Consider the following 515184-nt stretch of genomic DNA (forward strand, 5'->3'; position numbering starts at 1 on the left):
AAATATTATGTCTAAAAAGTAAGTTATTAAAATTCACTTCACGGTTCGGTACATACCTCAATATTTAAGTCACAGTTCAGTACGGGTTCGATAGAGCAGGGGGGAGAAAACTAAACATAAAATTGCTTCTTTCCTCTTCTTTTTTATTAAAAATTGGTTTATTGAACAAATGTTGCCTATCTCTTCAAATAAATTAAATTATAATTAACATTTTCGAAAAGGATTAAAATACCTTAGCTAATGCTGTAAACTACAAGGAGCCCTTTCTTGCACATTACTATAATATTAAAGGTTACAATTAACAAGAGAGCCCAAACTATTAAATTCAGTTGCTATTTATTTTTAGATATAATAATCAACACTCAAAAAACAAACAAACATGAAAGTTGGCAAGTTCTTCTTCTAAATCTAATTATAAAATTATTTTTCAACTCAAATTCATTTTTGAAATATAATCACTTACACATACTGTCTTAACTTGTTTTCATGACAAATCTATTTAAACATAAACAAACATTAAATAATTAAGACATTACTAACAGGTAAAGTAAATATAATAAGTATATAAGCTAATATAGTGCAAATTTATAGTGAAATGCTTGTCTCTAGAGTTCATTTCTCTAGTGAACTAACATGCTGTGGACACTAAATGACTTGCCTGAGGTAAATATAATGCTACATAAGATATTATTCTCAATCTGTTTTATTAATATCTTTCAGCATTTGAAACATTGGTTGAGAAATTACACGTAAACATGTCTATGCATAGATCGTCTGTTCTTCTTCTGTGCTTTTTCCTGTTGTGGCTGACTGTATTCGTCGCCTGACTGTATGTATACCGTGACCGTTCGGGACAAATACATGTACCGTTACACCCCTAATAACTATTTACGTCACTCTCTAAAATGTGCAAGATATCAAGATCTTAAACAAAACTAAATAGCAAACTAATGTTGTTGAAATGAGAAACTGAATTGTTTCACATGCTATAATAGTTTGCAGTAAGCAGTGAACATTATGATAGTATTCCGTTCTGAACAGAACTCTTAGGACTAAAAACTTTTTTACAGTGAGCTCTCGCTGTGACTGAGTGATATCTGCTGTAGTCCTTTTCCAAAAACTGTGATTCATCTTGTCCGCAAAGGCTCAGTTACTAAGTTCGCTCAAGGAAAACATCAGTGATTATCAGAGGACAGTAAAGAAACCAAACAAAATGAACTCGAACAAAGAATATATAATATAATTCATGCACCCCCCCCCCATGATCAACAAGACCCAGCACTTTTCCTCATTAGTCAAGGCTCTGTCTGTTTGTGTCGTCCCTGAAAGCCCTTCAGGCTGGAAAAAAGTCATGGAATAGGGAGAGTGCTGGAAAAGCAGGCATGACAGAAAGCAGCATGCTTGCTAATGAGCTAAAGTAAGAGCCCATGCAGACTACCAGGGTGCGTGCAGGTTGGATGATTGCACATGCTCGGATGGCTTCCATCCAAAATGAGGCCTTGGGTCTGAATTTAACACAGGCGTGACCCTCCTCCCCTCTTGGGCTTTAAGCATTCCAAGACGGTGAGGAGACCATGTACACTCTGAGTCTTTCTGCCCCTGGATGTTCTCCAGAACTACTGAGCTGCTTATGAGCCGGATCTCCTCTTCCTCCCTCTCTCTCATCCTCAGAAATGTTTTTGGGTGTCTGATCTGACATTACACAGATATAGATACACAAAACACCTGTAAAAAAGCAATACTAGACCAAACCTGAACTGATATTTCTGTTTTAGGTGCCCAGCAGAGTATTTTCTCTGAGTGTGTGTGTGTGTGTGTTTTCCTCCGAGGCTGTTCCCAGTTATGTTTCACAGAGTGTTTCATTTTCACAGAACAAAGGCACATGGGATAAATTGCATCCCTCCTGTTCCCATGTTCTAATGAATGAAATGCTTGTTAAGAGGGGGAAAACATCCACCTCCACATCCTTCCCCTCTGTGCCGCAAACACAGTTCTTTAATATATACAGTGAGGTCCAAACATCTGAAACTACATTTAAAATTTAATTTAAATCCATTACAGCAAAAGGAGTACATAATAAATACGATGACATTCCGAAATTCATTTAAATTTTTCAGTTCAACTTGTTATGCTAATAATATAATTTGAGAAATCTTGAATGGGAAATGTTGTAATATAATTATTTTCACCATAGTTTGGATCCTATTGCATATACTTTATAATATAATATAAAATATAAATATAGGATAAATGTGGGAATACTGTTCCAGGTGGATATAATTGAGCCTTTGAATCGTATTTGCCCTTGAAAAATCCCTTTAAAGTCAGCAAATTATAATTGTATATATAATATAAAAACTGTAAATATCTAATTTTTACAGTAAAGTCGTGCTTTGTGTGTGTAATTGTAAGTGGAGAAAATGATAATAGACAATAGAATGACTGAAAGCCTGCTGGCGGAAAGGATTTAGTGAACATGAGAATGAAGAAAACGACATAGAAATAGAAATAGAGGCGAGTGACTGCTTTTGGAGTCACTGCCAAAGGTCTGATTCTTACATGTAGACAAGGAGAAAGAGATGTGCTTGATGTCTCTGACTGTGATAATGAGCTGTCATTAATATCTACCTTCTCCCTGCTATCCTCCTCTCATTATCATAATTATGCTTGCACTTATTTCTCCCATCCACCGACATCCCAGTACCAGACTTTTTCTTTCTCTCTCTGTAATGATGGTTCCTTTTCCTGAGAGATGCAGTCCACGGTGTCTGATGAGGCCTGGCGTATGAAACAAGCTGCTGTCATTTAGCCACATCTAAGTGTGTGTGTGACTGTGTTTAGAGAACATCCACACAAACCACACACATATAAATTGAGATGAGTCAATTCGAGCATTTTGGGGCAACTGAAACCGCTGGGAGTGTTATCACAAGGATAGCACAACAACAAGGACACCAGCACGCTTCTGAAAACCACATGAGAACAGAGCAGATGGCAAAATGACAGCGGTGCTGATTGCAGTGGAAAGAGTTTTATTCCCAATTCAGTAAAAATCCTGATTTGCTGTTCCATTTTAAAATTCCAGTGGATAAAAGTCAAATCAGTTAGAATTATAGACTAGTCAGACTATTAAAAAGTTTGCAGATGCTCAAATAATGAGTAATTAATATTTAGGAGAGGCATCAAGCCAACAATTTCACCGTCAATATTATCCTTAGCTTTCATTGCAGTCATTCTCAGTCTGTGTTTGAACAAAGTGTGCTCGATGTTATTCAGATATCATATTTCTTACAGAGGGGAGTGCATGTGTTGGAGCAGCCAATTATATATTTTGCAATGTATTGTATTTGTGATTCAGTTCACTGTGTTTTCACAGAGAAAGGAGGTCCATGTGTGCAGACAGCCTGAAAAATTGAAATATCCTCTCTGGATTCAGAACACAGTTCGGCTGCACTTCTTTAAAGGTCAGAACTACGATTTATACTATAAAGATATTATAGATATATGAAGATATTTATACTATAATGATTCTCCAGGTTTGTTTCTGAAATAATAAAAAAAAAAAAACAATACAACAGAATGTCACACACACACACACACACACATGGTTATATATGTATATATATATATATATATATATATATATATATATATATATATATATATATATATATATATATATATATATATATATATATATATATATATATATATATATATATATATATATACATATGCATATACACACACTAATGTTCAAAAGTTTGGGTCAGTAATTTTTTAGTTTAGTAATTAAAGTTTGTTTGAAAGAAATTAATTATCTACATAATTGATCAAGAGTGACAGTAAATATATTTATAATGTTACAAAAGATTTCTGTTTCAAATAAATGCTGTTTTTAATCTATTTTTAATCAAATAAATGTATACTTGATTAACTTGAGATTTTCAAAAACATAAAAAATGTATTAATAATTATTAATAATAAATAATTAATATTTAATTTATCTGACATTGCATGTTAAAATTATTTTCCATTGTAAGTCAGTGTTTGCACTATTCTGTGCACTTTAAAAAAAAAAAAAAAAAGAAACAATCCCTGTAAAATTTACGGTAAAAAACGACAGTTGTGGTTGCCAGAACTTTACCGTAAAAAAATACAGTAGCAACGTTTTAGGTTCTATGGGACAGCACTTAGTTTACTGTCTATTTTACAGTTCAAACCCATATAATTTAAAGGTTTATATTGTAATAATCACAAGATGAATCAAAGTTCATCACAAGCAGCTTTTCCACAATACTAATATATAGAGGTGCACACAGTGTCATTCACACAAACACAACACACCATCATGGTAACAGACATTTTAAAAATGCAATAAACATTAATTTAACAACATTAGATGTAACATAAAACCCTATTGTACAAAACTGATTAGAAAAAACTAAGAAGAAACAGAGTTATTTCAACAAAAATACATCAAATGTGAAGTGTCACGCAGGGAATTGTGGGAATGTCAATTAACGGCTTTTCACTGTAAATTATACAATGAATGAAATTATACTTATTTTTTTACTTCCAAAAACTGTAAATTTAACTTTCTGTAAACCAACTGTTTTTCATTGTAGCATTTTTACAGTCTTTTACCGTTAAAATCATGGTCATTTTTGACAGTGTACTTTAATGGTATTTATGTAAGTATAATACTTGGATACTTATTAGGTATTTACCCTTGAAAAATTCCTTTAAGTCAGCAAGTTCTTTGGGATCAAACTGTGGCCATAAACACATTTTTTGCATGTATATATACATGCCTCCGCAGTTGTCGCTCGGGTCTCTCCGCTCTCTTTGCCTCATCTCTCTTATGTGCCATATATTCTTTGGGGATTGACAGGGTGACTCATTGGAATATGTGTCTCTGGAGTGGCAAACTGCTCTTGCATTTATTTTTGGAGCACTGTTGCAGAGGCCGTGAACATCAAAGCAGAGCAAGCGTGTATATCCAGCTGTAGCAAGTGTGTGAGTAAGTATGTGTGTCAGACAGATGCATTTTACAGCAGGGTGCCAGGTTTGCAGAAAGTTGCACTGTCATCATTGGGTTAATGTTTACTTCATCAGTTGGTCGTTGCCTCTGAAGATCTGAGATCATATGGAGACATATTCCTCAAAATGGAACTGAAAAAAATGACAGTTTTCAAACAGTTTTCCATCACTTCTTTCTTTTCTGCTCTGCTCTTCCAAAAGAGCAAGTATGATAAAATTTCATTAAGGCATTCAGGAATGAAAACTAGGGGGAAAGAGGACAAAGCTGCATTTAAATGTGCTTTAATTGGCATGAGGAGGGGTTTTATAGTTGTCTGGTATCAGAGAACTGTACATGACACTTCTGAAGTTAACATGGTCACATGACCATAACTCCATAGGTTACTACTGATCCTTCACAGCACTAATGATCTTAATCGCAATAATGGGGTTTCCAGATTTTCAAAAGTTCATACTTGATAACTTAACATATAACATTTATAATATTTTAAATACATATGCGCAATGGCATGATGTGTATGTTTATATGCATTTTATTATTTATGAACGTGTGTTTTTTTGTCTTATGAATTGGTCAGTGCAGAATGAATATTTTTATGTTTGCTCTTATGACATATCAGCTTTCTTTTTAGAAATGTCATCAAGGCAAATACTATTATACATACAGTTGCTTCAGGGACATTTTCGTGGTGGCTTTCTCCAGTTCTGAACACAGTGTATATGCGTGGATGTTTTGTTCAGAGTACATGTAATGCACGTGTAAATATGTGAATCGCAATGCAACGTTTTGAACACAACTGAAGGAAAAATGGACTCAAATGCAGAGTGAATCTAATTATGAAATGTCCATAGAGACCAATCTGTTCAGCAGAAATGATCAAGTCCACTTGATATATGCAGCTGAGGTAATACAAGTGTTGACCTGGGCTGGAGAATTAAATAATGGAATTTGCAGAAAGGTGCCAGAGACAGAGTCCACAACGAAAAATCAAAAAAACACGTAAGTCCAAAAGGCAAAAAACAGAGAAACAAAAACTAGAAAAAAAAAACTTGGTGATAGAACATTAAACTGGCAGAGAGATCTGTAACAAACCAGGACCACAAAGAACAATCTGACAAAGGACAAGACAAACAGAGGAATATATAGGGAGCAGGTAATGAGAAAGGCTATCAGCCTGTGAGCTGAACAATGAGTGCTCCTATGGATACACCAACCCAGGGGTGCATTTCCCAAAAACATTGTTATACTAACATAGCAAGTTCCATCTTTACTAACATAGTTCAACGATTTGGTGTTTCCCGAAGCCATAGTTCAAAGGAACATTCGCAAACTGCATCGCAAAGTTGTGTGGTTGGAATGACAGCTCTTCAGCTGTGGTTAGAAGCATAGTTTCTTGTTTTTATGACATGTGGACTTAATAAAGTGTTATCTTGAGCAAAATAAGCAAACTGACATTAAGTACAATGTACATCTTTTATTTTGAATATAATGTAATTTAGTTTGTCAAGAGATTTTAAACCGTTTTTGAAGAGTGCACATGTGCGTACGTAAGAACAAGCCTATGATTGAATCTGGAAATAAAGCAAAATAACTGAGAGAAATGATAATTAGTCCTCAGATACCATGTCCGTAATTTATAGCAAAACATCTAGCATTAATTCGATCTCAAACTGATTCATTTAAAGAAGTTATTACTCACCACCTGCGTGACGTCATTCACCAATGTGGCTGAACATCAGGTTTGTGACAATACGGTTTCGGGAAACAGTTGTGACTACTGATTTGTTCAATGATGCATCGTACTATGGTAGTGAAGCAGTTGCATGGGAAATGCACCCTGGAATACAGAAAATAGAAGACAAGACTTATAAAAAACTCAAGTGGACAGCCAGAACTTTGACAAATTTAGGGTTCAAATAAACAACTTTCAGAATGCAAAATCAGAATGGATTTAGTCCGTAAATTAGGAAAATTAGTGCATGTAAACATGCCTAATGTGACCATATCTCTTGCGACTTTATTTCTTGTAATTGTAAATCAATGTGACTTTATTTTTTATTTTTAAAAAATGTTCTCCACTGTGGTCTAAACCATAATACACTACAGTGGTAAGATTTGCAAAAGCTAGTGCAGTTCAGAAGTCAGGATTATGAAAATCTGAATCAGAATTTCCTTGTCTGCTTGGTTGTTCTTACAATTTTGTGGTCCTGACCCTCGGCCAGGCCACCGGTGATTAATGTTGCGGTCATAAAGGGAAAGATCCTTTGAAACGTGAATCGCTCATGATGGAATTTACATCTTTGCAAGTTTTTGAAATATGGTTCAGCTGCTTGAGAAACATTCTACAAAGACCGAAGCCACAAACACAGTCCTAATCAAATAATCAGACCCACAAGATATGACTAATGTGTGAGCAGTGCAGTCTGTTCCTTGGTTTCTTACATCTCGTCTCCAGAATAAGAAATAAAAAAAAATTATAGAGCGCAGTTCACAGCTCCCACATTCACTGTGAATCTGAGCTTTCACCTCTGCTGTTTTATCTCGTTTCACCTACGCTTATCCATCACTCCTGCTTCCATTCCGCTGTTTCTTTTCTACTCTGCTCTGCTTTCCCAAAGGATCACGCACTGAGCAAGTATTTTCTCATCTCGTTAAAGCAGGAGAAAGATAATAATAAGGAGTTAAATAGAAAAATAAGGCATTTGAGAAAGAAAACCAGGGAGGAAGGGGACAAAGCTGCATATAAATTTGCTTTAATTGGTGCAAGGACGTTTTTTTGGTTCAGAGAACTGTACATGGCGCTGATGTTAACAAGGTCACATGACCATAGCCCAACTACTACTGATCTTTCTCCACAGCACTAATGATCTTGCCAGTAATGTAATAAAACAAAGCTCATACTTGGTCACTTTAGACAAGTGTAAGCACATAATGGCATACTTTTCCTTTTTGAGGTAACTATCCTATTTAATATATATTAAAGGTGCCCTTGAATGAAAAATTTTATTTACCTCGGCATAGTTAAATAACGAGTTCAGTACATGGAAATGACATACAGTGAGTCTCAAACTCCATTGTTTACTCTTTCTTATATAAATCTCATTTGTTTAAAAGACCTGCGAAAAACAGGCGAATCTCAACATAACACTGACTGTTACGTAACAGTCAGGATCATTAATATGTACGCCCCCAATATTTGCATATGCCAGCTCATGTTCAAGGCATTACACAAGGGCAGCCCCCCCTCGTAGCCAGTATTAACGTCTGGATGTGCACAGCTGAATCAACAGACTTTATGCAGGTAAGCAAGCAAGGACAACAGCGAAAAATGGCAGATGGAGCAATAATAACTGACATGATCCATGATTACATGATATTTTTAGTGAGATTTGTAAACTGTCTTTCTAAATGTTTCGTTAGCATGTGTACTAATGTACTGTTAAATGTGGTTAAAGTTACCATCGTTTCTTACTGTATTCACGGAGACAAGAGCCGTCGCTATTTTCATTTTTAAACACTTGCAGTCTGTATAATTCATAAACACAACTTCATTCTTTATAAATCTCTCCAACAGTGTGTAATGTTAGCTTTAGCCACGGAGCACTATCAAACTCATTCAGAATCAAATGTAAACATCCAAATAAATACTATACTCACATAATCCGACGCATGCATGCAGTATACATGACGAACACTTTGTAGAAGATCAGTTTTGAGGGTTATATTAGCTGTGTAAACTTTGTTGATGTTAAGGCAGTCGAGAACTCAGGGGCGGGGGAGTGCGAGATTTAAAGGGGCAGCGCGCTGAATCAGTGCATATATAATTATGGCTCAAAATAGGCAGTTAAAAAAATGTATAAAAAAAAATCTCTGGGGTATTTTGAGCTGAAACTTCACAGACACGTTCAGCGGACACCTTAGACTTATATTACATCTTGTTAAAACTGGTTCTAGGGCACCTTTAAATATGTATATAGGCCTTTTTTAGTAGTTATGCTAGTTGCTGTTGTTTACACAGGACTGACCCATGGATAGAGCAAAAGAAACAAATAAAGAAGCTTAAAATCATAGTTAGAGCTCATTAATTGGGAAGGCTAAGTGTCTCTGCATATTCCTTTGTGAGCCCTGTTATATTTACATTTCTGTAACTGTCTGCCTTTCTTTTCTTAGCAGTCATATCTGTCAGGGTATGCAGTGTTCCCTTTCTCCAGGGGGTCCCTTTAATTAAAACTGTGGATACAAAAACAGGGAGAAAGAGTCCTATTAATCAAACTCAAACAGACCTGTGTTCAAAACCCAAAACTATCCCTCTCCCTTCCTCTCGTCCTCCGCCCTATATGTTCCTTCAGTTTCTTCTTCTGTCTTTCTCTCTTTGCCCTCCATCTCTCACTGCCTCTGAGCAGTCAGAAGAGCTTTGAAGGCCACACATTATGCCGCACACACACAGATACGAACACACATCCACGTTCTGTCAAGCACAGTGCCATCTGGTTGTATTGGGATTTGACTCTGGGCTCCAGCTGCCACTGTAGAATCTGAAATGAAAGTAATTTGAATTTCTTTGCCCCAAAGGACAGTCACAACTGAGTTTTGAATGTTAACACAGCATTTCAAACACCAGCAGCATGTTTGTGAGTGTCTCTGCCCTCTGGACATTCAACTCATTCAAAAAGTCATTTAAAATTGCCAGTATTGAGGTTGTGTTTTTTAAAGGTGCAATACAGAAGATTTCTTTGGGTTAAACACGAGCAAAAATCAATTTTTGAGCAAATACATAAATAATCTCAAAGGTAAGCTTATGAAGTGAGATTTGTGCAGAAAATCTTTTTGAATTTTTCACGTCAGTCATTAGTGACATTCACTCTGATTAAAAGATAACCACGGGAACATAGTTAGGCTTCAAACCATCATATTCATCCACAGTGAAGAGCTGAGCTGAGTCCAGTTCATGTAATTACCAAAACAATCAAGTAATAAGCAAGAGAGCCAAATATTACATAGTGCACCTTTAAAGTCACCATGAAATCAAAATGGACAATTCTTATTTTTTCTGAAATGTAATTTAGAAGTAATTTATCTGTGTACATTATTATTTAAAAAAAGGCCACACACGTCACTCCAGCAACCTATCACTCACACAACACTGAGCAAATGGCAATGATGTAATCCATTCCCAATGGACAAAATCAAGTTCCACACTACATTTTTTATCCTCAATCAAGAAGCCATTTCACATGAATATATATCAAAATAGGGGAGAAAAGATGGATGCAATTTTCGTTCCGTGCTGACTTTAAGATTGACATCTCGTAGTCGATTCTTCCTTTTTCCACTTCAGCATCACCTTGGCATTCCATAATTCCATGGTCAGGTCAGAGACTTGAGTTATCCAACATCGAACTTGAGTTATCCAACATCGAACTTGAGTTATCCAAACCAAATATGTTTAACCATCACACCAATAAAGCAAAAAACAGGACTGATGCTACCCAACATATTTTCCACCTTATCATTTTTCTAAATTTTTATTAGAATGTTTCAACTGTTTGCATTCATACAATATCATTCAGTGGGGTCCAAAACAAAATTGTCCCCCATGGACAAAAAACATTGAGGATTGAAATGATATGAGGGTGAGTAAATGGTGACAGAATATTCATTTTTGGGTGAACTATCCATTTAAAGGTGATGTATAGTTTAGTGGCACCTAGCAGATTTACAAAAACAAAGCATATTTTGCAAACGGCCCTTTTGCGTGTTGCGCCTCCCCCAACTCAAAAATCACAAAATTTACAGCTCTTACCTTGTGTCTCAACAGATACAAGGCTACTTTCAATAAAAGGTCCAACATATTAGGAATACTTCTAGTTTTGTTGAGTATATAAGAAACTCGCTTATAATAAACCCATTGATTCAGCGGGCAACGGGCACGTTTTTTGACATGACGCGCCACAACTTTTTGATGCTGTCTATGCTGGACACGTCAAAATAAACATTATAAACTGGAACATTTGTCTTGAGTGCATGAGTCCATGCTGTATTGAAGCATTCTTTGCAGCATGTTGCATCACAATGCCCCGTTCGCTTTGACATGTTCATGACCTGTTCAATCTTTGAAGGTCTAAATGCAGCAAATTTTGGCTTGCACCTCTGTAACCAAAGCTGAATGTCTTTTCCCATGTTACACATCAGCCATGGTCCCACACCGGCTAAACACTCTGGCAAACTTTCGCTATATGTTGAGCTGGAGAGAAATTACCGGATCTCTCTCAGCAGACCTCTCTCAGTGTTTTGATGGTGCCTGGCAAACTAATAGTAATCAATGAACAATAAACTGGCTTATGAGAATGTTTTTAAGAGAATCTTGCATACTTCACCTTTACTCTATTTTCACTGAAAGATGAGCGAGGAATAACAAGATTTGGTTCAGCTTAGGACAGAGAAACCAACATGATCTGTATGTAACTTACTCAATCTGGTGGTCGGAACAGAGTTCAACTAATGTTTCTTTATAAGATGGGTATTGCATTTATTAGTCTTGGATCATTGAGTGGGTTAACTTGAGCTCTGAATACGAAGTCATTCTACAAGGTCAAAATCAGACACTTTTGAAATCGTCATCTGCCAAAAAATACATGTGGTAATTCTTAGTTACAGGAGGGTCAAGATGAAGTAAATGATCGGAAATTTCATGTCTTGAACTTTCTAATAAAGTTTCCATTACCACCCTCTGAGCTCTGGACATGGATTTACATCAGACGAGTTTATAGAGTCACAGGCCACTGCCTTTAATGGTATGTGAAAATAGAAGATTTGGGTGAATTTGGGGTGACGTTCAGACCCAGGCCCGGGCTGCGCAGCTCCCTGCGGAGGCCATGACAGTGAATTTGATGTGGGATTGTAGAGTTGTACTAACTCATTTCCCCTCCGTGTTCCCCAAGCTCCGCTCCTGGAGTCTTAAAGGAGCCCCATTGTGAGGGGTTGGATGTCACAGCACTCGGAGCACGGAATGCCCGGGTGTTTTACAAAGACGCTCCTGTTCATTCCGACCCCCCTCTTTTCCTCTCTCCCACCTTCCCTCACGCTCCCCTTCCCTCTCCATGTGCTCAGAGCCGAGGCCTGCACAAATACAGGCTAAGTGATAGATGTGCTCTGTTACATGATCCACAGCACACTCCATCCCCTCTGATTCCAGCAGTACAGCACATTCCCAAAGACAAAGAGAACTTGGGAAAGAGGAAGTTCATATAGGCTACATCCACACATACACCAAGACCATATGCATGCCCAAAGGAAATTTTTGTAGTAGAGTAGTGGTCTTAGTAGAGACTTAATGGACAATGTTTCATTTAAATGTCAATCTTTTATTAGATGTTTTTGCTCAAATTGCTTAAAGGGTTAGAAAAATGACAATTCTGTCTCAAACCTAATTCCAGACCTGTATGATTTTCTTACTTCTGTGGAACATAAAAGAAGATATTTAGAGGAATGTCTCACTGTTTTGGTTTGTTTTATTTTGTCCATACAGTGGAAGTCAATGAGCACCAAAACTGGATAGTAACATTCTTCAAAATATTTTCTTTTGCAGAACAACACCATTTTCAGCTAAAAATGGAAAACCTTTTATGAGTTTTGGCCGGTCATTTACACGACAACAGTGTTTTAGGGGCTTTCAAAGTGCAAAATTTAAAAAACGATACCATTTTTGTCTCTGTGTAAACTACAAAAACGCGAATTGGTGAAAACGGTGGCATCATGCGCACATGTATTACATATTCAGTCTATAGGTGTATAGTGTTTCTTTACAAACTGACGTCGCCAACTACTGGCCTGGCATGCATAATGCAGCGTTTTTAATCATTTTCGGCGATTTGTGTGAACGGGGATCGTTTTGACAAGTTGTAGTCTGTATGTGAACAATGCAAAGGAAAAACTTCTGTTTTTGGAATGACGTGGGTGAGTACATGATGACAGAATGTTAATTTTGGAATCAAAATGGACACAAATGAGAGAATTATTGACATACAGTAAGAGTATTTGATGTATAAAGTAAATGTGGTTGGAACAGCTCAGATCATTTGGTTTGGGAAGAATTTCAAAAGAAAGTTCATACTGAGATTTCTGATTTTTGATTGCAGCATTGGGATCTTGGCAAATCAAAGCAGTTTGAATCATTGTTGAGATCTCTTCTAAAACCCAAGAGGAGACACATGAGATTTCTAAGGATTTTTATTTGTAGCTTCTGCCTGTATTATTCTCTTTTTGGATAAAAAAAAAAAAAAGTGTCGGCTTAATTAATTATTACATTAATGTAAAGAGAATGGCTTTTTATTTTCTCTTGCCTATACATTCAGATAGATCCAAAATAAAATATAATGTAGCCCTTTAATAAAACCAGAACATTATTGAGAAGACAGATTCATATGTGTTTGGCATGAATGACTGTGTTTAATCATTTCAAAATAACTGGGTCAAGATAATGGTGAGAAATGCTGCATTGCAGAACTCTGATGTACAGCGTAGAGACTATTTGTGCCATTAATCAAGTTAATCCCACCAAACTGTGGTGAACCACTAGACACCAAACAAGAGAACAAAAACACCCGCTGTTTGATGGTTAATGTTTTAGCTATGCTGCCCTATCTGTGAGACAGCGGGAGACACAAGAGGTTGGTTTTCTGTAATGTCTCTGTGGTTATCCCCCACTTGAACCTTTGTTCACTTACTCTGGATTTTCTGTCTATACCGACGGCTCTGAAATTTTGTACACAGGCCAGGAGTCACTTATGCACAACTACTGTATATACACCAGAGAAGCAGTTTGCACAGTCCTTCTGTTTCCGTGGATCGGGATATGAAACCACTGGTTGACACAGAAAAGGAATTTGTGTATCATTCATAGTTGAACATGAAATAGCATTTGCAGGCCATTTTACTTCAGCATGTCAGCGTGAAATGGAACAAAATGTGGGACTTCCTTCTGATCGCTGTGAAAATAGCCACCACATACCAGAATGATTCAGGTGGTTGGAGGGCAGTGGAATGGTGACATCAGCTGAAGAAGAAGCCATTATTTTTATGAAAGACTATGGCAACAAATTTTTTGTTCTTTTAAATTGGCATGCAATGATAAATTGTGCACTATAGCCTATAGTATAAGCACAGGTGTGGTGAACGTCGGTCATGGAGAGCCACAAGGTGCGTTCCATTCGAGCGTAAGTGGACTGCGAAGTGGACTTCATACGGCATTTCGCCATCTTAAGTGAGATTCCATTCCGAAGAGAGCGAACACGTTCCGTTCGAAGGGCACTGCGAACGGCATAGGGAATAAGGGAACATCGATACATCACTTCACAGGAAGTAGAGGTAAAATTACCCAACTGTCATTGCGCATCACGTCACCATTCAGAACTACAACGAAGCAGAGCCGTTGAAAGAGTTTAACGGCTCTCTGGTTTTGAGTATTCATACATTTTATACAAACTAAAGTATGAATGGTTATGGCGATGAGTGTTACATTTGTATATTTTATTGTATGAATAGGCATGACAAAGTAAAAGTGTTGAAAAGCAGCTAAGGCTCTATCATTTATTTTATTTTATTTATTTAATGTTACCTCAGGAGTGTTTATGCGGCTGCGCGTGGAAAAGAAATCGCATGAGACCATGCATTAAGAATACATTTATACAGTTAACCAAATGAGAATTTATTTTCATATGGCATGACAGTTACAGCTTCAAATCTGTTAAGAGTCTATTTTAAATTCGAAAGTAAATTAAAATATCTATTTATTTATTTATTTATTTATTTATGTAATCAATCTCCGCAACACCGTCGACGTTCTTTGATGACGTTTGCAGGGCGTTCCAAATGAATGATTATTGTCAGCGAGGTCCACTTCAACTGATATACCGTGCTCAGGGAGTAGGGAGCACTGAAAACTGCGTAGGGACCCTGTCGAATGGATCGCAGCTACAGTCTTGCAGAGTTTTGCTTCAACCCTAATGAAACACACCTGAACAAGCTAATCAAGGTCTGAATGGTTACAAGAAAGCTACGCTGAACTCTGCAGGACTGTGGGTCTCCAGGACCGGAGTTAGCCACCCGGTATGAGATGAGTATTAAGAAAGTATATAGAGTGAATTTTGATTTCATATTGACTAACGTCTGCTTGCCCATTAAAAAATAAATAAATAAATAAAAATGCATTTGCTCTCCTGCACCTTTGGCTCAGTTTGCTCATCTTGTGCTGTTTTGTTTTAAAGGTAATTCCATGTCAACTCAACCAGAGGTCCTCAGCTAAAAAAAAAAAAAAAAAAAAAATCTGGTGAAAGAAGTATAAATGATGAAAAAAGCTAAAAATTTACATGTCATGAATGTGTATTTACTGAGTAATTCACTGTTTTGTAGAGGGGGACAAAAAAAGGTTTTCCAAAATAAATAGTGATGAAAGCCAAAAAACTAAGTGTAATGGATATGTATTGACTGAGTAATCCACTATTTTGTAGAGGGGGTCGAAATGATACATTTTTGCATACAGCTGATATTTTTTTCTTTTGAAGAGGAATATCTGACAACACATAATAATGTTGAAACTAGAAATGAATCTTTTTTTCTATCAACACAATTGCATAGAATATATCTGTCTGAGTGCCATAAATATTATTTTTCCAAAGTTTGTATGCCTGTAAATCTTAAAGTATTAAAGATATCCTTCTAGATTGTCATTCTTAATAAACTTTTCTTTTGGAATGTTCATTTTAAGGTCCTATATGTCATTCAGTCATGAATGCACAGATATGGGGATCCCAATGTGACTCCATGTTCAAATTGTTTTCAATGGTCAAAAAACAAAGGTGGCTAACTTTTCAAATGGCTGATAGTTAATGTGTTTAAAGAGGAATATTTGTAGAACAAATAATACTGAAACTAGAAATGTATCTTGTTTCCCTCTATTAAAATATTTGCATACAACATACCTCTCTAAGTGCAATATATATATATATATATATATATATATATATATATATATATATATATATATATATATATATATATATATATATTTCTGACGTTTACATGTCTGTAAGTAAGTGTTAAATATATCTTAATATAATTTTAGATTCTTGTTCCTATGAAACTTTTCTTTTAGAATCTTAATTTTCAATCTCAGAGATATTGGGATGTCAATGTGGTAACATGTAGTTACGATACTGCGTATTTGAACTCTTGGTTTCAGAAGCTGTTAAAATCCCTTCTTCCAAATATCCCAAATGTGCCTCAACCAGGCCTGGACTGGTAATCTGGCATACCGGGCAAATGCCCGGTGGGCCGACGCACTTGAGGGCGGGGCCGCTATATGATATGATTTTTTTTAATAAACATAAAATTGGCCAACGACCGGCCCATAAAGCAGGGACAGCGGCCCATTGGTTCATTTTCCATACTGACACTGGGCTGGCCCAATCAAATCTCTTAACAGATTCCACCCCGTCCCCTCTGTTTCGCCAGAACATCCGTGGATTAGGAGGATGGAGAAACAAAAGTGCAAGTGCAAGGGGGGTGCGGAGAAGTTGCGGGCAAAAAAAAAAAAAAAAAATCAAAAAAATGTAGAGGTTGATGCCTCAACGTGCAAAAATTACAGGCATGTTTAGTGCGGTTACTATAGCTTCAGTTTCCAAACTTACAGTACCTGACGTGCAAAAACAGGTGAACATAGAAGAACATGGAGGAGACCTGTAAGGCAGAAGAGCAGCAGGTGTCTGACAGTGAAGCCAATGAGGGACAGAGTAAGCAGGAGAGTATAATAGAAGCGGTAAGCAGGGTAGTTACACTCATGATGCGACGACGACGATGATGCTTAACTGAATGAATATTATAAGACAACATAATCGTCGTCGTTATTATAAAGTCAGACTGTCACCTATACTGCACTGGTCACTCAGTCAGCTAAAGTAAAATAGCACAGCAAAAGTTGTTTTGCACTGTTTTTTGTAGCAGTGCCCTTGTAGCTATCAGAGTTCACTTATGCAGTAACGGCCCTTCTCATAGAAAAACCTGAAATGATGCAATTTGATTTTTCAAAAAAAAAAAAAAAAAAAATCAGGTTATTATTATAATGTAATATTACTGATGATGTGTTTATTTCACAACGAGACTATAGGTGTCTATTTATAGCTGTTAGTCGTGATGATGGTCTACTAGATCTCACTTTTTGGCTATAAAAAGTTATGTTTTGTAGCTCTTGTACCCTATTACTCTGGTGTGAACACTTGGTTGTTTATGGCAAGTGAATAGCATTCTTATCATTTTATTAGGACGTTTTTTGTGAGTAATTTGGTAGTATAGTTTTCTTTTTCATTGTTTTTAATGGGGAGTATCTAAACAATGAGAGGTAAATGTTTGATTCTTAAACAGGGGTTTGTGCTGTTTAAAACAAAGTATATTTGTAATTGTAAATTATAGTTTTTCTGCTGTCTGTTTCATTGAAAAAAAATTTTTTTTTAAATTCTTTATAGAATTATCAGTATTCTACATACACGTTCTAAGGGTTAGCTTTTATATCATGGAGCACATTGTCCATCTAGAAATCCTACTCTTACTAAGTGTACTTTTAATAACTCTACCAAATAATTGTAATACTCTGGTGGGTGGTGTCCGACCGATTGTGGTGGGCCGGTCTGAGCAAAAATGCCAGGGCCATTTTTTTGTCCCAGTCCAGCCCTGGCCTCAACTTGACCATTTCAGTGGATTTTTGGCATTCAGAGAAGTATGTTGAATGCAGTTTTTTTGATAGAGGGAAACAAGATACATTTCTAGTTTCAACATTATTTATTCTTCAGATATTCCCCTTTAAATGCAATAAGTATCAGCTTTGTATAAAGTGAACCACATTAGTGTTTTTGACGATTGAAAATGGGTAAAATTCAACAAATTGAATATGGAGTCGCATTGAGATCCCCATATCTATGGAATTAAACCATATAGGGCTTTGAAAATGAAGATTTCAAAAGAAAAGTTTAAGAACCAGAATCTAAAATCATATTGAGATATCTTTAATACTTTTTGAGTGACAGGCATGCAAACTTTGGAAAAACAATATTTATGACACTCAGACAGATATATTCAATGCAATTGTTGATAGAAAAAATGAGATACATTTCTAGTTTCAACATTATTTTGTTGTTCAGATATTCCTCACGGAAAGAAAAAAGTATCAGCTGTATGCAACGTGACCCACATTTGGTTTTTGGTCACTGCATTAAGATCTCTAGATGGGATTGAACCATCAAGGGCCTTTGTGAAAGAGCCTAATGAAGATACCAAAAGAAATGTTTGTTAAAAACAAAATATAAAAGGATTTGATATTCTTGAGTTACAGGCATGCAAAAAAAAAAAAAGAAAAATTTTCCCTGTCACTGTTGGCATATAATGCAACAAAGATTGCTAAAATAATGATGCTGCAATGTTTTTGTAGAGGGCGACAATAATTACATTTTAATTTTTTTTAAATTTTGACCCCCTCTACAAAAGAGTGGATTACTCAGTCAATATACATCCATCTTTGTCCTTCTTCAGAAAAAAAATATTATCAAAACCAAAAATTTGAGCCTGGGAAGTTTCCAAAATTTGGTTGATTTGACATGGAACAACCCATTTATGATTCAGCAAATGATTTTAGTTTGCTAACTATTTTTCTGCACCACATTTTCCACCATTTCCAACACACAAATATTCTCTTATTAATATTCACACACTTGTTCACACATACCGTCCAGCCACACTCACAAACATCTAGATACTTAAACAGTCTCTTATTTACAGAGTCACTCAGTGTGTCAACTTTTCCATCAAATGGCCAGTCAGCCTCATTCGATGAGAGGTGGTCAGTCTGAACTTAATTCAGATCATGTGGGCAGATGCAGTGAGTGATATATACAGAGACAGGCAGTGAAAGACATAAGAGACAGTGAGAGAAAGAGCTCAACTCTAACCCTTGAAAACTAGCGGTTCAGTTTTCTTTTTTGGATGATATCCTGAGCCCTCTGTGTTTGTTTGTCTGAGAGCATTAGAGAGCTGGTTTGTTTGTGTGTGTCAGAGAGGTGTAAAGTCTTCCCCACCCTCTGCTCAGCTGGACAGGAACTCTGAGGCGTCTACACCAGGACTCCAGCTGTACAGCCCAAACGCCCTCGTATCTTTCACACACACTCCATTTTACCTTTGCACGATCTGTATGAAATGTTGAGGAAAAACACAGGCCAGATGCTCTTTACAGAATCTTTATTATTAAATGTTTGATTACTGACCCTCTGGACATAATCCATGCATTTCTTTTCTTTGTGTGTGTGTATATGTGAGCATCAGAGAATGTTTGGGCTTTTGTATCCATTGATTTTTCTGATGTAAATCTGTAGGCAACACTTCACACATGTGCAATGAATGGCAAATCCTCTGTAGCTCAGAGAAACATGGAATGGCTTTTGCAGCACATTCAAATGATTAGTTAATCCAAAAACAACTTGAGCTTGTGTTTGCCATACAGTGAAAGTGGATGATGATTTACAAAGACAAGCTCCAAACAAGACCAAAGCACTACAAGTAAGTGTTGTCCACATTTGCAGTTGCTTTTTTGGTCAAGTGACATACAGGAAATTACTGTGTTTGTTGAAAATGACTAATCCAAATCACCATTTTTAACTTACCTTTCAGTTTGTTACACATGGCAAAGCTTTTAGAGCTTGGCTGCATAAATACTTAGGGTCCCATTAGGGTAGCATTAACTACTATGTACTTAGATTGAAATTAATCATTTGATACAATGCACTTATTGTGTACATACATGTTTTTACATTGTACTTATTTTAAAAATACCAGCATGTAATTTTTTTTTTTTAATTACATCATTAATTACACTGTTGACCTTCTCTTACACCTTACCCCACCCTTAAACCGACCCATACCAAACCTGTCCCTAACCTTACCCGTATCCACCTCAATAGCAGCAAAAGTGTTTTACAATTCAATATGAACACAATTAGTACATTGCACTCATTTTTGATGTAAGTACATAGTTAAGGCCACCTAATATAAGCTGGAACCATGCTTTTTTCTATGGAAAAGAGAAGCTTGGTCATTCTGCCTAATGTTTATTTTTTGTGTTTCACAGAAGGAAGAAAATAATACATGGTGAGAATGACTTGGTGAGTAAATGAGAAGTTTAACTTCTGTAATGTGACAATGTATTTCATTTCATTGTCACATAATGTGGGATTTGAGCATTAAGCAATGACCTTATTACTTAAACCTTTGGCTTCTCTATCGCCATCTGTGGTTAAAACATAAAACTGCAAGTTACTTAAAGTTTTTTTTTTATTATTATTTTTTTTTTACTTCAGTTGTGCTTCGGCACTGCTTTTCAGCAAGAATAATTCAGATAGCTTGAGGTGCCTGTTGTCACCATATCAGAGCAGATCTGTCAGGCAGCTAAATGAGACCTTTTTACTCAAAATGTGCCAAAATTATTTATTTTGAGTTTATTCAACATCTATCAAAGATTTAAGTAAACACTAAACATTTTTGAGTTTTTACAACTAGCTAAAGTTTATAGTTCTTGGGCCTCATTTATAAAATGTTGCACAGAAACCGTCCTAAATTTGATCTTATGATCATTTCGCAGATGTGCGTACATGATTCATAGAATGAACATACACACAGAAAATGAATGTACGCCTCTCTTTGAGATGTGAAATCTATAAATCGCAAATGATCTCGTACTTGTGCGCAGCTGAATGGTTTCCGTTCTCCGCATTGTAAACACCACCTAATTAATGTCATTTACATATAAAAGATCACATTCATCATCCAAATCCTTAGCGAATCTGCAAGAATAGCTTAGATTTCCAAAAACCTGCAGTAATCTGACCAGTAAAAGTGCGTATGTCTGCTCAGACCTTCAGATAAGTTTATAAATATGAGCGTTGCCGTGGATTTTATCGTACGCACACTCTAAGATCAAATCTGTACATATGCACGCTTTATAAATGAGGCCCAGGGAACTTGGAAAAAAAAAAATAGATTCAACCATAATCAAATATTTTAATGTCAAACTTATGCCCTCTAGTGGCAGTTTTTGCCAAAAATGTGATGCCATCGCTGAACATGCACTCAGACACTTTCCCTCCACACAGATATCCAACTGCCCTGAGACAGTCTGGGTTCGACAGCAGGTCAATTCAAGTCCAAATACATGCATTTTTATTTCGATAACCTGAATACTTGCATATTTCTGTAGCTATCATGCTGTCTGATAGAACAGATGTAAACATGCAACAAGAATGAATCTAAATGTAAACCTGAAATTTCCTGCCAAATCTGAACTGACTACCCAAAAATATAAATTGAATGCAGTAAGAACACTTTCTTGGTACCCATGGCTTTTAGTTAATTTTTACCTAAAACTAAAAGAATCATTTGTAGTGCAACTTTAATATTTTTTTTTTCTGTCAAAGCTGCCTTAATTAAAAGAAAAAATAATTTTGGATGTATAAAGTAGGCCCTATTTACTTTCCTTTATTAAATTTTAGTTACATTTGTAAAAATGTAATGAAAGATCAAACCTTTTTTAAGGTTTAGAGTAATATGTACTAATGAATCATGCACAAGATAATCATACACAAGAATGAAAACACTAAGATACTAAGAAAGTAAAGAGTGTTTTATATCTAGATTTACAATATAATACTTTGTTAACACGTTCCTCAGGACCATATCCTTCCCAGTCTACCAGGTACTCGAGCTGACCACCACGGCGTCGGGAGTCCAGAATCTCTCACCTCGTAGGCAGCTCCATCATCCAGTAGGAGTGGGAGGGGGGGTTCGGATGCATCCACGCCAGGCTCTGTGGAAGGAGAAACAGAGGAATGGTGAGGTTTGAGGAGTGACACATGGAATGTGGCGTAAATGCGATACTCAGGAGGTAGCTGAAGTTTGTAGGTGACCGGGTTGATCTGCTCTAGGATGGTGAATGGGCCAATGAACCTGGGACTCAGTTTTACGGCATGGCTGGCGCAGACAGATGTCCCTCGTAGACAGCCAGACCAACTGTCCAGGTTGATAGGCAGATGCTTCGGAGCGATGGAGGTCGGCTGTCAGTCTGCGCCGCCGGAGGGCACATTGTAGCTGGTGATGCAGGGACTGCAGGGACGTTCGATGGTTCCCCATCCCAGGGGAACAGTGGGGGTTGATATCGGGGTACGCACTGGATAGGTGTAAGACCGGTGGATGGTTGGCGTAGGGAGTTCTGTGCGTACTCGGCTCAACCCAGATACTGGTTCCAAGAGTCCTGGTGGCCATTACAGAAGGTACGGAGGTAGCAGCCGATCACCTGGATCTTCCGTTCTGTCTGCCCGTTCGTCTATGGGTGGTATCCAGATGACAGGCTAACGGCCACACCTAGGAGTGAGAAGAACGCTTTCCAAACTCTTGAGATGAACTGGGGTCCTCGGTCGGAGACAAACCCTGCGACCCAATGTCCATACGATCCATCCTAAATAGTATGCTTTGGGACACACTTATTTTAATCTCACATATGTTGAAAAGAGTATGCCAAAAGTCCCCGGATGGTCTACTATTTCCGGTAGATTTTCGAAGTATGGATCCGTGCACACTATAAAGACTAATATTGCCTACAACCCATTGCACTTTGGACGAGGATTCAGTTCAGAACTACAAACACAAGTAAAAAGTGTTAAAAGACTACAAATCATGGCGGATTGGTGCGATCGAAGCGGAGAGGTTTGAGTGACTAATAATCAGTTTAACCTGATAGAAAATATTTATTTAATGTTATCTGTGTTATTTTTCATCTGCAAATACCAATGTAGGCTTTTATAAATATCGGAATGGCCATTAACTTTAAAATGCCCCATTATGCATTAATATGAGGAGAGTTCTCCACATGAAAGACACGCAACGGCAGGTCAACGTGCTACATTTCACTTCAATATGGTAGGAAATTGGCTAAATTAAATGTGGAGGATGTAAGATGATTGACAGGCCAGTTTACAGTGACAGGATGCGACAGAGAAAAGACGTGATAGTATGTCCCAAAGCTTGTCTACTCTTTTGCTACGCACTCAAAAGCAAGTACTTTTTGTTCACAGAAAGAGTACATACTTTTAGGGCATAGTATAAGAAGGCGAATTGGGACGCAGCAACAGTCTTCAGGGTTTCCAAAGTAAGACAGTAAGAAGATGTGGTTGAACATCAGTTCAGCAGTCTCCATAGCAGTTGGTAGTCCCTTCAAAGGAATCAGAGGACAAGATTTAGAAAATCTGTCTCCTACAACAAATACAGTATACATGTATAGTCATTGTAAGGAGGAAGATCCGTGATGAAGTCAACTCCTAGGTGTGACCATGGGCGTTTGGGAACGGGCAGAGGAAGAAGCTTGCCTGAAATGGCGCAATCCCTACATCCCTGCACGTACCTTCTGACATCCGATGTCAGAAAGAGGCATCGGATGTTGCGCCACCAAAAGTGCTCTTTTAGCAGCGAGAGGGTTTCATTGACCCCCAGGTGGCCAGTGCCAAGGGATGTATGGGCGGAGTGAATCAGTGGAGTACGACGTGCTCTGGTGATGTACTGCAAGCCCGGTGGAGTGTTGGTGGAGGCATTGGTAGAGGGAAGAGTCTCCTCAGACCAGGTGATGGGGCTGACAATAAGCTCTTTGGGAAGGATGGATTCAGGTTCTTCTGCGTTTTCCTCAGGAGTGTAGAGTCGTGAAAGAGCATCAGCCTTGGTGTTCTTGGATCCAGGTCTGTAGGAAATGGTGTAATTGAAACGGGTGAAGAAGAGAGCCCAGCGGGCCTGCCATGGATTGAGTCTTTTGGCAGCTCGAAGACATTCCAGGTTATGGTCTGTGAGCACTAGGAACGGATGTTTGGCTCCCCTGCTGCCGTGGACCGGACCGCTCCTACGCCGGTTGTGGAGGCATCGACTTTTACTACGAAGGCCTTGTCAGGATCAGGATGTACCAGGAGAGGAGCGGTTGTGAAGGCTACTTTCAGGGTGTTGAAGGCTTCTTGGGCAGATGTTGTCCAGGACAGAGACTTGGGCTTGTTTCTCAGGAGACTGGTGAGAGGATTATAAGTTCTGGGTTAGCCTTCTCTGCCGTTCAGCGGTTGTCAGTCGAGAGGAATCCACTTGCATGGGTTCTTGAGCTGGTTCTGGAGGGCTGATGGAATCTGGTCGGCAGAGGATAGTGGTTTGCTTCGACTGGCCCTGGTGCTCGTCGAGATGACTGCATACGAGTGGTGAAACGGATGGATAGCTGGATAAACCTTTCAAGCCCAATGGTATCCTCGTATGCAGCAAGATGCAACCACACTTGTGGATCCAGACCTTGACAATACAAAGTAAGCAGGGCTTGTTCATTCCAGCCACTCTTGGCAGCCAGTGTTCTGAATTGAAGAGCATATTCGTTAACAGACATCGATCCTTGCTTAAGATTGTAAAGTTTCTCACAGATAGCAGAGTCCCAGGAAGGTTTTCCAAACACCTCTTTGAAATGATCGACGAAACTGGAGTATGACTGGATAGCTGGGTGTTTTTGGGTCCAAATGGAATCAGCCCAAAGTAGTGTTAGTTGTGTAATCAGGAACGCCACTTTGGATTGTTCGGTGGAAAACGTGTGGTTGCATCTCCAGGACCAGGGAGCACTGTAGGAGAAAACCGTTGCATTCCTCCACCAAACCAGAGTAGGGCACTGGTTTGGCCATGGGACTGGCGTACAGAAGCGGTGAAGGAGTGATGGCGGTGTTTGCGGAAGTGATGGCTGTTGAAGCTGGCGTGGGTGCTGGGTGCACGGTGAGTGTTCGGCGTAATGCATCGACCAGGTCCTGGAATGGATCAGGATGACTCATGTTTGCGTCTACGGTGTTGGTCCGGTCTTCGGTTACAATACAGATGCTCGGAGACAGAAGATCACAGTTAAGATATTTAATTGACACAAGCAGATGAATCAAACACAGGTAAGTAAAACAGATGTTGATAAGGTGACTGAGACATGAATGAGTAATGATACTGTCCTTTGTGAATTGCAGGTGGTTATCCGTAGAAGATCGCTGGAGCAGTGGAGAGCTGGGAGACAATCCATTTGATAGTGAGTGAGTGTGTGTGTCTTTTATGTGCGGGCTGATTGCTGCGGTGATTACGTGCAGGTGTGAGTGATCACTACTCAGGAGAGGGAGTGCGTTGTGATTGGCTGATGTTGGAGCCTGGCGTTTCTGTGACAATTATTAACTTGAACTAACAATGAATAATAGGCTACATCAAAAAAAATTATTAATCTTAGTTCATGTTAATTTCAACATTTACTAATACTTTATTAAAATCAAAAGTATCTGTTGATATTATGTAATGGACCGGGGCTAGCAATAACCAACAATGAACATTTGAATCTAACATTAACAATGAATAATAAATACTGTAACAAATATATTGCTCATTGAAGATGTATTTGTAAACAGTATGTTGGTGTACATTTATTTTTGTACAGCAGACCACATTTTCTCTTCTTGCCATCTTACGCGCTTCACATTCCCAGGACCAGCTGTGAGTAACACAACTTCCTGTCTTGTGTGCTGAGCAGTTTCTGTCCTCCCTGGCTCATCGCCACACACTCCGACATCTCTGTGACCTGATGTTAATACTCATACTGTATGATTACAGACACACTCCTCATGACCCCAAACACAAATGCTGTTAGTTTGTGTTTAAGAAACCTTTGAGAAAGTCAAAGCTCTTTGCGAACAGCTGAAAGGATGAGAGAAGCATTGAGCTTCACTATTCGCTCAATCATACTTGAGCTTTAAAAATAAACTCCTCTGATATCTTCTCCCCCAAGACTGGAGGGATCTTGAGGGAATTTAGATTTGATATCTAGCAGACAAACTAGCCAGCTATATAGTTTGTGGCAACATCTGCATGACTAAATGAATGTGTAGTGTTTTTCTTTCCTAAGCTTCTGTATTTTCAATCAGTTTTAATTTTAGTCCTCCAATTTCCAGTGACGAACTTTAAACAGTTCAATGTTTGGTCTGTGTAATTACCATTTGATGAATTTTATTTCAACAGGATATAATTATATGTCAAACCCAGTTGCTCTTCATTCACCTCTCCTCCCCAAACATCATCTGCTCATTTGGCAATTGTGATGTCATGGCGAATAAAATGGAAAGCATGTCTGTCCCAGATCGAGCCTACAGTAAGTGAGACAACATAGGGGCAAGATATGGACAGGCTTATATATTTGTGTGTGCTGTGTCGGAGGTTTGCGTGCCAAGTGAACGCTCTGTGTTCTGTGGTATGCAGAGTCCGTATGCATTTTTACAGGGCAAGCAGTTTGAAATGGCGGATGTGTGAACTGGCATGCAATGAGAATGGACCGCCTGTATAAAATTACACACATGCTTGTGGCTGTGCCGAGATCCTCCACAGCCGTGCCAGGCACCCTATAAGAGACGGGGCACAGAGAGGCTAGTTTGTGTATATGCAGGTCAGGTTTTACCAATATAGTTAGGACCAAATGTCTTCACATGTAGCAAAACCCGAAATCACCTACACTGTGGAGAACATGAGGAAGTTATTAAACATGCAGAATCTAAACACATAAAGGTTTCTGTGAGGGTTATGTTTAGGATTAGGAGATGAAAAATGATCATTATATATTATAATGATTATAAATATAATGATTGGCAGTTTGTGTCACTATGTATGTTGCAATCATTTTATCATTCAGTCAACTTATTTGTTCAAAGCACTGATCCATTAAGAAAGAGACAAATGACTGTCTTTATGAGTGAGTCATTGAATCATTCACTTAATTGATTTTATTTAAAAAGAAAAATCCCTGATTCATTGATTCATTCACACTCCTGTTTGTTGATTCTGCTTTGATTTTCTGCTTTACAATGTCAGTAATGGAGTAAATATGTTATTACTTTGATTGAACTGTAAGATTATGGTGTAAGTTTGTTCATCCAGGCTTCAAAAGTAAACTGCAGTTAGATGTAACTGGCAATACTGTGTCCCAAATGTAAGTTAGTTTGTTGTATAAAACTGTTGTATAAAACAGTATGACATTTTCATTTCAGCTTGGCTATTATTATATTGTACAAACATGTCTGAACGGGACAAATGGATTGCTTCTGTCCTGTCTTCTGCATACACACACTTGTAGTCTACTTAAAAAAAAAATAAAAAAAGTACATATTTATAAAACATATGCATATGATTTTGAACGACGCAGGATCTGTCATATTCATGGCTTAACATTTGATTCTTGTCATCAATTATTGAGAAAGCTGTATTTTCTCTGTGCTCGCACAGTGTTTTTTCCTTTGTGTACTTCTGTAGGTGTTTCATTATATATGAACGTACAGTCGCCTTACACCCATCCTGTGGTTGCAGCAACAGAAAAACATGTGACGGATCTGGCATGGGAATACAGTGAAATTAGTCCTTGTTTTTCCTCTACCATTAAGAAAAAAATATAGGCATATAGTAATGAGACAGAAACATCCACCCTTAAGCTGATCATCTGAATGTCTCTGTATTGTTGAGGTTTCTTCTTGTCATCACCTAGAATTATAAACAGCAGAAAAGGTTACTGTATAATTAATGTGTTGTGCTCACACACAGCAACGTAAATGACAGATTCTCAGCGAGAACGACAGAAAGGCGCAGAGAAAGAGAACAAGCAAACACAAGTTTTCTGAACTTGAAACCAAAGAGAAAACACTGCTTTACTACCAGCATGCTTTCCTTTTAACAACAGTTAAATGGACATCTGCATTAGTGTACTGAGCTGACGACTGCATTTGAGTAGAAGTGTAATGTAATCTCACTGTATACTTGTGTAATAATTCCACTGGTGCACAGCAGGGGGCTCAATCACAGTTTCCTCCTGAAGCTGACATCTGCAGCTGCTCAGTGTACTAGTTGGACACATACTCTGCCCTCTGCTGTTGAACTGCACAATTACACATGCTCTTTATTAATTATTTCACTTTAGCAGTATTAATTCATATCACAATACACTTTCATCATTTTTTTAAATCTTTGCAGCCATGTGTTTGGATTTCTCAGTCTTTTCTGTTTCTGGCAGACTGGACATCTGAGCATCCATGTATAGTTTAGTGGTGTGAGATTATGTATCATCTACTAATTGTTGTTTTAACAATGTGGAAGCTGACATTGTTGAGTATGTCACTCACTTAGCAAAAAAAAAAAAAAGAAAAAATGTGTTGAGATTCCATGCTTTCACTGCGTGATGTAGCTCAGTATGATGCAGTTAAAATGACCACAAAATTCGATATGTGGTTATAAGCCCCTGTATGAAATCTTGTCTTTTATTTCTATATGATATGACAAACATACTGTTTTTTCTGAATATCAGCACAACTGCAAATGTGATATTGTTTTTATAAACAAGAAGTTAATATTGTGAGTTAATCTCAATAAGTGAATCACAGAATCATTCATTCAACATATTCATTCAAACCGTCTGATTCGATAAAAAACGTGACCACTGTCTTAATGAAGTGGGTCACTGAATCATTCAATTCATTCAAAAAAGCTGAATCATTCAAGAACGAGGCACTTTGTGTTGCTGGGAAACACAACTGTTCTGCTTTGTTTGGCACTATTTTCATTAGTGAAATAGAGCAAAAACAGCCAAAATTGACAAATATGTGTCTAAAATGTGTTATTGTTTATTGAACTGTTGTATAAAATGAATGTCACATTTGAAATCATGCCCCCCCACTTGTAGTCCAAGTGTCTGCCCGAGTTCACTGTGGCACTGGGAGACTCGCACTGTTTGAAGAGGTTACTAGATAAGCCAGGTCAGTTGTTCCTTGCCGGTTACCTGCTTCAGGGAGCCTTGGGACTTTATTCCAAAATGTTCACTATTCATCTAATGGTGCACAGTCACATTCTGTGAGTCCTGTACACAGTAGAGAGAGACTATAGAATCCAATTTGGTTCTTGCCCGACTTGATTCAACGGGGTCCATTCCACTGTGGTTGGCCCTTGAGCTGTCTCTGTTAATGGAACAAGAAGTAGCAACTCTCTTGAACATAGAACGTGTTCCCCTATCCAAGAGAGAGTCTGGGTGAATACAGCTGATACTTTATCATTCCAAAGAAGGACAGGGTATTGTGTCCAATATTAGATCTGCGCCATCTAAATTAGTCGGTCAAAGATTTCAAGTTTAAGATGTTGACATTGAAACAAATAGTGACCCAAATCAGATCCGAGGACTGGTTTGTCATGATAGACCTCAAGGACTCATACTTCCATGTATCCATCCTTCCACAACACAGTAGATTCCTGAGGTTTGCTTTCAGGGGCGAAGCATACCAATATCGGGCTCTTCCTTTCGGACTAGCTCTGTTTCCTTGCACTTTCACAAAATGCGTGGATGGAGCTCTGTCTCCACTGCGACTCCAGGTCAGAGCAGATGGCAGTTCTGCATCAAGAAGTCATCCTCGCTTTATGAAAGCATTGAGGCTGAATGCAAAGAAGAGTGTGCTTTCTCCAGGTGTGGGATTTAACGATGATGCAGGCATGTCTGTCTCCTGCTCGTATTGTTTTGATCCTCACAGCTGTAAACAAGTTAAAGCAGGGCCAGTCACTCACTATCAAACTGTTTCAGAGACTGTTAGGTCTGATGGCAGAAGTGTCCAACACGATACCTTTTTGCCTGCTGTACATGAGACCCTTGCAGTGGTGACTCAAGAACAAGGGGTTTTCCCCAAGGGGCAACCCGTTCTGCTGGATCAAGGTTTTATGCAGGTGTCTTCGTACCTTGGTGATGTGGAAAGAACCTTGGTTCTATCATGAGTGGTCGCTCAGCACAGGGTCTGTGGAGGGACCATCATCTTTTATCATCACATAAACTGCCTGGAGATGATGAAAACACTTCCCCCCGGACCTACGGGGCCATCATGTGCTTGTCTGTACAGACAACATAATGGTGATCTCATATATAAATCACCAGGGGAGTCTGCGGCTGCACCCACTTTATAAACTGGCGCACCAGATCCTCCTGTGGGCTCAGGGAAAGTTGCTCTCCCAGAGAGTAGTCTACATCCCTGGGCACCAAAACCTGAGGGGCAGACATCCTGTTGAGGCAGAGGCTGAGGCCCAGGGATAGAAGCTTCACCCTGAGGTGGTGGAGTAGATATGGAGGGAGTTCAGCCAGGTGGAGGTGGACCTATTTGCGTCTCAAGAAACGACACACTGTCCACTCTGGTTCTCCCTCACTCATGCAGCTCCTGTGGGGTTCAATGCCATGGTGCATATATGGCTGTGGCTGGGTCTGTGCGCTTTCCCCCAGATTGATCAGGAGGGACCTTCTGTCTCAGACGGAGGACTTAATCTTTCGGGTCTCTCAACTGAGGTTGTGGAGACCATACTTCACACTTCACTCCAGAGCTCCCTCCACAAGGAAAATTTACACCCTGAATAGGAGAGTATTCACATTCTGGTGCGAAAATCATTAGCTGGACTTTTCCCTGAGAAGGGAACGGGATGCTGTTCTCGCCCTGCCTTACTTCCTGCATGCCTGTGATTGACTTGTTTCGGCCTATCAGAAGCTGACATTGTTTGGTCCAGGTGCTCTTTATAGCTTCCTGGTCATGACATCACCACACCTGTGATGTCTTGCCTTTCCATTGGACTGATTTCACACTTGCTTCAAGACCCAATCACACAGAAGGATTCCCACAGTGTCGCTACTATGACGTAGCATCTTGATCCTTCTCAAGGAGCAATGGTTACGGTTCTAACCTGAGATGTATTTGTGGCATCGGAAGGGGCATTTCACAAACTTCTCTGCTCTCTGCAAACATGCACAGAGCTTTATCCCTTTTTTTATTTACAAAAAAAAAGATGACTGATTAGAAACATCTCTGGGATAGGGGAATATGGGGGAAGTACTCTGGGTTCCGGTCAAATTCTGAGCCCTACCCTCAGACAGCACATCTGATTATATGTACGTGTGAACTTGCGAGTCACATACATTTATGTCTGTATGTCCATCTCATTCAAACATTGTCACTTAGCTGTTGGGCTGTTCTCTGGAAAAGGTCATTTGTTCAGATGCCCGTGTTAGGGTCCTGGGCTTCCTATCAGCTGCCAGCATGCCGCTTTGAGTTCCTTCATGGACACTGCCAAAGTGTCTTGATCCCAGTTTATCTACCACTTCATAAAGAGATTCATAAGTTACAAAAAAAAAAAAAAACATACAACAACACGATAATATGAGACTAAATCCCCAGTAGCTGGTTGTGACTAAGCGGACCTGTGCAGCTAGGGAAGAAACTGATAGGAGTAGAGAAGGACAAATGAAAAATAAAATTAAAAAACAGAATTGACATGAATCAGAGTAATAATAACTGGAGACTCACTTTCTATTGGCTTTGGATCAACCAAAGAGCAGGGGTGGCCAACTCTGGCCCTCAAGATCCACTTTCCTACAGAAATACATCTGAACAAGCAAATCAAGCAATTCCAGTCCTGGTGCTCCACTGCTCCAAAAAAAAAAAAAAAAAAGAAAAAGAGAAAGAAAAAGAAAGAAAAAAAAGATAAGAAACAGGTGATGGCTGAGCTCAAATGTATCTAAAAAAAAAAAAGGAAAAAAAAGAGAACACATTAACACCAGTGGAATGACTTTCAAATCATTAATTTTTGATGTAAAATAATTATATATATATTATAAATATTGTAATATATTCATTATTTTTATTTAATATTAAAAAATGTTGAGCTGATTTTCCGGACCAATGTGATTTCACTCTGGGCAGGGCTAAGAGATAGCTTTTGCGTCTTGTGTCTGGTTTGGGTATGATGTAAATGCACATATGGCACCTCTTTGCAGTATAAAACAGTTAGTACTGCACTTTTTCGCACTGGTGTAAATTATTTGAGTAAATTCTGGTATTTTTGAGGAATAAAATTCAACTCTGATGTGAATCCAACAGTGAAAGAATAGTCTTTAATGTAGGTTAGAATATGACTGGAGGTGTTTCCCAAGCACCAAATTTCTTGATGATTTATGGTGTGTAACTGAGATGCACTTGGTTAACAGCGTAGCTGTCATTAGACTGGACACTCGTAAACATATATAGGAGCGCCGAAGGAATGAATTGAACGTACGCCACGCATTTGCTTATCTTCATCATTTGTTCTCGTGACAGCCAGGGATTTTGAAGGGCCCATAAATACGCAGTTGCTGGAGAGGTCATGATACAGCTATCCAAATAAGAGTAATGTGCTTGATGACATTACTGCAATGCTTAGTCCATTAATTTATATATGTGTGCGAATGTACAGTCTCTGCCAATTTATGGAGGAAAAGTGTGCCTTTTATCAGCTTCCAGACATGTGTTTTCAATGTACTTGAAAGCAGAGAGTACATGTGTACTTGTGCCAAACGCAGCCTCTTTATTTCAGCAGCAAGACTGTCTGTAACAAAAGAGCTACTTTTACCTTTAGTTCAGTAAATTGACTGATTTGGTTTTTGATCCTGTGAATGGCCTTCTTTGAATCATCGTGTTTGGCCCGATGCCATTTTTAAGCAATTTGAGTAATTTTTGAGTAATTAAGGATTTAAAATGAATTAGTATATACTGCAGAGGCACACTTGCCATGCTTTTAATTCTTAGAAAACTATTATAATTAGTATTTTGCTGCAAAAGATCAATATTTTACAATATTTGCATAAGACTGAGAGGTCCACAGATTAAAACAAGGCAGTGGCTGTTTGTACTCTAAGTGAAAACAGCATATTTTCTTAGTGATATATTTACAGTACACTAAGTGCAAATAGCTGTAGATGCTATTTACACTAAGTGACAATAGCAGCATTTTCTTAGCGATATGTTATTTACACTAGGTGAAAATAGCGACAGATTCTATTTACACCATATAAAAGTATCAGTTTGTTGCAATAACATTAAATAGTAATTAGATGCTATCTATACATCCAAAGCTTATATTAGATACTATTCTATATTGACAGATACAATTTCCACCTCAGTATTTTTGTACATTACCAGGATGCAATAATATCATAGAGTGTAAATTATTATATTTATTACAATTATTAAATGGATGCTGTCTTATTGGGAGAATAAAAACCCTCCCCACACCTTTCCCTAACCCTACCCAATAAACACTTTTAATATTATTAAACACTTGTTCGCAGTTTATTTCCACTTTTAGAACATTATTTTCATTTTTACTGAAAATAAATGCGAGCTCGGCAAAAGGCGGATTCGAACCCACATCGATTGCGTTAAAGGTGCCATCGAACGTTTTTTTACAAGATGTAATATAAGTCTAAGGTGTCCCCTGAATGTGTCTGTGAAGTTGCAGCTCAAAATACCCCATAGATTTTGTAGCATAATTAGAAATGCGCTGATTCAGGGCTGCTGCCCCTTTAATTGCTCGCGCTCTACTGGCTGCTCTTGTGTAATGCCTTTCATAATGTTGGGAACATAGGCTGGCATATGCAAATATTGGGGGCGTACATATTAATGATCCCAACAGTTACGTAACAGTCGGTGTTATGTTGAGATTCGCCTGTTCTTCGGAGGTCTTTTAAACAAATGAGATTTATATAAGAAGGAGGAAACAATGGAGTTTGAGACTCACTGTATGTCATTTCCATGTACTGAACTCTTGTTTTTTCAACTATACCGAGGTAAATTCAATTTTCAATTCGATTGCACCTTTAAAAACCAGGTCTGCAAGCCTTAATCGCTACTGCTGCATCACTGAAGACATTGAATTTAGCACATCTTTTTAAAACTTGAGTGGCCCAACCAGACATTGGTGGGTGGAGCTAGTGTAAATAGCGTTTGCCAAAAAGGGACGCTATTTGCAATTAGTGTAAATAGACACTCTGTTAAAGGTGCTCTAAGTGATCCTGGATGGAGTAACTTCCTGTTGACGTTCAAAGTGTTGTCAAACAAAACAGAGGCTAGCAAGACCCTCCCTCCTCCTCCCCCTCTGCTCCGTGCTTAGGGAAACAGTCATGAATGCGCATTTAAAATCATTCTTGTCGGTCATTGGCTGGAGCATGTTTATTATGATTCGTGGTCCAGGCTGCACCAGTTTGTTTTTATTGCCATTTTCGGAGCTTGTGGCGACTACAGAGACCGCGTTTTTTTACAGTATGTTCAGGGGACAGGCAGCTAGCGGATAGTGAGGAGATGTTTGCTGTATGTGACAAAAAATGTTTTGGCCTAAAAACACGTATCATCACTTCGAGCACCTTTAAAGGGCAATAGGAAAAATGGCACTAATGACTGAATGCTTGGCATTGTGATATTCATTTCTCTGATAGGCCAGTTCTTCTTCATTCGCAGTTCATCGTCAGCCTGGCTGAGTCCCCTATTCGTGACTCGTTGCCTGCCCTGTGCTTGGCCCTGGGAAGACCGTTCCCTGCTGGGCTTGGTTCAATCCCTGCTGGCATGTTACTGCTCTCACACAGTGCACACACCACCTGACAACCTCGTAAAGCCTCTGCACTCAGGCAAAAGAGGGTTTGGACTGGAGGTTTACAAGTTTGGATGGAATTCTCAAGCATTGCGGGTCACTGGAGCATGAGGGAAGTACTGCTCATACCACCTCAGCTTTAATCAGGTCTAAAAGTCACATCAACCACAGATGTGCATTCCAAATGTGAAAATAATGAGGTGGACAGAACAGAAAACTGTTTTAACCTCTCTGAGGGAACCTTGGTGTGTTTTACTGGTTTACACTTGCAGACCATGCAGACCTTACATTGCTCAAAATCATTTACATCTCTTCATAACAATTTATTACAGCACATTCAAAAGGGCTGGGTTGCGAGAATCTCACAAAAACATATCCAGATAACATTTTCACCACAAAAGCAAATGAAAAAATATAACAAATGCTAAATTAAGTTCAGACATGTTACTTTTTAATGATTTTTAAAAAAAACATTCTAATTATTTGCAATGCTATTTCCCATTAGATTGTCATAACTGTAATACAGTATTTCAGTATTTCAACAAAATACAACAAAATCCCCCCTCAAAACAAAAATAAAAAATATATATATATATATATATAATATTATATTATATATATATATATATATATAGATAATATAATATAATATATATATATATATATATATATATATATATATATATATATATATATATATATATACTTTCGTCAGAGTTAAATATCTCTGAACTGAAACTCCATTTGTCTGATGACAGTCAGAATGCCAGTTGACAGATATTAATAACTTCTTGTGGATATCTAACAAATATATTCGAATCCAAAAAGAAGGTACGTGGATTGAATTTCGTCTCACGGTTTTGTTAATCTTGATTTCTCACAATTTTTGTGCTTTGTGCAGAGTCACACGAACGAGTGCATCACATAGATGTGCACTGAAGACCAATGGCCAAGGTCAGGATATTTTCATCAAGATATGCTTGTATTGTTTTTCCTTTTCTTTTTGGAGTGTTCTTGACAGGTTTTGTGAGGTTCACGCTCTGGTAATAGAATCATATCAACATTCAATTTATGATTATGTGATAATGTCACAACCAGAACTAAAAAGGTTATGTATTGAGATCCTGGCAATGATTCACAACAGCTGGCGGATGAGATAAGGCCAAAGCCTGACCAATATCCTAACCACTGTACGGTAGGAAACTCTGGCTTTGCAGGAAGTGCTGATTTAGGACGGATCATTTAAACTCTGAAGTACGACTATGCCTCAAGCAGTCGAAATCAGAGAACATATGGCATGAATCAAACAGAAAGTAATATACCCAAAGCAGGTATAGAGAAGAAAGCAACAGGAGACAGGAAGTTCTTCCCTCTTGGTGAGAAGTCCAATAACTTCCAATAAAAAAAGACCAAAATATGGGGCATCATTCGGTGTTCTTGGGTTGCATGTCAGCTCAGTGAGAGAGGCATAGTATGTATGACAGGTGATTTCACATAGCCGTGTTTCAGAGACAGACTCTGTGTGTATATGTGGAGGAAAGAGCGGAGGAGAAGTAGGGTTGAGGCCTCCTCTTTTTCGGGGCCCCTCTGTAGATTCTCTTCTTTCATCTGTGCACCTGTTTCTCATTTCCTGGTCAGGCATGTGAGGCCTGCACAGTCAGAGTCGTCCAGCGCGGCTGTCAGAATTCGTCAGGAGACGATCCCTCTGCCTTCCTCCAAGAGTGTGCTCAATATACTCTTATAGGTAAAGTGTGTCATTTCCACACCACTAACGGCACCAAAAAAGAATAGCAACAAACAAGACTTCAACACTTTCCACTTTTTGGACAAACACACTGCATTAGATGAGTCAGTGTTGTTGTGGCTGCTCAAACAAACAGATGTTTGTTACATTACAATTACATCAGTAAAAGCCAGCAGTGTTGCTTAAAGGTGTAATGTTTCAATGTATCCTATCCCAGGTTAATGTGCAGAAACAACTACTGCACAGAGTAAGAAACCCAGAAATTTGTAAATACTGTAAATGCATCTGTGTATACTGACAGAGTAAGTACTACAATTTGATGAAGAACTTACTTCTTGACAGTTCATAAAATACATTCTAGCACATGTGTAGAACATGTTGTAACATTTAGCAGGAAAGTAGGTTTATTTGGATATGGCTGATTTCAAAATATAACACTTTACAACAACATTCTGTATGTTAATATTAGTTAATGCATTTGTTAACTTTAATGATGAACTATACTTTTACAGCATTTATACATGATGGTTAATGTTCATGGTCACAGTCGGGTACAATTCTCACCATTAAGTAACGATTTAAAGGGATAGTTCACCCAAAAATGAAAATTCAGTCATTTATTACTCACCCTTGTGTCGTTCCACATCTGTAAGACCTTCATTCATCTTCGGAACACAAATTAAGATCTTTTTGATGAGGTCTGAGAGGTTTCTGTTTTTTCATAGAGATCCAATGCAACTACCACTTTCAAAGTTCCAGAAAGGTAGGAAAAAGACATCATTAAAGTACTCCATGTGGCTGCAGTGGTTTGACCTCAATTTTTTGAAGCAACATGATTGTTTTGTTTGCGTTAAAAAAATTAAAACATAACTGAACATCTTCATCTGCAGCACTCATGACGACCAGGAACACAGATGACGGCTGAAGACTCTGGTGAGGCACCCGTGAAGGCTGGAGACTCTGGCGTAGTGGCCATGACAACTGGAGGTTTAGGCGTGGCAGCCATCCTGTCCGAAGACACAGGCAGAGCAGCCATCTTGTCTGAAGACACTGGCGAAGTGGCAATCTTTTCTGAAGACACTGGCGGAGCGGCCATCTTGTCTGAATTCATTGGCTTGGCAGCCCTGATGGGACGAGACTCTGGAATGGCAGCCATGATGGGAAGAGACTCAGGAATGGCGGCCATGATGGGAAGAGACTCAGGAATGGCGGCCATGTTAGGACGAGACTCAGGAATGGCGGCCATGTTAGGACGAGACTCAGGAATGGCGGCCATTATGGGATGAGGCTCAGGAATGGCGGCCATGATGGGACAAGGCTCAGGAATGGCGGCCATGATGGGACGAGACTCAGGAATGGCGGCCATGATGGGACGAGACTCAGGAATGGCGGCCATGTTAGGACGAGACTCAGGAATGGCGGCCATTATGGGATGAGGCTCAGGAATGGCGGCCATGATGGGACGAGACTGAGGAATGGCGGCCATGTTAGGACGAGACTCAGGAATGGCGGCCATGATGGGACGAGGCTCAGGAATGGCGGCCATGATGGGACGAGGCTCAGGAATGGCGGCCATGATGGGACGAGACTCAGGAATGGCGGCCATGATGGGACAAGACTCTGGAATGGCGGCCATGATGGGACGAGACTCTGGAATGGCGGCCATGATGGGACAAGACTCTGGAATGGCGGCCATGATGGGACGAGACTCTGGAATGGCGGCCATGATGGGACGAGACTCTGGAATGGCGGCCATGATGGGACGAGACTCTGGAATGGCGGCCATGATGGGACGAGACTCTGGAATGGCGGCCATGATGGGACGAGACTCTGGAATGGCAGCCATGATGGGATGAGGCTCAGGAATGGCGGCCATGATGGGACGAGACTCAGGAATGGCGGCCATGATGGGACGAGACTCTGGAATGGCAGCCATGATGGGATGAGGCTCAGGAATGGCGGCCATGATGGGACGAGACTCAGGAATGGTGGCCATCTTGATCGGGGACTCTGACTTGGTAGCCATCTTGTGAACAGGCTTTGGTGCGGGAACCACAGGATGGGAAGGTACATAAAGCACAATCATTATAACTGGACATGGTAACCTTGATGTGCCAAAGTTTCGTTAGCATGTTGCTAATGTACTGTTAAATGTGGTTAAAGTTACCATCATTTCTTACTGTATTCACAGAGACAAGAGCAGTCACTATATTCATTTTTAAACACTTGCAGTCTGTATAATTCATAAACACAACTTCATTCTTTATAAATCTCTCTAACAGTGTAGCAATAGCCGTTAGCCACAGAGGACAGCCTCAAATTCACTCAGAATAAAACTTTTAACATCCAAATAAATACTTTACTCACATAATTCGAAGCATGCATGCAGCATGCATGGCGAACATCTTGAAAAGATCCATTTGAGGGTTATATTAGCTGTGTGAACTTTGTAAATGCGCTGTAATATAGTCGACAGCTCGTGTGGCAGGAAGCACGCGTCTTAAAGGGGCGGCGCCGAGTGTAAATCAGTGCATGAAAATACTGTAATTTATTACTTACCCTCATGCCATTCCACCCCTTTAAGACCTTTGTTAATCTTCAGAACACAAATTAAGATATTTTAGTTGAAATCCGATGGCTCTGTGAGGCCTCCATAGGGAGCAATGACACTTCCTCTCTCAGGATCCATAAAGGTACTAAAAACATATTTTAATCGGTTCATGTGAGTACAGTGGTTCAATATTAATATTATAAAGCGACGAGAATATTTTTGGACACCAAAAAACAAAACAAATTAACGACTTATTTAGTGATGGCCGATTTCAAAACACTGCTTGTAAAGTAACAAATATTCCGATATTTGTTCTTAGAAATAAGAATCAGAGATGAACTCACATAAATAAACACCCTTAACCTCAGTTACTATGTCTCTGTCAAACACATACATACACACACAAACACAGGTTTGTTTTTGTGAATTGTGGGGACATTCCATAGGCGTAATGGTTTTTATACTGTACAAACTATTTTCTATCGCCCTATACCAACCCTACACCTAAACCGAACCCATCACAGAAAACTGTGCACACTTTTACTTTCTCACAAAAACTCATTCTGTATGATTTATAAGCCTTTTGAAAAATGGGGACATGGGGTACTGTCCTCATAAGTCACCCTCTTGTAATATCTGTCATACCCATGTCATTATACCAATTTGTGTCCTGATATGTCACAAAAACGCGTGCACGCGCACACACACACACAGACCTACCTCTTCCTTTTGTCTTAACACATGTTAAAGTAATTAATACTATGGCTGTCTCCTCACATTTGTCCCCTCAGTGTTGCACTGAGGCCCCTGTTTCACCTCCACCCCTATGCTCTCATCCCTCAACTGGCTCTCCTACACCCCCACAAACCCCCTCTCCATCTAAGGCCTAACACGGTACATCCACCCCCATCCACGTCGTTCAACCCACCTCATTTCCCTCTGCCCATCACACCCACTCCACATGTCTGGCTTTGATCACTGATCCGCCGCTGTGGGACTGTGATGGGCGTAGAGGCCTGGATCTTTCCCCTTGGTTCCCCAAAGAGACCTCAGCGTTCTTCTGAGCCCAGCTGCTTCCTCTGCCTGCAGAATGATGGAAACGAGCAGGATCAGAGCGTTCAGTGCATCACTCACTGATTTGCTTAGAGCAGCATTTGTTGAAATGATGTCTCCCGTGGTTATTGCATCATGCAGTCGTTAAATGCTTTGCACACCAGAGAATGTGAACTGGAGTCAAGAGTAGTGATAAATATGTCATGTTTTGATCCTTGTAAATAAGCCTGTATTTTAATCATTTTTCAAATGATTTTGGTCCGTCATGTAATGTGAAATCTTTTGTCTGTGTCATGCAAAGGCCAAATTTCTGAAAATGAGAGCAAGCAGGACTGTTGTATCTTGTCCTGGTCAGAGTTGCAAGGTTTTAACAACAAAACCCAACCAATAGCTACTCAAAACTAGCCCAATCACATTTCAGGAGGGTCTCCTGATAAAAATAGTGTTCCAGGGAGTAAAATCTGTGTTTTTTGGTGGGATTCCCCTGGCTAACTATCATGTTATTTGGGGTCGCTTCAACCCTCAAACATGAACAACAACCCACAGCAACGGTGTTAAAGTAGCCCAATTCCACGGGAAAACTGCAGGCTTGGCAACACTGGTCCTGGGGAAAATTAGTCCTAACAAAAACAGAAATGCATGGACATGTGTCAAATTTCAACACTTTGGTGATCACTCTGTTGGTCTTTCAACAGGAATGATTATAACACCTTTTGTTTTAAAGGGTTAGTTCACCCAAAAAATGAAATTTCTGTCATTAAGTACTCACCCTCATGTCATCCCAGACCGGTTTACCAGGTTCATCTTCAGAACACAAATTAAGATATTTTGATGAAATCCGAGTTTTTTTTTTTTAATCCTTCATTGAACGCAATGAAATTACCACATTCAGTGTCTAGAAAAGAAGTAAAACATCATTAAAATAGTGAACATGACTACATTGTTTCAACATTAATGTTATGAATACTTTTTGTGTGCAGAAAACAAAAATAAATTTATTCAACAATTTTTCCTCTTCCCTGTCAGTCTGTTACGCAGTTGGCGCAGTGCTGCGTTTCCGTGTTTACGTCTGAATGGCGGCTCATTATTGGCCTGCCCCTGTGACAGGATCACATGCATATCTCGTGCTGCTCACGTGACCAGGTGTCGGCCAATAGTGAGCCGCCATTCAGACATAGAACCTGAAAGCACTGCAACGCAAATAGAGTAGCAAAATGACAGGGGAAAGACAAATTTATTGAATAAAGTCGTTATTTTTGTTTTGTTTTTCGCAGAAATAGTATTCTTGTTGCTTCATAACATTAAGGTTGAACCACTGTAGTCACACTGACTATTTTAACAATGTTTTTACTATTTTTCTGGACATTGAATGTGGTAATTTCATTGCTTTCAATGAAGGATACTGTTACAACAGAGACACCGGAAGCAGAGATAAAAGCAGTTGGGTTGTTTATTGAGACAATCAGCAGAGCAAACAGGTAAGTGAATGGTAATGAAGGTCTTGGAGGTGAATGAGAGGTAATACTGTCCTTATTCTTTGTATTGCAGGTGATGGTGGAAGGAGACGCTGGAGATGGTTGACTGGAACACTCACACACACAAGCAGGTAGGAACACGAGGAGTACTGGAGACGAAGGAGATGATGTAGACAGGTAAGTATCATTTTGAGAGTCCTTGAGGTAAGTGAACAACGGGGTGTATCACGAACGAGACCGGACAATGTGTGTGTGTGAGTGTGGGGTTCTTATAGTGAGACTGATGACTGTGGTGATGAGCTGCAGGTGGCGGTGATTAGAATTCCGGTGATTGAGTGCGCGGGTAAGGGAGTGAGGTGGAACCTGACGTGTCTGTGACAGATACAAAAACCCTTCAGATTTCATCAAAATATCTTAATTTGTGTTCCGAAGATGAAGAGGTCTTACGGGTTTGGAACGACATGAGGGTGAGTAATTAATGACAATTAATGAAAGAAATTTTGTTTTTGAATGAAAAAACCCTTTAACATCTGTTTTTTGGAACATTTATTGTAGGCTACACTTTTCTTTTTTTTTTTTACAATTATCTGCTACAACTCAAAGCTTTTTTTTTTCTCTTTTGAACTCTTCAGCTTACTTAAACTGTGTAAATGGATGTCAAGTATTATAGTGCTGTTGTTACAAGCTACCCCAGGTAGCTGCGTACTATCTCTGTATTTAAAAAATGTATTTAGATACTACTTATAGTACATTTGAACGCATAGTGTACTACAAGTGGTAACTAAATATATTTTTTAAATACAGAGATAGTATATTTTATTTATTTTATTTCTTTATATTTTAACATTTAAGTTCATATTTCATGGTGTAACAAAATAGCACAGTTGAGTACACTTAGATGTTCTTAAGATTATCTTAAGAAGTAGTAAAGAAGAATTTTTAGTATATTAAGTACAAAATTAGTGCGTGAAAATAGAGCACTTTAAGTACATTATTGAAATGTACTTTTTTTTTTCACCTGGGATACCCTGCTGAAAAATCCAGCTAAAACAGGCCAAAGCTTGGCCAGTCTTAGCTGGTTTAAGATGGAAGTAGCTGGTCAAGCTGGTCTCCTAGCCTTCTAGCAAACCAAAACCCTTCTAAAACCAGCAATGACCAGGCTGGGAGACCAGCCTAAGCTGGTCAGGCTGGTTTTAGCTGGGTTTTTCAGCAGGGACATTAACCTGATTGCATTTTTTATTTTTTTGTTGGTGAACCACTTAATTTTTCAGGTTTACCAGCTAAACCAGCAATAGCCAGCATGGAGAATTATATTGGTTGAAGAGTCTGTTCAGCAGGGCCAGGTTAACTAAAAGTCTTTTCAGTTTTTTTGAGAGCGAGCCACTTGGTCACTGCTGTCATATCCCGGCTATGTTGTCAAAAACCTCCTTGATAAACCACAGCTGCTTCCTGTTAGAGAGAATGTGAAGTTCTCCCGTGTCGTGCTTGTATCACTCTTCTCCTCAGTGAGCCATTTCATCCAGCTTTCTGAAGCTGGAAATGTAGCGAAACTGGGGTCTCATCAAAAAAGTATGAGTAAATACACACAAAACAATGCAGGTGGGCTTCAGTGCTTTATTTTGGCTCATGCAAGGTCACTGGCTCAGGTCTTTGTTAGGTTGGACCACAGTCAGTGCATGAGTTTATTGCAGCTCACACTCAGCCATTAATGCTGAAACACACTGAACACACATTCTGTTCCCACACTGATGATCACACAGCACAGGAGACCAGCTGCAGATAAGCCCTGTTACAGGGGCTGTATTAGAACCACATGCTGATGGAATAAAGGACAGCGAAGGGCTGTGGGAGAGCATGACAACAGACACTAAGTGACTTAATATGGCTGATGAATGGTGGCAGAAGAGTCGCCACACCCGCAGCATAAAACAACAGTTAAACATTTGAAACCACAGAAGGGTTCTAGTACCCCCAAATCTGTAAGACAGTGCAATGTAAAAATAATTTTCTTTATCAGAATTTGTCTAGATTTACAGTAAAAATTTTACTTTAACAAATATGTAAAATAACACATTTTCAATCTTGAATTGCTTTTATTTTATAAATAAATAGTTTTACAAAGTTTTTTTTATTATAAATGTGTAAAATATAAACAAGTATAAAACAAGTGTGGCTCTGAAAAGATGTCTTAATATCTTATCCATTGTTCCTCCTGAGTAAATTCATCTTGTTTTAATAATGTTTTTATTGGAAAACAAGTAAAAAAAAGTCATTGTTTGTATACTCTCAGTAAAACAAACTTTATTCAAGATAAATGTAAAGATGTATTCTGTGAAAACAAGTTAATATCTTCAGCTGTTTTGTTTCAGGTAAATATATAGTTTTTTTTTTTTTACTGAAAAACATAAAAAAACTGATCGAAACAAGGAGTCTTTTTAGTTTAATTAATTAATTAATTTACTTAAGTTATTTTAATATTGCAGCAATGAACTTACTCAGGAACGTTCTAATTATATTTAAATTATGCATTAAACTTTAGTTGTGATAGTCTTTTCTTCCCTATTGTGACATATATGCAAGTAAAACAAGAAAAAAATGTAGGGCGGGACTTGATTTTGTTCATTGGGAATTGATTGGATGATTGTGGTTTGGAATTGCTGTGATGTCACGTGAGTGACAGGTTGATCCCACCCTCACACCATTAAACATGTGATCAGAGAAGAGATGTCTTCGCAAGAGGGAGGGGAAGTTATTTGAATTAAAGATTTTTTTTTAATATAATGTGCACGGATAAAAAATTTATAATAAACACTATAATGTTCCATAAAAATAAAAAAAAAACTGTTATTGTCAATTGATTTCATTGTAACTTTAAAGGGTTTTTTATAAAAGACTTGCGTAGTAGAAACGTTTAGCAATGAGTGTGAAAAATTCCTAAAATTCTCATCCAATGCTTGTCTAGTTAAATCAATGCAGAATTCACTAATTCCCCTCATATCTCCACAGCCTGAAAGAGAACAGATGCAGAGGTCAAATGAGGCCTGACGCATGCTGAGAGTGACAGACAGACTTAACTAATTGGTCCGAACTGAGAAGGTGACCATTACACATACAGGAGTCTTCACAGCCTGATGGGTTCACTTACAGTGAACCAAATGCGTTGCGAAGTTCAACCTACATGCTCTCTCTCTCTCTTACATGCACTTCTTTCTTCTCCCACCATTTCGTGTTAGTGTTTATGACCACACATACTAAAATGTAGGGCCAAGTTCCACAGGGCAAAGCTGTGTGTTTTATATAGAAAACACTAAAAGCGAAAACAAGCTGAGATCACGAAGGAGAGCTTCGTGGAGGAGAAGTGGAGGGTGTGCGTGTGAGAGTCTGGGCTCCTGCGGGTGTCCTGCAGAGATATCTTATACCTGCCAATCCTTCTCTGGCTTTTTTACTACTCGTGGTTTCTCCTTCCCAAACCCAAGACATTTACTGTTTTCTATTTTATGTTACTTGCTGTTAACCTTTTTTTCCTCCTCCAAGCCAACTTTTATGTGACATTATGGTTTTTCACAGTGTGGTTGTCTGAGACAGATCGTTACTTTTTTTTTTTTTTGCTGTTGTTGTTTTGGATTGTTGAGCAAAAACTGAGGTCATTTAGAAGTCATGACACAAAGCATTGTGTGTAGCACCATCTCACTATTTCACTATGACCAACCAAATCACAAAGGAGTAACTTTATTAGCCGGGAAGCCCTTACAGGATGGTTCATGATCAACTTTGATGTGAAGGAGATTCCAGCTAATGTGAATTTACCAGTAGTGTTGTCGTGCCCCCTGCTGGTTAGTGGAACAAATTGCAGTTTCCATACTTTTCATTTCATGCTGTCAATTCTTTAAAGTAAACTAGGCATTTTTCAGGATAGTGTATTTTAAAAAATAATTTTGTAAAATCCAAATAAGCTGCATAGATCTTTATTAGAAAGTGTTTAAACAATGTTTTTCAAGTTTGTTCAATGAACCATAAAAAAAAATATTGCACATGCACCTGAATATACTCCTGGGAAAAAAAAAAAAAAAAAAAAAACCTAGCCAAAAATGGCAAAATATTCAGTGGTCTTTTAATGGTTTTAACCATTTAAAATAACAAATCACTGGTCAGGAAAGCAAGAACTGTAGTAACTCAGCACAGAATAGCCTTCCCCAACTTGCAGACAGTTTTTTACTGGAAGAGTGTTGTTCCACTCAATGTTAATGGCTTCAAACAGTTATAGTTTGACACATAGTTAAAAAATGTCTACCAGTTTGTTCGAGTTTAATGTGAGACCGAATATCTACTGTAGGGTTCAAATCTAGACTCTGACCAAACATGAGCCCGATGGACTTGTTCTCAAGCCACTTCTTGGTTGTAATTGCAATTTGGGCAGAAGCATTCTCTTGTTGAAAAATAACATCTGATCATTCCTCTTTACAATGATCATCGCGTAAACGATTGGCCCTCTGGCTTGTCAATCTTGTCAATCACTGCCATGACGTTCCATGACTGCGCGCTCCAGTAACTTTCCACACTCCACAGGCGCCGCATGCAATGTTTTTGTCCGGAGACAGGAGAAACAACTGCAGATTATGAGTTACCTGCGGTGAGTCCGACATAATGAATCCACTAACACGACACAGCGAATGCCGGCGGTAAACACTCGTGTTCCAATACTCGTGCACGTGTTTTGGGAGGCATTCCTTTGGGAGGCATTCCATTTCAAAAACTCAGTAAGTCTTTGGATTCTCAGTTGACGAAAAAATCCTCTGTAGCACCTTTAAATGACTTTTCACAGTGAAGCAGCACCAACACCAGCAGCTAAAAAGGCTTCCCACACAATGACACCTCTTCCTCCATGCTTCACTGTGGCACAGATGCATTTATTGTTATATTTCTCACTAGAATTTCGAAGACACCGCTCTGGAGCATCATCATGCAACTCGTGTTTCATTGTGATTCATCAATCCACACACAACTTCCTAGTATCGTCAAACGCTTCATTCTGTCTTTGATGTTTTTCTGAGAGAGCAATGCCTTTTTAAGTACTGCAGCTGCTTAAAGTTAGCTAATTTCCTGACCAATAATTTGCAATTAAGAGCTTAGTGTTTAGCCATTTTGGGCTTGGCCCATGCCCAGTGTAGACCTTAAAGGGATAGTTCACCTAAAAATGAAAATAATGTCATTTATTACTCACTCTCATGTCATTCCACACCCGTAAGAGCTTTGTTCATCTTCGGAACATAAATTAAGATATTTTTGTTGAAATCCGAAAGCTCAGTGAGGCCTCCATTGACAGCAATGGTACTTCCTCTCTCAAGATCTATAATCACATATTTAAAACAGTTAATGTGAGTACAGTGGTAGTATCTAAATATTATATCGTGATGGCCGATTTCAAAACACTGCTTCAGAGCGTTATGAATCTTTTGAGTCAAATCAGTGATTCGGATTGCGTATCAAACCGCCAAACTGCTGAAATCACATGACTTTCTCGTGTTAAGTTATTTTTGGATTTTTTGCAGTTTCTCTGAGCATTGCTGTCTGATCTTGGGGTGAATTTGCTGGGATGTCCACTCCTAGGAAGATTGGCAGCTGTCTTGAATGTTTTACATAATCTTCCTCACTGTAGAATGATTGACTTTGAATTGTTTGGAAATAGCTGTATAACCTTTCTTAGACTGATGGCTGCAACAGTTGCTTCTCTAAGATCATTGCTGATGTCTTTCCTCCTTGGCGTTGTGTTAACACTAGGGGCGCGACGGTTCAGATTTCATCAGATCACCATTTTAGGGTCACGGTTTCGGTAGGGTTTGGTATGTGCTATGTTTCGGAAAAATAGGACTATTGTCTAAAAATAAAGAAAATAAGAACAAATAATCAAAATACAAGCAACAGCACAAATAAATACAATAGAGCAAATATTCAAATAAATAAACAGTCCTTTTCAGGTTTTTCAGTATCTAACAGTAGTTTTCAGGTACAGAAAATGGATAAAGTAATCAAATATAAAATAGCACTGCATATTATCTTCACCGTATAAAATAAATAAAGATTAATCATTATTGAAGTTACAAAAACTATTCAATCAAGAGCAGTGAGTAATTTATTTGTCATTTGTTGTTTGATTTAACATTAAAAACACAGGCAGCAGGAATAGTTTTTTCCCTTTAAGACAAGCACGATCCAATACATATACTGTTACGCATGCGATGTCTTTCTCGACTGTTATATGTTCACTTAAGACACAACCGACTATGTTTGCTAGGATACCCGTCAAGACAGGCATGCTGACATAATTTTGTATGAATTTGTCCGCTGAAGCGCTGTGTGAAATAAGCGTGAGCCTCTTATCCCTGCCCTCTCTCCATCTAATTACTGTAAAGAAGCTTGAAAATGAGCTGTTCTTGGCATGATCCTTCCTTCATGACGATTGACTAGTTCTGTCCACCTTACGCTCAACAATTAAGGAGAATTAAGAAGACGTATACTATTATTTGTAACCACCAGATGTTATGATTCTTTTTCATATCTATCTGAAGTTTACAAGGTCCCTGATAATTTCAGTCTATTTCAGGCATATTTCAACACGGATTGCTCAATGAAATGCAGGCTTTGCAATCTTGCAGCTCATGACAAATTATGTTTAAACAGATGTTTTGAATGCACAGTAGCAAAAACAGCCTTTTTATGTTATCAGAGAGAGAAAAAAAAAAGGTCAGTTGACCCCAGAGGAAAAAAATAGCAGTGTTGAGGAAAGTTATTTTTAAAGGTAATGCATTAAAATATTGAGTTACTCTGTAAAAAATTAACTACTTGCGTTACTTAGTTACTTTTTATGGAAAGTAATCCGTTACTTTTCCTCACATGGGCTGGGCTTGCTTGTTTGTTTTTTAATAACAACAAAAAGGTTATATTTTTGTCAAATGTAAAGGCCCTTTCACACCAAAAGTGAAATGAATAATCTTCAGGCTGATCACAAATGAGCAAAGACATTGGTTAATAAAGTGAGATTAAATACATAAAATATATTTGTTTAATTTAATATATATAATTATTGCAGGTTTGTGCAATTTTCTGAGATTGCATTTCACCGTTTTTATACATTTTGTGGAATTTTATACATTTTCTGCTTTTGTGCAGGAGAGATGAGTAAATGCTCACATTTAGTCTAGAACTACAATAACCGTCATGTCTACACACAATGTCTCTGCACTAAATCTCGGTTTATCTAAACTTGGGGACAGGAGAGCTGTCAGTCAATACATGGGAAAACAAAGTAACTTGCGTTACTTATTTGAAAAGGTAACTCAGATATGTTGTTGAAAATTTAAAAGTAATGCATTATGTGGGGAAGTACTTCCCAACATCTATTTTAAATCATGGATCTGATGGCGGACAAATATGGACAATGATTCCGATAAGAGAATCAGGCACAGGAGAAGTATATCCTCTTCAAACTTCTCTTTAATAGCACTTGTCAGGCAGTCAGTAATATCCATTTACAATATAATTGTGTGGAGTTATGGAAAGTTGTGTTGTGGTCTGTAAAACAATAATTGAATATAATATGAATACAATATTTCTGTACAAATGTCTCAAAGTATCAATAACTGATTAAAACAGTCATTACAAATGAATAATCAACTTTCAGATAATATATGAACCTTATATAAGATGATAAACATCAATACACGGCATGACGCAGCATATAATAACAAGGCACGTGTTAACTCAACGTGATCATACTGATGCGGCTGACAAGATTAGCGTCTATCCGCGATCGCGCCGCGATCGTCATTTGCATATCTCAAACACTCGCCAAACATCTGACATTTACAATAACAACTTGTTGAATAAACAATATTCACATGATTACTCACAATTTTGCATGAACGCACAACACTGAACAATATCGGGAAGAGCGCGGCTGGAGCTGGCTCTCTCATCAGTCTGATGGAAGTAGCAACTCTCATATCAGTCCGTCAGAAACCGTTGTGTATTTTCCATTCCGGCGCGGGCTTTCTGACACAGCCGCCCCCAATTATCTGTCAGGATAATTGTATTTGTTAAGAAAGTCCGTCCGGAGGGTTTGTATCATCATCTGTCATTTGGGGGAGTTGAATTAGTTTCACAACAGGGCGTGTGTACATCTTGTCTCTGACTTGGACTTTGGCTGTCCGAACCTTCCCATCGGGCCCTGCATAGGTCTCTGCCACGGTACCCACAGGCCACAGAGCTCGTGGAAGTTGATGATCAATTAGGAGGACCACATGTCCCACTGCCAACTCTTTGCCATCCAGTCTCCACTTCTGTCTGCCCTGTAGTTCTGGTAAGTAGCAGCGGATGAAAGCAGTCCAGAACTGATCAGCCAATACCTGGCTATGTCGCCACCTGCGTTTCCCCAAGAGCTCACATGAGTCATAAAGGACTTGTGGCAATGAAGCATCACGGCGTCCCATGAGTAACATATTTGGAGTCACGGGATCCAGGTCTGCAATGTCTGATGAGACATAGCCAAGCAGCTTGGAGTTGAGTATGCCCTCAACCTCCACTAGTAGTGTTTGCAGGACAGATTCAGTCACAGATTGTTCTCGTAGAATGACTCGCAAGGCAGCCTTAATTGATTTCACTTCTCGCTCCCATGTTCCGCCGAAGTGAGGGGCACTCGGTGGGTTATAGCGAAACTGGATCTGCTGTTTAGCCAGCTGTGTCTGAAGTTCAGGAGCCATTTGACTAAAGCTGTCCTTTAACTCATGATCGCCTCCAGTGAAGTTTGTGCCATTGTCACATAATAACTCGAAAGGCTTCCCTCTACGGGCTATAAAGCGTCGTAAAGAAAGGAGGAAGGCATCAGTGTCCAAGTGTTCAAGGAGATCAAGATGTAAACATCTGGTTGTTAAACACTTGTATAAAATCCCCCATCTCTTTTCTTGGCGCCGGCCTATCTTTACATGAAAGGGCCCAAAGCAGTCTACGCCGGTGGAGTAGAATGGTGGTTTGAAGAGGCGTAACCTACAGAGTGGGAGGTCAGCCATCTGTGGATTCTGTGGCTTGGCACGCCAAAACTGGCAATCCTGACAGGAATGTTGGTGTTTGCGTACAGCTTCACGGCCTCTAAGCACCCAGAATCTACGGCGTAGCTCTGCTAGAACTCGCTCTGCACCAGGATGATGGAGTTGTTGATCTATGTCTTGAATGAGTAGCTTTGTGACCTGATGTTTAGGGTCTAGGACAATTGGGTGGATGGTATCGGAAGGCAGGGTTTCGATTTGACGAAGTCGTCCACCCACTCTGATAAGACCAGTATCTTTATCATACTCTGGAGCGAGAGAGCTCAAGTGACTGTCTGTTGGAATGGACTGACCAGCTTTCAAAGCTCTGAATTCGTCTGGGAATGAATCAATCTGTGCCTGTGCTAAGAGAAACTTCTCTGCCTGAATAAACTTTGAGGCTTCACAAGTGGCGTCAATATTGGCCGCCCCATCGCAGGAATCGACAGCAGCTTGAACTAGCTCCTTCCAGGTTCTGAACTGACTGAGGTCTGAAAGCACTGGACTAGGAACAGTGACTGCTCCAACAAAGAATGACCTTTTCATCTCACTAAGGTCAGGCTCAGTGCCTGTGCTGGGTATTATTGGCCACATATCCAGTGATTCAGTCAGAAAGGATGGCCCAGATCTCCATTGGTGAGAGCTTACCAACTCTGTTAAGGTGAGACCTCTGGTGATGTGGTCAGCTGGGTTTCGAGCGGAGTCAACATACCTCCACCTAGTAACATCTGTCAAAGTCTGAATCTCGGCTACTCGTGACCCCACAAACACCTTGTATCGGCATGACTCCGACATTAACCAATGCAACACAGTAGTGGAATCAGTCCAATATGTAACTTGGTTTATGGGAAGGGTCAGTTCAGCCTGTATCACTTTGGCCATCTGGGATCCAGAAAGCGCAGCGCACAGCTCTAGACGTGGCATGGATAGGCATTTACGTGGGGCCACTCTAGACCGAGCTAGGACAAAAGTGACATGGACTTTCTCACTGTTGTCTGTGATCCGAAGATAGGCCACGGAACCATATACCTTCTCCGAGGCGTCACAAAAGACATGCAACTCCCTAATGGTGGAAGGAGTGTCTGATTTGCCAGGAGCATAAGGTCGGGGGAATTGTACTTCGGTGATACTGGAAAGCTCTGCGACCCATGTGGACCATTTCTCACGCAGATGTAGGGGTTCGATAGGGTCATCCCAGCTGAGGTTGTGTTTCCAAAGATCCTGAATAAGAATCTTAGCCCTTGTGGTGAATGGTATGATAAAACCCAAAGGGTCGAATTGGCTTGCTAAAGTTTTATACAGATTTCTCATGGTGGGCTGAACAGGCTCTGCTAAGCGGTTCTTATACCCGAGGGTGTCATCAAGGCAATTCCACTGTAGACCGAGGGTAGGTTCCTGCATGTCTGTGCCATTCTGAGACAACCAGCACTCACTACTAGCTGATCTGGCTTCCGATGGGAGGTGCTTGAGGGTGGATGGTATATTGCTCGCCCACTGTCTGATCTCAAATCCTCCCTGTAGCAAAGACTGACGCAATCCATCTATTATGGCTCTGGCCTCACCTTGGTCAGGAGTGCTGTGAAGACAGTTGTCGACGTAGAATGAGTTCTCCACGATTTCAGCTAAGCCAGCCATGATGTCTTTGTGTTGCTGGGCATGATACTGAAGAGCATAAATGGCGCAGCACGGGCTGCAGGTCGTACCAAAGGGAAGTACCTGCCACTCGTAGATGTCTGGGTCAGCTTCCCTATCCATGTTCCTCCAGATGAATCGCAGCACTGACTTGTCACCAGGTAAGAGACGTACTTGGTGGAACATACCTTTGATGTCCCCACTCACTGCAACGGCATGTTGCCTGAACCTCAGTATGACGCCTAGCAAAGATGGACCCAGAGTTGGCCCTGGAAGGAGTTGTTCATTTAAGCTTTGACCATGGTACTGGAAGGAACAGTTGAAGACTATTCGGTCCTTCCCGTTATGATGCACCATGTGGTGCGGAATGAACCATGACTCAGCGGACTTGTCTGCCTCCTCTGGTGTTATCTTGGCAATGTAGCCTGCTGATTCAAGCTTTTGAATTTCAGAACAGTAAGTTTGAGCTTGCTCAGGATTCTTGGCCAGCTTTCTTTCTATGTTTCTAAGAGTGGAGAGTACAGCCTCTTTGCCTGCATGCAGCAAGGCGATAGGAGTACGCCTTAATAGCGGAGTAGCATATCGTTGGATACCATTCACGTCTACTCTGACAGTAGCAGACTGCAAGAGGTTATAGCATTGTTGGTCTTGTTTTGATCTTGTGATCAACTTTTCATTGTATGGCAAGGTGTCAATTTGCCACAAACGCTCCACATGCTGATACAGCTCGTCACGTGTTGGGGCTGTCATAATATGAAGGCATTGTTGCTGGCCTTTAGGGGGCTGAATTGGACACATTGGGCCTTGCAATACCCAACCAAGCTTGGTACATATGGCAACAGGGCCACCCTCTGCTCCGCTACGCACTGGCTGAATCGGAGTCAGGAGGTGTGGCATATCAGACCCTATGAGGAGTAAGGGTTTGACTTTGTCTACAGGTTGTAGTGGTAGACCTTTCAGGTGCCGATATGCTTTCTGAAGAGCTGCCACAGGGTAATTGTGTTCAGCAAGACATAGACCAGAAGCAGTAAAGGCATTACGAATGACATACCTCTCTGTTGGTTTGGTGATGGGTGAGACCTTTGTTGGATTGTCTGTAGAGGGAGAACTTCTGGAGCTCCATTTAACCCAAGCTGCTGAATTACTGGAGGAAGGATGATGGTTCTTTCAGAGCCATCATCTAGGACAGCATGAGCTTCAATTGCTTGGCCACCACTGTGCAAGAGAACTTTGACAACCTTAAGCATAACTTTCTGTGATCGATTGGGCCTATCAAGATAGATCAGTGTGGATGGCAAGCTCACCATAAGCACTGCTCGGGAAGTATCTTTGACAGACTCGTGTAGGACAGTAAGGTGCAATTCTTTAAAGACTTTGCAGGGCCGCTTAAGGTTACAGGAGTCCACTGGATGATTTCGGCCACATTTCCAACAATGTTTACCTTCTGTGATCCAGGTGACGATCTGTGTGGTGGTCAGCCTCTTGAATTTATCACAGGAGTTGAGATAATGATCTTGGTTGTTGCAATGAGGACAATACGGCTTTGGCTTGGAGCTGACTTTCGCCTGCGCAGGTTCAGAGGGCTTGGCATTTTTCTCTGATGTCAGAAGTACAGGTGTCGACCGCTCCCGATAAGGTGTGGTTCCCTTGTTCTTGCTATATGACTTGGTTGTGTCAGATTGAAACATGGCAGCAGCTCGACTAGAGATACGCTTTGCTTGTGACTTTGTTTGTAACCAAGCTGCCAAGTCGGGGAGGGTGTAGGTTCTATCTGTACCAGTCTGAAGAATACCATGGCTTAGACAGTATTCTACAAAGCCATCTCGGTAAGCGGGTGGCATCTTTCCCAGAAGGCGGTCTACATGAGAACCACACATAAGCTCATATCCATTCTGACCCTCCAGAGTCCTTAACATGCCTACCAGGGATTGAACAGACAAGGCAAACGAGTCAAATGCATTGGTATCACCCATTCTGAGAGGCGGAGTACTCATGATAGCACCTAATTCTGCTTGCACAAGCTGCCTTGGCTGGCCATACTTCTCCTGCAAAGCCTGCAATGCTGCCGTGTATGGTTGTGGGTGGTGCATATATGCCTTAGCCAACTGTTGAGCGCTAGCAAATTTCAGATGACTCAGCAACACTTGATATTTGTACTGCTCGCTAATGTGAGTATGGTGGCTTAATAGATTATCCAAGGCCAATTTTAACAAAGCAAAGTCACTTTCGGTGCCACTCTCAAACACTGGTAGTGTGGGGCGAGGGATACCATAAGCAGCTGCCATCAGAAGCTCTGTCCCGGGTTGAGGCAAGTAACCAGTTTGAGGAACAGATGCATTTGGATAGGGATGAGGGCCGATGGGTGTGTTATGTGATACTGTCACTTGCTGCTGTGTGGCTGAAAAGGGATTAGTCTGACCCATAGGTGGGGTTACCTGGCTTGGTAACAGAGTATTCACATTTGAGGATGATGCAATGGTTGCGACAGGGGGTACAGTCTGTGACACCAGGACGCCATCTGTGTGTGATGTTACTGCTGGTTGCATAGGGTTTAATGAGGTCAGTGGCAGCGAGACTGGGCTGGCCTGCTGTGGAACAGGTGACATGTTTTCCACAGGGTATGCGGCTTGTGGTCTCCCTTGGACTTGAGTGACTGCACACGGGAACTGTGCTGTGAGAGCTGGAGCTTGTGTAGGCATAATCGCTTGTAATGGTAAGGGAGAAGTTTTAGGTGTTGACTGAACTGTGTGCAAGTCTCTTAATGTGCTCTGTGCCTCTGGAACAGTCTGTGTGGCTTGCATCACTGAAGTTGAGGGGCAGGGAGACTGCTGACATACAGGTGAGAGGGCTGAGCTGGCATGAAGGAACCGAGGTGGTGGCCCAGTTGTGTCAGGTGATGCTTGGGTCTCTGGATCAGTCAAACTTGTATCTTTGCTGAGTAGGGAACACACCAGCTTGGCCACTTCTAGATCAGTTTCTGCTTTTTTCAACTTGCGCCGTCGTTCTAACTGATTAGATAAGGCCTCCTTTGCCATAAGAGCCTCTTCCTGAGCCCGCTGAGCCTCTTTAGCTTGGGTTTGCAGTCTCTGATATTCCTTTTCTGCCAGTGTGTCCTGCTCTATTTGGTGAAGTAGTTCGTCATACTGCCGCTGTTTGATTCTCTCCTCCACTATGGCTGCCTGACTGCTTGTGAGAGCAGAAGTAGCTGGCAGACCAGAGATAATGGAATGACAACTGGATCTGGAATGAGAGCTGGCTTTACTATGGGACGTTTTCCTCGATTGGCTCTTATGTTGGCTGTGACAGCGAGAAGAAGCGATTGGAGGAGGGTCCACTGGAGGTATGTAGCCAACCTCATAGTCACCCAGATGAGAAGGCAGTTTACTCTGTCTTTTGGGTCTATCCACAGTCTCTGATGCATCACTAGCTGCAGTGTCCATATTGTTTGCTGTTACCAGCTCCGGCTCGAAGGACCAATTTATGTGGGGAAGTACTTCCCAACATCTATTTTAAATCATGGATCTGATGGCGGACAAATATGGACAATGATTCCGATAAGAGAATCAGGCACAGGAGAAGTATATCCTCTTCAAACTTCTCTTTAATAGCACTTGTCAGGCAGTCAGTAATATCCATTTACAATATAATTGTGTGGAGTTATGGAAAGTTGTGTTGTGGTCTGTAAAACAATAAATGAATATAATATGAATACAATATTTCTGTACAAATGTCTCAAAGTATCAATAACTGATTAAAACAGTCATTACAAATGAATAATCAACTTTCAGATAATATATGAACCTTATATAAGATGATAAACATCAATACACGGCATGACGCAGCATATAATAACAAGGCACGTGTTAACTCAACGTGATCATACTGATGCGGCTGACAAGATTAGCGTCTATCCGCGATCGCGCTGCGATCGTCATTTGCATATCTCAAACACTCGCCAAACATCTGACATTTACAATAACAACTTGTTGAATAAACAATATTCACATGATTACTCACAATTTTGCATGAACGCACAACACTGAACAATATCGGGAAGAGCGCGGCTGGAGCTGGCTCTCTCATCAGTCTGATGGAAGTAGCAACTCTCATATCAGTCCGTCAGAAACCGTTGTGTATTTTCCATTCCGGCGCGGGCTTTCTGACACATTACTTTATTAGTTACTTGTAATGCGTTACCCCAACACTGGTTAAACAGTTATTCAAATGAGTTCAAATTGATTCCCTTCATATTACATGTGTGAGACAAACACAGGTTAAAGGTAAAGAGGATTTTATTTACACAGGATAAAGGTGAGGAGGGACAATGATCCGCATTAGGAGAAGCAGTAGTTGCGGTTGTGCTTGTTGATCCACAAGTGCTTCAGTTTCGGATCGTTCATGTAGCGGTCAAGCAGCAACTCTTTTTCTCGTCGCTCCTTCTCCTTGATCATTTTCTTCTCCTCCTTGTTCTTGGCCTTCTCCTCTGCCCAGGTGAACAGAAAAAGTGGCACTTTTCTTTTGCACTTTTCCTGGATGTTCACAGTGTGCTGGGTCTCATTCTTGGGACCGTCAGGAGAGGTTACACAGGAGAGCTTCATCGAGAGCTCATCAAGCTCTGTTTTCTCAGAGGAATGGCCTTGTATGGTGCTGGAGTCTCCCATTTCACTGGGATTCTCTTCCTCAAATCCCTGGACCTCCTCCACTTCGCACTCCCACGCTTCCTCCTGCACCTCGCTGTCCTTCTCCAACCAAGCAAACATCTTTCTCGGTTTCATTTCAGCCTCCGGCATTTGGGGGCGTTCAGACTTGAGAAAGTCACTGGCCCAGAAGGTCATATACTCGCTCTCCTCATCCTCTATATCAATCAGCATGAGTTCTGGAGGCGGCTCAAACAGGGAAGAAGTAAAGAGCTGAGGCTTCCGGCTGGGAGGACGATGCAGAGCAACGACTTCATCAGGACATGGAGAAACCACCAACAGTTTGGGAGGATCCACTTGAGGTGCTGGAGCCAGTTTCTGAGGACTCTCAGGTGGTTTTGTCACCGGCGGCAGGGGTTGGAAGCGATCAGCTGGCAGAGCGAGGTGTTCGGAGACACTTGGAGGCATTGGTAGCTCTTCCTCTATTGGCTTCAAGAAGGAAGATCTGACCGGAGCATGCAGAGGTTTGACCTCCACAAGAAGAGGCGTTGGCTCTGTGGCCTTCTGTTGCTTCAGTTTTCTCTTCTTCTTTTTCTTTTCTCCAGCTTCCCTCAGCTCACTTCCTCCCTCCATCAACTTTTCCAGACTGTGCATCTCTCTTTTTTTCTGATGCACACGTCCACTCTTCTTTATCTTTATCTTTTCAAGTCTGAGTGGCGCTCTCTCCTCTTCAGCCTCATCTTTATGACTGATCTTTCCTTCGATCTTCACCTCTCTTTCCTCCTCTTTCTCTCCAAGCTGGCACTTCTTAGGTACCTTGCGGCGTCTCTTCCTGCACTTCCTGTCATTGGCAGTGAAGTCGAAGGCCTCACACTCCTCTGGAAGTTTCTCTACCGCCGCTAATTCTTGCGCTGCACACGGCTGTGTCTCCCTTCTGCGCAAGAAGTGAGCGAAACGCTCAAACAGTCGAATAAAAACACTGCTAAACAGCGCCATTAATGGACACTGAATGCTGCAATCGAATTCAATATTTGTCGATATATCTGCAGAAAGTCTCGAAAGTCTTTCGATCAGTTCACTCCTAACACACCAACAGCAGACCAGAGTCAGAGCTGCAGTTTAGTGCTCCAGAACGGAATCTCCACTATGATGTCACAGCAGTCAGAACTCTGAACAACGTGAGCTTTAAAAGAGATTTTTTTCTCTATTTTATTACATAAAATAATATGAAATATATTTTAATGTTAATATATTAAAATATATATAAAATATATGAAATATATTTTAAAGTTAATATATTACAAATATATAAAATAAAATTTAAGAATTGTTAATATTAAAGTAAATAGAAATTTCTTGTAATGGCAAAGCTGAATTTTCAGCATCAGTCATTCTGTGTCAAATCATTGTAATATGCTAATTTGCTAAAAAAAACAAAAACTTATCAATATTATCAATGTTGAAAAATATTTCATATTATTATCACTGTTGTTCTGCTTAATATTTTTGTGACTCTGTTTGTGAAACGATGCTGTCCCAGTGTCTGTTTCCTCTGTATGTTCCACAAAAACTACAACATTTCCCATCAAAGATGATTAGTTCAATTCTAAAGTTCAATTTACTTTGAACATTAGAAAAAAACGTTGTATTGTGAATTTCACACTTCTCGGTTTCACAGACAGGGCTTAGACTAAACCAGGCCTTAGTTCAATTAAGACATTTAAGCTTTTATGAATCAATGTATCCTAAAAAGAAACATTACTGGTGAACATCTTGAGACAAAACAATGGCTCTGGCATATTTTAAGATATGTCAGTGCAAGTTGCTTTCAGTTAAAACAGCTCAAACATGCATTTTAGTCTGAGACTAGCTTAAGCCTTGTTTGTGAAACCGGGGGCTGGAGTTTTGTGAAATCTGGTTGCAGCACACACATAAGGAGAATCTTCACATATTTTTTTTCTCGCACATCTCAAATATGCACACACTACAAGATGTGAAAATTGTAGCGCAGCACACACTAAAAGGATATTATTAAGATTATCAGACCCAGAAGAGCACCTCACGTGATCTCATGGGGAAGCGGATGTAAACAAACAGCAGATCGTCGCTGACATCTAAACATCTAAACATCTGATTTCACGGTCACGATTTCAAAAGCCTCTTATTCACTTCTTTCAGCGGCTGTTGTTAATGAACTGATGTAATCTTCCCCATTTAAAATCCTAAATATCAAACATGTCTTCATTTCTATTCACATTTCATCTAGCGGAAACATTTGGTACTGCGCCCAAACAAAATCTTACTGAAAGCTAATTTTTCGATATATATCAACCTCAAATGTGGAATTGGAACAACTTTTAGATTTATGGCTTTGATTTTCTCTCTGTTTTAGAGTAAAATGTGTTTTGAAAAATATAGATTTCGTATAAAAATTGAAAATAGTATTTTTGTGCATTTTTCATAACAAATTTTACATGCATACAGGTACATGTAAAATTCTATAACTGGAGGCAAAGAGGTTCAGCTGACAAAAAAGTTGGGGAATCCCTGCATTGCATGTAAATATGAAATGACATGAATTTGTACATTTTAATGTGTTTAAAAGAAAAAAGCCTTCCAACGACAGTAATACATGGTTAAATTACTCAGTGTTCATTCAAATAATAATTAATATGTTCATCAGGAGTTGATTAGATATGCAATGTTGAAAAAACACTTGAAAGTGAAGTGATTTCTGTAAATCCAGTTTTCAGTGATCGGCTTCATTATGTCTCTCTGCAGTTCCACAAACCTTGAACACCTTCTGAATGTATATAAGCAGTAATCTTTTTTAGAAAGGAATATTTAAAATATAACAAGTAGAATCAATGAATTATGAATAATTTACTGCCATTGTGAGAATAATATGTAATCATGTAGTTTATAGAAAAAAAGTAAATGTAGTCTGGTTACGTGTATTTTAAAATGTAATATAATCTAATTACAAGTACTTAATTTTTGGAATCTGTTTATGTAATCCAAATTACATGTGTATATATATATATATATATATATATATATATGTTTTAAAGAATATACCAAACACATTTTAAAACTTAAACACACACTATCTTAGAGATATTTATGAATCTGCTCTTCCTGTCATTCATTAAGCATTTCTTATCATATTGTGTCATATCATATAGACCCCTTAATCGCCTACGTCACCGCTCTAGCTGGAGGCAAAACATAAGTATGAACTCATAGCGGGCGCGCTAAAAGTTTGAGGTTTTGACTTTAAAATGTCGTCTTGTTGTGTTTTTGGCTGCCAGAATAGAAGGAACAGCACTTTTGGTTCAAAACTAAAGTTTTACCGCATCCCGGCAGACATCCATAGAAATCAAGAAGACAATTGTGGTTGAATGCAATATGGCGTACAGACTGTACGGAGACATCATAAATAACGCTTGTGTTTGCAGTGCACACTTCATATCAGGTAAAATAATCTATGCATATGTACTGGTGTGTTGGTTTTATCTAGTACAAATCAGCAAGTTTCTGTTTTACCAATGTACTCACATGAACAGATTTAAATATGTTTTTAGTACATTAATGGATCTTGAGAGAGGAAGTGTTGTCAACGCAGGCCTCACTGAACCATTGGATTTCATCAAAAATATCTTAATTTATGTTCCGAAGATGAACAAAGGTCTTACGGGTGTAGAACGACATGATGGTGAGTAATAAATAACATTATTTTCATTTTTGGGTGAACTAACCCTTTAAGCCTGAATTCAAACTGTTCATTATGAAACGATCGTGTCTCCAGAAAATTTGGACTAACCTGCTCAATTCATATGGATTAGTTTTAAGCATGTGTAAGCGTCAAAGTGCTAGTCGTGTGGAGGGACAGAAAGCTCTCAGATTTCATCAAAAAGATCTTAATTTGTGTTCCACAGATTAATGACAGAATTCTCCGCGTTACGTAAATCTGAACGTTGGAACTATTTTGACCCTCCGCGCTTTCCATAGTCCCCAAAACAAACTTCAGAGTTATTCTGCTGTCAAGTTCAGTCGCGAGCTTTCTCGTATTTACAGACATCAAAAGCGGACAGTGATTCTCCCTTAAACTACTGCGGAATGTCATACATTTAACGTAAATCTGTGTGCAAAGTTTTGTAAATGAACTTATTGAATCTAATCGAGCGTAACTACTTTTTGTTCGCTCTACAGGGCGGTTTTAATGTGTTATTTCGATAAAGATCTAGTAAATGTGTGAGTGGATGCGTGTGTGTGTCAGCTACTTTCGCTTGTGAAGTCTGTTTAATTCACCATTTGACCTCAGTTAGTTGCTGGAGTGGCTGTCACACTGTCTAAAATGGATTAAATCATGCTCATGGAGGAAAAGAGCAGGTGCGTACTCATTTTTTTTATTATAAAGTGTCACTATTTGAAAAGGTTCGTCTAAAAAGGATCTTTCTGTCATCAATTTCTCTTTCTCGTGCTATTTCAAACTGGTATGCAGTTATTTTCCCACCCAGTTGAACACAAAATTGATTTTGAAGGATGTTGACCTCTTTACATCAGTTCTTCATGCACATTTAAAAGGAATGCGTTTGTTGCAGCTCTGGAGAAGATGAGGGCTCTAGAGAGAAAGGTGTGCTCTACAGATGGCAGGGATATTTCTGCGGTGTGACCCCAGAGAGACTGCTTCTGTCCAGGCCTGTGCTTCATGCTGCACTGGGGACTTTACATGGACTTCTGCTGACAGAAGGTCAGATCTCTTGACAAGTAAAGTAAGCTGTAAATGTGGTTGAAATGACCTGATAATTCATTTACAGTCATAAGTTTACACACACTTTGCAGAATCAGCAAAATGTTAACAATTTTAACAAAATAAGAGGGATCATTAAAAAATTGCTTGTTTTTATTACACAGCAGATAGTCTATAAGACCAAAATAATAACTAAGTCTATAAAAATGTCCCATTCAAAAGTTGCTTGATCCTTAATACTGTCATTACCTGGATGATCATGACTGTTTACATGTTTTGTGATTGTCAGTTGTTCATGAGTTCTTTGCTTTTCCTGAACATTTACCCCCGGTTTCACAGTCAAGGATTAAGATAGTCCTAGACTAAAATGCATGTTTGAGCTGCTTTAACTGAAAGTAACTTGCACTGACATTTCTTAAAAAATGTCAAGAGCTGTTGTTTTGTCTCAAGATGCACACCAGTAATGTTTTTTCTAGGGTATGTTTATAAAAGCTACTTAAATACCTTAACTGAAATAAAGCCTAATCCTGGCTTAGCCTAAACCCTGTCTGTGAAACCGGGCCTTAAAGCTGCCGTCTGTAAGTTTTAGTGGTTAAAAATGATCCAAAATCAATTTTTGAGCAAGTACATAACCAGCCAGTGTTCAAAACTATCTCCTTACCTTATTCCGATTCACAACGGTAAGCTTGTAATAATGTTTGATCATAAAATCGGTACTGGTAGGTTTCTGCGGGAAATTCGAGTATGCAGCGATTCGTCTTTGCGTCTGTTTACATAGAGAAGGAGTCCCAGCTAGTAGCTATATGGCATGTGAGGACGCTGCTGGTAGTGGATCATTTATAGTCTTTTCTCACAGCAGCTGAAATAATTAAACATATCGTTTTGATGGTGGATCGTAAACCGCCATCCAAATGACAATCCAAATGTCCAAATGACAATCTTCAGTGACAACTGGAGATTAAGCCGTAGTCAAAAGCAAAAGACTTCGGCTGCGGAGTGGCTACAGAAACTGAAATCTACAGGTGGCGCTAATATACACTAAATACACACAGTCACGCAATGCTGATGTTGTTAACAAGGTATAACAACAATAATAATTTGCACGGTTTGATGTGATCCGAGCTAAGCAATCGTTATATTTAATCACCATTGTCAGCGCTATTTATTGTAATGCTTTTTTCTCAGTTTATCAGAACAAAAGTGGCAGACATGTTACCTACTTTTCCAGATGACATTTTCCGGTGAAAATTGTTAATTTGGTCATACTTCCAAGACGTAGAATCTGTGATTCTGAAGTATAGTATCCACACCGGTGCAGTTACTGACAGCAAACATTAGATTCATCCGATAATTACTCAAATAACTGCAATTGCTGGTTTCCAACAGAGATGGCGACAAAGAGGCAAAAGTTACAGACTGCAGCTTTAAAGTACCTTGAAATTAAAATGAACAGTTCTTATGATGTGTTTAGACTCGCATGAGATCACAGCAATAGCAAACGACAACCATCCAATCAATTCCCCAAATCAAGTCCCGTTTGAGAAGCCATTTTACTCGGATATATACCTCTCAATAGGGAAGAAAAGACTACTAGTCTTTAAACTGCGCACAGTTCTTCAGAAATATTCTGCAAGTCCTGCACATTCTTTCCTTTTTATGCATATTTGAACCCTTTTCAGAAGTGGTTGTATGATTTTTGAGATCCATGTTTTCACACTGAGGACATTTGATGGACTTGATACATAACTGTTACAAAAGCGTCACACATTCTGACTGATGCTCAATAAAGCAACACAATGAAATGTAAGAGAAAACGTTTTGAAAACAATGATCAGAGTAAATGATCCTTATTTTGTTTTCTAGGGAACCAAAGCCAAATAAGAAAATTGTGCAACCTTACAGATTCTGCAAGGTGTATGTAAACTTATGAAATAGGATAAAATTGATTCTCACACTCACACACACACACATATATATTATAAAATTTGTTTTATTCCCCTGAGATTCACTTTGTACAGTACTAGTTGCTTTTTGTTTTTTATTTTAAAATTTCACGGCTGTTTTCCACCCTGTCTCTGACCCCTTGAACATGTAATTTTTTTTCTGTGGTAATAATTTTAAACCATTTTTACTGCTTGGTTATAGTACACTTTTAGCACTTTAAGAATTAGAAGAACATAGTGAACATTTTTGGGAGTTTTGAAAGTTAGAACTGTTATTTCAAAAGTATTCATAAATACCTATGTCAAAAAAATTGAGGATGGATAGAGATAAAGAGATTTCTCATGAAATGATCTTCATTGCCTAATTGTCAAACATATTCCTCTCTCAGATGGGCATGTGTATAGTATCGGCGAGCAGCCGTGGAAACGAGTCAGTTCTCAGCCTACCGGCCCTGTTTTAGAGAGTGCATTGAAGGAACAGCATGTGATCTCTGTGTCGGCGGGCAGCTTTCACTCTTCTGCTGTAACAGAGGATGGCCTCGTCCACATGTGGGGGGAGAATTCCCACGGCCAGTGTGGCATCTCTGGAATGGACCAAGTACCCAATCCCACTCCCGTTAGTGTGGTGGATGGTGAGACCCATCCTCCGCAACTGGTCCAAGTCCTAAATGTGGCCTGCGGAGCGCAGCACACTTTGGCCCTCTCAAGAAAGCATGAGGTGTGGGCCTGGGGTAGTGGCTGCCAGCTGGGACTGGTTACCAACATATTCCCAGTATGGACACCCCAGAAGGTGGAGCATTTAGTGGGAAGATATGTGGTTCAGATCGCTTGTGGTGGGTTTCATAGCCTGGCTCTGGTTCAGTTTCTTCCTTCACAAGCGGCCAGTCAGCAAGCTCAGGATAGATGTGGGCAGTGTAAGCAGAGCCTTTACACCATGACAGAAAAGGATGACCATGTTATTATTTCTGATGAGCATTACTGTCCACTTGGAGTGGAACTGGCTGATTCTAAACAAGGTCGGCGGTCAGGACAAAGCTCTCCAGCTCAGACACCACAAACCAAAAACTCCTCGCCCAACTCCCAAGTATCCCCATTGACCTTGAAGAACATGTGTGCAGGTCAGGGATCCTCATTCGAATCTCAGCAAAGTACCACAAGCCAGGAGACTCAACTAGACCTTGCTGTATCCGAGGCTGGGCATGTACGTCTACGACGAACCAAAAGCACTCCCTACCCAGATGAGCAGGCTCTGAAAGACTACCTCAAAAGGATTTCAGACCAGACCCTCGCTGAGCAGGCCGACACTACCTCTGTGGGAGGTTCCCATCCTCCGAGCCGCCAGTCATCTCTCACGTGTCCTTTCCGATCAAACCAAAGTGATGAGCTTACACTACGTCCCTCTTCACCAACACTGAGCAGACCTGATGGGATCACAGCTTCTGCCAGACAACGCAGTGCATCAGATACTGTCACAGACCGGAAGCACTCTCTCCATTTTTTACCACCACTGGATTCCACTTCTGATGATTCTTCACAGCACTCAAGTGTGGATGGAGGCATTTGCCTCAGTGAACTTTTAATCAGCAGTGGATGTTTATTTGAGTCCTGTGAGGAGGGCGTAGAGACTGCTGGAATGGACTTCTGTCCAGCCGATTCTCTGCAAAGTAAGAAGAGCACCAGTCTGACGGACATCACATTAGTGGATGCTGAAATACATGCTCGCAGAGGGTCTTTTCCTGGCTTCTCTCCAGGTATTGTAAACCTCATGGCTTTTTTTTTTTTTTTTAAATATGTTTTTATAAAATGTTATGCCAGTGGCTATACCATTTAATTTAATCAACAATAAGTGTTTAATTTTTGTCAATCCAAATGAATCCAATCTGATTTCAGAGTTATAAACCCTAAACATTACATTCACATATGATTTTACATGAGCATTATATGTATTCCAGTATGTATGTCAGAAGAACTTTTTATTAAATATTTAGTAAATATTCATTCTCCTCCACTGACTAGCTTGTTACATGTAAGACGTAAATACATACTGTATGTACATCATAGTACTGTGCATGTGTGTAATACATTATTTTTGGATCCAGATATGCAGATTCAAGCATTTACATGCTTACTTTTTTCTGTTAATCAGATTATTTCAGGTCTGCATCACCTCTTCGAAACTGATCAAAATTTCCTTTTGGATTAATATATATATATATATATATATATATATATATATATATATATATATATATATATATATATATATATATATATATATATATATATAATATATATATTATGTTAGAAATCACAGAAATGATTAACATTTTTAAAAGGCATAAAAATTAATGTCAACTTTTCAGTTGCAATGCAGCCCTGGCCTAAAAAGGCCTAAAACTCTATCTCAGAGGGCCATCATTATTGTTGAGGCCAGCCGACATAGTGAAGCATGTCCTGTTGAATACTAGTACTTACTTTATGGAAACCCCCTTTTATTGGACACTTTCGCTTGCAGAAGAAATGAATCATGGCTGACTGCACCCAGGGTATTTCTGAAATGGCATCGGTTACTGAACGCTTTTATTTTGCATGAATCTGCATCCGCATTGATGGTAGTACCAAGACCACTGCTGAAACGACAAATTACTTTTAATAGTATAGTGCACTTTAAAAGGACAGTTGACCCAAAATTAAACATTCTGTTATATTTACTCACCCTTTTGTTGTTCTAAACCTACATGATTTTCTTTTTGATGGTCAGAAAATTAATGGTCACAAAACCAAATTTAAATTCTTCAAAATATCTTCAGGTTTGAAATGACATGAAGGTGAGTAATTGACAGAATTTTCATTTTTTGGAGAATTAACCCTTAAAGGATTAGTTCACTTTCAAGTGAAAATTAGCCCAAGCTTTACTCACCCTCAAGCCCTCCTAGGTGTATATGACTTTCTTCTTTCAAATGAACACAATCAGAGATATTTTAGTAAATATCCTGACGCATCAAAGCTTTACAATGGCAGTGAGCAGGATCACTGAGTATGAGCAGAAGAAAGTGCCTCCATCCACATCCATCCATCATAAACGTGTGGTCCACACAGCTCCAGGGGGTTAAAAAGCTTTCTGAAGCTATATTTAACAAGTTATGAAGTAAAATATCTAGTTTCTGCCAGACCGTCTTCCGTATTCAACGTATGTAGAAAGTCTTGACTGGAATTCGTAACTTGAATACAGAAGGCGAAAGCTAGATATTTTATTTCACAACTTGTTAAATATGGATATTTATTTTACACAATCACATCGCTTCACTTCAGAAGGACTTTATTAACCCCCCTGAGTCATGTGGAGTACAAGTTTATGGTGGATGGCGGCACTTTCTTCAGCTCATACTCGTGACCCCCGCTCACTGTAAATATAAAGCTTAGATACATCAGGATGTTTATTAATATTTCTACAATTGTGTTCATCAGAAAGAAGAAGGTCATATACACCTAGGATGGCTTGAGGGTGAGTAAAGCTTGGGCTAATTTTCACTTGAAAGTGAACTAATCCTTTAAAGAACTTGTAGAAATTCTACTTTTTTAGTAGAATTAAATTTTTAGTACACTGTCTTGTTGTATTACAGTGTCGCCTTCTGACAGTCATCGAACCAACAATATGAGAGGTGCTGTGACAACTTCTTCTACCTCAGAATCCAGAAATGTCCTTCCTTCCCTCTACACTGAGGTGTGGAGTTGGGGGAGGGGCCAGGAAGGTCAGCTAGGTCATGGAGACTATTTGCCCAGGTACAATAGAGCCCTCATAAACACATAAGTGTTTTTTTTATGTTTAACTCTTGGTTTCTTTGACCTCAGTGCATGACTGGAAACATTTTTGTTTTCTCCTTGCAGGTTACAGCCGCTCTGCATTAAGAGTTTAAGTAAAAAGGAAGTTGTCAAGATCACTGCTGGAGCAAATCACTCTTTGGCACTGACAGCTCAGTGTCAGGTAAGGAGGGACTTCAGATTTGGGTTTCTCCATTTGATTATAGGCTGCAACTGTGACTGCAGAATTCTTTTCAAAGAGTTTTAAGCCTTGATCCAAAACTAATGTTTGATTCAGAGCAAAAATGTACATACATTATGAAAAAAGACACAAGGTACAAGATTGTATATCAATGAGGATATTATTATTTATCTCATAAAGCATTGCAAATGATGTAACAGCATCCTGGGTTTTAGCTTCCTAAATTTTAATGTATGATTTTCTTATCAGAAAACTTGGAATGGGATTGTTTGCTTTAAACAAACTTTAAGTAGGTAGCTAGCAAACGTTACCTTACCAGCTTTCAGAACATCGACACAATCCTGCTTGTCGGTATTGCCGTTGTTATGATAGCAGTGACTTCTGTTATTGGTAGCTTTTGCCTCAGTATTGTAGGGGCCGTTTACACGACACCATTTTCAACTGAAAACTTTTTATGCGTTCAGGCCGTTAATTACATGACAACAGCATTTGGGGGGAAAATGAGTTTCAAAGTTTTTGAAAACATTTGTCTCAGTGTAAACTACAAAAATGCAGATTTGTGAAAACAGTGAAGTCATGCGCATGCGTATTACGTGTTCAGCCTATAGGCGCGTAGTGTTTCTTTACAAAAGTGACATCGCCAACTACTGGTCTGGCAGCATAATACAGTGTTTTTAATCGTTTTCACGGATCCATGTGAACGGGGATCATTTTGATAATGTTGTCATCTGTATTTGCAAAACACAAAGAAAAAAAACTTTTCCGTATTTAATACATTGTTGTCGTGTAAACGTACCCTTAGCTTTTTTTTTTTGTTGTCACTTTTATTGTTTGTTTTTTTTTTAAGAAATTTTAATACTTCAAGTTATTTCAGTTACTTTCCAAGGCAACATTTCAAATTTTCATCTATTTCATTTCATTTCACTTTATTTAAATTACTGAAAATTATTTTTAATAGTTTCAGTTTTAGTTCACAAAAACAACACTGGTTTAAACATTATTAATTAGTTCCTTGTCTGTTTATATTTTTTATAGGATCTTTTTCTTCCGGATCCCTACAATTTGTTTTCTTCTGTCACTTTTTCTTCATAACAGTGTGTATTTACCCTCTCTCACAGGTTTATTCCTGGGGAAGTGACAAATTTGGGCAGCTGGGTCATATGAATGCTCCCTGCACAGTTCCTAATCTCACCATGGTATACATCCTTTAATTTTTTATGATGTGCAGGCACCTTTTCTGCAAACCTTCCCTTTTAAGGCATACATTTCCTTGTATAAATATGAATGTGTGGTTGTGCGTGTGTCGATAGGTCTCTGATTGTATCCGTGTGTGGGACGTGGCAGCAGGGCAAACGCACACTTTGCTGCTGGCTGATGGAGACTGTTATCAGCCCATTCTCTATTACAGCGGAGAGCAGGTGCTGGAGAACACTGACAGCGCTCATCCCCTCTCTGGGACCTACACCCAGACGCCCACCCTCCTGCCCTTCTGCATGAATGTTCGTATTGACTGTTATAACAATTTACTCTGTTGATGCAGTTCATGTTTTTGCTGTGGGTAGGCTGTTAGTAAAATAACAATAAACTAGCTGATGCCATTCTTCTTCATTGAAAATTGTTATACATACGGTACATCATTACAATACATGCCACAAAATATATATATATATATATATATATATATATATATATATATATATATATATATATATATATATATATATATATTTTTTTTTTAATGATAAAAATGCAATAAGAATTAATAAAAATAATAACAAAATATGATAAAACAAATTATATATATAAAATGGAAAAGCACAACAAAATTACTTAAAAATTAATAAGAATAAAATCTTAAAATGTAAAAAAATAAAATGCTTGAAATATGAATAAAAACTATAATAGTATAAAAATAATACTAAAATAACAATGACAAAGAGGCATGCTCTAGAGTTGCTTTTAATACATAATTTTGTTAGGAAGGATCAGTGATTGGTTGGTATGTATAATATACTGGAAGGTGATAGTGTTAGTTTTAAGGTTTTGCGATTTATTGTTTTATGTAAAGCAGTAATTCTAATTTTGCTGTGTCCTCTGTTAAGATTGGCTATGTAAGCCAAGTGTTTGGAGGAGGACTGAATTGTTTGGCCTTGGCCGATCAGAACGCAATGGGTTTCATAGCGACAGTCCACGAGCTCGCTTCGGCAGAGAGGAAATTCTACTGCATCCTCAGCAAGGTGAAGAGCCAAATCCTAAGCCCCCTGCTAGCTCGTGGTATGTAACTGATTCTTTTTACTCATTTTTGTTTTGTTCTTGTGGGTTGTTATTGGGTTTTTTAATTGGATATTGATTGTATCTGCTCTGTCGCAATGTAGCGAGTTTGGCCTTGTCTCTGGGTCAGTCCTCCATATTACTCTTTCAAGAGATGGCTGGTAGTTTCAGCAAGCTTTGCCATCTGACAGGACAGCACTCCGTATCCCTCACTAACTTCCTGCAGGGAGGCAAAGTGATCAAAACACTGGTCTTGATCAAGAACACAGCCATTTTCATTGACACCTATAAAGAGCAAGTATACTATTCATACTCAAAGAGAACAGCATCTTTTATATTTTAAAATCTCTATAATAACACCAGCATTGATGATTTTTATCCTCAGGTACAGCGATCCAGTGGGAAACTTTCTTGTTATGGGAGGATTCCAGTCATTGCTGAAACCCTCACAGTGCGTTGCCATAGCTGAGTTAGCGTACTCATTAATATATCATCTATGGGCATTACAATAATATATATGCTATTATACTCATGCATGATCTGTTTCTTCAGAGAATTATTTGGAAAGAAACTGGAGTTGATACAGTCTCTGCTAGAGTCCAAGGAGAAGAACCCATCACCCTGTGATCTGTTAGTCAACTTGTTTTATATGCCCTTGCAGCACCTGCATGGGTATAACAGATTACTTCTGAAACTAGCCAACTGCTTCGAAGTGGTAAGAAATGATCTATTTCTCATTATTCTCTTAAATGGAATGAAAGTGGCATGAAAATACTTGACATTAATCTTTTATTGTTTAGAACACTGAGGAATACCAGTGGATTCAAAATGGTTGCTCCAAATATGAAGCTTTAGCTCGCCTTGTCAGCAAGCAGAGAAAAGATGCTGAGGCCACTTTTAATTTCTGGAAGAACTTCAAAGGAAAGAATTCGGTATGGTACAGAATATGAATATGGACTTGTGTTGCAGTCTCATAACTGTATAATTATAAAACAGATAGCTGCAGTCCTGGCTTCTGATTGGAAAGAGCTATGATGTTCAATATTACCGTCCCATAGCTGATTTTTTGTTGTATAGCACCATTTTTATATAGCAAGGGCCGCTTACACTACTGTTCAAATTTTGGGGTCGGTAAGATTTTTCAAAATGTTTTTTGGAAGAAGTCTCTAACCAAGGCTGCATTTATATGATCAAAAATGTAATTAATCAGTGATATTGTGAAATATTATTAGAATTTAAAATGACTGTCTTCTTTTTTAATATATTTTTATTATATTTTATTCCTGTGATGGCAAAGTTGAATTTTCAGCATCATTACTCCGGTCTTTAGAGTCACATGATCCTACAGAAATCATTCTAATATGCTGATTTGCGCCTCAAAGAACATTTTTTATCATTATTAATTTTGAAAACAGTTCCACAATCTTTGTTGATATTGAAGGGACTTTCGCCAGACTAGAGTGACGCTGTTTGCGTCACTGAAATAAACGAATCTGATTGCACGGTACAGTTTGGAGTTGAGGTGCAACGGAGGGTGGACTGACCAGACTGATATATCTTGTAGAAGATATATCATTCTGGACTTGCCAGGCAACTGCTTTATATCTTTGTGGAAACCGTAATGGACTTTTTTCAGGATTCTTTGATAAATAGACAGCATTTATTTTAAAGGGATAGTTCACCCAAAAATGAAAATTTGATGTTTATCTGCCTACCCCCAAGGCATCCAAGATGTAGGTGACTTTGTTTTTCAGTAGAACACAAATGATGATTTTTAACTACAACCGTTGCCGTCTGTTAGCCGTATAATGGGTGTCAATGGTAACACAATTTATAAGAGTCAAAAATGATGCATAGACAAATCCAAATTGAACCCTGCGGCTCATGATGGTACATTGATGTCCTAAGACACGAAACGATTGGTTTGTGCGAGAAACCGAACTGTATTTGTATAATTTTTCACCTCTAATACACTACTATGTCCAACTGCGTTCAACATTCACTTAGTAAGGTCTGATCGCCCTCTGACAACGGCAGTGATCTCTCACATTCATTAAAGTATAAGCATGAGACATCACTGCCGCTGTCAGAGCACGATCAGACCTTTAAGTATAATTTTTTTGTAACCTTATCGTTAAAATTTAATGCATCCTTGCTGTATAAAAATGTCTCTTACTGACCCCAAACTTTCGAACGGTAGTGTTTATCTTTTAGCTGAAGTGAATTTGGTTCACATAATAAAAATTCAACAAGATGAACCGAATGTACTTGCTTAGAAAAATTCCTGCTGCACGTGTTGCCCTTTAGCTAGATTCCCAATGTAGCACCGCCTTGCATGTTAATTTATTACAAACCTTTCTCTTAAGATGCAGTCAGGTTGGAAAATTAGCTTATTTGCCCAGCAGCTATTATGTTTCATTTAAACTGTGTAAAAGAATTCATACGTGAATGAAACACACAAAGCAGGAAGTTCTGACAGCTGATGCATCAATAATTCACATACTGTATATATAAAAAAATTCTTGATCTGAGAAATATAGCAAACATATAGAAAACACCCTCATTAGCATGAGTGCGTGTGAAGAGTACTTGCATTGTGCATTTGAGCTGCAACGGTCTACTTAGATCCAAAAAAAATAGAAATTAAGATGAACTTTTCATTCTTATCAAATATGTCATCATTACTAAGCTACAGTATTTCTTGTCAAAGATCAATATGAGAATAGTTTTCAAAAACAAATAAAAAGAAGAAATGTTGGCCTGCTATAGTGACTAGTACATAATTCAGAACAATCCACCACATTGTTGGCTGGTATTAATTTCGCTTTCTGGCAGCAGTACTTGTGAATGTATATTACTTCCCCTGTAAAATGTGGTTAAGTTGACCTACTTACTATTTCTTTTAATGAAATTGAATTGCTCAGCATGCTGCAAGGCTAAATACCCTGCAGATATGACCACATAAGTTTCAGATTAGTTTCTGGTTAGTTTATGTGCAAACCTGTTGGTGGCTGGGCATGTGCACATGTGATGTTTCTCCATGTGTGAAGTTGTCTTTGTGACCATCTCTTTCTCAGGAATCCCTGCGTAAGCCATCTCGTCGTCTGGTTTGTGAGAGCAGTAATAAAGCTCTGACGTTACAGAACGCTGGAAGATTCTCTGCCAGCTGGTTCATCCTCTTCAGTGATGTCCTAGTTCATGCACAGGTTAATACATTCTTACCGCCCTGTAATTTTCATTACGCTCATTTCTTCATGTTATTCATGTTCTTTTTTTTTTTTTTTTTATTGTCTTCACTCATTCAGGGCACTATTCCATCAAAGAAGCTTGTGAGTATTGTGTGTTTAAGTTTCAGAAGTTTCTGCACAGAATAAGTGTATACTTTAGGGCTTGATTTGAGGCATTGAATGCATTTTTGCACTTTATAAGCTTGATACTGTATGTCCATGTGGAAATTGTTGCATATTTTAAAAACATGCTGATATAAGTGTCCCAAGCTAGTCATCCACGGGCATCTTTTACTATTTTTACTTTTAACTGAAGTGCATTATTCTGCTGAAAAAAAAAAAAAAAAATACATGTAGAGTTATGCTATGATCTAATCTGATAAGAAAAAGAATGGGCGTCAGAGATGATATTGTGAATGTGAAACCTTGGAATCTTTTTTATATACTTTAAACTTTAAGGCCCGGTTTCACAGACAGGGTTTAGGCCAAGCCAGGATTAGGCTTTATTTCAGTTAAGGTATTTAAGTAGCTTTTATAAACATACCCTAGAAAAAAACATTAATGGTGTGCATCTTGAGACAAAACAACGGCTCTTGACATTTTTTTAAGATATGTCAGTGCAAGTTACTTTCAGTTAAAGCAGCTCATGCATTTTAGTCTGAGACTATCTTAATCCTTGACTGTGAAACCGGGGGAATAAGAAGGCCAAAACAGGGATTTAAAAAAAAAAAATCAAAACCTGTATAGATAGATACTTTATTCATCCTCTAGGGATGAATAACCATTGTGTCCTTGTTATAAGGTAATTATACATTTTAAATACTGAGTAATATTAATTAACTACATGTACTTAATATAGGGTTAGGTTAGGATTAGGGTTGCATATGCATAATTTAGAGTAAATACATGCAATGTGTAAAAAGGACACTATAAAATAAAAGTGTTACCCATCATTGTGATCTTCAATTTATTTGCAAAGCAACTAAAACTAAATTAACAATGAAGCTCCATTAATTTAAACTTTAAAAAAATATAATTTACTGTTTTCAGTGTGTGTGTGTTTATTTTCAAGTATGCTGGCTTATTGCTTTATATCGCTTTGTGGTTTTTGAAACTTGAACTGTGTTTGCTGTGACATTTTCATTGGTTTGTCTGTATTTCTTCTTGGTGCAGTGCCAGCGGTTTTAAATATTTCAATTCCCGCTTTGTCTGCACAAGCTTTTTACAAAGTCAGTCAGAAGTAGTACCCCTCTGAGTTGTGCGACTGATTTATTCAAGTTAGACAAAGACCCACATACTATCATATCATGTCATAGCACATCATATAACATATCACATCATAATATATTGTGTCATTGCATACTTTTTATTTCCATAACATTAAACTTTCTTTTTGTTTTACTTTGTTGATTAATGCTTCAGTTGTTGTGAAATGTTTAAATATTGGGTGTGGTTTCCCATGTGTAAGAGAGCATGTGATTATTCTGATGTAGGCACATGGGTGTGTGTTTGTGTGAATAGCCGGGTAAAGCTTCTTTGAGAAAGTCTTCAAAATGGCTAATGTGTTTCAGGCAAATCTGTTTTATTCACAAATTACTAGATATATTTCCTGTTTAATGTTCTTTATTGACTTTGCTGCAGCACAGCATACAAAAGCTTTAGTTTTATTCCTGTAGACGAGGGAGTAGTTTGCCTTTGTAACTGAATAAACTTCTTTTTTTTTTTCTTCTTCAGTTCTCATCTCACTATGTCTACCCACTTGCTACACTCTGGGTGGAGCCCATCTCAGATGAAAGTTTGGGCCTGTAAGTTATTCATCAGAATATCTTTTATCTAAACAGTACTAGTACATTTCAGTGTAGTTTAATTTAGCATGGCATTTCATTAAATATTAACCTGTTGGGAATGCTCTTGCACTTACTGAAGGAGAGTTTTAAGGACACTGTTGTGACTATACAAAAAATTCTGTCCCAGTTTAACCTATAACTGTCATTGCTAGACTTGCCCTTAAGCTGACCACACCTGAAGATAGCTTTGTTGTTCTTGCATCTTCTCCTCTGGAAAAGGTAATGCACTGATGCAGTCAGAGATTGATTGATAAGTTTCTCTGCTTTGCGTTAATTCTGCCGTCCTCTTCCTATCTGTTAGGGCAAGTGGCTGAGAGCCATTAACCAGGCCATTGATGACGTGCTTTCTGAAGGCCTTAACAGGAGGACACGTGGGTCTAGAAGTAGCCAGAATGGAGATCCTCCTGTGTCACGTACTTCCACCTACACTTTCAGCAAAGAGGGCCGACTTAAGGATGCTTTGTATGAGGGCCGCTGGCTATCAGGAAAACCTCATGGCAAGTGAGTGCATGCCCATGCTGACTGTTTGTATTCACACTCTATACACTAAAAATATTCTTCATATAATTGCGAAGGGCTGTCATGCATTTATGTGTTTTTTTTTTTAGTTAACTGCAGTGGCAGTCCTGGCTAACTTTTTTTTTTTTTTTTCTGAAGTATTTGAATCCACTGTGGATTCACTTAGAGATGCACGATATATCGGCCACATTTTTAATGTTATCGGCCCAATAAGATATTTGATAAATAATGGATTATTTCCTTCTGATGAGACACTTCAGATACGCACTGTTCACCATGATGGTTTTGAATTGCTCGAAATATGATTGGAGTCACTTTAAAAAGGAAAATACAGTTAAGTACATCATGTGCATTGCAAGTCTGTCATATAGGCTACATAAAATTATAATGAGAACATTATAATGCTGTGCTTGAGACATGGCTTTTAAAGGTGCCCTAGAATTAAATATTGAATTTATCTTGGCATGAGTTCAGTACATGGAAATGACATACAGTGAGTCTCAAACTCCATTGTTTCCTCCTCCTTATATAAATCTCATTTGTTTAAAAGACCTCCGAAGAACAGGCGAATCTCAACATAACACTGACTGTTACGTAACAGTCGGGATCATTAATATGTACGCCCCCAATATTTGCATATGCCAGCCCATGTTCAAGGCATTAGACAAGGGCAGCCAGTATTAACATCTGGATCTGTGCACAGCTGAATCATCAGACTAGGTAAGAAAGCAAGGAATAGCGAATTCGCAATAGCGAAAAATGGCAGATGGAGCGATAATAACTGACATGATATTTTTAGTGATATTTGTAAACTGTCTTTCTAAATGTTTTGTTAGCATGTTGCTAATGTACTGTTAAATGTGGTTAAAGTTACCATCGTTTCTTACTGTATTCACGGAGACAAGACTGTCGTTATTTTCATTTTTTTAAACACTTGCAGTCTGTATTCATAAACAAAAATTCATTCTTTATAAATCTCTCCAACAGTGTAGCATTAGCTGTTAGCCACGGAGCACTATCAAACTCATTCAGAATCAAATGTAAACATCCAAATAATACTTATTATAAATAATAATACTTACACGATTAGACATGCTGCATGACGAACACTTTGTAAAGATCCATTTTGAGGGTTATATTAGCTGTGTGAACTTTATGCTGTTTAAGGCAGTCGCAAGCTCGGGGGCGGGGAACGTGAGCATTTGAAGGGTCTGCAGCCTGAATCAGTGCATAGTTATTGATGCCCCAAAATAGGCAGTTAAAAAAATGAATAAAAAAAATCTGTGGGGTATTTTGAAACTTCACAGACACATTCAGGGGACACCTTAGACTTATATTACATCGTTTGAAAACTCGTTCTATGGCACCTTTTATGGTGAAACTTTTGTCTTCGTAATCAAGTGCTCAAAAATTATATAGAAATTTGGATTTAGATTTATCAGTCAATATATTGGTTATCGGCTTTCAAATATAAAGAATTATCATTTATTCGTATCGGTCAAAATGTTCATTTCGGTGCATCCCTAGATTCACTATGATACAGCATCATGTTGTAGCTAAAAATGGAAGTGGCTTTTGAGTGTTACGGCGGTTCATGTGTGATACATGTGCCTTCTGTTCTCCTTTCCTTAAATAGGGGGATTCTGAAGTGGCCAGATGGGACGGTATACTGTGGGACATTCAAGAACGGGTTGGAGGATGGGTCAGTACACACACTGTTAAAGATGAACATACTTGTGCTTGCAGATTCTTTGGTATCTACACTGCCGTACAATTTTTTTTATTTTGCAGGGACACATTAAATTGATCAAAGGTGACAGTAAAAACATTTATAATTTAGAACTTTCCATTTGTCAAAGAATCCTAAAAAGTGTATAACGATTTATACAAAAATATTAAGCAGCACAACTGTTTTCAACATAATAAAAAGAAATGTTTCTTGAGCACCAAATCAGTATATTAGAATGATTTTTGAAGGATCATGTGACACTGAAGACTGGAGTAATGATGCTGAAAATTCAGCTTTGGCATCACAGGAATAAATTACACTTTAAAATATATGAAAATAGAAAATAGTAATTAAAATTGTAATATTTCTTAATATTACTGTTTTTACTGTATTTTTGATTAAATAAATGCAGCCTTGGTGAGTATAAGAGACTTCTTTCAAAAAATTAATTTACAAATCTTACCAACCCCAAACTTTTGATCAGTAAAGTATATGCATTTTATACTCTTTTTCTGCACAGATTTGGAGATTATATGATGCCCAACACAACCCTCAACAAGTTTGACCGTTACCAAGGTCACTGGAAGGAGGGGAAAATGCATGGCTTTGGCACATACTGGTAATAACTATATAAATGTGTGTGTGTGTGTTAAATCATATCTTTGGGTCATTATCAGTTTATCAAAGACCCTGAACATCTTAAATTGCTAGAATTGCCATCAAGTACCTTGCCCATGTTCTGACTGCTCTGTTTTTGCAGGCATGCTTCAGGTGAGGTATACGAGGGCTTGTTCAGGGAGAATATGCGTCATGGTCATGGCATGTTACGGAGTGGGAAGATGGCCTCTCCTTCCTCCAGTAGTGTGTTTGTGGGCCAGTGGGTTCAAGGGAAGAGAACAGGCTATGGGGTATGCGATGACTTCAGCAGGTATGTACATTGTAGTTACCAAATTTGAGATTTTAAACATCTTCCTTCTATAAACAACTAATGAACGTCTTTCTATATCTCCCAGAGGAGAGAAATACATGGGAATATGGCTTGATGACCAGCGACATGGAGATGGGGTCGTTATCACTCAGTTTGGATTGTATTATGAAGGAAACTTCTCTACTAACAAGATGATGGTCAGTTGAGCTGGGATCACTATAATATTACATAAATGCCTGCATTGAACAAAGTTCCTGTAAATTTGCTGATATCGAATATACACATATACTTCTTACACTAGGTACAGTGTGTACTATTATTTGAGCAACTTACAAAGTCATTTTTTCTGATACAGGGCAATGGGACTCTTCTCTGTGATGATGACACAGTCTTTGAGGGCGAGTTTTCAGAAGACTGGACTCTGTGTGGAAAGGTGTAATTGAAATAATGACAGTAAATGTGTAGAAACCATATTTGTGATTTGTGCATCTAAATGCTTGTGTGTCTGTCTCCTGTGGTTTTCTGGATTTGAAGGGCGTTCTTTTCATGCCTAATGGTGACTCTTTGGATGGGGTCTTTGATGGTCACTGGGGAAACGGTCTGAGAGTGGCTGGAACTTTTACAAAACCCTTTGAAACTTTGAGGAGAGAAATCAAGATGCCGTAAGTGTGTCATGAATAATGCTTTGGCCTACTGTATATTTATTTGTACAGTATTTTTACATCTGTGTGTGTGTATAGTGTGGCTGGTCAACACGCAGTGCCTGCAGAAGAAAAGTGGAAAGCCGTGTTTCAGGAGTGCTGGGGTCGACTAGGCTGTGAAACTCCTGAGCAGGGATTGTATGAGAAAGCCTGGGAGAACATTGCCATCTCCCTCACTGCCAGACGCAGACAACAGAGAGATCGGTATGTACGCACACATGATGAACACAAAAATGCTTTGTACCCTACAACAAATAATGAAGGATATATCTCCTCTCTTTTTTTTTAATAAATATGAAATAACAAATACTGATTTAATAGTTTACCAAACTTGAACTTTGGATACTTTGGAACTTTGGTTGAATGTAAGTGTATGGAGCATCTAAATGTATGAAGAAATCACCAGTGATGTATGTATGTCTGTAGACCAGAGGAGCTGAGCCGATCTCAGACTAAGATGCTGGAGAGTCTTGAGGTGATTCCTCAACATGTGGGCCCTGTTACTGCAGACTCTTACAACAACATCCGTCGGTATCTCATGAAGGTGAGACTTCCAAAGGCTTATTAACATCAAGTCTGCAGAACTGTAAAGATGCCTCAGACACTCATTGGACATTTGGAAATGTCATGGCAATACTATATATCAAATAATATAATAATTAATATAATAATACAAAATATCAAACCAAGTGGAAACAGATGATGCTTGAGCCTTTTCAAAGCTAATATACTTTTGCAAGCCATTTTTGCCATGACTTTTGAACTAAAAAGGTGATTTTTAGTAGAGAACTGAGTTCATTCATACATCATGTTCTCACAGGTCCAAGCAGAGCAACCACAGGTAGACATGTTCCACTAACATTTAATAGCTATAAAGTGTCCAAATACTTTTTGATGTTTTGAAACATGTGCTTGTGGTATTTGTCTTTAAAATAAATGCAATTTAGTTAATTTAGTTATACGTTGTACTTGCACTACTGTTTTTTAATGATTTTACAGTTTTTTTTTTTACAATTTTTTTAATGTGTTTGAAAGAAGCTTCTTATGCTCACCAAGTAAAAACAGTAATATTGTGAAATATTATTACAATTTAAAATGTAATTTATTCTTGTGATACAGCAAATCTGTACTTTCAGCAGTCTTCAGTGTCACATGATCCTTCAGAAATAATTCTGATATGCTGATTTGGTGCTCAAGAAACATTTCTTATTATTATCAATGTTAAAAACAGTTGTGCTATTTTTGTGGAAATGGTGATACATTTATTTTTCAGGATTCCGTAATAAATGGAATGTTCAAAATTACAGCATTTATTTGAAATAAAAATCTTTTGTAACATTATAAATGTCTTTACTGTCACTTTTGATTAATTTAAAAAAAATTATATAATTGAACAGTTAAATTTTTTGAACAGTAGTACATTTATACATTTTTAAATGTCTGAATACCTTTTTTGGGATGTAATGACTCCCTTCAGGCCTGTGATACCCCTCTGCACCCACTGGGCTGGCTGCTGGAGACCCTTGTCACTGTGTACAGGATGACCTATGTTGGTGTGGGCTCCAATAGACGCCTCCTACAGCAGGCAGTGGAGGAGATCCAGTCATATCTAACACGCATATTCCAAATAGTCAGGTGAAAAGTTCAGGCTTTTCTGTGATTGCTTCACAGTGAGCTCCCACATAGTCCAGTGCTTTTAATGCCAGTGAAGCATTTTGCAAAGTTCACTTTCCTTGTAGTGAATGCTCTGTTCTTCTTTCATTATTACTGCTTTATTACATAATGAACTCATGGCATGCCATTATTTTCATTACAGTTCTCATACACCACTGCATATTAATTGATTTTCCTGACAAAGTTGTTGTTTTTCAAGTGTTAGAAATATTTGCCATAGGTTTCTATTTCCTGGTCTCCCTGAGGATGGAGGTTTTATTCTGGATTCTTCCACTTCCTCAGATGAGGGCACAGACTCTCTTAACAGCAGTACACATTCAGAAACTCCACAGCATGGGTAAGACAGCACCACTATGACTAAACCAATGTTTTGCATCACTACTAGATTTATTCAGAACCTGTTAAACATGGAAATAGTGGATCTGTCCCAAACCTAGTGGGCTGCCTAACATCTGTTTGTGTGTGTAGAATAGATAGTTAGATACTTAGATATAGATATATATACTGTCATAACAATTAAACAGGCTTGTGTGTTGTGTGTGCTGCAGTTTGATAGTGAGCAGCTCAAGTCTTCTCCTGCCAGTGTTGCTGCCGAGGCTTTACCCTCCTCTCTTCACCCTCTACACACTAGAGAAAGAGAGAGAGGAGGAAGTGTACTGGAACTGTGTGTTAAGACTCAACAAACAGCCTGATCTCGCCCTCCTAGCCTTCCTTGGAGTACAACAGTAAGTGACAAAAGTAACAGTACCATATAAAATATTTCTCTATTACAGTTTGTATGTTCCAATCATAGTGGCTCCAAAAAGTGTTTAGATGCTTAAAGGCCAATTCACACTACGCCAACAGAGAGCTGGTGGACAGTTTTGTCGTTTTTAATTAATAAAACAATGGATATATTCTTAAAAATTAAGACAAAAAGTATTTGGACTTTTGTCCTTCCTTTGTAATTAATTCAAAGAGTAGGGTCAGAGTAGTAGTTCAGTTCAGTAACACTCTCTATGAAGCCTGCATTTATGCATGCATAATGCCTTATAAAAAATCGTATGTTGTATCGTCTCGTAATAACAGAAAATTCCAAAGAGAAAAAGTGCACTTTAAATACCCGGATGATGCACTTAATTAACGGAAAAAAATAAGTGTGGAATGTTGGACACTTCATGCACTCAACTGTCGCAGCTTTAATTATGTTGTGGAGGGGGAGGGGGTTTCAGACTCCATTGTTTAATGACAAAATAAACTTATAAAATTCATACACTACATGGATGAGTACATAGTGCACAAGTACATAGTGTATAAGTGCATAGTGTATAGTGCTTCATTTGGAACGCAACTTAGGTCTCCTCTTAAACAGCCATATTATGAAGTGGTTTTAAACTGAAGGTAAAATGAAGACGTTAAACTTAAAGGGATAGTTCATCCAAAAATTAAAGTTCTGTCATCATTTACTCACCCCAAGTTGTTCCAAACCTGTATGAATTTCTTTCTTATGCTGAACACAAAATAAGAAAGTTGAAGAATGTGGGCCCCATTGACTTCCATAGTATTTTTTTCCTATATAACATAACTTACAACACACTCAAATGTATTTTTAGTATGATTGTTTGGTAACACTTTAGTATAGGGAACACATATAAACTATTAACTACGACTTGAGTTTAGGTATGGGGTAGGATTAATAATGTAGAATAAGGTCATGCAGAATAAGGCATTAATATGTGCTTAATAAGTACTAATAAATAACCAATATTATATTAATATCCATGCTAATAAGCAACTAGTTGAAAGATAAAATAAAGTGTTAGCGATTGTTTTGACCAAGTGAAACAGCGGTTTTATTACCCTACAATTTTAATTTGTCAAGTAAAGTGACCTGTATGAGTAGTAATTCAGCACTTGAGGCTATTTCATTAGAATGAAATAAAACAGTGTGATTTTTAAGTGATCAAAAGTAACTGTAATAAAGTTCAAGTTCAGGGAAGAAGGAGACAGCAACTGGCAAATGTTAAAGGTGCCATCGAACATTTTCTACAAGATGTAATATAAGTCTAAGGTGTCCCCTGAATGTGTCTGTGAAGTTTCAGCTCAAAATACCCCATAGATTTTTTTAATTCATTTTTTTTAACTGCCTATTTTGGGGCATCATTAACTATGCACCGATTCAGGCTGCGGCCCCTTTAAATGCTCACGCTCCCCACCCACGGAGCTTGCGCTTGCCTTGAACAGCATAAACAAAGTTCACACAGCTAATATAACCCTCAAAATGGATCTTTACAAAGTGTTCGTCATGTAACATGTCTAATCGCGTAAGTATGGTATTTATTTGGATGTTTACGTTTGATTCTGAATGAGTTTGAGGCTGTGCTCTGTGGCTAACGGCTAATGCTACACTGTTGGAGAGATTTATAAAGAATGAAGTTGTTTATGAATTATACAGACTGCAAGTGTTTAAAAATGAAAATAGCAATACTCTTGTCTCCGTGAATACAGTAAGAAACAATGGTAACTTTAACCGCATTTAACAGTACATTAGCAACATGCTAACGAAACATTTAGAAAGACAGTTTACAAATATCACTAAAAATATCATGTTATCATGGATCATGTCAGTTATTATTGCTCCATCTGCCATTTTTCGCTATTGTCCTTGCTTGCTTACCTATTCTGATGATTTAGCTGTGCTGCTCCAGACGTTAATACTGGCTGCCCTTGTCTAATGCCTTGAACATGAGCTGGCATATGCAAATATTGGGGGTGTACATATTAATGATCCTGACTGTTACGTAACAGTCGGTGTTATGTTGAGATTCACCTGTTCTTCGGAGGTCTTTTAAACAAATGAGATTTATATAAGGAGGAGGAAACAATGGTGTTTGAGACTCACTGTATGTCATTTCCATGTACTGAACTCTTGTTATTTAACTATGCCGAGGTAAATAAAATTTTTAATTCTAGGGCACCTTTAAACATAACTTTAATCGTAAAATAAACAAACAAAAAAAACGAAAGGAGCGGCAGTGGCTGACTATGGCATGCAAGCATAATAAAAGCTCAGGAGCTCCGGACTCGATCTGCTCCTACGGCTCTCGGACCCACTTTGCTTCATACCACAGTAACGTTAATAAAACTTTATTACATTAGCTCATCCATGAACATGATTTCTGCCTGAGTCCCGTCAGATTGCTTTCCATTGGCTGTGGAAGTGAAGATGACATGATTCCATGCTCATTCACGGCGTCATCAAGCTACGCCTTTGTTATTGTTTCGAATAAGTGACCTCTAGCTGCGAAACTTGCACACTGTGTGTCTAAGTCTATGAAAATGTAATATTATATTTAATATATTTAATATTTTGTTTGTAATGCAGGAAATGTTTATATTTTATGCATGGTTTAAATGTTCAAATACTTTCTTTTGTCTTTGTATACAGTATAATGACTAATCAAAGCCTCAGTCCAGGAGAGACGGTAACGTTTATAAAATTGAAATGAATGTCTCTTTGTGTTCCAGAAAGTTCTGGCCAGTTTCTATCTCTGTATTGGGAGAGATAAAGCAGGTGAACTTTTTTGGCATTTCTAAGAAAATAATCAGTGATGAAATGTTGGTAAACTAAATAACTTAAATGGTTCAATTGGATTTATTGGACAGGTCTTGCCTAGTACTAAAGACGCCTGCTTCGCTACTGCTGTTGAAACCCTGCAACAGATCAGGTAAAGACAGTCTGTGTGTAAAACAACAACAACAACACTTTAGTGGCAACTTTCTTATATATTTTTATTGTTGTCTTTGCTTCTACAGCACAGCATTCACTCCCTCAGACAAGTTACAGGTGATACAGTTGACCTTTGAGGAGGTCACCCAGGACGTGCAGGCTCTGCTTGGGCAGGAGTTTCTGTGGTGCATGGATGACCTCTTTCCAATCTTCCTCTATGTGGTGCTCCGTGCACGGTACTTTTCCAAAACTTTTACTGCATATGGACATCATGGTAATGAAGTTATCAGTTGAAACATTCAGTTTGTCTGCCCATGTAAAGAAACTTTTGCTTGTGAATGTGTAGGATCAGAAACCTGGGCTCTGAAGTCAGTCTGATAGAGGATCTTACAGACTCCAGTCTACAGCTGGGACAGCTTGGGTTCATGTTGACAACTCTCAAGGTGAGAATGAAATTACAGTTTCTTTTCTTTTTTCACACATTCAGGGACAAGAAACATTACTACTTTCTAAATCGTAAGATTATATAATTATTAGAAATCAATTTTACCTTGGTCATTTGAGATTAAGTTTGATGTACCTATGCAAGTTTTAGAACTCAAAACTGAATAATAAATAAAATATATGAACCCTTTTTAATATTTAGGGCTGGTTTTATGGACCAATTGTTTTATTTGGAAAGTAAAAGTCTTTAAGGATTTGAATGAATTTTAAAGATAATCTCATCACGCACAATCACTAGTCCCCTTTCATTCTTTTCCAAATTTTTACTTTAATCTCTTTCTCTCTGTTTATCTATGCCTTTAGGCCTGCTACAACCAGATTCAGCTTGAGAAGACTACATAGGATGGGTCGGTTTGTGAGCAGTGCAGCCGCAGCTTTGCCAACTTTCACACGTTCTTATGGAGCAGGTGCCGTTTAAATAGACACGAATTACAGGTCAATTCAAGATGTGCTTATTTATTTCAGGCCTCAAGAAGAGGCTCACATTCCACTCAAGCACTCCCTTAAGCACTGTGCTACAGAGATGACTTTGATTTTTTTTATGTTTTGAAACTCTCAAACTGACCATTAGACTGACAGTAATGTTGCGCCTTGAAGAAAAATGTACATTTCAACATCCAAATTAACTGGGAAGAAAAGAGACTTGCTCTATTTTATGCAAAAATTATTCAAGCACTCACCGTGTGCCAATATTTTATACCAGTTTGGGTAATAACTGACACTCATTACTATATGACTATATATTATTTGGTATCAGTCTGTTACTGATACTCCAACTAATGATAATGCTCAGATTAATCAGATGAAACTATATAATTGTATCAGAGCAGTACCCATGTATTAAGGTATCTCTGGGTTTTGAGTGACATCAACTTGAACAACATTTACACTATATAAAACTCATAAAACTGAAAAAAAAAACTTATTTATATAAGGAACATAGCAATGAACAAACAGCAGCATCTACAATATTTTGCTATAGAAAATGCATAAATAAACTACTGATGAAAAGTTTGAGTTCAGTAAGATTTTAGTGTTTTTGACAGAAGTTTCGTCTGCTCACTAAGAATGCATTTTTATTATCAAAAATACAGTAAAAACAGTAATTTTGTCAAACATTTTTATAATTTAAAATAACTATATTCTATTTCAGTATATCTTAAAATGTAATTTATTCCTGTGATGGCAAAGCTGAATTTTCAGCATCATTACTCCAGTCTTCAGTGTCACATGATCCTTCAGAAAACATTCTAATATGCTGATCTGCTGCTCAAGAAATATTTCTTATTATTAATGTTGAAAACAGTTGTGCTGCTTTTTTTTTTCTTTGATTAATAGAAAGTGTGAAGAAAACAGCATTTATTTCAAATCAAAATCTTTTGTAACATTATAAATTTGTCACTTTTGATCTTTTTAATATATTCTTGCTGGATAAAACTATTAATTCTTTAAAAAAAAATCTTACTGACCCCAAACTTTTGAACAGTAGTGTATATAAAGTATCCATACGAAGGAACTTAGTCCATTATGGCTCTAGGAAATTCACTAAAATGAATCAGACTTTCCAATGCTTCTTAAGAGAAAGAGGACATTTCATTGTTACTGCAAAATCTTTGAAAACAAGAGTTACTGTCATGTTACTGAAAAATGTAGACAAATTAGTAGCATCGCTACTTTTAACTTGTAAACAACCCAAAAAATCTGATAGATGCATCCCTATTAACAACCAACTTCTGTTTGGGTCACTGGTTTTGTTGTGATTTTGCACATTTTACAGGGTTGCTGTGTTTTTAAATATATTTGAAGTCTTGTGATGCAGGTATTAAAAATTGCAAGTAGAGACTGAACAATGTCATTGAAGCAACTACATGTAAAGATGGCTTGCAGTAGTGAAGAAAAAATTAAAGACAGATAATGTTGTGATGTATTTTAACTATATAATCTGTGTAACTCTGAAACAACATATATCAACAAATATTGTAAAAGAAATTGTTTCCATTTCAGCGTGTGACATTCAGCACACTGACATGAAACACTATATGAAATTTGATTTTAGTTGTAATTAGATCTACTCTTATCAAAGTGTACCAGAGTGAATTTAAGATATATTTAGAGCTTGTACACTGGAGTCTAAAGTAATTTTTTCAGTCCATGTCATTTTTACACTATGCACTATGCAAAAAGGGAATAATATTTAAAAAGGCAGTGCCCCTGAAGGACCTCAGAATGGTTTTCACAGAGTGATTTCCACTGGCAAAACTCAATAAGCTTTACATTTTCAACTTTTTTCACGAGCAACCAGATGAAGCACTGTGTGTGTGTGTGTGTATGTGTGTGTGTGTTTTCCTCTAAATGCATTTTTTTTTGTACATTTCAACATGCACTGAAAGAGTTTTGCTGATACGTTACACAGCCTTAGTGTGAGAACTAGTGATCAACCGAGATTGCAGGATGTGTTAAAAAGAAAGTACACCCTTTTGAATTATATGGTGTTACGTATCATGGCATAATAAAAATCATCTGGGGCCGTATTCACAAAACATTTTATCTTACCACTATGAGTTCTCCTAAATAGCAGTAAAAGTTCTTAGCTAAGATTTTTCTCTTAAAACCAATTCACAAAGCTGCTGAGACAAACTTTTACTAAGGAATAGGCTGAAGTCTTAAGCTAAGCGTAAGGGCGGGGTTGACCTCGTTGCTATGGAGTAAACACACAGTGGTTGGCTGATGGGGAGGAGTCAGCGATTTAATCATAGAAATGTTCTAGAATGAGGTGTCATGTTCCCATATTAAAATAAAACTTTTAAAATACAAATGTTGCCCTATTCAAATAAATATTTTTTAATAAAAATGTCATATTCAAATAAAGGTTTTAAAATGTAGACTAAGTGTCACTAATTAAACTAGTATATACAATTAATTGTGGACCGCCTCTTGGATGTCTGCATCTCAACAGAATGCAGAATTCAAGCGACAAATTATGTTTTATAAACAAAGTTTGGGAGGAACGCATTCAAACGGTCTATTTAATCAGCTCGAGAGGACGAATATATACACAGACGAGAGCCGACTCGCCTATAGTTATTTCGACAGTTTTCTGCATTGCTCCGCCACCCCACTCCTCACTCTCGGCTGGGGATATGGGGAGAACTCTGGGTTTCGGCTAAATTCCAAGCTCGGAGCCCTCAATCCCCTTGGACAGCACACCAAATACACTTATTTTATATATATATAAATATATATATATATATATATATATATATATATATATATATATATATATATATATATAATATATATATTCAATCATTTGTAAATGTGAAATCATGAAAACCACTGCCACAGGTAATCGGACAATATTTATTTATTTGTTAAAGATTTATTTTTGGCGTCTCATCATAGATTCAAATCTATAAATCAAAATGTATTGCATTTATGAAGAAAAAGTTCAGCAACTAAGGCTCCATCGCTATTGCCTCAATGGTGTACAGTGTCTTTGGGTGGATTAGGACTGTTTGTGATTTGGTCTTAGTGACTTAGGAGTCCTCTTGAATACTCCTAAAGTTTCACAGATTTAGAAGCTAGTTTTAGCGCTAAAATGCTTTGTGAAATACTCTTAGAGCAAAAATTTAGGACTCCTAAAATTGGGACTGACACGCCCATTATTTTTAAGAGTTTCTAATAAATCTGCAAGTTAGGAGCTACTTTTAGCCTTAAGATGTTTTGTGAATACGGCCCCTGGTCTTTAAATCAGGTAAATACAACCCCAGGTGAACAACAACACATGACATATTACACCACGTTATTATTTATTTAACAAAAATAAAGCTAAATTGGAGAAGCCATGTGTGACAAACTAAGTAACACCCCATGACGGGTGGTATGAGGAGTTTGTGCTGATATGCTGTGTTTAGTTTTTGCCTAACTTTGCACTGTGCATTATGGCCAAACATCTCTGCTCCAGACCAGCGAAAACTTCTGCTTTTATAGAGATGATCATGCTTGATGATGATCAGTTAATAAAGGTCCTTTGATTAGCAGTGCCTGACTCTCTTAATTCCTATGGAAGCAGTAAGGGTGTACTTAATTTATCACACACGGCTTTTCCATTTTTGCCTAGTTTTTGTTAAATGAACCATGACACGATGTAGTGTTGTTGTTCATCTGAGGTTGTATTTACCTCATTTTAAGACCTGCAAAGGACCAAATTATTATTTTTTATTACAGTATGTCCTCATATGTAAAACCACAGAATTCAAAAGGGTGTACTTTCTTTTTCACATGACTGTGTATACAGTATACATAGTATGACTTGCTAAGAAATTAAGCAATTACTTCACACAAATTTTTTCAAAAAAATCTAACATTGGGCAAATATTGAAAACCAACCAATTGTTGGCTGGTGCCGTTAATCACAAATTGGTGTAATATTGCCTGATTAATCAGCCTACCCAATATTTCGGTCTGTCACTAGTCATTGTCATTCACTAGGCTGGTTAATAAGGCATTGCTTATGAAAATCATAAATACGACAGCAGCTTTACTGCTACACTGTATATGTAAAGGCTCATTTTATTTTTGTTTTCAGAAGGTTACTGGTTTTGATAAATTACTTGCACTGTCATTGTGTTTCTAATTATTACCTTGAAAATGAATTTGTTCAACACATTTGAATTGAGGTCATATGAAATTTTTGTTAACAATTTTCTGAAAGACTACTTTAATAAATATTGCATGACATGAAATGAAACTTATGTTGTGTTTTTTCCTCTCTGTCACCTAGCTTATATAGTTATAAATTGATTATAATATAGATAATATAGAAACGTAAGAGCATTATCGTTGCATTTATCATTGGTTAATGTACCTGTAGTGTCTGTGACCATCAGCAATGTGATATCCTGGCTTTTAGCTCTCACATTATTACAGTAAAAACATCCACATTCATTAAATATGATTTGTTTTCCCTTATCTATTTGCTTTGCATTTATTTGATTGCAATTTTTAAGTCTCTGGCTTTGTCAAACGTGTTTATCTTTATCTATTATGTAATGATAATATCAGTAGAAAATCTGTGGCACCGGCTGAGTTAAGTCTTGGATTTATGTGATGTTTTTCATGTGTCTTATTTTCCATTTTAGCTGTAAAGTTGGTAGGGCCGTATTGTGTAAGTGTGAGTGAGTCTGTCAAGCTCTAAAAGCAGAAGGAGGTAAGAAGCTTTGAGTGACATGCGGTCCTATTGAAGTGCTCACCGAGAAAGGCCGGCCCCTCACGGGATTAAGTGGGATAGAAAAGGATTACAATCTGAGTTTCCAGAGACATTTTATAGTAAAATCACATGCATGTTGGCAGGCCAGAAGCAGAAGATCACCTTGATATAAAACTCAACTGACAAGATGCTCCATAGCCTCCTGGTCTAAACGTGGGAAGTAGAAGTGACAGTGTGACTTGGAGGAAGACACTGAGAAGGAGTGTAAGAAGGTAAGTGTGGCATCATTCTCTAATCTTTAAATGACGGCCTCTTGACCTGCTTTCGTAATACTGAGTCACTCCAGTTCAGAGATCACAATCAATGTGAAATGTCGTTCTTAAATTGGGTAAACATGTAATTTTCTAGATTAATTCAATTTGAGATGTTTTAATTGTATTGTTATAGATAATCTTTGTAACAAATGACACTGACTAACCATTGTATTAGATATATCTCGAGAATAAAGGATATAAAGGTAACTATGTTTGTTTATAAGCAGGTGTATTATTTATTTTAGCATTATTTTTGTCTTAATTACTGCTTTCTTCACATTGGTTCTAATTTATTTACTCAAGTATTTTTATACATGGGTAATTTTTCAGTTAGGGGCACTTAAAGGTGTTATGAAGAAGTCAAATGACAGGTTAAAGCTTTAATGTTTTTAAGCATTTTGTTTCTTTAAAACATTATAGCCAACTAGATGTATGATGGTTCTACCAGTTTTGCACTCATAATTCATGATTTATAATTCGGCTGCAGAAATGCGGATTATGCTCTTGTATTCTAGACACTGATTTTGTTTTATAGGGCTGCAGTGATCTGATGAACCGAGAAGCTTGTCATGCGCGAATCAATGGAGGAGGAGCCAATGACAGAACCTGGACATGATGAAAATGGTGCGCCTTGGTTGGCACAACATCACTGTTAACTAGATTAAATGAGTGTATTTGCATGCGCAAATTATAGCAGCAAATCAAATATTACAGAATTTAGAAAATTACACAAGATCTGACATTTGAATGCCACTGCACATTCAGTATAAATGTTCCATTCTTAGTTCAGCCTTGTTTTGTTTCTCAGATGTAGGTCTGGCTCAGATCTTGGCAGAAGTGGTAGAGGAAGTGAGACTGTCCATAGACAGAGATATTAATGGTGCCGATCTTCTGTACGGTCTCCTCAGTGCTCCCTGGCTCTACTCTCTTCTTAGGGTAAGACATGTTCATTCAGTACACAAATGACTATCCAGTTTTACACTAGATTTCCCCAGTTTCCAGTTCTGACATTTCACCAGGCAGATCATTGGACCGGATCATTTTGCATGTTAAGGATTTGTCCTTCCCCATAGGTATACGAGTGTCTGGTGCAGCACAGTCGAGATGCCCCAAGACCATACATGCCTTATTCCTCTAGACTATCTCAGGAGGTCAGTGTCTGCCTTTTATTACTGCTTTAGACAGTTATTTCATAGAGATATGAAAATCTATGATCCTTCAGTTACCCTCGTCACATAAAACCTTAATTTATTGCGAAACCATTGATTTGAATGCTACAGTATATTAAGGCTTCTAAAGCCATACATGAGGGTGAGTAAATGATGATTTGAGTGCTACTGTACATTAAAAGTCTTCTAGAGCCATACATGAGGGTGAGTAGATCATGATTTGAGCACTTCAGTATATTAAAAGTCTTCTAGAGCCAAACATGAGGGTCAGTAGATGATGATTTTAGCGCTTCAGTATATTAAAAGTCTTCTAAAGCCATTCAAGAGGGTGAGTAGATGATTATTTGAGCACTACAGTATATTAAAAGTCTTCAAAAGCCATACATAAGGGTGAATAAATGATGATTTGAGCGCTTCAGTATATTAAAAGTCTTCTAAAGCCATTCATGAGGGTGAGTAGATGATAATTTGAGTGCTTCAGTACATTTAAAAGTTTTCTAGAGCCATTCATGAGGGTGAGTAGATGATGATTTGAGCACTACAGTACATTAAAAGTCTCCTAAAGCTGTACATAAGGTTGAGTAGATGATGATTTGAGTGCTTCAGTATATTAAAAGTCTTCTAAAGCCATACATAAGGGTGAATAAATGATGATTTGAGCACTACAGTATATTCAAAGTCTTCTAAAGCCATTCAAGAGGGTGAGTAGATGATTATTTGAGCACTACAGTATATTAAAAGTCTCCTAAAGCTGTACATAAGGTTGAGTAGATGATGATTTGAGTGCTTCAGTATATTAAAAGTCTTCTAAAGCCATTCAAGAGGGTGAGTAGATGATGATTTGAGCACTACAGTATATTCAAAGTCTTCTAAAGCCGTTGATGAGGGTGAGTAAATGAAGATTTGAGCATTACAGTATATTCAAAGTCTTCTAAAGCCGTTGATGAGGGTGAGTAAATGAAGATTTGAGCATTACAGTATATTCAAAGTCTTCTAAAGCCGTTGATGAGGGTGAGTAAATGAAGATTTGAGCATTACAGTATATTCAAAGTCTTCTAAAGCCATACATAAGGGTGAGTAAATGATGATTTGAGCACTACAGTACATTAAAAGTCTTCTAAAGCCATACATAAGGGTGAGTAAATGATGATTTGAGCACTACAGTACATTAAAAGTCTTCTAAAGCCATACATAAGGGTGAGTAAATGATGATTTGAGCGCTTCAGTATATTAAAAGTCTTCTAAAGCCATACATGAGGGTGAGTAAATAATGAAAGTATTTTCATTTCCGGATGAAGTAATCCTATCATCCTCTATTCTCTTTTCAATGGTCTTCTCTTGTCACACAGATTATGGCCAGTGTGCGAGGACTGGCTGCTCCCTCCTCTGAGGCACAAGAACTTTATATTTTGCTGAAATGCCCTCATATGCAGGTCAGAGTGTAATTTGGGTTACGTTCATTGCTAATATGATACATTTATTATGCTACATTTATGTTAGGCCAATCTTTTTGACCATTTGTTATGTATTTCTATTTAGGCTTTGCTCTCTGCCCATGATTCTGTGTCTCAAAGGGACTATGGTCCGGTGTTGCCGCCCCTTCCTGACAAACTGCCTGACAATGAGGCCATGAGGATTGTTTGCCTTGTGAAGAACAAACAGCCTCTGGTGAGGATCAGATCATAAATAGCAATGCAATTTCAGATATGTTAGCGAACAGCTTAGCTGTAATTCCACTTAAATGTCCCTCGTCGTACTATAATGCAGTATCATGTAAAGTGTATGTGGCATTAAATGTATTTTGTCTCATCTACGGTATAGTCTTAGTGCTGTATTGTTACGTAATAATGGGTTTTTGAAACCTATTGAACTCAGATGTTTTATTTTTGCACATATATACAAATCCTATGAGTCCTACCCCTGATTTTGGACTTCACTGAGTTCATTCTTATGGTCACAGTGGCGTGTCATAATCTGCAGTGCTGATTATTTTTCAGTGGATAGTGTAGTGAAAGGAAAAGGGATAGCACTTTATTTTACAGTGTCCTTGTTATGTTACATGTACTTAGTATAGTAATAACAGTACATTTTGAAAGATTACATCCAACTAACCTTAAACCCTAATCCTAACCTTGTAGTAAATAAGTTGTTAATAAATATTATTCACACTGCACCAACAGACTCCAACAGATGGCAACAGTTACTTCGTCAGGTTTTGTTGGATCAGTGTGTTACCCCTGTCTGTAGCTGTCTATTGAAGCTTGCTTTCGCCAATTGAACATGCTCAATTGGCGCTTGTCGGGTTGTGGAATGTCTGAGAAGTGACATACTGTAATCTGGTGATTGTCCACATTTGGTGGCGTCTGTCAGTGCAGTGTGAATTGGCCTTTACGTGTATATTTACACTGCAACAAGGACACTTTTTTTAAATAAAGTGTAACCGGAAAAAATATGTGGGAGAAAGATGTGCCTCAGCGATGTGACTGAAATCGAGTACTGTGTTCTTGAAGGCATATAATGACTTGAATAATGAATTCTATCAAATATTAGGAAAATATTTGTTTGATTGATTGTCCAACAAACACAAAGATAAAGCAATGCTTTTTGATTAAAATATTTAAAATTAAAATGCAATGGCGAGTCTATAAAACGATATGACTAAAGCGTAGACATTATGAATGAAATCCAAGGACTTCAGTATTAATAGTACTGTAATATTTTTGTAGTGTACGTCCTTTTGCCAGAACAATTGTTTATATTGTTAATAGATAGTTAGATAATAATCAGGTATTCAGTATTTCATGATGACGTTATTATTTATTTGGTGAAAAGCTGCCCACATCCATCCAAATAAAAGATACAGATCATTTTGTCATTGCAACAGATAAAGATACAGACAGAGGTTTTACTTGATTTTTATTTTCCTATATTGTAAAATCCCCGAACATTTCCTGGTCTAATGTTTGTCGGTTAACACGTTCATCCTGTTTTCTGACTTATAAGTGTGTCAGAGAGGGGAAACCCAGTTACTGGAACAGCCTTAGGCGAATTACAGCGGAGAAACTGGCTTTAGCCAGGCATTTCGGCTCAGGGGAACAGAGTCTTCTGGGGTCTGCAGACGGCCTCTCATCCTCCACAGGTCTGCTGTCCTCCATACCTTCAGGACAGCCACACTCACTGCCCAGGTATCAGTCCACCGGGAGCTGCAACCTGTGCTGCCAAACTGCCCATCTCTCAGGAGGAGGTCTGAACCTGTCAGCTCCGGCCGTTTATGACTCAGTGATTATGGGTAAGGGTCATCATGTCCTAGAGACATGTAATGTTGGCCTGATGAGGCCAAACACTGTGTTACTGTCTTTAATTCTAAAACCAAATTAATATCTATCTATCCTGTTTTGTCCTTCAAAACTTGAAGAGAACTGTACAGATGGTGTAGAAACTCTAGTTGAAGATCAACACCATACATGCACAGCTTGTACCGCCTCATCTCTAGTGTACCCGCGCTCATGCTGTCCATCTGGATGTGGCCTCCATTCCCAGACAGCCCCCTCCAGCCCTCTGCTTCAACGCCACAATTCTATAGACGCCACCCGCTCTTCCCATCCAGCTCCGGTGGTCAAAAAGCAACACAGTCTGGATGAGCTGAGGTCCACTGTCCATGCAGTTGCTAGCAGTATGGACTCTAGTACTAGTGACGCTCAAGATCTCAGGCAGAAGATGGTGGCGGCAACAGAGAGAATGACGGACAGCATGGAAGAAAATGCCCAGGCATTGAGTCTGTTGGTGGAAGTGGTGGACAAACTGCAGGGTCTTATTATCACCAGCAAGTCTCCAGAAGTGAGACATGCTTCCAGACCCCAACACGTCTCAAAAACGGCCAGCACCTACTCGCCAATAGTGCCAAGCAAGAAATCTTTCAGCACCACTCCTCTTTTCTCATCCTCTTTCTCGTCATCTTCATCCTCAACCGCATCATCATGCTCCTCCTCTTCTCTAAGCTGTAACATGGATGTTCCACATGTAGCACCACAATGCAAGGCTTCATCAAGCCAGACCAGAAACAGGTCTGTAACACCAGGAAATAAAACTGGACAGACTTCCCTATCAAATGGTTTGACAGCCTCCAGTCCAAACGATGACTGTGATACAATACTTTGCCTCTCTAGCAAGAAGAAAAAGTCAAAGATGAGGAAATAAGAGTGACTGTGTTCCCACTTCTCTCTCCTAACATTAATCTTTGCTGAATTTTCTGGTTCTGATTTTACTGAATGGGGCGATGAAATTGTTCACTACAATGGAACTACACAACAAACAGGCAATTACTTGATCTTTTTCTTATTTGTATCTCTTGTTCATCCCATCCACACTTCATAGGAATGATTCATTCATTTGTGTTTGTTAACATTGTTCAAGAGATTCCTTGCCTTCAAAGTAAAACACTTTGTTCTGACTTCATTCTTCATCTGAAGCTCATTTATCAACTCATTTATCAGTCCTACTTGTCTTTCCCTAAACTTTTGAAACTCTCAGGTTCCTCTTTGACCTCTATCACACTTTAGTTTATGTCAAGTCAGGCATGTTTCTGTTTGAAATTACTAAATTCTGCAATCTCATTACTGTAGTGTCCGTCTTTCTAATATTTCATCATAACATGACCTTTATTGCACCCACAGCTTCCCACCACTCATGTACAGCAGTACAATCCTCTGTGGGAATCACCATGTGATGCCTGCAGTCATAGACAACATACTAGTTGACCATTCTTGTCGGTTTTCCCATTTTTAGGGGGCAACTATTAGGAAGGATGAGAAAACGGGGAACATCTTTATTGCAAGGGTGATACATGGAGGATTGGCAGATCGCAGTGGTGAGTAACCTGTTGGTAGTCATACACTTTTTGTTCTTTCAGCTCATACTTAGCAAGAGTTACAATTGGTTCAGTCATGTAGTTAAAGGGTTAGTTCACCCAAAAATGAAAATTATGTCATTAATGACTCACCCTCATGTCGTTCCAAACCCGTAAGACCTCCGTTCATCTTTGGAACACAGTTTAAGATATTTTAGATTTAGTCCGAGCTTTCTGTCCCTCCATTGAAAGTGTTTGTACGGTAGACTGTCCATGTCCAGAAAGGTAATAAAAACATCATCAAAGTAGTCCATGTGACATCAGTGGGTTAGTTAGAAGTTTTTGAAGCATCGAAAATGCTTTATTCAGCATTGTCTTCTCTTCCTGAAACCTTTCCATTGAATTGATTCCATCGAATCCTTTCATCTGCCTGCGTTGGTAATGCACTTTTTCGTGGTTGTTTTTGGCTATTAGGACATCCGCAACATGCACACTTATGCACCATTTTAAAAAATATAGCAGTACCAAAATACAAACAATGTAGAATAGCTTGAATACAGCATGCGTCTCCCTCCCTCTCCCCGACTCAGCAGCGTCACTGCGGACTCGTGAACCCGGATTGACAACAGACCCGGAAGAGAAGACAATGCTGATTAAAGTCGTAGTTTTTTTTTTTTTCTTTCCAAAATGTATTTTCGATGCTTCAAAAACTTCTAACTAACCCACTGATGTCACATGGACTACTTTGATGATGTATTTATTACCTTTCTGGACATGGACCGTACCGTACAAACATTTTCAATGGAGGGACAGAAAGCTCTCGGACTAAATCTAAAATATCTTAAACTGTGTTCTGAAGATGAACGGAGGTCTTATGGGTTTGGAACGACATGAGAGTGAGTCATTAATGACATAATTTTTTATTTTTGGGTGAACTAACCCTTTAAATTGATGGATGGATGCGCTTTTTTGGGCTTCAAAAAAATGGTACCGTTCACTCATAAAGCTTGGAAGAGCCAGAATATTTTTTTTTTTATATAACTCTTAATTGTGTTTCGCTATCCCTTTAAAGGTGAAGTGTGTATGTCTGAGCCATTAGTGAAACCAAACGGTAGAGAAAAGTAATCATTTTGATGTTGTATTATAGTTTTAGACTAGCACTAGTCTCTAATGTGTGTGTGCGCTCACTTGTCTTTTAGGACTTCTTCATCCTGGTGACAAGCTAGTGGAAGTGAATGGACAGAAAGTGCAGGGACTGCAGCCTGAGTACGTCATTCAGATTCTGGTAAACTCAAATCTTTTTATGTGTTTCTTATAAACTTCCCCACTCTTCTCCCATTCCAGAATATCTAAGACTTAGATCTAAATCTATGTATAAATTCTAAATCCTACTCTTATAATGATTGTATCCATTCATGCTGTGTCCCACACTTTCACAGGTCAGATCTCAGGGAAATATTCTTTTTAAAGTGATCCCTAATTCACCACAACCCATCAACAGCCGAGCAACAGTAAGTGCATCGCAAATATTTGCCTAAAATATTCCCCAAAAATTCAGTATTATTTATAATAAATATATTTATAGAATTAAACAAATAGATATAATTAATTTCACTACTAGTAAAATGTTTGGAATAATATATTTTCTAATGTTTTTGAAAGAAGTCTCTTATGTTTACCAAGGCTGCATTTATTTGATCAAAAATACAGTAAAGACAGTAATATTGTGAAATATTATTACAATTTAAAATAGCTGTTTTCTATTTGAATATATTTTAAATATAATGTAATTTAAAAAGGATGCGTTCAGTTGTAAAATGTTAAAAATGTTTTTCACATTGATAATAAATAATAAGAGCAATTATTAATAATTGAGCACCAAATCACCATATAAGAATGATTTCTGAAGGATCATGTGACACTGAAGGTTGGAGTAATGATGCTGAAAATTCAGCTTTGACATCACAGGAATAAATTACATTTTAAAATATATTTAAATATAAAACCATTATTTTAAATTGTAATTATATTTCACAATATTACAGTTTTTTTATTGTATTTTTAATCAAGCCTCAATGAGCATAAGAGATTTTTTCAAAAAACATGAAAAAAAAATCTTAATTATTCCAAACTTTTGACTGGCAGTGTAATGCATTTAATAAATACTCACTAGATACAGTATAGTGAGTTCCCTTTCTGAAATATGACTTATTGAAAAGTAAAAAAAAAAATGCATGAAGTGATTGTCTCTGTCCATTAGCTGTATGTGAGAGCCATGGAGGATTACAGTCCTCTGCAGGACCCTGCAATCCCCTGCCCAGATGCAGGAATGGCCTTCAGTAAAGGAGACTTGCTGGAGATTGTAGACCAGAGGGACATCCGATGGTGGCAGGCCAGGAAACTCCACAGTGCCTCATTGTGTTGCGGCCTCATCCCTTCCACGAACCAGTTCAGATCGTCAGTTTTGAATTTTGCTAAAGCTCTTTCAAAATTGTCATTGATAATATTTAAGCAGGATTAATTTTTTATTTCTTTTGTTTGCAGTAAGCAAAGGGAGTTGTGGTGGTCCCAACCTTATCAAGCTCACACCTGCATCAGACCCTGTACGTTAACACACACACACACACACACACACACACACACACACACACACACACACACACACACACACACACACACACACACACACACACACACACACACACACACACACACACACACACACACACACACACACACAGACACACACACACACACACACACACACACACACACACACACACACACACACACACACACACAGATGTATGAACTTCTGTGCTCTCTTTAAGATGTTGTTGGCATCATAAGCCTCTTATCCCTGCCCTCTCTCCACCCTGATCTAATTACTATAAAGAAGCTTGAAAGTGAGCTGTTCTTGGAATGATCTTTCCTTCATGACGATTGACTAGTCCTGTCCACCTTACACCGTGTCTACACCGGACGCGAGCAGCGCGACACAACAAAAGACAATAGAAACCATTATAATCAGTGATATTGTCTACACTGGTGTGACAAATTCCCAACAGTAAATGGATTCCCTGTTCTATTTCTGACATAGTCCAAGTGTTTTCCAACAGTCGTCTTCAGTGTAGACAGCTTTTAGCTGTTGCAGCGCGGCGCAATGTGATAAAAGTCGCGTCTGGTGTAGAAACGGTTTTACGCTCAAAAATTAAGAAGAATTAAGAAGACGTTTAGATACTATTATTTGTAAACACCAGATGTTAGAATTCTTCTGCATATCCTTCTGAGGAATCTGAAACAAGCGTCTGAAATTTACAAGGCCCTGATAATTTCAGTCTATTTCAGGCATATTTCAACACGGATTGCTCAATGTAATGCAGGCTTTGCAATCCTGCAGCTCATGAAAGATGATGTTTAAACAGATGTTTTGAATGCACAGTAGCATAAACAGACTATTTATATTATCTAAGAGTCAGAGAGAATCATAAAAAAAGTCATGTTTACATAAAAAAGTTGACCCAAGAGGAAAAAAATAGCAGTGCTGGGGAAAGTTACTTTTAAAAAGTAATGCATTACAATATTGAGTTACTCCCTAAAAAAGTAACTACTTGCGTTACTTAGTTACTTTTTATGGAAAGTAATCCGTTACTTTTTCTCACCTGGGCTGGGCTTGCTTGTTTGTTTTTTAATAACAACAAAAAGGTTATATTTTTGTCAAATGTAAAGGCCTTTCACACCAAAAGTGAAATGAATAATCTTCAGGCTGATCACAAATGTGATGTTTACCTAAAGTAATTTTTGCTTATTTAGTATGGTTGAAATGGATCAGCAAAGACATTGGTTAATAAAGTGAGATTAAATATATAAAATATATTTGTTTAATTTAATATATTTAATTATTGCAGGTTTGTGCAATTTTCTGAGATTGCATTTCACCGTTTTTATACATTTTGTGGAATTTTATACATTTTCTGCTTTTGTGCAAGTGAGATGAGTAAATGCTCACATTTAGTCTAGAACTACAATAACCGTCATGTCTACACACAATGTCTCTGCACTTAATCTCAGTTTATCTAAACTTGGGGACAGGAGAGCTGTCAGTCAATACATGGGAAAACAAAGTAACTTGCGTTACTTATTTGAAAAAGTAACTCAGATATGTTGTTGTAATTTTAAAAGTAATGCGTTATTCAGAGATGGGCAGTATTTATGATACATGTATTTCAAATACAAAATAGTATTTTGTAATTTTGTATTTGATAGGGTTGATGAAAATGGCTTTGTATTTTGTATCAAAATACTTTAGTGTTTTGTACTTTTGTATTTTTAAAATACTGTAAAATACTTTGTAAGAAGTCTACATGATGACATTATAAAGTGCAGCCTCTTATTGGTGCTTACTCAGTATTTTGCGCAGACTTGTTCAGAATAGATGTTAAGTTTTGGTGTTCGTTTTAGTAGCCTAGGCTAAATAGCTTAATTTACATAATTTTCTTAACTTTAATACTGAGCAGCAGCCCCCTATATTTATGATTAACAATCAAATGATTAATTAGTTAGAAACTAGTTGCTATGAATACAGGAGCCATCAGTTGTCTTATGAATGACTTGTTTGTCATTGAGTCTGTGTTGCTGATGCAAAGTAGGCCCTTCGTTACCAAACACCAAGTGACTAAATTAGGATACAATTATAAGTCATTCGCAAACTGTTAAAAATTAAACTGTTGGTTACTTTAAAACTAACCTTCATCCGGGAGATCACAGGGATATGTGAATATTTGATCTGTTGAATCCAGCTGCTAGAGGTCACTTATTCAGTCCTTGATTTTGTGGAATCATGGGAGGTGTTGTTTTCATGTTGTTTCAGTGCAGGACTCAGGCAGAAATCATGTTCATGGATGAGACTATTAATGTTACTGTATTATGAAGCAGAGCAGGGTGAGTGATGTTGGAGCTGAACGAGACTGCTGGAGAGATTGATAATGAGAGAAGAGCGCAACATGTCTCGAGAACAGGAACTTTTATTATGCTGCCATCACCACTTCCGCTTTTTTTGCTTTAGCTTATGTTGGGTAATGCAGCACTGTTTATCATATTAGATACATTTGTGTGTTGAAAGTTGTTTATAATGCTACTCTGTGCTTTCACTCGCCGGCTGCTATGAGACACTTTTTGCACACTGCAGTAAACTAGATCAAATAGTCATGGTAAAACATGGCACTCGCAGTAAATCAAGAAAACAAGATTTAAACAAGCTATATAACATAGTTTTCTGTTGATGAATAAATCCAAACAGTTCTACATCTGTCTAATAAAACATATAATATCTTTTATTAGACAGATGAGGAATATAATGAGTATTTGGTGTTTGCATGGTTTCTACAAAATAAAACCAAAATCAAGGGTAACGCGAGTATGATGTGAATGATAGGTGACACACGGTCCATGTCCTGGTTAAAATTGCTTATTTCTCTGGATTTAAACATTCTTGGAAACATTTGGGATAATGTAAATACACAAGTCAACAAAATATATAACATTGTTCTGGTGGTTTTTGGATATCTTAATCTAAAAATCCAACATATTGTGCCTTTAACTGGTTGCATATGTCAGATTTCATGACTCAGCAGAGAAAAGCTGTTGCTTTCAAACGTTGTTTACTTGATCAACTGAGTCAGTGTAATGGTGAAGGGATAGATCAAATAGGCCAACTGATGGAAGGTTTGCGAAGAAATGTCATGCTCCATTGTAAAAGTATTTTTTTAGTATTTTTAAAATACAGTATTTTATTTTGATACATGGTTTGGCTGCTGTATTTTGTAGTTTATTTAGATACATTAAATTGAAGGTATTTTGTATTTTATTTTAAAATACATTTTGATGTATTTTTGCCCAACTCTGATCTGATGCCCATTCTTGCCCAATCTGATTAGGTAACTCAATTTACTTGTAATGCGTTACCCCAACACTGGTTAAACAGTTATTCAAATGAGTTCAAATTGATCCACTTCATATTACATGTGTGAGACAAACACAGGTTAAAGGTAAAGAGGATTTTATTTACACAGGATAAAGGTGAGGAGGGACAATGATCCGCATTAGGAGAAGCAGTAGTTGCGGTTGTGCTTGTTGATCCACAAGTGCTTCAGTTTCGGATCGTTCATGTAGCGGTCAAGCAGCAACTCTTTTTCTCGTCTCTCCTTCTCCTTGATCATTTTCTTCTTCTCCTTGTTCTTGGCCTTCTCCTCTGCCCAGGTGAACAGAAAAAGTGGCACTTTTCTTTTGCACTTTTCCTGGATGTTCACAGTGTGCTGGGTCTCATTCTTGTGACCATCAGGAGAGGTTACACAGGAGAGCTTCATCGAGAGCTCATCAAGCTCTGTTTTCTCAGAGGAATGGCCTTGTATGGTGCTGGAGTCTCCCATTTCACTGGGATTCTCTTCCTCAAATCCCTGGACCTCCTCCACTTCGCACTCCCATGCTTCCTCCTGCACCTCGCTGTCCTTCTCCAACCAAGCAAACATCTTTCTCGGTTTCATTTCAGCCTCCGGTGTTTGGGGGCGTTCAGACTTGAGAAAGTCACTGGCCCAGAAGGTCATATACTGGCTCTCCTCATCCTCTATATCAATCAGCATGAGTTCTGGAGGCGGCTCAAACGGGGAAGAAGTAAACAGCTGAGGCTTCCGGCTGGGAGGACGTTGCAGAGCAACGACTTCATCAGGTGCAGGAGTCGGACTTGGAGGAAGTTGTTTAGGATGAAGCCCTTGAGATGAAGAAAACAGTTTATCAGGCGCTGGAGTGGGGCGCGGAGGAACCACCAATGGAAGCATTGGTGGTTTGGAAGGACGCACTTGGGATGAAGAGTTCAGGAGCGAAACAACTTCATCAGGACATGGAGAAACCACCAACAGTTTGGGAGGATCCACTTGAGGTGCTGGAGCCGGTTTCTGAGGACTCTCAGGTGGTTTTGTCACCGGCGGCAGGGGTTGGAAGCGATCAGCTGGCAGAGCGATGTGTTCGGAGACACTTGGAGGCATTGGTAGCTCTTCCTCTATTGGCTTCAAGAAGGAAGATCTGACCGGAGCATGCAGAGGTTTGACCTCCACAAGAAGAGGCGTTGGCTCTGTGGCCTTCTGTTGCTTCAGTTTTCTCTTCTTCTTTTTCTTTTCTCCAGCTTCCCTCAGCTCACTTCCTCCCTCCATCAACTTTTCCAGACTGTGCATCTCTCTTTTTTTCTGATGCACACGTCCACTCTTCTTTATCTTTATCTTTTCAAGTCTGAGTGGCGCTCTCTCCTCTTCAGCCTCATCTTTATGACAGATCTTTCCCTCGATCTTCACCTCTCTTTCCTCCTCTTTCTCTCCAAGCTGGCACTTCTTAGGTACCTTGTGGCGTCTCTTCCTGCACTTCCTGTCATTGGCAGTGAAGTCGAAGGCCTCACACTCCTCTGGAAGTTTCTCTACCGCCGCTAATTCTTGCGCTGCACACGGCTGTGTCTCCCTTCTGCGCAAGAAGTGAGCGAAACGCTCAAACAGTCGAATAAAAACACTGCTAAACAGCGCCATTAATGGACACTGAATGCTGCAATCGAATTCAATATTTGTCGATATATCTGCAGAAAGTCTCGAAAGTCTTTCGATCAGTTCACTCCTAACACACCAACAGCAGACCAGAGTCAGAGCTGCAGTTTAGTGCTCCAGAACGGAATCTCCACTATGATGTCACAGCAGTCAGAACTCTGAACAACGTGAGCTTTAAAAGAGATTTTTTTCTCTATTTTATTATATAAAATAATATGAATTACATTTTAATGTTAATATATTAAAAGTATATAAAATAATATTAAATAAATGTTAATATTATATTCAATACAAATGTATTGTATTGGCAAAGCTGAATTTTCAGCATCAGTCATTCAGTGTCACGTGATTCTTCAGAAATCATTCTATTATGCTGATTTGCTGGACAAAAAAAAATATATTATCAATGTTGAAAAATATTTTGTATTATTATCACTGTTGTTCTGCTTAATATTTTTGTGATTCTGTTTGTGAAATGATGCTGTCCCAGTGTCTGTTTCCTCTGTATGTTCCACAAAAACTACAACATTTCCCATCAAAGATGATTAGTTCAATTCTAAAGTTCAATTTACTTTGAACATTAGAAAAAAAATGTTGTATTGTGAATTTCACACTTCTCGGTTTCACAGACAGGGCTTAGACTAAACCAGGATTAGGCCTTAGTTCAATTAGGGCAGGTTTTGTGAAATCTGGTTGCAGCACACACATAAGGAGAATCTTCACAGATTTTTTTTCTCGCACATCTCAAATATGCACACACTACAAGATGTGAAAATTGTAGCGCAGCACACACTAAAAGGATATTATTAAGATTATCAGACCCAGAAGAGCACCTCACGTGATCTCATGGGGAAGCGGATGTAAACAAACATAGCAGATCGTCGCTGACATCTAAACAGGTCATGTTCACATTGCTAGCAGCTTTCTACACTCACCCGATATGTTGAAAACCAAGGTGATTTCTCCCCAGCTTTTCTCTTTGTCGTGCGGTTGTGTCATGTTTCCGAAGACGCGTTATTCAAGCAGTCGTGTTGTTGCAACACTTCCACGCGCCGCTCCGCCATCTCCGCGGTCCAACAAACCCAAACAACATCTGATTTCACGGTCACGATTTGAAAAGCCTTTTATTCACTTCTTTCAGCGGCTGTTGTTAAAGAACTGATGTAATCTTCCCCATTTAAAATCCTAAATATCAAACATGTCTTCATTTCTATTCACATTTCATCTAGTGGAAACATTTGGTACTGCGCCCAAACAAAATCTTACTGAAAGCTAATTTTTCGATATATATCAACCTCAAATGTGGAATTGGAACAACTTTTAGATTTATGGCTTTGATTTTCTCACAGTTTTAGAGTAAAATGTGTTTTGAAAAATATAGATTTCATATAAAAAAACGAAAATAGTATTTTTGTGCATTTTTCATAACAATATGTAAAATTATATAACTTTTTTAAACTCAAGTCTGTGCTCCAAAACATTCAAGATTTACGACACTTTAAGTTGGAAATTTCAGGTCAAAAAGTTAATGAATGGATTATAACTACTGCATAAATATAATTTAGTACCATGAAATCACATAAAATACAAAATATTAAATTTAGCAAAAAACATTATCCATTATGTAATTATCCCTTATATAATTTTTGACCACCACACAAAGAGCACCAGTGGGTTAAATAGTATGTTTTGGATGGCTTGTTTGATCAATAACATGGTGCTTTAGAGAACATGCATAATTTTCTTTATTACGAGTCTAATTCTTTGTCATTTTCTTTGCTTCGACATCTACAGTGAGCGCAGCTGATGTTGGTATGTATCTTTTTCTGTCTTTCCCTTTGTTTTTTTGTGTTGGTATGTTTTAAGCTCTTTGAAATGGAGTGCATATGTCACTCTTATTGCTAAAATCTTCACTATTGAGTACACAGTGTACATAACTGTTCAGTCAGTGTTTCATATGTGATGTACTTCTGCATGAAACAGAATATCCAACAAGGAAAAATCAATGGTGTGACTTGTTTTTACCAATTGGTAATTTATTTAATTGTGTGAAATGGGTGTGCATTAAGTAAATAGGGCGAGTTGTGATATTATGTTGATTATATTGGTTAACCACATGTAAACATTCGTATTAATTGTGTAGTGCTGGGTGAGTGTGTTGAGTGCAACTCTTTTTGTTCTAAAGGAGAAGAGGAGAATGAGATCAAATGCATTGAAACAGGTGATTATCCCACCAATCCATGTCTTCATTTATTTAACTCCTTATGCTGTGTGGAAATATATGAAGCCTGTCTCTGCCTTGGAATAAAGAATAAAAACTTCCATTGCGACTTTTATCTCACAATTCTGACTTACTTTCTTGTCATTTCAAGTTTATATTTCACAATTTTAGTTAACATCTCAGAATTCTGATTTATTTATCAGAATTTTGCTTTTACATTTCACAATTATGAACGCAAAACTGACTTTATTTCGGAATGGCAGGAAATAAAGTTAGAATTGTGAGGTGAAAGTTTATTTTATTTAATTTTATTCATTGGCGGAAATGGGTTGCCATAGTAAATAGTTTGGGTTGTATGAGCAATTTTAGCACAATGTTTAATTCAAGCACAATGTTTTAATTGTTTTTGCAGATGAAGAAGATTTTGAGTTCGGTAGGTAAGTCTTTTTTGAAGAAAGAGCCTTTCATTGAATGAGAGAATGGCTACTCTTTATTTTCATAGTTCACTTTAGACATACTATTATCTATGAGTAACTTTGCAACTACAGGTGCTGGTCATATAATTAGAATATTGTGAAAAAGTTCATTTTTTTTTAATTGTAAATTGTTTTTAAAAATGAAACTTTCATATATTCTAGATTCCCTACATGTAAAGTAAAACATTTCAAAATTTTTTTTTTTTTTTTTTTTTTTTTTAATTTTGTTGATTAGAGCGTACAGCTCATCAAAGTCCAAAATCCAGTATCTCAAAATATTAGAATATTTCCTTCAATCAAAAAAATTGATTTTCAAAACAGAAAAGTTCAAGTTCTTTAAAGTATGTTAATTTGTACACTCAATACTTGGTCGGCAGCACATATTACAGCAAATGACTTGCTCCTAGCACAAATTACAGCATCAGTGAAGTGTGGCATTGGAAGTGATCAGCCTGTGGCACTGCTGAGGAACTATTGAGCCTTCAGATCATCTATATATTGTTGGATCGACTGTTTCTCATCTTTCTCTTGAAAATATCCCATAGATTCAGGGGTCAGGCATGTTGGCTGGCCAATAAAGCACAGTAATATCATGGTCAGCAAACCACTTGGAAGTGGTTTTTGCACTGTGGGCAGGTGCTAAAGTCCTGCTGGAAAAGGAAATCAGCATCTCCATAAGGCTTGTCAGCAGATGGAAGCATAAAGTGCTCCAAAATCTCCTGGAAGATGACTGCATTGACTTTGCACTTGATAAAACACAATGGACCAACACCAGCAGATGTCACGGCCCCCCAAATCATTACTAACTTCAGAAACTTCCCACTAGACTTCAAGCAGCTTGGATTCTGTGCCTCTCCAGTCTTCCTTCAGACTCTGGGACCATGATTTCAACATGAAATGCAAATTTACTTTTATCTGAAAAGAGGACTTTCGACCACTGTTCACTGTCCAGTTCTTTTTCTCCTTTGCCCAGGTAAGATGCTTCTGACGTTGTTTCTGTTTCAGAAGTGGCTTGGTAGTCCTTTTCCTGAAGATGTCTGGGTGTGGTGGCTCTTGATGCGCTGACTCCGGCTTCATTTGACTCATTGTGAAGCTCTCCCAAGTGTTTGAATCGACTTTACTTGACAGTATTCTCAAGCTTGTGGTCATCACTGTTGCTTGTGCACCTTTGCCTACCCAATTTCTTCCTTCTAGTCAACTTTGCATTTAATATGCTTTGATACATCACTCTGTAAACAGCCACCACATTCAGTAATGACCATCTGTGACTTACTCTCTTTGTGGAGGATGTCAATGATTGTCTCCTGGACCATTGCCAAGTCAGCAGTCTTCCCCATTAGTGTGGTTTCAAAGAACAAGAGATACCCGGAATTTATACTGTAGGGATGGTCATTTAATGAAACTCAAATGTAAATATTCTAATATTTTGAGATACTGGATTTTGGACTTTCATTAGCTGTATGCTCTAATCAACTAATTTAAAAAAAAAAAAAAAACTTTTTTTTTTTTTTTTTGGGAAATGTTTTACTCTACATGTAGGGAATCTAGTATAAATGAAAGTTTCATTTTTTAAAATAATTTACAATAAAAAATAACTTTTTCACGATATTCTAATTATATGACCAGCACCTGTACATGCCAACTAACTCTCATTAATTTGCAACTACATGCCAACTAACTCTCATTAGAGTTTTAGTAGACTGTTAAGTTTGGGTTAAGTTGAATTGGAGTTGCAAAGTTACTTTTAATCAGTAGCATGTCTGTTGGGGGACCATCATAATAAAGTGATAGCAGATATTAAGCAGACATTCAACTAATACTCTAATGGCTGGTAGTTGACATGTAGTTGCAAAGTTACTTAACTTTAGTCGAAAGTCTAAAGTGGACCATCAAAATAAAGTGTTACATTTTAAGGCTTCAGGTTTACCATGAAGCTACCATATGTATTTATTGACATTGGCCCAGTAGTTGATAAAACTGACAAATAATGAAATGTGCTTATGAGGAAATCACCTTCCTACAATCTATCATTCATGTAGTCCTTCTCTTTTGTCTTTTCATTGATCAACTGTATGTTTTGTCCAGTTTCAGAGGAGGGTGAGAATGGTGAACACATGCAGGGCTTATACATAGGTATGAAATCTAAATGAATTTACATGGTAAATTTCCATTTTGGATCAAATAAACCCAAACACACAAATGAAAAGTGAATTGTTTGAATCAGCGGGGTTCCGGCACAGTCTGCGCGCATGGAGAAGGAAGTCATACCATAAACGAAAGCCGTCGTGTTATTCATGCGGAGTCAGCATCTGCCATAACACCTCAGTTAACGTCTATGAAGAGGTGGTCCATTACCAGCGCCACATAGACGATCCCCCTCGTCTCATCGTGCTCATTGGTATGGTCCACTAAATTATACGCCAATCTTGATAGTCATATTCACAGATGAACTGACAATAACTATCATTCTGTATTGATTGATTACAGTTTGACCCATTAATGCCTTAATGCTTTTCCATGTTTTCCACAGGTCCATCAGGAGTTGGTGTAAATGAATTACGCAGGAGGCTAATCAAAATCAACCCTAATACGTACCAGGGACCAATATCTCGTATGTAGCCTATTTGATCCTTTTAACTCTAAAAGCAATAAGCTAGTTTTTTTTACATTATTTAACAAAACACTATGACATTGCAACATGTCTCTTGTTTTTCTCCAGACACAACACGGCCTCAAAATATGGGTGAGAAGAATGGCCGTGAATATCACTATGTGACCAAGGAAACGTTTGCGTACATGGTGGTTAATCAAAAGTAATCTTATCTTTTGTTTTAAATACCACATGTAATTGATCATGTGGTCTTGTGATTTAACTTACTCTGGAGTGTTTTTTGTGTTTTTAGATTCCTGGAGTATGGAGAGCATAACGGACACATGTACGGCACCAGCTTAGACTCAATCAAAGAAGTTTTGGACAATGGGAAAATATGTGTTATTGACCTTGAACCTCATGTAAGTGTCATAATGTTTATTAAAACCAAACTTCTTATGTTCTTATCATTATTAAGATTGCAAACAGTGATGCACATGCTCACATCTGTTTATTTCAGTGCATTCATTCAGTCAGAAACAAGAAGCTGAAGCCCTACATCATATTTGTGCGGCCTCCGTCCCCTGAATGCATGAGGCAGACAAGAAAAGACCCACATTTTCTTGCCAGTAGCTACATTAAGAGATACTTTCATGTAAGATATGCATTTGATATTTCTTGTGGTACTTTTCTATATGATAATCGATCGATAAGTTGCTACAAACAGAAGGAAAAGAGTGTGTGTTAATGGATTTTGATTGTAATGCAATATTTTCCCCCTGGTTTTCACAGGATAAAGACTTTGAGGAGATCGAGGAAGCAAGCAGGGCCATGGAGGGCAAGTACCGTCAGTTCTTTGACTGCGTGATTGTGAACGATGATCTGCAAGATTCATGCATGGATCTGTTCACGGCTATACAACATGCTCAAGAAGAACCACAATGGGTTCCTGCCAGCTGGTTTGCTCCTGATCATTCATGACACACATAAGAACAAGGCAGGGGATTTCTGAATCGTTATAACAAATGTAAAATAACTGAAACTTTTTTAAAAATGAATGCCTTTGTGTTTAGTTTAGGGCAAATGAACTTGCATGCGAGTCCTTGAGTAAAAACCTATTTGTCACCAGTAATCATTTGGATTATCATAGTAAACACATATTTAGGCCTTAATAGTTCCACTAGATATAGATCTATCTTGAGATCTATTGGTTTATTTCTGGTGATTTAAACTGTTTACACTGGCGTAGAAGAACTTTTTTTTTTTTTTTTTAGTGTTAGCTACATGAAGAAATATAAATGTCATTTATTTTTGTCTAACAGTTAAATTTGCCTAAAAATTAAAATCTCATTTTATTTTTTTTTATTTTTTTTTTTTTAAATCTAGATTTATCATTAAACTTTAAACCTTTTTTCAATAAATATTTTTGTGGTGTGTGGCATGCAGTATATGCTGGGTAGATTACTCACAAATTGTAGTCAGTGCTGATTTCAAATTACATGACAAAAATTGTAGTTAGTAAAATTACTAATTTTAGGTAATGTATTCTGACTACTTTTTGATTACTTTTTAGATAAATTTTAACCTAACTCGTTTATCACATTGATGTGAATAGGATAATCTTGTACCATGTTTATATAAAAATACAAAGAGAAAGAAAATATATTTCATTCTTTGTTATTAACAATGTGAAGTGCATTAAATATTACATTATGTCAGGGTTTCCCAGACTAGGGTTTGTGATGGAACTGCAGGGGTTTGTGAGTTTTATGAAGAGCTATTATGTAATGAAATTATATATATATATATATATATATATATATATATATATATATATATATATATATATATATATATATATATGTATATGTATATATATATATAAACATGTTTTATCAAAATAAAGCATTTACTAAAAAAGATTTTAAAAATATTTGTTTACCTGCATGTCATGTGACCATTAACCAACAGAGAACTGTGAACTTCATTTTATTATAATTTATTATTATTATTATTATTATTGACATTGATTTTATTATTAACCTAACTTCATTTAAAATCTCAGGGAGTACTTCAAGTGAATATATTAGGGCAAAGAGGTTCAGCTGACAAAAAAAGTTGGGGAATCCCTGCATTGCATGTAAATATGAAATGACATAAATTTGTACATTTTAATGTGTTTGAAAGAAAAAAGCCTTCCGAAGACAGTAAATACATTGTGTTAATTCAAATAATAATTCATATGTTCATCAGGAGTTGATTAGATATAAAATGTTGAGAAAAAAGAAAAGAAAAAAAAAACACTTTAAAAGTGAAGTGATTTCTGTAAATCCAGTTTTCAGTGATCGGCTTCATTATGTCTCTCTGCAGTTCCACAAACCTTGAACACCTTCTGAACGTATATAAGCAGTAATCTTTTTTTAGAAAGGAATATTTAAAATATAACAAGTAGAATCAATGAATTATGAATAATTTACTGCCATTGTGAGAATAATATGTAATCATGTAGTCAATAGAAAAAAGTAAATGTCTGATTATGTGCATTTTAAAAGTACTTAATTTATGGAATCTGTTTACGTAATCCAGATTACATGTAATCAGTTACAACCAATATATATATATTTTTGTTTTTGGTGTTTTAAAGAATATACCAAACTTAGACACACACTATCTTAGAGATATTTATGAATCTGCTCTTCCTGTTATTCATTAAGCATTTCTTATTATATTGTGTCATATCATATAATTATACACATTATGTTGGCATGTCATCCTATCAGTTTATTTATTGAGAAATCTATGTTTTAAAATTTAACATTAAGTGTACGTATTTGTTTCACTAAGTTTGTGTATGTGTGTTATTGTGCAAATTAAAAGCATGCTGGATAAATGTGTATGACGTAACAGCTGTAGTTAATGGTGTGTAGATAAGGGGCTTTGTCACAGTGTGTAGGCTATGTGTGGTTGTCTCACTGTGTCCTCACTCACTCACCGATCTATGCCACACTAATTCCCTTCTTGGCCGATGCACGTCTGTGAGTGAGGCTTAAGCTCAGGATTAGACCGCCTGACGGCACAGCCAAGACTCTCCTCCTCTCACAGCAACAGCTCCAGCACCACGACTCCAGCCAGAGAAGAATGGGAAGAAAACAAACTGTAAGTTATGCCACAGAGGATTATAGCAGATCCGACCATCACTCATTAAAGATGGGCATCGTGAGATTTGACTAAAGACAGAGTAGACTACTGGATAAAGTGTGTCATCCGTACTGAGCCTTACATTAAATCTATTGTGTAAAATTCGTGTCTATTTATTTTGATTATTACAGTAGCTGTGTAGGATTCATTTGGAAATTTATATTCATATAAGGTTTTAATAGTAGCCTAAATATAAACCTGTCAGAATTAGTTGACTGGTCTGTTTACTTGTACACATGTAGCCTAATGGACTTAAACTATACAGTCCCATTCACACGTCCTATTCATCTTTAACAAATATTGGTTATTTGTTAACTGGACTGTGTGTATTTAATATGTGGTTGTTGTGTTGACATACTTATTGTGTGACCATGTGACCTACTTATAATGTGGTATAATCCGACATTGCAATGATTTGTGATCACAAATCACCTGTTGAACATTGTCTGGATGTTGTACTTCAACGTGTTGTACTTACTGTAACACATAGTGTGTGTGTGTGTAGTGTAGATTTTTTCCTATAATTTTATTTATTATTCAATTTAATATTGAGAGAGGCATATCTATGTATTTTTTGCTATTTTTAATATTTATTATTTCTAATATTATTTGGAAATAGATTATTTTTTATTATTTTTATTGTGATTTAGCTTTAGTGTCATTGACTTGATAACTGCTTAAAAGTAAGAGCTTAAATAAATCAGGCAGACAGAAGCAGTTCAGTGTTGTTTACCTGACTGGCCTCATAATCTTCTCTCGGTAAAGAGCTATATCCAGCAGGAGGCTAATTTAAAGCAACATGCTCACTGTGCTCACACAGCACTACATATTGACTTAAGTTGGAAGAAGTAAAATGAGTCGTATTTTGTGTTTTATTTCCATTCAGTCCTGATTTTTGGGTCTGTCACGTCAAAGACACCAGAGGTCAGTTATACTTTTTCAACATTGAACATGTGAACAGCAAGTTTTAATAAAATCAATTCATATTTGGCTCAGCCTGTACTTCAACAATTTCTATTGTACTTGAGTCCTGTAGATTTCTAATCTAATTATTATATAGGACTAGTGTAACTGTAGACTAAGTAGACTGTCCTGTTTCTGCCCTTTACATAGACAAAATGCCAAGTGTCAAACACAAGAAAAAGAAAATCAAGAAGGAGATCAATGAAGTTGAGGAACCAGAAGGTAATTATAAACTCCTTATTCGACCTTAACAAGATGGCATTTAAAAATATCAAGGCTTTTAGTGTTGTTGGTACTTTTACCCCTGTTTTCACAGACAGGGCTTAGTTCACCCAAAAATGAAAATTCTGTCATTTATTACTCACCCTCATGCCGTTCCACACCCGTAAGACCTTCGTTAATCTTCGGAACACAAATTAAGATATTTTAGTTGAAATCCGATGGCTCCGTGAGGCCTTCATAGGGAGCAATGACATTTCCTCTCTCAAGATCCATTAATGCACTAAAAACATATTTAAATCAGTTCATGTGAGTACAGTGGTTCATTATTAATATTATAAAGCGACGACAATATTTTTGGTGCGCCAAAAAAACTAAATAACGACTTATTTAGTGATGGCCGATTTCAAAACACTGCTTCAGGAAGCATTGGAGCACAATGAATCAGTGTGTCGAATCACTGTTCAGAGTGCCAAAGTCACATAATTTCAGCCGTTTGGCAGTTTGACACACGATCCGAATCATGATTCGATACACTGATTCATTATGCTCCGAAGCTTCCTGAAGCAGTGTTTTGAAATCGGCCATCACTAAATAAGTCGTTATTTAGTTTTTTTGGCGCTCCAAAAATATTCTCGTCGCTTTATTATATTAATATTGAACCACTGTACTCACATGAACTGATTTAAATATGTTTTTAGTACCTTTATGGATCTTGAGAGAAGAAGTGTCATTGCTCCCTATGGAGGCCTCACTGAGCCATCGGATTTCAACTAAAATATCTTAATTTGTGTTCCGAAGATTAACGAAGGTCTTACGGGTGTGGAACGGCATGAGGGTAAGTAATAAATGACAGAATTTTCATTTTTGGTGAATTAACCCCTTAAGTTATTCTCAGACTAAAATGCATGATTGAGCTGTTTTAACTGAAAGCAACTTTTACTGACTTATCTTAAAATATGTCACTGCCATTGTTTTGTCTCAAGATGCACAACAGTAATGATATTTTTTAGTGTACATTTACAAAAGCTACTTAAATATCTTAATTGAACTAAGGTCTAATCCTGGCTTAGGCTAAGCCCTGTCTGTGAAACCGGGCGTTTGTGATCCCACTTTATATTAAGTGTTTTTAACTACTGTGTACTAACATTTAAATTAATAATTTGATACAATGCACTTATTGGGTACATACATGTTTTTACATTGTACTTCTATTTATAATGTCTGCATGCCATTACAGCTGTAATTAATTAAGCAATAATGTACGAGAGGCTGTGCTGTATCGTGAATAAGTCAGGGCGTTGTTGTTAGGCACAACGTGAAGCGTCATATTCTACATAACACAATAAGCTTCAATGAACAATATCAACTGAGAACAAACAGTTTACGTTGCTAAGAGTGGTTGCTAAGGGTGTTGTGTAGTGATACACAGAACCGTTGGGTGAAGCGGTCATAGCCGTGTTTTATCATGAATAAATCACTGCTATTGACCAATCAGAATCAAGGACAGGAACTAAATGTTTTATAAATTAAATTACAGTACATCGTACACCCTTCCCTTACACCATAACCCACTCTTAAACCTACCCATACCATCAAACCTGTCCCTAACCTTACCAGTAAGTGTTTTGCAATACAGCATAAACTCAGCATGTTGTATCTAACATTCTTTTATTTTTATCTAAGTAAATAGCAGTTAAAGACACATAATATAAACTGAGATCAGTTTTGTAATTAGTCCTTTTCTTTTTAGTATAAAATGCAAATGCAGCATTTGTCTCCTTTATATTTGTATAATGCCCTATAAATACCAGCAGGGCCTGAGGCAGCTTTAGAAATGGAGGGTCTGGAGAGCCGCAGACAGTCTGAAAGCAGAGAGCTGACCCCTGAGCCTCAGGACAATCCACCACAGAAGAAGAAGAAGAAAAAGAAGCCACATGCTTTGGGTAATTAATTAACGTTAATGATATTCACATTTCATTTAAGGGATGGATGTTATTTTCTTTTTTAGATGGATTGTATTTGATTTCATTGTTTTAAAAGATCACGAGGGCGAACAGCAAGACCATCCAAATGGAGATGTTCAAGAGCCCCATACAGATGCTGAGGAAGTCACCAAAAAAAGCAAAAGAAAAAGGTGAGAGGCTAAAACTTGAAAGTGAATAGAACTAAAAGTGGTAGTAACTGTGATTGCATTACGTTTTCTACTTCTTTTTGAAGGAAGCCTAAGTTGATGGAAAACCAGACTCATAACGAGCTAGGTGTGGAGGAAGATGACATCATCACTGATGTGCACGCACCGATATCTCAGCGCTCTCTATTCTCCGCCCCTCTGGGTCACAGTCATCCTATCGGAAAGGTGTTTGTGGAAAAGAACCGTGAGTTTCATTTTGAGATGGGGGAAATATCTGAAATATATACAATCATTAAACATTTATAAATAAATTATGACATCCAACCTAGGCCGCTTCCAGGCGACTGATCGTTTGGACCATCTGGAGGAGTACATGGAGGTCAGACCCATATGGAATACACGAGATGTCGCCATGAGGGTCCACAGCGGCTTCAGGTGAGTTTGGTTGGGAGATGTCTCAAAGGGTCTAATACTCTTGTCAACGCCATTTCAACCAAATGTGTTTCAGTTTCCAAACAGCCTTTTATTTAATCATTTATCATTTAGTTACATTTTGAGTTTGGTAGTTTGTCCAGTACTCATCATGACCCTGTCTCTTCATGTTGTGGAGCTTAATGCTTCAGCTTCAGGTGCTTTTTTACATTTTCATCTTTCTTTAATGTGTAATGTTGCTGTTTTAAAAAAGTCCTGCCCAAGGTATGCGCAAAAAAAGGGGCGAGGACTGGTTGAGTTGCATTAGTAGTGTGTTGAAACTCACGGTTTATAGTAATGGCTGTGACATTTCTGAAAGAGGTCGTTCAAAGAGGTTGACCAATCACAACACAACGGTCCATCCAACCAATCAGAACTCACTGTGCTTTTCGTAAGGCGGGGCTTCATAGAGACAGGTACTAAACAAAGAGTTACTGATAGACTGGGAAAAGAGGTGCTGCAACAATGTAAAATATGTGAAAAATAATGTGTTTTTGAACATAAAAACCTATTCTAGTAGACCCCAAAAACAAACTCAAGGCTTTATATTTATGTAATACAGCATAATATGGCCTCTTTAATGAAATGTAATGTTGTGCAAACCCCATTCCAAATTGGAGCTCAACTACTACAATTGCTGGGTTTTTTTTCTGTGGTACCTGTAGGATCATTGGACTCTTCTCTCATGGATTTCTGGCTGGATATGCAGTCTGGAATATCATTGTTGTATATGTGTTAGCTGGAGAGCAGATGACCACACTACTCAACCTTCTCCAGCAGTATCACAGTCTGGCTTACCCAGCACAGTCTCTGCTCTACCTCCTGCTGGCCATCAGCACCGTGTCTGCCTTCGACAGGTGCGTGGACGCGTAGTAAGAGAAGTGTGAATATAACTGACAACAGTACGTGCAATACATAATCAAACTCCAAGCAATTAAAGGTGCCCTCGAATGAAAAATGGAATTTATCTTAGCATAGTTGAATAACAAGATGTCAATATATATAAATGACATACAGTGAGTCTCAAACTCCATTGTTTCCTCCTTCTTATATAAATCTCATTTGTTTAAAAGACCTCCGAAGAACAGGCGAATCTCAACATAACACCGACTGTTACGCAACAGTTGGGATCATTAACCCTTTCGATCGTGAGTTTAAAATATTTTCACTGTCCCCCCAGAGTGAGTTTTTTTAAGGCGACCGTTATTTTAGAACGTTCGCCTTTAATGTTTCCATAGCGACGCGTCTTGCATGTCATGAGCGCTGAATGCAGCAACAATAACACTGTATGACAGATGGATCGCTATTATTTAGTTTTTCCTTTTTTATTTAAAATATTCGCAAAATTGCTTACCATGTCATCAACTATCTGATATTCCGATTCTCAAATATGTGTAAGTGAGTGTGCTTTGTCGTTTTAAAACCTTTATAAATGATCTTTATCTTGATCTATAATGCGAGATGGGCGCCGCCATCTTAATTTGCGCTGCAGTTCGCAGAGTCCTGTCAGTCGGATTTACAGCAGGTTAATTCATCATTTTCTTCCGAAATATATGCAAGTAAGTGGCTGGTGAACTGGAAGAATAATAGAGTAAACTTTATAGTTACTTTATAGTTTGATATGAATAAATGTCGCCAAATTATATTTGTTATTGCTGCTTCCACTGATGTCGGACATCAATGTGTAAATTATAAATGCTTAATGTATTGTTTTAATGGTGCTTATGCATATTTAAATGTCTGAAACCTTAAAATAAACATTATGTGCCTGAAAACACTGCATAGCTGTGATATATGACAAGAGCTGCGCGCGTCCGTCTTGTAGCCAGAGCGCGAAAGCACAGTTTGAATCTGGCAGTTATGTGACGTCGCTGAACGTTCGAAATCCCATATGTGGTACCGTGCGCCCAGGGGCACTGAAATAAAAATCCCATATGTGGGACACTGACTGTGACGCAACTGTTGGGATCATTAATATGTACACCCCCAATATTTGCATATGCCAGCCCATGTTCAAGCATTAGACAAGCCAGTATTAACGTCTGGATCTGTGCACAGCTGAATCATCAGACTAGGTAAGCAATCAAGAACAATAGCGAAAACTGGCAGATGGAGCAATAATAACTGACATGATTCATGATAACATGATATTTTAAGTGATATTTGTAAATTGTCTTTCTAAATGTTTTGTTAGCATGTTGCTAATGTACTGTTAAATGTGGTTAAAGTTACCATCGTTTCTTACTGTATTCACGGAGACAAGAGAGCCGTCACTATTTTCATTATTAAACACTTGCAGTCTGTATAATTCATGAACACAACTTCATTCTTTATAAATCTCTCCAACAGTGTAGCATTAGCTGTTAGCCACAGAGCACAGCCTCAAATTCATTCAGAATCAATGTAAACAATATAACAGTATACAATACTCACAAAATCCGCCGCATGCATGACGAACACTTTGTAAAGATCCATTTAAGGGTTATATCAGCTGTGTAAACTTTGTTTAGGCACCGTTTAAGGCAAGCGCGAGCTCCATGGGCGGAGAGCACGATATTTAAAGGGGCCGCACAGCATAAATCGGCTCATATTTAATGATGCCCCAAAATAGGCAGTTAAAAAAATTAATTTAAAAAAATCTATGGGGTATGAATATGGGGTATTTTGAGCTGAAACTTCACAGACACATTCAGGGGACACCTTAGACTTATATTACATCTTGTAAAAAAATGTTCGATGGCACCTTTAAAAAAAAAAATTCATTGAGCAAATGTATTCCAATCTACTAAATTTGTCCTTCCACCAGCGATTCCCTAACATCTTTTGTCAACTGAGCCCTTTTGATCTGAAATATTTATTTGAAATACACCCTGAGTAATATTACTTTATAATACTTTAACAACACTTTTTCATGTTCATGGTTCTCTGATGTCGGTTAATGGTCACATGATGTGCAGGTAAACAAAAAAAAAAAAAATGTATTTATTTATTTATTTTTTGTAAATGTTTTATTTTGTTTATTTTATTTTAAAATTATTTGTTTTAATTTTACATTTTCTTTATTTAATGATTTATTAGCCTTTTATCAACTCACATTCTTGTTTGGGAAAACCTGCAGATTGAATCTTTGACATACAAGACAGCTGATAAGACCGTATTTCATAACTATCTGTTGTATAGGTTTTTATTCTTATTTTTGAGTGTTTGAAAATGTAGTTCATGGAATTTAAGTTGTGAATGTAACTTGTCTGTACCTTCTTCACATCAGGGTGAATCTGGCCAAAGCCTCTATGGCTCTACGAGGATTTCTTACTCTTGATCCAGCGGCTCTTGCTTCCTTCTGTGAGTCAATAAAATTTGCTCGTTCATGTTAGTTAATGAATTAGTTAATGCTAACAAATGAGACCTAATTATAAAATGTTACCATACACATTATCTGAAATAAGTAAGGGAGAATCCACGGCTAGCTGTGTTTAAATAATTTTTATGCACAACATAACAACCCGAAAAGTAAAAATGATGGTTATATTTGTCATTTTCAGCTCGGTAGATGTAGCATTCTGCCCATTTTAAATCAGACAGAGATAAAGTAGTGCGTAAGATTACATTTATTAGAATGAATGAATTATAGCATTTAAAGGGATAGTTCACCCCAAAATGAATGGGGGTGGGCGAGATCTGTTTAATTACAAACATTCTTCCAAATATCTTTCTCTGTGTACAGCAGAACAAAGAAATGTATACAAGTTGAGGGGGAATTAAATGATAGCCGAATTTTCATTTTTGGGTGAACTATCCCTTTAAGAGATGAGAAATGAGTGTGAATAACCTGCATCTGTGCAGGGTCTCTCTCTATTAACAATGATGCTGCAAATTTATTTACTTCAAAACCAGCGATGTTGTTCCCTGACAGACCATAAAATATATTTCATCTAGTTGCCAAGGCAACATTTCTCATTTTAGTTTAAATTGAATTTAAAACTGAATGGGCTATTAAACAATTTTTTAAATTAGCTCTTCTTAGCTCTAAATTAGCTAATCTCTCTTCTTTTTTTTTTGTCCCAGTATACTTTGCTGCTCTCATTTTGTCTCTGAGCCAGCAGATGACCAGTGATCGTATACATCTCTACCCTACAGCCAATGAAACACTTTGGTGAGTCTGTCAATCTTAACATGACATAATCCATCATAATGTCCTTAAAAATGATTAAAACAGAGGTGGAATTGATTTGTAGCATAAGGTTGCATACTTCACTAAAACACATGCGGTGATTGTTGTTTAGGCCCCCAGGTTCAGAGCATCAGATTCTACAGCCCTGGATCGTGGTAAACCTGGTCGTAGCTCTTCTGGTTGGACTGGCCTGGGTGTTTGTTGCTACACGACCAGACATGGACTACACTGAAGGTAGTAGACCTATATGAGCATGTGTGTATTATCCTATTCATGTGTTTATTGTTAATTATTCCCCTATAGTCCACATCCTAACACATGTTTTAATATCTGTCTTTACTGTCAGAGTTTTTAATGGCAATGGAGGTGGAGGAGTATCCACGTCATGATGACAAAACTGAGCTGTCGGCCTGAGACACTGATACATGACTTTCTTTATCAATGATCAGAAATTAACAATGAACAGTGTTTTGTGTTAACTGCTTTGGCATTAATTTATTGTTGAGTTTGTGATATAGATAATTACTGTGTAAACATAAATAAATTTTTTTCTTAAGTTTCCTGTTTCACTTTGTTTTGGATCTTATAAGTATATGTTTTAGATCAACTAATCACCGTTTTAATCCCCTTTTTAGCTGTTTTTGCACTTAAATTGTTCTACGGTGTGTGTGATTATAACATTTTCACAACACAAATATACAGTGCCTGCAAAAAATATATATGCATAAGAACTGTATGTATAATATACTTACACAATAATTAGAACTGGAAGTATTGCACCGCATACTGCAGGTATATCATACAATTTTTAAGTCAGTTTGGATAGAAATGGATAAAAGGACACTGCTGTCACAATTTGACATTTAATTTCATTACTAACCACATCACAAAAGAGCATGTATACACAAACACAAGTCAGAAACAGCACAAATTTGCCTTTTAATACTGTCATAACTAGAGATGGAAGAATTCCAGTGAGCTCTTGATGATAACTGTGGCGTTAAAACAAGACAGGGGGCGCAATTTCCAAAGGAATGTGAGAGAAAAGTGTATCTACCCTCTTAAAAATAAAGGATTCAAAAGACAACTTTTACAGCAATGCCATAGAAGAGCCATTTTGGTCTCCCCGAAGAACCTTTCAGTGAACACTTGTACCATGTGTGAAGAACAATTTAATAATATAAAGAAACTTTTTTCACTATAAAGAACCTTTTGTGCAATGGAAAGTTTCCATGGATGTTAAATATTGTTCATGGGGTTATTGATGCCAATAAAGAGCCTTTATTTTTAATAGTGTAGGCACATTTAATTCAGCTAATGCATTCTTACAGGATTGCATTAGGTCTATGTGTGATTAAAAATCATTTTAAGTAAGAAACATACAGTTGGCAATATTTGATAAAAAATAAAAACAGTAAAACAAGAAAAAGTTGTGAAACTGCTTAGTACCCAGGTGAAAAAATAGTAATTTATAGTAAATACTATAGTGTTTTTGAACCACTATAGTAAAGTACTTGAATTAATTTGTTGTGGTAATTCTATAGTTGCTGTGGTAATATAACAACTATAGTAAGCTAATATAAACAAATAATACCCAATACTGTACTAAGTTTTCTTTAATCTATGAAAACACTAGTTTACTGTAGTAAAAACTAAAGTATACTACAGTATTTATTACAGTTGATCAGTTTACTATATTACAGTATGCTGTAGCATTCATTAATAAAGTGTTGTAAATACTATAATATATATACAGTATACTACAATTTACTATGGTTCAAAAACACTATAGTATTTATTAACTATAAATTACTATAGTATTTTTTCACCTGGGTTGATACAGATTTGTTTATCTGTTTCATGTTCAGCTTATAGATAAATTAAAGATAGTATTTTGTTAACTTTCATGAATAACATTAACAAACATTGTTATCATACAATGCTTAGATCGTTGGTTAATGTAGTTAATCGATTTATTGTTTAACTCTTGATCCATTTCGTCACATTTAAATGTAAACTAGATAGTTATTGAACATGGTATATTATATTATATTATATTATATTATATTATATTATATTATATTATATTATATTATATTATATTATATTATATTATATTATTATAACATAAATACGCAAACTCTTCACCATAGTAGGATTCGTAAACGCTTTTCCCAAAACTCAGCGGGAGGTGAAGCCGCTGTACTTCCTGTCGCTAGTGGTTGTGCGAAGCGGGCGCGTGGAGAGATGTAAAGATGGCGGAGCTGCAGATGCTGCTGGAGGAGGAAATTCCAGCGGGTCGCAGAGCGTTACTGGACAGTTTCACCAACCTCGAAAGAGTCGCCGAATACTGCGAAAGTAACTACGTACAGGTGAGCGGGCGAAGCTTTGCGAAGGAATGCACATACGCGGTGTTTTTGGAGTTGATGTGTGCTGAAGTGTGTATGCGGTGGCTGTTGGTCATCTGTTGAAGCTGAGCACCAACTACTAAATACGTGCACGCAACTGCGGCTTCACCTTGTTGAGAAATACCATAAAAGTTTATTGCACTCATAGCTGAGGCTGTAAACAATGCGACTGCTACTTTTGCAAGAGATGCGCTCAGATTTGCAGTGATTTCAGCGCGTTGGTAGTAATGATTACATGATGATTAATGGAAAAACTTTCACGCTAGTAAAACATGCTGACAGTACAGTTCAGAATACCTCAAATGGAGCTTATATCACCTACCCTTCGGCTTTATACATTTATAGACAAGTGACACTTGCTGGGAATGTTAGTCATGATCATAGCGATAGGACAAACAAGTGGTGGAGGAATCTGACAGACTGCTAGATGCTTACTGGATGTTTCCATACTGATGTGATTTATGTCATTACAGGTTTCTTTAACACTGATTTCTGAAATAATCCTAGTAATAAAGTCAGTGTGTAAGCCTCAATCTGATTGAAAAGATGTCTGTCTTGATGATACATTTTTGAGATTCTTATTTATGGGCACACTAGTTATATCTGTATTGAATTTGTTGCTGTAAGGATGTCATTGATATTGTAGTGTCATGTTTTAGGGCGGTGCTGCTTACTAGGGTTAGTTTTGGTGGTCGACCATTATGGTTTTTTTTTTTTTTTTTTTAGATGAACAATATTTTAGCAGGGTGACCAATGGCTGATATAGTGTGATAAATCTTAATAACTTTATTTAATTTGAAAATGGTAAATAACACATGCTGAATGCTGCATTTTATATTTATTTTACATTATATTTACTAAATTAGACAAGTAATTTGAAAATTAATCGATATGAAAAAAAAAATTAACTTCACTTAAAGGTGCCCTAGAATCAAAAATTGAATTTACCTCAGTATAGTTGAATAACAAGAGTTCAGTACATGGAAATGACATACAGTGAGTCTCAAACACCATTGTTTCCTCCTCCTTATGTAAATCTCATTTGTTTAAAAGACCTCAGAAGAACAGGCGAATCTCAACATAACACTGACTGTGACGCAACTGTCGGGATCATTAATATGTATGCCCCCAATATTTGCATATGCCAGCCCATGTTCAAGCATTAGACAAGCCAGTATTAACGTCTGGATCTGTGCACAGCTGAATCATCAAGCAAGAACAATAGTGAAAAATGGCAGATGGAGCCATATTAACTGACATGATCCATGATAACATGATATTTTTAGTGAGATTTGTAAATTGTCTTTTTAAACATGCCTATGTTTCGTTAACATGTTGCTAATGTACTGTTAAATGTGGTTAAAGTTACCATCGTTTCTTACTGTATTCACGGAGACGAGCCGTCGCTATTTTCATTTTTAAACACTTGCAGTCTGTATAATTCATAAACACAACTTCATTCTTTATAAATCTCTCCAACAGTGTGTAATGTTAGCTTTAGCCACAGAGCACTATCAAACTCATTCAGAATCAAATGTAAACATCCAAATAAATACTATACTCACATAATCGGGTATGCTGCATTACAAACACTTTGTAAAGATCCATTTTGAGGGTTGTATTAGCTGTGTGAACTTTATGTAATGTATTATAGAGTTGCGAGCTCTGTGGCGGAGACCGTGAGCATTTAAAGGGACGCGTGTTGAATCTGCGCATATTTAATTATTCCCCAAAATAGGTAGTTAAAAAAATGAATAAAAAAAAAATCTATGGGTTATTTTGAGCTGAAACTTCACAGACACATTCAGGGGACACCTTAGACTTATATTACATCTTGTGAAAAAGCATTCTATGGCACCTTTAATTTAAAGGACTAGTTCACTTTCAAATGAAAATTAGCCCAAGCTTTACTCACCCTCAAGCCATCCTAGGTGTATATGACTCTTCTTTCTGATAAACACAATCGGAGAAATATTAATAAATATCCTGACACATTCTCAGATTTATAATGGCAGTGAGCAGGATCAACGAGTATGAGCTGAAGAAAGTGTCTCCATCCACATCCATCGTAAACGTACTCCACACGGCTCCAGGGGGTTAATAAAGGCCTTCTGAAGCCATGAGATGCATTTGTGTAAAAAAAAAAAAAAAAATCATCTAGCTTCTGCCTTCTCATACTCGTTGATCCCGCTCACTGCCATTATAAAGCTTGGATGCGTCAGGATATTTATTAATATAACTCGGGTTGTGTTCATCAGAAAGAAGAAAGTCATATGTATCTAGGATGGCTTGAGGAAGAGTAAAGCTTGGGGTAATTTTCATTTGAAAGTGAACTAATCCTTTAACTCTTGATTCTGTAGTTCTGTTGTATTTTTCACAAAGTAAGAAATTGTTAGAAGTATCAATAAAAAGGAACTAAACACTGCAACAAACAGTGCACTCAGCGAACTGGCTAGTCTGTGTGCATTGGAAATCATATTTTCTCAAATAGAGACCAGATAACCCTGGAAATATTTGGGCGTAAGTGTCATTTCTAGGCATTGAAATGAAAAAAGAAAAAAAAAACATTTATAAAGTGAATATTGTTGTCATGTTTAGATCTGCATTATTTCTTCTGCTATAAATTACTTTTTGTGAGTGTAATATTTTGGTTATACAGAATATAACCAAATAGGACAGATGAAAATCTAAAGACATCAAGATGCATTTAAAGGGATAGCGTTCAAAATGTTTTATCAAGGAATTAATTCAAATGTGAACTATTTGCACATTGTTTCCTCAGCAAATGTTTACAAATTATATAGTACATGTTCACTTTCCAGCAGACTGATTTCACCCTTGTCTGAGGTTCTGCAGTGTTAACCCAAGTGTATACATACTAACAAACGTAAAACAAACGGCTCTGTCCCATTCCACTGTGCTCTTCATCTGCTTTGTACCCTAGGTACATTTCTGAAGCTGTTTGCCACTTATGCTCGATAACCTAAAGCAGTTTTGTGATTCTCAGTACTTAGCCGTTCATGGCAATATTTTTATAGTAGCAAGGCCCAGCTTTAAATATTTAGATTCTTGGCTTTTAGAACAGAGATGTGAATGAAACAAGGGTAATGTTCCTGATGGCTGTTTGAGTGGACCTGCTGTTGTATTTTCCATTTTACTTTCTGCTCTTGAAAACTGTGCTGGTGGACTATTCATGGACTTGAAATGGTTATTAGTGATCAGTGACTGTCTACATGGGTAACTGAACTGATTAGCCTAATTGAAATGGCACCTCATTTGGAGCAATTCTGTGCATCATACATATAACACTCCACAGACCACACACAAAGCACACTTGAGAGACTAGACTACTCTGGCTGATTTCAGTAGTGTTTGTTGTTAGCATGTTGCTAATCTAGAGACGCATGATTCTGGATAAATTGAGAATCATGATTTTTTTGTTGTTGTTGTTGTTTCAAATAGAGATAACGATTCTCCAGCGAATAAAAAAAAAGCATGTAATTTACTGGAGGTTCTGACAAAATGTTAATTGCTGCAGTCTATTTCATATGTTTCATATGATTTTAAAAAAATCGGTTTGAGTGAATGATTTAGTGACTCACTCAAATACTTGACTTGTATCATTACTAAATGAGTCAGCATTTCTGAACTCACTCCTGCAGGTTTTGTGCTTACACCAAAATCACACCACTGATCTATATAAGTGACGCTGTCATAAAGCCGCCTCTCAAACAGCTTGCGAGTACCAAATGTACTTATTTTTCTTGGCTTACTGTGCTTAAACGGTCAAATACATACAAATTGACATCAAAATGCCAAGTATTCAGGTAAATACAGTAAGTTTTAGAATGTAAATAGTTGAGAAAATGCATGTTGTATACATTGCATCTGTGCATATGCTTTTAAAGTGACAGCAGCCTAATAAACTTGCTTCTGTCATGTTAAGCAAAGAACAAAATACAAAGAGAAAATCATTTGCTGGTCTTGACTGAATAACGTTCATAACTTTAATTGAAAGCATTAATCTGTATTTAATTTTTCTAAACTATCTAGTGTTATTTTACACTTGATTACTGTCATTTCTGTAATATTTTTGACCTGAATAGTAGTGTTCAACCCACATGAAAAACTTAAAAGCCATGTTCATTTCATTTGTCTCTGTTCTTTTGTATGTATCTGTGCATTCGTTTGCCATTTGTTTATTTGTTCTTATTTTATTACTGACTTTTTCTTTTTTCTTTTTTTTTATTTAGTTTGATGATTCAAATAAAGCCTCCCTATGCTGTGTGTAAGCTATTACAACAAAATTTCAGAAATTATCAAAAAATTTAGATCATATGGCACTTTTCCCTGTGGTATCAAAAATGGTATCGAATATCGATATTTTTCAAAGTATCGTATCGAAGTTGGAAATTCCAGTATCATGACAACACTTCTTTGTAATCAGTGTTACGCTCTACCTTTTGGAACAGTTGGGAACATGCCTATGTCACCTAAAAATGCTGTCTTAGGTAGCTCATAGATTTTAGACCAGAATTAGAGAGTGAAGAATAGGAGGGGGAAAAGGAGTCAGGGTTATGTGCTTGTACAGATTATTAGCTCTGTTAATTAAAGAGATGTCAGACTGTTTGGCTTCATCATTATCAGTTGCTTATCTTTATTAGATGAATCATATGCTTGATTTAATTCCCTCAATGAAGCTTTCTGGGCCCACATGTCCGTGAACATCAGCCGTTTCAGTGCTTGGATTATCAGAGAAAGATGGAGATAAAAGGCCTGTGGGCAAATTTTTACATATTTAAGGTGTTTGTGGTTAGGTGTCGAATCCATTCCAGGTCGTTCCAGCTTGTTTCGATTATCTCTTGCGGAGAAGAGTCCAACTTTTAATTGGATCCATGTTTGAATGATGTGAGATGACTCAATGGTCCACTCTGAATCCTAATGGAATCTTGGAAGGTGTGGATGCCCTTCCAAAATGTTTGTTTTAATGGCAGCCATGGAGATAATGTTACACACACTTTTCTTTAGGCTTCTTTTCCAAGTTGAGAAGGCGTTGGAAAAATGGCAGTTTGTTTTTTTTTTTTAATTCCTCTGAGGAAAAGGGTTAGCAAATGACAGAATGTATTTATTTGGAGGAACTCATTAGATTTAGATTTTGATTCATTAGGCTAAAGAGAACAGTGACTCAACACAGCATTCATGATTTGCTGTTGCCTTCAAAATTTGCTGTTGCCTTCAAAATTATGTTCAGAAGCAGACTGGGTTATTTGCACTTATTTCCAAGTAACTTAAATTTGGTGAGAGAAAAACTAGAATAGCGATATAACCTAATGTAGTCATCTGACTTAAAGGGTTAGTTCACCCAAAAATGAAAATGATGTCATTAATGACTCACCCTCATGACGTTCCAAACCCGTAAGACCTCCGTTCATCTTCAGAACACAGTTTAAGATATTTTAGATTTAGTCAGAGAGCTTTCTGTCCCTCCATTGAAAGTGTAAGTACGGTGCACTGTCCATGTCCAGAAAGGTAATAAAAACATCATCAAAGTAGTCCATGTGACATCAGTGGGTCAGTTAGAAGTTTTTGAAGCATCGAAAATACATTTTGGTCCAAAAATAACACACACTACGACTTTATTCAGCATTGTCTTCTCTTCTGGGTCTGTGTATATCCACAGTGACTCTTCTATGGTGATTGGCATCCAGCTTATTGGTGCATTACCTTCTGCTCCGGACAGTGACACTGATGACGTGTTATCTGGTATAGGAATAGTTTACCCAAAAATGAAAATTATCCCAAAATGTACTCACCCTCAAGCCATCCGAGGTATAAGACTTTCTTTTTTCAGCCAAACACAATCAGAATTATATTAAATAATATCCTGTCTCTTCCCAACTTTGTAATGGCATTGAATAATGCCCAAATTTTTGAAGCTCCAAAAAGCACATCCATCCGTTATAAAAGTAATCCATATGACTCTAGATGGTTAATAAATGTCTTCTGAAGTGATGGGTTTTTGTAAGAAATATATCCATATTTAAAACTTTATAAACTATAATCACTGGATTCCGGCAACGGCCGTACGCGCATTCATGAGAGAGTTGAGTTCCGGTGGAAGGGTGACCTCTGACCCGACGTAGGACGTAGCACAAGCTTAGGTGAGAATTGATGAATGCGGAAGCGCAGAGGATAGAGCAAAACAAAACACCGGTCACACATTAGAAGTCTGAAATGAGGAGAATAAAAATGTCGAAGGATTTCAATATAAGAGAAGAGCAGTTACATCCTACATGATACGTCAGGTCAGAGGTCACCCTTCCGCCGGAACTCGACTCTCTCATGACCGCACATACAGCTGTTGATGGAATCCAGTGTTTTGTTCATCTGTCCATTGTCAAGCGTTGCCGTTTTACATTCTTTGTCACTCCCAAAACTTGTTGATACTCCCGAAACTTTGCTGTGTGTACTTGGCAGCATGAAAAATCTTAATCAGATTATGAATGGGTTATATCAGAAAGTGATCAAAGAGCGCTGCCTTTATAATCAATGAAGTTGAAATCGATAATTTGCTAGCATAAAAAGCTAACGCTGAACTAACTTGAGCACATTCTGACTAAAGTATATGCCTCTGATTAACCATTATGTTTGAATGCACAACAAACATGTCAGTGATTGGCTACAATGCTCAACATTGCAAAAACACTTTGTAAATAGAAACCTTTGATGCTTTTCACAGAGCGCTCACACAAATACAGACAGGAGAGTTTGAAAGTAGTGCCTATCACTGTGTATCTGATTGAGCTTGATACTAGGGCTGTGTTTAGAATATCGATACAACGATACATCTTTATGAACTCCTGACGATGCGCGTATCGATACAGCAGCTGCGTATCGTGTCTGTCTTGCTTTTAAATCTAGCCAATCACGTGACGTCACGTGCCGCTCTCGAACGGAGAAACACGCGATCTCCAAATCATCGATCAAAGTGTGCTAACGTTTTAGGACAGGTCGATGGTATATAAATCATGGCCGAACGTTAGCGTTTGTGAATCAAGCCAAACCGTCGAAATTTGAAGGCCGATCTCTCAGGTTGAGGCGCGAGCTGGCTTGACTGACGTTTTCGTGAGGATATAGTTTATGGACTGTTTTGATTTCGGTAATTACATTTAGAAAGTTAAAAGCAGTGATGGCATATATAATAGATATATCTGAAAGGGAAACGAAAGTGATATTGGCCTCGTCCAGTGGGGAGGACGCACGAGAGGAGACCTGTGCATTTAATTAGTATGTGTATACTAATACAGTAACAAATGTATTGCTCATGGTTGGTTCATGTTAATACATTATCTGATGTTTAATAAATGAACCTTATTGTTAAGTGTGTATTATAAACTCATGTAGCGCATATTTTGTAGACCATGTTAATAAAAACGTATGTTGTTCTAGAACATATTTTTAGTTGATATCCAAAAAAATCATTTTTACAGATGAATAAAAACAAACAAAAAAAAAACAGGCAGTATAGACCTTATTATAATATTATAGCCGATATAATTAACTAACTTAGTTTTTTTACAAGTCAACTTACTTTTGCAAGTGACATTAGTCATTGAGCTTTGTTGATATGCTTCAGTGTCACTATAATTGTCAATTGTTACTGAGGGAGTGACTTTAAAAGCAAGCTTTTAAAATAAGCTTTTTGTGACATTTTTTTATATTTAATTTAAATCATTGTTTTTTTTAATGACAAAAACAAAATAGTTTTTTCAGTTATCATGACTATTATAACACTGGTTATTCAATAAACAAACTCTGCTCAAAAGAAATTTAAATTCTAAATTGAACCATATCGTGATACGTATCGTATCGTGGCTTTAGTATCGTGATGCGTATCATATCGTGACATTGTTGGTGATACACAGGCCTACTTGATACTACTGGAACTGCAGAAAGACTGGAAAGACTTCAAATTTAAATATCGACTTTTGACAACCCTAATTCATATTTTATCTCATATTTTTGAACGAGCAGCTGGCAATAGTAAAGTATCAGACATTTATAAAAAAAGAAAAAACGAGTCCCAGTAGGGATGCTCATTTCGGTTAAATTTCTCGACCGACAACCGACGCTCGTTATCCGATTATTAACCGTTAACTGATAAGATTATAATATTGTATAGCCTATATAATATGACATTAAATAAAAAATACAATTGACGAGTGTCTGTGTCTTCCACGGGTTTATTTTAACATGCAAACAGCAGCATAGAACAGATAAACAACAGAACCTGGATTCACATTATCAAATTGTCACGCACCTGCAGCGTTTCTGACAGCAGAAAAAAATAATTTAAATAAAAGGCATAAAATCACTTAAATGTTTAACAAATTAAGATGACAAAACAAAAACACGGTGAATCCATTGAAGCTTTTAACAACCGGTATTTTAGACATTTTTTCCGTCAAATAAAAATAGCAGGCCTACCTCAAGGATTGTTATTGTTATGACCACGGACGGTGCACGTGTGCACACCGAACGCGTCTTTCCGCGCTCATGGGCAAAGGAGTTTCTTTGAAAGGCTCGCGCACGAGACTAAGCGGAATGCGGGAAATGAAGTATACCATGGCCCTGAATTGTAATGGACTGGAGCTCACGGTTCACATCGAGAGAAATGGGAACGCGGGGGCACCGCTATGCGACCGCAAAAGGCACTTTCACTTTCGTGATCAAAGTGCATGCCACTGATAAGCTTTGTATTATGCAGTATTACAGTAGCATACACATACCAATTAAACGCGCAGGTCTCCTCTCGTGCGTCCTCCCCACTGTGTCGCCGGTCGAGGCAATAATTTTCGTTTCGCTTTTAGATATCTCTTTTATTGATGCCATCAATGCTTTTAACTCAAAACAGTCCATAAACTACAAATCCTTCAGTCAAGCCAGCTCGCGCGTCAATCTGAGAGATCAGCCTCTTACCTTAAAGTGTCAAATTTCTCGGTTTCTGAATGGACGGTTTTGCTTGATTGACAAACGCTAACGTTCGGCCACGATTTATATACCATCGACCTGTCCTAAAACGTTAGCACGCTGTGATCGATTGCTTTGAAATGGTCAGTACTTCTTTTCGCTCGCTTCATTTTGCTTGTTGCTTAGCGAAATATGTCTGGCACGTGTGAAACGCCCGGTGAGTTAACAAATAAGCATATATGTATATATATAGCATATTTTTCTTTAACCATGCAGCAAAAAAAACAAAAAAATCGTTTAACTGATAGTATTAATCGGTTAAAATTCTTACTTTCGGTTAACGGTTAAACGGTCAATGCGAGCATCCCTAAGTCCCAGTGTATTTTGGGCTTGGTTATAATTAAAAGTCCTACATTATGCAATAATCTTTGCATGCAATTCTTCTGTTCGTTATTGTTGATATTTTTGTTAAACCACAAAGTAAATGGTTCAATCTGATATTTCATTCCATTAAAACTCTTCTCTCTGGCTGGCCCCATCACAGGAAAGAGACTAAAAACATTAACACATTCAGTAGATACTAGGCACAATAATCTGCATTTCTTTAATTTGATATATTGATATATTCTCATTGATATATTGGTACACAGACCAATTTCTATACATCTGTATTTATTAAAACATGTCTGGAGTATTTTAAACTTGCAGTTTTGCAGTTGAATGTGTGCCCCAGCCTGTTTACTTAAATAGATTCATGATTTATTTTCAGATTGTATTGTATAGGTTTGTTCTGTATGAGCATAGAGTATTGATTTTATTTGTGCATACACTGTCCTTGATCTCAGTAATAACAGTCCTTCCAATGTAGCCTTAGTAGTCTCTTTTCAGAGGACAAAAAACTTGCCATAATTAGCTATAGCCGATAATTGTCAGTGCTATTCTTCTCAGAGTGTTTTGTATGGCGTATCATGCTGAGTTTGCTATAGAAGGACAGTCCTTCCAGAAGAAGCCATTGTTCGAGAATAAACATGATGGTGCTGCCTGACAACTGAACATTTATGAATGAAAGACACATCAAAATGAAGTGTGCTAAAAGTGGATTTCTGCCCATGCTCACTCTAGGAGGTGGACAAGTTGAAACTGTCTGTAATGAACCCCTGGGTTTATATTCTCAGTGTGTGATTGAATTGTTTTTATTCAAAGAATGGGTTTGTATGTGTTGAACTGCACTGGCTGTACTCTGACCAGGACATTATCACAGAGGAACATTTGTCAAATCGATGTCGGCGTGAGTCGTCATGAAGAATGCTTCTCCTTTTATGGACAGGATGGCAGTTGGTTTCTTTCATCTCCTGGCACCAGGACTCTTTTCTGTGAGGGCAAACTCTGAGACTACTTACTGGAGAATAAATATTTGCTTTGTTGCTCTGCTTTCTTCCTTTTTATTGTGTGTGTCTGTGTGCCGTTGTGGACCAGAGTGCATTAAATCAGTCCATATGTTATGTAAGGGATAATATTCATCCGATCGTTATTGGGTCATTTTGTGTCAAATCAACCAAATTTCAGAAACTTCCCCTGCTCAAATTTCCGATTTTGTTAATATTTTTGTAAGACTTAAAACTACACTATTGTTACACTATTTATGTAAGAAAGACCTTTAGTGATGAAAGCCAAAATATTAAAGGTGCCCTAGATTCAAAAATTGAATTTACCTCGGCATAGTTGAGTTCAGCACATGGAAATGACATACAGTGAGTCTCAAACTCCATTGTTTCCTCCTTCTTATATAAATCTCATTTGTTTAAAAGAACTCCGAAGAACAGGCGATTCTCAACATAACACCGACTGTTACGTAACAGTGGGGGTGTATGTCCCCAATATTTGCATATGCCAGCCCATGATCGAGGCATTACACAAGGGCAGCCAGTATTAACGTCTGGATGTGCACAGCTGAATCATCAGACTAGGTAAGTAAGCAAGGAAAACAGCGAAAAATGGCAGATGGAGCAATAATAACTGACATGATCTTTGGTATCATGATATTTTTAGTGATGTTTGTAAATTGTCTTTCTAAATGTTTCATTAGCATGTTGCTAATGTACTGTTAAATGTGGTTAAAGTTACCATTGTTTCTTACTGTATTCACGGAGACAAGACTGTCATTATTTTCATTTTTTAAACGCTTGCAGTCTGTATAATTCATAAACACAACTTCATTCTTTACACACTGTTGGAGAGATTTATAATGTTAGCTTTAGCCATGGAGCAGTATCAAACTAATTCAGAATCAAATGTAAACATCCAAATAAATACCATACTTACACTATTAGACATGTTGCTTGACGAACACTTTGTAAAGATCCATTTTGAGGGTTATATTAGCTGTGTGAACTTTGTTTATGCTGTTTAAGGCAAGCGCGAGCTCTTGGGTGTGGAGCACGAAATTTAAAGGGGCTGCGTACCTTGAATCGACGCATTTATAATGATAGGCATTTAAAAAAAAACAATAAAAAAAAAAACTATGGGATATTTTGAGCTGAAACTTCACATTCAGGGGACACTTAAGACTTATATTACATCTTTTGAAAACATGTTCTTTGGCACCTTTAAATGTCATAGATGTATATTTACTATTTTGTAGAGGAGGTCAAAATAAACAGTGATCTTAATATGGGGCTGTAAGAGTAAATTGTTAAATTGTACAGATTTTCAGAGGTCGAAAACCAAGTGTGGGTCACTTTTCATATAGCTGATACTTTTTTTCCTTTCAGAGAGGAACAGCTGAAGAACAAAAAATGTTGAAACTAGAATGTATAATTTTATCAAAACAATTTCATAGAACATACCTGAGTGTCATAAATATTGTTTTTCCAAAGTTTGCGTGCCAGTAACTCAAAGTATTAAAGATATCTCAGTATGATTTTAGATTCTAATTATTAACAAACTTTTCTTTTGAAATCTTCATTTTCAAGGCCCTATGGTATAAGATTCAGTTCGATAATGGGTATCTCAATATGGGTTCATTTTGAAATTGTTGAATGTTACATTTCCAATGGTCGAAAACCAAATCTGATTCACTTTGCATTTAAAGGGGAATTTATGAAGAATATATAAGGTTGAAACTCATTTTGACCCTACACAATAATGGATTACTCCAATAAATATACATCCATGACATTTAACATGTTTTCTTTCTTTCTTCTTTAATGTGTTATTCAACCAGAAAAAAAAAAAAAAAAGATCAAAATCAAAAATTTTTGCCGAGGACTTCTGGTTGAGTTGACCAGAGGCATTGCAAACCCATTGCGAAATTCACTAAAACACTGTATTCAGGATTCCACAGCAGAGCACCAGTTACTTCTATATGAAATGAGAACTGAGTCTTTTTTTTTTTTTTTTTTTAGCAAAACCAGATTTCTCATTTCATATAGAAGTAACTGGTGCTCTGCTGTGGGGTCCTGATTACAGTGTTTTAGTGAATTTTGCAATGGGTTTGCAATGCCTCTGGTCAACTCAACCAGAAGTCCTCGGCTAAAAATTTTGATTTTGTTCTTTTTTTTTTTTTGCAAAACCAATGTCAAAGTTTTTATTTACATGAAAACTGTAACCAAAAGTAAAATTTTGTTAATTAAAATTGGGTAACTGAATACTGTGCTGTTCAGGGTGTCATGTTCTTAGATGGAAAATAAATCAGTCCGTAAATTTTTCTGGGAATGAGCTGCCTTTTGATATTTCAGTCAAACAAATGTACATATTTCTACTCAAACATAATTTGGGTCATGAAGTGTGTCCACACACTTCTGACATGTTTACCTGTTGTAGTTTATCCACGTTGTGTGCATGAAATAGATGCTTGCACAGTTAAAATCCATCATTATAGAAGTGCTAATTAAATATCAAGGTTTGTATTTCGATCTAAACTGTAAATTCATTTTTTACTGTTCTGGCCAAGTATTTTCATTTTGCCAAAATTTCAATGCATCACTACTGGTTTTTATGTCTCTGCAATTACCTTCCATGTGTTGTTTTCCCACAAAATAAATTAATTTGATTTTAGGTGTCACAACATTTACAATATACGGTATGAGTATTCAATCTGAGATTAGCTAAAGATTACTTTTAACAGTAATATTAAATTGTATTAATTATTTTTATATCTTTTAAAGACTTTATGTGAGTGTTGGAGGTCAAGATTAAAATGGGCACGAACAATTAAACATCTAAGATTGGCCGTTAAATTTAAAATAAATGTTGAACACTGGCTGATATGTTTACATTATATTGTGTAAAAATCACTGTAATATTCACATTGTTGATCAATAAATCTGATATTGAGCAACACTGAATATTAAAGTGATTTTTAGTGTGCTGTTTTACACACAAGACTCTTTATTTTGGGCTCCTAACACCCTGCCATGGCTTATTTTGCCATCATGCTGTGTTTTGAAGTCTGAATTATTATTTTTTCATTTAAGTAATGCTGCTTCACTTTGGTTATTTAAGTAATTATTACTCTGAGCAGATTATAGTTCACACTTGACTGTTTCAGCAGTAATCACATACTAGAGTAGTTTGTTTATCATAGTTTTTTTTTTTTTTTTTCTAATGGCTTCTCAGACATGCTTTTTAGTGCTTAGTCATCTTGATTGCATCATTAATGGCAATGAGACATTTAGAGTGTGTGAATCAGATGTATGTTGCCATTTGGAAAAAGGACATTGAGGCCCATGTTTCACATTTCACTGTGCAGTAATTCACCATCTGAGAGCGATTACAGCGTAGGAAATGGAGCTGCTGCATCCAGACTCGGCAGTCAGGCCTTTCTGTCTTGTCCTCCTCCTCCACACTCTGTCCTTCTCGTGAATTTAGTGAGATGTAAAAGAGGCAAGCAGGCGTTTCGTTGTGAATTGTCCTCCAGCTTCATTGTGCAGTGCTGCCCTCTCCTCAGGCCAGAGAAACCAGACGACCAACTAGGTCAGAGTGTCAGGAACAGGCAGGCAAAACACTGGCTAGAGAGCAAGAGACACACACAGAAAGAAAGAAACTGACAGAGATATTAAGAAGGAGAGAAAGAGAGGGGGATGGAGGGAATGTTGCTGAAGTGAAACTGTGTGTTGCCAGTATTTGCAAGAGTCCACAGTCAAGTCAAACTTGATGTATAGAGCGCAATTTTACACAACCATAGTTGATCCAAAGTGCTTTACAGCGAGAAATTAAACATTTCTGTCTGATACAGCTGTTTGATACGTGACCTTTTTGTTTAAAATGAAGACCACAATTCTCTCACCATTCTGAAAACAACTAAATAAAATTTGCTAGAGGTTCTGACAATGTTAATTGCTGCAGTATATTTAATTAATTTGAATATTTTTATTTTATTTTTTATTTTTTTTATTGTTGAATGAATTCAATGACACAAAGATTTTCACTTTCATTACTGTTTCATTAATGAATCTCTTGAATGAATGACTGATTCAAGAACAAATACAAAAATTTAATAGTCCCTTTTCACCACTTAGTGGTGTAGCAATGCCATCGATACAATCTTTATTTGACGCATTTAGTTATTTTCAAAAGGTGATTTACTCTATTTTGATTAGGGTTGGAAATCGTGAGAAATTTTCCAGTTACGGTTCCGATTCTGGTTCTGCCTAACAATTCCAGTTCAATAATTTAAGAATAATTTGAATAATTAAACAACTATTTAAAAAAATAGTAGTAAGGGAAAAATGCACAATACTCGACTTTTTGTGTAAAATTAATTTAACAGACAGAGAATTTGTTGAGATTAACAAACACTTTACAATAAGGTTCATTAGTTAAGATAAGCTAACTACATTAACATGAACTAATAATGAACTGCATTTCTACAGCATTTATTAATCTTTGTTAATATCAATTTCAGCATTTACTAATACATTATTAAAATCAAGAGTTGTATTTGTTAACATTAGTTAATGCACTGTGAAGTAACATGAACAAACTCTGAACGGCACTAACATTAACAGAGATTAACAAATACAGTAACAAAGGTATTACTCATGGTTAGTTCATAAATGAACCTTATAAAGTGTTACCACAAATTAGATAAGATGCTTGAACACACATGTAAGATTCAGACAGGTGAAACGGAATATTTTTGTAAGTTGGATTCATAAAGACTTGTTTCTGACAGAATGATTCATTGATAGACACATTTTTAACAGTAAATACTGTGATACTGTGCGTTTGAAAAGACTGTGAAGCTGTTTATATACACATTACAACTTTCTTCAGATCAATGGCAGCGCGAACGCAGGTTTGAATGTTGCAAATTTATTTTTGTCAAGTTTGATGAAATCGAGAACACAATCTTTTAAAGATTAATCGTGCAGCTTTTGGCACATCTCTCTCGAAATCTTGCGTATATGAGTAGCGCCGCGCAAGGGTTTTTCAGTGCATTTATTGCTATAATATTCATGATGTGAGACGTCTCTATGAAAGGATACGCTCCCCGCACTTCGACCATCCATCACACCAGAACCGTTTTTGGAACTGAAACTTAGAAATCTTGCATGGTTCTGGTTCTTTTCAAAAGACAGAACCAGTTCTTGGTTCCCAACCCTAATTTTGATCACTACCATAGACATCAGTGTTTATATCCGAACTATAAACTTTTATCCCAGTACTTCTGTGATTATAATTTGAATTATTGTAACACAGTAATAATGATACTGTGTTGTTAAAATGGCAGCATGAATGCAGATTTAAATGTTCTGCTGTGATTGTGCTCATCAAAGTTGTAATAGATATAGCTGAATCGTTGTCATTAAGGAATAAGTTTGTGTAGGTGCAATCTTTTAACGATAAATCGTGCAGCTCTAGTATGTGCTGTAACTGCTGTAATCGGATTGGTTTTGTCTAGTGCTGTTTTTCCCCCCAAAATTATTTGTAGGTTTGGGCAATATATTGAACATTCCCAATACATTGATATTAGTTTGTATGTAGAGTAAACCAAATTTCTGAATTTTATGATAATTTTAGACTTGGCCATTAGGGCTGCAACGAACTATTATTTTGATAATCGATTATTAGAACGATTAATCAGCTAATTATCGATTATTGCACTGATTAATCAGTAAGTTCGATTGTTAGATTATTCTACTTTAGCAATTAGTTAAAATATTGAGTTATACTGTACTTTAACTAGTAAATAAAACAAGGAAATCACTTCAGCTTTTAAAAGTGTATTTTTAATCAATTTCAAGCCAACTGAATAGACCAATATCCTTCAGGTTAAAAAAAAATATAATGTAATTATGTGGGTTTTTTTGAAAAATGAAACAACAACATACACACACTATATATTATATCATATTTTATTTATATATATATATATATAGTGAGTGTGTGTGTGTGTGTGTGTGTGTGTGTGTGTGTGTGTGTGTGTGTGTGTGTGTGTGTGTGTGTGTGTGTGTTTGTGTGTGTGTATATATATGTTTATATATGTGTATATATACAGTACAGTCCAAAAGTTCGGAACCACTAAGATTTTTAATGTTTTTAAAAGACGTTTCGTCTGCTCACCAAGGCTACATTTATTTAATTAAAAATACAGTAAAAAACAGTAATATTGTAAAATATTATTACAATTTAAAATAACTGTGTACTATTTAAATATATTTGACAAAGTAATTTATTCCTGTGATCAAAGCTGAATTTTCAGCATCGTTACTCCATTCTTCAGTGTCACATGATCCTTCAGAAATCATTCTATTATGCTGATCTGCTGCTCAATAAACATTTATGATTATTATCAATGTTGAAAACAGTTGTGTACTTTTTTTCAGGATTCCTAGATGAACATAAAGTTAAAAAGAACAGCATTTATCTGAAATACAAAGCTTCTGTAACATTATACACTACTGTTCAAAAGTTTGGGGTCAGTAAGAATTTTTATTTTTTTTAAAAGAAATAAAAGAAATGAATACTTGTATTCAGCAAGGATGCATTAAAGGTGCCCTAGATTATGTTTTTAAAAGATGTAATATAAGTCTAAGGTGTCCCCTGAATGTGTCTGTGAAGTTTCAGATCAAAATACCCCATAGATTTTGTTTTTATTAATTTTTTTAACTGCCTATTTTGGGGCATCATTATAAACGCGCCGATTTTATGCTGCGGCCCCTTTAAATCCCGTGGTCCACGCCCACAGAGATCGCGCTTGCCTTAAACAGTGCCTAAACAAAGTTTACACAGCTAATATAACCCTCAAAATGGATCTTTACAAAGTGTTCGTCATGCATGCTGCGGATTTTGTGAGTATTGTATACTGTTATATTGTTTACATTGATTCTGAATGAGTTTGATAGTGCTCCGTGGCTAACGGCTAATGCTACACTGTTGGAGAGATTTATAAAGAATGAAGTTGTTTATGCATTATACAGACTGCAAGTGTTTAATAATGAAAATAGCGACGGCTCTCTTGCCTCCGTGAATACAGTAAGAAACGATGGTAACTTTAACCACATTTAACAGTACATTAGCAACATGCTAACGAAATATTTAGAAAGACAATTCACAAATATCACTAAAAATATCATGTTATCATGGATCATGTCAGTTATTATTTAGTTGTTATTTAACAATGCCAAGATAAATTAAATTTTTCATTCGAGGGCACCTTTAAATCAATCAAAAGTGGCAGTAAAGACATTTATAATGTTACAAAAGATTAGATTTCAGATAAACACTGTTCTTTTTCTATTCATCAAATAGTCCTGAAAAAAAATATTGTACACAAATATTTTGTACAATTGTACACATTAAATGTTTATTGAGCAGCAAATCAGCATATTAGAATGATTTCTGAAGGATCATGTGACACTGAAGACTGGAGTAACGATGCTGAAAATTCAGCTTTGATCACAGGAATAAATTACTTTGTGAAATATATTTAAATAGTACACAGTTATTTTAAATTGTAATAATATTTCACAATATTACTGTTTTTTACTGTGTTTTTAATTAAATAAATGTAGCCTTGGTGAGCAGACGAAACGTCTTTTAAAAACATTAAAAATCTTAGTGGTTCCAAACTTTTAGACTGTACTGTGTGTGTATATAATATAATATAATATAATATAATATAATATAATATAATATAATATAATATAATATACACATACACATACACACACATACAAACTATTGAGTTTATGGTCATTGAATGGCTTTCCTGAGGTAAATGTTACATTTTGTGTGATTATATTTGTTTGCAAGTTTTATTGACTTCTTTCTGCGTTTAAAACTCCGATTAAGTGATTACAATAGAGATGGATTCATTTCAGTAAGTACTTTTTGATGTTCATTCATGTTTGTTTCACGCTGTAGTAGAGAGGAATAGGTTCACATGCCGCTTGAACCGAGGTGTTACAGCGATCTGCCACACAACGTTAAACAGCGTCACCACCACAAGTATTGCTTGAATCCCGTAGTGATATTGACTGAATTTAAAAGCTTAGACTTAGTTTTATATCAAAAGTAACCTGATCTGTCGGTGCGTTGTCTGTGTCCTCTTTGCTCCGCGATGCATCTTTCACTGTGTAAGAAAATGAACGTGTGGCATGAGAACAGTGAGTTTGAATGAGAGTTGGTGGCCCTGCATGACAGTATTCTGTAGTTATGCTAAACGTATTGTTTGTTATGTTTATGCTATGTTACTCTCCAACATTTCACGGGTTCGACTTAGTTTGCACTATGCTCTCCAAAGCGCTGAGTACTTTTATTGGATTGGATCCGGGAGGGCTGCATTACAGTATTGCGCTACAGCGCCCCACTGGTTGCACCACGTTATTGCAGGCCCTTCAAATAGGCCGTATGAGATCAAGAGACTATTCGACAACAAAAATATTTGTCGATAATGTCAACTAATCGTTTCAGCCCTCTTGGCCATTAAGTTAAACACTGATGATTGATGATTATTTACAAAGTTTTTGAAGCATTGATCATTGAAGCCAGTCACAGACATATCCGATGAGCTGTAAACGCAGTGGCCAATCAGAGTTGTTTAAGAATCTGCTCAACAGCGCTCAAAGTGTCACACTTTTAAAATTTCAGTACTGACTTGATACCGAAGTCTAGGGGTCGACCGATTATCGGCGTGGCCGATTATCGGCGCCGATATTAAGCATTTTTATTGTTATCGGCATCTGCCATTTTCAAAACCGATTTGCCGATAAAACCATTTTATTTTGAAATGCGCGATCTGGCACTGATCCAGCCACCTCAGTCAGAGCGCACCGCTCTGTGGCCTAGACTAAGCCCCGTCCATCGTCCGTCTGATTTGTTGGGAGTCACGAGCCTGGCCAATCAATACGGCTGGCGCGGCTGGAAAATGTTCCGCTCTCACACCGAAAGCACAGGAGCTGCTTCAGTGATCATCATCACACATCAATAAGTTAACTCTCGAAGGTAAGAATGCAGTAAACGTTCCTGAAGTTGCAATAAATCACTACACTGAAGTTGCAAAACACCTAAATATAATCGATTTATGATGACAAACCCCGTTCAGTTATTATACTGTGAATTCCCGGTCAATGTCCATCATTGCTGTGCTTTAACGGATCATCACATCAGTGCTGAGATAGTGAAACTAAAACCTACTTCTCTCACCATTCGGCCAACTTAACGTTATATTGTGAATAGATTATCAACACGAATTAATTCACTCATGTCTGCTGCGGTTTTTTTTTTTTTTTTTTTTTTTTTTTTGTGTTGTTCACATAGCTTCACTGAACAGCGTCCGTAGGGCTCTTATTCAAAAAAATTGCGCATATTTGGAGAAATATTGCTTTATAACATGAATGCAAAATAATTTATCATACAGAATTCAGAATTACCATTATGCAATTTTGAAGAGCTGAAAGGGCATCAGGCGCGAGCTCCCTATTCCTGATTTAGTTATCTCCGCGGACGCGCTCTCTCATTTGACTAATAACCCTATGCTAATAACGTAAATTGTCAATAATCTCACATTGCACGTTTCTGGATGACGCTGTCCTGTATACTACTAATTGTTACCCATTTTAATTTACTTTATAAAACTTCAGAGAGATTACATTTATTTTCCATTATTTGTTCATTTGTTGCTGTTTAAATTTGCTTTAAGTTTTACTTTGTTTATAGAATGCTGCTGATGGATGCTCCCAGCACTTTTTATGTTTGTTGTTATTATTAATATTAATGTTGTTATTATGAACAGTTCTCAGAATTAAAGATGTGTTAAAATAATTTAAAGAGAGTCTTTGTCAGAGGCCTTTTTATTCTTAATTTTGACACTAATTTTCATTTTTACACTAGACACGTATTGGTTCAAAATATCGGTTATCGGTCTCCTTGACCTGTAATAATCGGTATCGGCATCGGCCCTGAAAAATGCAAATCGGTCTATCCTTACCGAAGTCTGTACTTTTGACAACTCTACATGACGGTTTGTGACGAATACATGTACCGATACACCCCTAATATATAAATAAACTAAATAATTGTTTTTGTTAAAATGTCTATATTGTGCTTCCCTAGTTTTTTTTCATAAAGATATTTATTGAGAATGGTGTGTGTGTGTGTGTGTGTGCATGCGTGTGTGCACACAGTGCCATATATATCCTTTGGGCCAGTCTGTCTGCTCATGTGTAGCACAGGTCACTTTGTTCCAGGTTCATTATCTGTGCTTAATGATGGTTTCATTAAATCTTTGTTTCCCCGACAACAGATGCAGTAATAACACTCAGACGGACATTCGCACTTCAAACAATCCGGGGCATTGAAGCCATATGCCAGACCTGTACTTCTCTCCATATATTTATATCCCTGTGCTGTTCATGTCTCTGAATGCTCATGCTTGGTTTTACAGTCATTTAAAAAGGACACAGATCACCTATAAACTGTAGCCACTGAAGCCACACACTTGTTTTCCACATTTGGTTGCTGCTTCTCTCTCTCCGTGTGTGTCTTTGTCATCAGACCGGCTCTAGTCTTGTATGTGGCTGACGTACTGACAGGCAGCAGTTATAGTGACATGAGCCATAATTCTCTTGCAGTACACAGAGAAACTCGTACTGGGAGACATGCTGATATTTTCTTGGCCAGTTCTGCATTCATATGCTGGTGAAGATGAAAGAGAGATGAGTCTGTGTGTGTAGGAGGAGAGACGGTGTGGGCTGCTTTTGAGTCTCGGTTTAGTCTTCCACATCTGCGATACATCCTCGACTGCACGTTCACATGACAACGCATCAGTGTTGTGGGTGCTGCTTTCAAACTCTGGCAAACTCACAATTTATGTAGTCAAGCTATCCATTTGAAGCAGTAATCCTGAAACAGTTGTCTTTCTAATTATACAGTTACAAGATTTAATTCATTTAACATAGATATAATATTAGTATTCATTCATTAACCATTTCAGTCTTATCCAATTCTTGGTGATTCTATGGACCATCTCCCGCCATATGCGATAGACTGTCCATGAATTTTCTTGCTAATGATTTTTCCAGGGTAGGTTGCCTGGTCTTTCCCCAACCCTCTCCATTACATGGCTTGGGACTCACATGCTCATTCACACCTACGGACAATTTCCTAGTCTCCAGTTCACTTATACTGCATGTTTTTGGATTGTGGGGGAAACTGGAGCAACTAGAGGAAATCCATGCTGACACAGGGGGAATGTGTGTGAGAACTCCACACAGAAGGGTTCAGCTGAGACTTGAACTCGGGACATCCTTGCTGTGAGGCAACAGTTCTACCCACTGAGCCACTGTGCTGCTCTAAGATGAGTATTGATCTGGCACAAAAACGGTGATCTCAATTAGGATGACAGCTTCAAACTTGTGCAAAACTCACCACCATCATGCTAGGCTGGTTGTACAGGCATTGCTTTGTGATAGCTAAGGTATTCTGAGTGGTTTTAGCATGATGCTACACAGCTGCTGGGTGGTTGCTAAGGTGTTCTGGGTGGTTGCTAGATACTTAATGGCCCAAATCTAGAGCTTACCCCAAGTCTTAGTAGCAATGTATACACACTGCTTCTAGATATGATGATACAATGTATGTCTATAGGTTTTCTTTTTCCTGTTTTATTGTCCACCAGGTTTAAAAAAAAAAAAAAAAAAACTGCTTTCCAATCACCTAAAAACACGCTTGTTGATTTTTCTATTGATCCTGAAGACCTTAAGACCCCGATATACTCATAATGAAGTTCTTTTTCGTTTTTCGCTTTGGAGTAAGAAGTTCGAAATACCTGAGGTATACTGCTAGCAAACATCTGATGCTGCCCACACTGCTGAGAGCAGCGTTTAGAGGAATGTTAGTACAGTGGGGAAAATAACTATTTGATCCCCTTCTGATTTTGTTAGTTTGCCTACTTATAAAGAAATGAGGGGTCTATAATTTTTATGGTAAGTTTATTTTAATGGATAGAGACAGAACATCCAACAAAAAATCCAGAAAAAACAAATTATATAAAGGTTATAAATTGATTTGCATTTCAGTGAGTGAAATAAGTATTTGATCCCCAAACAAAACATGACTTCGTACTTGGTGGAGAAACCCTTGTTGGCAAGCACAGAGCTAAGATGTTTCTTGTCGTTGGTCACCAGGTTTGCACACATCTCAGGAGGTATTTTGGTCCACTCCTCTTTACAGATCCTCTCTAAATCCTTAAGGTTTCTTGGTTGTCGCTTGGCAACTCGAATTTCCAGCTCCCTCCACAGATTTTCTATAGGATTAAAGGGTTAGTTTATCCAAAAATGAAAATTCTGTCATTTATTACTCACCCTCATGCTGTTCCACACCCGTTACGCCGGGTTCACACCGCAAGCGGCAGCAGAGCGGAAGCAGCGCGTTAGCAGCGCGTGAGCGGGAACTGCAGCTGCAGAGACGCGCGTGTATTCACACTGGAAGCGTTTGTACAGCGTCACAGCAGCGGCTCGAAGCTGCATATAAAGTGAGCATTTCTTTACAAAGACAGCTATAAATTTGTTTTTATAATTGGTCATTGTTAAACTTGATAGTCTTGAAAGTTTGTTGACATGCAAGGTGTACAACACTCACATATAAACATAAAGCCTAAATAAAAATAAATAAATAAAAGCCTCCTGTCATCCATTGCTGCACACGAATGAGGTAAGCTTTGTGTTTTACATCATCTGACGCATGAACATGTTTACAAGACTGCAAACTCGGCGAAAAAGACAGCAAACTCGGGTTTGATTTGGGTATGCAAGAGCCTATATGGCTGCCTGTGTAATAACTAAAATAATGTTTATATATCATATTTTCTGGCTAGTTTAGTTTTCTATAATAAACCATACTTTAACCCAAACTGAATAATTAAAAACACGTTTAAATGAGTAAATCTTCTATAAATATTTTTTAATATTAATTTTCTCTCCTGAGATACTTCAATTCTTGTTAAAACACACTAGATATGCTTATTCTGTGCATTTTGAGCACTTTTTGTGTGAAATCACTTTTATTTTGTCCATCAAAGGTGTACTTTCACTTTAATTGAGCGTTAGCAGAGCAGCAAAAATAGACCCAGCGCCGAAACGATCGCGGCACTGCTGCTTCTGCTCTGCTCCTGCTCCGCGCTGCCGCGCAGCCTCTGCGTGCGGTGTGAACGCTCTCATCTGTTAACATGGACGCCGAAAAAATACGCGCTGCTTCTGCTCTGCTGCCGCTTGCAGTGTGAACCCGGCCTAAGACCTTTGTTCATCTTCGGAACACAAATTACGATATTTTAGTTGAAATCCAATGGCTCCGTGAGGCCTCCATATGGAGCAATGACACTTCCTCTCTCAAGATCCATAAAGGTACTAAAAACATATTTAAATCGGTTCATGTGAGTACAGTGGTTCAATATTAATGACCACGTGACGCAGCAGGCAAGCAGAGAGAGCTAAAGTGAGTTCTCTCATGGACAGAGCATGCAGTCTGAACCTGGAAGGCGCTACGCCAAGATTAAGTAAAAAAAAAATATATATAAAATATTTAACACAAACGCAGCGTCCGTTTTTTTCTCATGTCATCCTTTCGCTAGCATTACAATATAATATCGCGCTCTTATTCATGCAAATGCTTTTAAATAATTTAGGCGCGCCAAAAGAGAAAAAGGGGACGTGCTGTCTGTGAATGTCCTGTCACACACAGGACGCACAGAAAGACGCGCGCCAGACTGTCACGCAGCCTTGAATGAGTTGAAGTCTTAAACGAAAGTAAATAGTTGTGAGAAAGTGGGACGCGCATGAGATCCGCATCATGTGCGGCAGATCTTAAAGTGACAGCAACCAATGCTGTCTGTCATTGAAAAACAAATAAGAAAATCAGCATATTTAATTTTTTGCAAGTGCATTGCAAATGGTAAATGGCTATTCGCTGTTTATAAGGAAATGTCAGTGTCAGTTTTTTTTTTTTTTTTTTTTGCAATAGCACTTAGTATGTGTACAGTGTAATTGGTCTTCATTGTTAGACTTTGAGTGAAAAGCCTATGGATAGTTTATGGGGATGCATACACAAACAAACCAAAAAAAAAAAACTTGCAAACAAACAATAGACTTATATATTATAAAAGAACACACAAATTCACTTACAAATATTAATGAATCACACTCAATAATATCACCTCTCTCTCTCTCTCTCTCTCTCACACACACACACACACACACACAAAATCAAATTTGCAAACATGCAAACAATACACTTTTCACTCATACACATGCACACACATTAATTAATTTATTTTTTATTTTTAGATTTTTATTGTATTGACAGCTCAGCTGTATGTGGACACCTTTTGAGTAGAAATGCATTTTGCAATTTTTTTGTTGCAAATAAAACTCCCATAGTGCATAACTACTGTAGTTTTAACTTATTTTAATATAAATTCAGTCAAATCATCAAACATTTGTATGACTTGCCAGTGACTTGCTTGACCCAAGCTACGACTTGACTTGAATTGCTTGACATAAAGCAGTGACTTGAATTGACTTGATTCTCGCAAAAATTGACTTGGACTTGCTTGAGACTTGAAGGCTATGATGACTTGAGACTTACTTGCGACTTGCACATGTGTGACTTACTCCCACCTCTGCTTCTGGGTACACTGTTGAGCAATGACTTGTGGCCAACTACTATACATTTTTGAATGGCTGGTAGTGATGTATAAAAAGCAGTGTAAGCCCCATACATCATTCAATAAGACACACATCTTGCTGAAATGAAAAGGAATTTTTTTTTTCTTTATTGAAAAGAACCCTCTGAATGAACAGATTTGCTCAAATGAATTGTACTTGAGACATCCTCTGACAGTATGGTTATTGCTTCAGCTCATTTCATTGCTTTCAGTTGAGCTGAGCTACAGTCACGCTTCTGAAAAGTGTAGTCACGTCAGTAACGTCACCGGCAGTCTGACACCCTGTATGAAAAGCTCTTGCTGTTGAAAGAGGTCTCTGATGAGGTGAGAAGAGCTTTGAGCTCTGTGCATTAACATGAGGAACAAAAGTGCCATGAGTGTCTCTTGTTCTACCCACCTGTTCATTTTCAGGGTGTAATTATTTGAGTCATCACGGAAAAATCAGTGTCCTTCTGCTGTGGTCAGTGCTGTGAGCATACAGCTGAGCAGTCATTAATGAGGACACTACCATGTAATTACCCACAAGCCCTGCCTCCATTTGTGTGCGATTGAAACAGAGATGTATTTTGTTGTGGGCTGAGCAGTAAATGACTCCTGTTGTACCTGCTCTCTTTTCCAGTGTTGTTCAAATCAAAGCAGCTGAAACAATGAGCAGGCGTTCACATCATGACTACATCTGTTTGAGAAACGTCTAAATAATTGCTTCTTAAAGGGATAGTTCACCCAAAAATGAAAATTTGATGTTTATCTGCTTACCCCCAGGGCATCGAAGATGTAGGTGACTTTGTTTCTTCAGTAGAACACAAATGATGAAATTTAACTCCAACCGTTGCCGTCTGTCAGTCATATAATGGATTGAAACGGTAACACCATCTATGAGAATAAAAAAAAAATGTGCTACACGGAACCGACCCGGCCCGACTATTATTTTGAAAGTTGGACCCGAACCCGTGCAGAACCGAGAAATGCCATAAATGTACTACCCGGACCTGTCTAAGCTGGACCCGAACCCGACCGGACCCGTCTGGACCCGATCGGCACATAGGTCTATTCCACAGCAAATTGCTATTAATAAGTCAATAAACAAGTTGCGAAAATAAAACGTGTTGTTTTACCTAATATTAGTAGGCTATAGCTTGTACCTGACTGTGATGCACTTGCCAAGAAAGTTCATCCGTTATTCCTCTCTTGCCGATTGAAATGCTTAATCCACTCATTATTCAAGCTTTAAAAGTTCACTTGCTGTCACGATGACAAATGCGACTTTGCAGTTTTGCATAATTTTGTATATCGAGACTCGAGTCAATAATAAAACTCGCATAATAAAATAACTTTAACTGTTTGCCCTTTTGAACTATAATAACGATTGCTTGTTCAGTGACATGGCCGCTGACGTTAGCATTAGCCTACTTATTTGCGGTCATTTCTGTGCTTTCTGAGCCGAGTCTGACCAAAACTTTAGATATAACAAGACGGCATAATGTTATTATAAAAACAGGAGAAAGAAAGTGCGCTCGCATGAGACATGCGCGTTAGCTGGAGCAACCTAAAACATAAGCTTTAAGCGTCACAGAAAACATTTGTGTGATAGTTCTTATTTTGTTAATGATTTGAAATAGGCTATGTTATTTAAATGTTATTTAAATGCGAATGTGCAAGGCTACAAGCAGTTCTTGAGATTTGAAGTTTGTTTGCATTACTGTTGCACACGATTGGAATAGTAAAACTTGATGATCACCGTTTGCTTGCATTAACTCCGCCCGCTCTGCTTCTGATGGCTGTCACTTGTTTTTTCACATTATTTCCCGGCTCATACTTTGCAAGTTACAAAACACGTACAGCGCTGACTATCTCCCAACAAGGCCGGGTGATCTCCGAATCAAATCGGCTCAGGTATACACACAATGTTAATCAGACCCGGGAACCGAAGTAATAGATTAGGACCCGGCTGACCATTTAAAATATAGTCCCGAACCCGTACGGGTCCCGGGTCGGGTCTTGGGTCTTCTTTGTAGACCTCTAATCAGAGCTCACACACCGGATGCTCAAGGCAGTTGGACATAGTGGTGTATTAGAGGTAAAAAATTATATAAATTCTGTTCGGTTTCTCGCACAAACCGATCGTTTCGTGTCTTAGGACATCAGTGTGTCGTAACAAGCCGCAGGGTTTAATTTGGAAGATTGATTGAAGATTGAAGATTGAAGATTATTTGTCAAATTCGAATGACGTTTTAGTATTTTTTATTAATTTGTTGATAGAACGAACGTTAATCTAATTAATGATTTAATGCACTGAGCTCTGCAGTCACAACACTCTACAACAGCAGAATGTTACTTTTAATTATTTTAAACTTATTTCCTAGTCAATTTAGAACGATTTCTTAGATTTATATATCATTTGTCATTGCATTTTCCATAGATATGATCAGACGTGCAGTCTACCAATGATATTAGAGCGACAGCACTTGGAATGCCCACAAGCGACTTCCCAGTACAGAGACTAGCGACATGCTGCGAAAAAGTCACTGGCGGTGTGAACAGGGCTTCAAGATTGGTTCCATCTGGACTGCAAATTATTCAAGCTATTATAAGTATAAACAGTGCTTTTGTTTATCTGAAGTGTCATATACCATAGAAATAGTGTACAGTATTTATCTGTGTTTCTGCGGCTTGTTAATTATTGTGCGCAGGGACCAACAAACAGAATACACATGCTAAGGCTAACTGAATATCACAATGACCACCCAGTGTGGAAATGCTCAGACATGGTTTTATTTAGAACTTGTTCTGAGATGTTTTGATTTTCCTATTTGTGTTCTTAATGTATTTTCAGTGGGGGTTTTTTAATGAGTTTCCCAGCTCTCTACTGAAAAGTGTAGGTGTGCTGATATATTCAGTACTTGTTCTCAGTGTCTCTGTTACTTTGTTCACCTGAGCATCTCTACATGAGTGGTGCTGGTGCATCACAGCATTTGTGAGGGATGTGATTCTTCTCTAGACGCAGTTTCACGTAGGTTCAGCTCTGTGTAGGAGGGTCTCTCCTCCCCCGCTCCCTCTGCTCAGATGCAGCTGTGATGTCATCAGCGTGGGTCAGCGCACTGCGTCTGCATATTAGTGTCAGTGTGTCGCTGCGTGTCCTGGGGGAGGACGGGCCTTCCTGGCCTACATGCCTGCCCACTGCAATCCCACAGCTTTTTCAGGGTATACAGTGTTTCAGTGCCGTTAATGCATGCAGTGGTGCAAATCTTTGTGAAAATGTTAATCCATGCGAATGAATGATTTCTTTTTTGTGTCATGCGTTTGGCTGCTTGTTAACTGCTCTGCTTTAGTGCAGCACAAGGGATGGTTCACATAGAACGTGTTGTTGCTGTTAAAAAACTGAGACGCAGGTCAGTGGAATGAAAAAAGTGCAATGTCTAGAGATGTGGTTTTTAAAAGTTGAACTTCTTTTAACTTGAGCTCCACATTTTTAGAGTGCAGCGTCATGAGCGAGACACTGCAAAAGATGTGAGACTCGAGCGCAACGGTTAAAGACGTCCGTCTACCTTGTTTATATTGAAAAACAAATAAAATCAAACAAGATCAAATCAAGGTCCTTTCTTAATATTTTTTTCTGTAAAAAGACATAGTGCTGAAAGCCAAAATATTAAATGTCATAGATGTATATTTACTGAGTAATCCACTATTTTGTAGAGGGGGGTCAAAATGACAATTTTCACCTGAGATTTGGAGCCAAATTAGAGAGGGGTGTAAAAATGACTTTACAAAGATGGCAGCATTGTAATTTTATTTTTGCACAGAGATTAGTAGGTCTATTAGCAAAATCCATTGACTTCAGTGATCTTTGTTTCATTATATGCCAACAGTGACAGTTCAAAAATGGCAAAAAGCACTTGTTTTTTTTTTGCCTCGAGTTTGCATGCTTGTAACTCAAGAAGTATTAAAGATATCTAATATCCTTTTATATTCTGGTTCTTAACAAACTTTCCTTTTGGCATCTTCATTTTAAAGGCTCTCGATGGTTCAGTCTCAGAGATATGGACATGTTAATGTGGCTCCATGAGAAAATTGGTAAATTGTACACATTTTAGTGGTCAAAAACCAAATGTGGGTCACTTTGCATACAGCTGATACTTTTTTCTTTTAAAGAGGAATATCTAAAAATATATCTCATTTTTTACCATCATCTCCACTGCATAGAACATGCCTGTCTGAGGGCCATAAATATTGTTTTTCTAAAGTTGTCATGCCTGTAACTCTAAAAGTATTTAAGATATCCTTCTTGATTATCATTATTAATAAACTTTTCTTTTGGAATCTTCATTTTTTTTTTTTTAAGGCCCTGTGTAGTAGGCCTGCACGATAAATCGTTATAAAATCGCGATCTCGATTCACCCTGTTTACGATTTAATTTTTAAATGACTTTGATTTAAAAAAAATAAAATAAAAAATAAATAAAAATCAGCCTTTATTTTGAAAGGACCGCTCTCACAGGGCTTCACCCTCAGCCAACGACAAAGCGCCTTTTAGTCTCGTGTTTCACTCGTCGAGCGAGCGCGGTAGTTCGGAAATAAACAAAATGGATATTGATGAAAACCCAGGTCCTTGTGACGAGAATCAGCCAACCACTCAGTCTCAACTTGTTCCGAAAAAAGGCTCACATTTGGTGGTGTGGAAGTATTTTGGATTCAAGCAAGAAGACGAGGGTCAATCTGGTGTGATTTGCAAGGTATGCTTTGCCCGTGTTGCAGCACCGCAAGGTAACAAACACCACAAACCTTTACCAGCACCTCAAACGTCACCACAAAGTGCAATATGATGAAGCAGCTAGGGATGTCCAGATCCGATCACGTGATCGGAAATCGGGCCCGATCATGTGGTTTCAGACTCGATCGGAATCGGACATTACCTCCCGATCAGGACTCGGATATATTAGGGGTGCAACGGTTCTCGATAAAAAAATCAAACCATACGGTTCACTTACGGACGGCACTTGCACTGCGGTCCATCTCGAATGACGACGCATCTATTGGTTAATATGGTTTGTTTAAAATAGCAACGTGGAAAACAGACAGAGTTCAGATAATGTATGTTTCAGTCGATGGATGCGCAAAACGTTACAACAACGATAATCAGAAAGTGTGGACAAAACAGTCACTCTTTGTAAACTGTTGACTGCGAGTGCCGTCTGCTGTAATGTCCAGTCATTTACACCGTCATCACCCGGGTGTTGATACAGGTGAGACCTGAACAGCACACGTTGCTATCTGTGTTTAAACTAAACTCATTTAAGCCTTGCTGATTTAAACCTTCAAGAACAAGACGCGAAAGAGAACTCGCACGCGCTGTGAGAAGATTTATGTGCGCTCATCCGAAGCGCGCACATGCTTATTCCAGTCAGCGCGCAAATACTGAGTTCTCTTTCACGTCTTGCGCTTCAGCGGACAAATTCACACAAAAATCATTTCAAAATGCCCGTATTAGCGAGTATCCTAGCAAACATAGTCGGTTATGTCTTAAGTGAACGTATATTAGTCGAGAAAAGACAGCGCATGTGTAACAGTATATGAACTGGATCGTGCATGTCTTAAAGGGAAAACAACTATTCCTGCTGCCTGTTTTCAATGCTCACTGCTCTTGACTGAATAGTTTTTGTAACTTAAATAATGATTAATCTTTATTTATTTTATACAGTAAAGATAATATGCAGTGATATTTTATATTTGATTACTATTTGAAAACTGTTAGATACCTGAAAAATCTGAAAAGCACTGTTCCTGGATCTGTTTTTTCGCTCTTCTTTATTCTTTTTTATGTAGGCTATTAAGTATCGGATCGGGACTCGGTATCGGCAGATACTCAAAATCAAATGACTCGGACTCGGACTCAAGGGCAAAAAAACGTGATCGGGACATCCCTAGAAGCAGCCGTACAAGGCAAGAGATCCGAAAGTCGTCCAAAAATGTTGAATGACGTTTCAATTAGCCTATTTAGAGCCATGTTCAGGCCATATTCAGCGCAGTGCGTTAAACTTCTATTTTTGGTAACCTACTTGAATGGCCAGTTGAATGTTAATTGTACAAAAGGCAAGCAGTTAAAGAGTGTTTCTTCTTTATTCATTGAAGCCTCTATGTTTACAGGCTTGTGGTGATGTGCAATGTTCTATAGGTGCCAAAACAAATATTTTTGGTACTTCCAATTTGTTTTGTTTTGTCATGGTTCATGTGTGCAATAAACATTACATTTCATGCAAAAAAAAAAATCGTTGTAGAGAATCGTGATATCAATTCTAAGCTAAAAAATCGTGATTCATATTTTTCCCAGAATCGTGCAGGCCTACTGTGTAGTTTGGTTGATTTGATACGGAATGACCCATAGCGATGGTAGCTGGCATGGCATTAAATTACGGTTAATGTTGCTAATATACCTATCAATATATAACACCATTAGCAATGCTGATAACTTTTTATTAGTTAACCTAATTATTGTGTGCTTGTTTGGGGTTGTTTGGGTTCCACATTGGTCTCTTGTCATGTGTTCAGTTACAGTGGTTTGTATAATATAGAGCACAGTCAAAACTATGTGAGGTGACTGTTCCCTCCTGGTACCGTCCTGGGACAAAGACCGGAATTGTGTACAGAGACACACACGCGTACACTTTCTCATTTTCTCTCTGTCAGGCTTGGGATCAAAGCCCGGGTCATGTGACTGTGCAGCTTGATGTCACAGAGGAACTGCTTAGATCCTCACATTCCACACCAGGGGTGTCGCTAGACCCTTTTTTACTGGGGCACAAGTCCCAGTAACATACCACTGTACCCCAGTGAAATATTACTGATAAATCCTTGTCTGACTGTGGAGATTACTGTATACTGACCTGACAATAATTGTCAGCAGTGAAGCAGCTCTTAACTTTTTCTTTTTTCTTTTTCTTTTTTTTAAATCCATGATTTTGCTTAATTCTCCAAGGTCTCAATTTAACTCTGATTTGGTTTCACTGAACATTAATTGAGGTAAAGAACATTTTAGTTGCAATGGCAATTTTGCTTTAACAGGTTTTTGGACAACTGTTGTGAACGGCTCCTGCCATTTGTTCATTGTTTAAAAGAAAAGCTTCAGCAAAAGCTCAGTTCAAGTTAATCCACAGGAATGGAGGCATGCTACAAATATTTAGTGAAAGTCACAGATCCACTGAAGTAAGACGTTCCGGCTGTGAGAGATTGCATTTAATGGAACAATGTATATTCTTTTAACCAGCACAAATCACTCAGGGTACTCCAATGGCACAGTTTGACTCTAAGCATTCTTTTAATGGCTGAACAAATTTAATGACACACTGACTGTTACTCTTTTGTTCCTCCCTTAGTCTCCAGACAAGCACATCGCTCTAGAGGAAACCAAGAACTACACCACTCAGTCCCTGGCCAGCGTAGCCTACCTGATCAACACGCTCGCCAACAATGTGCTCCAAATGCTCGACATCCAGGCATCCCAGCTGCGCCGCATGGAATCCTCCATCAACCACATCTCTCAGGTAACCTAGCAACATGCCACACCCCTTCTTACAGTCTCACTCTCTGGGCTATATTTACTGAAGGATGACTGACAGCTCTAAGGCCCAATCCCAATTCTACCCCTTACCCCTTCCCCTTTGTTTCGCGCATTCACGTGAAGGGGTAGGGGTGTCCCAATTCTCATTTGGTTGGAGGGGAAGGGGTAGGGGGAAGGGCCAGGTAGCCCTTCAAACGAAGATTTTTCGGGATCACACTTCAGACGAAGGGGTATGATAAATTTCCAACATGGCCGACCAAGCGAGCAGAGAGACCCATAAATATAAGTATTTTCTTACGGTAAACAGTATTTTAGTAATAAATAATCACTTGTTTTATGTTGCCTTTAATCTTGTGTATACGGTTATGTTCTCCGAAAAAAAGATTTGTAAAAATCGCTATGAAAACAGTTCGCTAATGTTTTTTACTTTATGATAGTTCCACAACATATTTTTTTTATATTTTATTGAAACCCGCGTTGATTTGGCAACATAAATTCAAATCCGGTGGCAGCTAACTTATCTTTTTGCCGCATGCCTGATTAATGTATTGTTTTGTTGTGGTTACGTCCATAAATACGTGTACGTTACATGATATAAACAAAAAGTGCATTCAGTTTGCGTGCTTATTCATCAGTATTGTATGTTCTGTATCAACCAGGGACTCCTGAGGAAACACGCAGGCTCGTCTCCTTTGTCTTATGCAAAGAACTGAAGACAAATGCAAAAAAATAGCTGTTGCTCAAGCAACAGAGATCACTACAGCTATTGATGGCATCTTAAAAGGCCAATTCACACCGCACCAACAAACATTTTTTTAGCGCGACCCTTTTTATTAACGAGACCATAAGCATATACAACCATGTAGCTAAACAAGCCAAAACGAATTATTAAAAACGAAACTGAAGTTAACTCTCTGCTAGTGTTGCACGATATACCGATACTAGAAAGGTATCGCGATACCCTGCTTTTAGAAACGGTACGGTTCTTCATTTTATTAGTACCGGTACTTTAAGTGCCAGCTGTATTTCCTAATGTGCGACAGCAGGGAGCAGTGTGTGTGCAGCGCGCTGCTTCTGAGGCACATTGAGTGCGTGTTTATTCCTGTCAACTGCGCAACCGCAGATGCACAAAGCAAAATATGGCATTATTTTGCTTACATTGCCGACAGTCAGGGCAAGCCCACGGACACCACAAAGCCCGTCTGCAAAATACGTTACAAAATAACGCAAGCGAAGGGAGCATCCAACTTGCCAAACATCCCGATTTGTACAGAGAATTTAAAGAGCGACAGGTTAGTGAATGTGATACCAGCGTTATGTTTATGCTCTCAAAAATTAAATGAGTGTTATTTATATTACTCATGCAAGCAGACATCCGCAAAGAGGTGTATTATTGAGTCTAATAAGTGATATCTGGTTGCTAAAATAAAATTAATTTTAAAAAACAAATATGTGAAGGGACTATACAATTATATTAAACCAATTTATGCTTTAATAACATTGCTCTAATTATTTACAGTAATCAATATTCTCACTGTCAAAACACTTACATGCAGGGCTTGATGACAGCCACTCCCACTAGCCACTTTGGCGAGTTGAATATAATTTAAGTTTACAGCCAAATGGTCGTCGAAGATCGTCGTAGCACAAAATTACAATCCAATCACACAATTCGTTATTTACATGCAGTTAGTGAAGGAGGGATAGGCGGAATTGCGCTGAATGACACACAACAGAAGCGCTCTCTCGCGTGCGCTCTCTCTCTCTCTCTCTCTCTCTCTCTCTCTGTCTGTCGCGCGCGCGATCAGTTTTCCTCGCGTCTGAATAGTCAAATACACGTGCACACAGATGTCTAAATGTCCATCATGTGGAGTATCTCGCGTGAATACAGTCGGTTATGGCTTAAGTGGACGTAAACAGGTGGGTAATAACTGGATATTTGTCAGTTACGTCCATGCATTCAGCAGCCCAATTAAATAGGCCTGTCCATCATTAATGTTAATCAAACAACAAAAGCTGTTAAATATGTTAAATAAACCTAGTGTATCTGAAAAAAGATTATTTTTAATTTACTACTGTTTTTGTAATTTGCTTCTTTGTTCTTTTATATAGCATAACACAAATAACTTGTTCTCATACTAGCTCATGCTCATACATTGTCCACCTGTACATACCAGCTGATATAAAATGTAATCTTGATTTGGGTGGTCAGTCTGCATTTACAAGTTTGAAAGTGTTTTAAATCTTCTAAATCAAGTAAAATGACTCAAAGTAATTTAAGCATAAAAAAGTCAGCTTTAATCATATAAAATGTAATTTACCAACATCAAAATTGTGGCCAATAAAAATGCTGAGTGGCTAGTTACTTTGGGAAACCACTAGCCACAGTTCTGTCATATGTTATTTATTTACTTTTCCTACTGTTTTAGGTTTTTGCCATAGTATCGTTTAAGTATCGGTATCGTGATACTGAAGTTGGGTATCGTATCGAAGTCAAAATTTTGGTATCGTGACAACACTACTCTCTGCAACCTGCGTTGCTCTCATAGTGGTTAACGTTACCTCTCTCTTTCGGTGAAGTGGAGCAGCTGCTCTTGCTGAATGGCACAGATTGCACTATGGACTATTGTACCTTTTTGTATATTTTATTTTTTTTTAACAGTATTTTATTTTTTATAATGAACAAGCTGCGATGTCAGGTTTCCACTGCTTTGTTGTGTGTACGTGAGGCGCGGGCGCGATCAAACAGCTGTCTTTGCAGGGGACTTGCCTCATCGTCATGGCAACGGTTCGTGGCCAGGTGAGATTACGTCAGAGTTTGTTGCCGTCTGTTGGAAAACTGTTCACACCGCGCAGACATTCCACGACCCGACAAACGCCGATTAAACATGTTCAGTCGAGTGAAAACCGACTCCAACAGACGCCAACAGGGGTATCACACCGATCCAACAAACTCCAACAGACTAGTGTTGTCGGTGCGGTGTGAATTGGCCTTTAGAAGTGTGTGTGATAAACATCGGCGCATCTATGCTAGCGACGACTTATGATGACGTGTAATGGTCTAGTAGTGGTGTCCCATTTCTTAGGGGAATATTTTCAGCCCTACCCCTTGACACTCTGTTTCAAGGGGCAAGGGGAAGGGGTAGGCGTAGGGGGAAGGGGAAGGGGTATAAAATAGAATTGGGATTGGGCCTAAGAGACTGTTAGGAGGTGACGGGTAAATGACTGTGACCTAGTTACGTAAAAGGTAGTCTTAGCCTCAGGTGTCAAGCCTTTCCTGAACGTACACAAATTGGGAAACACTTTGGGAATTTCAAAGTCGTCATCTGATTGGCTGAATTCTACAGAAGTTCCTGGATACCTGTGTGTTGTTTTTTTTAATGGTCCACCTGGAAGCAAAGCCGTCGTGATGCCAAACCCTCTCGTGGAAAAAGCCATTGTGTTTACATCTGTGACAATGAGCGCTTATCAGGATCAGCTAAAAGCTGGATTTTCTAAAGTATGTGAAGTTTGCGGCACCATTGTTGCAGTAAACTTGCACAACATTCTTGAATGAATAATTTATTAGATGCGGCCTGTTATCGTAGGGACATCGACTTTACATTTTCACACCCCGAAATATGACGCGGAACAAAGCAAACTGTGATTGGTTGCTTGTCGTGTCGGTGAGGCGTCTTCTTGGGCCGTCCTTGGCCAACGAAAGCTGCGATGGAGTCCAGACCTTCTTCCGTCAGTCTGAAGGTCTGGCTACGCGGGACTAGGTAATAAAATACTCTCTTATAAAAGGTTCTGACACTAAAAAAAATGTAGAAAACTGTGGTAAATCCTCCTCATGTTGTGCAAATCACACCTGCTAACCATAGTAAAATCACTGTAACGTGGCTTATTGCTTTAATCAAACATTGTTTTCATGAATGGCCAAACATTTAATGTTTAGTTAATAATGATCATCTTGCTTTTGTTTGCAATTGTTCAAATCTTTGGTTTGCTGATCAGACTGCACCCACGTCCAGTCAGTCAGTTAATCTCACTGATTCTGTAATTAAACATCACCCCACAGAGTCACAGTCTGTATGGAGCTGCAGTGTAACTGCAGGGCTCTAGTGTGACTGCTGTAGTGTTTTGTGCCGACCAAAGATACGAGAGAATGTTACTCACACAGACTCATTAATGTGTTCAAGCCCCTGCCTCCTTCTCTATTTCTCTCTCTCCCTTCTATCAACCCCTCCTCTCTCTCTCTTTCTCTGTCACTTCGCTACCCTTTGTGGGAAATTTCTCCCTGTGGCATCACATCTGTACCGTTACAGTATACACAGTTCTGAGTTTGAACCTAATTTATTCATCAAAGGATCCTGAAATATTGTATAGCGTTTACACAAACATTAAGCAGCACAAAGGTTTTCAACATTGATAATAATAATAAGTGTTTCTTGAGCAGCTGAAAATTCAGCTTTGCCATCACTGGAATAAATTACATTTTATATATAAATATATTCAAATAGAAAACTGTTATTTAAAATGATTTTTATTGTAATTTTTAATGAAATAAATGCAGGCTTGGAGAGCATGAGAGACTTCTTTTAAAAAACATTAAAAAGTCTGACCCCAAACCTTTGAACGTTAGTGTGTTTATTCTGTCATGATTTAAATAAATAGGTAAATGTCGGCTGTCGGGCAGTTTCTTTATCGACCGACTAAGTTTTCTCAATGTGTTCCGCACCATCGGCTGAAGTTGGTCGGCTTTTTTTTCGTCCGATTCGAAATGTTTAATCGGCATCAGAGCTTGTCGGTCCATCGGGCCACTTGATCATTCTGATTGGCTGTTCAGCTACTGCTACCTGCTGGTTCGGAAAGGCATTTCATCTCACGCAGGCACAGAACTGACGTGCTACTTGGCCGTCGGCTGTTTAGCGTCGGTTTGGTGTGTCAGGGCAACTTTGGACACAGACGCTGCTGACGTGAGCAAACCCCGCAGTCTGCTTTCGTCGCCACTAGTTCGTCGGCGTTGGTTTGGTGTGTTCTGGCCTTTACACTCACATAGTTTAATATGACCAGTAAATTCATTGTGAATATAATCATAATTTGATGTCACCCAGACCTATGACATCTGCCATCTTGTTGACCAACAAGTTCTTTTCCCATGCAACACTGCTTAACTGCCAATACTTTGCATTGTTGATGAACATAACTAGTCACCACAATACTAACTTTATCACATATCATGACCTTGGACCACAAAACCAGTCATAAGAAATTGAAATTGAGATTTATACATCATCTGAAAGCTGAATAAATAAGCTTCCCATTGATGTATGGATGTAGGATAGGACAATATTTGGCTGAGATACAACTATTTGAAAATCTGGAATCTGAGGGTGCAAAAAAATCAAAATATTGAGAAAATTGCTTTTAAAGTTGTCCAAATGAAGTCCTTAGCAATGCATATGCAAATTTTGTTATGTATATTTATAGTAGGAAATTTACAAAATATCTTCATGGAATCTGATATTTACTTAATTTCCTAATGATTTTTGGCATAAAAAATCAAATCAATAATTTGGACCCATACATTGTATTGTTGGCTATTGCTACAAATATACCCGTGCGACTTATGGCTGGTTTTGTGGTCCAGAGTCACAATAGTGTTTCGGGAAACGGTGAATCGTTGAACTTGTTGATAACAATGTAACTTGTGTCCATAATTTGCTAACGATGCTTTTAAAAATGCATCCCAGGTCAACAGCAGCTGCCTAAGAGGACATTTCTCCATTTCTCATGGATGATTTCTCTCTTCCACTTTTCATGCTTTCTTTCTTTGTCTCCATTTCTCTGATGTGTCTTCTCTCCACTGCCCTCATCTGTGGACTCAGCTGCTGCTCTGGACTCAAGCCCTATTTACCATATCACTGTCACTTAATGCTGAAATCATTTAGCCGTGTTTGAGATGCCAGCAGCAGAGGCTTATCCCCCTCTGTGTTTCATCTTATTTTTTTATTTAACAGCTGTCAACAGCATGGCCTCTAAAGCGATTAAACACAGCGGCACAACATCTAATGCAGCTCTTCTCATGAAGTGCTTTTGACACGATCCTCTCCCAAATTGCCGTGTGAAATGAAACGGAACTCCACCGACAGGGATTTCAGGCCTCTCACAACCGCACGCTTTAATACTTCGCCTTACAATACTGTGTGTTTTGTGATTGCTTCCACAAATATGAAGTTTAAAGAGCACGTAATTTTTCCTCAAGTTGCTTCTTGCTCCAATGCAGTAATTTAATTCTTGCCACTGTAGCTTTAAGACTTCTGTACATGTGAATGACCTCTATTATCATTGGCATGGGAATACATATATGGTTATAGTTGTGAATCACATCACAAACTTATTTCTGAATGACCCAATTTAGTTTTAGTACATCTCAAACTTTTTTCTGTTTTCTTCTGCTATTCCAATTCAGACGGTGGACATCCATAAAGAAAAAGTGGCGAGGCGAGAGATCGGCATCCTCACCACCAATAAGAACACCTCCCGCACGCATAAGATCATTGCTCCAGCCAATCCCGAGAGGCCGGTGCGGTACATTCGCAAACCTATCGATTACAGCGCACTGGACGATATTGGCCACGGTGTGAAGGTAGGACACAAGCTCACCAGCCACTGGAGGAAGGGTTTTTCCAACTAACATGTTTGTTTTGAACTAACAAATGCCAAAATCTGACGTGGGTTTTCTTTGTGTCTGAGATGTGTCACTAACCTCTCTGTGCTTCCTCTCACCTCTGTTCTCTGCTTCGCTCTTGGTTTTAAGTGGTTGCTTAAGTTCAAGGTAAGGGCTTTTACAGCTGTCCTATGATCAGGTGACATGAATGGAGAAGGAATAAGGTTTGATTCCTTAGTTCATACTCAGTTATGACCTAAATGAGGACTGAGAATTCTGTATTTGATTTGTTTTAGGTATTAAGCCTCGTCATGAAATACAAAAATACTAGTCAATGCTGATTTGGAGATTTGGACCCACTTTATATTAAGTGGCCCAAACTACTATGTACTTACATTTAAATTAATCATTTGATACAATGCACTTATTGTGTACATACATGTTTTTACATTGTTGTTATATTTTAAAAACACCTGCATGTAATTACATCTGTAATTAATTTCTGTAATTGCATTTATAATTACACTGTTGACCCATCCCTTAACCCTTAAACCTACCCATACCACCAAAGCTTTCCCTAACCTTACCCGTATCCACCTCAATAGCAGCAAATGTGATTGCAATTCAATATGAACCCAATAAGTACATTGTACTTATTTTTTGATGTAAGTACATAGTAGTTAAGGCCACTTAATATAAAGTGGGACCGGAGATTTTGTAATCCTTTATATATATATATATACATTAATGAGAAGATGAAAAGGAGTAATCAATATCTGAGTTCGATTTATCAAATTTTTTTGCAAGTTAGAATTGGAAATTGAACAACCATATGGCAATCATCCCTGTTTCTTCTTTCATCCTTACCATATCACCTTTACATTTTATAATTGTTGCATGTGGCTCAGAAGTTTGTGTGTGTGTGTGTTTGTTTGGGCTTTTCTGTTTTCTCTGAAAAATAAATGAAATAAAACTCTCTCTCTCTCTCTCCCACTGCCTTTCTCTCTGTAGCTTTGTTTTTTGTTTTTTTTACGGCTGTACTAGGCCATTGCCAACTTTGTTGCCATTTTTTTCTCCTCTACTGTGAAACGGAGATGTTATTGTTCACAGCTAAAGGCTGTTTATGATGTTTATTGATTTTGTCGTAGGTCAACACCCAGAACATGAAGATGGGCAGCCTTCTTCGCACCACACCTCCCACACAGAAACCTCCCAGCCCACCGATGCCAGGCAAAGGCACCATAGGGTATGTATACAGACCTTGTAGCTCAAGGGGTCACGACTGAAAGAATCGGCCACTGAGATTGTGGTGGTGAATCACTCATTTGAAGAATTTATTATCATTTATACTCAAATCTCCGAGGTCCTTTTAATCTGAACAGATCATTTAATCATTGAGTATTTTATAATGATTTTTCTAGAGCAACATCAAGTGAGGCTTTCATTTCCTAGTAAAAGCCTGTTTTTCAGTGTAGGTCACACTCAGCATGATGTGACGTGTTGTGTGGGTCATGTCTTTTGTTTTGTCCTCAGGGAGAATTCAGCCTCAGCCCCACAGATGACATTATCCTTCACATCCCTTGTTCTATTTTATGCCGGTGAAGAGCCTGATTTACATATGGGGTCAGAAAAGAGGCGTGTTAAATGTGCTTTGGCATCTAAGATTGAGAAAGCGTGAAACTGTGATTATGAAACAGATTAGATGGGCTCAATCTTTAAAGTGTGTTCATTAAGCCAGAGCTTGATATTTATGAGCACTGAGGGCAGAGGGTGTGTCCTGCCCTGTTTTTGGAACACTAGCTGTGCAGATTGGCACTCCTTTTGGTTTCCTGTGTAGCCCCGTGATGGCTGGTCATTGCAGGCCAGATTGTGTGCTGCTTAATAGACAGGTCAGCAATATAACGCTACTAAAGCTCATTCCCTCATTAAATGCCTTGAGATATATGTAAAAATGACTTTACATTTTATGTAGTAATGGGAAACTGTAAATCTGTACATATTTGTTAAAACTTTTGGGTGAATCTCACAAAAACTGTCAAGAAATGTCAGTAAAAAAAATATGGCATTTTGTGTTAATTTTAAGACCATTAAGATTTTTTTGCATTGTGACATTTTTCATGAAAATTAAGCACATTTCTGAGTGGATTATTGTATTATGGGGGGGGGGGGGAGTTTTGTACTTCCTGTAATTTATGCTGATTAAATGAGTGTTTAGCTTATTGTTGTACAGTTTAAAAAAAAAAAAAAAAAAAATCTATTACAGTTGTGGAAATATCATTGTTAATTTTGATTACACTATACACCTGCACACAACAGTAATGAGAATCTGGGAAAAAAAACAAAAAAAAAAACTTATGAAAATGTCACTATGCAAATATGTGTGTGTATATATATATATATATATATGTGTGTATATATGTGTATGTATGTGCTGGTATCATCAAAAAGTTGATTTATTTCACTAATTCCATTCAAAAAGTGAAACTTGTATATTATATTCATTCATTACACACAGACTGGTATATTTCAAATGTTTATTTCTTTTAATTTTGATGATTATAACTGACAACTAAGGAAAATCCCAAATTCAGTATCTCAGAAAATTAGAATATTGTGAAAAGGTTAAATATTGAAGACACCTGGTGCCACACTCTAATCAGCTAATTTACTCAAAACACCTGCAAAGGCCTTTAAATGGTCTCTCAGTCTAGTTCTGTAGGCTACACAATCATGGGGAAGACTGCTGACTTGCCCTCCTTGTGCAATGTGTCAATGGTCGTCTTTTGGACAAGACACAAAAGGTCATTGCAAAAGAGACTGGCTGTTCACAGAGCTCTGTGTCCAAGCACATTAATAGAGAGGCGAAGGAAAGGAAAAGATGTGGTAGAAAAAAAAGTGTACAAGCAATAGGGATAACCACACCCTGAGGAGAGGATTGTGAAACAAAACCCATTCAAAAATGTGGGGGAGATTCACAAAGAGTGGAGTGCAGCTGGAGTCAGTGCTTCAAGAACCACTACGCACAGATGTATGCAAGACGTGGGTTTCAGCTGTCGCATTCCTTGTGTCAAGCCACTCTTGAACAACAGACAGCATCAGAAGCGTCTAAAGACAAAAAGGGCTGGACTGCTGCTGAGTGGTCCAAAGTTATGTTCTCTGATGAAAGTAAATTTTGCATTTCCTTTGGAAATCAGGGTCCCAGAGTCTGGAAGAAGAGAGGAGAGGCACACAATCCACGTTGCTTGAGGTCCAGTGTAAAGTTTCCACAGTCAGTGATGGTTTGGGGTGCCATGTCATCTGCTGGTGTTGGTCCACTGTGTTTTCTGAGGTCCAAGGTCAACGCAGCCGTATACCAGGAAGTTTTAGAGCACTTCATGTTTCCTGCTGCTGACCAACTTTATGGAGATGCAGATTTCCATTTCCAACAGGACTTGGCACCTGCACACAGTGCCAAAGCTACCAGTACCTGGTTTAAGGACCATGGTATCCCTGTTCTTAATTGGCCAGCAAACTCGCCTGACCTTAACCCCATAGAAAATCTATGGGATATTGTGAAGAGGAAGATGCGATATGCCAGACCCAACAATGCAGAAGAGCTGAAGGCCACTATCAGAGCAACCTGGGCTCTCATAACACCTGAGCAGTGCCACAGACTGATCGACTCCATGCCACGCCGCATTGCTGCAGTAATTCAGGCAAAAGAAGCCCCAACTAAGTATTGAGTGCTGTACATGCTCATACTTTTCATGTTCATACTTTTCAGTTGGCCAAGATTTCTAAAAATCATTTCTTTGTATTGGTCTTAAGTAATAATCTAATTTTCTGAGATACTGAATTTGGGATTTTCCTTAGTTGTCAGTTATAATCCTCAAAATTAAAAGAAATAAACATTTGAAATATATCAGTCTGTGTGTAATGAATGAATATAATATACAAGTTTCACTTTTTGAATGAAATTAGTGAAATAAATCAACTTTTTGATGATATTCTAATTATATGACCAGCACATGTATATTACAGTCAAACCAAAAAATTATTCAGACATTTTCTATATATTTTTACTAGTGGGTGCATAACACTATAGTTCATTTATGTAAGTGAGGATAGCAAAATAAAGTAAACTGTGACACATTATACCCAAAAATTCTTCATATAGTGGACTACCAGCGAAACTGATAAAAATTTGGAACCAAAAAATAATCAGACACTTCGACCTGACCATGTTTTGCTTAAGTGTTATTTGGCAAAATTAAGATTATTTTTTTCTGACACAGTTTAACTCTGAGATCATATTTTATTACCATTTTTTTAAACTATAATGAATAAACTGTATTAATGAATGAAATGCTCATATGTATCATGCTCTGTCTCTGTTTCTTTCTTAATTAAGCAATTAAAAAAATTAAATGAGCATATATCAAAGGAATACGTGCCATACCCGAGAAGCACAGCTTTGTGGCAAAATAAAAGTTTTATTTTAATTTTTTTAAAAGCCTCCATGTCAATTCCCCATTTTGCGCCAACATGTTTCTACAGTAACCCTAAACAGACAAACTGCTCTACAGAGCATGTTAAGTCACTGTGTTCCTTGGGGTTTAAGAGGCAGCTTGCATCGTCACTACTTTGAATATGCATGTAGTAGTAGTAGTAGTCGTCGTCTGGTTTATTAGAAGCGGAGACCGTTTGTTAGAAATAAGAAGAAACCTCATTTCTTGACTGGCTACTCTCTTCTGTCTGATGACGACATCTTTGTCTTTGTGTCAGCCACCGTAGCTCCTCTTTGCTTTGAAATGAAGGTGTGAACATGGTTCTGAGCTGTTGGTTGCAATTTGCAACCTCGCTGCTAGATGCCGCTAAAATGTACACACTGCACCTTCAAGTGGTAATAAATTGTTTAATAAATGATGTATGTTAATGGTTTGTTCAGGTTGCCTCAAACAACCATGACTGTTTTCCTCTCTTTTGAGACCAAAGAAGGAATGGGGCTGATTTTACATTTTATTTGAATTTGCACTTTCCTGACCTCAAATCCGACATGCTTTGAGTTATTTGTGTTGTTGCACTACCTGGGAATTCCTCTATGAATCTCACCCTCTAAAAAAAAAAAAACTAAATCTTGCTGTTTGATGAATATTAACTTTTGCTTTGTAAAACTCATTCTCAAATTATATATTCAGGACAAACAGCCATTAAGTAGATGTATATTATAATATGGCAGCAGATATTTAAGTTTTCTAGGCTAATAATTGTCTGATCAAGTTTCCTCAAGGTTGATAAACTGCTGTCCCTCCTGACAGGAGACACTCCCCCTACAGAACACTTGAGCCAGTGCGGCCTCCTGTGGTACCTAACGACTATGTCCCAAGCCCCACACGCAATATGGCGCCCATCCTGCAGCAAAGTCCCGTACGCACGGCATCTGTTAATCAAAGGAACCGCACTTACAGGTACCATTACCCATAACCTCTTCTCTCTGTCGAAGCAGATCTCATGCCTCTCTCGCACTGCTCTCCATGTGCATGCATGTCTCGGCATTTACTGACCTAGGGACTTTTGTTGTGCATCTGTAGTGATATATACATGTATTTATTAGCTAAGATTGATTAGTTGGTTTTGCTGCAAAGCTCTTTCACACAGACATCGCTTCTCTCCAGCACTTCTAAAACAAGCATCGCTGATTGTCTGCACAATTGCATAATCTGAAACCTTGGCAACCAGTTGCGAGTGACGTTAGCAGTGCTCACATAAACGCATCATCAGTCATGGAGGATAAAGACGCCTGCAGATGCTTTCAAATGACTGCAGTGCCTCTCTTTCTTGAGATGTCTCCCAGCTTAAACTTTCCTTTCTTCGTTTTTTATTTTTCCTGAGGATTTTTCATATCCAGTCCAGTGCATTGCAGAACAAGTGCAAAATATTTCCCTCTTGGTTTTTCCTTTTGAAGCTCCAACCTTTTCTTCTGTGTCTGAAATTATGTAACTGCTCTCACTTGTTCTCTTTTGATCTCTGTGCCATCTGCAGGGATGCCTGTAAAGTCTTCATTTATGCATTTGGCTGACATTTTAGCCGAAGTGTTTTTTTTTTATAGTGCGTTTTTCCTGGGAGTCAAACCCCTGACCTTGTTGTTGTTAGCAGCCTGTTATGTACTTGTTGAGCTACAGGAACTCCCTTTAATACACTCCTAAGCATTTTTCAGGTTTTTATCTTGAGCAGTGAATGTATACGGAAGTCCTCCCACATGCTCTGGATGATTGCCTCTTGTCACTCAGTGTAGCATGGGAAAAAGAGCATTTGGTGCTGTTTTTCCCAACCCTCTCCCATCTGTCTGATAGTTGGAAATGTTGTTGAAGATCTTGACAATGACAAATGACAATGGTTGTGCCCTCCTAAAGTTCAGAGGGACTGATCATTTGAATCATAAAAAACAAATCAAATTTGACAGCATTTTAATATCATCAGATAAGTCTACCATAACGTTTAGAGTTCAACCTTAATCTCGCAGAGGCTACAGACAGTTGGAGTTATCATAGCCTTGGCAGAAAGGTAGCACACATGCTCTTGACACATTAGAGCTGTAGCACTTCCTACATTAAAAAAATAATAATGATGGTGAATTTCCATGTCATGCCAACTTTAACAAAATAATTAATGCTGCTAGCTCTAAAGATGCTGACAATTCATTCTTCTCTTCTCTTCCATGTAATGTGTCTTGCTCCTTTTCTTCAGCTGCTTCAGCTCTACAGCGTGTACAGAAAGCATTCAGACCCCCTTAAATTTTTCATTCTTTGTTGCAGCCATTTGCTAAAATCATTTTAAGTTCTTTTTTTTTTTTACTCACTAATTTACACACTGTACCCCATATTGACAGAAAAACACAGAATTGTCGGCATTTTTGCATATTTATTAAAAAAGAAAAACTGAAATATCACATGGTCCTAAGTATTCAGACCCTTTGCTGTGACACTCATATATTTAACTCAGGTGCTGTCCATTTCTTCTGATCATCCTTGAGATGGTCCTGCACCTTCATTTGAGTCCAACTGTGTTTGATTATACTGATTGGACTTGATTAGGAAAGCCACACACCTGTCTATATAAGACCTTACAGCTCACAGTGCATGTCAGAGCAAATGAGAATCATGAGGTCAAAGGAACTGCCTGAAGAGCTCAGAGACAGAATTGTGGCAAGGCACAGATCTGCCCAAGGTTACAAAAAAAAAATCTGCTGCACTTAAGGTTCCTAAGAGCACAGTGGCCTCCAAAATCCTTAAATTGAAGACGTTTGGGATGACCAGAACCCTTCCTAAAGCTGTCCGTCTGGCCAAACTGAGCTATCGGGGAAGAAGAGCCTTGGTGAGAGAGGTAAAGAACAACCCAAAGATCACTGTGGCTGAGCCCCAGAGATGCAGTCGGGAGATTGGAGAAAGTTGTAGAAAGTCAACCATCACTGCAGCCCTCCACTAGGGCTGCACGATTAATCGCATGCTATTCTCACGCGCATTTCGTCAGTAAAGCCGGTTCCCTGATTACCGCTAAATCGCCATCACCTGCTTTCAAATGAAGCGGCATTTAATAGACAGAGCCGTAGATCACTGAAAAGCCACGCAATATCGCGTTCATATCGCAGATGAATCGCCTGCGATAATGAACGCGATATTGCGTGGCTTGTCTGTGAACTACGGCTCTGTCTATTAAAAGGCGCTCCGTTTAAAAACAGGTGATGGCGATTTAGCGGTAATCAGGGAACCGGCTTTACTGACGAAATGCGCGTGAGAATAGCATGCGATTAATCGTGCAGCCCTACCCTCCACTAGTCGGGGCTTTATGGCAGAATGGCCCAACGGAAGCCTCTCATCAGTGCAAGATGGTGAGAAATAAGATTCTCTGGTCTGATGAGACCAAGATAGAACTTTTTGGCCTTAATTCTAAGCGGTATGTGTGGAGAAAACCAGGCACTGCTCATCACCTGTCCAATACAGTCCCAACAGTGAATCATGGTGGTGGCAGCATCATGCTGTGGGGGTGTTTTTCAGCTGCAGGGACAGGACGACTGGTTACAATCGAGGGAAAGATGAATGCGGCCAAGTACAGGGATATCCTGGACGAAAATCTTCTCCAGAGTGCTCAGGACCTCAGACTGGGCCGAAGGTTTACCTTCCAGCAAGACAATGACCCTAAGCACACAGCTAAAATAATGAAAGAAGTGGCTTCACAACAACTCCGTGACTGTTCTTGAATGGCCCAGCCAGAGCCTGGACTTAAACCCAATTGAGCATCTCTGGAGAGACCTAAAAATGGCTGTCCACCAACGTTTACCATCCAACCTGACAGAACTGGAGAGGATCTGCAAGGAGGAATAGCAGAGGATCCCCAAATCCAGGTGTGAAAAACTTATTGCATTTTTCTCAAAAAGACTCATGGCTGTATTAGATCAAAAGGGTGCTTCTACTAAATACTGAGCAAAGGGTCTGAATACTTAGGACCATGTGATATTTCAGTTTTTCTTTTTTAATAAATCTGCAAAAAATGTCAACAATTCTGTGTTTTTCTGTCAATATGGGGTGCTATGTGTACATTAATGAGGGAAAAAAATTAACTTAAACGATTTTAGCAAATGGCTGCAGTATAACAAAGAGTGAAAAATTTAAGGGGGTCTGAATACTTTCTGTACCCACTTTATATCTGCCTGGCATTGCTCTGTCTCTCGCCTTTCATCCCTCTTACAAGAAAAACCTTCATCTCATTACTGATTGACTTGTGTAATTCTTCTTGCTCTTTTCTCTGCATCTCAAGCACATTATTTCATGCAGTCCAGGGTTGGGCGATGTCCCCTAAATTGGCAGTTGACGATGTTTACAGTAAAACATTGTGATGGACGATGATATCGTCTGGGGTTGGGGGAGGGTTGTATTTTAATTTTTCGTTATTATATAATTATTATTCATTATTTTACTGTATTACTTTATTTATCCCTTTGCGTACGATCACACCGGTGTGATTAGAACGTTCAGTGCAGTGCATCACGTGCTCAATTGCCAAATTCAAATGTGCGCGTCCATCTCTAAACCAGAGATGGACGTGCGCAGCACTTTTCATATATCACAAATATGCAGTGTTTTCAACCACATACTGTTTATTTTAGGTTTCGGATGTTTAAATACATATAAGATGTTGTGAATCCAACAGAACCTGCGGCACAAACTAACATGGCGACGCCCATAACGTGTATAGCTCAACTAACGCAATCATTATAAAGTTGTTTGAACAGCAAAACACATCCACTTTCACATATTTGACAATCGGAATATCAGATATTTCATGTTATAGTTAACAAATTAGTGAATATTTTGAATAAAAAAGGAAAACTGAAATAAAAGCAGATCATCATTCATACAGCGCTGCGATGTGTGACATGACAAGCAATGACGCGTCACCGTGGAAACAATAAAGTGATACGTTTTAAATAACGGTCGCCTTGAAAAACTCACGCTGGGGGGTCAGCCAGAACATTTTAAACTTACGTGCGAAAGGGTTATTTTATTTCTCAACTAATGACTCATCCGGGCTTTCCAATAGGTTGCACGTGAGGGGAATAAAAGGGGCGGAGGGGGGCGGAGGCGTGGCATCGGTCAGCCATCACAATGGACGATGATATCGTCCATCGGCACAACCCTAATGCAGTCTGCTCCATGTGCTCAGCTTTTGCCTTTTCAGCTTTCTGGCCACAAAGTCTCTGCTGTTGCTTCTCCGTTCTTTCTTTATTTCACAAATTCTGCCATCTCATTCTCTTTGTCACTGAACCAACCTATACTGCTGTTTTTTTTTTTTTTGTCGTCATGTGTGTGTGAGCTGTTGGTCCATGTAAGGAGCTGTGTATGTGTAATTGAGAATGCTTGCATGAGATGAGTGTGCGAGTAGGTATAACATGAGGCACATGTACACGTGGTGTGTAATCTGTAGCATGTGTTCAGCAGTGGGAGCAGTGGCGGCAGTCATCCCAGCAGCCGCAGCAGCAGTCGTGAAAACAGCGGGAGCGGCAGTGTGGGTGTTCCCATCGCTGTGCCCACACCCTCTCCACCCAGCGCCTTCCCAGGTGACATCTTCATCTCCTCCCTGAATTCAAAGACAGCACACTTAACAACAGATATAACACATAAATTCTCTGGCTGCAATTATTTCTTTATTGGTCATTTATAATAAGTTCTTGTTTTAAGAAGTGTGATATGATCTTATTTGACTTTATATCCAAGAACAAATACTAAAAAAAAAAAACTGTTCATCCAAAAGATAAAAATGTTCATCCATTTACCAAGTTGTTTCAAACTTGTATGGATTTTTTTGTGGAATACAAAAAAAGTTTAGTTAAATTTCCACTGAAAAACTTTACATTCAAAACCTAGTCTGTTGACGATACAACAGTTCAATGTGTCAATATTTTCAGTGAATGAAATGTTGGAAATGTTGGTTTAATCATCACAAAACTAGCATATAGCTTCAGAAAATTTAGAATATTGCATACATGTTGGTAGAATAACATATAATAGACTACTTTTATGGTACTTTTTGTCAGTTTTTATTGTATTTCCTCTCAAATGACTGACAACAGGAATTTTCTGAATGAGACTAAATGTTTCTAGTGATTCTGAAGATCTTGATTAACTGGTTCAGGTGTTTAATTAGGGTTAGAGCTAAAATGTGCTGAAAGTTGGCCTTCAAAGAGCAGGATTGGACACCCATGATAATAAATGTTCTTCAAAAAAGCAGGAATGTGATTATTATGCTCAGCCTCTTCAATTAAGTAAACAGCTCTCTGAGACTAAAGCGAGACTTCTGCCTGACATGCCCCACATTACCTCCCTTTTTGTGAAATGCAAACGCATTTCTCATTTGGTTTCCTTCCTCTCTCCTTGTTTTACCCTCAAGCTGCTAGTGCCAGCACACCATCAGCTCCAACTAACTCCACTCAGCCTTCTTTCACTTCCTCTAATTTAACCCCCACACAACCCTCAGTCAACCCCACCTCAGTCCCTGAATCTCTCGACTCCACTGAGAGCTCTCTGACCCCAGATAAAGACTCTCCTACCTCCCAGCCACCCCTCACTACAGCTGCAGCTAGTGCTATATCCAACACCGACCCTGGGACAGGTGAGTCCGCCACTGTCCGAATCATCTCCAGTCCATCAGTCACACCTTCTACCCTCATGTCATTCCACACCCGCTGAAACATCATGCTATTCTGTGGTGAATTTTTGGTCTTTGTGTCCTGCTCAAATTGTTTTCTCATGAGTCTATCAGGATGTTTTCATTGTTTGTTCCGATACATTTGAGTCATCAACTAAAGTACCACTATGACTTCTTCTAGCAGCACTTTTCTCTCTTGCTTGATGACCCCCAAAGCTGTAGACTACGGGATCTTTTTGGAACTATTTTCACTGGCAGACAAAAAAGATGCAAATATTTTATTTGTATACACTTTAACCCTCCTTTTGAGTTAAAAATCTGGAAACTCTGTGTTGCAGCTCAAATTGACCAAATTTCCCAAAAATTGACACTGAAGAAAGAAAAAAAAAAATTTTTTTACAGGTTTTTTTACTATGAAGCGAAAGCAGATAAAGAAACAACTAATTCAGTAGACGAATTTTTCTACTAAAGTTCTCATATATTTCATATTTTAGTGATTGACAAGCTACAGTAAATGTTTTGTTTTTTACTTTGCTGTCAATGGGGTGGTCAATTTAAACAAATGTAAACAAAATTTCCACAGCATTTTCAAACTGTATCTATAGAGATTGTGGACTGTCCTTGTAAAACTGTACTCCAGGTCCCATTGTCAAGCAGAAAAAGTCTTTCACACCAATCAAATGAATCCAATTTTGGTCCACATCAAGCAGATCTAGTGTGAAAACCTCCTTAGTCCAGATAAGTTTAGATCATGACATTTTCATGACATTCATGCTTGTTCTCAAATGGTCTGCCTGTAGACCTTTAACATTCTTCTCATTTATTTATTTAATTAATTTTAACTCTTATAAGGAATAAAGGTGGTATGTTTCTCAGAAATGAACATGATCATTCTGCAGTCATTATTTTGTCTCTCATGGCTGTGTGTTGTTCATGCAGGTGTCCCTCAGTTCTACAGCATGAACAGGCCCGTCCCCAGACAGATCACACCCACAGTGGGCGGTTCGCTGCCGTATCGCCGGCCGCCCTCAATCACGGGTCAGGCTTCCATGCCCTCCACCCAGCAAAATGGAGGGCCGTATTACAATCAGAACCAAGGTACCACTCTCACTATTCATTCCTCACATCCCTGAAAGGATCAAAACATCCAGTTCGGTTTACGTTCTGCTTATTTGTCAAAGGCATTTTAAGGGTGTACTCGCACTAGGCACAGTTGCCTTGAACTGAGCCCGAGCACAATTGTCCCCACTCCCCCGCTGGCCTGCACTCATATTGCACTTAATGTTCCGGACCGGAGCACGCTTACGTCATATACGATGCAACTTTTTGTATGGAAGAAAACAGGAAGAAATAACGTTCGTTAAGATACTGCCTAATAGATTTATCATTAATGCCACACAGCGATTTTCACTTATTTCCACTTATTAGCAGAGGATCATTACAAAGGCAGCTGATGTTTATGGAGGAATTTGCAGCTTTACTCGCAGACTACAATTCCTGTTCATCAATAAGGTGAGAACCAGACATGTTATAAACCCAAATACACTCAAATTAATACATTAATTGAAGAGTGTACTATCAAAGTAGATGTTTGCCGTCATAATGATGACAATAGCGCACACAAAAGTAGTAGCTGTTCCAAAGTCCCTTTAAGACAAGTCATTTCACTCGGCGGCCATCTTTGAAACGCCTCTCGGGCATCCTGGGCATCATGCAATCTCTTTGAATGGGGAAACATAAGGTTCTCCAAAACTGGTCGTCAACCTTACGATTAAATTTGATATTTGAAATCACCAATGAAATCTAACAACAACTGACTCGTAAATTTAGTTTCTAAATGCTCGAAACATGACAAAAAAACTATATTTTTTTCAGGCTGGATCAAGCTAATACGCATGCGCAGACCTAAATGCGCGTCTCTTCGGAGGCGCGCGTCTGACTGTTTCTATAGAAACCGGTGATTCCTATAGAAACCGGTGATTCTAACGGCCGCTGAAGTGACGCGATGACTTTACCAGTCGGCGATTGGCTCTTGGCTTTAGAAGGCGGGACTTATTCCGCCATATTGCGCGTTACACTTTCTCCCATTCAAAACAATACGAGTGACATGTCTTGTGTTATTCTATAGTCTTTGGCTGTTCTGTGCTCCGGCACGGTTAGCACTCACACTGCATGCGAATCGCGCTCGAGCCCACCTCTTCCAGGCGGGCCTGGGATGGCTAAATGAACCAGGCACGGAACGGAGCGATCACATGCACAAACGCACTCGGGCCTAGTGTGAGTACACCATTATTTGTTCTTTGAGATTATGAATGCCGCATAGTCCGTCCGTCCACCTGCATTTTACATTCATTTAACATTCGAATTTGACAATCATATCTCTGCACATTCATTTTTTTCTGTAGTCATTTCTATCATTATGTTCTTAAAGGTGAAGTATGTACGATTTTTCTGTTAAATTACATTCTTTTAACTTTGACTACTATTAGTATGCCAATCATGAGTTTATCTCCCCCCAAAGTGTAAACATTGAGCCTCTCGGGCACTACCTAAAGATTGAGAGTGATCCACTCAGATCTGTCAGTCTCTTTCCAGCTCAACCTATAGTGAGAGTTTGGGGCGTGGCTACTGTAGCAGGTGGAGCCAGAGGGTGATGGTGTGAGACCATGGCTAACATGTTACTTTGGAAAAGACATTCAGCTATGGTTACAGCTATGGTTACTATGGCATTTAGACCTTTAAAGATTAAACAGAACATCAACACACAAAAAAATTTGGGCATTAGGCCATCCTTAAAAATATTCTTGTTTGCCGTAACCCGACCGACCCTGTCAATTTAGGACCGACTCAAACTTTAAGTCCGACCGACTTGCCGGTTGTAAATTTGCGTTAAGACCGACCAATTTTTATTTATTTTTTTACTCTTCAAACAACTAATACAAAAGCAATAAAATAATATTAATTATATTTTAGTAAATATATAAATAGCCTAGGCCTACATACAAACGAAGGCTATGTTCTTTCTTTTAAATAAAAACCGTCATCTATGTGATGTCATCTATGTTTACACTATTGGTTAACGGATGTCACACTATGGCCGGTGCGTTCGCTTCGTCTCAACCCGTTGAGAGACGAGACGTGCTGACAGATAAAATAATTACATGATTGTGATAGCCTACGTATATTTGTCTGATTTCTTCAAGCCGTCGTATTTACCATGTTTACTATGGTAATAGCGCGCATAGTCTTGGTGATCCGAATCCACATCGGATCACAAACATAAGTTATTTAAAACACTTGCTGCTGTCTGAAAGTGAGTTTTGAGCTAAAATGATTTTAAAAGTCTTTAATGCTGGTGTTAGCTGGTAACCTACATGTAATCATCGCCGCCTCCGTCTCCACACACAGATAAACTCCACCTTTGCTCGTAACCACTCCCTCCTCAAGCCCGAGCTGACCCGCTTTGGACCAAGTTATTCGGCGTGCCGAAAAACCCGGGCCGTTGGCCCCAAGGAAGCCCCGATGAGGCACGATCAAGCCCCGGAAGTGACAGTGGAAACGCGACTGGCCCTGGCACGCACTAGCACGCCCGCTTTAGGCCCGACAGTGGAAACACGGCTGCGCCCAAAGGCACGGGTTGAAAGACCCAGTCAGTGACGTCACGATATGCTAATTTGTTTAAATTCATACCTACATAATCACCAAAATTTTACTTTTTTTTTTTTTTACATTGAAACTTGAAAAAATATATATAGACTGACCTACCGACCCTTTTTTTTTTTTTTTTTTTTTTACTGTTACTGCAAACCAAAATATTTTTAAGGATGGCCTTATGATGCAACGTGCTAGAATGGGTGCTTTGATACCACACAGCATCATCATCATCATGCACCCATTCAGACCAATGTACCAGTTTATAATGTTTTCTTTGATGTGTGCAGTAGACAGCCTCAAACAGTTGTGGTGCATCATGTCAAAAAATGCACCCAGTGCATATATGTTGGATGGGTTTATTATAAGAAAGACGTGTTCGTGTTAGTCTACTAAATTGCATACTCATGACACACAGCTGAAAGTATACTGGACCTTTTATGGAAAGTAGCCTACATTTATCTTTTGAGACATGCCATCACAAGCACTTGTAAGAGTTGTATTTGTGATTTGAGTTGGGGGAGGTGCAACAGGCGAAAGATGCGTTTAAACTGTCATTTTTGTAATTTCGCTAGGTGGCACACATACTTCACCTTTAATAATACACTACTGTTAACATAGCACAATGGTGGTACTTTGATGTATAAATAGGTTAGTCTTTGAACCTCTCTAGCTGGTGCAAATCCACCCTTCATCCTCTCTGCTATGAGGTAACCACTTCCTGTTTGTCAGACAGTGTTTGCACACTAAACTAACTGCCTACTGTCTTCTGTTTTTCCCTTTCACGTTCACGTTCTTTATCTTGGTTCATTGCTCACACATTCCCCCTTCCTCTATGCTTTTTTGTGGTCTTGTGGACTAGCCTCAGTGGCCCCCCCTCCCCCCTCCATACTGCAGATCACACCCCAGCTTCCACTGACGGGTTTTGTGGCTCGCGTACAGGAAACCAGTAAGTGGCTTTGAGCTTCTCTAATGAGACCCTCCAGAATTCAGAGACACACACATACACACATTCAGCTGTTGAAAATTATACCTATAATACTTGTTTTAAGATAATCAATTGATTTAAAAATCTACTTAAATTAATCAAACACATTTATTATTAATCAAATTAATATCAATATTTCCTAAGAAAAAGCCCTCAAGCCGACAATTACATTATTGATGTTTGCATTTACTTTATTGTGGCAGATGAGTAAATCACTGAATAGAGGTGCATTCATGTGTGTATGCATCTGTCTTTCTGAAAATATTAGGAGTTTAACTTTCATCACTGTTTCTCTTTCACAGTAAACCATCCAAACATCCATATCATATTTGACTTCTTGTTCTCTCTGCATGGATCCATGAGCTTGCATGGCATTCCCATCTAGAGTCCTTTGTGTCGCCTGTTCATTTCTCTACTCTCTCTCAGTTTCAGATGCGCCTCCCCCACCTCCCCCTTCAGAAGAGCCGGTTTTTGAGGAGACACAAAATCCAGCTCCTCCTCCAGAAGACTATGAGGAAGAGGAGTCTTCTGTGGTGGAGTACAGTGACCCTTATGCTGAAGAAGACCCACCCTGGGCTCCACAAACTTATCTGGAGAAAGGTACACTGAAAACATTTTGAAGATGCTGGTTAGATTATTATTGGCTAACTATGGCGTAGTGATGTTCATAAAGACATTTTAATGTGCTTGGTCAAACTTTATATTAGGTGTCTTTAAGTACTAGTATAAAAAAAGAAACTGTCATGTAATTTGTACTTGGCCTGTTGTAAAAAACCTGTTTTTGCAGCGGGTGTTAAATGGCACCGACTGAGTATTTATTATCTTAATCACAACTGAAAGCCTCATCAAATTAGCCAAAAATATAATAAACACACTAGTGTTAATTTAGTTAATGAAATCTATGACGAAAAAAAGTTTGTTGACAACCTTTTTTTCCATGACTAAGACTGCAGAAGAAGCATGGATGATCTGAAAACACCGACAAACGAGTAAGCTGGAGTTTAGCTATCTCCATTTGAGATATTCTACTCAAATGACAGTTAGTCTGTGTTTCTTCACGAGCCACTTGTGCTGTTTGCTCTGACTAAATCTGCGATCAAATCTTCTTAGTGATGAACTGTAATTAATCCAAACATGGATTTCGACTATATTTGCGGAATAACTGCACTTGCGCAACCTCTGTGCAGAAAGTCTTTTTTGTTTTAATAGAAAAAATATTAATGTAATTTGGAATTATTGGATTACTAGTAATTTCAGAGTTTTAATTTGAGAGAAGTTTCTTGTTTTACTAGTTTTTGATAAAGCAGACAGGGAATGTTAGTTCAACCCTAAAAAGGGCAAGACCATAAAGAGACATCAGAAAATTAATTTATTGCTATTTTCCATCTTCTTAGGACACCATTAATACAATTTCATGATTTATTTATTTATTTATTTTTAAACATGACTTTTATTTTTAATTTTAATGTTTGTATCTCCCAGGATACGTTGCCTATAAATCAATTGAAAACAGAATGCTTGTTTGGCAATGCATGTTACAACATTTTAGCCACATATTTAAAACCATTTATTCTCTCATAACTTAATCGTTTATACAGAATTTTTAAAAGAATGTTTAGTTTATGTATCATATCACACACGTTTGTTTTTGTGAATTGTGGGGACATTCCATATGCGTAATGGTTTTTATACTGTACAAACTGTATTTTCTATCCCCCTACACTACCCCTAAACCAACCCATAAGTCACCCCTTGTAATACCTGTCATACCCATGTCATTATACAAATTTGTGTTCTGATATGTCACACAAATGCGCACTGTGTGTGTGTGTGTGTGGGGACTCTCCATAGACGTAATGGTTTTTATACTGTACAAACGGTATATTCTATCCTCCTACACTATCCCTACCCCTAAACATACCCATCACAGGAAACTGTCTGCATTTTTTTTTTTTTTTTTAAAAACACGTTTAGTATGTTTTTTTTTTAAGCCATTTGGTTTACGAGGACACAGGAAGTTTACTTGTAATACCCATGTTGTTATACACACACACACACACTCTCTTATATATGCAATTAATTGCAAATAAATGATAACTGAGAGATAAAAAAATGTTCCCCAAAAGTCTGTCATATTTGACATTTACATTTAAAATGATGCATGAATAATCAAGTAAATCCAAGTTGCTTCAGTACAGTAAATGTTTATCTTACAAATCATTAAAGATTTATGAGCAAAAAGGACTTTACTTGATAAAAAAAAAATACGAACTATCAGAGTGCAGAAGTCATGAGGTAGATTGTGTAAAACACGTTTTTGAGCAAAGTTTTGGTCGTATTGACAATTTATAGGCCCTAGAAATTTGCATGTTAAATATTATACAGCATTATACTTATTGTTCAACAGAATTTTTCAAATAATGTTTAGTTTAAGTTATGAGAGAATAAATGTTTAAAAAATCTGGCTATAATGTTGTAACATGCATTGCCAAACAAGCATTTTTTTTTTCTTTTTTTTTTTTCAATTGCTTTATACCCCCAAATGGGCAACGTATCCTGGGAGATGCAAATATTTAAAGACAAATTATGAAAAATTTATGAATTTAATTTTTTACATGTTTAAAAAGTTGTTCAGTGTTAGCTTATGTTGAAAGTTTAAGTCCCCTCCAAATATTGTAAATATGTGAAATATATCAACCTCTTCCTCAAAATGCATAACGTTGCTCTCCTCACTTTTAGTTTTGTTTTTGAACCGTTGGTTTTGTTCATAACGGCACTATCTGCCGCGAATGTAGAACGCTGAAGGCGAGCAGAAATTAGATAGGCTACATTACAGCTCTCTGCTTGCAGCACATCAGTCATGCTTGTCGGGAAAGTTAGTTATATTTCTCAAATAATACGGCATTAATAGCAGTTCACTTCCGCAATTTGGTACGTTTGTGTACACATCAAAAGCGAACCGTAATGGAGTTCACTTGAACTGTACCCCAGACCACCCTTTTTAAGCGGACTCGGGTACAGTTCGCAGGTGCGCACCCAATTTCACAAGACAGTGTTCACATCATCCAAACATACTGAACTCTGACGTAATTCGAACCCGGGTGCACACCAAAAGTGCTAATGTGAAAGCACCCTAAAATGCTCAGACATGGTTTCACAGAGAGGGCTCAGATTAAGCCAGGATTAGGCCTTAGTTCAATTAGTCCATTTAAAAGGTACAATTTGTGATATTTTTTTCCGCTAGAGGTCGCTAGAAGCCTATTCAAAACAAAGGCGTAGTTTGATGACGCCAAGTTTTAGAGCGGAAACTTGGGATATGTGGTCTCCATCTCAACGGACGGTGCAAAAGAATAGGGATTGGAGTCTGGAAGAACTCATGTTCGTGGATGCGATTATTAACATTACTGTAGTATGAAGCAGAGCAGGACCGAGTGTTGCGGGAGCTGAACGAGGAGCTGGAGCGATTGATCAACACATGTCTCACGAGCAGCGGGACTTTTATTATGACACAGTCGCCGGCGCCGCTTCCGCTTTTCCGGTCGTGAGTTTACAGGCGCTGTCCTTGTCGACAAAACCAGCGGCAGATGGTAAACAGTAATTATGTTCCATAAATAAGTAACACAGTCCACCATAAAACGTGCAAGAAATAAATAAGGAACTGCTTGAAGCAAGCTAGTGGTTTGCTGGATGCTAGACACTACTTCCGCATTTGTCCACGCCACTGTTGTCATGTGGCTTCTACGTCAGTAAAGGCGGTAACAAAGGGTAACTGACGTCATTGACAGGCGACTGCACTGCCCCGTGTCACTGTTTAGAATGGGAATTTTTCTCATGATTTACAAGTAGTTGAAAACAGATATTTTTTGTAATCAGCTGGACAAAATATATAACACTAGCCTAGTGGTTTTTGGATATTTTACTGCAAAAATTGTACATATTGTACCTTTAAGTAGCTTTTTAAATGTGCCTTAAACATCACTGGTGCGCATCTAGAGACAAAACAATGGCACTGACAAACTGTTAAACATGCATTTTAGTCTGGGACTATGCTTGTCTGTGAAACTGGGCATTTGTCGATTAAAACTTGACTAAACCAAAACAGGACAAGGTGGACTAAATATGATAACTAAAAAGCTGAGAACATTAACACTAAAACACACAAGTGGTGGGAATGTGTAGAACTGTGAATGATGGGCACTCAAATTTCTGCATGGGTCTTGACTGTATTTTTGTTTTTCCTGCTTTCAGTGGTGGCAATCTATGACTACACGCAAGACAAGGAAGATGAATTGTCTTTCCAAGAGGGGGCAATCATCTACGTCATTAAAAAGAATGATGACGGCTGGTATGAAGGTGTGATGAGTGGCACTACAGGACTCTTCCCTGGGAACTACGTTGAGTCCATCATGCACTACACGGAGTGAGCGTGTCCTCTGTCTCTCCTCCACCCCCCAACGCCCACCAGCGCTAATCTTACACTGCTGAAGAGTGCATGTGTGCATACAAACCATGCTAATAACAGGTCGTGTTCAGAGACAAGTGGTGTGACTGAAAAGGGGAAGTGATATGAAGCTGAACATCCAGATGTTACAGACCAGACTGTTGCACCAAGGACTGAGAAAACTATTAGAGAAATAAAATTATATTAATAAAAGCCAACAACATGTTTACTTTTACCTTGAATGAAGGATATGGTGTTTGAAGTTCAGGATATGCATAAGCTAGATTTGGAGTGGCTACATTGTCTGTTTTTCCATATTTCATAACCTGTCCTCATTCCACAGCATTGCAGTGTTTTGGAAGGCAGCACTGGGGCTGACTGATGTCTCTGAAACGGATTTATTTTTTGAATGGCCTGAGGTGGGTTTATGGTGTGTTTTACAGTGAGGTCACATTCAAAAAGGGAATTCATTACAATCGAATTGTATTTTGAGGAAAAAGGAAAGTAAGGAAAGTGTGGAACTGAACAGAAAGTGTGAATATTGAGAAGTTGCTTTCTATTTATTTCATGTTTGACAGTTTAAGATTATTTTTAATTTGAGTCTCTGTAAAATGTTTTGATTGTTTTAATAATAGTTTGATTTATATCTTTACTCTCCCATCTAAGAGAATCTGTTTCAGCCGGTTTGCTGAAATAGTAAATATTTGTGAGACCAAAGTTAATTCATAGTGTCTTTGCAGGGTCTGACTCGCTTGCGTAAAGGTCTCACTTTACTTTAATTATCATTAAATATATTTCATACATTTATGGATCCACTTTGTTGTTAATACATTTTCCCTTATGAGAATCAGTCAGCCCTGACACACATGCAGTACTAGACATATCTAATAACCTCATGAACAGTTTTACTTTTTTGCTTGTTTTACATTTAAATATTGTGTAGTGATGCTAACCAATTGGTTACGTGTATGTAGTGCTTCATAGACTGCATGCTTAATAAAAAACAAACCATATTTACATTTATTTCTTTTTCTTATTTACAAGGTTCCCACAATAACACATAACCCGAAATATCAGGAAATTTTAAAGTTGTGATTTCCATTCCTGAAAAAAATCTGCATGAAACCCTGTGGTTGAGGGACATAGAGACATTTGCACAATTTAAAGTATAATTTAAGTGTATTAGTACAGTGCTTCCCATGGGTTTTAAATAGACTTGGTGGAAAATCCTCCTATAAACAACAATTTTTTTCATTTTAATACAGATTATGCTGTGTTTTGGGGGATATTAAGTACTTTATCCATTTACTGCAAAATTCCTCAACTACACCTTTAGCATGCGTATGAAATATTACATTTATATGAAAAAACACTAATGAAGCTCAAAATTAAACATGAGTTGTTTCTGGGTATTGATCTGTTAGGGGCAGAATTCTGCCATCTGCTGGTTAGAAAAATTGTTACAAATAATTTTTTTTAAAGTGTAATTACCATGTACATCCAGCAGAGGAACCATAAAGATCCATTCATTTTTCTGGATGTGGCCAACTGCTCTTATAAATACAATGTGGAAGGAACATGATTACACAAACGCGCACACACACAGGAAATCCATTTATCCTTTGCTGAAACTTACTCATGGAAAACATGGATCATTAGCAATGAGCGCTTTTGAAAAGAGAAGAAAGTGGCTCAGTCAGCATTTTCTACTCCTTTTTAGACACGACATGTAAACGGCCTCTAAATCGAGCGTGGATGGTTTCATTCCCTGATAGCACACGTACATCTTGGAGACATCTATTTGATGTCTGTGTTTATGCCTGGAATACGTTTTTTTTTTTTTTTTTTTTTGCTCATCTGTAATAGGATGTTTCCTGTCAGATGTCAATTAGACATTTAGAAGATGTCTTTATGATGTTTATGATTTAGAATGTATGTAAAACTGACATCTTAAAGATGTCTATCAGATGTTTGTAAACAGCAGATGCTCTCCAGATGAAGTGATCTTTAACAGACATATTGCAGATGTACGTATGCTATCTGGGTTTATCTCGGGAGGATAAATAAGTGTAAGAGAATAAAAATTATAAAAGCAAAAATGTGTCTCCAAATATACCTGGGCGGCTTGCCCAAGTAAAGTCTATGTGTGGGAAGCATTGTAGTACTTTAAGTATATGTTAGTACCTGACACATCCAAAAAATAATTAAATTGGTGATCAACTAGAAAAATCACACACAAAAAAAAAAAAGTGTCATGTACTGTAAATCGACTAATAAAAAGTGTGGGAACCCTGTATTTAATTAATTATTCATTATGCCTTTGTTCTTGATCCCTCTTATACCCAGTTTAAGACTATCATATGACATGGACAATGTCCAAACATTACAGTATTAATCTGGGTGCTCTATAAATGTTTATGCTAAATATCGTGTCATTTTTGTAATGTTATTGAAACGTGTATAAGCTACTATTTGACAATCACTGATTTTTTTTTCTTTCTCTCCAGCTACTAGAGTAGTTTTCCATTTTGCAGATCCTAAAATCTTACTTAAAGAACAGATGGAGGTTCTTTAAAGCAGGGTAGAGCCAGCTGAGTGAATCTCTCTCTCTACCTGACAATAATACCTGGCAAAATGTGATGTTCAGTGGGTTTAGTTTACCTCGGTCTGAAAGCACATCACTGCAAACACCATAGAGAGATGACAAATATTTCTATTTTAACATAAATAGTGATTTTTTGTAACCAATTAAGGCCCATTAACTCAATATTCTGGTGTGCAAATATGTGTATATAACTAAATAAAAGTATGGACATCAGTATTTCCATGTGTGAGAGGATGAAACTAAATGTATGAACCAGTTCCTTCCCAGTATTAGTAATTTTCATGTAAATTGTGCCTGATCACTCCAAAACAAATAGCTGTATGGGTCCAGATAGAAAAGTGAATATTTGCATTGACCATAAGCTTTCTGTTTTTGACTTCTTTCCATACTGTGAATGTGCGTTGAGGGGAGTCGATAGTGAAATGTCATCGTTGAGCTCAGTGTTTGGAATAGACGCCCATGTTCTTTTTCAGACTTACATAACTTGGCAGTGAACAGGGGTCCAGATGGCTTGAGACGTACGTAAGATTGCTGGAGGTTTGCACACTCAGACGCCCACAGGCTGTTAGCTGCAGAGACAGAAGAAGAGCAGTTATTCTGCTGTGACGCTCCAACCACTATATCTTTAATTAACATATTTAGATCTCCTCCACATCTTTATATAGTGTTATATCTTTTTTTATTATTATTTTTCTAAGGATACACTGTCCTTACAGCAAAAACTGCAACTACACAAAGATGTGAATGTTTGTGTGAGATCTGTTCAAATCGAAGCTCAATTCTGTGAAAAGTGTCCCTGTTGTGAGAACAAGAGCTCAAATGAGCAGTGCTGTTTATTAGAAGTTTGAGGGGAAAATGCTTGTCAGTATACTTGTGTAAAATGTGTTTCTCTAGGTGTGGTTTTGTATATTATAATTACATTATTGCCATACTATAACTTGGGTAACAAGTGGAAACAATAAAACCACACTAGCACGCATTCAGATAAGAGTTTACTATAGAAAAACAGTCCCAGAATAAGGGTTTTGTTCATAAATCAGGTTGGGGCATGCTGTCATGTGTTTTATGATGTAATTTAACACAAGTGATATATCTGTCGCCCAAAACAATTGTTACCTTTAACATTTTGTTTTATATTTTATAATTACTCTTTTAGTCACTAGCACTTCTCAATTCTTCAGTCACTTTTCAAAACTCTTCACAACATCAGTGTATGTGGGGTAAACTGTGGATCATTTATCATTGCTTTGGCATAAAATACATTCAGTGACTACATCTTTCAAATTTTTAACTTAAGTTCAAGTCCTAACACATTGCTTCAGTAATACCATACTGAAATATATTCCAAAATTAAAAAATGAAATACTATCAAAACAATCAGATGTAGCTGAACACCTGCACGATTTGATTACCAGCTATACAGTTCAGGACTGATTTTGTACTGTAATGTAAACATGGACAATGTAATATATACAGCAGTGAATTTTAAACAGTGTTCAGTCAGAAATTTTGCAATAGAAATCACTGTATAATGCTATAGTTGTTTTTAGGTCATTGCTTTATGAGTGACAGTGAATGACATCCTTTGCTAGTGTTGTTGAAGAATGAGTTGATTGGAGATACGAATGAAGTGTTTTGGTAGTTTTAGTGCATTTTGGATGTGAAATGTTTTGCTGTGCCAAGTGGAACATTGGTAAGAAGAACTGTGTGAAGCGGTTTGAAAAAGTGACCCAAGTTTTGAGAAATCGGTCATAACGATTATACGAAAATTGTAATGGTAGGTTCCCTGTGAAAATCACCCCCATATAGTGTGAAAACATGCCTTGCTACTGAGGCATTTTATTATAAATGTCTGTTCAAAGAACTGTCCTTTTGTGTGGAGAATAAAGATAAAAATGTTCAATAGCTCTCTTTTTTTTAATTAAAGACATAAACAAATATGCTGAAATTTACACTCAAAAACAAACACACTTTGAGAAATCCATGGAGTAAAAAGTGAAAAAATAACTGTTGACATTAAATAAGGCTGTGTGTATCAATTTCATATGGAGAACCAAGGAGTGAAATTACATCACAGATAATAGTGCTTTTAACTTAAAAAAAAAAAGGGAAGTTCAATATACAAAACAGGGCCATACACAGACATTTTGGTAGGGGCGGGTGCTCAACGCGAGAAAAATAGAGGCACCCCTCTCATAATTACTATAAAATAATACACAATAAAGTTAGTACACACTACAGCAGAGGTGTTCATCCCTGCTCCTGGGGACCCACTGTCCTGCAATGTTTATTTCCAACCTGCTTCAGCACACTTGCCTGTATATTTTCAAGTGATCCTGCAAAGCAGTGTTTGATTAGGGTTGGAGCTAAACTCAGTCAGCTCAGTGGTCCGGGCACTGATCAGAAATTGAGTAATCACTGTCCCAATGTGTAGTGAGCCAAGGTCCTTGCCAGTGGCCAGATTCTTGGACATGATATACTGATTAACAAGCTTGTGAGCTATGATTGAGACCCCAGGAGTGTCCCCAGGAGCAGGGTTGAAGACCTCTGCTGTAGACTTACCAGACCCATACACTCATGGAGATGTCTAATATAACAGATTTCTAGGACAATTACCAATTCACAAAGAGAGAATGATCTTTTAGCATCAAATATATGTGTATATATTGTATGTGTGTGTGTGTGTGTGTGTGTGTGTGTGTGTGTGTGTGTGTGTGTGTGTGTGTGTGTGTGTGTGTGTGTGTGTGTGTGTGTGTGTGTGTGTGTGTGTATATATATACACAGTGGGTATGGAAAGTATTCAGACCCCCTTAATTTTTTCACTCTTTGTTATATTGCAGCCATTTGCTAAAATCATTTAAGTTCTTTTTTTTCCCTCATTAATGTACACACAGCACCCCATATTGACAGAAAAACACAGAATTGTTGACATTTTTGCAGATTTATTAAAAAAAGAAAAACTGAAATATCACATGGTCCTAACAAAGAGTGAAAAATTTAAGGGGGTCTGAATACTTTCCGTAGCCACTGTATGTATGTGTGTGTGTGTGTGTGTGTATTATAATATAATATTCTTTTAGCATCATATAAATATATATAGGCTATATAGGATAATTATAACTATTTTATAAGAACAGGCAACAACAAGCAAAACATGCTTTAACCATTTTCACTATTATTATACTAATATTATTCACGTGTATTTACACTCCATAGCTGCATGAATAATGGTTTGAGATTAGTGTTTTAAATGTAAAATTTTGAACACAGACATATGGAATGGAAAAAATTAAATCATTCTTTTCTATATTTGATAATTTTATATGAAACCAATACCGCCAGTAACGTTAAGTGACTGATTTGTTCATGAACGAAACACCGTGTTGCAGTTACTTTGTTTCGTTGGTGAAATTTAGCAAAAACAGTCAAAACTGACAATACTGTGTTTAATTCGAATTAATATCAGCTTGTTTACTTAAAACATCGTGCTGATATTAGGAAAAACAGGGCTTTTGCGTGAGATATTGCTAACTATATCACATGATATAAACATAAAAGACTCACACAGTGACAGTTCATATCTTGAATTTTGCGGACATTCTTACTAATTTTGGTCAGGTGGCATTTCTGACCCTGCACGTGTAGGACGCCAACGCCAGACTCGCTTGCTTCATGTTGGCTCTATGTAGATATTTTAATAGTGGTTCAATCTGACAGCAGTGCTGAAACTTAGGGTAAACATTATCGTTACCTTGCTGTCACCACCGGTGAATGCAGCCCACTCAGTTTGCGTGGTGGCCATGTAGAGGGATGTAGAAGTTGAATGGGAGAGGCATGGGCTCGAGCCACTAGAGCCAATGGTGGAGCTCGACATCCACCTCCCCCTCTCTGGCCAAGTACACCTGGCTGCAGCCTGCAGATCGGGGCGTGGCTGAACTTGGGGCGGCGCCTTTTACTCTAATTTGGCTCGGTCGTCTTTCATAGGCATACATGATAGTACATGTGTTAGGAGCAGTAGTTGTCTTCAAATTCAAAATTGCTTCATTGGCATGACTGTAAATAATACATTATTGCCAAAGCTTGGAATACATAAATACATAAAATAATAATAAAATCATCAAATAATAGAAGAAAATTATTATAGCATAACAAACTTAAATAAACAGTGTAACAAATAAGGCACACGTCCGAACATCTGATAACAGTGTTTTAACATATATACATACACATACTGAGGGTCACTGGCCTACATCCCACAATGGCAAGAGAAATTAATTATAAAATGCTTATTCGTGGTGGACACATGTACACAAACCCTGTACTCTAAAGTAGAGAAATATTAGACTAATAATACATTACTCCAATAAAATGAGGTTTCTAATGCAACACAAATAAGATCAACCTTAAACAGGTTAGAGCTCAGTCTTACATTATTATGAATTGTTAACATGTACTATGTCCTACACCGACTACGAACACATTTCTTATCATATAGTCTATGAAAGACGATCAGAGAATCATGTCCAAAACACCACTATTTTTGGTACTTTGATGTATATGTCAATAATGTGAAGTGGAAAGAGTGCAGGTGAGTCAATATTTTTGGAAACTTTATTGCATTCTCCTTAAATGAATTGCACTCATGTCTTTTGCAGCGTCTCATGCATAAAGCCTGTTTTATGCAAGCACAAAATGTCTTAGGCTACTGTCTTAGGTCTTTTATTTACATAAAATTAATTGTTTACATTTTGTAATAAACTGGCAACCTGATACATACACTGGTTATTTAACTTCATTATACAACGCAGACACATTTAAGAAAAGAAACCCACTACGCATTCAGGTTCAGGTTCACCCTGCCCCGTTCTGCAGGCCTCAGCCAGGTGTACTTGCCTTCTCTGGACATAATGGGTGGAGCTTGAAGGTCCAGCCACACCCTAACCCTATCCCTAAAGCTAATTAGGTTAAGCTCCACCCATTAGGTCCAGAGATGGGGAGCTGGACAACCAGTAGGTGTGCCCGACTTGAAGCAGACGGCTCTCGTGATACTTTGATGTTATAGCCTACACCTGTTGGTCTGCGCAGCGCTGCTTCATGTCAAGCACACCTAATGGCTCTGCAGTGAGAAGCCTCTGTGATACACAATCAAGGTGCACAAGCTCCCTAAAACCCTCTTATTTACTGCCACGTAGATCATATTACAGACATTGTGAAATAATCATCTAGCATACGGTAAACCACAATGTCCTCAGGTACTATGAAGAGCTTAATTAAAAGTGCAAAAGCATTTCATTTGTGGTTAAATCCAAGGCAGGGCTTGTAACATCACATCTCTGGAAGATTGTTTACTGAACATTGCAGTGAAGGAAAATATATTCACATAGAAAGAACAACAGTAGTGAGTTACCAAAGGAATAGAGAAATCGAGAGAAAAAAAATGACATCAACCTTCATTCTGCTGTTCATCTTTCAGTGTTGCTGTGTCTCAGGTAGGAAAACATTCATGATTTAATCGGGTTATAAGATGAGAATATGAATACAGAATCACTGTAAATGCTTATACTATACGTAGTAATGATCTCAGTTGTTTAGCAACACTTTACAATAGCTTTAAGAAGTTATTATTGCTACACATTCAAAAAGTAATGTCTTGAAAAAATCTACAGATATTTTGATATTTGCAATTTACACTGTTCAAAAGTTTATTCTTCAAAAAAGGGTACTAACCATAATGAATAATTGATCAAAAGTGACAAAAAGACATATTGTTACAAAAGATTTCTATTTGAAATAATTACTGTTCTATTTATCAAAGAATCCTGAAATATCATGATTTCCTGTTTTCAACATTGATAATAAGAAATGTTTGTTGAGCAGCAAATCAGCATATTAGAATGATTTGTGGAGGATCATGTGACACTGAAGACCGGAGTAATGATGTTGGAAATTCAGCTTTTCCATCACAGGAATAAATTGAATTTTAAAATATATTCAAAAAGAAATAATTATTTTTAAATTGTAATAATATTTTGCTTGTCCTTAATGTTTTTACTGATTTCTGTTTTTATTAAATAAATGCAGCCTTCGTCGTCTTTCAAAAACATTTAAAAATCATACCAACCACAAATGTTTGAACAGTAGATTAAAGTACATATGTCATTAACAAACAGATTGCATTAGTGAACGTTATGATGGAGTGTCATAATTTACTTTTATAAACAGGACAGCTTTTGTTAAGATATAACTTCAGTCCTCTGGCTGACCTGGCATTGAAGGCTTCTGTTGATGAAGTTAACAGGCAGTCCAGCAGTTTCAACCTGCAAAGGCCAACTAGCAGAGTGGTCCAACAGGTAATAATATACACTTTTATTTTTAAAGAAAGAAAGAAAAAAAAGAGTATATTTATGTGTAATTTGCAGCCTCAGGAATCCTCTCAGTCAAAGTGGTCAAGCAGTTTCACATAGTAGCCTACCGCCATCTAGTGGTTATGTGAATATAAGTCAACAAAGCCAGCGGTAGTTCACATAAAATTGTCAGAATTTACTCACCCACCTTTTTCTTTCTTCTATGGAACATAAAAAATATATATTTTGAAGAATGTTGGTTACTAAACCGTTTGGGTTCCCATTGACTTCCACTGTATTTGTAGTCCATAAAATGGAAGTCAATGGGAAATGACACTGTCATACAAGTTTAGAACGACATGAATAGGCTAAATTATGACTTAATTTTAATTTTGAGGTGAACTATTCGTTTAATACTCACTAAAAGAATAATGCGAACAAAAACGATTATTCTGTCATTATTCACTCACCCTTGTGAGATACAAAAGTGTAAACAATCGACACACTTTTCCTTGCACACTCAACAGTTCTTATTGACATCAATTAGCTCCATCGTTCTTTATTTAGGCCTATTTATTCATTGTTTTACACACCTGGCAAGGCGTAGGCTATCTCAGTTAATTTTTCAACTCCAACTTTATGTTAAAAATGTAGCTCACTGTTCGAGTTTGTCACTTCTTACAATTTCAAGACGAGTATTTTCTATTTTTATTTTGCATGTCAGGCATTTAATGCACAAATTCAAAGCGTTTAATGTGTTATGACTACATAAATAATTAGAAAGTCATTATAATTTATGTGAAACCTACTGCAGAGACGTTTCAAGTATTTATATAATGCTAAAATACATTTAAAATTAGTCTAATAATGTTTGCTAATGAGTTAATAATACGTTTAAAGTGTTGACAGCTGTATAATCAAACATTAATGGTTCAAATGACTCTTTTGATCTTTGTCCTCGAAGATCACACTGGCACGTGACAATACGTACGATATCCTGCTTGATTTCGGAATAAAGGAGACAGTTTGTCTGAAATTCGCCAGGAGATCACACATGGATAGTTGCCTTTTCAAACGTGGACGTTTTGCGGTAAGACCACTCTCTTTACTCGCTCCCTGTTACAGGTCAGACATACCATTCACTGATATCGTACTAAGACATTTCTCACCTTTTCAAGTCTCAGGAATCGTGCTCGAGTCTTGTGCGTGTTGGCAGCATGTCTGTAGCTCCTCTGGCCATCAGTTGTATTGCTGATACAGCTGCACTTGGGTCCAGCTCAGAGTCCAGCAGTGAAGAGGTCATCATCCGGGGCACAGGACAGACTCCACTGGGCTCTTTCTCTCCAGGAATAATTCTATGTCAAGGAGAGTTAGACTGTTCCAGATTACTGCTTTGATTTCATAAAACGTGATTAAAACATACAGATCCCCAGTTGATGCTTCAAATAAAGCAATTGAGCTTTAAACAATATGCATTTTCAATCAACTCCTCATTTCTCTGTGTACATTTCTGTGGTAAACTCATGAAATGAAATGTTTAGTGGTTAATTGCTGTGGTATAGCTGTAATCTCTTGAGAAACATTCTTTTACAGTTTAATCACTCACATAAACTTTTTCAACACTTAAGTGTATATTTTAAAACCGCATACATGCATTATAAAGAGTTTATTGTCCATATCATTGTTAAATCAGAGGATTTACCATAAGAAGCTTTTAATTGTATGATAAAGTCCCATCAAAATAACAAGAACTTGGACAACATTCTGTGTGATTTACACATTTATATTGTTCAGTTTAAATGTAACAGACATTTATTTCCCCATTTATTTTACTAAAGGTTCCTGACTTTAAGAAACAGCATTAGCTCTGTACTCCTGTCTGTAAAGAGAAATGTATCCGATCCTATATTTCATTGCTCAGCCTTTCAAAACAAAAGGATTTTTTTGGCGATGCAAAACCAACAGGAACATATCTTCTCAACCTACGCATTCAAGTTTGCTAGATGGATGACAATGAGAGTAGGCACACAGTGAATTTTTTTTTTTTTGCATTGTAAGTCAAGCAAACTTGACATGACACCTTTTATTTTGTGGCTATGATCCTAAAACCCAACAAAGTGTGCAATCTTAGGCAAACCATACAATGGAAGCATGCATGCTAAATTAATGTCAGTACATTTTGACATTTCTGTGACATGAGAGATAGATGTTCCAGATATGTGACACTTTAATACAGCACTGTGTGTAGACAGAGGTCAAAATAAGGAGAACAACATCACTTCCTACTGTGTGTTTCACCCATGCAGAGCTAACGCACATTGATAAAGTCAGGAACTGCAGCTGTATGTACAGATAGATAGCAGTGTAACCAATATAAACAGACAGCACATCCGATTCCACACACAGACCAGTTACTCAAAACTCAAGATGTACTCAAGTGGTAACAGGCTCATTTTCATCCTTGTCTAACATTTGGACATCTTCAAGAAAAGTAAGGGTCCACAGCGACACAACATAACAGATTTATCAATAACAATGATAGTTGTTTTTTCTTTCTTGACATTTTAGTGGAAGGTTCAAAACCATTTAAATTAAACGTGGAAAATTTTGTAGAATACTTCATTTAGAATGTATGCTACACAAGTGCAATTCCCACATCAGGATTTGCACAACTAATGACAAGCAAGGGCGGCATTATTACCAGTCCCTCACTGTTTTTCTGAGAGTGGATCAACCAAATCACTCAGACAAAATGCGCGCACGCACACACACAAGCATCGGTTCAACAACCCTGATTTTCTATTCACGTTTAACGTTTATAGTCAAGGGTTTCAAAACTAAACTTTAAAATAAGAATATATTTCAGGTATTAAATAATTTCATTTAAAAAAAGTACAAGTTCCCTCCCACCCCAGAGTTTCACATATATATTTTAATATACATATACATTATCCCCCTTTCCTCACAGCAGTGTCCATGCAGTACCTATAATAACAACGTCAGTCTCTTTTTCTCAGAATTTTTGTATATCTGCTACACTTAATAGCAAAGCGGCACAAACACGCAGAGAAGCTTATGTTATAGATGGTTTGGCTTTTTCATATTGTGGTTATAATCTGGGGTTAAAATGAGTATTATTTTAATGCAAATGTTTCAGCCGTTGAAGATAAACAGAGTGGAAAAGGAGAGTAGCATATCCATACTCGGCACATGTCCCATCTACCACTCGCTTGTCAGTTTAGTGTTTTGGTCCCGTTTGGGTGGAGCCGGCGGAGGACCCCGCCGTAATGTTGCATAGCCTGAGATGTTGGCGCTCATGTATCCGCCCTTTTTCTGCTGTCCCAGCAGCAGCTCTGGAGGAGGGGGCGGAAGGGCCATATCGTCCATGGTGGCTACTGGCTCCAGCTTGGCTGAGATTCGTGAGGAGGTGAGGGAGCCATGTCGAGTCATGGACTTCCTTTTGAGAGTTCTGTTGAGGTCTTCCAGAAAGTTGGGCTGGATGGACAGATTGGCCTTGGGGGAAGTTGGTGGGATCTGAGAGTTAAAAGAGGACAGAGGCATCTGTTGAGGAGGTGGAGAAAGGGCAAGTGGCTCAGGGGGGCCACTGCTGCGGCGGTGCATAGTTGGAGGCAGTGCTTTCTTCAAGGAGCTCTGCTTCCATGAGGATGTGGAGCTGGAGGAGTTTTGGGGTTGAGGGTTTACCACGGCTACTTTGGGAGCCCCAGTGTGCAGTTCTGATGGGAGAGGTGGAGGAGGCAGGAGTTCCGAGTCTGGCGGCGGAGGGGGAAATTCACACTCCGGAGGAGGAGAGGGGAAGTCTGAGCTGGACTGGAGATATTGACCTTGCTTCCCCTGGAGAGCCAGAGGCAGATTAGCCAAGTTAATCTTGCCTGGTTTTGGTGGTGCCCGAGGTCCTGTAAAAGAGTCCTTGGAAGGTGATCCTGTCGTAGAGGATGGAGTAGAAAAGGAACTGGGTGGTGCTTGATTAGTTTGGGCAAACATGCTGACCAGATCCTCCACTTTCTTGGACTCCTGGTACTCAACCGAAGAAGTGGACTTCATGCTGGAGTTGCGCTGTGGGGTCGGAGGAGGCTTCTTCCCTGCTGAACCAGTAGAAGAATTTGATGATGTTGATGGGGACTTCTTGATTGGTGATCCCACCTTTCCAGAAGACTGTGGGGCAGGAGGTGGGCTTGGAGCAGGAGGTGGAGGGAATTCAAGGGTGCTCTCTGGTGGAGGTGGAGGAAATTCAGGAGATTGTGGTTGAGCCTGCCCTCCTGGCTGCCATTTTGGTTTGGTTTTTACCACAGGAGGAGATATGAGACATTTGGATCCATCAATAGTGTCAGGGAACTGGTTTACAATCTGCTTTACCAGCGATTGGGTGGGAGAGATGGGGGCAGATACAGATGGAGCTTTGGAAGAAAGGCTATATTGTTTGGGAAGTGTCGGTGGAGGTTGATTGGGACTGTGACCACTGGACAGGCTCTGCTGTTTCTTCATGGTGGCCTGAGGAGTTGGAGACAGAGAAGGGGGCACAGGGGAAACGGGCGAAATGCCAAGGCCAGGTTTTGGAGCTGTTTGGGGTGGAAACCCACCAGTGAAGGTTTTAGGTGGGGCAGGTGGACCTGACTGCTGAGGTGGTGGAGAGAAACACACTGGAGGTGGTGGTGGAGGCTCTTCATCTTGCTGGACAGATGAGAATTCATAGGCCATATTAGGGAACTTCTGAGCTAAGAACTGCTGGAGCCCATTGGTGCTGAGGGGAGGTGGGTATTTTAACTGTTCTGGGGGTGGTGGTGGAGGCAAGTAACCATTACTGTGTAGGTGAGATGGCGGTGGCAGCTGGTCATCCTCTGGAGGTGGAGGGGGAGCATAGTGGGGGCTGAGAGGGGCGTGCTTCAACACCGCCATGGCTGACCCTGGCACTGGCATCTCTGGAGGAGGTGGTGGTGGTGGGGGCGGAGGAGGACTGCTGGCAGTTTCTGCCAAATCATTCATAACAGGTTTGAGACACTGTGGGGGTGGCATTGGGGGAGTAGTTTGCTGCTGTACTACCAATAAGGGGGTCTGTTTGTAATGATTTGGAGCCTGGGAGATGTTTTGCAGCCTAGCAAGGGTGCTGTATTTAGTGAACTTAATCGGAGTGGAGTGGTGCGTGGGGTTGGGGAGTGGGGGAGGTGGTGGAGGAGGCGGCGGTGGAGATGGGGGCGAGGTAGGGGACACTGGGGACACACCGCTGTAGCTGCTACGAGACTGGATAGACTGGGGAAGCTGCAGAGGGTAAGAGGCTCTAGCAGGGTGTGTTGGTGGGCCATCCATTCTCATCTGTGGATATGACAAAAATCATTTAATTAGAACAGGAGTATGAATGAGATTTTTTTGACATTGATTTTACTTTTTTTGAATGTTACGTATGTATTAGTAGAGTGTAAGAAGATATTCAGCAGACAGTGCAATTAAAAGATTGAAATTACATGAAACATTATGGGAAATGTTATAAAGTCTTATAGGAGGAACCAAGAACTGTTAGTATTGAGATCCTGGTCTTCCAAACTCAGACACATTTGTTCTTAGAAAATCGGTTCATTGAGATGTAGAGCTCATTCATAAAATCACCAATTATGGTGACAGCAATTCAGTTATCCTGTTTCCTGTTGTGCTTACCTTCTCTGAGAGTATCTCCCATTGATAACACACACCAAACCAAAACACTCCAACCATTAAGTAACAGGTTATTCAAAATACAACACCAGTGCACTGTCTGTTAAGAGTTAACACAAACTATTACTAAAGGTGTCTCACACCAGTCCCCAAATTACCCAACATTCACAAAAACAACTAAGATGAACCGCCCACCACACACATCATATCAGTGGTTAGTTGCTTTAGAGGTTCACATGTGAGGATTATATAACATATAAAGGGCTAGAGTGTGAGGTTTTACCACACTCCTAACCTCAATCCCCACCAGTGTATAGCCTTTCCAGACTTGACATTCTCATCCTGGGTAGACAAACAGAGAGGGGACCAATTAACAAGTAATATAACTGGGGACAGTGCGACATGAGTTCAGTGTCCCGCAATCACGCAAAGGGTCTTTATTGCGACTCAGATTGCCCTCGTCCTCTGAGTAATTAAATTTGACACTTGAAAGTAGCTGACAATGTGATGTCATATCCTAATTTAACAAATTCCACTGACATTATTTTAATTAAATCGGAGTAAATAGGAACTATAATTAAAACACTGACACCATCAAACCAAACAAGCCTTTTGTTTGGTGTACGTGTGTATGTTCTTTCAGGTTTTTATTTTAACATAGCTTTTTTTTAACATACTTTGTGTCGTTCCTAACAATGCCCTTCAGCCATGACTGAATTCGCAATGCAGCATGGCCTCTTGAACCTTATATCTTACATATTGTATAATATTGCAATATTGCAAGGATGCATAATAAAGACACCATGATGAAGAAACAGAAGTGGAACGAAGCAGAGCAAGTAAAGATTTAAAACAAAGTTCTTCAATGGTCACCTTGGGTTCATCTGTCTGATTGCCTCTCTTCCAGGCCTCAGAGAAGATAGAGCTGACAACACTCTGAGAGCGCACATGACCAGAGGATGTAGTCTCTGACACGCCACTGTCTGATTGGCTGGAGTGGTTGGATTGAGATTCTGTAGGCATAAAATAATAAGTGAATCAAAAGTCCAGTAAAGACACAAACATAGAAACCCAATAATCGGTCTCATAGACAACAATACACAAGCCTGTTAAATATCAAGTACTGTCTCATATGTCAGGTTACCTGTATTTCTGTTGGTGCACTACTGATCTCACCTGGTAGACTGGAGGAGCTGGAACCCGACTTGATACTGGAACTGGACAGGGAGGACCAATCATGAGCAGCCTCTGTGCGTCTCATAGCTTCCTGGTAGTTCACGTACAGCTGCTTCCCATACTGCATTAGAAATCAGATAGATTCAGCCACAAACCTAGCATTATACACATACTATACATACATATTACATTATATACATTATACACCAAAACAAAATATTACCTTGGCAATGCGTATTCCGTTAACCCACTGATGCAGTGTTCTGACATCGTCACAGCACAGATACTTGATGTACTGTGATTTCTTCTGAATCTGAGGGTGCTGTGTGAAGAAACCAGAGACATTACCTATATTGATGCATTTCATTGTCTTTGTGGAAAGCATGTAGCAATTGCTTCATGTCCTTATATCAGTTATAGACACATCAGCACATTTCCATCATGTATCATACTATAATCAGCTGTATTTCACATAAAACTGGCAGGCATTACCTTAAAAAAAAAAAGGTTTCAAACTGATTGATTGGCTTTTATGAGATTTGCTACAGTCAGGGGTGTCAAATGTCTGTGTTTTCTACACCGCTAGTTGCAGAGTCACGCTGCGCTATATTTTATATGAGATTTTCCATGCTGGTAGATTATTGTGGTATCAACCATTTTGGATAAACCAATCTCTAAATGTTGTAAAAACAACAAAAAATTGTGTTTGGTCATTTGTCAGACAGACTCTTTCTGTCTAAAAATGCCGTTCTTCACAAGAATAAACTGCAATGTGGTAAACCCTTTATGATGTACTCAAATCTGGCTACACGAGACTATGGTCAGAGAAGTTATAGTGGATAAATGTGTCAAAACAAAGCCAAACACTGACCAAAAACAGTCTATATTTATGTTTGTCTCAATTCTGTGGCTTTGATTTCCCTCCGAGGGTGTCTGCACAAACTGAAAAAAATATGCTGTTCAGTCCAGAACTGTAAATTGTAATGCAGACCGAGATCTGGCTTTTACAGATCCCAGCACTTCAAATGTCTTCCTAAAAAAACATCTTATTGCTGTCTGCTTTAACCATACAGACAAATGGAAATCTGGAAAATTCAAGATTATGATAATGTCTAGAGATATGCAAGAGCAAAAAGCCTTTTTTTACCACTTTTTACTAGTTACAAATGACTCTTTAATCATTTTTTAGTAAATACTTTAAAGAGCGCATGGCTTTAAAAGATCCTCTTCCTCTCCAAGAACAAAACAGTGCCTAAAATGTGTCTGACATCTGATAATAGACCATTTGGGTATTTACAGTGATAACATTTTTGAGTGCGAAGCCTACCTGGTGGCAGAAAATTACAGTTCTGCAATAGCAGTCTATGGAAGCCACAGAATAAAAGAATATAAAAGGTAATTTTGAGTGTTTAACTCACAATTCTGATTTTTATTTCACAATTCCAAGTTTATATCTAACAATTTTGAGAATAAAAATCAGAATTGTGACATATAAACTTATTTTGTCTGCATTTTTTGTGATATAAATTTGCAATTGCGAGTTATAAAGTCCAAATTGGGAGATTTAAGCAACTGTGAGATAAAAATTATATGTTTAAATGTTATCTATGTTAAATTTTATAGGTTTAAATATTATTTCATGCTATAACTGTAGGGATAATACATTATGTAACCAATGAACTGCACATGACCTATTGTTTACAAATTCATGCTTTAATAGTAGAGTAATCATTGCTTGTTTCATTAGTCTTACAACCATACATGTCTGTGTTTAGTTTCAAAGGGCGTCTTCGAAAACAGATTTCTATAAAAATAATGTTTTGTTTTTTTTGCATTTTAATTCTGATATCCAAAGGCACATAACATTTTTTCTCTCATTCTGTGTATTTTGCTCATTTTCCTCCACTTGTTACAACTGGTTTTCTGCGTGCGCAACTGCAGTGACGTAACTGTGACATCTGCTCCTAAATGGTCTATGAGGGATGAAAACCTTCACACTTTTTAGACTGTTTATAACTGCTTAAAATAGCATGTCTGATACAATATACAAAGATGATTGCTATAACTCACCTTCAGGACCATGCAGTAGTCAGTTGGGGCTTTATACTTGCTGCGGTAGTCCTGACCCAAGTACACATTAACATGATCCAGCTGCAGGAAGCAAACCAGGTCTCTAGAGGCCTACAGATGACACCGGAAAACAGGCATGTTAGGACATATGTTTTTTGTTTGTTTTTTGTAAATGAACCTGTAAGAAATGCAGGTAATAGCCTCAATACATAATATAAATATGTATTGTCTACATTCATATGCTTGTGTCATATGTGCTTAATATAATCTTAATGATTATTTATTTCATAATAATGCCACACAGTTGACCTGGTGTCTAATTCAATCTTTTGTTTATATTGTGCCAAAAAGAAAAAAAAAGACCTAAATTGATTGTTACTTCACTGTTGAATCCACTAGGGGGAGCAGTACATTTGCAGAAAGATCCACTGAATTATTGCATAGAAACAGGACAGACAGGTTGAATTGCATGAAACAGAGTCCTGAATGTTCTTTTTTTCAAGCACTTAGATTCTGCACTCAGTCCTGTGTAGAGTCAGACAGTCATATGTGTTAAGCATCCGATGCAGATGGGCAGCGGCTGTCAAAGCCAGAGTGATGACCTGAGGATGTACAGCAGCTGCTCTCTTATCTCTCTCTCTATCATCCTCTGCGGTTTGTGGATAATGAGCAATGACTGGCCCATCATGTCTACTCTGAACTTGACCTCATTAGCCGAGTGTTACGCAGAGACCGTCAATGGGCCCTTTATCTCCTGAAAAGCACAGGAATTATGAAATGTGACTGACAAGCAAGTATGTTTATGCTTCAGCGCTCGAATCTCATTCACATGTGTTTATTCAGATACGGTCCATCAAGATGTGCTCATGTCAGGTTTGACATCAATGATGTCTTGTACCTAATCACATTTACAGTACATAAGGATATGCAGCAGCACAAAACTAGTGTTATTTTAGTATCATATGGTATTCATTAATATTTTTATTTTTTGTTTTTCTCATTTTTATTGGAGTTAGTTTTAGTAATTTTGTTATGTGCTTGTGTCAATTTTATGATTTTTTTTTTTTTTTAGTATTTTATTGTACGGAAGAGGATTAGGGCCAAGCATTAATAAAAAAATAAAACCATCTCGAGATTAAACTCGTTAAATTTCGAGAAAAAAGTCTAGATAAAATGTTGACAATAAAGTCACAGACCTGCAAACTCCTCAGAGTAAAAAAGGTGACAGTGTCGCGGGGGGTGGGGGTGCGATTCACATAAATGACCCAAATGACCAAGAAAAAGGTGATTGTCACCTAAAAGTGACAAGTTTGCAGGTCTGAGTCATTAAATTACAAGAAAAAAAGTTGTTAAATTATGTGAGAAATGTCGTTAAATTTCAAGAAAAAAGTCGAGATAAAATGTTGAGAATAAAGTCATTAAATTACGAGAACAAATTCGTTTAATTATGAGAAAAATGTTGTTTAATTCTCATAATTTAATGACGTTTTTTTCATAATTTAATGAGTTTATTCTCAACATTTTATCTCAACTTTTTTCTTGAAATTTAACAAGTTTTTTCTCGTAATTTCATGAGTTTATTCTCAACATTTTATTTCGCCTTTTTTTCTTGAAATTTAACAACTTTAATCTCGAGATGGTTTTATTTTTTTATTATTGCTTGGCCCTAATCCTCTTCCGTAATATTGCTTTTCATAATTTTTATTTCAATTTAATTTTTAGAACTTCGACTTATTTACTTCAGTGAGCTGCCAAGGCAACATTTCAAAATTTCATTGAAGTTATCTAAGTTTGAATTTGAATTTTTAAATTTTATTTCAGCCTTATTTGAATTATCAAAATCAATTATTTAAAGTTTTAGTTAACAACTGCAGGAAACTAAGCAAAATTGAACATATTTATTCGATTAGAGCAAATATAAAGATTGAAGGGATTGAATAATGGTTTACATTTCAGTCTGTTTCGCACACAAAGCTATTGTGTATTATCACTGCTTTCTTAGAAGATAGGCTTTGCGAGTGTTTCTACGCATTCATGTGAACGCTTAAGTGCAAGCATAACACTAACATATGTGCACATAATCCTACATTTCTGTTATATGTGAACATAATCCCAGAATCTCTCTTTATGTTGTTAGAAATCTGTCAGCTGGCAAGTGGAATTAAGATTATGGAGCAGATGAACATCCTGGTCTGGGAGTGAATCCTTAAAGTTAATCTAAAACCAAGCACGTCCTCAGACAACTGATTAGTGTTGCCCAATTTGACTGTATACTAGTCAGTCTACGTTAGGGGTGTAACAATATATCGTGTCACCATATATCGCAATACAAAAATGCAACAATATGTATCATGGATAGTTCACCCAAAATGAAAATTACTGCGTGAGAAAAAATTCAAGTTTACAGAGTTTTAGTATCAGTACCACACCAGAACTATTATAATAGTATAATGTTGAATATAATGTATAATAATGCAATGGGGGAATATTTATGGGTCCTGATATTGCCAAATGTCTTATGTTACCAGTAAAAAAAGGGGCTTCATTATTTTAAATACATCTAGTCAATGACAGAGTACAAGCATAATCGTATTTTTCTGTATTTACAGCTTCAGAATCATGAATATTTTTATTCTGGTGTCACCATTGTCCTGTGCATTGGGTTAATTTTGACAGTTCATTTTTTGTTAACCATTTACCATATGACTTGAAGTATCGCAATAATATCGTATCATGAGTTCAGTATGGTGATATGTATCGAATCGTGACATGAGGGTATCGTTACATCGCTAGTGTATGTATATGTATGGAGCCCCAAAATGGACCAAAAAACCCCCACAAACTTCGCTGTGAGCACAAGTAGCTTTTTGCGTGCTCACGAGTTACAATTTCCGGTTTATGTATTCTATAACCTATTTCCTTTGTGCGTCACTGCCATTTTACTATGAAGAAAATGAGAGTTCATATGTGAATGAAATAATAAAGTTCAAAATTTGGCTTCGTAAGGGCAGTATGTCATATTTCAAGGCCTTATGTCCACTTTAAAGAATTGATGGGGCAATAGGTAGCTCAGTGTGCATTGAAATATATGCCAAGTTTAATGGTTCATAAAAACATTGGCACAAAAAAGTTATTCAAATTTGGATTTCGTTAGGGCAGTATATTCATATTGTCTAATATAAAACTTTAAAAAAATATATTGGTGCAGTAAAATGTGCTAAAATGTATTACACAAGATCAAAACACCCTTTATTAAACCACTTTGTCGAATTCAACACTTCTTACAGGTTGCGGAGAAATGCTGAGTTTCTTCATTCAATTCTAAAAACACTTTTGCTAGCAGAGCGACAGATATAAAGGAATATAGAAAGCATTGTGTTATATAAAGGGGAGGCAAATGAATAAGTAGCTGGATGAATAGGTTATAGTATACATAAACCAGAAATTATAGCGCGTGAGCACACAAGAAATTCCAGTGTGCACGTGAAAAGTTTCTTGTGAGCATGCAATAGTTTCTCTTGAGTACGCAAAGGTTTCTTGTGCACAAGCAAAAGTCTGGATATTTCTTATTTTAGCAATGGTCCCTTTAGGTCAGGGATGGACAACTCCGGTCCTGGAGGGCCAGTGTCCAGCAGAGTTTATCTCCATCCCTGATAAAAACTCACTTGCCTATAACTTTCTACTAATCCTAAAGACTTTGATTAGCTGGTTCAGGTGTGTTTGATTAGGGTTGGAGCTAAACTCTGCTGGATACTGGCACTCCAGGACCGGAGTTGTCCATCCCTGCTTTAGGTGCTTTGTATTTATGAGGTTTTATTCCAAACAAAAAAGTACAACCAAAATAAAAAAATAAAAAAGTATGATCTCTCCTCTTATTTCGGCAGACCCTAAATCACTTTCACAAATGCGTAGACGCTTTTTGGTGTTCTGACATTTTGGATACTGTTTTCACCTGTATTTTACACTGATCATTTGTGATGGGATCACCAAAATATGCATTTTAATGTACTTTCCTATTATTAGGATCCTTTGGAAAGTAATGCAATTTTTTTGTTTGTTTGTTTCAATTAAAGCTGTTTTTGGACTAACTAGGAAGTTTAGAGTTCTGAAAGTTACAGGATGTTTTAATAGTACAATGACATCTTACATGTCAAAAAAAAAAAATCAAGGAAAATTAGATTCCTCAATTTATGATCCCTTAAAAACACCAGGTGGAAGCAGGGTCATGGTGTAAGAGTGTGTGCCAGTCAGCAAGTTTGTGAGAGTGTTTATCAGTCGTCGAGTGTGTGAAAGTGAAAAGAAAATGAATTTCAGAGCAGGAAAAGAAAGACAGACTCACAACTGACCTTAGCTTTACCCTTTGGCACGTAATATAACCCAGAGGCTCGTAACAGGAAGTAACGCTTCTTCCAGGATTTCTTGCCATCGTCTTTGAGCCAGAGCACTCCTTCCATCTCAGGCACACTGATGGAGCTTCCACAAAAACACTCCTGCTCAAAAACACACACACACACACACCTTTATAAGCCCCTCGAGTGAGTACAACATGTCTGACATGACCTGAATAAGTCATGCTGTTTAAAGCACAAGAGAGAATGTGTGTACGTAGGTTCACAGTCTGCCTCACCTCCAGTAGAGCCTCTTTATTTCTGTCTGCCATTTCACACGTCTCCTTACGCCCCAGCAAATAGTTCTGAGGGAACAGATGATTCAGGGAGATAAACCACTTAATAAAGCGGCTAGAAAATGATCTGTGACTATCACTGATTTGCAGGTGCTGTCTACTAGAGCAATAGCCAAAACAAATCTTTAGATATTTGAATGTGTTATTTTAACAGGCATTCAACAAAGTGCAACATAAGAAAACAAAGTAGTTAAACACATGGATTGACATCTTGTGTTCAGGGTCGCAAAGACTAGGCAGTGAACATACTTTAACCAGCCTCTGCTGAGATCAATTATTCATTACAGCTCAGCATTTACATGACATTGACCTACATCAGTCACAAACACCGATAAAACAACTGATCCAGAGAGCACTGATGAACAAACCTCTATTACTGTCACTCTATATCACTAATACAGTCTTTGGTGACTGAACTGCACAAATCAATTTCAAAAATTAATTTGAACATCACACTTCTTCAATGCATGGACATTAAGAAACAAACTCAAAAATGAAAATAATGCAATTCGGAGTATTAAAGGTACCCTAGAACTTTTTTTAAAAAGATGTAATATAAGTCTAAGGTGTCCCCTGAATGTGTCTGTGAAGTTTCAGCTCAAAATACCCCATAGATTTTTTTAATTCATTTTTTTAACTGCCTATTTTGGGGCATAATTAGAAATGAGTTGATTCAGGGTGTGTGGCCCTTTAAATCTGGTGCTCCACGCCCCAAGAGCTTGTGCTTGCCTTAAACAACATAAAGTTCACACAGCTAATATAACCCTCAAAATGGACTTTTACAAAGTGTTCATCATGCAGCATGTCTAATCGTGTAAGTACAGTGTTTATTTGGATGTTTACATTGATTCTGAATGAATTTGAGGCTGTGCTCCATGGCTAACGGCTAATGCTACACTGTTGGAGAGATTTATAAAGAATGAAGTTGTGTTTATGCATTATACAGACTGCAATTGTTTAAAAATGAAAATAGCGACGTCTCTTGTCTCCATGAATACAGTAAGAAATTTACAAATATCACTAAAAATTTCATGTTATCATGGATCATGTCAGTTATTATTGCTCCATCTGCCATTTTTCGCTATTGTCCTTGCTTGCTTACCTAGTCTGATGATGTGCAGATCCAAACGTTAATACTGGCTGCCCTTGTCTAATGCCTTTCATAATGTTGGGAACATTGGCTGGCATATGCAAATATTGGGGGCGTACACCCCGACTATTACGTAACAGTCGGTGTTATGTTGAGATTCGCCTGTTCTTCGGAGGTCTTTTAAACAAATGAGATTTATATAAGAAGGAGGAAACAATGGAGTTTGAGACTCACTGTATGTCATTTCCATGTACTGAACTCTTGTTTTTTAACTATGCCAAGATAAATTCAATTTTTGAATCTAGGGCACCTTTAAGGCATTATTCATTGAAAATGTTGGCATTCTTCATATTAAACATGGCATCATTAGCCACACAACATCAGTGAATAACTAACTTAAACTACAATTCAAAAGTTTGGGGATAGTAAGATATTTGAAAGAAATTAAAACTTTTATTCAGCAAAGATGCATTAAATTCATCAAAAGTGACAGTAATGTTACAAAAGATTTCAAATAAATGTTCTTTTGAACTTTCTATTCATCAAAAAAAAAAAAAAAAAAAAAAAGCACCACTTTTTCCACAAAAAATATTAAGCAGCAAAACTGTTTTCAACATTGCTAATAATAAGAAATGTTTCTTGAGCACCAAATCAGTATATTAGAATGATTTCTGAAGGATCATGTGACGCTGAAGACTGGAGTAATGATGCTGAAAATTCAGCTTTACGTCACAGGAAAAAATTACTTACTAAAATATATAATTTAATTTATTCTAAATTGTATTATTTCACCATTTTACTATGACTATTTTCAAAAAAATCTTACAGGCACCAAACTTTTGAACAGTAGTGTATAATTCATGCTATTGTAGAAAACTTGTAGACTCATTTTTGCAGTTTTTTTTGTTTTTGTTTTTTGCTGGGTTCTAAACAGACATGGTCACTATTGACGGATGTAGTATTACCTGAGGGTTCTTGAAAAGCGCATATTTCTCAATGCGTTCGATGAACATCAGTCTGTTGGTGCTGTCTCTGGTCCAATTCAGCAAGTTCTCCACCAGGTTCTCATGATCCTCAAAGATTCTCTCTGGAAAAACAGTATGAAGATAAATATGAACAGTTATTAGAGACTGTATAGTAAAAATATCTAATTTGCTGCTCATAAATCAATGAGAACAACTTTGGATTCTTTGACCAGTTATTACAGCTGCAAGTACCTTCACTTCTCTGTGAAAAATTATTCTGATGTGGAAAAAAGTGAATGTAAACCAAAGATAGGTTTAGTAGTCCATGTCTAAATCATGCAGTAAACAGGCCTACAAGAGATCCGAAGGAAAAGTGACATTTATCCAAATTACTATCAGCCTCGCTGCCACTGCCCTGCTCTCTTTACTCTCTATAGAGAAAGAAAGTCCCCTGAAGACATTTAGGACAAGAAGTATGTAATAAATTGCATGCACTAGACAAATTTAAAATAGGTCAAAACTTAAAACCCACTGAAGTAAATCAAATCGTTACATTAACAATTTCTACATGGGTGCTGCAAGTTCCATAAAATCAAACGTATTATTTAAACAAAGCTTCATAAAATATGATAAAAGTTTAAAAATATAGGCCGTTATGACCGTATAGAAACCTCTGCTCCTAAACAAACAGACAGTCAGTCTATAAAAGGCAAACCCTCAACAAAAGATTTACACAGTTCATTAAAGATGATAAAAAGAGTGAAATCACTAATCTGAGAGATTAAAGGTCTGTCCATCAAGAAATTAAAATTTCTTGAGGAATTAATGATCTCTTATACTCCTCTTGATCCTAATACATGGATAAAGCCAGATTCCATCACACCTTAATGCTTAATGAGTGACCTTTAACCTCAACATTCTCAACCCTTAAAAACAATGAGCCAATAAATACACCTGCCACAAGAGCTAAATCTAAGAGTTTGAGCTGAAAGCAAGACAAAATCATTCAAGAACTATATCAAAATTAAATACAACATGTTGTTTAATGCATGACAATACATGTCAAGACATATTTATTTCTTTTCTCATGAATATACGAGTGGGCACCTGCACTCACTCTCAAAATACCTCCAGAAAACACCTCCGCTGCTCTTTCTACTAAAGGGACTTTAGCATAGACCATCTGGTGGATATATTCTACACAAGACCACTATATCTCCTTGTCTTCCCCTCTCTGCCCTTTTCTCCCACTGAAAGAGCAGAGAGTGGAAAAACAGAAGCCCTGGAGATGTAGGCTACGGCCACACGCATGATCGCTCAGGACCTACATAGAGAGCAGCCCAGCACATGAGGCCTCTGACTCACACACTGCAAACGAGGGTGCAGTTCAGTTCAAGGCATGTTCCAGGTTCAATACAACTCCATCAACAACATACCACAGGAAATAAATCAGAATCATCACTCAGAGTGTCACTACACTGTTAGCCTGGATAGTTGAATTTACTTAATAAATTTGAGGAAACTGGTTGCCCTAAAAAAATTAAGTAATGTTAACTTAATAATTTGAGTTCATTTAACTTAAAATGTTTTGTAATATTAATTACTTTGTAGTTATTGCACCTAGTATGTTTAAGTTCAATGTACTAAGCAAGTTAACTTGCCACCAATCAAAATTCATCCATGCCTCCCATCATGCATTGCTGCATGAATAAATTATGAGCTGAAGTTTCTTAGTAATTTTCTTTATTCTCATTATTTAAATTTTGCTGTTTTTCTGTGACTTTTTAGTAGCTTGTTTTCTAATGTTCAGAGCTGATCTGTTTATCAGAATATGTTGCTTGTCACCATTGTTGAGATTCATTCGCTGATTCTTGATGTTTGTGTGTGCCTAAAATAAATAAATAAATAAATTATATACATATATATATATATATATATACATACAGTACAGTCCAAAAGTTTGGAAGAAGTTTCGTCTGCTCACCAAGGCTACATTTATTTAATTAAAAATACAGTAAAAAACAGTAATATTGTGTAATATTATTACAATTTAAAATAACTGTTATTCTATATATTCTATTTGAATATATTTCACAAAGTAATTTATTCCTGTGATGGCAAAGCTGAATTTTCAGTATCATTACTCCAGTCTTCAGTGTCACATGATCCTTCAGAAATCATTCTAATATGCTGATCTGCTGCTCAAGAAAAATTTAATGTGTACAATTTTACTAAATATTTGTGTACAATATTTTTTTCAGGATTATTTGATGAATAGAAAGTTCAAAAGAACAGTGTTTATCTGAAATCTAATCTTTTGTAACATTATAAATGTCTTTACTGCCACTTTTGATTGATTTAATGCATCCTTGCTGAATAAAAGTATTAATTTCTTTAATTTCTTTTCAAAAAAATAAAAATAAAAATTCTTACTGACCCCAAACTTTTGAACGGTAGTGTATAATGCTACAGAAGCTTTGTATTTCAGATAAATGCTGTTCTTTTGAACTTTCTATTCATCAAGGAATCCTGAAAAAAAAAGTACACAACTGTTTTCAACATTGAAAATAATCATAAATGTTTATTGAGCAGCAGATTAGCATATTAGAATGATTTCTGAAGGATCATGTGACACTGAAGACTGGAGTAACGATGCTGAAAATTCAGCTTTGCATCACAGGAATAAATTACTTTGTCAAATATATTTAAATAACACACAGTTATTTTAAATTGTAATAATATTTCACAATATTACTGTTTTTTACTGTATTTTTAATTAAATAAATGTAGCCTTGGTGAGCAGACGAAACTTCTTTTAAAAACATTAAAAATCTTTTGGACTGTACTGTATATTTTGTGATAAGGACAACCAAAAAAAAAAAAAAAAAATTGTATTGTAAAAGTTGATCTTCCGCTGTAGAATCACAGTGCTGCTGTAATCAATAATGTAAATCTAACTCAGAGATTGGGCTCTAAATGAGTTCAGTGATTCAGATCAAATAATGATTATGTGAAAACATTTTAAACACCACCTGATCATCTTTTAACTTTGCTAGTCTGGTTGGTTTTAATGCAGGTAAAACTGCCCAAACAAAATCTAATATTAAAAAGTCAAGGGTCAAGAGCTCAACTAAAACAAACCCTGACCTCGATGATGGTAACTTAAAAATTGTGATTTTCTCCTTTGGTGAAAAAATATAAAAAGGTAAATGTTAGGAAAAAATGTCTGTAGAACAGCCAAAACAAATGTTCCAACTGCTCATCAACAGCTCCATGAATTCATACACACCACGACAAAATGGCGTCATTACCTGCCGCAAACCAGTGTGTAGGAGGCGTGGTCAGGAGAAAAACTTCATAATTTAAGTGCATTTAACTTATACATTTATTAACACAAATACACCCACAAATCAGTAGAATATGCTTATATTTTATAAGTAATGCACCAAACTTAAATATTTTAAGTATATTGTAATTATATTTTTAAGTAAATATAAAATCTGGGCTAAGAGTATAATCAAAGAAAAAAATGTATGATGGTTTTCACAAACACATTAAGCAGCACACCTGTTTTCAATATTGATAATAAGCAATGTTGTAAGAAGTTAGTTTGGGGACCAATTCTCACTATTAACTAGTTGCTTATTAGCATGCATATTACTAGCATATTGGCTGTTTATTAGTACTTATAAATCACATTAATGCCTTATTCTGCATGACCATATTCTACATTCGTAATCCTACCCAATACCTAAACTTAACAACTACAACAACTAACTTACTAAATATTAATAAGCAGTAAATTAAGAATTTATTGAGGCAAAAGTCAAAAATGTGTTCTGCCTGAAATGTTTCTTGAGCACCAATCCGCATATTAGAATGATTTCTGAAGGATCGGGGTAACACGTTATTTTAAAGTGTCCTTGTTACACATTACATGTAGTAATTTCAACAAATTGTGCCTATTTATATGCAACTAACCCTAAAGTCTATAGTCTGTACACATAGTTAATTAATATTTCTCAGTACTACAAATAATATTTCACAGTATTACTTTCTTTACTGTATTTTGATCAAATAAAAGCAGCCTTTGTGAGCATAAGAGACTTCTTTTTAAAACAATAACAAATCTTACAGACCCCACATTTTTGAACAGTAGTGTATATCCAATGCTTCTAGAGTATATAGTGCTGGGTTGTGGGATTCAGGTTATCATACAATATTAAAAACTTTAATTAAATAAAATCAGTAAAAACCTACATTTCCTTATGCCTCCCGTCATCAATTCTACTGCTTCAACTAACAACTTGTAGTCTTACTATTATGAAATTAGAGGAACTAGTTCTAACCTAATCTAGTGCTCCCTCAGACCACACACGATTGTATGGGATAATCCTATTGGGATTTCAGACATAGACTTTGCTAATCTATACTCGTTGCTAATCTGCAGCGATAAAATAAATCAAATAGGACTGCTGTTATGTTTTTGAAAACCAAGAGAAAATGAAAAAGATGTGCATTATCATCCAGCTGTCGTTGTGCTCGAACTGGGGCAAGCCTGATCACATGACTTTAATCCCTTTTTTCATTTGTCTTTATTGATTCAATCTCTCTTTGGATGATACTTCAGACTAGTGAAGGAATGGTCTACCACACAACACGCCACAGCACGTGCACTACCTGCCAGACCACGTATTCAATGCAAGACTCTTTTGCTAAAAAATACAGTAAAAAAACAGTAATATTGTGAAATATCATTACACGTTAAAAAATTTACATGTTTTTTTAAAAATTGTAATATATTTTAAAGTGTAATTTATTTCTTTGATTTAAAAGTTGAATTTTCAGCATCATTACTCCAATCTTCAGTGTCACATGATCCTTCAGAAATCATTCTAATATGCTGATTTGGTGCTCAAGAAACATTTCTTAATATTTTAGTTGAAAACAGTTATGCTGCTTAATAATTTTGTGTGAAATTTAACTGTGATGCCTTTTTTCAGGATTCTTTGATGTATAGAAAGTTCAAAAGAACAGCAATGACATAGAAATCTTCTGTAACACTACACATTTCTTCAGTCAACTTATTGCATCTATGCTAAATAAAAGTATTAATGCTTTAATTCAGCATAGATGAATACAATATGAATAAAAAATCTTACTGACCCCAAACTTTTGAATGGTAGTGTCTATGCATTTTCCACTAATTTCTTTGGTGTAACTTTAGCACAGATTTTTGTGAAAGAAAGACCAGTTTGCTCCATGTTGGTCTATTACTGTGGTACCAAAAAAAACAAAAAAACATCCCATGGTTGGTCCATTTTCATGTCAATGTCATGGTGTTCTTGGTCAGTAACAATAAGGACCAGACAGGGGTCTGTCCACTGGCTCTTACCCATCTGGAGTTCAGTGATGATTTCCACCAGAGACCAGTCCAGGCTATAACCGCAGTGAGATTTGTCCAGCAGATTGTCCAGCACCTGACGCACAGTCTGTCTCTCATCCACCATCATAGTTTTTGAGCTTTCATCCGATAGGTGCACTCGAATTACCAACTGAGGGGAGAGATAGGACATGACAACAGTTACGCATGTTCGGGGGGCACCGCTGGGGTTTCTGGGCCCCCTGGCTAACTTTCTGTGTGCGAGGTTACAAACATTTGTTTCCCAAAAACGCCCTTCACACGAACATGTGAGTACACGCTGAAGTGATTGAGTCACTGTCAGTGTTCATAAAGTGCTGAAATGTTAATCACTCATCATTGTAACCTCGTTAAGTTCTATAATTTTGGCACAATGTTAAAAATACTGATCATAAGATGATAAGAGTTTATTTTCTGAAATATTCAAGGTAATTAAATACATTAAATTCAGGTCTTCTCAGGTCCATTCAGTATAAATTACCCAAACTCAAGGCAACCAATATAAGACCCGACCCGTGTCCGGGGCAATCTTCAGTTTTGCACCCGAACCTGCTCTGACCTCAGTTTTTCGGATCCAAGCGGACCGGTGAAGACCTCTACCAGGGCCCTTAGAATAATCCTATTCTTCCCACCCTTGACCGTTTATACGAACTTCAGGCAGAATTTCACATCAGCTCTAAGAAAAACAGCAATAACATCAACTGCTCACAAACAAGATTAAATGAAATAACCCTTCCACATACATATCCCCATTTGAGTACAAAAAAATGTCTCCGCAACAACAAAAAGCCTGTGAACATATAAACCAATAAGAACCCCCTCTCTCTCTATGACACACACAGACTGACCTACATTTTACCATATGATTGGTCAAAGGCCACAAAAAACCAATCCAGTGAAAATACCAGAATCTACACAGGTCTTTGATCTAATCCATTACAACTAAGCCACATACATATGCTGATATTGTTGATAAATTTGATTTATTTCTACCAATCATTTCTTTCTCTCATTTCAGCAAACCTGACTGAACAATCAATTTCCGTCGTTATTCAAAAATATACACAAACATATGTATCAGATCATAATTAGTAAGATCTTTGCGCAATATCTGAAAGTGACAGCTTTCTCCCTGAGCACCCCCGTAAATCCAGCAGCTTGTTATTTTCTACAAGCTCTTATTTCAGATTAACTGTGGATTTTAGGAACATATTTATAGTGATTTCACTGTGAGAGAGCAGCGTTTAAAGAGACACAGGCTCAATTTGTGCACTGTGACAGTGACCTGACCCAGAAAACATTCCATCAGGGCTGCTGACCCACACACACATTCAGAGAACAGACACTGAGGGACAGTAAGGCCACGCGGGCACACGTGCACAGACACAGGCCTAATCCCCTAAATGTGTTTAGGTTGTCTTGATCATCCGGTCTTGGCTGTTTGTATCAACACAGCTCTCAGATAACGGCACAGAACCCTGAGGGCAATTTATGATATATCAACTTGTATACATTTATGCTTGCCAATATAGACAGACACATCCAATAAGTCTAGAGATAGGGAGTCTAATATTATTTTTATTGACCAATACCAATACTGATTTTTATTGATTATAATGTCCAATAAATTATATGCAGAATCAAAATTATGAACAATGTTAATTTTATTTATTTTTGGACAGTAACTAAATAATCATTATAAAACATAGTTCATGTCCTTTGTTAGAATTGAGCAGTTGTAAAATACTCTATAAACACACCTGTGACCTCACTGCATCAATATTACTGCGCTGCTGCATTTGTGTGTCATCGCTTTAGAACTACACTGACTGGTGGAAAAATTATTGAATTATAATTTGCTCTGCATCGTGCCTAACAATGCGTAGCTGTTGTAAAACCACTGTAAACCATGGCTTCTTGAGTCTTATTGCTTTATTAGAAAACAACAACGAAAAAAACTTTATTATTATTATTATGAAAGAACCGTTAACCAAAGTAGAAATTGTGACTTTTGGTAAAAATATTGGACATCTTTTTGAATAATCATTGCAAAACAATAATAAATCATATTATTACAATTTTAAAGGCCCCCTGCTGTGAAGATCAAGTTTTTAAATGTTGTTTTTATGCTTTAAGACAAATGCTATGTGACAAATGCTTCTATGCTATGTGGTGTTAATATGTTTTAAGGCAAACCATATGCAAATTCATAAGTCAACACAATTGCTTAGTATTCCCTCCATAAAACAGCAGTAAAAAAAAGACAAAAAACGTGGTTTGAGGGCTTTAGCATATCATTACTGTGCCTAGAAGCAAGAGAAGCCAGGTTATCCCCGAATATTTTCCTGTTGATATGAACAATTGGGTATATTTAGCAATGAATTATGTATATGATGTATATTATGATGTTATGGTGAACTATATACCTTTCTCCACTGACATTCTAAGTTGTTCAAAGCTGATTTTTAGAACTCTGAGATGGCGAACAAGAACACGGTTTCCACATTATTGGCTGTTTAATAACATAGTCAGGCAAAAGGCTAATCATATTAATTACCTTTATGTGTCCGACATAGGCATGTGACGGTATCAAATTTTCATGTTGTGATTAATTGCTGAAGCTTTTATCACGGTATACGGTATTATCACGATATTGAAATAGAACTCTTTTGTAATGACAAAAAGAACTCAAAAAGAATGTTTAAATACAATAATACAATACACAAAAAAATATAAAGTCACATTTTCAAACAGATTCAAGTGCAAAGAATTAGGCTTTAAAGAACAACAGGTAACACTTTACAATAAGGTCTCATTATTTAATGCATTAACTAAGGTTGAGCAATAGCTACATTTGTTACAGAAAGTGTTATTTTTTGTTAATGTTAGTTTAGAAACACAACTGATCATTGTTAGTTTTATCTCAGGTCCAGTAAATAAGTTCTTTTGATTTTATTAATGATATTAAACAGTAACTAAGAAATTAACATTAACTAAGAATAATTAATGCTTTATAAGTATTTTTCATTGTCAGTTTGTTAAAAATTGAACTAACATTTAAACTAATGAAGCCGTATGTCTCAAAGTTTTACTGAACAATAACAAATAATCACAACATTTCTAATCATAAGGGCATGTTGTAGTCCAGATTAAAAATAGTTTGAAAATAAATAGCCTATTAAGTCTTTAAGTATTTGGTGCTGTGATGAACAACATTAAGATTACAAAAAAAAAAAAATATGAATGGCTGTTTGAAGCATTTTAAAAACACTAGCGCAGTTGGTTTGTTTGCAGGTTTTCTGGGGTAACCACTGGACTTCTGCTGTTCCATCAGCGCCCTCTGCTGTCAGAAAGTGAACGTGCACGGTCATTCAGCGCATCTCCTTCACTCGTTCCGCCATGTGCTTCTCGTGCACGTTGGGCTTGTTTACATCTGAGCGCGTGTCCTTTTGACGCAGAATACTGCGGTATTGTGCATTTTATACGGTTGATGGGGAAAGTATTCTTAAATGCATTATAAAAATTTTAATAACTGGTAATAAATTATTATTTACAGTATTTTGAAGTGCCCACAATAACAATATTGTGCATATTCATTATCGTGATATACTGCATTACCGAATATCGGCACATGTCTAGTCCGACGTTGTAGAGTGTGATATATAAAAACGCATTACCATTCTGATACATCGACTTGTAGACAAGCCTTTATAATTCACTCTTCCACTTCTTTTTCTGAATCAGTTTCTGGTTCAAACATATGGCTGAATTAAACCAGCATTTTCACTTGCCATTGTGCAGCGTTTACAACAGCAAAGTTGATGGAGTGGATCTCTGAGCTAGTGTGAGTGAGTGGAGGAGGGGCTAATTTGCATATTCATGGTTCTACATATACTAAATTAAGCAAGGGTAAAGAGTTAGATTCAAGCTATTTTAATGCATGAATATCTTTTTTTCACAGGAAAAAAATGTAAATATGTCATTTTTGTGATCAAAGATGCGTTTTAAAGGTGCTAAATAGGATGTTTTGTTTTATACATTTTTGCAATATTACTTGAAACTGTCTTTACTAACTGATAAAAGACTATTTATTAGGTGCACTGAAAGGAATAATATTAATATACATCATCTGTGTACGAGGTAGGGCCTTAAAAACATCAGCCAATCGTTTACGCAATCATCGCGTAAACGATTGGCCCTCTGGCTTGTCAATCACTGCCGTGACATTCCTTGTGAGAGACGAGCGTGGATTGGACCTCTGGCTTGTCAATCACTGCCATGACGTTCCTTATGAGAGTTACTCTCCAGTAACTTTCCACACTCCACAGGCGCCGAATGCAATGTTTTTGTCAGGAGACAGGAGTAACAACTGCAGATTACGAGTTACCTGCGGTGAGTCCGACATAATGAATCCACTAACACGACACAGCCAATGCCGGTGGTAAACACTCGTGCACGAGTTTTGGGAGGCGTTCCCTCAAAATGAGCTGTGAAGGAGGGGGGTTGTTCAAAAACTTATTTCAAAATCTCAGTAATAGTCTTTGGATTCTCAGTCGACGAAAAAATCCTCTTTATCACCTTTAAGGGATACAAATATTGACTACAGGGGGACTTTAATAATAATAATAATAATAATTTTATTGTTTTTATAATTTTTTATCATCAGCAGTAATAATAATAATGCAATAATGTAATTAATTATTATAATTAATAATTATTATGTTTTATTGTTATTATGAAAGAACCCTTAACCAAAGTAGAAAGTGTGACTTTCTGTAAAAAAAAAATACTGGACACATCTATTTGGGTAATCATTACAAAACAACAATTAATCATATTAATAATTTCATATTATTATTATTTATCAGTAAATGTCAGTAAAAAAAAAATATTGGTCAACTAGTAGAGACTGGATAATCTCTACTAAAGGCAACACAGCTCCTCTAAAGCCAAATTACTTGAATAATTCTATGAATATTTGCTATAAAATCATTTCCCAGGTCCCACGAGGGCCTGATTCAGCTGTGTAAGTGTGCTGCATTACACTGCGATGACCCACTTCTACACTACACCACTGCACATGCTGAAGCTGATATGAAAACTACTGTAGAGCACAGAAGTATAAGCAATACAGGTTGTTGAACTGGAAATATTTTTGACCAGGCTTGTGTCGGTTCAGTTAAGATCTATTTATATGTAAACAAAAATCTGCTGATCATCTCACCTTTTTAACCTGTGCTTCCTTTATCTTCTCCAAAGCTACTCGGATCTTCTCAGCTTTTTGTTTGGCAGCTTGTTCCTCCTAAATACACATACAAACACAGTCACCACATGGAAATACATTCTGAATTATTGTACTGTTATGCTTGGAGTGGGGTTCCTCATGACTTCCTATGGTTAAACATTTGGACATTTGATGAGCTTTAAGACCCAGAGTGCACAACCCACACATTTACCTGACTTTTCCAGCAAGATGCCATTGTCAAAAAGGGTTATCTTGACCTTGAAGAACAGTAAAGTCTATGGTTATTTGGTCCAAAGAATAAAAGGAAAACAAAGGCTTAAAAACAAGCAGTACTAAGACATTTGTTGGTAAATACAATCTGAGCACTCTTCTCCTGGCATTAGTCCCATTTGCATCTGGTAGCCCTTTAGCGATCCCTAATACAGATTCGCCTCAACAGATTACAGAAAGCTGCTTTTCAATAGTCACATTTGGAGTTATAGGTCCAGTCGAATAGAAAAATATCCCATTGTAGCAAGTCTGAAGCTGGTCCACATCTATTCGTGACTGTTCTGGCCATTGTTGAGGTGTGCAGATCCATGCTCAGACCAGTTTAATGTCCATGTAAATCCGTAATGGTCAGGAATGTGTGAGATTACTGATTGGAATCCCTTTCCAACAGCATAAATGATTCCCAGAGAGAAGGCTCTTCTGCTCAAGAGCATAAAATGCATCTACTACAACCAGTGGAGAGGTGGAGGATGGGCAGAACTAGCTACACTCTACTACCTCTCGTCTACTGGCTAATCTCTCTCTCTCTCTCTCTCTCTATAAAACAAAGAGATGATCCCTCCCCTTTTACTGTCAGATACACTTCTGTCAAGCCCTCCCCTCCTCTGTTTCTGCGTGTGTGTATTTGTGTGCAATTGCTTTAGTCTGGGTTTGGGATTGTGCCGAATCACAGTGCATTATCCTCTCACACTGCAGTGAATAACACACAAATGCACATGAGAAAACAGCCACAAAAGGGCATGTCTGTAGCTACAGAATCATCCTAAAATCTGGACACACATGCTTCCTCGTTTTAACTAACAAAATGGCAAATGAGGGAATTACAGCTCAAGCCTCTTAACAGTACTCATCCTCCCCTGACTAATGCTGAACACAGTGGCTACAGTAATATTAAACATTCAAATACCACCATATTCATAATCAGAGCCGTATATTTACTCTTGCTTATATTTATCAGATTAAGAGATTTCTTTCCCTCCACTGAAAGATTATTATACCAAAGATTCAAAAAGTTCATAAAGAGACTTTATGGACTTTTTGAAGCATTAAAGTTTTGGTGTAATGGACTTTCAACAGGGACAGAAATCTCTCAGGCTTCATTAACCATATCTTCATTTGTGTTTTGAAGATGAACAAACATTAGGGTGAGCAACTGATGACAGAATTTTCATTTTAGGTTGAACTATCCCTTTAATTGGGTTATGGCAATAATATTAACATATTTACATGATGTAAACAATCAAAATATGACAAAACATTCCAAAAATAGACTATTCTTGACCATGTAAATAAAGCATATTCTAATCAACTGAGATGAACCAAAATAAATCCTGACTAATAGGCATTTGTGGAACTGTATAATTGTATTTTCTTCATGTTTCTCAATGCCAAACCTGAATGACCCTTTGTTTAAGAAAAAAAAAAACTGGTGCTAAAGCAGCAGCAGAAACTGCCTGGCAGCTGTTCTCCTGACCCATAATTCTACATCACAAACCACCTGGCTGCAGAAACTACAATTATCTATATTACTCCGATATCAAGGCTTGTACAGGATCCAAAGTTTTTGGGAAATTAGGAGACCAGTGCAGCTTGTCTAGTTAGAGGAGAGAGAAAAACATCTCTGTGAGCAGGTGTGTCCCCTGAGGGCAGACTTATGGTTATCAATGACTCAAATAAAAGTGGAGAGGAGAATGACGAGAGACATGAACCCAGGAGCTGTAGGTGTGATAACCTCACAGACATTTTGAACGTCAGCATAGTGCGAGTCACAAATAACAACTGAATCTGAATACATTTTCACAAGACTGTGAAGTTTGTTTACTTAAAGGTAGAATTTCAAAAACACTGTTTGGAAGTTAGTCGGGCCAACACCAACAACGAATGTGTAACCAATCAGCCTTACAAACTTCAAAAAGTTCATAAAGAGATTTTAAGACTAATCCATATGTATTGAGTGGTTTAGTCCAAATTTTCTGAAGAGACTTGATCGCTTTATATGATGAACCGATTTAATTTAGGCTTTTATTCACATATAAACATTCATCAACTCACACATCTGTTGTGTTAAGCGGAAGCTCAAGCTCGTGTCTGCTAGATGTGCAAGAACCAATGAGGTTCATTCTCCTATGTTACACAGCACATTTGAGCTTCCGCAAAAGGTTTGTCCTCGCGCGTCATGCAGGTTCCATTGAGCTTTTGTTTATGTTCACTGATCAATGTTTATAGGACCAGCCCACAGCAAAAACTGAACCAGACTATTTAGCAAGCAGTTGAGCAAGCAATCTCATTGGCTGAAAGATCAGCAGAGGCCAATCAGAATGAAATTACACTTAAATCCTGCACAAGTGGTTCAAAAAGGCACTTAAGTTCAACTAATCGCATTTAATATAAATTTAAACTATAATACATTTATTTAATTGCTGTTAATATGCATTTAAGTGTCCAAAATCAATGACATTCAGTTTGCACTAAAGCACTCTTTTTGAAAGTATGCTAAAATGTACTTCTTTTTCACATGGGCAGTGATGAACAGATAAGAATAAGAATAAGGAATGAAAATCTAGGTGATGAAACCTACCAAGTGCAAAGAGGATTACCAGCACGTTCACTTCTGCAACTCCTGCAACCAATCAGATCACCTCAACCAACTCAAAGCCTCTCTAATGCCGCCACAACACAGCTGACACACACTTCAGATAGTGTCCACAGCAAAACAGCAAAGAACAACACAAGAAATGACAGTACAACTTCACTGTCAGCACATTCGTAAACAGATTCCCCACAGATGTATATTAGGGGTTACTAAAACTAGCATACTGAGATTTTGAGATTGTGTTGTTTTTAACACACTATAAATTTGGTTCAGCAGTGGACGGCACTGGCTTCCATGGGTCTATAGGCCACAGTACAATTTAACAGGATGAGCTGATCTGTTCTAGCTTAAAGCTTAAATCCTGAACCCTGTTTAGTGGAGGTTTGGTTTACACGCTTTTGTTGTGCAGGTAAATCCTCAAAAAAGAGAAAACAAACACTGGTTGCTTGTGGGAGCGCAACACTTCTGTGTGATGGGACTGCAGCCTGCTGTTTCTGAAGAAACTCAATCTCTTCCTAGAATCCATCTGTTGTGCTGATCATTATGTCATTCGCTACCTTGCGGGTCCGTCTGCCACCTGTCCACAGCTAACCGATCTGAGGGTGTACCCGTCTAAAACAGGTACAAACCCTGAGGGAGCACACAGTGATCACTTACAGTCATTATCACAGATGTTGTGTTACATAAGCAGTGACGAAACAAAGTTTCCTTCCACAATAACAGAAGCAATGATGCTGATCTAACAGCAATTATAAATGATCCGTTTCCAGTTTTCATTCTCATGTTCTTGTAGTATACTTTTCTCAGATGTCCAAATGTTTAACCTCTAAATGGAATGAGCGCCCCAAAATCCCTTACATATTTTCGTACATATTTAATTATTTGATTTGGACATGCAGTGCTGAAGAGCTGCCGATGACACACAGCTCAAAACGCATTTCAAAACATGCATGAACATGCCCTCCAGATATACCTGAACCCTCTGGTATTGTTCATTTGGGGGTCACACTTTGCGGTCAAAAGTGACAGTACACCTGAAATGTAACTTTTTTTATTTTCAGTAAAATCAATGTAAAATGTGTTTGTGGGGGAGGGGTCTATTTTGCACTCTTGATATTTTAGAGTGTCACCTATTCACTGTTGTGCACTTTTTTCTGCATTCTGATTTGTAGATTGTAAAAAAAAAAATCTCTGAATTTACATGTTTTTGCCTATTTCCCATTCATTTCCTATGGCAAAGTGAGACTTTTATTTAATTATTTATTTACAACCATTTAGCTTTTTCAAATCGAGTCCACACTTTTTTTGGGAGTCACATAGCGACTGTCAAAAAAAGAGTTTCATACCATTCCAATGAAGTAGCGATTTTTTAAATTTCCAAACTTTTTTTTTTTCAGTCTAAAATGACTGAACAACACCAGAGGGTTAAGTAAGTTAACAGTCATAGTGCAAAACAATTTGTCTTCAAGTGGACATCTGCTACAGAGCCAATAAATGGACATGGTGATGGGAGGAAAAAAGTATATTGCAATGCTTTTGTGAATTCCCTCCAGAAAATTTGCACTTCACTTGCTAAAACTATAGCATTCACTCGCAAAAGTGTTGTGTTCCCTCAAGAAATTTTGCATCTACTCACATTATTTCTCCCATCTCATATAATTTCCATCACCAATTTTTCGAGCGAATGCAAAAGCATTGCATTTTATCATCCCAGCTTCCCCCGAGCCCTTTAGGGGCTCAGTACAGATGCATAATTATGTGATTTAAACCACCCTCACTAAAGTGACAAATTATAAAGTGGATTGATACAGTAAATGAACATAAACACCCAAATAAATGAACAAGATAAAAAGTAAAGGTCTATTCACACCAAGAAGAACATGCACAAAAAGATTTTAAAATTAAATCAAATTCTTTGAACTCTGAAATATTGTACTCTTGAATTCGGTTTAATTCTGTTTTTTTTTTTTATTATTCAGATGTTAAAAAGATAATTAGCATTTGGCAGATGCCTTTATGCAGCACATTCGAGAACATTGCTTACTTTGGCTGGAATTAAACCTGTGACTTTGGTATTTATTCACATACCCAAACTTTTTTTGAGAGAGAATTGTGTGCAATCAAATGTTCTTGAATACTTTAGCATTTGTGTTGTTTACTTGTCACACTTGGTGTGAATACGCCTTAAAAATGTAGTGCACTATGACTTTATCATCAACAATACAAAAATGGAGAGTTAATAGAGGCCTTAACATTCCTGTTTTATTAAAGACCACAAACACTGTATGTGATGTTAAGTATCCATGCACATCGTTTTGCATCAACCATTCATTCTGATTCATCCAATTTGCTTTGATTTACTGAACTGACTAGGTACAGACTAGGAATCAACATGACGCGGGGGGTTAAGGTCCGTATGTAATTAGCCAAAAAAAACTGAGATATTATTTAGGAATGAGCTTTGTTTCATTAGAAGAGCTTCCTTATGTGTTAACATAAAGAAAACTTATGGAAGAAGAATGTGTGAAAATGAATCATGCTGGCATGCATATAGGGGTTAGGAAGCCACTAGGAGAAAGTCAATATATCCAGAGGTGGAAAGAGGGCGTCACCTTGGTCAGCAAGTGAGAGGGCTTTCCTGCAATGCTTTTCAGAATGAGAGAGGTCTCCCTGTCCAGATACGAGTGCTTTGTGCAGAGAGAGAGGAGAGACAAGAGTCATTAGTGCTTTGATTAATAAACATTAATGATTTTTCATAGTGTGAAAGCATTGGGAAAATTGTGAGCAAAAATCACTGAAATAGAAAGAAAATTGTCGCATTTAAAATAATATACGATGAATCATTCTATATGGACAATCATGAAAAGGTTTGTATAAGATGCAAGTGGTATTAAGTGCTATAAGCAGTTTTTTCACCTTTTTTTAATATTGTGCATAATTAAATTAAAAGCTAAATGAATAAAAATTTAATAATAATAATACATTAAATTAATATCAAAAGCATCTGCTAAATGATTCAAATATAATAAAAAAAAACAATATAAAATGCATTTTATGTAATTATTGTGACAAAAAACAGAAATGCAAATTAAAAATCAGTTCTGTACATCAATTATTGCACACTTAATGTACTTTATAGGCATTTGTCATTTCAGTCGCTCTTGAAAAAAAGACTAATTGGCTGGGTCATTTAGCCAATCAGAAAACTTCAGAGAAGTTAAACCAATCACAAAACACTGCATTTTATATTTTCAGGTTTGCTTATATGACTTTTGGAGGGTTTGGGAAAAATATATGTGGTGTGTCCAGGTCTAGCAAACGGCTGAATCACTTATCTATCATCGCTTATCTATCATCAATCATCTGTAGGTCAATCATGTTTGTCAGTAAAAATCTGTGGGATAGAAGGTTAGATTAGTGAAATCCCTCCACATCAATTTGCACTGTAAGACTACTTAACCACAAAGTCAAAGGAAGAATGCAACTCAATGACTGCATTTCAGACTTTAAATAGCAGTGATCAGTGTGCCATCCTAAATCATTTAATCTGTGATCACACACTCATTCTGTTCAACAGACTAGTTCACACAGGCTGCCCAGACAACAGGGTCAACATACATAATCACCCAACAAGAAGTTGGTGTTTGTTGGCAATGTCAACTAGCCTTAAGGAAAAGAAATGCTTCTGTTACTGTCACACACTTGGTGCATGATGACTTTCTTTTAATTTAAGAAAGAAAATGTAACTGATAACTGATACATTTGAAAAGTCTCCATTTGTTTAACCGTGCCAACTATGGGTTAAAAGTTAAACCTTTAAATATCTGGGTTAGACTACGTCTCAATACAACAACTAAATACAACCCAAACTGCTGCAAAATCACTTATCTGTGTAATTAAGCCTGCAGTGAAGGTAAAAGCCGCTTTTATTTGGTTTTTCAGTCAGGGATAGAAACAGCCCTCATTTTAATGCTTAATCTGCTCCGCCAGAGGCCTGATGAACTTGATTCCATTCCAGAACCTAGTGAGCTGCCTACATAGACAGATTTTTAAGCGCTCCAGAGGCTGTTGCAACAATTAGACAGCAAGATCAATGCCAATAATAATCAGTATATTCTCAACCTATTGGACTCCAAGGTACACAACGATTTTCAAAGCCCCCAAGTTTAGCATTAAGCTCTAAGCATAACTAGAAAATTGTTTATTCATCCTGCAAATGCCCACAGAATTTTAATAAAATAATATTTAATAAATTTGCATGACTATATTATATATATATATACATATGTTTCTTAAAATCTCTTGGAGACACGGCCACAGTTCTTCTGGATTTAGTTTGTCTCAGTTTCATATGTTTCTTCATGTAATCACAGACGGATTTGATGATGGTGAGCTCTGATTCTCCATGTGGAGCACCGGCTGTTATCAGTCTTATTGTGTATTCAAAAATCTCACTGGATTATTACAATTAATGGCAAAATGAATGTTAGGAAATGTGAACGGATGTTTCCTATTGACACACTACAGCAAAAGATATAAATAACTGGCTTAAAACCTTTTTTGGGGGTAAGAATACTGACGTGCCTAAGACTTTTGCATAGTACTGCATATATACACACACACACACACACACACACACACATACACATACACACATACACACCAATATACATTTCAAAACAGTGGGCACACTGGAAAATGGTCCTTTTATAGAGAAAAATGTTTAGATTTTTTTGTCTTATTTTAAATCATTGCATATATCCTTCAAAGAGATCCCATAAAACATTGCTTTAAGCTCAGTGGAAAAACTTCATTTGAGATATGAAAAATACAAAGCATACGTTTACCTCTGAACTCGGCTGGTCCTGGCCGTCCTGTAACCCATCCTGATCAGACTTGGGTTTATCGATGTCCAGCGAGTCCATGCTGGACGCAGAAGCAGAGTTAATGCTAGAGCGAGAGGAGTGGACAAACGACCGCACCTCATGCTCGGTGACCGTACCCACGGACCCTGTCCTGCGATGATGATGATGGGAGGTCGGCCGCCGCACCGTGGAGGAAGAGTATGGTGCCGAGACCGTAGAGCCGAAGGATGTGGAGCTCTGTCTGGCTGCATCGTCCATACTTTGGGAGGCTTTTTCCAGCTGGGCTGTGATGTCATCCAGAGAGAAGTTGGATGCCAGCGAGGGTCTGCTGGTGGTGCTGCCCACTCTGACTGTAGATGCGGGCGAGGCACGGGTACTGCTGCTGGTGCTGCCGCCACTGCTACTCGCCCCTCCGCTGCTGCTGCCCGTGTGCTTGGTGCTGTGACTGCGGCCGGCCGGGGGCTTCTGACGAACTTTGGGCTCACCGGCCAGTCCGAGGCGAGAGGAAGAGCTGCTGGGCTTACCGATGGTGCTGAGCTCCTGCTCGATGGAACAGAGGTCCGCCATCAGAGCATCCAGATCCACTGCGTCACCCTGGTTCAGAGCCTCTGGAAGGTACAAACATACACACACACACACCCATGTAAACAAACCAGCTAATTTAAGCATGCCAATATTTATTATGACTAAAGTAAGATGTTTATGCCTCAAGAGCCTTGAGTTCCTTGTATATGCAAACAGGCAGAGTCTGTGATAGTGATGTTTCCATTTAGACAGTATTTATGAGAATTAAGTAAAATCCTAAGCAAATTCTGTCTGTTTTGGGTGGATGCAGAGTTTTGTGACCATTTTATATATTCCTAAGGGAACTTTTCAACATCAAGACTTCTGGAGGGGTACATCTATTTGAAATAATTATTTCATTGTGGGTTATATATGTAAAAATTATTACACTTTTATTCAGTAAGGATGCATTGAAATGATCAAAGGTGACAGTAAAGAAAACTGTATTGTTACAAAAGATTTGTATTTCGAAATAAATGCTGTTATTTTTACTTTACTTTTAATCAAATAATACAGAAAAAAATAATCACAGTTTCCACTAAAACATTAAGCAGCAGAACTGTGTTCAACATTGATAATAATAAGAAGAAATGTTTCTTAAGCAACAAATCAGCATATTAGAATGATTTCTGAAGGATCATGTGACACTGAAGACTAATGTAATGGCTGCTGAAAATCCAGCCTTGAAATCACAGGAATAAATTACTTTTTAAAAATATATTAAACCAGAAAACAATTCTTTTAAAGTGTAACAATATTAACATAAGACTTTTTTCAAAAACATAAAAAAAAACACTATCAATTTGTGTATATATCAAGTGTATATAGTCCCTCATGAGTTCATATGACATTAGAATGTAAAGAACCCAATGAAGTCAGTGATTGGAGAATATTTAGGCCCCCTATTAACAATATAGAATATTTTGTAATGTAGAGTGTATACTGTGTATACCGTTGATGTTATAAATGGAAAAGCGGTAGGCCATGTTGGCCATGTTTGTCTCTTGTCTGAGAGGTGCTTTCTGCATCTTCTCTGGTCTCCCATCATCTAGACTCTGAAGACAACAAGACAGAGAAACAAAGAGTGATGAGACTTCACATATACAGTAGTTTCAGCTGTGTCAGTACTGTTAATAACACTGTAGTGGGATTTCAGGACTGCCTGATTAATTTAGTAAAATACAGATTATCACTGATGTAATTGAGAAAAATACAGATTATTACAGATTATGTCATTCATTCGTAATACATTTTGTTACATAACATTAAAAACTAATAAAAGAAGCTTAAATAGTAAACTAAAATGCATCTATGAGGATACTGCACAAAACAAGTTAATTGAAAGATTGAGAGATTCTTCACGCTGCCTAAAGCCGCATGAGTCACATAATCTGACAAAAACTGACAACCATGACATTTATGAAATTATTACCATCACTGCACCTGCACCTAGAGGATACAAATTTGCAGGTTATCATCTCTCAGCCTCACCTTTGTGAGTTTGTCCAGCTCTCCGAGCCATGCTCCAAACATTTTGTCCAGGTCCTGGTCCTCTTTATCGCTGTCCTCCTCTGCAGCGTGATCCAGCTCATCATCTGAAAACTGCTCCATCTGAAACAGAGTGCAGGACTGCTCAGGATTTATGGGAAATTGGACTGTTGAATCAATTGTTTAAAAGATAAACTATACCCTTTATAAACAATTTAAAAAATGACCATAATTTGAGGTTTTATCCATGTCTGTAGAACAAACGGTATGCAGTGAATTAAGGCTTTAAGTTAAATACTTATGGTTAGGGCATTCTCCCACGATTCTGAACAGACAACTAAACAATAGCATATAATTTACTAGAGATTCTGACAAAATGTAAATTGCTGCAGTATATTTAAAAAGGTTTATTCATCTGAATTAATTGTTTAAAAAAAAAAAAACAGTTTGAATGAATGATTCAGTAACTTCACTTGTTTCATTATTGGATGAATCAGCGTTTTTGAACTAAACTTTTAAATGAATGATTCAATGACAACTACATTTTTTAACAGTCACTTATTGCCACTCTGTGATGTAACGATGTAATCGATAAAATCATTACTTGAAGCACCAAGTTACTTTCAAAAGGTGATTTGTTCTATTTTGAGTGATTCGTGTTTCCATAAACATCAGTATTTATGTCTATAAACTATAAACTTTTATCCCAGATCTTCTGTGACAAAATATTTGTAACACAGAAATAACAATATTGTGTGGTTGAAAAGACTGTTTGTGAAGCTGTTTCATACCTATATCAGGGGCAAGGAAGGCAGTGCCTCCTCAAAAAAACTGGATGAGAAAATAATCCATATTACAAAAATAAAACACTAATATTACAAAATGTGACATTAAAGATGCCCAAGAGCATGTTTTCAAAAGATGTAATATAAATCTTAGGTGTCCCCTGAATGTGTCTGTGAAGTTTCAACTCAAAATACCCCAAAGTTTTTAAAAAAAAAAATGTAATTTTTTTAACTGCCTATTTTGGGGCATCATTATAAACGCACCGATTTATGCAGCGCGGCCCCTTTAAATCTCATGCTCTCCGCCCATGGAGCTCGTGCTTGCCTTAAACACCATAAACAAAGTTCACACAGCTAATATAACCCTCAAAATGGATCTTTACAAAGTGTTTGTCATGCAGCATGTCTAATCACGTAAGTACAGTGTTTACTTTGATGTTTACATTTAATTCTGAATGAATTTGAGGCTGTGCTCCGTGGCTAATGGCTAATGCTACACTGTTGGAGAGATTTATAAAGAATGAAGTTGTGTTTATTAGGGATGTAACGATTCACTCAACTCACGATTCGATACGATTCACGATACTGGTTTCATGATTCGATTTTCTCACAATTTTTTTTTAACAAAATGAGATTTAAATGAGAGTGTCTTTTTATTATTTCTCAGACAAAATGCTGTATATTTCTTTGTGAAATTGAAATATCTTTATAACAACTAAATTGAAATTTTAAAACAAATCCTAAATCAAATAAATAAATAAATAATACAAATAAAAGAAATCTCTTCATATGAGTACATGAACAAGACGTTTATTTGCTCTATTACAGGCTGAACTATTTGTAGCCATTTAAAATTAGAGGCAACCACTGCATTTTAAATCACAATCCCAACAAAGATGCTGTTTGAGCAGTTTTTAATTTAAATTAGATTGTATAATTTTTAACATCTGAAGCAAAAACAGAATGTTCAGACTTTAGCTTTGTGAAATTATGCTACATAAAATTTCATAAGAGCAGAAGGGCTGCATGAGAACACAAATTCACTGTCTGACAGCAGGTGGCACTTATGGAACAGCGGCAATACAGCGCTTCCATGGTTACCGCTCTAAACAAACAGTGCTGTGCGCTAAAACTATTTTAAAAGCCATTGTATGGAAGTAAGATGAAAAGAAAATACCATCTAAACTTTTCTGAACACAGTCAGTTCTCCTCAGCTATACATTCATATAACCCCCCGCCCCCAAATGTATCGCGATTCATTTAGCATCTCAACCAACTTGAATCGTCACATATTTTAATCGATTTTTAACCGGTTCCAGATGCATCGTTACATCCCTAGTGTTTATGCATTATACAGACTGGTTTAAAAATGAAAATAGCGACAGCTCTTGTCTCCGTGAATACAGTAAGAAACGATGGTAACTTTAACCACATTTAACAGTACATTAGCAACATGCTAACAAAACATTTAGAAAGACAATTTACAACTATCACTAAAAATATCATGTAATCATGGATCATGTCAGTTATTATTGCTCCATCTGCCATTTTTCGCTGTTGTCCTTGCTTGCTTACCTAGTCTGATGATTCAGCTGTGCACAGATCCAGACGTTAATACTGGCTGCCCTTGTGTAATGCCTCAATCATGGGCTGGTATATACAAAAATTGGGGGCGTACACCCCGACTATTACGTAACAGTTGGTGTTATGTTGAGATTCGCCTATTCTTCGGAGGTCTTTTAAACAAATGAGATTTATATAAGAAGGAGGAAACAATGGTGTTTGAGACTCACTGTATGTCATTTCCATGTACTGAACTCTTGTTATTCAACTATGCCGAGGTAAATTCAATTTTTGAATCTAGGGCACCTTTAAGTAAAGTAACACTCTCCAACAGCGACACCAGCAGGTAAAGTTAGAGCGGGAGGCCACGGCTCTCTTGCCTCCCCTGAGCCTACTGAGTTTTAACAGACCCCCTAAAGCATGCGCTGGGTTTGGAGGAGGCTAATTGAGAATGAATACGCCAAAGCTAGTGAGAGGAGGCAATGCCTCAATCATGCAGTGATTTGATATGATTGGTTATGATTGGGTTCTGAATGAACAATGGAAAGACTAATTAAAAAGTAAGTAAATAACTCAGCCACAGATATCACAGCTTTATGCCAACTTGAAATGGCCTGAAAAGATGATGACTCTTGGGGGTTTTAGTAAGCAATCAGCTTGGTGTAATTAAAAACAAAACAAAAAAACATATTAACTCCAAACTTTTGAGCGGTACTGTAGTTTCTGCTGAAATGTGTACAACTAAAATTTGAATTGAAATATTCTCAACTAAAGTGAAAGCACTGTCTATCAATGATCATTTGACACTTATAAATTTGACATATGAACTTAAAACATGCTGCTTTAGCTGAGCCCTAATACAATACTAAAGCCTCAGATTTCATGATCAGCCACTGGCCTTAAATTTTAAAATCACACACTGCCCTCTGCTGGCCATGACACATACAGCCAGATAATGCATGACAGACTGCAAAAATTAATGTTACTCACGACCAATGTTGTCACTTCTGTAAATCATGAAGTGCTTATGTAACATCACAAGCCCGATTTTTCTTTGAACTCAGCACTCAAAGTATGACAGATTTATCGATAACAAGAATCCTATCCTGTAGAATCAAACACTAAGCAGGACATATGGAGACCTGGTGTGTGTGATACACACATCTGAATACATCAGTGTCTTATCATGTTTATATCAGATGGTTTGGAAATCATCCTCTTCCATTGCAAATGGTTCTGGCAAGCTTAGCAGCAACACATTTCAATGGCTGTTATAACACAGAGCCATTAACGCTCCCCAGTGTCTAATGCCACACATCAACCCTCATATAATAACTCACATTTTAATAAGTAGTTTCAAGTTTATCTGCCAGCCTCAATGAACAAAATAAGCACTGTTACATTGTGCGTAACAGAATGAGAGTAATCCTCTTACGTTATTAAAATTCTTCTCAGGTACTTTGGTCTGAAAATATCCCGTCACTGGTGAGGAAACCTCGTGGACAGACTGTACCAGGCCACTGAAATCTCCAACCTAACCATGTTACGGAAAGAAAAAAAAAAATAGACATTTACAGTAGTTTTGTTGGAAAACTTTCCAAGCCAGTCGTTCTGAAGCCAGCATTCCATAGGTTATGTATGCTATACAGCGGGGGGGTCATTTGCAATCTGGCAACCCTGTAATTGTGGGTCAGTCCTTCTCAAACATGTAGAAGGAAACTGGCCAATGGGATGATTAAGTGCTAGCCAGATGTTCCAGAGTTTAGATCTGCATCAGAACAGCCGGCAAGACCATTAGAGATGGAGACCAGAGACCACCGCAAATGCCTTAAACACACCAGCACAGCTGAAGAATTATCAACATCACTACAGTATATGTCCAATGACCACCTTAACAAAATAGTGTATTGTATTAACATATGATGCTATCATTGTACAGTGATAGCATCATAAAACATAATACCATGATACATTGATATACATTGATATACCTAAATCAAAAGTTTGTTTTTTGAAAGAAGTCTTATGTTCACCTAGGCTGCATTAATTTGATCAAAAATACAGTGAAACGGTAATATTGAATATATCTTAAAATGTAATCTATTCCTGTAATGGCAAAGCTGAATTTTCAGCATCACTACTCTAGATTTTAGTGTCACATGATCCTTCAGAAATCATTCTGATATGCTGATTTTCTGCTCAAGAAACATTTCTGATTATTTTTAATGTTGAAAACAGTTGTGCTGCTTAAAATTTGTATTTGAAATATAAATATTTTGTAACAACATAAATTTCTTTACTGTTATTTTTGTTCAATTTAATGCGCCCATGCTGAATAAATGCATCGGAGGAAAAAGAAAACAATCTTACTAAAAACCGAACCGTTTGAATGGTACTGTATATGATGGTAGTGAGTGATATATATTCATATTCATTATTATATTCTATGAATTATGAGGTAATCCAAATCACTTTGGTACATCTAAAAATACATAATCAAAAAGTCCAATAAGTTATGGTACTACATTAATCTTATACAGGATAAGATTTGTCAGCTCACGGAGCTCGGTGTTCGTATCCGGCCTGGGTAAAAAATCACGACCCATTCCTCCTCTTGCTCAGTCTCTGCTTTTCTGTAAATACAGTCAAAAAGCCCACTAAAAGCCTTGACTATAGAGTAACTGGTTCATGCTAGATTCTAAACACATCAGTCTCAAGTTTCTGGAAAGTTTTCGGATTCAGATTCCTCTTCTCACATGTCCTCTTGGCTTGTCTCCGCGGCCCAGATCTTCTGAGCTATCTCAGCAATTGTTTATGTTTAATCTGAGGAGAGAGAGTGAGCGAAACCAGGCAGAGAATTAAAGGGAAGCATTTCGAGGAGCTGTGCTACAATTAGCTCCCTGCGGTTAGCAGCCCTGTGATTTGGGCCTGGACTGGCAGGCCCGGGGTGTGGGCCGCACTGTGTATGGTACAGACACTCAAACTGTGCTCGGAAAGGTCCCTGCTGACACACACTGAAAGAAGAGCGAGCAAAGTATGTGTGTGTACATGTGACAACAACATCATCATCACCAGAAGGTCTGTGATCGCACGTGCTGCGAAGTCGCATAAAATGGACAAGGTGCGAGCCAAGCAATCCAGTCCAGCATCTAATAGACTCTATTACCGTGGCGCATATCCCGTCTGGAGAGACAGCGGCCACGTGTAGCGTCAAGCCTGCAGAGGAGGCATCTGTTTCACATCACTGCCTTACACATTCCACACACAGCAAGCTCTTCGCTCTGATGGAGTAAAGCAGGCGCTCCTGTTGCCTCCTACAAGCTAGCAGTGTTAATACTTATTAAAAACAGCAACATGTATCCTACCAACACTGCTACGCTCTTGCTGGGTTCACATTCTGAGAGCTTTTTGTTTCCCATTTCAGATCCCTTCAACATAATTACCATCAAAAGAGATTTTAAAACAAGCTACTGCAAGTGCACCATTATCTTGATGCGTCAACAAGAAACAATGATTTATGGGTGCAGCCATTTTTTCTGGAAAATAAGTCAGGAATGAAAAACATGAGTATAAAACAAGCACAAATTAAAGTGGCATTGATTATAAACAACATGTATTATAAACACCGAACCTAAACTGAAACAACCGCCATGTGGGAAAATATTTTTGGCTCATTCGGCATGAATCCAAATGTGCATGCCTTGTGCATGTTTTACTTGCTTAACTGCATTATGTAAGATGCTTTAGAAAGTTGCAGCACATTTTGGATGATTAAAAAAAAATTTAAATACTGTACTTTGTGGGTTGCTGTTGAGGAGCATCTAGTTCAGGGGTGTCAACGGGACCCAAGGTTCTGCAGAGTTTAGCTCCAACTTGTCCCAACACACCTGCCTTAAGGTTTATAGCAATCCTGAAGACCTTGAGTTGCTGGTTCAAGTGCATTTAATTGGGGTTGGAGCTAAACTATGCAGGATAGTGGCCATCCAGGAGCAGGATTGGAAACCCCTGTAGAGGTCTCCCGATACCACAATGGTGTCAGACGCTGTACTGCCATCTACAGACATGGATCAGCATGACTGTCTCTGAAACGGAGTTATATGTAAATTACACTTGATACTAGTGAGTTTTAGAGAGTGTTTACACAATAATTAATCCTCTTATTTGTCCAACAAAAAAGAAGCAACTTGGCCATCACTACAAGATTTTCTCTGTCATCAAATCTTTCCACCTTGTGTATGTCGTACCAATGTTTACACTCGTTTTACACTCTTTGTTGGTCTTTTTGTCTGGCTTCAGATATTTTCTGTTTCTTTGGCCATACAGGTACTGATTTTCCATTGGTAAAGCACTATAATAAGTGTTTTACATTGTCTAATTTTAGCTCTTCGCATCACCAAACAACAAAGCGCTGAGTGCAAGTATTCTCTATGACGTTTAGTGAAGCACTACGAGTCACGTCAGTTCAACATGGCGAAATACATTGAGGGGGGTGACCCACACCATACATAATTAAAACAAAATAACAGTTTTTGGAATAAAACACAATAGTTTTCTACATAATAGTACAGTTTTTATCTCATGTGAGGGACACAATTCAGATGAGCGAACACAAAAACATAATTTATAACTTTTTAAATTAGCACCCAACTACTGAATGCACCTTTAATTATGAGCAGGATTATTAGTGCTTCTAGCTTAGCAAACATATTTCGCTCAGCAAGCATGTTTTTTGTGGAAAGTGGAAAAATAAAATAATCAATTATAATGAACGTCAGTTTAGAAGTTACACATTTAAATTTTTACTGACAACAAATCATAAACAGCAATGGAAACTGAGGGCACGTAGCTGTGCATGTGTGTAGGAGGACAGTCTAATGTGAACAGGAAGTGTGCAGGATGTAATGGATTCCTCAACCCCCTCATGGCTTGTTGTGTAAGCCATCCCTCAAGATGAGAGCCACACCAAACTTCAACCATGTCACAACAAACACACACTCCCTAAAGCAGTTAATCAGAAGACGTGATTCATTGCGCTCAATGACATTTTAGATTATGTAATAAACGACCCATCAAATCCTTAACTGATCCTAGGTCAGAAAACAGCGTCATAATCAAGAACAAGCACAAATCTCCACCCAAAGCTGCCATTTCATAATCAACCAACCTGTCAGAGGAGTGCCAGAGGAATCCAGCATCTATCCGAGATGTGGATTTGCTAAGAACCCTGATAAATGAACAGCTAAATCCTGAAGAATGAATTTAAATGGTGATAACTGTTGGGCTGCTCCAAAAGGTGTGCTGTAATGCGTTGGAAATAAACAGTATTTACTCAGTGATGCAGTCTGACACCAATGGATGGCAGGAAATCGTATGACCTCTCAACAGACCAATGAGACCATCGCAGCTGTTTGTTTTTTGACTCACTGTCAAACACAATATTCAACGGCCCTCTATATAACATGATATTAACAGAACTAAAACAATCATATATTGTTAACAGGACTTAAGACTTAAGGAGGATTTAAGAACTGTATTGTATTGACAATGCAAGAGGTGAGCTCTCTGTAAAGTCTATTCCAGCACATCCCAAAAACTTTCAATAAAATTAAGGTCTGGATTCAGAGGTGCCAATTCATGTGTGAAAATGATTCTTCATGCTCTCTGAACCATTCTTTCACAATTTGAGACTGTTGAATCTTGACATTGTCATCCTGGAATATGGCCATGATGTGGCTTCCTAAGAAATGAAAAGTTACACACTCCTTCAGTTAGAGTTAGAAGAACTGTTGCCAAATATAATATGCTAGAAACATAATAATCACTGCAATAATGATCCAATCATAGACTCTGATCCAATCATAGACTCTTAAGCATTTGCCTATTTAAATACAAACATTTTTATTTTTTTTTAAGCTGGGGAGAGTATATTAATAATGATATTATGTTAATAATAATAATAATAATAATAATAATATATGAATAAAAATAATTTTAAGTCATCTTGCGGACCCCTTAGAAGTTTACTGAGCCTCAGAGGTAATGTTACTAATTACATACTGACTTTGTTACATATACTGCCATTGTTAAATTCAACTATTTGCTCATTTTTAATCAAATAATTATTTTACATATTTTATTATAATTATATTATTTATAGTTATATTTCTTTTTATTAACTGACAATTACACAAATTAAAACTTCCCAATAGTCCACAAGTGCCATCACCACAAACATTGCTGTTGATAATCTTTGAAAATAATAATATTGCAAAGTAACAGACTACTTTCCAAAATAAATGACAATTTATTTATTATAGAGTAATGTAATATTGTAAATAACAAAAATTTATTTTTTATAACGAGTAATGTAATATTGTATTTTTAAAACTAGCATTTCTAAACACTGCTTAATGTTACAACGTACATTCGTGTCATATCCAGATTTGCTTGTATTCACAGATGTCTTTCCCATGATCCTAACTTCATGCTGTTTGCAAATGGACAACAACTGTGTGAATTGTGCTTCCCACTGCCTGACCTTATAATCTTTGATCTCTGGGTCAGAGGTCAGTATGTGTGATAAAAGCAGCCCATGAATCCCTGGTGTCTGGCGTAACTTTTAAGCTGGGAATGCTAAAGACACTAAGCATCAATTTATACCATTATCAAGCCCAACAGTGACAGCATAATAATGTAATTTCAAGTGCATTGCTGGGATGTGTGGGCCTATCAGAGGCATTAAGCTCAAAGTTACTGTGCTATAAAACAGCCTGTTAGAAATGGATGCAAGGAGGCTTTGAAGTGGGGTTGTGACCCCTGTACATTCTTCACACAACACATGGTGGGTCTCATAGAATAAAAGTGTTTGTGTGAGTTATTATGTGAGTATGGTAAAGCCTGGAAAAGCACAGATACACTAACACAAACCACAGACCGCAGCTCATCTACAGAAAGCAATGCATCACCACATTCATCACCTGAGAGTGCATCAAATGACCATACATACTCACAGCACCAAACATGAGTCCACAAACAGGTTATATTAAATGGGCATAAATCAAAAGGCAGATGATACCATTCAAAAGTTTGGGTAAGTAAGATTTTTTTTTTGCATCATGGTTACTTTCCACAAAATATTAAGCAACATGACTGTTTTCAACATTGATAATAATAATAAAGGATTCTTGAGCATCAAATCAGCATATTATAATATTTTCTGAAGGATCATGTGACACTGAAGACTGGAATAATGACACTGAAAATGAGTGAGGAATAGGGATACTCACTTGCAAGTGGAATCTTCCCAACATTTTGGGTTTATTTGATTAAAAGCATTCTAAAATCATCAACATTACCTTGTGTGACATTTGATGGCAACAAACAGCAAGTGTGCATGAAAGCTTCCAGTAATACACCAACATCCAATGAATTTCCTGAAATATGATCTGATGTATGAAAATTCACAGCCTTGGAAGGAACTGTGGACACGTGGCTCAATCCAAGCAATTCTTGCCCTTTTGCATCCATGCAAACCTTATCCAACCCCAACTACTGAAACAATGAGCTAGCAGAGGTGAAATTTACATGAGGAGCCAAATGGAAAAAAGAAAGAAAATATTAAGAGGGACAACGAAAGGACGGGTACAGGAACTGCCAAAAGCTAATCATATCATAAAGTACTGGACCTGATGGGAAAAAATAACTTTACATCATACTTTTCTGTTCTTAAACCCTATAAGAAATGTTATGGAAATAGAAAAAAAAACTTTAATCAGTGCATTTAGAAAGTATTTTCCATTCACAAGTCCAGGATTCATCTGACACAGACGAGGTTTATTCCAAAAAGCTCAGAGCTCTTTGTCCTTGGAGGCTGCTTTAGTTTGCAGATCTCTGGTTTATTAACCCCAACTTCAGGAGCAATAAAGATACAGAGGGGGATTTGGTTTGTTGTAGGGCTAAAGTACAGTAACCCTAGGATGCCTGGGCATAATTACAAAGAAGCATCCACTTGTGGAGCATGAGTGGAAATGTTCCTCCAACCACACCACCAAACTCAAGTCCAATGACTCTAAAAACACAGAGGAGCATTGAAGAGCGTTTTCCCACGACTAAGACTACGGCACAGCTGTCATACACAGGGATGGGTGACTTGGGACACGACCGCAGTAAGCTGCTCGCACGAGGCAGATTCCAGCTGAGCTGTGGTGAGGATACAAGCAGAACGTCAAGGCAGAAAGAAACGGCCTCAAATAAGATCCAGATTTTCCTTCATTCCCTCTGCCTTCATCGCGAAGAGAAAAACAAATGCACTCGTGGTGAGGACGAGCTGGCCTCAGTCATCGTAGGAAAAAATGAAAATGAATCAACAAGAGAGTCCAACTCTCAGCTTAGTATTCCAGATGTGAGCGAGGGAGCATGGAAACACACAAACACAACACATTCTCTAGCATGCGTACAAAACCACACTCAAAAATAGACCAAAAAACATCAAACTGGGGGCAAAATGGTTGACGAGCGAGGTTATTGAGTATACATTTAAAATTTGACAATATTAAGCTTTCCCTCCCTGCATACCTCTCATTTCCTCCCTGTTCATCTCCGTTCATCTTCAATTTGATTGCGATTACTCCCGAGAGAAAGCGAGGAGTGTCAAAGGCAGAGAGATGGAGACTTCTACATAGTCAACATAAACACTACCAGGGTGATGTTTAGTCTGAAGTTCAGGGCACAGTGGCTTTGCGATTAAACTGTCTGTTAATAGGCTCTTTTTAAACGTTCAAAACAAAAACAGAAAGAAAGAGAGATTACAGGGAAGAGAAATTAGTTTTATCTCTTTTCAGTATCAAAGGAAGGTCCCCTGGCGAGCCACTGTGTGTGGACACCACACACACCCGCATCTCTATCTAGACGGGGACCAAAATAGAAAAGCAAATCTTAAGAGACGTTTGTGGTTCTCACGGATAAATAAAAAGCGAGTGACAGCACTATAAAGGTCATCACCAGAGATCAAGGATATGTTGACTAAATAAACATTGGAGAACATTCCCAAATTTTAAAGAAAACTTGTAGCAGTGTCAATGACAAATGAGAAACACATAGTAAGGAAAAGGACAAAAGACACATGTGCCAAGTTCTTGGTTATTTATTGTTTTTAACTAAGCAATAAGGCATGAGAGGCTTTTCTGAATCATGAATAAGTCACGGCTGAAGGGCGTTGTTAGAGGTCTGCACAGGCTTTAAACTGAGGCTCGAACCCGGCCCGTACCCGAGATCATTTGACCCGACCCCAACCCGAACGGTACTGTTATGGTTTAACCCGAACCCGACCCAAACCCTCAATCGTTGCTACAGAGATGTACCATTCTTGCTAGCATAAGCCAAGACAGCTTTGTAAGACCTACACTGCACGTAACCGCTGAGCTATTTATTGGTTGAATGACAAGATCATATTGTACAACTTTTAAATCAGGCTAAGTAGTAGAAAAGACACACAAAGGCCATTTGACATGCTGTCATGCTTCATTTCATTCATATGTTTGCACTCAGTCATGTAGCCTATTATATCATACAATGTTTAAACATTTAAATACACATATCAAATAAAATAATACAAAATGTGTATGATGTAGTGTTTTTAGGTGATAGTAGCCTGCTCTTGACAAAGCATATTTGAGACGCAAGAGAAACGCAGTTATTTGATTTACGCACTTGGCTCATTTCATTCATAGAGTTTACACTTATTTGACTATGATATTTGACTATGATATTTGACAATGTTTAAAACATTTAAATATACATATCAAATGATGTAGTATTTTGCAGTAGACCTACTCTTAACAAAGCTCTGATTTCTGAGACAGAGACGACAGCGTAGTTATTTGATTTTTGTCTGCCCTCAGTAGTCGTTAACTTCACACACATATTATTGCCTAGTAATTTTAGAGGCTTGTGTATAATTGTGCTATCCCCTGGCTCACCTGTTATTCGGTAGAATTTGCTGTGCTGCTTTCCCTGTGTCATTTGGCACCCTCATTGCCTTATCGCACTCATAGTCAGAGTGTCGTGTGCCGTGTTGTGACTGAAAGAGTGCACGAGAGTGGGATCACATGCGCAAAACAGTTAATATATAAATGTGAATCATAAAGTGTGCTCCCACTCTCGCCCGCTCTTTCAAGCACAAAACAGAAGATGCCACACAAGACTTATAAAACAGCCTATATATTTTTTTTTCTCAGTTACAGACCCGAACCCGACCCGACCCCAATCTATTCATGAAACCTTAACCCGAACCCAACTCGAAACCCACGAGTTGTTCAGGGCCCGCAACCCCTTCAGCCGTGATTTATTCACGATACAGCACTAGCCTTTGGTACCTTATTGCTTTTATAAAACAGTTACCACACAATACAAATATTAAAGCCAAAAATATGCATCAATGCAACTTTCATGAAGTAAACTTTCACTAAAAGCCTTCCTTCCGCCCGAAAAAATTGTCCCTGACCGTGAACAGCAACAGAAGTTACATTATTATGCCATTAGATGGCGGCAAAGACTGTCTTTATGAGTGTGTCAGTCAGTAGAGAAGACTTTTATATTGAAAAGACGCAAATGACAAATGCTTTGACTAGCACTGTCAGTCACAGGAAAACCCCTTAACTGTTAAAAGGACAAGATAATACATTGGACATTTAAACAGATTTTTTATTATGAACATAGGACTGACCTGAAGGAAAATGCTAAATCTGAATGCAGGTAATAAACTATTGACCAAACTATTGCAGGTATAAACTAATATTGACCAATCAGAATCAAGGACAGGAACAAAGCATTTTATAAAATTCTTTATACCATTTTAAAGGAGACTAAAAAAAGTCGCATGGTGTAACCATGAAGTAAAAATGAATATAATTTTCCTTACACTTTGTATACATGACAGTGTACAAATTGTAATCATTATTTTCCAAAAATAACTTCATAGTAAAAAGCACATAAGCATATAAAATGTTATAAATTAACAGCTCATAAATATCTAAGTTTTTGGAAAGTCTCACCACATGACTTTCTGCAACCTGTCCTGAACAAACCTTGTCTTGTAATTAAATGTCAAATCATAATCATAAATTAAATCATATTATACTTCTAAAAGTACTAAAAATGTAATTAAAGCAAAAAAAAAAATAAAAAAGACAAACACCTATAGCAAAACAACTAAAACGTATGACTAAAAACTAAAAAAAAAATTAAAATAGATAATCTGCAGGGGGTTTTAGGTTTTTGCATGTTGGTTGCACCACATGACTTTGATTTAAGTAGGTTTCTTAAAATCCATTATTTCCCCTATAAGAAATAATAAAAAAAAAAAAAATATATATATATATATATATAAAAAAAAAATAAAAAGATTATGCAATCCAGACTTCTATGAAAAGGTTTTCCTTTTAAGAATTTCAGTCTTTGGCAAGGCTTCTGTCCTTCATTCAAATATATCACCCTGACATTTTTTACCTTATACCCCCCCAGAGTTAAATTGTCATCATAGAATGGCTGTATTCAAGTCATTGTATGTGTGAGTTGGATTTTATGGTATTTTGAATAAATTAATAGCTTTAGAAAAACAAATGAGACCAGACATAACAGCTTTCAAATGGTAAGTTGCATAAAGTGCATGACACATGGTGTCCTGGCAGTGTGAAAATCAGTCTCCTGCTCAACAGATGGCACATTCTAACATAAATCATCTAAATCAAGTCAGCGCAGGTTTTTAGAGACCACATACACAACAGACGCACTGAGGTGCAGGGAGGCTGGTGCTCAGCCAATGTCACAGTTTCTGCCCTACATATGGGAGCGATCATAGGCCGTATTCCCACTGATCCCGCAGCACTACTATGGCACTGAGATCCTTAAGCATTATTAAAGCAGACATTTATCTCCAAGACAGACTGAAAAACACAAAAGTATGCATGTGACTGAGTGCCACGTTGTGTTCGGGGAAAAACAGTTTGAAAATGTGAAAGAAGAGACTGAAATGAAAAAATAGCAAGAGTCCAGTTGAAGATGTGTGATGGAAATGTTTAAGACCTCTCCAGCGGGAGCATTTCGCCCAAGACTGATGGAATATGTCCTACTGAACAGGTCTGACAAACAAAGTCATGATTGCCTTTCCATTTACTGCACGAGGCCTGAATGGTTATTTCCACTGCATTTTTTTTTTCACTCTAAGCAAATGTTTACATTTGATGCCTCGTTCTTGTGAGCTCTACATTCCAGTCCATGAGATCAGCTCCAATTCCCAATAACACACTAGATACCGAACTGCAGCGTGTCTTTAATAACATGATGTTCTTTCAGACAGTCCTATAGATTTTTGTCAAAAGCTATCAATCCAGTGTCAATTTTTCATCAATGTAGTAACTTGCATTTTAAGACTTAAGAAAAAAAAAAATCCCTGAATCTGACTTTTAGCCTCAGTAGTCTGCTGAAAAAGCCTCCGGAAAGACTTTTGGAGGTCTCGTTCAGATCTGGCTCTATTCTAGTATGAAACATCCACTTTTCATGATCCAATCAAATCCTGATGAGTAAAACAAGTTCTGCCCTACATTCGTTTTTCAAATGAAATATTCCATTTCATTCTGAATTGGATTATTACGGATGTAAAACGAATGCCCATGAAAGCTACCACTAAAATTCAATCAAATCAACTCCCATCTTAAACCCTGAATGGGTATTAAGAGTCTTGAAATGGAAAATGGTTGTTCAGAAAAAAAAAAGGTAGTCCAGCTTCTTCAGAACAAGGGCGCAAGGCTCAAATCTGGACATGGACCAAGTGTACAACCTTTTTCAATGGGTCCAATCGTGGCTATTTATATTTCATGACCAATGACACAAACAAATCAATGAAGTAATGATTCGCTATCTGCTACTGCTAGTCAGAGGCAGCTGGTGATAGTAGACAGGACTTTCTTATTCTAGAGGCCTTCTGAATTGGGCAAACGTTTCAGGAACTGAAAAGATTTGATAACCAAATCACTAAAATAACAGCCAGAGTAAAAATGACACTGGAAAACCACTGTAGGAAGACAGATGAGGTACATAAAACTGGCCATTGCTCTGGGCGGCTCTGAAGTCACATTCATGCCGTTATGTAACCATGTGCTGTAATTGCTGTGTTCAATTGCTGTGTAATGAACCAGCCCTGTGTAAAAACAGCAGCCAGTCTACATGACCTTTCAAAGCTAAAGACAGAATATGAAAACTGTCTAGCTCCCACCCGAGCTACACCCATCATACATCTGTCACTGGACTGCACTTTTCCATTAAATGGTTCCTTTTAATGGACACAAGTACTCAGTGTTTCTCAAGCAAATTCTCGAAAACAGTTCAAAGGGTTGTGTGATTATTCATGGCTACTATATAATAAATGGGGGATATTTTTAAAGACCACATGAAATCAATGTTTTGTGGCTTTTAGTCCATATGCTAGCTTTGAGGTCATCTATATGCTAGTGTACCACTTAAAGGGTGAGAGTTCACCCAAAAAAAAAAAAAAAATGAAAAGTCTGTCATTAATTACTCACCCTCATGTCATTCCACACCTGTAAGACCTTTGTTCATCTTCGGAACACAAATTAAGATATTTTTGATGAAATCCGAGAGGTATATGACTTTTCCATAGATAGCAATATAATCACCATTTTCAAGGTAGAGAAAGGCACTAAAGACATCGTTACAACAGTCGACGTGACTGCAGCAGTTCGACCTTAACGTTATGAAGCGACGAGAATACTTTTGTGTGGAAAAACAAAACAAAAATAACAACTTTATTCAACAATATCTTCTCTTCTGTGTCATTCTCGTACGCCGTTTACATTCTATGCTTCCAGATTCAACATCAGAACGCTGACTCATTATTGGCTGGCTCCTGCATCAGCATCACATGTATGCATCATGCTGCTCATGTGAACAGTGTAATTAATGACAGAATTCTCATTTTTGGGTGAACTAACCCAATTTTAACCCAAACTAATTTTTGCCCATTTAAAGTTTAAGCAACACTTTCTATTTCAGGAAAACTAACTAACTAACTCACTCACTCACTCACTCACTCACTCACTCACTCACTCACTCACTCACTCACTCACTCACTCCCTCACTCCCTCACTCCCTCACTCACTCCCTCACTCCCTCACTCCCTCACTCCCTCACTCACTCACTCCCTCACTCCCTCACTCACTCCCTCACTCACTCCCTAACTCACTAACTCCCTCACTCACTAACTCCCTCACTCCCTCACTCACTCACTCCCTCACTCACTCCCTCACTCACTCACTCCCTCACTCACTCACTCCCTAACTCACTAACTCCCTCACTCACTAACTCCCTCACTCCCTCACTCACTCCCTCACTCACTCACTCCCTCACTCACTCCCTCACTCACTCCCTAACTCACTCACTCCCTCACTCACTAACTCCCTCACTCACTAACTCCCTCACTCCCTCACTCCCTCACTCACTCCCTCACTCACTCACTCCCTCACTCACTCCCTAACTCACTAACTCCCTCACTCACTAACTCCCTCACTCCCTCACTCCCTCCCTCACTCCCTCACTAACTCCCTCACTAACTCCCTCACTAACTCCCTCACTAACTCCCTCACTAACTCCCTCACTAACTCCCTCACTAACTCCCTCACTAACTCCCTCACTAACTCCCTCACTAAATCACTCACTCCCTCACTCACTCCCTCACTCATTAACTCACTAAATCACTCACTAAATCACTCACTAAATCACTCACTAAATCACTCACTCACTAACTCCCTCACTCATTAACTCACTAAATCACTCACTCCCTCCCTCCCTCCCTCCCTCCCTCCCTCCCTAACTCACTCACTCTCTAACTCACTCACTCTCTAACTCACTCACTCTCTAACTCACTCACTCTCTAACTCACTCACTCTCTAACTCACTCACTCTCTAACTCACTCACTCTCTAACTCACTCACTCTCTAACTCACTCACTCTCTAACTCACTCACTCTCTAACTCACTCACTCTCTAACTCACTCACTCTCTAACTCACTCACTCTCTAACTCCCTCACTCACTAACTCCCTCACTCCCTCACTCACTCACTCCCTCACTCACTCCCTCACTCACTCCCTAACTCACTAACTCCCTCACTCCCTAACTCCCTAACTCACTAACTCCCTCACTCACTAACTCCCTCACTCCCTCACTCCCTCACTCCCTCCCTCACTCACTCACTCCCTCACTCACTCCCTCCCTCACTCACTAACTCCCTCACTCCCTCACTCCCTCCCTCACTCCCTCACTAACTCCCTCACTAACTCCCTCACTAACTCCCTCACTAACTCCCTCACTAACTCCCTCACTAACTCCCTCACTAACTCCCTCACTAACTCCCTCACTAACTCCCTCACTAACTCCCTCACTAAATCACTCACTCCCTCACTCACTCCCTCACTCACTCCCTCACTCATTAACTCACTAAATCACTCACTAAATCACTCACTAAATCACTCACTAAATCACTCACTCACTAACTCCCTCACTCATTAACTCACTAAATCACTCACTCCCTCCCTCCCTCCCTCCCTCCCTCCCTCACTCTCTAACTCACTCACTCTCTAACTCACTCACTCTCTAACTCACTCACTCTCTAACTCACTCACTCTCTAACTCACTCACTCTCTAACTCACTCACTCTCTAACTCACTCACTCTCTAACTCACTCACTCTCTAACTCACTCACTCTCTAACTCACTCACTCTCTAACTCACTCACTCTCTAACTCACTCACTCTCTAACTCACTCACTCTCTAACTCACTCACTCTCTAACTCACTCACTCTCTAACTCACTCACTCTCTAACTCACTCACTCTCTAACTCACTCACTCTCTAACTCACTCACTCTCTAACTCACTCACTCTCTAACTCACTCACTCTCTAACTCACTCACTCTCTAACTCACTCACTCTCTAACTCACTCACTCTCTAACTCACTCACTCTCTAACTCACTCACTCTCTAACTCACTCACTCTCTAACTCACTCACTCTCTAACTCACTCACTCTCTAACTCACTCACTCTCTAACTCACTCACTCTCTAACTCACTCACTCTCTAACTCACTCACTCTCTAACTCACTCACTCTCTAACTCACTCACTCTCTAACTCACTCACTCTCTAACTCACTCACTCTCTAACTCACTCACTCTCTAACTCACTCACTCTCTAACTCACTCACTCTCTAACTCACTCACTCTCTAACTCACTCACTCTCTAACTCACTCACTCTCTAACTCACTCACTCTCTAACTCACTCACTCTCTTACTCACTCACTCTCTTACTCACTCACTCTCTTACTCACTCACTCTCTAACTCACTCACTCTCTAACTCACTCACTCTCTAACTCACTCACTCTCTAACTCACTCACTCTCTAACTCACTCACTCTCTAACTCACTCACTCTCTAACTCACTCTCTAACTCACTCTCTAACTCACTCTCTAACTCACTCTCTAACTCACTCTCTAACTCACTCTCTAACTCACTCTCTAACTCACTCATTAACTCACTCACTCATTAACTCACTCACTCATTAACTCACTCACTCATTAACTCACTCACTCATTAACTCACTCACTCATTAACTCACTCACTCATTAACTCACTCACTCATTAACTCACTCACTCATTAACTCACTCACTCATTAACTCACTCACTCATTAACTCACTCACTCATTAACTCACTCACTCATTAACTCACTCACTCATTAACTCACTCACTCATTAACTCACTCACTCATTAACTCACTCACTCATTAACTCACTCACTCATTAACTCACTCACTCATTAACTCACTCACTCATTAACTCACTCACTCATTAACTCACTCACTCATTAACTCACTCACTCACTCACTCACTCACTCACCTCACTCACTCACTCAATCACTCATTCACTAAATCACTCACTCACTCACTCACTCACTCACAATCAAATCAATCAAATCAACCAAAATCAATCAACTCAATCAATCAATCAATCAAATCAAATCAATCAATCACCTAGGCATTGAATATGCCCTGCTCAAACCCTTTGTTTCAATTGGAAATATATCAACACAGGAAGAAAAATAGTAATGGGCTTTTTTTAATAAATGCACACACAAGCTCAATATTTGTAAACAAAATTATGTGCCAAATAAACCAAACTCTTTAATCATACATCAGTTCAGTATGTTAATCAGGATTCGGTATAAAACAAACATGTCCTCTTTGAAGATGGAGGGGTTTTTTTTCCCTAAAGAATGCACTGGATTAGATGTTTCGAAAATTAAAGTCAGAGTCAAATAATATCTCAGCGGCACCACAAAGTCTCCATTGTTTATTACCTCCAGAACCAAGTCATCCAATCACAAAGCAACATCTAGAGCTCAACACAAAACCCTGTAGTGGCAAGACAGAAAGTGGAGCTGACCCCGAAGAATGTGATCAAATCAATCAATTTGTCACACAATCCATGTTAAAATGTTTTTACGCCAAGTGCAAAACCTGCACTACAAAGCAGAAATCAGTGATGTCCCCGCTTTCACGATGAAGGCATAAAGAAACCATGTGTCAATTAATTTGGTCCAGGACTCTGACTCTTAACAAGTTGCAGGTTTAAATTAGCTGCAGACTTGCACAGACGGCACTATTTTCTACATAAAAGCAAGAATTTCAGAGCTCCTTTCCTGGAATGAAGAACACTAAATCCTCCATGCAGTTCCCTTCTCACTGCTCTCATTATTGTGAAACTATCGTCAATGTTTCCCAATATGATGCCACTGCTGATTTCAAGAGTCTGTACTAAAATAACCTTGTGAGTTAAGAGTAGGAGACGTGTATTTATTCAGTCAGATCTGCCATGCTTCTGTTGCCTGTCATTTCCACATCCCCGACCAGGATAAACAAAGAGCGTCCAATACTCTCCCTGGTCAAACGCCTCTGTGAGGCTCATGGGAGACCATGGTCCAACCTCATGAAGTCACAAACACACACGCAAATCATTTAACAGCATCTTCACACGCAACCAACAGAAACAAAAATTCTATTTGACACAAGGTTATAATTTGGTTTAAAAGACAATAGATCTATGATATTTTACAGATGATAAATGTCCATTAAGTTGGTTTGTTTGGGTGGGAGCTTGTACAAGTGGTTCATTTGCCAAGAAAAGATGAAAACAATGAAAAGAGGACAATCCTTTCAAACAGAAGCTGGAGAGATGAAAAGAGGCTGTTTCCCGTGTCTCCACAAGCAGGATGCAGGTCATTAATCAATGGTGTGTGTGTGTGTGTGTGTGTAGGAGGGCAATACTGTTGATTTGTAGTCTCAATAGCCTATTTTTGCCATTACCAAGAACAATTTTACTTCACCAGAAAATCAATACAATAAGAGGATTTTTGCAATGAGAAATGTGTTCCTAATGCTTCAAATCATGGGGAAAAAAAAGACAAAGAAAAAAAAAAGGAAATATGCATATATATTTAATTAAATGTAAATTTATGGTATCATCAAACAAACAAAAACATGTGAAAGATGAGGAATAACTAAATTATACATGGGAAGCACCTATTCTAATCAATATTCACAACTACAACCACCCTTATAACAGAAAAAGGTCACTATCAATCCCATCTTATTGAAATGAATACAAATCCTGCGAAACAAATGGTGTAGACACTAAATATGGGAATCCACTGGACTGGGGACGGTTTGTGGTGTCTGGCCCTAGAACAGCTGCCTGCCCATGACCAAATTAAACACTGGAACCAAAGCTAGGCTAAGTATTCCAACCATTTGTCTCGTCAATCACGTGGTCAGTTCACATTAGTGAGAGAGCTCCAGGTTAAGAGGAGGAGGAAAAAGAAAAGGCGTGGAAGCAAAAGGAGGATTCAAAGGTCCTAAAATCCTGCAACAGAGTGACAAAGCATCACTAATGTCATCATTCACGCACAACCGAGTGCTATAAACGCGAGACGTGCATAGAGACTCCCTTCGCGGGCTTGGCAACACACACAATGGGACAGTCTTCACACACAGTTCTGCCAATTAGAAGCAGGAGGGGAAAGAGCAGAGGATCCAAGACAAACTCCAAATTAACAAATTAGTTTGCAGATTAGCCTTTCTGCAACCTCGATACAGAGAGGTTAGATGCACATGCAAGCTCAGTTCAGCTCAACTCATCGGACTGATCACTACTTGCTAAAATCACAGCCAAAAACACCAAGTACGATTTTTAGAGAGGATGCAAACTGAAATATTAAATGCAAATCCTACTTTGTGCAAGCATTATGCAAGACAAGCAGCCTCAAAGGCCTACACTCATGTCTAGAAGCCCCTTTATACATCTCAAGGCCCAGAAGGGGTGGCGTCTGCCAACGACACATATTGGCAATTCCCCAGACATCACAACCAGCACAGATGCTCCAGTTTTCCAATCCCAGCTGCACAGTAACAGGGTCACACCTGATAATGCACAAGAAATACAAAACAAGTGCTTGCCATACAGAATCAAAAGGAAGTTATCCTCTAGGTTAACTAGCTAAAAAAGTCACAAATTGCCCAACACAAAGTGAAGCAGGAGCCATACCAAAACCATAGCTAAGCCTCTCTAATGTCAAGGCCATATATTTAACCTCTGGGATACGGCTAAGGCATAAACTCTAGCTGGGATAAAAGGGGGCAACGCTGTCTGCCTTGGGGCACTTTGAGAAATGAGGGGCCCTAATTTAGTTATGGTACAGAGACAGATCAGAGTCCGTCTTGCTGATGCTACCATTAAATTTAATGAGTAAGGAGAAAGAGGGGTTTCTGCAGTGGACAGTGAATAAAATTATAGATGACAATTCTGGTGCAGGACAGTCCAGCTGAGACTCCATTTACACACAGCAGGGGGGATTGTGTTCATCCACAGAGACATAATGCACCACACTATGAATCAATACTGTTGCCCATACTCTTTTCAAGTAAACCCACAGGCCTTGAACACGGGCCAGGCTGGCAGAAGTGCCCGTGTTCACATCACAATGACCTGCAGTTCAACGACAGCAATGCTGAACCTCATTTTTAGTTCATGCAAACATGACCCAGAGCTGGTCAGAACTGTTTTCAAATGTAGATCACTTGCCATGCTACACTGCACACATTTAATACAGTTAAAGGATTTGCTGCAAGAAAGCATCCGGAAAAAATGTATACATATGTGTAAATGTAGACATTTATTTGGACAAAAAGTATAATAATATAATATAATATAATATAATATAATATAATATAATATAATATAATATAATATAATATAATATAATATAATATAATATAATATAATATAATATAATATAATATAATATAATATAATAATTAATATAGCAATCACTCCTATTAGCCACTTTGGCAGGTTGAATTTTATATACAATTTATAATTTATATGCAATGTAGTGTTGTCAAAAATATTTATTTTTGATACATATCAATACTTAAATATCTAAAATGCTTCCAATACTCATTTTCTGCAGAACAGATACACGATACCAGCTGCTCTTTCTTGCTCTCTCATCTCTCCAACTGTGAATTGACATACAAACCCCTCACTCACTCGTTTCATTTGAATATTGTTGGCATTACAGGGCTTGAATTTTGGCTTGTGATTGCACATACTGCGCATCATTTACTAATTTCCATTGATTTTGTGCTTATACCCAGAGTGTGCGAACATAAAGCTGCCCCTCAGTACTAAATAGAGTTGTTTTTCACCGCTTATTGCGCTTAATAGTCAAATACACACAAAATAATGTCAAAATGCCAGTCTTGGTGGCATGTGTAACAGTATAATGGATCCGTGAGTCAGGTCTTAAAGTGACAGCAGCCTAATATACCTGCTGCCAAATTATGAGATAATAAAAATATCTACATGGCAGTTTTTCCCCAAGGTTAGGGTCAAAATTGTGGCCAGTTAAAATAATGAGTGGCTAGTAACTTTGGAAAACCACAAGCCCCAGTGGCTGGTGAGCCAAAAATGTCAAGCCCTGAATAACAGAACATATAACAGAACACACAACACTACACTACACACTACACTACACACTACACTACACACTACACTACACACTACACTACACTACACACTACACTACACTACATAACATAACACAACATAACATAACATAACATAACATAACATAACATAACATAACATAACATAACATAACACAACACAACATAATATTAGTATGATTTCTAAAGGATCATGTGTCACTGAAAACTGGAGTAATGATGCTGAAAATTCAGCTTTGCATCACAGGAATAAATTACATTTTAAAATGCATAAAAACAACAAACAGTTATTTTAAATTGTAATAATATTTCACAACTGTATTGCTGGTATACTGTATTTTTGATCAGCTTTTGTAAGCAGAAGAGAACTTTACAAGACATTAAAAAAAAAAAAAAAAAAAAAAAAAAATCTTACCAACCCCAACAATTTGAACGGTTATAATGTAATATAATATAATGGAAGGCAGGAGAAATTGAGTTGGTAGATAAAAGCACACCGCAATCCTCCATTACGTGCTTTCCTGTGGGTGTGCTGACATCATTCCATCACTTCCTGTACCCACTTGCTCTTTTCTTATCTCCAAGAATCCAGTACAATCAAAGCACTCAGTCTGTATGGTGTTGAAAGGTCAAGGTGGAACAGAATTCAGTAGAATAAGTCAGTTAAGGTCAACACCACTTCAGGATCTACATTTGAAAGAGCTCTTGCATCAGTCAAAGGCCATTCTTCCAAACAAAAACAAAGATCCTGGTTTGTATATGTTATGAATAGATCGAAAATATCACACCCTCTCCAGAGAGCTGCATAATAACAGACATAAAAACTGGCCCTTGAAAATGAAACATTTGGATAGACTGACCACACTTTAGCCAAGAGATTCTGGAGATCCTACATTGTTTCAGGCTTTAGTGCCCCATATATGGCACTATCCATGACAAGAGTACAAAACAGAAACTATTTTTCAACAATAGGTTTGTGAAAAGTGAAAATGAATGTTCATCAATCTCAGGAAGTCAAACTAAATAGCTTTTTTTTTTCTATTTTATTTGATGTTTGCAGTTTTTGCTACCCTGTTACTAAATCTAAGCATGAAACAATGATTTGAAGGATTTAGTTTATTTATAGTCAAATGTTAAACAAAATATATAAAATAAAACTTTATGCAACAATAATGGATACAATACAGTATATTTTCTACAATGAACTAAATGTCAATTCAACAAATTATATAAAAATGCTGACACTGTTGATTTTAACTGTTAAATGAACAAAGAATAGGAGCAAGACGTCTTAAGATTGGGGGGGTGACAATTTTAAGAGGTTCCATTAAATTTGATGTTAATTGTGAATTTGTGTTCATCTTAATATTAAACATTTAATCTAAAGTATCCAAGATCTCATTCCAAAGTATTCATGTATTTTTTTCCATAAAAAAAAAAAAAAAAAAAATCAGGTTACACTTTACAAGATTTCATTTGTTAACATTAGTTAATGCATTAACTATCATGAACTAACAGTGAACAATAAATTTTTACAGCATTTATTAACCTTTGTTAATGTTAGTTAATAAAAAAAAATGCATAAATGCATTCCCAGTGCATTAACTAATGTTATCAAATACAACTTTTGATTTTTAAAATATATTAGTAAGATTAACATTACTGAGATTAACATTGACTAATTGTAATAAATACTGTAAAAGTATTGTTCTTTGTTAGTTCATGTTAACTAATGTAGTAAATGAAACCTTATTTTAAAGTAATTCTGTATCCGTATTATGGAAAGTGCCAGATAGAAGAAGTCGCCAGCAGCCGGCCTGGGCAATCCACGCGACTGGGTTGTGCCGGCGTTAGGTAGCAGCTGAACTCAAGAGCTGCTATACAGACGCCAAAAACAGCAGACAGTGGGACGGTCCGGCTGCCCGGGAGCAGCACATACTTTCAGATTCTATTTCCATCTAAACCTAAACAATTAGAAAGGCAACACCTTTGCACAGGCTGTGTGGAAAGCTGCTTCTTCAGCGTCTGGGGAACTAAAAACATCGGAGCTTTTCTTTAAGGCTACTGACATTGATTTCATACTCCTCTGACGCCCTTTACTAGTGAGTTACAAAAAAAATATTATAATAATAATAATATAAAAAAAAATATCTTTCTACATTATGAAAAAGTGCAGTTTAACTATGCCTGATAATTTTACAAAGTAAGTATGATACATCTTGTTCCTCAGACAACTGGTCTAGACACCTAATGCAGAGCCAAAACTCCAACACTCTTTCCCTTCACCTCACTGATGGGGAAAACGACACTTTGTGTAATTACTGTCCTAGGAAACATGAGACTGTAAAGTGTTTGCTCGTGCAGTGGTGGGGCCCCAGAGGCCTGAGTGGGTCCTCTCCCACTGTCCCCTCTCATTAGACCAGAGCTAAAGCAGGCGCTCTGAGGAGATGACCACACTTCTGCAACTCCCTCTGAGACCAGACATGAAGAGGCACTGAGTGAGAGGGTGGATGGAGGAAAGCAACACTGAGGTTTCCTCGAGGCGGGGTTCGAGGGGTTAATGATAGCGTGTGGAATGTGCGGCAGGTCTCAGACCTGATAACAGGGCAGACGACACACAGGGATGTAATTCAGGAACATCAGAGTCCCAGAAGAGAGACTGTGTCTACTGTTTCCATACATCCCCACATGCTTTCACTTTTCAAATGGAATTACCAATGCAGACAGACTCAAGCACACAGGAGGATCCGAGGCTTAAAGCAGCGTTATTTGAGATTTGGCTAACTTCTGGGAGGTTTAAAGGGTTGAATCTGTCCACGGACGTTATGTTCCTTTCAAAACACGCATCACATGTCTATAGAAATATTCCGAGTGTTTTTAAAAAGTACAAGGAATGTTTAAAGAAAAGGCCAGTCACACACGTGAGATGAGATCATAACTTTGTAAAGTACGTTGTTAAAACCCGATTTTTAAGAAAAGTTGGGATTGTTGCGATTAATGAATGATTATTTTATTTGTTTTTTGCTTTTTTATTTTTGCCCTTATAGTTCACTGACAAGGTTTATACTGTAAATATGCTTGACTATTAAAAGGTGGGATATTTTTTCCTATTGAAAGAGTGATCTGACATAACAGTTCCCTTTTGGCAGTTATTTTATCTATGGTTCGTAACATTTCTTCCAGATTTCTGCTTGTTGTAAATCAGATACAGATAAATTAGTACAGTTCCAGTACATTTATTTAAATGCATTAAAGGTGCAATATGTAATATTTTTGCAGTAAAATATCCAAAACCCACTAGGCCAGTGTTATGTATTTTGTTCACTTGAGTACTTAACAATATCCCAAATGTTTCCAACTATTTGTAAATTGTGAGAAAATTTTAACCAAGGCTCCAGCACGTGTGAGGAGTCGCCTGTCAATTGCGTCAGACCCGTGTTACCCTCGGTTTCTGATTTTTTTTTGTAGAAACCATGGAAACACCAAAGGCGCTTTAATATATTACACGTTTTAATAAATAAGGGAACTGTTTTCGTGTGCCACAACGCATCAGCGCAATAGCTCAATATAATGATACACATTTGATAGTCTAGAATCACTAAAATTTCCAAAATGGCAAGCCTTAAAACACATACAATTGACAAAATTTTGTGAGAAGGCAAGCGAAAGTGATCTCACTTCGGGGCTCGCGCGCTATCTGACTCAGTGTTTGAATTCGCCTCTGTTTTGCTTCCATGCCGCTGACTGGACGGGGCGGAGTCCAGTCCAGTCACTCCTTCCTGTCCAGTCAGCGGCATGGAAGCAACACGGAGGCGAATTCAAATGCAGAGTCAGACAGCGCACAAGCCCCGAAGTGAGGTCACTTTCGCTTGCATAGTATGTTTTTAAGAGGAAAGTATTAACAGGATTTAAAAAAAAAAAAAAAAAACACATAACCGTTATGGGAAAATTACGCCGGTTAGAGGTTCTGAATATCGGTTTCGATTACTTTTCGATTAATTGTCCAGCCCTAGTTGAGATATTTTGTAAAATGCAAGAAAATCAAGAATCTGTGGTTTGTTAATTCTCTTGAACATTTATTTAACTGACAAAAGCAAAAAGTAAAGATTTCCAGTGTTTTCACTAACCAACTTAATTGTATTTTGTAAATATAAACAAATTTTGATGGCTGTAACACTCTCCAAAAAAGTTGGGATAGAGGCAAAATAAAAGTAAAAAGATTATGGAAGATTATAAAGATTAAAAATGTTCCAACTTTTCTTGAAATGGGGTTGTACTTCTGATTCAAAAAGAAAATGTAAGTTAAACATCAAGTATGTCATTTCTTCACCACTAATGCCATCAAATGAAATTGTAATGGTTTATGATTTTCAGGGAAATCAATTATGTTATTATGCATAGTTAAAGTTATGATGACATGATGGCCGATATTATTACTTTTTGTCTAAAAAATTAAAAATATAACTAAAATAGTTTAAACTAAAATAGTTTAAAATGCTGTGAATTTAGGCAGTTTGAAAAGGGATGAAACATGCAATACAGCATGAAAATATGGATATTCATATTAAAAACAATGCTAATGTGTGTATTTTTATATATATATATATATATATATATATACACACATTTATAAATTGTAAAAGAATTTTGACAAACGAACAAAATCATTCAAACAGTCAGCTGCTTTTAGTGCTGGCAAGAGAAGCTTACCTTTGGTTCTGTGGCAGTGCCAAGCTGATTTCTGAAGGGAAAAGGTCCTCAATCAATCTGTGAAACAGAAAAGACTAATTATGCGCTTGCTGTACCTGGTGTGACAATGCAGCCCTGGCAACATTGAAAAGTCAAAGGGATAGGATTGATGCAGCCAACATTAATAAGCAATCTGATATGACCACAAAGGACTGGCAAAAAGGTTGTTTAATGCAACATGGCGCTAGTGGTCATGACAGGACCTGAGCTGTTCAAAATGCTTCAATATTACAACACCAAGATTTAATGAATGCATAATGCACATATAATGCAAGCACAGTAGTTCTTGTACCAAGATAAAAGCTCTGACGGAAAAAATTTCAAGTAATTTGAAAGCAACTGATTGATCACTTTAAAGTCTCCAAGTCTATGAGACCGCAAGAAGAAGATGTTGACATGGGAATGGTTTCTGATTTAAAGCAGAAAAACACATAACATGTCATTAACTGTTTTCAACATCAGGATTTAAGTAAACCTATGTCTTCCGCTGTATGTATAAGGGAAATAATATATTTAAGATGACAAATGATTTGGATATAATAGTTTTAATAGAAAAAATGTTTACTGTAGTCTCCAAAATAAAGGGATAGTTTAATCAGCCTTATGCTATCCACGATATATATATGACTTTCTTTCTTCAGATAAACACAAACAAAGACTAATTATTGTCCCTCTATCTAAAATTGCTTTAAATAACATTTCTCATTTTTGTAAAAATATTGTACATTTAGTTTGTTTTATTGTGCAATATTAAAGAGAGAGAGATCGCCCAAAAATTATCTCATAGTTATCTCACACATGACTTTCTTTCTTTAGATAAACACAAATATTATACAAATACACAAAATACTAATGTTTTAATTTTTTAAACTACAAATCAATGCTTATGGTCAACTTTCATATGAGCATGCATGTGACACGTGGCTTAAGTGTATTGTTTTGCTTCAGAAGACATTCAAAAGGACGTCAACCAAGCGATAGTGATTCAACGGATTCACAGAGTGATTATTTTCCTAAAAATCTTAGTTTGCGTTGTTTATCTATAAAGAAAGAAAGTCATGTGTGAGTAAACGATGAAAATTCATTTTTGGGTGATCTCCCCCTTTAACTTTGAGCAATAACACAGACTAAATGTATAATAATTTAACAAAAATTAGAAATATGTTATTTAAAACCCATTTTAGATAGAGGGATGATAATTAGTGTGACCAACTTTTTACTAATTTACAAAAACAAAGATGAAAATAACTTAGCTATTATTTAAATGAATAATAAAAAATAAATAAAAATAACCCAATAGTAGACTAATGCTTACTTTGTCAAAAAGCATAAAAAAATTCAATGTGGCATGTCATTATTTGACACTTTAAATATAGAGGAACATATAAGTTATATAAAGTAGGAAGTATTGCATGTCACACTGCAGGACACTGCTGTCATTGCTTGGCATTACATGTCAACGACCCAATTACAGTAAGTAGGGCTGAGAAGCTAAGGCACAGACTGTATACAACACCTTAGATATGTTTAAAAAATCCTGCATATTCCCTATAAGGTATACCAATGAATAAATATTATCAAATACTAATAACAAGAACCTGCAAGTACCTTCCTAAAAGGCAATTGTTACCATTAGATTAGCTTTAGTGCCTTACATGAAGTTGAGTCAAATCAACAGCACTCCACACTATAAATAAACAGTCAACCGTAGTAGTGTGTGTGGGTCAGTGGGTTAGGCTATTTTTACATAGAGAGTGGGGCTAAAATGCTTTGATACACTCTTACACACCCTTCTTCATGTCTGCTACACAGCTGTTCACTAGACAACTGTGCTGGTGGTACTAAAACTGCCTCGGTTAACTTCCCCAAGTAGTTATACAGTCATCTTCCAAAAATAAACCCTAAACATAATTACATATGCCTTAAAAACAAACCAAATCACAAGTTAAGCAAATCGAAACCACTCACCAATTCACAAACACACTTTCTGCGCACCCAGTGAAGAAAATCACAACCATTTGCAAGTCAAATTCAAGGATCAGCTCTCTGAGGCAGGAAGCCACATAAAGCCTAATGTTATGAGCTTGTTACATCTCATTCATACTGATGGGAAGAGAAACAAAAGAGTGATTATCAGTGACCTCCTCCACCAGTGGCCCGCATCCTTCTGTCCATGCAGACGAAAACGAATACACTTCCCTTTTCTAATGATTAACAGGTGAGCGAGAGAGAGATATGATGATGCTAGGAGGACAAGAGCTGCAGAGCGTCATGCATATAACGCAGCGCTGCAGTACACAGTTGTAGGTTGCCGGTATGATGGCACAGGGATGCAGGGTTGTGCCGCAAGACATCAGAGAGGAGCAACTGAGCTGTCATACAGCATCAACGCAAGCAGTGACCACACACTGACCTAATACTGCCATACCATTTACACACGACCGCACTAGTGAAAGGATGTTGTGCCGTTTAGGCTGGTTTCATTCTGAAAAAGAGAAAGATATGCTCATGCTTTTGACATAACTAGCTATTTTTCCAGTGAGTAGAAGAGTAACGCTTATACAACACATCTTTAATGTAGCTCTGCACAATTCTGGATTGTGAAAATGAAAATCATGATTTTTTGTTTTTTGTTTCAAACATAGATCACGATTCTCCCACGATTCTGAACATACAACTAAACAAAACAACAATTTACTAGAGTCTCTGACAAATGTTAATTGCTGTTAATTGTCTATTTAAAATGTTTAATGAATCTGAATAAAAAATTTTGTAAAAAAAATCAGTTTTAATGAATGATTCAATGGCTCACTCATTAATACTAGGGCTGAGACAATACATCGATTTTCAATTCTCGATACAATGATTCTGGATATTTTCTCTCTTGAAACGATTCTGAGCTTAGTTTTTAAACAGCAGATGGCGCTCTAGGCTAGTTTTTAAAGGTGATAGAGAGGATTTTTTCGTCGACTGAGAATCCAAAGACTGTTACTGAGTTTTTAAAAGGAACGCCTCCCACGAGTATTGGAACACGAGTGTTTACCACCGGCATTCGCTGTATCGTGTTAGTGGATTCATTATGTCGGACTCACCGCAGGTAACTCATAATCTGCAGTTGTTACTCCTGTCTCCTGACAAAAACATTGCATGTGGCGCCTGTGGAGTGTGGAAAGTTACTGGAGCGCGCAGCCACGCTCGTCTCTCACAAGGAACGTCACGGCAGTGATTGACAAGCCAGAGGGCCAATTGGCTGATGTTTTTAAGGCCCTACCTCGTGCACAGATGATGTATATTAATATTATTCCTTTCAGTGCACCTAATAAATAGTCTTTTATCAGTTAGTAAAGACAGTTTCAAGTAATATTGCAAAAATGCATAAAACAAAACATCCTCTTTAGCACCTTTAACTGCACACTCAAATGCTCATGAAGAAGAGTACTTGAGTGCGCTCGTGCGTTCGGCTGAGTCATGTGAGTGGTTAAATACACTTGCAACTCGGCTCAGAATGCTTATATGACACAAGATTAATGTAAACACAGGCCACTGCGAACACCCTTGTAATTCGCTTCAACCTTTTCTAACTTTATGAATGATTATTTTAGGTTTAAGTTATGTGTGTAAAGGAACTGTAAACAAGCAAAGTACGACTGTTTCTAAAGCATGTAGTGCCATCTGCTGTTAAAAACTAAGCTAAGAATCGATTCGAGAGAGAATTGCGATACATAGGAAAATATCAGAATCGAAAAGATTCGAAACGAGAATCGATGCATTGTCCCAGCCATAATAAATACCTCACTTGTTTCATTACTGGATGAACTAGCATTTTTGAACAAATATCTTGAATAAATGATTCAATGACAAATAAATATTTTAACAGTCACTTGTCGCCACCTGGTGGCGTAACAATGTAATTGATACAACTGTTATTTGAAATGCCAAGTTACATTCAAAAGGTGATTTACCTTTGATCGCTTCTGTAGATATCAGTGTTTAGCCTATATCTAAACTATAAATTTTATTCCAGTTCTTCTGTGATATGAAAATTTCTAACAGAAATAATGTATATTAGAGCTGCATGATTAATCGTAAAAAGATGGCGATCTCGATTCAAGCACCCACGCAATCTTACTTTATTAATGACAATGATTCGCCCACGTCTTTTAAATGACAAAATCATACCGGAACATTCAAATATGTGTTCATTCTGCCAGAGACAGAGAGAGCAGTTTTGAACCACACATTAGTTATTTCTGTGTTACAAATATATTTAAATTATCACAGAAATACTGAGATATACGTTTTAAGCTAATAGATAAACACTGATTTCTACGATAGCGATCAAAATAGAGCAAACTACCTTTTGATACTTAGCACGTCAAATAATGGTTGCATCTTATTCCACTAGGTGGCGACAACTGACTGTTAAAAAAATGTATTTATCATTGAATCATTCATTCAAAAAATTAATTCAAAAACAGATTCATTCAATAATTAAACAGGTATTTATTAATGAGTCATTGAATTCATTCAAAAACATTTTTTAAATAATTCATTCAAACATTTCCAGCAAATAGAGACCAGCAATTTATATTTTGTCAGAACCTCTAATAAATGACATGTTATTTTGTTTGGTTGTATATTCAGAATCGTGGGAGAATCGTGATCTCTATTTGAAACCAAAAAAATCATGATTCTCATTTTATCCAGAATCGTGCAGCTCTACAGTATGGTTGAAAAGACTTGTTTGTAAAGCAGTTTTTCATACCTATACAACTGCTCTCTCTGGATCAGCAGCCGCACAAATGCAGATCCGAACGTTCGCTGTGATCATACAAATTGCTGTCATTTAGGAAATGAGATCACGTGTTTAAATTGAGATTGCGATCTTTTAACAATTAATCGTGCAGCACTACTTTTATTGTAATATTGTATTGTGCACAATGCTACAATATATTTATTTACAAAGCACATTTTTGACTTACCAGCCAATTGTGCTTCCTGATGAAGCACAATTTACACAGAAGTCACTTTCAAACCAAGAAGCTTTCTGTTGGTCAACACTGCAAATTCACATGTCCAACAAATCGGTGTGTGGAAATCTTTCGCCCTCATGCAAAATTCCTAATTGAAATGACTTGATTTCAACTATCTGACATAAGTATGACTGCTCCAATGATGCGACCTGCTCCATGTAAAATAACACTGCTTTTATTAGGCTACTACTGAGTTTTCATCTCATGCAATTGTGCATCATTTTAAACATTTTTCAAAAGTAGTATTCGTTTAATACCCAACACACCAGTCACGACAATTCATAATTGTTTTACATTTTGGCAAATTGTGGTAAATTTTCATGCATTCATACAAAATTTAACATTTTCTCATGAAATCTGGGTTGGTAATTATGGAGTAAAAACACTACAACAACATTCTACAGATGAATGTTTTAATTAAAACAAATATAGGTTACTGGTAAATAGTCACAGCAGCCAGGTCATGCTTCCCTGTTTTGTTTTGTTTTTCTGCAGATGAAGCAGGCAGTTGTGTGTATTTGTTGAATTAATATGTGTGTATCTGCGTGCATGTCTCTGACCCTACAGCTCTCATTTCAAAGTCAGAGCTGTAAAGAGGAAGCTCCGCTCCCCCTCCGTACAGACACAGATTAAAAGAGGAACGGAGGGAGCTGCTGACAGCCTCTGACTGCACCGCCAGGGGCTTTAGTGTGTCACCTGTCTCTTCAACCTCCAGGGCTCAGTTTGGAATTGAAATAATTAACCTGGCAGAGCCTGTGAGCTGCTGGTGGTGTGGAGGGATGCAGTGGAGACCGAGAGTCATTATTAGGTCAATAGGACTCGCAGAAGGAATGGACCAGAGGCCATACTATGGCTTTGATGGGTGTTTAAATGATGAAAGCTGTGTGCTTTCTCTCTCTTTCTGAAGCCCCAGAGAAGAATTACCATCACCCATTCAAGAAAACACTCTTTAGCATCATAGCTAGTGGTGGTAATTAGAACTCAAGCAGTTCACAAGAGAGAAAATAGAGTACTGCAAATAGTAGGCAATCCACTGCTTTTACAGTGTACAATCTATCGAATTTCATCAAGTAATGTTTTAAAACATAGGATTGTATGCAATCCCATAAACAATTTCCATGAGACAAAATGTAAACAGTATTTAAAGTGCTCTAGGCAGTACCTTAAAGGTGCCGAAGAACATGTTTTCAAAAAATGTAATAGAAGTCTTAAGTGTCCCCTGAATGTGTCTGTGAAGTTTCAGCTCAAAATACCCCATAGATTTTTTTTATTCATTTTTTTAACTGCCTATCATTATAAATGCGCCAATTCAGGGTACGCGGCCCCTTTAAATTCTCGTGCTCTCCGCCCCAAGAGCTCGCGCTTGCCTTAAACAGCATAAACAAAGTTTACACAGCTAATATAACCCTCAAAATGGATCTTTACAAAGTGTTCACCATGCAGCATGTCTAATCGTGTAAGTACAGTGTTTATTTTGATGTTTACATTTGATTCTGAATGAATTTGAGGCTGTGCACCGTGGCTAATGGCTAAAGCTACACTGTTGCAGAGATTTATAAAGAATGAAGTTGTGTTTATGAATTATACAGACTGCAAGTGTTTAAAAATGAAAATAGCGACGGCTCGTCTCCGTGAATACAGTAAGAAACGATGGTAACTTTAACCACATTTAACAGTACATTAGCAACATGCTAACGAAACATTTAGAAAGACAATTTACAAATCTCACTAAAAATATCATGATATCATGAAACATGTCAGTTATTATTGCTCCATCTGCCATTTTTCGCTATTGTTATTGATTGCTTACTTAGTCTGATGATTCAGCTGTGCACAGATCCAGACGTTTTGCCGTTGTGTAATGCTTGAACATGAGCTGGCATATGCAAATATTGGGGCGTACATATTAATGATCCTGACTGTTACGTAACAGTCAGTGTTATTGAGATTCGCCTGTTCCTTGGAGGTCTTTTAAACAAATGAGATTTATATAAGAAGGAGGAAACAATGGAGTTTGAGACTCACTGTATGTCATTTCCATGCACTGAACTCTTGTTATTTAACTATGCTGAGGTAAATTCAATTTTTGAATCTAGGGCACCTTTAAGGAATTCTGTCATAAAATATTTTTTAAAAATGTAAGCACGTTCTTAAATAGGTCCACACGGAGATGCGTTTAGCTGTATACGTAAACATTTTGTTTCGTATCGGCGTTTCATCCAGACGGATCCGGCGTTTTGGGAGCCTGAAACTGCTATTTTTTTAAACCGAAATAAATATTACAAAAATATTAAGCAGAACAACTCTTTTCAACATCGATAATAATGTTTCTTGAGCAGCAAATCAGAATATTAAAATGATTTCTGAAGGATCATGTGACACTGAAGACTGGAGTAATGATGTTGAAAATTCAGCTTTGCCATCACAGGAATAAATTACATTTTAAAACAATAAAATAGAAAATAGTTATTTGAAATTGTAATATTTCAAAATTAGCTGTTTTTACTGTATTTTTGATCAATGCAGCCTTATTGGTGAGCATAAACAGACTTCTCTTACCGAACCCAAATGTTTGAACAGTACTGTACATTTTTTGTTTGGTGGCCGAAAACAAATGCAAAAATATCCCATAAACTTACCATATATAGATACCAGAATATCTTTGAGACTTGAGGGTGGATGACTGTTTTAACTTGGGCCTATAAGCAACCACCCAAACACCCAAGCAACCACACAGCGACACTCTAAAGACAATACTTTTACATAAACATGCATTTGGCTGATGCTGTAATCCAAAGTAACTTACAGGTGATTCAAAGTATACATTTTAATTGGTTTGTGTCTTCATCTTGGAACATCTTAGAATGCCCTAAACCACATGGCACCATGCTAACAAAGTCTACAACAGCAAGTTTTGTACAAGCATGCACCACATACAATTTATTTATATATATATATATATTGGGGAAATGTTTCGCCCTCACACAAAATTCATTATTGCATGGTTTCCTATTGAAATAACTACATTTCACCTGTGAAAATTTGCTGAACAATAGAGTAAATGGGACTGCACTTTAAATGTGGCTACTCCTGCTGGTGCAGATAAGCAAGTATCTTTCATTAGCCACCGACGGAGCACATTAATGAGACCATGTGACTCAGAGTGTAAAGTGTGTGAAATGGCTCTAGTTGCATAAGTGAGACACAAACTAAAAAGGAAAGAACGTGGTCCATCTAGACTCAGAAATTTCTCTGGCCACAGTGACATAGATGAACATACACAAAAATATGACTCAACCACCACCCACTACGACCACCAACAAATCTCACACAAAAGCCTCTGTGTGTGCTTGTCTTTTATGGGAGAGCTATGCTTTGAGTGGCCCAACTCCCATGACCACATGTCAGGCTTTTCTACCCAGAGAGTATCCTAAACTGGGCCACATAGACAGAAAGTCACACCTTCCCTGAGAGTTAGCAAAACCGGGGTATGCTTTGTTTTAGCGTGGCCACTGATGAAAATAACATCAGTCAATAAGGATACACACAAGACAATCACTTCTACATTAGATCATTGCCGGAAAACACGGCAACAATTATGAACAGTGCTAAAACGAAGCTGGTGGAGAAACAACACGAAGCAGGAACAATATTGGTTGCAGCCATTTCCTTCCATACAAAAATAGAACCATATCCGGAGGTTGAAGTGATGTTATGGAGAAACTAGCCAGCATGTACAGACGGGAAGAGTTTCCAATGGGCATCAGCAGAATGTTTCAGTATTTCAATTCAAATGTCAGAAATGTAAAGACTCATAACAATCAGGGATCACTTCCTATTTTTCCCTCTGGGTGGGAGAGAAAGCATGAGAAGATACCTCATCCATATCGATCTCTCTGCAGGCCATTGGCCTTTCCCGGAAATGCTGCAGCTCTGTGCAGTGGGATCAGCTGGTAGACATGGGATGGCGGTATGAGGCATAATTCCAATGCATCTCTGAGATTTAGTCAGATAGGTTACATAGTAGGTAATCTACATACATGTCCACATTTAAACTATGCACAAACAGATCTGCAGATCATAAAAATTTGCCAAATTCTATTAAGAGCGAACATTAGATTTTTTTTTTAGTTTAGCTGTTTCAGTCAATATTGAATAATTAATTGTGCATGCATGCTCATTCTCATGTTTTTATATGTGATTACCATCAAACCAGTGTTGTTTTTGTAAACTAAAACTATAAACCCTTAAATGCAAGACATATTCTCAAAACTATAACATTTTCAACATCTTCAAAATCAATATTTTGATCGCTAACAGCTTCACCAGATCTTCACCAGATCCAGTGACAGTTACAGTCATATTTGATTGCGTTCAGTACTTGCTCTGCAGTAAATCGCTGAGCCATTTCATGTTTCTCTTATTATTTCGTTTTCTGTCTGAATTAATCGTCACTTGTGTATCGTTGTGTATCAGACATTGCCACCTTATGGAATAAAGATGAACTACACTTATTCAGTCATCTAAAATTAAATTATTGTTGTGCAGAAAAAATATACGTACACTGATACTCACCTCGGGTCGTTAGCGACCCTATACAATTTTTACAAAAAATGAATTCAAAAATAGGCATTCTTTTATAATGTTATGATTTTTTTCTTGTTATATTCTTTATAATGAATTGATTGAGGAATACAAAGAAGGTTGAAGTCTAACTTTAAAAAATGAAAGAGGCGGAGGGTAGTGAATTAAGGGTTAAAAATATTTTGTTGTTAATTGAAAAATCAGAAATAAAATGAAATATAAATATCAGATGAAAAACTTAATTGCAAGTAACAAATAAAATAAGCTGAAGTACTAAAATTATACAAATTAAAACATTAAAAAATTAAAGCACAACAAAATAATTTTAACAAATTAAAATAAAAAAATGAAAATATAAAGGATTATTCAAAATATGAATAAATACTATAATTGCACACAAATAACACTAAAATAACACTGCATCAAACGCTCACTTAAAATTAATCATTAAAACACTGATCTTTTTTTTTTTTTCATCAGCTATTTATCAGTTACCAGCATTAACAAAAAAAATACTTGATACGCTTATTGGTATTGGACAAAATTTTAATATTGCTTCTTCCCCAGCATCACACAAACATACACACACACACACACAAAAAAAAAAAAAACCTTGATGAATATAGCCATGAAAAACACAATGACAAGCTATTCCATACGAGGGAAAGCCTTAGGCAGGAGTCTGCTGAAGAACCATCATATGAACTCCACCAGATCTGCTTTGAAATTCTATCCCATATCCAGGAGGAGGGAGCATAAATCCATGAACCATCTCTACTTTCACACCACAGTAGCAGTCTTTATCACATTTATGCACACAATGGTGTGTGTATGTGCATGTCTGGGTTTAATCGCAGAGGAGCTGATTAGTTTTTGCGCACCACGGTTGGCGCCACTGGAGGGTCAGAGCGATCTGTTTCAGAACACACACATGCCATTGCTGAGTATTAAGAAGCACGCAATAGTGGAAATGTTTCAGTGGTGACATGGGCATAGCAGCTGAGCCAAATATGACAACAGGAAGAATGGCGCAATGCCATCTTGAACTCCTTAAAAGTGCATTTTGAGTACATTGTTGCATTCTGGGATTACTATATCTGCAAAAATTACATGCTTTAAAATGTACTCAAAATTTTCATTGGGAACACACCCGTGATGCCCTAAATGCTGCCACACAGGCATACACAGGCATATCACTTGGTGTGATAGAGGATAAAAGAAGAACCTTTTCATTGTGCAGCCATCAAACTCACATTAAGTTTTGACTACAGTAAATTACTAGGTTTGCGGATCCATTGTGTGACTGAAATTGAACTCTCATCATTACATTTAGGGATCTACAACAGGATAACTAATGCTACAGTGTTGTATGACTTGGACAACCCCCTCAAGAGGAGTTTTATCTAAAGGGCCAGTCAGGTGAATCAGATCCATTACAAGGATTCAATATCACACACATGATTTACTCTTAATGTGCATTTTGTCTCGTGAAATTCCCAGGCATACAGTAGCAAGCCAAGAAGAGATGGCAAGAGGTTTTTTTGTTTGTTTGTTTTTTTGCTGTTCACATTTGAGTTGCAAAAGAATTAAATTAGCGTAAAATAGTGCATTTCAACGTGCCCTTACACATACTTTTCTAGATATCTCTTAAATATTTGAGATTTATATTTTTATATATATATATATATATATATATATTATATATATATATATATATATATATATATATATATATATATATATATATATATATATATATATATATATATATATATATATATATATATATATATTATATATAAATAATTGTTTTGTTCAACATCATTGAAAGCGTTGTAAAGTGAAGGTTGGGCTGTGAAGAGCCAGTAGCTCATTTGTCTTGATGAAGGTCTGGTATATTTGCACCTAGGGCTGGGCAATAAATGATATATCAAGATCGCAATAAATTTTATGGCAATAACGATGATAAGCTCTGGACATTTTTATTCAATATGTATTACACTAATCTATCACACTGCAGAAATAAACACAACAACAGCCAGATAATCTGCAGGGAGTCAGCGAGGGAAGCCAAAGTCAAGCCAAACTTGTATTACCCTCAGTTCTTGAATAAAAGGGTAACATCAATTATATTGAAGAGGTTTGGGTTTCTTAAACGCAATGAAGTACAGATTAAGGTCCGGTTCACATGTTTTTGTGGGGGAAAAAATCTAAGATGATCATCAGTGAAAAAATGAATCAATGAATCAATGAACGCAAGCAATTGAGAAAAGTTCAACTTCTTTTAACTTGAGAGCTTTTTAGAACGCAGTGTCATGCACGGGATACTACAAATACGCAAGCGTTGTGGTCAAGCACGTCCGAATAGCATGTGTTTACATAGGAAAACAATAGAAAGTAGCGCAGTGGAATGCGGTCCCATGAAATGCGGTCCCATGTTAATCTGTGTTGCATAATGACTGGTTTACAATGTTTACATTTTGCACTTTTTACTCAAATGTCTACCTTTAAATCATTTCATAGATCACAGACACATTCAGGGGACACCTTAGACTTGTATTACATCTTGTGAAAACACGTTCTACGGCACTTTTAAAAGTTTATGTTATTATTCAGTTTTTGTTAATAAATTATATTCTTAAATCCTCTGGTTTCTCCGGGATTCAGTAATTGTTGGGATACTGTTCAATCTGGCAGAATATAATATAATCATATATATATATATATATATATATTATATATATATTATATATATTATATATATTATATATATATATATATAATATATATAATATATAATTTTATAATATATATAATATATAATATATAATATATATATAATATATATAATATATATATATATAATATATATATATATATATATATATATATATATATATATATATATATATATATATATATATATATATATATATATATATATATATATATATAGATCAATATGGAAAAAAATATTGCGATCATATTTGTTGCCATATCGCCCAGCCCTAATTGCACCCTTTTGAACTATGAGGACACCATGTGCATGAAGCCGTCTGCTGTGTCAGACTTTTTAACTCCATAAACACACCCCTCTTCAGCCACCTACTGTGAGTCTGCCTCTGGGATGGTGTTAGGAGGGTCTAGGCTATGACGACACAAAGAAGGTGGATCATCATAACACACACACACAAAACAGACTGCAAACAGGGGCTTTAAAACATAGTGTAAGTAGTAGTGTCTAACAAATGCTGTATTTAAATATAACAATATATTTCAATATTTAACATTAACCATAATTTTATTTAATTTTTCAACAACAGAAATCGCACAGCTTTAGTGCCTGATACATGCTCCCTTCCCTTACTACACATATAAAGACTTTCTGCTCCAACATCTAATTTCTCCATTACAGTTTGGAAACTTCTTCTGAACTTTGGCCTAAATCTTAAACTTTTCTGACAGTTTCCAGAGAGTTTCCACTGAATGACACTTCTGACTGACATGAATAGGCGAAACCTAATTTTAAACTAAATAAAGGCATCAATCTGAAAAAACTTCAACAATTTCCTATGAAGATCCAGAGACAGTTGCCTCTCCTTTACCTCAGAGCTGGACGTGTTAGAGGGAAAACAGCTGGGATGTAATTATGTCTCTTCTTGCATTACGACAGCTGTTTCAGACATGTCATAACACGATCAAATGATTTTCTGTGTAAGGAGTTCACTCCTAGAGCTGGATATATAGAGGATACTGTTACTCACAGAGCTGAAACTTACTTTGAATTATGAGTAGTTTTATAGCTTGGGAAACTAAAGTTTCAAACTACAGTCAAGCTACCCCTTTTGTAATAGTAGTTGCAATAAAAGTTAATACAAAAAAAGTAGCTAATTGGTACATAGGATCTGTTTAGAGGGTCAAAATTTGTTCAAATATAACATTTCACATATTGACTTCACAATTAATAAAAATAGAAAACACTTGTTTAAATAAATAACAGACTCAAAATTAATCTAAATCTGCCTAATTAATCGTTTTGAACATTAACACGGACCACCCGAAATAATCAATTCACTAAAATGAAACAAACTCTTTTCTCTCTCTTCATCTTGATCACTCCTTCTCAGACAAATTAAAACGAAACTCCCAACATCTCTACATTTCTCATTCACCTTGAACAAGAGTTTGACCTTAACCAGCAGACACTGCTCACATATATTGAGCTAGTAAAATAAACGTCGCAATGAATCAATAAACAGACAGGGAAAAAAAGACCATAAACCTGCATCCTGATCTCCATCCTCTCATTCTTCCCCCGGTCCACCACACAGGGAACAGAGCAGAAAGCTTGGCGCGACGGGAAACAACAACATTAGACGAGTGAACCAAAAGCAAATGAGGTTAGATTTTCCAAGCACGGATTTCAACATTATATCAACTCGCCAGAAAGTTTCTTCTATTCATACGCTTTCTTTTTACGATCTGGCAAGCCTACAGTTTTGCTGCTGAGAGATTACCACTTTTTATGAATCCTCTATAAAAACCAATAACAAACTGGGTTGCGTGGTTACATCAAGGTAAGATCTCAGAGAACCAACCACTTACAGGTCAAGACAGAACAACTCGTGACACTCGGATTGCACCGACAAGGCCAAGGAGAGATTTGTTCGAGCCAAGAATTGGGAACACAGATAACTGTGGTAAACATGCAGTCAGAGACACGTCTGCCACTATTTGAGCTGGCAGAGAGACGGCACAGGCAGTGATGGTTGATGCTCTATCATGCGAACTCTACCCGCATTGTCACGCTCTCACACTCACTTCCCCGAACACACTTGGCTGCCTTACTAGAGTAGATCAGGACTGATATAGCGGGTCGCTAGCATTAACAGCGGATCGCTTGCTGAACAAAAATAACACAGTAAGTCTTGCTAATATCTAAAACATCCTAAAATACAACCCACTCTTTTCTTGCTGCGTTAGGGTGTGTTCACTTGTAGTTCATTTTTCTTGGTTCTTTTAGTCTGGAACAAAAAAAGAAACAAACACATTTAGTCCTGGTTCACTTAGTGTTCACACTATCATTTTTAACACTGAACATAAAGATACAAAAAACAATAACAGCTTTTTGACGTATACTTTGCGACAGAACTTGTCAAACATCCATAACAATGCTGTGTTTTGGGGCTATACCATATAAAAGGAGCTGACAACTTGTGAAGAATTTATAAAATGTGTAAAGGAGTCAAAACTGTGACAGGAATCCCACTCACAAATGAAGATCTGCTGCAAGGAGCGACGGTTCTGATGCTGTAACCGAACTGTAGGCAACATCGCGACTATGACGAGAAAAAACAGGTATGCTTGAGCATTCTGTCCCATTTAGGGTTGCATCTTGTAACATCATGTCCTGTTTTTGGTTCGTTGACATGTCTTTCATTCGAACCGCACCAGAGTTTATTTGGAAGCATTCTCAAATGAACCGCACTAACAGAGCAATCATACCTGGGTTCGTTTTAAAGGTGCCGTAGAACGCGTTTTAAAAAGATGTAATATAAGTCTAAGGTGTCCCCTGAATGTGTCTGTTAAGTTTCAGCTCAAAATACCAAATAGATTTTTTTTATTAATTTTTTTAACTGCCTATTTTGGGGCATCATTAAATATGCGCCGATTCAGGCTGCGGCCCCTTTAAATTCTCGTGCTCTCCGCCCCCGGAGCTTGCGACTGCCTTAAACAACATAAAGTTCACACAGCTAAAATAACCCTCAAAATGGATCTTTACAAAGTGTTCATCATGCAGCATACCCGATTATGTGAGTATATATCTGGATGTTTACATTTGATTCTGAATGAGTTTGATAGTGCTCCATGGCTAAAGCTAACATTACACACTGTTGGAGAGATTTATAAAGAATGAAGTTGTGTTTATGAATTATACAGACTAAGTGTTTAAAAATAAAAATAACGACGGCTCTTGTCTCCGTGAATACAGTAAGAAACGATGGTAACTTTAACTACATTTAACAGTACATTAGCAACATGCTAACAAAACATTTAGAAAGACAATTCACAAATATCAGTAAAAATATCATGTTATCATGGATCATGTCAGTTATTATTGCTCCATCTGCCATTTTTCACTATTGTTCTTGCTTTCTTACCTAGTCTGATGATTCAGCTGTGCACAGATCCAGACGCTAATACTGCCTGCCCTTGTGTAATGCCTTGAACATGGGCTGGCATATGCAAATATTGGGGGCGTACATATTAATGATCCCAACTGTTACGGATCAGTCAGTCTTTCAAACAAATGAGATTTATATAAGAATAAGGAAACAATGGAGTTTGAGACTCACTGTATGTCATTTCCATGTACTGAACTCTTGTTAAATTCAATTTTTAATTCTAGGGCACCTTTAATCGGACCAAACATGCCAAGTGTGAACACACCTTAGAAAACTCCCTAGAGCACAGGTGTCCGATCCGGCCCCGGGGATGATTTGAACAATAATAAAAAGCAGTTATGCATGGTCCACCGGCCATAAATCCAAACGGTTATTAGTTTTATTTTGGCCAATATCTATTCTGGACTTGCAAACAAAATGCTTTGCAATCATTTCCCAAACTGTCATTTGTGTGGAAATATTACGAAGTCTGTAAACAGGACGTTAACATAGCCACATGCTGAATACGAACGCAAAGAGAAGAACACAGACGTGACAGCAGAGCAAATACTGTACCAGGCTAAGCTCACTTTTTATGAAATATAGGAAGAAAAATATAAATATTGAATTGGGTTTTATATGAATGTAACTTAGAAGGGAACAGACTTCAGAAAAGTTTCGATCTCTGTATAAGTAGCCTATTTTATAAGCACAGCGCTGCTTTGTGTACAGCGGTAACCCAGGAAACGCTATATCACTGCTGCTCCACAAGCGCCACCTACATTTTCATTCAGTCCGTCTGCTATTTTTGTGCGGGTGTCTTATGTAGCATAATTTCACAAAGCTATAAAGTCAGACCATGCTGTTTTTTCTGTAAATCCTGAAACTATACAATCTAATTTCAATCAGAAACAACTGATCATGCTCAAAATGCAGTGGTGCCTGTATACCAAATGCCTACACATATTTTTTGTTTAAGGCCAATTTTTGGCCTGTTATAGAACAAATAAACAACAAATAAATTTAGAAAATAAATAAATAAAAGACAAAAATTGGCAACCGGTATCAAATTTGCTCCAAAAAAATTGGAATTGGCCATAAAATTAAAAAATAAATAAATAAATAAATAAATAAAAAATATTAAATAAAACATTATTTTAAAAATCTAATAAAATCTTTTCACAGTCAAAACAAATGCAGTTTTCAAAAAGCAGTGTTTTTTTTCTTGCAAATCAATGTGTAGTTTATATGGTTAATATTAATGTAACTGTCAGGTCACTAAGGTAAAAAAAAAAAAATCGGCCTCACATTTTTTCCCCATCCGGCCCTCAACCTAAATTGATTTTGACACCCCTGCCCTAGAGTCTAACACTTACTTACACTCTTATTCTAACATAACTAATATACCTTCTCTTTTTCACTTTCTCTTTGGTTGTAATTTGCGCTGCTTCAGAATGAGAAGATGCTTCAAATACATTAATACCAGAATGAGAGGCTAATTAAATTGTTAATATATTAACTACTTAAGTTTTTTAAATTAAGACAGATTAATTAAGTTTAATTAATTTAGTGAGTTTTATACATTTTTTGCAAGTAACACAAAGTTCAGAACAGTTATTAGCGAAGGTTATAGGTGATAGTTGTTATGCACTACTGTTCAAAAGTTTGTTCTTTTAAAGAAATTAATATTTTTATTCAGCTGCATTAAATTAATCACAAAACATTAAAGAGATGTGTTATTACAGAAGATTTTTATTACAAAAAAATATTTTCTTTTGAATGTTCTATTCATCAAAGAATCCTGAAAAAAAAGGTATCATGGTTTCCACAAAAATATTAAGCAGCACAACTGTTTTCAACATTGATAATAATAAGAATTGTTTCTTGAATGATTTCTGAAGGATCATGTGACACTGAAGACTGGAGTAATGATGCTAATGATTCAGCTTTGCAATCACAGGAATAAATTACATTTTAAAATATATTTAAAAAAAATGTGATAATATTTCAAAATGTTAATGTTTTCTCTGTATTTTTGATCAAATAAATGCAGCCTTGGTTCAAATGAACAGGTAATCTCATTCCAAACCTCCATCACTGGTGCCAATGTTGCCTAGTTGGGCCTCTCAAACAAACAGATTACAACACGTGATGCCACCAGTATAGAAATTACACATTACTAGACTGTTCTTCACATTTTATTGCATTCAAATCTGCACATTGCCGGAGGAGGAGGAGGAGAGCTGATTGGCTGAAACATGTTGAAGTACTGAAATACACATGGCTGAAATACACCCATGCGTATTTACATTGGGTGAGGCATTGTTCCACCTATCCACCAAAACAAAAGCTGCTCAGGCGGCAACAGTATGAATCAGCAAAATATCATGCCATACAAACTACTTAAGATATTAATTTACCACCTTTCATCACCAAATGCAACTTCTGACAACTTCAACACAGTTTGATCTACAGCACTGACAGACAGACAGAAACATCTCCTCTTAGAACTTACAACAATCTCAGAAAGTGCCAAAGGCAAATCTGCCTCACCACAAACACATTTAACGCTCTCTATTAGCACTGAATATCAACAATGTGGAAGAACCGTTTTACCAGACTTACTACATGGAATACTTGATTCTGATCGGTCAATCATTCTGCTGTCAAATAAGTAATTTGGCTGCACTAAACTGCATAATACACCTTACAGAATCAAGGCCAGATTTCATTTTTTTTCTAACAAAAAGGGGGTTTTAATGTATTAAGTTCCTATATCATGTAAATTAAAAGATGCCGTTCAGCCTGACTATGGTCCATTGATTGATTTCCTAGCTGTGTTTTACGTCTCTTGTATCACTCTGCAGTCCCTTTCTTCTCACATCATGAAACAATATAACTCAAATCAATATGTAATTTAAGTATTTATTTGGCAAGTGGCCATGTAACAAGCAGGATAACAAACAATCAGCAGATTGTTACCACTCCACCTCTTTTGGGGTGTTACAAGACACCTTTCCTTCGCATTGGGGTCCCGATTACTCCATCTGGTTTATTTTGTAATGAGCAGTTGACTGTACATTATCCCTTAATACGGTGCCTCATAATAAGAATCACATGTATTGCATTTCTGGAGCACTGAGGAATGCAAGGGCAGAGAAACTTCTGTCAGTTATGCACAAAAGGAGGACAAACGGCACACATTGAGAGTGTCACTTCACACTCAGCCGATGGTAGTCCTTGAGCAGAACTGATAGAACTCTGGTTATTCATTCCTTCTCTCCCTTTAGTCCGTGTCCTGTGGGAAACAGCTAGTCCTCTCAGAGGGACGTGGGGATGAAGGCTGCCAAGGTCAACTGTGTCCATAAAATCTTGGCAGCGGTATAATGTGACACTTAATCTCATTGACTGTCAGTGGCTAAAGGAGCTCCAATGAAGGCTGCAGCTTGTCAAAAGAACCACTCCACTATCTGTGGTCTTAAAGGATTTGTTAACCCGAAAATCAAATTCTGTCAACGTTTACTCACCTTTATGTTATCCAAATGACTTTCATGCCAAAACATACGGGTTTGCAACAGCATGAGGGTGAGCGTGGTGAAATTCTTCGCCCTCATGTGAAATTTTCAATTGCGTGGATTCCTATTGAAATGAATGGTTTTCGTCTGTCAAAATCAGTAAATGTAAATATGAACACACCAAGAGTTTGTCAAAGAAGATAATGAAATAAAAAAAGTGAAATAGGACTCAAGTAAGGCTCTGAGGTGTGGATCATATTTAATCAGCCGTGTATAAAAATGCTGTTCATTACAGAACAGGGGGCACTATGGAAGCTTGTTCCCGCTAGGGCTGAGCGATATATCGCATGCGATTGTCACATGCATTTTGTCAGTAAAGCCGGCAATATCGCTTTCATATCGCAGATGAATCGCCTTCGATAATGAACACGATATTGCATGGCTTGTCAGTGATCTACGGCTCTGTCTATTAAATGCAGCTCCATTTGAAAGCAGGTGATGGCGATTTAGCGACAATCAGGGAACCGGCTTTACTGACGAAATGCGCGTGACAATCACATGCGATATATCGCCCAGCCCTTGTTCCCGCCACTGAATAAAAAATAAAAAAAGGTAATTATGACTTTTTTTCTCAGTAAACTCTCAATAGTGAGTTTATATCTTGCAATTCTGACTTTATAACAAGCAATTGTGAGTTGATGATATGCAATTCTGAGAAAAAGGGACTGTTTTTCCCCTCAGAATTGGACTTTATAACTCACAAATGAGACTTTATATCTCACAATTCTGAGAAAAGTCGTCAAAATTGCGAGATATCAACTCGCAATTGTGAGAAAAAAAGTCAGAATTGCGAGTTTATATTTCGAAATTCTGACATTATAATTTGCAATTGCAAGTTTATATCTGGCAGTTGTGAGAAAAAATAAGTCATAAAGTCCCAATTATCTTTTGCATTTTTTTATTCCATGGCGGAAACTCGGGGGCAGTTGTGGCCTAAACGGACTTGCAACCCGAAGGTTGTGGGTTTGAATCTCAGTACCGGCAGGAAATGGAGGGGAAAGTGAATGAACAGCACTATATATATAACCAACCACTCCCCCTGGACCCCACCACCGCAACACCGGCAGTTGTTGGTGATTTCCCACCACGGTAGTAAAAAATTGCCACTGTCACAGCCCTACCCACAACTGAGATAACCTTGAGCAAGGCACCTAACCCCCAATCACTCCCCAGTGTTTGTTAATTACTATGTGTGTGCACACTTGGATGGGAGAAATGCAAAGCACCAATTCCAAGTATGGGACACTATCACTTTCACTTTTTACTTTGAAACAAGCTTCCATAGGGCAGTCTCTAAAAATGGCAATTAACCTAATTCAAAAACTAAATTATTGGGGCATTACTTTAAACATGTTTCCATTCCAACAATATGTCTCACATAAATTCTGTTTTCTGTGACACTTCATAGTATTTGATGCAGCCCATACGACACAGCAATTCATGAGGTAGTGAGCATGACAAAGAAGCTTCTGGGAGTGTGTAGTTTCTGTGCCATTAGTGTCTCCAAACGGAACAGCAAAAATTATGTTTGTTTTCAAACAGGTTTTTCCAACCCCATACACCATTGGTCAATCAGATTGCCCCCAAACTCACACCATGGGTTGAGTCCATGATGCTGTGCTGGACGAGGTGCTCAAACAGACACAGCAATGATTTAAAGGACCACAGAACCACAATACTTCCTCTTTTCAAAAGAAACAATCTACAAATGGCTTATTTTAGTGCAAATTAAAGTAAAAAAGGACAGGTCAAATTATAACACTGATAAAAACATACATTTCATCTATTTTCTAAATCCATGTTATAGATCTCATTGTGATCAATGCGTTTAATTTTTGACCTCGTACTTAAAATGTCTTTCCTTTTAAATGACAGACTTCTCTCTGGTGCCGTATGCCAGACTTCTCCAATCATTGCTTAAACTCTTTCTAACAATCGACTGAAAGCTCACATTCAGATCTGCCTCCATCTAATCAACACCGGATGCACAGAATCAAGTCCCTGACTGACATTTGTTCTTTTTCATAATCTTTTTCACTCAAATGTCCATCACAATAGGAAGGAAAAGATCTACTGCTACTTTCATTTTGGTCATTGTAAATAATTCATGCATTGTGATAACAAATTGACTGCATGAACGCCATGAATCTCCCTCCCTGTCCAACAGTTTGCCTCTCTCTCACACACACACACACACACACACACACACACACACACAGATGAAGTTGTGTCACTGCCTGGTGGCAGCTGCCAATGTTTCTAAAACAACACTGGATGAGAGGCTGTAAACACTTTTAATCTTTTACCCAATATAGGCAGGTTACAATGTAAGCAGTGCTGTTAGAAGGGAAGCCAATGCAAGGGGACAAAATCTGCCATTGTTGTAAGACAGTTCACATTGATGTGAACATAATACAGAACCAAACACGCCTAAATAAAACATCACAATGCAAAGCTCAACAGGCCATGTGTACAAACACTCCGACATGAGTCACCTCATTCCACCTTTACATGTTTGCAGTGTTATGAGACAGGGGGGTTTATGACAAATCATTCTGATGACAAATCATGCTCTGGGTCTAAGGTCTGTTATATCCAAGGGAGCAAACATCTGCATCGAGTCAGACGAGTGCCATTCATGAGCGAAACTAAGCCGATGACAGATCACACACACCTGACAATACATTTGTGCTGCTATACAGCAGATGTCACCTAAACGAGCTGATTAAAGTTGGCACGATGTCCTCCCTCACTCACGAAACATTAGCAATATTGCGCTTGTGCTGCATCGAAGATTGATGCACAGGGTTGACCTAATCCTGTCCCAACAAAGGACGTCCTTTCGCCCGAGACTCGTGGGACGCTATTAATTTAAATCACTTCACTTCCTTTCATCCTATCTGCCCGTTTCCTCTTCGTCTGCTCTTGAAGAGCCTCACAGTCGTCTCTAGTTTCAATACTGAGAGTGGGCACAGCGCGAGCCGTCAGATTGCTGCTCATGCTGCAAAGGTCATCAACACGGAGAACCTACCGGATCTTTATCAGGACTCATTTACGATCACTTAGAACAAAGAATCTGTCAAGCAGAAAAAGATCCAGGCTGCATCTGGAACCCAGGGTGCACACAGCCAGCATCCACCCTAGTTTCACAATCACCTTACGTCATCCTGGTATAGTAGGCCAGCTCTAGATAGAGGAATCCGGTGGGAATGGACACTGGCTTACTGCTGCACATATGGTGAGAGGTAATGAAAATTAATTCTGCACACACCACCAACAATGCATTTCATTTTAGAGGCCTCATAGAGATAGCAACACTGAAGAAAAAAACATCCCATTGTAATTACTATATAAAAAGCAAAACAATTTCATTGTTTTACGTCCCTCTCAGCACATATTCTACTGCTCCCACTGGATTAGACTGAAGCAACAGCAGTCTGTGCAGGAGAAATAAATCTCAAGTTTAATGCATTACCAGCAGCAAGCGCAGTAAAGCTTCCAAGAGAGCTTGCTAGAAAAACATTTCCTCTATACCAATGATACACATTTCAGATCTGAGCTCTTCCAGTCTGCCTCTAGCCTCTATGCATACTGGAGTCAAAGATGCATAAAGCAAGATGATACAATCCACTATTAAAGGGTTAGTTCACCCAAAAATGAAAATATTGTCATTACTCATCCTCATGCCGTTCCACACCCGTAAGACCTTCATTCATCTTCAGAACACAAATTAAGATATTTTTGATGAAAATCGATGGCTCCTTGAGGCCTGCATAGCCCGCAATGACTTTTTCCTCTCTCAAGATCCATAAAGGTACTAAAAACATATTTAAATCAGTTCATGTGAGTATAGTGGTTCAATATTAATATTATAAAGCGACAAGAATATTTTTGGTGCGCCAAAAAAAACAAAATAACGACTTATTTAGTGATGGCCGATTTCAAAACAGTGCTTCGGGAAGCATCGGAGCGTAATGAATCAGCGTATCAAATCATGATTCGAATCACATGTCAAACTGCCAATGACGTGACTTTGGCGCTCCGAACCGCTGATTCGATACGCTGATTCATTATGCTCCGATGCTTCCTGAAGCAGTGATTTGAAATTGGCCATCACTATATAAGTTGTTATTTTGTTTTTTTTGGCACACCAAAAATATTCTCGTCGCTTTATAATATTAATATTGAACCACTGTACTCACATGAACAGATTTAAATATGTTTTTAAATATGTTTTTGCTGTTGCAAACCTTTATGGATCTTGAGAAAGGAAATGTCATTGCTCCCTATGCAGTCCTCACGGAGCCATCGGATTTCAACAAAAATATCTTAATTTTTTTTTAAAGTGATCAATTTTTTTTTTTTTATCGATTTAATGAATCCTTGCTGAATAAAAGTCTTTTAAGTAGATGTAATGTTTTAAAAAATAAAAAATCAATAATTGATTTCTGTTGGCCAAAAACAGTTTGATTGTACTACATTTTGGCTAACACTAAAACACTAAAACAATTTTTCCGTTAATTGTTTTAGTGTTTACATACTGAAAAGCTATTTAACGACTATTTAATGGCAGGATTCATTGTAACAGCATAACCCATACAATGTTTCAATGTGGCTGACTCTCGGAAATAAAGCCTGAGAAATAAATATTCACCGAAGTAAAAGGATAAACAAACTCAGACAAGCTGGACAAATGTGTGAAAATATAGGCTTCCATTGCACAGGCACCAAGACTGGCACTAAACCCACAGCTGTCATGGCAAAGGGTGGAGCCTGGAGATATCAGTGTGTGTGTGTGTGTGTGTGTGTGTGTGTGTGTGTGTGTGTGTGTGTGTGTGTGTGTGTGTGTGTGTGTGTGTGTGTGTGTGGAGGGGAGGTCTAATTTGGCTACAGCTCATCTGTTTGCAGTATGTGTTACTGCAGAGCACACTCCACCAGGTACAATGAGGGAAAAAACACCAATAACAGCAGAAACGAGGCTTAGATACAAACATGCTGGAAAACAAAAAGGCTTATACTAAAATGAAGGTTTAACATCTCGACCACCCTCAAGATCCAGAATAACAGCAGATGTAGGCTATTCAGATAGATGGAGATGCACCCCATCCTCTATTTGACAGACCTCATTATCCCAGATTCTTTATTCTACACTGCAAAAACCGACAAATAAGCATCTTCAAACGATACCATTAATCGTTTCAGTATTTTATTATCGAATACAATGTTTTTGTACACTGGGAGCAGCCCTGATATTCAGACATGAAGGCACTGCACAGCTGTCTGAATTTCAGGGCTGTTCCCTGGATTTTCCAGTGTGTATCACTAGATAATGAGCTAATAACACACAGCCAGCGTGAAATACACAAGCAATGCTCATTATCTGTTCGTTAACGTCTTTATTTCAGAAAGAGGTCGCATGCAGCAGTGAGTATAAATCAAGAGTAAGCGCTTACTGTCGCAAACCAGCCGACGGTTCTGCGGCTTCTGTCTTGTCCGAAGGAAACGGTAACAATGGAAAAAAGCCGCTGATGTGTTGCGCAAATCCAGCGACAAAATCCCAGGTCCTCTTACACTTAAATCAGGGTTTCGCTACCCGTGCCGACCGCTTATATTTGATGATGAGGGTGATGATAATGAGACAGGCGAGCCTCCCGTTTCTCTCCCGCTTCCATTCCCGTTCTGAGCTGCGGACCGATGCGCGTTCCTGGCGTCTCCGTTTCCTGTCCAGCCCCGAAATCCATGTGATTGCGCCCTACCCGTTGTGACGTCATGCAAGGCATGGAAATACGACTCACTTGCGTTGTTTATTTTTGCTACAATGGCTCTCCCATTTTAAAAAAATGTGCAGTGACATTAGGCCGCATTTTCTAGGAAATTTTCGGAGCGCAATACGTTATTTAACTTGCATAGTAGCCTAACGTTTTGGCGTCCCTGTTTTATGTTTGTGATATTTAATATCTTAAACATGTTTTAAGCAAAACACTATTTTTTTTTTTTTTTTTTTTTTGATATGTGCATTTATAGTGCAGTGGTAAATAATAAAACCAGGCATATTTGAAATTAATTAACCTAGTGGAATTAATAAAAGTGCTATTGTTGCTTATATAGGAATACCGTTCAAAAGTTTCTGTCAGCATTTTTTTTAAGAAATTAAGGCTACTTTTATCCCGCAGGATGGATTAAAATGATTAAAAGTGACAGTAAAGAAAATAAATATGTTACAAAAAAAATTCTATATCAAATAAATGCTGTTCTTTTGAACTCTTTTTGAACTTTCTTGAATAAGAAATTTTTCCTGAGCAGCAAATCATCACATTAGAATGATTTCTGAAGGATCATGTGACACTGGGGGCTAAAAAATAGTATTTGCTATTGCAGAAATAAATGACAATTCCCCCTGTAGTCAATAATTGTATTCCTTAAAACTCATCTTTGATCACCAAAGTGACATCTTTAACCCTTTATGATACAGTGTTGCCTCCAGGCAACATGGTCTATTTTAGTTTGTTTTTAATAAAATAAGGCACCGGTTGATTGATCAAACGTATCTCAGGACAGAATAACTCAAATACTAATCAATAAAAGTGCAAAAAAAGACCAAAACATGACCAACAGGGTTCCATTTTGTGTCCTGTTTCAGCACATGTGCATGTCACATGACTCCATATTTTCTCCAGTGAAAAGTGCTTTTTTCTCTTGTTTGTATCCATTTAATCACCCACAAAAAATATCAGTCACCTTCACTGGCAAGTATTTTTAAGAACTTTACATTATATATCATCAAATATTTTAGAGAAAATAACAAAAAACTGTGTGTTTCCTCAAAGCAACATTGTACCATAATGGAATCGCATAAGGCCATACAGGCATAATAGGTTTGAATACAAATGTATTATATTTGTAAGGAAAAGAGTTAGAATTATCTAAATATGCTGGCATTTTCACATGACTTTGTAATGCACTTATAAGAATAGTAATTCACATACTATATCTGCATATATTATGATCTCCACATTTTCTATAGCTCTTCATAAAGGTATAAAACACAGGTCGCACAGCCAGTTGATGAGGGTGATGATTAGGGGTCATACTGTGATGAGGTAGATGAAATCATAGTGACAATCCATCAGTGAGGGTGAGAGAGAAGATGGAGATGGATATGATAACTTGATATAATAACATAATAATATGATGGTTTGGTAATACTTGTGTTCCACTATGGTACAATGTTGCCTGAGGGCAACAGCTGGATATAAAATGTTACTTTTTATTAAATGTGAAACTTTTAATACATTAAAAACTAGGTAAATTTGTTTGTTCAAGTGTCTAGTTAAAGAAATTGATGTTTTCAATAAATATATTTCTTTTTTCTACATGAAAATGCCAAATGTTTAAAATTTTCCATTGTGGTACAATGTTGTCTTGAGGCAACAAACTTATAAAAATTAAATTAATTTAAAAATTATGAAAATGTTTAATGATATTGTTAAAGTGTCTAATTTTAAGCAGGAAAAACAACACAAATATTTTTTTCCTCATTGAATATGATAATTAGCCCCGCCTCCACTCACTCACACAAGCTCAGAGATGCACTCAGTCAACTTACTGAGGTAAACGCTGCACAATGGTATCGCTTTTTACAACATCGGACACATAACAGTAATTATTAGCCTTTTGCTTGACTACTTTATAAAAGCAGCTGCTAATAGTCAAGTCAAGTCATCTTTATTTATATTGCGCTTTTTACAATGCGGATTTACAATGTCAAAGCAGCTTTACAGTGATAACTGGTATATAATTTTGGCTGCACAGCAGCTCTTAAAGAAAATGGTGTCAGTATCCATCTTAAGTAAATTCAGTATTTATTCATTCCGATGTAAGAAACAATAGTTATTAATTTAGTTAATTTATCTATATCAGCACTGGAGTAAACAGTGATGTCATCATCCAGCTCAGTTCAGTTCGCATACAATGGTGTCAATGCAGGCAGATCAAAACACTGTTGAATATCAAATGTCAAGTAGGGCTGGGCGATATATCGCATGACAAGCCACGCAATATCGCGTTCATTATCGCAGATATCGACTTCGATATTGAACGCGATATTGCGTGGCTTGTCAGTGAACTACGGCTCTGTCTATTAAATGCCGCTCCATTTGAAAGCAGGTGATGGCGATTTAGCGGTAATCAGGGAACCGGCTTTACTGACAAAATGCGCGTGACAATCTCATGCGATATATCGCCCAGCCCTAATGTCAAGTGTCCCCAACTAAGCAAGCCAAAGGCGACAGCGGCAAGGAACCCAAACTCCAACAGGTGACATCAGGTGGCAAACAAGTATTAAAAATGGAGAAAAAAACCTTGGGGGAAACCAGGCTTAGTCGGGGGGGCCAGTTCTCCTCTGGTGAACAGTGCTTTATTATGATTCAGGCAGCTATCATAAGTCTGATGGGATCGCAATAGTATTTATTCCAGTTCCATCCAGTTGAGGATCGTATTCATCATGCCGGTATGGACAGTTTGTTGATGAGCTGTGCCAGGGCTGTGTTGTCGTCGTCCCGCATGTCCTCGATCTCACCTGGATACGGCCCGGATCCGGCTGACTTCGGTAAACCTCGGGATAAACAGAAAGACTAATATTAGCATAGATGCCATTCTTCTTCTGATGTAATGAGTACATCTGGTGTTATAGGAAGCTGACCTCATTTATGCAGCCTAATAATCCTTTAACAGATTTGAAAATATAAATTGATAATGTGTTATGTGTATGCCACGGTGGTGAGTAAATTATCAGGAAATTTTAATTTGAAAGTGAACTAATCCTTTAATGCTTCTGCACACAGGTTTGTATGTGATGCCACAGATGGACCTATAGATAATGATAGTAGAGTTGGGGGGGTTTCAAAGGGGTATGAAATAAGAGTAGATGAGTATGAAGACAAGAAGGCCTGCAGCCTAACCACATCAAACAAGTGTGACTCATCAATGCTATGTGAAATTGAGACCACTACAATCTTTCTGTGGTCTACATCAGTCTCGATTCTTAGTGAAGATGAATGTGCACTGTATTAGAAATGCTCTGTTCTACAAGGAACAGAGAAAAGATTAGAAAGCCATTTCAATGTTCATCAACAAACATTTGATGTTTAAAATAATGTGATTATAAAAAGTGAGTTTCACAGCCTTGTAAATTATAACCAAGAAACAGGTGCTGGAGACACATTCTGCCATTTAGTGGTTACATCTCTTACTGCAAGTGATTTTCAAAGCTAGTTTAATGTAATTTTATGAAGTTTAGCAATTACAAATATTTATAGACACAATATGTAGTTTTTCGCCACTAGAGGTCGCTTATTCAAAACAAAGGCGTAGCTTGATGATGCCTTGATTTCGCGCGATCATGGGAGGTGTTGTCTTCATGTCTACAGCTGGCAGAAAAGAATCCGATGGGACTCGGGCAGAAATCATATTCATGGATGAGCTAATGCATTAAAGATACATTATCAAAGATAACATTACTGTATGAAGCAGGGTGTGGCTAAAAACCATCGGAGCAGAATGAGGTTGCTGGAGTGATTGGTAATGAGAGACAAGCGCAACACACGGCTCGAGCAGTGGAGCTTTTATTATGCCGCAGAGGACCATTTCCGCTTCTTCCGGTCATGAGTACGTGGGGTAACGCAGCGCTGCTTTATCATATTAGATACATTTGTTTGTTGAAAGTTGTTAAAGTGCTACTCTGCTCGGCTACTCTGAGACACTTGTTGCACACTGCAGTAAGCTAGATCAATATTAAGCATGGTAAAACATGGTACATGGTAAATCAAGAAACGAGATTTAAACAATAAGACTTACTGTGTTGAGCTATATAACAATTCATTTTCTGTCGATTAATGTATTCAAACAGCTGCTCACCTGTCTAATAAAAACACAATAGATTAAATATTTCCATGGTTTCTACAAAATAAAATGTATGATGTCATTGATAGGCGACGCACGGACACGATCCGTGTCCTGGTTAAAATGGCTTATTTCTCTGGATTTAAACATGCTTGGAAACATTTGGGATAATGTAAGTACACAAGTCAACAAAATATATAACATTGTTGTTCTAGTGGTTTTTGGATATTTCAACCCAAAAATCATACATATTGTGCCTTTAATAATAAATAGGCTATACTAAACGATAAAAACACAAATGAGAACATACTGACATTTCGAAGCTAGCAAGCATACATAAAATACACAAACACAGAAAAATCAGTGTTGTTGATAATCAAAGCATGATTTTTCTAAGAATTACTGATTCGGTTAAACAATTGGTAATTATTTTCTACTTGGAGATTTAGTTTGGATAATGATCAGGTTTTTTTAAACAGTATGTATATTATTTTAAACAACTTATCAAGAACCAACACTGGATTCAGAGGCAGAGAAACGTTTGCTTGCTCGTAAATGCAGTCAACAGTTGCAGAATGTTACAGAATGCTGATGGTAAAATGTACTTGTAACCACAAATGTAAAATGTAACCACAACATTGCAGACAACACCTCTTCTTTCCTTTTGTTATCATTCACTTCCTCTGCAATGCTGCACAGTGGCAGTGTATTTGTGTGTGACAGATGTCACATGCATAAGAGTGCCGAGAAGTTTCAATGCAAAAAATGTGAACAGAAAAAAATTAATAAATATGACCTCATTATGTAAAAATCCACAACAGGGAAAAGCACTTCTTGTACTTCTCATCCTTTAAAAACCCTGCACATGAAGGTTGGAAAATATCTATTCTGTGTTTATTAGGGGCCAAGCACAGAAGGTGCAAAGGCATCTATTCTATCTGTTAGTTTTCTTATTCTTATTTTTATTTTCTTCACATTCCACTTATAATAGAACCGTTTGCGGGGAAAAAGATAAAATTTGGAACACAGATAGAAGACAGTCGGAACATCAACCACAGCAATTTTGGAGTCTGTAACTCAATCCCTCTAGCGCCACCAACAGTCCAAATTTGCACTCATGTTTATGCTATTAAGGGCTTTTCCTCTGAATCTGATTCTTGGCTCAAGATGATTCTTTTTTGATACTCCTAAATGGTTCATGCGATTTTCACCAAAATTGGTTCAAATAATCTTCAGACCATGTTGGCAAAATGTTATTAAAAGAATTTTGATAGACCAAAACATTCTTGTATAGCGCATCAACAAATTTGTAGAAGGGTATGCCAAAATAGACATGAGGCTGTATCTCCGCAACACTTGAGTGTATTAAGACTGAATTTGGTACATGTCATCACAAGCATGACCTGAAGTTACTTGCAACATTTTGGCACAGTGCCACCTAGTGGTCAGGATATATGAAAAATTGATCTTTTTGCTAATAACTTCTGAACAGTTTGCCCAAAAATCACAAAACCAGTCTCTTTTGATTTGGTGCAAATGAGTCGAATGGCAGTTTTCCCATGTTGGCCATTTTGGGGTCGGCCATTTTGAATGTTGTCATAAAATGCTATATTTTATGAATGCATTGGTGTATCGTTACAAAACTCAGTAAGTGTCATCAGCACCATGCCCTGAAGGTACTCAAAAAGTTTAGAGACAGTGCCATTTCTAGTCAAAATTTATAATGAAATTTAAAAAAAAAATGCTAATAGCTTTTGATTAACTGTACCTATTTTAATGAAACTGTTCTTGGTATAACTCAAGGAATCTATCAAGACCAGTGAAACCAATTATGCCATAGTAAATCACACTTGCTGTCCACCATTTTGAATTTTCTTTGAAAAAAAAATCTACTTTTTCGAACTTCTCCAAGATCGTTGATCCAATTTTCACCAAATTCGAATCTGGTCATCTTCAGTTCAGACGGACTGACCAAACCGTTCTCGAATAACACCAACAATTTTGTGGACATGTATTTATTTTGTTTTTTGGTGCAAAAAATGTATTATTGTCGCTTTACAATATTTAATTCAATTCACATTTATTTGTATAGCGCTTTTCATGATACATATTGTTTCAAAGCAGCTTTACAGAGAATGCATGTCAACATTACAATTTAAAGAATGCCGTTAGCAAATAATGTAATAATTTAGGCAATTAATTTACAATCACTGTTAGCAGTTTAACTGAAGGTAGAAGCGATGAGCTCCTGGAAAAATGAATTACATATTAACAATAATTAGGATATATAGAAATTTGGGAATGTGCAATATAAAGATTGTGTAGGCCTCAATGGAGGCCTCACTGAGCCATCGGATTTCATCAACAATATCTTAATTTGTGTTCCGAAGATGAACAAAGGTCTTATGGGTGTAGAACGACATGAGAGTGAGTAATAAATGACATTATTTTCATTTATGGGTGAACTAACCCTTGAATGTAATCTGGACATACTACATTCACCACGTTGCCCTTATCATAAAAGTAGGCCATCTGGGTACCTACTAGGGAAGTATGCGATTTCGGATGCAGCCTTAGTATGTATTATTCTCATCTCACATTGACCAAATCAATTTGGTGACAGTGCCACCTATTGGTCAACAGTTATAAGCAATTAAATACCATTACAAACAATAGGGCATATGTCGAACGTCACATGACCAAACCAGAAAACTAGTCTCATTGCATCCGCTTGTCAGAGAAAGTGTTAACAGCAGTATGAAGCGAAGACATGGACTTTTAAAGTATCAGCGAAACTACCTAGTTCACATTGTTACAGGTGTTTTATTCTATTAAATATCCAAACCTTAGTGTGAAGAAGAAAAATTCAAAAAGCTTTTAAATATCAATCTGCATATGCAGGGGACATTAGTTATGCTCATCTTTGCTCTATCCTTTGAAGTTATCTTGAATAAAACAGCTATTTTTTAATTAATCACATATAAAAGGCCTAAACTGGAAGCGATCTAATCTGTTTTACAGAAAACAGAAGTTATATTGCACATAAAACCTATTGTATCTATGATTTTGTGTTGTTACGTCATTAATTGCTCAATTTTGAAACTGGTCTGATGCTCCCAGCCATGCCTGCAGAACTCATCATGGCTTTTTGGTGCTTGGCCCCTTAATTGCTGATTGCAGATTTTTTCTTTATTTCTTCTTTAATGCTAAAATATCAAGTGAAATATTGTTCAAATCATGGAAGTTTTGCCAATTTTATTCTTCTACTTACTGTTTTTATTACATTACGAACAAAAGTAAATTACTTCATTTTAAGACATGAGACTTTCTGTAAAAAAAAAAAAAAAGGTGTATGCAAAGATCAGCCATTTCAGATCCCTGTCAAATGTTTGGCAGTCCTCTATAGTGTTGAATAGTGACGCAGGTAGGAAACAGCCCCCACCCCCTCACCCCGTCTGACTCGTGCATCTGTCTGTAAAAGTTCTGAAGTCATATTTCCCTGTTTTCACGTGCTCGGAGCAGCAGTGCAGAAATGCATGAGCAGTGGATCATTGCAATGGCTGTTCTCCTTATCCTCTTCCATCCTGAACTTACTGAATCCTCCTCAAACTGCTATCTTGACAAAGGTTTGAGAATTTCTGTTGCTTCTTAATTCAGTTAAGGCTGATGTAAGTGCTACGCAGCATATGTGTCCATGTGGATATTTATAACTGTGTGAACTGAGCATCTCCAGAATATTAATCAAAACGAGAGGTTTTATAATGTAGATTGAAATTAATCTTACAAAACAAAACTAAAGAAACAAATCAGCAGTGGAGGAACCTGTCGACTCCTTTCCCTGCACTGTACCACATCCTCAATCTCTATCTTTCAAAAACAAAATGTGCATATGTGCTTTTACCTTTCAGGCGAACAAAGACAAATAATAAGCGTGGATGAAAATGCAACAGCAATTGTGTCCTGCCCGGGGCTTGCAGAGGATGACAAACGCATAACTATCAGTCTACACAAGGGTGATACAAAACTGCACTCAACAGATATGGGAAACAACACTCAACAATCATTACAGAAGTTTCAGGTGTTCAAAGAAAACTCCTCCGTCTCATATAAGATTCTAAGGACTGAAGCTAATGACACGGGACTATATTGCTGCACAAAAGACACTCACATCATACAGACTATACTGCTCATCAAAGGTAAAAAAAAAGATGCTAATTAAATGATTAAAATAATTTTAACTCGCATTTAAATGTGCTTAACGTACTAATCCCTAAGTCCCCTGCTTAAACCTGCCTAATACGATCTGCAGATCTTAAACCAGCAGGTTCATTGCAGTCTTTTTGCTTGATTAGTTAGAGCAATGCAGATTATGTGACTTTTACAGTAGAAAGTGTACATTACATCAATATATGTTTCATTTAATAATGTTTGTATTGATTTCAGATGCTCTGCTGCAGCCCACAGAATCACCTCTCACTTGTCCCACTGATCTGCCACTGCCACTTACTATTGGCTGTGGGGTCGCCCTTGTTTACAACCTGTTTATCACAGTCTTCAGCTGTTACCTCGCTGTGAGTATCCACATCTGCAACCACACGCTTACACGCTCACGCAGTTCTCTGCAGCAAGGACTTGTCCTATATAACCAACGCTATATCAAAGAGTTCATATTTGGAATCTCACAAAGTCAAGATTTAAAAAGCACTATGAAATTGTTGATGCACTGTTTTTATTCCAGTGTAAACTCAAGAACCATGAGCCACCTGAGAACCCCTACATGAACACAAGACCGGGAGGATTCAGACGACACTGACGAGCTCAGGATCCAGCAAATATCAGCAATACATGACTGTTACATTTGTGCCTCGAGTCAGCTGAGCAGTACTGTCCGTCACACCAGACGTATTAACCAGTAATTGTTCTTGTATTTATTGCTGTTGTATGTTTATATATGTATATATTTACACTGAAACACTATGACGCCCTGACTTTAACGGAAACCTGTGTTTCATTGATGCAATTGTTCGGGAATCTCTTCAATGTGACTTGTGTACGATTTGAATTCATTTAGAGAAAAAATACAATCTTTTTTTTTTTTTTGCACAAGACAATGAATGAATGTTCCGTTGTGGCTACGAGTATAGAAGATCCCACTTTATTTTTTACTGTCTGTAAATACTGTATCTGTAATTACACTATTGCACTTACTATTAAAAATATATGCAATATCCAAACCTGCACCAGTGTAAAAAGCAACATATCAATATGATTTGATAGTGACAGCAGAGACAGGAAACGACAGGAAAAAAGAATAGGGTGGTGGGTGGCGGTAACCATTGTTCTGCAAAATGTCTAGCGAGATTCACATGCAGGATCTGTACCAGTGTGTTTATGTTAACGATAACATTAACCTTTGTAGTCGATAAAAATCTTAGTTTCACAGAATGACATGTAGCTTACAGTATATGTACACAATGAATGCATTATATCAAATGCTTTAAACTGTATTGTAAGTGCATAGTAGGTATGAATTAATTATGAATTAAACTTTGATACAATAATAAAAATCAGATTAAACTAAATGATATTTGAGCATTTTTCCATTTTATGTCTTTAATGAAGAGCACTCCCAAGAGACATTATAAGTTTTGTGTTATGTATTATATCAAATGCTTTAAATTGTAATGCAAGTACATAGTTGGTAAAACTGTGACCCAACAGAATAAAATGAAATACAATAATAAAATTCAGATTAAATGTAATACTATTTGATCATCCTTCCATTTTATGTCTATAATAAACGCATTATACATTTCCAACACTCCTTATAATCTAACATGATGCAATAATGAACAAGTGATCAGCAGATACATTATGCTGACCAGGTATTGTACTAATTTCGAAAGCGCCGAATCCGTTTTCAAGTGTATATCTGATTTTAATATTTTCCCCAAATTCAGAGAGGCAAATAATCTCTTGACCACTGGGCTTTATGATAGGCTGAGAATCAAACCACACCCTTAACCAAATTTTCCAGTTCCACTGCTATTGTACTGTTTTTGCTCGAGTCTCATGCTCATTCGATTTTTTTTCCCCTTGATTACACATATTGTGCAAATTGTCTACATTACTTGCAAAATTTGAGCACTTTACGGGCATTTGCAGTCAGCTTGAGGTTTCCTGCCACGTTACTGATGTCACAAAGCTTTTTCCAGAACTCACTCAAGTATAAAGAGACAGGGGGATACCTTCACAGCTATTATTACATGACACAATGATTATCACACTTATTAGAATCTTTATAATATTTATCCCGCTGGGATTCGGTAAGTACCTTCTGGGCTTCAAATATTTATTGTTGTGTCTTTGCTTTTCAGGCACAGATAGTAACAGCTTTACCTCTGTGGGCTGTGTGGAAAGAATAGTATAGTGCATTTTATTAATACTTTTTAATAATAAACTTTTTTTTTTTTTTTTTTTTTAAGGATTGTATCTTATATTTTGCTATTTGACAATTAAGGTGTTGCTATTAATATGCAGCAAAATTAAAGTGGGTCAAACTTTGGCCTATATTTACAACTTCCAACATGCTCCAGATCCTCATTTTCAGCAAGAATTCCTGTTGGAATATAATTAAGTTTAACTTGAACCTTGGAGTGCTTTTGTTCTAAATGTTCTAAATTCAGATTGACACTCTAAACTGCTCTATACTTTAAAAAAAAAAAAAGAAAAGAAAGAATGTTATTAAGTTCAATAATCACCAAAACTTAAAAAAAAAAAAAATTACAATAAGTGAGTATAATGAGTATTCAGGCTATATCTGATGTTTCATTCATCTTTTGTTTTGTTTCCAGCCCTGCAGGTGTCTCAGCCTTATCGTGTGGTAGGAAAAGAAGGAGAGGTCTCACTCCAATGCTCCTTTGGTCCAAAGTCAAGGCTAGAGGAAATGCAGGTTTCTCTGTATAAAGGTTCGCATGGTCAGGAGAGGATCTGCAGCGTTTTTGTCAACCTCTCTGAGCCCTACTTTACAACAGATGGCACAGTTAATTGCAGAGGGAATATTAGCTCTGGAAGAGTGGATATGATCATCAGTGGACTCAGAGGGGTAGACACAGACCTCTATCGTTGTGAGATCGAGATTCTCTTCCCACCTCCGTATGTCAGAGGGGTTGGGAAGGGCACTGTTGTTTACATACAAGGTTAGTCTTGTTTTCAGTCTCTTGCATGTGGTTTTCCCACAGTTTCACCTTTTTTTGTACACAGTTGTTGATGTAGATGTCTGAGTCTGTAACGATAAATAATTTAGAATTTTTGTATTAATATTACTAACAGCAGTTATTGAATTGATTAACAAAACAAAAAATGCATTTTAGAAGCCACTTAAAATAAATGAAGTATATGTTATCATAAATCTTTATCCCGATATGTTTTCAACATACATTTTAATAGCAAATTTTATATCATGTTCACAGAGCCTTAGCCATATGTCACTGTTTAAGCTCTAGATGGAGCTAGAGAGTAGGCTATTTTATAAATGTGTGAGGAAGGAAATGCGGTCACCCGAAGACACTGGGTGGAAATGGGGCCTCCCCGCACATTCAAATTTACATCACTTTGTGCTCTACATACATGGAAACTTTGACTTTACGCGTGAATGATGTTTTTCTTTGAAAATGTAGATTTCTTTATGACGATAGTCTGCTAACGTAAGCTCCTAAAGACAAAAAGGACTGAAAAACAATCACCAAAGATGAGGAGGTAGCACTTAAATGCCACTAGCTTCCTGTTTTCAAAAAGTATAAGGCCTCATCAAAAGTATGATCTTTGTATAAAAAGATTAAAATGAGAAAAATGAATCATATAGCCCTATGTATTGTTTTCAGTGCAATGAAAGGGGGATTCATGGGTGGGTGGGGTAGGGTGCCATCCAGAGGGCAACTTTAGAAATCACTGATTTTCTTTTTTTAGAAACCCCAAACTGCCCCACTGCATCCAGCCTGAGCCAGAGTCAAAGCCAGAGGCAGACATCCGAGCAGGAAGCTGTCAAAGATGATCTGGGCCCACTTCCACTGCTATATGCCATTCTAATCATCACTTCCTGCAGCTTTATTCTACAGGTGAGAAATATGTCTATTCTAATTATTTTCTATAAAAGATCAGCATGGCACTAGTAGTCTATATGCTGAGTTTTGAGTTTGAAAATAATGTGAATTGATGTCACTCATATGTCACTCATCTCTATAACACAGATTATCATCTGCAAATGGAGGGCTTCTTCGTCTATGGCACCTATGCTTTCACAAAAAGAGAGCTATATGAAATTCTAAGGGGGCAATCTCCCCATTTACATGTACTCACATGTATTCTCACCTGCATGTACCTGCATGTCATTTTCTCCTGCATGTATTTACATGTAATTTTTTACTGCATGTATTGGCATGTACTCACTGTATTTTACAGTTCCATGTATGTATTCTCACCTGCATGTATTCACATGTATTTACATTACATTTGATCATTGTCTTTTTTATTTTGTTTTCTTTCATTTTATTAATGAAATAAACATATTTGTTTTAAAACAAAAATCATGTTTGATCTGTTTTCTGATAAAGAATTATTTCTTATGTCTAGATGGTGTCATGATTTGTTTTCTAAGAATTCCTTGTGGTTATGATGACACTGTCACTGTAAAACCTAACACTCAAAATAAATAATTGGTTTGAGTAGGACAAACTTAAATTAAACAAACTAGTTCAGTCAAATCAGCTGTTATGAGTATTGAGCACTTTCTTTTTCTTTCTCAGAACTGATACATTTTAAGTAAACTGAACTGTTTCATTGCTTTGAGTTTTATGAACTTTTTTTTCTTTTAATTTAGACAAACTTACGTTTACACTAATAAAAATGTTCACATTGAGGTTACATGAAAATGTTAAGTTAAATGTATGAATTAGTGTACTTAGACATTTCAAGTTAAGAACAATTAAAATGTTTGAGTACAAAATAAAAACCTGCCAGTTCTACTTCCTTAAACTTTGTGATAAAACTTGTTTGGGTTTACAGTGTACACCTCATTAGTAAATATACAGTGGCTAAAAAAAGTCCACACACCACTGTTGAAATTGATATTTTTACACATTTAGTATGATGTTGAAACCAACAAAATTCATGTAACAAATTGAAACTTTGGTTGCACTTTATTTTTCAGTATGTGCACTTTCAATACTTACAGTGTACTTACAAAGAAAGTACTGAATAATTTAAAGCAACTACATGGGTTAAGATTAGATTTAGGGGCAAAACTGGTAGTTATTACCCATTATTATAATTACTACAATAAGTTTATAAAATGGTTAGTTCCTGTCCTTGAGTCCTTTATCATGATTCTTATTCATGATAAAACACGGCTATAATCGCGTCATCAAACGGTTCTGTGTATCACTACACAACATCCTTAGCAACCACTCTTAGCAACGTAAACTGTTTGTTCTCAGTTGATGTTGTTCATTGAAGCTTACTGTGTTATGTAGAAGAGTGTTGTGAGAAAGAGATCGAGTGAGCGAGTTTATTACCTGTATTCAGATTTAGCGTTTTCCTTCAGCCTCAGCCCTATGTTCATAATAAAAAATCTGTTTAAATGTCCGATGTGTTATCTTGTCCTTTTAACAGTTAAGGAGTTTTCCCGTGACTGACAACGCTAGTCAAAGCATTGTTGCGTCTTGTTCCATTTTCAATATAAAAGTCTTCGCTACTGACTGACACACTCATAAAGACAGTCTTTGCCGCCATCTAATGTTGTAATAATGTAACTTCTGTTGCTGTTCACACTCAGTTTCGGGCGGAAGGAAGGCTTTTAGTGAAAGTTTACTTCATGAAAGTTGCATTGATACATATTTTTGGCTTTAATATTTGTATTGTGTGGTAACCGTTTTATAAAAGCAATAAGGTACTCGAGGCTAGTGCTGTATGGTGAATAAGTCACGGCTGAAGGGTTTGCAGGGACTCAATTTCACGTCGTGACTAACAACGCCCTTCAGCCATGACTTATTCAAGATACAGCACCGCCTCTCGTACCTTATTGCTTACATATAGTACGTAGATGCGAAATAGGAGGACTGTAAAATAAAGTGCTACTGAAACATTTAAGAAAATGTTTAAGTTACATAAGTGTGCACACCCTTTTATAATGGGGCATGTTACATTGTTTGGAATTAACCAATCGCATTCAAACCTGCACTGAAGTAGTTATTATAATCCTGACAAGACTAGCAGCTGTATTAAAAGCAAAGGGTGCTTCAACCAAGTTTTAGTTGAGGGGTGTGTACATTTGTGCAACCAGGTTATTGAAAGTCTTTAGTTTTTTTTCTTTCTTTTTTTCTATTCTATTAGTTTGTTACTCGAATTTTATGAGTTTCAATATGACATCTAAGAAATTATATGACATTTTTTACATCTCAAAACCCTACAAACTGATCCTCCTTGGAAACCAAAGTAAAATCATACGATGGTAATAATAATAAGTAACGGCACAAATGGTAATGGCTTTATAAGTTAAAATAAGTCAAACATATATGTCAGCCGTCATATCAATCTTCTCTATTTTTTTTTCTCTCTATTTTTCATGTCTCCAAGACATGAAGAGGAAAAAAATGTGACAAAGTCATCACAAACATGTCTCAGTTCTGTGAACCTCAGCTATCCATCACAAAAACAGGACATGAGTACCTGATATCTTGCTGTGCTTTCATATTTGTAAGTGCTTCAACAGGATGTGGAACTGAAAATAGATTGATTTACAAAAAGTCTGTATCACAAACAACCCTCACCACAACTAGGACATTAACATGATTCATATATTTGGCTTATAGTGAAAAAAATAAAACCTGTTGAAATCATATATCATTTATAAAATCATGTATGTGATGTAAAAATCACCTTCACACCAATTAGTTGAAGATTTGATCTTGACGTGTAAACAATATAGAGTATATGATATATATACATACATACATACATACATACATAACCATAGCATATTTCATATGAAACTAAAATGCATTTAAAAGTAAGTGGTTCAGGATTTCTTTATTGCTCATTTAGTAAGATATGGGTTTTTCCTAACATGGTTGTGCATCAAACATTTTCCTTTCAACAACTTCATATTTCAAGAAAGCTGCCCACTCATTTCCTCACTGACAGACATGTGTCTCGTCTGGGACACCTTAAGCAAGAGGTAAAAACTCAATCACAGTTTTTAAATAATGTCCCACAACTTGATTCATTTCACAATAATGAATCTTTACTGTGTGTGAAATGTTGCTGTTTTCCTTCATCACTTAATCAACTTCTCACACAACAACGAGTGATAAGTATGATGTGGGTGAAATTGATCACTAACCCACATACTTCCTGTGTTTTCTCACTCCAGTAAAAACAAAGTGAAGAGGCTCGGCCACCATCACACCGACAAACTGACGAGGATACGCTAACATGCCTGACAGGTTTACTCTGCTCACTCTCAGCTTTTCTCTGATCCTTCACAACGGTAAGAGGATAACCTTTCTCATGCTGTTTTCAATTACTCTTCTGTTTACATTCATGCCATTATTCTGGTAACCAGCAATAAGTTGGTTTTAACTGGCCATTTTTATGGTAATTTTTGCCTGTCATGTTTGTTTAAATCTACAGGAAATATATAGGTGTATTGAAATGAGACACTTCATTTACATATGGTTATATTCAGATTAATGTAAATGTCCTGACTGCCAAAACCAGATTAAACCAATGTTCTGGTTTCTGAATATCTGAACAGCTGTTATGTTCTGAATATCCAACATGGATGATTTTTTTTTTATATGTCCAAATGAAGGTGCATGCTAGATTAGACAATTTGCAGGTTGTCACACTGATGTGTGTAATTGAAATGACATGAATGAGAAATGACATAATAAATGGCAAGAGCATTTCAATAAGAATAGCAGGTCTTATGTTTATTTAGATTGGCTATGAATATTCCCAATAACTGTGGAGCATGTAAATGTAATTTTCAGAATAAAGACTTAAACAATATTGACTTTAATTGGAAAACGATGTGCATGTAAATATTATCAAAGTCAAATAGATTCCTCAAAGTAAAAAAGAAAATAGAAAATGTTTGAACTATACATGAATTAATGAAATCTCTTCTTTGTTACCTCAGTTTGTAGTTTGGAAGTGAGTGAACCTCTCAACCAGACGTTAAATGACGATGGCTCAGTCAGTGTCACATGTATGTATTTGGCAAAAGGAGCAATTGGACTGGAAGCCAAGCTGAAAATGAATAATAAATATGTTTGTGAGATTAAGGACAAAGAAGATGACAAGTGTAAATGGCAACAGCATGATGGCAACAAATTCAAGTTCACCTTGATGAATCCTGGGGCCCTACATACAAATGAATTTTCCTGCGAGATATCCAAAATAGATCCGCTTCCAATCCAAACTTATGAAGGGCCAACAGTGAAGCTTTTCCGAAGTAAGTTCACCCCATTTCCACAACACAGTACAGTAATGTAGCCTATAAACCCAGGAATGGTGTATTTAACTGCATATACATTTTTTTTTTAGTTTGAATCTTTTTCTTTTCTTTTTTTTTTTTTTTTTTTTAAATAACCTTTATATAAATTTTATTATATAAATATATATTTTATTTTAAGGTTGCAGTAACGAATTGGCTTCACCAAAAACCAACTGTTCATGCCCTATCAAGGAACACATACCTAAAGTCAAGACCCCTGAAGACAAGACCCACAATGAAGACATGTATACCCTTCTCATCTGTGGTCTGATCATAGTGGTGGTGATGCTCTCTATCTACAGCATTATTCTCACTGTATTCTACATCAGGCTGAGGGTAAAACTTATTTACAGAGTTTTTATTTTGTTTGTATGCGTTGTTTTATTGGTGTCTTTAAAGGCATAGTTTACCCAAAAACCCAAAGTTCATTTCCAATCCTGTATGAATTTCTTTGTTCTGTTGAAAACAAAGGAAGATATTTGGAAGAATGTAGGAATCTGAACAGTTTTGGGGCACCATTGACTTCCATAGTAATTTTTCTTCTAGTCAATGATGCCCCAAATTACAAACATTCTTCAAAATATCTTCAAACTTCAAATACATTTTTACAGGTTTGGAACAACTTAAGGGTGAGTAAATGATGACAGAATTTTCATTTTTGGGTGAACTATCCCTTTAATACTAAATATAGGCTATCTTGTTGCATTCGTTTATTTTATCTAGAAACGTTGTGCTATGTTGTGATGAAAATGCTACATGTTGCGTTTACACCATGTCGTAATTACCGTAATTTCGAGATGACAACACATGACGTTCAACGCTAGGCTTGTTCGAGATGCATCGGCGCCGCAGCATATGACATCAAAGTACCGCGAGAGCTATTTAAAAGCATAAGAAGTAGTTTGCTCTCCAATCGGTCTCGCGGCACTTTGATGCCATACGCCGATCGGTCTGCATCTTGAAGAAGGGCTAAATTAATCTGCAGTGGGTACGGTAGTTAGTACAGCGGTCACATGGTACAAATAGGAGCTCTCAGAAATCTGTAATATTTGTAATTACTGCAATTATGACATGGCGTGAATGCATCATGTTATTATGACAGACAACGGCATGACTATATTCACAATACAGCAAACTCACAAGTGCCTTCCACTTTTAAATGTTTCTTATTGACATCAAAGTTTCAGTAAAGAACCTTTAACATCCATGGAACTTTTCCATTAAAAAAAAAAAAATCTTTAAATAGCCTACACCTTATTTTATTAACATAAGAGCGGGCGTGGCCATTTGTATATTATTGTAATGTACTGTCAAATAGCCTATAAACATACTGGTTTGTATCGCAAATAGTTTGACTATACTGTAGGTTACTTTGTCATTCTTCTAGACCAACTTTCTAAGGCGTACAGTTATTTTCAGGGAAACGCACGGCTAAAGTAGTTCTAGGCAGGTCTTGACCGCATTACCGTTCCATATCACTTCGCCAAATGTTTTCAGTTATCTCAGTAAGTCTTTACAGCCTACAACCGCAAAAAGAACCAAAACCCACAACGACACCGACCAAGCAAATAAATATAGTAAACACTAAGACGAAAAATTATATTTTCAAAATTGTTGACAAATTGGAAATACACCTTTTAAAGGGATAGTTCACCCAGAAATGAAAATTGTCACCATTTACTGACCCTCAAGGTGTTTCACTGTATGACTTTATTTCTCCTGCTGAACACAAAAGAAGATATTTTTGGAAGAATACTGGTAACATCTTCTTTTGTGTTCAGCAGAAGAAAGAAATTCAGGTTTGGAAAAACTTAAGGGTCAGTAAATATTTTTTGGGGGGGTACACTATCTGCTCAAAATTAATGCTGTTTCTTATCTTCTGTCATCTGTTGTTATACTTGTGTTTTGTCCTTTGTGTGCAAACATCACTGATAAATGGGATTTAAAGGATTAGTTCACCCAAACATTTAAATTCTCTAATTTATTACTCACCCTCATGTCATTCTACACCCATAAGACCTTTGTTCATCTTCAGAACACAAATTAAGATATTTTTGATGAAATCCAGGAGACTTTATTAAAATAATGACTTTATTCAACAATATGTTCTCTTCTGTGTCATTCTCATTCGTTGTTTACATTCAGCGCTTCCAGGTTGTCAGAACGGTGGCTCGTTATTGGCCGGCTCCTGCATCAGCATCACACGGTCGTGCTGCTCATGTGATCAGTATTGGCCAAAGCTGATCACATGAGCAGCACGACCGTCTCATCGCTTTATAAAATTATAAATAAAATTGCTTTAAATATAGGCAACTTCATATTGTATATTGCTTTAAATATACAAATAACTGCAGTCACGTCGACTGTTTTACAATAGTACCTTTCTGGACCTTGAAAGTGGTGGTTAAATTGCTGTCTATGGACGAGTCATATACCGCTCAGATTTTATCAAAAATATCTTAATTTGTGTTCTGAAGATAAACGAAGGTCTTAAGGGTGTGAAACGACATGAGGGTGAGTAATAAATGACCTAGAATTTTCATTATTGGGTGAACTAACCCTTTAATAAAGCTGTCAGCTTAGTATATTTAAAAAAAAAATCAATGTAAATTCTTTAATTTCAGAGAAAACTGAATTAAATCCCATTTATGCAATGCAAGCATCAAATATGTGTTATTCTAAATACAATTACATACATACACATTACATATAGCTTAATACAATTACATTCATATCATGCTGTTGAGCTGTTCTGCATTCATATATTGTCCTGTTTTTGTCTTCCTCTCCAGGTTAAAAATCCCGAGCCTTCTGACAATCTGACCTATGTGCCAATGCAGGTAAGGGCTTTCTTCTGCAGTGCCAACACTGCAATATGACTGTACTGTACCTATGGCTGTTTGGCACAATGCTTCAAATGCAACTGATTTTACTGTGTTTCAGAGGAATGTAAAACGCCGTGATCCAGACAACACAGAATATGTGGACATGCGTGAAGTGCAGAAACGGGGAGGATCCCACAGAGATATGAACCACAACTCTCATCTGATCACCGTCTGAGCCCATTTCTAGTGGAATCAGTGAGCTCATGCTTTATCTGCTCTAGGACCCACTGCTGGATTAAATATAGTTAAGCTATACACTAAAGAATATTGCAGGACAAAACCATTGCCTTTATACCAATGCCTGAATCTCTAAATTGCTGCTGCACCCCATTCAACCGCTCCCTCCTATTATACTGTATTGTTGTTCTCTGATGAAAATAATTTCATCTGCTGGCTTGTACAACCTCATGCTGAATTGTAGCTATATGCCAAGCTAAAAGTACATGAAATATAAAGTCTTTAGCTTGGGCATTTTTTATTAATATTTTGATCCCATGGACCAATAATTCATGATAATATCAGTTTTGTTCAATTCAAGGAAGTGCTAAATTGTTCTTTTTTCAAAAATTTTAACTTTTTTTTTTTTTTAGACCATTTGTATTATTTTTTAAATATGTAACAAAGACTATATTAAACAATGAATTAAATTAGCTGATTATTTCATGAAGTAAATAAAGAAAATGACTGGAAGGTGAGAAATGATTAATGCGCCGATATCAACACAATATCATACAAATTGTAATGTACTGGAAATCATTTGTGTTTGCTTTTCAAATGATTCAGTACAATTTGTTTCAAACTTTAAAGGGATTGTTCACCCAAAAATGAACATTTTGTCATCACTTACTCACCCTCAAGTTGTTCCAATCCAAACCTGTATGTTTCTTTCTTCTGTTGAACACAAAAAAGTAACCAGTCAGTAGTAGGAAAAAATGCTATGGAAGTCAATGGCTACCGTCAACTGTCTGATTACTTTTGTGTTCAACAGAAGAAAGAAACTCATACAAGTTTGAAACAACATGAGGATGAGTAAATGATGACAACATTTTCATTTTGGGGTGAACTATCCCTTTAATAGACAGAAATATCTACTGGAACTAACAACAACTTACAAATACACACATGCAAGGTCACAATATGAGCATGTCTGGTTATAACTCTTAAAAGTGGGAGAAAAACAGATAGCATTACTCTGAATATGTATGCTCCTCCTCAAACACCATCTTGTTTATTTCACATTCACCATTCTTGATGGTCAACTGTTTAAAAATGTGCACTTTGGGCACTTATTGTTCCTCATAAATACAAATATATGTGTTTTCTCCACATTTTCAGAATAGATTGCAACAATGCACTGTAGTAAATCATCATAGTGTATACAAAATTTGACACAACTCTTCTTTTATACCTAAAGACTATATAAACAATTTTCCAAAATGAAGAATCTCTTGATGATGAACTAAATTTGGTAGCACAATCAAACCTTCGGCACTCTGTGGAACAAACTCAGAGTTACCCGTAAAAACAAGAACAACATTTGGGCCTACGCTTTTGCATCTCACTCTACATAATTTCCATATCATGCAGAATATGGACCAAGCAAGTTTGTTGACACAACTTTACAATATCATTCAACCTCAAACCACATCCACTCTCTTCATGTAAACACGCATATTTTTCACCTGTTCTTTCTGTCTGTTTTTGAGGAGTGAAGATGCAGATAATTATCAAAAATGAAAATCACCCACAAACAGTAAAACAAATGAAAAACATTTACTGTACCAGAGTTACATACTGTAAAACTGACTTAATGTCCAACAGTTTGTTGAACTTAGTTGAACTAGCATCTGTTCTTTTATTTTACTATAATAATTCTCTTTCTCTAAGTGCAACAATGTTACAAGAAATTTGTAAAGGAAGAGAAGTAATATAAATGGGTTTATTTATAAAAGTGACCTAACTTCAAAGAAGATCATAAACTAATGCACATTTGATATGGCAATGTCAAGTTATCTATTCAAATTGTACTACTAAAACCTGTATCATAAACATCAAACTGCTGTGAAACATCAGACTGTTAATGGGGTTCCCCTTTAGTTGTGACATTATCTTGAAGTGACCTTTTGTGTCGTGCACAAACACAAATTTGTTGTGTTAATACTGACGACAAAGCAAATAAAATTGTCAAATAAAGCCAGAAAATAGTAGCAATTGCTTAATTTATTCATACTGCAATGCACTCTTGAAGTCAACATAGTAGGCCTGCTTGTGGTTGAGTACGGGTGCTTCTCAAACAGAAGGTTGCATCCTATAGTGAGGCTGTGTCCTTCCTAGTCTAGCCCTTCAGAGGCTTGTAGACTAGATTCCTCCTCAGCATTAAACGCTAGAATGAGACAGTCTAAGTGCACAAGGCTATGTTCCCCCACGGTCACAGCATGAAAATACTATTAAAACGTAATTTCAGAAAAATAAACATCTTTATATTAACTGTCTTTCAGTACAGTGAATGACAACCATCTGTGGTTTCCAAATATCTTACATTATTGGCGGTATAGTGTTAAAAGGGTGGTGTAATGCCATTTTTACAAGATGTAAAATAAGTCTCTGGTGTCCCCAGAGTGTGTATGTGAAGTTTTAGCTCAAAATACCCCACAGATCATTTTTATAGCATGTTAAATTTGTCACTTTTTGAGAGTGAGCAAAAACACTCAGTTTTTGTGTGTGCCCCTTTAAATGCAAATGAGCTGCTGCTCCTAAGCAGAGGGCGGGGTTTCAAGAGCTTGTGTTAGTGCCGATTACCTCACAAAGACTCACTGAAAATGTCAGAAACTCTTCAGCCTTTTATGTTCAAACCGGAGTCGGACAATGATGGAGAGACTCAAGAAGAAGTGACAACATGAAGAGTGCAACAGGACGTTTCTGAATGGTTAGCTGATGAATTTATGTAGCTGATGTGGAGATAACTATCTTAAAGCTATTGATTGCATATTCTGTCATGATAATCTATAAATTGCTCGTGTGGGAACTGTTGTAAGATCCTACAGAGCCAGAGAATATATGCTGCATGAAGATAGAACAGGTATTTAGTTTAATTCTGATTATAACTTCTGTTGGCATCTTGCTTTTATGACATGCTATTGCATTTGTGTTACGTACTGTATTGCGATAACATGGCCTCATCCCTTTGATGCGTGTTCTCGGGGACAGGGTTTATGTACATTTTAGGGTTAGTGATGTCACCAACCCAGGAAGAAGCTTGTTGTAGTCCCTACCAGCCGTTTGTTGTAGTCCTTAAACAGAGGATTCTTTAAAAGACAATATCTCCCTTTGCTTTGAACTTTGAGTGTCCTAACTTTGCAGATGTTGTATATGTTCAAACAGCAACATTAGTTAGTTAGCAACACTAACTAAAGTTAAAAAGGTGAAATAATAAAAAAACACCCCTTTAAGTGATTCATTTACACCAAAAGACAACTCATATTGAACTCAGACAAGCTCAGTGCCCACTTGTTTACCTTTTTCCTGAATTGGAATGTATGCAAAGGATTGTGGTTGTTTTAAGGACGTGAAAGATACACTTGATGCATTCTTCAAAATGAGCTGAATGAAGGAAGTGAAGCAATGGACCTGTCCTAATACCCACACTTGCGGTCTTGGCCACTTGAGAGCACGTGCACACAACAGGAAGTAAGTGCACAACAGGAAGTACGCGCTCAAGATTGTCCTAAAAAAGCTCAGTGACAGGCACATGTGGGGGTGGGGTTGCGGGCTTTGTGGCATCAAGCCCTTGGCCTTTTTTACAATGAATCAAAAAAGCCCCTCTTAACATTTACCAACAATAATACTGTGGTCAATAAAATAAAATGCATTTGAGTTTTAATTAATATAATGTGTAAAATAGTAACAAATCATGGTTACACTTTATTTTAAGGTGTCCGTGTTACAGTGTAATTATACATTTAAGTACCGAGTAATTATAATTAACTACATGTACTTACTATAGGGTTAGGGTTAGAATAAGGGTTAGGTTTAGGGTTAATTGCATGTAATTATGCATAATTTATAGTTAATACTACAGTAACTATATGTAACGTGTAAAAATGACACTGTAAAATAAAGTGTAACCCAAATCGTATAAAAGTAAAAAAAAAATCCTGTTTATTTATGTATCTGCCGTCAGATAGTAGTTGCTATGGGTTGCTATTGTGTCTTGCTTCGGACTTGATTGACAGACTGGCATTCTGACACTGCTTGCTTGCTAACCATTATTCACTTATTTTTCTCTTTTTGTTGTATTTGTTCTGCTCACTTTAAAAAATAAAATACAAGAAATATAAAAAAATCTGATGTAAACTGACAACAAAGAACTCTGTAAAACCATGTACTAGAATCGTGGTACACATGGTCAGTTTAGAGGAGACCAGGGATGAAAGTAACACCTTTTTGTTTGAGCGTTGGTAACTCAGTGTTTGTTTCTCTTAAAATTTGATACATGGTAGCCACATTTGTCTGCTACAAATATAACTCACATGGACATGTACAACAGAATCGCAGATTATGTGAGTTAATGTCAAACACAAAGAGTTCTATTGTTACAACCTATCCCACTATTGGGTGAGTTGTAACTCTAGCTGGGGATAGATGTAACAATGGGAGCTAAATTGCTGGAATAAGATCCACATAATCTAAATTTATGCAAGATTGTTATTGAAGAACAAAGAACAATCAGTTTTTAATAAAGTGAACAATTTCAAGTAACACTGTATTGTATGTCTTTAAGGACTTTAAATTGAGCATAAAAACAATTGCTGTTTGTGTTTTTGCATGTGGGTTAAGTTAGCATGAATGCAAAGCATGTAACTCTAACTGTATCTACAATACAATGATTGCTGGGCAAAAAATAATCTTGATTAAAAAAAATACTTTCCTTCCTAAAATCAGTAGTAAAATGTACAATGTTGCTCAGTTACATGACGTCTCCTGTGAACTCAAAAAGGTGATGTGAGTGTATAATAATGATAACATCACCACAGCTCTTTTCTGACTTGTCAAAGTGACAGTGTTACAACTGACACCCTGTTACAACACTCCCCGGTCTCCCCCTACTCTTATTTATGTTATGCCTAATGATTTAGTATTGGATGAAACTATCAAGCCCAAGTGCCATCTACAGACCTATTATGTGAAATGTATGCTGTAAGGTCAAGAACACGCAAAATGTCAAATTAGCTTTACATTTTTCTGTAATAGTCCAACATAAAAAGTGACCCCAACACATTTTATTTTGTTTTAAAGGGATATTTCACCCAAAAATTGTATTTTTATCCCATGATTTTACCCTCAAGTCATTTTTGGGTGAACTAACCCTTTAATAGCCTAATGTTTAATAGTCATTATAACTATTTTTTCAATGGGCCTGAATATTTACTTATTTTTTTAAAGGATTAGTTCACTTTCAAATGAAAATTAGCCCAAGCTACCACTTTCCATATTCAAGTTACGAAGAAAGTGTAAACTGGCGTCACTTCAGTTAAGCTTTTTCTGTAAGTTGAATAGGTAAGGCATAGAACGTAGTGTAAGTGTTTTGAACTGTGAGAGTTTTACACTTTCTTCGTACGTTGAATACGGAAGGCGGTCTGGCCTTTAATTCATAACTTGTTAAATATGGATTTTTTTTTTTTTTTTTTACACAAATGCATTGTTTTGCTTCAGAAGGCCTTTATTAACACTCCGGAGCAGTGCGAAGTATGTTTATGATGGATGTGGATGGAGACACTTTCTTCAGCTCATACTAGTTGGTCCCGTTCACTGTTATTATAAAGCTCAGATGCATCAGCATATTTATTATTATAAAATGGTTAGTTCCTGTCCTTAATTCTGATTGGTCAATAGCTGTGTTTTATTCACGATAATAAACTGCTACAGCTTCACCCAACGGTTCTGTGTATCACTACACAACACACTTAGCAACCAGTCTTAGCAACGTAAACATGTTTGTTCTCATTGATGTTGTTCATTGAAGCTTACTGTATTATGTAGAAGAGTATTGAGAGAGAGATCGAGTGAGCAAGTTTACATGCATTAAGATTTAGCATTTTCCTTCAGGTCAGTCCTATGTTCATAATAAAACAAAAATCAGTTTAAATGTCCGATGTAGTAGTATCTTGTCCTTTTAACAGTTAAGGGGTTTTCCCATGACTGACAGCACTAGTCAAAGCATTTGTCAGTTGCGTCTAGTTCAGTGTTCACAACAATTAAGTCTTTTCAATGTAAAAGTCTTCGCTACTGACTGACACACTCATAAAGACAATCTTTGTTGCCATCTAATGGCGTAATAATGTAACTTCTGTTGCTGTACACAGTCAGGGACTATTTTTTCCGGCGGAAGGAAGGCATTTGGTAAAAGTTTAATTCATGAATGTTGCATTGATACATATTTTTGGCTTTAATAATTATATTGTCTGGTAACTGTTTTATAAAAGCAATAAAGTACTCGAAGCTAGTGCTGTATGGTGAATAAGTCACGGCTGAAGGGGTTGCAGGCACTTCGCTTCGCATCATGCCTAACAACGCCCTTCAGCCATGACTTATTCACCATACAGCACAGCCTCTCTTATTGCTTACATACATTTCTGATTGTGTTCATCAGAAAGAAGAAAGTCATATACATCTAGAATGGCTTGATGCTGAGTAAAGCTCGGACTAAATTTCATTTGAAAGTGAACTAACGTTAATCCTTTAAGGCAACGGGTTTCCTTTCCCTTACTTTTTTTAAGTAAAGTCAACTAATTTTTCACAGTGCATCTTGTGATGGTGTTTCTGCCAACTTACCCTGGTGATGTACATGTGTGCAAAAATGCTATACCCATAAATCATCACTGTTATGTACGCGTTTATTGAGGCAGCATCATAAAATGCTTCCCACCCACAGAGGGTTAATGTGCTCCTGCTGAACCGGATGTGATTCCTGCTCCGTCTCAGTGTTGTCGTTGCGTGGGCAATGGCGGACGGAGTCTGTGCGTTAGTCTGGTAAACGTAGCCTAAGTTTAGCACAAATATAGGCCCACTCGAATACCAGTCAGTCAGTCAGATATTTTAATCGGGTTTTCGACACAGCTTAGATCTGCGCCCATCAGCATGGACGTGAATTTGACCATCTCTCTAATGCGGGGCCAAATGGGCGCTGTCATAGAAAAAGCCGTGAACGTCGCGGTGGAGACCGTGTTAGGAGAGATGATCCGGGTGGTCGGGCTCAAATTTGAGGAGATCAAACGGGAGATGACCGCTAAAGAGAAGGAGAATGAGAACATCAGGAGAATGTTGGAGACGTCCCGCTGTCAGATGAAAACTATGCGCAAGTACATTAGCGTCCTGGCTGCTAAGGAAGCCAACCATAGACTGTATCATGGAGATGGAGACATGGCAGCATCCACAGGGGTGCACTGCAGAAGAGTGCCGACGAGCACTGTGTCAGTGTGTGCCAAAGCCCCAAACCCCTGTCCCAGACCGAGGGTCACTGAACCTGCCCCTGTGGCTGGACCCTCATGGGTGAGGCATCAGATGCACATGTCCAAAGAAACGTTAAGAAATGAGAATCACATTGCTGATTTCCATATTGAAGAGATCCATGGATCATCAGTCCATAAAGGTATGAAACGGCCCCTGATGAACATGTATGGGTGATGCAGTACCTTTTCATATTCCCATCATGAATGTCTTAATAATCTTTATTAAAATAACAAAGGTGAAATGGAAATCATGTTTGTTAGTTTTCTTTTTTCACAGTATCACACATTAAGGCTTGTTTCTCAATCATTTCATTACTTTTTCTCTGATTGAAATTTTTTTTGGGGGGAATATCACTTAATTTGCACATTTCCCTAAATTTTACTTTCAATCCTGCTACCATTCTGCAGGAAGAGGCAATTTTTGCTGGAAACAACAGCACAAACATCTCTAGTTAGGTATTAGCAATTGATTAGATGACTTTTGTGATGTTTTGTTGTATTAGTAGGTTTGTCTCACTCTTTAAATATTCTATTATATTGAAATAAATTACAGAAATTGGCCTGTTTTCAATATTTCAGCTTTAACTTCAGCTCTTTATTTCTATCCTGTTGGGTTCCATCCTGTTCATTTTCTTGCCGTTGTGTAAATAATGATAATTTCTTAAACTACACTTTCATACACTTCAGTTTTTATAGCAGTAGCCTACTTCCTTAAATTATAACACAAACATACTGTACTCATTTTAAAGAAGTTACAGAGCTGCATAACAGGAATGATCAATACGATAACATTGTCAGTATTGATACAAGAGAATATCGCCAGCCACTTATAAGGAAACTTGCACAAAAACAAATGTCCATGAACATGCACGAAAAGCACTAAGGGGGTGATTACACGAAGGAACCCCCTTTCTACACTACACTTTTATTGTAAGACCTCTTTAAAATACAACACAAACATTGTTTTTAAGAAGTCACAGAGCTCAAAAGGTGCTGAATAACAGGAATGACTAATACTGTATCATTATCCATAATGACTGCAGCAATAGGTGTGGACTGGAGACATGCAGACATTCTCGCTCTGTTGGTATCTTGTTGAAAATTGATGGACTGCAGCCAGACACACTCAACACTGTAAAGTACACTACTACTTCACAAATACAAAATGTACACTGCACAATATATAGAAGTATACCACTGTGTATTTTAATTGTGGATCATTTAGTCAGAACTAGTGGTAGGCTAATGTTTTATTTTTTAAAGGCCGATACTGATGTTTCGAACAGGGTGTTACATATGCTATTTAACAAATGCACATATCATATTCACAAAATTACTGAATTTCAATAAACATTTATTGGTTACATGTACTTGCAGTGTAGTTACCCAGGAAACTGGTAATATTATAATAAGGTAACTACATGCAGTAAGGTGAGGTTCTGGATTAGTACCTATATTAATTGCTATAATAAGTACATAGCATGTACGTGCAGAACAGGAGTGTAAAATAAAGTGCTACCCATTTATTTTATACAATATATAAAAATTCACAACAAAAAGCCACTGTAAGTGAGCTTACATAGTCACCTGGAGAAACATTTTAGAGTGTCATGCCGATTACTGTAATATTAGTGAACAGGACACTGCATAGGTTTAAAGTGAGACAAACTAACTATTAATAGAGTTAATAAAGTCTTTTGCTAATGCCTTTTGAAGTTTGGTCTACACCTAAAATAATGTCACTTCTGGAGCATGATGTCATAAAGGAACTACTCTCATGTCGCCAGACCTTCAGACTGACGGCAGAAGGTCTGGACTCCATTGCAACTTTCATTGTCTCAGGACTGCCCAGAGGCCATCTGACTGACATGTAAAGAAACCGATAACAGTTTGTTTTGTTCCGCGCCATGTTTAGGGGTGTGTAAATGTAAAGTTGACAAGCCTAAAATAGGTGTGCCGTGCAGGCGTGCACCTAATAATTAATTCAAGAAAGGTTGTGCAAGGTCACTGCATCAGCTGCACTGCAAACTTCACATACTTTTGAAAATTCAACTTTTATCTGATCCTGATAAGCGCTCATTGTCACAGATGTAAACACGGCGGCTTGCTTTTTTGCATGAGAGGGTTTGGCGTCACGACGGCTTTGTTTTTAGGTGTACTGTTAAAGAATGTGATGCACGTCTCCTGGAAATCCTGGAGAATTTAACCAATCAGATGCCATTTCATGTGCCATATGCATCAGATGTTCAGCCAACGTCTGAGGCTGAGAGTATTAAGAAACATTTGTTAGTTAAAGAGTTAAACAGTTTTGTTAGTGAAAGTTTAACATTACAAAAGGCGAACAATGTTCACTGAATTGTGACAAAAGAAAACATGATTTCCATCTCTATTAATGTTAGTTTAAAGGTGCCATGTTTTTTTTTTACAAGATGTAATATAAGTCTAAGGTGTCCCCTGAATGTGTCTGAGAAGTTTCAACTCAAAATACCCCATAGATTTTTTTTTAATTCATTTTTTTAACTGCCTATTTTGGGGCATCATTAAATATGCACCGATTCATGCTGCGGCCCCTTTAAATGCTCACGCTCCCCACCCACGGAGCTCGCGCTTGCCTTAAACAGTGCATAAACAAAGTTTACACAGCTAATATAACCATTAAAGTGGATCTTTACAAAGTGTTCGTCATGTATACTGCATGTATGCGTCGGATTATGTGAGTATTGTATTTATTTGGATGTTTACATTTGATTCTGAATGAATTGATGCTGTGCTCTGTGGCTAACGGCTAATGCTACACTGCTGGAGAGATTTATAAAGAATGAAGTTGTTTATGCATTATACAGACTGCAAGTGTTTAAAAATGAAAATAATGACTGCTCTCGTCTCCGTGAATACAGTAAGAAACGATGGTAACTTTAACCACATTTAACAGTACATTAGCAACATGCTAACAAAACATTTAGAAAGACAGTTTACAAATATCACTAAAAATATCATGTTATCATGGATCATGTCAGTTATTATTGCTCCATCTGCCATTTTTCACTATTGTTCTTGCTTTCTTACCTAGTCTGATGATTCAGCTGTGCACAGATCCAGACATTAATACTGGCTGCCCTTGTCTAATGCCTTGAACATGGGCTGGCATATGCAAATATTGGGGGCGTACATATTAATAATTCCCGACTGTTACGTAACAGTCGGTGTTATGTTGATATTCGCCTGTTCTTCTGAGGTCTTTTAAACAAATGAGATTTATATAAGAAGGAGAAAACAATGGAGTTTCAGACTCACTGTATGTCATTTCCATGTACTGAACTCTTCCTTCAAAAAATTCTTCATGCCTTAAAATAGCTTGAATGTAACTACACCCTCGCTTCATTTAATATACGCAGTTCTATGAATATGCAAATTAACCCCGCCTCCACTCACACCAGTTCAGAGATCCACTTGTTGACGATCACATGTTGACATGAGGTAGATTGTGACCTCAGAAACACCAGCGATTTCAATCATGTTTTTGAGACTGTTTTGGTTCACTGCAGTTTTGAGAAAATACTCAGCAGTGGTGTTGACTTATGAATTTGTACATGGTTTGTCTTAATGCATATTAAATACACCACAGAGACATATAAAAAATATTAAAAGCTTGATTTTGTCCACAGGGGGACTGTAAAACGGTTCTGATGGGGACATGAAAATGTATTTCATTACTTAAATTACCCGAATATATATCTATTGCTACTTAAAAGTTCAAGGAGAACAGTTCAGGAGTTTTGTAATATGACTTATTTTCAATCAAGCAGTGTGTATTATTATTCTTTCCTAATGTTTTCCCTCAACTCAACAGAAAGTGACTTTTGTTTCCATAGTTGATAACTCGAGCCCTCATCTGGTGGACAGTCAGGGGCTTCTGTCTGAGACCAGCGATCCAATATGGGGTCAAAACCCTCTGGCCTCTGCAGAGACTGGGCGCACAGACATGCCGGACAGCAGCGTCCTCTCTGCACCCATGATGGCAGAAGAAAGCATGTCGTCCCAGACTACAAGCACAGTGGCCTTTGGAGCACCATCGCTTAAGATCAAACAGGAGGAGGCGGAGGTTGAAATTGTCTGCGTGAAGGATGAACCAGCAGAAGCTGGCAGCCTATCTAGGCTTGAATATTCCAACCCTGAACTTCACCAGCAAGTGGGGGAACCAGAGCTTGGGGTCTCACTAGATCTACCAGCATCCTTTCAAGCTCTTCAGAGTCCAGGCACTTCAGCAGACCTTGCAATCCCAGCATTCATCAACGTGGACCCAACCACCTGTAAGTATAAAATTTACTTTTTTACACTGGTTTATTTGGGATATTATGAACGTGTAGATAGTAGAGCCTTGTCACCAAGACATGTTTTAACTATTGTGTACAAACATTTTTTTAATTGCATAAAAGACTCACACTTCAGTAAGAATAACTTCATTAAAAGCTGTTTTTTATTTTAAAATACTGAACAAGGGAATAATAATGTTTCTGTTTGAGTTTTTATAAAGCTTATTTTAATGAACCTGTTTGTTAAAGGGGCTATATGTAAGAATTTTCATATATTAATAGCTTTTTCTATTGCCAATGTGTGAACAGCTTGTAACAAAACTTAAAAAAAACGAGACATTCTCTGACTTTTGGTTGTCCATGAATGCCTGTAGACTAATTTCTATGCAAAGGACTCTGGACAATCCAAAGGAAGTGACGTTTACGTGCTCCCAAGAGCCTCTGTTCTGTTCAGTGACACATGAAATGAATGCTTATACAATGTTTAGGATGATGTCAATGTGTCATGCAAAGAAAAGGGATTAATAGTCTCTTCAATCTCACATAGCCTGATCTATATAGTCTGTAGTGTCAAATATACTGGTTCAAACATCCACATCGCTGTTGTCAGATGCTTTTTCAACTGCTGTTTTCTCAACATTTTTGTTGTTTATTTTGTTATTGAGAAAAGTGTGCAGCACATATGTACATATTCATCTAAACGTCACTCTCAGCAGCGCGGACGACTTTGGGAGGTTTGTTAACAATATATTGCTGCAAAGGTATTTTCAACTTCTAACTTCTAAGCGAAGAACTAAAAAAGCCTTGCATATGAGTATATGGGGGCTTGAATCATGTTCAGTCTCTTATGTGTACAGTGTTGCCATTTGGTTTTAGTTTAAAGTAGCTAAATCTGGTCGCTAAATGTGGCTAGATGACGTCATACTGGCGAGTCGACTGGTCTATATTAATATAAATATAGATCAGTGGGCGAGTCACGGAATCTAGATAAGGTTTGTCCAAGAAGTTGCTAAATTTTTTCGCTAGGCTATTGAAAGTCTCAAAAGGGGTGGGGAAGATGCTAAATTTAGTGACAAAATCACTAAACTAGCAGCACTGTGTGTGTTATGTGTGCATGAGTGTGAGCACAGGCTATAAGTTGCTGGCTGCAGTTCACTTAATGGCCACAGGTGTCGCTAATAACAAGGTTTTCTGATTTCTACATATAGCCCCTTTTAATAAAGCAAGATGAATGCAAACCCAAAAATAAAGATTCTGTCATCAATCACTCACTCTCATGATGTTCCAAACCCATAAGACACAAATGAAGATATTAATGAAATCTGAGAGAAAAATACATACAAACTGAGCAATCTAAATCTTCTAGGTTTTTATACACATAAACATTAATCAGTGAACATACAAATAGAGCTCTCAAATATGGTAAATGGAGACTCAACCGTACGTGTTAAATGCTTAATTATTATTCACCATATAAAAGTGATCATGACCTTTCAGAAGACTTGGATTAAAACACTTGATTCATATAGATTTTTTTTATGATCTATTTATGAACTTTTTGAAGCATCAGAGTTTTGGGTGAATAGTCTCTCAATGGAAGAAACTGAATTAAAATGTTATTCATTTGTGTTCTGAAGATGAACAGAGGTCTTTATTTTACAGCACATGTACTTACAGTGTAGTTACCCAAGAGGATTTGGAAGGACATGACAGAATTTTCATTTTTGGATCAACAAACTTGTTTTCCAAATTCTTCAATTAAATCACAAGAAATTTGGTCAAACTGATTTTACAAATATAAGTGTTCAAGTAGATGTGCACCAAAAAGGCTTATGAAAATGACTTCAAGGCTTAGTTCACCCAAAAATGAAAATAATGTCATTTATTACTTACCCTCATGCCGTTCCACACCCATAAGACCTTCGTTAATCTTCGTCCACATTGTACACGGGTATTTTTATAAACAGAGTTTTTCCTCCTCCTTTAAAAAAAAACACATTGCAGCCACATGAAAATACGCTATGAAGCGCTGTCAAGAGCATGCCAAACCAACAAGTGGCGATATAACCCTAACTGTAAAGCCATGTTGGCCAATCAGAAGCCTGGAAAAATGGTTATTACCAGTTCCAGTTCCGATGTCACAAGCTAAAATCTCATCTACTCGACAAAACTGTAATCGGAGTTCCTAAAAATCTTCACCCTGGAAGGAGTTTTCAAGAGTGTTCAGTTTCAGTGACCAGATACTGCATTCGCTTGAGGACGAATGGCCAAACCGCATAGAAAAAGCTGCGGAAAATACCTGTGTGGACAGGGTGTAACCATGTAGAATTAACCAATACAATTTTGTATACAAGTATTTAATATACACATTTTTGTACCCACTTTTAAGGAAATGTGCAAAACAATAAACAAATGTACACACACATGCTAGGAAACCAGAAGTACATCCACATAATGTTGCCACCTCAGAAAGGAAGGTTTAGACAGTATGTGCCGATTCATGTGCACAAATGTTAACAAAAATACACTTAAGCATTTCCCCCAAATTTCTTTAAAGCTATAGTTCACTAAAAAGAAAATAAATGTACTTACTCTCATGCCATTGAACAACTTTGTGACTGTATGACACAAATATCCTAAAAAAAAAAAAAAAAACATTCAGAGAGATGTTCATCAATTTTCTGAGAAAATATTTCTGAGAAATAATCTGTTAGTGTGGTTAGAGGTATATTTTTGTTTTTGACACTTGGTTTTAATTCTGTGGTCCAAACCCATTGGCCACAGACCTCTTTTCACATCGACTCTGAGCTGAAGTCCGTGAGCACTAGCGGCAACCGCTGTTTACCACTGTAGCAAAAAAAGAAGCCACTAAAGATGGAAAGCATGGTTATCATCACATGTGCCAATGGTTTGTCACTTTGGTTTTACAATCAAAACTTGCAAACACCTGTTGATATTATGTTGTAAAAGAGATAAGATTGCAAGTTGCTTTCTGAAGGCAAGCGGTTCATTATCACAACTTGGGCTGTATTCCTTTCACACCAGTTGCAAAGTACTGTAATCCACATAAACTGTACCTGTTTTTTCGAGATCAGGATTTTTCAGTTTTGTGGTCTGAATAATTTGGTGTATGGCACTGGTGCCGTTAAAAGCCATTTTTAGATTTACACTGAACTTCAACCCTTGTAACATTTGATCCTGAAACATTTCTGAATGCAATTCAGAATTAGGGTCATTACAGGGTTGAAATGGTCATAATATCTAAATTGTTATGCAACTCGCAACTTGTACATATGATGAATTCATACATATCAAGTCATGCTGAGTTTAAAAGCATCTATTCATTTGGAAATATGGAGAAGCTGAGCAAGTCTTCATATTGGATTCCTTTTTTCAGACACAGTAATGGCAAAAACAGCTGCTGAAAAACAGAGAGCGTACAGGGCGAGAAGGGATGCTGATCCTGCACGCAGGGAAAAGTACCTCAGGACTGAGCGAGAGAGGTGGAGAAGAGATGTTGAGACAGGGAAAAAGAAGAGAATTGGTGACCTGTGTGAGAAGGCTCAGAGATGGAGGCGCAAGCAGTGGAGAGATGCCAAAGAACGACAGAAGAGAAGGAAACCATTTTTCAAAATGATTGCTTCTCCTCCAGACAGTCCCGAACCCAGTCTGATGGCGTTATTGCAACCCTGAAGAGGACCTCAGAAAGACTGTTAAGTCAGGGTCAGGACGTCCCAGGTGCAACTCATCAGGGCCTTACACAGGCCAGCATAGCCTTAAAGCACTTGAGTCCATCAACATTGAGGCTCTATCAGGTGGTAATTCAGGCACCTAGTAAAATGACTTGTGACCAAGTCAATGAGCTGCACAATATTTCAGCTGTAACTGAAAGAGAGGAATGACTGAGATTCTGGGTTATCCAGAAGTGAGTGGGAGATGTGATTATTAACTGAAACCTGTGACATCCTGACATTTAAATTCAAAGATTTGTGGGCCATGCTAAATGAGTATGTTACCATTTGTATTACATGTGTTCTGCAATGAGGTACTTTGTAATGAGTTGTCAAAATTTAAATAAATGGATGAATGATTGAATCAATTAATGTATATTTGAATAACAGTAGCCATTTCAACCCTGCTATCATTTCCAACCCTGTTGAATTGCATTCAGCCCTGTTACTTTTTTTCCATCACTGTGTTTTTGTAATATTCTGTGTATTTAGAGAGCATCTGAAGTAATCAGTAAATTACAATATTTTAATGCTGTAATTTTTTTTTATGCCTGGCAGTGGCATTACCGAATATCTTAAGGATACTGAATCATGTGTTGAACTGTAATACACATGACATGAAATAACTGATTTGGGCCAGAGGTGAAAAATAATTCTTCTTGAGACCAGCAATGATATTTTTATGCAATAATGAATGTTTATTATTATTTAAAATGTTTTATTTAAAAAGGTCAGGTACACAGGGCATCAATCTCTGAGAGTTTTTGTTTATTGTAAAAACTTTTACTTTACATTTTTCACAGGCCAGATCTTGGAATATTTTGAAAGCTCATACATATATATATATATATAAACCTTTTTTTTTTAGTCAGTGAAAGACAGATTATCCTTTCTAATGAATATTAATGTTAACATTTTGTCATAAAATACACATTTTGTAAGAATTAAATAATTTATTGGAAGAAATGAACTTTTTTCCCCCTTTTGAGGCTGTTCATGTTTTTTACACATCACAAGTCATTCAGTGAAGGGGAATCACAAGAGAAATGCATCAACATGAACAGGTGAGTCTAACTGCTTTACTTGAACTTTAAAGGTCACTATTTCCCATATTAAGACTTTTAATTATGACATTCATGGTTTTTCGATTTGCTTTAATTTTTGTACATTTTTAAACATTGTCAGACAGAATAGTGTTTTAAATGTATATTAATACACCGTTTCAAGGTATATTAATATAGGTTTGTATAAATTTTTTGCAAAAGGTAACAGGGCTGATGGTAACAGGGTTGAGTTTCACAGTTTAGTTAGACAGGAAAAGGTCATGACACTAGGTGCTTAGTAGGAGAATTGAGCAACCAGTGTTTACTGTACAAAATGGTAACAGGGTTGAAAATTGGCCTTACTGAGAAGCATAAAAAGGTAAAGTTATATTAAAAAAAAATGTACTGCTTGAATGGATGATGTTCCCATATTATAGATCAAATCCAATAATATAGCATGGTTTTGGAGAGAATTATGATGTCAGCAGGGTTGACATGAAACTTGAGGACACAACTTCAAACTAAATCGACAAATATGTTAAGAATAAAGGCCTGATTCTATCTTTTACTTATTTATATTTGTTTTGAATCTAATGTGTGTATTTGCTAAGCTTGGAGTTGGAAAGAAAGCTGGTGACTGACAAAAAGACAAAGAACAGACTAGTTTAAATTTTTTTTGTTGCTGTTGTTTACAAAACTGTAAATATTGGACATATTTAGTTTTTGAATTTTGGGTACGTTTTATTCTTATTTTGATTAAATAGTTTGATTGAAGTTGCTTTTTAACATGAATCTAAAAACAGCCAATAATATTTCTTCATGTGTGTTATGTTTTTCTGAAAAAATGTTAATGCTTGTAAATTTGTTTTTACAGCTATGTCAGATGTGAGTCAGGGGAGTTATGAAAATAATCAATGTACAGGTAAGTTTAACTCCTACATTTACAAAAACATTTACAAACTCAATACATTTATAAATGTGACAGTCCCAACTAAATCACCTGTGGTATTGCAGCTGTAGAGAGGGCTATTCTTGAGTCGCAGGGAGAAATGGACTGGAAAATCAACCACCTGACTGCATTAGTTCAGTGTCTCGTGGGGAACAACAGCTTTGATCCCCCACTGCAGATGGAAGAAGAGGATTGTGTCTTGCCTCTGATGTCAATGGAGGATCTTGACCGGTTGGAGCAAAGACTTCTAGACAAAGGAATGATGCAAAAATTGGTAAGATTCTTTGGAATTATGTAAATAAATCAGTGACCAAAATGTCTAAATTTTTTTGTGAATTTTATTTACATGCTCTATTCATTCTCTGTTTTAGGTGAACAGATTGTCTGTTAGTGGAGGTCAAACTATGAAAAAGACCATATGGAGAATTTGCAACAAGGTCTTTGCCCTCAACTTGGCCAAACAGCTCAATTGGTGCGGACGTGGCGACAAGCGTGGCATAAGAAAAACAAATATTGGAGCACTAATAATAGGTATGTCCAAAACTAATGTATTTCTTTTATTAATAATATTAGTAATATCATAATTGCACATCTCAGTCAATTCACATATGAATACATTTCCACTTGTGCTCACTAAAATTTTACAATTGCATACATAAACATAGTTAGATTTGTCTGTTCAGGTAAAGTTAAGTAATAAATGAAATAAAAATGTTGGTTTGTTTCTTGGTAAACTAATAACTTTTATCCATTTAACATGCAGCAGCAGCTATGAGGAACAATGTCCTCCTGGCTCCCACAGAAGCAGAGGCAGAGAAATGCATCAAAGATTACCTGCGTTTGGCCCCAGGAAGGACATCCTCCTAAACTTTTGTAAAAAATGTCAGTTTATTGGTATACATTGCTTGTACAAAGAATTACTGTATTGCATACTGTTAAATAAATAATTGATTAACTACTTGATCTATTGTTCAGAAGTGAGTAGTTAATTAGGGTTTTTAAAGTGTCTACAGTCAGTGTACATTTTTTATATATTTAAAAAAAAGAAAGAAAGAAAAATCAACATCAGGATTAAGTAAAGAGTTTTAAAATTGGGTCCCACTTTGTTAAGTGGCCTTAACTACTATGTACTTACAGTACATTTAAATTAATAATTTGATACAATGCACTTATTGTGTACATACATGTTTTTAGATTGTATTTGTATTAAAAAATATCTGCATGAAATTACATCTGTAATTAACTTCTGTAGTTACATTTAGAATTGCACTGTTGAATCAAGACAAAAAGCACGCACATCAGCTCAAAAATGGGTGCTCAACCCAAAAAAATTTATGAAAAACAGGAAAAAAGTCAGCACACCAAAGCTCCTATTTAAGCTGTCTAATTACACTGTTGACCCATCCCTTACACCTACTCGTACCATCAAACTGGTCCCTAACCTTACCCGTATCCACCTCAATAGCAGAAAAAGTGTTCTGCAATACATAGTTAAGTCTGCCTAATATAAAGTGAGACCTAAAATTGTACTGTGGTGTGAAAAGTACACATATTCCATGTAATCTTTCAATTATTATCATAAAACCCCCTAAAAACTATAAACTACATGTCAGGTTACATAGTAAAACCAAATGCATTCTAAAAATTGAGCTATCTTGGCCTTTGTGCACCTGAAACTTGCTCAGCAGACATTGATAAGAAGATACTTGAGGTTACCAGTTATCAGGAAACTGACAGGATGTGATGTTGCAGTAAGCAGACAAAACAGTTTTCAGGAGAGGAAAGAGCTGACGTGTAACATATAGAAGCTGCGTAATGCACGGAATCGCAACTGCTCTGCTAGTTTGTGAGTTTCGTATGAAAATCTTTAAAAGTGATCTTTTGTGCCTCCCTGTGACTGTGCACATGTGATATTGTATTAAAGTGAACACTGCATGTTTATTAATGTGTTAATAATAAGCTAACGAAGGCTTCTGTAATATTTCACATTAGGTTTGTGAGCGTTTGTGTATTTTTTACTTTTTAGTTCTTACTTGAAATCATGTTAGTAGTTTTGAGATGGGCGTCAGTTGGCCTAGGACAAATATTGAGTACTAAATGCACTTATTAACATCATATAAAACTATAAAAGGTGTTTTAAACAATAACTTGCTAGCATGCTGCTATTGCTTAAAAATAGTAGCTCAACAGTTGGTGAGGTTAAAAGATTTGTATTAATATATTTAATCTCTTACCTCTCTGCCCATATTTAGATGACGACTCTCAGCTGTCTGTGGCAGGGGTCCAAAAGCAGGTGCGTCCGAGACGCAAGGACCTGAACCTGTATGAAGAGTACAAACGCAGCCGAACTCTGAGTCTGAGAGGTCGTAACACAAACCGAGGGTGTAGTACAAACCGACGGCGTGAACTGGAGCAGACTCTACCACAGGCTCTACTTGCAGACCTGGTAAGGGAACGAAGAGAAAAGACTCGCCTTCGAGTGGCCCGCTGGCGTGCCAAACGCAAACTACAAGCCTGTTTGATGGCCTCGCAGGCTGCGCAGTTTAACGGGGCTCCAGTGCAGGGCTCACCTGCCCAGCGGGGCGGCCTGATCTCTAACCGCAGGCGAGGCGGGGCGCCGGCGCAGCGCGGTGGGCTTGGACTGAGAAGGGGACTGTCCGAGACTGGCACATATAACCTGCTGCTGCAGCTCGGACCCAGTCCTTCCCAATCAGCACTGGCACACGGCTTGAATGAGGGTATGATGCCGTCTGGCTCCTCAGCGCTATCACAGAACAGAACTACTGCACCTAGAACAACTTACCAATGATGCAGTGTTTATTTAGTGGTGGAAACTTGTGCTAAGTAATGGTGCAACTTGGGTTTGAAAAAGGTTGACGTCAAATGTTGTTCCTAAAACTATAACCTGCAAACGAAACCCCGATACTGATCTGTGCGAACCTCAATCATATAAATTTAACATGTTCATCTTTAAAATTAATTCAAACTTTGGCTTTGCAAACTTAATCAAACTTAAAATGCTACATAATTAGATTAAGCATTTAACAACTGTGACTGTATAATACAATACATTCTACAATAAACTGTGCTGAATTAATGAAAAAGTACAAAGGTACAAAAAAGTACAAGGATACTGTGGTCATCAGTGAAACATAAATTGCACTCTGCTGCTCTCAATGTTCACATGAATGTCCTAGTTATGTTGGCACACTTAGCTTGTTGAAATGTTTCTGACCGCAGTGTTCAGGGTGTTTTTAAATAATAATTTGATCCATTCGTTACAATATACATGTTCATCATTGTGGCCTAAATTTAACTATGACGGTTGTTGATCAGAAAATTTGGTATGCCAGTGCTTTCTAAATGAGCACACAGTGCAAATGTGCTGTATAAGCAGATTAGGGCGTTTGATTTTGAGCAGGCAAACGTGGTTTAACAGACACTTGTGTAAAAAGTGGTGAATGCTGTTTATAGTTTCGGGAAATGAGTCTCTGTTTTGGTGGCTGATGTAATGGTATGTTTTGGTATGGAATGTTTTACTGATAAAATGTTCAAATATAGTTATCGTAATGGGGAAAACTGTAAAGCATGAGCTGTATTTGGTATCAACTAACTTACAGCTATCTTTTTTTTTTTTTTTTTTACCACAGTGTCTTACCAAAAAAAAGTGCAATAAGGCATTGTGACAGTTGCTTCCATAATTTTGGAGCTTTGAGGACCAATAGCCACATTCAATAACTGAAATACTACATTAACATTTCAAACTTGTTCTTGTCTTTGAATAAGAACTTTATAAAGCTTTTTTATATTGGTAAAGTTTACCAATTCAGTTTAATTGGTATTCTGAGAAGTGACATGGAATTTCAATATAAAGGCAATACATGATGTGTTTCACAAAGAAATTTATTTCAACCCTCACAAATTTATATTACATGGACTGATTGGGTTTGCTCTCGCTTGTTTTATGTAATTTACACAAATGTTCATTTTTGACTTATTACTGTCATTCTGAATGTCACTACATAACCATTTCTAAAATTTTAAAGCTCTACAGTATAACATTTAATTTTTTTACACTAGGTAGGATGTGATTAAAACATGTTTCCTACAGTTTTCATGTGCTATGTTCAGTGTTATGTTGTTTAACGATTATTAAATGTTTAATGTTGTGTATGTTACATTTGTTGGTGCATATTAAATAAAATATAAGATCTTAAGATAATATAAGATTGTTCCTAAAATCAATCAAGTTATGCTCCTGAGTAATCGTCTACCTGCAGAGCAAGTGTTTAAATGTGTGCTTCAAGATTTCAATGTATTAAAGCAACAAGAAGTTAAATTTGTGCTGCTCCACTATGTCCAGTGACTTTATATGGGTGTTTAATTACCCATTGACTATCTTACTACTGATCGCCCCTGGTAGGGTGTAGAAGATAAGAACCAGGAACAAGGTCACGATCAACAGCACCAGTCCAGCAATGATGTATTTCTTGTAGTTCCCCCAGATCAGGTGAAAGAAGCACTTGAAAGGATTCATAAACCAGGAGAAGGATGTATCTGGACGACTAGAGAAAAGAGAAATAACTTAAATAATTCACATATACAGTTCAACCCAAAACCAAACAATTTCATTCAAATCATATTTTTCTTATTAAATAGGCCTATATATTCTTAAACTGATTGACAACCCTAGTAATCACTGGAATGAACCCTAGGTATTGAGTGTATTAGTCCCATTACTTTGGTTTCTCTAGAGGCTCTGGCTCTTTTCGTGCACGGCCCACTGGATTTTTCTCTGCCTCTTCAGCTGTTACGAGGTGGAACTCTGCTTCTACCTTTCCCTTATGGATGAAAAACAGTTAAAATACAATAATAGTTTTACTAGGTCACATGTTTGGGTGAACAGTCCCATACATACTATTGTTTTGTACAGAACTAATCATCCTCTTGGAATTATAAGGTTCAATCTGCATTTTGAGCAGTTTTGAGATATTGAGTTTCACAAGTTTTGCATTCCATTCAATTTTGTAGATAGAACCTTTTTGTTTTCTAAATAAAAAGTCCCAAAATGTACACAACATTAAAAAAAACACACATAATGTAAACAAGTTGTCACACAATAAGAATATGTGAATAACTCAATTTTGACAAAAATGTCAGATAGAACCTTATAATTACAAGAGGACGAAATATAAATGGATGATTTAACATGCCTTAATTTGATCACTTACGTGATTGCATTAAAAATACAATAGTCAAAGTTTTGATTGTTCATATGCTTCCAAATATGTAGCTATACTTTTTTCACTTTTTTTTCTCCACTGAAATAATTTAATTCACATACTGTGAGTTCACCAGATTTAATGAAGGGCCACCAGCCTTTGGAGCGTTTCTGCTGAAAGATAGAGATGTTCTCTGTGGTTTCTGTCAGCATTTCCATCTTACAAGCTTTAGCTGATTTAGCTCCACGTGGAAACCCATGCAGGTCCAACTCCACTGAGCCTGAGAAAAACATAAAAATGACCATCAAGTATTAACAAATGTTGAGCCAAGGTTTTTTTTTTTTAGGTATAATTTTGTATTTCTGCTATTGTAAGATAGCAGTGCTCCGGCAGCACTGGTTTAATCCTATCAGGAGGTTTAATCCTATTCAGTGCATTCAGAAAGTATTCACAGCACTTCACTTTTTCCACATTTTATGTTACAGCCTTATTCCAAAATGGATTAAATTAATTATTTTCCTTGAAATTCTATAAACCATACCCCATAATAAAAAAATTAAAAAAATCACATGTATATAAGCAGCCTTTGCTCAATACTTTGTTGAAGCACCTTTGGCACCAATTACAGTATTTCTGAGTATGATGCTACAAGCTTGGCACACCTATTTTTCATTTTTCTTTGCAGGACCTCTCAAGCTCCATCAGGTTGGATGGGGAGCATCAGTGCACAGCCATTTTCAGATCTCTCCAGAGATGTTCAAACGGGTTCAAGTCTGGACTCTGGCTGGGCCACTCAAGGACATTCACAGAGTTGTCCCATAGCCACTCTTTTGTTATTTTGGCTATGTGCTTAGGGTTGTTGTCCTGTTGGAAGGTGAACCTTCGACCCAGTCTGAGGTCCAGTGTGCTCTGGAGCAGGTTTTCATTAAGGATGTCTATGTACATTGCTAATACATTAATCTTTCCCTCAATCCTGACTAGTCTCCCAGTTACGGTCACTGAAAAACATCCCCACAGTATGATGATATAGGGATGGTATTGGCCAGGTGATGAGCGGTGCCTGGTTTCCTCCAGACATGATGCTTATTCAGGCCAAAGAGTTCAATCTTTGCTTCATCAGACCAGAGAATTTTGTTTCTCGTGGTCTGAGAGTCCTCCAGGCGGGCTGTCATGTGCCTTTTACTGAGTAGTGACTTCCGTTTGGCCACTCTACCATACAGGCCCACTACAGGTGAAGTGCTGCAGAGATGGTTGTTCTTCTGGAAGGTTCTCCTCTCTCCACAGAGAAATGCTGGAGCTCTGTCAGAGTGACCATCAGGTTCTTGGTCACCTCCCTGACTAAGGCCCTTCTCCCCCGATTGCTCAGATCGGCTCTAGGAAGAGTCCTGGTGGTTCCAAACTTCTTCCATTTACGGATGATGGAGGCCACTGTGCTCACTGGGACCTTCAATGCTGCAGAAATGTTTCTGTATCCTTCCCCAGATCTGTGCCATGATACAATCCAGTCTCAGAGGTCTACAGACAATTTCTTGGACTTCATGGCTTGGTTTGTGCTCTGACATGCTCTGTTAACTGTAGGACCTTATATAGACAGGTATGTGCCTTTCCAAATCATGTCCAGTCAACTGAATTTACCACAGGTGGACTCCAATCAAGTTGTAGAAACATCTCAAGGATGATCAGTGGAAACAGGATGCATCGGAGCTCAATTTTGAGTGTCATGGCAAAGGCTGTGAATACTTGTACATGTGATTTTTTATTTATTTTTTTAATACATTTGCAAAGATTTCAAACAAATTTCTTTTACATTACATTGTCATTATGGGGTATTGTTTGTAGAATTTTGAGGAAAATAATGAATTGAATCCATTTTGGAATAAGGCTGTAACGTGGAAAAAGTGAAGTGCTCTGAACACTTTCCAGATGCACTGTATAAACAGATGTTAAAGGGACCTAAACCCAATATTTCTGACATTGTTATGTGTGTTGAACATGATAGAAGACAATGTTACCATCCGTTAGTTTTAATATCTAGGAGAAAACTAGTTCATTTTAGTCTTTTTTGCGCTATTTTCTACCTTCAGGTTTAAATTAATCTTCAAGTCAATTGTATAGTAGTACGGTGATGACTCATGTGTGTCTCATAATTATTCATAATTATAAGACGCTTTGCTTAATTATTCACAAGAGATTTCCCATGACAGGGGCTTCAAACAGCGAGATCGCAAATAATAAGTGAAAGATGCAGTAATGGGCCAAAATGAGTGTTACAAATGAGTGTCACACAAAATAGTGTGTGCGTCACATATGTTCTCTCAAAACCATGCGTATATTGTGTTGTGTGTAATGGTAAATTGCAGAGTGCATTTGAGAGAGAGATTTTTTACCCAGGAAGTCATCAGAAGAAAGTCTCTCGAAGTCCCACACCTGCATCACAAGGACTGCAGGGATCTTCTGTTCAGTTTTGTCCAAAGAGTAGATGTTTTCTCGCTTTTGAACCACCACCACTTTCTCAGCTGGCAGGTAGTTAAAGGGGAACACAAAGCGCCAATTGAAGTTGCCCTCTCCGGTCAGAGAATTGTAATGTACATCAGTTTCCTGGCCGTCATCTTCAAGACCCTTTAACCACCTGAAGAACACATGAAATTCCTCAGATTTTACTGTTAATTCTGATGTTGCAGGAAAAATATTCTTAAATCATAATGTTATGTATTAGGAATATTAGAAAGCATTAATTAAACATATACAGTTCCACCTGCAACAGTTCAGTACCTACACTAGAGTTCAAAAGTTTGGGGTTGGTAAAATTTTATATATTTTTTTTTTTTTTTTTTAAAGTCTCATGTTCACCAAGGCTGCAGTTTTGTTTTTTGTTTTTTTGTTTTTTTACAGTAAAACAGTAATATTACCATTTAAAATAGCTGTTTAAAATTTAATTTATTCCTGTTATGTGATTACTTCAGTCACATGATAGTTCAGAAACATTTATTATTATTATCAAGGTTGAAAACTGTGCTTATTTTTTTTTGGCAATCGTGATATTTTTAACGTTCTTTGATGAAGAGAAAGTTCAAAACAACAACATTTATTTTAAATAGAAATCTTTTGTAACATTATAAATGTCTTAACTGTCACTTAAGATCACTTTATTGCTTCATTGCAGATTAAAAGCATTAATTTACTGACCCTAAACTTTTGAACAGTAGTGCATATTGAAAGACTTTTTCAATATATAAAAAATTAAGCATTTTCAATGATGATTGTAATCTACTAATATTACCCTTTGACATAAATGTCACTTGACTGCTGTCCTGTAATGAAGTTGGTGTCCTCTAGTATTACATCTTCAGTGTTCCAGATAATGATTCTCAGTTCATACCTTTATAAAAAAAATAAAAAAAAAAGATTACACAAACCACTACTAACTTTACTGCACAACCCAGTAAAATGGTTTTATGGATCTTCAGCTCACCCTTTGGGTTTGCGAGGGGAAATGTCCACAGGAGGGCCAGGATGAGGCATATCCATTGGAAAAATGTCCACCCACATCTGCAGATGGCCCTGAGGAACATGCAAATGGACAATTATTACAATCACTCTGCCACCTTAAATTGCTTATATATGCATTCTAAATGTATATATAGTGAATTAAGGTTGCATAAGCCTCTAACAACACACATTACCTGGTCTATTCCTGGTTTGTCTTTGAGGTAGAGTGCACGAGTTTCAATATGCTCTGGGACAAGTTTACAGGCCCCACTGGTCAACTCAGACCACCTGTGCAGTACCTTCAGAGCCAAGTGCTCGAAGGACTCCACCATCTGATCTGTGAAGCAGCAGCAAGCACATTGCTCCTTTAGTTATTAATCAACATCATGATGTAAACCAAAAGAGTGACATACCTTCATCAGCAAATACAGTTTTCCCCGTGAAGACTTTGTTTCCTATGGTAATGTGTCCTGGAGAAAAGTGAGGGTTGTCTAGTCTGTTTTCTTTGCAAAGCTTAATCAACAGGTCCGTTGGCTTGATGCAGTCTCTCCATGCATTATAACCCTCACTAGGTGACATGAAATCATCAGTTGATGCATCAAGAGTGGGCATCAAACGAATTTGAGAAGACCGTAAATGTAACAATATAAACACTCACATGGCATATTCAGCAGGCAGACCACAGGTAGCTCGATGCCTGCTGTAAAAACGGTTCTCCAAATCGATCTGTGTTTCTCCAATCAAATCATCACCACCAATAGTGTCATAGTCATAGATGAGAATCGTTAGCAGGGATTCCTTGGGGAAAGTGGCTTGAAATTCAAAGGATCTGAGCAGGAGAGGTAGATTGATAGAAAATGAAACACAATGAAATGAGTTAATAGAATTTCAAAGTGAATTTCTCAATCATTGTGCTTGTTCACCTTCCAAACACTGGGTTGAGCTGCTTTGGGATGTAATTGACTCTGTCTTTGATCTCAGTTTTCCCAAGTTTCAGCACTATGTAAGGGTCTGCTTTGCCATCTGGATCCGCAGGGTGCAGGTTGAAGGCCTTAACAAGCATAAGAGTGTGAAATAACATGATCTTTCAGAAATCAATCTAATATGCTGATTTGGTGCTCAAGAAACATTTTTATTATTATCAATGTTGAAAACACTTTTTTACAGGATTCTTTGATGAATAGAAAGTTTAAAACAACATAATTTATTTGAAATAGAAATTTCATTTTTATAAATGTCAATTTAATGCATTCTTCCAAAATAAAACTATTAATTTCTTTAAAAAAAAAAAGAAACAAAAACTCTTGAACAGTAGAGTTGTTCTGGTCCGAAAATTTATGCTGTTACGTTTTTGTTAGTGACACTAGATCCATTGAAATGCATGAACAAACGATAAGTAACAATTACCAAAAATCAACCAATATCAGTTTGCATCAATATTCCTGTATAAAAATATGAAAGGCACTTACTGCAACTATGTACACACGGATCAGGACGTCTACTGCAGTGTTTGGAGGAATACCCTGGTTTATTTTAAACTGCCCAGAATCCAAATATCCATCCTCTTCCTCATCATCCATTTCTGGCATCTTGTACAGACAGAACCTGCCCTGATGGAGCAATCAATTATGATAATTCTGTGACCTGGATCTTAAAAAGCCTCCATGCATGTTATGGTTCTACATGCGAAACCAGTTTACCTTGAACTTCCCGACAAGTCTCTCATCAGCAGAGCCGTCCTCCTCATTGGCCTTTCCTCGGTAGAGTTCAAAGGTTTTAACCCAGTCATCAAAAGGCCCAAACTCTGCCTCCAGTTCTTTGTCATACACCTGGAGTGATTAAAAAGTGAGTCTGCACATCTGTTTGAGGAATAAATACAAATTTAATATATAGACAGTAATTGCATGTTTCACCTGTAATGTTGCAAGCCTGGGCTGTTCTATAACATTCTTGTAATTCATCTCTTTTTTCTTGTCCTTAAGACCTGATGCTAAAGATACAGCAGAAAATAACAGATCAAAATAACATGCACACAGTCTAACAGACTTTAAAGTTAAACAGTTTTTAAGAGATTAAAAGTAGATTAAATATGTTTTTATCACTTCCACCAAAGAGCAGTTTAAAGGTACAATGTGATTTTTTTCCGCTAGAGGTCGCTAGAAGCCTATTCAAAACAAAGGCGTAGTTTGATGACGCCTAGTTTTAGAACGGAAACTTGGGACATGTGGTCTCCATCTCAACGGACGGTGCAAAAGAATAGGGATTGGAGTCTGGAAGAACTCATGTTCGTGGATGCGATTATTAACGTTACTGTAGTATGAAGCAGAGCAGGACCGAGTGTTGCGGGAGCTGAACGAGGAGCTGGAGCGATTGATCAACACACGCCTCACGAGCAGCGGGACTTTTATTATGACACAGTCGCCGGCGCCGCTTCCGCTTTTCCGGTTATGAGTTTACGGGAGCTGTCCTTGTCGACAGAACCAGCGGCAGATGGTAAACAGTAATTATGTTCCATAAATAAGTAACACAATCCACCATAAAACGTGCAAGAAGTAAATAAGGAACTGCTTGAAGCAAGCTAGTGGTTTTCTGGACGCTAGACACTACTTCCGCATTTGTCCACGGCACTGTTGTCATGTGGTTTCTACGTCAGTAAAGGCGGTAACAAAGGTAACTGACGTCATTGACAGGCGACTGCACTGCCCCGTGTCACTGTTTAGAATGGGAATTTTCTCATTATTTACAACTAGTTGAAAACATTAAAGATATTGTAATCAGCTGGACAAAATATATAACACTAGCCTAGTGGTTTTTGGATATTTTACTGCAAAGATTTTACATATTGTACCTTTAAGTGTCTTAAACACCCAAAACAAACCAACCGGCTGACAACTTCCCAATGTACTGTCAATAACAGGAAACATAGGCAGCACTAATGCTTATATAGACTGCAAAAATTAGTAAGCTGTTATACACTGCCATTCAAATGTGTGGGGTCAGTATGATTTAAAAAAAAAGAAATTAAATACTTTTTCATTATTCATATTAGAATTCATATTAGAAGGATCATGTGACACTGGAGACTGTAATTACTGCTGAAAATTAAGCTTTGCCATCACATGAATAAATTACATTTTAAAATATATATTAAAAGAGAAAACAGTTATTTTAAATGATATTTCATAATATTTACTGTATTGTTGATCAAATGAACACAGCCTTGGTGACCAGAAGAGAATTCTTTCATTAACATTAAAAAATCGTAATGACCCAGCCCCAAACTTTTGAACGGTGGCGTGTGTGCACAAAACCCCTAAAAAGGGGTGCAGATCTGGGCACACTGGGATTGCAAAATGTTGTGTGATCTCTTGTAAGCAGCATTTGCTGAAGTTTTAAATGACTATGTGGAAATTTAAATGTTCCATTCACATTTTTAAGCTAATGCACAGCATTTATGCTAATGCACAGTTTGCATAGGGAACAAAACATTCTGCAATCCTGTTGACCGCAGCAAAAGAGGAGGACCATGCAATGAACAGTCTCCCAATCATTCTTACCCAGATTGATCAATCCTTCGGAAATAATGTTCTCCAGAGGAGTTACTGAAATACATCATAATGTGGGCATGTTTGACTAAAGCTGGAGCATGATGTGACTACATGATCCAGAGGACAAGACTGATTCTGGAATTAACTCAGATATCACTTACTATTTTCAAAGAGCAGTGGAAATGGATTGTTTTCCTTTTGCTTTGCCTAAGAAAGAAGTTGTGGTACAAAACAACTAGTTAGCAAAAACCAAAAAAACAAGACAAATAAAACTATATGCTGCTAACAAACATGTTTAGAAGTGTACCTGCTGGACCTTCTGCATTGATGCATAGTATTTCGACCACCAATCGATGACGTTATCAGCAGACTCATCAGCCGTGGTGCGTTTCTTCCTTTTAGTAGATCTTCTTTTGCTCTTTTTCGATACCTGGCAATGACGAAGGGTTTTATAGTACATAGTGTTTTTATATGCTTCTACTTATACATATGTATTTCCAGGAATCAGGGGCATAGATTAAACTGGAGGGAAAAGCTGGAAGTTTGATTTACATATTTGGTAATATTCACAATCTAATGTTTTCTCAAAATGTTTAGTTAAACCAAATAAAAACAAACCTTCTGGTCCTGGAAGTCAGGCTCAGTTTTGGGGGGAGGGTTGATTATCTCCTCCTGCTCTATTTCAATGGCGATCTCCTCGTTTGGCGGTGGCACAACACTTTGCTGCAGAGACAGCAGAGACACTACAGGAGAAAAACAAACCATACTTTTAATTAGATTTAGGCAATCATTTTTATTGTTCAGATTCACTGAGGAATTTTATCAACAAGGTTTAGGGATTTAATAAAACGGACAGATGTGTTTGAGCAGATTTGGAACTAAGGCCCTGTTTCCACCTGGTATTAAGATGCGTTATGGTGGATCGGATCTCAAGTAGACGAGGGAGACGCATTCCTGTTTACACCTGGTGTTTTACACCGTCTCTTTTGTCAACTTTTGACCACTTCTGTCCTGATTTCATAGAGGGGAGGGTCTATGGGCAGGTAAATGTATGGGCTTTTTCCAGATCTTTTGATCTAATTGAAGAAATAAGCTCACGCAGTTTACTTATGAACGCGAGCGGAGACGATGGAAAAACATATGGAGCAGAGCAGCTTTCGTTTTTGCTCTTACAGCCACAAGACCATGCCGAATGCTGAGAGTCCGTGTTAGAAATCAGGGGCCGTATTCACAAAACATTTAATCTTACCACTATGAGTGATCCTAAATAGCAGTAAATGTTCTTAGCTAAGAGTTTTCTCTTAAAGCCTATTCACAAAGCTGCTGAGACAAACTTTTACTAAGGAATAGAGAGAAGTCTTAAGCTAAGAGTAAGGGTGGGGTTGACCTCGTTGCTAAGGAAGATGTCAACACACTTACTAAATATCACCACAGTGATTGGCTGATAGGGGAGGAGTCTCTGTCAGGAAGGTATCATGTTGCCATATTCAAATAAAGAAAGATTTTAAAATAAAAACGTTGTCATATTCAAATAAAGATTTTAAAATAAAAAAAATTGCCATATTCAAATGAAGATTTTAAAATAAAAATGTTGCCATATTCAAAGAAAGATTTTAAAATAAAAATGTTGCCATATTAAAATAAAGATTTTAAAATAAAAATGTTGCCATATTAAAATAAAGATTTTAAAATAAAAATGTTGCCATATACAAATGAAGATTTTAAAATGTAGGCTAAGTGTCACTAATTAAACAAGTATATGTTCAGCTAATTGTCAGCCTGTTTACATGTCTGCATCTCGAAAAATTGCAGAATTCAAGCGAAAAGTGACGTTTTATAAACAAAGTTCGAGAGGAGCACGTTCAGATGGTCTATCTAATCAGCTGGAGAGGAGGCATATATATATATATATATATAACACAGCTGACTCAGTTAGCCTCCCCTCGGACAGCACGCCAAATACGCTTATTTTTCTCTTTTACTCTATTCGATCATTTGTAAGTGTTCTGAACTTAATTGGACATTATTTTCTTTTTTATTTATATATTTAGTTATTTTCAAAGGTTTATGTTTGCCGTTTTTGCCTTTTTATTATGATAGGACAGTGAGTAGACAGGAAGCAAAGTTGGAGAGAGAAAGGGGAACGGGATCAGGAAAGGTCCATGAGCCGGAACTCAAGCTCTGGTCACCCGAGCTGCCCACAAGGCAATCGCCGCCAACGATAGGATATTATTTTCAACTTTACCATAATGTTTTCTTCTCCATCATTCAATACATTTTGCCTGTACATAAATTAACCTTTATGTTGTGTCATCGCAGATTAAAATCTAAAAATCAAAATAATTATTGCATTTATGATAAAAAAGCTCAGGATCACCTATTTGCCTCAATGCATACAGTGTCTTTGGGCGGATTGATGAGGCAGACTGCTGGAAACAACCATTTTAGGATTGTTTGTGATTTGGTCTTAATGACTTAGGAGTTAGGAGTAGTCAAGAGGACTCCTAACTTTTCACAGATTTAGGAGCTAGTTTTAGTGCTAAAATTCTTCGTGAAATACTTTTAGAGCAAAAATGTACACGCACATTATTTTTAAGAGTTTCTCCTAAATCGTTAAGTTAGGAGCTACTTTTAGCCTTAAAATGTTTTGTGAATATGGCTCCAGGAATGGTGAGAGAACATTGTGCTTGGTACATTTTTCATCTTCAAACCAAACTTGGGGCTCTAGCCGACAAAGTTTAAATCCCGTCTGGTTAGCGCGCTTCCAATAATGTTTATGCATTAGGTCAGTAGGCGGAGAGCAGGTGCTCTTTTTTGGCTGTTCAAACACGTTTGACCACATCAGTGTCTACACTACAATGCAATCCAGTTGAATGCGTTCAACAACTACTTCTGGAAGTGGTTGAAAGTGGACAAGCTCAAAAAGTTTTAAACCCTGTTTACACCTGTTTTTAGCATCGTCCATTTGTGATCCAATTGACCAAAATGCATCCTAATACCAGGTGTAAACAGGTATTGAGCATCCCTGCCCAAGTCCAATACATACCATATTATATTATACATTACTGGGGGCTCTGGATCATAATATTTTCCCAAGACATTAAGTATTTGGTACAAGTTGTATAGGTTAGATCGTGTTTGATTTTTTGTTGAAGAAATCTGATGAGACATTAATGAAGAACTGTGGTCTCTGTTTGACTGTTTATTTTTCATTAATTAGGGCTGTTATTGTGACTGTAACTGGGATGTGCGTTACCTGCTATGTTTCTGGCCTCCTGTTGAGGTTGTTGGATCGGTGAAGGGATGTGCTTGAATAACGCCAAGTTGTTGATCATATGACTACCCACAAGTGTGCTCCGTCCAAAGGCCCTCCAGTCTACCACGGTGATGGTAAGAGGAGGGAGGAGGTGTTCGTCTTCAGGCAGCTCCTAAAAACAGCGGTCACAGACATGCTGAGATCAGCAGAACACCAGTGATGAGATCAACAGCGATGAATCACATGAGCAAGGCCATGGGGACAACACCATATATGTCAACATTAAACACAGAACCCTGTTGTTGAAGCAGTTGACTAACCACATCAAAGGCATCCACAAGTATTGTGAAGTTTGGGTTTTTCTTGTAACTCTGTATCACTGAGGAGTTGACGCCTGCTCCTGCACACTTGATAAAAACTTGAGGCCGATCGACAGATAAGAGCTGAACTTTCTTCAGTTCTCTGAGGCCCCAGAACAAAACCTGCAGTGCACATAAATACAAACTCAACAATACTTGTACTCAAAGTACAAACAAAACTCAACAATACTTGTATTCAAAGTACAGACAAAGCACTTATAGTATACACTGAAAAAAGCTACATTAACATTCTCAAAATGGTAGATCCATGTTACACATACCAAAATTACAAATTTTAAAAACAAGCGTGACACCAAATAATAGTGAGACCTGATACATAGACCAAAGGACTATTTCCAACTATTATCATGCAGTTTAGTCTATGAGATATTGAGATGCTTTTAAAAGATACAGCTAAGAGGAATACACAGCACTTTTGGGAAATGGTAGATGAGTCAAGATTATAGTAGTTTGATACCAGCAGAAAAAGCTGACTACAAAAGTTTTCTGAAGTACAAGTCCCAAGCTGACAAGTGAAAGATGTTCAGGTTTACACAGTGCAGTGTACTGGTGGGAGTTAAACCTGAATTATTTAAATCTGTATGATTTCTTCCATATACATAAATAAATAAAATAAATAGTTCATTAATGATTTTCAAGAATAATGATGGGCTAGGAATTCAAATGACTAACAACCACCAATATCTCTAAAAGAAAACACCAATAAAGCATCCATTATCAATGTATGAAATTAAATGGCTGTAAACATACAAATCTCAAAATCTGACTCACATTATGAAAAGATATGTATTGTTTCCAATTCACTGCTTGAAATCTATGCATTTTTACAGCGGTCAGCTAAACTAAAGAACAATGCAATATATTTTAATAAGAATTTCCCCTTGTTTTGCTTTTTCTTGTACTTTACATATAGACAGTAAGTTATAGATTTTGCACCTCAATTCTGTACTTGCAAAGCACAGGTCGGATGTATGAAGGTACAGGAATAACCCCTCCATCTGGCTCATCTAAATCAGGGAGTTTGTTCTCTCCTGACTGTGAGATCTACAGCATCATGGGTAAGACAAACAGCAGACACCATATTAGTTTCTGCATTAGATTATACAAACTTGTAGAGCACATACATAACTTATTATTTTTAAGACTAGACCTGAATGAGTTCAAAGGCTCCCAGTATGTCTCCTCCTGACAGGCCGCCACAGAACAATGGACTGTACTGCAGCTGAGGAGGGGAGTATTGCTCGTCTGACAGTTTGACTACAGGAACAGCCACTGTTGACCCCAGGTACTCTGTACCCTGGAGAGAGCAAACAGGTCACAGCATTTAAGACAGACTGATAAATAATGCAAAAAAAAAAAAAAATTTTATATATATATATATATATATATATATATATATATATAAAAATTTAAATTCAAACTCAATTCAATTACAGAACCATTAGAGAAGTACTACATTTGTGGTCTGTATACTTAGGTGAATGTGCTTTCCTTACCACTGCATCATCATCATACACTTCAATCACAACTAGCGGGGGCTCCTGGACTATTTCAGAAAGCCCTCCATACAGAGACACGTTATTTATCAGAATCAGCTGATTCCACGTGGGAGTCAATGTTTGCTTGATGATCTGAAAAATTACAATTTGGACAAATATGAATAACCTTTTCACATTATAAGGTTATTTGTTTTGTGGCAATTTTATCTTTTGTGACTAATTATGCAGAATCAAAGAGTATTTGTGATATAAATTTTCTAAAATATTCTTTGACAACAGATTCACTTAACGTACTTTACCTCAAAACCTTGCACTTTTTTATAGAACATAATATTCTAAGTAATATATATATATATATCCACCTTATTCCTGGCGAGCCTGCAATGTTTTGAATTATGGGTGGCACTTCCAATTTGGGGAACTTCCATTCAAAAAGACAGAAATGAATCATTTCAAATCATAAGGTTGTCCTACAAATAAAGTTTATCTGTCTAGTTTGACTGAATATCAATTTTCCTTTCATGTTTTATTTTCAGACATCATGAGAATTACGTAACAATTGGTATTTTAACACGACGTTATAACAAGAATATCTATGGCAAGAGCTCTTTTCAGTCGCTGCATTCTTTTCCTCATTATTATTTTCTTTTTTCCCTTTGCATTCTGCTGTAATAGTACAAAAAAGGATAACATAATACTGCACATTTGTGGCATGTTCTCCTGATTTAATTTGCAATATATCCCATTAATAATTCACTGGAATGCATAAAGAATCTCTCGTTTTTCCATTTTTTTTTTTTTTTTTTTCCATAGGTAAATACAATTTATTATCTGTCAAAATGATGGAAATCACTTTGAAATAGTATCATGCAATGCTGAAGTTAATGAACATTCTTGATTAAGGCAACGTACGTTACATAATACAGATATATATTACTACAGTGATATTTAACCTGTCCGTTATTGCTGTGGAAAGAATCACACTTTTGGGGTTATTCATGGCCTGTTGAAAGTACCTTGTTGATGCTTTTACACTTTTAAATGTCCTTTTAATAACCAATGGTTGAAAGGTGAGTAGAATAATGTCATCTCATTTTACCCAGTTAAAACAAAAACGTATTATTGCATTCATAGAGCAAACCGTTCACTGATTATTTACAGCTTAAAAGAAGTTAGACCTACAATTAGCGCAAAGCGCAATGGGGTGTAGGAATAAGGTGGATTTTATATATATATATATATATATATATAGCACTTCTGGTTAGATGTTAACTGCACTTCATTGGATCTGTACTTGTACTCTGCACAATAGATCACATAAACTCATGCTTACACCAGTGTTTTGGCTATAGGACAGAAAAGACACCCAGGCAAAGGGGTCTGAGAGGCCAGTGTTGTCTGCTGCGATGAGACCACGAGCCTGGTACATATGAGCCCTAAGCTGGAACATGTGCTTCTCTGTGTACCAACAACAAACAGGGCCAAACAGCAAGACAACATGCCAATCAATATCTTACATAGAAAAAGAAACATAGACAAAGAAAAATAACTCTTCCTTGCAACATTGAGCGCTGAGCAATCTTGCCTGTGTAGCGTAAATACTCAGGAGGAGGGCCAGTCCTGTCCTCAGATGAGACGCCTTCCAGTTCAAAGCCTGATGGGAGATCTTTCAACATGCAGGATGAATCTCTGCAAGTCCCCAGCCACAAGTACACATCAAGTTTAGCCTGGACGGTCCACCCCGGTCCACGCTTCCCAGGAGGCTGAAATACACATTTTTATGAATATGTAATGAATGTTTCCTTTTAAAAGTTACAGGTTAAAGCCAGAGTTTAGCATTTGATATCAGAGTTCAAACCTTGAGGAACAGAGTCTTGATCTTCCCACAGTCTCGGCCTCTCTGCTCTGGGCTTTCAGAGAAGAGCAGGTGACGAGCAGGGATTCTTGCATAAGCCAGACGCTTGTTATTACTGACCAGACACACAAACACATCTGGTAAAGTGTGCTGAGGCTGAGACAGGCAAAAGATGAAGAGTTATATTAGTAATGATGTAGACTTACACTACACATATAACAGTTCAAGGATTTGTATATAACATAATGACACAAAATAACAACCTCTTCCACCAGAAATCTCAGTTTCTTTTTAATTTTCTGGACTTCCAGCAGCATCTCTTTTACAGTCAAAGGTCTCCTTTTGGGCTCAAGAAGTCCTCCTGCTACTTCAGTCATACTCTCCTGAAGAGCAGAAAATCAAAGATTAGCCAAATATACATACACTTCCAGTCAAACATTTAAATACTTATTCTTGACAGAATTTATGTTCTTATGATCTTAAAAATCTTTTTAATTTAAAGACATACACTTAAATGCTTGACACTAGTTTTGCAGACAAATTTATAGTGCACCTACAAATTAATTTCATTACACATTTTTTATTCAATTTTGGTGTTTTTGACTAAATGAGGGCTAGATAGTGGAGTAATGATAACACAATAATTCATAGTCATACAGGATTAATAAAAGACAGAGAGCTCTTCTGAAGTTTTATAAATAGAGGTCTATAAAAAGCAGCTTATGAGAGCATGTATAAATGAAACCCACCAGCTCCTGTTTGCACAGAGTGAGCCTCTTTTTGTCCAGTAAGGTCAAGTTGCTTCCCTTCACCTTCTTCTCAGCAAAAGCAATAAACTCTCTGCAATAAACATGCCGTTACATTCAGCATAAACATAATTAGGATACAGTTGTGGAATTTCAATAATGTGTGGACATTAGGAAGGAAGAAAGAAAGCCTTTATAAAAAAGGGATAGTTCACCCAAACATTAAAATTATGTCATTATTTATTCACACTTATGTTGTTCTGAACATGAATGACTTTCTTTCTTCTGTGGAACACAAAAGAATAATGTTTTCAACTGTTTTTCTCCATACAATGAAAGTCAATTGGGTCCAAAATTACATTGGCTTTCACTGTATGGGTCAAAAAAAGAAAGAAAGAACCACAGAAGAAAGAAAGTTATACAGGTTTGGAACGACATGAGGGTGAGTAAATGATAATGACAGAATTTACATTTTTGGGTGAACTATAATTTTATAGGGCTCATGAGCAATATTTTTTTATCATCTTGTAAAATAAGAAACGTTCAAATTTCAGAACTTCTTCCATCTAAACTGACACAACAGTGACACCTACTGGGTGTTTAGAAACTTGGTTCACCATCACATCTATGGTACAATAATGGAACAAAAAACTTAACTAACATATAAAGTGGACCTCAGGTGAAAATAATTATAATAATACATTTCTTTGAGGCCTACAAGATGTAAAGTGTGTTATAGGATCTGCTTTTGTTCTTGTATCACTGAATATCTCTGTTAATTCCCTTAGGGTCTTTAGGACCTACCTCGCATCTTTACTAAATTCCCGAAGAACATGGTGCATGAGAGACCATGCCTCTGGAGACAACATTTTATCCAATTCTGCCACCTTAGCGATTCCCTCCTCCTGACAAGCATTAATTGAAAATAACCACATGAAGTACTAGCTGATCACACTGTAATGTAATAAAACAACATGTGTTGTGTTGAAGGCTCACATACAAACATCAGGGCGATTGTGTCCAGCATGTTGGCGTGATGGAGTCGGTAAGCTCGATCCTCCCAGCTGCTATAAACATACACACAGGGCTTTTGCGCTGTGATGGGTAAATGCATGTAGTGCCTGCACAAAACAAGATTATCTGTCCAGTTTTGCACATGAATAAAGTATTCCCCATTATTTAATGAAGGTATAAAGTTGTTTTATGATCTGAGCACCTCTGTGCATCTCCGAAAAGAGGTCTCTCTGGTGTTGTAGTAGATTTGCACGTCATTGTTTCTGTGGTGTCCAGAAGAGGAGTGGTAAGGGACACATCCTCAAGCTTTTTCTTTGAAGGAGGCGGTGCAGCACCGTCAATTAAATTCCCAAAGTTACCTGAAAAAAGAAGTACACATTTAAAGGGGTCATAATAATGACATCTATCATGCCTTCTCAAAATACTCAATCCTAAAATCATATAACAATATCATAATTTTGACACAATCTGTTTAAATACATTCAGTGTGTTTAATGTATTGCTAAGTAATTCATTGCTGTAATTTAATTACTTTGCCTTGAAAAAGTAAGAAACGGGATTACTCTTAAAGGTACAATATGTAAAATCTTTGCAGTAAAATATCCAAAAACCACTAGGCTAGTGTTATGTATTTTGTCCAGCTGATTACTAACAATATCTCTAATGTTTTCAACTACTTGTTAATCATGAGAAAAATTCCCATTCTAAACAGTGACACGGGGCAGTGCTGTCGCCTGTCAATGACGTCAGTTACCTTTGTTACCGCCTTTACTGACGTAGAAACCACATGACAACAGTGTCGTGGACAAATGCGGAAGTAGTGTCTAGCGTCCAGAAAACCACTAGCTTGCTTCAAGCAGTTCCTTATTTACTTCTTGCACGTTTTATGGTGGATTGTGTTAATTATTTATGGAACATAATTACTGTTTACCATCTGCCGCTGGTTCTGTCGACAAGGACAGCTCCCGTAAACTCATGACCGGAAAAGCGGAAGCGGCGCCGGCGGCTGTGTCATAATAAAAGCCCCGCTGCTCGTGAGGCGTGTGTTGATCAATCGCTCCAGCTCCTCGTTCAGCTCCCGCAACACTCGGTCCTGCTCTGCTTCATACTACAGTAACGTTAATAATTGCATCCACGAACATGAGTTCTTCCAGACTCCAATACCTATTCTTTTGCACCGTCCGTTGAGATGGAGACCACATATCCCAAGTTTCCGCTCTAAAACTTGGCGTCTTCAAACTACGCCTTTGTTTTGAATAGGCTTCTAGCGACCTCTAGCGGAAAAAAATATCACAAATTGTACCTTTAACTCTTCTGTAATTTAATTTGTTACTTCTGAAGTAATTGCATGAAATATGTTAGACTATATATATATATATATATATATATATATATATATATATATATATATATATATATATATATATATATATTTCTTCTATTTTTTTTATTTATTTAACATGAAAAACATACATTTTAACATAAATTTTTTATGTAAACTTCTCCCTTTAAATAAGTTTGGTCAGTTCAAGAATAAATTATGCAATTTAATATTATTTATTTGAAAGAAATATAAGAGCAGTTTCATCTATTCATCTATTCTTGCATTGTTCAACTGGTTGAGGTTGATATGGGATTTAGAAATGAATTAGTAATAAGCAATGCAATACTTTTTAGACAGTAATTAGTATAGTAATCTAATTACACTGTTGAAGACATAATTAGTAGCTAATAATACATTTTTTAGAGTAACTTACCCAACACTCAGCACATTATAGCTATTTTTATTTCTAAGTAATTTAACTGCAAAAAAACATATTTATCTGTGTCCGACATATTGTGTGCGATCAGTTTACCACAAGATTTAGAATTGATGCTCAAAAGGAGCTGTAACCATCAAGCTCTGTTCAATCCTGTAACCAAGATTTTTAAAGGGATAGTTCACCTAAAAATGAAAATTATCCCATGATTTACTCACCCTGACACATTCGACGCATGTCCAAAAAGTGTAAACTTCCGTGATGTAGTACACAATGCCATGATGTACGCGTTATAGCCATTGTAAACCTTGGAGGACTAAGGATATTTTTAAATATATCTCCGATTGTGTTCTTCTGAAAGAATTTAGTGATATACATCTAGGATGGCTTGAGGGTGAGTAAGTCATGGGATAATTTTCATTTTTGGGTGAACTATCCCTTCAAAGGTGCTAAAGAGGATCTTTTTGTCGACTGAGAAAACAAAGACTGTTAGTGAGTTTTTGAGTTTTTAGCACCTTTAATAAAAATAAAAATTGCTTAAGATTAAGCAAACTTCTAACTTCATTACTTTTTCTGGTCATGGTAAGAGTTTCGAACCCTATTTTGAGCCTATTTGTGGATAGTGCCTTTTAGGTTGTTGAATGTAAATTCTGTCATGTTTACCAATGGTGAACTCAAGGCTGATAGGTCTATCACCGATTCTTCTGTCAATCATGGAAGCCTCGAACACACAGCCAAAGAGCAGGAAGGTTTCCATGTCTTCGTCGTTAATCTAAATTTAAGTTAAACAATGACTTGGGTAGATTTAATATAATGGAAAAGTATGTAAAAAGGATGGGGGGATAAAAAACTGACAGATTAAAGAATGGAGTAAAAAGGAAAGCGACTGCTGCACACACCTTCTGTGTGGGCTCCACTGCCATCACCTCGGGTCCTATAGTTTTGGACTTATCCTCCTCACCTCCAGCTCCCGTCCCAGTTTTGGGATCTTTCCCCACTGCTTTCCCTCCCTTGGTATCTTTCAGACTGATCTTTGAAAGCAGGGATTTAGATTCAGCACCTCCAGACAGGATGTCCACACCCAGTTCTATGTAAACCCTGCCTCTGTAAGACACCCCCTCTCCAACACCCTCGTTCAGCTCCTGGCTGTCGTCCACCAGTGTGGAATTACGAAGTGAGCCGTAGAGGTTGATCCATGCCGGTCCGAATGTGGGCAGGAAACCTTGAGAAGAGCAATGAACGATGAAAGAATAGGGTAACTAACTAAAATCATTTGTTTGCAGATGCCACTGATTTGATAGGCTATGTTGTATATTGTTTTTCTAATACAATAACATTCAGACATTTTTAAATGTGACCAAGGTGTCCAAATACTTTTGGTGCCACTTAAATTGGTGCCTATAATTCCAAACTACTACTTTTTTAACAAAGTAATGAAATGGCAAACCGTTGTCTCCATCATTGTCGTTTGAGATGGTGTGCAGATCAATGTAATGAGTCCCAATGGCCACATCATTCATGCTTCCCTCATCCAGAACCCGGATTTTCAGTCTTTGACACAGTGGAGGAAACATCTCCTTAAACACCACCTGCTCGTTCCATACTGGTTCTGCTGTGCTCTTCTGAGTAGACGTCCTGCCCTTTCAATCAGGAAAGAAAACGAGTGTCGGAAAGAGATTTCGGAAGAATCTTACACAGCTCTTGCTATAACCACACTTACCCAGGGAAACAAACAAACAAAAACCAATAAAACCGCCAAAAAACAGGTCGTTCACACAGGTCGCGTTCTTGTCTTAAAAAGCGCGCGACGCCGCGCATCAAACGAAAAAGAACTCAACGCTCGAGACGCGTGACATTTAAACCTTTCAAACTTTCTTGACATGGCGTCCAATGCCGAAAAAGAACCGACTTGGACTAAGAACTATTTATATATTTATAAGTCATTTATATGTTACATTTTTGTTTTTGTCCTGCTCAAAATGACCTGTTGTTGTATGGAAGAAATTACGATTTCTGATTTTTTTTGGCCTATAGGCCTAGGTTTGAAATTACATGAGGACAGTGTACTGTTAGCTAAAACTATTAAAAATCGTTTGAGATAATAAAGAAATAAAATCTGAAATAAAATTAAAAGGCTATTAATGAAAAACTTAACTTTAATTTAAGTTTTTTTTTTTAAGTTTGAGTTAGAAATCTTGTCTCGGCAACTAACTGATATAAATATGTTTAAACTAAAGAACTAAAATTACAAAAAAAGGAAAAATGAATCTATAAAGAAATATTTTAAATAAAAATAAAACTAATAAAAAATGAAAACAATACATAAAATGACTAAAATCATAAATACAAAATTAAAATGAAATTTTTTTTACGAACTACCCCTTTTAAGGGTTAATTCACCCAAAAATGAAAATTCTGTCATTTATTACTCACCCTCATGTCGTTCCACACCCGTAAGACCTTCGTTAATCTTTGGAACACAAATTAAGATAATTTAGTTGAAATCCGATAGCTCCGTGAGGCCTCCATAGGGAGCAATGACATTTCCTCTCTCAAGATCCATTAATGTACTAAAAACATATTTAAATCGGTTCATGTGAGTACAGTGGTTCAATATTAATATTATAAAGCGACGAGAATATTTTTGGTGCACCAAAAAAAACCCAAAATAATGAGTTATTTAGTGATGGCCGATTTCAAAACACTGCTTCAGGAAGCTTCGGAGCACAAATGAATCAGCATATCGAATCAGCTATTCGGAGTGCTAAAGTCACGTGATTTCAGCCGTTGGCAGTTTGACACGCGATCCAAATCATGATTCGACACACTGATTCATTTATGCTGCGATGCTTCATTAAGCAGTGTTTTAAAATCGGCCATCATTAAATAAGTCGTTATTTTGGGGTTTTTTTTGGCGCTCCAAAAATATTCTCATCGCTTTATAATATTAATATTGAACCACTGTACTCACATGAACAGATTTAAATATGTTTTTAGTACCTTTATGTGTCATTGCTCCCTATGGAGGCCTCACGGAGCCATCGGATATGAACTAAAATATCTTAATTTGTGTTCCGAAGATGAACAAAGGTCTTACGGGTGTGGAACGACATGAGGGTGAGTAATAAATGACAGAATTTTCATTTTTGGGTGAACTAACCCTTTAAGTGTGTTTGTTTTGTACTAAGCACTGGATTGTGAGCTTACAACTTGACCGAAGAATGACACCTCTACATAAGGATCTATGAGGGCTGTCGTGTCTCCAACAAAGGCTTTGGTCACATTGGCCATAATACTGGAGTTTATTCTGGGAAGGCCTTCCGCTCGGTACACTATCACGTAAAACCGAGCCCATGGCCGTTCAGGGCTTAAGCCTTCAGGAAGCAGGAGGTGCCTGCGAGAGGACAAACATTTTTAACATCATGAGATACATTGGGCACATTCAACATCCAGTCTTTATTATGCCATAAAAAAATTATTGATCTTACTTGTCTATCTGTTCCTCTGCATCACTGAACTTCTGGGACGGCAGTGCAACATCTCCCTTTCCTGACACGCTGATATCACACTTCAAGTGCCCTTTCACCCCTGTGCGGATGTCAGCGGGGTCTGTGAGCGTGGCCCACTTATTGATGAACTGATGGCCTGGCACAGCAAGGGCACGATTTATTGTTTTACAAGCAGAGTAACCAATAATCCAAATCTGAGACCAGATCTAAAGAAAAGGTGCATTTACCAGGTTGGGAGTAAACCGTCCCGACATCAATCTTGAACGTTCCCACACAGAAGCTCTTCATGATCTTTGAGTGCATAACCTTTGAGAGAAGTACACTAATGTAAGCTCTGCCAGCTTATGCCAAGAAAACCATTTTGTTTACACATGTACTTACTGATAGTTTGATGACTTTGTCAAAAAAGATGTCTTGATTGCAAAAGAAGTCAAACACAAAATACTGTTGGGCATGAGAAGACAATTATTATTATTAAAATTCTTGCCATTAATGCCATTATTTCAGAGAGTGTCCAGTTGGACAGTATGACCACCTCATTGTAAAAGGGAGCGTTGGTTCCTTCTTTCACAGACGTCTGCTTTTTCTCATCTCCAATTTCAATCACAACACTAGGATCTATGTTATCCCCAATCAGCTGCCTAGCCTCTGTTATATTGATGGAGATCTTAGGAAGAGCATAACAGGTTTCAGCAATCTTTCATTATTAAGGGTAACAATTTTACCATTTCAAAAAAACTGCAACTTTTACTAAAATTATATTGAATTCTACCTGGAAATGTTGTGGTTTGCTTTCAGCTTCCAAGATCCTGGCCACAGGTTTACACCTTTTAAGTACAAAAAAGTTAAATGAAGATGTCATACATAAACTACAAGAATGAACACTTTACACTGTGGAAAGATTGGAGAGGAAAATAGGAAGTGCCTCTTAGTATTAGCAATCTGTCTGAAGGAAACGTGTGCCGAGGTGGACTCTTCAGCGAGTTCAGGCTGTGGTACGTCTACCACGTCTGGTTCGCCCGGAACGGTTTCATACTCGGCCTCTAAAATATAAAGATTAAACCAGCTCAGTCAGAATTGTTTTACAGGCATTTTAAACCTTCTGTAGTAGATCAGGATCAGCTGTTATATGTCTGAATTAATGGATTTAAATTGTGTGTCAACAAAACCATGCAGTTAATCCTCATTAAATGTTCTACATCTTTACTTGCATAACATCGTGTTTGCTTTCATGGTCTTACCTAGAGCACTTTTGTTTGCAATTACAACACCCTTGTGTCCTTTCCTGTGTTTCTTCTTCCCTTTAATTCCAAACTTTTTGCTGCAAAAACACATTGGAATATCAGACCATTAAAAAGCACTCCTCCCACTCCTAACCATATATACTTTTTTTGCCCATTTGTGTGACCTTGGACCACAAAACTAGTCATAAGTCACATGGGTATATTTGTAGCAATAGCCATCAATACATTGTATGGGTCAAAATTATCGATTTTTTTTTTTCAGCCAAAAATCATTAGGATATTAAATAAAGATCATGTTCCATGAAGATATTTTGTAAATTTCCTTGTATTTATTTTTGTGAGTGGATATGCATTGCTAAAGACTTCATATGGACAACTTTAAAGGCAATTTTCTCAATATTTTGATTTTTTTTTTTGCACCCTCAGGTTCCAGATTTTCAAATAGTTGTTTCTTTGCCAAATATTGTCCTATTCTAACAAACCATACATCAATGGAAAACTTTTTTATTCAGATTTTAGATGATATATAAATCTTAATTTAAAAAAAAATTACGCTTATGACTGCTTTTGTGGTCCCGGGTCTCGTTTTGTCTCTCTTTCATGCATTTTCCTTATAATAATGAGCCCTAGTAGTTAAAGGTGCTAGAGAGGATGTTTTGTTTTATACATTTTTGCAATATTACTTGAAACTGTCTTTACTAACTGATAAAAGACTATTTATTAGGTGCACTGAAAGGAATAATATTAACATCATCTGTGCACGAGGTAGGGCCTTAAAAACATCAGCCAATCATTTACCGCGATCATCGCATAAACGATTGGCTCTCTGGCTTGTCAATCACTGCCATGACGATCCTTGTCAGAGACGAGCGCAGCTGCGCGCTCCAGTAACTTTCCACACTCCACAGGCGCCGCATGCAATGTTTTTGTCAGGAGACAGGAGTAACAACTGCAGATTATGAGTTACCTGCGGTGAGTCCGACATAATGAATCCACTAACACGACACAGTGAATGCCGGTGGTAAACACTCGTGTTCCAATACTCGTGCACGAGTTTTGGGAGGCGTTCCCTCGAAATGAGCTGTGAAGGAGGGGGGCTGTTCTTACGCATGCGCTCATTTCAAAAACTCACTAACAGTCTTTGGTTTCTCAGTCGACGAAAATATCCTCTGTAGCACCTTTGAAGGGATAGTTCACCCAAAAATGAAGAATGTCAGTAACCAAACAGATCTCATCCCCATTTGACTACCATAGTATTTATTTTTTCTACTTTGATAGTAAATGAGGGGCGATATCTGTTTGGTTACTGACATTCTTCCAAATATCTTCCTTTGTGTTCAACAGAAGAAAGAAATTCATACAGGTTTGCAACTTCTTGAGGGTGAGTAAATGATGAGAGTTCTCTCATTTTTGGGTGAACTATCCCTTTAAGAACTGGAACTGAATAGAAAGGTTGGAAAGTTTGCAGCTGAAACTAGAGCTGTCACCATTGGGCCTATGAGCAAGTTAATTTTAAAATTGTAAGTATAGGCCTATTTTATATGTTGTTTTGGATAGAAGCATTTGCTAAATGACTATTTATTAGACATCAAGGTTTCTCCATTTCTGTCACGCGATGGATTTTGGGCTCTTTGTCACTGTTGCCTTTGGCTTGCTTAGTTGGGGATACTTCATTTGTAACAATATTACTGATTTAACTGCACTCACGCTAGATGAGAACAAAACCTGAATTGAACCGAGCTGAATAGTGACACTATTGTCTTCTGCTTTATAGCTGAATCAGTTTTTTTTTTTTTTTTTTTGCAAATTTATTTTGCAACATTGGAACTATTATTGAACAAAACTGAATCAATATTGGACTCAAGCTGAATAAAGCCACTATTGTCTTCAGTAGAGCTGCTTATAGCTGCATTAAACTTATTTCATAATGAGTGAACTTTACAGTTATTGAAGTTAACAAAATAATCACTGAGGGCTGAATAATGACTGTAGGATCTGCTTTACAGCAGAATTGGTCTCATATTTGATTAAGTTTGCATTATTAATTCTATTACTTTCCTGTTTTATTATTGTGAAGCTGCTTTAAAAATTTCTATTATGTAAAGTGCTATAAAAATAAAGGTGACTTGAGTTGACATGAAACTACTATTTCATTTATAATGCAATCTGTACTATTTAGAGAACCAATAAACACCTTTTTGAAAAAAGTGCTCCTAAGAGAGCTTACCCATGAGGTGCAGCGCCGTCTTTATCTTGGTCCATTCTTTCAGGAAGAATTCATTCAAGGGAAAATATCCAGCTCAGAAACTGTGACTGTAACCCACTCCATCCAGCGAGACAGTGAGTGCACTTCCTCCCCAGACGTCTGTTTGACTTTCTGTTGCTGAACTATTGCATTACAAACAAGGGTGGAAGATTGTGGCTTGTGTGTTTTTAGGAAACTCAGAGGCCATATACAGCATTTCATATTTCAGAATTAAATGATTGTCAATACAACGAACACTTTGCAAATACAGATTTAAATGTTGTATTATAGCGTTTAACATTTTAAATGTATAGTATTACAGTAAAAAAAAAAAAGGAGAAGTGTGTACTTAAACATTCTCCCTTATCAGAATGAAAATATCACTGAAGCCATAAAACAACATTTGGCACATGGAAGTCGAGTGTCTGCATCCATACTTTGGTGGTGCCACTTTACAGTAACCTTATATACATCAGTTAATGCATATATCATGAGCTAAAGAAAATCAACCAATCTGACAGCATTTATCAATCTTTGGTTAATGTTAATTTACAAACATAAAGTTGTGCATTGATAGTACCTGAAAGAGATAGTTCACCCTAAAATGAAAATTCTGTCATCATTTACTCCCCCTCAGGTTGTTCCAAACCTGTATGAGTTTCTTCTGTTGATGAGCCCCATTGACTTCCATATTATTATTTTTTCTCCATACTATGGGGAAGTCAACAGGTTTGGTTACCCATCTTCTTCAAAATATCTTTTGTGTACAGGTGTAGAACAACTTGAGGGGGAGTAAATGACAGAATTAAAATTTTTGGGTGAACTATGTTTTACTACAAGAATAGAAATGAACAAAGATAAAGTTTTATTGGTAACACTTTACAATACGGTTCATTTGTTAAACATTAGTTAATGGATTAACTAACATGAACTAACAATGAGCAATACAGTAGTTACTGTATTTACTAATCTTCGTTAGTGTTAGTTAATGAGAATACAGTTGTTCATTCTTTGTTCATGTTAGTTCACAGTGCATTAACTAATGTTAACAAGCTTTTAATAATGTATTAGTAAATGCTGAAATTAACATTAACAAAGATTAATAGATGCTGTATAAGTTCATGTTAACTAATGTAGTTAACTAATGTTAACTAATGAACCGTATTGTAAAGTGTTACCGTTTTATTAGTAGCCTACATTGTTACTGTCAGATCATGTTAACTATTACCTTACATAATGTTAACAAACAATAAAGTTTTTAGTCAAATTTAGTCTGAACAGCACTCACTTTAAGTGGCAATGTTAGACATTAATCATTGAAGTAGTTATAATAATTTATGTGACTTAAAACATTAGTTAGCGATTAAGATATTTAATGACAAAGGTGCTAGCTATATACTGAAATAAATGTAAGTGTTCAAACTGGTTTGAAACAAAACATTTGATGCAAATCAGGTTGTTAAACTACATAGCAAGTTCTAAGAACTCAACATGACACTGTTTGCTGACAGTGAAAAGCAGGATGTACAAGGATCCTCCTCTGGTAAATATATGCACCAACTCAAACATTTGCCATTACAAGGCTGGATTATTTATTTTATTGTATCAAAATATTCTAAAAATAAAATATTGCAAATAACATTTTTTATCAATTAAGCAGATTATATATTCTTAGCCTTTGATGCAGTTCAGAAACACTGTTGTAGTTTGAAGAATATATTTTTATAATGGCTTTATTCTGTAAGGCAGTGTTATCACTTGTAGCAAATCTGTTTGATTTGTTTCCATGCTGTAGAGCAGTGGCTTTCTAAAAGCCTTAACTTGCCTCAAGTTAAAATTTGTTCTTATTAACTTTATATTAAGAGTCTTTAACTATTATGTACTAAGATTTAAAGGTGCCTTTGAATTAAATATTGAATTTAAATAACAAGAGTTCAGTACATGGAAATGACATACACTGAGTTTCAAACTCCATTGTTTCCTCCTTCTTATATAAATCTCATTTGTTTAAAAGACCTCAGAAGAACAGGCGAATCTCAACATAACACCGGCTGTTACGTAACAGTCGGGGTGTACGCCCCAATATTTGCATTTCCAGCCCATGTTCAAGCATTAGACAAGGGCAGGACGTCAAGTCAGGTCAAGTCAAATTTATTTATATAGCGCTTTTACAATTAATTGTTTCAAAGCAGCTTTACATATTAGAAGCACAGAAAAAAGGGAAGTGGTTAAAAATAAGCTGTACAAACAAGCATGGTAATATGTAACATATACAAGATGCTGCTACATTAAGCCAATGTCGGCTGACTCCCAGGGGTGGAAAAAAACCCCTAGGAGAAAAACCCAGCGTGCTAGCACTGGGAAAAAAAAGTCCTAGGAGGGAAAAAACCCCTTGGAAGATATATATAATATATGTAAATGATCTGGAGATCAAAATCTGAATTATACATTTTTATTATAGAGATTAAAAATAGATTATATATAAATCTGGACGTCTGGATCTGTGCACAGCAGAACTTATATATCGGTGCATAGTTAATGATGCCCCAAAATAGGCAGTTAAAAAAATGAATTAAAAAAAATCTATGGGGTATTTTGAGCTGAAACTTCACAGACACATTCAGGGGACACCCTAGACTTATATTACATCTTTTAAAAAGAAGTTCTAGGGCACCTTTAAATGAATCATTTGATACATCCGACATGTTTTTACACTGTACTTATGTTTTAAAAATACATGTAATTAATTTCTGTAATTACATTTATGATTACACCGTTGGCCCATCTATTGCTTACTTCTTAGCCCACCCGTAAACACCACCAAAAACTGCCCCTAACCTTACCCTATCCCACCTCAATAAAACATGAACACTGTACCTAACAATTATTTTTTTATGTAAAGGACCTTTTTGTCTTTAAATGTGATCAAAATGGTGGAGAGTGTCTATATCCAGCAGGAAAATATCTTACTTTAGCCACCTTGGTGCATCTGGAACTAAGAATCATGGATTCAGTGCAGTCAAAGCCATTTTGAGCAAAACTTTCACCCAGAAAACTTTGACTTTAACAAAATAATATCAAAGTATTATCACTGTATATTAAACATGTTTTGTGTGGTAGAAAAAATTGTGTTATACTCCAATTGTGCAATATAACACTGTAAATCCACTATGAGTAAGTCAGCAGGAACACCACAGTGAATCTTATGACTAAATAGCATGATAATCTGTTTATTTACAATGTGAGGATCAGGGGTCAAGATGGTTTATAACAAAAATGTTATAAAAGTTTATCATTATTACATGACAAATGTCTGTAGTTGTATCTAGAACAATTCAATTGATTATGTGATTGTAATTCTTTAATAAATTATACAAATATAAAAGTAATTTTTTTTTTCAAAATAAGATTAAAAGTGAAATATCAAATCCCAAAGTGCCCGCAACATTAAAAATATTTACACTTTCTGTCTTCAAGCATTCATCTTCAAGGCTCATAGTTTGCTTTGCGACAAAATTCTGGAAAACAAAATTATGTAAGAACAATCATCATTACTTTATTCTTCATTTACAAATGTTCCTGCACTCACAGTAGCACATGATTTACACTAATGTCCATGAATGTTTTGGTCACAATAATAGGAATAATCTTTCTCTTGGGAAACTAATATTTGCAGGCTGAATGAAAGATGTCTCCAAAGACCTAAATAGTCAAAGCACTCCACAGCAAACATTATAAATGAAACGACGGATACACTCTCATTAAAAATGGCACACAAGCTGTCACTGGGATGGTACCCTTTAAAAAGGTACAACACTTTTAAAAATAAAAGCTCTTTATTGGCAACTTTTAACATTCATAGAACATTCATAAGGGTTGGAGAGTCAGACTGGTCGCTAACCTGAAGGTTGCGGGTTCGATTCTCAATACCAGCAGGAAATGACTGAGGTGCCCTTGAGCAAGGCACCTAACCCCCAATCGCATGTGTGTGTGTTCACTAGTCACCACTCCTAATGTGTGTTCACTAACTTGGATGGGTTAAATGCATGGGACAAATTCTGAGTATGGGTTACCATGTTACTTATTAAGAACCTTTCCATTGCACAAAAGGTTCTTTATTTCTTTTAACCCTTGTGCGTCAATTTAAAAAAAAGTTACTCTTAGGTCCTTAGAGGACAAAATGTCTGTCAAAAAACTGTCATGAAAAATTTGAAGCTTTGGAGCACAGACTTAAATTTGATCATTTGATTATTTATTGATTATTGATAAACATATTTTTTATAAAATGTATATTTTATAAAACATGTTGAACTCAAAATCTGCTATAAAATCAAAGCCATAAATCTAAAGAAGTGTTCAAAACTGAGCATGATATCAAATTACACGCTCAACATACAAATTACTCTCAAATATCACAAGCACACACACAGGTTTGTTTTGCTATCTGAGTGAGGAAATTCCATAGGCGTAATGGTTTTTATACTATACAAACGTACAGTTTCTATCCCCTTACACTACCTCTACTCCTAAACCTACCCATCACCGAAAACATTCAGCATTTTTACATTTTTAATAAAACATTGCGTTTAAAGCTATTTTAAATGTGAGGACTCATGAAATGTGCTCATATTTCATGTTTATGTCGTAACACCAGTGTAATACATATGTCATTATATAAATTTGTGTCCTCATAAATCACAAAAACGCGTGCGTGCACACACACACACAAACAAACAAACAAACCACACTTCCATCCATAATACGCCCACACAATTTTAGCTGCATAATTTATCCAATTGGTTCGATAATACACAGAAGCAGAAAACTGGAAATTTATGGAGTATTTGCTTTATAGGCCAAACCTGAGAAAATGCGCCATCTGGCAAAGATGGTAAACATTTTAATTTAATTTAATTTAATGTTGAAGACTTGCCAACAGAACAGAATGAAAGCCTATTAACAAAGACTGCATCATTTTATAGTTAAATGGCTTTGGGATTAAAAATTACAGTTTTCAATGGGGACATTTTTGTCCTTAAGGTCTTAAGTGTAAATAATTTGTGTACTTGAATAGATTTATGAAAGGAAATGAGGGTAAAATATTAAAATTGCAATAAAAATAAATGTTGTATAATAATAATAATAATAATAATAAAATATTTAAAAAAATTAAAAAGACAAAAATGTCCTTTTAGGGTTAAAGAACTGTTGACTGAAAGGTTCTTTGGGGAACCAAAAAAAGTTCTTCAATGACATTACTGAGAAAACCCCCTTTTGGAAACTTTATTTTTAAGAGTGTAATATATACCACTTAGGATCTAAAATGTACACTTTAGGTAATAATATGTTCCTTTAAGCTACTAAAATGTACCTTATATTTACACCCTTTAGGTATAAATATAAAGGTACAAATGTGTACCTTTAAACCCACTGACAGCTTTTGTACCATTTTCCTGAGTGTACACATACTGAGATGTTTGCAGAAACGGAGGGATGTTCATCTGAGAGATGAATAAAGAGAAAAATACAGCACCTCTGCTGACAGCAGTCAGCAAAAAGGAAAGAAGTCTAGCTACCTGGTAAAAGAGGATAGGAAATGAGGATGATGAGGGAGCCCTTCACTGGTGTTAAGAGAAAAGTGCTTCAACGCCTGCAGGAGTCAAAACCAGTGCCTGAAGCAAATCAGAGAGCGAGACGATTCCCCTCACCACATCCTCTGTGTCCACCAGCACTAGACGGTGAACCTGAAAGAGCATGTAGACCTTAATCAGAGTACAGTAGATGCCAAATTTTACTTGATGTGATTAAAAACAAGCCATCAGTTCTTGAATACTATAGAAACACCCAAGAAAGTGAGCTGCCATGTTGTCACATGTAACATGGCAACTATTTGTTCTAATACCTCTGCCTCAGCGATGCGATCGATGATGGTTTCAAGGGTTTCGTGAGGGTAACACTTCAGCACCCCCTCAATGCAGCACCAGCGGCCCTGAATGGCCTCCTGCATCGTCATGTTCAGGTTGTTGTAGTTTTTCTGTGCAGCCAAATTCTGTTGAAGAGTCATGGAAACATGTAAATGCAGACGTACCTGCTTTGTTTGGTACATCTGAAAGTCATTTGCTGTAACACAATCATGGAAATAAGAGGTGTGGATGAGAATCTACGTACAATGACATCAAATCTGGAGTAAAGTGCCACCACTTTCCCTACAGAAAATTAAACATCAGAAACCACTCAGAAGTAAAAGATACATGACATATAGTTTTGGTTGAGGAAAAACAAAGCCATACTCAGTACCTTGCTCGCTGATGACGGGCAGGGCAGAGACTCGTCGCTCAACAAATACTGATAAAGCGTCATAAACTGTTTCCGTCACCCTGATAGTCGCGATGCTCTTGAATGTTCCGATTTCCACTTCCTCAATCCGCTTCTGTAAGAATCGAGGCTTGGGGATCATAGAGCCCTGAGATTCATAAAGCAAATATTCAACATTCAGAACAGAGCTATGGTGACAGTCAACATACTGTAATAAGGACCTCATCTTACATATTAAAAGTGACAAAAAAAGTGCTCTCATGGCAATTAATAACTTTCATTTTTCATTTTGGCGAATTGGTGGCTAATTTGCTTGAAAGTGCATTGGGTTGAAAGTGCACTCAGTTTGGGTTGAAAGTGCACTCAGTTATATTTGTTAGCAAATATTTACTTATGTTCAAACCTAGTGGTGAGTAGGCGGGATTACACAAATTGCAGTCAGCCATGATTTCTTATGTCCAATAACAGTGCAGGTTTTTGAGAGGTCATCATAATATGTTAGCTTCCATGAGGTGACCAGCTCCATTTAAAATAAAAGTGTGGTAAAATTAGCAAAATTCGCTGGCAAAAAAGCTCCATTGTCTAATGTCAATAGTGTAGTGATGTAAGAAGCACCACTCAGTAATTTTATAAAACCAATCAGCTTTCTGTTGGTCAATGTAGTAAATTTGCATGAAAAACTCAAACCTGTTGAGAAATCTGCATAGGCAAACCTTTTGCCCCTTTTAGGGATTTTTCCAGAGAAAATTTGCTGAATGAAAGCTTTTATTGAGCTACTCATATGACTGAAGTCATCATCTCACGTGTGTGAAAATCATTTTAAACAGTATTAGTCTTCATTTACAGTATTTACACCAAAAAAACAACAACTTTTGAATGAGGTAAAAATAACTGAGTGCACCTTTAAAGCAAGGTTATATAAAAAGAACAACTGAAAAGCTCTTACAAAGATGTGTAGGAACTTGAGGATACGTTTATGAGTGAGTATGTGGAGGACGTTCCCTGATTCTGGATCTATGACGGGTAGCCTGTGAATCTTGTTCTTCAGTAAAGAATAAATGGCTTCGAAGAGGCTGGCAACAGGAAACATAACTTTCTGTCAATGGAAAGATAAAAGAAATAGAAAAAGAAAAAGCAAACAAAGTGCTGTAGAGATCCTGGTTTACCTGGAGTCAGGTGTGATGCTGATCAGGGAGTTGAGAGAATACTGTAGATAGACCTCTGGAAGAGGGAAAACAGAGCTTCAAATTTAAAACATTACAGGGTTTATGGAATTACATATTTATCCTCAAAACTATACACAATTACCTCTCCATGTTTCAATCTTGTGTTCCTCCAGCTCATAAATCTGAACCTAAACCAGTAAAAGAGCATCAATGTTAAAAACAGTTGCGCTGCTTAATTTTTGTGGAAATCATGATACATTCTGTCTGGACTCTTTAAAAGTTCAAAGGAAGAGCTTTTGTCACATTATAAATTTTACTGACACCATGAAAATACATTAACTCACAAAAGTGAGTACACCCCTCACATTTCAGCAACCATTTTAGTATATCTTGTCAAGGGACAATACTATAGAAATGAAAATTGGAGATATTTTAGAGTAGACAATGTGCTGCTTGTATAGCAGTATAGATTACCTCTGAAAATAACTTAACATACAGCCATTATTGTTAAAATAGCTGGCAACAAAAGTGAGTACACCCTTAGTGATAGCAGCTCTACGTCTTTTAACCATGCAAAGCCACATGTCCTATTCATCATGATCATGTTTTTGTCTGCTTGACAGGACCATACAAATGTGTGGATCTTGTATTGAGCAGTTAAAATTTGGTGCTTTGAGTACAATTCTCTCATATAGATCAATGGATGTTCAACATGGCACCTCATGGCAAAGAACTCTCTGAGGATTTGAGAATTAGAATTGTTGCTCTCCACAAAGATGGCCTAGGCTGTAAGAAGATCGGTAACACCATGACACTGAGTTACAGCACAGAGGCCAGGGTCATACAGAGGTCTTCCAAAACGGGTTACACTCAGAACAGGCCAAAGAAGTTGAGACCTTGTGCTGTGCGTCAGGTGCAGAAGCTGGCTTCAAAAAAAGTGCTGCCAGCATTGCTTTAGAGGTTGCAGAAGCGGAAGGTCAGCTTGTCAGTGCTCAGACCATACGCCGCACACTACAACAAGTCGGTTTGCATGGCGGTCGTCCCAGAAGGAAGCCTCTTCTGAAGCTGGCTCACAAGAAAGCCTGCAAACAGTTTGTTAGAGACAACCTGTCCAAGAGCATGAATTACTGGAACCATGCTGTGTGGTCTGATGAGACTAAGATAAACTTGTTTGGCTTATATGATGTCCAACATGTGTGGCGACACCCTGGTGAGAAGTACCAAGAAAATTGTGTCTTGCCTACAGTCAAGCATGGTCTGGGGCTGCATTAGTGCTGCTGGTACTGGGGAGCTGCACTTCATTGAGGGAAACATGGATTCCAACATGTACTGTGACATTCTGAAGCAGAACATGATGCCATCCCTTCAGAAACTGGGCTGAACGGCATGATAATGAGCCCAAACACACCGTTAAGATGACAACTGCCTTGTTGAGGAAGCTGAAGTCGAAGGTGATGGAGTGGCCAAGTATGTCTCCAGACCGGAATCCTATTGAGCACCTGTGGGGCATCCTCAAGCAGAAGGTGGAGAAGCGCCATGTGTCTAACATCCAGCAGCTCCGTGATGTCTTTATGGAGAAGTGGAAGAGGATCCCAGCAACAGCCTGTGCAGCTCTGGTGAATTCCATGTCCAGGAGGATTGAGGCAGTGCTAAATAACAATGGTGCTCACACAAAATATTGACACTTTGGATACAGTTTTGACATGTTCACTTAGGGTGGTTTTGTTGCCAGTTATTTAGACAATAATGGCTGTATGTTGAGTTATTTTCGGAGGACAGTAAATCTGTACTGCTATACAAGCAGCACATTGTCTACTCCAAAGTATATCCAATTTTCATTTCTATAGTATTGTCCTTTGAGAACATATAATAAAATGGTTGCTGAAATGTGAGGGGTGTACTCACTTTTGTGAGATACTGTACATCTTATACCATTAGAATTATTCCACATAAAGTTTCACAACTAGCACCGGCTTCCCCTATATTTAAATTTGGAGAAAAACATGTTAGATAGTGGTTACCAAGGGAGATTTGTAGTAACGATGGAGAATGTTGATAAAGTCTGTAATGGTGAGCATCCCTGCAAAGACAGAAATAGCACAAGGAGAACATAAACATGAGCACTCAGGTTTAAATTCAAATAAAATTCAACAGTCAATTCACAAAGCCGATCTGAATCTGACCAGACGGCAGTGAACTACAAGTTCTTGAGGAAATTATAGCTTGAAATTAAAGTATCAAGAAGCTAACATTAGCATAAACATACTAACTCTCACTATGCACTGAAACAGGGACACGTTCCTGCGCCCAAGTGTCCTTTCAGTAGGAGGATATGCTTTCTCATTAGCATGGCTATTATTACTCCCAGAGAAGGTTCAGGGGATTAGAGCTCTACCCTGCCATTTCCCACCAGATACCACTGACTAGAAGCCACACTAAACTTAGAAGCAGGCACTGACGGAGAGGACGGGGTGCTGAGTATGATCAATCAAAGCTGTGTCAGCACACATACGTACAGTATGTATACATGATGTATTATGTACACTACCATTTCAAAAGTTTGTGTTCTTTTAATATTTTTGAAAGAAGGAGAATGCTCTCCAAGGTTGCATGTATTTAATCAAAAATACAGTAAAAACAGTGAAATCGTGAAATTTTATTACAATTTAAAATAGCTATTTTCTAATTTAATATATTTTAAATTTTCATTTATTCCTGTGATGGCAAAGCTGAATTTTCAGCATCATTACTCCAGTCCAGTGCTGCCAATTCAGCGAATTTGTCGCTAGACTTAGCGACTTACCCGGCCCTATTGAGACCTTTTTTCAAAAGCCTAGCTACAAATCTAGCAATCAAATCTATCAAATCTAGCACTTGCCCACTGATCTGTTTTTTTATTAATATAGATCAGTGGACTCGCCAGTATGACGTCATCTAGCGACATTTAGTGACCAGTTTTAGCTACTTTTAACTGAAAGCAATTGGCAACACTGCTCCAGTCTTCAGTGTCACATGATCCTTCAGAAATAATTCTAAGATACTGATTTGGTGCCTGATCCCTGTAGAAGCAGAAACTCAAGGTGATGATACATGGGGCAACTTTTTGAGCAATGTTGCTTGGGCACTTTCCCATTTAGAATGGGCAACAAATTTCAATCTAAAGTATCCAGATAGAAATTGGTTGCCCATTCTCAATGGGAAAGTGAAAAAACATCGTTCGGCAACACTGCCTGGGAACATTCCTCAAAAAGGTTGCCCCATGTATCATCACCTTTAGAATGTCAAATGTCATCCACTATCTAAGCACTTTCTATCCTGACTCAAAATCAAATGGATGGTAGAGCTGAGACATAGTGTTTTAATGGGATTGCTGAGTGTTTTAGCATATGTGAAACATGTTCACATTTCCTAACATAGGTTTAAGATGTTGTAGTGACATTATAAGATTTCAGTAATCTGATGCAGGCTCACAGCTGACCAACCACACTTTAACAGGCTCGGCAGAACCCTAACGTTTGCTTACCTACGAAACACTGCAGCTTGTTGTCCCATAAAGGTGCCGCTCTGACCCCGTTTGCAACCAGTGCAAAGAATGCTTTCTTCACCTGTACACAACACTCACATATTTCACTGTTTATGCTCTTTAAACATTTCAAACTTGAATATATATGGATATTTTTTTGATGAAAATCAATCTAAAACACTGTAGTACAGGATCTGACTTCAGCACATAAGCACACCTGCAGTGTTGTGTCAAAGATGACCAGTTTGGAGCTTGTTGGAATGGCATCGTAGCAGCAGTGACTCATGAAGAACTTGGTGTACACGTCTGAGTCAGGGTCTTGGAGAGGCCCTTTAGGAGGGAGACAGAGAGGGAGACCCCTGCGGCAGGTCGGTCAGTCTACAGCTGTGATGGACAACAGTCCTGCTACACTTGTATAATCATATGTACCCTACCAGTCAAACATCACTGCAGTCCAACACTTCCATTTCAAAAACTTACATGTTTAATAGTTTCATTTAGAACGTAGTCACGCTTATCAAGGCATAAAATGTCCCCAGTAACGATTTTTTTACCCTTTACTGAAGATTATTGGAGCAACACAATTTGTGAGAAAAGAAATTTAAAAATAACGTAAACAAAATACAGCTAGAGGGGCCTTTTACTTCCCACTTTGGACAAAAGGCAACTAGAGTGATTTGTGGTAGCAGTGATGGACACTAGGTGTTTTCACACGGTGAACCTGATTTCACCAAGTACAACATGTTCCTGGATCAACATCTTTATTGATCCTGGAACAACATTCCAATCAACCAATCAGATTTGAGGGACAAGTTTACAGTTTATGTCAAGTTTAGGCTTACAACCAGGGTTAGGTGCTTCTACATCAGTGTATATCACCAATCTTTTCCCTCTGATTTTAGGGATCAGTTATGGGTAGTGTTAGGTTTAGGGATAGGGTTAGGACTACATTTTCAGAGGGGAATGTTGTTCCAGGAACAACAAAATATGTTGCTCCAGGAACATGTCTATCTTGGCAAAATCACAGTGACTGCGTTCATGCCATGTTGGAAATTCCGTTATTCCGAGATTTCGACTTGTAAAAAGCATTCATGTCTTCGTAGAACTCATGATTACAACTTGTAAACTCAGAATTTTCGGAGAGCTCTGACTTGTATCAAGTGACCACTGCACAATCTGACCGCTGCAGATTCATATTGGCATTGATAGTGTTGCCACAGAAACTCATAATTCCAAATCTAAGGATGTGCACAGCTCCGGGTAGAATTTTATGTCTTACATCTCGTAATTACGACATGCCGTGAATGCTTTCTCACATTTCTGTGGTTCTAGGAAGCTGAAATCGTCATAGTTGGGTATACTTCTATATTGGTGAACAAAAACTACAACTATAATTTTTGCATTCGCTTTTGCTCCAAAAGCAAAATAAATAATCCACTATATAATTTTTATGACTTTCCCAAAAGACAAAAAGAAAAAAAATAGAGATTGATTACCAAGTTTTTAGATTTAGTCTTAAACACCTTGAAGGGGAGCAGTTTACTTTTTACTCAAAAAACTTTGACTTACTATTACAGAGAAAAAAAAAAAAATAATAATCACATTTAATAGTTTAAAATTGAAAATTAGAAGCAAAAATTCTCACAATATCTGTTATTTGAGAGATAAGCATTAGCTACACGTCAACATCATTTTACAAATGATTATATCCAATTAACAAAATAAATTAATAATTGAATAACTCAATAGACGATACAGTAAGTCACTGGACAGCAGAAGTTCAGAGACTAGCTAAGAAATGGTTAATGTTAACATTAAGAAACGCACAAGGTGTACAAAAGATACCGATAGATACCTGTCCTCTTCATAGTGAGTCCCTCATCCTCCACAAAAGGAAACTAAAACAGAGAATATATGGACTTTTACAGTAAGGAAATGTTCAAAATAGCAGTCAAAAGAAGTGAGGAGGAGATAGCATCACCTTATGTAGTCTATTATTAAATCAAAAATATCAAAAGGAAATGACAGCATCAGGCAGCTGAGTATTTTTTCACCCTGATATCATTTTGTTTTGTTTTTGAATTACTTCAAAAACTGACTAACTGAATGGTAACGGATTATATACAGTTAGTTACGATCCTTTAATTTGATTAGCCAGTTAAACCAGTCTAATAGAACTGGGGCTGTTCACTGTTTGTATCTCTCCACTTGTCTGTTCATTCCAGCATTAGTTTTGAGGATTTTTCAGTGACTCTTTATGCAGGTTACATTGTTACACCAGTAGATGGTGACAAGTGACTGTCTTTATGAGCGAGTCATTGAATCATTCAGTTAACTTATTCGTTCAAAAGACAAATTAGGCATAGCTATGCGATGCAGAATTTAGACACAATCTTTCGAGGTCCTTAGATTCAACTTCACTCCACTGTGGCTTCGTTTGGAAATGGTTTTGTTGGTGATGCATAGTAAACAGACTGTTTTTTTTTTTAATGAATCACACCGTCTACACCGGACGCGTGCGGCGCGACGTGTCAAAAGACAATAGAACCCATTATAGTAAGTGATATTGTCCCTGTTCTACTTCTGACATAGTCCAAGTGCTTTGCAATGTTCGGTTTGTCGCGTTCAGTATAGACAGCTTTTAGCTGTTGTGGCACAATGCGAAGCGGCAACGATCGTGTCCGGTGTGGACATGGTGTGATTCATTAAAAAAAAATAGATTCAACTCCACTCCGCTGTGGCTTCATTTTGAAATAATTTTGTTGGTGAAGCATAGTAAACAGACAAATGTCCTTGAAATATTGTGTCTAAATTCACAATCTCAATACTTTTGTTCATCTCTATATTAGCTGTAGCCGAATCACATGCATAATGGATTGTGACTGTGATATTGCGGAACTGCTGCACTGTCATTCATTTTCTATACTGAACTGAAATCCTGCCACAGAAGCATACAGAGAAGGGTCTATTATCTTAAAATTATGAACAGAAAGATAAAACAGGTAAAAGGTTGCATATAACATCCTCACATGATATATAATTCAACTCTAACCAATTCTCATGCAGACTCATACATTACAATTGCTCTGATTGTGTATAATGTTTATGCTAAATCAAAGTCTAAACCTAAACTTTACTAAAATGTTAACATTAGTCTTGTGCTGCCTTGCAATCACTGGTATTTTTTTCTTTCAGGAAAAGCTCATGTAGTTAATTATTATTAGAAATAATTATGTTTTCATGCTACATATTACTACCTCACCCTGAACTTGATCTCTACAGAGGCCTTGTCTCTATGCAAAGTTCAGATCTCCAAAAATAACCTCAAACATAAACACAATGTGCAAAACAACCAGAAAGACTAGTTATTCATATGTTGTCTGTTGAACCCACTAATCGTGGATTGACAACACTGAAGCAAGCCTGGCAGGCCAGTTTGTTGACTTGACTTTAGTTCTTTAAAATTCAGCGAACTTCAAGATAAATGTTGATATAATGTTTTCAAGCTGTTACAACAGTTCCTGGAATAAGATTCACCGCATCAGAAACGTTGCTCTCTGGGTCTTACCTCCATCAGGGGGTCCATGTTCTGGGGTCCCACAGTGAGACAAATGTTTTCAGTGCTTGAGCTGGCCTGACCGGAGCATAATTCAGCTGTGCTCCCGTCCCTACGTGCAGAGCACAATCTAAATCAGGAGAGAAAGCCGGCCCAGGCACGCAGAGGGCTGAACGTGAGACAGGGGGAGGAGAATCACAGATGCTGCGAATGTGAGTGGTTGTGTATTCACAACACCCCTGTAACAGACCTGGTCTTGGACAGCATAAACAGGACCTCAGTCAAAAGATGTATGAGATGACTCAACATGACCTATTTCAAAATTGAATGGGAATTTAAGACAATTATGACTTGCTAATTTATTAATTCATGTTTAATGGAAGATCAATCAGCTGAAAAGCATACTGTTGACATTAAAGACCACTGCAAGGCCATGACCTGCAAATTGATAATAAAAATGTCAAGAGTTGTCTATTTTTGTCTCCTGTGACCTGATGATCACAGTATGTGCCTTTGGACCTTGAGTTCATCATTTCGTTCTTCAAGACTACATTAGGCCACGGAGCTTGTCTGGCTATCACCAGACCAAGCTCAATTTAAAATTGAACATTGGTCTGGGGAGTCTGCTATGTATTTTCTACTGCACAAGAGGCAGCTTCCCATCAGAAGGAATCTATTCTCTCAGCTGAAGAGGTGTGTGTTGATGAGCCATATCCGGATGCCAACTGGGCATCAAGAAATTGATACTGTGCTGAAAGTACTGAGTTCCTTACAACATCTATTAGAAAACAACAAAGTGGCAGATGATGGCCCTTCTTATGGATCTAATAACCTTGTTAGTACTGTTCAAACAAGGCATTTAAAGCCTGTTTGTTTTATGTCTTTTCCTGTGTGGGACTTACCTCTTGTACTCAAATTTCTTTGTGCACCACCATTGGGTGTCACGGACAGGTGGGTGGCATTCCTCATGACTGTTGATGACACATACAAACACTAATGCTTAGCACCATCTCTGGCAGTTAGGAGGAATGAAACTGAATGCTAGTTACGTATGTATGTGCATTCCAAGGCTGGGCACCGAGCTACTGTGGGTTATATCCTTGTGGCTCGGTCTACGTCATGACATGACTTTGTTATTATTTTATAACTTAACTGGCTGATGCTGTGATAATCCACTTCTGTTGGTCATCCAGAATTCACAGAACCAGAGTTACACACATAACTAGCATTTTGTTTGTTTGGTTTTACAACAGGTGATTCACCGGAGGTTTGCTGCTTTGCATGGTCAATATTTCTCACCTGTTCTGATGAAGAAACTTCCCTCACACTTTACAGATGCCGAAAAAAAAAAATTATTATAGGTTTAAGAGTATCAAAATAAAGTGAAGACAAGGTTTGGAAAATGCACTCTTTTTGCACTCACTACAAACATTTAGTTATTTTTTAAAGAGTTTTTCCTAGCATCCCACACTTTTTAAGTGTCTAGAAATAACTTGGATAAATGGGGTAGCCTATATTTAACTGTTTTCCCAAGACCATGGGAACCCTAACTCTTAAAAAAAAAAAAAAAAAAAAGAGAGAAAGAAGAAGAAAAAAAAAAAAGTTAAAATAAGAAACTTAAAGACTCCCAGTCCCCTGGTTGAGAACAACTGCTGTACACTATGAGCAATACTAATTGTACCACTTATTACCTACGCGCATACCAAAGGGAATCTGCCCCTATGGAACACTATTCCTGTAACCTACACAGGCAGCTGAAATACTGGTCAGCCAAGTAGTTGTTGCATAAAACAGTTGTGATATCCTCAAAATAACCACAAGCACAAGTGTGATCAAGATACACAGATCACTCTTAAAGGGTTAGTTCACCCAAAAATGAAAATTATGTCATTAATGACTCACCCTCATGTCGTTCCAAACCCGTAAGACCTCCGTTCATTTTCAGAACACAGTTTAAGATATTTTAGATTTAGTCCGAGAGCTTTCTGTCCCTCCATAGAAAATGTATGTACGGTGCACTGTCCATGTCCAGAAAGGTAATAAAAACATCATCAAAGTAGTCCATGTGACATCAGTGGATTAGTTAGAAGTTTTTGAAGCATCGAAAATACATTTTGGTCCAAAAATAACAAAAACTATGACTTTATTCAGCATTGTCTTATCTTCTCACTGCGGAGTCGTGAACACAGATTGACAACAGACCCGGAAGAGAAGACAATGCTGAATAAAGTCGTAGCTTTTGTTATTTTTGGACCAAAATGTATTTTCGATGCTTCAAAAACTTCTAACTAACCCACTGATGTCACATGGACTACTTTGATGATGTTTTATTACCTTTCTGAACATGGACAGTGCTCCATACATACATTTTCAATGGAGGGACAAAAAGCTCTCGGATTAAATCTAAAATATCTTAAACTGTGTTCCGAAGATGAACGGAGGTCTTACGGGTTTGGAACGACATGAGAGTGAGTCATTAATGACATAATTTTCATTTTTGGGGGAACTAACCCTTTAATATTCAACTCACTTTTGAGGACCTAATAAAATAATTATGAAAGAATTAAACAGTCATATTTCAAAGCAATTTTAATTTAAAAACCCTAGCCTGAGCATGTTGTCTCCCTTCAGCCAGGCATGCAAATGTCATTAGAAGACATGACTGTGATTTTTATTTTTACAATAGTATCTCTTTTCCAAACTTCACATTTCATCCCACACATTTAAAATAATCTGCTCTAAAGATGCCTGTACTATACACAGACATTTGATGTAAACAAAGCCGAATTATGGATAGGCTCATATGGAAACAATTAAAACTCCAAACAGGAAGAGCTCTTTCTTCCTGCCACCCACATGCACTGTGTATATACACCTGTATGTGAGTTCCAGCATCAAAGTACGGCTTTTAACACTCATCCATTTGGCCAGTTATTTTATTTAGTCTGTTTTCCAGTCTTCTTTCCCTCCAAATGCTGAAGAACTCTAAGAGATCTGTTAGGAGCTTTAGCTGAGATGTGATGCATACACACAGTTCAGAAGCTCTGAATGTCCAGGGTTGTTGGGGTCTAGCTCAAAGGTCGTCATGTGAAGGCAGGCTGTCACTGACCAGGCTGGAGCTGGAGGTGGGACTGGGGCTCAGGCTAACGGTACTCAGCAAACTCATGTCTGGAAGACTCATAGTGACTGACTGAACCTCACGATCAGACAAGTCCTCATCTTCAGCATCAGATCTCTGACTGACCAGCACACTGAGAAACAGAGAGAGCGACATGACATAAGAATAAGAATAATGTCATGAGAATAAGGTCAGATGTTTGTTGTCAGTGAGGGATTGTAGGTGTGTGTACATACCTAGATCTAGTCAGTTGAGTTCTATGTCCATGATACGACTTGGAAGACCACTATGAATACAAGCACAGGTATAAAAAAAAATTATAGTAACTCAATTTAAATGATTATATTATCTTCAACAGAGTTCTCACATGCAATGACAAATTACACAAGCTTACTAGTAGTTCATTATATTAGGCAAACAGGACTTAAAAAAATCTAATATCACACAAAGTTATTTGATGTCAGATACCAATCTACTGTATTGGTAGATAAAAATAACATCAGTAGATATATATATATATTTTTTAATTACTTTATGCAAAGAAAAAAAAAATAATAAAAAAAGTTTCAGAGTTGATGGGGAGAGCCAAGAAGCATGACTTCAGTTTTTGGAACTATTCAAGAACAGGAAATTGTTAGATATCCTTAATTTCCGAAATACAATTGGAAAGATGGAAAATATCCACGTCTTGACCCAGTTTTGAATGTAAATCTGAGTATTGTGAGCATAAAAATGGTTAAGGTCAAGAGATCTTAATAGTTGACCGAGTGGGAAAATATAGATGCTAAAAAGCAAAGGACAGAGAATTGAGCCCTGGGGGACACCAGTATTAATAGGACCAACTTCTGATCTGAGGCCAACCATAAAACAAATTGACTGCGATCAGCAAAATAGGATCTGAACCTGTCCAGACCAGTGTCTGTTACACTACAGACAGATTCAAGTTGACTAAGTAACAGAATGTGATCGACAGTATCTAAAGCTGCACTTAGGTCCAAGAGAATAAGGACTGACAAAGAGCCAGAATTGGATGCTAATAACCAAGGCCGTCTCAGTACTATGCAATTTCCGAAACTCAGACAGATGGGGGTCGAAGAGGTTATTAACCATTAAATGATTGTGCAGTTGGGAAGCAACAACGCAAAATTTTAGCCAAAAACAAAAGTCTAATTATTATTTTTTTAGCTAGATTTAAAGACTATAGTTTTTATTTTAATCTCAATTATAATTATAAAAGTACATCAAGTTTTACTAAATGAAAATGAGAAATGTTACCTTGTTTCTTTTTTTTTTTAAATTTCATTTAACATTTTATTTCAAGTAATAAATATCTTTCTGATTTAGTTAACTTTAATAACCTTGATTCATCACATTACAGGATTTCATGGTTCATAAAGCACTTTTCTATAGGTATTGTATCCAAGACCTTAAATTCCAATAGTGTAGCCGTATATTAAAAAACAGCAGTGCGATTGCACTCTCATCAGTACTTACGTGATGAACAGAATCTGCCAGGTTCCCCAGGTGCACCCTCTTCTCACACAAATCCCTCAGTAGATTGATACCTAAATGAAGTACGGAAAGAGTCAAAATGGATAGCTACACAAATGGAGACAAAGGTACAGATCACAGCATGGTGCAATGCAGACACACCTTTGCTCCTGCTAAGCCAGTATTTCTGTTCCCATTGGTTGAGGAGGATATTGAGGTAGCGCGGTTGCTCAAAGAAGCGGAGGTACCGGGAGGAAGCATGAGAGGGAAAAACTCGCTCAAAATCTCCTTTACGACTCAACTCGTCCTCACTCTCTGCCAGGACACGCACATCATCAGGTGTCAGCACATCCAAGATTGTGGCAGAGAAATCCTACACACAAAAACATATTTCATTAAAATTAAGTGACCTCAATGATAAATATATGATAAAGACAGGGTGTGTTGGAGTACCTGGTCCCCAAAGCGCTGGCTCAGATAAAAAGCTCTCTTTACTTTCTCATCAGTCGAAAGGTCTGATCGCCATCTATCTCGCACCACTCCACATAAACTAAATGAAATAGAGTAAAACTTCAGTAAGAGGCAAAAAGGAATCATTCAAGAATATCAAGAAATAAATGAATAATGTTCATTTACACTATCTTTCACAAGTTTGGGGTCAATAAGATTTTTCAAATGTTTTTGAAAGAAGTCTCATGCACACTAAGGCTGCATTTATTGGACCAGATATAAAGTAAAAAAAAAAATACTAATATTGTGAAATATCATTCCAATTTCAAATAACTGTTTTCTAGTTTAATATATTTTAAAATGTAATTTTTTTTCTGTGACGGCAAAGCTAAATTTTCAGCATCATTAGTCCAGTTTTCAGGTGTCATATGATCCTTCTGAAATCATTCTAATATTTGCTGCTCAAGAAACATTTCTTATTAGCAATATTGAAAACAGTTGTGCTGCTTAATATTTTTGTAGAAAACGCAATACATTTTTCAGGAATCTTTGATGAATAAAAAGTTTAAACAAACAGCATTTATTTGAAATATAAATCTTTTGTAACATTATAAATGTTACAAAACACACACAAAAAAAACTTACTGATTCAAAACTTTTGATTGGTAGTGTATAAATATAAAGCAATATAAAAGTCAAAATAGATATTTTGAAACACAATGTAAAACCAGAACTGACCTGCTGGTGGAGCTGCTGGCGCTGGAACTGGATGGCGCACTGTCTTCGCTCATTGGCAAGACAAAGCCAGCGAGGTTCAGCAGATCCCGTATCATCTGACCCTTGATGCTGACATCCAGTGGTGTGTTTGAATGCAGGCTACAGAGAGACACAGGAAGAGGAAAATATTTGGTACACATGACAGGATTCAGTGGAACACAACAGCTGGGAAAAATAAAATTATGAAACTAAATTAACATCTTTTATGGGGAAAATCCTCTGGTTCAGTGCATTTATGAGCATTACTAGTGACAATACTTGAAAATGTATTACTTAGTGTAAATTTACTTATTACAGTCCATAAGAGTTACACTCCTTTGTGTGCCAAACAAACACTAATAAATAAAGGCTTGACCTAAAGTTGCCTGACAACTATAAATAGCTTCAGCTGTAGGATTTCCTGTATGCTGTACCTGGGTGAGATGTTCACCTCCAGCACCCATGGCTTCAGATTCTCATCCAACATGATGTCAAAGCCAAACAGCTCATGACAGCTATAGGGAGAACGAACATGCATCTTCACCAGAGAGTTCACATAGGGGTCAGACCTGCCAGAGGAAAAGACAATAATACACTTGAGGTTCAGTTTAGAGGAACATAGCGTGCACATACACAAGGACAGACTGCAAATAGAGAACTAGACTAGAAATACAGGACACTTACGCAATGATGGTTTTGATGACCATATCTTTGATTTTCTCCCAGATGAGAGTGGTGTTGATACCCTGAGAGCCCAAGTACTGCCACAGTGCCTTCAAAGCCCTGCATTAAATAAAACCTCAATCATTAGACTGTAGTACAGTTCTTCTAATATTTTACTTATAATGGTTCCCATGAGGCCATGAGCTGGTAGCTGATTAATTCACAAAACAACTTACAAGTACACTCTGAATTCTTGTAATAACTCTTTATTCTTACCATTTATGGCCCTGACAGGCCTTGTCATCGCTGTTACTCTGATACTCAGAGTTCTTCTTATTTACACTGTAGTTTGTAAGGTGCATAAACTTGTTGCTGAGGGTCTTCATAGAAGGAGAGTATCTGTATTAAATAAAAATCAGAAAAGACCAGTTTAAATGAGCAAACTCAACACATTTGCGAGTTTTTGAATGCTTTGCTGAATGCCATATACTCACTTGCAGCTTGCAAAACGTACTAGTCCATCGTTAAAGATGTAAACACGGAGTGGGTCATAAGAAGTCACATACACATAGATGCGTAGATCAAACTTATTCCCACTGATGAGGTAGGGCTTGTGAAGATACCTGCAGAAATACAGACCACATCGTTTAACAGATCAGAAACCGCCCTCAACGAGGAATAAAATATGTTCCAAGGTCTTCCAACTAACTTCTGCACGAGGAGCGGTCTCTTGCGTGGCATTTGGCTCCACTTGTGAATGACCTGAATGCCAATTCCACGAGCAGATGCAGGCTAAATGCGAGAAACGGCAGCATGTCAATGTCAAGAATCTCAGAAAGTAATTTCACAACAACTCTAGTAATGTAACGGTACCGGTTTGACGATCCATTTCTGCTTGCTGCCTCCATCCTCCCAGGCCTTCCTCAGCAGCTTGATATCCTGTGGGAGAATGAAGGAGCGTGGGAAGAAGCCAAACTCTCTTTTGCCAAAGCGTGCCTGCATCTTGGACAGGTTCCTCCAAAGTCTGTCTTTCCGGCCGATCTGAAAGGAGCCTGGAAAGTGGTTCAGCTGCCAAACAGAAATGCATGCTTGTTAATACTCAGCTGACAGGAAGTATTAGGCAATTAGGAAAGGTATCGAAATAATACCAGCAACTTGACAGATCACTTCCAGGTCATTAAATATGAGAAACAACCTTGATGGATTTTTACTACACAATGGTAGTACACGGATGATAAAACACTCAATCTTACCTTCTGAAACTCTCTAATAGCCTTGAACCCTGGTGACTTCATATGGTGACCCCAGCAGCCCAGCCAATCATGACTTTCTAGAATTAAGAGCAGCACATGACACAACAGACTGTAGGTTGGAATACATGACATAACTTTTGCAGTCTGGACGAGCAAGCACCAGCTGCTGAAAATCAGAGCCAGTCTACAGATTTTGGGCAGTCAGAACTGGCAGATTTCACAAAAAATTGCGCACTGTACGATGGGCACAGATTTAGATTTGTTTGTCGTCAGACTATAATTCCGACCAGTCAGAGGATATTAAACATGTTTGATATTTAGTGAGTTCAGAACACATATTGATTCAATTTGCCATGTATTTTCATACATTTCTTCTCTTATCTAGCTTGATTCATAATCTAGTTGTCAAATAAACCTGGCATCGTATAGTAGTAATATTGTCGGCTCTTTGATGAATGGCTTTGTTCCGCTCTTTTAAGTTGCTTTGGATAAAAGCATCTGCTAAATACATAAATGTAAACGTAATGTCCTAGTAACAAGGTGCATGTTTCTGAGTGAGTTTGTTGTGTTTGGAAGGACATGAAAGTCTGGTAGTGTATGAGCCGCAGTCATTTAGTGTATGATGCCCAGTTTTTCGTCTGTAATCAATTATAAGTGAATGATGTCTAGCATTTTAAAATCTGTTTATATTTAAAAAGTCATGTAGTGTATTCCAGCCTTAAGGGGTTAGTTCACCTAATAATGCAATTTCTGTCATTAATTACTCACCCTCATGTTGTTCCACACCCGTAAGACCTTCGTTCTTCTTCTGAACACAAATTAAGATATTTTTTGATGAAATACAAGAGGTATTTTTATCCCCAATAGAAAGCAACGTAATTACCGTCAATCAAGGCCCAGAAAAGTACCTAAGACATTGTTAAAATAGTCGACGTGACTGCAGTGTTTCATCCTTAATGTCATGAAGCAACGAGAATACTTTTTGTGCACAAAATTGTTGAATAAAGTCATTATTTATGTTTTGTTTTTTGCGCACAAAAAGTATTCTTGTCGCTTCATAACATTAACGTTGAATCACTGTAGTAACAGACTATTTTAACGATGTCTTTAATACCTTTCTGGACCCTGAATGATGGCAACTTGGATTTCATCAAAAAGATGAACAAAGGTCCTATGGGTTTGGAATGACACAAGGGTGCAAACTTAATGACATAAATGTAATTAAAACATAACACTAACCCTTTAATGCAAAGAGAAAACTACTCTACTTGAACATCGCTAAAACCAACGTCGCAAAACAGCAGCTGTCAACTCACTTTTGGTAGCTCTGAAGTGTGATCTGGAGATGGTGTTTTTCACCACATTGGGAGTGACTGTAGTTATCTTCCATTTGAGAAGCTTCCTCTGTTCAGCAGGCAACAGCTCCACTGTGGAGTGTGACGAAAATGTTACAACAGTGTTTAAAACACAATAACTATTACTTAATTAATAATTAATGATCTGTTTATATTGTCAAATTTGTTTCTGACAGTGGTAATTACGAATCCTAATGTAATTTAAATGAAAGATGCATTAAAAGTCAGAGCTTTTGAGTGTGCCAACCTCTTTCATTGGCAGTGCTGAAGTACAGAGTGGAGGGCATGTGAGGGAAGAGACTGAGAACAAGTGCGGGTCTCTCCACCAGATCCCCCTCCGCATCAGGACTAATGGGCTCCTCCACACTAAAGAGAAAAAAGACCCCACAAAAAATATTAGCATTTCAAAACCACTACTTAGAAATATCTACACATTCCCCAACACTTAACAATACTTAATTTATTAAACATTTCGACTCATTTAAAGATGCTTTCAGCTGCCAATAATAGTGTAATTACTCAGCTATGTTGAACATATAGAATTACTGAAAAAAAAAAAAAACCCAAAAAACAACTCCATCTGACATATCACAATTGCAATATGATCACAAGATGGGTAAGAATCGCAAATCTTTTTGCAAAATACGCCTAAAGATTCTTGTACTGTTTTAAGCATTTGTCATAATCCAGTTTCCTCACTTCCAAAAAGAACCTTCACAAATGATATTTAAATCTGACACCCACACAAACATACAACATAAGTAAACTTAATAAATCAGTGGAAAACGGATTCAGAAAAACAAAACTCACGTGACAGTCATGTAGAACCGCTGAGGTTGATTCAAAATGGGCCTTTTACGCTCAACATGGGCATTTACTTTGAGTGGGAAAAGCAAAACCAGAATACACCTACTACAAACGAACCCATCAGCGGGACGTCACTTCATGACAATGGCTCCACGGGCCTGACACAATTCACTAGAGACTCATTTTCCTGTTATAGAGGGATAGTTCTACTTCTATCACACAAGAACAATTGTGGGACCTTTCTACAGGCCTCTGGCTTTAAAGCTTTTCTCTGACAGCAACCACTAGAACAAACAAAAACTGTCAGGTCCTCCTCTGTGTGTTGGTCATCACCATGGTAATGTCAGGTGACTAGAAGAGAAACATGTAAAGTCATAAGAAAAAGTATATAAGAGATGTAATCTAGCTTACATAGTCAGCCTTACTTTGCACTCAAAATCTCTGTCCAAAGTAAGCCTTTGGCAGATCACCAGCAACCAGCACAAAGCCAGGCTTAGCTAACAGAAAGAGATCTTTGAATCAGCAAAAAGATAAAAAAAAAGAAGAAAAAAGAAAAAAGTGGGGATTTGCCAAATACTGTAGCTGAACTAAACTTCTGATGAAAAACTCAGAAAGACCTCAGTGTTTATAGGGAATATTTTGTAGAAGATGTATCACTCGAACACACCTTTCGTGGTAAAATTCAGCCCCTTGGATTTTATATAGACTATAATGTTCTCACAAACACTTGTACCGTTCAAAATTTTGGAGTAAGTAAGATTTATTTTTTAAATAAATTAATAATTTTATTCTAGAATGATGCATTAAATTGGTAAAAAGTGACAGCAAAGACATTTAATGTTACTAAAGACAACTTCTATTTGTCAAAAAATATTTAGAATTATTTCTGAAGGATCTTGTTGTGACACTGAAGACTGGATACTTTGTCATCACAGGAATTAAATACATTTTAATGATATATATATATATATATATATATATATATATATATATATATATATATATATATATATATATATATATATTAAATTGTAATAATGTCACAATATTGGTGTTTTTACTGTATTTTTGATCAAATAAATGCTGCCTTGGTGAGCATAAGAGACTTCTTTAAAAAACAATAAAAAACCTAAACGACCCCAAACTTTTGAATGGTATTGAATACATGTGTAAACCACAATGTTATGGAAAATGTATCCTTTATGCTGTTCTTTTTATTTATTTATTTATTTATTTATTTTTTCAAACTGTAATTTGCTTTCTGCAACAAAAGTCACAAGGTTGAGCAAAAAACAAAAAAAAAAACCAACAACTTTTCTTTCTGTAGTCAAGGTTAGCATGTTTTGAAAGAGACTAGGAAGATAGAGAATATTTTTATGAGAAGACTAGAGTGAGAATAATGATTATTATGGGATGTAGAGAAGAAGATGACACTGAAGTATTCATGTCTGGAAAAAGGAAATAATAATTTGTTCACTTATCTAATCTTTGTTCTATGATAAATTAATATGCATGACTGTGCTAAACATGCATATTAGGCTACCAGGGTTTGTGATTAAAAACTTTGCTTAAGTTTTACCATTGAGTGGTCTAATGTCACTTTACAAGTGGGCTTCCACCACATTTTCAAGAGAGTTAAGAAACAATGTAAAACAGTGAGATTCGTCCTTATATTCTGAATATTTTAAAGATAAAATTCTAATTACTTGGACAAGGCTGCCATAGACGTTGTTGAGGAAACATCACAATCATCTGAGGAGCAAAAGAAATAATTATTTTATATTATATTTGATGAAAACATAGACAATGGCAAAATGTAACATACAAATACATCTTGCTAAAAGAGTTCTGATAACAAAGGTTCATGTGTGCTGAGGAAAAAAGCAGTTGTTACCATCATCACTGAAGTCATTCTCCAGCTGATCTGGAAGCTCCTCCTCGTCGACATCCAGTATCATTGCCTGTCTGAAAAGTGAAATACAATGCAGAAATAAAATGGACATCCGACATGTGACTTTTATGAGGAGCACGATATTTAGGTGCTCTAAAAGTTGCAAAATGCAAATTATTTGTTCATTCAAGTTGTTTTTTAATGACTCAAAAGTTTTATTCAGCAAGGATTCAACAAAAGTGACAATGTAGACATTTATGTCACAAAAGATTTCCTTTTCAAACAAACATTGTTCTTTTGAACTTTCTATTCATCAAGGAATCCTGAAGAAGTATATGATTTCCACAGAAATTAAGCAGCACAACTGTTTTCAAAATTGATAATAATAAATGTTTCTTGAGCAACAAATCAGCATATGATCAGAATGATTTCTGATGAATCATGTGACACTGAAGACTGGAGTAATGATGCTGAAAATTCAGCTTTGCCATCACAGGAATAAATTACACTTTAAAATATATTTGAAAAGTTCTTATAAATTTTAATACCATTTCACAATATATCTGTTTTACTGTATTTGTGATCAAATAAATGCAGCCTTGGTGATCAGAAGAAACTTTTTCATGAACATTAAAAAAAATATCATACATTTACCCCCAAATTTTGAATAGTACTGTATATATAAATGGTCAATCAATAAATGCACACACCTCTGAATCTCTGGATTATCCTCCTCCTCTCCTTTAAGTGTTATGGGGCTTGTGTCCATCTGAGAGGCTTGACAACTTTCCTCTTTTGTGAGATGAATGGCAGATATCTGATTTGTTACGGTGTAAACAGACGGCGAGTGAGGAGAGGCCATGTTGTGGCCAGTCACCTCTGGAATGGCACAATCACCTCCATCTGTCTTACTATCACAAACAACAGCAGAAGGGCACTTCTCATCCATTAAATCAAAACTGAGGGCACCGTTGGTTTCCATGGGTGTAAAACAAGACTCCTTATCTTCATTAATAAGGCAGATACTATCTGTGAGATGTTTAACGTTGCTCAGACCGTTAATGGTCCTGTGTCTTGCATGTACAGTGTGTTTTTGCACAGTGGTGGCGGTGAACTCTGCCTCAGAGCTGATTTTTTTCACTCTCTGAGAAGCTTCACCGTGTCCTACGCAGCAATCCAGCTCATCTTCTCTACTGTCTTCCACTACGATCTTCTCAAACTGCCTCAAATCCTTGGCCGCCTGGTTCAAAAGCACATCCGTGCATATCTCTTTCAAAGGCACACTCGGTTGGGGAGGTTTCATTGCATCTGCTTTGAGGCCTCGTGAATATGTTCCATTGCAACCGGTTATGACATTGGCAGGACTGTGCAGGTCATTGGTCTCTTGTTTGGAGTACGAGGGCATTTTGGCATTTGGGGGCCGCATAACTCCATTGCTGGTATCCCTGAGCTTGTTGCTCGTCCAAGGCAAAGACTGATTAGTAGGCATGATTTTCTCAATTACAAACCTTTGAGAAGACGACTTGGGTGGGGAAGGACAGGCAGGACAGATGGACAGCTGAGGCGAAAAGGCCCTTTTTCCTAACAGCCCTGACTTGAACCTAAACGAATCAAGGTTCCAGTGGGGCTGACGGTGGCTATGGCATGCAGCGGGAGCAGCGTTAATATGTGGCAAGCTCTTCGATCTAACACTGTGTGTCCTTAAACCATTACTAGCACCATTCAAAGAACTCGCGCTTGTGCTCTGTACGCGGCTGACTCTTATGGTAGGCACGTGTGGATAGGCACGCTGTGTGGGGATCCCTGAGACACAGTAGGGTTGATCATACAGCACTCTCACATTCGGCTGAGGCAGCGAATCACCCGCGCCGCCCTGCAATCTCTTTCTTTCAGTGTTGAAGGAGACTCGTGCATTGGGTGAATGGACTACAGCGGACTTGGCTTGGACGATGAGGGCAGGCCGTGATGCCCCATTCCTTGTGTCTTCAGCTCCACTGGAGGCCATTAATTGCCATCTCACACCCCCCTGGCATGGGTTCAGGCACACACATAAGTGAAGAACCGAAGGGTAGAGGGGCTGCAACAATAAAACAGAGAGAAATGATACCAGTTATTGATTAAATGCTAAATGTGGAGTTTTAACACCATTTTGTGCCTTTCAGCAGAGCCGTAACCACCATATACTTTAGTTATAAGTATCAGATATGACAAAATTGTCCCCCTTAATACATAACATTCTTGATTATACTCTGCTGTTCTCCATTACGCACTGCTCCATTTGGTGTTAGGATTTTTAGACTGGTCTGCCTCAGCAGTCTAACAGTGCTCATCAATTTCAAAATCATTAAGAAGGCCAATTAAATCAAAGAAGGCAGACCTTACTGTTCACAGAAGACAAATATGAATTGTAGACAAATGTTAAACCACCAAAAATTACATCCAGTGATGCAAACTACTCACCGTTTTGAAAATATATTTCATTTACAAAATTCATGAGCCGTTTTCAGCATATTAGGCATATAATTACAGGGTTAGTTCACTCAAAAATGAAAATTCTGTCATTAATTACTCACTCTCATGTCGTTCATATTCAGAACACAAATTAAGATATTTTTGATGAAATCCGATGGCTCAGTTATGCCTACATTGACAGCAAGATAATTAACACTTTCAAATGCCCACAAAGCTACTAAAGACATTTATCAAACTGTATCAAACTGCCAAAGTCACGTGATTTCAGTAAACTAGGCTTTGTTACGTCATAAGTGTTTCAAAACATTTGAAATTTCAATGGTTCACGTGACTTTGGCAGTTTGATACTCGCTCCGAAACTCTGATTCGAAACAAAAGATTCATAAAGCTTCGAAGCTTCATGAAGCAGTGTTTTGAAATCACCCATCACTAGATATTGTTGAATAACGTTGTTATTTTGTTTTATTTTTTGCCGCACAAAAAGTATTCTCGTCGCTTCATTGAACCACTGTAGTCACATGACCTGATTTAAATATGTCTTTAGTAGTGTTGCACGATATACCGGTACTAGAAAGGTATCGCGATACCCTGCTTTTAAAAACGGTCCAGTTCTTCATTTTATTAGTACCAGTACTTTGAGTGCCAGCTGTATTTCCTTAAGTGCGACAGCAGGGGGCAGTGTGCGTGCAGCGCGCTGCTTCTAAGGCAAATTTAGTGCGTGTTTATTCCTCTCAACTGCACAACGGCTTTTATGGTGACAAAACGAGAGGTATGGTTGCAAATACAGGTGCTCTTGCAGACCATCCACAAATTGTTGAGAAAGCAGATGCACAAAGCGAAATATGGCATTATTTAGATTACATTGCCGACAGCCAGGGCAAGCCCACGGACACCACAATGCTGGTCTGCAAAAGAGGTTACAAAATAACGCAAGCGAAGGGAGTCAAAAGCATCTTGCCGTCAAACATCTCGATTTGTATAAAGAATTTAAAGAGTGACATGTTAGTGAATGTGATACCAGCATTATGTTTATGCTCTCAAAGATTAAATGAATGTTTTTTTATTTATTTTACTCGGGCAAGCAGACCTGAGGTGTATTATTGAGTCTAAGTTTATAAGTGATATCAGTAATATCTGGTTGCAAAAATAAAATTAATTTAAAAATACATAAATATGTGAAGGGTATATACAGTTATTTTAAACCAATTTATGCTTTAATAACATTGCTCTAATTATTTACAGTAATATAATTTTTACAATAATCTTACTGTCAAAAAAACGTAAATGTATAAAAAAAGGCATAACAGCAAATAATTTACAATTTTATTGAGCATGAAAATAATAAACATTAAAAATTATATTAAATCTGTAACTTCATGCCAATGAAGCTCAAATCCAGAAGTATCAGCCTGCACACTGGTGAAGAAAGAAGTTCTGTCATATGTTACTTATTTACTTTTCCTGCTGTTTTACGTTTTTGCCATAGTATCGTTTAAGTATCGGTATCGTGATATTTAAGTTGGGTAGCGTATCGAAGTCAAATTTTGGTTTCGTGACAACACTAGTCTTTAGTACGTTTCTGGATATCTGAAAGTGTTAGTTATCTTGCTGTCAATGCAGGCCTCACTGAGCCATCGGATTTCATCAAAAATATCTTAATTTGTGTTCTGAAGATGAACGAAGGTCTTACGGGTGTAGAACGACATGAGGGTGAGTAATAAATGACCTAGAATTTTCATTTTTTGGCGAACTAACCCTTTAAGGGTTAATATGTGGGAAACATTTGTAAATGTTTTAAATTACAACAATTTCCAGATATTTAACTTTTTGCACAAAATCCCAAATGAATTATAACATGAAAAGAAATGGACATCTTTTCATTTTTAGTGGCCATCTAGAAAATGGTCATTTCCAGATGTAGAGAACTCATGGAAATCAAAAGTCAACTTTTTCTGGATTTGCTCTACTCTAAAATATTTAAATATGTCGCCATTTGTGCAGAGAAAAAACATGCTTGCAGGCCAGTGTGTTATCACTCTCTGCATTTAGGGTTTAATTTACTTTTTTAACATGATTAAGTATAATACTTATTATTATATATAGATAATCACTCAAAAGTTTGGTATCTGACATGCAGATGTCATCTGGCTAGAAATCTCTGTAGAATGAATTCTATGAGAACGTTGCAACCATGTTTTGAACCTTTTTTGGCAGGAGGTGGGTGTAGTTAATGGTCCTTCTTATTTTCAAGAAATAATTTAAAGATTTCAATGAATAAAGAAAAAAAACAGCACTGGATTTATATCCACCAATTACGCATGAACAATCCACATTCCAAAGCACCATACTAACACCATGTTTCTGGACATGTACCATGGTATTCTTGAATGTAATGTGGAGTTAATATTAAAGTATACATCTGATACTCTGTTTAGTCTGATAATGAACTATAATGGCACTAGGGAGGATGGGCACCAATGAAGCCCAAAATGTTTGGCAGCTCACAAGATTTTGAGACATCCACACAGAAAAGGCTTGATCTTTTCTTGGTCTTAGCTAGTCTCGTAGGATTCAGACTAACACCTTCCCTCTTTTCAGACATTAAACCCAGCTTCTTATAGTCAATATTTTGGTCTTTCACGAAATCTATAACGTATACATGAACGTTGCTTTATTGTTGTGAACGGAGTCAAAGCAGACATACAGCCTGTGTCCTCAAATCCTAGTGATCTGCCTTGCTAGAAAGCGCTTTTAGGCATAACAACCGTAATAAATAATGCCTATGTAGACAGCGCACTAGATTTTGAGACGCAGCCACAAGGCGAGGGTAACTGTTAGCCTGTTAGCTCAGCACACAACAGTCGCCTCACAGTGGGTTAACAACACTTTCTCATGACACACATCACCAGCGTCCTCGTGTACGGGACGAACCAGTTTATTAACGTTTATTACTACTCACACACACATATATATATATATTTCAGTAAGAGATAAAAAGCGTCTTACCGGCTTGGGTTGACAGGGTAATTTCTAGCGTTGCCTCAAAGTCTCGCGCTCGAGAAGCCCGCCTCGTGTTGTTTTCCCTCGTGCTGCCTGCGCTGCTGCCTGACTGACTGACAGCCACACACACACACACGATATTCAGGCTGACTGTCTCAACCACTGGTGCTGTTGTTCACCATTAAAAATCGTTTCTGTAATTGAAATAAAGCTAGTAAATGTAAACATATATATATATATATATATATATATATATATATATATATATATATATATATATATATATATATATATATTAAAAAAAAAAAAAAATGACAACGAAAATGAGAAATGTTGCCTTGGTAACTAACTCAAATCAAGTTTAAGTAGGCTAGCCTACTAAAACTACTAAAACCGATATTAAAATTAAAGCTATATAGAAATATTAAAAGAAAAACACGAAAAACTAAAAAAAAAAAAAATTACTAATTAGATTACACAAAAAATAAAATTAAAACTGAAGATGCAATAATAAGCTATATACTAAATGCTACTAAAATACGATGTAAATAATTCTAAAATAACACTGGTCTGAGCAATAATAAACATTAAAAGTTATTAATATAGTGAGTAGGCCTATACACACAAATAATGTACCTAGGCCTATACATTTTCTATATGATAAATGTTGTGAGGCTCTGATGGGAAACAACTACTCTACAACAAATATAAAGCTCTAAAAAGGAAAAAAATGACCCCAGATAAATATGAAAGAAGCCATTTAACTTACCTTGTACAAATTCACATCTTTAAAGACAAAGTTTTTAAGGATATACTAAACTAAATAATCTCACTAATAAAACAGAGGACAAAACCGAGCTCCGATGGAAGATTTCTGTGGTAAAGCCTGAGCCAACTGACTAAACTCATCCAATATCCTGTGCAGTTATTGAAAACTCCTTTACAGAATGAAGTAACCCAGTATCACCATCTCACATGCACTTAAAATTAAATATGCATAGTGACAAACTACCTGCAATTCAAACTCTCAGCAGGGCACCATGATGTTGTGCCCTTAGACACACACAGACACACACAGACACACACACACACACACACACACACACACTTGGTAAACAAAGCAAAAGCAGTTGCTATAGAACACAAATTTGGTTAAACATATATCCTGGTGGCTTTACATCATCTTTGTACTTTTTTTTTAGAATGAATCAAAGATAAGCTTGTACCCTTTCAGCGACCCTCATGAAATCACAATGCTGTGCTGTCGTGTGAGATTCTTAGGTGAGACGGAGCTTGATCAGATCTTTTCTTCAGTGAGCCCTAGCCTGACATGACACTGGATAGGGTTACATGTGCAGAACTGAAGTTGTGGTTACATTACCATGGAAAGACAGTTCACACCTACTAACTAGGCCACGGTTGAAGTACAGTATTCAGGGGAAAAAAATATCTGAGAATAAATGATAACATAAATGAATGTCTGGTTTATTATAATTTAGGTTTTGTTACTAAAACACAAAGTCTAGAAATTATGTTCCTGTAATCTGATACTCCTTTTTTTATTTAAAGCACAAAAAATTAAATCTTCAGTAATCTTAAAGGCCAATTCACACCGCACAGATAAACAAGTTTGTTGGGTTTTGTTGGATCGGTGTCAGCGTTTGTTTTCACCAGAGTGAACGTGTTCATTCAGCTGTGTTTGTTGGGGCAGTGTGAACATGACAGGTATTTTTCATTAAATTCTAAATCTGTGGTCTGTGCGGTATGAATTGCCCTTAAGGCGCAGTGCCAATCTCATAAGTGTAGACTAAAGACTTTCCTAATTAATTGGGATGGGAAAATAGAAGAGTTGTGACCTTTCAAGTAAAGATGGAAGCAGATTGTGTTTCCAACTAAGTGTAATTAATAGCACAGTTACAGTGGTCTGTAATCATGTCAAGAAACTCTCAGACAATCTGAGAAACTGCACATTCAAGACGTGTCTAACCTATGTCACAAAAGATCTATCTTAATTATTCATTTGCTATTAATCTGCTTGGAAATATCAGGCAGAATGTGGCAAAATAATACAACAGATAAATCAATTATGGTTTAATGTGCAGGAGATCTGAGAAATTAGGCTTTGAATGGTCAGACTTGTGGTCAAGTTGAATGACTGTGTGGACTGTGGAGGCGTACTAATTCACAATAAATAAGAAAACAGCGCCACTCTCTGGTTAAATGCAGTATGGTTTTATCTCTCTTTTATCTATAAAGTAAAAAAATATATATATATATAAACATTAGACCACCCTGAGAATTATTTTGCCTCTTTCTCTACTCAAGCAAATCAAAACCCCAGAAAAATAAAATTTTAAATACAAATTTTCATTATTTGCTAAATTATATCACCTTCATCTATTAGTCAACTATCCAAATAAATTCTATCAGCCTATAAATATGCCAACATACTGAAAAAGAACAAGACTTTTTCACAGCATTGTAATATATATTATATATGGAAATAAAGCTAGCATTTTGTTTCTGCTCTCTCTCCATCCCCTCATGCGGCAACACTGTTACCATCACATAGCTTACACTCTAAACCTAAAAACAACCCGAGTTGGGTTGAAAATAAACAAACATGCTGGGTAGTTTTATTTAACCCAACTATTGTTTAAAAATTACTATACTATTGGCTGGCTTAAAATTAACCCAAAATAGGATGGAAATTAAAAATCAGACACATAATTACTAGAGGCAGCAATAATAATCAAAAGGTGAACGTTTATTAATAAGAAATTTAATAAATGTTTATTGATTATTATTCATTAAACATATTAATAAATGGTAATTTCCAACATACTCTTCTATTCAGTTAAGTGTCCCATAAAAGCGTTTTCTTGTTGTCATCTTTTTAGTAAGTTTTTTAACCACTTTATATTATATCATTATCTAGCCATATAGGCTTAAATAATTATATTAAGCAACCGATTAACTAGAAACAAATTGGATATTTTTGAAATATGCTATGAATCAAATCTTAAATGTTCGAGCACCTTTTAGTTTCACAACCTTATGCACTAGGCTTGCAATATTAAATTAACGTAAAACGAACAAACATGTTATACCTTAACTGTAGCTATATGAACATGTGTCCTTCATATATATTGAAATTTAACAACACATCATTTGTCTAAAATCATTACCTGACAGGCAGCTCCATCCTCCCTCTCTCTCTCCCTCCCTCCCTCCTCTGTTTAACAGCATGTCAGAGCCTGTGGGATGGAGTTACTGCACATTACTTTCCATCTGGATGCTGCTCTGAGCAGCTTTAATGAAGACAGCTGCATCTCCAAACTTCACAAGACCCCTGAGTGTCCAACAAACACTTCCAGCGGAACAAAGCTCTTTTAAAACTAACTTTGCCCACAAAACACAACCTAGGGCATCAAAAACAGATCTTCAGCATGAAGCTCCAATGCGTTTCTCTTCTCATCTGCGCTTTACTCATTGGCGAGTGCTGCGGGTCTCGTCTGGACCGCTGGGTCAGAACTGGGCTTCAGTACCTGAAGCTCAACCTGTGCCGGAGGGTCTCCTTACCGGAAAGCGAGTGCAAGAAGATGTCCCACCTGCACCTGAGCGGGGTGGTCGTGTACGTATCCGAGTCCGGTTCGGGGAAGGTGCTCGCGATCCTGCCGGACTCGTACTCCAGCGGTGCGCTGCAGTCCAAGCAGGGCGGCTTCACGGTGGACACGAGCGCGGACGATGAGAGCAGGACGAATGAAGAGCTGTACCCCGGCGCGAGCGCGCATGACGCCGTGCTGTTACTGGACCCCAGTCCCGGCGAGAGTTTCGGACACCCGGTCGTTCTGTTCTATGTGGACTTCAACATAACCAAGAAGAAATGTGCTCATATGGACGGCATTTATTTGGGTGAGTGAACTGAATCTGATCGGTCAAACCTGAGATTTAAAATAAGTGCACAGAAAATGTTGCTTTAATGAATGAATTCGAAATGATGTACAAAAATGACCATGACAGAAATCATTTTCGCTACAAGTTTTGCTTTAGTTCTTAATACTGAACCCAATAAATGAACCCAATTTTCCCATGAGCAAGTTTCAAAACAGTTGCAAGAGAACGAAAAAAGTATAAGAAAGCTGCAAACAAATAATTTTTACTCTGATATTGTCAGTGAAAAGAGATTATAAAGGAGTAAATACAGTTCTTTTAACTTTGTTTAGTTTAAATGTAACAATACTTTGAATTCGAATTAAACAATTGAAGCAATGTGAATGGATCAATGTGACCACTGACACATGAGCCACGATACATAGACCCAAATATGTTTTATTGAACTATAAAACAAATATGTTATCAAATATAAACTGGAAAGAAAAAGTTCTGTTCATGTGATTTTTTTTTTTACACCAGCCATATGCAAATATATAAAATATTGATAACTCTGTGTAAAATACACCAACAAGTTTTACCACACTCTAAAACATGCTGGGTTAAAAACAACCCAAGTTGGGTTGAAAATGGACAAACCCAGCAATTGGGTTGTTTTAACCCAGCGGTAGGGTTAAATGTTTGCCCAACCTGCTGGGTAGTTTTTTTTAACTCAACTTTTGTTTAAAAAATACTATATGGCTGGCTTAAAATGAACCCAAAGTATGTTGGAAATGAACATTTATTAATGTTCAATTAATAATTATTAAACAATAAACATTTATTAAATTGCTTATTAATACATTTATATTAATAAACTATTAAATTTATATTAATAAAATATTAAAGCTTATTAATAAACATTCACCTTTTGTCTATTATTGTTGCCTCTAATAGCATCTGGTTTTTATTTTCCCAACTATTTTGGGTTCATTTTAAGCTAGCCATATAGCAATTTTTAAATAATAGTTGGTTTAAATAAAACTACCCAGCAGGTTGGGCAAACATTTAACCCAACTGCTGGGTTAGAACAACCCAATCGCTGGGTTTGTCCATTTTCAACCCAACTTGGGTTGTTTTTAACCCATCATTTTTTAGAGTGCAGTGTAATTAAATGTGTTAATATTTTGACAGTTCCAAATGATTGTCTGGTATTCTGGTGTAAATTACCATGGTAAATGTGGTGTTACACATTAACTTCTATCAGGACGCCTTACTAATTATAATGAAATTATATGTCATTATAATCAATTACTATAATACCATAATAATGTGTATTTACAGCAGATAAAACGGCACAAAATAATTGCATATAAGTAACAAAGTACTAAGTACTATGATGCATAATATTTATTTATATTTCAAACACTGAAATAAAACTCTTAAGGGATGGGCATTGAGGAATAAGAAAAACATCCAGCAGAAGTGAACCACAGTGAAGCGTCAGAAGCACGCAAGCGTCTAGATCAGACTGTAAGTTGGGTAAAAGTCTTCCTCGGTGATTGCAATGGTGAGCATTTGGCTTTATAAAAAGCCAGTTTTTCAGCACTTCAGGACATAAACAAAGGTCATCTGCCCTGTGACATGAAGTTGTGCGAGTTAGTCTGCACGAAGATCTGCTCTTAGGAAGTCGGGCCACAGACCCCCTGCAGGGAAAGTGGAGGGCAGACGCACGACTGAGCCGAGAGTCATGCATTCACAATAAGAGTGGTCAATAATTCATTCCTGACTGAGAGTTCAGTTCTTAACACTGGGTTCAGTGCCCAGCTGTGCCCTCGGTTCACTATGAAGGGCTCAAGTCAACCCATCACTAAACTTTTGAACATCACTGCTGAAAGTGACAAGAAAAGTTGTTGTGATAAAAGCTTATTCTAATACATTTTGTTGACTCTGGGCATCAATGGTTACTCCATTTAACCTTTCCCTTGCACAAAAGGTTCTTTATAGTGGAAAAAAAGGTTCTTTAGCTTATTAAAATGTTCTTCACACTAAGAAAATAAATGGTTCACTGAAAGTTTCTTTGGGGAACTAAAATGGTTCCTCGATGGCATTGCTGTTTATTTCTAAGAGTGTAGGGCACAAACTGTTTTAAAGTATGAAGTAAGTATCAGATTGTCTTAAAGTATCACATCGACAGCTTATGTACTAATAACATCCAGAACAGTCATTTAATATCTAGACTGGATTGTTTGAATATGATTTAATATGGGCTGCATATGAAGCTGAAAGATTATGCTGGAAAGAAGGACTCAAGAGATATCCATATCCAATACTAAAATCCAGTTGTGTCCTTCTATGAAATCCCATAATCCTCTGTGTTTGGGTTGGCCATTTGTGGATAAATTAAATGGCAAATGAGTGTTCAAAGGAGTACATTTAATAACAAATGATAATTTCATCAAATTATTACTCAATCTACAAAACTTTGGGGTCTGCACTTATTTGATCTAAAATACAACAAAACTGTAATATTGTGAACACAATCCTTCAGAAATCATTCTAATATCATTTCTTATCATCATCAATGTTGAAAACAGTTGTGCGACTTAATAGTTTTGTGGAAACAATAATGCATTGTTTTTCATTCAGGGTTCTTTAGAGAACCTGCCGAAGGGTTTAGACAGACATGGCAATTATGTAAATATATTTAAATAAACTCATTTAAAGACAATTCTTAAAGGCTAAGCACACATGTCGGCCTCGAGCCTTCCTCAATCGAAATTGTTTCAAGATATATATTTGGCAACTGAAGACAAAATGAAGCTCAGGAAGGGCAATAATGAGCGGACACATTAGAAATGATAAACAAAAATGCTCTGGTTTACACATGAGCGCAAGGCAGCAAGGCTTGTGTGACTCAGTTCAAATCTGGAACCGATTTCAAGTCTCGCTGTGTCCAAGCTTGACCATCTCATCTGAAGATGTGGTGATAATCAGAGACTGGAATGGAAGCTGGGTTTAGTTCTGGCCACATTTAAAATCATCCAAAGTCTCTCTGCGTTTTTGTAATGGGCCTCCGGATACAACTGACCACAGAGAGAGACTCATTAGGGCTACTGATGCTGTCTTACCCCACATTCCCAAATCACGGCCAGCCAAGGAAACCTTTCATTATGAGAGGCAATTTTAGTTGTTAAGTGAAATGGATTTATAATGGTTTGTGATTACACCTCCTGCGCTGCTGTCTAATTCAGGCTTCCTCAGCGTGAAACTGATAAAAATTGCTTGGCGTCAATAGCCCCGCTGCAGTCTTAAAGTGCGGCATGTGCTTGAATGGATAGTTTGGAGTTATGGCAGATTACTGAAGGAATGCGAGCTGTTCTGCCCAGACTGATGCTATGCCTGTTTAAAAGTCATCATTATTGCTTTTCCTGAAAGGACAGTTTCTCTTTGTCACTTTCTCAGGGTAAAAATTAGTATTGCAGGCAGCTCTTTCTTATTAAAGCCAGGTGGACGATCGCATGACAACGGCAGAGCAATAAACTCTGGACTAATTTGAATGTTCTCATTTATCTAGGTCATGAGGTTTTCACACAAACATCGTGCAAATATTGACACTGGCATGTTCTTCAATGATCACTGAGCAATAAACCAAAAACATTCCTCATTATTAGCGATTGTTGCTTGGATAAATGGTTCAATAACTATCTAGGCCAGGGTTTTTCAACTTTTAGATCCCCAAATATGATCATCCTCATGTGAGGGACCCCCAAACTAAACTTGTATAAACACCAAATTTATACACTGAAAAATGTATATTAATTTAGTTTTGGACTTTTTAAATAGTATTTCTTTAGACTTTTCCACAGACACCCTGTCAATCCTAGTTTGAAAATCCCAGCTGATCTAGGCGATTATCAGCGGATTGTATTTGTACATTAACTGTTTCATGCAACATATTCACAGGGGAGGAGTGTTTGACGATGGCTGTGAAAACACGCTGCCAGAACCAGCTGAAGCGGAGGAGGAGTCGCAGCGATCGCATAGCGAGCCGAGCGAGAGCCCGCAGGAGTACGGTGTCCAGAACCGGCCGTGTGGAGCACAGCAGCGGACTCTGTGAGATTCACTTTCTCCCCCTGGTTGTGGGTGTGAAAGACAGCAACCGAACACAACGTCTGCGCTGTGTAGGTGAGTCAACAAATTGTGAAGTTGAACAGGTTTAATTATCTCTGGAATGTCAATCACAAACTCTAAGAAGGATGAAGCAATGGAAGCACAATTATGCCAGTAAAAGTTATTTGTATAGTGAATAGAAGAGAATAAGACGTGAATCTCCCGCCACTCCACTCCGAAAAATACAAAGACATCAACCTGACGTCAGCAATGCCAAACGATTCACAGGCATTTCTGACTGGCAAATGTTTGTTGTTGCGGTCACTGAGACATTCCTATTTCAGTCAAGTATGCACTCCCAAAATCATTTTAAGTACTTTTAAAGGTGTGTCATTTTGGAATTAGTGTGATGAAACACTAATGGCAGTAAAGTAAGCAGTTATTTCATAATAGTCCTGTTTAATAATTCCTATAACTGACCATTGTCAATATCTTAATGCAAAAATAATCAGAAAATCAATGAAAGACATACAATATAGTTTATTGTAGCTAGTAGAGTTGAATAACTTTCTAATGGCCACATAAATAAACTATCTGTTTATTAATAAGGCATGTACATATCTCTTACTTATTATATTGTGGTTCCATCTATTGAATGCTCAAATTTCACCAAACATTTTGACGTCCGATTCTGAGAACAGCTCATATTTCATAATATTTCTGTTTAATAATTCCTATAACTGACTATTGTTAATGTCTAAATAATGCTAAAAATAATCTGAAAATAATCAAAAGACATTCAATGTAGTTTAATGTATCTATAGCAGGGCTGAATAGCTTTTCAACAATGTTCAGGCATTTTCATAACGGCGCTAATAGTGTTGCCATAAAAATGCATAATTCCGAGTCCAAGTACGCAAAAAGCTCAGAGTAGAGTGTCTGAGTTATCTAGTAATAACAGTAATTCAGCAGCATAAAGATGTGGTCACATTAGCAATATTTTGTTGAAATTTCATGGGCAAAAATGTCCATTGTCTATATCCAACAGTGTTTCAAACCAAGCACACTTGGTGAAATTGAACAAAGTGGCGAATTTGTGTATAATATTAAAGGGTTAGTTCACTCAAAAATGAAAATTCTGTCATTAATTACTCACCCTTATGTTGTTTCAATCAATCTTCGGAATGCAAATTAAGATCTTTTTGATGAAATCTGAGAGCTGTCTGTCCCTCCATACACAGCTACGCAACTACCACTTTGATGCTTCAAAAAGTTCATAAAGAGATCGTAAAACTAATCCATATGAATCAAACAGTTTAGTCCAAATTTTCTGAAGTGACATGATTGCTTTATATGATGAACAGATTGAATTTAGGCTTATATTCACATGTAAACATTCATCAACTCTTAAAGTTGTGGTAAACAGAAGCTCGAGCATGTTTGCTTGACGTGCGAGAACCAATGAGGTTCATTCTCGTGTGTTACGCAGCATGTTTGATCTTCTGCTTCTGTTAATGTTCGCTGATCAATTTTTATGTGTGAATAAAAGCGTAAATTAAATCTGTTCATCATGAAAAGAGATCAAGTCTCTTCAGAAAATTTGGACTAAACCACTCAATTCATATTGATTTTCAATTGCCTAGCTGTCTATGGAGGGACAGAAAGCTCTCAGATTACATCAAAAAGATCTTCATTTACATTCTGAAGATGATTACGGGTTTGGAACAACATGAGGGTGAGTAATTAATGACAGAATTTTCATTTTTTGGTGAACTAACCATTTAAGTGTTAACCATGTCATATTTGGGTTGTAAAAATAAATTATACTGAAATTCTTCTCTCCTACTTTTTGATGCTGCTCATCTGAAACCTAAAGATAAGTGATGTGGTTGTTGCTGTAGATCACCCAGACTTTGCCAGATGCCCACAGCCTTTGCCACTGACCAGCCCCAGTGCGCCCATATCCAGCTGTGAGCTCAATAAAAACACACGACGGTGCCATCAGCAACGCCTGGCCACACACCTGTCCTGCCGCCTCTACCAGACCTGTGATCATGCTGTTCTCTTGTCAGGTACAAAAACTCATTTGTATGATCTGACCCTTGATCAGCTTACTGATGTTAGAAATGCTGGATGAATACTTGGACTTATCAGCTGTCTCAGGTATGCAGCTCTTTTGTAACCTTTAACCTGTGCACGTGCAGGTGGCTGGCAGGAGCAGATAACATACCAGCGGCATGCGCAGAACCTGCAGCTCTTCTACCAGATGCTGAGGAACAACGGCTTCCATAAAGACCACATAAAGACATTCTTTGCTGGGAACGGACAGGTAGCAGGTCAGAGGACATTTCAAGTCATTTCAGCTTTTATTGGAATATTGCGCAGATAATTCACCCTAATGCTTTACATTCAGATACAATAATTGTTTTTATTTCCACAGCTAAAGAGACAGAGGGGATGTATCCAGCCACAGAGAAAGAGGTGATCAGGAATCACATTTCCTACATCTGCCGAAAGCAGCACTGTGTGGATTCTCTGGTTCTGTACTTGAACAGCCCCACGCGCAACGACGGCACCATGCTGCTTTGGGACCGCAATAACAACGGCATTGTGAGTGTGTGCGTCTGATCAGACATTCCGATGGTCATGTAGTATAACTAATACTGAACTGGGAATGGATGCACTGAAGTTAATGTTCAAACGTCTAATGCCATGGGGAAAAAAATACATGAACACAATCACTATAGAGCACAACAATATCTGCCCAATTTTTACAGTATTTTTCAAGTATTTTTTCCTTTTCATTTTGTCTACAGACATTTCAAAGATTTTATTTATTAGAAATGACAATTAAAAAAAGTTATATAAAAACTAGAAAAAAGACTAAATGTACAAGAATTGTGTACGAAGCAACAAACTACTCATTCCATGAAGCATTTTGCATGATGTAATCAAATAAAAAACTATGATATAATGAAAAACTTATTATAAAATTATAAATAAATTACGGAAGAGTATTAGGGCCAAGCAATAATAAAAAAATAAAACCATCTCTAGATTAAAGTTGTTAAATTACGAGAAAAAACCCGTTAAATTTCGAGAAAAAAGTTGAGATAAAATGTTGAGAATAAAGTAATTAAATTATGAAAAAAAGTCGTTAAATTACGAGAACAAAGTCGTTAAATTACGAATTTGTTCTCATAATTTAACAACTTTTTTCTTGTAATTTAACGACTTTATTATCATAATTTAATGACTTTATTCTCAACATTTTATCTAGACTTTTTTCTCGAAATTTAACGTTTTTTTCTTCATAATTTAACGAGTTTATTCTCAACATTTTATCTCAACTTTTTTCTCTAAATTTGACGACTTTAATCTCGAGATGGTTTTATTTTTTTATGATTGCTTGGCCCTAATCCTCTTCCGTAATAAATACACCTAAAAACTTAGAATGATACAAATACACTACCATTCAAAAGTTATTGTTTTTTTGTTTGTTTGTTTTTTGACAGAAATTAATACTTTTATTTAGCAAGGATGCATTAAAATTAGTGATATATCGGCCAATAATCGGTATCGGTCAATAAAAGCAAATTTTCACACTATCAGCCGATAATTTAAAAACAACTGATAGTCATGGCCGATATATCATGTCAATCAAAAGAGGGCAGGAATATGCACTGCATTTGGGCTTTGTGTAAAGAAAATGCTAAGAAACCAGTTTGATGTTCAATATTAATTGTAATTATATTAATTAATATAATTCGGAAAGTTAAGAAATATTAATTTAATCTTCAGAATTTAGTTAAAGTGTGTTAATATTAATTTTATAATATTAATGTGTTTGTTTACAATTGATGCCAGTTACTCTGAAACAAGTTGATGAAATGGAGAGAATAAAGTTTTTATTTGCATTTCTTTCAAAACATAATAAAAATATAATGATTAAGGTAACACTTCAGTATAGGGAACACATATAAACTATTAAGTACGACTTTTCCCTCAATAAACTCCTAATTTACTGCTTATTAATAGTAAGGTAGTTGTTGAGTTTGGGTAGGATTAATAATGTAGAATAAGGCATTAATATGTGCTTAATATGAATTAATAAATAGACAACATTCTAGTAATATACATGCTAATAAGCAACTAGTTAAAATACCCTAAAATAAAGGTGTTACCATGATTAATTATTAATTATAAATGAAATTATTATTAATTTAAAAAGGGTATAAAAGGCAGAACCCTCAAACTATCGGTATTGTTATCCGCAGATATCACTCTGAATAATCGGCTATCGTAGAGAAATTTAGAATTGGTGCATCTCTAATTAAAATGATCAAAAATGACCGTTTTTCTTTTATATTGTAATCTATTATATTGTGATCTATTTCAAATAAATGCTGTTCTAAGGAAATGTTTCTTGAGCAGCAAATCAGCATAATAGAATGATTTCTGAAGGATCATGTGACACTGAAGACTGGAGTAATTCAGCTTTGCCATCACAGGAACAAATTACATTTCAAAATATAATAAAATAGAAATAAATAAATGCAGCCTTGGTGGTGAGCATAAGACCTTCATGAACATTAAAAATAAATAAATAAATAAAAATTCAGGAAAAAAAAGCAGTAGTGTATATGAGCAGTTTGATTACATGGATTATGTAATTCGAAAAGTGCTTGGAATCGAGATCTGCTGGCACTAATTCCACATCTGCAGGAAAAGCAGCTTCTCTAAACACAGGATTATTTTCTTCAAGATTATGATTAGTGTAGTTTTTCACTCAGAAATAAGCTATTAAACAACTGTTTAAAAATTAAATTGAAATTACACTGACTTATGGCTTCTACAGAAGCATATATTGTCTGGTCTGTTTTGAAAGGTCTGTACCTTACCATCTAATGGAGGAATAAAAAATGGGATTTTTTACTTTTAGAACCTCACTGTTGAGCTTTTTTATGAAAATATCTTAGTTCAGTGGAGTTCTTGTAACAGGATTGTATTTTCACAGTCAAGCCTACTATGTTTTTCTGAAGGTGCTGAGGTAGATTTGTTTTAAATGTGGGCTTACAGGAAGCACAGAGCGGACAGATGACTAAGAAGAGTTTAGGAATCTCTTATCTTCCCGTAAATGAATCCAACGTGTTTCCCCAAGCCCACCACTTCAAAGTGCCCACTAACCAAAGGATAAAAGTATTACGCTATGGAAGTTGACTTCTGGTTGACTCTCATCTGTTCATTTGGTTTCATTTCTTGGAAGGGATGAATATGTAGACACTTTGCACTTTGGTGGTACTTGTCTTACAACAGAGTATTTTTAGTGCTGCTAATGAGAACGCCACCTGTGTAGCAAATGTCCAAGAGGGGATGCTTCAAACCCTATTCCCTTAATGCACATGGACAACCCAGAGCAACTCCTCACTTAACAAGAAAGACGAGAGAGATTAGATCGAATTTCATAGAGAAATATGGTACAATCTTAAGTCCCCAATCTTATTAAGAAACACAGACAGGTCCTTTTATCAACTCATAATAGACCAGCCATCCAACTCATGTCTCTTTCATCTATCATTAATACAATCATTCCAGAAACTGTGCACACATTTAATTATATTGCTTTTATAAAGTACACTCATGTTGCTTCACTAAAATCCCACAATTCTTTGCAAAAGGGTGGTAAGTAATCCCGGCCATATGTTTAGAGCAGGGCAAACAGAAGGGAGCAGACTGCACAGTAAAGCCCACCCTTCCATGACAATAGGGACAGACTCTCTAGGGACAAAGGCAACAACCTGATCCCCAGACAGGGATGTAGTGACAAAGGGGGGCTTGAGAGAAAAGGACCACACAGGATCAGGGCCACCAGACGCTCGGCTTCCCACAGGAAAGCTGCTCATTTCTTCTTAAAGTAGAAAGAGTTCGGCAAACTGTTCATTTCAACAAGTGCCATTAGCATGAATGTCAGGACAAATGAATGTCAGCTCTCCTCTTGAAGTTCCTTACAACAGACCACAGTCATTTTAGTGAAAAAAAAAAAAAACCTGAAGGGAAAAAATATAAAATTAATGTTAGGATATTCTCTCATATATATTTTATATTATAATTTCATATTAATATTATTCATAAAATATTTTTTATTAATAGTAATATATACTACCATTCAAAATTTTGGGATTAGTAATATATATTTAAGGTATTTTGAGAAATTAATACTTTTATTCAGCAAGGATCCATTAAATTGATCAAAAGTGACAGTAATGACATTTATAATGTTACAAAACATTTCAATGTCAAATAAATGCTGTTCTTTTTAAATGTATCAAAATATGCTAAAAATATTAAGCAGCACAACTGTATTCAAAATTGATAAGAATTATTCTTGATCAGCAAATCAGCATATTAGAATGATTTCTGAAGGATCATGTGACTCTGAAGACTGGAGTAATGATGCTGAAAATTCAGCTTTGCGTCACGGGAACGGACTACAACAGAAAACATTTATTTTAAATTGTATTTTTATTTATTATTTTTTTTACAAAATTAAAAGTATATTAAAATATAAAGCCAATAGTAAGTTCGGTCACACTTTAGATTAGGTCCAGTTCTCACTATTAACTACGACTTTTTCCCCCTCAATAAACTCCTAATTACTGCTTATTAAAAGTTCATAAGGTAGTTGTTAAGTTTAGGGTATGGGTAGTATTATGGGATGTAGAATATGGTCATGCAGAATAAGGCATTAATATGTGCTTTATAAGTACTGATAAACAGCCAATATCCTAGTAATATGCATACTAATAAGCAACTAGTTAATAGTGAGAACTGAACCCTAAACTAAAAAGTGTTACTGTAAGTTCTTTTGATCAAATAAATGAAGCCTTGAGCATAAGAGACATCTTAAAAAAAAAAAGATTTAAAAAAAATTGTACCAACCTTAACATTTTGAATGGTGTATTTTATATTATGATACTGCTGTTGCCAAAGTTTTATAAAAGCATGATCCACTCGTGTCCTTGCATTACACTGCTTTTACCTCAAGTTGTGTTTAAGAATAACCCTTACCCTAGTAAAATCAAACGTAATGTACAGACTTTTGTGGATTGCTGCTTTAATAAAGTGCATTAAGGCAAACTATCTATAAAACATGCCATAATGAATGTATGAGAGGAAAGCTTTATATGAAATTTTTTTTTTTTTCTCCTCCAGGCAGATCTGAAGGAGCGTTACTCTGTGGGGGAACTGTTGGCGGATCTGGCCGGGTGCAGGGCCAGTCGGGTGCTGCTCTTTGTGGAGCAGAGCTACAGCGGGGCCCTCAGCAAGAGACTGATGGGATCTCTCAAACACGTCAATGTGGTGCTGCTGAACGGGCTGCCCTGGGTGCACACAGCTGAGTTCTGGGCCTCTCTGCACCCATCTGACTGCCTCATAGATCACTGCAGTAAGGTGAGACTTTACAAGCTTTTGCACAGCTGTACCTTATGAATCTGGGCTATTTGGATTTCATACAAAAAAAAAAAAAAAAAGGTATCCACCTTATTTTTAACAACAGAGCAGGCATGACCATCTTGAATGTGTTTGGCTTCCACTATCATCCACATCCAGTTATTTTAGCTGTACACAAACAATCCGTTATGCTGACTGATATTGCAAACTAGTATTTGTTATTATATTACTTATTGTAATCATGAACACTCTGATTTGTAGCGCAAATAGTTTTACAATTTACTGCACTGTTATTTTTCTAGTTATTTACTTATAACTGCTGATGAATGAGCTAACATGAACTAACAGTGAAGAGATGCATGTTTATCACGTAACAATAAATATTGATATTAAATGAACGGCTCACTGTTGAATTAACTTCAACTAATGAGACTTTATTGTAAAGCATTACCAGAATTCATATAGCTGCTCTTTTCTTTGTGAAAAGTGAAAGGTGTTGGATAATGTCAATCTCCAAAATGACAGAGTAGTTTTAGGTTTATGACGACCTACAATCCTACGACTCAGGAACATTATTCTGCCAAGTCTTCTTAAATGTTCTGTTCTGTGGAACAAACCCAAATCCAAATTAAAGCTGCAAGCAGCATTTACCGGGGTTCAAGCATTTAAGACCTTTAAGCAGATATGCATAAAAAGATACTTTAAAGTTTAAAAGATATTTAAGTTTTATTTAGCAAGCATGGAAACACCTAAATCATAGAAGGAATTGACCATTTTCAGCCAAAACAGGCAATTTACCATTGAAAATATATGGATTTTAAAGCTTTTACAGTTATAGCGCCACCTATTGGTCGATCTCCATAAAAATTGGCATGCTTCTTTAGAGGCATATGCTGCGTGTGCTCACTTAATTTCGTGAAGTTCTGAGTTTTAATTTAGGAATTATAAGCTCTTGAGTACATTTTGCCACGCAAAATGTTTTGTTGTAGATATTTGAAATTACATGATAGGTAAGAATATCTTAGTGCAAGTCTTGTCTTTTTCACACCAAAATAATGAATGAATGAATGATGAATAGGAATTTGGTTTATCGCTTATATCTCAGGAACAGGACATCGAAAAATTCTGAAACTCAGAGGGTAGATAGAGCTCAACGGGCCCTGTGGAACGAGACCATCGCCGGGACAGTGAGTGTTGGGGGTCGGGAGTTACGCCTGGTCTAATGCGTATCTTTTTGTGCTTATATCTCAAGAACGCCTAGACCAAATCGCACCAAACTTGAATCGAATCTAGTTGGGGAAAGGGCCTTTCCAACGAGCCCTTCCCCAAGGTCCTAGGAGGTAGGGCTCGGGAGTTACGGCCGTTTAAATTCGGGGGTCCCGCGAACTAGCGATCCGCGGGGGGGCGTCCCCGAGGCCCGCGACGGATGTGGCCGCTCAAGGGCCGGGAGGGGACCTTGCCATCCGAGTTTGAGCTCGCGGGGACTTTCGGTTCCTGAGTTAGAAGCAAAAATGTACCGGGATGTGACGTCATTGGCGGCCGCCATTTTAAATCGCGCCCGCTGGTTTTTGGCTAATATCTCGGCGAAAATTCAATGAAAATGCCTGAAATTCATAGTGTGGACAGACGTCATCTAGACTGTTCGAATGAGCTCAGTGCTGGCTGGATTGGTTGAGATTTCGTTTATAAACATAGGAATATTGTCATTTTTCATCATTATAACTGTTATAACTTCTATACCTGTTGCCCAATCTTCACAAAATTTGTCATGCTTATTTAGAACAATATTTGGCATATGCTCACTTATTTTCGTGAAGTTCCGAGTTTTCGTTTAGGATTTATAGGCTTTTGAGTACATTTTGCCACACCCATTTTCTAAATGACCAGTTATAGCAACCCAAAGGACAAAGTTCAACTTTTTTTGATAATTATTGATCTAGAGAGTCCATAGAATTGTCCTACACTGGTTTCATTCCAATCGGGTGAAAAACCTAGGACTAGTTCGCAAAAGTAGGTTTTTCACATATTTGCGAATAATTAATGAACGATTTGATTGACAGAATTGGTTCTTGAGGCAAAGTTGTTCAGCATGAGGAGATCTATCAAATGATATGCATTTTATGAAACACCATGTGATTACCGAGGCGTAAAACTCGTTAGCGCCAACTTGTGGCCGATTTCTTTCAAAATTCTTACAGACCTCTAGGACCATGAGTTGAACATGCCCATTGAGTTTCGTTCCGATCGGCCTCCGTTAACCTGGTCTAATAGGTGCTCAAACTTCATTGGCCGATGGCGGCCATGTTTTTTGAGATACGCCAATGTCCTCATAGACCATCATGCCCCCTTGGACCAAGACACTGCATGCCAAATTTCAAGTCGATTGGACTAACGGTTGCTTAGTTACAGACGTGTTTATGTTTTTTTCAAGTTATAGCGCCACCTAATGCCCAATCGACGAGATTTTTTTATCGTGACCAAAGAATGAGCCCATACACATGTGTACCGAGTTTGGTGCAAATATCTCATTTCGTTCTCGAGTTATAGCCATTTTAGTAAAAGTGGCTCCGCCCTTAACGTACGTTTTGGCGCCCCTTCGTGACCGTGAATCAAAATTTCAACTTTTTTTTGATAATTATTGATATTCACACTCCAGAGAACATTTCTGCACTGGTTTGGTTCCGATCGGGCAAAAAACCTAGGACTAGTTCGAAAAGTAGGTTTTGGACAAAATTCAAAATGGCGGGAAAACGGGACCTCGGAGAGCAAATCTGATCTTCTACGCTTGTCACCGCCTTGACGCAAGGATTCCAAATATGTAATTCTTTTAATCTACGACAAACGGTTTAGGAGTTATGAGCCATTTTGCGCATTTGATCGCTGTAGCGCCACCTATTGGCCGATTTGGGTCATACTTTGTCAACCTCTCCTCGATTTTTGTACTATCATCTGACAAAGTTTCAAGTCTCTAGGCCTTACGGTTTGGGCTGCACGATGCGTTTTACGGCAGAAGAAAAAGAATAATAATAATAAAAATCAGCACAATAACAATAGGGTTTCAGCACTACGTGCTTGAACCCCTAAATATCCCTTTTAACTGAAAATGGTCACAGGACAAATGGTTTGGTGTCAATGTGTTATTCTTGTAGTCAACACAACTTTTAGATTTCAGATCATCTGTGGAATAACAACTTATATTTCTGTCTGTTTTCCACACAAAGCTATCGTATGACTTGAGGACTTTAAAGGGTTAGTTCACCCCAAAATGACAATTCTGTCATTGCTCACCCTCATTCCCTATTCCAAACCCATAAGACTTTCATTCAGAACACAAATTATATATTTGATGAAATCTGAGAGCTTTCTGTCCCTCCAAAGACAGCTACACAACTACTACTTTGACACTTCAAAAAGTTAATAAAGAGATCATAAAATTAACCCACATGAATTGAGTGGTTTAGTCCAAATTTTCTGAACAGACTCGATTGCTTTATATGATGAACAGACTGAATTTAGGCTTTTATTCACAATGATCAACGAACATCGATAGAACCTGCGTAACACAGGAATATGAACCTTATTGGTTCTCGCACATCAAGCAAACATGCTTGAGCTTCCGTTTATCACAACTTATGTGTGAGTAGATTAATTTTTACATGTGAATATAAGCCTAAATTAGTCTGGCTATCACCAGACCAAGCTCAATTTAAAATTGAACATTGGTCTGGGGAGTTTGCTATGTATTTCCTACTGCACAAGAGGCGTGATCAACGAGCATTAGTCACGCAATTGGATAGTCCTTCAACCAATCAGATCAATGATCCGGGTGACGTACTTTGCAGAGCGATGCGAAAACTCCAGACAGGTTTACCATGGCCGTTTCTCAATATGCGTACTTGTCTGTACTTGTGTTCTTGTGGACTTGTGAAAGGTCATCAGTCGCTGTCCAAGTACTGTTCCAATTCAAAGTTCGCATCTAGCCAAGTTCAGTTCAAATCCCCGGATGTGTTCTTGATCCGCCCCTTTTATCGAGGATGCATCGAGAGGTGACTTGTGCGGACTTGAGACAGCCAGGTATCCCAGAATGCATCTCGCACTAACCAGCAAGCGTCAATAGTAAAGGAGAAACCCCGCATAATTGAAACATATTATTGTTATTATGTCATGATTTGTAGTTTTAAGAGTTTTTCAGGCGAGAATGCGCTGGTTTAAAGCTCAAATTTGTGGTTTATTGATAAAGATTGCGCCTTTCTGACAATTTAATCTGACGTTGTCGGAGTTTTGAGATCCAGGCGATCACTGGACGCTCAGCGCACATGTACCCAGCCGAGAACAGCCTTACCTCGGCAAGTCCTTCTGACGTTTGCTGCTGGCAACGTGACGTTTCATAACTTTATATATGGCTATTAAATTTTGTATCCTGCGCTGATTTTGTACGCTTGACTGAATTGTTTGCTTAATTTCTTATTGTATATTCTTACCTTTTATAATGACTATTATTGATCATTAAAACTGACATAAAACAAATGGAGACATGGTTTTGTTTTATGTTAAAGCCTATTTCATTTTATTACAGTGAAGTTAGTCAGAGTATGCACAAATAGTATTACATTTAATATTTTTGAAATATATACGAAAAGAGGCAGGGTTGTTTAATATTTCGTTTTGTTATAAATATATGCAGACATTGCAGATAATCAATCACTCGTTGCCTGAGACTATTAATATGTTTTTGTTTGTTTTTTTAAATAAAACAAAAAGAGGCAGAGTGGTGTTTTATAACAAATTTCGTTTTATTGTTGGCTAAAACATACATAAAGAGATAACCGGAGAAGCCAGAGCGAGCTGAGTGACGTTATCAAGTACGCTGCTGTTCCATTTGCAGAATTCATTTTCATGATATACTGATTCACGACCTAGGGAACTAGGGAGCTGATTGAGACGCAGGTTTAGTTTGTAGCATTGATCTGCGGTTTGCAGAAGCAGCAATGGCAGAGAGCGATTTTTGCAGGTTGTGCAAAAAAACATGAAAGTGATCGGTATTTACACCCACTCAAGCAATTTGTTTGCTAACTAAAGTCATTCAGCATCGTCGAGAGGTTAAAAGGCCACTCTGATACTGTTCTGGTTCAGTGTAAATGATACGGAATATAGCCACCCTAAGGCCGTGTGTCCACCTAAGCGTTTTTTCCAGCTCCGAGCGTACTTTTTCAATTGTTTTCAATGGGAACGCCGCGTTTTTTAAACGCCGAGAGCGTAACGAGGCGCTGAGCGTCTTTTTCACGCTCAAGCACTGAGAGCTGGGCGTTTTTTACAGGTCGCCTCGAGTTGAAGAATGTTCAACTTTGAGTAAAACGCTGCGCTCATCACTGTCAATTTTTAGCCAGCCGACCAATCAGAGTGAAGGAGGGGTGGGACAAATACAACACTGGCCAACTGATATTCCGTATCATAACAACAAAGCGTCTCAACAAAGCGTCTCAATCACGGCCTAAGGCCGTGTGTCCACCTAAGCGTTTTTTCCAGCTCTGAGCGTACTTTTTCAGCCTTAAACTAAGTCATTGTCATGACAACCAAAAAGAATTCCAGTCAGCTCAGGCGGCGCGAGATTCAAGAAGCAGGGAGACGAAACATATAGAGCAAATAATAAAAATATTGTCTACCATCAAGGGGCATTGAAGTAAAAGAGTCCTGTACTCACATCGTGAAGCAAACCACCAAAATAACTGCAATCATTGTGTGTCTAATCGCTGTTTGTAATCTTCCTATGAAGAGACTGTCGGATCAACGCTCTGCTACATTTCTCTCAGATAAGGTAAATGCTTAACACTGTGATTGTGCATTGTTATTTTGGAGTGACGGTCGTGCGAGAGACGGGTAGATCAGATAGAGTTTGAAAGCTGCTTGCCTTCGCTTCTCTATCGTCATCGTGTTATACCCACCAATAGGGAGCAAGGTGGATAAGCCAGTCTGTGATTGGTTCCCGCAAAAGTGTAACAGCGCAGCAGAAATGAATGCACGGGTTTCCAGACGGAGTTGCCGAGCGAAATCAAATCGCCGGCAGATCAGGCTGGGTTTACCCAGACTAAGCCTAAATTCAATGTGTTCATCATATAAAGTGATCGAGTCTCTTAAGAAAATTTGGACTAAACCACTCAATTCATACGGATTAGTTTTACAATCTCTTTATGAACTTTTTGAAGCATCAAAGTGTCAGTTGCGTAGCTGTGTATGGAGGAACAGAAAGCTCTCAGATTTCATTAAAAAGATCTTAATTTGCGTTCCGAAGATGAACGAAAGTCTTACGGGTTTGGAACTACATGAGAGTAATTAATGACAGAATTTTCATTTTTGTGTGAACAAACCCTTTAAATTGGTTCTCTCTTCGCTTAATCCACCACTAGAGTTCTATGACGCCCCGACTCGGCGATGCTGCTCTGGGTCTGCTGAACGTGACTTTGGCCGGTGCTCCATGTAACTCCACCCCACCCCTCACCGAGGCCGAGATGAGGAAGGAGTACATGGGCTGCCAGAACCTGCCCACAGCTCTGTGGTACCAAAAACGGCCCAAGACCGACAACAGCAGGAATTGAGCAAACTGACTGCTTCCAGAATGACTAGAGCCAACTGTTTCCAACACGTAATTCGGACACTCCAGTGGAGTACTTCCGCGGAAAACGAGTACCAACGAGTAGTCCTAGAAGTATGATTTTGTATAATGCACAAACATCAAATCCATGACCAGCCCTTTCCTCTCACAAACACACACACAAAAATGATCTACCTGTGTGTGCGCACTTAATTCACCCTATGATGCACATAGACCCTGACAAGCTGTTGAGGAACGGAGACTACATAATGTGCGCTTAAGAAGAGGCGGTAATGCAGGACAGAGAGAGAAAGCGTCTGACATGTCCTCACTATGAACCTCAGTTCCCCTGCTTGCTGTTCCGTAGAAGGTGTCCCGTGGGGAGCATCCCATGCAAACTTCTCCTCTCTCTGCCTGCCGCGGGGGTTCAGCGCAGGGGCATCCGCGCTCCTTTACCAGAGTGCTCTTCTGTGGGTCATCGCACAGGGCGCGCCTGGAACTGAACAATGGTGACAAGGCCACTCTGAAACACACCTCACACTCACTTGAACATTTCAGGACAAATCTCCTTGTCCCTCCTTCAGCTCAATAAGGGACAAGGCGGTCCAGCATGATTTAGTAATGAGAAATGTTCCCTCACCACGTCTGGACCCTAGCAGACACTGGGCTCTGCAAGCATGTATTTAAGTCAGACCTCTTTTCCACGCTGAACTAACCACTCTGTCCGCAGTATTCCCTTATCACCGCAAACATTTAAAAGCCAACCACTGATAATGTTGACAGTGACGAGAAGGTATTTCAGGCTCCACGCCAGCTCCTGTGGGAATTCATACACATTCTTCAGAAATGACATACAGTAGGACGACATTTTCAACTCTGTCAGAAACACACGCTAACATTCAAAAGTTTGGGGTTGATTCGATTTTTAAAAATGGATCTGAAACAAGTCTCTTATTCTCAGCAAGGCAACATTTGTTTGATCAAACAGTAAAAATATGGTGATTTGGTGCTCAAGAAACATTTATTATTATTATTATTAATAATGTTGAGAACAGTTTATTCAGTATTCTTGGAAAAACAGAACAGCATTGATTTGAAATAGAAATCTTTTGTCACATTATAAATGCCTCTTACTGTCACTTTTGATCAATATAGTGTATCCTCACTGAATAAAATTTTTACATTATTTTTCTTTCAAAAAAAAAAAAAAAAGAAAAAAGCTGGCCCCAAACGTTTTAACCGACTCCCACATGGCCTCCAATTCCTTATTGCTTTTCCCATTATATTGATTTGAGTGGGTCAAAGCCCCATCAAACCTCAGTGCATCATAATGCAATCATTAATACGTCTAAGCCTATATCATTACAGAGAAATATCTGTTTTTGTATAGTTATGTGTTATCCTGTAAATATTTCTGTCATGTTGTACTTAATGAATGAATTTTAATGTCAATTGTCTTAAAGGAATATACATGTTCTTGTCTGTGTTAAACTGTAGCTGGAGTGAAAAGATGTAAATACTCTAAATAAATTAACTTTTGTACATAGTCAGGGTTGTATTTACAAACTTTGTTTTGTATCTTTTGTTTTAAAATGAAGCACTGACCAACTTGTGCACATTCCACATAAAAACAAAACAACAAAATTTCAGCTAATGTTTTCATGAAATGCAGCTACAGAGCCAGACTATTCTTTCCTTTTTTGGTATTCCTGAATATTTCTGCGGTTCATCTAAGACCCTTCTTGAAAGTGAAATATCTTTCACCTTTTGAAAAGTAATTTATCTTATTAAAATAGTTCAGACTTCAATTCCTTATTCAGTACTTTCAAAAATAGAAACATTTCCAAATTAGGGCTGCAACTATTAATTGCGATAAATCGTTTGCAAAATAAAATTCTGTGTTTACGTAATATATATGTGTGTGTTCTGTGTATAATAATGATGTATATATAAATACACACACATTCATGTATATACTTAAGAAAAATGATTAAGAAAATATTTATGTTTATATGTAATATATATATATATATATATATATATATATTTATATTTATATATATAAAATATATAAATATATTTATAATACATGCATATATTTCTAAACTTTATACCTGTATGTGTGTGTATTTACATATACATAATTATTATACACAGAACACACACATATATATTAGGTAAACTCAGACTTTTATTTTGCAAACAATTAATCGCGTTGCAGCCCTATTCCAAATAATATGGAAAAGACATCAAAAAGAAAGGTTTACTATATGTCGAACACCTCTTAAGTTCAGCATGTCATTGATATTAAAATACTACTTTAATGTACAGTACATGATGAGTATTTTCCATGTTCATTTTTTAAATCCCAAACTATAAATGTGAACAACAGATATGATAGATATGTTATCAAGGGTAAAGGGAAATACATTGTTTATATGGTTTGGTAAAGCATCTACACAGCCTAAATATAGTCTTTTGTTTTAGGAGAAAAAATAATTGGGAACACTTTATTTTACAGTGTACATGCTAGACACACTACATGTTACTGAAATCAAACAAAGTAAACTGAATGTGCAAGCGAAATAATGTACATGTATTTCGTTAGATGTACTCAGTATGTACTGAGTAAATACAGAGTAACATGAACAATGAAATATAAAGTAGGACCAAAAATTCTTGTGCAGGCATTATAATGAAAGAAACATGACCCTGAGCATGTTACCCACAATTCCCATCTGTAGATCAAGAGATACTTCCATTCCTCCACATTCTACAGCGATAAATATGAGTGTAAACAAAGGAAGTTATAATATAAAAACACAACGTAACAGAAATGACTGCATATAGTCATGACACGACAGTATTTGTATACTACTGCTGTTTCCTAAACATTAAAGGAATACTTCACCAAAAAATGAAAATTCTGTTATAATTTACCTCTATGAGTCTTTTTTGAGAAATGTCTCAGTGTTTTTTGTTTTTTTTCTCCATACAATGAAAGTCAATAAGGACCAAAACGGTTACCAACATTCTGCAAAATATCGTCTTTTAACTTTAAAAAATAAAATCATAGAATTTGGAATGACAGTGAATGAGAGTGAGTAAATGATGACAGACATTTCTTTTTGGGTGAACTAACCCTTTAAAACATATTTAGAGGTACTCAATGATTGGTCGATCTGTGTAATTGTTCCCTGAGAAACTCTTTGTAGTTCATTACTTCTGTGGAGTCTGGTGCCCCTGTGTCTGAGATGAAATTTAGAGCTTGGTGGGGTCTTTTACCATTTTCCTGATCGATTTCACCGTCATCATTCATTATCGCGGCTCCATCAGCTTCAGCTGCTCTGCTATGGCTCCTGCGGTTGTTCTTCTGTGGAGACCTCTGACTCTGGGGTTTGCTGCTGTTTTAACCACATAGCAGCATACAGTCCCCCTATGGCCAGCAGCTCCTCATGCCTACAGACAGAGAGCAGTCAGAGACAACATTAGCAGACAGACCACTTGTAGAAAAGTGCACAAGAGAAATCGCAACACTAAATATGGTGGCTGTAGAGGCCAATTCACACTGCACTGACAGACGTCGACCGGCGGCAACAGACACTTCATCGGTGTTGTCGGATCAGTGCATTACCATTGTCGTCTTCTGTTACCATTGGTCAGTTGGTTTTCGCCAGCTGAACATGGTTAATCGGCATTTGGCAGGTCGTGAAATGTCTGTACTTTAATGTGGTCCGTGTTGGTCAGTGTTTGTCGGTACAGTGTGAATTTGCCTTAGGAAAGGAAGTTACATCTACAATATTTAAAAAAGGGGAGTTAAACTTCAGCACAGCCAACAGTTTTTGATATTTCTGACATTGCTGATTAAAATAGGAGATTTGCTTGACTTTAACCTAGACAGAAAACAGCAGCCCAGGGCAGAGCCAATATGGCTGACAAAGTGGACTGGCTCGCCTTAAAAGGACAGTTTAACTTCACAGGGGGTCGGGGAAGCCAAATGAAAGCTTCCCTTTGGCTCCAAAAATCACTTAAGGGCAAGGAAACTCTGAAGACCATCTCCATTCTCTTTCTTTTCTTTTCTCTTCTCTTCTCAGATTGCTAAAACAAAGAGTTAGGAGGGTCGGTCTAGGGTCAAGTTTGTTGAGGCATCAATTACTTGGAAGTATGACATCAAAAGTGAAGCAGGCACAGTATGGGGCAATGAGCTCTGGGAATGAGAGTGTGGAAAATGTTCTCATCATAATGGAAGGTCACACCAGAAGTTTTAAACAGATATGAGGAAGCATTCTGTAACAGCAGATTTTTTCCCTGTATGAATTAAAACATGGCCAGTTCTTATCCTCCAGGATCCTCACACCTTTTGGTCAAAAAATATAAATCTTTTCAATATATTTCACTTAAAAACACAACATATAACATATAACATAAAACATAACATAACATAACATAACATAACATAACATAACATAACATAACATAACATAACATAACATAATGTAATATAATGCATGTTTGTTTGCTGAGCATAACTGGAATTATTACATGAATTTTCCAGGCCTGGGGAAAAAAATAATAATAATTAAATAAAAAAAATAAATCACTATTTAAAAATTCCCTGATGCTTCTAGCTTTTCAATGACCATGTAAACCCAGAATCTACCATCCTTGTCAAACCTTTTCCCAGAGATTACCCAGACCACAGACGTCTCTTTTCAGGAAGCAGCCTGTTAAAGGGCAGCACAAGGTGTATCTATTAAATCCTCTATTCTGAAAGCATTAACCCTTCACCTCCCTGAATGGACATTCCCACCTTGCTCTGTTCCTGCGAATGTGGGTATTCTGATACGCTGTTCCTGTGGGTTAAAAGCCCGTGTGGGTCGTGTTTACATCGCAGTGTCAGTCAGGGCTGAATGTGCAAGGTGTGGAGTTACATCCCTGATGGCTGTGTGTGTCTTGTGGATGGTCTGTTGGCTGTAGCTCATATATCAAAAAGCAGAAGTGAAGGACAGTGAGCACAGGGTTAACACCAGGGCTGAACGGCCAGGATGAATGGAGAAGTCCATTAGTGGGATGCTCTGTGTGTGTGTGTGCAAGTCAGGTTTAAAGGAAGAGCTCTCTGTGTGTGCGTGTACCACCTGAGGGCCTGCAGCGAGACAGGACACAGCGATCAGGCAGGGTGTGGACCGCTCGGACACTGAGAGACTATATCCTGTCTTTGGGAAGATGAGGACGCACTCAGACGGCCCTCAGGTTAAGACTACAGATCGACTGATAACAAGAACAGCGCCTCTGGGACACACTCACACACAGATCTTAGGTTTCCCAAGGATGAAGAAGACCCTGTCTGTCCCAACACGTCTTCTATGGTTCACTCTCCACCGAACCAAAGGAATTTCACTCAATCAGGACAGAGAGGGTGTCACATTTCCTCTTTTATACCGCCTGAGATCTGGCCGTTCTGAGGGGGAAAAGGCCAAGCAGGGTGTGTCGTTTGAATCTTTACAGTAGGTTTTTCTCTCTGAAACACAGATGTTGGAGGACTAACACACACACACACACACAACTGACCTTCCTCGTTCTGCAATCCGCCCGTCATGAAGGACGAGGATCTGATCGGAGCTGATGATGGTGGATAACCTGAAAATACAAATGAATGTTACTGGATTAAAGAATAAAAATACTAAATCAATCTAACATTTTAAGTTAAATCTTAAAAACACTAATCAAACTGTTAAATGTAATCTTTCACAAACCTCCATACTTTTCCATACTGTACGTCATATTGTTGTGATGTCCTAATTTAATTAAAACATTTTATTTTTAATATATTCGCACAAAATACTATAGACATTTAATATTGGCTGGTTATCGGTTATCAGACTATATCAGAAAATAAATACAAGCTTTTTGGTATCGAACAGAATGTTACTATACACTCCTAATTAATGTCATATGTGCAAACAACATATTGAGCTGATAGTTGCAGTGTTGCCAACTTAGAGACTTTGTCGCTAGATTTAGCAACTTTTCAGACTCCTTTAGCAACTATTTTTTTTTAAAAAGCACCTAGCGATTTAGCTTAGCGAACTAGTGCACAAGAAGAAAAACGGAAGTGATGAAAGCAAATGGTGAGCAAGATTGGTGTGAAAAAGGGCCTGTCCCAATACCCACATTTTCAGTCTTTGCACTTGACCAATTGTCTTCTTACAGGGTGTAACAGTTCATATATACGGGAAGGAGGAGGCGGGAACCGGCGAATATTCAACAAAACTTTAATACCAAAATGAACAAAGAACAAAACGAAAGTAATGCCGGCAGACCCTTGCGGAGGTCTGCCGGGCACACAAACATAATAAAACATAAAATAATATCCAGGCCTGGTCCTCTCTCATCGCTCCTCCTTTTATGCTCCCGGAGCTCCTCCGTGAGAGACTCAAGGCCGGTGCGCCTCCCAGGTGGGGCTCATTAACTCTCGTGCCATTCCCTCACGGCTCTCGCCCGCCCTGGTCGCCACACAGGGGTTGGACAATGAAACTGAAACACCTTGATTTAGACCACAATAATTTATTTGCATGGTGTAGGGCCTCCTTTTGTGGCCAATACAGCATCAATTCATCTTGGGAATGACACAGTGGCCAGAGGGATTTTGAGCCATTCCTCTTCCAGAACAGTGTGAACACTGTGTGATGCTCGTTGAGGAAAACGTTTTCTGACTTGCTCCTCCAAAATACCCTTAAAATATTTAGATCTGGTGACTGTGCAGGTCATGGGAGATGTTCAACTTGACTTTCATGTTCATCAAAGAGTCTTGCTGTGTGTATTGGTGCATTATCATGCTGATACATAGAAGGCCCTTCAGGGTACAATGTTTGAACCATTAGGTGCACATGGTCCTCCAGAACGGTTTGGTAGTCCTTGGCAGTGATGAGCCCATCAAGCACAGTAGGGAATGTCATGTTATTACAGCCCAAACCATCGCTGATCCACCCCTGCGTTTCACTCTGGGCAGCAACAGTCTGGGTGATAAGCCTCTTTGGGGGTTCTTCACACCGTTACTCCCACGGATGTGGGAAAGACAGTGAAGGTGGACTCAGAGAACAATACATGTTTCACATTGTCCACAGCCCAAGATTTGTACTGCTAGCACCAATGAAACCAACATTTGGCACTGGCATAAGTGACTCAAGGTTTGGCTATAGTAGCCCAACCTTGAATACTGACTTTGTGCAGCTCCCAGAGAACAGTTTTGGACATCCCTTTCAGACAGCTTCCCCTTGCGTCGACAGTTAATCCTGTTGGATTGTGGTTCATCCTATGTGGTGGTATGCTGACATTACCCTGGATACCATAGCACTCGATACACCACAAATACTTGCAGTCCTGGTCACAAATGAGCCAGCGAGAGGCGCACCAACAATTTGTCCTTTTTTGAACTCTGAAATGTCTTCCATTATGTTGTGTGGATTGCAATATTTTATGTACAGCTGTGCTATTGCTTTGGTAATTCAACCTTCACATTCTGCTCTAACTGATGAAATGTAAAATTAAAGATTGTCCACCAGGCCATGCATATATAGCCATGAAACCTCCAACACTATACTGGCCAGTAGTGTTTCCGTTTCATCATCCAACCGCTGTGCATAACATATTTCTGGTCTTTGGCCATAGTGTTTAAGTGGGTGTGAAGCCGGCAAGTGTGTAAAACTTTTGATTATCCAATGAGACACATATAGTGAACAGAAATGAAGTAAAAATTTATTTTAACTTTATTTACACAATTTGATTTTTTAATACTTTGCACTTTAAAATGATCTTATAAATGTTTGTTTAGTAGTCCCTACGAAAGAGACAACAATTTAATTGTGGTGCTTCTGATTAAGTGATAAAAAGCAGTTGCAAACATTTTGCAAAATACACACTCATATCTAGGTCTGGGGGATATATCGCATGTGATTGTCACGCGCATTTAGTCAGTAAAGCAATAAAACACGCAACAATTTACATATTACCAAATTATTTGCAATATCTAATTAAATTTAATGTACACTGAAGAATGTTCCTGGACATCATACTTTCAGAGAACATGAATTCCTGAACATGATGAACGATATGAAATGCTTAGCTTCAAACACCACTTCAATGTGGTATTAAAGATGTGGATTTAGGGTGTGTTAAGGCCACTGAGCTTTAACATTTATCAGACTGGAGCAATTGTGGGTACTGGAACAGGCCCACTGGCAAGCAAGCATTGCTTTGTTTAGCTGCAGTGGCAGCTCTTCCATTATACTTTTTGAATGAATACAGACTACTGCCACCTTATGGTATGGAGAGTTACGTACTCTTAAGCTGGCACAGAATGTATGGGCTAGTTGGCCACTGATGTAGTCTTGGCGGTGTGTTTAAGTGCAACTTTTGAGCCTAGATGCAGATGACTGCTAGTTTTGTGATGTTGATTTGGTGTCTGTGCCTTTTCATTTTTTTTTTTTTAGAAAATATGGACTGTCTCACCTCAAACTCAAATCATTGGCTGAGTCAGTATTGCTGTGTCAGGCTAATCAGGATACTCAAAGAAAACAGAGCAATGCTTTGCTTGCTCCACAGAGCCACAATGTAGTTGTCTGCATATAAAGTTACATAGGAGAAAGTATTAAGTATTTAGTATGATAGGAAAGAGTATTTAACATCAAAGACATTAGACTTCACCTTTAACATCAAAGACATTAGACTTCACCTTTAAAGGGCAGAGACAGGAAACACACCACTTACTCTGCCATTAAAGCCTGTTTTTATTCCTGCATCACATCAAAACTTAATCCTTGTTTGCATCCTGTTCACAAAGCAGAGCGATTCAGCTGTCGTTGTACTGTAAACGCATTCCCTAATTTAAAGCAGCAGCGGCGGCGGCAGCATCTTTAAGCACTAGATCCCCCTTAATCTAATCCACACACACAGCTTCTTTAATTCACACCCGAAACCTTCTACAGGTCATCCTCTCAGCTGCCCTTCATCTTCAAACAAAGGAGCGGAGACTTCTTTATTGATCGCTAACCCCAGAACCACCACCCCAAAACAGATCAAAGTGACACCACTGTCTCAGAGGCTGGACAGGATCAAAGCTCGCAGACTCTGATCCTGATGTGTTTACAATTTTCTAAAGAGGAGAGCAATGAGAGACAGAGGGAAAAACATTAGAGAGAAGGAAACAGACACGCTGGACGGGCAGAGACACTTTCTGAAAGTGACGGCAGGAGTACAAGAGTGGTGGAATGTGACATAGAAAGACAAGAAAAAAAGGTGACCAGCAGAGAGGATGCGAGCGAGGTGTTTGAATCAATGTGAAACGTGTTCGCTCTTCTCATAAAACACCAATATAAAATAATTCCACACTAATAACTATCAGGCGCACATGTGTTTTCTGTTGAGGGCACAGCAGACCTTTATCAAACACTATCGTGTGGACTCGAGGTGAAAATTTCTGGAAAAAAAAGTTTGGTGCATATTTGTACTGGGGTTCATCTCATGAATCACTAAACAATTAGAGAGGGTGGGAAGAAACTACAGGTGGACATACAATTGAATGAATTAGACAACAAACAAAAATGCAAATAAAAATGAAAGTATACTCAGACTGTGCATGTATTGACAAAGATCGCGTGTACAAAATAGAACAGATTTAGTGCTTTCAAATATGACAATTAATATTAAATTAATAAATATATATTTTTATAAATACATATGGATGTAATAAATATACATGTATATTAAACGAACATATGGTTATTTATATTATATAGGGTCCGTAAGATTTTTTTAAAAAATGTTTTTGAATAAAGTCTTGTATGCTCAACAAGGCTGCTTTTATTTGATCAAAGTAAAAATGCAGTAAAAAGAGTAATATGTTGAAACATTAAAATTGAAAATAACTGTTTTCCATTCAAATATGTTTTAAAATGTAATTTATTCCTGTGATGGCATGCTGAATTTTCAGCATCATTACTCCAGCCTTCAGTGTCACATGATCCTTCAAAAATCATTCTAATATGATGATCTGCTGCTCAAGAAATCTTTTTTTTTAAATTATTATTATCAATGTTGAACAAATGTTGTGCTGTTTAACATTTGTGAAAACATTTTTTTCAGGATTCTTTTTAAAATTATACATCTTTAATGTCACTTTTGATCAATTTAATGTGTGCTAAATAAAAGTAGTAATTTCTTTTTTTTCTTTTACTTACTGACCCCAAACATTTGAATGGTAATGTATTTGAAGTATATTATGTCATCAAATCTTAAGCTCTTAGTAAAACTGAACATCACTTAATATGCACATCTCAAGTGTTGTCTGTGTTTGATGATATTGCAGGGTCTTTCAAATAAATGCATTTTGTCAAGTGAAGAGAACTTCAACAGATATCCTGTGCTCAGGTAGTGGGCAGCAGTGAACACTGCATAGGGACCATATCAGTTGGAACGCAGCTACAGTCTATGCTGCAATGATGTCAATGAGACGTTCTCTCACAAATTAATTATTAGTGATTGTTACTTAAGTGCGTCATTAGGGACAGTGATTTGTTTCCATCTTATCTTTCTCTCATTGACTTTTCATCTTCAGAACACAAATGAAGATCTTTTTGATGAAATCTGAGAGCTTTCTGACCCTCCATAGGCTGCCTTAACAACTAGAACTTTGAGGCTTCAAAAAGTTCATAAAGAGATTGTAAACTAATCCATATGAATTAAGTGGTTTAGTTCAAATTTTCAGAATAGACACGATCACTTTATATGATGAACAGATTTAATTTACATATAAACATTGATCAGCGAACATAAACAAAAGCTCAAATGAACCTAAATGAGGCATGTGAACAAACCTCAAATGTGCTGTGTATCACACGAGAATGAACCTCATTGGTTATGCAGCATGTTTGAGCTTCTGGAAGAGGTTTGTTCGCGTGCTTACAAGCTATTTCTGAACTTTTTGAAGCGTCAAAGTTCTAGATGTAAAGGCAGTCTATGGAGGGACAGAACGCTTTCAGATTCAAAAAGATTTGTGTTTCGAAGATGAATGAAAGTCTTACGGTTTGGAATGACATGAGGGTGAGTAATTAATGACAAATTTTTGGGTGAACTAACCCTTTAAGTTATTTTATTTTTCAATTAAGCCGTTTTCATTACATTAAAAAAAAGTTATTGTGTGCAAAGTTTCAAAGTCGTGGCAAAAAAACTAAGAACTGCTGTAGAGTAGCTGTACTGATAAATGTTTCATAAAATCAAGAAAAAAAATGCAATATATTGTCTTTTATAAGCTTGCAGATATTAAAAACATTTAATGGACTACTCCACAAACACATAGGTGTGAACTATGAGCTCAGCTAGTATGTCATGTACAGCTTTATCTCATTTGTGAGACAGCTGCTTGGTATTGTTTGGATTATCCTTCATACACCTTTCATTTCTTTGGGCTAGGGTGTTATTCTGAAGACACTGGGTTTAAGGACAAACAGATCAATTTAATTAATGCTAGAGATTCGGCCCAGATGGCCCAACAAAAGCTTTTATCAATACATGATGTTATCTGAGGGATAAAGCCTTGGATTCAGAGAGGTAGACAATATATTTCAGGGCCTGAACATAGTGTATCATCAGGATAGATATAAAGGTGTGGTCACATTAGTGATATTTCAGTGTAATTTCACAGACAAATTGTCCATCGTCAATAGTTTAGTGATGTATGTAGCAAAGCACTATCAAACCAAGCAGCTTTCTGTTGGTCAATGTGTCCAAGTGACCATCTTGAACCTTTTACGAAATCTGTGTGGGGAACTTTTTCACCCTCATACAAATTTCAAATCTCGTGAATTCCTACTGAAATTATGAAATTAAAAATTCAGAGAAATGTGATGGTAAATGTGACAGCACCTTATTTCTGATAGAAACATGACTTCCATTAGTAGTGCTGGTAGTAAAGATAAACAATTACTATCGAGCAAAACCAAACATAAACCAACACGATAACTATTAAGATAACTATAATGATAACTATATTAGCATTCACACCCGCATACAACATGTACAAACGATCTACTCCTATCATCCGATCGTGGCTGTATTTCTCTATTAGTGTTATTAGATCTCAGTGCTGCTTTTGACACTATCGATCACAACATTCTTTTAAAAAGACTTGAAAACTATATTGGCATTAGTGGAATTGCTTTGGCATGGTTCAAATCGTACTTATCTGACCGTTATCAGTCTGTAGTAGTTAATGAAGAGATGTCGTATCGATCACAGGTTCAATATGGAGTACCACAAGGCTCAGTACTAGGACCTTTGCTTTTCACTCTGTACATGCTGCCCTTAGGAGAGATAATTAGGAAGCATGGTGTTAGTTTTCACTGCTACGTTGACGATACTCAGCTCTATATTTCCTTGCGCCCTGACGAAACCTACAAATTCACAAAACTAACAGAATGCATAGCTGACATTAAAAACTGGATGACAAGAAATTTCTTATTATTAAATTCAGAAAAAACTGATTTCCTAATCTTTGGACCAAAAACTTCCTCACGAAAAAACCTTGAATACTCTCTAACACTTGACGGGTGCTCCATTAACCCTTCGTCCTCAGTTAGGAACCTGAGTGTGCTCTTTGATACCAATCTTTCATTTGAAAGTCATGTTTCTAGTATCTGTAAAACCGCCTTCTTCCATCTAAAAAACATATCTAAATTACGACACATGCTCTCAATGACAAATGCGGAACAGTTGGTTCATGCATTCATGACCTCAAGACTAGATTATTGTAACGCTCTACTGGGTGGTTGTTCTGCTCGGCTTTTAAACAGACTACAGTTGGTCCAAAATGCGGCAGCTAGAGTTCTTGCTAGAACCAGAAAGTATGACCATATTAGCCCAGTTCTGTCAACATTACATTGACTCCCTATTAAACATCGTATAGATTTTAAAATCTTGCTACTTACTTATAAAGCTCTAAATGGTTTAGCTCCCCAGTACCTAAGTGAGCTCTTAATGCATTATAGTCCTTCACGTTTATTGCGATCTCAGAATTCAGGCCAGTTGATAATACCCAGAATATCAAAATCAACTGAAGGCGGCGGATCCTTTTCCTATTTAGCACCTAAACTCTGGAACAATCTTCCTAGCATTGTTCGGGAAGCAGACACACTCTGTCAGTTTAAATCTAGACTAAAAACACATCTCTTTGCTCTTGCATACACATAACACATTATCAATACATTAACATTTTTCAAATCCGTTAAAGGATTGTTACGCTGCAATAATTAGGTCGGCCGGAACCGAGAACATTTCCTATAACACTAGATATACCTGTACATCAGAATAAGAATGGCATCTACGCTAATATCAGTCTCTCTGCTTATCCTGAGGTTTGCCGGTTGCTGGATCCAGGCCGTATCCAGATCAGATGGAGAACCTGTGTCTGGACCTGACTACAACGTAGCCCAGGAGACAATGGGCCTACAGATCCAGTTCTGTCTGCATCTATAATTCAGATTTTTAATCCCCGTATCCGCTTACATATATTTATATATAATCTATTTTTAATCTCTATAATAAAAATGTATAATTCAGATTTTGATCTCCATATCCATTTACATATATTATATATATCTTCCAAGGGTTTTTTTCCCTCCTAGGACTTTTTTCCCAGTGCTAGCACGCTGGGTTTTTCTCCTAGGGGTTTTTTTCCACCCCTGGGAGTCAGCCGACATTGGCTTAATGTAGCAGCATCTTGTATATGTTACATATTACCATGCTTGTTTGTACAGCTTATTTTTAACCACTTCCCTTTTTTCTGTGCTTCTAATATGTAAAGCTGCTTTGAAACAATTACCAATTGTAAAAGCGCTATATAAATAAATTTGACTTGACTCTTTATTATGAGCGCAGGCTACAATTTTGTCATCTGCCGCTTTAAATGCATGATCTCTTAAAGCAAGATGGATTCTGATTGGCTGTCAATGTTTTCATCATCCATCAGCAGGAAAAAAATCGTTCTGAATGTGATTTCAATGATATAGTTTCTATGTGCCGTCATCGTTATAGCTGTGCTGTGGACTCGATTTTTTTTTTTTTATATATATATTTGGAACGATTTTTAGAACTATATCTTTATCGTTATCATTATAGTTGTCGTCCTTTGTGTGAACGGGCCTTAACTAACCAAAACTAAAGTCACTTAACCATGTTGAGAAGAATGTAACAAGTCCCTAAAAGTCAGTATTTTACACCTTTTTTGTAAAAATATTATATCAAAGAAATGTACAGCTTCATGAAGCAGCTAAATGGTTTTAACAGCAATTTAATAACTTTAAGTTATAAGAGGCTTGTAGATTGTGAAGCTACAGTTTTAAGTAATTTCCCCAAAGTGACCATCATTTTAAGTTGCATTAGCACTTCTGTTAACAATATGAATCAGACCTACCTGTGTGCCACGACGAGAGTGGTGTGGTTGGCACACACCTTAGCAAGAGAAGTTTGAATGTTACGCTCCGTTTGACTATCTAAAGCAGATGTGGCCTGAAAGAAAAATTTGCAAAGCAGGATTGAGTACGTACCCAAATCATAAATTGTCAAAATTCAAGAGAATCCTTTACTCACTTCATCGAGCAAAATGATGCGAGGGGATTTTAGGATTGTGCGAGCGATGGCCACTCTCTGTTTCTCTCCCCCACTCAACTTCAGACCCCTTTCACCCACTTCAGTATCATATCCTGTCAATAATAATAAAAGGAATGTTAAAGAGAAAAAAATAACATTTTGTAATCATTTACATTTACATGTTTTTACAATCCTATATGATTTAATCTTCCAAAATCACTTATTTACACTACCATTCAAATGTTTGGGGTCAGAAAGATTAATACTTTTATTGAGCAAGGATGGATAAAATGTATCAAAAGTGACAGTCAAGTCAAAAGATTTATATTTCAAATAAATACTGTTCTTGCTGTGCTGAACATATATTCTTTTAAGAATCCTGAATAAAAAAAAAATAAAAAAAAATAAAAAAAAATCTATCACGGTTTCCACAAAAAAATATTAAGCAGCACAACGGTTTTAAACATTGATAATAATAAGAAATGTTTTTGAGCAACAAATCATCAAAAACATTAAAAAGTCTTAAAGACCCCAAACTTTTGAATGGTAGTGTATGTATTCCAAGGATGTAGCTACGTTTTGGCTGCATCATAAAACTTCCTGTGTAATGCTGCTACTTTCTGAACAGGCAAAAATTTACTAAACCTAGCTATGAAAAATTAGCAGTCCTGTACCATCTGGAAGGGATAATATCTTATTGTGGATATCAGCAGCCATCGCAGCCTCTGCTACTTCCTGGTCACTTGCAGAGATGCGTCCATAGCGAATGTTTTCACGGATGTTGTCATTGAAAAGGACGGTGTCCTGAGGAACTACACCAATGTAGGATCGGAGGGAGCTCTGTCTCACCTGCATGTATGAAGATGAATATGCCAAGAAAGTCATTGAAATAAAGAACTTGATAACCAACTAGAAATTCTTATGTGTTGTTGTACAGTATATGCAAATGATTGAGGCATTTTGTTTAGTCATTTGCCATGTAGTTTTCTAGTTCTTTATGGCCACACAAAGACCATCTAGCTTTACGCAGTCCTACATTATAACAACAGGTGAATCGTGGATAGGTGGGGATCGAACTTTAAAGTATTTCACCACCTGAGGGTTTGGAGGTCTTCACTGCCTTTGAAAGTTAAGGAGCCAGGTGCTGATGGGCTATGAAGGGGTCCCAAGCTCTCAAGATCTGAAACCCCAATTATAAAGCAGGGTGACAATCTTCACATGCTGCCTGTTGTTGGGAGGGGTGCGGCGATAGACCCCTGCCGAGATCCAAAGCCTGGCAAACTCTGTGAGGCAGTGCCAGCTGACATCAAGGGTTTCGAACAGAATAAAGAGGAGCAGAGACAAGACAAAGTAGGTCTGGAATGGGCACAAATGAAATTTAAGGAAGCACTAAGCTGACCCCCTTTCAGCAATATATCAAGAGTCCCACTGCGGAGATGCTCTACGTCGTTTCCATCTGAATAACATTTTCATACGTTATATGATATACGGTTTTCAAACTTTTCACCACTTTTGATTAAATCAGATCATCCAAATATCATCTCTTTGAGCACAAGCTTATGGACTGCATGAGAAACATATTGCCATATTTTGATTAATACCAATATATATTAAATCCTTTAACTCTTAAATCTCAGTCCATAAATCATTATCAATACACTAAAAATGGATTGCTAAGTCTAGCGTTTTGAAAAGCTGGCCACTTTTAAAGTCGACTTACTTGGAGGGCAAATACCCAATCATATTGTGACTGGTTTCATCATACCTATCCACATATTGCATTGGAGAAGAATGAACGCTGGTTATATAAAATGCTTTTCCACCGTCGAGCCGAACGGTTCTCATTGCATAACCAATTCCATTCTGTGCCGATCCGGGCCAGCTGGTACGGTTATGGTTTCATTTTCCACTGTGGGGCTGATAACGGCCACTCTTTGGAATATAATACAAAAGTGTCAGTCATTGCCTTGGTAACGCTGATGATATGAGATGTAAATAACGACCACATTATGGAGGATGATCAGATATTTCTTTCAATTTTATTATTAATTTGTGTTTACGTCGCTCAAACAGAGCGCTTAACCAGCTACAGAGAAAATGGTAGCCAGGCAACAGACAAGTGACCAATCCTGAGTGGCAATATCACTTCACAGATTCTACCAGCACGATTAAGCACGGTGAGACAACCGTGCCAAGAATTCCAGGCCAAGAGCGTTTTGGCACGAGCCGTGCCAAACCAGGCTCAAGTGGAAACACAACTGGAACTGTTACTTGCCATTCTAAGAACCGTTCGACCCGATGGTGGAAAAGCTGCTATATTAAAGCAGGGGTGTTCAATTAAAGTTTCAAGAAGTCCAGTCTCTGTATTTTCTATCCCACCAGAGGTCCGGACAATATTTTTTTGGAATAGTTATACAATTCCATGTGGACAGCTGTCGTACTTGGCAAAAGAAACAAATAAGCCAGAGTGTTCAAAATAGTCATCCAGGATGAGAATATTGAGGCCAAAGTGGTTGTGTCTGAGAATTCTTCTCCAAAAATATTCAAATGTAAAAGCAAGAAAATAGGGCTTTGAAGCCATAATATGTTTGGTTAAAAACAACCCAAGTTGGGTTGAAAATGGACAAACCCAGCAATTGGGTTGTTTTAACCCAGTGGTTGGGTTAAATGTTTGCCCTACCTGCTGGGTAGTTTTATTTAACCCAACTATTGTTTAAAAATGACTATATGGCTGACTTAAAATGAATCCAAAATAGGTGAGAAATTAAAAATCAGACACATAATTACTAGAGGCAACAATAATAATCAAAAGGTGTACATTCATTATTAAGCAGTTTAATAAATGTTTATTGTTTATTATTCATTATCTTATTAATAAATGCTCATTTATTAAACATTAATAAATGTTAATTTCCAGCATATTTTGGGCTCATTTGAAGTAAGCAATACAGTAATTTTTATACAATAGTTGAGTTAAATAAAACTACCCAGCACGTTGGGCAAACATTTAACCCAACCACTGGGTTAAAACAACCCAATTGCTGGGTTTGTCCATTTTCGAACCCAACTTGGGTTGTTTTTAACCCAGCATTTTTTAGAGTGTATGAGAGGAAATGTCAAGGCATCTTATCTGAAGAATGAACAGAAATGTGCAGACATAAAGTCTCTACAAATCAATATTCAATTAAGGGAGATTATCCATACAGATTAGAGTTTGTGGCAATGAGGTCATAGCACAGGTATCACAAGCCCAATGATTGTCTCAGCTTGATAGTTATGAACTTGTGATAACTATCTGTGTCCTCTGTGTCCTAATGTCCCACAAAAGCCTTTTAACTGAAGCTGTTGTCTGAATTTGAGGCATACAAATGAACCTAAGATGTTTCAAATGATTATGAAAACATTTTGCAATAGTGCCATTTAAACACCTTAACGTGAATGCATACAAGTGGAGTTCAAACTTTTAGACAACAAGCAATTAAGTCTAAAAATTACCATCCAAGTCAACTCTAATGCTAGTGTCTGCTGTAGTTCACCCTAAACTAAGCCAATTTTTTTTATAAATTAAAGTGAGACCCAATGTTTTGATTGATAGGTAGAGAAATCAGCTCATGTTTTTTTTTTATAGTCTATATTTGTGTCTGCATATTAAGCTGGAATTGAAAAATAATTTAACATTTTACAAGGACACACTTCAGCATCAAATAAGAGATTTAGAGGCTCTGGCTTAGAGAATTTTTTTTCTTTTTTTCTTTTGTACTCAGCTCAGAAAAACTGACCCAACAAACCTCAATGATGTACAAACAGAATCTATCTAACTGCTGTAAGAGAAACTGACCGTAATCTTACCCACAACAAGGGAAACTCAAAATTATTCTTAGATCACATTAAAGAAAAGCCCCCATCTCCGATAATAACAGAGTGAGAGAGAGAGCAGAGCGTGTGGTGCTCTGGCTGTTCAGTCGACCATTAATCCATGTGGCGAGTGGAACCAGCCTCAGTGTTTTCACTTCAAACGCCTGACGAATTAGATCCCCCTTTGAAGTTTGCTTTTTTGTTTTTTCTTTTGTTTATTTTTCGCCTGTTTTTTAGTGTGCTTAATTTGCCGTCTTTCCATTCCTTCTTCCCATTCATTTAGCTCTTAAAAAAAGTCAATGTCCTTAATTTATGAACTAATTAACATCAGACTGGGCCGGGTGAGAGAGGGCTTACTGCAGCCATGTGAAACACAAATGGCTTCCCAGATCTTTATGGGAGTGTAGCATCTGTCCCCACACAATACAACTTTTATCCAAAGAGATGGCACTTTCGCTCTAGTTTCCGGTCCTATTTGCAACAGTATTCTCAATCATTCTGAGAAGACAGAATTCAAATAGTGAAAGAAGTTAGCACATTTATGCCATTGAAGTTTTAAAAAAAGTCACAATCAGAAACAAAAAAAATCAGACAAGATTGGCACAGTTATAGATTACAATATTTAGGAAATACTGCACTTTTAGTGAGACTCATAAGAAAAAACATGGATGTCCATCATCTTAACCAGCATGATTCAGACATTTATTTTCATTAGTCTATGTCATTTAGATATTGACTGCATTTGAGTATCTTTTCCTACTTGTGATCATAAACGCTACAATGTGAGACTGATTCAGGGTAAAATCAGGCTGCCATCAGTGAGGAACACTGGACTCTCTCTACCGAAAAGACTCATATACAGTAGTATTCAACAGCAGTGGCTAGTCAAGTTCTAGCCTGTGTCACACATCACATATATTTGGTTGTACTTGTTCTATATACTGACAGGAGATGCATTTCTCTGTTCACAAAATATGTGTTGATATTTTTGTGAGTCCTGTGTGTAATAGTCCTATATATTTGGAATTTCAAGACGTAAAAATAAAGTGAAACTGGGGTGCTCCTAATATTGCATGTAAGCAAATTACAGAGTACTTTTAAGATGTCTTACAAGCCATAACTGTTGTTAACTGAACTGTTATTAAACTAAATGCTGCCAAGAGGTTGCCAGAAAATTAAAGTTTTGTACCATTTATAACAAAGCAAGCATCAATGGCGATAAGCAAGCTTCCATTGCACAGGACACACTCTTCTATAGTAGGCCACTAGACCGCTAAAGCTGCACTGTTTGTCATTTACATAAGATAAATATTTGTATTTGTCAACTAGTAAAAATCAGTATTCATGGAAGCCCTAATACACCAGGACCTCCATTTCAAGTCACTAAAGGGTAATAATTCTTAAATAGCACATTGTTTGGATGTTGCCTTTTATTCAAGTTGTTCAAAATAAGAAAAATGAGGCACATATTACTGTTTACTAATGTGCATGTAAAATGCAGTTACAGTGTACCATGCCATGAATTGGCTGTTTATATAGCGCATTGTTATGAATATAAGACAATGTTTTTTTCTTGGAAATACATCTGAAAAATGGGGTCGTTTTATATTCAGGGTCTAGGCTTTGTCAATAACACACCCGCAACAATAGGGAACGCTAAATACGCTTAAAAGGACTGTGCCCTCCAGGACTGATAAATGCAGCTAAGTCAAACAACTCTTATTAAACAGCCAAGAAATACAGTGTCAGAGCGTAATGTTTAGAAGATGGCGAGTCTAAAAAGACAATCTTAATCTAACACTAAAAGAAAAGCTTACCACGGTGCTAAAAATGACAGCTTCGAAAAAAACGACAGACAAGTGAGTCAGTATGTTGCCAAAAAAGCATTAGCATTACGCCACAGAACAAGTCTTGCCCGGTGCTTGCCCTCCAAATTCAAGGAGAAACTGCTGTCTTTACAGCACTACACTGTAAACCCGAATAATCTGGCAAAACTCAAAAAAAAACGAGGCAATCGGTTACATAAAAAATTAAGTTAAGAAATTCAAAGTTTAAGTAAGCAGAACTGGCAGAATTTTATTAGAACATTTTAATTGTTCTTAAATTGAAATATTTGAGTAAACTAATCCATACATTTAACTTAAAATTATCATGTAACCTCAATGTGAACAATTTTATTAGTGTAAACCTAGCTAACTATAACAAGCTAATTTGCTAACATGTTAACAATAGCATTGTATAGCACTTGCTGAATGAGTGAAGTGATATAAAACAATTAAAGACCCCCTATGGTCAAAATCAAGTTTTTAATGTTGTTTATATGTCTATGTGGTGTTTTTAATATGCTTTAGGACAAGCCATGTGCAAATTCATAAGTCAGCACCATTGCTGAGTATTTTATGTTTAAAACTGCAGTAAACCAAAAACTCACGGTTTGAAATCGGTGGTGTTTGTGACGTCAGAGAGTACCTTGTAAGCAATCACAACAATATGCCGGCAGGCTTTAGCATATCCTTAACCATGAGCGCTCTGAAGCTGGAAAGTGTCGAGAGAAGCAGGTTATCCTGGTATATTTTCTGTTGATATGAAAAAATTGTGTAGATTTATCAATATAGCGAGTCTATTACGATGTTATGATGAACAATATGCCTTTCTCCACTGACGTTCTGAGTTGTTTAAAGCGTTTGTAAGGATACTGATTGTTAGAAGGCAGCTGTCTGACTCTGTCTGATATGAAGAATGGCAACAGTGTGTGTAACATTAACAACACATTATTGAGTTTGATAAGGTAGTCAAGCAAAAGGCTAATCATATTACTGCATATTAATTAATGACAGAACCGTCGCAAGGGCTGTGCCAAATGTGCGAGCGCATAGGAGTAACGAAATTATCAAACATCCATTTCCAGAGGAAAACGGCTGAGCGAGTGGAGCGTGTATATTAAATGAGACAAGGCAGTCCCTCCAGAAAAACGCAGATTTTTTTTGTGATTGTTGCGGGCAAAAATCCTTGATTATGCGGCAAGTTTTCTTAAAAAATGCGATAGAATATGCAGGATTTTTTTGCAATTTTATGCAATGAAATTGCGGGAACTTACAAAAACTGCGGTTTGATGAAAAAGAGAGAACAAAATGTAATTTCTGCAACACCCTGTTTTCACTATAGGCTACTACCTTAATGTAAAGAGTCATTTCTTATTACTTCATATGATAAGCAAGCATACTAAATCACATATTATTTAAGTTCTCATTCTGTTTTATTTCAGACCTTAATTAACACATGGCTCAAACTTCTGTCTGTGGTCCAACACGCAGTTGCACGCAGTAAAAAATAATTTATAATTTCATGTAACACACCGGGAAACTGCTTCGCGCTGTCTTTTGCGCCTATTTTTGTTGGCAAATGAGAATGATTCGCGTGTTTCATCATGGTATCACTGATTTCACCGCGGGGTTTGCAGATGATATTCACGTCGCATAATTACGTCACTTCATAAGGTTCCCATGGCAATAGGGGGAAATAATGGCGCTTTACTTGTGTGAAGTAAATGCAACATTTTTCAACTTTCTGCTAAGATATATGTGACTTTTTTGCAACGAAAATACAGGGATTATGAAATCATGCTAGCCCCAAATATTTTGCTTGCTGAAATCGTCAATTTATGCGGCGAAAGCACGGTGTATTTGAAAAAATGCGACCCCCGCATAAAAATGCGGACTTTGGCTGATTATGCGTTAAATTGAGCGATCGCATAATCGCTTTTTTCTGGAGGGACTGACAAGGGTGTACAAGCTATTTTAAGGCATGAAGAAATTTTTTTCACTTGAATTTTTTTTTTTTTTAAATATGTCATTTTGGTGATCAATGAGTTTTAAGTGAAAAAAATAATTTACTACAGGGGGACTTTAATATACCTGCTCTCAAACCAAGTAGCATGCACCACTTGTCACCATGATGGTAACTCTCCCAAAACCCATATTAACAGAAACTCTTCAAATTAGCATAAAAAAACATGAATCACTACTAAATCTCCCACTAAACATTAATCTTACACAAAAGACATTATATAACACTTAATTTTAGCATGTTCTCTCCCTTTCGGATAGGTTATGCGGATCAAACACCTGTTTTTTTTTTTTTTGACATGCGAGCATCTGTCCTAAAAAAGGTAAGTCATTGTGAAATCTACTGGAAATGAGGACTACAGGTTATATTTACAGCATGCAATAAAGTGTTCATTTCTGAATGTGAATTGGTACATTTTACCAGTATTTACCATACTTTCAATATAAAAATGAAAAATATGGAATATAAAAATTATTTTCAAATGAAGCATTTTCCAAAGACAAGTTTTGGTCTGCAAAAAGCCTACATTTTGAAAAGTGTGTGTGTGTGTGTGTGCGTGGGGGGGGGTCGTCTTATATTTGAACCAGTACGGGTAATAGAGTTCAACTACTTAATGACCACTCAGTGTAGCTATACACAAAATGGTTTAGTTCAATAATTTTATGATTTGTCCATGCTTGTTTGTGAAACCTTAAGTCAATTGGTTATGTGTTTCACATGGCACAACATGTCTAGACTCTCAGACGGGGAAAACAGGCGTTATCAGACGCTCAAAAATGAGCAAAAACCCAAGCACAATTGTGATTTTTTTGTATAACAAAGCATGCTAAAATTGAATCCACTTGGTGAGAAGCAGGCACAAGTATTGTTCTGCATATCCCACCAGATGTGCGCACAAATCAGGGCTGCAACCGTTTACTTGAAAGGCACAAGAAAAGGCTGGGAGGGTACTACCCATGTGCGTCTAACCTGGACCAAATGTACGCAAAACATCTTGTTTACACGAACCTCCACATGCTGCTCTGTTTAACACTTCACAGGATTGTTATAGACTCCAGTCTCTTCTCCTCTGCACTCCACTAAGTCATAACTTCAATGAAGCACAGTGCCTCAGAAATGAGGTTCAGCAAGGGCAAGGGTCATTCTCTTTCAGTCTCCTTTCCAGCCTTTGTTTCCGTCTTCTGTTTCATCCTACAGTTACATGTTATTATGTTACGTGAAAAGAAGACAACGCCACAGTCAGAAAAATGAATCAAAAAACAGACTCCTGAAACTGGACAATGTCTCTGGCGACCAATTGCCTTCTGTAATCAACCGCGACTGAATCAATAACCTCTTTTTATGAAGTGTTCCATATAGTGGAGTATGACAGAAGCACGGATCCAAGCATGAAGGGTCATCAAAATGTTACTGCTCCAGCAGTAAAGTGGATGAATGGTTTATTTTAAATCAATAAGGCTGGATTCTAGTGCTCTAAAACAAGCAGCTTGGTGAAGTGAGTGACTACATGTTTTAAAGGATGTTTTTGCTAATTAAACTTTTACACTTTAAAGGTATATATAGTACTTCTGAAGAATTTATGTTTACAATGATGTACACTCACATGAGATGAGTTTATATTTAGGTGGCCTAAAAATGGGAGACGCCTAGTTGAAATCACTTGACCAATCGTGTTATTCAATTGACAATTACTACTACTAATTACTACATTTACTACTACAAAAATAATTATATATTCAATTTATAAAGCATTTTCAATTACTGCCCTAGGTGCTTTACAAACCATAAACAAAGGTACAGCTATACAAATCATGCAAACCTAGTGAAGCGATAATACAAACTGCAATGACTCGCAAAGTCTTGCTTTGACACAATCTACACTGTAAAAATCACTATATAAATAAAGGTGACCTAACTTGACTTGTATGTACACTACCGTTCAAATAGTTGGGGTCGGTAAGATTTAAAAAAAAAAATGCTTACGTTTTTTTTCCATTACTCTAGTCTTCAATGTCACATGATCCGAAATCATTCTAATGAAATCATTCTAAGCTGATTTGGTGCTTAAGAAATATTTCTTAATATTATCAATATTGAAAACAGGAAACTGTGATACATTTTTATCAGGATTCTTTGATGAAAAGAAGGTTCAAAAGAACAGCATTTATTTAAGAGATTTTTTTTTAAATAAATGTCTTTACTGCCACTTTTGAAAAGTTTAAAAGGTGCCATCGAATTGATAATTGAATTTACCTTGGCATAGTTGAATAACAAGAGTTCAGTACATGGAAATGACATACAGTGAGTCTCAAACTCCATTGTTTCCTCCTTCTTATATAAATCTCGTTTGTTTAAAAGACCTCCGAAGAACAGGCGAATCTCAACATAACACTGACTATTACGTAACAGTCGGGATCATTAATATGTACGCCCCCAATATTTGCATATGCCAGCTCATGTTCAGTGCATTACACAAGGGCAGCCAGTATTAACATCTGGATCTGCGCACAACTGAATCATCAGACTAGGTAAGCAAGCAAGAACAATAGCGAAAAATGGTAGATGGAGCAATAATAACTGACATGATCCATGATTACATTATATTTTTAGTGATATTTGTAAACGTCGAGAACCGCAGTCGAGAGCTCAGGAGGGGGCGGAGAACGCGAGCAATTAAAGGGGTCGCAGCCTGAATCGGCGCATTTCTAATTATGCCCCAAAATAGGCAGTTAAAAAAATGAATTAAAAAAAATCTATGGGGTAATTTGAGCTGAAGCTTCACACATTCAGGGGACACCTTAGATATATATTACATCTTGTAAAAAAAAAACGTTCAATGGCACCTTTAATACATCCTTGTTGAAAAAATTTAATTTCTTTTTTAGAAAAAAATTCTTACTGACCTCAAACTTTTGAACAGTAGTATAAATCTCATAACCTATGCAAATGACGCAGTTAATGAAGTAAAGGATGTCTTCTCACAAGGTGTTCTTATAAACACGTGCTATAACGTAATCAACGGAAATTAATCTTTCTCTTCAAGCACATTGTTGGCATGACAGAAACAGGTTTTAAGCATGAGCAGTGCTGTCTGTCAGATGCATGACGTATGTGTGTGTGTGTGCGTGAGCGCAACAGAACATGTGGCCCGTCAGCTGTCAGTGTGGTGTCTGTGTTTCTCTGCTGTCATCGCTTAGAAGATCAATGAGCCCCAGTGGGCACCCCCCCACACACTCCACCCCTCCCTAAATCACGCTGGCAAACAACTTAAATATTCTACCATCAAAAGCCACTTGTAATTCCTTTGAAAAGAAATATTTACAACCCTCAAAGTTTCTTATTCGAAAACGTTAGTCATTTAACAATGCTTTCATAGCTTTTCCATTATCCCTGCCTTGCACCCGACCACGTTATTTGTTCTCTCCGTCTTGTTTGCATTTGTTTTTTTTTTACAAGTCAGGAAACTCAGAGAGAAGGAATGCACTTGTCCATTTATTTCAATGACAACCCTCATGAAGCAACACTCATTCAGCTGTGAAAATGATGAGAAATAGCTCTGATATTTCTGAGTCATATTTTCCCCTCGTCATCTGACAAGATGAATTCACGTCTCACGTGCAGTTCTTACAGACACAAGGGCGTCAATGCTGCATGGAGAAGGTGGAATCATTGACCACTACTAGAATGAAAACAGCCTTGAGGAATCCAAACCATCAAAGGCTTTGGGATTCAAATGTTGATCTATTATTTCCGTCAAAGTGCTTACCTGAGAAAATGAGCATGAAGAATGACCAACAGATGTTTCTTGCTATGAGTGTGTGTGTCTGTATCCTGTGACTGATTTGTTGAATATTACAAGATTGGTTGCACAACTACTTGTATTTTTACTTCTAAAATTACAGGAAATGTATGAAATTCTGACATAAAACACAATTTTAATGCTTTCTCCTCTATTTTTAAGTGGGCAAGTAAAATTTATTTTCATAATTGATTAAATGTATAATTTTCTGTCCTGCCCGCACCTGCAAAAGCCTGTAGTAGGTGGACTTAAGTAGTAAGTGGATTTTTCGAGCCGTTAGATTTGTCTCCTTCTGGTATTATAGGGTTTTTTTTTCAATCCTCCACACACAATGCTTCTTATCTTTTATGCTAGCACCTTGCTGCATTTGTCGCAGAATTCACAAGGAATGCATTTTCCAATGCTGTTGCAAACAATCAGAAATCACTGACAACATTTAACTCTGTGCCTGTAAATGGTTTATTCTTTGTTGCACGATAGACGAATAACATTCTTTACCTTAAAGGTGTAAAATTTGGGAGGATCTATTGAAATAAATGCAATATAATATACATAACTATGATTTCAGTGGTGCATAAAGACCTTATATAATGAACCATAATGTTTTTTTACTATATAATGAGCCATTTCTATCTAAATACACCGCGGCCCCCCTCCACGTCAAGTCGTGTTTCTACAGCAGCCCTAAACGGACAAACTGCTCTACAGAGGGCGTTTCATCACTCTGTTGTTGTTCTTCTTCTTCTAAGAGGCAGCTTGCATTATCACTATGTTGAATACGCACAAAAAACAAGTAGTAGTAGTCGTCTGGTTTATTAGGAGCAGAGAACGTTCTTTGTTAGAAGTAAGAAGAAACTTCATTGCTTAACTGGCTCTGCTGTCTCAGATGATGACATCTTTTTCTTGTGTCAGCCAGGCGGCCACCGTAGCTTCTCTATTTTTGCTTCGAAATGGAGGGGCAAGCTACCATTGGTTGCAGTTTGCAACCTCACCGCTAGATGCCACCAAAATTTACACACTGCACCTTTAAAAGAAATTTTAATAAATTTGAGTAACTTTTCTTATATTTTTAGACAAATTATATTTTGTTGGAATCCCACATGTCATTTCTTTCCCCCAAAGAACCTTTGGACCCATCTAACCTCTAGTTAGTGACTATTTTTATTTAGCATTGACTGATGTCTACAAACCTGTTAAAAAACAGTTTAGGTAAAAAAGGCCATTTTTAGGCATTTACATCAAACTTTATCTGTTCAGACTGCAGTTGCCTTTGGGTGTCATAGTAAAAACGCAAACTTATGTAGGTTTACTCTGTGTGAGACTTCAGCTGTAAATGTTCTTTGTTTTTAGGTCTTCTCGTTTCAACACCTGACCGAACAACCCATCACTCAAAGAACGCACATCAAATACATGTATAATCATTCAAACTGAGACGGATTAAGAAAAATCTGATTTGAATCATTTCAAAGCACCTAAAAAACAACATCGATTTCTGATGCCTGTCTGAACAAGTCCCAAGAGACAAAGAGTGCATCTCAGTCTAATAAATATTTCACATTCATGGAATGTTATGTAATTTCATGCAACACACTTCATTTAGTGCAGTACTTGGCGGAAGATCTATTCATTTGCCAGCTCATGCTTTAGGAGTCCAAAGCTGATGTTCCAGTGAGTTTAATGAGTTCAATCTGGCCTGTAGTGAAAGGGATGAGATGCTGAACTGATGACAGCTGCTCTATAAAATTAAATCTCCCCTCATGCCTGTACTGTGAGAAAGCGCTCACTCCCTATGAGTGTACTGGCATGCTGACCTACCTCATGCTTCCTGCTGCGCTCCAAACACATTAACGCAACAGGAATGTGTGGCCATCATGTGCAAGTGTGAAGGCGGTTGTTTGAATGCTGGGTTGTGGTTCTAATGGATTTGACATGATACTGGAGAGGCTGTGAATGCGTGTGTAGGAGAGGATGAGAGATAAGACAATTTACTTGTCCTCCCTTTCAATCACCTCTTCTCTCTGCCAGCACAGCTTGTCAGCAGGACTTCCTCCATGTAAATGACAAACCACAGCTTCCAACTCTAAACATTCTCAGCCAATCAATTATTTCAGCTCTCTCAAGAGCAGAAGCACACAGGAGGTTGCATAAACCATGTTTTCTGCACTACTATTCAGGTACTTTGTCACTATTAAAGTATCTCTGCAAAAGAAATAAAAAATAATATACAAAAGTTCAAAAGTTTGGGGTTATTACAATTTCAAAAAAAATAAAATAAAGGGTTAGTTCACCCAAAAATGAAAAGTCTGTCATTAATTACTCACCCTCATGTTGTTCCACAGCCATAAGACCTTCGTTCATCTTCAGAACACAAATTAAGATATTTTTGATGAAATCTGAGAGGTATATGGCTCGTCCATAGACAACAATATAACCACCACTTTCAAGGTTCAGAAAGGTACTAAAGACATTGTTTAAAAAACTCGATGTGACTGCAGTGGTCCAAACTTAAATTTTATGAAGCGATGAGAATACTTTTTGTGCTAAAAAAAAATAAAAAAAATAATGACTTTATTCAACAATATCTTCTCTTCCCTGACATTTCCGTGTTTACATCCAAATGCAGTGAGTACATAGTGCATAAGTACATAGTGTATAAGTGCATAGTAGGGCTGCACGATAATGGTTAAACAGAATAATCTTGATAAATAATCGTGATTATGATTTTGAGCAAAATAATCGTGATTATCAATCAAAAAGATATTAACATATTGCACGTTCTTTACCAACCTACACTTCACCCAAAAGACATAGTACGCTTTATTAGTATGGTGTTCACTAAGTTTGGTTTGTTAATAACACTGTATTAGTAAATTAAGCCACGTTAAGGTTTTTCACGTTAAGCGTTTTCATGTTAAGCGTTTTAGAACGTCCCAGTGGCGATATGATCAACTGATTAACATTATGAAAACTAATGAAACCTTTAGGAACTAAAAGATAAAAACGGTGAAACTCCTAATATTATTTCCAATAATATATCCAATAATTCCAAAAAGCAGAATTTTGCTGTGGAGATCGCTAAACTCCAGTGCATATGTTTGTTTTCAGGTCATCAGTGCTTCTGCATTTAGAAGGAGCATGTACACAGAGTTGCCAGATTGCACAGAAAAAGTAAAACACCGGCAAGAAAGTATATCCATTAGGGAAAAGCTCTATTTGGGAGATTTATGCTCTTTTCATCTGGCAACCACAAGCAAATCCCAAAGAAAAAAACACGTTTTCAGGATAAATAACGAGCGGGCTAATATCGTGACGATTATTTGTAATCAATCAAGAGAAGCAGATATCGTTATCGCGATTAAAATACGATTAATCGTGCAGCCCTAGTGCATAGTGTATAGTGCGTCATTTGGGATGCAACTTATGATAGGGAGCCAGGTCATGCTACATAGGCCTGCGGGTAAAGGTAACAACCTTCTGTCCTGGATCAGACCAGCAGTCCAAAAGTGAATCTAGCAGTTGTGAGCAGAGACCAGCGCTGTGCAAGAGGCCACCATCTCCCTCAGGACACTGGAGTAAAAGCAGCTTACGGCTCCATATTCATTATTTAAGTCTCTCTCACTATGATTAATTCACAGGGGGCAGGTTTACTTGGAAATAAGAGCGAACAGTAAATCATATTCCTAGAACCTTGTCATGTGTAGTGGAGGTTATATGATCTATGGTTGCATCTTACATCACTGGTGTCACTGCATTGTAGTTAACATTGAGACAGCTTGTATGGTCTGGTATAACATCACCTCAATCAGGCTCCTGTTACACACTGTTCTGGGTTGTACAATCACTAAGCATTTGTATTCCCATGGCTATTCAGAAAGGTAAACTGAAGCCAGGTTTGTGTAAGCAATGAAAATGCTTGAGAGCAAAAGCACTAAAAGTCTTAAAAAGACACTACTAACAACATTATCAATGCTAGCACTGCACTGCGATCAATAGTTTGAGATTAAATTGTGACTAGAATGACTAAAGGACAATCTCTTCTCAAGCGGACTGTCTGAAGCAAGCTTGGTAGGAAATTAATTTTTCACATTTTAATGCAAGTTCTTTGTCTTCTCTTCTAACACCAGCACTGTCACTATTTAAACCTTACATTAGAGGTCAGTAGAGATGCAGGTGGGGTCAAGAAAAATTTCTGGTATAATTTTAAAACTTTTTTATAGCTGCAGTCTAGACCTTTATATAAAATATGCAGCTTCTCTTGTGCATGAAATATTAAGTGAAATGTAGGCGACAATGCAAGCTGGACGCACTGGTGAACTCAGTTATTCACACTAATCTTGTTTGCTGTAAAGGTTAATGAATACACAGAAGGGCAGATTCATAGGGATCCCGATTATTGATTATTTTTACGATGTCTTTAAATTTTTAAATCTTGAAAATGTTGATTACATAGACTTTCAATCAATGGATTGACAAAAATGATGAGAATATTAATAATATCTTCATTTGTGTTTTGTAGATGAACGCAAGTCTTATGGGTTTGGAAAGACATGGGAATGAGTAAATAATGATAATTTTCATTTTTGGATGAACCTTTAAAGCGGAACTCAGTAAGATTTGCGAAGCTCCTCCTACAGTTTCCTTCAGTGAATCACACTGTCGTAAATACTCCAGGCGCAACTCTGGACTACAACGACTACAACGCTCACCAGCGCAGTAGTTTTGCAAATACAGTACAAGAAAGGAGGTGGGTAATTTGCAAATACAGTACACTCGACGGAGGTGGGTAATTTTCAAAATTGTTTTATAAAGTCATAATATATACATTGTTTTTGAATTACCGTAAAGCATTTTGTCACTCTCGCGTGAACGTGAACACGAGGCGAGATTGTTTCGGGTCGGTGCAGCTCAACTTGCAAGTGCTGTTTTTCTGGCGTAGACGTGCCAGAGGGGGTTAGTGCTCGCCTCAAACACACCACTACAAGTCAATTAACCATCGTAAGGACTTAGAAAACTATTTATGAAGGTAAAAAAAGTTACTTAGTTCTGCTTTAACATTAAAGGGGACCTATTATGCCCCATTTTAAAGATGTAAAATAAGTCTCTGATGTCCCCATGGTTTATATGTGAAGTTTTAGCTCAAAGTACACCACAAAAAAGTTATGACATGTTAAAATTGCCACTTTTTGCGGTTGAGCAAAAACACACTATTTCAGCATGTGCCCCTTAAATGCAAATGAGCTGCTGCGCTCGGCCTAAGAGGGCGGAGCTTCAAGAGCTTATTCTCCCCTGTTAGGATTCAGTCAGGACGCACTATAATGTCAGAAACTGTGAATATATGCTGCATGGAGATAGAACAGGTATAGTTTAGTTCAATTATGGTTATAACTTATATTGTCTTCTTCCACTATATTAGCACAAACCTGTTGTACCGGACCCCGTCCCAATGATAGCCAAAACTTTACAGATGAGTTTTATGATGTTTATTGTACTTCACACAAAAGATGAAGTGTCCATTTTCACTCTAGAAAATCTCTGTAAGAGCTAGGGATGGGCATTTTTGTCAATTTTTCATTTCGATCATCAATATGTTTCAAAAACGATTAATCGAGTACTCGGGGGGGCGGGTCATGTGCGGGGGGCATGGCCGTCATGTATATAGCGCAAATATCTGAAGACTGTTAGGAAAATGAATGCTAAAAATAAAAATATGACATGAAAACCGGTCTATGAAAACATGAAAACTTGATTAGAACATTGTTAGATTGATTATGATGCAGCAATGTTTTTAATAAGGAAGCATCTAAAAGGAATAGTTGCCTGAGGTGAGTGACGCCAATAAACTGAAGCCCGTTCTATGACACATCCTATGATATTAATCAGATAACTTAGATAACATAATATAGACGTAACATTACAACTTGTATCGGCACAAAAGGATGCAAATGCCAGTGAACTTTAAAGGTGCAGTAGAACGTCTTTTTAAAAGATGTAATATAAGTCTAAGGTGTCCCCTGAATGTGTCTGAAGTGTCAGTTCAAAATACCCTATAGATTTTTTTTATTATTTTTTTTAACTGCCTATTTTGGGGCATCATTAAATATGAGCCGATTTAGGCTGTGGCCCCTTTAAATGCCCACGCTCCCCTCCCCCAGAGCTCACGCTTGCCTTAAACAGTGCATAAACAAAGTTCACACAGCTAATATAACCCTAAAAATTGTTCTTTACAAAGTGTTCGTCATGCAGCATGTCTAAACGCGTAAGTATGGTATTTATTTTGATGTTTACATTTGATTCTGAATGAGTTTGATAGTGCTCCGTGGCTAAAGCTAACATTACACACTGTTGGAGAGATTTATAAAGAATGAAGTTGTGTTTATGCATTATACAGACTGCAAGTGTTTAAAAAATGAAAATAATGACAGTTTTGTCTCCGTGAATACAGTAAGAAACGATGGTAATGTTAACCACATTTAACAGTACATTAGCAACATGCTAACAAAACATTTAGAAAGACAGTTTACAAATATCACTTAAAATATCATGTTATCATGGATCATGTCAGTTATTATTGCTCCATCTGCCATTTTTCGCTATTGTCCTTGCATGCTTACCTAGTCTGATGATTAGGCTGTGCCCATCCAGACGTCCTGCCCTTGTGTAATGCCTTGAACATGAGCTGGCATATGCAAATATTGGGGGTGTACATATTAATGATCCCGACTGTTACGTAACAGTCAGTGTCATATTGAGATTCGCCTGTTCTTCTGAGGTCTTTTAAACAAATGACATTTATATAAGGAGGAGGAAACAACAGTGTTTGAGACTCACTGTATGTCATTTCCTAAACTTTTTTAACTATGCCGAAATAAATTCAATTTTTAATTCTAGGGCGCCTTTAAGTTATGAGCGATAGCGACAGTGAGAGAGAGAGAAGAGAGAGAGAGAGCGCCTTCATGCGCTTTCATGACAGTGCGCTGAATAAGGACAGGATTTACTGTAGATTTCTATAATGTTCTCATTATAATGCCATGTTTATGCCAGATCTGTGCTAATCACATTATTGATTCCATAATTTGAAAGCCATGCGAATTATGCCATTGAACAAATATGACGAAAAATGCACTGCTGCATTATGACATAAGGTTTTTTTTTTTTTTTAAAGAAACATCTAAAAACAATATAACCATCTCAAATAACTCAGTAAGTAAAAAAATAACTCCGCAATAAATATTGATATCTTGACCCAATGCATCCTTTAGTAGATTAATCAGAAGTAGCTATTACAACTTTCATCTGCAAAAGGTTTGCGAAAATGTAACTCTGATTGTGCTTTAAAAAGTGTCACTAATATTTCAGCAATATTTTGGATTCAATTTGCACTTTCTGATAAACCAAAATATTATTTCACAGTATGAAAATCACTGATGATTATTGCTAAATTAATTATGAATAGAATTTAAAGGTTATTTCAGCACAAGATAAAATCTTGGCGCTGCACAGCTTGCATTAAACTGTATTTTCATACATCTTGTCAAAGTGAAACTAGACATCACTACGTGACTTTGAGGCCCTTCTCTCTCTTCTCACGTCTTTTGACGCATGCTGTGGAAAGCTAAACAATCGGAGCTCAGGGCGCCGCCCAAAGTGCTGCTATAACCAATCAGGAGAAAAAAGAAAAAATACATTTCATTCATCTTTTACATGACTGATCGTCGCTGTCACGTTCGAGTACTCGAGTACTCGGTCGCCGTTGCACATCCCTAGTAAGAGCTTAATAAAACAGTGCAAGTGTGCATTAAAATATTATCCATAAACTCTCTCTCTTTCCCTTGCATTATCATCAACATACACAGCGAATTACACAGAACCACTCGTTACAACTAACAGTAAACAAATATATACAGACCTTATGCCTTTTCGGGTGGTACTTAATAAACTGGTAAACTTTATATCCGTAAATCAACTCCGATGAACTGTAATAAAGTGCTCTCACCTTTATTACTGCCGTATCCAGTATCACTCTGTAGACTGTATGCTGGATCACAAACAGTTTACTGATCAATCCTTGAGTAACACATTTTTAGCACAACTTCTGTTTTGTATTGTCCCTTTGTATTGACATTCGTTCACAAAGCAGTCTGGTGTGAAATGATTCACGCAGACATAAATGAATTTTGGTAGAGTTGATGGAGCATTTTCTTCGAAAACAAAATTATTCCACCTCGTTTTCAGCGACTCAGATTTAGGGAGTAAATGGTGAGAGCTATGTGAAGTATTCCATCCAGCTACAGAACACATAAAACACTTGGGAGACGTTCTTATCAGTGCAGTAATGGCAGACTGTGTAAACACGCTGTGAACTCGTTCAGGGCGGTCTTATGTTAAAACGGCAGTGTCTGTCAACACTCGTGGGCGGGGCTGTGGCTAATGTGACGTCACACTGCCAGGGATCTGGAAACGGCTTGTTCTGAGACACTGCTTATGATATATGGGGATTTAAAAAAAAAAAAAAAAAAAAAAAGTATGGGTTTTCATCATTATAGGGTGGTTGTTTAAACAAACTGACTACACACATTTATAGTCAAACACCATGCAAAAGTGAAATTTGCATAATAGGTCCCCAGATCCTGTTATGGTAATTGTACAAATCTTTCTATCCACCTTATTTTGCAACGCATAAGTAAGCTATTTTCTGTGAATGTGCGAGACTTCCAATTCATTAGACACTATAGGTAAATAACTAAAAGAATGGTGCAGTAAACAATAAAACTATTTGTGTTATAAAACAGTTTTTATAATTAAAACAATACATTAAAATAATATGGTAAGAAATACCAGTTTGCAATATCAAGCAGCATAACAATCTGTTTTACACTGCTAAAAATAACTGGAAGCGGATGATAACAGAAGCTTGCTTACGTAACAAATAAGGTGGATAGAAGCTCTTTCACCTGACCATAAAAATGTCTTTGTTGTCATGTTTCCTGACCTTTGAGATGTCCTGACCATCGATGAGGATGCAGCCTCCTTGCACGTCATAAAAACGGAAAAGCAAGCGGATAATGGTGCTTTTTCCTGATCCGGACAGACCAACCTGTTGAATAAGATATTAGCGGAGGTGAACATCTTGCACCTTTACACACTTTCTTAATTCTGTAAACGTTTCAGTACATTATATTCACAGATGTACAATTCAGATAACTTTTTACCAGTGCAACTGTCTGACCAGGCATCACTGTGAATGAGACTTCACTGAGAATCTCTTTTCTGTCAGGAAATAAAAAAATTCAGATTCAAAAGATGTCAGATGTTAAAAGTACTGCTCTTCAGTACCAAGCTGATATTACAAGTTCTTACCAAACATATGCCTTCATCAATATTAGCATGACTCACCCAGCAGTGTAACTAAAGCACACATTCTGGAAATCAACCCTTCCTTCTGTGAACGACAGGTCTCCGGCATTCACATCATCCTTTACCTACAGCAGAGAGAAATCTGGAAGTTAGAAAGGGCAATATGGGTATGTATTACAGGAGACACGTAGACAAGCAGGGCACTGGTTTGGCAGTGAATTAAGCAAACCTGAAGAATGCATTAAAATTGAATCCATGGCAAAAATGTTGAGGCCTCTTTCTGGTCAAGTTCAAGAACCCGTTTGCAAATTCACTGTGACAGCTTTTGCGAATAAATAAAAAGAAATGTGAAGATCAGATAAGGTTTTAGTAAGATTATTTGCATATGAATGGAATCTAAAGGGACTGGGAGTGTCGAGGAACGACCGGCTGTTGGTTGTGTGACTTTCGGGAGAGGGTTCACAAAGGACGGGGGTAACTTGAGTCAGTGCAGGAGGTCATGACAAAAAAAAAAAAAAAAATCAACACTCACTGGCCCACAAGACCAATGCTGGAACATACAGAGGGGCTGCAATGTGGCTTTTAGGAACCGATTAGATGGGTACTTCTGTACAAACTAGCTGATTAGTAAAAGTACTATTTGGAATTGATTTACCTTTGACTTTATTACAAAATGACTCAAAACATCCATCCTTAGTGACTACTCACCTCTTTTTCCTCTGTTAGTAGATCAAACATGCTCTCCATGTCAACAAATGCACTTTGGATCATTCTGTGTAAACACAACAGTGCAATGGAATAAATCAATGTAGAATCAAGAAAGTTTGTTAACTAAGAATCAAAAAGTTTGTTAACTGCCTGAATTATAAATATAATAAGCAAGACAATAAATTAAATCTTATTCATCATAACTTATTAAACTTAAAGGTGCTCTAAGTGATGTCGCGTTTTTTGTCACATACAGCAAACATCTCCTTACTATCCGCTAGCTGCCTGTCCCCTGAACACACTGTAAAAAAAATGCGGTCTCTGTAGTTGCCACAAGCTCTGAAAACGGCAATAAAAACAAACTGGTGCAGCCTGGACCACGAATCATAATAAACATGCTCCAGCCAACAACCAACAAGAATGATTTTAAATGTGCGTTCCTGACTGTTTCAGGAAGCACGGAGGGGTGGGGAGGAGGAGGAGGAGGGAGGGTCTAGCTAGCCCTTTGACAACACTTCGAACGTCAACAGGAAGTTACTCCACCCAGGATCGCTTAGAGAACCTTTAATTATGATGAATATTTTGTTATGTAACTAAACGAACATCCAAAACAATGCTGTGTGCTGGGCTACATGCGCTCATTGTATGTGTGTACATATGCTATTTTACCAGTTAAGAATTCACAAAGAGCTTATAAAATGTGCAAAGGAGTCAAAACAGCGTCAGGAATTCCTCCATTACACACAAACGAAGATTTGCTGCAAGGAGATGGCATTTCCAACACCTGTACCAAACTGTAACGGGCAGCATTATTCCTTTGAGCATTCGGTCCTTTTTGGGTCACATCTTGTGACACCTGTCCTGTTTTTGGTTTGTTTAGATATCTTTGGTCCCTGTTGCATTCATATTTCAATTGAAAATGTTCAGAAGCAGACCGAACCCACCTTTTCAGGGGTCTCGTCCGCTTGTTAGGTGCGCACCAAGGTTCGGATGGCAGCGTTCACGCACATTCAAATGAACCGCACTACAGTTTGCTTTAATCTAAACAAACCTACAAAGTTTGAACACATCATAAGATTCAAAGGGCCGGATTCACAAAACATTTATAGGAATAAAATTGGTCTTACATAATAATAAAGTTGAGAATATTTTGTATTACCAAAACATTTCTTAAGATTGTTTTAAAGACAATCCTTAAGAAAAATTTGAATTCCTGAAAAGAATGTTCTTAAAAATAGATAACGACATAAATAATCAAATCAAAAAATAAACTCTTAAAGTTATGATAACCTCCAACTTAAGTAAAATCCCCAAAGATAATGATGAATTTGTTAGGTTTTTCTCTAGCTACATACACAGTATATAATACATATTACTAGAGATGTGCATGAGCAGTCTGAAAACCTTAAAATTAAAAAACCTTAATGATTGGTCATGTATATGGGATGTAACTTTTTGCTGAATTGGAAATTCAGTAACAACTCTACAAAAATGATTCCAATTGTTTAAATTATTGTTTTTAAATTATTTTATAAATACAACAATTCTTGGCAGCATTCAGCAGAAATGTGCTCACAGGACGTATTAAGTGATATAAGTGTTTTAGAGATATAAGTGTTTTAGATTGAGTCTTTGGCAAGAACTGCCATAAAATCAGCACCAAAGCCTGTAATTTTCTTCTTATGAAAAAAAGCTGTTCATAAGAAAACATTTGAGACCTTAATTTTTTTTCCCCCAAAAACTGTACTTAGGAACATTCTTAAGAACTTATCAGAATTTATATTAAGAAATTTCTTTAAGAAGATTTCCATGAATCTGGCCCCAGATCCTCCTTTTCTAATCTCACCTATAATATGTACCAAACCAGTTGAGTGGAGTGTAGAGCTGGATAATGTAGGTTCCAAAGAGGACATAGTCACCAACCTATGAGAACAACAACAGAGAATGAACAACAAAAATTATGCTCAAGATCAATAAGAACTAGACTTCCAATTTTGTATGAGTGGCGATTACTGTACTTGAAACTTGTCCACTGTAACATAATATGCACAAAGCAGCGATCCGGCCAACAGCCCCAACCCAATGATTAGGTTCTGGGTTTGGTTCAGGAGGGCCAGGGAAGCATTGGTCTTCCATTCACATGCCTGAGCAGAAAGAAAATCCAACTCAAGGTCTCTCCAGTCAACTGCTTACAAAGTCTACATTTAAGTGTTTGCATTACCTGATATTTCAGGATAGCATCCTCAAAGCGCCTGACTTCAAAACCCTCTGAATTATAGTACTTCACCTGAATGGTGAGACACATTTTGTAAAATTGCAAGGTTAACACTGTTAACAACACTCCATGGCCAACCGAGGGCAACTTTGTTATGGCATTTGGTGACGTACAGTTTCAAAGTTGAGAAGTGAGTCCACTGCTTTTGACTTGGCATTATTGTCCTGTGTGTTCATTTCCCGCCTGTACTTGGTTCTCCATTCAGTGATGATGATGGTGAGAGCTGAAAACAAATGTCAAATTGAACTAGACATCAACATGTGCCTGTTGTTCACTGTCAGTTCTTATAAAAATATTAAAACATGCAAAAAAAACAAACAATTTTAGAATGAAATGCACCAATGATTAAAACGTTCATTTATTTTAATACAAATTATGAGAACGCTGCTGTGTACCAAAGTCCCTTTAAGACAAGTCATTTCACTCTGCGGCCATCTTTGAAACGCCTCTCGGGCATCCTGGGCATCATGCAATCTCTTTGAATGGGGAAACATCAAATTCTCCAAAACTGTTCGTCAACCTTACGATTAAATTTCATATTTGAAATCACCAATGAAATCTAACAACAACCGTCTCATAAATTTAGTTTCCAAACGCTCGAATCATGACAAAAAAACGATTTTTCAGGCTGGATCAAGCTAATGCGCATGCGCAGACCTAAATGTGCGTCTCTTCGGAGGCGCGTGTCTGACTGTTTCTATAGAAACCGGCAATTCTAAGTGACGCGATGACTTTACCAGTCGGCGATTGGCTCTTATTTAGAAGGCGGGACTTATTCCGCCATATTGCACGTTACACTTTCTCCCATTCAAAACTATACGTGTGACACGTCTTGTGTTATTCTATAGTCTTTGTGTGTACTGACATACTGTTCAAAAGTTTGGAATAAGTACTTTTTTAAAAGAAAAATTAGTACTTTTTTATTTAGCAAGAACACATTAAATTGATAAAAATTGACAGTACAGACATTTATACTGTTACAAAAGATTTCTATTTCAATTAAATGCTGTTCTTTTGAACTTTCTGTTCATCTAATATTCCAGCAGAAAAAAAGATCACATTTCCCAAAATATATAGAAATGTAGAATTACTTAATTTGAAGAATCATGTAACACTGAAGACTTTGCCATCACAAGAATAAATTACATTTTTTATTATTGTAATAATATTTCTGGGTTTTTTTCTGTATTATAAAATAAATGCAGCCTAAATGAACAGAAGAGACTTAAAGCATTAAAGAAATCTTACTGACCCCACACTTTCAAATACAAAATTTGTGATTAATCACATTAACATCAAAAATATGACTTTAAAAATAAAAATAAATGACTTAAGTTGTTAATATTTTAATCTGTTGACATCCATAATATGAACATAAGTGTGCTGCTTAGAGCACAAATTTAAGTACTGCACTTACTGAGGTAGAGGAACATGCAAATGAAGACAATGAGGCCGAACCAGGCACTGAAGTACGTCACAAAATAGATGATGGCAATGACGATGTCAGCAATAGTGGGTACAATACTGAACACAATATAGCTGTAACACAAATCAATGACGAACATTTAAAGATAAAAAATAAAAACAGAGTTTTCCCCCATTTTAATATAAAGCATGTCTAAGTTCTTTAAAGAGCAATAGGGTGAAATTGAAAGACCTTAACAAGTTGTTGACTGAGGAGGTCCCACGGTCAATGCTGCGCAGGACATCTCCGGTGCGGCGGCCCAGGTGCCAGCGCAGAGAGAGGCCATGCAGGTGACCGAAAAGACGGACCTGCACCACACGGCTGGTGTACTGCTGGACACGAGTCCACAGGAAGCTGCGCAAGTTACTGACAAACCCTGACGTCCCTGAGCGGAGATGACAGTCAATGGTTTGTACAGAGTTTAAAATAGTATTGTTTAAAATGCCTCTTCCTTACAATATCAATATGAATTCCAACCCTCACCTACCCCTCCGCCCTGCAAGAACTTAAGGAGGACGTAAACACAGACCGTGATGGCCAGGGGTCTCCAGCTCTCCATTGCTGACAGCTGGTTCACTGGAATATTATAAATGTAGAAACACAGAGATGATGTGAGTGCATTTACACTTGTGCTGGGCTCAACTGGTAAATGTTCTTGTTTTGAGTCATGATCAGCTAAAAAAAGAAGGAACTTTTCATACACTACCATTCAAAAGTTTGGGGTCTTCAAATATTTTGAAACAAGTCTTTTACGCTCACCAAGGCTGCATTTATTTGATCAAAAATATAGTAAAAACAGTAATATTGTGAAATATGGTTTACAATTTAAAATAACCATTTTCTACTTTAATATATTTTAAAATGTAATTTATTCATGTGATGGTACAGCTGAATTTTCAGCATCATTACTCCAGTCTTCAGTGTCACATGATCCTTCAGGAATATGCTGATTTGCTGCTCAAGAAACATTTCTTATTATTTTCAGTATTGTTTGTAGAAACCTTGATACATTTTTTCAGGATTCTTTGATGAACAAAGTTCAAAAGAACAGCATTTGAAATATATACAAATGTTATAAACGTTTCCACTGTCACTTATGATTGACTTAATTATAAGTCATTAATTACTCACCCTGTTCCACAAGACGCAGGTGTCGTGCTGCTCACGTGATCAGCTTTGGCCAATACTGAGCCGCCATTCGGAGGTAAACACGGAAGCCTTCACTGTGCTTACTGTGGCAACTACGCAAGGATAACAACAGGGAAGAGAAGAGATCGTTGAATAAAATCGTAATTTTGTTTTGTTTTTGCGCACAAAAAGTATTCTCGTCGCTTCATAAAATTAAGGTTGAACCACTGCAGTCACGTCGACTGTTTTAACAATGTCTCAAGTACCTTTCTGGACCTTTAAAGTGGTGGTTATATTGCTGTCTATAGAGGAGTCATATACCTCTCAAATTTCATCAAAAATATCTTAATTTGTGTTCCGAAGATGAACGAAGGACTTACGGGTGTGGAACGACATGAGGGTAATTAATGACAGAATTTTCATTTTTGGGTGAACTAACCGTTTAATGCATTCTTGCTGAATAAAAGTATTAATTTCTTAATAATAAACCCTTAATGACCCCTTTAATTGCATGAATATCCGCAAGGCTCTGTATAGGAGGCACAGACTGAGAACACATTTCACTGCGGTGTTTTCCTATTAATGAGTGTGTGCAGAACATCCTCCCTTTAATCACACATAGACAATAAAACTTTAATATCCTGAGTCATGCAGAACTACATGACTTCAGTTCAATACACCAAAATTTAACAACTGCCCAAAACTGCCAACTCACCAACCTTTATGTGAATCCACAACAAGAATAACAAAACATCCAAAGGGATGCAGTCTGAGCCAGGAGCCACAGCATAATGTATCTTACAGAGCGAACACATTGGTCCGTCCTGGGAGCTGAGAAAGATCCTCAATGCGATTCATTTACATTCATGGCCGTTTTGATCGTGCACTCGGAATCAAATGAGGAAAGAAAAGATGGAGAGTTGAAGCAAAAAAGAGAGAGAAAAAAAAATCAAAACAATAAAAGAAAATGCCCATGGCAAAAGCAAAAACTCTCTTCCTCTTTCTTGAGCTGGGGGCGTAGAAATGGATGGTGAGAGAGTTGATTTTTATCCTTGGCATGGGGGCAGAGAGAGCTGCGGACAAAAAGGCCCTTGTACCAGCGTGTTAAGTCGGCTAAAAGCCCCTAATGCCCCCTAATCGTGACTGGCAGGGTTGGTGACCTCCCCTATTACCCCTCTCAATCTCTCTTTGCCACACAAAAGCTCACTTTTCTCCCAGCGTGGCTTTCATGTGCCTCCAGATGCAAAGCGGTTACTCGTCTCTGATAATGAAGCACATACACACCACCGACTTCAGGAAGAGATCAAATGAACAGCGTACACTTAAAGAGTGAGGATGATAAGAGAGAATGAATAAATGAATCAAGACAGGGAATTTCAAAAATGGGGGCGAAAGTAAGAAAAAGAAAAAAAAGACAGAAAGAAGGGTGGAAACAAAGTCTTGAGCCACAGAAGAGTTTAGCATAGTTGGGTTTTGTCCCACGTTTCTTTTGTGAAAGTTCGATACTTCTTGGCTTATGTGAACCAAAGGCTTTGACTTCTCTGAGAGGTTTTGGGGGCAGCTCACCCATCCAGCTGGCCCACAACAAGGGGCTAAGAAAACTGGCAAAGGAGGGGCAATCTGACTTCACAGGCATGCTCCCGCATATACATTCTTGACTTGTTACATATAGTTTTTCATCAACAAATATCTCAGTTTTTAGCTATTTAAGTAATATTTCAATTTTAATGATGTCTTGGTTATACCCTTTTTTAAACCTCAAAAAGGCCTCAGCACATTTGCATGCCTTTCCAATTATTTCTGAAAACAATCATTCATTCAAAATCAATCATTTATTCATTAATGCACAATATATATATATATATTGATCATCTTAAAAATGCAGCTCCCACCTTCCCAGGTAACAGGGCAAATGTTAAAAGATGCTGTCCTCTATTGGTCACGTATGGTAATGCAACAAACAGTGAAAGGGTCTTTAGCTATCCAGTTTTGTTTTTGTTTTTGTTTTTTTTTTTACAATTACTAGGATAGATTGCTTAATACTTAGATAATTTTTTCAAAACTCTTCACACAGTGAGCACAACATCAGTCCATGTGGGCTAAACTGTGGATCATTTATCATTGCTTTGGCACAAAATGCACTCACTAGATCTTTCAAATTACATTAATTATTTTCTCAACTTAACTTCAAAACCTAGCATAATACAAAATGAGTAAGACAGCAATTTGCTACATTTATACAGTAATAACATATTGAAATATATTATGAATATTAAAAACTGAAATACTATTAAAAACAATTAGGCTAGATGTAGCTGGACACCTGCAAATTTTAGTCTTTCAATTTCATTACCATCCATATACAACTGTAAACATTGACCATGTAAGATATACTGCAGTAAATTATAAACAGCAGAGATGCAATTACTGTTTAGTAAAGAAATTTTACAAAAGAAAACTACCTGTGTAAAGCTACCTGTTAGTGTTTTTAGGTCATTGTTTTATGAGTGTGTTTGTTCTGTGACCTTTGCTAATATTGTGGAAGAATGAGTTGATTGGTAGTGTTTTGCATTATGGATGTGAAATTAACTGTTGTACCAAGTTGAAAATTGGTTAGAAGAACTTTGAGAAGAGTTTTGAAAACATGACCCATGTATTGAGAAATGAGGCCCTAGAGATTGTTTTAAAAATAAATTCATCATAAATTCAATGTCATATATCAACTTGTTAATTTTTTATTAAGGAGCCTTATAAATTATTTTCAAGGGTTTTTTTTTTTTTTTTACCTTTATGTGGACATAAAGGTATGTGGACATTTTTTCTAAGTATATAGTATTTTATCCATTTATGTCAATTACTTCAATTGAACCAACTGACTTTTTGTTGAAACGATATATACAAAATGCAAATACAAAAGTATGAAAAAGTACAGAAAAATGTGTTCAATATTATTATTATTTTTTTAATAATTGGCCGGACACTGTGTATGTGCTGTTCTTTTGAACTTTCTAAATAAATGGATAAACATTGTATCATGGTTTCCACACAAAAAAAAAAAAAAAAGAAAAAAAAAAAAGAAAGAAAAACTGAGCCCCAAATCAGCATATTTTAATGATTTCTGAAGGATCATGTAACATTGAAGACTGGAGTATTGATGCTGAGAATTTAGCTTTTAGGTGGGGCTTTTTTGTCCCTGCTGTGGAATGACTGTATACCACTTACTTACCGATATTTATTACACCTGTATGTATTAAATTGATACAGACTTTGATTGGCATAGCCTGAGAGTCTAGTCTCACCGATATTCCTGCTGTAAATGGGTACAAACACATTGATGACGCGCTCAAGAGCCAGCAGCCCAACACACAGAAGCACCAGACCCTGCAGCCGCACACTTCCCCGGGGCCACATGAATGGCACCAGCAGACACACTTTCCTCCTGAAGCCCTGCCATGCTGAGCTAGAGATCACCTCCACATTGCCTTGTCTTTCAAGCTTCTGTTGAAGAGTAAAAAAAAGACAAAGACGTTCTAGACAGTGTAATAAAAAGTACTGAGAATAAATAAATAAAAGGTTTCCAGTGATTGTTATTCTTACCTCTACAGTCAGGGCAAATGATGCTTGCTCGGTTTCATTTTCATGTGCATTTCGTTTCGTGCGTCTCTTAGAATTTGCCATTGTTTGACTTCGTATAAACAATCAAGCTCTCAAAAATACAGTCTGAATGCATTATTCCATCAAGTATACTGCAGTCTACGGATGTGCACTAAAATTAGGCTTTAAAGTGCATTTGTGCGCGTGTACTGATATACTAACCGTACGAATTCAGCTGAAAACTCTCTGCGTATCATATGGGCAGCTTTCACATGACATATAGACGTGTAGTCATGTGGATCAGATGTTAAATGAAAACGCTGACGCTTTTAAACTCTGAAAAGACTGTTTTCCTCTTTTGGGTGTTGTGAAAGACTAGTTTTCGTTTCGAGCAGCAAATGTTGCTTGCTAGCGGTTTCTAAAACACAATTCCTCCAGAGGGCGCTAGGCGGCTCAGAAAGGCAGATTCTCCGTCGAGTCGCATTCAAATCACACGGCTTTTTTGTTTTATTAAAGTTGTGTGTTCTCTACAGAGTATAATATTTTTGATTAATTCTAATTCCACGGATTGGGCTGAAAATATAGATGAAAATGGACCACAGCAATTTCTATAAAATTATATGTAAAAATACGTTGCCAAGTATAATTAGAAAGGACTGTGATTAGTCCAGTCTCAACAGCGCTGAGAAACGTAACAAGTATCACATGACAGAGCCGGTCCGCGCCTTCTTTTAATAGTCCTTTTATATTAAGTAAAATTATAAAAGTACTTACTTTTCAATGTAGTTAATTACTAAAAGTAAACGTACTGATCGATAAATTCACGTTTAAATATTATTTTTATTTCTAATTTTATAAGATCCATCCGACTGGTCAATGTCAAAATACGTGAGGGTTTTATGGTTTTATCGTTTTATCAAAGACACTCGTATTGTTTTGAATAGGAGAAAGTGCAACACGGAATAAGTCCCGCCTTCTAAATAAGAGCCAATCGCCGACTGGTAAAGTCATCACGTCACTGCAGCAGCCGTTAGAAGCAACGGTTTCTATAGAAACAGTCAGACGCTCGCGAGGCAAGAGACGCGCATTTAGGTCTGCGCATGCGCATTAGCTTGATCCAGCCTACAATTTTTTTTTTTTTTTTTTGTCATGATTCGAGCGTTTGGAAAACAAATTTTGAAACAATTGTTGTCAGATTTCATTGGTGATTACAAATATGAAATTTAATCGAAAGCTTGGCAAACAGCTTTGGAGAATTTGATGTTTCCCCATTCATAGGAGTTGCACTTGCATGCGCGAGGCGTTTCAAAGATGGCCGCCGAGTGAAATGACCCTTCGTCTCAATCAGCTCCCTAGCTCGTGAATCAGTATATAATGAAAGTGAATGTGGCTGATACCCTGATCAGTGCCCTGACTACTGAACTAGGAAGCTGATTGAGACACACGGATAGACAGTGGTTTTTATCTAGAGAGGTCATCAACAAGCCTGCAGACATTAAATATGTATTGGACACTTTTGATTGAATTTGTCAGCTAATAATTTTATTTACAGAAAAAAAAAAAAAAAAAGTGAAGAAAAAATTGTAGGCTACATAAAGCTATATATATGTATTCACAAACAAGACTGTCACATTCAGACTCAAAACTGTCAGTATTCATTCATATTCACAAACAATGAAAAAGCTTCTTCACAGTTCACAGGCTGCACTTATGGCCTGGTTTCACAGACAGGGCTCAGATTGAGCCAGGATTAGACCTTAACATTTAAGTAGCTGTTATAAACATGACTTAGTTAAAAAAAAAAAAAAAAAAAACATTACTGGTGTGCATCTTGAGAGAAAACAATGGCACTTGACATATATTAAGATATGTCACTAAAAGATGTTTGTTTACTAAAAGATTCACTCAACACACAGATTAATTCATAAACCAGTATTATAGCACAGTTCCTAACAGTGATGCTGGCCTTAAACACCACTACAGTGCATACACACAAATATAAAATAGATATAACTGTGAATGAAGATGATAATGGTAATATAGAAGCATACAGTACAGCTGCTCTAATGGACTTACTGATGATATCAAGTGTTGTTTACATTTAAATGAGCCTCAACATTCTGTCAGTCCAGCAGCTCGAGTTGATATTTGAAATCAAAACAACTGTTTCTGAAGCCTTGAAGCTACAAGCTCTTCACATCTATACAATTTCAAACATTTCATCAAAGTCATTCTTGATTCATCTTTATGGAGCAGCGTCGCCCGAGAAGATCCAGGGCTCTTCCCACACACCTGAGGGGATTCTTGGTGGAGGGCGTCTCTTCCAGTCCAGACCCCGGTGAGCTTTCACAGCTGGCAGCTGTAATCAGGTTGGATCACACTTACAGCTGCATCTCTGGGAAAGCTCAAAGACCCACAGGTTTGGAGGAGCGCTACCTGAAGAACGCTGCTGTCCTTCCTGACATCCGTCCAGCAGCCTCAGTGTCTTCAGTGGACGTGTGTCAGCAGGAAGAGCCGGTCTCCATCCACGGCTGCAGCGTGCAGGACTACCAGGACATCTACAGCTCTGTGGTGGAGCCCATGATGAAGACACGCTGCGGTCGCCGCCGTCCCTACAGTCTGGAGCTGGGACTGAAGATCAAGCAGCGGCTGTGGGAGACACTCCAGCGCCCTTCGCTGGTGGAGACGGAGCAGCCTGATGGACGCGTCCTGATCACTGAGAGCTTCTCCTCAACCAGCAGAAGCTTCGCTCCTCGAATCCACGTGGACATCAGTGAAGAGCCCCTGCCTGAGGAACCCCGAAGAAAGAAGCCCAGACACTGAGTCAACACAGCGTCACATGGAGCCGGAGGATCACACAGCAGGACCGACACATGTAAATACTGTATATAGTCAGAGTAAGTTTATAGTCTTATAAGTTTTATTTTCTATAGTAAGTTTTATTTTCTATAGTAAGTTTTATTTTCTGGAGTAAGTTTTATTATCTGGAGTAAGTCTTTTGCACATTGCTGTCTGGTTGTTAGGATGTTTTTGGTGATTGTCAGTGCGTTGATATTCGGTTCCCAGGATGTTCTTAGTGTTTTTACTACGAGGTTGTTGGGATGTTTTGGGTGGTTTCCTGTGTGTCGACAAGGTTTTTTGCGCGGTTGTTAGTGTGTTTTTTTGCGGTTGCTGGACTCTTCTGAGAGGTTTTTCGTGCGTTGCTCTGTGGTTGTCAGGACGTTTTGAGTGGCTGGTTGATATGCGGTTAGGGTAGGTTAGGGTCCCTCACACGGTTTGCAGCTTGACGTGCTGTGAGGGCTTGTGTGCATCAGTGATGCTGAGAGCTACGCCACTGGTACTTCACAACTACTGGTAGGGTCACCCATAGTGGACAGGTCTCAGCGGAGATGCCAGACGAAGACAAACCACCTGATTCTGGACAAGAGCAGATTGACCTGATGTTCCTGGCAGAAGATCAGTATTGTTACAGCAACAGCAGAATTACATGAATGGAAGAAAATTCAAACTCATTATGTGTGAAAGTCATCGATGGATTGATGGAAGCAACCGTTCAAACAGAACAAGGTAACAAAGTTTAATATTAGTAAAGTATGCATTCTTTCTTCAGCATTTTTGTAACAGCATTCAGCCAATGAAAGGACTGCTAATTATATTATAATTTTGAATTTTTATATACTTGTAATAAATATTAAATAATTCACTTCTAAACATGATCACGTAAATATAGGCGAGCAGTGAAAATGAATAAAATACAGTAATTACTATTTATAACAGTAAACACTATCACAGTAATCTGAACCTTATAAACAGACACTTTTCTTTGTGCATCAATAATCAAAAAGTGCATGTTAAACAAAACCTAGATCAGTGAGTTGAGTAAAATTATTAATCACAAGTGCTGAAATCTGAATCTCTCTCTATATATTTTTGTACCTGTCAGAATGCAGTAAGTTCATTTTTATACTAAAATTAAAATACAAAAGTCAATGTGGTCTAATTTTGGTTGTTTTGGACCCCACTGACTTTTATTATATGGACACAAACAGTTGAAACGTTCTTCAGAATATCTAGTTTTGTGATCCACAGAAGAAATAAAGACATACAGGTTTGGAACTACATGAGGGTGAGTAAATGATGACAAAATTGTCATTTTATGACTGAACTGTCCCTTTATTGTCTGTGAGCTTGATTTCCTGAAGGCCACTTTAAAGAGTGCTCTGCTTTTGATTTACAAACTAGATTCAGTTTTGAAAATAATAATCAACCTACAACCCATTTTAAGGTTGTGATGATCTACCAGTTATGAACAGACTGTTTAATGAATAGGTTGTTAAAGACTTTAAATGCATTCTGACTTATTTGCACAGTTAAAGAGTTGGATTCTCTTGCTAAACATGGCCAAAATTTCAAAAAACGAGTTGGATGTATGATGGAGTATTTTTGTGTTAAATACACTCCCTCAGAGTTCGTACAAGTTTCAGGAAATTTTTTGCGAGTATGGCCCTGTATTACGTAACAAAGTGTGGAATTCCATGTACGGTAGAGATGCACCGATTGCAATTTTCTTGGCCGATTCCGATTTCCATTTTTTTGTTAGTGTGATCTGCCGATACCAATTTTTTCCGATTCTGATTTTCTTTCTAAGAAATATAACTGACAACATACACAAACAAAAATCTACTTTTCTTCAATGCAAAGATTTATGTTCATAAAAAAAACCCCACAAGTAAAAAGTCAGTAATAAAATATAAACGCAAATAAACTCAAATAAATGCAATAGAATAAAGAGAGCTATGAAACTAAGTTTTTCTTTTTTTTTATCACAAAAATGAACAATTGAATATAAATCAGCGTGATAACAACTACCTTAAATGACCAAAACCATCATTCTGAAAATTTTATTTGAAGCACAATTTATTTTTATGTTTTAACTTAAGTCTCATTCGTTGAGCGGGCGGGGTTTATGACTTGTACTGCATCCAGCCTCCAGGGGGCGATCAAAGAGCCCGCAGCTTCACTTTTCAGGACGTATAAGAGGCACACCTGAGCTGCGGGCTCTTTGATCGCCCCCTGGTGGCTGGATGCAGTACAGGTCATAAACCTCGCCCTCTTCATGCAAACGAACGGGAATGAGTCAAAACAAAAAAATAAATTATGCTTCAAATAAAATTTTCCAAAAGATGGTTCTGGTAATTTAAGGTAGTTGTTATCACGCCGATATATATTCAATTGTTCGTTTTTGTGATAAGTTTGATTCTAGCTAGCAATTTAATGCTATGTCGTGTCATGATTGACAGTCGTGACCTACAGCTTCTCCGAGGACTGTCGGAGCTTTGAGGGGAGATTGAAGATATATAACGAACTATTAATTTCCAATTTCTGTGTTATTTCACACTGACAAAATGAGTTGTTCAGCAGTAAACTGTACTAACCGACCTACAGGATCTGACGGATCACTGAGCTTTTCTCAGTAACGTTAAATGTGGGCTTTATAAGCTAATTAACAAATGTTATTAGTTAAGATAACACGCCTAACGTTAGCCATGACGGGAAAAAAGCAGGTGATCGTTATCTGGCAGTTACTAATTATTTTTATAGGTATAAAATAATAATTAGCAGGACAAAACTAATGATAGCCTACTCTAATTACAGCATTCGATCTCCTGTAACGTTAGTTCAACTAGATTTAAAATGGCAGGACTGTTTCTGACATTTTAGAGTTGTTTCTAGTGGCATATTATATTGATTTTATCTACTGATTTTGCCGTTTCAAAAATATTATTGCTCTAGAAACAGAATAGCCTATTATTTTATAGGTAGAATTTGAAATTATGTATAATTTATATAGCTTATTTAAAATACATCAATGATGACGCAGTTGTCTGGGCGGAAGTTTGATACCGCGACTCCGCCTCCGGGCTCCACTGACGATTCCTTTTGCGCATGCCCAGGCTCCAAGCTGACGTTTTTGCGTAACATGTCAACGTCCATTATCGTACGTTTTACATTCAATTTATTACAATGGAAAGAAGCGGCGTTGAGTCGTCCATCTTTTTTTTTACAGTCTATCGTGTGCACACATCAACCAGAGTGAGAGCACGTGCTTCATTCGGGTTACAGAAGTCGTCGACAGCTCTGCACAGGACTTGCTCAGAAAGATTTATCACTTTGTTTTTTGACCACAAAATCAACAATGTCAATGTTTTTGGTTGTGAGGGAAAGATAACTTGGCTTCCCAAAAAGCTGAGAGATTTGTGCTCACGCATTACATTGATGCGCTCTCGACATTTGTCATTAAAATCAAAGGTTATCCAGGAATAATGCGATGGTGTATTGTGTGTGTTTAAATACGTTTAGCTGACGCATGCTCGTCTCTCTTTAGCTTCGCACACGCCTCCAGGTGCTCGGCTCAGAAAGACTAGGTACAGCGTATCTATCTTTTATAAATCTGATAAAACTAAAGACTTTTTGGAGATATGAAGGATGTACTACTACTCTATAGGTACTTAAGATTAACATGAAATTGTTATGTACCTTTAAAAGAAGAAACTTGTCTATGTGTGTAGAAATCATCAGTTAGTGTATAGCATCACTTACCAGTCATTACTGATGTCAACGGCTACTGAATGACCGAAGACAATCCACCGGATTCTGGACAGCAACAGATTGGACTGATGTTCCTGGCAGAAGATTAGACAACAACATCACAATTACCTGAATGGAAGAAACTTTTTCCTGATTATATATGTGGAGCAACTGTTTAAACAGAATGTAGAAACACACAATGGTTTAATATTAGTAAGGGTGTACAAGGCTGCATTCGTTCTTCTGTTGGTAACAGTGTTCATCTAACCAAATTTAAAGTCTGGTAATTCAATGATATTATAATTTCTGAAATATTTGTATGCGTGTGATTGCATACATGAGAAAATAACAACATACATTGTACTCAAGTTGTTATTTTTCTGACTTTCATTTATAATATTTGATTATACTTTTACACATCTTCATGAATCAAGATAAAAGGCAATATATAAAGCAGTGGTTCTGAAATATTGTTGTGGACAATGGGGGGTCCTTGAAGTCAAAAAGGTTGCGATGACCCGTACTGAACTGTGAAAGTTTTCACAGATCAGAATAGCGATCATATTATATGTATATATATATATATATATGAAGAGTTTCGTTGCAAAATGAGATAAATCCATTTTTTTAATTTTTCAAAAATCTTGTTTTTTGGTTGTGCATTCCAATTAATATCAATTCAACTGCAGTTGGTTTGTTTTGATTTAAACCTTCATAACTTAAAAAATACAGCTAAGTAGCACCATAAAACAAAATAATAACATGATAACATAATAATAAACATGTTATGACAAAAATGTTAAAAACGGATTTATCTCGTTTTGCAACGAAACTCTTCATATATATATATATATATATATATATATATATATATATATATATATATATATATATATATAAAATTTTATACAAAAAACGGGGGGCAGAGCAAAGAGAAACACGACCACGAGATAAAATGCTATTGTGAAAGTTTTCACAAATCGAGCTCGACCTAAAACAATGTTATTTTATTCCAGCAGTCTGCGTGTTCATTAAACACGAAGAACGCCTTTATTTCACATTCCTTACTGGCGGACTTACCAAGGGGTTTACGGACAAGTGCTTTGCTGTGAAAAATTCACAGATCAAGCTGGTGAAGATGACACCAGTTTCATTCCTCTAAGTGTCCAACATTTGGAGATATAGCCATTATAAAATTTAGAGTCGCTACGAAAAAACCCCCCTGATTTCGGCCCAAGGACAGCGTCACCTTAATTCACAAATCATGGAGAACGATATAAGGTATTATTTGCATGTCTATGACAGCGCACTGCGTATTTATAGCCAAAAGAAATCTGAATATCAAACTGCAAACTATCTTTACTGCGGACCGCAGATTTTCATCAGTTAATCGAAATGACAACAAGCCCAGCTAACCAAAATACGTGACTGTTACGTAACTGCAACGTAATTTGGTGACCAAACTTTCGTCATGGCGACGTAACTAGTTACGTTGTGGCAACCGGAAAAGTGAAATTCCCGGATACGTTGCCACAACGTAACTTTGTGACGTTGCCAGTTAGTAACTGCGACGTCGTAGCAACGTTGTGTATCAATGGTTGTGTGTTGGTAATCAGTTGGTAATTTTTATACTTATTTATTTTTCCATGGGCGGACATGCAGTAGTTTAACCTAATTTATGTCCTCATTTGCCCAAACTAATGTAAAGGCTATTCCAACAGCTGTGAACAATGAATGCAGAGCTCAAAATGAATTCAATTCATTTATTTTGAAAAACACACAGAACATGAACAAAAATCCAAATAAAAATAATGAAATACACCCAAACTATAAATAAAAACATACCGCCTACAGCGAAACATAAAGCATTCAAGACGTTTTGCACTCAGTAGCATTAAAAACATATGCTAGTGTAACATTTTGCTAACATATATTTCAGACGTTCAATCACAGAGGTAAAAATATTAACAAAAGTACTTAAAGTAGACTGTGGGTAATGTTACTTAACCAATCTGACGCAGTTGTTGAACTTTATTGCTATAAAACTGAGGAGAAACACCGACGCTGTCCTCTCCAGCAGCTTGAATGTTTACCCGGTTGCCATGGCAACACTAACAGCCACCAGCACTAACGTAAACATAACAATAAAAAAAGGTTTTGCGTCTTTCCAAAGTTAACTTTATACATTTTTATAAAAGCCATTTATTCGTTGTCACCTCGGAAAAATAAATTCTTCTCTCAGAAAAATTAACTTTACTCTCTTGTCAACATACTGTGCGCGCGCTCCATTTGTGGAGGCGCGCGCTGTATGTCACATCACAAAAAAGCAGTTATCCATATTCTGACTTGGTGAAAAGAAACATTTTTTTTTTTTCTTAAGGGACATTTCAGTCTTGTGTCTGACGTTTAATTACACATTTTAAATGGCAAATTCTGATAATAATAACATATAAAGAATGTGTAAATGATGGTAATGAAATTACCAGCACATGACGTTGCTATAACGTTGCCAGTAAGTCATGGAATGACCATTATATTACGAATAGAGGACGTATCTGGAACGTCCTTGGTTTTCTTATAACGTTAGGAGATCGTACTGACGATGTTGTGATATGGTAATTTAATGGTAATAATATTATGGGCATACAACGTTGTAGTTACGTTAGGAATTACCAATATATTACGTATAGAGTACGTATCTGGAACGTCCTTGGTTTTCTTATAGCGTTAGGAGATCATACTGACGATGTTGTGATATGGTAATTTGATGGTAATAATATTATGGGCATAGAACGTTGTAGTTACGTTACTAGTAAGTCATGGAATTACCAATATATTACGTATAGAGTAGCTACGTATCTGGAACGTCCTTGGTAATCTTATAACGTTAGGGGGTCGTACTGACGACGTTGGTAGATGGTAATCTGAAGGTAATGAAATTACTGGCATGCAACGTCATAGTTACGTTGTCAGTTAGTAAGTCATGAAATTACCAAAAAGTACGAATACATTACGTAACTGTTACGTCGTGTGTTAGCTGGGAGAGAGCTGTGCTCGTAATCGACCCTCATTCACTTTTCCCTACATTACATTACTATATTATCATTTGCTTGTTTTATTACGTAAAGTGCCTTGAGAAGCTACTTTAAATGCGCTATTTAAAAATAAAGTTATTATTATTAACGTTACTCCGGACACCGGGTGGCCCGGAAAATCTGCCGCTTTTTCATACTTTGTGTCTTGCTGAATTGGCAGCTTCAGTAGAAATGAAAAGACTTCTCTTGAACTCTGTCATGGAAACTAACATAAACCTTAATTAAACTATTCAATAATACATAAAACGGAATTTACCTGTGTGATATTACAATGTACCCGCATTGGAAAATGGATGGATGTTCAGCCGCGTGCGCCATCTTCTGGCGAGACGCGGAGGCGGGAATGGACCCTTTTCACATTTCCGGGTTTCTCAGTAGCAAAAGTACACTTGTTATTGCGGTGCATTGTGGGATTGAATGAGTGCAGTGCACTTGATAATGTCCATTATGGTTTTGGACAACACAAATGGCTGTCCCCTCAAATGCCATATTTGAGGGTATGGGGGGTGATTTCGCCAGTCTTTTTAATACTATTGGCCTACTGTTTAGTAGGCAAGTATTTGATTACGGACGCAGCGCAGTTGTACACTTATATTATCGTGGTGCATTATGGGATGGAATGAGTGCACTCAATACAAATGGCTGTGCCCTCAAATAGTGTCCTATTTAAGGGTATATAATTAAAGTGTATTGCAAAATATGCACCTATACAAATATATAAGTAGTTTGAAAGAAATAATGTGGATTGATGGCTTTGATAAAGCCATATAGGCTACCATCTATTAAAACCTCGCAGCTCATTGCATGTCTGTTTTTAAAGTTTAAGAATGTATTGTTAAAAATCAATTTTTCTTTTATTTTGGACAACTATAGGAGAATTATAACATAGATGATTTTGGGCTTTTGTTTTTCTTCATTTTGCATTTAAACTGTGGACAGGAAAGTTTATTAAATGGGCAAAGGCAGTTAAAGCAAATATAATGAAGGTATCTACAGTACTAGGCTATGCTGTGTAATATAGATATAGATATAGATTACACAGCATGGAGGACATTAAGCAAGATTGTGGAATATAATTTTTCTATAAATTTTTTTTTTTTTTTTAAATAATACGAGCAGATCTGTTGTTTTTGCTTTATTTGTTCAGTACTGGCCATTTACCAAGCTAGAAAAAGTATAAAGGATAAAATATAAATAAAAAATGTAGACATCAATATGTACTGTGAGCATATGTATTCATTGACAAACAAGATTAGTTCAGACTCCAAACAAATTTGTTTAGTAGATTTACAACCAATGAAATGCTTCTACAAGGCCGCTCTCCAATACTGCTGGCTTGTCTGTGGAGGCAGGAAAATCCAGGAGACTTCAGTGAACAAAAGATACAACAAAAGTCAGTGCAAGAATTATTTGTTCACTTAAAGGGTTAGTTCACCCAAAAATGAAAATTATGTCATTAATTACTCACCCTCATGTCGTTCCACACCCGTAAGACCTCCGTTCATCTTCAAAACACAGTTTAAGATATTTTAGATTTAGTCTGAGAGCTTTCTGTCCCTGCATTGAAAATGTTTGTACGGTGCACTGTCCATGTCCAGAAAGGTAATTTTCACTGCGGAGTCGTGAACGCGAATTGACAACAGACCCGGAAGAGAAGACAATGCTGAATAAAGTCGTAGTTTTTGTTATTTTTGGACCAAAATGTATTTCCGATGCTTCAAAAAATTCTAACTAACCCTCTGATGTCACATGGACTACTTTGATGATGTTTTTATTACCTTTCTGGACATGGACAGTCTACCGTACAAACATTTTCAATGGAGGGACAGAAAGCTCTTGGACTAAATCTAAAATATCTTAAAGTTCCGAAGATGAACGGAGGTCTTACGGGTTTGGAACGACTTGAAGGTTAGTCATTAATGACATAATTTTCATTTTTGGGTGAACTAACCCTTTAAAACATTAATTCAACACACAGATTTGTTAATGGACAACATAGCACAGTTCCTAACAGCGATGCTGGCCTTAAACACCACTACAGTGCATACACACAAATATAAAATATATATATATCTGTGAATGAAGATGATAATGGTAATATAGAAGCATACAGTACAGCTGCTCTAATGGACTTACTGATGATATCAAGTGTTGTTTACATTTAAATGAGCCTCAACATTCTGTCAGTCCAGCAGCTCGAGTTGATATTTGAAATCAAAACAACTGTTTCTGAAGCCTTGAAGCTACAAGCTCTTCACATCTATACAATTTCAAACATTTCATCAAAGTCATTCTTGATTCATCTTTATGGAGCAGCGTCGCCCGAGAAGATCCAGGGCTCTTCCCACACACCTGAGGGGATTCTTGGTGGAGGGCGTCTCTTCCAGTCCAGACCCCGGTGAGCTTTCACAGCTGGCAGCTGTAATCAGGTTGGATCACACTTACAGCTGCATCTCTGGGAAAGCTCAAAGACCCACAGGTTTGGAGGAGCGCTACCTGAAGAACGCTGCTGTCCTTCCTGACATCCGTCCAGCAGCCTCAGTGTCTTCAGTGGACGTGTGTCAGCAGGAAGAGCCGGTCTCCATCCACGGCTGCAGCGTGCAGGACTACCAGGACATCTACAGCTCTGTGGTGGAGCCCATGATGAAGACACGCTGCGGTCGCCGCCGTCCCTACAGTCTGGAGCTGGGACTGAAGATCAAGCAGCGGCTGTGGGAGACACTCCAGCGCCCTTCACTGGTGGAGACGGAGCAGCCTGATGGACGCGTCCTGATCACTGAGAGCTTCTCCTCAACCAGCAGAAGCTTCGCTCCTCGAATCCACGTGGACATCAGTGAAGAGCCCCTGCCTGAGGAACCCCGAAGAAAGAAGCCCAGACACTGAGTCAACACAGCGTCACATGGAGCCGGAGGATCACACAGCGGGACCGACGCATGTAAATACTGTATATAAGTTAGTCAGAGTAAGTTTATAGTCTTATAAGTTTCATTTTCTATAGTAAGTTTTATTTTATATAGTAAGTTTTATTATCTGGAGTAAGTCTTTTGCACATTGCTGTCTGGTTGTTAGGATGTTTTTGGTGATTGTCAGTGCGTTGATATTCGGTTCCCAGGATGTTCTTAGTGTTTTTGCTACGAGGTTGTTGGGATGTTTTGGGTGGTTTCCTGTGTGTCGACAAGGTTTTTTGCGGTTGCTGGACTCTTCTGAGAGGTTTTTCGTGCGTTGCTCTGTGGTTGTCAGGACGTTTTGAGTGGCTGGTTGATATGCGGTTAGGGTAGGTTAGGGTCCCTCACACGGTTTGCAGCTTGACGTGCTGTGAGGGCTTGTGTGCATCAGTGATGCTGAGAGCTACGCCACTGGTACTTCACAACTACTGGTAGGGTCACCCATAGTGGACAGGTCTCAGCGGAGATGCCAGACGAAGACAAACCACCTGATTCTGGACAAGAGCAGATTGACCTGATGTTCCTGGCAGAAGATCAGTATTGTTAACAACAGCAACAGCAGAATTACATGAATGGAAGAAAATTCAAACTCATTATGTGTGGAAGTCATCGATGGATTGATGGAAGCAACCGTTCAAACAGAACAAGGTAACAAAGTTTAATATTAGTAAAGTATGCATTCTTTCTTCAGCATTTATATATGACGACTGCTAACTGTGTTTTATTATAATTTCCTAAATGCTTGTATACCTCTAAACTCAGACCCATGATCACATACAGGTGAGCAGTAAAAACTATTAAAATACAACAATTACTATTTATAACAGATAAACACTATCAGTAATCGAAACATAACTATAGTTTAATAAGAAATGCTCTGTAAAAATGTGCGTTAAACATACAAACTAGTGCTGTCAGTCAAATAAAATATTACTCACAGATTTTTAAAGTACAACAGCTCGTAACTATAATAACCCTGTGTTGTGAATTGCCAGAGCATTGTTATGTTGTTGCATAAGTGAAGAAATATTAATATGCATTTTATTCAAACTGTTTCTTTCTCATTATGTTTCACGCCTGATTATAATTTTAATATATGCTTATACATCAGGACAAAAGGCAAGATATGATTATGTGTGATCTTGATTTCCTGAAGGTGAGTTTAAAGAGTGGTCTGCCTTTGAATCACAAACACTGGATTCAACACACAGTACTGAACATTATATCAACCTGCATTGGTTTGACAACATACAAAATGAATAGGTTGTCAAAGAATGTAGAAGAGGAAACTCGTCCATCAGTGTAGAAATCAACAGGAAAACATCTAACAGTGTAGAGCATCACTTACCTGTCATTACTGATACAACGGCTGCTACTGAATGCCATCTAAGTAGAGCCATCTAGAAGGAGAGCAAAAGATACTTTAGAAAACAATAGACTGGAGCTTTAGACTCAACACTGTTTTTAAGCAGTGTAAGTTCGTAACAATGGCCTACATGACAGTTATTGCCCATAAGATTCAAATAGACAATTCTGGTCAAAGCTCTTGATCACTGAATGTAACACAATGACACTAGTAGCAGCCCCATGATCATCTCTCTGTGTGTGTCCTGCCTATAGAGACAGAGTGACTGACACACGTCATAATCTGAAAACCACGCCCACCGGGCAATCCAACCATTGATTTTGTATAGCGTGAGGTTGCCTCCTTGTCATTTCTGACTTATAACAAAAAACAGAACAATGTCTAAAAGCTGCTAAGGTGTACAGCAAACAAGCTAAAAAACCCAGAACCAAAAACCTATACGTTTTTATAAGCTGTCGACCCCAAAAACAAGCGTTTAGGGACACAAAAGTGGATACAGGCAATTGAGACAGAGCGCGACATGTCATATTAATATGAGAACTACACCCACTGGAGGGTAACGTAATCAGCGACAGGAAATATAAAATATAAAACTGACATTTGGATATTTGACTTATCAGTGACTAAATGTTTACTGCACACGTAGGCATATTGAGGCATACTGAGTGTCAAGATCCCAAAATTTACCCATTCTTCCTACTGATGATTCACTTCTTATTGCCTGTATCCACCTATTTCTCCTTAAAGGCTGGCTTTCACGGTTCGGTAGCTTATAAAAACTTAGTTCTGGGTTTTTTAGCTTGTTTGCTGCACACCTTGTCACATAGCAGCTTTTAGACCTTGTTTTGTTTTTTGTAATGAGTCAGAAGTGACAAGAAGGCAGCCTCACGCAATACAAAGTCAATGGAGACGGTTGGATTGTTTTCCCCCCTGGCATGGGTGTGGCCTAAATGCGCTCTGTCTCTATAGAGGCCTAAAGCCAGGCCAATAACAGTTTGGTTTCAGTGAGATTGGAACAAACCTGATCTGAGCACTCACGTGAAAAAGAAGTACACTTCTATAATGTACTTAAAGTATACCACTCGTAGTACACTATGGGTTCAAATGTACTATAAGTAGTATCTAAATACATTTTTTTAAATATAGAGATAGTATATTAAAAGCACATTTAAGTTCATATTTCATGGTGTCTCAAAATAACACAATTGAGCAGACTTAGATGTTCTTAAGATGATCTTAAGAAGTACTAAAGAAAAATGTATTGTATATTAAGTACAAAATTAGTGCACAAAAATAGAGCACTTTAAGTACATTATAGAAATTTACTTTGTTTTTCACCTGGGCATCTTACTGGAGGCTAATATGCTGACTGTGGTTGGGCATAAAGAGACAATCATTTTTTTTTAAACTGTAAACTCTTACATGTTATGGCAGATAGTACTGGCTTATAAATTACAAGACTAATAAAATTGAGAGTCAGTTTTACTGACTGACATATTTCACATCAAATTCAATAATCCCTTTATGAGACCCCAGTGATGTGCTTATTTCATAGTTTGTAGCGCCTCCTCGTGGATGCTAGTCATTAATGCAGCTATATCTTAGTGGCCTCCTGTATATTCTACACTTTTTAAAGTCTTTTTTTAGTTGGGCATTTAATTTGTTGATTTTTTTTAGTTATAATAGAACGACAAGGTACAAACAGATGACAATAATAATATCTGTAACCTGAAAGTAATTAATAGCCCAATTAAAAATAGCTAAAAAGCAGTGCACAGAATTCTGATGTAGGTGTATGCGAGGAATCAGCTGGAAATGGTGGTGGAGAACATGTGATCTGTACCTCATAATGTCCTGTGCCTTCCACCTGGTCTGCTATTTATATTGTGAGACTAGACTTCATAAGCCCACTCCATGATTTTAGGACAGATAGAGGTGGTTTCTGTTCTTAGCTGTGAGAGGTGTAAACCAGCAGACAAGAGAAAACACAGAATACTTTCAGTATAAGAGCATTAGAACGTGTCCAGGATGAGTTAAGACCACACAGCACCATTAGACGCAGACCAACACAGACAGTCACCAGATTACAATATTATTACAATATTTTTACAATTTAAAATATAATTTCCCTATATATGAATGATCAATTTATTACATGATTTAACAGTATACTTGAAAATATACAGAGAAATATATTGCGTAAATATATTACAATATATTGAATAATACATAAGGAATTGCCACTTTTCTTATATTGAAAAATATGTGATAATATATCATAATTTTATCAGTAATATGCTTGATAATATATAGATTATATGTGATCAGATATGGTACTGCATGCATAGTATATTGCAGATATATTTTAGCATGCAGTATAAACACATATATGGTAAAATATATTATGTAACACATTTCTTATATTTTTATAATTATTTACATTTTAAATGTTTCATATTTTCAAGTTAGTTAACAAAAGCACACCTGCATGTACCAAAGTGTCTACCAAAGAGACTCATCACTGTGCTATAGTGTGCGCAGCCATTACTTTTTAAATAAAGTTATTATAGTCTTAATGGTGTTCAGCCAATCATAAACCTAACCTCAGGCTCTACTCATAAAACACATACCAGAGAACCTTTTAAATTCCAAAATAACACAACTTTAAACACAAACAGATCTCGCCCTATATCAATATTGAGCAAAACACATGAAATGGCACTTAATTGTAACATTTACTTTGCTTCTGATGGTTACCTTTAACCATCAGAAGCAAAGCATGCTGGGAACTAGAAGTCTGTGTAACCACTGATTGTAACTCATTCCATTAATGTGTGTATATATGTATGTACAATACATTCACATTTATATGGGAACATGTACAGTGGGTACTGAAAAAATTCAGACCCCCTTAAATTTTTCGCTCTTTGTTATATTGCAGCCATTTGCTAAAATCATTTAAGTTAATTTTTTTTCTCATTAATGTACACACAGCACCCCATATTGACAGAAAAACACAGAATTGTTGACATTTTTGCAGATTTATAAAAAAGAAGACTTCATTTGAGTCCAGCTGTGTTTGATTATACTGATTGGACTTGGTTAGGAAAGCCACACACCTGTCTATATAAGACCTTACAGCTCACAGTGCATGTCAGAGCAAATGAGAATCATGAGGTCAAAGGAACTGCCTGAAGAGCTCAGAGACAGAATTGTGGCAAGGCACAGATCTGGCCAAGGTTACAAAAAATTTTCTGCTGCACTTAAGGTTCCTAAGAGCACAGTGGCCTCCATAATCCTTAAATGGAAGACGTTTGGGACGACCAGTACCCTTCCTAGAACTGGCCGTCCAGCCAAACTGAGCTATCGGGGGAGAAGAGCCTTGGTGAGAGAGGTAAAGAAGAACCCAAAGATCACTGTGGCTGAGCTCCAGAGATGCAGTCGGGAGATGGGAGAAAGTTGTAGAAAGTCAACCATCACTGTAGCCCTCCACCAGTCGGGGCTTTATGGCAGAGTGGCCCGACGGAAGCCTCTCCTCAGTGCAAGACACATGAAGCCTGCATGGAGTTTGCTAAAAAAACACCTGAAGGACTCCAAGATGGTGAGAAATAAGATTCTCTTGTCTGATGAGACCAAGATAGAACTTTTTGGCCTTAATTCTAAGCGGTGTGTGTGGAGAAAACCAGGCACTGCTCATCACCTGTCCAATACAGTCCCAACAGTGAAGCATGGTGGTGGCAGCATCATGCTGTGGGGGTGTTTTTCAGCTGCAGGGACAGGACGACTGGTTGCAATCGAGGGAAAGATGAATGCGGCCAAGTACAGGGATTTCCTGGACGAAAACCTTCTCCAGAGTGCTCAGGACCTCAGACTGGGCCGAAGGTTTACCTTCCAACAAGACAATGACCCTAAGCACACAGCTAAAATAACGAAGGAGTGGCTTCACAACAACTCACTGTTCTTGAATGGCCCAGCCAGAGCCCTGACTTAAACCAAATTGAGCATCTCTAGAGAGACCTAAAAATGGCTGTCCACCAACGTTTACCATCCAACCTGACAGAACTGGAGAGGATCTGTAAGGAGGAATAGCAGAGGATCCCTAAATCCAGGTGTGAAAAACTTGTTGCATCTTTCCCAAAAAGACTCATGGCTGTATTAGATCAAAAGGGTGCTTCTACTAAATACTGAGCAAAGGGTCTGAGTACTTAGGACCATGTGATATTTCAGTTTTTCTTTTTTAAGAAATCTGCAAAAATGTCATCAATTCTGTGTTTTTCTGTCAATATGGGGTGCTGTGTGTACATTAATGATGGAAAAAAATGAACTTAAATGATTTTAGCAAATGGCTGCAATATAACAAAGAGTGAAAATTTAAGGGGGTCTGAATACATTCCGTTCCCACTGTATGTGCAATATATGTACACAATAAAGGATAAAACTTTATGAATGTAATGCTATTTTTTTCTACATTTATAAATATTTTATATGCATCAATATATAGCCATACATGGTCAATAAATATATTGCAGTATATTGAAAAATATCAGCACTAGTTGTAAATGTAATATGTAATATATCACATTATATTTTGCAGTATATTCCCATAAATTTTTGTTTCGTAAGGGGACCGTCATTTCTCTAAATATTTTCTAATTCCAACTCAGCATGTTCAGTAGGTGAAAATAAGCTCAGACAGACGCCAACAGACTAAGACAGGGCCAACACACTGATCCTGCCTGTCGGCATCTATTTATGCAGTGTGAATTGGCCTTTAGACAATGAAAAAGGAAATATTTTTATTGGTGAATAATAATATATTGATAATGGTATTTTGTTCCTCAACCTACACCTTTTTCTTGCCATAAATGATCATGGATCTTGCATTTGATTATAGCCGCAAAAGTTAAGGGAAAATTAGGCAGATAATTTAGCATCTACAGTGTTAACGTTAGCTGTTTACCATGGTGACAAAGAAAAGCAATGTGTTATACCAGAGCACCTGAAGAAGTTATTTCAGTCAAAACTTGAACATGCCACCTGTCTTGATTCACTGAAACCCAGAAAAGAGAATGCAGCAAGTAGAGGCTTTATGGACAGTGTCTGGCTACTTACCTTGCAATGGAGAGAACTTTCAGGTTGAATTCAATTCCTCTGCCACTGTCTTAGCAATTGCAATCTATGCCTGCGAGACCTGGAAAAACAGTTCACATTGCCCACAAGCTGGACGTATTCCACCAGTGGTGTCTCAGATGTGTAGCGGGTACAGGATCTCCGTATCAGCTGACAGTTAAGTGTTCCTAGCAATCTGTGGAATGGTGGAATAAAGACAAGACAACAATGTGCGTGTGATCAGCTCCGGTCTTGCTGGGTTATCTATTTTCCCAAAACATTCACATTAGAACAAACAGAAATGTCAAAAATATACATTATGTCACAATAAATCGTTTTTTATGCAAATCTTCACTGTTTCAGTCCTTTCTTCCAATTACACAGTGTTTTCATGAAGATCTGTCCATCAGCCAATCACTGTGTAACTCATTTGCATATTCAAAATGCTGTTCAGTGTTACATGACTTTATGTGCTTTCTCACAATCCAAATCAACTAAACAATATCACACATGTATCCAAACATTGAGTTTCTGTAGGTTTTACCCATTTAAGACCTTTCACAAGCATTTTAAAGTGAATTAAACATTATAATTACTTGATATAAAGACATATTTAAACATATTCACCTTAAATCAACACTGCAACAGGACATACATAGCATCCAATCGCGGGTGAACATCGCAAATTCATTTAATAATTAATCGTGCAAAACCTTATCAAAAGGAATCAATTTCCAATGCTTAATATGCACTAACATGTATTCTTTCATCATCCATTCAGATTGACATAAAACAATCGACTAACCTGTGGAATTGTGGAATAAAGACAAGACAACAATGTGCGTGTGATCAGCTCCGGTCTTGCTGGGTTATGACGATCAACGCAGCAGACCCATAACAACACACTGCACTCACATAGCGCCCTCTACTGGTCTGGCAGAACCACCATTCCTTCAATGTATTTTCACATACAGAGAATATATTAAATACATCAATTGTGACTGACCAACAATTGGGGCATCACACTCTCCCCACCACAGAAGGTGAACCTCTAACTTTTATGTCTTTATACATAACTTTAATAAGTTGGAACCATAACTGTGACTGGCATTACTTGGTACAAATTACTGGCATGGCCTAACCATGTGTGTGCAGTTGTGGGTACCATGGGTAGTGATTGAATTGAGTTTGCAGCTAATGTGTTTAGTGTAGGCAATGCTTGGAATGTGGGTTGTCCAAGGTATGGGTAAGTCATTCTTTGGGCAGGTTTTCTATCTCTGAGTGACCGTCTGATTACTCTATAGGGTTCTTGTTGCCCAGATCCTCCCTCTTTCTCCTCAGTAGCCTGCTCCTCTTGTTGACCTTCACATTCTGGCTCCATGCCTTGTTCCAGCTCTGGATTTTCAGGAGGCAGGTAGGCATCAGCTGGCAGGTGAGAATCAGCGGGTATGTACTCTGGTTCTGTTGGTATTTGACTCAAAGTTCCTCGCGTGCAAGTCATCGGTGAATCACCTCTCTCAGCGACACAGGGTCCATCCAATTCTCCCTGAGTCAGTACACTTTCTGATTCTTTTCTTTCAGATCTTAGATATTTTGAATTGCTGGCCCTCCTCCAATAATAACCTTCATCTTCATCAGAGCTAGACCCTCCATCTTCTCCTGCCTCTTCTTTTTGTGTGACCTTTCTGTTCTGCTGTCCTCTTGCCTCAACACTTTCTTTTTTTAACAATTCCTGTCTCTTTGGGTCCAGGCTCTCTGGTGTTGTTAAGTCATTCACAAGCAGAAGGAGGTTTCGGTGTAGTGTTCTGATCTTGCATTCATTGTTTTCAGGATGCACTTTGTATACAAAGTTGTCACCTAATTGCTCCTTCACAACGTAAATGATAGGCTCCCAATAAGAACGCAGCTTTCCTGGGCCACCTCTCTGACTCAAATTCCTTACCAGGACACGATCTCCAGGCCTTAGGACGACACAACTGGCTTTCCGGTCATAGTACTCTTTATTGCGAAAACTCATCTGCTTACTGCTTTGTGCTGCAATTCTATATGCTTCAGCCATTCGATCTGCCCAGCGTTCAGCATACCCATGTGGGGTGGTGAATCCATCTTCCTGCACCAGCCCAAACAATAAATCAATGGGGAGTCGTGGATGACGACCATACATAAGGTAGAATGGCGAGTACCCCGTAGATTCATGTTTTGTACAGTTGTATGCATGGATTGCCTTTTGCAGATGTTCCTTCCAGCTCTGTTTGTCCTTATCAGTCAATGTCCGCAGCATCTGAAGCAAGGTTCTGTTTAGTCTCTCTACAGGATTACTTTGGGGATGGTATGGTGTAGTCCTGGAGTGACCAACACCAGAGAGCTTCTGTAGGGTGTGGAAAAGGGAATTTTCAAACTCGCGCCCCTGATCATGATGTAACTTTGCAGGGAATCCGAAGCGAGGTATGAAATCATTGAATATTTTCTCGGCTGCAGTCTTCCCAGATTTGTTCCTGGTGGGATAGGCCTGGGCAAATCTGGTGAAGTGGTCAATCACCATAAGAATGTATTCATACCCCCCACGACTGGCCTCTAGGTGCAGGTAATCAATACACACTAACTCAAGGGGTGCACTTGATGTGATTCCTCCCATTGGGGCACGCACATGCGTTACTGGCTGTTTCTGTGTTATGCATGGACATTGGCGGGTCACATACTCTTCCACACTCCTCTTCATTCCAGGCCAATAGAACCTCTCTCGAGCTAGCTGTAACACCTTCTCTGCCCCGACATGACTCATGTGGTTATGCAGCTGCTGGAGGACCATCTGCCGATACTTTGTGGGCAATACCAGTTGTCGTCTCTGTGTTGTTCTCCTATACAAGATGTTGTTTTCAAGTACCAACCTGTGCCATTCTCTTAACAGCTTCTTTGTGTCACTAGCTGCTGTGCACCGAACGTCAGGGGTCACCGTTTTACCAGCTTCCTTCAGTTTAATGACTGGTCCAATAACCAGGTCCTCCTGTTGGGCTCTACTTATTTCATCTGGACTGATGGCCAGTGAGAGCTGGTTATGGATCGTGACTGTGTCTGGTGCCATAAAATTTAGAGCTGCTACCCAAGCTACATCTCCTTGCTTGGACATCATGTTGCCCTCCCAGGTTGCTTGGATGGCATTTTGTGACAGACCCTCTGTGCACTCACTGATGTACTGGTCCATATCCAAAGGGCAACGTGACAACAGGTCTGCATCATTGTTACTTTTGCCAGGACGGTATTTGATCTCAAACCTGAAATCTGCAAGTTCCCCCACCCAACGATAACCAGCTGCATTTAACTTTGCAGAACTCATCACATAAGTGAGAGGATTATTGTCGGTATAAATGGTAAAATACGGGGCATAGTAGAGGTAGTCACAGAACTTCTCGCACACAGCCCACTTCAGTGCGAGAAACTCCAGCTTGCCTGAATGGAGTCTGTAGTTTTTCTCAGCAGGCGACAATGTTCTCGATCCGTATGCGATAACTCGTAATTTTCCTTCTTGCCTCTGGTAAAGTACTGCCCCTAATCCTTGCTCAGATGCATCTGTGTGCAATACAAATGGGGCGTCAAAGTCAGGGTACGCAAGCACAGGTGGGTTTGTAAACATGTCAATGAGTGTGTCTAAGCTCTGCTGGTGCTTGTCTTCCCACACAACCGGATGTCGGGATGGCAGCTGTGAACCCCTCTTCCTTTGCTTCTTCCGTCCTACTTGTGATGGAGTTTCTGATGCATTAGCCTGAAGCAGCTCATAAATTGGTTTTGCCAACCTAGCAAAATCTTGAATGTAGCTACGATAATAGCTCAGGAAGCCTACAAAACGGCGGACTTCGCCAACATTTTGAGGTGTTTTGTCACGGAGTACCCTCACAGCCTCCAGATCTTTTGGGTCCACTCTTACACCATCTGCAGACACAAGCCGACCCAGATACCGGACCTCTTGCTTAAACAGCTCACACTTAGCTGGACGTAGCTTGACGCCATGCTGCCGAAGAGCTCGGAACACAACTCGCAATTTCTCCACATGCTCTTCAAAGGATTTGGCAAAACACAGCACATCATCCAGGTAAGGCAGGCAACACTCATCGCGGATGGAATCTAACATCTCTTCCATACTCCGCTGAAAAGCGGCTGGGGCATTTGACAGGCCAAAGGGTATCCTTACCCATTCAAATAGGCCCCAAGGCGTCACAAATGCCGTCAAGTGCCTCGACCCTTCAGCCATGAACCCCTGGTGGTAGGCCTTACCCTGATCGAGTATGGAGAACCAACGGTATCCACCCAAGGTGTTCATGAGGTCCTGGATTCGTGGCAGAGGATGGCGATCGGGTACAGTTTTCTTATTAAGCTGTCGGTAGTCAATACACAAACGTAGTGCACCGTCTTTTTCGGACGCACACTACCGGTGCAGCGTAAGGTGATCGGGATTTTACTATCCAGCCCTTGGCAAGCAAGTCCTGAACATACTCCTTTACTTCTTTCAAGAGTGGCTTGGGTATAGATGTGTAGGCCTTTTGCACAGGGATGTCATCCTTTAAGCTCAATGTCATCTGTAGACTGGGGATGTTCCCAATGTCATTTTCATTATGGGCAAACACAGCCGACTCTTCATAAAGTAGTTGTCTCACGACTGCTTGGTGGCTGGACTTCAGGTGACTCAGATCTACGGGAGGATGCCACAGCATGCCACGGTCATCCGGCTGCACTGGTTGAGATGAGGCAGCTTCCTCTGAGCTGCTTGGTTCAGCTTGATCAGTCTGAATAATCTTAGCAATGGTTGCTATTTCCCCAAGTATAGCTCTTTTCGGGATGGTCACGTCATGCTTAGTGTGATTTCCAACTGGGACTCTTATGTATGACTGCCCTGCTTTGTGAATCTCAATCAGTCCTTCCCCAAGGTCAAGATGTCCCAGAGGTGAGGCCTCATCACTCGGCTCAAAGAGGACTGTGGGGTCAGTGATATTGAAGTTAGGAGGTACCCTACATTTCACATTTGCCACCTGACCAGGCCGGATAGTGAAACTTTGCGGTCCTACTCTCACCCGAGCGGTGTCTGCATATACTTTGTCTGCGCGTATGAAGCCAACTGACACCTCCACGAGATCATCTTGAGTACTTCCAGTGCTACTCATCAAGGAATGCAAGGTGGTAAGAATGCTTGCACTATCCTTTGGCCCTGTAATTAGCTCAGAGACCACATTAAACCCCAAGAGAGGCCTCTCCAAATGCAGCTGACTGACCAGAAAGGGAACTTGGATGGAGTAGCGAGTCCCGTCATGTCCAGGTAAGCTAACGGTTGCTTCGACCCACCCACTGAATGGAATTACATCTCCATTGATGGCGAACACCTCCAGGCCAGCACTGGGTCCCACTATTTCAGATAAGGGGTGAACATCACATGTTGGTAGGTACTTTTCCCTCCAGCTTTGATCAATGATGCTAACCTGTGCTCCAGTGTCAAGAAGCATGCTTACTTTATGGCCTCCAATTTCCCCTTCCAGAAGACACTTCTTTCCAACAAACTTAACAATCTTTTCTTCTGAGTTCTGAGTTTGCCTTGTGTATGGCTTCCTTGCTGTACTACCTGTGTGATTCCATGACCCAACATTAACTGTATAGTTATGGCAATGTGACCCTGACTTGGGGACTGCAGTCTGTGGTGTGCTCTTTGATCTGGTGTCCGGCACTGGCCTGTTTTGTCTGTTCAGGCAGCCAACAGCCCTGTGACCCTCTTCACCACACAAGAAACAGTGGTTGCAGGTCTCTCCTTTCCCTTGCTTAGCACAGTTGGGACAACCTGGTCTTCTTCTCTTCTCAGGAGCTTTAGCTGTGCACTGACACTGCTGTTCTGTCATCTTGGTTTGCTGCAGTGAATTGACAACATTCGTCAGTGCTTCCACTTGAGTGATAAGTTTGCGAATCTCTTTATCAGTCTGTTCAGTAGTAGCAGCAGCTGCCTTAATTTCTGAAGCCCCTTCGATCTGAGCACTCCGTGCATGAGTGGCTTTATGTCGTGGCAGTGACTGCAGCCGACGTTGTCTTTCCTCCTCCTCACTTGTAACCTTTACAAGCTGTCTGAGAAGCATGTCATCAGTTACAGCGACAAGTTGCTTAAACTCACGACGAATCTCACTGTACTTGGGCCCAAGACCCTGGCAAACCGTATGAAGAAACACTTCTTGGATGGTCTTCGCATCATATCTTATATCAGCTGTGCTTTGTTTAGAAGCGAACTGGATCTTTTGTTTAAGGCCAATAACACGATAAAGAAATTGCTGTGGATTTTCGTTTTCTCCTTGGCGTGCACACATCAAATTTTGAAACAGCTCAGTGCTACTCTTATCACCTAAATGAGACTGTAGCAGTCCTTTTAACTCTTGTACTGTCAAATCTTCTTTTTCCATTAACATCTCTTTGAAATTACCAGGCTTGGTTATTTTTAGGACCCCTCTAATAATTTCACTCTCGCTGAAAAGTTCTTGTAGGCCCTCTTCAATTTGTCGGCATAAGCTGTTAAAGCTGATCTCGGAAGTGGAGTCACCAATCTGACCTCCATGGACTTTGAACTCTCTCCGTGAGAGATATGGGGGTTCTCTCCTGAACACCTGATCATCAGTATTATGTGGAGTAGGGTAAGTCTGAAGAGGGAGTGGGATAGAGCTGGGCTGTGGGGGTGTAGCATAAGGACTCTTAGCCTGAATCTTTCGGCCAAGCTCTTCGTACATTTTCAACATCTGCTGGTATTCAGTGTCTACTGTGTATGTGAGGGTGTGACTAGTATTTGTGTTTGTGTCAGATGTTGTGCGATCAGAATGGACCTGAGCTTGAGCTGCACTTGTGACATGTGTTTTGTCTCTTTGTGCTGTTATGTGCTGGGACTGAGTAATTTGTGTAATTTTGTCTCTTAGATCAAGTAACACAGCCATTCCCTCATCTTCTCTTCCCAACAGGTTCTTACAACACAAAAACCCACTTACAAAATTAAAACATCCCTCTTCATCACCCAGTTCTACTTGTGAGTCCTCACTCTCGTCGATTTGTTCGATGTTTTTAGCGATAAAGAAGAGTTCATCAGCCGACAGTTCACAGAGGGCTTTTCTAATCTCCCTCACCAGGTTTCTTCTCTCATTTGCCATTGTACTGACCTCCAATACCACCGTTAAAAACAGTCAAACAACAGCAGGGATTCCATTCAGGGATTCACAGTAAGCTGGTCTTCGGATTCTTTCGGATAAGCTCCACTCCTCCAGCAGGCGGCGCTATCCCGGACGAGCCCCCGAGAAGTGTAGCGGGTACAGGATCTCCGTATCAGCTGACAGTTAAGTGTTCCCAGCAATCTGTGGAATGGTGGAATAAAGACAAGACAACAATGTGCGTGTGATCAGCTCCGGTCTTGCTGGGTTATGACGATCAACGCAGCAGACCCATAACAACACACTGCACTCACATAGCGCCCTCTACTGGTCTGGCAGAACCACCATTCCTTCAATGTATTTTCACATACAGAGAATATATTAAATACATCAATTGTGACTGACCAACAATTGGGGCATCACAGATGCATTCTCCACATCACATACCAGCACAGACTAAAAAAAACCCACAGACTTTCCGCCATTGTGTGTGAGCGTTGCATCAAACTGTCAGATCACATTCTGCGGCAATCATAACAATGGCTAGCAAAAATTGTGCTGACATGGATGCCGCCCAATGGACGTCGGAAGGAGAAAAGGAGAGGAAGGCCGAAGAAGACCTAGCACAGACGGACCTAAAGAATAAGAAGTACAGACGCAGACACTCAAGACCCATGTGGGTTAGGCCACTGAAGAGTGGAAGCTGGTTAACAAGCCAGTATGTGACTAATCAAGTGGTAGGTCAGTCCAAGGGTTTGACAGTGGCAATCTGAAGGCATATGCAGCTAAACCTTTACAAGACGGCGGACATAGACCGCCTGCCATTCTTGGATGATTATGTGTGTCCAGATGGGCCTTTTATTCTCTGTATAAAATGGTGTCTTGTTGGAATACTCAGCTCAGTACTCAAAGATGCCAACAATATTCTGACATCCACATTAATGTGGAGAAATGACACTGTTGGTATGTTTTAGTGTGTGTCAGTGAGTGAGCACAAATGAGAATGCAACAAGAAAAAATGTGGAAAGGTAGGAGATGCTCAGTAATTCTTCAATTATACCACAATCTTAATGAATAACGAAAGAACAGATGTACTTTTGGCTTTGTGTGTTTTTACAAAAGCAGTTTAAGGCCCATTTCTGTTGTGTGCTATTTCAATCCTCACTCTTTCTTTTCCCACATGGGAGGAAGGAGAAAAGAAAAGCAGCTGCCTTTCCTGAGCCACACAAAAGAGGGGTGAAAAAACAGAGGGGAAAAAGAAAAACTGTGGGTGTTGAGGGTGAGGATGAGTTGAGAGTAGTGGGAGAACAAATCTTATCATTTCCAGCCCACAATGGGCTGGTTTCTATGACAGGACAGTTACAGATCTGTTTTATCTTATCGTGGCTTTGTGTGTGTGGTAATGGCCGTCTGCCTGTCAACTGGTCATTATGAAGGCTTTTGTCCCGCTGAGCGAGCATGTGCTGTCCATCACGCAGCTCATTTCATTCCACTCTTTGTTGTGCGCTCCAGTTCTTATTGCAGTGCCTAGTGGGAAAGCGTGGATCCTGTCTCTCTCCAGTGGTGATTTTCCTCTTTGTAATCCATCTGAACCAGCAAATTGCAATTTTAAGGAGAAGGGAGGGTGAAAAAAAGTAGGTAAAAATCAATTTAATCCTCGGGAGTTCGACATTGAGAATGACTTGTGCCACCCAGAAAAATGATTGATATTTTCGATTCTGTGCAGGACACAAAAGGGGATCAGGTTTATTTGATCTCAATCACTCCATCTATTCCAAAATAATTTTTTCTCTCTCGCCTTCACATCTGTACTACTGTAAATATTATCTCAAATTCTTACCTCTTCCGCAGTCTTTGGTACAATAGAGGCCTTCATGGACTGTTTTTAATTCTGGGAACGTGTCTAGCTGTTCAGCCTGCTGCCCAACCACTGCACATACAGGTGTGCCCAAACAGAGAAGAGAAGCCATTTATATCATATATGGCCATATGATTGATGTGTTAAAGTAGTGGTTTTTAAACATAAATTTGAAATTATCCAATATCAAATGATACAGTTAATCAGTTAATAAAAAAATAAAGATAAAAAAATTGCCAACAATAGCTGATAATCGTTACGATACCAGATATTTTTAAAAAACATGAACATGGGGTCAACATTATCTTATTTAGTAGGACATGAGTTGACATAAGAACTCTGTGCTACAGCAACATTAAACTAATCTAATGTCTATGTGTAACATGGTTGTGTTTCATGTGTATTTCTGTTATTTCTCCTGATGGTGTTTCTTGGAAGATTAATAATTAAAGACTGTTTTTGTTATACTCTCCTGAGTTGTGCACTCATTGCAACCACCAGTTCGTGACAGAATACCGGACCGAGAGTACATTTATTTTGCTGCATTTTTCAACTACTCTGCTTGGAGCAGAGGGACCACTCACTGTTGGACCATTAAAGGGACTTTTTAGATGTGGCGTGCCAAACCCACTAAGCCAGTGGTTCTCAACCCTGTCCTGGAGTACCACCAGCCCTGCACATTTTGTATGTCTCCCTATATCTGACACACCCATTTTAGGTCTATGCCTGCTAATGAACTCATGAGTTGAATCAGGTGTGATAGATTAGGAAGACATAGAAAATGTCCAGGGCTGGTGGTACTCCAGGACAAGGTTGAGAGCCACTGGACTAAGTGGTCCAAGGCAGTGGAGTGGGTGCTGGTGAAAAATGGATTGGCCCGAGCCTGCCACACTCTAAAAACTGCTGGATTAAATATGGACAAAACCAAGAATTGGGTTGTTTTTACCCAGCCATTTTTTTCAACCAATTTTGGAATTATTTTTTTAGCCAGCAATATATTAATATAGTAAAAGGCATGCTCACCCCCAAATAGGGGCAAATTTGTGGGGTATTTTAAGCTGAAACTTGACCATACCAGAGACTTATATCACATCATGTGAAAGAGGGCATAATAGGTTCCCTTTAACCCAACCTGCTGGGTTTGTCCATATTTTACCCAGCTTGGGTTTTTTTAACCCAGCAGTTTTTAGAGTGCACGAAGCACAAGCGAGTATAGAGGACTGTATGAGCCGGCAACACCATGCTTCACCGTGGGACTGCTTGTGGAGTACTAGGGCATGGAGGAATGCCCCACTCACACTCTAGGCTGAGAGTGAGCTGCAGCTGTCCTCTGCAAATTTTTTAGCCAGATTTCAGCCAGATTTGGAAGAGGATATTTCCCTGATTCTCCCTTCCTCGCTGGTCCTGCTCAGCTCAAAGTTTCCTGTGCCCCCGCTGGTTCTGCCCAGCTTGAAGACTACTGTGCCCCCGCTAGTTTTGCCCAGTTCAAAGTATCCTGTGTCTCCAGATTTCCCACCCAGCTTCCCTCTCCCACCTCCTCTTCAGCCAGTTCCTCTGCCCCGCCTCTGCTTGTTCCCTTCAGCCCCATGGCTCCTCCTCTGACACTGCTCTATTGGATTTGCCTTAGGTCTTCTGGTCTCCAGCTCAGCCCAGTCAAGAGGAATCCCAGGCTCCGCATCCAGCTGTCGGTCCCATCACTCCACCTCGACCTGTCGGCTCTGCCTTGGCTCCTCCCTCCCTCGGCTCCATCTGGGACCATCGTCCTTACGGCTCCACTGGGCTGCCTCGTCCCTCTGGCTCTGCCTTGGTCAGACATCACCCTGCCTGCACCACGGACTTATGGGCCTCTACCTTGCTCCTTTGGCTCCATTGGGCTCTGCCTTGGTCCTCAGTCCCACTGGCCCTCTGGCACCCTGGCTCCACCTCGTACACTTGTCACTGCGGCTCTGCCTTGGCCTCCAGGACCATCGTGTCACCCAGTCTCGCTGGATCTTTGTCTGCACCCCGTTTCTGTCAGTCGTCCCCTTGGAGTCATCAGCCAAGTCTCCACCATGGCTCCTCCCTCTCTTCACTCTCTGGACTAATGTAACATCTATGTATAATGTGGTTGTATTTCAAGTGGATTTCTGTTATTTTTGCTACATGTTCCATGGAAGATTAATAAATAAAAATAAGTTAAAAAGTTTTTGTTATACTCTCCTGCGTTGTGCACTCATTACAACCACCAGTTCATGACAACTGCATTGTATGTCTTTTGTTTATTAATCTCACATTATTAACAATAGTCAATTATATAAATTATTAAGCAGAAATTTTATGAGATAACTATTTTACATTTTAAACCACAACAATTTTGAGTGTTTCCGCATGGTGTTGCAGCGGTCAGGTGGTACAAGACGTCTCAAAATGTTTAGCGTTTACATATTTTTATGAGTTCTACAAGGATGTGAAATTATTGTAATTCCAACATGGTGTGAACACACCTATGCTCCTTCGAGAAGATCTGATAGAAAAGTTTGTGGTCTTATAACAGCAGGATGGAAGAATGTGTGTACAGCCTTGATCCAGACAGAGCTTGACATTGGGGAGTCCTGCTGGAGCATTTTTGGTTTGTAGACGCAAAAAGCCAGACTTAACCCCCTCTCAGAAAGACCGATCTCTAAACAGCCCAGGATGTTGAGCTCTGCATGATGTCCAATGATCAATAAACCCATCGAGAAAAAGTGAAAGCATTCCTGTCTGCCCTGATTCCTTGCCTTTTATCTGCCTCTGTGGTCTAACCGAAAAAGACATGAACAAGAAGTCTGTCAAGATCAAATCCATATCCCCTTGCATGAAGAAAACAGTCAGCTCAGATGTTTGTTCTTCGGTTCAGCTGCTACACATACACCTAACCTCACATCCTCATCCTGTAGAAAGAGTAGTCTGTCACAGATAACACAGAACACACTCCTGACACCCATTCAGAGTTCACCAGTGCTGTACACAGAACTGGATACGATCTCATCACATCTTGTGGTGTGGCCAAACACAATGGGCCTTCCTGTCAGGAGTCCGTGAACTGTCCTACACGTCCATGCGCAATACAAGCAGATAAGATCTCTTCTTATTAACACATTCAATTTAAACTGCCCCCGAATGGAGAAAGGAAATGCATCTATCTCAGTCAAATGGTCATTCGGCTGTGATTGCAATCGTACATCTGCAGTGCAGTCATCATTGTATAAGACAGAAAATGGCAGCACGGATGTCCAATCTCAGATCACATTAGGTGATAAAAAGTAAACCACCTTTACAAGAGTTGTTAAAAAGATCATTCCATGGACAAAGAGCATTTTCTCTCAAAGGGTTGAATGTTGGCCATGGTGAAAGGGTCTTTATTACAGTCATCTATGCTTATACAATATTTTTTAAGTGTAATTTATTCTTGTGATGGCAGCCACTACTCCAGTCTTCAGTGTCATGTGATGCTTCAGAAATCATTCTGTTATGCTGATTTGGTACTCAAGAAACATTTATAATTATCAGTGAAAATTGTGATACATATTTTCTAAATTCTTTTATGAATAGAAAGTTCACAATTACAGCATTTATTTTAAATAGAAATAAAACATTCTACAAAATAGAATCAATCAATTTAATGCATCCTTGCTGAATACAAGTATTAATTTAAAAAAATACTGACTCCAAACTTTTGAACTGTAGTGCACATTTAACAAAAACTAATCAGGAGGCTGTTCACAAAGTTTTTCCTGATACTGCCAAGAGCAGATGTTCATTCATTAAAATAGAGGTGCATGCGTGAGTCACTGGGGGGCAGTCTAAGTCTATGGATGACACTGTTTGCAAGCCTGTATGTCTTTGAAGTTCAGCAGAAATCAGTACAAAGAGCTCACGGTAAGCTGGGGAAAATGTCAAGCGCTCTCTTGGAACATATTCATTCATGAAATTATACTTGCTTCAGGATTGCTTTAATGACAAAGGAAAAACTCTGTCTGCTGATATTAACCATAGCATCTTAAAACAATGAGTGTTTTTAGAGGGAAAATAGCTGATTATAGCCATAATGACTGTTTGTGAATCAAATGCTCCTCTGAGGAGCTGGAGACAGAGGAATGCTTGGGGGTAATTAATGGAAAGAAAGCATCCAAATTAACTCTATACTCATTCATCATGAGTGTGTCCTTGATCACAAGTGAGCCATTTGACTCCCTTCAGACCACTTCCTAAGTTAAGGCCAGAAACTTTTGTAGCAAAGGCCAAGAACAACCTCCTGGGCACCAGGAGAACAGAGGAGATGGTGGAAAAGAACTGTGATGTGTTTGTTTATTTGTAAGGGACTTTCAGTCCAAATAATGATTTACTCTGCCTAGCAGAAAGCGGCTCAGATTGGGAGCTGTTTCAATAAGCTAAGGGCCGAGCACTTCTCCCATAGAAACTGGTATATTATACAGGCTCCTTTCTCATCTGGAAGAGCAGATCGTTTTCATGAGAGATCAACACTGAAGAGAAGAGAAGGAAAACAAAGATGCGGTAACATTTACTGTTGCTCAGCAACTTTCACATGCAAAATCCAGTCATTTCAATAGGGATCCATGCAATCAGGAGTTTCGCATGAGGGTGAAATAATTGCCTACAAAGATTTCGCAGTGGGTTCAAATTGGTCACGTGTTGACCAGCCACTTGGTTTGAAAGGGACTTCTTTGTGATCTGTGCTTTATACATCACTACACTACTGAAAATGGACAACAGGCCTTGTTTTGCTCACAAAAATTTCACTGAATTTCACTAACTTTTATGGTACTGCACCTTGACAATACAGCAGTTCACACTAGTTTTTGGAGAGGCGGTCACACTAGACTTTGAGCATGTGAAATTTCTTTTTTGTTTCAGATTACCAAAGTTACAGTATAGACGTCCCACTGCCACGTCTACATGTTTCACTTTTAAAGACATTACTAAAGTATCTTAATCATAAGGAACCATACCACCAAAGATAACTTGTGTTTCAATAAACTCTAAGTAACTTGCCAAAGTGGTCCTGTCTGAAATAATTAAAATATAAAATCTACTCCACTTTCAGCATGAAACAGAAGTTGGGATAGTCTTATGACGTACAAACAAAATGTAGGGCGGGACTTTATTTTGTCCATCGTAAATTGATTGGATCATTGGATGGTTGTGGTTTGCTATTGCTGTGATTTCATGTGAGAGACAGGTTGTCCCGCCCTCACATCATTAAACATGGCATCAGAGATGAGATGCAGCTGCAAGATAGAGGTAATTTTGGTTTAAGATTTTGATTTCACATGAATTTAAAAAAATAATATTAATTTAAAACAAGCTAAGAGGTCATGCCATCACATATAGATCTTCTACAATATAAATTCGTAGGCTAGAGTTCAACAAAACCTGAACTTTGGAACGCAGTGAAAATCGCACAAGCTTGTGTTTCCTGTCTCCCACATTAGCATGTGTATAAATGGAAGGGAATGGTGTATAAATGAATAAAGTTTCACAAAAAAAGCTATAGTATGTTGTGTTTTTAATATGCTGCGATGCTAACACTCATAGTTGTACAATCTCTGGTGGAAAATCTAGTAGCTGTGTTTTGGTTTTGACACATGGTAGCTGGCTTCTAGCTGTTATATGCTGGTTATTAGCTGACTGATCAGCCACCATATTCCAAAAACAAGCTTGACCATTTTAAGCTAGTTTGTTCCTGGTTCATGATGGTCTACCAGCAGCAGATGGTCAATCACTAAGTTGAATTTTCCAACAGGGATGGATGGCATTCTTCTACATAGTCTACTTTGTACCATGTAAATACCATGGCATATGAATATGTTAATCATTTAGTATGGCATTACTGTCCAGATGAAATGCAATGGTGTGGAAATAATGTGTTTGAGGTCAGACGCTCCTGTCAGTAATTGAGTGTATTTACCGGTTTGGCAGGAATTCATCCATCTTGAAATTTAGCACTTTGACAGGGTTTTTTTTTTTTTTTTTTTTTTTTTGCGCTCACAGATTAACCGGTCACATTATTTACAGTACAGGTAACACGATGTGCTGAAAAGAAGCTCAGTGCTTTGTTTCCACATGAACTGCCAGCTTTCCCACAGGACAGACTCTAGAAGCCGCGTCTTCATTCATGTGTCACCGGTACGTCAGGTTTGGCCACCACCATGCTGGACTCTGAGGAGAAGACACTGTACCTTTCAAACGCCATCGCGAGCCTCCAGCTGCCTCCACAGCAACCCCGCGCAGCTCCCTGTCAGTCTGCGTGAGTGACAGCCGATCCCCCTGCGCGACGCTGATTGGCAGTACCCGCATGGCTGATGGTGATAAAACTGGCTTGCTGCTGTTTGCTGCCGGTGCGTGCGCCCTTCCCGCTCTTCTGTGCTGTCACTCCGCCCGCCAAGATGACGACGCTATTGAATCCCGCCCGTTAATAACAACAATGCAATACACAGTGGGGCAACTCATCCGCATTTCCCCATCTGTTTATTTATTCGTGGATATCTTTAAAATGCCTGTGATTTTAAAAGTCCAAGGTGACATTTGAGGAGCACATTTCAATATGTCAATACCCATAACTTTGCCATGACAACCCTGAGACAGATTGGCCCTTTGAGCTGCACGTCAGTCTTCATTACTGCCTCTGTACCGAATTTTCTCACATAGGGACAGTGCTTTTATGTGCAGCTGATGTCTGGGCCTTATTTTGGTGGAAAACCTGCACTCTAAAAAAAGACCGTTCTTTAAGTGTTCTTTAAACGGAGTAACAGTTCTATTTAGAACCGTATCATCCTGAAGAACCCACTATATGCTGAAATGGTTCTTTGTGTTAGAGTTTAGGGTTCTTTATTTCTGCCTTTTTGTTTTTCAAATCTGTAACTGTCAAAACCACCTCTCTGGAGCTCAGCCATTCAATTACATAGACTGTCTAAACATTCTCAAAATGTAAATGATTTCTTTCTTAAAGGGGTGGTTCATTGCGATTTCACTTTTTTAACTTTAGATAGTGTGTAATGTTGCTGCTTGAGCAAACAGTATCTGCAAAGTTACAGCGCTGAAAGTTCAGTGCAAGACAATTAACACTTTCAATGCCCAGAAAGCTACTAAAGACATATTTAAAACAGTTCATGTGACTACAGTGGTTCAACCTTAATGTTATGAAGCGACGAGAATACGTTTTGTGCGCCCACGTTTTTTACGTTTTTTAACTGCCTATTTTGGGGCATCATTAACTATGCACCGATTCAGGCTGTGGCCCCTTTAAATCGCGCGCTCCCTGCCCCCCGAGCTCTCAACTATAATACAGTGCATTTACAAAGTTCACACAGCTAATATAACCCTCAAATGGAACTTTACAAGATGTTCGTCATGCATGCGTCGGATCATGTGAGTATAGTATTTATTTGGATGTTTACATTTGTTTCTGAATGAGTTTGAGGCTGTGCCTCGTGGCTAAAGCTAACATTACACACTGTTGGAGAGATTTATAAAGAATGAAGTTGTGTTTATGAATTATACAGACTGCAAGTGTTTAAAAATGAAAATAGCGATGCTCTCTTGTCTCCATGAATACAATAAGAAACGATGGTAACTTTAACCACATTTAACAGTACATTAGCAACATACTAACTAAACATTTATAAAGACAATTTACAAATATCACTAAAAATATCATGATATCATGGATCACGTCAGTTATTATCGCTCCATCTGCCATTTTTTGTTACTGTCCTTGCATGCTAATCTAGTCTGATGATTCAGCTGTGCACAGCTCCAGACGTTAATACTGGCTGCCCTTGTGTAATGCCTTGAACATGAGCTGGCATATGCAAATATTGGGGCCATACATATTAATGATCCCAAGTGTTACGTAACACGTGTTAAGTGTTATTGAGATTCGCCTGTTCTTCGGAGGTCTTTTAAACAAATGAGATTTATATAAGAAGGAGGAAACAATGGAGTTTGAGACTCACTGTATGTCATTTCCATGTACTGAACTCTGGTTATTCAACTATGCTGAGGTAAATTCAATTTTTGATTCTAGGGCAACATTAAGTTCAGTTCAGTTAATCATAGGCTACTCACCTTCTCTTCTTCTTTTCTTAAGAGTGTGTTAAATGTAAAGCACTACACCTATTGCACACAAGGTTGTGTTCAAGCTACAATTTGGGGTTGGCAAGATTTAACACTTTTATATTCAGCGCTGACACATTAAATTGATAAAATATGACAGTTTACATTGTTACAAAAGGTTGCCTTCAAATAAATGCTTTTCTTTTGAACTTTCTATTCATCAAAGAATCCTGGAAAAAAAAAGTATTATGATTTTCACAAAACTATTAAGAAGCAATATTGAGAATATTTCTGTGTGATTTCTTACGGATCGTGACACTGAAGACTGGAGTAATTGCTGCTGAAAATTTTGCTTTGCCATCAGGAATAAATTACATTTTAATATATTAAAATAGAAAATGAAAAAACATCAAAAATTCTTTCAGACCAAAAACTATATTGAATGGTAGTGTATATTGATTCACAACACAGGAAACTAAGAAGCGGAATGAGAAACTGCATTAGAATTCATGTCCTTCAACATTCCCACAGGAAAGAGACACAGCTGTGTCCATGTCTTCCTGTTCTGACTCACTCATTCCCAGCAGGTAATACACAAAAGGAAGTCATACACCTGATTACGTTTTTTTTTTTTTTGCTCAATTAGTAGAGGCAGGCCTATCTTTAGATCAGAGAGCCGGAAAAAAAAGGATATTCCTACAGTGCTCGTATGACGTCCTTGTCTCTCAGCACCGTACTGTAAGCCTACAGCTGCATTTAAGACACAAAAACAGAAAAACTTCACATGAGACAGACAGGATTTCATTCAGACTTAACTGCCGTTCTAACCGCCCATGAGGTGCTAACAGCAGGACAGTTGCTGTGCTGACGTTTCTATTGTGTTAAAGATAGTTCCCAGCATGCTGCTGCTTTGGAGACAAGCATTCACCATTCTTCTTTTATCTGTGTTTGGCTCGCTCACATCCTCATTTATGTTCCTAACAAATTTGATGTGACATGATTTCCTTAGATTTTTCAATTTGCCATAAAAACTGCTGAAAAGCACCAAAGTGTTTTGGCTCTGAGCAGAGGGTTCTTGCATTACACAGATCCAGGATGAGCTCCCCACATATACTGTACATTCAAATCCTATATCCGTATGAGGGAATACATCAAAAAGTGTTCTCAGATCAATGTACAACAAAAGAAAAGCTTCTACCCACACCATGCTTTTTACTGGTCTACTCTTCATCTGTGACAAAGTGGTTTCCAGCTTCTGTTTCCATAACAACCGTAGTGTCGATTACCTAAAAGACTCAGAGATGAGAGGAGCTGCTGCCTTTTTGCAGGACAATTCAACAGTTTAAAATTCACAAGTTCACACTTATTGAATAGTGTAAAATGTTATGCGTATTTGGCATGCTGTCCAAGAGGAGGGCTCCATGTTCGGAATTTCTTCCGAAAACAGAGTATCCCAGGTTGGGGTATGAATAATTATAAGTGAGGAGATGGGGTGGTGGAGGGATGCTGTAAAACTGTCATAGAACAGAGGTAAGTCTGCGGTATATATACCTCTTGATAATTGAGTTGATTAATTGAACAAGCTCCTCCTGTGTTAATTAGGTTAATTTTCTGAATGTGCTCCTCCCAAACTTTGTTAATAAAACCTCATTAGGTGACAGGGCTAATAACACCTTCAGAGACTCGATGGACTTTATCATGTATCTGAGGAGGTTCATCATAGTGCAACACCAATTGGAATTTTATAGAAGCTATTTCTGTGGTGGCCCACACAGTATTTCATCCCCCAAAGATATTACTGTAATATAACTGTATAAAAGAGAGAACTTTTCGTCTTGAGACAGTCAAAATAAGTTTTGTGGGTGATATTATGGTCGGTGTCACCCGCGGCCAGGGTTACTTATAAAAAAGCTGAGACCATGCTCAGCCACAAATGAGATTTAAGCGCACTAAAAATGAAAGAAGACTGAGAGGAATATGACAGACTGAGTACAATACCTTCTGTCTGCTTGCCTTTCCTCAGGCAAGGATTAACCGGCTTTAACAATATCCATATTCCATAATAAAGCCACCTGACTGCAGTGAGGAAGGCAGATCTCTAACCTCTATCTCTCTAATGTCACTCTTCCTCAGGTGCACAGCGTGTAGTCAAAAACTATGATTAATTTTAAATTAGATAAGCCCCCCATGGACACGCTTATTGACCTGTCTCACTTGTACGTACACTTTCGATGAACTTTCTCTGAATTGTTTGTGAAATGAAAAGCAGGAGTTTTGCTAAGAGACATTTTTAGTGCAAAATGTCATGTAAGGGTTACATACAAATAAAGAGTGCATACATTTTCCCAAGACACAATTCTTCATAGTTGTAAAGAACATGATTATGCTTCTCCTGGGATGTGCAGGAAGTGCATGAGGAAAAATAAGTCTGTTTGTTTAGCTGTCAGTGGGGTAATGACATATATTATTGATACAGAGAAGATAAAGAAATTACTTTCGAAGATAAAGAAAAAGGAAACATCTTGATTAAAATGTATGTACCAAGTTGTTACAGTGGGTACGGACAGTATTCAGACCTCCTTACATTTTTCACTCTTTGTTATATTGCAGCCATTTGCTAAAATAATTTAAGTTCATTTTTTTCCTCATTAATGTACACAGAGCACCCCAGAAAAACACAGAATTGTTGACATTTTTGCAGATTTATTAAAAAAGAAAAACTGAAATATCACATGGTCCTAAGTACTGTATGTGACACTCATATATTTAACTCAGGTGCTGTCCATTTCTTCTGATCATCCTTGAGATGGTTCTACACCTTCATTTGAGACCAGCTGTGTTTGATTATACTGATACGGACTTGGTTAGGAAAGCCACACACCTGTCTATATAAGACCTTACAGCTCACAGTGCATGTCAGAGCAAATGAGAATCATGAGGTCAAAGGAACTGCCTGAAGAGCTCAGAGACAGAATTGTGGCAAGGCACAGATCTGGCCAAGGTTACAAAAAAAATTCTGCTACACTTAAGGTTCCTAAGAGCACAGTGGCCTGCATAATCCTTAAATGGAAGACGTTTGGGATGACCAGAACCCTTCCTAAAGCTGTCCGTCTGGCCAAACTGAGCTATCGGGGGAGAAGAGCCTTGGTGAGAGAGGTAAAGAAGAACCCAAAGATCACTGTGGCTGAGCTCCAGAGATGCAGTCGGGAGATGGGAGAAAGTTGTAGAAAGTCAACCATCACTGCAGCCCTCCACCAGTCGGGGCTTTATGGCAGGGTGGCCCAACGGAAGCCTCTCCTCAGTGCAAGACACATGAAAGCCCTCCTGAAGGACTCCAAGATTTGATGCTCAATTCTTGAGCAGCAAATCAGCATATTAGTATGATTTCTGAAGGATCATGTGACACTGAAGACTGGAGTAATGATGCTGAAAATTCAGCTTTGTCATCACAGGAATCAATTACTAAAAATATATTCAAATAGAAAAGTTATTTTAAATTGTAATAATATTTCACAATATCACTGTTTTTACTGTATTTTTAATTAAATAAAAGCAGCCTTGGTGAGCACACGAAACTTCTTTTAAAACCATTAAAAATCTTACCGATCCCAAGCATTTGCACGGTAGTGATGAATTAATTCATAAGTATCACAGTTTTTTCAGGGCTTTACCACATGACATTTTAGAACCTGAACTACCCTTTTCATGTCATAAAAAGGTCACATTATCTGATATTTTAAGAGACTACTAACATTGACAGTCATTTTTTATTAGAAAAATAAAAGATTAAGGTTCTGTCATGCAACTGCTCAGAGACACAAAGGTTGAAGATCCGAACGCAGCATTTATTATAATCCAAATGCCAGGCAAAAGGTCAAAACACAGGGTTAACAGTCCAAACATGAACAAGGTAAAACCAAGACAGGCAAACAAGGTCAAAACCAAGGCACAGGAAACCATAAGAGTGCACAGAAATGCAGTGCTGACACAAACAAGACTTCGCAATGAATGGCTGAGTGAACAGGGTTCATATAGGCTAGGCTAAACAAGGTAATGAGAAACAGCTGTAAACAATTATAGATGATGAGACCAGACAATGAGTTATGGGTAATGTAATCCTTGATGGAGTGAGAACAGTCTGAGGTGGAGTGCCCTCTGGTGGCTCCCAAGGGCCCAATATCTCATGTCAATGACCCTACCACCATAAAACAATCTGAAGCATAATAGGCTTTATTAATAATCCAAAGAACTTCCAATATTTAATCCAAAATTATATTATTCTGATGCACAAACTTTTTGTTTAAATGTAGAAAAACTATAGCAGATTTTGTTGCTTTTGCATCCTGGTGTCACAGTGTTATGCTACATACAGTTGTTGGAGGAAGTATGGGAGTGTGCTTATTTTCATTGGCGGTTTCTGTGGAGCTTGACTGCAGAGTCCCAGTTGAGTGTTTTGCAGAGCTGCCAGACGTGGCAAGAAGTTGAGTTTCACACATGAACACCATCCAAACAATTAGTCAAGTCCCTTGAGGATGACATGTTTGTGTTGCATATTGTATGACAAACAGGATGTCATGTGGTCAGAACTATCATGGGGGTGTTTGTAGTGATCAGAATAATGTCTTTAGGATAAATCACACATTCCATGACAACATTTTTATACTCCAGTGAGAAACATTTCTCTTAAATCCCTCTATGCAGTGTTGGAAAATTCAATATGATCCCAAAACATGACCCAAATCCCTTCATTTTCCAGGACTGTGGATGCTCCAATCCTTAGATTCACCTCTGGGGTACATCCCTAATCTCACCCTGACCATCTGCGAGTGCATGAAACACCTCCATTAGATCTAGTCTGACCATGAGAATGGCAGAACCCCCTGTGAGGGTCCTAATCTTGGGTATTATGTCCAGTCTGGAACATCCTAGTAGACACAATACACCAAACAAAGGGTTGAAATGCTGCAGGCATTTTCTTGAACATCATTCTTTTGAAAAAGTATGTCCACTGGCCTCAGCGATTCTTCATGGGAAACAAATTACCTCAAAATCACAAACATGTCTTCTGGCAGCACGAGTCCTGTCGAGTCAGTTGGTCAAAGACAGACGCATGGAAAGACCACAAAGCATTCTGTCAGAACCGTGCTTTTAATGTAAGGCAGGATCCTTTTTTGATCAGGCCAGCTGCAAAGAATGGTGGTTAGCGGATGGTATGAAAAGGGCAGGTGCGTTGGCAGGCTGGGAAGAACAAGAAGGAGAGGAAAGGAGAGAGAGAGAGAGAGAGCAGCTGGGGCTTTCTGTCCAGCCTTATGTGCAGGGCGTGTCTTTGGGAACTGTGAACTAGGCCGCACTAAACAAAACACGCATGAAAAAGTCCCTCTGTTGGCTTCCTCAAAAGTCTTGAAAATCTGTTTTATGAAGAGGAGGTGATCCTTTATCTTTTGTTCCAGGCATCCATAGCAGCGTTTCCATGAACATGAAAATCCCTTTGAGAGAGCACACCATGTAAGGAGTGAGGAGAAAGGGGGGCGGAGACGCTGGAAGCGACAGAGCTGAAGAACTGACATGCCGGAACGGTGAATTATTCCCGCCATCCTGACCGGCCTGAGAAAAGTCTGCTGTCTTCTCTTTCTCTGCCCTTTTATTTTCCATAGACATGTACCAGCCCTCTTTGGCTTGCAGATATAAATATTTAAAAAGCAACTGCTCTGTCTCATCAATCTACGAGTCAGTTGCCATTACAGCGGGCTACATGCGGATTTGTACTCGCTAATGGACACCTAAACAAGGATGATGCTTCAGGGTCTTGTTCTCTGCTTTCCACACATACAATGACACATTCGTGTTCTCAGTCGTGCACGCTGGGTGAACATAAAGACAGTCTGCCCTCAAATTAAGACCTGTAGCTCCATTGCTGTTAATCCTTCCTCCCCCTCAGCGGCATGCGGTGCCAGCGCGCTGTGTAGACCTTAATAAATGTGCCGACGGTGAGCTGCAGTGAAATGTAGAGCTCATAAGAAACCAAAGAGGCTAATAAGTCAGACGCCATGTGGATTTAGTATACAGCACACGCCGCGATGGGATAGAGCAGCCACATATTAGAAATGCCAAAGAAATTGTTCAAATCCATCAGAGAAAGCGAGAGGAAGTCTGTGAGAATGGAGGAAGAAACAATACATTGGGAATGAGAATCTTAATTTTATTTGATGTAATAAAAATAAAATATCACATGCCTATATGCACATACAGAAAGTCATTATGTTCCCAGTCTAAATTTAAAACAGAGTCACGTAGATTGATATCAGATCGTTGTATTATGATGATACAGATGAGATGTGCTGTGAATGAGGTGGCTGTTAATAGTATTACGGAGAGAGTGAAAGAATGAATCGTGAGGAGAAGCCCTCACACGACTTGAAGTTCAATGAGAAGCACAGCCATAGATTTGTGCCTGCTGCTCTTGCATGGCGGAAGGGCTGAAAGAAACTAATCTTTATGTCCATATTGAGTCTCATGACACAGGACTGACAAGAAAACTATAAATAAATGTCCTCGCAGTCAATGAGCACCTACAGGCATCAATGCCATCAATGAAGTAGTTGTAAATTTTTCTGCAATACTCGTATTTCTTCTGCATTTCAACAATGCATCTCCACCAATAAGCTGGTGTGTGGTGGGCGTTCTGGCGCAATATGGCTGCCCTCACATCATCCAGGTGGATGCTGCACATTGGTGGTGGTCGAAGAGATTCCCCCTTCTATATGTAAAGCGCTTTGAGTACCCAGAAAAGCACTATATAAATGTAACAAATTATTATCAACATCACTAGTACCATGATCACAATGTTGTCATAATTGTCTTCATCATCTCTATTATAATTGCTTTCATCATCATCATCATCCTCTTTTTTATCATTACATCACCATCATTAAAGGCGGGTCTAATGCTATTTTATGCATTCTGACTTATTTACACTGTTAAAGAGTTGGATTCTCATGCTAAACATGCCAAAAATACTCTTCTGATTTCCTACAGATTTCGGGCAGTTTTTTCCAAGCATGGCCCTTTATTATGGAGAAAGGGCGGAATTCCTTGTACGGGCACTTCTCCGGGAGAAAGCGCATGTACAAAGCAAGAGAGCAAGAGCAACGTGCTTAACGGAAGTCATCAGCAGCCCTGCACAATACTTGCTCGAGAAAGATTTGTTACTTTGTTTATAGACCACAAAATCAACAATGTCATTAAAGAAGTGTGTTTTTGGTTGTGAGGGAAAGATGACCTTGCTTCCCAAAGATTTCAGCATTAAGTGAACAGTGAAGCTGAGAGAATTGTGCTCACGCATTACATTGATGCATTCTTGATATTTGTCATTAAAATAACCATAGAAATCGCCTTAAATTAACTATCAAAATAAGGATAAATTTGTGTCTGATAGTTGCAATCACTTTTTTATTGGTTAAAATTAACAGAGAATATCTGTTGTTTTTCCATGGCTGCTCGAGCCCTCAGGATCACCGCTTATGGTTTTATAAACAAGGCCCAGTTCTACGTTGAATTTACAGACCATTTGAAACTGAAAGACGGAGCGGTCACAGCAATAATGATCCCGGTTATGAGTCGGAACCGCAGGTAGTGAGTAAAACTGCTTCAAATGTGTGTTTTGTTGGCAGGCAGTGCGTAAGTGCATATAATGTAAACAACACGAACGTAGTGAATTCATAAATTCATTATTCATCATATACGCCATATTCATTATAGTGATTCAAAAGTTATCCAGGGATAATGCGATGGTGTATTGTGTGTTTAAATACATTTGTTTAGCTGACCATCGATTGCTTGCAGACAATCGCTACACAAAAACTGTGCGTGCTCGTCACTCTTTAACTTCGCTCACATGGCACGCCTCCAGGAGCTCGGCTATTTCCGGAAAGACTTGGTACAGTGTATCTGTCTTTTATAAATCTGATAATACTAAAGACTTTTCTGAGGTATGAAGGATGCACTACTACACTATAGGTACTCAAGATTAACATGAGATTGACAGAATCTGTGTGTGTTATGTATCATCATAATTTTCATTGTCATCATTACCATCACTATCATTGTCATATCACCATCACCACATCATCTTAATTATCATCATCTTCATAACATCACCATCATCATTATCATCATCCTCATCATTACATAACTATTTTGTCATATCATCATAATTACCATAATCTTCATCATGACATCACCATCAGTGTTACACCATCATTGTTATTACTGTTATCATTAACATCACTATCATTTTTTGGCATCTCACCATTCCATCATCTTCATTATATCATCATCATCATTAATAGCATCACCATCATCCTCATCATTACCATCACTATCATTATTGGCATATCTCCATTATCATAATTACCAACATCTTCATCATTACTGCTACCAGCATCATCATTATTATCATCATTACCTTCCGCATTATTACTATTATCTCATCATCATTACTATTATCATCATCACATCATTATTATTATCAATACCATACCACTATTATTATTATCATCTCACCGTTATCATCATTACATCATCATCGTTACCAGCATCATCACCATCGCCATCATTACATCATCCTCATCATTACCATCACTATCATCATTGCCATCTCACCATCATCAGCATCACATCATTATCTTTACTGCCATCATTACCATCACGATTATTGTCATCTCACCATCACCACTATCATTATCATGTAATCACTACCGACAAAGCAGTAAATTCAGTTAAATGTCCATTCACACTCTGTACCTATATCTCACCCAACCATTGTTTTGGTCAGACACCACCGCACTCGTCTGTCTATCAGTCAATTCAGGCTGGATTAAGGATGTACGAAAGAAGGTCAGAGAACACTTTATCTTTCATGTCCAGCTGTATGCCCACCCTTTCGTCTTCTGCTGGTGGGGGTTGTTGAGATTGCTAGTTCTTAAGACCTGTCCACCTGCAATGCTAAATTTTGACCTGCAAAAAAAATCTCACAGGGATGATATTTTGCTAAAACCTCCCTACTTTGCTTGATATACATTTCACACAACACAGACCTAAATGACATTCTGACTCAAGTGTTGGTTATGGCACAAAACAAGACTGTCAAAGGAAAAATCAATTCAAAAGGTTGCGTTTTTTAACAGGGACACACTCCGCATTCCCAGAGATGCCTTGTGCTGTAGAATGTGAATGAGATTTCACATAGTCACCATCTGGTCAACAGGGAGTTCACCGCATTTATTTATTTTTTTTGCAGTAAAACAATTCTGTTTTCCTTTTATTTTCCCACCTATTGTCAAAGATGTTCCTCTCACCTCCAGCAGAAATTTCAGAGGGGGCAGTTGCCAGCGGCAACAGACAGGCCTAAAATCACAATTAGATGCCCCTCTCTCTAATCCAGCATTTTCAGGCTTCTCACTCTGCAGCCAGTGTGCTAATGAGAAAATGTTTTGGGTTATTTTTGTGTGGCTAAAGTCCTCTAAGATCTGACCTCTCTGATCTATGGTGACAGGGGCCTAAGAGTAGTGTGAAGAATTTTTAAATTTTCCTTAAAGGTACAGCACATGGGTGAAATTCACTGAGAAATGTGCCTGTTGTTTTAACACCCAATGCACTAAAGGAATTATGCAAATAAAATTATAATAGCACAAAAACATCCAAAAAACAACAAAACAACAACATCCAAACAACAATTCATTATTTTGCAGGCTTATTTTATATATATACACAAAGATCTGTCATGAAACTCTAGATGCGCAGACTAATAGGTCCTTAACTCAACCTGCTCGTAATCACATCATTATCTATAGGACACATATGATTGGTTCCTGCTGTATCAGTAGCCAATGAGCTTGCATGCTCAGTCTTGAAATACATGAGTAGCATTTGCCTTAGCAGTGCAGCACGCTTTCAGAAACCCTCCACCTTCCCCAGCTCCACCTGTATAGATCTGCTATGGGTAATTCATGTATGCTATATTGTACAGCAGCAGCATGTCTTACTTGCTCACAGCAGCATGTTGTGTATGTATTAGCAGTAGCAAGTCCCGTAATTGCTCTGCGGCAGCAGCGATAATCATACTATGGCAGAGTATAATGCTCTTCTCCATTATCTGATGAACTAACAATGCCATGATTGCAAGAAAATATACCCAAACATCTCTTTTAAATAATATTCTGTTTACCACCTGCTTTACAAGTCACTGGTCTTTGAAACATCACATGAAGAAACCTACCCCACAGAGTGTTTAATGGAGTGTCTACAGTACAATTGAGACAAATGAGATGCAAACACACAAACATGCACAGTTGCATGCATGCATACTGTTATCATATCAATATAACTTTCTATTCATTTAATTGAAATGCTTTAGAGAATCCTTCACTGGGCACACAGTGATAAAATGTGTAATCTCTGGCTGTAGATGCTCACTGAGGTGCCACTCTTTATTAGATGTGTTGTCATTATTGTTGAGACAGTTTAATGGAGCCACCTGTGGGCAGCCCTGACTCATCTCAGTGGAGAGCTAACAAGCCACTATTAACCATGCTATTCTTCTAATGCTATATTGTCCTGCACAGCATATTAGACCCAGTCCTTTACTAAATGCATAGTAGACAGTTTCTATTAAAATACATTATAATATATATTATAGAAATTTTACACTGATGAGTCCAAACATTATGGCCAATCACAGCAGTTGAAGTGAATATCAATGATCACCTCCTAACAAGGGAACATATTAAGGTCTGGGTAGATTAGATGGTAAGCAAACAATCAGTTCTCATGATTAGGGTGTTGGATGGGGCAGGAATAAAAATCTGGGTGACTTTAAATATGGCTTGGCAACTGGGTCAGTGAATCAACAATGGTCAACAGTGGTCAGAATTTACCAACAGTGGTCCAAGTTAGGACAAACTAGCGACAAGGTATTGAGCATCCAAGGCACATTTATGCACAAAGGTAACGAAGGCTATCTTGTCTGATCCGAGCCGACAGAAGGTCTACTGTGCCACAAGTCACACAAAATTTTAATGATGGTTATAGGAGGAATGTGTTACAACACACAGTGCATCGCACCCTAGTGCCTATGATGACCCCTGTCCACTGTTGAAAGGGCATATGAGCATCGGAACTGGACCATGGAGCAGTGAAAGAAGGTCTGGTCTGATGAGTCCATTTTCTTTTACATCATGTGGAAGTGTGCCCCATTTACTTGGGGAAGTGATGGCACCAGAATGCACAGGGCACTGTCCTGCTTTGAAACCCTGTGTCCGGCCATTCATGTGGGTGTGAATTTGACATGTGCCACCTACATTGTTGCAGACCAGGTGCACCCCTTCATGACAATGGTGTTCCCTGGTGGATGTGACCTCTTTCAGCAGGATAATGCACCCCGCCACACTGCACACATTATTCAGGAATGGTTTGAGGGACATGATGAAGAGTTTTCAGTCCAATTGAGCATTTGTGGGAAGTGCTGGACCAACAAGTTCGATCCACAGGCTTCACTTGCAACCTACAGGACTTGAAGGATCTGCTGCTAATTTCTTGGTACCAGATACCACAGCACACCTTTAGGGGTCTTGTAGAGTCCATGACTCTGTGAGTCGGCACTGTTTTGGCAGCATGCGGTGGACCAACAGCATATTAGAAAGGCTGCCGCTAGCAGGCCAAAAGGTGGTGATGATTCTAGCGGCCTTTAGAGGGGCCCCTGTGATTTCAACCGAGGGGGACCCCCAACCCAAGTGGGTGGATCTGAAGCACCTGGTGATGATGGCATCATGGCAACTGGTCAGAATTTCTGTATTTTCCACTCTTTTTTTTACGTGGATTATTTTCTTTGTTTACTATACTCTGTTCTATATTGTGACAAGTCTCCCGAGCTCTCATCAGCGTCGCCCTGGAAACAAACAAGGATCACCTGTCAGCACTCAGCACGGGCCGGACCGTCACAGCTGCAGGAGATCAACGCACCCCATAAAACGCCACACAGTGAAACACCAGGTGGAGCTTTACACTCCATGCAGCCAAGCGCTAACGCCTCTCTCTCTCTCTTACCCAGACAGCAGCTGGTGACGGCCCGGAAGCACTGCACGCTTGACACTGCCACATGCTACACGGGACCCACACGAGACGGAAGCACCGCGCACCTGCACCTCTACATTACAGCTCCGCACTATTTTATCACAATAAAAACCCACCCTCCGGGGGTTTTTCAGCAAGTTATTTGTTGTGTGATTCTTCGCCCCGTGACACTGGTGGAGAATGCGGGCATTGCAGTGAAGAATCACACACAAATTCAACGTTTCTCAAGATTTTTTTTTTCTTGTTGTTTTTCTCTGTTTTTTCACACAGTCGGCGAACCCCGGAAAAAAAGGCGGCGCTCCTCCCCGGCATGGAAGACCTGCTCAAGGGCCTGACAGAAGTGAGCGTACGACAACAACAACTCACCGAACACTTGGCAGCCCGCCAGGCAAAATTTGAAGAGGAACTCGCCGCTCTCCGCCTCAGCCCCGCTCAGCATGTTCCGCTGCCTGACCCCCGCGTCCGCGCCACACAGTTGCTCCCGAAATTAACCAACCATGACGATGTAGAGTTATTTCTGCAGATGTTCGAGACCACGGCGGCTCGGGAAAATTGGCGAAAACGCGAGTGGGCACAACTTCTGGGACCTTTGTTGACTGGTGAGGCACAACGAGCTTATTTTTCTCTGTCTACAGAAGACGCCGATGATTATGATGTGTTAAAAAAAGAAATCCTCGGCCGCCTCGGGCTGTCCGCCATATCTGCGGCCCAATTGTTTCATGAATGGGAGTTCAAGCCCCGCCGCCCAGCTCGCGTCCAGGCCGCGGAATTGTTAAAGCTTGCCCGGTACTGGCTGCTGAGGGCTCACCCACGGCGAGTCAGGTAGCGGAGCGCGTCACAATGGACCGAATGTTAAGGGCTCTACCGCCGCCCTCCCGGCGGGCGGTGGGAATGACGAATCCAACCACCATCGCTGAGCTTGTGGAGGCCATCGAACTGGCGGAGACGGCCATGCACCGTGAGCCCGGGGAGCGAGCGCTGCTTTTCCCTCGGAGGGTGGTCCAGGAGCGACGCACGCCGGAAGGTACCCCGCGCACAGTACACAGGCCAGCGGCTCCCGGCCTAGGCGATGAACCGATGCCCACAGAGGAACCGGCCCCGCCTACACGCGCCTGGTTGGCTGGGTGCACTGTACATCAAGAGGTACCCCCCGATGCCCCACGAGTGGATATAAAAATTAATGGTCGTGCTGTCCAGGCCATCCTCGACTCCGGAAGTTCGGTCAGTCTGGTGAAATCTGATGTCCTGCCTCCGCAGAAGAATTCCAAGGCCCAACTTCCCATTACCTGCGTACATGGTGATACTCGTCACGTCCCGGCCCGCCGAGTGACGATTTCCGCCAGCCCCGGAGCGTGGCCCGTGGAAGTGGGCATTGTGAAGGATCTACCCCTCCCGGTGCTTCTCGGACGAGACTGGCCGGGCTTCGAGGAACTGCTGCGCGCATCCACTCAGCCGCCCAGCCAGGCCGGGAGCCGCCGCCGCGAGCGCCGTTGTCGGAAAAACCCACCTCAGACCACGCTGTTGACGACGGACAGCGGGAGAGATGGTGAGTCCCCTTCTCAAGCTTCTAACGTGTTCTTTGATGTGTTTCAACAGGTCCAGGGAGGGGGCTCGTTCGCAAAGGCCCAGCGCGAAGATGACAGGCTGAAAAACTGTTGGTCTCAGGTTCGAACATTAGAGGGCCAAACGCATCAGCCACCACCCCATCCTCTCCCGCACTTCATTGTGAAAAACGGCCTGCTGTACTGTGTCGCCCAGCGTCGGGGGGAGGTAAAGGAGCTTCTCGTGGTGCCAAAGCCCAAAGTCGAGATGGTCATAGAGCTAGCTCACAGCCATCCAATGGCCGGCCACCTGGGGAGTGCCAACACCATCCAACGCATCCGGGACCGTTTCCATTGGCCAGGTCTGGAGGGAGATGTGAAACGGTTCTGCCAAGCCTGTCCGACCTGCCAGCGAACCGCACCACGAGCGCCTCCCCCCTGTCCGCTCATTCCACTTCCCATCATTGGGGTACCTTTCGAGCGAATTGGGATGGACCTGGTGGGGCCGTTGCCTAAGTCTGCTCGGGGACATGAACACATCCTGGTGATCGTCGATTACGCCACCCGGTATCCAGAGGCAGTCCCCTCCGGAAGGCCACGGCAAAGAACATCGCCCACGAGCTCTTCTTGCTCTACTCCCGTGTCGGCATCCCAGCAGAGATACTGACGGACCAAGGGACCCCGTTCATGTCCCGGCTGATGGCTGACCTCTGCCGGCTGCTCCGGGTAAAACAGCTCCGGACCACCGTCTACCATCCACAGACGGATGGCCTCGTGGAACGGTTCAACCAAACTCTGAAACAGATGTTGAAACGTGTAGCCGCTGAAGACAGGCGCGACTGGGACTTGATGCTTCCCTACGTCCTCTTCGGAATCCGAGAAGTTCCCCAAGCCTCTACAGGGTTCACTCCTTTTGAACTGTTGTTCGGACGACAGCCACGAGGCCTGCTCGACGTGGCCCGTGAAGCCTGGGAACAGCAGCAGCCGGCACCTCTCCGCTCCGCCGTCGAACACGTGAGAGAAATGCGTGAGCGGATCGAGAGGGTCATGCCATTGGTCCGGGAACACCTCATGAAGGCGCAACAGTCCCAACAGCAGCTATACAACCGGGCGGCGCAGCCACGAGAGTTCCAACCAGGGGATCGAGTCATGGTGCTGGTTCCCACATCCGCGTGCAAGTTCCTCACAACCTGGCAGGGCCCATTCACCGTTGTGGAGCGGGTGGGACCCGTAAATTACCGGCTAAGGCAACCGGGGAAGCGGCGCGAAGAGCAACTGTACCACGTCAACCTGCTGAAGAGGTGGATGGGGACCCCGGAACAGCTAATCGCGCTAGCCTCCATTGATCCCCTGGTCATGGACGTCGGAGATCATCTGGCCGCCGCCCAGAAGACGGAGCTGAACCATCTGGTCCGTCAGTTCTCCGATGTGTTCTCCTCGCGCCCTGGGCAGACCAACGTCATCCAACATGACATTCGCACGTCGCCCGGAGTCATCGTGAGGCAGCGGCCCTATCGGGTCCCAGAGGCTCGGAGACAGGCCATTGAAAAGGAGATAAGCGAGATGCTGAAGTTAGGGGTAATTGAACCATCACGCAGCGCCTGGTCCAGCCCCATCGTCATGGTACCAAAGCCGGATGGCACCCTCCGTTTCTGTAACGACTTCCGCCGTCTCAACGAGGTCTCGGAGTTCGACGGATACCCAATGCCCCGTGTCAACGAACTACTGGAACGGCTGGGGAGGGCCCGGTATATCACAACTCTCGACCTCACAAAAGGCTACTGGCAAGTTCCGCTGACCGATTCCGCCAAGGAAAAGACCGCCTTCTCTACGCCCAGTGGGCACTGGCAATACCGGACCCTTCCCTTCAGCCTGCACGGGGCACCGGCAACGTTCCAACGAATGATGGACATCATCCTGCGGCCGCACCAGGGATATGCAGCGGCTTACCTCGATGATGTCGTTATCCACTCCGAGACCTGGCAAGACCACCTGGAGCGGCTACGGAGGGTGCTCCTGGACCTCCGGCGGGCTGGACTGACCGCCAACCCCCGGAAATGTCATCTTGCCCTCGCCGAGGCTCAGTACTTGGGTTTCCGGGTGGGTAGAGGGCTAATTCAGCCCCAGAAAAGGAAAGTGGACGCCATCAGGACAGCTCCCCGCCCGGAGACGAAGACTCAGGTACAAGCTTTTTTGGGGTTGGCGGGATATTATCACTGTTTTATCCCTAACTTCTCTTCCTTAGCATCTCCCCTGACAGACCTGACTCGGAAGGGGCAGCCAGAGAAGGTAAAATGGGACAACACGCTGGAAAAGACCTTCCAGGATATCAAGACTGCCCTAACTACTGAGCCGGTCCTAAAGGCACCCGATTTCAACTGCCCCTTCCTGTTACAGACAGACGCCTCAGACACCGGGCTAGGGGCGGTCCTCTCCCAAGTCCAGGAGGGTGAGGAACACCCCATCACCTACATCAGCCGTAAGCTGACCCCGGCCGAAACGAAGTATGCGGCAGTAGAGAAGGAAGCCCTGGCTATTAAATGGGCAGTCCTGGAGCTCCGCTACTACCTGCTGGGACGCCGCTTCACGCTGATGACCGACCATGCCCCACTCCAGTGGATGGCCCGCGCCAAAGACACCAACGCCAGAGTGACGCGGTGGTTCTTAGCGCTCCAGGACTTCCACTTCTCAGTGGAACATCGGGCCGGGACGGCTAACGCCAACGCCGACGGACTCTCCAGGCTGTGGTCAGCTTACGCAGGTCTGTCAGGGCGCACTCCCCACCCACCCCTATGTTCCCCAATGTATACCACTAACTTTCGTTCCAGGAATAGTGCGACGCTTGGGGGGGGGAGTGTGACAAGTCTCCCGAGCTCTCATCAGCGTCGCCCTGGAAACAAACAAGGATCACCTGTCAGCACTCAGCACGGGCCGGACCGTCACAGCTGCAGGAGATCAACGCACCCCATAAAACGCCACACAGTGAAACACCAGGTGGATCTTTACACTCCATGCAGCCAAGCGCTAACGCCTCTCTCTCTCTCTTACCCAGACAGCAGCTGGTGACGGCCCGGAAGCACTGCACGCTTGACACTGCCACATGCTACACGGGACCCACACGAGACGGAAGCACCGCGCACCTGCACCTCTACATTACAGCTCCGCACTATTTTATCACAATAAAAACCCACCCTCCGGGGGTTTTTCAGCAAGTTATTTGTTGTGTGATTCTTCGCCCCGTGACAATATTTATAAGCAAAAATTATTGACCAATTTTAATTTAATGTTGTAACAGAGACTGACCTCTGCCTGTGGTGACGGTTTGCTGTTTGACAGCTGCTGCTGTTGTTTTGATTTTAATCTCTTGTTACTCGTAATGACCAGCCAGATTGTGTGGTATGATCCTCTTGTCTGGCTGTCTGGGTCAACAGAGCAGTTTGATTTAGAAGATAAAATCCATTTCTATAGTCTGTCTGCCACTGTTGCCAGGCAGGATGGAGCCATTCTGAAGTTACTCAGGCAAGCAAGACTTGAGTCTTTACAGTCAAAAGGTCATAAGTTACCACACACGCTTGGAAGGTATCAATCATACTGTATATCTAAGGCAGCTTTAATCACTCAAGAAGCTTTTGAGCTGAAGCCATCTGATGTGTGGCCTCCCACCTACATAAACCATAACTGATGCATTTTTTTCTAGATCACACTTACAAGGATTATGACTAGCACTCTGATCAACATGGTGAACGTAATTTCACCAAGTACAACATATTCCTGAATCAACATCTTTGTTGATCCTGGAACAACATTCTAATCACATTTGAGAGACAAGTTTACAGTTTAAGTCAAGTTTGCCAAAATAGGCTTACAACCAGCGTTAGGTGCTTCTACATCCGTGTATATCACCTATCATTTCCCTCTGATTTTAGGGATAAGTTATGGGTAGGGTTAGGTTTAGGAGTAGGGATAGGGTTAGGACAAAATTTTAGAACAGGAATGTTGTTCCAGGATCAACAAAACATGTTAATCCATTGCATCGCCATGATTCTAGGGTGTTGTGGGTGGTTGCTTCCTCGCCCAAATCAAAAGTGTCAATCTTCTCTATTAAGAATCCCATTGTCACTGAGTTTCAGTGGAGAGCTAGTGACGTTTTGCCACACAAGCTACAGTGACCCCTGGCGACAAGGTGAAGCCGTGCCCAGCAGCACAGCAAAATTGAGAATTATTTAACTTAATGCAAATGAAGGATGATTTTCGGGAACAATGACCAATAGGAGTGAACACTGTCAGTGAAGGTCACACATCACCAGTTTCGATTGCAGGCAAGACAGGACATAGAATGGAGTGATTTCTGGAGTGATTTCAATGTTCAGTATGATTTCTCTCTAAACACAACAATGGATAAAATAAAATGTTGCATGGCAAAGAAACTGTTGACAGTCTTAGTGAGTTTGATTCATACATTGATAGTTCTTAATTACATGATGCAATGAGCAGTTTAGCACTAATGCCTTTCCTCTACATAATGTTTATTACAAACAAGAATATTTTGAATGACTTTTGGCAGTATGAGCGAGTTTAAATAGTAGGCCTATAGTGATAGATCATTCATCTGGTTAATGATTCAATGCACTAGCACTTATGTAGTTTATAACAACACTCCATCCCTACTTGACAGTAAGTCTATGGATTTTTTCACACATTTAATTGCCCACCAAAATCACCGATCATCTAATCACTAATCACAGAACCAATCTCATCAACAGCTTTGGCTGGTTACCTGCACGTAACTACACTGTTACGTTTCTTCACTGATGATCATTTAAAAGCAACTCAGTATTCTAACAAGCTACAATTTTCTGCAAAGAAATAGATTTGAAATAAACATTTTTCTCCACACCTAGTGCCTTCAAAACATACCCAATGCATTAGCAGGGCACAATAGTTATTATTAAAGGTTTTTGGACTCTCAGCCAATCAGCATCATCTGTGGTTATGACTGGTGTTATTTTCCAGTGATTCCAATGTGATCAGTCACATGGCATTTATAGCTCAGGCTCACAAAATGAGTGGTCGCAAAGTAAAGATGGCAGCATTAAGTATACTTCTGGTGCTGCATGTGCCAGCCAAACAACTGCCATTGAGATGAATGGGCATGTTAATGGAAGACAAATCAGTTGGTAATGGCCTGTTACTAACAAGACATCAGCTAGAAACCCCACCAACCATGTTTCAGTCCTGGTGCTACAGGAAACGCTGAACGACATTTCAGAAGTCCAGCAGTCCAAGATCTCCACATTTCCACATGTTCGTACTGTACTATAGTTTTTTAATGGAAAACCACATCTGTGCGCAATGTGTACGATAAATCACCTTCCTCTCTATCGGAGCCACTGAAGATGGCTTTCACAGACCAGTTGCTGGCATCTGCTCTTACCGTACTGAATGCCCAGGAGTTTAATTAGCATTGGAGCCACCTGGATCTCTCTATGGAGTGAACATCTGAAACAAAAACAAATTCAGGTAGAAAAACAACCTGTTACTGCCTGCTGCTTTATCACACCGGAAAACACAAGAGGGAAGGAGGAAGATTGAGGTGCACATCTGCTAGAGTTTAATAATACCTTTGTTTTACAGGTCTGTTTCAGCGAACATACACGGCTATAGTGTTCTGTAACACGCATGCACACACATCTTCCTCCTGCACAGAATGCAAATGAATGGTTATGGTAACAGCAGGTCTGTATAGGTGGAGATGTCTGAGAGAGTTTGTGTGCAGTAGAGGGGCACGTTAATGTGTGCGTTCACCCCGAGGCTGTGCGTACTGTCATGCATACACTCTTTAAAACAACACAGAGGAAATTAATGGAGGAAATGAATTATGTCTCGAAACGATCGTCCAGACTTCACAGCCAGGTTACCAAAGACTGAGAGAGTTCATCCCATCGTGAAAAAAAAAAAAAAACCCTCACACGTACGTACAGACTGACAGTTAGTATAATAAAAGGAGAGGAGAAATGAGACGGTTCACAGCCTGTAGTTAAGAAGTTGAGGCCATTTTTATGCCACACTGATCTCATTCTCTCTCACTTTCTGATGTGCACAAATTGGATAGGTGTTATAGCACATGTGTGTGAAAACACCTTTCTCTGTCTGTCTCTCCCTTTGCTGATAAGTGTTTGGTGTGTGAATTCACCTGTGGTAAGGCGAATCAACAGGAAAGTACACTTGTTGAGTGCAAGATGTGTCAAATTTAACCGTGTAGGTAATGAAACCATTGGAGAATATGCAGTGGACCCAAAAAAGTATTTGAACACTTATGCCAAAATAATGCACAAAATGTTGGAGAAAATGCATTAAGAAAATAGAGTGAATTTTCAACATAATTTAAAATGCTAATTAAATTTACATTTATATATATCTACATTTACATTAGATATGTATCAGTGGCATGCAGTGGTGTTCTTAAATGATGAGGCAAAGTCCTCACATTTTTTTATTCATTTATTTATAAATCAAATGTAAATTCATGTATATTACTCTTAACGTTGTCACATTTTCCTCGTTAAATGAACATTACTTTATATTACATCAAAAAAAAGAAACCAAATACAACATTAACACTGAAATGGATGTTCTATTTATTAAAACCAAGTCAGTCTCATCAGGTTTAAGCATTTTTACATTTATTCCAAAATAATAACTAAAGGCAGTAACAATTTAAACAATATATTTTATTTGTGTATTTATGTTCTTTTTAATAGAAATTAGACTATTTCTTATCATCAGTCATGCTCGGTAAACACTGTATGTCACAGACACGAAGATGTATCTTTAATTTCACCAAGCTGATTGCACTAAAACCTCCACAGTTATCATGTTTTCAGGTCTTTTTTGACGTGACATAAAGCGGTGATATCTAAGTGGCTGAGCTGTTAACTTACTTTTTAATTAGTCTTCCCATTGATGCCATCATTTTGTCCATTCAGACCATAGACTGTCTATTTTTATATGTTTATTTTATAATTCACTTATTCTGTTTTATTCTATTTTTTATTATCTGTCTTGTCACTGTCATTCTCTCTGTACTGTGGTAGCTTCTATCACCAAGACAAATTCATTATGTGTAAAAATACTTGGCAATAAACCTCTTTCTGATTCTGATTTCTGAATCTGATCATGTTGTCATGATCATGCTGTGACATAAAACTCGACCTGACTATTTTGATCTGGACATCCGTGTTAACTTAAGGAGAACTGACTTCATACATCCACTAAATCAAAAACTGCCAAAATTACCAAAAAAACAAACAACAACAACAAAACTTTAGCCTTTGTCATACAAATAGACATTTTTACATTTAGACATAAGTGTCCAAATAGTTTTTGGGGGTCACTGCATGTCATACACTGTAAATGCATAATGGTAAACACTATCAAAGGTTCATAGGTTAGTGTTTATGGTGCATACCTCTGTCTGTGTATGTGTGTGTGGGCTGTAGGCTGAGCAGCTGGGGCCGTCAGTAATTCCTCCTCCTGAGGGGGTTGTTATTCTGCAGTTTATAGGACCATGCAGCGCTCCATTCCCTGGCTGAGACACCACCACAGAGACGGAGGCAGAGATGGAAAGACCACAGAGCTCATATGCCATTCCAGAGCAATCACACACACACACACACACACACACACACACACACACACACACACACACACACACACACACACACACACACACACACACACACACACACACACACAAACCAGCGTCTTTACTTTGCATACTGGAACTCATGCAACACACACCACCTGCAAACACACACATTCACAAGGGCTAAATGAAGGGCTTCAATAGGCTGTGATTGATTAAACATGTCTAGCAGTGCTTACTCACTGAATGAACCTGAGAGGGAAAGTAATGATACCCCTCGATACCCACTGGAGCTGGCTAAGCCGCCCTCTGGGTAACGGTAATGTTTTCCTCTTGTGTTCCCATGGCCTTGCTGAAGCAGTGGAATGTTAAAAATAAGCCCATTAAAAGGTGGGGAAAGTGCTGGGTGAGGGATGGGTTTGTGTGTGTGTACGTGTACTGTGAGGGACAATAAGTAGCAACTCTGTTGAACCTTTTGCAGCTGTTTTCATACACACAGGGCCAAAAACCTGCCATTCTGGTGGCTTTATAACACTGTAAAGGCTTTTTAAAATTCTGTAAACAACCCTGTGAATAAAGATGTGTGTCATTAGCAGAACTAAAGAACTGACAGCACTGTACAACAATAACAATACATTTAAAAGCATTTATATGCAATGTATACTATAGATTTTGAATGAAATGGATGTACTAGTGTGATCTATTAGTTTAAACGTGCCATTGTGCAATGATTTAATTTAAAATTAAATGTCACATTGCTATTGTAATATCATTCAATAAACAAAAAGTTAATACTGACTTAAATTTTAGATGTAAATATAACACAAATCTGTTGCCACAGAAGCTTCAGAATCTTGACGAAGTAGCAGGAAACAGGAAGTAGCAGCTGTTTTATGGATGTTGTGGATTTGGACAAACTACTCATTTTATGTACGGTTTTCTGCAAACTAAAGTAGCCTTATTCGGCCACTGAGATTGTCTGTTTTAGGATTGAATGAGTGGAGCCTTTGCAGACACGTCATGCTTGTCACTTGACCCACTGCAGCCACAATAACATTATATGACAGAATTGACCCTTTGCAAAGACCCGCCCCCCCTTAGTTACTGTTGCTTTGTCTGACAAGCCATGGCGCTGTCTCGCCACACAGAGTGAAAAATATATTGCAGAGCAAAGATGACACTGACAACACGTCGACAGACTAGACTAGAGAGAGCAGGTTATGATATTAAACAAAGTCCCAGTTTTCAAATTGTATAATTTTTTAAGAAATCTGAACAATAAAAAACGTTTTGTGGCTCTTTAATGTGTCGTGACAGATTGCTGTAGCACCTCAGCTCAAGCGGCTTGGATCAAACCAATCATCTCTTCCTGCTAGTTAATTAATAGCATAAAATAAACATGAATGAACATGAGAAGAAATGTTGTTTCAAACGCGGAAAGACATCAGTACACACCATTTTTCAAGTTCAAGTCCACCGAGGTTAATCTTCTAACTCCTGACTGCTTTGTCGGACAAAATGGCGGATTCTGCATTATGATTGGTTAGATCGCTTGTCAATCAAACTCCTGGAAAACTCTATTATCTATTATTATCTATTAAACGCTATTATTTTTTTTATTTTTTCTTTAAAATATTCACAAACCTGCTTACCATGCCATAAACTATCTGATATTCTGATTATCAAATATGTGTGAGTGTTTTGTCATTTAAAAACCTTTATAAATGATCTTTATCTTGATCTATAACATGAGATGGGCACTGCCATCTTAGTTTGCGCTGCAGTTCGCAGAGTCTGAAATATATGTAAGTAAGTGGCTGGTGAACTGGGAGAATAACAGAGTAAACTTTATAGTTATTTAAGCCCACTATGTGTGTATTTTATAAACTGTAAATGTATTGTTTTACTGGTGCTTATGTGTATTTAAATGTCTAAAACCTTAAAAAAAAAAAAAAAAAAAAAAAAAAAAATTATGTGGCTGAAAACACTGCATAGTTATGATATATGACAAGCGCTGAGTGCGTCCGTCTCACAGCCAAAGCATGAAAGCACAGTTTGAAACTGGCAGTTATGTGACGTCGCTGAACGTTCTAAATCCCAAGGTTAATTATCTTAAAAAACATGCATATTGTCCATTTTTGTTGTTTTACTTAACAAACAACATTTCTGTCAATATTTCAGCGATCATGCCATGTGCCATATCCATATTTTATGTCAGCTGTTTAAATCCTGAAATGCCTGCCTGATGAATGTTTCACTCGTTTGAGTCCGTTCTAGCCTATTCAATGAAACGGTTTGAAATGGTTTGCGATTCAGTCTGAATCATTGGACATTCATTCTAAACAAAAACACAAAACACAAAACAGCAGCACTTAGTAGCCTACCAAAAACTACAATTTATAAGCTTCTTGGGATTTACAGTGAAAATGTATATACATGAATATACAGTTTATCATCAGAACCATGTTATTTTACTTGTTGGTACCATGGTATTCTTTGAACCACCAAGTAGCCTACCATATAAATACCATGATACATGAATTTGTTAACTATTAATTACAGCTGCCTATTCTCCTTCATATTTATGAAAAGCTTAATGTAGCAAACATTTGTCATGTAATTTTCTCTGAAGCATTTTTGAGAAGTACAGTGGGTACGGAAAGTATTCAGACCCCCTTCAATTTTTCACTTTGTTATATTGCAGCCATTTGCTAAAATCATTAATCAAAATTCATTTTTTCCATCATTAATGTACACACAGCACCCCATATTGACAGAAAAACACAGAATTGATGACATTTTTACAGATTTCTTAAAAAAAAAAAAACTGAAATATCACATGGTCCTAAGTATTCAGACCCTTTGCTCAGTATTTAGTAGAAGCACCCTTTTGATCTAATACAGCCATGAGTCTTTTTGGTAAAGATGCAACAAGTTTTCACACCTGGATTTGGGGATCTTCTGCTATTCCTCCTTACAGATCCTCTCCAGTTTTGTCAGGTTGGATGGTAAACGTTGGTGGACAGCAATTTTTAGGTCTCTCCGGAGATGCTCAATTGGGTTTAAGTCAGGGCTCTGGCTGGGCCATTCAAGAACAGTCACGGAGGTGTTGTGAAGCCACTCCTTCGTTATTTTAGCTGTGTGCTTAGGGTCATTGTCTTGTTGGAAGGTAAACCTTCGGCCCAGTCTGAGGTCCTGAGCACTCTGGAGAAGGTTTTCGTCCAGGATATCCCTGTACTTGGCCGCATTCATCTTTCCCTCGATTGTAACCAGTCGTCCTGTCCCTGCAGCTGAAAAACACCCCCACAGCATGATGCTGCCACCACCATGCTTCACTGTTGGGACTGTATTGGACAGGTGATGAGCAGTGCCTGGTTTTCTCCACACATACTGCTTAGAATTAAGGCCAAAAAGCTCTATCTTGGTTTCATCAGACAAGAGAATCTTATTTCTCACCATCTTGCACTGAGGAGAGGCTTCCGTTGGGCCACTCTGCCATAAAGCCCCGACTGGTGGAGGGCTGCAGTGATGGTTGACTTTCTACAACTTTCTCCCATCTCCCGACTGCATCTCTGGAGCTCAGCCACAGTGATCTTTGGGTTCTTCTTTACCTCTCTCACCAAGGCTCTTCTCCCCCGATAGCTCAGTTTGGCTGGACGGCCAGCTCTAGGAAGGGTTCTGGTCGTCCCAAACGTCTTCCATTTAAGGATTATGGAGGCCACTGTGCTCTTAGGAACCTTAAGTACAGCAGAATTTTTTTGTAACCTTGGCCTGATCTGTGCCTTGCCACAATTCTGTCTCTGAGCTCTTCAGGCAGTTCCTTTGACCTCATGATTCTCATTTGCTCCGACATGCACTGTGAGCTGTAAGGTCTTATATAGACAGGTGTGTGGCTTTCCTAATCAAGTCCAATCAGTATAATCAAACAGCTGGACTCAAATGAAGGTGTAGAACCATCTCAAGGATGATCAGAAGAAATGGACAGCACCTGAGTTAAATATATGAGTGTCACAGCAAAGGGTCTGAATACTTTCCGTACCCACTGTAGTTGTTATTGTAGCTATCTTCATTTTTGAGCTGTTTAAAATGACTCTTAGATTGTGTTTCTGCTGAAAATTCAATTCAACATAATTGTTTTTGTTGAGGCCCCACAACAACATTTTGGATATCTCCGGTACATAACTGATTTGAAACCTTACAGTTGCTTAGATGTGGACCTTGTGATGTGGCGTAATGAAAATAAAAATTACATTCGGAACAGTTTAGCATCAAAATGCATTTTCAAGATATTACCAATCATTGCCCAACACTCAGTTTTGGTAGCTATATTATTGAGGACATCTGATAGACTTCCATTGTTTCTATTCCAACTATGAAATAGTAAAGTCTGTTTTTCTCTCGCTTTACAATACACTTCACAATAATAATAAAAAAACCTGCCGTCACTGCTTTAGAGGATCTTTTCTCTCTGTGTGTCATCTGTCAAAAGTTTGCATTTCAAATGACAATTTCTCTGTTGCTTCTGTTTAGGAAATATTTGGCAATCTCACTTTGCAGAGTCAAATATCTGTCTCCTTCATTCCAGCCATTCTGTATTTACTCTACAATATTCCTTTCTTCCTCTGCTGGAAAAAAACTGTCTACCCAGACTCTGATGTCCAATCCAACTATCTCAAGGTAACACTAACAAAATAAAACATCACATTATTGATGCTGCAATTAAAAAAACTGATCTAGCAGCCCTTTCCGCTGTCTTTCACTCTCTTATTCACACACTCACACAAACCTTATCATTTCTCCCAGTGAGACGTGAATTTGATTATTGTCTGAATAGATAATAAGCACCAAAGATGATTTATAATGTCATTATCGATGAAGGCATTTTTACAGCATCAATATAATCATATTTCATAAAGTCCATTCCCTCACAACAACCGAACGTCCAACTTTCACCAACAATATTAAATGATCAAAACATCCCGAATAATTATTTTCAAAACAATCACTGTGTGGAAAGCGAGAGAGAAAGCCTTTTTACAGAAATGTAATTTGATTTTGCTGGAGGCAGATGAGTCAGAGACTTTCGGAGTGCGGCAGGAGAAAGACAGCCTGCAAAAGACATCTCTAATTTTCTGACAGTCATATGACTGGCCATTTTTAACCTGCCTTCACCCCCTCCCACAACTCCTCATTTGCATATAGGGAAATAACAACCGAGACGTGAAACTACAGAACGAATATGACGGGTGGTGTTGATTTCACCTTGGCTATATGAAACTTAATTGCAGCACGTAGGGAAATGTGAGACTTATAAAGGCCCGTCTGATCTCAGCAGCAGTTTGCACGCTGTTGCCAAATACCTCAACGGCGGCAGACAGCGCATTGAGACGAGGCTAACACCAGCTTTCATCAACCCAAACATGCCACTTATGGTGTTTAAACAAGCTTAATGGAAAATAGCATAGGTCCTTCTCCACATGCCCATTTGAAGGGAGATGTTGGTAGGCACTTCACATTGAAAATCTCCCTAAAAGGGGAGGGGGGTGCAGTATAGGAAGAAAAAAATGACAGGTTGTTGCTTCGTTTTGTTCAACATGATGGTAAATCTGTTGTTAGGTAGATATTTACATGAGCTGAAGCTAAACAGTTCTTCAGGGTAGAATAATAACAGCCGCTCTCAGCTGGTGATAAACAAGCACACGCTCACAAAATGAACTCAAAGACACCCTTCCTCAAGAAGGTTCTGGAACTTTTTGGTCTTGGAACATGATGAAATAAAAGATCTGAAAGCATGCAGGTGTGGAATCTCTTCACGAAAATATGATACGGTCTGTGGTCTTTGCCATCGCATTTTCCAATCCAAATGAATTCAGTGTGGAGAAAGACTTCTTTCTTTTTAAAACCACAAAAAATAAAGAGGCAGAATATTAAAGTACATTAAATTATACTAGATTAGGGAAAGTTTTTTGATTCTCAGTAAGACGATTTAAATAGAGAAAATATTTCTCATTGTGTGACTGTGTTTTGTGTCAGTCAGGCTCAAAACTGCTGTTTTTAACTAGTCACATAAAAGAGATGTTTACCTACAAGATATGGAAAATTATCATTTTCCAAGTTTGACTAACCCTTTGTCAACATATGAAAGGATCCCAGAGTGATTCCTTTTCATTAGCTGAATATCCTCTCACATCTATGATGGAAGATCAGGGGAAGTACCTCACCAAAAAGGGAATATCTGCAGCATATGCAAGTAAATATGAACGCACTTATGCTGTCATTGAAGCCAGCAGATTAAGTTCTGTATTCTGATCACGTGAATTGCTTGTGGGCAATAAAAGAGAAGTGCTCCAAACAGATGTGTACTGGGAGAGTCTTATTTGAATGGCTAATATTGATGAAATACACACCAATGGTATGTAGTGCATATTAGTTTAGTTTTAGAACATTCTGAGAACTTTACATGCATCTTCAACTAATTTCTCAAGTGTTTTAATGCAGATTGTTGCTCCATTATTATAATTGTTTTTTTGCCGATCCTGAATGATGTATTCATGCTGGTCTGTTATTTACGGAAGAGGATTAGGGTCAAGCAATAATAAAAAAATAAAACCATCTCGAGATTAAAGTTGTTACATTTCAAGAAAAAAGTTGAGATAAAATTTTGAGAATAAACTCATTAAATTACGAGAAAAAACGTGTTAAATTTCGAGAAAAAAGTCGAGATAAAATGTTGAGAATAAAGACATTAAATTACGAGAAAAAAGTTGTTAAATTATGAGAAAAAAATAGTCAAATTTCGAGAAAAAAATCTAGATAAATTGTTGAGAATAAAGTCATTAAATTATGAGAATAAAGTAATTAAATTACGAGAAAAAAGTCATTAAATTATGAGAACAAATTCGTAATTTAATGACTTTATTCTCAACATTTTATCTCGACTTTTTTCTCGAAATTTAACAAGTTTTTTTTTACTTTAATCTAGAGATGGTTTTATTTTTTTTATTATTGCTTGGCTCTAATCCTCTTCTGTAGTTATTGCAACATTTTCCTGCCCCTTAACATGACATTGAACAAAACTGTTATTAGTCACTTTACAAGCCAGTCAGTTGGCCTGTTCCTACTTACATACTGTTTAAGGTTATACGTGTTTTTAATGTATTTTACATCACTCTCTGAGTGTTCCCAGCGGGCAATTGATGTTGAAATTGACATCAAACGTTGACTTCAAAAACAAATATGCAGATCATTGACGTCAAAAAGCAAAACTTGATGTCCATTTGACATCCACACACTGATGTCATATTCTTAGCCAAAATAGTGACACAAAAGTAATAAAATGCTGAAAACAGTGAAACTTCTTGAATTCGACACTTTTGACCATTCAGCTGTTCTCACACACAAACACTCGCACTTCCTCTGCGGAAACCCGGAACTTTAGATCTTCAGTCTAACTCTCTCCAAAATTAGCTATTTTTGCCATATGAGCTTTCGAACCTGACAAGGCACTGTAATGTGGTATTACCATTATTTTGTAATTACAGCATATGTATTGTAATTATACAGAATTATGGTATCACTATAAATAAAAAAAGGATATACTGTACACTTTATGCAGCAAAAATGCAAAAATGCTGTTTGCCATTTTTGTCAAAGTAATATTGAATTACAGTTCATTGTAGTAAATGAGCAAATCAGTATCATTTTTGGTAAATGTAATAATCAATCCACTGCTTCCATTTCAGCATGGGTAATGTGAATAAAATTAGAAAACCGTATGAAAGAGTAATTTATTTATTTTTGTTTGTTTAACTATTGAAGCTAAAGTCCACCCACAGCAATTTACAGTTGGGCGCATGCACAAATCTAACAGCTACACGTGGTTAAAAAGAAGATGTTCCATATGGATGCGTATCGAGGCCTCATTTAAGAAAAAATGCTACATAAACTTAATCAAGCTGATGACGTACACCAAACATAATCATTTTTGTCAATCAATATGATGTCTAAAGCATGACAATGAATTGATGTAAACTGAATGTCAAACATATTGGCCAACATTAAACCAATTTCAGTGTGGGATTAACTAATTTTCACCCAATTACCACTGGAAGAAATTGCCATCCAAACTGAATTTAAAATGATGTTATACAGCATTGATCAAGTCTTGACTTGTATTTGACATGAAATTGATATCAAGTTGCCTGATGGGTTTGGCATGGTAATGATATGACAATGTTGATATGTTTGGTCTTGACAGAATAGATCGGCTATGCTGCTGCTACTGCCTATACATACACGACACGCTGCTGTGAGCAAGTAAGACATGCTGCTGCTGTACAATATAGCATTACCATAACAGATTCATACAGGTGGAGCTGGGGAGGGTGGAGGGTTTCTGAAAGTGCGCTGAACTGCTACAGAAAATGCTGACCAGAATTTTAAAGTTGAGCAGCGAGCTCATTGGCTACTTCTACAGCAGGAACCAATCAGCTGTGCCCTATAGATAATGATGTGATTGCAAGCAGATTGAGTTAAAGACCTATCAGCCTGTGCCATATAGAGTTTTGTGACAGAACTTTGTATTTATATGGGAAAACAGTCTAACAACTGTCTTAGCTAATATAAGCTGACACCATTTTGCTAGCTTTTGTTGTCCAGCTAATACCCATTTTCAGGTGCTTCTCTAATTAGCTGATGTCACTTTTAGGATTATGGGTAATACTATATTGTAAATAAATTCAGCAGTTAAACTAATTTTTTAAACATGAAGTTGAAATTAAACTGATTTATTTATTTTACACAAGCATATACAGTATACAAAGAAATTATATGTACATTCAGCCATCACTATCACAAAATAAACCCCAACATAAAGCATAGCTTGCATTGATTTAGCATCAGTGACTGGCTGACTGCTCTCTATCCCACTTTGATGTGGTTTACCAATTATGTAACTTACTAAATACATTTAAAATGGACATTAAATACTGATTTGATTTTAAACATTTATGTGAGATGAAAGAGACTGTGGAGTAATATGAGAGACATACAGTTTTGGTGATGGACCTCGTCATTTTCACATGCAAACAGAGCATCTGTCCCCTTTGCAGGTCTCTTGTCTTTGACGGCTCAGACCGTCTCTAGCCATCTGCCACTGGGAAGATGTTTGAATCTGATTCAAACGCTCCTGACAGCTCTCTACAATCCCAGTCTGTCTATAGTAAAACATTCATTCCCATCAGTTCCCACTCATGAGAGCTTTACTCTGGAACTTTACTTTTGGCAAGAAGACCATGCAAAGATTGTACCTATTATGAAAAAGATGAAAGCTCTTATGACAGCAAAAATGCTTTAAAAATCTTTAACATTACATGCTGGGCCAAGAACAAGAACAAATTAACAGGATCTGCGATTATGGCAAAATCATCAGAATATAAGCTAAATTAGATAGAGTCAGATATATATACATCACAGACCAGAAAGAAAGCTACACTTCCCAACACATCCACTTTTAATGAAAAATTGCTTTCAATGTCCAGAGCTATAAAGAATATTAGATCATTTATAGATAATTTATTCTGTCCTCTGCTGTTTTATTGAACGATTCCATTTTTAATGTATTTCATTGATCTTAGCAGGGTTGTTTAAACAGAACCTAACGTGAGCTGTAATAAGAGTATTGGCTCAGGACATCTTGGATTTCTAGAAAGACCGTCACAAGAAACAGCAGAGAGAAACAATCCCACCCAGTAACACTAGCGCTTGGAGTCTAATTCAAGGCCTTCTCAACCAAACAAACCTAAACATGTATTATCAGATAAACCACAACACTGAGTCAGCAAAGACTTCAGGCCTGATCACTGACAAATTCCCCCGTTCCATTCTTTGCCCCTTGCTCTTCCTTGATGGATGGTGACTTACATTTCTCAAACGTGGCGTTGCTGTTAATGAGGAAGGATAGCAACAAAGTCCCTTTAAGACAAGTCATTTCACTCGGCGGCCATCTTTGAAACGCCTCTCGGGCATCCTGGGCATCATGCAACCTCTTTGAATGGGAAACACAATAAAATTCTCCAAAACTGTTCGCCAACCTTACGATTAAATTCCATATTTGAAATCACCAATGAAATCTAACAACAACCGGCTCATAAATTTAGTTTCTAAACGCTCGAATCATGACAAAAAAATATATATATATATATATATATTTTTTTTTTTTCAGACTGGATCAAGCTAATGCGCATGCGCAGACCTAAATGCGCGTCTCTTTGGAGGCGCGCGTCTGACTGTTTCTATAGAAACCAGTGATTCTAACGGCCGCTGAAGTGACGCGATGACTTTACCAGTCGGCGATTGGCTCTTATTTAGAAGGCGGGACTTATTCCGCCATATTGCGCGTTACACTTTCTCCCATTCAATAGTGACACGTCTTGTGTTATTCTATAGTCTTTGATAGCAAGCATCCACATGACAGCACATTCCTGAATGAGCCACATAACTGACACTTCATGATAATATTTGGTTTCGGGGCTGTCAGGATCCAGAACAAAATAATTACGCACATGGATCATTAGTCAAGTCAACATCAAACAGGAAACAAACAAATGTGCCCTTGTATCTGCAGGGATCTGGGTTTAGACGGAGATGGAGACCACTGCTGCTCTGTGATGCACAGCAAGCTGCACTAAATGAGAGTTTTGAATGTATGCATAGCTGAATATCTCATTCATGTGGTGTGATGCTGTTTCTCTACTTCTGTGTTCAGTATTTGCTATGTTTATGCTTGAAGTGAAAGACAAGATCACAGTAATATATTTAATGAGTCATGGAGGGATGCTATTTTTGAATCTCTGTCCATGTATGGAGGTTATGTGTTGGATTGGATTGTGTGTGGTCTAGTCAGAAGGGCTGTCTATAAACTGACAGTGTTTTGGAGACGGGACGCTCACCTCTCCTCTGTCTCCCCTCAACACAGCTGCACAGCGAGGTCAGGCGCTGAATTAAGACTGCAAACAGATTTCAATGGATTGTCTGAGATGAGCTGAACTTAAATGGGACTGGAATGGACTTGATGTGAAATTTACCCCACCAGTGTTTGAGTTTTTCCTGCAGGATCGATGTGTAGTGAAACTCAGTAGAGCTGGAGTAAAGAGAAATGTGTGTGTGGATAAATATGATATGATACGATATGATAAAGATGATAGATGAACCCATGGATGAATAGATGAGTAGATATTAGACAGACAGATATATAAACAGACAGGGTAATAGACAGACAGATACATAAATAAATGGATTGATGATAGACAGACAGAGAGACAGATTGATAGACAGAGAGATAGACAAAAAGATAGAGATAGGGACAGACAGACTGATAGAGAGTTAGACAGACAGACAGAGACAGATCGAGATAGGGACAGACTGATAGACAAATGGACAGACAGACTGATAGACAGAGAGATAGAGACAGATGGACAAAAGGACAGACAGACTGATAGACAGAGAGATAGACAGATAGAGACAGATAGATCGAGATGGGGCAGACAGATGGACAAAAGGACAGACAGACTGATAGAGAGATAGACATAGAGACATAGATCAAGATGGGGCAGACAGACTGATAGAAAGACAGATAGACAAATAGATAGAGATAGGGACAGATAGATAGACAAAGGGACAGACAGACTGATAGACAGAGAGCTAGAGACAGATAGACAAATGG

At 37.9% G+C, this 515184-nt stretch overlaps 15 protein-coding genes and 1 long non-coding RNA gene across 48 annotated transcripts; 10 read left to right on the forward strand and 6 right to left on the reverse strand.

Moving 5' to 3' along the window:
• The first annotated feature begins 60817 nt into the window (after positions 1 to 60817).
• Positions 60818 to 87815, forward strand: als2a (alsin Rho guanine nucleotide exchange factor ALS2 a). Of its 4 annotated transcripts, none has more exons than XM_067408815.1 (34): positions 60818 to 61173; positions 61386 to 61551; positions 63867 to 65228; positions 67101 to 67260; positions 67366 to 67462; positions 68599 to 68676; positions 68791 to 68979; positions 69583 to 69754; positions 69856 to 70045; positions 70137 to 70202; positions 70304 to 70466; positions 70552 to 70683; positions 72829 to 72957; positions 73057 to 73080; positions 74713 to 74783; positions 74978 to 75044; positions 75127 to 75326; positions 76981 to 77046; positions 77594 to 77692; positions 77834 to 78001; positions 78087 to 78198; positions 78357 to 78434; positions 78536 to 78663; positions 78742 to 78906; positions 79129 to 79246; positions 79523 to 79543; positions 80180 to 80337; positions 80597 to 80713; positions 80925 to 81101; positions 83884 to 83929; positions 84022 to 84083; positions 84172 to 84321; positions 84432 to 84528; positions 84893 to 87815. In XM_067408815.1, the coding sequence occupies exons 2-34, from the start codon at positions 61431 to 61433 to the stop codon at positions 84929 to 84931; spliced, it is 5022 nt and encodes a 1673-aa protein (XP_067264916.1). In that variant the 5' UTR covers positions 60818 to 61173; positions 61386 to 61430; the 3' UTR covers positions 84932 to 87815. The 4 variants fall into 4 exon arrangements, with proteins under 4 accessions (XP_067264916.1, XP_067264914.1, XP_067264915.1 ...); XM_067408813.1 differs by having other exon boundaries at positions 61386 to 61534; XM_067408814.1 differs by lacking the exon at positions 79523 to 79543 and having other exon boundaries at positions 61386 to 61534.
• A 2139-nt stretch (positions 87816 to 89954) lies between these two features.
• On the forward strand, positions 89955 to 110824 carry LOC137035546 (MAGUK p55 subfamily member 4-like). Of its 2 annotated transcripts, XM_067408949.1 has the most exons (21): positions 89955 to 90070; positions 90648 to 90736; positions 90921 to 91048; positions 91186 to 91263; positions 92631 to 92714; positions 92821 to 92949; positions 96067 to 96148; positions 97327 to 97412; positions 97567 to 97638; positions 98388 to 98584; positions 98672 to 98730; positions 105505 to 105522; positions 105896 to 105931; positions 106344 to 106364; positions 108493 to 108540; positions 108632 to 108805; positions 108938 to 109018; positions 109127 to 109220; positions 109311 to 109419; positions 109518 to 109652; positions 109790 to 110824. In XM_067408949.1, the coding sequence occupies exons 2-21, from the start codon at positions 90682 to 90684 to the stop codon at positions 109976 to 109978; spliced, it is 1875 nt and encodes a 624-aa protein (XP_067265050.1). In that variant the 5' UTR covers positions 89955 to 90070; positions 90648 to 90681; the 3' UTR covers positions 109979 to 110824. The 2 variants fall into 2 exon arrangements, with proteins under 2 accessions (XP_067265050.1, XP_067265049.1); XM_067408948.1 differs by lacking the exons at positions 89955 to 90070; positions 90648 to 90736; positions 90921 to 91048; positions 91186 to 91263 and having other exon boundaries at positions 91314 to 92714; positions 105854 to 105931; positions 109790 to 110823.
• Positions 94219 to 95660, forward strand: mpp4a (MAGUK p55 scaffold protein 4a). Its single transcript, XM_067408952.1, has 2 exons — positions 94219 to 94570; positions 94697 to 95660. The coding sequence occupies exons 1-2, from the start codon at positions 94567 to 94569 to the stop codon at positions 95476 to 95478; spliced, it is 786 nt and encodes a 261-aa protein (XP_067265053.1). The 5' UTR covers positions 94219 to 94566; the 3' UTR covers positions 95479 to 95660.
• A 49-nt stretch (positions 110825 to 110873) lies between the features above and the next one.
• Positions 110874 to 120672, forward strand: tmem237a (transmembrane protein 237a). 2 transcript variants are annotated; one of them, XM_067408950.1, is made up of 12 exons: positions 110874 to 112153; positions 113082 to 113119; positions 113309 to 113380; positions 115192 to 115323; positions 115421 to 115514; positions 115598 to 115755; positions 115841 to 115946; positions 116648 to 116839; positions 119251 to 119324; positions 120048 to 120135; positions 120266 to 120387; positions 120500 to 120672. In XM_067408950.1, the coding sequence occupies exons 3-12, from the start codon at positions 113314 to 113316 to the stop codon at positions 120565 to 120567; spliced, it is 1101 nt and encodes a 366-aa protein (XP_067265051.1). In that variant the 5' UTR covers positions 110874 to 112153; positions 113082 to 113119; positions 113309 to 113313; the 3' UTR covers positions 120568 to 120672. The 2 variants fall into 2 exon arrangements, with proteins under 2 accessions (XP_067265051.1, XP_067265052.1); XM_067408951.1 differs by having other exon boundaries at positions 115195 to 115323.
• A 1714-nt stretch (positions 120673 to 122386) lies between these two features.
• abi2a (abl-interactor 2a) lies at positions 122387 to 185160 on the forward strand. 9 transcript variants are annotated; one of them, XM_067408580.1, is made up of 12 exons: positions 122387 to 122525; positions 155060 to 155227; positions 161699 to 161875; positions 163045 to 163142; positions 167194 to 167343; positions 171868 to 171989; positions 172820 to 173041; positions 174017 to 174175; positions 177591 to 177677; positions 178143 to 178316; positions 178663 to 178705; positions 181965 to 182111. In XM_067408580.1, the coding sequence occupies exons 1-12, from the start codon at positions 122409 to 122411 to the stop codon at positions 181978 to 181980; spliced, it is 1533 nt and encodes a 510-aa protein (XP_067264681.1). In that variant the 5' UTR covers positions 122387 to 122408; the 3' UTR covers positions 181981 to 182111. The 9 variants fall into 9 exon arrangements, with proteins under 9 accessions (XP_067264681.1, XP_067264679.1, XP_067264678.1 ...); XM_067408582.1 differs by lacking the exon at positions 178663 to 178705 and adding an exon at positions 153513 to 153629 and having other exon boundaries at positions 122390 to 122525; positions 181965 to 185160; XM_067408578.1 differs by lacking the exon at positions 178663 to 178705 and having other exon boundaries at positions 171871 to 171989; positions 181965 to 185159.
• Positions 185161 to 189478: 4318 nt separating this feature from the next.
• On the forward strand, positions 189479 to 192533 carry LOC137036365 (secreted phosphoprotein 24). The gene is made up of 4 exons (XM_067410500.1): positions 189479 to 190251; positions 190985 to 191112; positions 192071 to 192196; positions 192285 to 192533. The coding sequence occupies exons 1-4, from the start codon at positions 190200 to 190202 to the stop codon at positions 192501 to 192503; spliced, it is 525 nt and encodes a 174-aa protein (XP_067266601.1). The 5' UTR covers positions 189479 to 190199; the 3' UTR covers positions 192504 to 192533.
• A 243-nt stretch (positions 192534 to 192776) lies between these two features.
• Positions 192777 to 280480, reverse strand: raph1a (Ras association (RalGDS/AF-6) and pleckstrin homology domains 1a). Of its 6 annotated transcripts, none has more exons than XM_067409668.1 (17): positions 280236 to 280480; positions 255388 to 255444; positions 230986 to 231084; positions 227206 to 227325; positions 226667 to 226769; positions 225133 to 225758; positions 222898 to 222972; positions 217402 to 217479; positions 212151 to 212310; positions 206756 to 206877; positions 204644 to 204709; positions 204363 to 204506; positions 200017 to 200127; positions 198170 to 198268; positions 197947 to 198067; positions 197644 to 197783; positions 192777 to 196434 (listed from the first exon to the last, which is right to left on the reverse strand). In XM_067409668.1, exons 4-17 carry the CDS (start codon positions 227323 to 227325, stop codon positions 194326 to 194328), a joined length of 4074 nt encoding a protein of 1357 aa, XP_067265769.1. In that variant the 5' UTR covers positions 230986 to 231084; positions 255388 to 255444; positions 280236 to 280480; the 3' UTR covers positions 192777 to 194325. The 6 variants fall into 6 exon arrangements, with proteins under 6 accessions (XP_067265769.1, XP_067265770.1, XP_067265771.1 ...); XM_067409669.1 differs by lacking the exon at positions 230986 to 231084 and adding an exon at positions 233347 to 233632; XM_067409670.1 differs by lacking the exon at positions 230986 to 231084 and adding an exon at positions 270008 to 270067 and having other exon boundaries at positions 192778 to 196434.
• A 10447-nt stretch (positions 280481 to 290927) lies between these two features.
• Positions 290928 to 293264, forward strand: LOC137036410 (cytotoxic T-lymphocyte protein 4-like). The gene is made up of 4 exons (XM_067410567.1): positions 290928 to 291008; positions 291537 to 291881; positions 292651 to 292799; positions 292932 to 293264. Exons 1-4 carry the CDS (start codon positions 290957 to 290959, stop codon positions 293007 to 293009), a joined length of 624 nt encoding a protein of 207 aa, XP_067266668.1. The 5' UTR covers positions 290928 to 290956; the 3' UTR covers positions 293010 to 293264.
• Positions 293265 to 295844: 2580 nt separating this feature from the next.
• On the forward strand, positions 295845 to 302315 carry si:ch211-67e16.3 (uncharacterized). The gene is made up of 6 exons (XM_067410018.1): positions 295845 to 295915; positions 296111 to 296227; positions 296882 to 297196; positions 297378 to 297574; positions 300031 to 300078; positions 300182 to 302315. Exons 2-6 carry the CDS (start codon positions 296173 to 296175, stop codon positions 300296 to 300298), a joined length of 732 nt encoding a protein of 243 aa, XP_067266119.1. The 5' UTR covers positions 295845 to 295915; positions 296111 to 296172; the 3' UTR covers positions 300299 to 302315.
• A 4780-nt stretch (positions 302316 to 307095) lies between these two features.
• On the forward strand, positions 307096 to 321996 carry si:ch211-67e16.4 (uncharacterized). Of its 5 annotated transcripts, none has more exons than XM_067408506.1 (7): positions 307096 to 307771; positions 311504 to 311941; positions 317593 to 317640; positions 317733 to 317941; positions 318039 to 318198; positions 318431 to 318549; positions 319920 to 320048. In XM_067408506.1, exons 1-6 carry the CDS (start codon positions 307261 to 307263, stop codon positions 318532 to 318534), a joined length of 1470 nt encoding a protein of 489 aa, XP_067264607.1. In that variant the 5' UTR covers positions 307096 to 307260; the 3' UTR covers positions 318535 to 318549; positions 319920 to 320048. The 5 variants fall into 5 exon arrangements, with proteins under 5 accessions (XP_067264607.1, XP_067264610.1, XP_067264608.1 ...); XM_067408509.1 differs by having other exon boundaries at positions 318434 to 318549; XM_067408507.1 differs by having other exon boundaries at positions 318431 to 318540; positions 319920 to 320021.
• On the reverse strand, positions 311804 to 315334 carry LOC137035341 (uncharacterized). Its single transcript, XR_010897055.1, has 3 exons — positions 314066 to 315334; positions 313838 to 313925; positions 311804 to 311939 (listed from the first exon to the last, which is right to left on the reverse strand). It is a non-coding gene; the product is annotated as an uncharacterized lncRNA (long non-coding RNA).
• A 48-nt stretch (positions 321997 to 322044) lies between the features above and the next one.
• fer1l6 (fer-1 like family member 6) lies at positions 322045 to 347692 on the reverse strand. Of its 2 annotated transcripts, XM_067408504.1 has the most exons (42): positions 347417 to 347692; positions 345187 to 345266; positions 344871 to 344988; positions 344718 to 344772; positions 344481 to 344612; positions 344327 to 344389; positions 344173 to 344251; positions 343925 to 344081; positions 343644 to 343830; positions 341884 to 342076; positions 341336 to 341658; positions 341100 to 341208; positions 338879 to 339035; positions 338663 to 338783; positions 338467 to 338567; positions 337666 to 337756; positions 337180 to 337299; positions 336920 to 337072; positions 336647 to 336824; positions 336395 to 336519; positions 335059 to 335193; positions 334713 to 334859; positions 334499 to 334606; positions 333503 to 333664; positions 333183 to 333354; positions 330545 to 330669; positions 330234 to 330356; positions 330088 to 330133; positions 329936 to 329980; positions 328292 to 328368; positions 328079 to 328207; positions 327848 to 327988; positions 327302 to 327429; positions 327037 to 327207; positions 326792 to 326946; positions 326573 to 326715; positions 326362 to 326450; positions 326170 to 326268; positions 325277 to 325518; positions 323012 to 323169; positions 322408 to 322508; positions 322045 to 322232 (listed from the first exon to the last, which is right to left on the reverse strand). In XM_067408504.1, the coding sequence occupies exons 1-42, from the start codon at positions 347449 to 347451 to the stop codon at positions 322052 to 322054; spliced, it is 5454 nt and encodes a 1817-aa protein (XP_067264605.1). In that variant the 5' UTR covers positions 347452 to 347692; the 3' UTR covers positions 322045 to 322051. The 2 variants fall into 2 exon arrangements, with proteins under 2 accessions (XP_067264605.1, XP_067264604.1); XM_067408503.1 differs by lacking the exons at positions 329936 to 329980; positions 344718 to 344772; positions 344871 to 344988; positions 345187 to 345266; positions 347417 to 347692 and having other exon boundaries at positions 344481 to 344650.
• A 1886-nt stretch (positions 347693 to 349578) lies between these two features.
• On the reverse strand, positions 349579 to 362415 carry prkag3b (protein kinase, AMP-activated, gamma 3b non-catalytic subunit). Of its 6 annotated transcripts, none has more exons than XM_067409783.1 (13): positions 362007 to 362415; positions 360266 to 360336; positions 358656 to 358797; positions 358439 to 358520; positions 356937 to 356995; positions 355058 to 355103; positions 354916 to 354970; positions 354696 to 354822; positions 353732 to 353897; positions 353603 to 353640; positions 353337 to 353483; positions 353011 to 353178; positions 349579 to 350952 (listed from the first exon to the last, which is right to left on the reverse strand). In XM_067409783.1, the coding sequence occupies exons 1-12, from the start codon at positions 362022 to 362024 to the stop codon at positions 353062 to 353064; spliced, it is 1068 nt and encodes a 355-aa protein (XP_067265884.1). In that variant the 5' UTR covers positions 362025 to 362415; the 3' UTR covers positions 349579 to 350952; positions 353011 to 353061. The 6 variants fall into 6 exon arrangements, with proteins under 6 accessions (XP_067265884.1, XP_067265885.1, XP_067265886.1 ...); XM_067409784.1 differs by having other exon boundaries at positions 358656 to 358768; positions 360294 to 360336; positions 362007 to 362414; XM_067409785.1 differs by having other exon boundaries at positions 360294 to 360336; positions 362007 to 362412.
• Positions 362416 to 364579: 2164 nt separating this feature from the next.
• Positions 364580 to 379402, reverse strand: ttll4 (tubulin tyrosine ligase-like family, member 4). 2 transcript variants are annotated; one of them, XM_067410359.1, is made up of 19 exons: positions 379257 to 379402; positions 374489 to 375855; positions 373782 to 373852; positions 373594 to 373639; positions 371328 to 371446; positions 371042 to 371152; positions 369726 to 369802; positions 369346 to 369540; positions 369182 to 369264; positions 368967 to 369095; positions 368749 to 368871; positions 368494 to 368592; positions 368244 to 368378; positions 367792 to 367929; positions 367057 to 367153; positions 366766 to 366976; positions 366607 to 366677; positions 365349 to 365398; positions 364580 to 365245 (listed from the first exon to the last, which is right to left on the reverse strand). In XM_067410359.1, the coding sequence occupies exons 2-19, from the start codon at positions 375781 to 375783 to the stop codon at positions 365068 to 365070; spliced, it is 3228 nt and encodes a 1075-aa protein (XP_067266460.1). In that variant the 5' UTR covers positions 375784 to 375855; positions 379257 to 379402; the 3' UTR covers positions 364580 to 365067. The 2 variants fall into 2 exon arrangements, with proteins under 2 accessions (XP_067266460.1, XP_067266461.1); XM_067410360.1 differs by lacking the exons at positions 373594 to 373639; positions 373782 to 373852; positions 374489 to 375855; positions 379257 to 379402 and adding an exon at positions 371891 to 372817 and having other exon boundaries at positions 364581 to 365245.
• abcb6b (ATP binding cassette subfamily B member 6 (LAN blood group) b) lies at positions 379319 to 446336 on the reverse strand. 4 transcript variants are annotated; one of them, XR_010897148.1, is made up of 19 exons: positions 445942 to 446336; positions 445644 to 445842; positions 441700 to 441792; positions 441409 to 441601; positions 441169 to 441290; positions 439865 to 439974; positions 439698 to 439763; positions 439495 to 439620; positions 439323 to 439399; positions 437477 to 437540; positions 436808 to 436893; positions 436624 to 436681; positions 436404 to 436508; positions 416589 to 416763; positions 415915 to 416027; positions 415739 to 415833; positions 406843 to 406911; positions 404560 to 404733; positions 379319 to 379444 (listed from the first exon to the last, which is right to left on the reverse strand). XR_010897148.1 is itself a non-coding variant. In XM_067410361.1 (18 exons), the coding sequence occupies exons 1-18, from the start codon at positions 446020 to 446022 to the stop codon at positions 404625 to 404627; spliced, it is 1941 nt and encodes a 646-aa protein (XP_067266462.1). In that variant the 5' UTR covers positions 446023 to 446336; the 3' UTR covers positions 403564 to 404624. The 4 variants fall into 4 exon arrangements, 2 of the variants coding, with proteins under 2 accessions (XP_067266462.1, XP_067266463.1); XR_010897149.1 differs by lacking the exon at positions 379319 to 379444 and adding an exon at positions 413509 to 413630 and having other exon boundaries at positions 404711 to 404733; XM_067410361.1 differs by lacking the exon at positions 379319 to 379444 and having other exon boundaries at positions 403564 to 404733.
• si:ch211-67e16.11 (uncharacterized) lies at positions 382700 to 402970 on the forward strand. Its single transcript, XM_067410287.1, has 7 exons — positions 382700 to 383165; positions 387090 to 387311; positions 389138 to 389308; positions 389441 to 389572; positions 389677 to 389846; positions 394449 to 394685; positions 401090 to 402970. The coding sequence occupies exons 1-7, from the start codon at positions 382700 to 382702 to the stop codon at positions 401276 to 401278; spliced, it is 1587 nt and encodes a 528-aa protein (XP_067266388.1). The 3' UTR covers positions 401279 to 402970.
• Positions 446337 to 515184: the final 68848 nt, after the last annotated feature.

This window comes from Chanodichthys erythropterus, chromosome 14 (assembly GCF_024489055.1).
Source record: "Chanodichthys erythropterus isolate Z2021 chromosome 14, ASM2448905v1, whole genome shotgun sequence".
NCBI lineage: Eukaryota > Metazoa > Chordata > Actinopteri > Cypriniformes > Xenocyprididae > Chanodichthys > Chanodichthys erythropterus.

Coding starts and splice junctions, on each gene's coding strand:
- prkag3b (XM_067409783.1), bottom strand. Junction 358,521..358,655: donor TCTTTGACACAACACTGCAG/GTGTGCTTATGT, acceptor TGTTGTGTACAG/GTGAAGAAAGCATTCTTTGC. Junction 355,104..356,936: donor GTTACTACAAATCTCCCTTG/GTAACCACTATC, acceptor TTACTGGTTTAG/GTTCAGATTTATGAGCTGGA.
- LOC137036410 (XM_067410567.1), top strand. CDS start 290,957: ATGATTATCACACTTATTAGAATCTTTATAATATTTATCCCGCTGGGA. Junction 291,009..291,536: donor ATTTATCCCGCTGGGATTCG/GTAAGTACCTTC, acceptor TTTTGTTTCCAG/CCCTGCAGGTGTCTCAGCCT. Junction 292,800..292,931: donor CCTGCAGCTTTATTCTACAG/GTGAGAAATATG, acceptor TCTATAACACAG/ATTATCATCTGCAAATGGAG.
- si:ch211-67e16.4 (XM_067408505.1), top strand. CDS start 307,261: ATGGACGTGAATTTGACCATCTCTCTAATGCGGGGCCAAATGGGCGCT. Junction 307,772..311,503: donor TGGATCATCAGTCCATAAAG/GTATGAAACGGC, acceptor TTGTTTCCATAG/TTGATAACTCGAGCCCTCAT. Junction 311,942..319,919: donor CAACGTGGACCCAACCACCT/GTAAGTATAAAA, acceptor GCCCATATTTAG/ATGACGACTCTCAGCTGTCT.
- raph1a (XM_067409668.1), bottom strand. CDS start 227,325: ATGGAGCAGTTTTCAGATGATGAGCTGGATCACGCTGCAGAGGAGGAC. Junction 204,710..206,755: donor CGCTTTTCAAGAACCCTCAG/GTAATACTACAT, acceptor CTGTTCCCTCAG/AACTATTTGCTGGGGCGTAA. Junction 200,128..204,362: donor TGCCAAAGGGTAAAGCTAAG/GTCAGTTGTGAG, acceptor TGTCATCTGTAG/GCCTCTAGAGACCTGGTTTG.
- fer1l6 (XM_067408504.1), bottom strand. CDS start 347,451: ATGGACCAAGATAAAGACGGCGCTGCACCTCATGG. Junction 335,194..336,394: donor CCTATAGCCAAAACACTGGT/GTAAGCATGAGT, acceptor GTAATTTTTCAG/ATCATCAAGCAAACATTGAC. Junction 333,355..333,502: donor TTGTGGATGCCTTTGATGTG/GTTAGTCAACTG, acceptor CGCTGTTTTTAG/GAGCTGCCTGAAGACGAACA.
- abi2a (XM_067408577.1), top strand. CDS start 122,409: ATGGCGGAGCTGCAGATGCTGCTGGAGGAGGAAATTCCAGCGGGTCGC. Junction 163,143..167,193: donor CCAGGCAAAGGCACCATAGG/GTATGTATACAG, acceptor CCCTCCTGACAG/GAGACACTCCCCCTACAGAA. Junction 178,317..181,964: donor ACAAACTTATCTGGAGAAAG/GTACACTGAAAA, acceptor TCCTGCTTTCAG/TGGTGGCAATCTATGACTAC.
- LOC137035546 (XM_067408949.1), top strand. CDS start 90,682: ATGCGCGAATCAATGGAGGAGGAGCCAATGACAGAACCTGGACATGAT. Junction 91,264..92,630: donor CCTCTAGACTATCTCAGGAG/GTCAGTGTCTGC, acceptor CTTGTCACACAG/ATTATGGCCAGTGTGCGAGG. Junction 109,019..109,126: donor GTACCAGGGACCAATATCTC/GTATGTAGCCTA, acceptor GTTTTTCTCCAG/ACACAACACGGCCTCAAAAT.
- abcb6b (XM_067410361.1), bottom strand. CDS start 446,022: ATGGCAAATTCTAAGAGACGCACGAAACGAAATGCACATGAAAATGAA. Junction 439,975..441,168: donor TTGCATGTTCCTCTACCTCA/GTAAGTGCAGTA, acceptor ATTTGTTTTCAG/CTCTCACCATCATCATCACT. Junction 415,834..415,914: donor GCATCATTTTGCTCGATGAA/GTGAGTAAAGGA, acceptor TTTTTCTTTCAG/GCCACATCTGCTTTAGATAG.
- als2a (XM_067408813.1), top strand. CDS start 61,151: ATGCTCATGGAGGAAAAGAGCAG. Junction 77,693..77,833: donor CATGGCTTTGGCACATACTG/GTAATAACTATA, acceptor CTGTTTTTGCAG/GCATGCTTCAGGTGAGGTAT. Junction 78,664..78,741: donor AGGAGAGAAATCAAGATGCC/GTAAGTGTGTCA, acceptor GTGTGTGTATAG/TGTGGCTGGTCAACACGCAG.
- ttll4 (XM_067410359.1), bottom strand. CDS start 375,783: ATGGCCTCCAGTGGAGCTGAAGACACAAGGAATGGGGCATCACGGCCT. Junction 369,541..369,725: donor CTATTAGAGAGTTTCAGAAG/GTAAGATTGAGT, acceptor TCTGTTTGGCAG/CTGAACCACTTTCCAGGCTC. Junction 366,678..366,765: donor CTGGCTTAGCAGGAGCAAAG/GTGTGTCTGCAT, acceptor TACTTCATTTAG/GTATCAATCTACTGAGGGAT.
- si:ch211-67e16.3 (XM_067410018.1), top strand. CDS start 296,173: ATGCCTGACAGGTTTACTCTGCTCACTCTCAGCTTTTCTCTGATCCTT. Junction 297,575..300,030: donor TATTCTACATCAGGCTGAGG/GTAAAACTTATT, acceptor CTTCCTCTCCAG/GTTAAAAATCCCGAGCCTTC. Junction 300,079..300,181: donor TGACCTATGTGCCAATGCAG/GTAAGGGCTTTC, acceptor ACTGTGTTTCAG/AGGAATGTAAAACGCCGTGA.
- tmem237a (XM_067408950.1), top strand. CDS start 113,314: ATGCCAAGTGTCAAACACAAGAAAAAGAAAATCAAGAAGGAGATCAAT. Junction 115,324..115,420: donor AAAGAAGCCACATGCTTTGG/GTAATTAATTAA, acceptor TTGTTTTAAAAG/ATCACGAGGGCGAACAGCAA. Junction 119,325..120,047: donor AGCGGCTCTTGCTTCCTTCT/GTGAGTCAATAA, acceptor TTTTTGTCCCAG/TATACTTTGCTGCTCTCATT.
- LOC137036365 (XM_067410500.1), top strand. CDS start 190,200: ATGACATCAACCTTCATTCTGCTGTTCATCTTTCAGTGTTGCTGTGTC. Junction 191,113..192,070: donor CTAGCAGAGTGGTCCAACAG/GTAATAATATAC, acceptor TTGTCCTCGAAG/ATCACACTGGCACGTGACAA. Junction 192,197..192,284: donor TCAAACGTGGACGTTTTGCG/GTAAGACCACTC, acceptor CACCTTTTCAAG/TCTCAGGAATCGTGCTCGAG.
- si:ch211-67e16.11 (XM_067410287.1), top strand. CDS start 382,700: ATGAAGCTCCAATGCGTTTCTCTTCTCATCTGCGCTTTACTCATTGGC. Junction 383,166..387,089: donor TATGGACGGCATTTATTTGG/GTGAGTGAACTG, acceptor ACATATTCACAG/GGGAGGAGTGTTTGACGATG. Junction 387,312..389,137: donor ACAACGTCTGCGCTGTGTAG/GTGAGTCAACAA, acceptor TTGTTGCTGTAG/ATCACCCAGACTTTGCCAGA.